General features: G+C 43.8%; 4 protein-coding genes and 1 long non-coding RNA gene across 10 annotated transcripts in view; 2 read left to right on the forward strand and 3 right to left on the reverse strand.

Moving 5' to 3' along the window:
- Positions 1–6,889: 6,889 nt before the first annotated feature.
- On the forward strand, positions 6,890–347,158 carry LOC146823099 (uncharacterized). 2 transcript variants are annotated; one of them, XR_014962139.1, is made up of 4 exons: positions 6,890–7,070; positions 291,626–291,718; positions 344,425–344,627; positions 344,928–347,158. It is a non-coding gene; the product is annotated as an uncharacterized LOC146823099 (long non-coding RNA). The 2 variants fall into 2 exon arrangements; XR_014962138.1 differs by lacking the exon at positions 291,626–291,718 and having other exon boundaries at positions 344,928–345,045.
- CCR9 (C-C motif chemokine receptor 9) lies at positions 78,367–163,442 on the reverse strand. 4 transcript variants are annotated; one of them, XM_085607349.1, is made up of 3 exons: positions 163,383–163,442; positions 113,583–113,644; positions 78,367–81,569 (listed from the first exon to the last, which is right to left on the reverse strand). In XM_085607349.1, exons 2-3 carry the CDS (start codon positions 113,601–113,603, stop codon positions 80,481–80,483), a joined length of 1,110 nt encoding a protein of 369 aa, XP_085463475.1. In that variant the 5' UTR covers positions 113,604–113,644; positions 163,383–163,442; the 3' UTR covers positions 78,367–80,480. The 4 variants fall into 4 exon arrangements, with proteins under 4 accessions (XP_085463475.1, XP_085463474.1, XP_085463477.1 ...); XM_085607348.1 differs by lacking the exon at positions 163,383–163,442 and adding an exon at positions 161,102–161,232; XM_085607351.1 differs by lacking the exon at positions 163,383–163,442 and adding an exon at positions 145,593–145,616.
- On the reverse strand, positions 210,964–287,038 carry LOC146823101 (thread biopolymer filament subunit gamma-like). 2 transcript variants are annotated; one of them, XM_085607352.1, is made up of 10 exons: positions 286,122–287,038; positions 280,928–280,988; positions 278,684–278,779; positions 274,836–275,012; positions 270,786–270,911; positions 256,181–256,401; positions 254,593–254,639; positions 248,507–248,539; positions 243,896–243,931; positions 210,964–211,199 (listed from the first exon to the last, which is right to left on the reverse strand). In XM_085607352.1, the coding sequence occupies exons 1-10, from the start codon at positions 286,940–286,942 to the stop codon at positions 211,180–211,182; spliced, it is 1,638 nt and encodes a 545-aa protein (XP_085463478.1). In that variant the 5' UTR covers positions 286,943–287,038; the 3' UTR covers positions 210,964–211,179. The 2 variants fall into 2 exon arrangements, with proteins under 2 accessions (XP_085463478.1, XP_085463479.1); XM_085607353.1 differs by lacking the exon at positions 243,896–243,931.
- A 12,241-nt stretch (positions 347,159–359,399) lies between the features above and the next one.
- Positions 359,400–375,743, reverse strand: LOC146823102 (thread biopolymer filament subunit gamma-like). Its single transcript, XM_085607355.1, has 9 exons — positions 374,918–375,743; positions 370,866–370,926; positions 370,465–370,560; positions 369,499–369,675; positions 366,609–366,734; positions 365,768–365,988; positions 364,418–364,464; positions 360,989–361,027; positions 359,400–359,613 (listed from the first exon to the last, which is right to left on the reverse strand). The coding sequence occupies exons 1-9, from the start codon at positions 375,640–375,642 to the stop codon at positions 359,594–359,596; spliced, it is 1,512 nt and encodes a 503-aa protein (XP_085463481.1). The 5' UTR covers positions 375,643–375,743; the 3' UTR covers positions 359,400–359,593.
- Positions 375,744–483,218: 107,475 nt separating this feature from the next.
- LZTFL1 (leucine zipper transcription factor like 1) overlaps positions 483,219–576,716 on the forward strand; it is a 446,657-nt gene continuing 353,159 nt past the window's right edge. Inside the window, exons 1-3 of the mRNA XM_085607356.1 lie at positions 483,219–483,356; positions 549,813–549,937; positions 571,288–571,482. Of these exons, the coding sequence (XP_085463482.1) occupies positions 483,354–483,356; positions 549,813–549,937; positions 571,288–571,482 (323 nt within the window). The 5' untranslated portion in view covers positions 483,219–483,353. The remainder of the gene's footprint in view (positions 483,357–549,812; positions 549,938–571,287; positions 571,483–576,716) is intronic.

Below are 576,716 nucleotides of genomic sequence, written 5' to 3' on the forward strand. Positions count from 1 at the left end.
AGCTCCGTTCATCCACAGCTGGTCTATTGGTAGTCCCGAGATTTAAACGCTCCAGGGTGGGCCGAAGGGCTTTCAGCATAGTGGTCTCTGGCATGTGGAATAAACTCCCTCAGAAACTGAGGCAATGCAATTCCCTGCTCGAATTTCGCAAGGGGCTTAAAACCTGGCTGTATCCCAAAGTCTAAACCTGCGCCCTTCCCCTTGATTCTCCCACTGTCCCCTGGTATGTTTCTCCAGTCTAAAGCGCCAGGATGCCCGTAGGGCGACAGTTGCGCTATATAAGTTTCACATCAATCAATCAATCAATCATGTGTGTCTGTGAATGGTACAATACATGGAACACTCTGGGTTCTATTTTGGGATATCCAGGGCTGACTGTAGGAGCTAGAGGAGGTAGAGGAATCCCCCAAGACAGAATTGTGGATTGCTGCTTTGCCGAGAGCTGAGTGGGACACACACTGGAGAAAGGAGAGCCATGCTCCTCAGTACACTTTAAAGGGTCCTCTTTGATTCATGGAAAGGTCACTGGAAAGGGACCTGGGCACATTTTTCAGGAAGGAGATGAGCTGATAAGAGAATCATAAAGAATAGGGCTGGGGCCCCGGGGTAATCTTTTGATTCGCATTTCACTGTGGCATGGCATCCAGGTGTGAGCCTCTCATCACTCCCATGGCCTGTTTTGTGGGGCCATCAGATTTGGAGTCGCTCCTTCTGTGACATACTGCTTCCTGGAGGAGGGGCAGGGCAGAGGATTGGGGCACTAAGACTCAGACCCTAAAAACATTTGGTGTCTGGAAATGGACTACAAAAAGGGGAGCTCAAGGCCACCAAAATTGTCAACTGTCAAGCAATCAGTAGGGCTCTATGTCGAGGAAGAAAAGCTCTCTAAAATTTCTACCTGTGACTACGACTGGGGGCTAAGGTCTGCCAGTCTCCCTGGTGTGTGAGGAGATATTACCCATGGAATTCCAAGACCACCTGCCCCTGGAGCACAAGTGCCTGCCTGCTTACTAAGACAAGTGTTCACTGTGAGGAAGAGAGAGCTTGAGGGGCGGCGAGGTCCAGTATGGGATCCTGGTGAGTGGATCTCCATAGTGAGGTGTGGGGAGATGGGCGTTGCACCGATTGGGTCATCACCCATGTGCAGATTCAAGTAGGCAATCTCGTACATCAGAGGAGGGCAGACATGAAGTTAGCCATGGTTGCACCGATTGGGTCACCATCCATGTGCAGAGTAAAGCTGGCCAACGTGCATGCCAGAGGGGGAAGTCATGAAGATTGCATCACTGCAGTTCCAATCGGGCTGTAGCCCATATGCAGAGTGAAGTTGGTGACCCTGTATGCCACAAGGGACCATAATGAAGATGACATCATTACCATGCCGATCAGGACGCAGTTTGTGTGTGGAGTGAAGTCGGCAACCCCACATGGCAGATGGGGCCACAGTGAAGATTACATTACTGCTGTGGCGATCGGGCCATAGCTTCTGTGTGGAGTGAAGTCGGCAACCCAGTATGCTAGAGGAGGCAGCCTTTAAGATTTCATGATTGCTTGGTTGATCAGGCCATAGCTGGTGTGAGGAGTGAAGTCAGCTACCCTGTATTCCAGAGGAGGCTGCCGTGATGACAAAGTTGCTTCCGTGCTGATTGGCCCATCACCCTTGTGCTAAGTAAGGTCAGTAACCCCATATGCCGGAGGGGACGCACCATGAAGAACGAGGAATGTTGCTTGGTCAACAAGAGGAGAGGATGCTGTGGTGACCTGTGTGTGCCTGAGCCTCAACTGAGGATCCAAACCTAAACAATTGCCCCCTCTCCTGTGAGAAGGATCAGAGGAACTCACTGTAAGAAGTGCCAGGGACACCCAGTCACTCCCCCTGCAGAACCGCAAGTGCTACTCATCATCAGCAGTGACTGCAGTCTTCTGCGAAGTCCAAAAGTTAAATGCTCCCGGGGACTCTGGTAGAACAAACCCTGCAAGAGCGGGAAAGACTGATTCACAGCAGGAAGGCCCAGTGGGAACTTGTTATGCCGCTTAGCGCTTTGGGCGCTGGAAAACATTTGACTTTGGAAAAGTCGGAGTGGGGCTTCTGAAACTCAGACTACTAGTGAGGCTTAACCTAAATGTCACTTATAGTAAATGCGGAATACATATTACCGTTAGTGAGAGGGAAGTGGGACTTAGGGACCTGCCTATCGAACACTAGAGCCCTAACCTCAGGGGACTGTATGTATTATTTGTGCATGCTGTATTTTACTCTGTGTTCGTATATAAATACTATTTTTTCATAAAAGCAAGTATTTGGCTGGATATGTATTTATTGTTGCTATTGAACATATTTTGAGTTGTGAGCCTGTGTTCTCCCCCCCCCCCCAACACCACACGATTATACCTCCCCCCTGAGAAGCCATGGACTGCTTGACCCATCCTACTACTGAGAGTCAAGTGCTGAAGGTGTATTTGGCCCAATTGCTCAGGACCCATAGTAAGTCAGGACCCAGGCAATCTGGAGTAAAAGGCGTCAACCCCCACAATTGGTTCATGTAGCTCCTGCTTGCCCTGTGACCCTCTGCAAAGGGTTCTCAGATACCTATAGTTACCTTTCCTGGTGAACAACATACACGGGATGGGTAAAATTCCCTTCCTAGAACTGCGCACAGTACTTTGATGAAAGTCCGGGTTCTCCGGAGAAGACTCAATGTATTGTGAATGAGGAACAACTATGATGTCACTGAGTTATTACTACTTACAAAGAATCCTGACACTCACTCCCCTAAACACCGTAGGACCCATGTATAGCAGGACTAGTGTGGACATGACACTTCCTAAAATCGGCTACATTTTTGCCAGGTCTTCTGCAATTCGAATGGGGAGAAGAAGGAATACAAAATGCATAATTAAATAAGGTCTAGGGGATAGTTCCTGGTTGGCTGGTTTTGATGGTAAAAGGGATAGGTTGCCAAGCAGGGGTAGACTGAGGTATGTCTGTTCTAAGAGAGAAGAAAGACTCTAAGCTGAAGCAATGCAAAATGGAAAGTGTGTTTAGGAATAGGGTAGTCTAGTTTACCTGGTAATTGAATAGAGTACATTAGAGGTAATAACCCTCAAGTATGATCTCCCTGAGCCCAATAACACTCCATAGTGAAAAGCAGCCTTTCTCCTATAAAAAGTTTGAGTGTATCAAATGGGAGATGTAGGGGCTATGCATATCACATCGATAGAAAATTCAGACTATTTGTGTTTTAAACCTCTTTTTATGAAGGTAGGCAGTACCTTCATAAATGAATGGTTGGAGAACATAAAATGTCACCACAATCCCAAAGTTTTGTATTAGTAGACTCAAAAAGAACAAGCATTAGCAAAGCAAATAGGTCTCGCTAATAAAGACCTATTGGCTTTGCCAATGGTTTTTGCCAATGTTGTTCAGCATCGGCAAAAATATTTTATTTACCCATGCTCTGCAACACTGACCAAAAAAGCAAAAGAAAAAAACGTAATGAAATGCCCAGCATGATGACGTAACATATGTGCATGCATCACCACACATGTCTATGTCTGTGTCATGGTGTGGCTGCCATTTCATTTTTTATTATTTGCCAAGATGGAAGACACCAATCTTGGAGCAGTAAGTTAAAAAAAAAATGTAACATGTGAAAGCGCATTTGGCAAAATGAGCAGCTCAGAAGCAGTCTTGCAGCGGCTGCTCCCTCCAAAAACGTAAAAGGTCTGCCTATTGAAAATTGGACGTAATTTACCATACCATGTGGATTTCAGTGCATTAAGCACCAAAATCCTCATGTTATTCCCCAAAATACTCAGACTAAGCGATGTTATCGCATCCGATAAATAACATACTATGGGGTATCATTATTTCTGAGGTGGATACATACGCCTTGATTCCGACATACTTGGAATCAGGGCCTTAGCTTCTTCCATTGTTTCAGCTTGGACAACAGAAGGATACAAATTTTGTAGCTCCAATTTTGTTCAATCTTCACTTACCACTTCTTTAACCTTCGAGGCCTGCAAATAGCAGCTTTTATACATGTCTCCACCAGTTAACTTTTATTCCGATCTCCTCTGCCTAGTCCCTCTCCGCTGTTCATTCTTCCCCCATTAACTCTGCTCTCACCTCTAGCAAGATGCATTTGATCCATAACAGTAGTAGCTAACAGGTGTAACTTCCTATTTTGGACAATTCCTAATTCAACCTCTCTGACTGTCTGCTAAATACTGCAGGCTATTTTTGCCATGGGAGAGGGGAGCCTTATTTTTCCAAGAACTATGGGCTTGCTTTCTGGAGGCATATTTTTAGGGTAATGACAAACTACACCTACTACTTTATTGCTGGTCGCCATGTCTTGAGCTAGCCTTCCTGATTACTGGGCACTCCTCTATCCTGCTGATTATTACCAATGTGAAAATTTGATAAGCCACCAGCCTTTATTAGTATTAGTAGGTGACGTATGCTGACATCTGCCAATCAAAAACAAAAAACTAACTCCTACTACTTTAAAGCTGGTTGCAATGTTTTAGGTTAGCCTCTTGGGTCGTGGGTACTTGGTCCCACCTTGCTGATCCTTAGCATTGCAAAGATATTACTGCCAACCTCCTTTTATTGGCTTATATTGTGCTAAGTGTGCGGTTTGCCATTTGTATTTATATTCAATTCATCCACGCATCCAAGTAAAAAGAGAAATTGAATTCTGCACAACTTCATGTATATTTAAACTTTATCTTCTTCTTACTCTGTTTGTTTAATGCTTTAATGCTATTCTGCTTTGCAGCAAACACGTCTTTCACCCCTCATGTAGCCTGTTAGGTGGGGGTTTTCTCAAGGCTGTAAGTTAATACAATCTTTATTTAGTTATTCACATATTTACAATGTGCTTCTCACCTGTGAGCTGTGTTATTATTTTAAAAATGCTCATAGACCTAATTCTTATGATCGTGTTTGTGCACCAAAAAGTAATGTGGCCATATAACCCTTTAAAGAAATAGTTGTTTAAAGTAAGTTTGTACTAAAGTTCTAGGTGAGTCTGCTTAAGACTAGGCAAAACTAAATTAGATTAAATAACATCCACTGGTGTTCAAGTAGCTCTTTATTACCTTCTTAGGAATATTCTAAAGCCATAGTCCTAGGTATGTTCTTGTTTTTTTCAGCCTGTAAAAATAAATAGGGAAAACTATTTGTAATGGAAAATGTCAAATATTCATGTTCATATTAGAACTTTATCTAATGTGACTTAAAGTCATTAGTCAAAATGTGTTGCATAGTGTAGTGACTAGACCCAGGGCCAGACTTGGGCCAGAAACCGGCCCTGGCAAACTGCTCAGCCGCCCCCCCCCCCCCCGGGGTTAGGGGGAGTGCAGCCGAGCAGGAGTTGCCGAGGGACGGTTTCGGACGATTTTGGTACAGGGGGCCGATATTGCCGACCCCCGGTAACAAAAACGGCCCCCCAGAGGCCCAAAAACCAGCCCCCACCCTAGCGGCCCACCGGGGAAACGCCCGGTGCCCACTATAGCCAGTCCAGCCCTGACTAGACCCCACTCTCATTTGCCCAGGTCAGCGCTATTAAAAACAAGGGGAAACGTGTTAATTTCTTTAAACAAGCATTTGCAATTAAATCGATCTCGCCCTTATATGTATTTGGCTATGCAGCACATTAGCCTGGGTGCTGAAACATCTACCGTTCTTTAACATGGAAGGAAAGTAAGCACAAAACTGTGGACACGCCAGATATGGGAACACATGGAGAGAAATATTGCCTCTCAGCGGGAAATGGTATAATCCAAAGCTCTGTTTTTAATATAAAATCAGGGTCTTCAGTTGTCATATCACTGAAAATACAAGATTTGAAAAAAATATTATTGTCTATGGGTCCACGTGGAAGACAGTTTCTATGGACTGGAATCTAGAGAATGCTAAAGTGATTCTGGTATTTTACTGACCTCTGCTGGTCGTTTTCTATCAAGACAGTTAAATAGAGGCAGTTGAACAAAAAAAAGCCCATAAGCGGAGGCAGACAAGTCCTAGGGCTGATATCCAGAGCCCACAAAGTACATACACATATAAGTATATAATAAGTATATACACGAGGTCTCGAATGCTCGACCGCATTATATACACGAGGTCTCGAATGCTCGACCGAATCCACTGCACGCATGTGGGTTAGAGCCGCGCCCAGCACACATGCAATGCATAGTGTTGTCTCCTTTATCTAGTGTCTCTCAGCGCCACGAATCTTCGGCGTAGGCGCTTTCTACAAATATCAAATACGATATATTAATTCTCAGCTCTGCACCGTGGTGGTGTGCGGTTTTGCGTTGCACACGGAAGCCTTGTTTACAGACAGTGCACGCGATGACACCAGCAGAAGTTCGGTCTTTGTAGTAACGGCTCTCTCTGGGCTCTGTTTTTCTCCAGTGCGCAGCGCGACTCTTTTGATGATGCGCTGCTTGAAAAATGAGTAAATCTGGCCTCAGTGGGTGAAAGTGGTTTACTTGAAGACAACCGTTAATCAAGCACTCGGGAAAAAACCGTCAGTTTTCTGCCCTTGGATATAACAGGGCTGAGCGCTCAAAAAGTACCAGTGAAAACCACATGACCTCGTGCCCTGCACCTAAGTTTGGAGGGTGAACAGTTCACTAAGTCACGACCTTTCGCAACTCCAAAGTTTGACCACAGCCGTTTCTATTTTCTGCGTCTGTGAACCGTTACCTTTCGCCTCAGTACCACCGACAGCCAACCAACCGCACGTCGATACTGGAAGTGGCGTACGTGACAAAAAGTGTGTCTGCGCTTCTTTCCCACGACAGTAAAAAAGAAATTCCCCACGGTGGTTAAAAAAACATGTCACTTACGTGTTACAGAATGGGATGAGGGAAATAGAAGTGTAGTGCCCAGGTCTGTAGGAAGACAGTCTTATCTGTACTTGGTTCATTTAAAATAATAATATATATGAAGCGAACGTGCAAGCAACGAATGCCGCGTTGTCGGTTTGCATTGAGGTCGATGGGGCCAGATACCACGAGGAACCCTCCAGAGGCACGGGCTGATCGTGAAGGAGGTAAGGCCGTCTTGAGCAAGACTGTGGCAGATCAATTAACGATATCATAATTCCACAACTTAATAATATGTGAGAGAATACGTGCTGTTAGAAGCCTGCAGCCGGCACTATATAAAGTGTCTGGGGTGCTGAATAGGAGGGCCGTGTAGTTTCTCTGTCACTATTTTCCACTCTTTCTCTTCCTCTTTCTTTTCCCCTTTTGTGTTTTTTTCTCTTTTACTCCTGGTCAAAGTCTGATGAGGAAAAATAGGTGCTGGTCCCCAACTGGAACCAGCTGCTCAAATTAAGCTCTGCGTAATTAATTGGAACTCTATACTGTATTGTGTTGCAACATTTATAGAGCGCTTACTACTCCTATGTGGGGCGCAGAAATGCTCGCCTACCTGGGTAGCATGTCAGCCCATGTAAGATCTGTGGTTGAAAGTGTGTTGTCTTTGTTTTGATTCTATGTGGGTAGATTTTATATGCCATGCATGATGACCACTGAGGTGTGATTGTCATGTTCCGGCATGCGGCGCTTAGTAGTGTGATGGAAGAAGTGTGAGAGAGAGGCGTGCAGTTTGTGGTTTTCTGGAAGTTAGCAGTTGTAAACAGATCTACTGGCCCCCTTGTTGTATTCCTTATTATCATAGCCCATTCAGCTGGTTACCGCACTGGGTTGTCAGCTCTGAGATATTTTGTATATGGTCCTGAGCAGGCATAGTTGGAGGGAGACATGGTGGAGAGATCTGCTGGGACGGACTTTTCTAATATCATTCCATATCTGACTTTCAGTGTCAGATGTCAAAAAGCGGTCATTGCATGTACCTTATTGGTACCTGCAGTAGTGGAGTAGATTAGGGACCTCTGATTGGCCAGCAGTATGTGGCAGATCTCTTCAGTTATTGCATGCCAGTTCAGCTTGTCATGGCTGGTTTATGGTCTGGTTAGTAATGGGTGATGGACACAACTCGTAGCAGATCTGTTTTATGTGACTGTGAGAGTGTTCGGCAGTATACATTAATTATTTGGTAGCTTGTATGAACTGTAACCAGCCACCCACCCACTGAGTGTTATGGTATTTGTGCAGTCCAGGTAGGTTATATATTGTATTGTACTGTACTTGCATTTATATAGTGCTTACAGCCACCACAACATGTTCAAACGCTTTACGCCCGGCAGCACGCTGCTCGGGAGCCTATAGTTAGTGCTTTTTTAGTGGTTAATGTTTGTTTTTGGGATTAGCATTGCGCTCTTAAGGAAACCATTCCTTGTATGTACCCCAGTTTCTATGTGGTAAATTAAATAAATAGGAGTTAATTCGATCTTTAGTGGGGGAGAGGATATATGAATTCATACAAATGGCTGGAGATATTAATAGTTGAGCTACAGGAGATTCATTATTGTTAGGTTGCAGGACCATGACTTTTAAAGGAGTGGTTGCGATCTTTGAAATGAGATGCAGGCAATTTGCAGAAATACCATAATAGTGATTGAGGTAAACACAAATGTGACTTAGAGTGGACTGTGCTCAGAGAGAGGAGACATGCAGAGGATGGAAAGGAAGGGGAGGTTAATTGGAACGTAAAAGGAAAGTCACCAATTAAAGACTTTAAGTCAAGGTTAATTTTCATTTGTGTCCAGTGGAGTATTTTTTTTAGAGATCATGAAATTTTAGGATGCAAAACTGTAGAAAGAAACTACATTACTTGCATGTGAGATTGTAGGAAATTGGGTTACTGGTTAAGGAGGATGAATCCCTACTCATGCGGGCAACTACAATTCCTGTCAGGGTGAAACACAAGCAAACCTCAAATTAACCTGTGCTTAACCCTCTGGTAGCATGGCACAAAAACAGTCAGGCTTAATTTAGAAACAAAGTTTAAAACATTTATGTTAGCTGTCTCCTGCCTTAAATTGCCTCCAATTCAATGCAAGTCAACAAAATTATCTCCAGTTTTTTTAAACCAAAATGTTCCTCTTTCTTGTTTGCAAATGTTGGCATATATGTCGTATGGTTTTATTATGTCCCAGTGCACATGGACAGAGCAGGTATGCTGGATAGTGTGTGTGTACCTGAAGGATTACCTTTGAGTGCCTTTAGTTCCAGAACACATGCCAATATTTGAAGACACCTGAGAGGGAGTTTCAGAGACAGGAAGACTTTGCTTTTCTGATAACGTGGATTGGTGCAAATTACATTCTAAGAAAAAACTCAACTATCAACGAATCCAGAAAAAAAATCAGGCATCTCCCCCTTACTTTAGGGGTGTTGGAACATGGGGCTCCATTGACATATGGAGAGATCACCTCCTTCGACATGCTATAAATGACACGTATGTTTCCAACTCTTGGCGTTTTGTTTGTTTCGCTTACAAATCATCAACATCAGGTGTGTCAGTGTAATGAGTTGAACTGCAACAAACTAAGGCTTCTACGCTAAATTCATTGTTGTCCAAAAAAATCCATGACTAGAAACAATTATCCCTGGTGACAGGAGAGGAGGTGGCCCCTTAAGGTATCAATGCAGCAAAACTCTAAGGCCCGACCCCCCTCACCAGTGCCGCAGATTCTGCTGCAGATCCCCAATCGGCTGGTAGAAGTCGCAGCTAACTGGGGCCTATGCTGCCCCCCCTCTCCCATGCCAAGAGCCTCCCCCATTACGGCTGCACTGCCATGTATACCCAGTTCCCAGGCCCTATGTACGTGGAGGGTAGAAATACAAGATGTCAGTTACTCAGCTGATGCTGCAGAGAAGGGCAGTGGCCAGAGGTTCAGCTCCCGCCTGCTCCCTTCTATTCCATGGGGGAAGCAATCATCTCTCATACATACAGTCCATAGCCCCTCCTCACCCCAGATGCCATCCATTCCCTGCAACCCCAAAACCACTGGCAATTACCACCTACTTAGAACTACTTCTATGAGCAATCTAGTACCTCCTGCTGCTGGCCCCACGACCAATGGCGACCAAGACTGGAGTTTTATTCTGTCAGCAGAACTGAAACAGAGCTCACTGGCATCCATAAAGAATTCCTGTCAAAAACCTATCTCTAGTGTGACTAGGAGTATTATCAGTAATTATCAAACAATGTTTCAAAAAGAAGACCCTGATTAGTTGAATATATGTTTCAAATGTTAGTGGTTTATTTTATCACATGCATACATATAACTGCTGAACGAGTATACGTATGCAAACATGCATATCCTTTTATTATTAATTCCCTGCGTCTTTTATGGCCTGTTTGGCCGAATAAAGAATTATTGGTTGATTGATTATTAATTCCCAAAAACTCATATATTACTAACAACAGTATCTTATTGAAAATAAAGCATAGTCCTTACGAACAATTCGGAATTCTATTTATTCTTTTTCATAGATACTCACACACTAACACTCTATCAAACGTGGTATTTGTTCTAGGACAGGTCCCCTATAGTAATCAGTCAGTCGGTCATTGTACTTTATTCGGCTCATTTGTGGCCATAAAAGGTACATAAATAAGACATACAAAAAATGTATAGCAATTTAATAAACAAATCATCTTTTTAAAAGAAACAACGTGCTAAAATACATTACAATTTCATACACAGCACAACAATAAAAGAAGTGGTTCAGTGGCCCACTTTCTAGACAGTAAAAATAGATCTCCAGCTAACCCTCCATTGAGATCCTGCATCTTACCGCCGCTTTCAGGAGAGCAAAAGCGCAACAAACGTCATAGTGGTTTAAACACTGAAGATGCATTAAACCATCCCCGCATTTCTCGAGCCTCAGGGATCTTAAAATAGGCTATATGAATAGTTGTGCATAACGTGTGTAAAATTTGCAAAAAAAAACCCATAAAATGGCTCGGAGTCTGGTGTGACTGATCGTCACCAGGACATGCTGAGGATGACCCTCCTCACCCTCCCCTCGACCATTAAAACCGGAAAAGCTCATCAACCACCACACAGTACCAGTCCTAAAACAAAATCGGAGGGAATCTCTTCCAGCGTGGAAGGGTAGTGTTTACATACATTATAGGCTCCATAGGTTCAAAAAACACAAGATAATATTTAACAGTGCTTTTACACATTTCAGGCTGCAGGCTCTGCGATTTGTACTACCCTAAACGACAAAGCTTCACTAATAATTTGTCTGATTTTTTTAAAGGGCCAGCTGCCTCAAAAAAGCCTGATAGGCTCAAACAAAAAGGCTCTTACTCAGGGGCGTTGATTGGCTAGTAAGTTAGGGGTGGGTGTGAGCTTTAGATTTTCCCAACAACTGCGCTGACAGATAATATAGAAATATATTAAAGGACAAGCAGGGTGCATGAGAGGGTCCTAAGGGGCAGTGGCAAGGCAGAGGAATGCAGATTGGTAGTAGTACTAAGTAAAAAAAAACACAATCTGGCACATGCATCAACAATGCCATTTGCCGAGGAGCCTAGCGCTTGACCAAGATGGCCGCGTGAGCTTTGAGCTCCCGAGACCCACGCGCCCTCCGTCGACTATCCTGTCTTCAATCCTGTTTTATATGCACGGCATCTTGCAGATGACTCGTTATGGAGGCGATTGATGCTGCCCGAGTTCGGATCGCCCACCGGGAACCGGAGTTGTGCACGGCGGAAGATTGAGGCCTATCTCCGAGGGATGCCAGGGGCTGGCGTTGGCAGGATGCCCGACCTCTAATTGAACAACAGCGGCCAGGCGAGGTGTGAACTGTCGGACGGAGGACCCCGTCCTTTCACTTTCACTTTCTCGCCCTTTGTCTGCCTTGGCCCGGGAGTGCTTTCGGCTGCTTTATTATCCTCTGGACGCTCTGCGCCCTACCCTGGCTGGCTATTGCAGATCTGACTTCTCCTGCTCCCTCTACCTGAGAGAGGGCCGTCTTTTTGCACCGGACTGCTTGGTGCCAGACATGTCGGGTAAAGCAGAGGTGGATCGGCTGAAACCCAAGGCTACCAGGCGGGGAGCCTATACTCAAGCCAATAATATGGATCGGTATGCCCAGCAGAAGGGGTCGCCTGGTGGATCGAGCCAGTCGCTGGATGGCCAGAAGACTGCCTCACCTCCGGCCTCGGAGCTCTCGTTGCAGGATGTCATGGGCGCGCTCGAAGGGATGCAGGCTTCGATTGGGAGACAGTTTGATGCCCTGGCGCACAAAGTGGATACCATCTTGGTGGATGTTAACCTGATCCGCGCGGATTTGGGCAAAACTAATGAACGGGTTAAAACCCTTGATCTCAAGACCACGGGCCTCGCTGATGATGTCTCGGAACTTCAGACTGAGGTTCGTAAGCTGCGGGCCGAGAGTGACCTCTCCGCCCGTAGGCTCGAGGACTTTGAGAGCCGGGCCAGGCGCAACAACGTGCGCATTATCGGGGTCCCGGAGTCCTCGTACGAGATTTCTGTAGACCTTCTCGTGGAGGACTTGGTGCTTAACCATCTGAAGCCTAAGGGCCTTGGGAAGTTTTTCGCAGTTGAGCGAGCTCACAGAGTGCCGGGTGGGAGGCCCAAGGTGGGAGCTCCACCGAGACCGATTGTCGCCAGGCTCTTTCACTTCCGAGATCGGGACGCTATCCTGCAAGCATCGCGGGTGACGGGCCCGGTCCCTTTTCAGAACGCGTCGGTGAGTTTCTATCCTGACTTCACCCAGCTGGTGCAAAAGCAAAGGCAGAGTTTCCTGGGGGTGAAGAGACGGCTTCGGGAGAGGGACCTGAAGTACGCCATGCTTTTCCCTGCCAGATTACGTGTGGTGTATGAAGACCGAACTTTCTTCTTTGAGTCGCCTGCTATGGCCGGTGAATGGCTGGACGCTTTGCCCCGACGACGGACTGGCGAGGATGCTGCCGCAGACGGGGACAGTGGCCGGGATGGGCAGGGTTGATGCCTTTGGAGCCGGACTGACTTGATTTGGTTCCGGATGATGACTTGAACTGATTGCAGTACAATACGGAGGGTTGCGGGAGGACGATGGGAGCTCTTTCCTCCCTCAGGGTACTTTTTGTAGATTTGGGTTTTGGTAGGGCGACAGGCACACTGCAAGTTGGGGGGGCTTTGTAAGCTGCAGCAGGGGTGCAGGGTGGGGGGGATAGTTGGGATTTTGGGTTTGTTGTTGGGGGGTTTGTTTTTGCAAGGCGCAGTAATCATTGTCAGGATTGTTCCATGGTGGCTCTTCGGGTGCGGGGTGGGCCTCTTGGTGTGTGGGGATGGGGGGTAGGGGTTTAAACGTTCTTAGCTGAAATGTTAATGGTTTGGGGGATCGCATTAAGCGGGGGATAGTCTTGCAGTTCTTGAAACGGTCTTTGCCGGATGTCGTCCTACTGCAGGAGACACACCTTATAGGTAATACTTGCCATGCTCTTAATAGGAAAGGTTACAAATTCATAGCTCACTCGGGATTCTCCTCCGGCTCCAGGGGTGTGGGCATCCTAGTTAGAGCTTCACTACCGTTCGAGGTGAACTCCACCATTGTTGATGATAGGGGGAGGTTTGTGGCGGTGGCGGGGAGGTGGGAAGGAAGAACTCTGGTTTTGGTTTCGGTCTATGTCCCTCCTGCCCTGCAGGCCTCCACGTTTACAGATCTGGGTAGGGCCTTGTTGGACCTCCCGGAGGGTATGCTAGTGGTGGGGGGTGATTTCAATGCTGTCGGCTCTGGGCTGCTGGATAGGTACCCGCCCAGGGACACCGGGGGGGCTCAGAAGTGGCTTCCAGACTTTCTAGACACACTCGGCCTGGTAGACTGCTGGAGGCTCCGGCACCCCACACAGAGCCAATACACCTTCCACTCCGGGGCGCATGGTAGCCTCTCTAGGATTGATTACCTGCTCACTCTGGCTGCGCACGCCTCATTGGTATCTGAGGCCAGGCATATGGCGCGGGGCATATCGGATCATTCGCCAGTGTGGGTCCGGCTGGATGTCGGGCGCGAGGGAGGGGGTAGGGTTGCTCCTATTAACCCCTGGTACTTTCGTGACCCCAAGATGCGCAGTGCGCTGTTGAAGACAGTTGATCACTTTTTTAAGGACAACCAGGGGTCCGTTGACTCGGCCGTGTCGTTGTGGGAAGCATTTAAGACCGTGCTGAGAGGAGAGGCCCTCTCCTTGGTAGTGGCAGCCAAGCGGCGGAGAGATGGCGAGGTTATGCAGGTTGAGGAGGAGATCGCGGCTTTAGAGGTGGCCCTGGAGGGGGAGGTTACAGAGGCCTCACTGCATGAGCTGAGCTTGAAGCAAGCCGAATATAAGGACCTGGTGACGAATGCTGCCAAGACCCTCAGTAGGGAACAGCAGGGCCGCCTGTATGATGTTGGTGATAAGGCCGGGAAGCTCCTAGCTTGGCTGGACAAAAAAGAACGGGTTAATAGAGTGGTGCCGGAGCTGACGAGAGAGGGGGGAGAGGTGGTTGTTGACCCTGAGGGGATAGTACAGTGTTTTTCGGATTATTTCCGTATGGTTTATGCCTCAGTTTCGGATAGGCCGACCGAGGACTCGCTTGACCTCCTGCGGGACATCGCTCTGCCCTGCCTTTCTGACGTAGATAGAGATGACCTCGATGGAGACATAACGGTCGATGAGGTGGCGGGTGCCATCCGTGCGCTGAACTCGGGTAAGGCCTCAGGCCCTAATGGTTTGCCGATTGACTTGTATAAGCTGTTCCCGGATAGGGTTGCCCCTCACCTGCGCGCCATGTTTGTGGAGGCGCGGGGGGGCGGGTCCCTTCCGTTGGATCAGAGACTGGCGACGATTGTTGTAATACACAAGGAGGGTAAACCCCGAGATAAGGGTGCCTCCTATCGGCCAATATCACTCCTTAATGCTGAGCCGAAAATTCTGGCTAAAATTCTGGCAGGCCGCTTGGTCAGGGTGCTCGGAGACTTGATCCATCCGGATCAATCCGGCTTTATCCCGCACCGTAACACTGCGTTGAACCTTCGGCGCCTCCATGGAGTGATTGCCAGGGCGGGCACGCTCCGAGAACCAGCTATTGTGGCATCTCTTGATGCCACGATGGCTTTTGATACGGTGGAATGGGCATATCTGTGGGCTGTGCTTGCCAAGTTCGGCTTTGGCCCTGGTTTTTTGAGCTGGGTGAGGTTGCTTTATGAGGGCCCCCTTGCGAGTGTTGTGGTAAACGGGCGGGCGTCGACTCCGTTCCAGCTTGGGAGGGGAACTCGGCAGGGGTGCCCCCTGTCGCCTTTGTTGTTCGCCCTTGCCCTCGAGCCGCTGGCGGCGTGGATACGCTGGCATCCGGATATACGTGGACTTTGGTGGTCGCCCGAGCACGAGGACCGTATATCGCTCTATGCCGATGACATCCTGTTATATCTCGCCTCGCCCAAGAACTCGCTGACGTCCTTTGGCAGGAACTCGGGTCTCGTCATCAATTGGAGTAAATCGTATTTGTATGTTTTGAGCGGCGAGGTTCCGCCTGTCCCGCGAACGTGTTCGATCCGGATCGCCCAGCAGGGCTTTGTGTACCTGGGGATTTTTATCTCCACTGACTCCACCCTGCGGTATGAGAGAAACCTGCTCCCCCCACTGGCGCGTTTGCGGCGGGATGTTGCGGGCTGGCGGAAACTGCCGCTCTCCCTCGTTGGGCGCGACGCCTTGTTTAAAATGATGTCTCTCCCCCGGTTCCTCTACGCCTTGCAAAATACCCTTGATTGGGTACCGGCCAGTTACTTCGGGAGGTTGAAAGCCTCCAACGATCGTTGTTGTGGGATGGACGGCCGCGCATAGCGATTGCTAAGTTGACGCTTCCGTGGTACGACGGGGGTATTGCGCTTCCGGACATTCGACGCTATTATTGGGCCACCCAGTTGAGCGCGATTAATCATGGTTTCTATGGTCCGGCTCTAAGCCCCCGCTATGCCATGGACCGATGGTTGCTGCGCGGCGGTAATTATCATAGAGCGTTGTACTCTCGGGCGCTGGATTCGTCCCTCACGGGGCCCACTGGGGTGGCGGTGCGCGTGTGGAGGTTGGCGACTGACTCGCTGGGCTGGAAGGATAGGCTCACCCTAGCTACCCCGTTGTTTGAATCTGAAAAATTGGGGAGGCTCTGGCATACGAAAGGTTTTGATAAATGGGACTTGATTGGAATCTCCAGGGTTGGAGATTTGCTGATTAAGGGGAGGGTGAAGTCCTTTGAAGAGCTGCAGCAGGAGTATGAGTTGGGGAAATCCGAGTTCTTCCGCTATGTTCAAGTGCGTCATGCCCTGCGGTCAGTCCTCGTAGACGGTGAGAAGGTGCCTGAGTCCTCTCCATTGGAGGATCGGATCCTCGACGGCCATATGCCAGAGAGTACGATTTCTCTCATATATAAGAAATTGATAAATGTTCGGGCGGACCTGCTATTGGGGCTGAGGGACCAGTGGACTAGGGACGGACTCGAACTGGATGACGAGGATTGGCAGTCTGCGGTCTCCTCTCCTAAGGAGGTCGCGATCCCATCACGTCTGAGGCTGGTGCAGCTCAAAATACTCCACAGAACCTATGTTACGGGGCCAAGGCTGGTTCATATGGGATTTTCTGAGGAGGGTTTATGTAGGAGGGGCTGCGGTATGGTGGGTACCTTTATGCATATCATTTGGGAATGTGGCGTTATCATGGAATTCTGGAGGAGAGTCCATACGGTGATGGGGGAGGTGACGGGCATTGTTATGCAGCCGGAGGCGCGGTGCTGTCTTCTGAATGTTTGGGGGCCTACCGATCACGATGAGGCACAGACCCTGTGGGTGACTCTGGGTAATATGGTGGCTAAGCGAGACATCGCGCGCCTGTGGGGCTCTGCGGGTCCCCCCACATTGACTGCGTGGAAAGAAAACATGGACTGGAGTATGCTAAGGGAAAAGACAGTATATTGTGCTAGAGGGCGCCCCCGGAAGTGGCACGCCATTTGGGGGCGGTGGAACCAGTATAGGGGGGGCATATGTCTTGCCCCTGATTTGGATCCCCCCGATGAACAGCTCTCTCCTTAACATTCTTTCCAGCTTTTGTATATGTATCTGATTGTTAGTTGACTTTTTGGGCCTCTGCTTTTCCCCCTTTTTCCTCTTAACACAGTATTGTGACTGTTAGACGAGGGGGGTCTGCTCTCCCCTGAGGGGCAATCACCAGTGGTATTCAGTGTCCTTCGCCTTGCTGGGGTTTTGTGTGAGTTTGTGTTTATTTAAAACAGAACCTTTTCTGCTTCTCCTTCTATGCACTGTGGACGTTTCTTTGTTCTGCTTTCTCAAAGCTGCCGAACCTCCGGGATGTCGGCTGAATAGCTGTGTCCATGTTTTTGAAGAATAAAGGTTTTCCAAAAAAAAAAAAAAAAAAACAATGCCATTTGCGGTTCCTTAATAGCGAAAAATAAGGATTCGCTAATAAGGAATAGTAAAAGGCTATGCATGTAGAAATCGCTTACAAAATAGCGATTTCTAAACATTCCTTAATTGCTACTCGCAAATTGCGAGTCGCAATTAAGGAATACCTCCCCATTGATTCCTATGAGCCTAGATGCCCATAGGAATGAATGGGAGGACTTTCTCAATTTGCTAATCTCAATTAGAGAATCGCAAATTGCTCATGCTATTTCAAGGGTGCCAGGGCGTCAAAAAGGACACCCTGTTGCACCCCTGAAATCTGCATATGAATACATCTTGCACACACACATGCCCCAAGGGCATGTGTCTAAAAAGGAACTTTGAAAAATGCACTTTAGTGCATTTTTCAAAGTTTTTGCAAATTACCATGAAGTTCAACTTCATGGTAATTTGCTCCCCCTATTAGCGAAATCGCTAATTTTTAAACTTTCATGCATTGCATTTAAGGAATCTCAATTTGGGATTCCTTAAATGCAATCGCAATTTAAGGAATCGCTATTTAGAGATTCCTTAAATAGCGATTTTTGCATTTGGGATGATGCATCCCAAATGCAAAAATACCGGTCGCAAAGGGGCAGATTCTGCTAATCTGCCCGTTTGCGAGCAGGTTTCTCGTTGAAGCATGTGGCCCAATATTTAGTAAAATAACCAATTTCGAGGACTTTCAAAACAGGGAGAGAGGGAGTGTATTGTGCGTTTTTGTCTGTGGAGTGAAAAATTCCTGCTGAAATCAGACAGACACCTCTTCATACCCGACTGAAAGCACTTATACCCAACTGTTTATCAGAACAGACTTTTATTGGGTGGGTTTAACACCCCAAACGCCCCCCTCCTGAAGCTACACCCCTGCTCTTACAGATGTTCACTAACCAGGGAATTGAAATGCCACAATCCAGTTTAATACAGTCTAAAATAATGTCCCTGTTTAGGGTCCTCTCAGTATTCACCCAGATACTGACTCGATGTAAGAGAGGGACCTGCTACATCTTGTCAGATATATGTTGCAGATTGAGCTCGGAGTGAATAGGAACCCGAGCAACCTTGGCCGATGCCCGGTGGAGCTGTCCTATGCAGCTATAGAGGAGTCTGGCCCCTTGGCTGTCACCTACCCAGCCGGTCATCTGACATTGTTTTCCTTGTCTCCCCGCTTGTGTCTCCTTCCCTCCCCCTCCTCCTCCCTCTGTGATTCTTTGATTCAAACTGATGCAACTATGTAACCTGTAACTCACTGATTTAACTGATGTAGATACCAAAACTCTCTGTACCGACCGCGGAGCCCGAGCAACCTTGGCCGATGCCCGGTGGAGCTGTACTATGCAGCTGTAGAGGAGTCTGGCCCCTTGGCTTCACCTACCCAGCCGGTCATCTGACATTGTTTTCCTCGTCTCCCTGTTCATGTCCCTTCCCTCCCCCTCCTCCTCCCTCTGTGATTTTTTGATTCAAACTGATGTAACTATGTAACCTGCAACTCGCTGATTCAACTGATATAACTGATATAACTATGTATCCTGTAACTCGCTGATCCTCATGTAAAGCGCTCTGATACCTCCGGGTCTAGCCAGCGCTATATAAAACTTTGCAAATAAATAAATAAATAAATAAAATGAGAGCTAGAGGGGGATAGGTGTAAGAGACGCCCACAAATGCGATTTTCTTCTATTTGGAGTGACTCCGCTTTGCAATGTCCCATACCCCGCACCATATAGGGCCACCAAGATGCACTGGGTATTGTAAATATTCCCATATGGTAGTTAATTCCTCTTACCTACATTTAAATGCACCATAGTCTCAAACAGTAAGACCCATATTAGAATACATTGGCACAAGTTTGGGTGGGACACAATGGACTCTTTCCACCATCCTCAGGACAAAACAAACTGTTAAGCAATGTGACAACAATAAACCATCATGCATCTGTGTTTATTAAAAAATGAATGGACCTGCTCATTATGCACACACAGCAGATCATAGTTAAACGAAAAGAGAGAATCCTAGAACAAACCAGCCACATTCACCAAAGGCTGCATGACGGACCTGACTCAGACTTGGAAATGAGCAAAGTGCCTTACTAATCAAAGTGCGGATGGAACTTGTGCTAGGGCAACAGGGCAGCAATGCAAATCACGTAGGAGTGCAGCCCTGATTTCCACATCCAGGGTAGATTTGTATTTTAAACCAGATTGGTCGCACACTGCTACACCTACCAGGCGTGTTCCCCCAATGAAAATGGTCCCTGAAGGTCAGCGTCGGCGGATACACCTATGCTCGAGTGTGAATGCAAGTATGCGTGGCGTGTGCCATCCCTGGACACGTGTTTCGAGGTAGTTGCCTCTCGTCAGCAGAGAGTAGGAAAATGTGTGGGGTTGCTGTGTAAGCTGCTAAAATCGTTATCAGGTCTAGTACCTCTCGTGTGGCGTGTGATTTGTATTTTGGTGACACAGAAGTGAGGTAGCAAGATGGGAAAAATGCTGTAATGATTGAACAAAATGTTACGAGAAGAATTTCTGTTTAATTGGTACACAGTTATTCAGGCATAGCTTTGTATCAGATGAGGCTCTACTGTCTTCATTAAGCAGGATTGTATATATAAAAAAAGTCTTTGGGTCAGTCATTACGGCCACACTGTAAATGATAGATCTCGTGTCTGAATATGCTCATTTATCCCTTTACTTATTTATGACTGTACAATATTATGACTATATTCTTTAATGACTACCTCATTTATGACTATGGCACTTTATCCGATAACCATCTGACTCATGAATTATAGGTAGTTTTACATAAGTATTCCTGTTATGCACTATGCACAACCTTGTTTCTGGCAAGGCCCTCATTCAGATATTATGCATATTTTAAATATGGCCTTATACATGCACTGTGCATAATTTATTCCATCGTTGCATCTGATACGCCCAACACGTATGTACAGTACAATTATATTTTGTACATTTTTAATCATATTTTACAAACAGCATTGTACCTGAAAACGCCTTAATTTAAGTACAATTTTGAGACAAAATTTGCCATGTTGTTTCTGTCCCTTGCGTAGCCAACATTTATTTATTTTCTTTGTTCAAAAATTATGCCTTTGATTTACTCCAGTCGAAGAATATCAAATGAATAAGGAATGTTAAAATGTCAACAGATACTTCAGACTGTAAGTGTGTAGCGTGTACTAACAATGTATTTAGTATGTTCACATGTCCATAATTACTAAACAAATAGAATCCACCCACAAGATTTTGAAGTGTAACAAGATATACGGTCTTGCGGGAGATGTGTTTCCTACAGTGGTAGGAAGCACATTGTGTCCTTTAAATACCCCTCACACACCAAAAGGGCCCTTGGAGTCATGCTTCATCATAGGGGTCTTCGCATCCCTCTACGGAGTGCGGCATGATACGAATCAGCGAATACGCGGGAGCACTTGATGTAATCACTATGTGTAGTGTGTGAGGTTGTGAGTGGTAGGGTCAGTAGTGATAAGTGAGTGAATGTTAAAAAATACCTGGCAAATACGGACTAGGAACATTTTAATAAACCCCTTTGCTGGTATTGTTAAAAACAGTGAGATGGAGGTCTAACGTATTAATGTACACCTCCTGTGTGTCTGTTTCAACATGTTTCGAAGCCAAATGCTTCTTCTTCAGGACGGGTACACAGATCCCTACCCTACTCACAAAAGACCGTAAAATACCATCCAGAACATAGGGAATACTATGTGTATATTATATGTATAGTGTGCCGATTAAGCTCAATTTGTTCGGCGACAGAGTAATATCTCTATCTCCACTTGCTATCTAGAAGTCCAAGGCCTCATGAGCCTACTGAGTAAAATGCAGGGGACTCTGTGCTAATGAGCACTATGTGAGAGGATACTACCTCACCTGACCGTCCCCTCCGTAGCTCCGTGGATAGTATCACGCCGTGGTTAGTAGCACGCCGCACTCCATTAGAGGGGTGTGAAGACCCTTATGATGAAGCATGACACCAAGGGCCCTTTTGGTGTGTGAGGGGTATTTAAAGAACACGATGTGCTTCCTACCACTGTAGGAAACACATCACCCACAAGACCGTATATCTTGTTACACTCCAAAATCTTGTGGGTGGATTCTATTTGTTTAGTAATCATAGTCAGGGGAGATTGAATCCACTTCCAGTGTCCCTCCGGACACCTCTTCTCTCCACTCCCTCCTTTGTAATTGACACATTTCCATAATACCACCACTTGTTATTTGAATGGCATTTCTCTGTGTGCTTAACCACAAGAGTGGCTTCTTTTGGTAATACCAGAAAGTTTACTAGATTTTTGCAACAGAATATCTGCCCATTAGGAAATGTCAATTAAAACAGAGAAATAAAAAAAAACATAAAGTGTATCTTGAAATTCCAGGCCCCTTCCTGTATAAAGGAGGCTTGTTTAAGTTCTGCATATTTTCAATAATGAGCCCATGGCAGGGTGTTATCATGGAACCCAGTTACAGTAGTTTCATACCTTCTTCCTACAGTGCGCTGCCTTTTCTCTGCTCTACTCTTAGATGGTTCTGAGGTACGGTTTTTCGTCAGCAAAGATTTTATATTTCAAAACAAATAAAGTCAAAACGGATGAATTGAACAAACTCAAGGATTTCCACACTCCGTTATCAGGAGTGCAACAAGACATTGCACTCGTGATTGGTTACAGTTTAGGAATGAGCCAGGAATACAATGATTAATAATTTTTGGTTTCTATAAACCATCGCAAAATCAGATGACTTCTCAGATGCAGGGGAAAAGGTCACGTGGCATATATTAGATTGCAGTGTTTATATAGCGCTTGCTACCCCTATGAGGCGTCTAAGCACATATGAGCAGAAAGATTGTGTACCTCTTGAATTGATCGACAACGTTTTTTTAAGTGTTTTTTAAACTGACGAAGATTCCATCAGTCGGTGCTTTTAACCCTCGTGCTTCAAATTCCCAAATATTTAACATGCAAAAGTTCACCAAGAAATTGGTAGATTTTATCCTCAAACCTTATCCCATAAATTCCTGACAGAAACGAACAAAATTTGAAAAGAAACAGTGATTGCAACTTGACGCACATAGTGTGTGTAGTGGTTGGAAATGGGTTTGGCGGTTGCAAGACGTTACACCGCAAGCAGGGCCGGCTTTAGTGCTGGTGGCGCCCTGTGCGACAATGTTTGTTGGCGCCCCCGCAATGACCACCTCCACCACCACGGGTATCTCTCACTAGCACCCTTTAACAGTGACCAAGTCTCCATCGCATACTCTCTCAGATGCATTGAATTAGTTACAGCGCCACTCATACCAGTGTAGGGTGTCCGAGAACTTTGCATCACACACACATTACACAGAGACAATCAATCATACGTGTGTAAATCAGTGTATAGGAAATGTTACATAAGCCAAAGGACTAAAAGTGTAGGAGTCACATGTCATCCATACTGGTGCTTGGTGTGGAGAAGCACAAACTCAGAGGCGAAAATAAAACAGCATAGTTGGGAGTTTTCTTTAATAATAAGAATCGATTTCTAGCCAAATTAACCCTTTTTTGCAACATTAATCAATGTTCTAATAATGTACACTTTGCAGTGTGTATGCAGTTCTAGGATGAAAGTTAATAACTCACTATTCTATATTAGGACTTCAAGTTATAAATTGCAAGTAACAAAGGGATGTCTCTTTTGAAAGCAGTAACCTGCTGATCTGTTTACATCATACGCACTCTGTAATCTACTTAGTACACGTTCTTTGCAGCAGGCATATTAACCCTCTGCACTAACTTCACATAAGTCAAAACCTCAACTATACAAAATGCTGATCTCTCCCCAGGAAGATAATTAATCACACGACTTATCTTAACATTTATGTGAGGCCTGGTAATTGCCGGTGGAAAGAAACGCTGCAGCAGCTGCTTCAAAAGCATAATAAACTTTCAAACACGGCGCCCCCAGGAAGCCAGCACCTGGTGCGGTGACACCGGTCGCACCGCCCTAAAGCCGGCCCTGACCGCAAGCATTTACCCCGCATTCTTTTACTCCGCAGAATCTTTTACAACTCAGGGCTTTACAACGCACTCTGTTACAACGCATTCCCCATTATAACGCAATTACTATTCTAACTCCAGGGGGCGTTACTTTGGGGCATGCATTGTAACAGTTTACGGTGTAAACCCCTGCGTTGTTAAAGTTTTTGCAGAGTACCAAATGTAGGGTAAAGGATGTTTTGCGGGTTTTGGCATGTGTGAGTGATGCTTGTGCTGGCAATAAACTACGCATCATGAACTAATGGTATATTTGTAAAGCTACCCAACAGGGCGCCATGACCATTGAGCACTGCTCCCACCAATGTCACTCAGGCTACGGATGCTATTTATTTGAAGCTGGGTTCCCCTATGGAAAGGTCAGGCCCGTATTTATTGTTCACTTTACATAATGGTCACAGTGCAGATCTACTTCAAGAAGCAGCAGAGCATTGCATAGGGAACATTCCTAGTGCAGTATGGGCATAGTGTACTGTTCAGTATACAGAGCAGGGCCTGAGGGCTGGGGTAGACTTGTGTACAGAAATCGGGATGTGGTAGGGAGTGTGAGGTGGTGATGTGAGTGGAACAGAACTGCAGAGCACCCTATACAGGTTAAGGTTTAGGCATTTCGCATCAAGAATTGTTCCATTTGTGCCAAAGAGAAATGTAACTAGAATCAGGACAAGTTCAAAAACATGGATTAGAACCCTGGTCTCCCGGTGCAAAGGTCAGAGCTAAATGTCATATGAGATGGAGTATGGGAACAGTCTGTAGTGACAAAGATCATGACTGCCTGCAAAAGCGGTCTCTTTACTGGGCCACAGCCAAGAAAGAAACTGTAATCAGCCAACTCATGCTTGATTGGGCAAAAAGCCTTATGATAATAGACACTTGAGGCAATTCTTTGGCCTCTAGAGTCCCTCACCCTGGGATGTCTTAAATCTCAGCTTGGGCCAAATCCTCTGCCATTGAAATAAATTCTGAAAAGTGAACTTTTCAGGATGGCCTCTTATTGAATGCATGTCTTTAAAAAGGCAAAAACAACAATTGATGGACAGAATGCAGAACAATGTCATACATTCACCCCAGTACAGAGATCTGGGCCTAAATCCATCGTTTTTTTGCTCACCATGCCGTTCCAGTTTGAACCAGGCCATATGCAAATCAGTCTTGACCCTGTGCCTCATGGGAACAGTCCAGCCCGAACTGTCAAGCCAGGTCCTCCCTGGACTGGAAACCAGCATCCTAAGACCGGTTTCGGGGTTTCACCCCTCTTCAGCCAGGATAGCTTGATTCCAGTGGCATGGAGAGCAAGGGACCCACGTCTGGGCATACCCTTCCCACTCGGGGTGACAACCGCAAAAACAACAATTGATGGACAGAATGCAGAACAATGTCATACATTCACCCCAGTACAGAGATCTGGGCCTAAATCCATCGTTTTTTTGCTCACCATGCCGTTCCAGTTTGAACCAGGCCATATGCAAATCAGTCTTGACTGGGGGTGAGTGCTTGCAATGTTCAACACTCCGTCCATCATTTTCTTTGGTTTTTGCTTTGTTCGCCATAGCTGGCAGGGTATGCTCAGACGTGAGTCCCTTGCTCACTTTGCCACTGGATTCAAGCAAGGCTGGCTGAAGACGGCTGAAATGCCAGAAACCGGTCCTAGGAAGCTTGTTTCCGGTCCAGGGAAGACATGGCTTGGCAGTTCGGGCTGGACTGTTCCCATGAGGCACAGGGTCAGACTGATTTGCATATGGCCATGTCTGAACTGGGGTGGCAGAGTGGGCTAAAGAACGGTGATGGATTAAACCCAGATCAGTTGACTGGGGGTGAGTGCTTGCAATATTCAACACTCCGTCCTTCATTTTCTTTGGTTTTTGCTTTGTCTTTAAAAAGGCAGCAAATGAGGAGTATCAGTGGTTAAACGTTTTAACAACGCATGCGTTTGCAACGCATGCCTTTACCATGCATCCATTTGCATTCAGTGCCTTTACCATGCATTGCCTTTACAGCGGAAGCCTTTACCACGCATATGCCTTTATCATGCATGCTTTTACAACGCAAAGTAAGTATACGTAAGGTAAGTTAAATCCCTATAGATTTATATTTACATAATACACACACACATACATACATACATATATACATATAACTTTTTTTAAATTGGGAAAACCCCCAAACATCCCAATTTTTTAATTACCTTTACTATCCCATACTCCTACCCACCCCTAAACCCTAAAATTACCCAAACCCTAAAAACTCTCTTATCACCCAATACGCCTACCCACCCCATGGCACTAAAAATAACCTTACCACGCTATACCCTTTCCCACCCCCAGGGGCATTGCGAACCCCCTGCTTTAGCAGCTACAGTGGGGGTAGAGTTCTTTATGGACCTCTTTTGTCTGGAACTTGGCAGACAAAAACTCTTTATTAACGCTGGAATATAGTGTGAATACAAATTCAAGCAGGAGCAAGGTAAAGCGACAGCTGGGCAAACAGAACAGGGAAAGAAAGAAGGACTATTGGAAGGGAGGGGGAAGAGAAGAAAGTATAGATGAGTGAGTGGGTGGATGAATGAGTATGTGGATGAACGAGTGGATGAAAGGATGAGTGAATGATGGATGAACATGTGAAAGAATGGCAAAGTAAACGGATGGGTGGATGGATGACTGAGTGGATGGATAGGTGGATGGACAGGTAGAACAATGGCAGGGTAAAGAGATGGATGGATAGTAGATGGGCAGGTGAAATGATGACTGGATGGATGGATGGAATGGATCGTTGGATGACCAGGCAAAAGGATGGCAGAGTAAAGGGATGGGTGGCTAGGTGGACAGACAGGTGAAAGGATGGCAAAGGAATGGATGATTGGGTAAAAGATGAGTGAAGGGATGGCAGAGTGGATTGATGGATGGTAAAGTGGATGGACGGATGATAGATGGCAGGATGGATGGATGGCAGACTGAATGAATGGATAGATGGATGGATGAGTGGATGGGTGGATTGATGGCAGAGTGGTTATGTGGATGGATGACCAATTGCATCAATTAATGTTGTGAATGCATGGATTGATGGACGGATGGATGGCTGGCAGGGTGGGTGGATTGATTGCAGAGTGGATGGATGAGTAGATGGCAGAGTGAAGGGCAGAGTGAATGGCTGGATGTCAGAGATGATTGCTAGATGGATGGATGAATGGATGGATGGTAGAGTGGATGGACAGATGGTAGAATAGATGGCAGAGTGGATGGGTGAATGGATTGCAGATTGGATGGATGAATAGATGGGTAGATGGCAGAGTGGATGAATGGATGGATTGCAGAGTGGGTGGATTGATGGATGAATTGCAGATTGGATAAATGGCAGAGAGAATGGATGGATAGATGGATGGATGGATGGATTGGGAAAGACTGAATGATGGATGAAATAAGGTGAACTTGAAATAGGGGATATCAGTGGGTAAAAGAATAAATGGATAGCTGTATAGATGGACGAGACAAAGAAGCTGTTCTTGGGTGGGTTCTGCTTCTGTTGCTTGGTGGCATCAGCGCTTTAGTTCAAAGTGGGGGCTAATTCAATTCCCTGACTACTCCCTTGTCTGTCCCCAAACCCTGAAAACACCCATAACAACCAATACCTCTAAACACCCCTAAACTTTAAAAATACCCTTACTACTCCATACCCCTACCCAAACCAAACCCAAAAAAACACATTTACCACCCTATACCCATACCCACCCCTACACCTTAAAAACACTGGTCGCCAGTCGGTAGTTATAGTTAGGACTATGTTACCATACAAAAAGTGTTTTTGAATTTGCCTATATATATTTGGCGCCGTTTGACAAACCTTCACAACATTTTCCAAAGGTAGCGCCCAGTTGTGCTTGGAAAGTTTTGGGATCGATCTGATTGGCTGCCAACACTTCAACCAGGTAGTGTTGGCAGCCATCTTGGGACAAATATACATGATAGCACCCCATTGAAATGCATTGTAATGAATGGCAGGTTTTGAGGGTCACAAAAATCAGAACGTATAAAGGGTGGTAACAGAATTTAGTTTCAATATAGCCACACACACCACACCAACTCGACTCGTTTTGGGACAACACGCGTGATCAAGGGAGTGTTGTCCCGAAACGCGTCAAGTTGGTCCACCTTTGCTAAATAAACAACTGTTTTGAGAGCATTTTCGTGTCCGCGGCATGCTGTCGGTACTACGAGGTAGAACGGCGTTTGCTGGTGTTTAGAGGCTCGCCTCCTCGCTACGGGCCGCCGTCGCAAGAGGAAGGGAAATGGTTATGGTGCGCAGCACTGTTTGGCAGTTTGGATATAAAGTAATATATTTAAAAAATACACACACTGGCTTTGCTTAGATATACTTACCTTGCGATGTAAAGGCTTGTGTTATAAAGGCCTATTCATCGTAAAGTAGTAAAGGCTTGTGTTGTAAAGGTATCACTTGGTAATGGATGCATTGTAAAGGCATTACCTGGACTCTACCTTGAAGACTGACTATTCCCAGAGTGTCTACAGTTTACATGTTACTGCCAGTAGTGGCAGCAGAGTGGTTTGGGGCACTCTACTGAACTACTAAATATATAAATGAAATATTCTTTTTAAGTTGGGTGGATTCAGAAATTGTCAATATTGGTGGAAATTCTGTGGAAAACTATTGTCCATTGTTCTAATGTCTGAGCTATGCCAGAGTGGTGCAAATATCTAGCTATTGCAATGTTTGCTCTGTTGGCTTAGTGCAAGTGCAATTAGCACTTACATTATTAATATATTTTGCTCCACTCCAAGTCTGAATTAGGTCCTTCTGGCATTCTTTGGGGAAGGTGGGTGGTTTTTGCTAGAATTTAATTTTTCTGTTTAACTACCATCTTTTTACGTATGCATAGATAGCACATTCATTCATCTTTAATGATAGTTTATTTTGTTAGACAGCTTACCCGTTATTTGTAAATAGTTTAACTAAAGGTCTGGTGATTTGTGTGAAATTATAGTTATTGAATGTAAGATTGCTCTGTTCAGCTTTTTTCAATATGGGTCCCAAAGCCATCTATAGGATTTAGTAGACTTCCTTCTCAAATATAGATATTCATGATGTGAACCATGTAAGGGGCAAGCAAAAAAAAAGTCAAATTAGTGGATCATTCAAGTAGCCTGACGTGACCAATGTCACAATGTGGTGTTCCCACCCTCCATTTCCTTAAATTGTCTCCAGAGGGAATGAATCACTTAATCAGTTGATATCTTGTTCATTAGTGCATGTTCAGCAGTTGAGGCTTTAGCTTTTTGTGACCAGTCAGCTGCTTTCTTCAAGTACTTGAAAAACTATTGTGGTCTTTGGGTAACCTCACTACTGCTCTATTAATGAGTTCTTCGTTTTCACTTCTACGTTTGGTTTAGATAAATCCCTATCCATTCAAAACAGGAGGAAACACTCTTCTGCTCTCTTCTCTACACAAGGAATTTTCAGATGGAAACTCCTCAGTGCAGTCTAAGCCAAAGGCTACTTTAGATAGTAAGTCCCTTCTTCATGTGAATTCCGTCTCTAGATCTTAACAACAGCTGATATTGTTTAAAAGGGGGCTATCATGCTATGGATGGAGTCTTTGGAGAGCTTCATTAAAAGCTAGGTCATTATTATCAGCCAGTTGTCGGTTTTTGTCACTAACAGTTGTATACAGGTCTCTTCCTTCAGGAATGCTTTTCTTTACAACTCCAAAGCAGAATCATAAAGCTCCCACCTCTCACTTATGCCTCTTTGTGAGAACTCAGCATCTTACTTGTACATTTCTGAGTATAAGCCTTCCATCATTTTGTACACAGTTGATAATCCGGTAGATTTGGTAGTGTTTTGACAAAAATTATGAATATTAAGCTGAAATGACAGTTCAGTGGGACCCTATTCACATTCACCTGATGGAAGTGGCTAAGGGGCATGCAAAGTTTGGGAACACTTTCACCCACCTTGCTCTGGGACATGTCTGTGTCTCCTTTGACTTCCCCTTACTATGCTGGGAGGAGCCTGACCACCCTTCTTGGGGTCACTCCCAGGTACCTTCCTGTAGACCATGGTGCTGATCCAGTCGTCCGCCTCCTTAGCAAGCAACTTGGGTCAGAGAGCTTACTAGCCACAAGGTGTTAGCACTTCTCTGTAAAACAAAGGCTGAACATGTGCACTCTAGCAATTAGATTGTACAGCTCCATTTTAATCACTCACTTCAATGCCCTTCCCCCAACCATCCAGTGCCTTGCAAAAATGATCCACACAATCCACCCAGGTCTGCTGGGGCTGCTTCTGGCAATCCCTGAACTTCCCTCTCTGTCTCTCTGGGGTGGGGCTATATTTCCTGGTCAGGACCTTCTTCATAAGTGGGTACGTCTTCCTGCCCCCTTTCCCTAAGGCTAACAGGGCATCCCTCCCTTCATTGGGAATGTGCCTCCAGAGGCTGCCCCCAATCTTCCTCAGGGACCCTGTGCATCTCTAAGACAACCTAATATGTCTCAAACCAGTTGTCTATGTCATCTCCTAAAACAAAGTTAGGATTGAGATCCTTTTTGATCTGGAATCTCTTCTCTCAAGTGGACACCGGGGTATGCTGCCACTATTGTTGCTGGACTCTGGGGTTTGCCTGGCTTCGAGCTCCAGCTCTTTCAGGCCCACCTCATGTGCCGGCAGATGTTTCTTCTCATCTAAGGCTCTCTCATACTCAGCCTATCTCTCCTCTGCTTCCAGCTTCATCTTGGCCAGCTGCCATCTGAGCTTCCTTTCCTTTCCTCCTTCCTGTCCTCCAGCTCCTCTGGGGACAGGCCCTGGGCAAACAGACTGCATCTTGGGAATCCTCTGGGGATGAGTTGGGCTCATCCTGCAGCTCAGGACTCAGAATTGGGTCATCTTCCATTTCATCAAGTTTTCTCCCTCCTTCTGAGGGTCATCTTCTGGGTTGGACTTCCAACTCTGTGCTTCCTCATAGGCTCTGAAAGCTACCTGGAGATCCAGCATTGTAGCTTTTTACTTGCTTTCAGGGCCCTTCATTTGCAGAGCCTCTGCAGGCCAGCCCCCCGAGGGAGATAAAGTTGATCAGATCCATCTCCATGGTACAAAGCAGGAGTATAGGACACTTACATTTAGAAAAAGGAGAAAACAGCCATTGGAAAACTAAGAAGAATTTAAAAGAGATCAAATCTGGTGTCAAATTAGTTATGTGGGATTTTTGTGTTACACAAATCACTGTATGGCAGTGCACTAACGCAAGTACTGGACTCCACCACTGAACACCAATGTGAGAAATTGGGATGTTGGTTGAATAGGGTTTTAACTCTGTTCAAGTAACAGCCACAATCCCTATCAGAGTGAACCCCAAAAGTCACTAAATTAACCTGTGCTTCACCCGCTAGTAGCTTGGCACAAGAGCAGTCAGGCTTAACTTAAAGGCAATGTTTAAAGAATTTATGTAAACAGTAATAAAGTGCAAACACAACACAAGAAAAAACCCTGCATCAATTTGGAAAAATTGAGTAAATGTTAATAAATTGTTTGCCACCAAAACAACAAAAATCCAATCAGTAGAAACAGAGTTAATAATTTTTAAAGTTTAAGGTAAAAACTAGCGCCTAACAGATCAAAACGCAAACCCTGAATATCTGGTGGCACGAGACCGGGTCAATTACAAAATACATGTCCGACTGCGATAGAGAGGGAGTCGGCTACACAAAGTGGATTGGGCCCGGTCAGCACTTGCCTTTGAATTTAGAAGAAAATTCAGGATAAAGTGTGTTGATAACGTAACGTTCAGTGGGGCAAGGCTGCAGGCATTTTCTGAGGAGAAGGCGTCCTCATTGGGGAGCCGCTGGACAAAGTTGCGGTGAAGATTTTTATGTGCGAACATAGGGGCATATTTACAAGCCCCTATCGCCACAGGAAAGTCACTTTTAGTGACGTTCCTGTGGTGATATGTGCTTTGCCTTATTTACAAAACAGCCTTAAGCCACTTAACGTTGTAAATAAGGCCCCTTTTCACACTACACTTTGCGTGAAAGGGGTGTGCAATGGGTGTTATGTGGGCGTTCCACCGCAACACCAATTGATTTTGGTTCTTCCCCATAATCACCAGAGCAGCGTAAATATGGTTCAGTGCCAAAATTAAGATCACGGAAAAGCTGGTATTTAACTGGTGCAAAAGGAGAAATGTTTAATTTCTCCTCATTTTTGCTGTTTCTATGTGTGCTGCATTGTGCAGCACACATAGAAACAGCAAAAGGCCATTGATTGTTTATGTGTAGGAAGGTGACCCTTCCTGCACATAAACAATCAATAAAAAAATGATGTTTTGCAACTTCTATGCGTGCTGCATTAAGCAGCATACATAGAAGTTACAAAACACCATTTAAAGATTGTTTATGTGCAGGAAGGGAGACCTTCCTGCACATAAACAATATTCCCCTCAATGCAGACAGCCTTGCACTATGGTGCAAGGGAGCATGCGTTGGCGCCAGCCTGCTAAATTTAACGCCAGTGCTGGGGGAAATGCAGGGCTGCACCATATTGTTGTAAATATGGTGCAGCCCTGCGTTTCAGAAGTGGCAGAGCGTTAAGCCAAGGAAGCTAATGCCACGCTCTGCCACTTCTCTAGTAAATATGCCCCTTAGTCCCTTTTTTAGAAGTCAAAAATCTCCAGCGGACCAGGCTGGAGGCTGTAGCCGGCGAGGTTTACATGAGGCTGGATACCCCTTGGGTGAACGACCGTTGATCAGGAATTGATAATGCAGAGAAGAACATAGCTATAGAGAAGTCAGGCAGACGAGTGATGTATTTTAGGCGATAGACGAGCAGGTTGGTCTCGGTCTTCCCTCTGTTCTCAGAACAGTTTTTAGCCAAATCCTTTTAAGACCAAAGTTTTGGATTTTTGCTTTGTTGACACCTTTAGAATCACCACCAAGAGTCCGGGGCTGGTGGGCACCACTTGTAGGGTTAGGACTGACACAGACTGGGTCAAAGTGCGGGTTCATGGTGGTTGGAGCCTTTTCTGACCCTGAGGCTCTGATCAGGAGGCCCGCCAACTAGACTTTGAAGTCAATCTGGTAGTCCTGGGTTCAAGCAGTGGCACAAGGCTCAAGCAGCAGGACAGGCCTCTGAAGGTTCAAGGCAGGCTCCAGGCAGCAAAGCAGTCCTTCCTGGTGCACCAATCAGTCTTGTGGTGTACACAGCAGGCCACCACATCAGGCATTCCTCTGAGAGAACTTCTGCAGGTCCAGAAAGTGAACTGAGGAGTGGGTGTGAGAGTCCTATTTTTATACCTGGTGCCTTCTTTATAGTAGGAGACGTTTCTTGTGAATTCCCTTTGCAATGTTTGAAGATTCTCGCTACCCCATCCTTGGCTCCTGGCTGTCTGCATGAATAATGCATGTGTGATAAGTCCTTTATGTAAAAGTAGAGCAAAGTCTGCTCAATTGCACATGGGACTGTGCCCATTCCCTCTTCGCCATCCTGCCAGTTGATAGACCACACAGACACACCTAATCCCTCTATTGTGTGGCTGTCTGGGAAGAATAAACAAAGTCCAACTGCCAACTACACCCAATCATGCAACCCAGTGACAGACCGCAGGTAACAAGGTGCTTATTTACAATCCCCTTGCGTCGCCGGTGCAGCACTTTTTATGATGCTCTGGCAGCACCAAGTGCAGATCCATATCTGTGAGGCCACACAAAGCCCCTTTGCATGACTTTTCATGGCCTTATAGATATGGGGTAAGTCACGGCATTGCCTTACACTGTGTCAGGAGGAAGTTCCATGGCCGTTGCAGTGGGGTTTCCCACGCAACAGCCATGAGTTTTAACGTATTCTCAGATTTACAAGGCTCTGTAAACCTGTGAATGTTTCAAAACGGTACGCCTCACAAGGAGAGGCGCAACGAGGAGAAATATATTTATTTCTCCTCATTTTTTCCTCTTTCTATGTGTGTTGCATTCTGCAGCACACATAGAAAGAGAAAACACCTCTATTGTATGTTTTTGTGCAGGAGGGTCTCCCTTCCTGCCCAAAACAATCCTGCCAACAACGCAGACACCCTTGCACCATGGTGCAAGGGGGCCTGCTTTGGTGATAGGCACCAAATTGTACATCAGCACAGGCAAAAAGGACAGGAATGCACCAAATTTTGTAAATATGATGCATTCCTGCTCTTTCAAATTGGCAAAGGGCAGCACAGCAAAAAGGTGGTGCCCTACGCCAATTCCTTATAAATGAGGTCCTTGGTATTTTCCTGCCCTAAATATGTGGGGCCTCATTTTCTAAATTGTAATTTAAAAACCAACTTTATCATTAACAAGGATTTTAAGTTACAATTTCTTAGACACCAGATATGAAATGTTTACCTGTTTCCAATCAAAGGTTAGCACTTATTAAATGTAATAATGCAATCCAATGTCATTCTATGGGAAAGGTAGGACTCAAATAAGGAGATTTTCCCTGTCAGGACATGTAAAACTTAAAAGTGCACATCACCCAGAGCTTAATTTGTGCCGGTGCTTTCCGGTGCTCAGCACCGGCACTTATTTCACCGGGCTAGGTCTATAGGATTTTTCTCCTCCCGCTCCGGCAGATGGTCCGGTAATTATTAAAAATCATGCTCTTCTGTTGCTTCCTAGTACGTAATCATAGGAAGGCCCACCCTGGTCCAGGCATATTGAAAGAGCGTGATCATCACGTCAGCAGATCGCGCCTGCCATTCACAAGGAACATGGTTTCATTTTCGCTGGAGAATGCCTGAGGGCGGGCTTTTCAGGAACTGGGGCAAGGCAGGCTGGAACCGGACATGCTAGGCTGAGCCGTGAGTGACACTGAGAGACTGATGGAGCAGGCGGTACCTCAAGGGACCTGGCACTATCTCGGTGCCGGAAGGATCACCACGTGAGGAGCAGTGACGTTTGTAGCAGGGTAAGGCTTTGCAGTTTTGTCATCAACAAAGTTTGGAAAAGTTCCCTATTGTCGCCCTTCGTGACATCTGATAAGGTTCCCGGTTTGCCTTCCTCAGATCCAAGAGTTTCCCACTTTACTGGATAGTTTTCAGTGCACATGAGGTGATGTTCACGTAATTCGAAACCTGGGAACTGTTGGCAGAATATTCTTTCTGCAAGTGTACTGTTTGTTTGCAAAGCTTTTCCGTGGACACCTTCAAAACGTTTACAGGTTTTGTCTCTGAATATTTCCCTTTTTGTAGAGTTTGTCTATGAGCGGTGGCGCGCGCCCTGTTCTTTGTGCAGCACGTTTTCCGCAGAACCATCTTGTTGTCAATGTTACATAAGGATATGTGTGACATAAATGGTGGTAAAATCCTCCCCGACGGCATTAATCGCTAAGGCCGATAGTTAATCCTCTGCTTTTGGGGATGGGCGGAAGGGGCAGAGAAGGAAAAGGACTGTGGGCCTCATTTATGAAGGCCTTGTGCCACGGGTGCGTCCAGTGGTCGAAGTGGGGAAGAAAAGTAGGGGAACTGTGGGCGGAGAATCAGAGGGCGGGATTAACCTGAGGATTGGATCAGTGGGCGGAGTTAGAGGTGTGGCCAGGATTGGCAAAACATCCCAATCTTTAGTATTTGTTTGGTATTTCACTGACCAGTTACAGCTTATTATGTTATGTAATTCAACCAATGGATACACATGATTATTTAACGATTAATATGAGTTTTTGACATTAAAATAAATTCACAAAGTGGGATATGTTTCTAATCACAGAATGTCCCAAATATGCCAAATACCATGTTTGGGGGTTCACTTTAATAATCATTATTGATTTCTATCCAAATGAACACTTTTTGCAACATTAGGATAATCAAAGGCATAGGGAAAAAAACCATAAAGCTCTAGTTTATACCTTGCAGTTTGTATGCAGCTCTAAGATGAAAGTTAATAGCTCACTGTTCTTTGTTAGGATTTTAACTTATAAACTGCAAGTAGCAAAAGGATCTCACTGACAAAAGCAATAACCCATTGGCCTATTTACAATATGTGCACTTTGTGATGGGCATCGTACATGTTCTTAGCAGCATCCATGAGTCAAACCTTCCACTAGACAAAACTCCGATCTCGCTCTAGGAAGACGTTTATTTACCGGAGTTATCATGACATTTTTATTATTGCCGAAAATTGCTGTAGGCCAGGAAGGAGGCCGCAAGTGCTTTTAAACCCATAATATACAACGCCACCACTCAAAGTGAGCACCCGTTGCGGTCACACCGGTCGCACTGCCCTAGAGCCAGCTCTTCTCAGGGGTCCTGTGATCTCAGTGACAGAGTCACTGTTGCGCTAGGGTCTGCTACTTCATAGGCCTGCCTGCAAGACTGGAGGTGAACTTCAGCATAGATTGTGGTGGGCAAGCATTCAAGGTGAACCCACACTTGCCACTGCTAGGGTCCACCTGCTGGTGTTAAGACGCCAGGGCTTTTCCGGATTTGCAGGGCCTTCTAAGGTCTAGCATGGGAATGTGCTCCCTCAGGAGAATGGTCTGGGGGACTGGTCATGAAGGCTGAACCTGGTTCCCCAGTTCTAAGTTCGGCAGCTCTGCCCCCAGTGCTACATCCGCTCCCTCACTGAACACTATACCGCCCCACTGAGAGAAATTCACACTGCCTTCAACTACAATCCAATTTGACCTGCTATAAACAACTGGATGCGACTCAATTCAAATTACGCACTAGGCAAGAGCAATATGCTGCCTAAAGGAAAAAGTAACAACATCCTGGAAAAAGCAAACACTCATAGGGAATGAAAGATTAAATAAAGCATGTAAAATGTAAGCAGAAACAACATGGTGAACGCTTTTACACTCACTATTCAGAAATCAGTGAGTGCTTCTGCCTGAAAACTACAGGGCCCAGAAAGGACCCATTTCAATGTCCACTGCTTATATGCTTACAAAACGTAAGCAATATGGTTTAAAAAGACCACATTTGTGAACACAAAGCCGCCCTACACATCCTGTTTTCCAATCCACCCATCAACCAGGTATTGCAGTACCTCCAGGTTTGGCGCACTTCCCCACCGGGGAAAAACAGCGCTTCACTGGCAAACTCAGTAAAGTGAAGCTAATGTTTTTGGGGTTTGAATAAAAACGATCTGGCCACTTTAAGAACACTCCATCTTTATTTAGTTATTGATTTTTCGTATTTTGAACCTTTTATTTCCGTGGCTGCACTTTGGAATAGAAAAATGGCAAAACGGCATTTCCAGCAAACGTGGTTTTCTTTCTTGCATCCATTTCACAGGGGAACAAATGAACGACTGGAAGAAAAAGAGGGTGAGAACCATTTCTTGAGTCACGGTTTTCGGTAAGTGAGGAGGAGCTAGACAGAGAGAGGGAATAAGAGTAAGAAAGAGTGGGGGGGGGGCAGCTGCCAGCGGAGAGCAGAAGCGGACACCTTCCTTGTTTTGTCTGGGCAGGAAGCAAGAGACGGAGACCTTTCCCTTCTCTGCTGCCCGCCCGTCCCCGAACAGCCACAAATGCCGAGCCTTCTCTGCAGGCCTTGGATGTTTTCTTATGTCCAGGGACGCATGTTCAAAATAAAAAACTAGGGGAACGGAATCTATAGAATTAAAGAAGTAGGGGCACGCCGTGCCCTGCCGTTCTTGCCCACTTCGACCACTGGGTGCGTCACTTTTTCCCATTTTAAAAGTGACGCACCGGTGGCGCAAGGCCTTCATAAATAAGGCCCTCTGTCTTTTCCTTCATGCCAACAGAAGACAAGGACAGTGTCCAGTTCTCCTGCCGCTGGTAGCTGCCCCCCCCCTTGTTCCCCCACTTTATGTCTCGCTCCTCCTCAGTTAATGAAAACCAAGACTTCAAAAAACGGTTATTACCCTCGCTTTCCTCCTTTGGTTTATTTGCCCCCCTGTGAAATGGATCCTAAAAAGATTATTTTTTTTGTTGCTGTATACATTGTCTTTTTCTGACATTTTTCAAATTCTAAGTGCAGCCTCAGGGTGTAGAGAAATAAAACATTCCCAATGTGAAAAATAACTAATTAACTAATTAAAGTAAGACAGAGTGGTTGCACGGTGGTCAGATTGATTTATTCACACCTAAACACATTAGCGCCACTTTACAGAGTTTGCTAGTGAAGCGCTACTTTTGTTTTCTCGTCTCTCTTTGAATAGCGTTGTTTTTCCTGGGTGGGAAAGTGCACCATTCCTGGTGGTGCAGCAATACCTAATTGATGGGTGGTTTGGAAAACAACATGGGTACAGCGGTTCTGTGTTCATGGATGTGGTCTTTTTAAATATAATGACTGGGCATTGAAGTGGGTCCCTTCCGGGCCCTGTAGTCATGGCCTTAACTTTTCATGCAAAAGCACTCACTAATTTCTGAATAATGAGTGTAAAAGGAAAGAGGTAACCATGTTTTTTCTGCTTACATTTCACATGCTTGACTTAATCTTGCATTCCCTATGAGTGTTTGCTTTTTCTAGGATGTTGTTATTTTTTTTTAGGCCGCATATTGCTCTTGTCTAATGTGTAATTTGAACTGAGTCACATCCAGCTGTTTACAGCGGATCAGTACAGTGCAGGTTTCTCTAAGTGGGGCAGTATGGTGTTCGGTGGGGGGGAGAGGATGTGGCGCTATGGTCAGAGCTGCTGAATTTGGAACTGGGGAACCAGGTTCAGCCTTAATGACCAGGCTCCAAGACCACTCTCTGACCTTAGAAGGCGCTGCAAGATCTTAAAAGCCCTGGTGTCTTAGCACCAGCAGGTGGACCCTAGCGGTGGCAAGTGTGGATTAACCTTGAAGGCCTGTCCACCACAATCCATGAAGTTCACCTCCAGTCTTGAGGACAGACCTATGAAACAGCACACCATAGAGTGACCATGACTCTTTCACTGAGGTCACAGGACCCTTGAGCAGGGTGGCTCTAGGGCAGTGCGACTGCACTGGTCGCTAACTTCGGGTGGGGGCGTTGTGTTTGTAAGTATAATATGGTTTTAAAAGCACTTGCTGCCTCCTTCCTGGCCTCCAACAATTTAAGGCAATAATAAAAATGTCATGATCACTCCATTGATTAATGTTCTTAGTAGAGAGAGATGGTGTTTTGTCTAGTGGAAGGTTTGACTCATGAAAAGGAATGGCAGAGGTTTAATGTGCCTGCTGCTAAGAACATGTGCCATGCAGATCACAAAGTGCACATAATGTGAATAGGTCAGTGGATTACTGCTTTTGTCAGAAATACTCTATTGTTACTTGCAGTTAATAAGTTAAAATCCTAACATAGAACAGTGAGCTATTAACTGTCATGTAAGAGCTGCATGCAAACTCCAAGGTATAAATTAGAGCGTTATGTTTTTTCCCCAGTTTTCAATTATCCTAATGTTGCAAAAAATGATTCATTTGGGTAGAAAATAATTCTGATTATTAAAGAGAACCCCCAACCATGGTATTACGTTTTAAATTTTGAGTTTGGGTTTCTCCAGACCAATCACTATTACAACTATATTGCCTACTAGTATGGTTGTCATGTGACTCCTACACGTTGTAGTCCTTTGTCTTATGTAACATTTCCTATACAGTGATTTACACACGTATGAATGATTGTCTCTGTGTAATATGTGTGAGGTAAAGTGCTCTGACCCCCTACACTGGTATTAGTGGTGCTGTAAATTTTCCGATACTTTATTATTTTGACATTTTTACACATGCTAACAGTCTCTGCAAAGATTTTTCCTTATTAGTACCAGTGGAACACACAACTGCAGCAGTGAGAAAGGTTACCAGTCAACTTTTGCAAAGGGCCCTCCACAGCAGCACGAGTCACATTTTTAGGGACTTTTGATCTGTTTGTGCTATAAACAATTTATTAGTTAAAATCATCAGATTGTGCAGCAGATGATGTATTATGTGGAAAATATGGCAAAGCCATAGTTATGTGGAAAACATTTGCAAGCTAGAATATTTTGCCATTCATGTTTGAACTGCTCTTGTGGAAAAAGGGAGAAGTGCTGATGCCCAAAATTCCATGGCTGGGAGACAAATAGCTTATGATTCCGCTTTTAAGGATATTTGAGACATTCTGTTATTGGAAACTTATCCCACTTTGTGAATGTATTTTAATGTCAATAACTCATATTAAACCTCAAATTAACATGTGTATCTATTGGTTAAATTAAATAACGTAACAAGCTATTACCGGTTAGTGAAATGGGAAACAAATACTGAAAATTGGGATATTTTGCTCTTTCTGCCACACCTCTGACTCTGCCCACTGACCCAATCCATTGGTTATTTCCGCCCTCAAATTCTCCGCCCACAGTTTCCCTACTTTTCCCCCCACTTTGACCACTGGGTAAAAGTCATGATTTTTATGCAAATGTGGCAAAGCAGAAAAAACTATACAACCTTTTTGAAGGTTACCAGATAAAAACTTTGCAGCCTTGCAAAGCCCTAGTGCGTACTGTGCACCCGATGAGAGCGTAAATGCCAATTACACTCTGTGATGACAAACGGGTCAGTCCCTGACACCACCCAGTGCTCTGTTCACAAAAAACAACATCAAGATTCGCCAATGCCCAAATCTACTTGGCAGAGTGTTCTGCTTCACACATACAACATAGTTTGGATTTACTTGCTTCTTAAAAGCAACAAGAGCTGCACAAAAAATTAATACATATCTGCATTAAGGCACATTACATTAAACTTCTGTCTTTCGTGCTGAGGGCCTGCGTGTCAATGGTTTGCCAGAGGCTGCGCTTGAATCACATAGTTTGGGTTTGATAGCAGGATGCTATGAAACCCTCCGTAGATTTGTTTTGCTGCCATGCCTTTCTGAAATTAAACAAAATAGTGAGTATCATCCATTTTTATCAGACTGACCAGGAGCTGTCTGTAATTCTGTCCCCCCCATGAAAGTGTTCCTTGTTGCACATCTCACAATGCTCCCCTTTTACTACCGATACCACCAGTACTTCAAATAGAAATGCAGAAGTGCAGGTACTCATTGTCTAAGAGTACATCTTTGCGAATAAGATTGGGTGGCACTCTCCCATTACAAGGATTGCTCCTGAGATGAGAAGTGTTGGTACTGAGTTTGCCTTGAAAATGAGGATTTTGTGCATTTTTGTAGTGTTTTCTTTTCTTTGCGACAAATAGTTCGCACTGGCTCAGTTGTAGGATACAAAAGTCCACATTTGTTAGAAGCAATAGATGAAAGAAATAGCAAATATCTGAAAAGAAGGCAATTTCTAATCTAGAAGTTGCTTTTGACTTTACCAAATTAATAAAACCATCTAACGAGAACCCTAACCAAAGAAAGCTATTACAAATTATACCCATCATCCAGAATCACAAGTGTATGTGATTCATGATTTAAAATGTAGTTGTCAGTGGGCTTAAACAGGTTAGTTAATAGCAGGAAAGTATTTGTGTGTTTGAATTTCACATACTAACTCATTGTCTCTGCAAGTGTCTCCCCACATTTCATTTCCACTAAATTCAATTACTAGATGGATGAACACAGCAGCTTAAACTGATTGATCCAAACATACATGCCGGTTGATTAAAATGTCCAAAAGTAAAATGAGCAATAGTATGCTGCGGAAACCATATTCGGTCACACAGCATAGTACAAGCACATTCTCTTTAGTTTGCCAAGCTGCCTCAAGTCCACTAATGACCTTTCCTAAAGCTGCACTTTAAGAATTACACACATTCTCTAATTTGAGTTCACTTTTAAGTTGTTGTCATAGGCCATATGGTACATTATGTTATGATATATTGATGTGTGTATCACACTATTCACCCGAGAGGGTATTCCGGCACTTGGGCAGCTGTGTAGGTGTGAGGTCCCGCAGGTGCTTATGTGAAGAGCCAGGTCTCCAGCTTCTTGCGCAACTCAAGATGTGAGGAGGTGGCTCTGATGTTTTGAGGCTTGTGGATGTGGGTGGAAGCAAGAAAGGAAGTGGGTGGAGCCTCTGGAGCAAGTGGGCAGAGCCGCCAAAGTGGGTTCAGCCTCCTAAACAAATTTGAGCACCTGCACTTAATATTTTACAAATTAAGCACTGACATCACCCCTTTTAATTAAAATGCACTCTGCCCTAAGGGTTACCTAGGGGCTACCTTAGGGGTAATTGTGTAAACAGACAGAATATTGAGTTTTTTATTTCGAAGTACAAGAATATCGAGTTTTAAATATCGAGGTACAAGAAAACCGACAGCAAGAATATTGTGGACCAGAATAGCGACAGTAAAGTAAGAAATATTGTTTTTTAATATCAAAGACAGTAATATCGTTTGTAAAAATATTGTGGTTAATAATATCGATATTAGTGTTATGTATTTTAGTATGTATTTTGAATGTATATGTTATATACTTTTGTTTAAGTATTGTATGTATTTTTAAATATATGTATTACATTTTTAGAAGTTGTTAATTTTAAAAAAGTATATTTTGCGTTTTAGTTCCGTAGCGGTTTGTGGGTTCATATGGGAATTGGGTGGGAAGTCATTTAATTATAATAAATGTAATAATGATTTTTAGAACTTATTAATTATTTTTAATTACATTTTGCGTTTTTATTCCGTAGCGGGTTGTGGGTTTATTGGGGAATAGGGTGGGAAGTAATGTATTTATAATTAATTAATTAATATTATTTATTAATTAATAGTTATATATTTATTATTTAATATTGTTAATTGTGCTAATTAATTTTTCTATCAATTAGTTATTAATTGGTTTTTAATTATTAATTATTTGTTAAATACATTAATTATGTTATTTTTTAGGAGCAGGTTGTGGGTTTATAGGGAAATAGGGTGGGAAGTAATTTAAATATAATTAATTAGTTAATCATTTTTTATTAATTAATAATTAAGTATTTATGTTTTTATATTACTAAATGTGTAAATAATGTATTATTAATTAGCTAATAATTGTTTGTGAAGTCATTAATAATTAATTTGTAAATGTGTAAATGTTGTTATTTTTTTATGAGTTGGCTGTGGGTTTATAGGGGAGTAGGGTGGGAAGTAATTTAATAATAATTAATCTATTTATGGTTTTAATTATTTAATATTTGTGTATTTTAAAATGTATATTGAAAATTGTGGTAAATAATATCTTGTTAATTATTTATTAATTTGTTGTTAATAATTATTAATTATTAACTAATTACGTTATTTGTGTCATTTGTTTAGAGTGTGTTGTGTGTTAATAAGGGGGTAGGCTGGGAAGTAAATTAATTTCAATATATTTAAAAAAAAAAATTATTATAACATTTATTTCACATTGTTTTATGTGTGATTTTTTAAAATTCCTTGTTAATTTTAAATAATTAATTATATCATTATTAATTAATTATGTTAATAGTGTTATGTTTTAGAACATTGGTGGTGTCATTTATAGGGGAATATGGTGGGAGGCAAAAAATGAATTTATTAACTGTTTGTTTATTAATATTAATTATTTTGCTTGAGTGGGAATAGAAAATTATTCCCCTCCGCTACCCAACACTTTCCCTACTGTTGCACTTGCTGGAGTGGAAATAGTAATTGTTACCCCTCCTCTACCCAACACTTTCTCTAGTGTTGCACATCCTTGGAGTGGGAATAATCAATTATTCCACTCCGCTATCCAAAACTTTCCCTACTGTTGCACTCACAGGAGTGAGAATAGTAAATTATTCCCCTACGCTATCCAACACATTCACTACTGTTGCACTCACTGGAGTGGGGATAATAAATTATTCCCTCCACTATCCAACACTTTCCCTACTGTTGTACTTTGTGGAGTGGGTATAGTAATTGTTACCCTTCCGCTATCCAACACTTTCCCTACTGTTGCACTCACAGGAGTGAGAATAGTAAATTATTCCCCTACGCTATCCAACACATTCACTACTGTTGCACTCACTGGAGTGGGGATAATACATTATTCCCTCCACTATCCAACACTTTCCCTACTGTTGTACTTTGTGGAGTGGGTATAGTAATTGTTACCCTTCCGCTATCCAACACTTTCCCTACTGTTCAAAGATGGCTGACACCTTTGCTGAAGCAAGTTTAGGTGTCCTCTGTCGATGTCAAATAACACTGTTGTATTTAAGTCTGTGACAAGACGACGCCGGCCTCTATTGACAAAGGCGGCAAGCCGAAACGCGTCTATTTGTGTAGATTCTTCCAAAATAAACTTGGAAATTGATACGTTCCTGTGAGTGCTGGTTAACTTTGGTTACCGTGAGCTGGGGATTGTAATCCGCACGGTGTCCGTCACCGTGCATGAAAGCACCCGACCGCGAGTGTAAGGGAAGCAAGACGGAGAGAGAGCGCAATATATATATATATATATATGTGATCAAGGCTGCTGTGTCAGTCGAAACGCGTAATGACATATTGAGTGAGCAATAAACATCCTGTCATTCCAACTAAGAGGAGTTCGTGCTGGTTCTTTTCATCGCCCGTGGGGAAGTTGGAAGGCAGCAATTCAGTCATATATATATATATATATATATATATATATATATATATATATATATATATATATATATATATATATATATATATATATATATCTTTATAATTTTTAATATGTTTCTAACATTTTATAATTTATTATAATAATGTGTTTATTAATATTATTAAGTACATATATATTCTGTTTTATATATATGTATGTTAATCTCTTGAACAATATATTAATTATTTCTCATTTTAAACATTTTAAAAAAATACCTATTTTCTTTTAAATTATATGTAAAATTTACTTTATTTTATATTATTTTTTGCACATTTAAAAAAACGATATTTTTAACAACGATATTTGTTACAACGATGTTTTTTTTCTTGATATTTTTGTACTTACCATGATGTAGATGGGATGTCAATATTCTTGACTTTGATATTTAGGTGTCCATATTCTGGGACCTCGATATTGTGGTTGTCAATATTCTGTTAGTGATACGGGTAATTGATTTGCAATAAAAGGGCAGTTTAAGGCTTGGCAAGGGTGTTATATTTCCAATTCTAATTGGCAGTCTACAATTGCATTCAGGCTGCATTGGCAGACCTGGGACATGTTTTAAAGGACTACTTAAGTGGGTGGCACCATAAGTGCTGCAGGCCCAGGGGGAGCTCACACATTTTAGCACTGGTTAGCAGTTGTAAACTGCACAGAGTGCTATAGCCATCAAAAATAAATTAAACAAAAATCAGAGGGAGGAAGACATACAGTTTGGGTGTGACACTGCAGATTCTGGCCACCGATTTCCCAATGGTCTGCAGCCTTCTGGTTACTTTTGTTGATCCCAGCATAGAGCATGTTCTCATATTTCAGCTTGCTGCTGACCAAGGCGCGCATGACAGTTTTCTGGGTGTTGAATTGGAGCCATTTGAAAGTCTTCCTCTGCATCTTCAGGGTATGGAAGCATGAGGCATTGACAGCATTGACTTGGGCAGACATGTCGAGTTTGCTATTGATGATGATTTAGAGATTCTTGGTGAAGGCGGCGGAATGGATGTCGGTCCTAGCTCTTTTGGCCACCAGGTGAATTCCCACATTGACGTGCTCTTCTCAAAGAACACAATTTTAGTCTTGTTAGTGTTCATCTAGTGGGCCGTTACAGTCATGCATGCATTACACATGATCAAGGTACTGGGAGTCTTGTCTGTGAGGGAGAGAATCAGTTGCTGAGGTAGAGTCTGATTTGGAAATGTGCACTTTTAGAAAGGCTATTGAGTGCAAATTGAGGTTGTTGTCAAGTGTGAAGCCTAGACATGTAGCCCTTTTGATGATCCATCCAGGCTCTTAGTGGGAGGAAGTACTTAGTAAGAGTGATTAGGATGATTAGGACGAACACGGTCTCCATCGTTGTAAGCTTAAGTCTTGGCGAGACATTTAGGATTGCACAATTTGTAGTGTGCTTGTAGGGCTGTGAAATCTTTGGGGGCGAACACTATGATTCATATCTGTGTTTTTTTAGCATTGAGGTGGAATGAGATGTAAGTTTGTCTTAAAAGTGTGCTAAGGGGCTCCAAGTACAGGTTATAGCATGGTGAGGGGAGTATAAGTCATTTTAGGACACCTTTATGTAAAACAGAGGGATCAGAGTGTGTTAGCCGCTTTTATTTGATGAGAGCATTTGGATAGATGAGTTTCAGGAGGGTGGTATAGGTGACCATGTTGAACACCACACTTAGGTTGAGGAGGATGAGGCAGCAGGAGTTTCCATGGTCAGGGATACAGAGAGTTTCATCAACAGGGTGCAGCATGGCCAATTCTGTGCTGAAACCTGATGTGAAGGTTTGACTGAATATCATCAAGGTGGATGTTATTTGGTGAGGAAATTGTTAAGTTTTTGTGCTATGTAGCTCTTCGTGATTTTTGGGATCAGTTGTAAGTTGTGATCCTGTAGGTCATGACCTTGCCTTATGGAGGCATAGACCATTGATATCATGAAATGGATAAAAAAGGTGCTGATACTTTTCATTACAGCCTCTGAAAAGTGGGTGGAATGTTTAAGAGGGTGATAAGAGATGATATTGGATAGCTCAGCTTGGGAGATCTCCTAGAAGGACAACCAGAATACTGACTGTTTTCCAGTTAAGGGTATCAAAGGGAGTGTTTGAAGAAATTGGGAGGGGGTGGCGGTGGTGAGAGGTAAATGTTCCTTGTTTTAGCAATAAAGAAGCTGAACATTTTTCAAAACTCTGCTTGAAGTCTCAAAGACCATTTGAGACTGGTAGGTAGTAATCTTTTTTATAAGCTTGACAAGTTTCTTGCTGTGATTTTTCACTGAGTTGATTTAGGATTTGACTAAGTCAATGTCAGCTTCTCCAATATTTAGGTTTTATGATTGGATTTCAGGTTAACAATGTTAAGAGTATATGGGTTGTGGCACCATTTCCTCTGAGTAGTTTTGAATACTTTTCTCTCACACAAGAAGTTCTAGAACCACTGGAACAAGGAGAGCTTCTTTTGCTTTTTTCACTTGAGTTCATCAGTCTAATCGGTAATGATTGAGGTATCATAGCTGGTCTTTTGAGTTGGGTCAGGTTAAGAGAAGGGGTTTGAAATGTTCAATGATATGTTGCAATCCTTGAAGTCTCTAGCCAAGATCTTAGGCATCTTCAATTTACCCATCACAAGGGTTTAGCACATTGGAGAGTGAAAGGAATAAGGAAGTGATTGGACAAGTCCAATGCAAGAGACAGTACACATTTAAGAGTCTGATTTGCTGATTAAGTATGGAAGCTTTCACATGAGTGGCTGAAATGAAAAAGTTGTAAAAGATTGTTGTCTTTAATAAAATGGGCTAGAAAAGAGGCCTTTGATTCATTCTGACATCAGCAGTGTAGACTTCAGTCACCCAGGAAGGTATTGGTTGATGGCAGCAGCTAAGAGTTGTAGCAGCTGCTTAGTAAATAGAGTGTTGTTTCTTGGTCGACGGTAGAAGAGGTAGACGATATTAGGATTCTTTTCTTAGCTTTTACTTCAATCAATAAGCTTAGAAAGTGGAGAAATGATCAGAGGTTAGAGCTGTATTAGATGGAAAACCTGTAGATCAGAGGGAACCCTGCACCATGTTTTCCTGTACAGTTCATAATAGAGTAGCCTGCTTGAAGGAGAATGTCTAAGACGGACTTTGAGGTGTCAGGAAGTTATATTTCTGTTAGGAAGAGTAGGTCAAGGTTGAACAAGGCAATTAGGAGGATCCTGATTCATAGAATATGTTTGCCAGCTGATAGATCATTGTGCAGGATGCATTTGAGAAATCAATAATCCATTTACATGATGGCAGCAGTGACAATCAGGATGTGCATAAAGGGGGGAGTTACTCTCTCTTGTGTTATGCTGAGGTTTGGGAGTGACATGGTGTAGTAGAGAAGCTGTTTTTTGACAGTTTTTTTAATGGTCTTTGAAAGGCATTGGGATGACATAAAGCAGGAGTTGTGGAGTGAAGCTGTCCATATTGTTCAAAAGGTAATAGATGTCAAGGGCCCAAAATGGCTGGGAAAAGTTGCAATGGATAGGAAAATTGACTAAGGTAGTAGAGTCAGCCCTTCCGGGTTTGGCCTTGTGACCTGCAGGTCAAGCATATATGTTACAAGCAGAGACTAAGCACACTGTGGCATCTTTTAGCATGGTGTGGCTCATCACCTATCTTGGTTGTTCATTAGAGGGATATATGCTTCTGCCTGTTCAATATGGGTCAAAAATGAAGCCCGCATAGTCCTTTCATCTTTGTTCCAAGGTTGAATATTCCAAACATGGTTTGTAACTCATACCACATACATGCCAAACACACTTCTATCATAAGAGTGTATCACAAAATTTCCAAAGCTAATATATAAATGATTTATTCAAATTAGTGCTAAGAAAAGATTATAAAAAATACAAAAAAACAAGTCAAATGTTGCACCATAAATTGACTGGAAATGTGAGAATTCACATACACAAATTAATACATATAGATTCAATACGGGAGAATATCATAGACATTATAAATTTGTCATTTAAGGCACTAATCCAATAAACATTCCATGATCAAACCATCATTATGTACAATTCTTTCTTTTGATCAAGACTGATCAGATTTAGTGCTTTTGTTGTAGCAGCGCGAAGCGTTTCGGTGGTTACTGTTGTTCTTACCACCTTCTTCAGGCAGAAATACTTGGTTTCTCTGATTTATTTTATCTGTTATGGAAACATTATAGAACCAAATTTGAGAATTCATAGTTCTAAAAACAACATATCATTTTCATCAAAACAGTACATCATACATATTGTTTTACAAATTGCTCGAAATTAAAAATATTAGTAAAAATTTTTTTTTTTTTAAATATTGCGCTTTGGAGAATATGCACAACTATAAATTGAAATCTAATCAATTTTGGACACTCTGGTAATTGCTAAGTAACATTCATAGCCATACACATATCAACATTAATCTCAAAACACCTGAGCTAAGGTCACTTCTAAAAAGTATTTTTTAATTATATCACTTCATGCTGTAAAAACAGCTATGAGGGTTACTCACCAAAGTTGGTAATGTGATTAAAATCAGTTCTTTAGGAATCTGGCTCCTCAAAGTAGACAGACCACAGGTAATATGTCCTTCAATTTTGATAAACAGAACTCTCACGGAGCCTAAAAGAAAGGGTATATATGGGCTCATCTCTAGTCTTGCTACCTCAATTAAAATACATCTGATAATGTTATCTTCAATTAATGGTTACCTGTAAAGTAGTAGTGCAGGAGAAAATATATATGATTCAATTGATCTGTACTTGTGGGACAGGCTAGTCTCCTGGATTTCAAATTTCCTTGCTGCACCCAATCTTCTTGCAATTAAAACCAGTTGCCTGATGTCTGTTTATATAAAAAGTGAAATACGCTAATATCATTATTTGCTATAACAACCCCCGACTGTCTTCTAACTAATTTTCTAGTTTTCATTTATTTGTTGTTGTATTAGAGGAGGAATCTTTTTGCTTTACACACATCTGAATATACTGATCTTGCCTCTAATCATATCTACCAATCTACAAACACTTGCAGAATGAACATAGCGAACTCCTCTTACTATTGCTCGGCCCATTATCAAGGTTGCTGTTATATTCGCCTCACCCGAATACCGGTTATAAAGGACTGCCCCCACCTAAATGTGTGAGACTCCCCGCCGGCTTGTGATAGATGCCTCACGGTCATTAAACCCATTTATGATTATAATGATTGCGACCGCAGTAAGCCGTCCAATTGAACGTCTTGTGCACAATCCCTCTTCAATACAATCGCCCGAAAACAACCTGCCCCAGATGGATTAGGGGCTTACCGGGACTGAACAGTCTCCAACGTGCACCGGTCCAAATTCCTTTAAGCCAAACAATTAATCTGGGCAGGTCAGGACTTCGCTCTACATAGAGCCCTCCCTGGATAGACATGGAACTTGAAATGGGGAACGGATGTTGTTACAACCGCCACCATCTTAAAACAGTTCCTTCGTTTGGCATGGAGCTAGAGATGGGGGATCGGATATTGTTCCAACCACCACCACCTTTCAGCAACTCACTTGTTTAGTACAGAACTATAGATGGGGAATCGGATGTTGAAGAAACCGCCACCATCTTAGAACAGATACTTTGTGTACTCAAACGGTACACGGAGAACTTCCTCCCTTATCGATTAAAATGTGGAGCAAAAACCAGAACTGACTTGCTCCTATATTTAGACCTTCATGCATTTAAACAACAAGAATCTGTTAATAAATTTTAAAATAAGGCATCTATTCCACTTTTTATACACATAAACCAGAATTTCAAATTAAAGGAGTCATAAATCTAATCTAAAGATGGTCATAGAGATACACTATTGTGGTAATAGGTGACAACTGCAATAAAAGGGAATTGTTTGTAACCTGTGTTGTCCACCCCAAGAATATCACCATAGGTGCTTCCATCCATTATACTAGACGTTCTTAGTTCACCAGTTTTTCCATTCTTCTCTTCAGTTTAATCCCTGTCTTATTGTATTTAAAATAGAGATATACCATTGTTCTCTGTCCTTTCTTTTTCCCTCCATATTTCCACCTCTCTTGTTTAGTACTACTTTTACTAGAATGAACCACTCAAATTGAATCTCTTTATGGCCACATTCTTGAAGTGAGACAATAAGGGGTCATTCAATTTATTTGTTTTGATGGCCGATTTGTGTTCTAGTAATTTGATCCTAAGTTCTCTGCCTGTTTAACCCACATAAGCAAGTTGGCAAGCACATATCAGCAAATAGATAACAATCTTACTGCCGCAGTTATTTAGAGTGTGTGCTATTATTTTCCTACCATTGTGCATTAAGTCTTTGGAAACTATACATTGCGAACACATAGAACAACAGCCACATCTCGTGTGGCCCTTGGCAATGGTGTTGTCAATTGCCCTTTGTCTTTTTCCAGGTTCATCTCTATAGGTGTGTACCAACTGATTGCGCAAATTCATATTCCTTTTATTGGCAAACAGTGGTCTTTCTAACCTGATTTCTTCCTCATCATTTAGGATATTCCAGTGTCTGTTAATGACATTTTTGATCCTATTGCTAATGCCGTGGTATCGGCTCACGAAAACTATTTTTGTCATCTCCTTTTAGCTTTTGGAACAGTTCAGCATAGCATCCCTATCATAAAACCTAGCACGGGGAAATTGGCTGAAAGGGATATTATCCTTTTGGGACTTAGGGTAAAAACTGGTACAGTGTATCAATGTGCTTTTATCTATTGGTTTTATATATACCTCCACTTCCAGTTTTCCCCTAGTCTCCTTGATTGTTATATCTAGGAAATCAAACTTCTCATTACTATAATGGGCAGTAAATCTTAAATTGCTGTCTCCGAGATTAAGCCAAATCAGAAATTCATTAAGCTGATCTTTAGGGCCATCCCATATAAAAAAGACATCATTACTAAGCGATGCCATTCTCACACATTCTCAAAAGAAGGGACCATCATATTGTAAACATGTCTTTTTTCGAATTCACCAACATATAAACATGCCAGACTGGGGGCACAGGTGGCCCCCATGCTGGTCCCCTTCTTCTAGCGAAAGAGTTGGTCCTTAAACAGAAAGATGTTGTTCTTGAGGACCATATTGGTGCAATCTATAATAAAATCTTTGTTGGCTCCATAAATCCCGGTGTTCTCTAAAATCTCCCTAATAACATCAACTGTGGATTGCTGTGGTATATTGGTATATATAAAGACTCAATGTCTAGTGTTACCAGACATTGAGTATCTCTGTTAAAGGAGTTATTTTCTAAAATAGTCATGATGTGCGTCAAATCCCTGACCTATGATTTTAACTTGCTAACTAGTGGTTTAAGAAAAAAGTCAACATACTTGCTCAAGGGCTCAAGTAATGACCCTAAGCAACTAACAATTGGTCGCAAAGGACGATCTACACTATCCTTATGGATTTTTGTTAATCCATATAAGGCCGGGGTTTTAGAATCTTTATTGTTGAGGAATTTAAGTTCTTCCTCACATAACCAATCTTGATCTCTAGCATTAGAAGGAAATTGACTGCATTTATTGGCCAAATCTACAAGTTCCTTCTCCTTGACCCTTTCATAATGTGCTGACACATCTAAAAGCTTATATACCAGATCTTCATAATCACAAGTATCAAAGACCACCCCCCGCCTTTGTCGACGGGTTTAATGATAATTGATAAATCCTCTTTTAGGGTACTGATTGCTATTCTTTCATTTCTATTTATGTTTTGGGTAAGTGGGTATTCCTCCTTTAGAATATCCTGAATACCCACTTCTACAGCTTTCTCAAAGACGTCTATATTCTTGCCCACCTGTGCTGTGGAGGGAGAAAATGTAGACTTTGGCTTCAGGCCAGATATATTATTCGAATCCCTCAATGGTCTATCTTCAAAAAGTCTTCTAAGCCTAATCTTTCTAAAAAATGATCTCAGATGTTTATGACTCCTTTAATTTGAAATTCTGGTTTATGTGTATAAAAAGTGGAATGGATGTCTTATTTTAAAATTTATTAACGGATTCTTGTTGTTTAAATGCATGAAGGTCCAAATATAGGAGCAAGGCGGTTCTGGTTTTTGCTCTGCGTTTTATTCGATAAGGGAGGAAGGTCTCCGAGTACGGTTTGAGTACACAAAGTATCCGTTCTAAGATGGTGGCGGTTTCTTCAACATCCTTTTCCCCATCTATAGTTCTGTGCTAAACGAGTGAGTTGCTTAAACATGGTGGTGGTTGGAACAACATCCGATCCTCTATCTCTAGCTCCATGCCAAACGAAGGAACTGTTTTAAGTATAGAAGCTTCTCTAATCGAGGCCAATATAAACAACAGATCATTTGAATATTCAGGTGTGTGTAAAGCAAAAAGATTCCTCCTCTAATACAACAACAAATAAATGAAAACTAGAAAATTAGTTAGACGACAGTCGGGGGTTTGTTATAGCAAATAATGATATTGGCCTATTTCGCTTTTTGTATAAACAGACATCAGGCAACTGGCTTTGATTGCAAGAAGATTGGGTGCAGCAAGGAAATTTGAAATCCTGGAGACTAGCCTGTCCCACAAGTACAGATCAATTGAATTGTATATATTTTTTCTCCTGCACTGCTAGTTTACAGGTAACCATTAACCCCTTCCCTGCTCATGACGGAACCACTCCGTCATGAGCCACGGGTGCCGTGTGCTCATGACGGAGTGGTTCCGTCATGCTGCGGCCGTTGGCGGCCGCTCCGCCCACGCGGCGCTAATTCCCCGCCTGTGCGGGCGATTAGCGCCGTGGGGGGAGTCATGACGGAACCACGCCGTCATGAGCACAGCTCACCCGTGACTCATGACGGCGTGGTTCCGTCATGAGCACGGCGCCACCGTAGTGCCCCCAAACCCCCCCCCCCCAGCGCTGCGGTGGAATTCCTGCCGCAGCCAAGGGGTTAATTGAAGATAACATTATCAGATGTATTTTAATTGATCTAGTAACAAGTTGGAAGACTACAGATAAGTCCATATTTACCCTCTCTTTTAGGCTTTGTGAGAGTTCTGTTTATCAAAACTGAGGAACATATTACCTGTGGTCTGTCTACTTTGAGTAGCCAGATTCCTAAAGAACTGATCACGTTACCAACTTTGGTGGGTACTCCTCATAGCTGTTTTTACAGCATGAAGTGATATGATTAAAACAATTTTTTATAAGTCACCTTAGCTCAGGTGTTTTGAGATTAATGCTGGTGTGTGTATGCCTGTGAGTGTTACTTAGCAATCACCAGAGTGTCCAAAATTTATTATATTTCCATTTACATGTTTGCATATTCTCCAAAGCGCAATATTTTAGAAAAATATTTGTGTTTTTAACTAATACTTTTAATTTTGAGCAATTTTAAAAACAATATGTATGATATACTGTTTTGATGAAAATTATATGTTGTTTTTAGAACTATGAATTCTCAAATTTGGTTCTATTATGTTTCCATAACAGATAAAATAATTGGGAGATACCAAGTATTTCTGCCTGAAGAAGATGGTAGGAACAACAGTAACCACCGAAACGCGTCGTGCTGCTACAACAAAAGCACTAAATCTAATCAGTCTTGGTCAAAAGAAAGAATTGTACATAATGATGTTTTGATCATGGAATGTTATTGTATGCCTTAAATGACAAATTTATAATGTCTATTATAATCTCCTGTATTGAATCTATATGTATTAATTTGTGTATGTGAATTCTCACATTTGCAGTCAATTTATGGTGCTACATTTGACTTGTTTTTTAATGTATTTTTTATAATCTTTTTAGTGGAACTAATTTGAATAAAACATTTATATATTAGCTTTGGAGATTTTGTGATACTGTCTGGTGATAGAAGTGTGTTTGGCATGTACATGGTATGAGTTACAAACAGTGTGCTTTCAAACAACCCAAAGGGAAACTATTGTTTGGCTTATTGTTGATGTGGTGTCCTGTCCCTTTGGTAAAGGAGAACCCCTCTCCTATCTTTTTGTGAATTTCCCAAACAGCCAACACCCCAGTTTGTTATTTTGGCCGATTAGAATTTTTCTAGACAGATTGTTTTTGCTAGACAATTAATTGTGAAGCCTCTGAGAGCTAGCCACATTTAATTAGGGAGTCCTTGATGGGTACCATCAGGGTCACTTGTAGAACATGGCTCTACATGAAGAACAGCACAATTGTTTCTTTAGGGAGTTCGGCCACTGAAATGTTTACCGACCCCACCTGTAAGAGAACTTAGCTTAAAACAGTATTTGAAATTCTTATTTCATGGAAAAACGTGTATGTGGATGCTGAAAATGAAGTTGCTATTTAAGATATATCAGAGTGGGCATATTTGCTTGGACTGATGAGAGTCAAGGGTGAAATATGTATCAGGGTGGCCTGTCTATATCTAGCTCATCAACTGGTAGAGTACAATTCTGTGCAGCTGTAAGTAAATTCTCTATCCTCACTATATTAGATTTAATAAAATGCTAGGGAAATATAAAAAACCTCAGAACTTGCTTACAGAGCTTGATATCCTAAATGGGTGTGGCTGTCAGATATAATTAAGTATCATCTTTATACCTGTAAATAGAGCCCCAAGTCCAAACTGAAAAAAATGTAAAAAATAGATCCATAGGACAAAGAATTGTTGTGGACTGTTTCAGCATAGCCAATAAGTGATGATTCACTGAAGAATTCAGCCAGGCCCCGTGTAAATCTATGTCCAGAGTACATGCTGTGCATCATCTCTACATTGAGCATAGGTGCTTTTTGCACCATTTTTTCTTACGGATATGCAAAACAATCACATTGTGGCATATGCATTGTAATTTGCGTGACAAATTGTGACTCTTGCTGAATAATATGCCTCAAAAAGAGAAGTTTGGAAAATGAATTTGGTGTGTTTGCCATGAAAATATCGAACTGTATGCTGAATAGCGACTGTCGTCAGGATTAAAATCTTAAACAAACATATTTCAGCACAAAAAGTAATTTTAAGGAATGTTTTATGGCCAAAATATGTTTTTTTTTACTTAGCACGGGAAAATTGTGTCTACCATGTAGTCCAGTTCATAGAAAGTTATCAAAAAGACAAGAATTAGCACAGCATAAATGTGTGAACAGCATGTAATCTAAATCACCTTTTTCGAGACAAAATGCCAGCGCATGAACTTTTTATCTAAAACGGGAGAAAGAAAGAGATACTCTTCTAGTGGTTTAATTACCGATCCAGGGACAATCCCAACTTGACTAAACTGAATGATCTGAAACATTTATCTTATTCCACTGCACTGGTTGTGCCTTTGTATCGTTTGAGAGCACTTTGAAATACATGTTCAGGATGGTGCTGTACCAAAACGTCCTTGGAATATTGTAGTAGACGTTAATTTTGCTCCATCTGTAATAATCTTTTTAAAATCTTTTTATTAGCTTTGTACAGCAAGCACCAAATGGTGCCCAACAGTGCACTCATAACAGTATCACTTTTGGGGTGAAAAGGCGTTTTCTCAATGTTACAGACACATAATAACAAGCACTGGTAAATGCAATATGTTTTGTCTATGTGATTATCAATAATTGTTTTTTGTTGTAAGTTTTAGCTTGGTGAGCATGTGAAAAACTGATTTGGTAAACTAATATTTGAACAGGGCTATCTGAAGGTATGGGTGTGACATGCAAAAGGTGTGCATGCTCACCGATAGATGTAATGTATGTGGGATACTGTAGGAGAATAAAGGACAACATTACAATGGGCTGAGCCAGGGAAAACAAAATGGTGCAAAAATAAAATGCATGGGCAAGAGACTTACTAAAAGTAAATTATGGATTACTGCCCCAAGTAGGTGGGTTCTGATGCTATCACAGACTCCTGGTGTCGGGATGAGAGGAGGAAAGGAGTAATATGTGGAGCTGTGATGAAGGCACGCTGGTGCAGCACTAATTGTGCTGAAATAGGGCCCCAGGTAAGTTTGCAGCTGCGGGCAGGGCATTATAGAATGGTGTGTTGGTCTGTGTCATTCCACTGACTATTTAAGCCGCCAGTGGACCATCCCTTGTCCTAATCAGGGATTGGTGCAGGGAAACTAGATGCAGGGTGCAGAACACACTGGAGGCCCACCAAAGTCTTATAAGTTGTAGGATAGCTAGCATTACGAAGGGCAATGACACAAACCAATGACAAATATGGGCGAAGAGTAGGTGGAGCTTCTATTTCATATTCCACTACAACATGTCTCGCAGAGCAGCTCAAGCGCGCTGACTCAGGCTCGACCTAAAAAACAATGGACTGGAATGCAGGCCAGAGTAAATACCAGTGAATTAAATTAATTTGGGCAAAAGAGGTGTCATTAATGCTCTGTTTTGGGAACCGATTAGCCATGGTTCTAAAGAGAGTTAAAATCTGCATACATTATCAATTTTTGACATTCAATAATCTTGTTCTGTACTGAGTTACGCTGGAGCCCGAATTGTCCTTAAACAACCATAAACGTTTTAAGCAGCTGTGTGGTGTGTAGGGAAATATTGTGAGCAGGGACAGAGGCCCAGATGTACGACAAATATGGCTGGTCATGTTGGTCGCCTGCCCACTTAACTGTAAACATGGAAATGCGTATACTTAATTAAATCTGCAACTGTTCGTGCACTGTTCTAAAAAGAAAACAACACTAGTCAACAACAGTTGGGAAACCGAGAAGGATTGGTGCTTCTCGGCACGTGGGGCTATACAGGTGACTGAGCATGTGCCAGAGGAGACACAGCTGGTACCTATTACCGAAATTACCATATGCAGCTGGCAAGTGGGTGGGGAAGGAAACCATGTAATTTAGAGTGCTTTTCTCAGAAGGCGCATATTCCGTAAATGCAAACGGGCCAGGTTTGTTTCAAAACTAAAAATGGCAATAAAATATTTTGAAGAAAAAACAGCAGAGGTGCGTGATCTGAAAAGAACAAGCGGGTGTTCAGAAACAGCACATGCGTGCTTATTCCAAAGAAACACAGGCGTGTTTTCGGAAAGATCACATGCGTCTCACCATAAGAGCGGAAATACACGTTTAGGCCCTGATTGCGGTTGTCAGAAAAAGGTTACAATATTTATCACACCCGATATATTCCTAACTGAGCATTGACTGGGTTTGATAAATATTACCCGTTTACGATTACTGCCTGAAAAATGGGACATACGCATAATTTATTAATGTTACTGCTTTGCCTAGTTATTTCCTGGGCATTTTCTCACCTGTGAACTGTTTTACCTACCGAAATCTACAGGAGGCACCCATGTGCTGGCTTCAGTAAGAGAAACGTATTAATGAAAGTAGTGCTCACAGTTTAATAATAATAATAATAACAATACGGAATTTTGTAAAGCGCGAACAGCTACCTCGCAAGGAGGTGTCCCGGCGCTGCAAGAACAAGATAATTTTTTTTGACCAAGTGGGCTAAAGGTGTTGGCGTCTAGCGTGGTTGAGCGAAGAGCCAGGTTTTCAGCATGCGCTTGAAACATGCCTCGGAGGGGGCCTGTTGAAGAGCAGGGGGCAGGGTGTTCCAAATTGTTGCCACATTGGCCGAGAAAGTCCGTCCTCCCAGCCGTGCTCTTTTTGCTCTAGGGACTGCAATCTGAACACGGTTGTTGGATCGGAGGGAGCGAGCTTGGGTGTATCTTGGCAATCGGGCTTTCAGATAGTTTGGGCAGGTGCCATACAGTGATCTGAAGGCCAATGTAAGTGCCTTAAATTTTATTCTGTTTGCTACTGGTAACCAATGAAGTGAGAGAAGATGCGGAGAGACCGAATGCTTAAAAGGGATCCGCATTAGTAGTCTTGCAGCTGCATTTTGGACCAGTTGTAGTCGCTGTATAAGGTATTTTGGTAAGCCCAGATACAGTCCGTTGGCGTAGTCCAGCCTCGATGTCGCTGTGGCATGGATTACTGTTTTTCGGCAGCTTACTGGTAGGAGTCGCAGAATCTTACGGAGATTTCTCAGCTTACACAGACAGCAACCAACTATTTGCTGGATGTGTGATGCAAAGGACAGACTGTCATCCCACCGCACTCCCAGATTTTTTGCCGAGTGGCTGGGCGAGGGGGCTTGTCCCATCTCTGCCGGCCACCAGAGATCAGATGGAGGAGGGGGGCCTTTGCCGAAAAAGATCACTTCCGTCTTGTTAGCGTTAAGTTTTAGTTTATTTGTGTTCATCCAACAAGCCACATCTTGGAGACAGCCCTTGAAACTTAAAAAGGACGCCTCCGACACTTCTGAATACGGAAACACCAATTGGGTGTCATCGGCATATGAAATTGCCTTGACCCCCCAGTTGGCAATCAGCGTGAAGAGTGGAGCCAGGTAAATATTGAATAAAAGTGGGCTAAGAGCCGAACCCTGGGGAACACCGCAGCTGAGAGCCTTAGGTGTTGAAGAGACAGTCCCTAGCGCCACCTTCTGTGTTCTCTGGGTCAGATACGACTGTATCCACCCCAGTGCCTGGTCCTGGATGCCTAACTCCGCTAGTCGTGACAGCAGTTTAGCGTGGTCGACCGTATCAAAAGCGGCCGACAGATCCAGGAGCACCAGCATCGCTGAGTCTCCTGAGTCCATCGACCACCTCACTGACTCTGCCACCTCAATTAGTGCTGTCTCAGTGCTGAAGCCGGGTCTAAAGCCTGATTGTGTCTCGTGTAGTATTTTATTATCTTCAATGAATTTATTCAGTTGGCGCTGGATTAGTTTCTCAAGCATTTTGCCTGGTGCTGGCAGCAAAGAGATCGGACGAAGATTGCTAAGGTCCTTGGGGTCCCCATTTGTTTTTTTCTTTAGCGGGAGGAGAGTGGCGTGCTTCCAGATGTTCGGGAACACCCCGGAGGAGATGGACCTATTCCATATTTGCTGAATGGTGGGAGCCACAAAATCAGCTATGGTGTTCCAGAGTTTAGGAGGGCAGGGGTCGTCAGGTGATCCTGACTTACATCGACTTAGTTCTTGCGTAACCGCGTTAAGAGGTATCGGCTCAAATTGTGTCAAGGTAGCGCATTCCGACATTTTACCAGCCAGGTCCATTTTTACCGTTTTCTTCTCTGGTCCAAAGGACTCGTAGACTTGTTTAATTTTTGAGTCAAAGAAGTCAGAGATGCTGTTGGACAGCGTGGTCGATGGGGGAACCTCCCTCTCAATACACCTAGGTTTAAAGAAAGACTGTGTGTTAAAAGGGAATGAATGGGCGCAAGCATGGTCTTGTAAAGATGATAGGATGATTTATTCTTCAGTCCAAATCATTAGTTACATGTACAGGAAGATGTTCTGTTCCTTCTTAATGCCCCACCAGGAGCAGCGTCCTCCCTGCTCAGCCCCTTCTCACCAACTGATCACACTAGAATCCCAACCACCCTCAACATTCTAACATACCTCATCAAAGGCTGAGCAGGCAGGCAGAGAGCCAGAGTAGGGAGAGTGTATAGATAATAAGCACATCACAACACAGTACTATTTTAAAGGTTTCTCTGCTCGAATGTTCAGCTTGTAGAATAGAATCAGCGTAGAACTGTTTTTTTGCCTTTCTAATGGCTTTATGCAATTTTTTGGATGCTTCCTTGTATCGGACTTTGTCTAGGGGCCGGTAATTTAGCCTCCAAAGCCGCTCCAGCCTTTTACAATCAGATTTTTGTATTCTGAGGTCCTGAGAGAACCAGGGAGCGGACGGGGAATCTCGTTTGGATATAGCGTGTGATGCTGGTGCAATGGATGACACCATATTTCCGACCCAGTCATTGACTAGCTGTGCGTCAATGTCGACATTTGAGGTGAAGTTAGGTGTGTTCGGGACAAGAACTGGTCCCATCGTAGCGGGGACTAACTTCTTCCATTGTCTCTTCATGAAAGAGCACTTGCTTGTCACAGGTTTGTCAGCCGCTAACTTTAGTTGAAATGGAATCAGAGAGTGGTCTGACCATACCAGCGGCAACGGTGTCTCTGCCGTCACGTTGAAAATATTAAGTCAAGCGTGTGGCCAGCTCTGTGCGTGGGGCCCTTGTTGATGAGTCTTAGATTGGCTGTATATAATGTGGACCTCAGAATTTCTGCAGGGACACATTCCTCCCTATCCATATGAATATTAAAGTCACCAACGACGAGAAATTGAGGGTGAAGGAGGGAGCTCTGGATGATAATATCCATCAAAGTGGTCAGGTGGGGCTCTTCTCCCCCAGAAGACGTACCGTGTAACAACCAAAGTAAAGGGGCCAGTCGCCGTGGGAGGTTACAAGTAAAGACAAGACGGTACTAAGGAGGGACTAACAAGCCTGCTAAGGAATCAGAAGCCAGCAATTACGAAGGAATGACACGAGCCAATGACAAATATGAACAGAGAGTGGGGCAGACTTCTATTTCAAACTCCACTACAACAAGTCTCGCAGCGCATGCGCACTGACTCAGGCTCAACCTAAAAACATTGTGGGGGTTGAGGGGTTTGAACCAAGATAAGGGAGGAGGTTGCACAAGACATGAGAGGGTGGGGGGGGGTTGGGTTAAACCACAGGCATAGGGAGGAGGAGGTGTGAAACCATGGGTAGGCTGGAAAGGATTTTAGTGTTGTGCTTGAGTGCACATAATGCAGCTGTTGTACTGTCTTGGTTCACAATGCTTAATAGCCTGAAAAAAGTGAGCGACTGAGTGTGCACACTTTACATTTAGTTGTTTTGAGTCACTTCTGAATTCCCTTTTAAAAATTCTCCTGTTTGTTGTTTCACTTGCGCCTGAAAAAGACTACAATTCCCAGAATGCAATGCTTCACTCAAAAAAATAAAATGAAGGTAAATTTCCCATGAAATCATCATAGTTCAGGAAAATAGTTTTTGAAACTAACGATAATTTTGATTAATTACTCTAGGTATTTGGAGGCTGTTTATGACTCTTGTCTTTCTATATGAGTTGTACAGTGAGCTGCTCAGGAAGTGGCACTTCTACATAATCTAGCTGGAACGCTTCACTAAAGCAACAGAAATATTCAATAGCCAACAGTGAAAGTTCTGTTTGTATTGTCGGGGAAGAGAGGCTATGAGTGTTGGTGAGGGGCCTCATTTAAGACACATCCATTCACACATACACACTCGGTTTATATTGGGATCTAGAGGCTCAAGCATAAAAAGGCACAACCATCACCACAGCACTTTTTATTCGGAGGCGGTGGGGGGCAGGGGGTGGGAAGAATAAAAGGATACAAAAAGGAGTGAGAGGGATGTGAACAATGAAGTGAAAGGGGATTGGAGGGACAGGGAAACAATAAGGATGTGAGTTGAAGGGAGCGATGGAGAGAGGTAGAGAGAGTATGCAAACATGTGCGCTCTTAAGGAGTCCCTGATACACAATAAAAAAAAATACCATAAAGCAATAGTTAAAAATATGCTGCCGTCACTCTGCACACTTAATGGAAGCTTTCTGGAGTGTTATAAAAGAATGGTGTTCAAAGCAAAATACCACTAAGCAATAGATAAGAATACCTTTGATATGACCATGAGTAGGGTCTCTGTAAGCACCGACCCCTGAATTGCTCAGTTTGTAAACAAAAGGGAGCACTTGTGTGGGTCCCTGCTTCGGTCCTGGGAGGACTGGTGAGTGCGCTGCTCGGTTTGCAAACAAAAGGAAGCACTAGAGTGGATCCCAGCTTCAGCCCCGCGGGGACTGATGAGTGTGCTTTGCGATCAGAGTGTTGGCTTCCCACAAAGCACGTAGGGGTGCTGACACACTTAAAAGAAGTTCCAGCAAACCATATGACAACAGTACACGTGCCACTGAAAAGAGAAACTCACGAGGAACAACAGGAAATAGTATCGAACAGCCAATAGAAATGGAGTAAAAGTAAGTGGCAAGCACACAAACCAATGAAAAGTAAGCACCATTTACAGGTCCATCCCTGTTTTCCAATCCCGTATGGTTGGTAACTCTGTACACCCCAGTGCTGGCCTGTGTTTCCTTTTGCCACAACTAGTCCCAGGTTGCTGAAGGGGAGCTTGGCTCGTGGAATGTCTACATCTGTGGGTATGCCCAGGAGGACATATCTCGAGTCAGCAAGAAAAGACTCCCTCAGGATCTTACCTAACTCCTCCAGTATGATTGTATGTTGGGACAATCCCAAAGTGTGTGTAGGAATGTACACCTCAGGCAGTTGGGGATTCTACTCTTTCAAATTTATGTAAGCGAACATGGTCATAGTAGACCCTATGCAGGATTTTAAATTGAATGAGCCTCGTTTTAATAGCCACCTCCCTCAGGTGCATCAGGGCCGCCTCCCAGTCAGTGTCATTAAGTTCACCCACCTCGCTTCCCCATCTTTCCCTCAGTTTCTTTAAGGAGTTGGGCATGTTATTATTAATTGTTTTATAGGTCCAGTAGATCACCTTTGCCTCCTGTTCCCCTTCTAGTAGTCTACCCTTTAGAGGTGCAAATATTCAGGGATGTTGGTCATGTCTAGCCCTTCTGCCATCCAGGCATGTTTGGGTTCCGCATATTTAAAGCAATGTGTGTCATTAAGCTGGTAGTCTCCTTGAAGGGAGCTAAAAGGAACCAGGTCCGTGTAATCCATGAGATTGGAGATCCCAATAAGGCTGCACTCTCTAAAACCACTTAATTTTCTGATTTCTGTCAGTCTCGACCCAAGCCATAAGGGGTTTCATGGGTTATCCTTGTTTCCCGAACCATGTATTTCCCTGACTTTGTCTATGCCTCTATCATCCTCTGAATTGCTGGTAGCAGTTTCCATTATTCCTGTACCTCCAGGCTCCCCATATAAGTAGTGCATGTAGGGCCTAGAGTGGAATTGACTTCTCTCCAGTAGGATATTTGGATGGTCTCTGGGTGTGCGTCCCCAGTCATTAGATTAAATGTGCCGCCCTGTAGTATGCCCTGATGTCCAGTAGAGCAATGCCACTGTCATACTGGTTGCATTGTTAACGGCTGCAATTACACTCTAAGGTGTCTCCCAATCTATAGTAGTTTCCAGACGTCACCCTCTATTGTGGTAAAAATGTAATCTGGGATCCTACGATATGTGTTCTAGAGGACATATAGTAGTTTTGGCAGGGTTATCATTCTAAACATAGCTGCTGTCCCCAGCAGCGTTAGAGGTAATGCCTTCCACCGCTCTACTTTCCCATGGAAGTCTGTCAGTATTCTCCAGAGATTCCGATCTAAGCTGCGCTTCCTATCTGACATCACACATATTCCTAGGTATTTGAACCCATCCCTATCTATGCGTAGCCTCCCTAGAATTTCTGACGAGTCGAGGTCTTACCCCACTGGGTATAAACTTGATTTGACCCAATTTATGGTATATCCTGAATTGGCGCCATATTGCTCGAAGACCTTGAATATCCCTAGCATTGCCTTTTGTGGTCGGGTGACATATAGGAGGATGTCATCTGCAGTAAGTGAGATTCTCTCATCCTCCCCTTCCCCCACCATGTGGAAACCAGCAATGCCAGGGAGGGCTCATGCTATGCAAGCTAGTGGTTCCAGTAAGAGGGCAAACAGGAGGGGAGGGGGTCAGAGGGCAGCCCTGCTTCATCCCACTCTCAATATGGAACTCATCTTGATCCCATTTGCTTTGACCGCAGCTCCTGGATTCCTATACAGCAATGCTATCCAGGCCTGAACCTTGGGCCCAAAATCAAATCTCTCCAGGATGTGCATCAAGAAGGGAGAGTTTACCTCATCAAAAGCCTTTTCGGAATCTAGGGAGAGGAATATATGTGGGTCTCCTCTCAGCTGGACTGTCTCCAGCCAATTATGGAGCCTTCGGAGACTGAATGTGATCAATCTCTTTGGCAAAAAATATTACTGCAATCAGCTGTGTGTCTAAGACCATTGCTGGTATCTTGGTCTCAATGTTAAGGAGCAACGAACTGCAATTCGTGGCTGGCTTTCCTGGCTTATGTATTGTCACTGTTGTGGCCCGGGGAAGGTCTGGTGGCAGAGTTCCCTCATTTCTCACCTCAATATACATTTTGAGTAGTTGGGATCCAAGGATCCCAGCATTTCTTACATAGAACTCTATTAGTATTTCATTGGGGCCGGGCTCTTTGCCCAGCTTAAGTTCACCAGTATCTCTAGAAGTGTGAGTTCCTCCTCTAACGTTGAGCGATCTTCCGTCGTAAGAGTCGGTACATTAACTGCAGCTAAATACACTTCTATCAAGGAGCCTTTGCAGGCAGTCGCAGCCTATAGAATTAATTGTAGTACCTTGCAAACTTGTCTGCTATCCCCTGGTCTGTGTCATATATGATGAGATTGTTACCCTGTATGCTGTGAATGCAGCGTGTTTCAACCTCTTTCCATCCTAACCAGGCCAGTAGCTTGACGGCCTTATCGCCCATGTCATAAATGCAGTGCGGTTTTGCTAAGATCTGATTTCGTGCTTCATTCTGTGCCAGCATTTGGTATTACGTTCAGAGAACATACCCCATACCGCATCATAAGTCCCATTGGGGTCTATCCAGGACTTATGGATCTGAAATGGGGGTGCTTCCTGACTAGTATTGCCACATCCAGGGAACTTGTCTAAATCCAGCATAGGCCTGAAGGTGGAACCAGCTTCCGAAAAAACACTTAAAAGGTGTTTTTTAGACAACATTAAATGCCATGTTTCAATGCAGAACCTGGTGATCTGTGGAGCCTAGCGCGGGTACACTCCAATTAGAGTAACCAAGCACTCTACAATACTCCTAATTAACTAATTAACTGTATGCCCCTTTCATTTAAGAATCTACACTGGGGTCCCAGTGAGTGGGTCTCCTGGTACAAGATCACATCTGGCTTAAGTCATCTAATGTAGGTGGCCACCAGCCCCCCCAACCTTGTTCCGAGACTGTTCTCATTCCAGATCATTATCGAGTACCCACGTCCTTCCGATGTCTCATCCACTCCCATTTGTATGGCATGACATATCTGACCGCACTCCCTTATGCGTTTCCTGTGTGTCTCCTTTTTTGCATATATTTCACCCCTTAAATTTAACCACTGTGCAGTGCCTGCCACGCAGTGCAGGGAGATGCAGGGCATACTCCTTTTAACATCGTGGCAGTGCTGCTGGCAGCAGCGACCGCCGCAATGTTAATCGCCAGAATCCGACCGCCATGTTCGGATTTCGACTGCAGAGCATCCTAATTGGACCGGCGGTAATGCCGCGGTCCTTGCGTGCAGCCTTTTCCATGACGGTCGGGGAGATTTTCCGACTACCATCCTAATAGACCCCTAAGTGTCCTTCAATTAAACCATTAACTGAATAATTCACTCCTCTCTTTCAAACATTCACTCTAGCTACACCACTTCAGTACCAAGGCAAAGAAAAATCCTCAATCACACTCACTCTCACTCAATTCAAACACCACAGCTATTTCCCACACACTCTCTTCACTCACTGCTCACACTCAAGTCTTTTAGTCCAGAGGGAATAGATGGAAGGCGAGTGAGTCTCTCTCTCACTGGACTCGTCTGTTCCATCTCTTTGCTTCTCCTTCCGAGTCACTCCTCAGATCCCCCTCTCATCCAGTCACTATTCGACGTGTTCTGAGTCTTCATGGTCAGTGTCTTTCTGGCCAGTCTTCAATGTTCCATTGTCGGACCCATGGCTTGACTAATCTTCCTTTGTCTCTCCACTGTGTTTTCTTTCCTCTCCATCAATTCAGGATTTCTGGCTTCCTTGCCATCATATGTCCTCATCCGAGGCCAAGGATCTACCACCGATTGTTCTGTTGCTATTTAACCGCCCCAGTGAGTCGTCCCTGCCTCTTGATGAGCGATTTTGTTTTGGCTTGTCAAAGACCAGAATTTGGGTCTGGCCCCCAGTCTATTCCCCTGTCAGGGGGGCTTGCCCATGTTTTGATATGTCTTAACCTGTGGCCTCTCTTCAAGCCAGCTCCAGGCCTCCTCAGGCGTGGCAAAGAAGTCTGACTTATAACTGTATATTTCTTTCAATGTGGCGGGGAAGAGCAGTATGTATTGCAGTTGGAGCCAGCGGAGCTTGGCTTTCACTGTGTCAAATGTCTGCTTCTGTTTCTGGACTTCACAAGAGTAATCCGGGAATATCATGATGGTGGATGATTAGAATTTGATTTCCCCTATTCCCCTCGCCTCTCTAAGGATAATGTGTCTAGCTTCAAAGTTCAATAGGTTGGCAATGATGACTCGTGGGGGGCATACTGGTGGAGATACTGCTGTCAGTGCCATACGTGCTCTCACAATCACAAAGCAGTTGGAGAGGTTCTCCTCTGTAGAGCTGGACCGAAGCCACTGTCCCAGAAAGGCCACCATGTTGGTTTTCTCTACTCCTTCGGAGAAGCTCACCAGTCTGATATTGTTTCATATTGCCCAGTTCTCTTCATCATCAACTCTCCAGAGTATGTCTTTGGTCACCTCCTGTAGTCCTGCCCCATGGCCTGAGTTGCATCTTTCTCCTCACACACTTGTCCCTCTGCTGCCATCAGTCACGTTGTGGAGATCTTGTCTTATCAGCGAAACATATGATCAAACCTCTCCGATCTTGGTCTCAAGTGCCAATCTAGACAGCTGGATTGCAGTGAGAAGAGCTGCGTTGTCAGGCATTGTAGGTGATATATCTGAATCTGGCATATTCTCCATCACCTTGGTGTATTTGTCTATGTATTTGCCTATCTTCCGTTGGAGAGGAGGTTTTGGGTCTTTGTCTTCACCAATGCAAAAGTGACTGTTGACTCCTAATCGCCTCTCTGTTTGGTTGAGTACGTTATCCTCTGGCGTAGTGTCTCACGTATTTTAAGATCCGTCTTCTTCTTTCAGGTCTGGTGCATAGCTTATGGAGACACTGCGAGGTTTATGATCTCGACCAGGCCTGCCTGTGGGTGCTTATCATTTCATCTCAGATTCATCAAGACTAGTGGTCCGGGTTTATAGCTGTCAGTCAATTTTATACCCCTTTTTGGTGGTATCTCTCAGTGCTGGCCAGCCAGTTTGCAATCCTTACTCTGCCTGCCACCTGGGTTCTGCAATCACATGTACAGTGGTAAGTCTCCCGAGGGGAGATTCGTTGCTCTGCCTCCCTTCTGCCTCTTCGTATCTCTTGCCGTAGGTCCAGATTTTACCTATGTGATCTACTGCACATCTGCGGTACTTCTGAGGGTTATTTCCCCATGGGGGTGTTAGACCTGGTATCCTTGGTGTGGTTTCCCCTGTCTTTTTGCCTTTACCTCCTGTATTTTCTGACTGTGTACTGGATTTTGTTTTTGCTGGTTTAGGTACTCAGGGCACTTGGCCACTGCTGATCAGTGCCAAAGTGCATGTGCCCCCTGTTTAAAATGTAATTCTGATTGGTTATCCATTATTGGCATATTTGATTTACTGGTAAGTCCCTAGTGAAGTGCTTTGTGTGTGCCCAGGGCTAACCCTGGGCGGGTAACTGTGCTCCGCCAGCAGAGTTTGCGGAGATCTGTCTACTCTGCGCTCTGTGGCGAACGCGGAGTAGGCAAAAACTCTGCCTCCGTGGTTGAGCGGAGTTAGCCGCTCCCTCCCCATCCCAAATGCTGTAAAAGGATCAAAAAAGTAACTTACCTGTGTTTCTGCTGCCTCCACTGCCTGGCCGCTCTCCTTCCTGCTCCTCCTCTTGCGTCCTCCATTGAAAAAACACTACGTTGGACATCTTGTGAGTGTGAGTCAGGAGGACGCGAAGCGGGGAGGAGCGGGAGGGAACGCAGCCAGGCAGGGGAGGTGGCAAAAACACAGGTAAGTGCCTTCTTTTTATAATTTTAAATCCTTTGGAAGGGAGGAGGGAGCGGGCAGGGAACGGAGCAGAGTGATGCGTAGCTCCACTGAGTTTTTTCCAAACTCCGTGGAGCTACGCGTGAGGCACTACACCAGCTCCGCCCACCCTTACCCGGGGCCTGTCAATCAAATGCTACTAGTGGGCCTGCAGCACTGATTGCGCCAACCACACCCGTAGTCTTCCAAATGTGTCTCAGACCTGCCACTGCAGTGTCTGCGTGCACAGTTATTAACTGCCATGTCGACCTGGCAGGTGTACTTGCCTACCAGGTCCTAACCTTTCCTTTTCTTACATGTATGTCATTTCTAAGGGAGGCCCAAGGTCCCCCCATAGGACAGGGTGCAGTGTATGTGAAAGGCAGGACATTTACTGGTTTGTTTTACCTGTCCCAATAGTGAGAGACTGCCCATTTTGTTTTTCACTATTGCAAGGGCTAGCTCTCCCATAGGCTATCATTGGAGCTGCCTTGTAACATTTTACAAGTGTAACTTTCAGTTGGGAACAGCTAGAGATTTGGAGTTTGGGCTCTCTGAGCTCAGGATTTAATATCACATCTTTTTGTAAAGGTGATTTTTAAATTGTGCGTTTGAAAATGCCACATTTAGAAAGTGGGCATTTTCTTGTTTAACCATCCTGTGCCTCTGCCCCCCTCTGGAATCAACATCTGGTTTTAGATTGACAGGGGCTTGTTTGTGCGTTTGTTCCAGACACTCACACAAAGGGAGCTGAGGTGTGTCCTGTATATGCTGATGAGCCATCCTGGGCTACAGTGGTGGGTGGAGCTGTCACTGGCACATGAATAGGCTGCTTCCACCCCCTGTACTATGGCTGGAGCAGAGAGGACAGAACTGCTTTTGCTGAGCAAGAGAGACTTTCTGAACAAAGACTTCAAAGGGGAAAAGGGGTATAAGTATTAGACCTAATACCCCAGAACTTTAGATTACTTCTGGATTAAAAGAACCCTGCCAAGAAGAAGAGCTGAAGAGCTGCTAGGAAGAGTAGTGCCCCACTGCTGTGTGTTGCTTTCTTGGGGTGGCCTGCAGTTGCTGCTTCTGTCTGTGGGCAGTGGAAAGTACTGTACCTTTGTCTTGCTGTGGTATCCTGTTCAAGAAGATTCTCCAAGGGCTTGGTGTAGAGCTTGCCTCCTTTAAAGAAGTCTCAGGAACACAAAGACTTCCCCTGCAGCTTCAGTAAACTCCACTGCTGGGAGTTCGGACCAGTCTTGAGGTGACAGATCTAGTTTGGGGGCCTTAGAGGTTGTTTTTTCTAAAATAACCTGAAGAAACTTGCAAAGTCGACACTTCACTCTCCTTGCAGCTGTATTTTCAGCTGCAGGGTCACCGTGTGGGAGAAAATCCCAATGCACAGTCCCATGAGGCCGAAGAAACCGACGATGTGCCTGTCTGAGGCACAATGATCCGCTGCATGGCACGTTAGATGCATCGGTTTCCGAAGTCTGAGAAACCTGCACCAACTCTGACGCAGACCCTGCCGTGTGACTAAAAGAAATGACACATCGTGTAACCACAGCTGAAGAGATCGACACAGCACCTTTTCCTGCATACAGCATAACTGTTGTGTCACCTCCCCAAGGAACTAGGGAACTGACGCATCACTGTGATTTTTGACACTTCCCTCAACTGCAGCTGTTTTGCCTTGTGGGTTTGAGGTACTTTGTGTACAAATCATGCATCCATAGATTTCTATAGACATAATTGCTTAAAACCTTTGAAAGTCATATTTTAAGTTGTGTATGTTGGATTTTTGTCGTTTTGGTCTTATTTGGTAGATAAAGATACCATATTTTTCTAAACTGGTATGATGTCCATTTGTAGTGTTTTCGCTGTGTTACTGTGCGTGTTATGTACAAATACTTTACACATTGCCTCTGAGATAAGTCTGTCTGCTCATGCCGAGCTACCAAAGGGGTTATCAGGAGTTATATAGGTGTGTAAATCCCTTATCCTGATTAGAAGGGAGGGTCCCTACTTGGACAGGGTGCATACCTCTGCCAACTAGAGCCCCCCATTTCCAACAGGGCCGCTTTTTAGCTGCTTCAGTCAATGTTCCAAACTCCTTTTGGGGCAGGGAGTGGTTTGTCTGCGTGTTTTCCCCTTCAGCCGACCTAGGTATTTAGGCCACAGGGTATATGCCTTAGTGTTCCCTTGACACAACCTCTGTGTAGTTCAGGGGGTCCCAGTATTAATAGCAAGGCTTGGTTGGCTTACCCCCCATTAGCTCTACGAGGCTGGTTCACACTACTTCTCTGTGTTAAGTTCTGCAGGATTAATTCTGAGGACGGCTTTTCAGCCATGTCCGGGTCTCCTCCCTCACTCTCGGCCACTCTCCCGGGCCCCGGCCATCTCTCTCTGAATCTCCACCTGTCTTCTCCTCCTTCACCACTGATGCCAATATGCACCTCTTCAAGCCCGGGCTAGGGGAGGGTTACACTCAGCCGCCTCCACCAGCTGGCTCAGGCGACCTACCCTGTTGCTACAGTACCTGGCCTGCAAGGTGATGGTGCCACATCTACCCTGAACCTGCCTCTGTCACACTGGGATGGGCCCACTCTTTATAGGCATCAACATGTGCCTCAATCTACTGGGCGCTTCCAAGGTGGACTTCTCCCTGTAGCAATTCGGGCGAAGCCACTGCTCTATTCCCTCAGGATTCAGGATTCACAGCCTGGCTGCTGCCATTTTGATGCAATTCCTCTCCTTACACCATTGTTGAGTCCTTTGTGGCTGGGATAGTCTCCTGGTCACACAAATTCTCTGAGGTAGGTAAGCACCTAAGATGAATGGGGGGGTGATTTGGGGGTACGATGTGGCTCTGTGATACGGGATTGTTACAGGATAAACTTGGGCCCCGGTGGAGCTTCGTGAACCCATGTCTACTCCACCATCTTGCTGGCCACCCATCTGTCATAATCTTGGTTATTTAGAAGATACCCGTGACAACTGAATTGCCTCTTGATTTATCAATTACATTGTTGTTAAAGTGCTGGAGGCATGAGGGCATGAAAGTTTCTAAGTTCATGTTATGAAGACAATCACTTCTAATAAATTCCTCTGGACGCTTTTAATGGTCTAAAGTAAAACGCTTCTGCATGTTAGAGAAATACACTTTTCAAAAAAATGTCGACATCTTTATCATACTTTAATTTTGATGTCTTATCATACTTTTTCCTTGTATTCAGGCACAATTATGCCTTTTTCTCAGCTCATGTTATGGCTCGTATAGCCAAGCCAGGGTCTTGGCTAGACTCGAGCTTGGTCCTCCTGTTAATTTGTTCACTCCCTAAACTTGTCCCAGAACTCACGGTGCTTAAAGTGCCAAGTATCTATGCGTGGTGGGAGAGTGTGGTACCAGACAGGACCCCAGAGGAATACATCAACTGGAGAATGATCCTATTTACCCTCGCTTTATATCGCAAAATTATCCCTTGTGTATGCACTGTGTGAAAATGTAATCCAGTCGAGACCCAGTGCTGTGCACTGCCGAGATATGTGTATACTGGCTAGCGGTCCGTTTATGTACCCTCCACAAATCTGTGAGCCCCGGCACCTCTGCAAACGCTTGCATCAGTTTCGGGGCAATGGCCCGAAGAGATGCCATAGCTCTATCTAGGTATGAGACATGGTAGCGTTCATATCCCCACCCAGTATTAGGATGGTTGGGGCTATATCAAGCAGCAGTCTGCTGAGCTCCAGAAGAGTTTCAGTATGTAGTTTGGGGGTATATAAGTGGAACATAAATTAAGAGCCCGGCCCTCCCATGTCCCAGCCAGCGCCACATATCTGCCCAAGGAGTCTTGCCAACTGCGATACCAGCAGGAAGTGTAACGTATTGTTTGCTAGAATCGCCACACCTTTAGAGGATGATGTAAATCCCGCATGAGCCAGGAGAGTGTACCCAAACTTATTGAGTGCAAGATAGTGATTGCCACACTGATGTGTCTTCTGCAAAAATAAAACAAGTCAGGGGACTGTCTATGTAAGTATTGTAGGACCATGGTACGCTTAATTTTGTCACCTAGGCCATTGACATTTCACATCAGGACCCTCAATACGGTTGTAGGCTGTGATGCCATATCTTAACCGGGGAAATACTGTGGCCCACCCTCACACCCCACTGCCCTCCTCTCCTCCCTTCCTCTCTGTGTCGGAATGTTATATAACCCATGTATTGGTGTACTTAAAGTGGAAACAACAAAAGCATAAAACATGCATAACATAGGAATGGATAAACAAATCCATCTCAAACTCCCCCCCTCCACCCTGTTACCCTGCGCCGTAGGTCTAAACCTACCCACATCCACAATTTGCAAAGCGCCTGTTGCCCAATTATAACCATCAAAATGCACTAGGGTCAGCTAGCCCCGCCACCTCCGAACAGATGTCAAACCTACCCCCAACCCCTACAACTCCAGCATTTAAAGTATGTCCATATGTATGTCGGTAAAAGGTCCCATCACTTATGTAACCTTCAAAGATTGAGAAGAACTGAGTTCAGTTCCTAGTTCAGTGTGCTTGAGGCACAGCCAAGGCCCAGTGTCCAACATATTCCCACTCTGTCGTCCATCATTCTAGAGCGGAGTTCAAAGCCCACCGCATCCAAACATGGTCACTTGATCCGGCTCAGAGGGCGAGCCTTCGGAGAATATCTCCCATCTGCAGCATCGTTGTGTGACTCGTGGGGAGAGCTTTGGTTCCTGTGTCGTCGCCAGTCGTGCTGCTGCCGTTGCTGTTGTTTGGCTGCTTGCCCACCTTCAAGCCAGTCCCACACCTCCTCTGGCGCTGTGAAATACCACCACTTGCCATTGTGTTGACCTGGAGTTTGGCCAGGAATAACATCATGTACTTGAGGTTTTCAGCCTGTAGCGCTCTCTTAACCGCATTAAAGGTAGGCTGTTGGTGCTGCACCAAGAGAGTGAAGTCGGGAAAGAAATGGAACATTCTGTTTTCATATGGCAGAGCTCCCCCGAGTGCAAGCAACCTACAAAATGGCATCGCGGTCACTATAGTTAAGGATTCTGGCAATAATTATTCTGGGGGGGTGGGTTCCTGGCTTGCGCAGTGTTATCGGTGCTCTGTATGCCCTTTCAACTGAGAAAAAGTTCGAGAGACATCTAGGCTTCAAGTGGTTGACGATGAGATCCTCTAAAAAGAGGTCCATATAGGGGCCCTCCATCCCCTCGGGGACCCCCACCATCCTCATGTTATTCCTGCAGGCCCTCCCTTTCTGGTCTTCCAGCTTTGCCGCCATTATCTTGTGTTGGTGGGACATACGCTGCACCCGATCTTCCAATTTTCATGTGGTGGACTGAAGTTCGCAGATGTTCGACTCTGCCACAGCGATCTTCTCCCAAGTTTTGTTTATGTCCTCCCTAAGAAGGTTCACCTCTATGGTAACTTTGTCCATTTTGGACTCAAGGGTCATTCTCAACTTGTGGGTGGCTATCATTATGGCCCCCAATGAAGGCTCTGCTGTTTCTTGACCCCCGGACGCCGCCGCACCTTCCATCATCACCTGCTTGGGCACTGCATATTTATCCAGCTTGTCGACCTGGGGTGTGGGCGCATCCTTAGGTTGCATTGTATCCTTCCTGGGGAAGCACTCACCGTCTCTCCTCCATTTGTATGTCGGGCTAAGGTTTTAAATCCCAAAATAGTGCCCAAGCAGGCTCGGCGACAGGATAAGGGTGGGGACCCAGTCCCGCAGGCGGTCCAGTCGCTGGTCCACAACCAACTGACTTCTCCTGTCCCCAAGACTGAGACCAAAAGCTCAGGATCTAGGCGACTGTCACTGACATGCACTTCCGCAGGCCCTCTCCCCGTTGGGCTCATTCATCTCACCGCGGGGCCGTACAGTGCTGCTGCTCCACACTTCACAAGACACACAATTGATAGACAGAATGCAGAACAAATCAAAACATTCACCCCCAGTCAAGAGATCTGGGTTAAATCCATCATTCTTTTGCTCACCATGCCACCCCAGTTTAGACCTGGCCATATGCAAATCAGTCTTGACCCTGTGCCTCATGGGAACAGACCAGCTCGAACTGCCAAGCCAGGTACTCCCTGGACCGGAAACAAGCATCCTAGGACCGGTTTCGGGGTTTCACCTCTCTTCAGCCAGGATAGCTTGATTCCAGTGGCACAGTGAGACCAGGACTCATGTCTGAGCATACCAAGCGCACTTAGGGCGAGAAAGCAAAAGACACACAATTGATGGACGGAATGCAGAACAAATCAAAACATTCACCCCCAGTCAAGAGATCTGGTTTAAATCCATCATTTATTTGCTCACCATGCCACCCCAGTTTAGACCTGGCCATATGCAAATCAGTCTTGACCCTGTGCCTCATGGGAACAGTCCAGCCCAAACTGCCAAGCCAGGTCCTCCCTGGACTGGAAACAAGCATCCTAGGACCGGTTTCGGGGTTTCATGGCATGGTGAGCAAACCAAAATGAATACGTCATTATGCTATATTTAATCATGGATACTTCGCAGAATTTTTGCTGTTTTGCTTACGTTTTTAGCTCTAATTGTTTTAATTAACTATACACTTTGATAATAAATAAATAAATACTTGCACATTTATGTACACAGGCATTATATACCACTATTTATCTTTGCACTGCTATTTTCTATTTGCCTCTTTGCTGTAGAAAATTATTCACCTCTTATTTTCTTTTAGTTACTTAGATGTTACCTTTGTATTCACTTATTTGCAAAAGACTAAGGGCCATCTGTACTAATAACTGGCCACAAAACACTGGTTTCAAATTGCGATCATTGTGGTCATTTGCGAACCGCCTATATCCTAATAGGTTTGTTTGCAAATTACCGATTCGTAGTGGGTTGCAATTCAACATACCTCATGAATATTGTTGACCCGGTATGAATCACAGCTATCACAGAGATGGTGGCATGCTGGGGTCAGCAAACCACTATGAGTGGGATTGTTTTTAAATAAAACAAACTTTTATTTTTTTAAATGCAGCCCTTTTCCCTCACAGGAAATGGTACTGTGTTTATAAAGAAAAGTTTCTTTTTTTGTTGTTTTTTAAAAAAAAGACACAGTAGTCCTATGGATCACTCCCTCTTCCTAAGCAATTTGTTTTACATTCACAAAGGGGAAGGGGTCCCAAGAGGGCTCCTTTCCATTTACAAATGGATTACCATTTCATGTTTGTAGTCAGTAAAGTATTAGTTTTTCAACTGGAATGTGGTTGGAAAATATTAATACATACCATTCCTATTTGGTATTTTGAAATAGTGCCTAAAATTGCGATTGGATAGCATGTTACTGAATCAAATTTTGTGTTTCATACAAACCAAAAAGTATTTTTTTAGCCAGGAGCTAAAGCTCAGTGGTGCGGGCGCTAGCCTTTGGTCTTGCAGACACCTTCAGGACAAGGGTTTCGAATGCTGCTCAGGGGACCAAGCGAAACTACATCTCACCTAGCAAAACCCGAACACAAAAAATCTTAGTACATCTGGCCCCAGGTTCAGTTGGTATAACTTATCACATGACTATGAAGATTCTATAAATACCAAATGATGTTACAAAGCAAAAACAACTAAATACATAAACAAGAATTTCTTTCGTTGAAATAGCATTTATATGCCATTTTAAATTGCATGGGTTGAAGCTTTTGTGTTCTGTTTTTTCCAGGGGAAGCAACAATAGTGCTTCCAATCATCCATTTGAGTTAACCACCGTTGTAGAGTAATGTTTTTCTTTTGGATATAAACATCAATTTACTGTATATTGACAGCTTTCGAAAGGATCTTCCAACGTGGGTGTAATATCTGTTTACTTATCACTGACTAGAGAATGAAGTTGCTAACCTTATCCCACTCATGGAGGAGTTTTGAGCAATAGGAGGCTGGCTGAGTTAACACTATCTTAAATGTTTCCTCAGACTTCAAGACTAAAGTATATTATCATTTCTGGGTAAAAAGTTAACAAAATCCATTATGGTGTATTTTGTGGTCCCTAGGGATTCCAATGTGTTCTGGAAAATGTCTGCCAGTGGATGGATGTAGAGAGAGGTGTGAGCTGCAAAGTGGGTATACTTAATCTTAGAGCATATAAAATATAAAAGCAGTATGTAGACCATTGATGCACACTGTAGATAAAAGTGGAAAGGAAGTGACCATTTTCCCGAAAAAATGACATATAGAGCAATTTTCATTCACAGTAGAAAGCACTCGCCTGAAATCTCCAATTTGGAGATTTTGTGATTTTAACCAAATTGAAAAACCTGGCATGTATTTTGGGATTAACTGTTTTATGAACCTGCCCTTTTCAGGTGAATGACAGAAATTGTTAACGACTGGATGCTGAAAAGTTATGTAGAGTCCCTTTCTTTTGCAACCCTGTACTGAACAGTGTTCGTGAAAGGTGTTAGGTGTCTCTTTGAAAGGGTCCCAGATAGAAGAAAATACGCACAAAGGGGAAAACGTCTGCTTGGCCATCCTGTAGCTCTTGATTTAGTATGAAATTAATACTGAAGTAATTAACAAGTCACCAAACTACTCCTGAAATTAAGAAGAAGAGCCAGACTAGAATTGCAGGTTTAAAATACAGAAAAACATCAAACTGCTTAAGGCAAAATCTTGGGACAAAAACAACAGCAAGAAGATCAAACATACAATGGCAAATAAGGCAACAGATGTATTGAAATTACATCGGGGGCTCCTTGAGTGACATTAACCACAATGACCAGGGATGAGCTTATGGTAATGTAAGTTCCTGGTTGGTCTGTAATTCCTCTAACTATTCTACTTTTTATAAACGCTCCCCTAAACCAGCCACTTGTCTTCTCATGTTCATTATGGCTTCCGTTAGGACAAAGTCTCTTCACAGGCAAAGACTTTACTATAGCCTTATAGCCCGCCGTAGCGGGCTATACCGGCTGTTAATGGCCCGCTGCAGCGTTAAAGGCCCGAGCCGAAGGCGAGGGACTTTAACAACAGCAGCGGGACATTAACAGCCGGTATAGCCCTGCTACGAAGGGCTATAAGGCTATTAGAACATTCTGCCACTAGAGGGCAGAATGTTCTAACAAAACGAAGCCCTTCAGGGAGCGCGAGGGGATTGAAATCCCCTCAGGCTCCCTGAAGTCTTTGTTCACAGCCAGAGCTGTGAACAAAGACACATTGGAATGTTGGTGCTCCGGGCTTATACCAGCCATTATAAGCCCGGAGCGCTCCATTGTCTTCAATGGAGCTGCCAACATTCCAATGTTCTAATTCATCTTATATAAGAACATTAGAATGATGGGAACTCCATTGAAAACAATGGAGTGCTCTGGCTTCTAATGGCCGGTAGAAGCCTGGAGTGCCAACATTCCAATGTTTGTTCACAGCTGTTGCTATGAACAAAGGTCTCATTGAGTCAGTGGGATTTCAATCCCCTTTGGCTGCAGGAGGCCTTTATTTTACAAATTAGAACATTCTGCCCTCTAGGGGCGGAATGCTCTAATAGCCTTAGAGTCCTCTGTATCAGGCTCTACTGGCCATTAAAGGCCTACTCCCTGGTTAAAGGCCTTCACCTTCGGTCTTTAACTCTGAAGCGGGCCTTTAATGGCCAGTAGAGCCCCTACTGCGGGTTCTAAGGCTATATTGGCAACCTTGAACAACATCCTATAGAAAGACCACCATCTTGGGGATGGCTGATTATAAGGCTAGTCAACAACCCTTTTCAGAAGGTTATGGCGTTTCTATGGTTATCAAAGTATAAGCCCAAGTTTGACATCCTTTATTCCACTCTGGATTCATTCCATCCCCATTTATGCCTCGCTTTCCAGGCAACTCACAGTCCTTCTCTTCAGGTGTTCCTTTCCGCCATGGCTAGGCGATGTAGTGTTTGCTGGTGACATATGTGCTTGATCTACGAGTCACAAGGCCAAATCCAGAGGGCTGACTGTGCCATTCACTATTTGAAGTCAGTTTTGTATAGTAATGCCTCAGTAATCTGGGCAGCCTGGACGCTCGCCAGTGCACTGAGTGGGATGTTCAGGAACATGCTGGGTGACAACACGAGAAGTGCTTCTTCCCTTCTTTGTTCACAGTCTTCCATAAGCTGTTGACACTGCTCTCAACACAGTAGTGCCTAAATGGCAATAACTACTTCTTAGGAGGATAATGAAGTGTTAATTTACATATTCCAAAACTTAATGAAATTAATTTAACTTAATTCTGCTTGTTATTTTGATCTTTCAATTGGAATTTGATTGCATTTAAATTTCTACTCTATTGTACAATATATTTTTAACTTACATATTCCAAAACTTAACGAAATTAATTTAACTTAATTCTGCTTGTTATTTTAAACTTTTAATTGGAACTTGATTGCATTTAAATTTCTACTCTATTGTATAATATATATTTAACTTACATATTCCAACATTTAATGACATTAATTTAACCTAATTTTGCTTATTATTTTAAACTTTCAATTGGAACTTGATTGGATTTAACATTCTTCTCTATGTATAATATATTTTTTAAAGACTGTTTATGTCTTCCTTGGCTGCATAGAAGCGGAAAGACAACACTGTATTCTTATTCAACTTTATTAGATGTTTTACATTTGTAATACAAATTGCATGATAATAAGAGATACACAAGGTTGAACCTTTGTTTTATTAACATAATACGGATGGCATTAAGGTTACACAAAATGCAAAAACACACTGAAGTAGTTCGTGAAAGTACTTGCTTCTGTATTGAGGTAAAGATCCGATATGTGACAGAGATTTATAGATGTTTGAAGCTCGATAGACATATACGTCTGGCATCGGATGTTGTACAGATTAACATAAAACTCCAATATGAATATGTAGCGTTATAACTTCATTATTCCCACTGCTGTCGCTGTTTGCATTTTGACTGTGAGCTCCCCTTTCATTTCCAAATTTTACTAAAATATGTTATTCATATTACTCTGAGTCAGGGGGTCTTCAAACTGGGGGGGGGGCGGCATCCCCTAGGGGGGCTTCAAGTGATCCCAGAGGGGGGCGCCAGACACTCTGGCCAAAATCAGCATAGTGTTGATAACAGTGCTTCGTTTTCAGTGGAAAGAAATGAAGGGTAGTGAGCTACTCTATAATGGGCCATCACTAACAACTTCTGTCTTTTATATCCTGGGTGGGAGAAGGTGTTAAAAGAGAATGGACTCCAAATATTCTTTAAAACCCCCACCCCTATTTTTAAGAATCACACTGTGGATACTTTTACAGGTTAATAAGGCTTGCCTGACCAGAATAGTATGTTTGGCAAACTTGTATTTTAAAATGGTAACAGAACTTAACAGCGATGTTTAACTAATTCTAGACATATTTAAACATTGCCAGTTTAATAGAATTGTATAAAAAATTTAAAGGGGGGCCCAATGATTTTTTTTTTCAGTGGGGGAAAGGGGCGGCATTAAAAAGCTTGACGGCCACTGCTGTGAGGTGTTACTTTTAAAGCAACAGTCTGCTTTTTTTGCGACCATTTCCCAACCACAAGCAAGGCTTACTTCACATGTAGCGTTACTTCTGGTGCACTAAAGGCTAAAGGTAAGTAAAATAGTAAAAGGAAATATGAAATTAAGTCATATATTCAAGCAGGTTATGTGTGATTTGGATGAAGAACAGATGTGATAAAAACAAATTCAAGTGTTTTTTTTTTCATTTCAGCCCATTTCTTATAATTTTTGGGTCATTAGGGCAAACACTTGATAGTCAAAAGCAACCCGGTGAGTGCTCCTCCGGTTGAAAAATCAACAAAGTCCTTTTTCAGTCTTGATCGCATAGCTCAGAGGTATCCAACATAGGTCCATGAGGGGTAGATCCCTGTCATTCTTTCAGGCTACCCACACACAATGACCGTGGATGGAGCATATTTACATAGTGCTTTGACTGAAAATCTAGATTGGAACTGGCCCTCTTGTACACCCCTGACATTGCTCCCTCCTTTCTGCTTACTCGTCTTTTTTTTTTCTTTCCAGAATGAATGTAATATACATAAATATTTTTTAAGACCAGCACCATGGCAAGCAACCTTTTGATCAAGTTTCTTGACAGACCTGAAGAATTAAGAATATTGGGTGCATTATGGGAGCAGTAGTTCATGAACATTAGGTGCTGATGCATCTCTATCTGACACCAAATGAGTTTATTTCGATACTAAGGCCATAAAAACTTAAAACATCACCACATCATCTTTCAAATGTGTACAGAATATATGCACGCTCAATATATACAAATATTCCAAAACCGCCAGTACACATATTTTTTATTGCGATCCCTCAAAAATAGAACAACTGAATTTACGAATAAAAACATAATCAAGGCAGAGACTTAGTATTTTGACCTAAACTACCTCTTACTTTAAGTGTTACTCTAATGATTCTTGTTTTTCCAAAGCTGATTAATTGGGAGCTCAAAATTAAAAGATTCGGAAAAGCTGGTCTACATTTGCGAAAGGCAATTGCTAGTAAACATTCTTTAATATATCCCTCCCTGAAAAGGATGTTCATAAAATGCACACAAAAAACTTACTGAATAGAAAAGCTATCATCAGGACATGGTTGACTTTTTGCATCTGGAGTCCATCCTCGGGGAATATTAATATGTAGGACAACATTCCACATCTAAATTGTAACATCTATATCATTGTTCACTCTGAGGTCATGCTCCAGACACCTCTGTCTCCGGGCCCTGCCATCCACCACTCCATGCATAGCGTGGTTCTATTACAGGGATAATGTTCCTATGGATTTGGTTTCCAATATTTCAGAGGTGCGCTTTGAGCTCCACGCAGATCCCACGTACCTCGCCCATTGGCTATGACGGATGCACCCAAACTCCTTCAGGATCTTGAGGAGGTCATGTCTAAATCGCACACCAATAAAGACATAGAGGAGTGGGTTTAGGCTGCTGTGCAGGAAGGCAAGACTTTGGGTGATCTGGGTGGCAATGTCAAGGTTGACAGCAGTTTCACAGTCCTGGAGCGTGACGTTGGCGGCAGCCAAGGTTCGCATCACTAGGATGCTATTATATGGGACCTGTGAAACCACAAAGACTGTTATGACGGTGAAGATGACCTTCAGGGCCTTGTGCTTCTGAAAATTTCTGGCTTGCAGTAGAGTTTTGATGATCAAAGTGTAGCAGAAGGCCATGACCAGGAAAGGGACACAGAAGCCTACAGTAAGCTTCAAACTAAGGACAATGATTTTGAGGTGCATGCTGAAGCTAGGGGGGTAAGCCATGGTGCACACCTGTGCTTCATCACCCTGTACCTCTTCACTGTATAATAACTCTGGAAGGCTCAATGCCATCGCCAGCAGCCAGACACTTATGCAAACAACTTTGCTGCAAAGGAGCTGTTTATGTTTATTTTTGTGGGCTCGCGTGGCTTGGACAATGGCCACGTACCTGTCCACACTAATGCAGGCTAGGAACAATATGCAGCTGTACACATTGACTGTGTATATGCTGTTCACAATTTTGCACATTGGAGTCTCAAAAATCCACTGATGTGAAGCAGAGATTGCCCAGAATGGAAGTGTAATGAGGAAAAGCAGGTCAGCAATGGCTAGGTTCAAAAGGTAGGCATCGGTCATGGTCTTAATCCTTCCATAGTGCACATATATAAAAATGACCAGGAGGTTCCCAGTGGTGCCCAGCACGAAGACACACCAGTATATTGGTGGAAGGAAATATTTTGCAAACTCCCTGACATGACTCTTCTCGCAGTATGAGCCGGTGTTATCCAGAATATATTCAGTCGATGTATATTCGTTGCTGTCATAATACTCCCACTCATTTCCAGCTCCATCTTCCTGTAATGAAACGTGTGTGGTTAGTTGCATGCTCGGATAAAGGCAAACTTGCAATTTCATTCTGCATGATGAAGGAGCAGTGCCCAAAGATCTTTTTCAAATGCCAATATCAAATTCCCAACACCGCCTGGTTAGGGTATCTCTTCAGCAGCAAATTAAATCATCCTTTGGCTAGATGAACACTTACTCTCAGGAAGAGTGGGGCGATGACGCAGAGACACAAGAATGCAGAAACTCAAACAGAAATATAGCTATGCAAATAAATATGCATGGGCCATATAAAGTACATCAAAAGAAAGCATATGTTAGTTACTAACCTGAATTTTTAGGAGAAAAATCAGTCTGAGTAGAGTTAATATTCCATCAATCCATTTCTTAACAAGTGGGCTAATTGTCAAACAAAATTGTCCAAAACAACTAAAGGTGTCTCCTTGATATAATAAAAGCCTTAACAATTTAACAATCACTTTTAAATGGAATGTATAGAAAATCTCAGCATCCAAAATTGAATGCTGGCCCCTTTATTATCTCAGTGCAGTCACTACCTCTTGTGGACACGTTTGATAAAATTCTACGTTTTTTTACAGAGACCTTTTGGTCTGGGGCCTAGTCAGCAATCTTGCTAGAAACAGATGTATTCTCTACTGTGATGTGGAAGGCTTCAAAATCTATGTTCTTGCCATTCAGTTTAGGGAGTGGATCCCTTTCCCCGGCTTTCTGTGCCCCAGTGAAGTTGGCCTTGTAAGTGAAGACTGGACAGCATCCAGGCTTTGATGTTTTTCAAGCTAGTTGTGAGATAACTCTGCTCTAGGCATAGCACATATTTAGGGCCTGATTACGAGTTTGGTGGTCTGGCGGCGAGTCCGCCCTGATGCCACACCACCAAACCCGGGTTCAGACCGCCTGCCAGATTACTAGTATTTCTCGTGTCTGGTGGGCTTTTTTTTAGCGTTCCCATGCCGGTGCCTCTAAAAATGGCCACTTCAATGAAACACCAAAAACAATTCCTGCACAGCATGGACTGTAAATTCCATGCCATGCAGAAACTGGTGTGCATGCACACAGGGGGCACATTGTGTGCCCTCCTGTGTGCATCCACAAGGGTTGAGGCACCAGGGGGCTCTGTGGGGGTTTGTTTCCACTCTGCCATGGTTTTCATGGCAGTGGAACTGTAATGAAAACCGTGGCAGAGAAGAAACTTGTAATATGCTTGGCGGGACCACTGCAGTCCTGCCAAGCATATTACTGCCTCTACACTGCCGTACCACCGCTGGGGAGCGGCGGTTCCCTGATGGGTGCCGTTGGGAAATGGCTGGTCTGACCGCCATAATTGTAATAGGGCAATCGAGAGGCCACCACCGACACGCCCCCATGAGTCTGATGGTCTGTGGACTGCCAGCCTTGTAATCAAGCCCTTAGTGAGTATCCCATAATTCACCTTTACTCCTCCTGTGGAAGTAACACTTGAATAATCTCTGACACTGGCTATTTCGTAGGCTGCTTTCCAGTCCATTGTTTCCGACTCACTATATTTCTTTTTCCTGAAGCCAAAACTATGCATCAGAGCAATTACTTTGGGGGAAAAAACACTAATGTCCCTCACTCACTGGCAGTTTCATCTCAGCACACAAGGAATAATTATAATTTATTCCTGCCCTAAATTGTAACAGTGGCCCCAGGCAGGAATAGAAACTGGCACAGGGGTGTAGCTTGGAGGGGGGGTGGTTGGGGTGTTACAAACCCCTTATAAATGTATTCTGTAGTAAATAGTTGGGTCCAGAAGCTTTCTGTTGGGTATGGTGAGATGTCTATCGGATTTCTCCTAGGATTTTTACATACACACACAGACTACAACACACACAGAGATCTCCTCTCTGTTTTGAATTTCTTTAAAAATTTGTCGTTATTTTACAAAATATTTTGTTTTAGATACTGCTAACAATACTCACTGCTCTCCCTTTCCACTGCCTCTTAAACCCCCTTCATGTCCTGCTTCTCAGATAATGTATTGTACCAATGATATGCCAGCTCACTTGTTGGGAAATCTGACTCGCACCCCACCCCCCCTCCGCTCCCAATCTTACTGACCAAGCTACACCCCTGAACTGTAATCCATGGCATGAGAGAGGTGATCCTAAATAGTACAGCTCCTCTGACTCAATATCCACTGGCGGCTGCAGCATAACAATTTTTACAAAGGGAGAGAGAAATGTTTTCAGCTGTCCCACAACCTCTAACTTCTAAATGAAGCCCAAAGTTTTTTTTTAATTTTTTTTTTACTTTATTTATCTTTTGTAATCAAATCAACAATAAGATCTCATCAGTTAATTACATTTGTCTTTGGTGTGTGAAACACATTTCAATGACAGCACATCTGTCTCCATTTACAGTATACACTCCTAACTCTGCGATGAAAGTACCCCTGCCCTTGCAGCATAACTCAGACTAGTCACAACTTTCCAACTCCATTAGTGTAGCCCTATCATCTAAAATGTTTTCCCCGGCAACAAAATGCTACTCAAAAACTAGTGCGGTTCAGACTCCGGCATTTTCCACAATCTGAGCCTGTCTGGGTGGAACGGGATGATACCTCCACAACCACAATGCCCCGCTCGACGTGACAGTGTTCCGACCACATGAGCTAACCAACCCCCGTGGGCCAGTGGCGGCTGGTGGAATTTTAAACTGGTGAGGCGTATGCAGAGTGGATGAGCGGATGCAAGTGAGCGGAAGCGAGCGAGCCCGATAGCAATAAGGGGGGCTCGGGGGGGTTCTCCCCCGTGAAGAATTTTTTTTAAATGGCCTTCTTTTTGGAGCTATTTTCAGCATTATTTCTGTGATAAATGGATTAAAAATTCAGTTCTTCTAGGCATTCATAAAAGAAAACTCATACATCATTTCAGAGAATTTCTGGGTTGCCAAGCAAGTCTGACTTCTGAAGAGGGCTAGGGTACTAAGCAAGACTGCTTTGGCTCCACCCTTTCCAATAGAAAACACTAGTTAGCGATGTGAACAAGTTCAATGGACAAACCTGGGGTCTAGGGAGAGTCCCTCTCCTAAGAAAGAAATGTAAAAAAGATTGGCAAATGGTGCATTTTAAAGCAAATGACTGCAGCGATAAAGGAAGGCTTATTAAGCAATGGGAACGTATAGCCTTGAAATATTAAACACATTAAAAACTGCCCTGTATCTTCTTGCATTAATTTTTTCAACAGTTACTGTAATATGTAAATTGTTCTGCATGACAACTTTAGCCGTTTAAAATGTATGCTTGCCCAGTGTCTTACACTGCATGCAGCATTAACTTTGGAAAAATATGCTCTCCTTCTTGTACTAATGGGGGAGACCAGCAGTTTGTATTAGGATTGTCATTTCTGCACCTAGAAATACGGGCAGGACAAAATTGCACCTCACTTGTACCAGTTTAACACCTGAACACTGCAATCGGCCACCAGCTGAAAGGACATCAGGTGTTGTTTGTGCTGGAAAGAAGAAAAAAGCGCCTGCGTCCTCTTTTAGGTGCATACATGCGTGGTGCACATGTCAGCAAAATGACCCAGACAGTTTTGAATCAAGATGAACATAAATCTGAACAATAGACAGGGGAACAGTCTGACAATGCACCGCTCTAAAAAGACCAATTTTAAACACACATATTTGAAGTGGCACCAACTTTATTCTACTAAAAACCTGCTGAGCACGTCTCCCTTTAGCCCTTTTAAAAAAAATGGGTTCCTGAAGGAAAATAAGGCACTGAGCAAAAAAGAGGTAAACAATGATAAGGAATATTCTGCGAGATGAGATGGGAGAGCACATTTAAGGGAAGAACTACGTGTACAGAAAACAGAAAATTATTCGATGCTACAGCACAAACTGTCGCAACAAAGATACCGAATAACAATGATGCCAGGGCAAAACTTATTCGCAAGTATAATGGGTTGGCGGGGAGATCGGTGCCATGATAGGAAAATGATTAGGGATGTCTGTATAGAGACGGAGAAAAGGTTTATATAAAAAAAAACATCAAACATATGCCATTATGTTATCCCTCTCTAGCTGACTACTGTAAGGCAGTCCTTGCAGAGCTGGGCCAACACACACTATCTCCAAAGTACCAAGTCTACTTTGTAATTCAGCAGTGTAACAGAATACAAAAGGACAAAAACAGTACGACCATGACATGATTTATAGTAGACAAGAGATCAGAAAATACCCCTTCGCACAAGATGAAATGGTTCAATAAAGAAGAGATGACCAATCACCAAATGAGAGACCGCCATTCCTAGGATTAAAAAACAAGGTACTACATCCAGGAATGATAAAGAATAAAGCTGCACATTCAGAAGAAGACAACCTTAATAGAACCAAATCCATTAACACAATCCAGGCCAAGATGTAATCCAGGTGTGTGGCTTTTAGTTGAACAAGAATAATCAAATCATGGTCAGGTCCAAGCTTACGAATCTAAAATACTTATCTGCCATGTATGGCTTCTGTATTATTTAAAAATAGCCATGTTGTCCTCTATATGTCCAACATAGGCACTATACTTAAGAACTGATGAGAGACAATAAACCGCGAGACAGACGTTTCAACTTTGTAACGACAACACTGTTCAACGAGTGTAAGGATACTCAGGGCCTCATGTAGGTAGCCAAATACCGGTCGGTAACGGCCGATTTTCGGTAAATATGCCGTTACCGACCGGTATTCAGACAAGTGAGATGTAGGAGTCCAAAAACGACTTTTCGGTAAATATGAGGCGGTAAATACCGAATCATATTTACCGAATTCTAAAATACCGAATCAGATTTACCGAATACATACTTAACGAATCGGTAAATATGAAGTGGTAAATATGAAGTGGTAAAAATTAAAATGACATGTAGGAGCACTCGGTAATTAAGAAATCCAAGAAAATCGGTAAATAAGAGTCGGTAATTAACACGGATTGAAAGCAGGTGGTAACCATCAACAGTGCATATAAGCAATCCCAAAATGCAACAGCGTGGACAACATGGCCGCTATGTATGTCATTGCAAGGCGCCTACGTCTACAGGCAGCAGGACTGAGGGTTTGGCGACGGGAGGAACGCATCTACAGACAGCGCATCACACTATTCCACCTGACTGATGCAGAGATACATGAGAGGTACAGGCTACACCCCGAAACCATCATGGACTTAATCAGGGACCTTCACCCACTCCTGGACCAGCCAATAAGAAGGGCGCACGCCATACCCCCACATGTGCAGGTGCTCTGCAGCCTACATCTGCTGGCATCCGGCAGTTATCAGGTGGTGATAGCTGCGGTGGGTGGTGTATCCCAGAGTTGCCTGTCACGTTTCTTCAGGAAGTTCCTGGATGCCATGATGCAGAGAATGCACCACTACATCAGCTTCCCCAACACACAGGCTGCACTGCAGAAAACAAAAACAGACTTTTATCACATGGCACAGTTCCCCCATGTCATCGGCTGTATTGATGGTACACACATCCCAATCTGTCCACCAGCTGACACAGAGCACATCTACAGGAACAGGAAGTCCACCCACTCCATCAATGTGCAGGTGATCTGTGATGCAGGGAACATCATCACAGATATTGTTGCAAAGTTTCCTGGGAGCACCCACGACTCGTACATCTTCCAGAATAGTGGGATCTACACACGACTGAGTGCCGGAGAATTTGGAGAGGGATACCTGCTAGGTGAGTAACAGTGACGCCCCTTGCAACCTGCAAATCATAGTGTAAAGAAGCATGTGACTGATGTTTCCCTTTAACTCATCTAGGCGACAGTGCATATGCATGCCGGTCATTCATCCTCACTCCCTACCTACACCCAGCAACCCAGAGTGAGAGACGATACAACGTGGCACACAAAACAACACGCAATGTGGTGGAGCGCACGTTTGGACTACTGAAGAGCAGGTTCCGCTGCCTCCACAAGAGCGGAGGCGCACGCCAGTACACACCCATCACCTGCTGCAAGATTATTGCCACTTGTGCAATGCTGCACAACCTTGCCACGAAAAAAGGTACAGATGTGGAACTAACATATTTTGAGGACAACGAGGATGAGTCAGGCCAGCCACAGGGCAACGCAGCTAGAGTGCCAACTGCAATCGATGGGAGAGAGAGACGGGCAGAGATCACATGCAACTATTTCTGAGTAAGTAAGGGGACACAGCCAGTTGTGATTAGTCATGACGTAGTTTTAATGTGGCACCACGCCATGAACACATGAACAAGCCAATCTGGCAATATACCATCTATACAAGGAGTATGTCCAGGGTTACGTCACCCATTGGGAAGTGGCTAAGCAGGGCCACATCAATGTTTGCGCATACGCGCTGCAGTGGTGGATGGCACGGCCTGTGCATCCTCACTAGAGCCAACCCCAAGCCGCCTGCTGCTCCTGCGTCCTTCTGGGACGGGGGGTGTGATGCTGCTCCTGCTGCTGGTGTCGATGCTCTCCGCAGCATCCCCTGCAGCAGTTGTCGACGCCTGACTAGTAAATAGCACCCCTAGTGCACTTGTCACCTGCACCATCCCCCGAGACAGGTCGCTGCAGCAGTGTGTTAGGCCCTCCTGCATCGTCACAGAGCGCCGGCACAGTAGAGAAGTCGCAGTTGCCAGACGGTTGAGTGCCCTGTTGGTAGTGTCCCTTCTCTGCCGTTCCCGGCGCCGTGCCTCGATGTCAGCATCTAATTTGCTGCACAACTGCTGGATTGACTGGGACATGTCCCGAATGCCCGCAGCCATGCCGCTGATGTTATTGTCCATGTTGACTAATGTAGTTTTCATCACCCGCATGTGCCTCTGGACTGTCATGACTGCCTTTGTTTGCAGGCGCTGTTGTTTCAACATTTGGCCCTCGAGACCCAAGAAGACACCATGGCCGTCAATGGGTGCTGGTGGACTCTGGACACGCGACCTGCGGCGCCCTCTTGCTCCCGTCTGTGCTGCCTGTGAGGTGTGGGGCACAGTGGCATGGCTCCCTTCCTGGGGCCTGGTGAGTTCTTCAGGGCCCATGCTGTCGTCTGACGAGGTGTCTAAGGCTCGTAGCCTGGCTGCTGGATGCCTCCTCATTCCCACACCTGCAAGCGGAGATGTGGCCGGTGATTCAAACATGAGTGGCGATGCTGGCTCTGGGCGAGGTGATGCTGGCTCTGGGTGAGGTGATGCTGGCTCTGGATGAGGTGATGCTGGCTCTGGCTGCGGCGAGGCTGCCTGTGTTGGTGGTGCGGCTGCCAGTGGGCCTGCTCCCTGGTCTGAACTTGTGCTGGCTGGAGGTGATATTTGTGGCCGGTGTGCCGTCTCTCCTGCAGCATGCCCTGTCCTGCATGATGTCACATCTGTGGACAGAAATACAACATTGGCTCAGTGTCCCCGAAGGGCTGCATTGAAAGCGTCACAATAAATAATTTCACATTCCAAAATGTCCTCTGTCTCCTTGTGCCTCGAGTGCGTGACATGCCTTGTTGCCCTGTAACATTTACGTCATGGTTGGTGTTTCCCTGACTACATCTCCCGGAATGCATTGCCTGTCTGCACTGACACGTGTGGACTGCAGTGTGATTCTCGTTTCACAATGGGGGATGTGGGATAGGGATAGGGGGTGCTACATTGCTGTGCTTTCGTCTTACCTTGTTGTGTGGCGGCTCTGGCAGAGCTGTCGGCGTCCCCAAGACCCACGACGCTCTCTTGCTCGATTGTGGCCCCCACCAGCTCCTCCAGTTCGGTGAGGGCAGGTGCCCTGTTGGTTCCACCTCCAGTCTGGCTGGCCTCCTTCTGGATGTCGCCCATCTTCCTCTTGGTTACAATCCTCAGGTCATACCAGCGCTTCTTTAGGACCTTTATGTCCCTGTGGGTCACTCCCACAGCATTCACATGGGCCTGGATGGCCAGCCATATGTTGCGCTTTTCAGCCTCAGGCACTTGCAGGGATTGCCTTCCAAACAGCTTCTGGTGCTGCTTCACCACCTCCTCCACCAGCACCTGGAGTTCCTTGGGGCTAAATTTCAGCTTCCTCCTCCTTTCCCCTCCGTCTCTCTGTGTTCTCTGGCTGGACATGATGTTCGTTTTCCCGCTCGCACAGGCACCGGCTCCCTGCCTCTCCTCTGCACTCCAAGCCTCTCCAGGGTCGGCTAATTATGTACACCTGCCTGGGTGTGGCCACTTCCTGGTTGGGTGGGCTGTGGTTGCACAGGATTAGCTGTTTCGTCAAGTCATGTGATTTTATTTACCGATTCCGTACATACCGATTCGGTATTTTCCGATTCGGTAAATACCACCTCGGTATTTACCGATTCGGTGAATTCCGATTCGTGATTACCGAATGTTACCGAATCGGTAACTGTTACCGAATTTTTACCTACATATAACTTACCGATTCTAATTTACCGATTCGGTACGGCTCGGTATTTAAGAAACGGTAAAATTTATTTACCTACATGAGGCCCATAGTCTTTAATGATGAACCACTAGGTTAGACCATTCACAACCAACATTCTGCCAGTGCTAGCCTTATTGATCTGTTGCAGCACTCCAATCACCTGTTATGATTATGATTTCTAGATGCCATCACTCTCCGCATTCGCACATAACGTGTGTGTTTGTAAGAAAGTGCTACGTACACTTTAAGGGAAAAAAACAGTTGACTAACACAGTTTTGACAACCTCCCATGATTAATCCAGCCCAATATCCAGAGAACTTCAGGAAATTACCAGGCCCATTTAAGATAACCCGCAAATTAGCAGCCACCACGTATAAAAGTTATAAAGAAATAAGGCGCATGGAACGGTTACAAAAAACTAAAGCACTAATCTGAAGTGAACCACCCAAACTCTGCAAACTGTGAATTAAGTGCAAAAGAACAGAGCACTTAAAGGGTCAAACATTAACAACACTGACAAAATGAATGATGCAAAGGTCCGGTTTCCAGCCTCAGAGGCATCCCAACCTGTGTGCCGAAGATTCTTCTTGGCAAATTGTGTGTATTTTTTTTTAATTTGGGAAACTTTATGAACGTCCAAAAAGGCCATTTATTAAAACAATTGCAAAGGAAAAATTATATGTTTAGCATTTGAAGGGGAATAACTTGTGCAAAAGTATACATGTTGTGTTTTTGTGGCAATAGTTTCTCTCATGAAAAAAGATTGCTAAATAACTCTTCTACAAAAACATTTGCAAGATTTTCTGCCTTTAACTAGTTTTATTAGGTGGAAAACCTTGTAACTGTGAAAAATTGCAAAGTTGTAGGACCTTCGTAAAACTATTCCAGCACAATGAATGTCCTCTCCCCTGCGCGTGAGCATCACATCTGTTACACATATTCACTGCTAATGCACATCTAAAGGGCAAGCTCAACTACAGCCCGTCTAAGAATGAATTTATTCAGGTCCACTGCACAGCGTGGACACTTCTACGGGGCCCCCGGGTGGGAGCTCTTTTCACTCACATGATCTATAAAGTTGGGGGAGGGGAGGGGCTTGAGTCCCCGTAGGTTAATCTTTGTAAACAATAACATCAGGAAAATGCCTGCAGCCTGGTGAACCCCAAAACACCCCACTGTTCCACATAGAGTTTGTAGGTTGCCCTGCGGTTTTTAGCAAACACTCCCCTCAGGTCGTGTCTCCATTCTACAAGTTCCAATCAGAAAAAAACCTGTGGCGATGGCGCTAGTTTATTGTGGCCCTCATTCATCTTGTATCCCTTTATTTAATTTCATTTTTAGAACCGGGCGTTATGTACGCTTCATTATTTCCAGATGCCTTGAGCTGCCATTGACGTTTTACATTAGTGGGGGTGCAGAAAGCACTTCTGCGGCTGGACAGGGTGACAGTTCAGTGGCAGCACAGGCCCGGCTCCCTCTGCTCTGGGTACTTAGGCACCGCTGCTGATGAATTTCTGGAGCTGAGCCTGGGAGCAGTAGAGGGGTGAGTGACTGGCTCTCATCGGGGGCCCTTGGCCTGCCCTCGCTGTCCCTGCTGGCTTAGAACCTGCGGGCCCCCCGTGCAGCCAGCCCTGCATCAGGCAGCGCCGGGGAAGCGCAGGGTAGTGGTTGGGGTCCATTAACAGCAGATGTGCACCTCCCTCGCTGTGAGCATGGCGCGGCTTCTCTTCTCTCAGGGTGGAGAACGGGCATTCAGTTCTCACTCAGGACTTCACAGCCGATGCACAAGACAGCCACTGCGTCCAGAACAAAACTAGCCACAGGCTAATCACCAAGACGCTTCAGGACCACAGCTGCTGGATACTCGGCTCTCTGCGCGGATGAATGTCCAAGTCATCACTTTAGGTGTTTGCACTGCAGGACATTGTCACAGTGTGCACTGGCCTGGCTACAGAATGGAGATGGCTCAGACTGCCTCACACCAGATTTAAAAGGCTAACAATCCGTGTAAAAATATGCATCCTGGTGCCTGGTCTTTACACCATATGTTTCCCTAATGCGTGTTTGCACGTAAAACAAAATCAATATTGCGTATGAAAAATATAGGACTGGACGTACCTCGTATCACAAATTAATGTGATCATCAATAAAGCCCCTCCACATTCAAACAATGCACATTTCCATCTTGCAATCGGTCACTTTATGAAATCACATAACGAACACTGTTAATAGCCTAAATAAAATCCACAACAAACTGGTTGATTAAACCAGCGGCACTGAACTGTATATCTGGTCCCAACCCCCTACCACGGAGTAACGTGCTACTCACCGAAAAAGCGCTTTGATGCCTCGTCAGAGGTAGTAAGCGCTATATAAATACAATTACAATGCAATACAATACCTAGTACTAAGATTATTACACAAGATGGCTCCGCAAATTAAACGCTCGCTGCTATTATCTGTGATTTGCTAGTCATGAGTTCCTATCCCGCCAAAGCCAATTTAGCCTTCCATCCTTCAGTGGCCGAAAAATCGAGTGCATTCACTAAAAGAAAGAAACTGTAGCCACTGCAGTGTTGTCCGTTGAATAAAATACAATTGATTATTAGGAGCATTCTCTTGACACGACACCCGTTCTAGGCTAGAGCTTTCCTGGTATTTATTCGACCCTAGCTCGCACCCGCCACTTTCCCTTCCTGACAAGATGGTGCTGTTAGCACTGAGACATGCTTCCACAGAATAGCCGCTGCTGACAGTGGATTGATAAACAATTTACCATCCAAAAATACGTGTCACTCAGAATGGCGGGCTCGGCTTAACCTTTTCCTGAGAGGTGATTGGTGAAAGCTTCACCGTCGTCACCGACATTCACGAAATACGTAGCAGCAAGCGGAAAATGTGATGTCACAACATTCCATTGATTGAAATATGATTTAGTACTTGACATTTTTATGTGAAGCCGCACTAGGGAAAAGAAAGGTGTTGGAGCTAAGGCACAGTAATACTTTAATGGCGTTGCATGTTTGCTGGACATAGCTCTTCGTGCACAACTTCTATATTTTGACCAAAGGGGTGGCATATTCTGTTTGTGAACAGAACTACGACATACCAAACAGTCGCGCCTCGCAATTCTCGGGGGGGGGGGGGGGGTAACTTAAAAAACGTACCTGATCCTGATACCGGTCCCGCGCCGCCTCTGCGTCCTGGGCCAGTCCCGACTCCGGAGCAGCAACAGGTCTGGGCGGGTCGGGAGCAGGAACAACTCTCACTCGCAGCCAATCCAGACGTTGCATTAGCAGCGCCAGGATTGGCTAGGGCACGGATACGGCCCGCCCACTAGGAGACCAGGGGCTGCAACGGCCTCTCGGGTTCTCCCCTCCCTCGCTCACCTATTGAAGCTATAAGTAGTGTCTGACAGTGCGCATGTACGGGCTGGTCATAAAAATGACCAGCCCAACCCCAAACATGCGCACAACAACTACAAGCTGCTGTCAGTGACAGTCTGACTGTCACTCAAACCACGTTGAGTGCTGCAGCAGCCCCGCCCCCACCCCCTTCAGCAGCCGATTGCCGCGCGGGCGTGTCCCAGCAGCGCGAGAGTGGAGAGGAGTTGAACTTGAGAATTGCTTCATTTCCTTGCACCAATGGCGATGTGGCTAGTGGGGCAACTCCCCAGCGCCCCCAATGGACGCACCGCCACTGCCGTGGGCACAATCCCTGAGCTAGAGTGGGAGGAAGAGGCAGTGGGCAGTGTCGCGATATATGCTATGTAGGGACCCCAAATATCTTTAGGGCGCGCTATGCTGGGAAGTAGACTAGAATAGATCTCGCTGTTTGTGCTGCAAAAGGCCAAACCAGTAAGCCAGTCCTGTCTCGTGGGAACCACCCTGCCCCCCCAGCACAGTGCAATCTCTCATTTTGCCAGCAGAAAACCCAGGGATGCCAACCTCCGAACTGTCTTGGGAAAATTAACCGTATACCCCAACAATGCCACCTCTGGGGTAGGAACCAAAGTAAGCCCAAGCATCTCCCCCAGTATTTTGTGTATCTGCACCCAATACGATTGTAGACGTGGACAGGTCCAAGTCATATGGGCGAAATCAGCGTCTGGGGTGCAGCATTTCCAGCATGTGTGGAGCCTCTCTGGGTCAATTTTATGTAGTTTTGCAGGTGTCATGTAGCTTCTACGAAGAAACTTATAATGTAAAAGCTTATGGCGACTATTTAATGTTACTCTTTTGGTGACCTTGCAGCAGGCGGACCATTGATCATCAAATGAAGCCCAAAGTTCACTAATTTGTGACCAGCCCTGTTCATGTCCTTCCCTTTTGCTTCTCAATTTTCGATGGGATTACAGCAACCCACCCACCAGGAGAGAGGGTATGTCCAAGGACTGTCCCAGATGCCTCCCTGGACTGCAGGAGTCCAGGGTGGACCAGGGTAGAATGGCTACCATGCCTCTTCTTGTGCCTCAAGCTGTCCTGTCTCCTACCCGAAAAACACTCCCCTATTCAACCACCACCACTGTCACCTGCAGACAGTGCCACTGGCACCCATGTCCAGGTGTAATTAAAAGGGCTTTTTCTCTCTTTACCTGATGCAGCTCCACTACCAATTCCTAATTTCGAATTGCACTGAGCCAGGGTAGAGGAGGGCGAGAGAGCTGGCCCAGAGCAGAGCCAATGGGCTGGCTCTGCTCTAAGAGCTCATGGACGAGCCGAACCTTGAAATTATTTGCCATATAAATTATGCAAAATCCATCATGTAAAACATGATAAAGTTTCTTCAAAATTCAAAGTGTATTTCTTTAACACACAGAAGCATTTCACCTTAGTACTTCAAATTATATCTCTGCTTTAAGAAGTATTTATTAAAAGTGAGAGTTTTTAAACATTCCTGCTCTTGCAATGTAGAGGTGGGAGAGCCAGTAAATGCTCGAACCAAGCTCGAGCCAGATGCATGGTTCTGACTCAGCCCGATTCCCTTCTGGAACCTTAAGCTCAAAATGAGCAGAGCTTTCATGTGGCTTCTGCCTTCCTCATTTGCTCTGCTGTCATGCTCAAAGACCTAAAAGCAAACCATTAGCATTTGAGAGAAGGGGGAGCTGTACGAAGTGAAACGAGAAAACATGGGATTCATCCCGGCTTCCCCACTTAACCAAATTGTGTGACTTTGGGCAAATATTTTATTTCCCCATCCTCCTTTTTCTGCTTTACCTTCAAATGTGTGAGTTCAGAATACCGGTACACTTGGCTGGTTGAAAGTGGGCCAATTGTGAGGTGGATTTATGTGCTGATTGGCGGCCGATTATTGTTCAGTTTTGAAGTTTGTGCTTTCACTAAAGGCCCATTGTAATACAGGGCTGGCTTAAGGAAAGGGAACGGGTAGGGGATCACAGGTCCTCCTCCAGGAAAAATGATCTGCTTGTGGTCTGTGTCCTTTCCCTTCTCTACCTTGGGGCACACTGAGCACAGGTAGAGTGGGGAAGGCTGAGCAATCTCGCCAGTGAACAAAAGCCGTGGGCAGGTGGGGTGTCTCCCCTTCCCCATTCTCGGATAGTCCATTACATGCCAATCCAGGTGCCTGGCCAGACTGTGCCCTGCTTTCTTGTTCTTCCTTGGTGGACTGGACTGATACTGGAGCGCAAGGAAGTGGGCTGGAACCACACCTTTCAGTGTTTTTCTTCCCTCCCTTTTGATGGGAGACTTAGGGCCAGATGTACAAAATCACATGTTTCCGATTTCCTAATAGCGAATTTTAGTGATTCGCTATTGGGAAATCACAAACTGCGATGCACAACAGTGTGTTTGACACTGTTAGCGATTTGTAATGTGTCACAAATGGACCCACCTCATCAATATATATGAGGCAGGTCGCAATTTGCAACCAATTGTGACTGGCTACAATCACAGGGATGGTGGCCTCCTGGGTTATGGTGAAGTAGGCAGTAAGTCTATTCAATAATACTTTGCTTTTGGATCCTCATTTCAATTCTTCCTTTATTTATTTTTTTAATGAATATTTCCTATTTAATAATGACGACACTATGCCCTTTCATATAATTTGGGACGCTTTCAAGGCTTCTGCTCGGGACTTTATTATTCGATACACTTCTAATAAACAGAAAACTGCCCAGGCTTTAAACAATGAACTCCTCTTGACGATAAAGAAATTGGAACATACTTATTATATTTCCAAATCGAAGCAGTGCTTAACAGACCTCATTAATGCCAAAATCCAGTATAATAAAGACACAACCGATGCTGCCTCTTTGTTTCTTTTAAAAACGAGTGCTAAATTCTATGGAAGACAAAATAAGTCTGGTAAACTATTAGATAATTATCTGAAGTCTAAGCAAAATAAATTACACATTGAATCCATAATATCGGACACAAACACTTCTAAGTACAAAAACGCTGCATTTTACAAGAATTTGTTCAATTCTATGAGCAACTGTATACCCATGAAATTTACCCCTCTGAGGATGATATCTCCCTATATCTCTCTTCAATCCACAAAAGTCTGAATCCTTTTCCACATCTTGACCTCCTAGAAACGGACTTGACTTCAACTGATCTACTTACTGCTCTCAAATCCCTTAAAAAAGAGAAGGCCCCTGGTCCAGACGGTTTCACTGTTGAATTCTTCTTACACTTTACCCAAATAATCATCCCTAAACTTCATTCTTTAATTTCCTCTTTTCTTTCTTCTGGTAATTCCTCTGGGACTTTTCTAGAAGCATTAATCTGTTTTATCCCCAAAGAGGGGCAGGACCTACATTATTGCAAAAATTATAAATCCATCTCCCTAGTTAACATAGATTACAAAATCTCTCAGATTGGAATATTTTTTGCCCCAACTCTTAGGTAAAGAACAATCGGGTTTTGTTAAAGGTCGATCTATTAATGATAATACACGTTTTTTTTTTATATCATCTCTAAGTCGCCAAATCTTACAGATCCTCTTGCTGCCATAGCCTTAGATGCCGAGAAGGCTTTTGATAGAGTTTACTGGCCTTTCATTTTTCAGACATTAAAATGGTTCGGTTTTAGCGCAAAAATCATCTCCTTGATGTCTTTAATGTATTCCAACCCTAAGGCCGCCATCTTTGCTAATGGTCTTACATCTTCTTATTTTACTCTACATAGAGGTGTGAGACAAGGCTGTCCTCTATCTCCTTTTCTTTTTAATTTAGCCCTTAAACCTTTCTTGTCTAAAATACGACTGACTCAATCTATCACGGGCTACTCATCTAAATCTTTACAGGTCAAATTAGCTGCTTATGCCGATGATGTTCTTTTATTTCTCTCCCAACCCCATACTTCCTTGCCGACCTTTTTGAATTAATTTAAATCATACTACTTAGTCTCAGGCTACAAAGTAAGTAATGACAAATGTGAAATTTTGCCCCTCTCCAAATGCACATTTAAAGAAGATTTTTCCTTGACTAATTTTACTTGGTTCCCCCTTCATATAAAATACCTCGGTATACGGTTTACATCTTCCCTTAAATCATCAATTCCGCTTAATTTTAATAAATCTATTGAGAAAATTACTTCCCTCACAACCAAATGGCACCCTTTATATCTCTCATGGTGGGGTCGTCGTGCTTCCATTAAAATGACGTTGACACCTTATATTCTTTATCTTCTTTCTAATATACCAATGACTATCCCCACAAAATGGTTTCATAAAATCAAGTCCATTCTTATTTCTTTGTTGTGGTTGAATAAAAAACCCAGAATGTCCTTATTAAAGTTGTTGCGTCCGAAATCTGAAGGGGGTGTCTGATTTTCCTAAGTACCACAAGGCACTCTTATTGAAACATTTATCCAAGTGGTTGTCGGTTCCATCGCCTGATCTCCCTCTTTGGGTAGATTTGGAGAGCTCCTTCTTTTCCCCATTTTCTTTTCAAGAATATCTATCTTTTACGAGGAAACCGCAAAACCTACATACACCTAATATTGAATATTCATGTAATAGTCTGAATAAACTTCTTCATGTTGAGCCACATGATTTACATACATTCCTCAACTCCTCCATATGGCATAATAAACTAATTTGCATCAAAGGAAAACCAGCTTATTGGAAAGCCTGGAGAGATAAAGACATCAGTTATTTGAGAACAATTATTTTCTTACTTTTTCAAAAGCACACTCCCTATATCGTTTATCATCATCATTTTTACACAAAGTTCTAGTCTTACGCTCTGCCATACTAGATTCTTATACACACTTTCACTCCTTGCCTCTTGCCCCTATACCATTAGACCACGCCTGGCTGAATATAATTTCCAGATCATCGAAGGCCTCCATCCTCTACTCCTGTTTATTGTCCCGCTCTTGCAGATATCCAAAACTAAGGTTGAACTTTCCTGGGAAATTGATTTAGGCATACAATGGCCCATACTTATTTGGAATAAGATTTGGACAAAAATTAGGAATTCTTCCAGGGCAGCCAGTACTACACAAACTCTTTTTTTTATTTACAATAGATTGCTACTAACACCTGTTTCCTTACACAAAGTGCATTCTGACAATCCTGACACCTGTTGGTCTTGTTCACTCCCACAAGCTGATCTTCCACATTTACTTTTTTCATTCCCACAAGTTTTGCAGTTTTGGAAAGCAGTCTGGTCCCAAATCAAGACCATCTTTAAAACTAACGCCTCCCTAACAATCGCTAATATCATTCTGGGTAGCCTTGCTAATTGCTGGAATAAACCAAAATCACAAACGCAAATCATTGATCTGCTAATTGCCACTGCTTTTCAACAGATAACAAAAAATTGGAAATATTCCTCCAAACTTTCGTACTTGGCTTGGTGGTACTCTATCTGCCATAATCATAGACTTGACACAACTTTTGTTTTTCCCATGTCCTTGAAGCAAAAAAGATTACTTTTGTGTTTCCCTGTTACATTGTTTTTAGATAACAGTGCTAAAAGCTCCTTTGCTCCAGTACCATCTATTCAGGAAGTTACTCAACCACCTTGATGTGTTCAAATGTAACCTTAATTTATTCAAATGTAATCTTGTTTTATTTTACATGCTTATTCATTTTCAATTATTACTCCCGTTGTCTTTATCATAGATCTTCTTATCTTATGTATTTATTAGCCTTGATTCCATTGTTAGTGTGTTAATTAATATTTCCTTTTGATGTTATATCACTTATTATCTGATGATACATTTTATTGTATTTCCCAAAAGTTTCCTTTGAAACGTAAGAAATGAAAAGCTACCTTTTCCTTTTGTAAGAGCAGACAGTTTTCTGTGGGACCACTGCCTGCTCGTAAAAAATGTTTGGCACCCACATTCACAAAGGGGAAGGGGCCAGCAAATGTTTTGCGAGAAAAAACATTCATACACACCAGTGCTATTCAGTATTAGGATGGACGCCTTAAACAAGTCCCTTCCTAATACGGAATCGCAAAAGCAAAATGCGATTTGTTACCAAGTCGCATTTTGCATCGGGCCGTTAACGACCGGTAAAATGTTTCGTACGGTTCAGTGACTAAATATCGAGGGACAAAATATCGACTATACAAAAAATCAACACTAAAATATCGAGGGACAGAATATCGACTCCCTATCTACAAACAGGTAAGTACTAAAATATTGATTCCAAAATATAGACTGTCAAAATATAGTTAGCCAAAATATCGAATTTTTTAAATATATTAAAAATAATATAACATTATTTAAATATTATAAACAATTAAATAAAACATACATAATATAATATAAAATAGCTTAAAATGTAAACATAATATAAGTAATTTAAAAAAGTCGAGATTTTGTTGATAACTGAGAGCATAAAAATTACTATTCCCACTCCAGTGAGTGCAACAGTAGAGAAAGCAATAGATAGCGTAGGGGTAAAAATTACTATTCCCACTCCAGTGAGTGCAACAGTAGGGAAAACGTTGGATAGCGTAGGGGTAAAAATTACTATTCCAACTCCAAACAGTGCAACAGTAGGGAAAGCGTTGGATAGCGGGAGGGTAACAATTACTATTCCCACTCCAGTGAGTGCAACAGTAGGGAAAGCGTTGGATACTGAGAGCGTAAAAATTACTATTCCCACTCCAGTGAGTGCAACAGTAGGGAAAGTGTTGGATAGCGTAGGGGTAAAAATTACTATTCCCACTCCAGTGAGTGCAACAGTAGGGAAAACGTTGGATAGCGTAGGGGTAAAAATTACTATTCCAACTCCAAACAGTACAACAGTAGGGAAAGCGTTGGATAGCGTAGAGGTAAAAACTTACTATTCCCACTCCAGAGAGTGCAACAGTAGGGAAAGCGTTGGATAGCGGGAGGGTAACAGTAGTCCCTACTGTTGCACTCACTGGAGTGGGAATAGTAATTTTTACCCCTGCGCTATCCAACGCTTTCCCTAGTGTTGCACTCTCTGGAGTGGGAATAGTAATTGTTACCCTCCCGCTATCCAACGCTTTCACTACTGTTGCACTCTCTAGAGTGGGAATAGTAATTTTTACCTCTACGCTATCCAACGCTTTCCCTACGGTTGCACTGTTTGGAGTTGGAATAGTAATTTTTACCCCTACGCTATACAACGTTTTCCCTACTGTTGCACTCACTGGAGTGGGAATACTAATTTCCCACTCCAGTGAGTGCAACAGTAGGGAAAGCGTTGGATAGTGGGAGGGTAACAATTACTATTCCCACTCCAGAGAGTGCAACAGTAGGGAAAGTGTTGGATAGCGGGAGGGTAACAATTACTATTCCCACTGCAGAGAGTGCAACAGCAGGGAAAGTGTTGGATAGCGTAGGGGTAAAAATTACTATTCCCACTCCAGAGACTGCAACAGTAGGGAAAGCGTTGGATAGCGTAGGGGTAAAAATTACTATTCCCACTCCAGTGAGTGCAACAGTAGGAAAAACGTTGGATAGCGTAGAGGTAAAAATTACTATTCCAACTCCAAACAGTGCAACAGTAGGGAAAGTAATGATTTAAATTAAATATAAGATGACATTAATTATCAATACTGATAAAAAGATAATTAAAAATAATTACCAATTAATAACAATTAATTACCATTTAAAAATATTAATTATCAATTGATAAAAATGTATTACCAATTAATAATAATTAATTACCAATTACAAATTAATTATCAGAAATAAATTAATTTACTTCCCACCCAATTCCCCTACAAACCCACAACCCACTCCCAATAATAAAAAATACAATTCACATTATTATCAATTAATCAATTAATAAAAAACATTTTGCAAATAATAAAAATTATTTAGCAATTCATACAAATTATTTACCCATTAATACAAATGTATTACCAATTATTAATTAATTATCAATTAATTATCAATACACATAAATAAAAAATTAATTATTTACTTTATTACAATTAATTTACTTCCCACCCAATTCCCCTACAAACCCACAACCCGCTCCTATTAATAACAAATACAATTAACATAATTATCAATTAATCAATTAATATAAATTAATTACCAATTAATAAAAATAAATTACCAATTAATAATTAATTATCAATTAATTAATTATCAAAACATATAAATATAATTAACATTTAATTAACCATAATTAAATTACTTCCCACCCTATTCTCCTATAAACCCACAACCCGCTACGGAATTAAATTACGCAATAATTAAATTACATAACATTCATTTGTTTAAATAAATTAAACATACATTACAACAATAATACATCATTTTAACACATATACTACCATACATAACACACAAAAAAAATCGATATTATGGTAATCTATATTTTAAAATTCGATATTATGGTATTCGATATTCTGTCCACTCTATATTTTAACTTCGATATTCTGGGCAGTCGATATTTTGGAATCGATATTTTGGGTGTTTACCGTTTCGTACATCCGGCCCTTGATTTTTCCCCTAGTTGAGCGTTATTTTACCTTTGTTTAATTCGTGCATTATTGCAGGTGTGTTTAAAGCACAGGAGCTCTGAATGGTCCTGGTAGTAAAAGCAGAAACGGGTCTCTACTGGGTGCTATTTATACATCCTTAACTTTATTTATACTTGGATTTGTAGAGCGTGGCCTATCACCTGTGAGGGTATCCAGGCACTGTTCATAGGCACGGGGATATTAAAAGTTTTGCCCAGAATCGCAGGATGTTTAGCCGAAGCCGAGACTCGAACCTGGACCCCTAGCTCTGAAGACAGCAGCTTTTAGCCACATCCTCTCACATCTTTACAACTTGGAAAAAAATGATCTCTTGTTCAAAAATGCAAGAACCCTAAGTAGTTGAGGTCAGGGATGCAGACCCTTTTACATTTAGAATGTTTTAGTTATACAATTCTCTATTGTTTTTTTTCATGTGTGCTTCTCTAGTTTCCTTTTTCAGGCAACCTATGCTATGACTCTTTATAGCGCAATCTGACAATTGAGTCATGTCTGAGTGAGTTCAAGTTGTCGGTGGGTGTTCAGAACAGGGCACGAAGCGCAGCTCCGAAGAGAGGCCTGAAGGCAGTGCATGTTTCTCACAGTACCTGTCAGTGGGTCATGTTACGCTCATCCAATTCTTGGCCTCTCTGCAAGCACACAGAGCGCTAGTAACTTATTTGTGAATCGTAATCGCCATATTAGGCGAAAGTGCATGAAGTTGGTACAAAAGTACTGCTCCAAAAATATTCATAGTACCAAAGGAAAAGCAAATGCAGTGTTTCTGTGTATGTGTGTGTAAGAGGTGATTGGGGCGTGGCGGTGAAAAAATAAAGTATAGGCAGAAGGAGTGGGTGAAAAGAAAGGGCTGGAGATGAAGTGCGTGACATACAGACGGAGACTTCAGCAGGAGATGTGAAGAGGAAAGGGAATAAGCAACTAACAGAGTGGGAGATTGTAGCAGAAAGTGATGTGAAGAGGAGAACACTCATTTATACGATGATGAATAAAAATCTAATAACAAGCATTGGCAAAGTCAAATGGTCTGACTTGTTTTATGTGTACGTGTTCTTTCTGTGATGTATTTGGAATCACTAAGAGAACTCATGCAGAGATATCAAAGTACTAGTCTGGTGGCACGCCTTGAAAACACAGGATTTGGGCTCATATTTTAGGCCGCACTCACAGTTACCTTGACGTATGTCCTATGAACAATTCCTAGCTAAACTTCTTTGGCCACACCTATTTTAGAGCCCGCCCCCACCTTTTTCTCCCACTTAAGCAGCAGCTCAAGTGCAATGGCCTATTAAAAATATCACTATTTGGAGCTCTATCCTGTTGCATTTATCAATTATGAAACTATGTCAGGAGGCTGAAGAGATAGCTCAGCGAGGTGAACAGTCATCACTTGATCAAACTGGTGATTGCCAGGTTCCTATGTTACCCCATAGATCTCCAAAACATAACTCTCTGACACTGACCAAAACGTTTTGCAAAAGGATTTGATACATGAATGCGGGCTACTTTTTTTTGGTGCCAGGGCCTACTTTTGACCTCAGCCCATCCCTGGCTCTACAAAAACATACTGAGTTTAATTAAATAGACTATAATGTTGCTCTATCTATAGGAATCTTGGCCACATACACGGTGCACTTGACAACTGACTTGCCTCTTATTTCACCAATGGCATTATTGTGAAGGCGTAAGCAGGAACGGTTCTAAGTTCATGTTTAAAAACGACCACTTTTTAAAGTATCTCTCAGGACAGAGAAATCATGTAACATGTTAATGTCAGAGCTTCCACATGTTAAAGTAATACACTTTTTTGAACTTTAAGAGACTTTATCATATTTTATGTGAGGTTTATTGCATGATTTACATGAAAACATTTTCAGGACTCAGCTCGTACACTGGCTCTGAGAACCAAGTCAGACCCTTGGCTCGGCTCTGGCTCGCCCTGTTAATTTGTTGCCTTGCCCGTCTCTACCCCAATGACAATGCCATTAGTGAGCTGAGAGGCACGTCAGGTGTCATGTGTACCCTATATGTAGTCTAGATTTTTTATTATAGATGGAGCAACATTATAGGCTATTAAATCAAACATGAGAGTTTTTTGTACAGCGCACATCTTGAACTCACGTACTTGAAGGTGCTCTCTAATGTGATAACGAACCAAAAAGAGACTCAGTAAAATATTGGCCTAGGATCACACAGTGTGGTCAAGCAGAGAAGTTGGCATTGATCTCATTAGTTCCCAGTTTTACACTGTGGAATTCAGCCTCTAGGCACTATTGGTTAATACTTTGCCCTTAATTCTTGAAGGATGAGATAGGAGCCATGGGAGACAATGTTTTTTTCTCGCTTTCCTGAAACCTCTTAATGTAGCAAGATTTCAGGATTCTGGGCACTCCAGTGCTTGCTATCCCAAAATACCTCCTCCCTACCTCAGATCAGGACATGCCCCCAGATATCAAAAGCGCATATTTACCTCAATGATTCCTTGCAAATGCACCCATTGCTTTCATTCGATCATTGAATGATCTTTCTCTTTGTAAAGTAGTCTTTCATGCTTTAACGAATGTTACTCAACTAATGTGTGTAGTAATGCAGAGCTTGCATACTAATTTCCTAAAACACCAGGATAGGCGAGCCAAAATCTTCTCTTGCAAAGTAGGCTTTAAACATCATAAGATTTTGACGAATGTATTTGGCCTAATGTACTGCTGACGGATTTCATGAAGTATGCTTAAGCTCCCCACACCCTCACACATACCATCTAAAAGCTAGTTTTTAAGAAATCCTAAACACTTTTGACCTCTATTCTTAGCATAATGGACTCAGGGCTCTGAAGCAGCCACCACACAGCATAAGTGTTTCACTGCTCATGTTAGGGGAATTCCCCTCCCCCTATCCTCACCCTGCCCCAAAGAGAACACGAATTTTTGTATAGTTTGTCTCCTTCGCATGTTAGTGGCAGGTGCCTAAACTAAACGGAAATAGTTTTTTGTCTTAGAGGCTTCACTGAAAACAAGGTGGCACTTGAAAGGCGCTTTGTGTGGATGCAGACATTTTTGCAACGAGAATGCTCGCTTACCCATCAGATGCATGTTCCAGCTGCTGGTTGAATTGTGACGTAGAACACGTAGGTGCAAGTTTTTGTTTACCTTTTCTTGCCTGCGTATTTAGTTGTCAGAGCACTTGAAGACAGGAAAACTAAACCACATCACAGCAACCGCAGTGCCAGCCATTGCCAGCTGACAGCTCACAGGGTTTTTTTTTAGGGCAAAGGGCCGTGGTAAGATAACAGAGGTGGTAGAAGGATGACTGACGCCTCACACATGCTGGCCCACATTTAGGGCTGTTAGATGCTAGCGAATGGGTACTCCTTCACAAACATGACATATATTCTGTTGGCCCAGTGACAAGTGCCATAGCTTATAACACACTTGAAATAAGGTGGATGGGATATCCATCTCGATTGTGACGGAGTAACCGACGCCAAACTCTAAATCAGGCCCTTAGTACATGCCACGGTCAAGAATCGAAGAATAATTTGTTTGGGTCTGAGATGTTCAAGTCTGAACTGGCATGGTTTTACTATAATAACAACATTTATGTGGCTCATTAAATGTTGAAAAGTCCTCCAATTGTGTTGAATATCTCTCAGCACTGACGTTTAAAATATGATCCATTAGTGGACAGTAAAAAGCTAATTATTCTTTGGTCAGAGGGAAAAGATGATACACAGTAAAGTAGGAAAAAGTGCTTTATTATCAAGGCAGGATACAGCTCGTGCATGTGCATCTTTGTGGTATTTGTGTAGCTCTAACCTAGCAAAAAAGCTGCAGTATAGGGTAAAAGACTGTGCTCCGTCCGTCATCTCCTTGTGTTTGCTTTGTGCGCCCTAAGTTGGCAGGGTATGCCCAGACGTAGGTCCCTTGCTCACGTTGCCACTGGATTCAAGCTAGAGTGGCTGATGAATAGTGTTACCCAGAAACCAGTACCAGGAAGCTTGTTTCCCGTTCAAGGAAGACCTGGCTTGGCAGTTCAGGCTGAACTGTTCCCATGAAGCACAGGGTCAAGACTGATTTGTATATAGCTTGGTCTGAACTGTGGTGGCAATGTGAGCTAAAGAATGATCATGGATTAAACCCGGATCTGTGAATGGGGGTGAGTGTCTGAAAAGTTTCAGTGCTCCGTCCGTCATCTCCTTGTGTTTGCTCAAAGGTAAGCATACCATTAATAAGGAATAGGACAGGCAGCTCAGCTGGTTTTAAAATTCTGATGTAGTGTTCTTTGATGAGGTGTTGTTAGACCTGACATCCTTGGTGTGGTATTCCCCCAAACGTTTTGCCTTCACCCCCCTTGATTTTAACTGAACTTTTTTAATTAGCATAGGGACTCTGTGCACTTTGCCCCTGCTAACATTGCTGAAGTACTTGTGCTCTCGCTTTAAAACAAGGTTAAATTGAAATACACTGTTGGATCTGACCCTCTCTGCAGGGTCACCCCCAAACCTTTAGCCTTTTACCCTCCACTTTTTGCAGATTTCGGTTTTAATGGACGTTGGACTCTGTGCACTTTAATACTGCTAACCAGTGCTAAAGTGCTTGTGCCCTCTTCCCTAAAACATAGATAAATTGGCTTACACCAATTGGCATTTTAAAGTCCTTTGTAGAGTGGTATACCATATATCCAGGGCCTGTAAATTAAATGCAACCAGTGTACCTGCAGCACTTATTGTGCCAGCCACTTAAGTAGCACCTTAGAACATGTCCCAGGCCTGCCTGTGCAGCCTGAATGCAGTTTTAAACTGCCATGTCGATTTGCCACTAAAACCCCTTTGACAAGCCTAAACTCTCCCATTTTATTACATACAAGTCACCCCTAAGGTAGGCCCTAGGTAGCCCGTAAGGGTAGGGTGCTGTGTAATTAAAAGGTTGTACATATACTTTTAAGTTAGGACAGAGTGCTGTGTAATTAAAAGGTGGCACATATACTTTTAAGTTTTACATGTCCTAGTAGTGAAAGGCCTACCTCTCCCATAGGATAATATTGGGGATTACCTAATACATTTAATAGGATGTAATTTCCAAGTGGGAGCAGGTGGCTATATAATGTTTGGTGTCTATGGAATTATAATGATAAACCCTCTTTCAGGGTAAGGTCAAATTTATCATTACAGTTTGGAAAATGCCACTTTTTTTTTAAAGTTGACATTTTCCTGCCCTTAGCCCTTTTATGTCTCTAGCCTGTCTTGGGTCACATGACTGGGTGTAACTGACAGTTAGACTTTGTGAATCACTCACAGACACTTACTTGCCTGAATGGACCATCTGCTGGCAGGATGGGGGCGGAGATGAGCACAGCCCCACTTGCAAGTAAATAGCATGTGCTCTGCCTTCACACAAAGTGTCTAACACCCCCACATTGTCACTGCGGCAAACCTGGAGCCATGGGAAGGGAGTCAGGAAATTCCATGCACTTCAAAGCCACTGTCTAGAAGCTTTTCCCACCTTCCAGAACCAGACCTCAGACACCAACTCTTCAGTACACTTCCGGACCTGTGGATTCTCTGCTAGGAAGAAGGACTGCCTTGCTGTTGAAGAACTGCCACTCTGCCTTGCTGGACTACTGCTTTGCTGTGCCACTGTCTTGCTGTACTGACCTGCTGTCTGCGGCCCTCTTGCCTGGGCGAGAAGGACAGGGTCTGCATCTCTTGCATCCAGAACCCCAGAGTGACTCCATGGACTAGTTGGCTGGCCTCCCGGCTTGAGCCTCAAGGACAGAAGGCTCCAACAACCTTGCTCCTGCACCTGGACCATCTGTGAGTCTACCCTGCCAAGTGGCACCACCCCAGTTCAGGACCCTTAGATCTGGGCCCAAGGTGCTCTGCCAGCCTCTGTGCATCCAGCCGATGCATCTCCTCTGCCTCGTGGCGCAACCCTAAGCAGAACCGATGCATTGCAACTGCTCTGTGGATCAGAACTGCTGCAAAGACCCACATGGCATCGCAACCCATTACCACACTGGGACCGCTACAGCTCAATGCATATTCAGCTCAGGCCCTCGTATCTTTCATCAACTGCAGCCTCGAACATGACAGCAGACTCCACATCGCAGCCTCACAGCTCCTCCGATCCGACACATCCCCTTGACTGCGCAACTCATCTCGTCTTCGTACTGCACATTGCAAGCCCTTGTTGATGGGATCTTTGATGACGAATCAGCAGGGCCTCGCACTGCAGCCTCTCCACATCTCGGAACCTATGCATTGCTTTGGCTGCGCGACACTTTTTCAACGCGGATTCTCGCAACGCTCCGCAAACCAGGGCCAAAGGTACTCAGTTCAGCGGGCCTAACTGGGTCTCTGTAGATGGCCTACACTCCATCATGGCTGGCCTGAACTTGTGACTTTGTCCCGGTCCGGCACGACAATATATCTTCATTGGGTGCTTTATGATTTTAGATGCTGTTTTTACTAAACTCTTTAAAATTTAATTTCTCTGGATCTACTGATTGGATTTTTGTCATTTTGGTCTTGTTTTGATTATTTTTAGAAATCCCTCTATTTTCCTAACTCTCTTGAGGGCTTTTTTTGTGGTGTTTTTCCATTGGGTTTTTAGATAAAATATTGGATTAAAAATATCAGGAGGCAGAAATATCAGAAAATAATTATTGTGATACACAAATATCAAGATGCACAAATATCGTTGACAAGAATATTATTTTTTTAGATAAGTAATATTGTTATTAATAATATCGATCTTTTTAATATCGTTTGCGAAAATACAGTGGTAAACATATTATTTTTTAAATTATTTGACTGTGTTTTAGTTGGTATATTAATTGCATGTGTTACTATTGTTTATAGAAAGAATATTTGTTATAAATATTGCATGTAATTTTAAGTGGTTTAGAAGTTACGATTTAATTTTTTATAGCAATTTATAGTGTTGTAGTGGATTGCTGGGTTTGGAGGGGGATACGGCGGGAAGTAAATTAAGTAATAATTAATTAACAATTAATATTTATTAATTATTTAACTGATTTCAATTTTGTTTTTATGGAATATTTATTTTTTTGCTTTTATTTTAATTGTGGTCTGCTAGGTTTTAGGGGTATAGGGTTGGAAGTTAATTAATAATTTATTAATAATAAATGGTAATTCTGTAAGATATGGAATACTGATTTATTGTACACATAATTTAGTTGTGGGATGCTAGGTTTGTAGGGGTCTAGGAAGGGAAGTTATTTAAGTAATACATAATTAGCAATTAATTATAAATTGTGAAGACATTTTAAAATTATTTTAATGTGTAATTCATGGAATACCTATTTTTGTTATATTTTAGGCATGCTGCTAGGTTTGTAGGGTATATAGGGTGAAAAGTTAATTAATAATTGAATACAAATTAATTATTAATTATTTTCATGAACACTAATTATGTAAATTGATTTTTTTATTACAAATATATGTTTTTATTAATTAATCATTTTTATATTAAGAGTTTAATATTTTTTCTACTTATATATGCAATGTGTTTGAAGTGAAGTACTTTCCCTACTCTTGTTTAGACTGCAATAGGAATAGTAAAATGAACCTCTTTGCAATTTGACAATTTCCTTACTGTTCCGCTCTTTGGAGTGGGAATAGTAAATTTTCCTTCTTCCAAATCCATCGTTTTCTCTACTGTTGCCCAAACTGGAGTGGGAATAGTACATTCTCCCATCCAAAATCCTATGCTTTCTCTACTGTTGCACAGACTAGAGAGGGAATAGTAAATTGTACCCCTCCAAAGTCCAACACTTTTCCTACTGTTGCACTGACTGGAGTGGGAATACTCACTTTGACCCATCTGAAATCCAATGCTTGACCTACTGTTGCACAGGTAGGAGTGGGAATAGTACATTTTACCCCTCCAAAGTCCATCTCTTTCTCTAATGTTGTGCTGTTTGGGGTGAGAATAGTACATTTCACCCCTCCATACTCAAACACTTTCCCTATCATTGCATAGATTAGAGTGCAAATAGTATATTTAGGGCCTCAGTAAGATGTTAGTCGGAGTTGCCTCAGACCGACATATCTGCGGTTGTGGAACCGACGATTCGCACACGCAATTATGATGCAACCGTACGTGGTGCAGTCGCAAACTCACTTTTCTCTATGGGAGCTCGTGCGGTGGTCGGAAACCAGCCGCAGCACAATCTCCCATTGAGAAATGGGAGTTTCTGTAAATTCCTGCACCGTGTGACAGGTACCTCATGGTGCCTGCAACACGGTGCAGGGATTAACAGGGGGGCACCGTAGGTGCCCCCAAGTCCCCCAACTGGAGGCCGCAGTGGGATGGAGGCCCTGCTAGGAGCCCCCAAAGTCGCTTTCCCACAGTCTTTCCATGTCGGAAAGGCTGGCATGGAAAGGCTGTCGAACCCCGACATTATAATCCCTACGGCTCAAACGCCCTCCTAAAGGGATTATGTGTGGTTTCCGGCTGACCGATGGGCTCCTCGAGCCCATCAAAAACCAGACAGATTAACCAGCCAGTTTGGACTCCGACCGCCATCATTGAAATACGAGGGTCGGAGTTCAAACGAAGGATGTTGGTCAGAAAGCCTCCGATGAGCAGTCAGAGGCTTACTGATCGACACCCAAATCAGGCCCTTAATATTCTTAGACTCCTTAGCTTAAATAAAGTTTATAGCATTGATAGTTTTTTATGTCTTGTTTTTAAAAGTATTTGTTTTTATGTTAAAATGTATTTTAATGTTTATAGTATTTTTTGTTGATGTGTTTTGGGGATTTTTAGAATTTTCATATTTTACTTATTGTGTACATTTATTAATATATTTTATCTTACTAAATATTTATATTTCCTAAGATTTTATTGTGTATGTTCTATCTATCTATCTATCTATCTATCTATCTATCTATCTATCTATCTATCTATCTATATGCATAGTCTAAAATAAAACATAATTAAGAAAAATATTTATTTTAGATTATATTACTTATAATAATATTTTAAAATTAGTAGTATGAATCTATAAAAGTTGATATTTTTGTGTGAATACATTTACATTTTTTTAATTACTAAAATTTAAAATACATACACTATCTGTATAGATAAATCGATAGATTTACATAAATATAAACACATGTATATGTGGGTTTATTTAAGTATATATGAAATAGTAATGGAATATATGTATTTACATATATATTTCATTTACATTCTATTAACATATATTCCAATATTTAACATTTACTTCTTTAAACTATATATATTAAACAAATCAATATTTTTGTCTATTGTTTGATGAGATTAGTGTCAGCAATTTTTTTTTCAACATTTTTGTACTTACCATTACAAGTATAGGATCACGCCTTTATGGTAAACACATTTTCCCCCCAATATTTTTTACAACAATATTCCTTATCACGATAAGTGTTGCACAAATACTTTACACATTGCCTTTAAGTTAAGCCTGACTACTCTGTGCCAAGCTACTCGAGGGTTGAGCACAGGTTAATTTAGGGTTTGCTTGTGACTTCAACCTGAGAAGAATTGTGGTTGCTGCTTGAAAAGGGTTTCACCCACCTCAACCAGTAACACAATTTCTTATATATAGCTAATTGGCACATATAATTTACTTGTAAGTCCCTGGTAAATGGTATCACATGTACCCAGGGGCTGTAAATTAAAACAAATGCTGCTAGTGGGCAATAATATTCTTTGTGTGACTAAAGTAGCTTTTTAAAATGTCTCAGGCCTGCCACTGCAGCCTATAGTGCATTTTTAAACTGCCATTTCAAACGTACAAAACCTTTTCCCAGGCCTAAACTTTCCTTTTTAGTGCTTATAAGTCACCACTAATGTAGATCTACACCGGCTCATAAGGCAGGGTGCATTGCATTTAAAAGTTATGAAATGTATACTTACGTTTTACATGCCCTAGCAGAGAAAAGCTTTTAAATTTGTTTTTCACTGATGTAAGGCCTATCTTACCTAGTGACTAACACTAGGTTGCCATATTTCATTTAATAAATTCTAACTTCAGATTGGTAGCAGATAGTGCTATGTTGTTTGCACTCAAATGATTTGTAATTTAAAATCCGCTTCAATGGTGAAGTTGGATTTTGAGTTACAATTCTGAAAATGCCACTTTTAGGAAGTTGGCATTTTTGTGTCCCAACCAACTTTGTCTTTCTGCCAGTGTCCCCGGGTCACTTGACTGTGAGTGGCTCTGCTGTTGGGGTTTGTCTATTGCTTACAGACAGTGAGGCAAAGGGGACTTAGGTGTGGACAGGGTAGGCCACCCTGAAAAGATGAGAGGGGAGGGGCTGTACCCAGCCTCACATATACTTCAAAGGCTTTGTGTACAGCACACACAAAGGAACCTGACACACTGTGTGCTGAATAATGCCAAAGCAGTCAGTATTGTTTTTGTGCAGGAAAGTATGCCTTCCTAAGGGGCAATTTTCTCTTTCTATGCATCACACATAGAAAGAAGTAACAAAGTGAAATAAAGATATTTCTCCTCGGTTCACCTCTGTGGGTATGCACATCATTCTGGCTCAAACCCAGGTTTACAATCTTTGAAAATCTTGGTTTGCCCTAGAATTCATAGGCAGATGCACAGGAATGCCCACGCACCACCAAGCAATGCCTCTTGATGCAAAATAACACAAGTCTGTGCTATGAGCAGCCTTGCGTTACTTTGAATTTATTAAACAATGCAAAGCCACGCAAATCAACTGTGCGTGAATTAGTAAATGCCAAAATTGATTTTGCTTTAGGGATGCACCACAAAAGTGACCCAAGCCTACACAAAATCATAGTAAATGTGGACCCTAGTGTTTCAGGTCTTAGAGTCACTTTTATGACACAATAAAGAGAGTGGTGTGATCCGTTGATGATGGTTGTATTATTAACACTAAAGAAATAGGACGTTTATTGTATCAGTGAGTCTGAATATCACGGAAGTATAGTGAATTATTGAAGTTATGTCTTATGAATGTTTGAATTCTTGTAAAATTCAAGTTAAAAGAAGTTCAGGAGGCTCCAGATACAGGAAAGTTGAGATAAGTTTAATCCAGTAAAAGTGATCCCATCCATCCAGGAGAGGAAGTCAGGTGCAACTGACAGATAGCATTAGAGGCATCACCACACCAGGTTCCATCTCCATGGTGCGCATTCAAACACAAGCAACATGTTAAGACATTGTACAGAAAGAAACCTATATACAATATGAACCTATAAATAAATCAAGTGACTCTAATTGGAAACTATATATAAGTACCAGATATTACAATTCTTTAACTGTTGAAATTAATGTTACTGCTCTTACTTTTTTGATTGCTGAAACTAGAGGCAGTCTCTTGAAAAAGTGATTATTTTCAACCCCAAAACGACCCTTGTTGTGTTATACAAAGTATGATGTTACCATACTGACAATGTAGGAAAAGATTTCCATATTCGTGTTGGCTGTCTGTACTTGGAATGTATAGTCCAAAAGGTTATAAATCATCTTCATATACTGCACTCTGTCACCTGGTCAAATTACCTCGCGTTGTATGCTACATGTAATTACTACTGAACCCCATAAATCCCCTAATAACATAAAGATACATGTGAAGCTACAAGGCGAGAGCAAATGTCTGTGTCACTTGGCTGGATTTCAAACTTACCATGGTATTAGCCTGGGTCATTTCTGTTCAGCAGTTGGTACAGTCTTTGTGACAGCCTGTGGCTTAAGATAATAGAAATGCAATTGATTAACCACAGACAATTGGACCAATATGCAAAATTAAATTGCTTAGAAGAAAAGCTCTAATTTATTTTTACATCAGGCATGTACACATGCAATAAGAATTTGCACAATGCTTTAAAGGTTTTTAACTAAGATAGTCATAAGTAGATATAGTTCCAATTATTTGTTCTTACTCAGCATACTGGGGAGCTCATTTATCAACCTCAAAATAATGAAATGAGTCAATCTTACTGTAATCAGAACCCTTTAGACGCAGGGCTCCACCAATACTTATCATTTTTATCTGAATTAGTCAGCATTTTTATCACCGATTTCTTGAAATGTATGGTATTTTATTGAAACATTTTTATATCACTTACTACCTCTATGTGGGGGCTCTAAAGCACTTGGCTAGATAGGTAGCATGCTACACCGTGTAGGTTGTATGGTTGACTGTGTTTTGATCCAATGTGGGAAGTGTTTCCATGTCATACGTGAGGACCACCAAGACGTGGTAGTGGTGTTATGGGACGCAGTGCTTAGCAATGTTTTGGGTGAGGAAGTGTGAGAGAAAGGTGAGCAATTTATCGTTTTCAGTGAGCTAGCAGCTTTGAACAGATCTGCAGGTCTCCTATTGTATTTCTTATTTTCAAAGTCCTCTGAGCTGGTCAACGTGCTTAATTGTCCATTCTGAGATTTTTTTTTTAAAGGTTATTATCATGAGCAGACCTAGGTTGGAGAAAGACTTGGATCAGAGGTCTGCTGGCATTGACTTTGTTGCTATCATCCCATATCTGATTGCTATTCTGAGATGTGAAAAGGCTGTTGTAGCATCTAACTAGTTGGGACCTGCAGTGGTGAACTAAATTAAAGTCCTCTGTTGGCCAGCGGCATATGACAAATCTCTTCAGTTTTTCCATGCCTGTTCAGTTTGCAATGGGTGTTTTATTGCTGTCAACTGGTACATTTATGGGTGATTAACATGTCCAGTAATACTTTTGTCTTATGTGAGTGTCAAGCAACATAAGGCAAGTATTATGCGGTTGGCATGAACTACAATCAACAGCCCAGCCACTGAGGGCTATAGTATTAGTGTGTTCTTTTGTATTATGTTGTATTGTATTGTATTGTAATTTTATTTATATTGCTCTTTCTACCCCAGAAGAGATATTGTAGTGCTTTACATCTAGCAGCATGCTGCCAGGAACCCAGGGTTAATAGTTTTTATTGGCTTATTGTTGATTAGTGGAGTTAGTCTTGCACTCTTAAGGAAACCATGTAATATATTTTCCCCAGTTTCTATTTCTATGCGGTAGATACAATTAATAGGATTTAGGTGTGATCTTTAGTGGGAAAGGGTACATGTGAATTCATGCATTGGTTTGCAGTATTAATATATGAGCTGCAGGAGATTAGATACTTTCAGGTTGCAGGGGTATGACCTGTAAAGGAGAGGCTGTGATCTTTGTAATGAGATGTGGGCACTTTATAGAGACACAATAACAAGAGTTAAGGCAAACATGCATATGACATTGAGCAGGCTGTGCTTGGAGAGAGGAGGCATGCAGAGGCTAGAAAGGCAGGAGAGTCATTTGAGAAAAAGGAGAGTTGACTATCGGAAGTTTTAAAATCAAAGTCAGTTTTCATGCAGGGTTTTTTGGAGTAATGCGGAGGCTTTTAAAAATTGTATGCAAAACTGTAGAGTGAAACATCATTATTTGCATGTGTTACAATATCATTGTAGGCCACGAGAACCCCAGTGTGCACTCATATCAGCATCACCTGTTGGTAAATAGATTTAAAGTCAATATGGTTCATTTTCCCCTTTCCCATAATGAGATGGAAGATAAATGCAAAACAGGAATGTTGTACTTAAAATGTTTGAGCATGAGACGCTCTTCCGCTTTCCTACTGGTAAACAGGGTAGCATGACGAAAAACATAGTCTGTTTTAGTGAATTTGTGTAAAGTAATGCTTCACTGGGCAGGTAGCACTGGGCTGGCTCCAGTCTGAAGGAACCAAAACATATGCACAATGAAATGTAAAATTTGCATCTGGCTATTATTCAGCCTTCCTGTAGCAGTAATCTGACATTAAAAAAGAAAGGCCCTGCCTAGAAACATCCCCACCAACACAAATGAAATGGTAGTTCCCACTACCCCCACACTTGCCATGTATCAAGCTGCAGGAAAAATAAATAATAGGCAGACCCTTCCTAACAAGGCCCTCAGTGAATTTCAAAAGTACAAGCCTATCCCCACTCTCGCACTTTACTCTCTGCTCTCCGCCATAGGAATGTGGGCAATACACTTCCCCTGTCAGAGGAGGTGATTGCATTTGTTTTTCTCCCCCACCTAGGACAGCTCTGTTTTCAGCCCCTTCCCCGAATAGAAACAGTTTACCTGTAGAACGAACTGTGCATTCGTTCGGGACTTGATCCCCATGCTGTACAAAAAATAGAGATTCGTGAAAAGCCCTCAAGTCACATACAGTTCGATCAAGAAACGACCTAATGTTTGAGCCCAAGAATTCTGCCTGCCGGGGGATCCTAACAGAACAGACAAGCATAGAAGTTACCTGGCATACTCTTGTCTTAACAGCTCTTTTCCTTGGCACTCCCCTTCTCACCAGTGCCTTGGGACACACTTGCCCATGTCCCGGCACCGCTTCCACCCCTCTCATGGACCAAACACATCCAAAATTGGCATCCAATCAGTAACACAGAACTTCATAGGATATAAAAGATCAGAATAAACAGGTCTTAAATAAAGAACAAAATGATATATGAATTAAGGATTGAAAACAATAAGTGCATGGATACTCAAAATAAGAAGAGTCAATGAAATCCAGAATTCAGCAAACTGAAACAAAAACAAACTGCCACTCTCTATGAACTTTTTTATTTTCACACGGTCAAGCAGGATCATAAGCGATTATGGACAATCGCTGGAGTTTTGAGATCAATTTGTCATTGTACTCCAGATGTGTGAGAGTCCTTCATTGATGTTGCTGAATCCTGGAAGTACAGAAACTTCATGATTCCCAGATCTTGGAAAACCAGCCCATTATGGTTTATGAGGAATGAATACCTCAGTCAGCAATGTACAACGTTTATGATAGCAGTAATGATAATATATGACGGCTCATTAGATGAAGCTTGACAGCACAGCCGTTACTGGACCTTATGTGATCAAGAGAAAAAAACCTTTATGAAGCACTACTGAGATAGGGACATTTGGTTGGCAGAATTAAAATTGCAAATTCTGTACTTTTGTTGAAAAACGGACCTCGACCTTATGCCTTTTGGAAAAACTTATGCAGGAGTGAGCTGACCGTGGTGACAAGCCACTGATCAAGGCTATAGACAGGATCTCTTTATTATAAAAAGTTATGACTAAAGGTATGAGGCCTGGACATATATTAAAGCCACCAGATATTAAAGAGTGAATTGATCATATATTCTATTCAAAGCTGTAGGCGGGGATTTTCAGGAGGTACTTCCCAATGAAGCTACAAATTATCCCAAAGTATATATAACATAACACTGAAACCTTTGCTTGCTATGGTAATCTGTGAGATTCTATGTATCAAAATATTGGTGTACAAGCTTTACCACACTGTGATACCAAGCCACCCTTAAAGGCTCATTGATTTTAACATATGCATTTTACAATAAATAAGTAAGGCCACTGCCTTTGTCCCAATTCTTCATTATAACAAATCAGATTTCTGGAATCTGACATACTTTTTCCCCATAAACCAATCTGACATATACCTTTTGTCATTGTCTTCTCACCATAACCAAGGGTGGATTGTCATCATACTGCTCTACAGCCTAGAGATATACATTTTCAAACATGAAATCTTATCGGCTACCTTAGTAGTTAAGGGTTTTGGTTTTGTTTTATCCTATCTGACAAACCTTGGGTGTAGACGGTTTGCACTATAATAATTATTGGAAGTCCCTTGTAAGAGAGATTTTGCCAAGTGTCATTTTTTACATATTTATAATTTACTGACTTTATGTGGAATGGTTGCCTTGTGGAAAAGCTTCTGCTCAATACAGCAAGTATGAGTTGGTTTTGGTGACACAATTTTAAAGCCTGAAGGCTTGATTGGTCCATTGGGAAAAGTTACGTCAGATGCTATAGATCTGATATGTTTATGAAAAGTGCAACATAGGCACAAGGGAGGACTTATGTATTATGAAAAGCATAAGTTAAATCCCACAGGTCTTTAAGGGTAGACTGTTATTAATCTGTGTTAAAGGCTTCTGTATTTGTTACCCCATTCTAACAAGCCTATGGGTAGAAGAATTTGAATTATGTTAATCCTTTAGACTTTTTAGGAGAACATGACAGGTTAGTTGACTGCCAGGTTATTGTAATAAAAACAGAAGTCAGCATAATATGTATAAACATATACATATATAGACATTTTTGTAGTAACTATACGATACTGGTGATGGCAACTCATCAGAAGCCTCATGCCATCCTAAGAGGAGGAAGCACAGCTTGCATTGCTAGGCGGCATGTTTCTTGATGCTGTGTCCAGCATGTTGCTGAATGCTTGTGCCACCTTAGTTGCACTGGTCTCTTTATGCTCACAGCTTCCTTGAGGGGTTTTTCAAAAGCTGGCAAGGAGGGCAGTGACAAAGTCACAGAACGTTCTGCTGGGCAAAAAGAACAAACTTGGACTTCCCCATCATCTACCTTGTGAAGGCCATGCAGTCCAAAAGGAGTCATGGACAAGATTTGCATACCAGCACAATCAACAAAGGTATTTCACCTATGGAACGTTAACAGAAGTTCTCAATCCAATATGATGTCATTCCAAGGCAAAATACAGGCATGGAAGAATTGGTCAGCCCACTTTAGCCATTGGCTCTATTACCCTGTGAGTGACGTCATGTTGTTCGATCATATGCACAACCATCAAAAAATAACTGTGCCTCAGTGCCATGACAGGTTGGCCAGTGCTTCAGGTTTTTCATTTTTCCCTTTTATAGATTTCTCTTTCTCTTTCTCTTTTTCTTTTTCTTTTTCCTTCTCCTTCTCCTTCTCCTTCTCCTTCTCCTTCTCCTTCTCCTTCTCCTTCTCCTTCTCCTTCTCCTTCTCCTTCTCCTTCTCCTTCTCCTTCTCCTTTTCCTTTTCCTTTTCCTTTTCCTTTTCCTTTTCCCTTCCCTTTCCTTCCTTTTCCCCTTTCCCCTTTCCCCTTTCCCCTTTCCCTTTCCCCTGTAGATCGCAGATAGTTTGATTGAGCTGCCTGATTGCCCTTCATTTATTCTCTAGTGTGTGACATACCACACAGCTTTGTCTTGTAAATTGGATGGCAGTTCTGAATTGGTCCTTTCAATAGCCTCTCATCATTTTACTGTTACAAGATGGATCCATCTTGGACCCGTACAATAAGGGCATACTATGCTCAATACCATTCAAAGATGATTCAATGGGTACAAGGCAGAGTGATACAACGGAACAACAGGCAATTCAGGACAGGCCCCCGTAATGGCCCAGCCCCCAATGTACTGGGGGAGGCTACCAGCAACTCTCTCCACTATGAACCTAGCTGATTGATACAGGGAGAGTGCAAGGGCACAATCTGAACTAGGGCGTGTGCTACAAATCTGTCCATGGAACCTAGGTGGCCTGGCTCAAAAGATCCACAAATATGATCTGATGTATTATCTGCAATCCTTTCAAATTATTATGTTGCAGGAGACATGGGCCTTGACCTCTGTCCCCCTAATCGGCCTTGTAGAATATGTGAGCCCGGCACTAAAGGCTAAAAAACAGGGCACCCAATAGGCGGTCTTGCTGCTTATATAAGTTGTGGGCTACATCTACATTCCCCCCTCCATAAATTGTAAAAATGGAGCCAGGAATTTTGTCAGTCAGCATCAAAGAATGGACAACAGATCCTGAGTCTCAATTGATACTTATCAACGTCTACATCAACCCTTAAAAAAGGAATACATCAATTGCATTAGAAAGGCTAAAGGAAGCAATATGGAGATTACATTGCAGCATACAAACTCAGAACTATTGATCGCATAAGATTTTAATGTTAATCTGTTTGAGAAACAAGACAATGAAGACTGTTAACACGATGCAGGCTGCTATGGGCAAGTAACTATACAGGTCCTATCGGATAAGCTCCACCTAGATAAGGTGGGAGAAGTTTTCTAGCTTTTGTACAATAGTGGGACTGAGAGTGTTAAATGGCAGGTTTGCAGATTGCATTCCTCCCTCTTGGACTCGGGCTTCTGAGAAGTGAGTTTCATACTTGGACTACACAATGGCTTCTATCTCCCTATTTATTCATATATTACAATATAGAATTGAGCATCAACTTGAAACTGATTACCTCCCACAGGTTGTAACCTTATTCCCCAAAATTTCCGAACCTCATATTCCCAAGTTCCTGCTGGCAGGAGCACATACAACAAAAATAAAAAGGCTTCAGTGGAATGAGGCGAGTATACCAGCCATTCACGAACAAATATAAAAGACAGGGATCAGATCGGCAACTGGGAAGAGTTTAATGATTATATAACTTCCAAATTCCCATGGAAGGGTAGAGCTGATGGCTTCTCCCTGGATAGCAAACATCAGAAGAGTCTCCTGCTAGGAACCTTGCTTCTTAATAGTCATATAAACAGGCTCCTTTGCACCCTGAGACTAGACCATTGTACCAGTGAGCTAATAGCTGCTGTGAAGTCAGGCAAGAAAAAGCTTAACAAGGAGCTTTGGCTACGCTTGAGGCCCTATGCCAAAGATTACTGTGCCAAGTTAGTGCATGCCAGCAAGTCAAAGAATTCTGCAAAGTTCTAGCAGATAGTAAACCAGAGGGAACGAGGACTGCATAGAGCAAATAATGCAAATTGGATAAGGTAGCCAAGGAGCACACCCTGCAATTATGCAGTGGCAAAAGGAGTTTGAGACAGAAGAGTTGAACTTGGCTGAGTCAGAAATTAATCCACTTACAACGCCTGAAGCAATTAACAGACAACTGCAGAAACTCATTGAGTGCTCACATGCTCCGGGACCAAACGGGATACCTCAAGCAGTTTTAAAAAAATCCCCCCAATACTGAGTAGAAAAACTAGTGCCCGTCTTCATCAAAATTCTTCAGAAAGAAGAAGTTCCTTATTCTTGGAGGGGTTAAATTATACACCCCATCTTAAAAGCAGGCAAGAGGGATTCTCCAACCAACTACCATCTTATCTCAATTTTAGATTTGGAAGCAAAGTACTCTGCGGGCCTGTTGTTGGAAGATATGAAATTCTGATTAAGCTGACCGCACTCAGACATTGCTTTGCATGGTTGGATGTCGGAACCAGGCAAGCTTTACAACGCATGGCTTTATAATGAGGTCTTTACAACGACCCGTTTTTACCACTGCATTCCTTTACCATGCAAGACTTTATAATGAGCAAGGACTTGCCTTAGGGGAAAGCGCTGGACTTTGGAGAGGTATCAATTACTAATCCAACTCCAGTCTGCGCAACAGTGGGGAAAGCATTGGACTTCGAAGTCCAACACCGCTTCCCAATGGCAAGTCATTGTAAAGACTCTCGAGGTAAATGGAGTGGAAAAGAAGCCTCGTTGTAAAGGCAGAACGTGGTTTAGACTTTATTGTAAATGCTATTTTCCCTCTTTACATCTACTTTGTTGACTATAAGGTAGCTTATTACTTGGTTCCTAGAGTGCAATTATGGAAAAAACTACAATCATGGTCTATTTCAGAGAAATTGTTAAGGGCAATAGAACTATTGTTCTCCAACTCCTGGATAAGGATAAAGTTAGGGGATGGTAATTATGTCTCTAGGAAGGTCCTTACAACAGCAGAGTTCAAACAAGGCTGCATCTTAGCCCCCCTGTTATTCAAACTTTACAAATCAGATCTCACACTGGCTTTAGATCTGGTCAATTCCTATCCACCAAAATTGGGAGAAAAGCCGCTATCCAACCTTTTGTACACAGATGACCTGGTTATAATACGAAAAACTAAAGTGGGCCTCTAGAGACTAATACGCAAAATAGAGGAATACACTAGGTCAAATTGTTTGGAAGTGACTTGACTAAAACTGAAGTAGTTATCTATGGCAAGATGAGAGCCTTGAAAATTTAAACGAGTGCAAGTCTGGATTAATGCAAGAGAAAACCTGATACTGCAAAGAGAGTCAATTAGAAACAAAGCCCAAGCCCTACAATGTGCTTTAATAATTGCTTCTAAACACCTATGGTGCTCCAGTCTAGATCCAATCCTTCAGGTTATAAAGGCAAAGTGATTGCCTACAATAACATACAGGAGCAAAATTAAGATGGGGATGGATGCTGGCCTCCTGAATGGTTTGCTGACTAAAATCTATAAATCTTTTTTCACCTTCTTATGACAGCTTCCCCAGCACAAATACGCCTGGAGTTTGGCCTACTAAACCAAGGAATAGCCAGACAGCAAGCATTTCTCAATTTGTGCCACAAGCTAAGGTCCTATAGATCAGGCTCCCTGGATAATCTCAACTGGCAAGAAATTGGAACCAGCCCGAGTAACTCACTGCACCGTCGGCCTTTGGAAATGTCCCTAGACACTCTACAGACAAGGGGTCTATGGAACCAGCAGGTGTCTCTGGCAGTGTTTTAAAAATTAGTTTCAATCACTTGCAGTAGGGTTAGCAATATAGAGGATGAGAGCATGTTACGCCAGCGAAGGCACACCTGGATGGTGTTAAACACATACGTCGCGGAAGGCCATCAGCATTTATGAGCAAAAATTACTCGCAGTACATTAAATGGAAGTTCATGCACTATAGATTTGGGGCATTCCTAACATTGGACCTTTTGTATAAGTGGCTTGCTCAGCCTATTGACTGCCGGCTCAACAAGGTTGGAAAAGAAACCCTTATGCATGTAGGTTGCTTGTGCCCAGCGCTTTACTGAGAGCGCAGAGATATCATGCATAGTGACTTTAATATTCTTAATGGGCGGAAATACAGACAGGCTATTATGGCGGTGCTAAATCCCATCAACATCCAATTGAACATCAAACTGGTAAAGTTCTTATCCAAGTTCAATGAAAAGCTCGCATATTGTGGACTTCTGTCTTAAATCACTTTTTTGGGCAAATGTTGTTACATTTATTGGTTCTTAGTTGATCACAGTGTATAACATGCGCTTAACAGTGAACTGTGATTTTATATTTGTAAAAGTTGCATATTACCCTCATGCGCTGTTTGTCAAACATGTTTTGCAAAGATTTTGCACTTCATGGAGAATTGAGATTTTAAGTTTGCAATAGTTATTGTGAATGTTTTATGTATTGTGTTTTTTGCAAAGATTTTGATTAATCATGCAAATAAATATTAATTTATGTATTCATTCAAGGATGATCCACTGCATGATTTTACTGAGTGGCCATCTTGGAATGGCGTTGTGCTTCATGTTGGATTGTTGTACACGCCAGGACACTATGCTTCTAAATGTCGCAAATATGTTTGAACATTAAACCAAAATTAACTTTACCATTGCAAGACAGCTGCTGCTATGTTTAATACATTTTTTTAGTACAAGCAAATGTGCTAAACATTTAGGTGGCTGCATAGTTTTTTTAAAACTTGTATTCTTTTAATTTATTTTGCATAAGCTTGTTGAGTTTGTGTGTGTGGTTTTATTGTGGACAGATAAGTAGGTGAATGCAAAAAAGAGTCAAAGCTGAATGAATGGATGCACAAGTGCAAGTAAGAGTGACAGAGTTCCTCTGTAATGAGTTATTGAGTGACTAAACTAACCAGTGACTTTGGAGACAATTTTTCATATTGCCTCTGATAAACCCTAACTTCTAAATGCTGTAATAATAGGTACTACAGTCAAAAGCCCCAGACTTCCTCTATATGGAGGACTTCTATGCACTACACTACCCTATAACAGACCTGCAAACTCACACAATGCCACTAGTGCGGATGCGGGCTTGGAAACCGCTATGTTCCGGAGATTGGCTCCCTGGGACATAGCTACTAAGTCGGCCTTGGCGTGGGCTCCCCAGGGCCTTTGGAGGCTTGGGGAGGGAGACCATGCAGGCCCACTCCCAATTTTAACAAATGTTGGCCCAGGGGTGGACTCTCTGGGGCCTTTAAAGGCTCAGGGAGGGGGGGGGGGGCCTTCCTCCCTATATAAACTAATTTTAGAACAAGATGTGCTCTCCAGGGCCTTTTGAGGGGAGGGGGCCATGCAATACCCCTCCCTTTTATGAATACAGCCAATGGGGCTATATAAATGCAGCCCAGTCACAATTTTGTGTTTTTTATTCCAATTCCGCTGGAGTCCCACCAAATGGCATATGTTTTCTTTTTGGCCTCTGTGTCTCCTTCATGGACCTTAGGGGGCAGGGTATCTCTACGCTGGCCTCATACATATATTTTTTAAGCTTGATCAGGACAGGGTCTAAGAGGTCCATTAGAATGTCGAGCGGATCGCCACCGCCCGCATGGCGGTGGCGATCCGCCCAACATTCTTTCCCGCCTGCATGCCATTCTCCCCCCGCCATATTACTATGGTGGGGGGGGACCCCGGCGGATGGTAAGACCGTCTGCCGGTTTTCCGCCGGTAGGCAATCCGCCCGATTGCCTACCGGGCAGAAAAGTAGTTAATATGGTTGCGGTGTCTGGTAGACACCGCCATCCATATTAGAATGAAGGCGGGGACATGCCTTTGTTGCTGCCACGGAAAGGCAGGCGGTTCTCGCCATTGGGGGCCCGTAGAGGGCCCCCAGGGATTCTGGCGGGTGGGGGTGCACATGTGGGGTACCACAGTTTCCATGCACAACATGGCAGGCACCGTGTGGTGCCTGCCACATTGTGCATTGAACAGCATGACATGCCTTCTTGGCATTGCGGCGGGCGGTGCTGAGAGCACCGCCCGCCGCAATATCAAGTATGCAGGATGCCAGGCGCATCCTAATGTCACCGACGGGACCCCCGCACCAATGGCGGGCGGTCCCATTCTACGTCCACCCGCCATCCTAATGGTGCCCTAAGTCTCCAAGTCCTGTAATGGGTGCCAGCAAAACTTTCTCATGATGCTGACAGCCAATCAGAGCACTTGCTTCCACAGGAGTGTGACTACCGTGGCAATGAGATTGCCCAAGGAAAATAAAGCTCCCTGGGCCAATCTGAATGCTCTTTTTTTAAATGATGCTCTTTACAGTGAACTATGATTGTATATTCGTAAACGTCATAGAGAACACTCATACACTGTGTGTTAAACATGTTTTGCAAAGATTTTGCGGAGACAACCGTCCAGTTATTTGGTGTAATTCCGTTCAGCAGTTTTTGCTGTAGTCAGTCTTAAGAAGTCTATGGAAAATGCACTGGGATTTTGCATTTTCGGAGCCCCTTTTTTTTGTCCCCTGCTTGATGGATCTACACCAAAATCTTCCTGGATTGAGCTAATGTGGATGAACTTTGTTTTTGGAAGTTTTTGTTGAGATTCCCCAAATGGGGCCAAAGTTATTAGCAAACAAAAACTGTCTTTCTATGGAAAAGCAGACCTAAATATAACTACCTATTTGTGACCGCCAGTAGGTAATAAATGTATTTAGCACGTTCCAGCGATTACAAACAAAGACCAATGCTATCCCGTAGCACGTCATTTTTAACAAGAACATAACAGCGCCACCTATGAGGTAATGGTGGAATTGAAAAGCATTACTTTTTTGATTTTCATGCATATTAATACTGAATGAATTAAGTTCCTTGTCATTTAAATACGAAATGGTGTCTGGATGCGCTGACATTGAGGAAGGCATCATGCTGAAACGCATCTGTCAGTGTGCGCTTCGTTGAGCAACAGAGAAACGGTTGCTGATAGCAATATATATATATATATATCAGTTGCCACTGGGTAGTTATAGTTAGGACTCGCATCATGCTTCCATAGGAAATATTTTTTCAGTTTGCTGATAACTTTGGTGCCATATGACGAATCTTGATCAAACTTACCAAAAAAGTTCATCCACCTCAGCTTTTTCATGAAATGTTTTGGAGTGATTCATCAAGTGGGGGGCGAGAAAAGGGGGGTTCCCATGCACTGCTAACCTCACAAGTTACTCATGACGGGGGCACGACTTATAGTAAACTTAGAACACAAGTTGTAGTTACTTCAACCAGTGAAGTTCAGTGGTTCTGGTGATTTTCAATGTTATGTTTTAACTGACATGTTCATTTAATTATAATGTCTCTTTAACCTTTGTTTTATTCAGTGAAAATGTGTATGCGTTTGTGAGGGTGTGTGTATATAGGCGTTTACATCACATGCATTTCCAATTCATGCAATCACAACGCGGTCGTTACAATGACTGCGTAGTTACATCGCAGTACCATTACAACGCAAGTCATTACAACGACTTCCTGTGGGGGCGCGCTGGACTTAGGAATAGTAAAATATACTATTCCAACTCCAGTGTGTGCAATAGTAGGGAAGGTGTTGGAATATTAAATTATTCTATTCCTTAGTTTAGAGCGCCCCCTACAGCAAGTCGTTGTAACAACTTGAATTGTAATGGTACTGCAAAGTAACAAAGTGGTTTTTGTAACGACTATGTTGTAATTGCATGCGATGTGATGACTGTTTACCGTGTGTGTGTACAAAAAGGGATGCTGAGTAGTTCCTAAGTTTTAGGTGATCATGTCCTTTACATAGGACACATGGGTGTCAATTCACCAAAATGACAGGGGTAGCTGAAATATCATGACATACTCTTTGACTTCAATGACAGGAAGTGACATCACATGATTCTTGCCCCTGAGTTTTACAGAAAGCCATGTCACATGACCCTAAGATCACAACAATTTACACTGCTGTAGTTCCATAATATCGGCATATTTAGTATAACAGCATAACAGAGACAAATGTCTAATTTAGATATGGTGCTGACTTGATCTATAAAAGTTAATACATGACCTGAACTGTAGTGAGTGAGCAAAGTGAGTAAGCCAAACCTCTTTTAGGGGTTTCTCCCCCTAAGAACAATGTGAAAAGAATGAGTTTGAATTGTGCATTTTAAAGCACAATGTAAAAATAAATTTGCTATAATGCCATAGGCACTGCGAGGGCACTCTTTAAATATTCAAATCTTTCATAGTGTGCCAGGCTCATGAAACCTGACGTTCCCCAGGAGTTCCCCCCATTTTTTTCAAATTGTGCTATTGGTGCCCCCATATGTCAAAAACTACCTCCATGGTGCCTGACCCAGCATTTTGTCTATGGCATCCCCATATTCATAGCTCCCTGCTTATATAAAAAATTATATAAAATATGCCTATGCCTGATTTACAGAATTTGTGCCTTCCATATACCATAGATAACCCTAATGTCGAAAATTACCTCAGTATGTCAGGGCAAGCATTTTTTCATGGTTGACACTCTCTGATATGGCTGGTTTTCCACGTTTATGCCAAACATGACCTTGAATGTTTAGCACTAGCATTCTACCACTGGTGTACACATGGCAAGAATTTCCTTATGTATTCTAGCATTTTTCCACGGGGGCCCTATTGTAGGAGAGTAGGATCTGCTTCACATGGGTACCCCCACTTTTTGCTGGTGTTTCACTGTTTTTCTACCTTAGTCTGGCTGTGGCCCTGCTAATCAGGACCCCAGCCTAGCTGCTTAATCTCTAAAATGGTTTACACGTACATTAGGTACATTTCTAATTGGATTCTGGAGTGTCTTATAAGCCCCTAGTATATGGTATACTATGTACCTAGGGCATAGGTACCTCAGAGGCCTACCAGAGGCTGAAGCATGTATTATGCCACCCCTGGGAAGCACTCCATAATGACACCACAGGTCTGCTACTGCAGCCTGGGTAAGGTGGTGCTGGCACCCCTTACAGTGGTAAGGGAGAGACATGTTCACACTGGTCTAACCCGGTAGGACTTTCTACAGCCCTGGCATCACAAAATTGATGCCTCTGCCACAGACACGGGTCTGGCCTCCTGCTGCTGACCGAATCTCCGGCAGGGGAGGCCTGGACAATAGGTTTCCTGTCCCAGGGAGGTATAACCACCTCCCCAGACAGGCAGATGTGTATTGGGGCTGGGCGGGAGCACTCTCTGGTGCTTTGAAGTCCTGCACTGGGGGCACACTTGGTGTCCCTGCGCATAGTCCAGTTCAAACCTGTTGCAGGGGCTACCTGCCCCTGCTCTGGCACAACACTGGACAAAGGAAATGGGTGTAACCACTCCTCTTTCCAAACCCTCCCATAGGTGGGTCCCTAGAGTATGTCCAACCCCCAAACTTAGTAGAAAGATGGGAACCCAGTCCTTGCGACTTTGGATTACCCTGGACGAAACTCTGCAATATATATCCTGGACCTTCGACGTTCTACTTTGCTTAGAAGACTGAAGAAATCTCCCTTGGGGTCAAGGAGTGACTCCCCTGCTTGGCAGGCACCAAAGAAGCAACTGACCGGTCTGCATCGCTGAAGCTCCTGCTGGATGCCGAAGTCTTTGCATCACCAGACGTGGATTTCCAGACTTCCCCGAGGCTACCCTGAGTCCACAGCAAAGCTGAGGCCCGTGGCTATCGTGGATGGCGTGGAACTGTGACCCCTGAACACTGTGAACTTTTGCTTCATCATCATATACCTGGTCTCCTTCGAAGTTGTGCTTTGGGCTCCGAGTAGCCCCAGCCTTGAGCATCTCCTGCACCGAAGATTTCTGGCCTCCACTCCACAAGTGACCCGTGGGCCAGTTTCCAGTGCGACCGCTTGAGGCTCCTTTGCAATAGCTAGCCCATTGGCTAGTGGGTCCCCACGAAGGCAACTCCTCTTCTGATTGGTCTTTCCTGGTTGCTCCAGATGTGCCCCAACTTACCTTTGCTGGGTGAGTCCCCCAGACCTTGCTGGTCTGCACCGCAGTCCTTTCGCTGATTTCCAGTGACTTGCTGTTGCCAAGGCTTGTTGGGTCCAATCTGGGCACCGACACTGCAGCACTCGACAGACTTTGTGCAGCAGCTCAAATCCAGCTCCTGGTTGTCATCGGCACCTCCTGGACCTCGTGGCTGAAGAGTCAAGACACCTGTCAACTCACCTGAAGCACCCAACATCTGTGGGCATTGGTCAATCGTGCCCTTGGTCACTGGTAAGTGACCCAGACTCTGTCCCCTCTGCTTTCAGGTTCCTTCCTTCCTAAATCCAGGCTTGGATCGCTTCGGACACTTCTCCTCTTCACGGCAGCAGCACTTCTTCGCCAGCTTCCATTGAAATCGACGACGCGTCCCCACACCAAAAGACACCTATGCACCCGTCTTCCCTGGGTGAGGTAACACGAGAACTCAGGGGCTTCCATGGGTGCTAGCCCTAGGACTTCCTTAGTCCAAAAGGGTTTGGTCCTGACTCATTTCTAAGTGTCCCTAATCTTTAAATTTCCAACCGCGACATTGCCCATAGAAGCTAACGGGAACCCGCCGTTGTGTTTACACACTGCACACGGCCCCGTGGGTCCCCTGCATCACTACCTTGAGTGGTTCCTTGGGGTCCCAGCGATTCTACAGGATCTAGGCCTTGTGTCTAGTTCAGTCGTGGTTCTTATACCACTTTATTGGTATATGGTTTGGTACGCCCATAGGGCCCAAACGTGTATTTGTGCTATTACTGTTGATTGCTATCTTGTAAATTAAGTACTTTGAACTCCAGCCTCATAAAGAGACTATAGGGGTGTGTTTTATCTTAAATACATATATTTTAAATATATACCTGGTGTGGTTATCCTTTCATTTGGTCATTCACGAGATTATACAGACCCTCCAGTTTTTCGCGATTCGATAAATAATCGCGAAATCAGCTGAAGGGCGCAATGACCGCGATATCGACCTTTTTGGCCGCGAAAAAGGTCTTCGGCAGGCAGCAAAAAAGATGGTGGCATCTTATTGGCTGTACGCGACCGCGTCACCACGTGGGCGCGTACAGCCGTAATAGCTGCCTGCTTACACCTTCTGCATTAAGGCATCTGCGTGCGTGCGCTTAAGATGAAAAGGCAAGTCTACGAGAAAGTCGGGCAATATATGCCTTTCCGCTTCACTGTCCAAATAGCTATTTCATCATTTGAATGTGCACACATCAAGATTCCCTCAAGAACCAAGAGGGTTATTTCGTCTTTGTGAAGCAAGACACCAACATTCTCTCCTAGCATCCCAGCATTCCCACAACATTCCATGTGTACCTAACACTCCGCCTTTCATTCCTCAAACATATCACCAAAAGCCACTGCGCATCTTCCTTTTTATGACATGCTGTCAAAACTGCATATTCATCGCCCTTTTACTCTTGAAAATGACTGCGACGTCATAAGGGAACCTTTGGATCAAAGTAATAATGTACATGAGACACCGAGTGGGTGCTGCCTCCTGCCACGCCCCCACCTTCACTGCACCCCAGCATTGCAAACATCCAGACATTCTGTCCCTGATTCGCTGCCTCTCCCTCAAAGATAGGAAAGTGACGGCCTCAAAAATTTAGCCTGGGTTGTGGTGCCGCCAATCTGTTTATTTTTTCCAAGGCGCTGCATGTCCTGGTTCAGTTTGAAGGAGCTGTGGCTGTTTCTTGCTCCAGAAGGCGCTACATGGTTCGTGCTGCAGTGAATAGAGGAACCACATGTCCAAGGGGACAGGAGAAAAGCGGGTTACATTGGGTGCAGGCGTTCTTGTGGTCCAACATTTTTCAACTGCCTCAAGAAGAGATTTTCAAAATGCCAAACGAGGCTGCCACAAATATGTTTATCTTGCCCCCGAGAGCTTTCGTGAAATACAACACAATAATAATGAAGATTTATTTACAGCTGGACCCCGCAGCCCCCGTGGTTCGGTGGGGCCACCGAGCTCCATGGGGCCCCCTCAGCACAATACTCTGGCTGGAGGGCTCCCCATTGAGGCCTCCACATACCTTGCAGGGGCCCCCCTCTGGTTTCATTACGCCAGTGCTGCGTAGAGCAATATTTAACATGCTTACATGCAATGCACTTCCACCCACTACGATCCTGTGCCCTAGGTCGCCTGAGGAATCGGTATCATGCCTCATGGGTCCAGAAGGCAGTGGTGCCTGGCAGGGGTGCGTACATGGGTGCTAGAACATCCCAGGGAGAAATAGGACCCCCTCTCATGAGGTTAGGATTGTAGCTGTGCTTCCAATGAGCTGTAGACACTTTAAACATGCCTATTTCAAAGTGGAGTACTCTGCTAAAACAGTTTCCATCGATTTAAGGCTGAAAATGAATGATTATGAGGAAAATAAAGTGCCGCAAAAATGACGCAAAATGTCCATATTTGTGCCGCTAAATTTCCATATTTGTGCCGCTAACTTTGCTAATCCATGCCGCAATATCCTGGGGGGTCTGATTATAGACTGGTAAAACAAGCTGCTTTACATTCCTTCAAGACTTAGCCTGAAGGCTGCTCTCCATAGCTACCACTAGGATAGCTTTCAATAAAGGTTGTCTTTAACCTATTCACCATAAGGGGTTGTTTGGACTGATACAGGGTGCCCACTATAACTAGTGGACAGCATATATCAGGCCAACTTCTCACACCTATAAGCCACAAATTCCCTTCAATTTGCCAGTACCATTATATTACCACTGATGCCCTTTATGACAAGAATTACCTCAGTGTCCCAGTGCCAGTATTTTGTCACAGGTGCCTGCCATGCTTAGAACTTCTGCAAGAATGACAAACTCAGTATTTTACCCTGGGTATTTCTGTAACAACAATTAGCCGCAGTGTGCCAAGGCAAATGACAAACTTGCAAGCATCACATCGCATTTTTTCTCATACTCACAGTCACATACTCACACTGATTTGTCACTCACACTCACTATCACTCATTCATTCTCACTCACACTTTCTTACACCTCCTAACATGCATTCCTACTTATTCTCACTCACTCACTTGCATTCACTTTTAATCTCACTCATTCTCACACGCTCATACTTACTGACACTCAGGTACAGATTTACTAACGCTGTGTTTGCATCGATTTTGTGATGCAAACCTGGTACAAAGTGCTAGGTTGAGCAATATTATTCAATGCAAATCAGGATTTGTGCTGGATAGTGTCCCAGAGTATACAAAGTTACCCTGTGCTCTGCTGTGTGTTATTTTGGTAAAGGAGGCATTCCATGTGTGGTGCATGAATGTTTCCATGCAACCAGCAGTGGGTTTTGATCCAAATCCCTATCTAGTAACATTGGTGGACAGGAGTTCGCACCAAATTTTTACACCTTCTCAAGACAGGGGTAACAAGACGAAGTGTTTTCATTTATCTTTTTTTTCCAACTTTGCATGTGTGCTGCATAGTACAGCACACATACAGCCCTTGAAAAGTCATACAAAAGTTAACAGACCTGCAGGTCTAGTGACTTGAATAATGTACTCGAAGTACAGTTCTCTTTATCCTACAACTTGTCTCAAATTGTGAAGTGATCCTTGGCAAATATTTTATTTCACACAGTCACCTTTTTCTTTATTATCACATATGAGAGCAACTTCTAATATGTGAGTTCAGCATTTCTGTACAAAAACTGATTTGTTTGCTTTAATAGACTCAACTTTTGCTCCATGTATAATGAAAATCTAGTCCAATGGTTCTTAACTTGTGGTCCGAGGATCCTTGGGGGTCCGCGAGGCTAAGTCAGGTAGTCCACGACTGTTTTACTAAATTTATTATTAAAACTAATAAATTATAGTTAATAAAGTATAGCAGCAGTCAAAAGGTTAAGAATCACTGAGCCCACATGCAAGCATTAGAGTCAAAACTATTTCATGAAAATTTACCTCGGCTAACGTTGGAGTAACTGTGCCTGACATTAGAAATGTGTTTAACATTGTCATAAACCGCCCGCAGCACAAGCTCCCATTGTAAAATGTATGTTTAGAGGGTGGCACCATAGGTGCCCCCAGGCCCAAATGTAGAAGGCCAGAAAGAAGGGGGCCCTGCTTTTCCCCAAAGTCAGTTTCTGACAGCTAATCCATGTCGGAAAGGCCGACATGGATTAACTGTCAGAAACCAACATCATAATCCAGACGGCGGAAACGCCATCCTTAAGGGATTATGAGTATATTACAACTGGCCAACGGGCTCCTTGAGGCTGTCAGAACTGCGTCGGATTCCTCCGCCGGTTTAAACTCTAACCGCTGTCATCATAATACGGCGGTCAGACTTTAAACCTACCATGTCGGTCGGAAAGCCTCCGATCGGCGGTCGGAGGCTTTCCGACTATCACCGTAATCAGGCTCTTGATGTTCTTCTCCGACTAGGCCTGAAAATATATTTCTTTCAACTTTTGCTTGACATTAATAAAATGCCTTTTAGAACTGTTGACCTAATCATCTGAATACAGAATCGTTCATCACTTTAAAATGTGCTGTACTAAGAGAAATGTATTTCTTTCCTTGCTCACACCATATGATTTCCCTATTTGACTAAACAATGTATTTCTCTATATTTTATAATGAATAGAGTATTAGTAATGTTAAGCATTCTGAAGATAGTGTTTGCATGGTCTCATAAAATCTTGCTGATAGAAATGTTTCATTGCTTTAGACTAGCCCTTTGTCCACACAATGGGATACTGACAACAGCTAAAATAATAGGCCAGCAAAGGTTCTTGTGAGAACCTTCCCTCATGTATCAAGTGCAAGACATATTAGAGACTTTTAGATAACTGCTCACCTGAGTGTATGTGTACCGTGGGAAATGGGAGTAGAGACGGCAGACCATCTGAAGATCAGTTTCCATTGGACAAGGATGCCTTAACCATGCTGAATGTTGTAATAACATTTTGTGTTTTCATATATATGTGTTCCTAGTTAGAGAGAATCAATCCCTAATGACCCTATACTTCAAATCCATTTCATGCCATTCTTCCTTGCCATGCCATTTTACCCAGATTATTGTGAGCTACTGCTAAAGGCGATTTTCCTTTTACTCTGACATTTTTCTAGGGATACTTTCTCCTCATGTGATCATAGCTACTGCTGTGATTAATTTCTTTTGATTTATGATCAGTAGCTATTGCAACTTGTTGGGGGACTCAGCTGAGTTTCCGGAACTGCTCTTTATTGGGCGTTTATTCTTTGACTAACAAGCAGCTTCAGAATCTTGCTCTTTTCCGAGAGAACTCTTTATGGGTCATTATTTAGGCTAGGACTCTTAGACTAAGATAGGGACTATTTCCTTTATGAAACACACTATTTTATTCTGACTCTAACAAAATCTTTCTTGATATTTCTGTTAATTTGACTTATCTGAATAAAAACAACAAAACCAATACTAATCTCATAAAGAGAAATAAAGCTTTGAAACAATTTCAACTTCTCATTATTGACTGACTTTTAAGATACTGAAAGTTGATGATTCTATTTGAACTGAAATTTATTACAGCTCATGTTGGCGAAAATCAATTTGCCTGAAGACAGAGGGACACCAAAAATAGGAGGCCGTTATAAGTGCTTTGGGTTTACATTGGTGATCAACTGGCCCCCCAATTTTTGGGAATTAACACAGGACACATGACTGCTCACTTGCCTCTTAGTTCACCAAGAACATTGTCATCAGGGCGGGGACAAGAATGTTTCTCAGTTCATGTTTAAAAACTTACCTTTAATAAATATATTAGTAAAGCATGATGTGGTAGCACACTGTTGTTTACAGACAGCACATTTTTCATTTAAGTGGCCACAAACTTTCCTACTAACATGCAGTTGTGCTGCAACTATATAGCGTATGAACAATCAAGTGTGGAAATTGGGTTTCAGCAAACATATTTATAATTTGCACCTCACTACGTAAAGTGTTCAGTTTATTTTCATCCTATTAAAATGTATTTTTCCATCAAATGGAAATACTAAATAAGTGCTATCCTAACAATTGAAATATCTTTTGAAGTATTTGTACAGTTCGTTTATGTGCTCTTTGAATACTGTGTGTTAGAAAACAAACTGACATCCTGTAGCCTTTCATTTCTCACTCGTTGTACAGCACCACTGTAACTTTGCAGTCAGGGAAAAAAAACTAACACCAACCTCCAGGATAAAAAAAGCAGCAAATTGCAAGAAAACATAATCAGACATTTGAGCTCTGTCTTTGAACACAGAGCAAATGTGACAAGGGGCCTGATTCACAAGGGTAAACTTACACTTTTGTGTAAGTTTATGATTGTTTGCTATTCACAAAGGTATTTCACCAGTAATATGTTTACAATTGCGGAGTCTGCGCACATAAAAAGATAGGTGTGGCATCTGCTTGCACCTTTGACATCTATACTGATGTCATGGTTACCAGAGAATGTATGTCATAATGCTATTGTTGCAGCTTGCTTAGTATTAGTTGGAATGTGACTTTTTGAAATGTAACTGCAGAGCTGATTGACCTGTTGCCCTGCCTGGATGGGATCTTCTTCCTTTACAATAAATCTACAACTTACTTCTTTAAACCTGCCTTGCGTGATCCTTCTGCCAGGATTTCAGGATCTTACACTGGCATAGTCGGCAGCTTCTAACTGGAAAGAAGATCTCAACAAGCTCATTCCTCTACAAGTGTAATTCGTTTTGAAGCTCTTTAGCTTCCAACTACAAGGTACTGTCCTTTTGAATTACTTTTAAGAAGGGTTTTCCAACCCCATCCTGTGTCTCGCAGCTTTTGAGGAAACTCTCACTCGACGTGATTTTCATCTGTCATCACGTCACTTACTTGTGAAAACTGTTCCTTCGCCTGAGATCTGCATTTGTGCCTGACACTGCGTGGCAGAGACATTACTCTTACCTCCACGTTAAAACCCTCAAGATTCACTCTATCGTTGTGGACACATTTGATTTGGGTGTTTGAAACTTTTGGCAGAGTTCTGTATCACGCTGTTGTTGTGTGAAGGGCAAGTGGCGTGTTAAACTCAAGGGTTTGACTGAGTTTGCAAGCTCCGTGTCTTATGTTGATAATTGTGGCAAGTCAAGTGCAACAGATTTGCTCGAGCTTACTGCTTTTACGTGACATTTTGACACATGCGCTTACTTCTCACGTGCGTTCACTTGCCTGCTCCAGTTCCTTTTCTTATGTCCTCGTGGGAGTCCTATTCGTTGTTTTCTTTCGTCTTTGGCCCCGCACTCCGTAAGATCTCGTGCCTTCCTCTTCCTGAAGTGAACTGTTGAGGACCAACATCACAACGCTTTGACCCGGTGTTGCTCCCAGCGGCCATCTTGTGTTTGGCCTTTGTGTTTCGCTTCAAGGTTGTTGCCTAGCAACACGGTCTGCAAACATTAGTTGCTGTGCGATGCCATCCACGTTTCTTGCGCTTTCTCTCTGTGATGCGCATGCATAACATTGATGGCCTTTATTCTTTTTAAAAAACTGGAGTACTTCTGTGTCATTCAGTCTTCTCGCTGATTGGCACAGCTCGTTATTAAGTGCTCGTTTTGCCTCATTGTCTTCTACGCTGATGAGCACAGCCTTTTGATTGGATGTGTCTTTCGTGTTTCATGCTGATTGGCAAAGCTTTTTATTAAATGCCAGTTTTGAAAGCTCATCATTTTCAAGTGTGGCACGCTGATGGGCACAGCTTGTCACTTTTATGCTCATCATTCACGCTGGTGAGCACAGATATTACTTCAAGCTGATGGGCACAGCTTGTTACTTTTAATGCTCATCATTCACGCTGATGAGCACAGCTAATGTGTTAAACCCATCATTTGTAGGTTTGGTCAATTTCTAGGTTTTATTTAATACGACTTTGTTTCTCAACATGTTTGCTCAATGCTAGTTTGATATCTTGCTCTCGTCCTTATTACTTCTGCCTCATTTGTTTTTTATTTAATTATATTTTCTTCTATTAAGTGTTGTTCCAATTTTCTTCCTCCACATTATGCAAAACGTCACAGCTCCTCCTTTCTTCTTAGTGTCACCCGGGGAGCCTTCCATAAAGTGGCAGAAATGGAAGAAGGTTTTTGAACATTATGCAAGGGTTTGTGGTACATCACTCGGTGCTGAACGAAAGTCTTCATTACTTTTACACTGTTTGGGATCTGAGGGCCAAGAAGTTAATGATCATCTCCCCGAGGTAAATGACAGGGAGTCTCAAGGTCTTAATGAGTTTGAAATTTGCATTAAAAAATTGGACAAACATTTTCTTCCCAAGGTCAGTACGATATTGGAAAGATATCATTTTGAAAAGAGACTACAAGCTGAAGGAGAGTCCGTTGAGACTTATGTAACTCACTTGAGAAAGCTGGCATCCTCTTGCAAATTTGCTAATCTGTGGGATGTAATATTGAGAGAGTCAGAGAAGAATTATGGATGCGTGATGAACCATCTCTTGATGAGGTGTTACAGGTGGAAAAGCGCGTTGAGCACTCTTTGAAGTGTGTTGAAATTATTAAGATTAATAAGCAACCTGTTATAGAAGCAATAAATGCTGATGTTATGAAACCTGTAGGGAAAGCAGAGGGAGGTGAGGTCAAAAGTAATTTTATCATCAGAAAGTGTTACAGGTACGATAAGCCTGGACATTTAGCCAATGATAAGAATTGTCCTGTGTTGAAAACTGTTTGTTCAAAGTGCAAAAGAAGGGGGCATTTTGCTAGCGTGTGTAAGTCAAGAGCAACATCCTGTGCTAAGGTGAAATGTGTTGATGCTGAAGATGTTTCAGAAGAAGATTTTGTTTGTGGGCAAATTGTTGTTCAAGTTGATGGGTTGGGGAATAAGACAAAAACATGTCCTGTTGATATTATTCTTGTGGAAGGAGAACCTACCAAAGTCCTTTTTGACTCTGGTGCCAAAATTACAATAATCTTCAAATCTTTCTTTCTCAACAAGCTTGCTAACAGAGTTACATTGTACAGACCTGACATTAAGCCGCTAGCATATGGTGGTCTGTGAGGGTATTTCACTGGGATCATTGAGTATGTGCAACGTTATGCATCTGGCAAAATATACATTTCTCAGAAGGGTGACAGCATAATTAGCTGGTTTCACCAAGGCGATTTAGGGGTAATGCTTGATCCCAGTAGTAGAAATCCCATCATTCCTAAAAAAAGAAGTAATATGGTTCAACACTCCTCTTCCCTCAGTACTGTCACTACTAATAACATAAAAGACAGGTTTCCTAATGTTTTCAGGGAAGGACTTGGGTGTCTGGAAAATTAAAAACTTGAAATACGCTTGCGAGCTGGTGCTCAACCTTCGTGTTCCAAAGTCAGAAATGTACCTTTAGCCATTAGGGAGGAAATGGAAAAGGAATTACAAACACTTAAGGATGGAGGTATAATCGAGGAAGTAGAGAGTACTGAGTGGCTCGCCTCAGTTGTTGCAGCTCGCAAAATCAATGGAAGTCTTCTCCTTTGTGTGGATTTGAGACAACTTAATAAAAGTGTCATAGTAGATCATTATCCACTACCCAATATTTCTGAGCTGTTGGTTTTGCTGGAAGGTGCTAAGGTGTTCAGCACCATTGATCTCAACTCGGCATACCATCAAATTCAACTGCACGAGGCCTCGAGAGATTTTACTGCTTTTGTAACGCCTTTTGGGACTTTCACGTTTGTGAGGATGCCGTTTGGCCTTGTGTCGGCGGCATCTGTTTTCCAATGTGTTATGGAAAAAGTCCTTAAGGGTTGCAGGGGATTATGTGTTTACAAGGATGACATTCTTGTTTTTGGTAAGGATGAGGAACAACACAGTCATCATCTTTTTGAGGTACTGGGAAAGCTGGATAAGGCAAATTTGACCATTAAGGCTGAGAAGTGTCAGTTTGGTGTCTCTACCACTAGTTATTTGGGTCACTCTAGCTCAGGTGATGGAGCCTTACCTAAATCTGACTTAGTAGACACCATCACTCGTATGTGTGCACCAAGTTCAAGTGAGGAGTTAATGAAATTCCTTGGCATGATAGAATATTATAACAAATTCATAGAGAATTTTGCGGTACAAAAAGTACCAACATGAGACTGCTACTCAAAAAAGGGGTTGAGTTTGTATGGAATGATGCTTGTGAACATGAATTCAAATTCAGCTCCATGCCTTTAGAGTTTTGATCCTCTTAAAGTATCTTTTATTACCACAGATGCTAGTCTTAAAGGTTTAGGAGCAGTACTTCAACAGCAGAGTGATGAAGGCTTGTTGACCATCATGTTTGCTGCGTGTGGATTGAAAGCTGCGGAGTCACGTTACTCGGTCATCAAGCGTGAGGCCTTCGCTGTTTTCTGGGCCATAAAGAAATTCAAAAAATTCTTATGGGGAACAAAATTCCTTGTTAGGACTGACCACAAGCCCCTGTGTGCGATATTTACGAAAAAGGGGATTGATTCTGTCTCCAGCAGGATTACTAAATGGGTAGTTGCCTTATAAGAATTTGATTTTGACATAAGGTACATACCCGGTGTCGAAAATGGTGTAGCTGACACACTATCCAGACTAGTGGATGCTGTGGATGCGACTGAAGAATCAGATGTTGATTGTGATGAAGATATTCATGTTTGTATTGTTGATGAAGACATTGTCGCTCAAGATGAGGGGTGTAGGGAACTGTCCTCTGATTCCACGCTTAATGAAATTGTATCTCTTATTCATAAAAGGTGGCATTCAAAGAGACAAGCCTCGGAGGATGGTCAAAAATGTTGGGGTGTGAAGGATGAATTAAGTGTATCCTGTGGGCTTCTGTATCGAGGCACAAGATTGGTTCTCCCTCTCAACCTCCGCTCCAAGCTTGTTGAGTTATCTCATTTGTCTCATTTTGGTATGTCTAAGACCAAGGAAAGGATGTTGTATTGGTGGCCTGGGATGGATCTGCTGGTGGAGAGACTTGTTAGAGATTGTGTGGAATATGCTGTGTGTGACAAGTCCAAGATGGTGAGAGTACAACCCATGGTAATAAGGGAATTACCAACTGGTCCATGGAAGGAAATAGCACTAGACATTTTGAGGCCCATCCATGGGAATGGACAACATGTTTTTGTCATTGTTGCCATTGATATGTATTTCAGATGGCCAGAAGTATGCTTCACGAGTGGCATAGAGACAAAGAAAGTAATTAAGTTCTTAGAAAGTCTCATATCTAGAGAAGGACTTTCAAAGAGCATTTTAACTGATAATTGGTCTCTAAAGAGATGGAAATATTCTTGAATAAACGGGGTATTATGCACAAGAAATGCTCCTTATACCACCCCGAGACTAATGGAACGATTGACCAGTTTAACCGTGTTTTAAAGGAGGTCATTATCTTAGCTAAGAGCTCCGGGTTGGATTGGAAAAAAGAAGTCCTTAGAAAGGCTCACATGTATAGGTTGACCCCACATAGTACCACGGGTAATTCTCCTTTTGTTTTGTTCAGAGGCAGAACTCTGTGTACTTTAGTTGAACCTGCTTGGGTGTGAGAATTGGAGAGAAAGCCTGATGTAAGTGGTGACAGAGACTCGTGGCGTGAGAGAGAGATTGAGAAAGCTGTGGTGAGGAATTCTCTGTTTGACTCTAGAAAAGCTGTTAAAAGTACGACAGTTAACATTGGTGATATGGTGGTAATCAAACAACCTGGTTTGAGTGGGAAGTTTTCAAAACCCATTAAAGTGATTAAGTTGTTTAACAATGCTGTTAAAACACAAGATTATCGAATTTGGAAATTTGGAACCTTGGAAGGGTTGTTCTGTACAAAGGTTCCTTAGATTCTAGTGGAACAGGTAATGGTGTTAGTCATCTCTGGAGCACTCATTCTCCAGTGGAAAACACGAAGTTACCAGAAAGAGCTCCCAGGTTCTCCACAAGGATGAAAGTCAAACCTTCATATTTGAAAGACTTTATACACTGAAGTGTCAGCTTTCTTTGCTTTCTTACGTTATTTTGTTGTTGTTTTTTTTGTTGTTGTTTATATTAAAGGAGAGAAGGTGTGTGGCATCTGCTTGCACCTGTGACATCTATACTGAAGTCTTGGTTACCAGAGAATGTATGTCATAATGCTATTGTTGCAGCTTGCTTAGTATTAGTTGGAATGTTACTTTTTGAAATGTAACTGCAGAGCTGATTGACCTGTTGTCCTTCCTGGATGAGATCTTCTTCCTTTACCATAAATATACAACTTACTTCTTTAAACCTGCCTTGCGTGATCCTTCTGCCAGGATTTCAGGTTCTTACAATAGGACTCCACAGTCATAAAGATTCTTCTCATAAAATACCTTGTGAATAGAAAACCAATTGTAAACGTACACAAACGTGTAAGTTGCCCTTAGTGAATCAGGCCCAAGATTTCAAGCCATCTTTATTGCTCATTCACTTTCCAAGTAAATAGAACACTTTTTCTTTGTCAAGTTGCCAGAATGGGCAGTAGGTTAAAAAAAAAGCCCGCCCTGACTCACCACAGCGAGTGGACAATGTAGATTTATGACACACAAAGTGGGAAGAGCCTTGGAGCATATATTTTGTACTGAAAGAAACTCCTTCTAGTTCAAAACCTATAATTTAGAGAATGCACACATCCTTGCACTTTGGCACAAGGGTGTGTGCAGTGATGCATGGCTGCCAAAAGTGCACCAGTGCACTGGGAGAGAAAATAATGAACCATATCTTAGTGGGTATGGTGCATTTTTTCTTCCTCCCTTTGACGCAAGGCAACACAACTTTGGTGCAGCGTTGTCTTCTATCAAAGAATAGAAAAACTGGGCCTCAATCCCACACTGTCTCGCTTACTACCTGTCACTGACTCCCATTGACACTTACTTGCATACACATGCAGAATGTTATTTTTATCATGCCCATGGTGAAGTCGTGATGTGAATCCATGTTTTAGTTTCTGTTCAGTGAATAGTTTGTTAGAACAGACTTACAATATAATAAAATATTAATAATATTTATTATTATTTCATGGCATTAGCCCTACATTATACCTACCATATATACCATACCTACCATATAAACCTATCATACCTAACATACTATACCTGCCATACTTAGCATACCTAGTCTACTAAATCTACCTGAACAGACCTATCATGCCTGCCATTCCTGGACTTAGCACGCCTACCATTCTTACCTACCATATTGAAGGCACTTACTTGGGAAATTATTTTTTATCTTCACCAAAGCTGTCTCTGGGGAAGCTCTCTTTTCTGTACTTATCACTGTCAATGCTTTCCTCACTCAAATCATCTTCCCAGAAGTTCTCAAGACAGGCTATATCCTCCGACTCCTAAAGAAACCTGATTACCTTGTCAACTAATGGCCCATACTTCACCTACCCTCCATCTGCAACATCATTGAAAAAAAGCAGTCTACGCTAAGATCACATCAATGGCAAACATCTCCTGCACAACTATCAATCTGACTTCAAATCACTCTGCAGCACATAGACTACTACCTTACACACCATTGACAAAGTGCTCCTGACTGAAAATTAAGACATCCTTTCATCCAGAAATTAAGGAGCTCTCTGCTCCCTTTGACACAGTCTGCCATTCCACCCTGATCCATACCTTGGAACCTTTCCAACTAACACCAGTTGATTCGCATGGGCACATCTGGCAGCCCAAAATCCCTACAGCGTGTGACGTTCCCTAGGATTCCTTACTGTCCTTGCCATCTTCATTCTTTAATGTAGACCACTGGGGCTTCACTCAGATGCAACAACATCAAAAGTCACCAAGTTGCCAATGATTCACAACTTTACTTGAAAGTTTCCTTCGCTCCAGAAAACCAATGCCACAAACACTGTCTGCCCCCAATCAAGACCTGGATGTTCAGTGCTTACCTGAAGGTCAACCCCACCAAGACATCATTTATGTAATTTAAAATAACCTGGATGACCAAATGCAGGAAGCTTGATAAATTTGAAACCCACATTTCATTGAATGCCAAAGGGCATGCTCAAATAACACATCAACAAAAAAAACAGAGACGGCCTTGTAAATGCTCTCTTGTTTCAAGAAAGTGAACCTGTTCTTCAAAAAGCAACTTCAGAACATCTGTTCAAGACCTCACATCTGGATGGTGGTAACAATCTGACCTGTGGCTTCCTAGACTCCACATTGACTTCCTCCTGAACTCTTTCTTTTGGGCATTTTACATGCGGCAGCACAACTCATCCAGGCCCTAAAGAATTATAATAACATCACCCCCATCCTGAAGGAACTCCACTGGCTCCCCTGCCGACCCTCATCATCTCCAAAACCAGCTGCAACATTTACAAAGCCATCTGTGCCAGCACCCCTGCCTATCTTGCAGATAAGCTCACCATCTCTGGTGGCTCTCTGCACAACTGAAGCCAGCGCACCATCATGCAAGAGATTAAGGGCCTGATTACGATGCCAGTCCGACGAGCTTCCGACCAACATCGTTGCGGTAAAGGAACTAGCTGATAGGTAGTCTGCAGTCCTGAATGCCAAATAAGGATCCGATTACCATGGAGGCGGTCGGAAACATGTCTATTTGCATTGAGGCTTGTACTGCGGCCCAGAAAAGGGCCACAACACAAGCCCCAATGCCTAAAAAAGCATGTTTATAAACATCTGTGCACCCTGTGGCAGGCACCACATGATGCAGGGATGTTTAGGGGGCCACAACCCATAGTGGAGGGCTACGGGGGACAAGGGCCCAGCTAGGGGCCCCCAAAAAGCCTTTCTGCCAGGCTTTTCACATCAGAAGAACTGACGTGAAATGGCTGGCGGAAAGGTGGATCGTAACCCCCATGCACCGCCTCCATTGTGAGGAATGCGATCCGAAAGACCGCCTGTTGGGCTTCTTGAGCTCATCGGCAGCTGTCGGTCAGTCCCTCAAGCAATGCAGTCTGATATGTTGCATCGTAATGTGGTGGTATGATGCAGGCATAGATATCGGTGGGACCCACCCACTGACATCATAATATTGCCCTAAGCAGTGAAAACATAAAAAAATAAGACAGCAGCCCTTTATCATTTATGCATCCAGGATGTAGGACAATATCACGCTTTCCAGCAGTGCAACCCCAACGTTACTCCAATTTAGAAAAGGGTTGGAAATGCCCCTTTTTAAAGAACACTACATCACAATGCAATAACAATATACTTCGGCTCCCAGAACCCAGCTATCGCTCCTATTGCTTTTTTACTGTATGCTTGCCTTTGACCCTATCCAGCACTCCACTTGCATTTAGTGAGGTTTGCACCATACACATACCACACACTTGCATACATAAAGAGCCTACCACACCAGACCTACCACATATAACCAACCATACATACCTATCATATCAAACTACCTGCCATATCTTTGCTATCTACCTACCAACCTTACTGAACTTCAACTACTATAACAAACTTACCATACCTGTCTACTACATATAACCTACCATGCCTCCCATAACTAACTACCAGAACTAACGCATGCACCATAACTACCTGGCAAAAATAGCCTAGCATAGCTACCATGTGTTCTGTGCTTACCATGCATATGCAACTTACATAACCTGCCGACTTAACTTACCATGACTACCATTTTGATCACATGTACCTGCAATATCTAACCTACCAAACCTAAACTTCCGTAACTACCAAAACTACAATACCTGCCACATCTTACCTCTCCAGCCTACCATATCTACCGCCCATAAATACCTACCACAACATCTGTACTTCCTATAACTATCATACTTTCATGCCTACTATAGCTGCCTATCATACTTACCCACAATAATTAACCTACCACACTCATCTACCATACTTAACCTATCTAATATACAAAATATGCTATACCTACCATACCCAGCCTACCATGTTTAAATTACCATAACTACTTACGCCACCTACCATACTTAACCAACCGTACTTACATTATCTACCAACCATAACAAATACACCTAACTACCTATCATATCTAACCTACAATACCTAACATTTCTTCCATGCTTACCATACCTAACCTACCTTCCATCCCAATATACCATACCTAAGCTACAATGCACACCATATCTACCATACCTGCCATACTTAATCTAACATTCATATTGTACCATATCTACCATACTGTACTATCCTATCTACCGCACCAAAATTATCAGACCTACTACATTTAATCTCACTTACCTAACCAACCATAGCTCCCTACCATGTGCACTTACTATGCATATGGTTTACTGACAAAATATCCCCTCTCAAAATATTGCCCTACCAAAATATCATTGTCAGAAATATCGTCATCCTATACCTATAATGGTAAGTACAAAAATGTCAGGAAAAAATATTGTTGTCATTAATATCGCTGTCATAAATATCGTTTTTTTTAAATATATATAAATTTAAATAATAAATATATTAAATAGTAACATTAATTTAATTTAATAAAAAATAAAATAGATTTAATGTATATTTAAACATAAATAGCAATTAGACTTATTTTAAAAGTAAAAAACACATATATAAATATATATATTTACATATATCTAGATTTTAAAAAACTATAATTAAACTAATAACTTTAATTTATATTCTAATTTCAGATTTATTTTAAATAATGTGCTTATGTATATATACTCATATACCAAAAACATAAAATATTTAAGGGACAAGCCATTTTGATTTAAATAGAAAGGTAGGCAACTTGAATATCTTACAATGTAAGATAAATATTTAAAAATTAATTATTACTTCATTTAAATTAATTTACTTTCCACCCAATACCCCTACAAAACTCTCGACCCACACCAAAAATGTGAGAAAAAAATGGAACTGCACAATTAACATAATAATCGATTACATAATTATTAATTAAAACAAAATATTAATTACTGCTAATTAATATACTTTCCACTCTGTCCCCCTATAAACTCCACAACCTGCACCTAAAATTAAAATTAAAACATTATTAATAATTACTCAATTAACATAATGAATTAACAATTTAATAATTAATATTAATTAACAACTAATCATTAATTATAATTAATTTACTTACCACCCTGTACCCCTATAGGCCCCACAACATGCACCTGAAATTAAAATTGAAAAAATAATAATTTCACAATTAGCATAATTAATTATCAATGAAATAAATACTATTCATCAACAAGTGATTATGAATTAATTATAATTAGTTTACTTCCCATGATGTGCCCCTATAAACCCCACACTCCGCACCTAAAATTTTAATTACAAAATAATAATTGCGCATTTAACACAATTAAATAATAGATGTTAATATAAAACAAATTATTAATTAATTATAATTAAATTACTTCCCACCCTATACCCCTATAAACCCACCACCCGCTACAGCACTAAAAGTCACACACAAAAAATAAAATAAATTGAATAACTACTTAAAATTTAACAACTACATAAAAAAGATAAACCATAATTATACAAAAAATGTTCATATATATTAAAAATATAGACTAAAATACATAACAATAAATAGAAAATTATATCATTACCAATTATGGGCCTGATTACAATGTCTGGCGGGCTGCAACCAACCAACATCTACCACTGCGGTCATCGGTCAGAGAAACACACTCCCATAATGAAAAATCGATGTTTGATGTTGCATCCAAATTCTGCAGTCGGAACCACCGGGGTGGTTCCAATCTGCAACGGTGTCTGCCTGACATCATAATGAGGCCCTATATTTTTTAAACAATATTAAAGACATCCATATATTCAAAATCAATATCAGTTACCTTAAAATTGATATTCTTGAGAACGATATTCTTGCAGACGATATTCCCGTATCGCAATATTTTGTACACAATATTTTGGTAGGAAGCTATTTTAGTTTCGATATTTTGTCTAAATACCCTATGCATACTATACCTATCTTATATACCTATCATAACTGATATATACCTACCTACCATATCTTACCTAATACCTAACATTCCTTCCATTTCTACCATATCTTACCTCCCTATGTACCAACCTTCCATGCCTATGTATGATCCCTAACCTACCTTGATCACTGTTAGTACCATAGCTGCCATACCTAACCTACCATTCCGATTGTACCATACCTAACATACTGAATCTATTGTACCTCTCATACTTACTTTACCTACCTATATTAGCTACCCTACATGCAATACCCAATCACACATACCAATATCACCATACCTTACTTATCTAATGTTCAAATTGGAAGCCAAAAGATTCCTAATGAACAAATTCTTACCCTAAGAGGAATAGGTTTCACTTGTTTGTTTTCATTGTTCGTACTACTAACTACCATTCTACCACCATGTGTTATGGCTCTTCTCTACTGCATACGTTTGACCCTTACCTGTCGACCGCCTACTCTTGCTGATTGAGCTACCCTCAGGGGTACATTTGTCCTGTAATCTGCAAAATGTTTTTTTTTCTCTTACTTGTTACATGTTGTGGATATTGCATTTATGTCATTCTTCCCATGCATATTGTAAAGCGCTTTGATATCCCTCAGGATCTTGTTTGCGCTACATAAAACTTTATAAATAAATCAATAAATCTACAATATTTACCTACCATAAATGTTATACTACAAACTATAAATACTTACCACACTTACACTTCCCTTAACTACCATACCTACTTGCCTATTTTAGCTACCTATTGTACATACCCACAATACCTAACCTACAGTGTCTACCTACTTACCATTCCTAACCTACCTTTCCTACCAAGATACCATACCTTCACAACCATACCAACTCTACCATATCTAACTTATCATACCACACTAATCCTAGCTACCACATCTACCTACTGACGTGTAAGAAATTGGGTTGTTGGTTGACTGGGGTTTGAACCCTGGTCAAGCAGCAACCACAATCCTTGTCAGGATGAGGCACAAGCCAACTCTAAATTAACCTGTTCTCAACCCCCTGGTAGCTTCGCACAGAGCAGTCATGCTTAACACACAAAGTTTGAAAATAGAACAAGATTTAATACACAAAACAAGATCAAAAAACCAAAAATCCAATCACTACAACGGAAGTTATGACTTTTTAAAGATTTTTGTGAAAATAGCATCGTAAATCACAAAGCGTCAAGTTGGGATACCTGGTCGTGCTGGACCGGGTCAAAGTCACACTTTTAGGCCAAACACGATGGACTACAGGTCGGTTACAGTCACCAGGTTAGGCCCGCTGAAGTTTACCTTCTCAAGTCCATGCCAAGAGTCCCATTCACATTGAAGAGAGCAGCAAGGAGCAAAAAGAACGTAACGAGAGACTATTGGCATCGCGAGAAGAGTCAGCAAGCTTCGCAGGTGGGCACTGCTGGACCTTCGCGTTGGCAGTCCCTGTGAACAGTCGTTGCTGGAGTATGAAGAGTTCGGCTGATGGAGTTTCATGCTGAATCGCCTTGCGAGCTGCAAGCTGCTGGTGTGAATGGGTTTGTTCGCAGTCTCAAAGAGCCCAAAGCTTGATTTCAGCTAACAGCCATACCAAATACTCAGGTGCTGAGGGGCACCACTTGGGGGATAGAAACTCACTGGAGCAGGGTCCAGCGGCTGGTGCAGGATGTGGGAATCCTTTTATGTCCCAGAGGCTCAGATCAGGAGGCCAGCAGATTAGCCCTTGGCATCACTCTGGGTTTAAGATGAAGTTGCAGGTCTAGTTCTTCCTAGCCAGTCAAGAAGGTAGCAGGTATGCACAGCAGGGCAGCAGTTCCTGAACAGCAGCAGTCCAGCAGGATGGCAGTCCTTTCAGCAGCACAGCAGTCCTTCCTCCCAGCAGAGTATCTGTTAGTTGTCAAACAAGGAATCGGGGGAGACTAGGAGCTATTAAAAGTCGAGTACCCGTGCTCCACACAATCATATCACTCCAAAAGTAGTGTCACTGTTCCTAATGAGACACAAGTACTGTCTGTCAAGTAAAAAAAGAAGAGTGGGTATCTAGGTACTATGTTTTGCAACAGGAGACAGTCAGAGGTTATGTTGCCCTCACACATCCCAAGGGATGTCATGCTTCATCATTGGGCAGTGCTTCATCATTGGACCAGCACTGCAATGCCCCTACGCGTTCCCCAAAGAGTCACTTTAGCGGGGATCTTTTTATTTTGCTATTTGATGAGTGAGGGTCTGAGTTCTTAGTGGGGTCATGAAAAGTGAGTGTGAGATTAAATATTAAAACTGACTAGGGGATATCCTGAACGTTTTCAATATGCTGGTTCCCCAGTCAGAGTAAAAAAAACATAGATTGTTACTAGTGGGGTAATAATGGCCCCTAGTAACTAAAAGGTCAACATGTTTTGCGCCTAAAAGAGTATCTGTTAGACCTGGCATCCTTGGTGTGGTTACCCCTGACTTTTTGCCTCTACCTCCTGTATTTTTTACTGCGAGCTAGACTTTGTTTTTGCTGGTATAGGTACTATGGGCACTTTGCCACTGCTGACAAGTGCCAAATTGCAAGTGCTTTCTGTGTACATTGTGATTATGATTGGTTATCCCTGATTGGCAGATTTGATTTACTGGTAAGTCCTTAGTAAAGTGCACTGATTGTGTCAGGTCCAGTAAATCAAATGCTATTAGTGGACTTGCAGCACTGGTTGTGCCTCCCACATGAATAGCCATGTAAATGTATCTCAGGCATGCCACTGTGGGCAGGGTGCAGTGTATGTCAATGGTAGGACATGAACTGGTGTGTGTTACATGTCCTGATAGTGAAAAATTGTGTATTTCGTTTTCACTATTGAAAGTCTGTCTGTCCCATAGGTTAACATGGGAGGTGCCTTGTAACATCTTACAAGTGTAACTTTCCATTAGGATAAGATGGAGAGATGGAGTTTAGGCTCTCTGCACTCCAGAGAGGTGGTTTTTATATTGTGTGTTTGAAAATGCCACTTTTAGAAAGTGGGCATTTTCTTGCTGTACCATTCAGTGTGCCTCTGCCTGTTTGTGTATTCACCGTCTGATTTTGGAGTGACAGGGGCTGAGGATGTGCATTCACTCTATACAGTCACAAGGGGGCTTGAGGTGTGTCCTGCCTTTCCTGGGTGAATCCTAGCCAGGCTGAGTAGACCTTTCTGCATTTAGAGTAGTGGGAGGAATTTTCACTACCAACTCAATAGGCTGTGTCTGCTCTGCACAATGCTGTCTCCACCACCTGTAGTGAACTTGGACCAGGGAGGACAGAACTAGTTTTACTGAGCTCAGAGACTCTTGGAACAAAGAGAAATAAAGAGGAACCTCTGCCAAGGAGAAGAGCTGAAGAACTGTAAAGAGGAGACTTGCCTTTGCTGTGTATTGCTTTGCTGGGTTGGCCTGCAGTTGCTGCTTCTGTCAAGGAGAGGACAAAGATTGGACTTTGCTGTGAACCTGCTTGAGAAGAATTTCCAAGAGCTTGTGTGTGCTGGTCTCCTGTTCTGTAGTCTCAGGGACACAAGGACTTCCACAGCTTCCTTGAACTCCACTGCTGGGAGTTCTGACCTGCCAGGAAATGCCTGTTCCAGTTCCAGATTTAATACACAAAACAAGATCAAAAAACCAAAAATCCAATCACTACAACGGAAGTTATGACTTTTTAAAGATTTTTGTGAAAATAGCATCGTACATCACAAAGCGTCAAGTTGGGATACCTGGTCGTGCTGGACCGGGTCAAAGTCACACTTTTAGGCCAAACACGATGGACTACAGGTCGGTTACAGTCACCAGGTTAGGCCCGCTGAAGTTTACCTTCTCAAGTCCATGCCAAGAGTCCCATTCACATTGAAGAGAGCAGCAAGGAGCAAAAAGAACGTAACGAGAGACTATTGGCATCGCGAGAAGAGTCAGCAAGCTTCGCAGGTGGGCACTGCTGGACCTTCGCGTTGGCAGTCCCTTTGAACAGTCGTTGCTGGAGTATGAAGAGTTCGGCTGATGGAGTTTCATGCTGAATCGCCTTGCGAGCTGCAAGCTGCTGGTGTGAATGGGTTTGTTCGCAGTCTCAAAGAGCCCAAAGCTTGATTTCAGCTAACAGCCATACCAAATACTCAGGTGCTGAGGGGCACCACTTGGGGGTTAGAAACTCACTGGAGCAGGGTCCAGCGGCTGGTGCAGGATGTGGGAATCCTTTTATGTCCCAGAGGCTCAGATCAGGAGGCCAGCAGATTAGCCCTTGGCATCACTCTGGGTTTAAGATGAAGTTGCAGGTCTAGTTCTTCCTACCCAGTCAAGAAGGTAGCAGGTATGCACAGCAGGGCAGCAGTTCCTGAACAGCAGCAGTCCAGCAGGATGGCAGTCCTTTCAGCAGCACAGCAGTCCTTCCTCCCAGCAGAGTATCTGTTAGTTGTCAAACAAGGAATCGGGGGAGACTAGGAGCTATTAAAAGTCGAGTACCCGTGCTCCACACAATCATATCACTCCAAAAGTAGTGTCACTGTTCCTAATGAGACACAAGTACTGTCTGTCAAGTAAAAAAAGAAGAGTGGGTATCTAGGTACTATGTTTTGCAACAGGAGACAGTCAGAGGTTATGTTGCCCTCACACATCCCAAGGGATGTCATGCTTCATCATTGGGCAGTGCTTCTCATTGGACCAGCACTGCAATGCCCCTACGCGTTCCCCAAAGAGTCACTTTAGCGGGGATCTTTTTATTTTGCTATTTGGTGAGTGAGGGTCTGAGTTCTTAGTGGGGTCATGAAAAGTGAGTGTGAGATTAAATATTAAAACTGACTAGGGGATATCCTGAACGTTTTCAATATGCTGGTTCCCCAGTCAGAGTAAAAAAAACATAGATTGTTACTAGTGGGGTAATAATGGCCCCTAGTAACTAAAAGGTCAACATGTTTTGCGCCTAAAAGAGTATCTGTTAGACCTGGCATCCTTGGTGTGGTTACCCCTGACTTTTTGCCTCTACCTCCTGTATTTGTTACTGCGAGCTAGACTTTGTTTTTGCTGGTATAGGTACTATGGGCACTTTGCCACTGCTGACAAGTGCCAAAGTGCAAGTGCTTCCTGTGTACATTGTGATTATGATTGGTTATCCCTGATTGGCAGATTTGATTTACTGGTAAGTCCTTAGTAAAGTGCACTCATTGTGTCAGGTCCAGTAAATCAAATGCTATTAGTGGACTTGCAGCACTGGTTGTGCCTCCCACATGAATAGCCATGTAAATGTATCTCAGGCATGCCACTGTGGGCAGGGTGCAGTGTATGTCAATGGTAGGACATGAACTGGTGTGTGTTACATGTCCTGATAGTGAAAAATTGTGTATTTCGTTTTCACTATTGAAAGTCTGTCTGTCCCATAGGTTAACATGGGAGGTGCCTTGTAACATCTTACAAGTGTAACTTTCCATTAGGATAAGATGGAGAGATGGAGTTTAGGCTCTCTGCACTCCAGAGAGGTGGTTTTTATATTGTGTGTTTGAAAATGCCACTTTTAGAAAGTGGGCATTTTCTTGCTGTACCATTCAGTGTGCCTCTGCCTGTTTGTGTATTCACCGTCTGATTTTGGAGTGACAGGGGCTGAGGATGTGCATTCACTCTATACAGTCACAAGGGGGCTTGAGGTGTGTCCTGCCTTTCCTGGGTGAATCCTAGCCAGGCTGAGTAGACCTTTCTGCATTTAGAGTAGTGGGAGGAATTTTCACTACCACCTCAATAGGCTGTGTCTGCTCTGCACAATGCTGTCTCCACCACCTGTAGTGAACTTGGACCAGGGAGGACAGAACTAGTTTTACTGAGCTCAGAGACTCTTGGAACAAAGAGAAATAAAGAGGAACCTCTGCCAAGGAGAAGAGCTGAAGAACTGTAAAGAGGAGACTTGCCTTTGCTGTGTATTGCTTTGCTGGGTTGGCCTGCAGTTGCTGCTTCTGTAAAGGAGAGGACAAAGATTGGACTTTGCTGTGAACCTGCTTGAGAAGAATTTCCAAGAGCTTGTGTGTGCTGGTCTCCTGTTCTGTAGTCTCAGGGACACAAAGACTTCCACAGCTTCCTTGAACTCCACTGCTGGGAGTTCTGACCTGCCAGGAAATGCCTGTTCCAGTTCTGGGCCTCTAGAGGTTGTTCCTGCTACAAGAAGCTACCAAGAACTGAAGATCTGAAGGAAATCGATGCTCCGCCCTCCTTGCGGCTGTATTTTCGGATGCTGCACCACCGTGCAGGAGACTTTCATGATGCACAGCCCCTTGCGGCTGTAAAATCGACGCAGTGCCCAAAAAAACACCCCACACCGAGTTCCGTGCACCGATCTCCGATGCTGAAAATCACAGCACCAACTCTGACAGAGGCCCTGTAGTGTGGCAAGAAGAATTGAAGCATCGCTGGCCGGGGCTGGAGAAATCGATGAAGCACCTGGTTCACCATCACCGCATCCCCTCCAGCGCGTTTGGAGTTTCCATGGATCACACCTGGGTGCCGAATCTACAACTCTGGGGCTGCAGTAAGAAACTGACGCATCACCTCCCTTCACAGTAAGAAGCCGACGCATCACCACCTCTCCAGTAAGGAACCGATGCATCACCACACCTGCGTGGCAGTTAGGAACCAACGCATCACCTCCCATAGAGCAAGGAATTGACGCATCACCTTCCCTGAGCGTAAGGAACTGACGTATCCCCTTCCCTGCAGCTGTTTTTGCTTGTGATTTGACGCATGTGCTAAAAGTGACGCGTCCATAGTTTCCTATGGAGAGAACAGTTTTTACCTTCTAAGGTGCCAATTCCGATCCGGGTCGGAAAGCACTCCGAGCGAGCCAGAGTCCTGCAGTCCGACCGAGCGAGTACGATGCGGCCGTATGCTGTCGGACTCGGTTCGGTCGGACTCCCATAGAAGTCAATGGGAGCCGGTCGTACGAGGCGTACATGGGCTCCCATTGACTGAATGGGTATGTCGCGGACAAGTGCACCCCCTTCAGTGAGTACGCGTTGGTGCCATCCGCACCGTACATGCCTGTGTTGGGGAGACCCATGGGTCTCCCCATGTGTCCGAGTCGTAGGGCTGCGGGTGACAGGGGGTCCAACCACCCGGATGATTTGCGAGCCGGACACTCCGGCTCGCACAGGCTGTCCGACGCGTGGATCATACTGGCTTGGTCTTGAATGGCATCCATTGCACGCCACGATTAGCTTACCACTGAGACGTACAGAGCGGTTCGAACCCGGAAACGAGTTGGTCGGTGAATTTCATGTAGCTCGCATCGTACTTGCTCGCTCGTACAGCTGTAACACGCGTACGGCGCGTACTTTTTCCGGCCGGATCGCGTTCGGTGCTCTTCCGACCTGGATCGGAATCGGCCCCTAAAAGTCATATATCTGTATATTTGATTTTGTCATTTTGGTCTCCTTTGGTTTAGATAAAGATACTTTCTTTTTTTAACTGGTGGTGTGCCTTTGTGGTGTTTTCATTGTGTTACTGTAGGCTATCCACAATTGCTTTACACATTGCCTCTGTAGTTTAGCCTTACTGCTCTGTGCCAGGCTACCAGAGGGTGAGCACAGGGATTCACATATCGAGGTCAAAAATATCGACCTACAAAATTATCGAGTCATAAATATCGACTACAAAAATATTGACAACCTATACTTAAAAAGGTAAGTACAAAAATATTGGGAAAATGTATTGTTTTTAATAATATCGTTGCATCATATATCGATTTGAAATATATATAAATAAAAATAAAAAAATAAAATATATTAAATACTAAAAATCATTATTAAAAATTATTGTAACAAATATAACAAATAAACTTACTTTAAAAAAGTTAAACACACATACACACACATATATATATATATATGTGTGTGTTACACATATATTTAGTTAAAAAAGTATTATGAAGCTAGTAATATTAAAATTAATACATATCAAATTCCCACTACAATTTATACAAAAATAGACAAAGTCTTATACTAATAATATATCAAATGTACTACTCTCACCTCACACAACACAACAGTAATAAAATTGTTACATCACATAAAGGAAAAATGTACTAATCTCATTATAATAAATGCAGAATTAGATACAATATTGTATTGTGGAGTACTAAAATGTACTTTTCCCACTACAATTAATCCAACACTAGGACATTTTTTAGATTACAGAGAGATACAATTTACTATTCCCACTCCAATAAGTGCAACAGTAGGCAAAGAGTTGGATTGTGGAGGGGTAAAATTTACTATTCCCACTCCAATAGGTGGAACAGTAGTGAAAGTGTTGAATTGCAAAAGGGTAGACTTTACTTTTCCCACTCCATTGAGTGTAACAGTAGGGAAAGTGTTGGATTGTGGAGGGATCAAATTTACTATTCCCTCTCCAATGAGTGCAAAAGTAGGGTAAGTGCTGAATTGTGGTGGGGTGAAATGTAATATTCCCACTCCCATCAGTGCAACTGTAGGGAAAGTGTTGGATTCTGGTGGGGTAAAATTTACTATTCTAAATCCAATGAGTGCAAAAGTGGGAAAGTGTTGGATTGCAGAGGAGTAACATTTATTACTCCCACTCGAGTCAGTGCAACAGTAGAGAACGTTTTTGATTGCAGAGGGGTAACATTTACCCTTACCACTCCAATAGGGTGCAACACTAGGGAAAGTGTTAGATTGCGAAGGGGTAGAATTTACTATTCCCACTCCACTGAGTGTAACAGTAGGTAAAAGTGTTTGATTGCGGAGGGATAAAATATACTATCCCCATTCCAATGAGTGCAAAAGTAGGAAAATGTTTAGATTGCGGAGGAGTAACATTTAATATTCCCACGCCAGTCAGAGCATCAGAAAGGAAAGTGTTGTATTGCAGAGGGGCAAAATGTACTATTCCCACTCCAGTCTGTGCAACAGTAAGGAACTTTTTGGATTGCAGGAGGAAAACAATTAATATTCCCACTGCAGTCTGCATTACATACGTATTACCCCAGGCGTACCCCAATCCTCGCGTATGTACATACGCGAGGATTGGGGTACGCCTGGGGTATGGTGCGTACATACACGGGTGGGGGGTACGCCTGGGGTACGGTGCGTACATACGTGGGTGGGGGGTACAGTCCGTACATACGGGGGTGGGGGGTACGGTCCATACATACGGGGGTGGGGGGTACTGTGCGGACGTATGTGGGAGGGGTGGGAGGCTGGAGGGGCCGTATGACTCGTACCCGGGGCACAAGTGTACTCGGGGTAGGGCTCGTACAAAGTTTGCTCCGTACGGAGCCTTTTCCATGCGCTTGTGTTTTCGGACGTGCGGTACGGATCATACTTGCGCGCTCGGACTTCAGTTTTACGAATTGTATGTAAAACTGTCTGGGGACGTCTCGTAGTCTTTTCCCGAGGCGATTTGTATGTATTTTTCACGTATGAATCGTACTTCGCCGTTTGTACGGGACTTGTACAATTCGTACGTAAAAAAATACGGATACGAGTCGTATGGGAAAAAAAAATCCAGGATCGGAATCGCCCCCTAAATGGCAAAGGCAAGAAAATGCCAACTTTCAAAAAGTGCCATTTTCAAAATTGCAATTAAAAATCTAACTTCTTCAAAAGTTAGGATTTTAAATTCCAATTCCAGAGACACCAAACAAGGACTGGTTACCTTTCCTCATTTGGAAATTACACTTATAAAGGGGCCGATTCCAATCCTGGAAAAAGGCTGTACAAATCTTTGTATGGAGCGTTTTTCCCATACAACTTGTACCCGGTAAACTTTTCTTACAACCTAGGAAGTACGATTCGTACAGAAAGCCTCCTTCCATACAAATCGTGCAAAAGACCATACAGCTAAAATAAACCAACGATTCTGATCCGGAACAGCTTGCACGCGACGTCTGTATGTATTCAAGCAGCGGTTTCCAGCCCAGCAAGTACGATTCGTCCCTACGGCCCTCCGTACGGCTCTTTTCTTACGGGAGCCAAAAACAGCTGTAAAAGCAGAGTCCCCAGGGGTGCGAGTCGTACAGGCATACACCCCCGTGCGTTGTGTATGTACGGTGCGTACCCCAACATCACATATGTACAGTGCGTACCCCAACATCGCGTATGTACTGTGCGTACCCCCAACATCACGTACCCCAACATCGCGTATGTACTGTGCATATCCCCAACATTGCGTACCCCAACATCGCGTACCCCAACATCGCATACCCCAACATCGCATACCCCGTACATACGCGATGTTGGGTTACGCGATGTTGGGGGTACGCACAGTACATACGTGATGTTGGGGGTACGCACAGTACATACGCGATGTTGGGGTACGCACCGTACATACACAACGCACGGGGGTGTATGCCTGTACGACTCGTACCCCTGTATGACTCGCACTCCGGGATAACTTTTCCCGGGATACGAGTCGTACAAAGTTCGCTTCGTAGCGGGTAATGGCATTCCCTGTGTACGGGACGTTTTCCATACAAATCGTAAATCGGAAAGCTGGTTCGGATCGTACTAGTACGGTTGGACTGCATTTTTACAATTTGTATGGAAAAGTGTCCGGGTCCGTCTGGTACAACTTTTCCCGATTCGATTTGTAAGGATCGGGCCGATCCGTACAAATTGGATCGGGAAAAGTTGTATTTTTCCCATACGAATCGTACTTCACTGGTCGGACGGGACTTGTACGATTTGTATGTAAAAATTTACCAATACGAGTCGGACGGGAAAAAAAAATGCAGGATCGGAATCGGCCCCAAAATGTAATAAGGTAACTCCAATGTTAGGCTTTGGGGGAAGTGAAAACGAATTCAAGAGTTTTTTTTACTACCAGGGCACGTAAAACTTAAATGTACATGTCCTACTTTTAAATGCATTACATCCTGCCCTATGGCCAGTCCAGGGCCTACCCAAGGAGAGACATATGTATTAAAAGGAAGGTTTGGGCCTGGGAAAAGGTTTATTTTGTCAGGTCAAAATGGCAGTTTAAAAACTGCATACACAGGCTGCCATGGCAGGCCTGAGACAAGTTTACAGAGGTACTTAGCTGTGTGGCACAATCAGTGCTGCGGGCCCACTAATAGCATTTAATTTACATATCCTGGGCACAGGTAGTGCCCCTTTACTAGGGACTTAAAAGTAAATTTAATATATCAATTGGGTATAAGGTAACATTACCATCTTTAGAGGAGAGAGCACAAGCACTTTAGCTCTGGTTAGCAGTGGTAAAGTGCAGAGTCATAAGGCCAACAAAAACGAATGCAGCAAAAAATAGGGGGAGGAATGCAAAATGTCCGGGGAGGCCCCTGAGGAAAGGGTCAAGTCCAGCACTATCTATCCTAGCTACCATATGTACCATAGCTAATTAAACTTGCTTACCATTCCTAACTTGAAATACCTTAACTACCTGCCCTACTGTCTACCATATCTACCTACCAACCCTGCTGTACTAACTTCTGTACATACCTACCACAGTTGTACCTCCCATAACTGTCAAGTCTACCTGCCTACTATACCTACCTAGTGTGCCATACCTAACTACCCTACCATTCTTAACCTTTCCATCCCTACCAACATAACATACCTAACCTACCATATCTAATTTATCATACCTAAACCCACCATGCCATCCACACCGACCTTGCATACCAAAACTACCATGCCTTCCTACCATCCTTCCATACATACAATAGACAAATTGCCATGCATAACCTACCTCTTCCTCTTCAATGTATACATTTTACCTATGTCCAGATGGGGAGGTTTTGTGAAAAAAATAGATAAAATATTTTGCAATAGTATATTCTGGAAATTATTCAAGTGTGGGATTAAACTAACACAACCTACACATACTGATCACAGTCTAATCTTTTGTACTATAACACAGATTAACATTTATACAACATTTTACAAACTAACAGGCACCAGTCATAATGCTTTACAAACATTTGTAATGTACTTTAAAACAATATAAAACGAACAACATAACACTTCCACAAACATTCTCTACTTCAAATCATTAATACTAAACAAATTAAAATGCACTTCTATCAATTTCATAATTACGTCACACCTCAAATCTAATTTAAAAATAAAGAATGTGAACATTTCTTCTAATCCTCTTCTTCTTTTCATTACTATCTTTGTACTACTGAATAATTAAAGATGTGTGCTATCAGACTAAGCAAATATAATGCTTCAGTTTAAAAAAATACAACTTAATCTGCTCTATGTTCCTTTCTGAAGTTGTAGTTTCATTGCATTCCCATTCGAATGTCATAAGTACATAGGAGTTTATATTACAATTCAGATACATTGTACAACTATATAAAAAGCAGCATAAGATCGGTCTCTTAAAAAAATGGTCTCAACAAAACTAACAGTTACTGCATGCTACATAAATAGCAAGCCAGAATTGTTGGCATTTCCATCATTTGTTTCTGATTTAGTGCTGCCATTTCTCCAGTGCAGGATTAAACTCATCATAGTACAATTCCACCCTATGTAAAGCCAGCGCCTCTTGAAATAGCACGCTTTCCTTTTCTTTTTTTCCACTGGGAAAACTTTTCCTTGTGTGGAACTCCCTTCACCTCTATACCAAACCAAGGTTTAAGGGTATTCCGTTCTCCTTTCCGCCCTGGGACTTGACTTATTACAGCCCTTAACTCCCATCATTTACAGAGTGGGAATGGGCTGGGGGCGTTTGTCACTGTCCACAAAATCACGATTTCGATGAAAGACCTGCCACAGTTTGAAATGCACATTCCTTTCCTCTTGCCTGCGACTCACTCCGATGGGCAGTATTACTGACTTTAAAATAATTTACAACTACGGGGTCACCTTTTGTGCATTCCTTCCAATCCTATATTTAAACATGTCCACACACTTGTGAAAGTACAGACACACACTGTAAACAAACATAGCAGATCGTTGAGTGTTATGAAGAGAATACATTTACCCAGGTACATTATGATCGAAATTGAAGGCCAATTGAACATTGTAGCGAAGGGTAAGGATTGCGCATAAGGAGGCGATAAAAATGTATATATATCTCAGACCCGAGCTCCTACACTTTCTGTCTCCGTGAAGCTTAATAAGCAACTTTTTAGCATCCCTTGAAGAAGCACCTTTCACCAAGCTTCGCGTTACTCTCTGATACTGCGTCATAATGTAATAGACACAAACCACCTCGGGAACAAAGAGTCGAATAAATGAAGTATCTACGCTGCGCATTCAGGTCAATTCCTACTGAACGGAGTGCGATTGTTGCTGGGGTCGCGAATATTTAACATTTTGGTTATTTCAACGTTCTCCATACCAGCTCATGCAGGATGAAGGCACATCACTTGAGGTGCGGGGGCAAATCACACAACATTTGCACCGCGCAATAAAAGAGATAGATTCAGCGGCACTGCAGCATGCTCACTGTTTGAACTGCCGAATGCAGCCAACTCTCAGTCAATAAAACAGAAAGATTGCTCTGCCAGGGCAAAAAGGGAAACAATTAATTATTTGCATGACAAGTATCATAAATCATTTTAAGAAAATCGCCAAAGATATTTTGGTCTGCTTTTAACTTCTTTGTTAAAAAAAAAAGAGAGATGTTTCTTTCTGGTAATTGTTTATAAAAATGAACATCTTGATTTTGCCAGAAACACAGACCTACATTTGAAACTTGGAGGAAATGTGATTTCTCGACTTCTTTTTTTTTTTTTTTTTATAATTGTGCAAATAAATGTGCCATTTTTACACCTCCACAAACTTTCTATGAAACGGTTCCTGCTCTCAAAAAAATAGCTGCCAATGGGGCTTGTTTTGTGTGATTTACAATGGCTGCCCATAAGCTCTTGACTTAACGATGATTGACAGCCTGCTTTAGCTTTGCGCCAAAATCCCATTGCCCATCCTGGTGGAATCTTCTACTGAAATGACTGATTGCTTTGAAGGTTCCTGCTGTTAAGACTATTACACTCGAACTATGGAACGCTTTGTCTATTAGATTTAGCACATCACACTCATAGTTGCGATTAGAAAATTCTTGAATAATCATCTGTTATACTGTGTTCTTGTTACCCCAGTTAGTCTTTGGCACACACACCTGGAGCATGGCTTCTGCAGGAGCACTTACATTCTACGAGTTAGTAATGTCTCGCCAAAGAGGCCTCATTACATAAATTACAAAACAAGCGTCTGAAGCAGAACCGCCATCTTGGGCTTTCATAATGTATTTAAATCTCGCCTTTCGTTAGAACGTGCTGCACTATCAGAAATCAGTGGCAGCAGGAACAGATGACGTCTTATCTTGCAGGGGCTCCCATGAGAACAAAAGGTCACCCCATTCTCGCCTATCTCTCTCACAATGCTGACTCAAACTAACTCTCACAGGCTTGAGCTCATTCGCTGTCGGTGCGTAAATGTTTGACCTTCTTGGCGCAGTTTCTGTTACTTTGTTGAAGAAAATGTTCACAAACTGTCCCGCTTGCACGTTAATATCCACGCAACATTTTAGCGCCAATTTGTTCTATCAAATCATAATTTCGAGGGCCTTCTAGATAAAATTTCGTATTACAAAATAGAGAAAATCCCTTGGTTTTCATTTCTTATTTAAAAAATACCCCATCAGGACACAGTTTTTACGAAACGTCTTACCTTTTGTGGTACTTCTGAGGTTTTGCTCAGGGTTGCTTCTGCCTTCTTGTGTTTACTAGCTGTCATTACACACGCACCGCTGAGGCGCGAGCTCCTGGGTACCGGTTGTGGTGGAGTTTTATCTCTAGTTTAATTTGCTTAAAGTCTGTGCTATATACACACTGCTCTGCTCTTCCTGTGAGGAGGGTGGGGGGCAGGGGGTATGTGCTTAAGCAAGCAATGAAAATGAGTGATCTCTCTTAGACTGCAGTAACATCACTTGTTTTCCTAGGCAAAATTTGATGTGGGGGTTCACCCCATACCACATCAAATGTCTATAATGATTTATGATTGAGACCAGTGCTTTAAATGGGCCGGTACTCACCGGTACTGAGTACCGGCACTTCCAAATTTTCTAGCCGTCAGTACCGACACTTTTCTTTTGTCAGGGAGAGTACCGGTACCCTGATTGATGGCACGGCAGGCTCGGGTTCGGTATGTCCTCCAACACAGGGAATCTCGGAATCGCACTGAGGTTCTGAAGTAGACTTTTGCAGGGACGCTGCTAAAGTCTAGAGGCGCCCCTTTGAATTTACCCACACTGCAGGGGGTTGAGAGGGCTTGCATCACGCTGTGATTAACAGTGCAGGGTCCACTCTAGGCAGACCCTGCACTGTTAATTAGGCGTGCAACGAGCATTCAGGTTAAAGTGCTTTAGCCACCCCCTCCCCGTCAGGTGCGTGGAATGGCCTAGGCTGGGGCTGCGGTCAGTAATCCAGTCCCATTAAGAGGTATTGAACTGACCTTACAAAAGCGAGTGGAAGTGCAGCACAATCCTACACCTTCCTCAAAGCCGGTTTTCTTTTCATGTTAGTGTTTTTTCCAGCCCAGGAGCTGCTTCCCTTTGTGTGCGCCTCCAACACTAATGGCTGCATTTACATAACAGAGAGAGATCCCTGGGTGTGAAGATAGCCATGCCCAAAGAGCAATGAATAGCAGGGAACACTGCATCTCCAGGAATAAGCTCACATTACTACTGACAATGGGTCTGGTTGGGGGGAAACCGAGATGAACATACAAGGAAGGGGGAGGGAGGAATGTAAAAAAATGATGTGACAGGTGAAGTTAGGATTGACACTTTTGCAGATTAAAAATACCAGATATGTGTTCAGTTCTGAAATTGGAGCTTAGAAATGGAATTTTAACGCAAATTTGTGTAAAGTTAAAAATCTGCTGTATTTCTTGTTAACTTTAATAAATATACATACATATATATATATCTGTAAATTTTCAAATATCATCCTGTTTGGCTTTCATTTTGTGTAATGATTAAGCCTGTTTTGTTTACATAAACACATTTCTCGTGTTTTAATATGTGCTGCAACTTGCATAGAAGTCATTATGTATAATCATGTCTTGCCCTTAGCCCCGCCCCTATCCCCGCCCACTTGCCACACCTCTAGCTCATTTTAATGAGTACCTGCACTTATTTTTTTATCATTTAAAGCACTGATTGAGACCATGCACCGGCAGGTGCGTTATCCATGTTTTGTGCTTGTGATTTGACAGTATTGTGAGCTGAATTAGTCGTGTTCTGTCTGGTGTTAAGGATAACCTTGGAAGGGGAAAATTAATCATTTTGCTGATTCCTTTTCCACACTACAGGAGCCATACCTGGACCAATTTAAATACTATAGTAACATACATAATAGAGTAAGTGCTTTGCAGATTTCAAATGGAGTAGAAAATTCAAGTGTCACAAACAGAGCAAAAATGGAGATCATAGTTTCAGGCTCATCTTCCACTTCTCAGATTCCCCAGTTGGTCATGGTAAATCACCTGGGCAATACCGCTATTCCTTCAAAGGAGGTTTTAAGCCTTGGCGTGATCTTCGACCATCAAATCTAATTTAAAAATGTACTCCTGCTCTTTGCAGGAGTAAATGTCAGGAATGAAAAAGGACCTGCAAAACGTTGTGAAAGCAAATATACAAGTTTGTGAGTTTGGTCGTAGACATACAGATGGGAACATGCCCAAGAGCATAGTTTTACTTCAAACAAAAGAGTAAACCATATCTGTCTGAAAATTACCACAGAACCCTATGCTGGAAATTCCAATTTCTGCCGACAGATTGCAGATGATAGCAACTTGTCAGCAGCAACTGAGAGAAGGAAACTTAGGTATCAGAGGATTTTGGTCCAGACCTTTCTCTTGCGAAGCAGGAATAAAGAGGGATTAAAATGTAATTTGGCAATTTGTAGCGCCTGGATACTCAAAGTACGGCCCGGGGGCCACTACTTACCCTCTTCTCACCTTCTCATAATGCCCCTGGTGACCAGCAGTACTGAGCTACTGTTCAATCATTGATGTTTTTGACTTGATTGAGCACTAACATTCAGAAAGATGTTAAACGACCAGCATTAATTTACATGTTAACTGAGGTGAAGGAAAAGAAAGAAAGAAGGTGTCCTGCACCACTTAACTTTAGGGACACCTTAATTTTAACGGACATGGTGCTACAAACGTAAACATATGACAAAGTCTCCCCAAAATTTAAGAAATTTGTGTTTCAAACATGCAAAACTGTTTCAACCTTATTATATGAAATCATATAACTGCATTGAGACACAAATTAAAAACAATAGCTTTCAAACACAAACTTAAAAACATTCAGGCCTCCTCCTACCCCAACAATAATGCTATTAGTGAACCAAGAGGCCAGTCATTTGTTATGTGCTCCTTCGGGGTGGTGTACATTGTTATTATATATAGAACAACATTATGGTTTATTAAATCAAACACAAGAGAAGGTTATGAACAATACAAACTGTGACCTCGTGTATTTCAAGATGCTTTCAATTGTAATAATTAAGAAAAAGGAGGCAAAGTGGAATAAAACAATTGACTAGGATCACCTAATTTGGTCAAGTGGAGAAGCCGGGACTGATCACAGGTTTTTTAGTTTAACACTGTGTAATTCAGCCACTATGTGGGTATCTCTTTACCTCTCCCATAGTACATCAAAAGGTAATGCTCTGTTTTTAATTCATTGCACGAGTGGTTACAGTGTAGGTATCAGACAGATGCCACATAGAGGATTGGCTCGTTTTGGGCTTGGGGATTCAAGAGAACCTCAAGTTGATCCAGAGCCAGGCTTCTGGCTCTAGCTTAGCTCCAGCTTTCCATGGCTTGCACACATATATCACATAATGGCAATTAAGGGGACAAAGGCATAGGAAGGATAAGATTTGACTATCATCAAACAATTAGGGGAACCAGGAGTACCAACACCACAGTGCAGGACTCCTTGTTTCACGATTCATAACTTTCTCACTACAGCATATTTTAGTGAGTGGACTATGAGACTGTGTTCTCTCCTCATGGATAAAAATAAGTGATTATTGGATTACAGTCCTGTTTTCTTATCGCATACTTACTACCAGTGTTTAGTTTGATTTATGTTTTTCCTATCTCTGTTAAGAAAAAGGAGCAGAGAAATATTTTCAGAAAGTGAATACCCAAGAGTGCACAATTTGTCACAAGGGGAGACCAGGATTAATATAACACATGCCTTCTGGTTCCATTGTTTCATCTTGCAAATTACTCAACCACGGGGCTGGGAGTGGTTCTGATGATGACACTTAGGGATTACACTCACCAAAGAAATGTCACTGTGCTCTGGAACCCAATTTTACTTTAAATATGGAGTTCGCAAATGTTAGCAAAGTGATTAAGCAAGGCCCTATTGCCACAGGAACGTCACTTTATCCGATGTCCCTGTGGCGATAGCGGCTTTGCCTTATTCACAAGGCCCACTTTCGCGCTACACTTAGCATTAAAGGGGTGGGCAATTGGCATCGCAGTGAGTGCTCCACCACAACCCCCATTGATTTTGACGCTGCCCATATTCACAAGGGTGGCGTTAATATGGGGCAGAGCCAAAATTAAGACCGGCCAAAACCTGGTCTTCATATGGTGAAAGGAGGGGAAATGCTTAATTTCTCCTTGTTTTGATGTTTCTATGTGTGCTGCAAAATGCCATGAATGATTGTTTATGTGCAGGAAGGTGTCCCTTCCTGCACATATACAATCATTAAAAAAATGACGCGTTGCAACTTCTATGTGTGCTGCATTTTTGCAGCACACATAGAAGTTATAAATCGTCATTACTAGTTGTTTATGTGCAGGAAGGGACACCTTCCTGCCAGGGTAGGCTTCTCTACTAAGGTGGAGGAGCACCGCCCTACTGCTCTGACAGCAGAAAAAAATAATTGGTTATTATCATTTTATTTTTCTTAGCTACGGGGCTGGGTTAGGGCAAGCGGGTAGCTGGGGTCGGAGCCTGGGAGGAGTGGTGAGTGCTCACTCTCAAAGTGCGCATTGCTGCTTGGCCAGCCGTTTTGGCCTGGCCAAAGCATCATATGTACTTTACATGTTTCCCACCAGGCTGCATTACACAGCCTAGTGAGGAACATACCCATGCCCCCAGTCCCCATCTAAGCGCTGAACCACGGCGCTCAGACCTATCACAAAGCTGCATTGCAGCGTTGTGATTGGCTTAGGGGAACCAATCACAATGCTGCATTGCAGCGTTGTGATTGGATTAGGAGAGCCCGTGTGCTTTCTGGTTCTGGACTTGCCAGGAAGAGAAGGAACGACAGAGAGACAGCGGCAGTGGAAAAAGGTAAGTGTTTTTTTAGTTGCTTTTGTTTTTTCAAAGCCCGCCCTGGCACCCCATTCCCTGCCAGTCTCCACTGCTTCCCACACATAAACAATCTTTCCCTGCAATGCAGGCACCCTTGCTCAATTGTGCGAGAGTGCCTGTGTTGGTGCTAGACAGCTACATTTATTGCCAGCAGTAAGGGAAAGGCAGGGGTGCACGATATTCTCGTTATACGGCGCATCTCTGCGCTTGGAAACTGTCAGAGCCTTCTTGGCTTAACGCCACAATCTGACAGTTTCCTAGTAAATATGCCCCAAAGTCTCATAGTACCATGGCTAAAACTTTCCTACTGCTCCATGTCTAGTGGTAGAGATTGGAGGTTTTTCTCCGCCCACCTCAATGAATTGTACACCTTGTTGGTGGGTCTTTGTCAATTTTTTTTTTTTACTAAACAGTTCTAATGTTTACAGATAAGAGACTAAAAGTTTAAGGCGATTATGAGGGCTAAAATTCTATTTCATTCCAATTCAACAATTATTACTTCCTTTGAACACTTGACTTGCCCAAGATAGCGATAGCAAGCAGAGAAGACTTACCCCAGGGTTTAGTCGAGGGATAGGGACTTGGATACAACATAACACAGTATTGTCAAATCAATGACTCTTCCATGGACTAGGGGCATAATGTAACCCTCAAAATAACACCTCAACTCACTGTTCAGACCATGAACATGTTTTGTTTCCCTTAGACCCACCTTACACCCCCACCCAACCTGCTGGCATCAATATGACTCTCAGTCACACCACAAACTATTATTTTTGGACACTGGGAAAATGTTTGTGACTACCCATGCTCTAGCACATTCTTGCAAGGTTTAATTTGGTGCAATGTAAAGGCTAAAATTGCAATGCCGCGTCGAGGTCATTGAAGAGTTTTCGGAGAACCTTCAGAAAGGAGACATGCAAAGACCAACGCTTCATTACTGAATCAATGTTTAAGGACTGTGTATATTTTTTATCAAACATGTTGATGTTTCTGGAAGGTGAATGAAACCACCCACGCCCATGACGCGTTGACGCGTTGTTACTGTTTCTTGACCGGGTGGAGCACATATTTTATGTAAATATCAAAGAGTATTTGGGGATGAAAAAAGATTGTTGTGTTAACTGCACATTTTGTAAATCTTTCATAATTCATGATAAAGTACTTAAAACAGCGCACTCTCTTCTTTAGTAAGTGATAACCTGTGCTAATGTTTCATTGTGATTACATATCTTGGAGGCAACTATATAGAGGTTTGCAGCAAAATTGGAAATCACAGGCCCGACAAAGTTATGATCCCAGCTGTACAATACAGTATGTATTTTTGAAATATCTCATTAACTTCGACTTTAGGGACAATGTTTTCGTTACGATATCAAGGATTTCAGAAATCTGAAATTACTGAGTATCAGTTTTATATGGTACGTACACTTCATTTAAGCCTCCCACAGCCAGGTGAATCCCAACCTTTTATATTTAGAGCAAGAAACATCAAATTTAGCATGGAGTTGCGTTCTGCAGCACACAGAGAACGAGGAAAATGCCTCAGGGGATTGTTTTTGTGCAGGAAGGTGTTTCTTTCTGCACAAAAACAATACTGCTTACAACTCATGCACCCTTGCACCCTGGTGCAAGGGTGCCTCCATTGGCGCTAGGCAGTACATTGTGCTCCACCGCAGAGAAAGACAAGAATGCGCTGTATAATTCATCGACTACTCAGAAATATTCTTTTGTAGGTGTAAGAATGCGCTGTATAATGTTAAATATGGCACATTCCTCCTGCCCTTTTCCTATCACGCAGTGCAGCGCAGCAAGGTGGCATGCTTCTCTGCGTGATTTTTTGATAAATATGCACCCAAGTGTTTAAACTATCATACATTACATAATTGTTTTATTCAACACGGGTTCAGTTTCGACTGGCAAAGAAGGTATTTTTTAAAGCAAGGATAAACTTGATGAGTATGTGTGAATAATCTCTCACATTCTAGTCTCTGCAAATTTCATTTACACTATTGAGGTACAGCTTACCTACGACAAGTGTTGAGATCTACATCAAGGGTTTGGGGGTAAGGTTTGATTCTCAGGAAAGGAGGCCTTTCGTTATCATCTCTGTAAGTTACTGAATCAGCTTGGGGGAATCCCCCTGCATTCTTTTACCTGAATGATGAGTTGGCACTAAATGCCACAGTACTTCTCTTTATATATTGTGCTGCCAAGGACCTTAGCAATACACAGAGAGTGGACTATGGGGCAGCCCCCCTCAACCATTCGACTTTTTGGGTCTGCCTTTTTTAGCTTTTCATCTGTTGTTTTTGAAGTGACTTTCACATTTCTGATGAGCCCTTCATTTCAGGTGGGTTGTGTGGAGCCCTATCGGAGGGAGACACACTGACACTCAGGAGCCATCCATTGTCCTCTGGTCCGTTTCTTTAATCCCTTGATTTTTCCAGCCCCACCCGAGAAGTTCAGTTACAGGTCAGCGAGACTGCTGACCTTCCCTGCTGTCTATCTCATCCTTGGTGACATTACAGATTACATTTTGGGTTACATTTTACAGTGGTTATTGGTAGACTGAGGTGAGACAGTTGGCGTGTTGGCACTGCACGGAGTACATCATAGGCAGCCATGCATAGTTTTCTCTGCCACCGAAAAACTGTTGTTTGCCTTTCCCTGCTGACAGGGAGGATGGAATATGTCTTTTTGCTTGCAGTCTTGCTTGTATTTTGCCAGCCACTTTCATCTTTCGTCTATGATGACTGTGTGTAAAATTGCTATCCTGTGCTTGTGATAATATGAAGTTCTCTCTCTCTCTACTGTGTTTGTCCCTCCCCAGGAGCATGCAATTTTACCATGTTTGTGATTGGTTGCTGTGTGGGGTAGACTACCTTGTGCAGTCAGCATTGTCTCCTGGGAGTGCACTTTTTTAGGTCTTGCTTGAGCCAGCACGTGCACTGTTTCTTGCGAGATATTTTTATAACTAAAAAAACTTAAAAAAGAGGGCTTAGAGCCCGCCCATTACTTGCCATTGGTTGGCTTCATCATCACTCTCATTTCCTTGCTTCTCATTTGTCAGCGTATGCCAGAGAGGCCTCAGTCTCCAGCCTGTGTGACAGTAACCTAATCATGTTAAAAACTTCCTGCTAGCCTCTGGTCCTCTGGATTCAAGATTTCAATGGAAAATATTAGGTAGCAGCAGCTCCTCTGCTTAGGCGGAGGAGCGGTGCAGAGGAGCGTCACCCCACTGCTGCGAGCAGTGTAAGAAGGACATCTAAAACAATAATAACTAATGTTATTATCGTTTTAGTTTTACTTCCTGGTCAGGTGTGGGGCGGGTGGATCGAGCTGGCCAGTGCAGGGGGCAGGGAGAGGAGTGTAAAGCACACTCCAAAGTGGGCATGACGGTTTGGCCGGCCCAAGAGGGCCGGTCAAAACGTCATACGCACTCTGAATCTTTACCACCAGGCTGCATTACACAGCCTGGTGAGAAAAAGGCAAAGCCTCCAAGCCGATCCATGGCACTCATGTGTCCATTCTTTCCCTGTAGCTCATAGTTTATCTATTAATATTTTTACATTTCCAGGAATTGGCAAGGCTAGGATTTGAACTCAGGTCTTCGCATGAAAGGCAGTGACCTACTCACAGAGACTTCTCAGACATTGGCTTATCGATGCACCGAAATGTGTGTCTTCTTTCTCGAGATCTCCAAGTCCCTCCTTCTCCCTTCACATCAAGCATCTGCTCCCTGCTCTTTCTTTGTATTTCTATTTTTCTGACCCCTGCCACTTTCCCCGCCCCTTTACTTTCACAATTTTGTCTAGCCCTTTCTGTTTTCTTCATATCTACTTTAGCTCAGATGCTTATAGGTTATGAAGTTCAGACCCTTTCACGGACTTGAGACTCTTATCCTGCATAATTTTCTCCTCAGCTATTGTGACAATAACTGTTTTACTTACCTGCAATGCAAACATTTAATTTTATTTTGACATTTGCTACCTGCAAAAGATTAACGTCCTAAATATTGCCATGGTCTGCAAAGGCCCCAGTGGTTTCTCATGGAGTCAAATGCTTTTTTCTGTTGTTTGTTTGTTGCCATGACAACGAGATTACTGCTGATGATGATCATGCTGAATGGTGTCTACATCTAAGCAGTCGCGGCCCATTGTTGAGGGTAGAAGGTTCCCTCTTCCCTCTTGCAAGCATTGTAAGTGTCTGTCAGGCTGACCTTTACTCAGCCTGACTGCCACTCAACATGTTCGGTTCAGGCAGCCAGGTGTTTTCAATGTGCTAATGCGCATGCTCCTGGTGGCCTGAGCTAAACTTTGCAGAGCTGAAGATTTCATATCCTACAGGATGTGACTGTGTCAGCCCAGCAAAACCCAGAAAAGCCATCTGAGGTCCTCCTCCTGATGAGAAGGGGGTGCGTTTTGATAATATCAGTGCTTTAGGGATAAGCCTGAAGTTCCCAGTGTTGACTGTCTATCAGTGACGCCTCGTCACACACTCGGATGGGGTCAGCCACTCTAACTGACCCCATCCTACTTTGATAAGTTAAAGAAGGTTCTCTTCATATTGTCTCACTGTGTGTGATGTACACAGCTATGAAAGAATTAAGTAAAACATAAATAAGCAAGTGCCTTTTAAATGGGTATTTGTGTAATTTTTCATTCACACAGATACATCTGACATTTACAGAGAGTTGTGTCCCTGAGGTCTATTGTGTATTTTCACTTCCTCAGACTGCCCTGTCTTTAATGGCAGTCTCATGTTGGGGAAACACGTGGCAGATTGGCTGCCACGTCAAGGATTTACACCAGAGTAGCCAGCTGAAGCTCTACCAATGTAAACACAGCACTTCCCATCGACTCTAAAGTGAGTGGTGGAACTGCAAGTTTGCAGGAAGGGAGCAGTGCGGAGCTATACCAATCATTCCTCTCTGACAAACTCTAGCAAAAGTTGTGTTTTTGTTGATATGTTTGCAAATTTAAAGTAGCAGTATTGATTTTTTAACAAAGCTCTGTACCTGTAGGGCAGACAAATGTGCCACAGCCTCACTCTGTGTTTTTAAGAAGGTAATATCCAGTGTCAAATTAGTGAGCGCTTACTTCATATGATAAATACCTAACCATGAATGATACAAAGATGCAGTATTCTGGACCATACCTGGGCCTTAGGGATGGCAAAAGCAAACAGCTTGTGTCATGAACATTTAGAAATAATATACAGAGAGAGAGTGAGCTCCTTGAAGCAGTAGCTACTTTAGGTGAGCCCTAATCAGCCCCCTTCAACCACTGGCTGAAGAAAGTGACATTCACATTTTGAACCATTCCAGATGAGTATTTTCTTCTCAGGCTACAGCTTTCTGATTGGGTACTGGGTCTATTATTCGATTCATTGCAAAGCATGCCCCAGACTCTTCCTCGTAGCATTGAGTATTAACAAGTGATGGTACACATGTGAGCATTCATTAAGGATCACTGATTGAATGGGCAAACCTTAAAATGCTTTGAGTTGGAATTTTTTTGACAAATGGTGAGCATCTTTAGCATTGTAGTACAATATTATGCATGTCTAGGAGCATGTCATGCACCGAGATACTGATTTTGAGGAGGGTGCAAACAGATATTGCTCTAGTTTAATTGTGTAATTTCCTTTTGTACCAGAAATGCAATGTCCACCTATACAGGCCTGATTCGCAAAGGTAAATATACATGCGTATATTTACTCAAGTGTATATTGAGTCATACACCTAGGTGTAACTCTCCACTTTCATCTATTCACCTTTTCTGAGTGGTAAGTTATACCTAGGTGTAAACTTACGTGTCCCCACTCTTAACTACAGGGTGGAGCCATCTACAACAGAAATTACATGAGTAAACTTACTTTTAGTAACATTTCAGATGTCGGAGAAGATCACTGCCACTCTAAGTGGAGATCTCTCTGTAGAAAAGTATCTGGAAATGTAACAAAGCTTAATATTTAAAAAATATAAATATATATCTTTTTATATGTATTCCATGAATATAAAATCATGTAAAATGTTTAACACAAACATGGAAATAATAAAATACAATTTTATACCATAGTAATTGTTAGACCTGGCATCCTTGGCATGGTTTTCCTAGACTTTTTTGTCTACTGACCTCCTGTTTTGATGACTTCTATAATCCTGGCTTTGGGATTCTAGGCACTTTACCACTGCTACCAAGTGCTAAAGTGCTCATGTTCTGTATACTCAAAACATGGTAACATTAGCTTATCTTCAATTGGCATATTTAATTTACTAATAAATCCCTAGAACAGTGCACTATATGTGCCCAGGGTCTGTAAATTAAATGCTACTGATTATGTCCCCCACTTCAGTAGCCCTTTAAACATGTCTCAGGCCTGCCACTGCAGGGCCAGTGTGTGCAGTTTTGAATTGATATTTCGAACTGGCAAGTTATCCTACTTGCCAGGCCCAATCTTTCCATTTTATTACATATATGTCACCCCTAAGGTAGGCCCTAGGCAGCCCTATGGGCAAGATGCAGTGCATTTGAAAGGTAGGACATGTAATTTTGACTTTTACATACAACTGCTAAATCCGTTTTTCACTATTGCTAGGCCTAACTCTCCCATAGGTTAACATTGGGATTGCCTTAAAACATCATTTAAGTGTAATTTCCAATTGGGAAAAGATAGAAAAGATAGAAATTTGGAGTTTGGTGTCTCTGGATTCACAATTTAAAATCACAACTTATGGTGAAGTCGGATTTAAAAAAAATAAGTCTGAAATGGGCAGTTTTAGAAAGTTCGCATTTTTTTACTTTAACCATTCTGTGCTTCTCCCTGTCTCTGAATACACGTCTGGGTTGGGTGACAGCTGGGCATTGTGCATTCCACCATTCCCTCTAGACAGTCACGCAAAGGGAGCTAGGGTGTGACATTTGCATCCTGATGGCCCATCACAAGGTAGATGGGCCTTCATGAGGTAGATTGGGAGGGAGGAGCTGACACTTACACCTAAATAGGATTCTGCCTGTTCCCACACAAAGAGCTGCATACCCTCCTGTTGAGAGACTGGAGCCAGGGCAGAAAAGGCAGGGACCTTGGGATCTTCAAAGCCCTCTTTGAAGTCTCCCCCAGTTCAAAGGCACAACTGGCTATAAATACTTTATCCTTGACATCACCAAATAAGAACTGTGCTGGAACCAAGGACATTCTGCTAGGAAGAAGAGCTGCTGTGCTGTAGGAGGGGCTGCTGCTCTGCTAGCTACTTTGCTGTGTTGGTCTACTGCATGCCGACTGCTGTGGTTTAAGAGGGGCTGCCACTTAGCTACCTGCATTGCTGTGCTGGCCTTTTGCCTCTGCCTCTTGCCTGGAAGTGGGAAGGACTGGACCTGCTCTCTACGTCATTGAACCCAAGTTTCTCCAAGGGCTTGCTGGCTTGCCGTCTGTTCTTGAAGTCTCAGGGCCATCAAAGACTTCCTTTAAGTCTGCTTCAGCTTTTGGGCTTTGCTAACTTTGAGTCCTGCCCTGACAAGAAGTGCCAATCCAATCGTGGGCCTCGAAAGTGGGTTCTGCAGCTGTTTTCCTGCAAAAAGCAACACAGTGACAACTTTGTGGCAATCGGAATGGACGCAATGTCCTTCAACACCGATGCAGCACTGATCCGAGGATATCCCTGTGCGACTCTAAAACACAGGTGCCAACTGCAAGATTTGAGGTCAACGCATTGATCACCAACAGTGAGACAGACAGAGCAGGAGCAGTCCGGAACCAAACCTATCTACTCCTTAACTCATGTCTCTCCTGGCACAGCAATGGCAGTGGACTTTTCCAGTCCCCGCATGTTGCAAGATTTAAAGAGAGTGCCTGGTGTTTATGTATGTGTGACGTTTTAGGTAGGGTGGGGTTCATAGTAGTTAGGTTTTAAAGCAGTCTTGAGGGCATAATATTTTTATTTTGGGTGTAAAGGTTTCTTTTTATTTTCTACCTTTCTTTTTAACTGTAGGAGTCTGGTGATACCTCAACTGACAATGTTCCTCTGAGAGGGAAAGACTAACTAGGACTGACACTGGTGACATACGTGTTATGCATAAATCATGTCAGTAGATTCTCAATCAACTGGTGTATGACACTATGGTTGGATCATGTGACCAATATGATATATCTTTTAATGCTGCTAATGTTTGTGCGACTTAAGAAGCAATAAGAGCCTGTTGTTTTGCTCTATAAACTGATGTATTCTTATCTAAGCTTACTAAATTCCAGCATCTAACAGATAATTTGATAAAAAAATATCGGGGCAAATTTGACGTCTTAGCTTGAGACGATTTTGGGCAACTTTATTCATGGTTTTATCTGGTTTGGTAATTTGCATCTTGTCTTATTAATTGTGATTGATTACTTTATACATAATAAAGTTTCAATCATTCATTATATCCACAACATATGCACAAACCTCTGTAGTAAGAGCAATTGACTTTTCTGGTTGGGTTTAAATTTAGAGGCCTGCAGGCGACACTTAGGTCTCTGTGGTAGGCAGCTTATCTCACAAGTACTGAAAACCAAGAACATGTACACTACACCCAGAAGTCTTCAATATGTACATTGATTCAGTGTGGGATTGCATTAATATTTTAAACTGTAGCATGTAGAGCTTGTTTAGTTTGGTGGTGTTGTGTTTCTATTTTTATATTTTTACGTTTTCTCTCCTTCTCTGCCCTCATTTCAAGCTCTGGTTTCTTTTTGTCTATTGTCTCCTTTTTTCTGGTCTCCATCTTTTCCTTTTTTAATCTATCCATGGTCCACTTGTCTTTCTCATGTTCTACATCGCTATTTCTTTTTTTCATTTCTAAACCTTTGTGCATTTGCTGCAGTTGTCTGCCTCACAGTGTTCAATACCCATTTCTGTCGTTTTCTGGCCTCCTTACTGATCAGAGTGTTTTTATTGCCTTTCTACTTTTCTTCTATTACTTCCCCATGTAATTTTTGCACCTTTATCTTTTTCTGTGCTATTCTCTCTCTACCCCTTTTCACTATCTGTATCGCTCCTCTTTTTCTTCATTTTTTTCTTTTGGCCTGGTCAGGTATGTATGTGGGTGCTGATGTTTCAAGTGTAGCCAGTCCTTAATATGTATAACAAATAAGCGCCAAGGTCCTCGTAAGGAGGCCACTGCAGCTTGCACCAACCATTTCCACTGCCAACGTTACCATTGTCAGTACCAACAAAACTAATGGCTGCTGACTAATTCTACACTGGAAAATACACGCAAACAGTGTCCATGTATGTGCAGTCGACCCTCTTTGAAAACTATATATGTTCTATGTTTATAGAGATTTGTTGGGACAGATGGTGAAAAACTGGAACGGATCTGGCAAATCTGGGAAGCCTAGTCACTCTATTAGGGTGGAGAGCTCTCATTCAATACTCACAGGACTTGGGGAGGTTTCACCAGGGAATCCCAAAGGTTTGATAGGATTTATACAAGTCATATTCCCAGCCTCTGGCTGCTGTTCTCCGAGGCTGTACAGTTACTGTCTTTTTTGTTTGTGTGTGGGGAGGAGGGCGCGTTCCTGAGATTTGAGCAGCAAGAGTGTTAGACTCACACTTTTAACAACCCGTTGGTTCTCTAGTGCACAGGGATTGAAATGCCATGTCTAGATTACCCACTTTAATTACTTTAATACCAGTGCTCCAAAGTGTCACAGGATGCCTCCCATTCATTAATTCACCTGCACAAAGAACCCTCCCAGCAAAAGGCATGCACCTTTTCCCACTAAGATTAGAGATTTCTTAGTTTCAAACAGATTCCCTACTGTCCAGTCAATCAGTTCTTTCCCTTAACGAAACAATGTATGAGGGATGCCTAAGGCTAAGGAGAGAGATACAATCTCTCGTACAATATGAAAAACACCACACTCAAACACAAATAGGTGATGTGCTCTCAGCAACCTTTATTTGTAGCAAAGACAGTGGCCAGTCCTGGTGCAATCTAGAACTAGCTTCCCACAGATCTGATCAGGAAGTCCCTCCGGTGGTGACCAGTCTTTCCTCTACTAATATAACTAGACTCATCTTCGTAGCAGAAAGACTAACTTTCAGAGAGCTTTGCATCAGGTGTGTCATGTAACAACACAACAATAATAATACAGCCATGACATTAAAAAAAAAAGGTTTCAGACCAGTTTGTAGTAAATTACACAAGAATAAAATCAGATAAATGACTTAAATATTATCACTGAAGTTCTCGTTTGAACCAGTGAAGAATGTTTACCCAGTGGCGTAATGAAGCGAAATGATGCCTCCCCACCTACCCGCAGAATGTACTGGGGGGCACCTGAGTCTCCCATATCATACAGATATTCATTTGTCTTGGGCCCCCTTAAAGCGTGTGCCCCCCTGAAGAGTTGTGTGCTCCTCCCCCCCCCGTGCCGCAGGCGCTGCAGTGGCCTGTGTTATGCTCCTAATTTTACCTTCAGTCTTGGAATATCATGTGATGGAAAAATTACAACAGGGAAAAGGAAGAGACTGTGGCTGAATGTAGCGGCGAGGTGTCTTTGAATTCAGGATGAAGGTGAGAGTAACCAAATATAATTGAATCAAAATGTTTTAGCCAATAAAGATGCTTATCCAGAACTGGGGTTTGATAAAAGATCATTGAATAGGAGTTGAGCCTTCCTTCAGCTACATTTGCAAAGTTCTTAGAGATTTTTCAGGACCAGTGGGTGCCACCCATGACATGTAGGGTGAGGTCTCAACATGGACAGCTAATGCTAAACTGTTTTTGTGGAGATCAATTTCCTCATAGATGATTTATCCTGTTTGAAGAGGTTGTGTCTTTCTCAGACAAGTACTGCAGAAACACTGTACGTCCTCTTACAGGATGCCACTTAAAGAATTCAACAAGGGGATTGGCATGGCAGAGAAAAGATGGAGTGGTGTGCAATCTTGTGGCTACATTTACTCTGGTATTTTCCTGCTGTCAACCTGCCTTATTTGTGTCATCTGCATTTTTCTTGACCTCGTATTCTAAGATGCATCTGGACACCATGTTGGCGACCCTCCAGTCCAAGATGAAAATGTCCAACCTTTGTAGTCACAGAGACATAAAATCCCTAGTGTGAAGTGCTCCATTGGGCTTGCAGCTTCCATTAGCTGATTCTACATAGGCAAAAGTGGAGGATGCCGAAGTCAGACAGAAATACCTGTCCACAAGGAGGAGAACATTTGTGCTTATGGCCTGCACTGGACACCTGCTCTGCACCACAAGTGAAGTGGTGGCTTATGTGCAGGATATTCCTGGATAACTGGAGGTACTCTAGGTCGGAAACTGGGGGCCCTCCTCTTGCAGGGCCTAGACAAGCCTGATCTCGAGCCAGGACCAGCTCTGTACGGCAGGTTGAGTATTGACTGACACGCGGCACTGGGGTAAGGAACCGCACTAACCGGCCTTCTTTGACGTGCTGCTAGGCAGCCCTTTGGAATGCATATGATAGATGAATGGGACTGCAAACGACATAGCTCTGTGAGGTATAGTCTGCTCTTGATTTCAGTTGTGTTACTGCTGTGTTGACTTTTGACCCTGTTCTTGGCCTCTACTACCAAGAGACGCAATTCTGGCTTTTTCATCAAGTAGCTCATGAGCAACTGGTAGCTCGCCAGCTACAAATAACAAAATTAGGGAGTGAAGAGGTAGTGTCTTACACGGATACTTGGGGTGGATACGTCCTCCTCTAAAACTCTGTAGTCAAATCAAAAAGATCCACCATGCAGCGGGGCTTAAATTAAAGTCTTATTGTGTTAGGGAAGTGTGTTTCTCATCCTGGAATGGATGCACACAGTGTTTGCTTAAATACCCCTCACACACCAAAAGGGCCCTTGGTGTCATGCTTCATCATAGGGATCTTCCTGTCCCGCTGCGGGATGGGGCATGCTACGAACTGCGACTACGCGGGAGCACTGTTCTTACAATACTATGTGTAGTATAGGGGTAGTGAGAGGAAGGGTCTGGAGTGAATAAAAAATGTGAATTTAATTAGGACCTGGCCTCAAGGACTTTAGAAATTGTAATAGGTCGCCGAGGCTGGACCTGTTAAAAGGGTGATTCGGAGATGTCCTGCGTATAATTTGCGTATACTCCTATAAAGTCAACATGTTTCGAAGCATCAAGGCTTCTTCATCAGGACTGAAAGATCCTCTCAGTACTCACTATGTTGATATTAAATTTGAAGGTGTGCTATATACAAAATTGAAAAAATGAAAGATGCAGGAATTTCATGCACTTTATACAATACCTAATAGTACCTCTAAAATGTTAATCTGAAAGAGAAGTACAATTAATGTGCTAATTGAGCTTTCCCATGTGCAAACAAACGAAACCTGGGAAAGAAAATAGAATCGCCACAAGGTGACTGTAGTGTATTTAGTGCTACTGATATCGTGATCTATCAGTGCAATGATCTGTGGGAAAAAAAGACAAATGAGTCACACACACAAGAAACAGAATTTACACACTCCATTTTTGTGACTAGAGTAATTTTCAAAGGTTTGTATGTAAATTATGTCCTCATACACTGGTCAATCTATACTATGTAATGTAGGAGATAATGCTCCATAAGCCTCTGTAACAGGTAGGGAAGGGTGTCGCCCACTGGATTCTGTTAAAAAGGTGGGAAAAAGAAGGTTTTGGTAATTGCTGGACGATTTCCGAAGTCTGCAACACAAGGATTTCTTAACGGCTATGCCGTACATACGTCTCGGTTAACACTGCCTCGCTCCAAATGACGCCCACCCGCGGCTCTGTGGTGTGAAAGGAGACAGCGGGGAGGCTCTATTTATGTTGCTACTGATTGGCATTAGGTGGCTGCACCTGCGAGGAGAAACGCCCTGATGCACCCAGAACTGAACCACTATTGGTTCCTGGTTGTTGTTCTGGGAGCGTGCACTGGAGCACTACGCCCTGTATCCATGGTGATTATTATACAAAGCGCAAGTGAGTCAAAGTCCGGTTGTGGGCCCGCAGCAAGAGTGCTGCATTGCGGAAGTAGGATTGTAAAAGGAAATTGAAGAATTGCAGAAAAAACTGTCCCGGAGCTGTCCATGAGAGTTAATAAAGGTTTAAGGCGTTTTATAAAAAACTTTTATAAAAAGACCGGAAGGAGGAAATGATAATTCAAAATTAATACATTTTTACATACAATGGTGTGAACGATAGGACCACAAGGGGGTTCCTTAATACTTGCCACAAGGGTTGTACAGGGAAGAAAACAGAACCCTCCTCAATGCACTGGAGAGGGGTATGAAGTAAAAAGTAAATAAATTCGAGGTAGTCAGGTGTCATACACTTAGGGCCTTATTTATGAGGCGTTGCAACAGTTTTGCACTTCCGTTGCGTCCCTTTTTGGGACGCATCGGCGGCGTAAAACATGCCTCCTGTTGCGCCCTATTTACAAAGTGATGCATCTAAGCAGATGCGTCACTTTGTAAACCCCTGCACTACATTATACCTACGTCAGGTATATTGTATGCAGGATGGGCGTTCCCACGTAAGTAAGCCTCGTAGAAGTGATGCAGTGAAATCTACGAGATTTGACTGCGCCACTTCTAGGGTGCAAATGCGTCAAAATCATACGCCTGCCTCACAGCAGGCGTAAGACTGACGCAGGCCCTTTCACATGGGGCTTGCCCCATGTGAAAGGACACATTTCTGGAGGTGCGTCACTTTTGTAACACACTCCAGCAATGCAGCATTTTTGTGCCTACAGATACGTCAGAAATACTGACGTATCTGTAACTCCTTGTGACATGATGTGTCATACATAAATATGACACAACCATCATGTGGAAAGGAGGGCGCACTGAGAAGTGACGCATCACTGCTTTCACGCGGCGATGCGTCACTTCTCATAAATGGGGCCCTTAGAATGCATAGTTGGTTGACAGCTGGATCTTTTGGCTACATAGTCATCTCGTATGTAGGGATATACACGTTCGTGACTGAAGGCTGTGGTGTCTTTTTTCAATTTCTGGAATTTACTTTGTTTCAAAGTTATTTCATATTCACTCATTTGTTGGTTGAGTTCGTCCAGCCTTTTCTTTAAGACTGTGTGAGATTGGTAGCTTTTAAGTTGGACTTCCAGTTTCTGTATATCAATTTTGAGTTCCTGTGCCAACCGGGTGGCCGTCTTGATGATAAGGACCAGCCAGCCCCTGGTACAGTGCCACAATATCAGGGACCAATGCTTTTTAAAGGACTTGTCGTGCTGAAATATAAAGGGTTCGTTCTGGACTATGAGGCCTTGAGGTGCTGCGTTGGCCCTAAGGTATTCTGTCATCAATAGACCATGTAATGTAGTCTTCATCTCGGTCCTTCTAAGGTTGGCCAACTCATCCCAGTCCGCATTGCTTGGACCCGGGTCAGTGCTGCTAAGACCCTCAAAAGGATTTAGGGCTGCCAGGATTCTGTCAATTTCCTCCTCATCGAACGTGAGGCCTGCTGCCTCGGCCATAATCTTAGAGTTTTAGTGAGTGTGTGTTGCCTGAAAAAAATTGTGTGTGTCCATGGAGACTGGAATATATCGGCATGACGTCCAGACCAGTGAACATAAGAGCAATGTACGCTGTAAAAAAAAGTACAAGTAAGATAGCGAGCCATTATCTGACCATCAAAACACACAAGATGATGGACGGAATGTTGCACATTGGCAAAACATTCACCCCCAGCCACAGATCTGGGTTTAATCCATCGTTATTTTGCTCACCACGCCACCCCAGTTCAGACATGGCCATATGCAAATCAGTCTTGACCCTGTGCCTCATGGGAACAGTCCAGCCCGAACTGCCAAGCCATGTCTTTCCTGGACCAGAATCAAACATCCTAGGACCGGCTTCGGGGTTTCACCCCTCTTCAGCCGGGATAGCTTGACTCCAGTTCGTTGTGAGCACGGGACCCACGTCTGGGCATACCCTTCCCACATAGGGCAAACAGCAAAACACAAAAGATGATGGACGGAATGTTGAAACCGGTCCTAGGATGCTTGTTTCCAGTCCAGGGAGGACCTGGCCTGGCAGTTCGGGCTGGACTGTTCCCATGGGGCACAGGGTCAAGACTGATTTGCATCTGGCTGGGTCCAAACTGGAATGGCATGGTGAGCAAAAAAACGATGGATTTAGGCCCAGATCTCTGTACAGGGGTGAATGTATGACATTGTTCTGCATTCTGTCCATCAACAGTTCTTTTTGCAATTATCTGACCATGGCCCACACCGTGGATGATTTAAAGTGGACCTTAATTGAACAAATCCACAACGAGAGAGACCTGCTAGAAAAAGAACAACAATGGGTTTTCCACTTGGGGACCAACGTAACTGGCCTCAACGGTGACATACCATGGGCCCAGCTGTCTTGATAACCTAGATTGATATCTCAGAGCTTTTTCCAGCTCCTAATGTATACAACCTTATTTAAGGGCGGTAGGGTGTTCTGGATCACTGAGTAACTGTTACTCGTGACATTTAGTAAACATCTCATTACGCATCAACGCTCTCTGAGTGGAAACACAGTGATCAACCTGTGACCACTGTACCTGCTCATGCCTCGAGGTTGACATACTTAACACACCATGTGGTGCGGTTTTAAGCAAGGATTCCCCTTAAAAGATGCACCAGACCACACTACGGCCTCTTTTTTGATGAATTAGGGCAACTGTCAACCAACTATGCACTCTAAGTGTATGACCCCTGACTCCCTCAAATGTATTTACTTTTTACTTCATACCCCACTCCAGCGCATTGAGGAGGGTTCTCTTTTCTTCCATGAACAACCTTTGTGGCTAGTATTAAGAAACCCCCTTGTGGGGCTATCGTTCACACCATTGTTAGTAAAAATGTATTAATTTTGAATGATCATTTCCTCCTTCCGGTCTTTTTATAAAAGTCTTTTATAAAACGTCTTAAACCTTTATTAACTCTCATGGACCGCACCGGGACAGTTTTTTTCCGCAATTCTTCAATTTCCTTTTACAAACTTACTTCCGCAATGCAGCGCTCTAGTTGCGGGCCCACAACCGGACTTTGACTCACTTGCGCTTTGTATCCTAATCACCATGGATACAGGGCGTATTGCTTCAGTGCACGCTCCCAGAACAACAACCAGGAACCAATAGTGGTTCAGTTCCGGGTGCATCGGGGCGTTTCTCCTCGCAGGTGCAGCGACCTAATGTCAATCAATAGCAACATAAATAGAGTCTCCCCGCGGTCTCCTTTCACACCACAGAGCCATGGGTGGGCGTCATTTGGAGCGAGGCAGTGTTGACCGAGACGTAAGTAAGGGCATAGCCATTAAGAAATCCTTATGTTGCAGACTTCGGAAATCGGGCAGCAATTACCAAAACCTTCTTTTTCCCACCTTTTTCACAGAATCCAGTGGGCGATGCCCTTCCCTACCCGTTACAGAGGCTTATGGAGCATTATCTCCTACATTACATAGTATGTATTGACCAGTGTATGAGGACATCATTTACAAAAATATAGTGTGTGATTTCTGTTTCTTTTGTGAGTGTCTCATTTGGTTTTTTCCCACAGGTCATTGCACTGATAGATCACGATATTAGTAGCACTAAATACACTACAGTCACCTTGTGGCGATTCTATTTTCTTTCACAGGTTTCGTTTGTTTGCGCATGGGAAAGCGCAATTAGCAAATTAATTGTACTTTCTCTTTCAGATTAACATTTTAGAGGTACTATTAGGTATCGTATAAAGTGCTTGAAATTCCTGTATCTTTCAATTTTTCAGTTTTGTATATAGCACACCTTCAAATTTGATATCAACATAGCGAGTACTGCGGGGATCTTTCAGTCCTGATGAAGAAGCCTTGATGCTTCAAAATATGTTGACTTTATAGGAGTATCCACACATTATACGCAGGACATCTCCGCATCACCCTTTTAACAGATCCAGCCACGACGACCTATTCAAATTTCTTAAGTCCATGAGGCCAGGTCCTTTTTAATTCACATGTTTTATTCACTCCAGACCCTTCCTCTCACTACCCTTATACTACACATAGTATTGTAAGAACAGTGCTCCCGCGTAGTCGCAGGTCGTAGCATGCCCCATCCCGCAGCGGGACAGGAAGACCCCTATGATAAAGCGTGCCACCATGGGCCCTTTTGGTGTGTGAGGTGCATTTAAGCAAACACTGTGTGCATCTATTCCAGGATGAGAAACACACTTCCCTAACACAAAAAGCTCTCCAGCTACACCTAAGTAGCTCTCCTGTATGCAGCCGGATGTATGATGATACATCGCAAAAATTTACAATGCATGCCTTTACAATGCAGTTTTTACATTGCAACATGTTTTTACATGACATGCTATCACAACGCATTTTTAGAAACTACATTTACAACGCATTCCATTACAACGCATACCATTACAACGCATGTTAATTTTAGGGCAACAGTAGGGTAAGTGTTGGATAGTGCAGGGGTAGAAATGACTATTCCTACTCCAGTGAGTGCAACAGTAGGGTAAGTGTTGAATAGTGTAGGGGTAAAAATTACTATTCCTACTCCAGTGAGTGCAACAGTAGGGTAATCGTTACATAGTGTAGGGGTAAAAATTACTATTCCCACTCCAGTGAGTGCAACAGTAGGGTAAGTGTTGGATAGGGGAGGGGTAAAAATTACCATTCCCCATTACTGACCTTATATTGCGTTGTAATGACATGCAATGTAGTGACATGCGTTGTAATGACATGCGTTGTAGTGACATGCGATGTAATGGCTGCGTTGTAATGGCATGTGATGTAAAGGATGTTGCATTGTAATGACTGCGTTGTAAAGGTAGTGCGATTTAATGACTGCCTTGTAAAGGTTGTTTGCCGTGCAGCCCAGCCTAATAAATTAGTAGCTTTAATTGTGTTGAGTGAATATATGTATACTAAAACTGAAAAGTGTATATCTGGTACTAAAATGTATGTATTTTCAGAACTCATAAGCCGATGGTTGGAGAAAAATCATTTAATTTCCAAAATATATTTAAAGCTGATATCTGAGTGATAAATCATGCAACACTGGGGAAAGATATTACTAATATTATCAACTTCGTTCCCAGAGATAGCCGCTCTCATCCTGAGCCACAAATCTGACATAGCAATCCTTACCGAATCATGGCTCAATGAATCATCGTCACCTCACCTAGATTTATTGGTCCCTTCAAATTATAGCATTGTAAGGCTTGACAGGCAATTAAAACAAGCATTTGCAATGCAATCAGTCTCGCCTTTGGGACCTTATATGTATTTAGCTATGAGGCACATTAGCCTGAGTGCTGAAACATCTACTGTTCTTTAACATGGTGGAAAGTAAGCATCAAACTGTGTGACACGCCAGGTAAGGGAACACATGGAGAGAAATATTGCCTTTCAGCGGGAAATGGTAAAGTCGAAAGCTCTGTTTTTAATATAAAATCAGGGCCTTCGGTGTCATATCACTGAAAATACAAGATTTGAAAAGCCAGAATCCAACTCAAACTGGCATGTATCACCCACAAAGCGCTACACACGAAATCCCCTGCAGATCTCGCCCAGAAAATCATGGTTTCTGGAGGAGCCAGAAACTCCTGGTCCGCTACAGACTTTGTGCTCCAGCCCCCTCCCCCACTTCCGACAGGAAAAAACATACAATTGTGCTTTCACTGGGGCCGCACCAAGAATCTGGAACTCGCTGCCGTCTTTCATCAGAAGAATTCCCTCTCTGTCAAAATTCAAAAAGGAAGCCAAAACCTTCCTAATGGGCAAGTTTCTCCCATAAATCATGCATTGCACACACCGCTCAGTGGCTTTGCTTATTTTAGTTGCTGCTAGAGTTTGGACTGATTGGCTGCTATCCATCTTGTACTGACGTTGTACTCCCACAAATGTAATTGCTGGATTTCTCTGAATTATGATCTGAACATTGTATTCACCCTGTTATTCCCCAAATGTTTCACTTCCTTCTACCCCTACTTATGTATTTTTTTCTTAGACTATTTCATACTTGTATACAACGTGTTATCCCTGTAAAGCACTCTGATACACGTTCACACTCTATAAAACACTAAATAAATAAATAAAAAGGTATGGCTGTAATGTATAACCCAGGTAGAGGTATTCCACGCTGACTGATCCTTTTTTATTTTACTGCTTGCAACCATGCCTGATGATCACGTCCCTTAATCTTGAATATGGTGGCAATTTAAGTAATCTTGTACAATCTGGTCACTATTATTACAAGTATATTGCCAGCTCAGGATAGTTTTCACTGAACATAAACTGTTTTTATTACAGAAAAGATTGTAAACCCTTGCACTAGATAGATTGTACAGAGGGTACAATTTGTAAGAAGCCTGAGATACCCTGAAAGACTGCAGTCTGCTAAGATTGAACTCAGCTTAAGGGGTGGACACTCTCTGTGGGAGTAATTACCAGAATGTTGTGCCTTCTGAATTGGATTTGTGTTGAGGCAATTGTACTGGAGCACCAGTAGAGAAGACTTTTATTTGAGGATTCCCCTGAGTTACAGATCGCTTAAGGACACAATGGCAGAAGAGCTCAAGCATGTAAAATTCCTCAGTTTAAAATGGCTCCTAAGAACAGAATGCTGGAGCCAGACCAAACTACATTGCACATAGCACTCATCTGAGCCAAGCCTTCTGCTGCTGTCAAGCTGAGCGCCAGTTCTGAATCCCAACCACTATTTGCACACAAAATAGATACTCTAGCGGTGTTGATTACCTTAATCAGTCTCTAGCTATGGAAAGTAGCCAAGAGAATGAAGGCAACTTATGATGTAGCTGGGGCCATTATGAAACATTGTGACTGAGATGTGCATTACTATAACTAAGGTACAGGAAGCGACAACCAGGTCTCAGAAGACAATGGTTGAAGATGCAGATGAGAGATCCTACTCTAATAAACTATGACTTCTATCATTTCCAGACTGAGCCAAGGGCCCACCAATTGATGTTTTTCTTGAAAAATGGATCCTTGTACATCTGCAACCTAAAAGCCGGCCCATACTGTTTTCAAGTAAACGGGTGCAAGGAGTACTGGTGACAACTCTGAAGCCAAGTGCTCACCAGTGCACCATTATTGCCCATCTTGTAAAGTTTCAGGATAGAGATGTTATACCATTGAGAGCTGGTCAAAGTTCTAGATCTTAGCATAAGGGCCTGGCTATCCAGCTATTCAGATTACTCTGAGGCGGTGAAGGGACATACAAATTCCTACAATGCAGTGACATGCATTCGTCAAGACGAAAAATGTATGTTTCCTGCAAAACAAAACTAATGAAGGATGATGAATTAACTTATTTGCCTCACCAGTGATGGCAGGCATGTGGCTGGACGGATGGGAGAAACTGTTACGAACCTCTGGGACTATGGGAGTGCAGAATGGGGGACTGCAGGTCGGGGGAAACTTCTTCAAGACTGGGTGTCTGACTGAGGTGGTGGATGACACTGGAGTGTCTGCAGAGAACTGGGTGGAAGTGGCAGAAGCTGAAGTCTTGGGTGGAGAAACCTGATCTTGGAGAGACTGATGCTTCCCCATTTCAGGGACATTTACAGAAAACTATTGTGACACAATAGCACATACAAAGAACTGCAACCTATCAAGGAGGGTCTTATAGGAGTGGTAAATCATCATAGCATAATAGTCATCCTCCACTGTGCTTGACATTGCACCAACAAGGCCTTCGATTCCACTTGAAAACAGGATACTTGATTACTGTGCCCAGCCATTATTTGTTGTTATGCAGTTGCTCTATTTTCATTTTTGATGGTGTTATGTGTTGGAAGTCTGGGACTGGATTCTGTTGGGAGTCCAGGTATAATTCTGGTTTTTGTGGATGCAGAGTCTTTCTCTGTACGCAAAACTGTCTCTTTTGTTCGGGCATTTATGTCTGGAGGGAAAAATCATTTTTCTATTCTATTCTTAGGTTTTTTGCTAATTGCAGGTGAAGTGGTGGTACTGGCTTGGCTATAGATCCTGAGTAAGCATGCTTACGCGGGAAAGAGTGTTGCTTAAACAGCGACCTCCAGTTGAAATTCCGAATCTGAAGCTTTAGCTATCACTGTTCTTTTGCACAGAGCTACATCAGATGACTCGATAATTGTATCAGTAGACACAGGGAATTATTGTTTCTTAAACACTAGACAGTGTAATGGCATTTTTGCAAGCCATGCAATAAAGCAGCAGAACAATAGTGGGGGTGCCTGTACTCATCATCTTACTCCTTCTATTCTTCATGGGTCTAGGTGAATGGTATTAATTGTGGTATCTGTTTAAAGTATTGGCGATGTCGCAGAATCTGTAGGGTATATAAGAGGTGGTGTAGGAGGCTTAGTGAATGTATATGCCACAAACATTATAGACATGTCTTTCTTCCTGGAGTCATTGAAGTTGGTGTCAGTATGGCTGGGCAAGGCAATGATTTTGGCATTAGACTTAACTGTGTAATGTCTTGTTTGAAAGACAGGTCAAGTCCATAGATGGCACAAATGGTACATAACTTGGCACAAATGGTACATATCTTGGACCTTGTACAGGAGCTCAGCATAGCTCATGCCTGGGGAGAACAGCACCCTGATGATATAAGCTTCTCTTTTTATTCTCCGCCTTATGGGTCTTGGAGCAAACTGGATTACTTATTTCTGAGCAGGGATATTTCTGACTTGTGCACTGATCTGAAATATTTGGGAAATAATACTATCTCCCGCTGTAGGAAAATACATATTTTGAGACACACCCACACACCTCTGCTTTTTGCCTTGTCTGCTTTGCTGGCTTTAGAACTCTGGAAACTTTGCCCCTTTTAAGCTGGAGTAACGTTCCCCTTTAACCATGGCTAAATTGACTTAACCCTGATTGCCATGTTTAACTTTCCTGTAATGCAATGGTATATGATACAGAAAAAAAGCCATGGTATGGAAAGTTAAATGCCAATTGTGGATTACAGCAACTATTCACTAGTGCAACAAGGAAAAAATGGCTTCTGGCCTACATTGTAGAGTGCTGCTGCAGTGTAAAAACTGCAGTGCAACCTTTCAAAACAACCATTTTTCACAAGTAAAAACATTCCTTTTGAATATTAGTAAGTCACCCATATGTATGTCTTGTTGCGCATCGAGTAGGGTGTAGGGTATTTAAAAATAGGACATCGAAAAAATTTATATTACTGTGTCCCTAAAGCGACAAGGCATAAAAAACAATTTTTACTGTGGCAGGTCTAGCGGTCTTTTCAGCAATACCAGAGAACAGATTAAAATATTAATACATCTTAATGGGGAAGAGACCAGTGAGGAAAATAATGAAACCACTATTTCTAATAGTTCTTAACAATTAAATTCAATGGTGAAGTCAGATTTTTAATGAATATCAAGAAAAAGTAACTTTTAGAAAGGTACCCTTTACCTGCCTGAACTGTAAGGGGGTGATTTACTATATGCATCTGCCAACTACCAGCCTGTGCTCAAGCTCAGGAATAGGTTTTAAAGGGGTGTGAAATGTCCCCCTCAGTAGCAAATAGGCTGACATGAATGGGCAAAAATGATTCCTCGGAGCTCAACAGAATATGAACGGTGGAGCTTTAGGCATCATTTGACACTACAGTATCAAGTCCTGCATGAGAGATCTGTTGAGCTACATGTCACTCTTTGTTGCAATTGAAAAGGGGAGAACAGGATGCAAAGACAAATCTTGTGTATCCCCTGTCTGGTTGCTGAAGGGCCCCGCTTTTTTCATACCAGTATTCTCTCTTTGGGTTTGCTGTGGGTACAGTGCCTGCTTCAAACCAAATTGTAGTGTTTGATGTGAGAGGACATTGGTAATTTCCCTATGACACCACACATACACTCCCAGCCCAAAGAACCCAAGTTTAATATGGATGAAGATTTTCGCCATCTTGAAAATACCATGGCATATGTCATTTTGGGCCTGCTTGCAGTAAGACAAACAGAAACTACTGAAGAAGTGGGTAGGGTTCCCCCGGTAAGTTTAACCCCATTGGTTAGTGAGTGCCCAGGAGTCACATCCACCCACTAACTGGCTCCCAGAATAAACGTGACAACCCAAGGTACCACCTTCAGAACACTTTCTGGACCCGTGAAAGATCAGAAGAGGACAAGACCTGCTGTATGGGACCTGAGAGTAGCCCTGAAAGACTGGTCCTGCTCCTTCTTGTACCCAGGACAAAGAAGTGGACTCCAAGATTCAACTGGCTGACTTCCTGTATGGCTACAGGGACATAACAAGCTATCAGAGGCCTTGACCCTGGAATTCCCAACTGACCAATAACAACTGGATCTGAACTGGACCTTGCTGGTGGTATCTACTGAAGTGAGACATGGCTCTTCAGTGCTGCCCCTGAAGTCATAAAAGCCTTATAAGTGACCCAAAGTAGCTGCCCCAAAAATCCTGAAAATGTGGGACTTATGGCCTGATTCAGATCTTGCCAGTATTACTGTCGTCCTGACGCAGTAGCTAATCCAAGAAGTCCTTCAAGCAGACAGAAGTCTGCCTGCCATTTTTAGATGTTGTGGCAATAGACTGTGTCCTGTGCCGGTCTTCTCTGCAGGCTAACAGTACTCTGTCGTCAGGTGACTTGCGGCGAGCCAATTTATTTTTTATATGTTTCTGTTGTGCTGGCGGTGTCCTGGCTGCAGAGTCCTAATGGGGTGAGACCATGGTGGTGTAGAGACAGATACGTACTACTTATTATCATCTCAATACACATATATGCTATGAATCTGTCAATATGTTTATGTAGGTAATGTTTACTGCCCATATTTTTACATATAGCATTGCGCACTAACAACATACACACACTATTGAATGTACACTGACACCCACCACAAAAGCCTACTTCAGATCTAGGCAATAACGGGGTGGCTGAGTGTCATGGTCAAGCAGCAGCAGCACAAGAAGGACCTGGATAATGGCGTCCAAGATGGAATCGGTGGTGGGACCCTGAAAAAAGGTGAGTTTTCATCTCTTTTTTCTTCCATTCCACCAACTCGAACTTGGAGGTTTCCCTGCCACAGTTGCCTTGATGTAAAAGCACATCATAATCTGGACAGGGGGAGTCTTGGCAGGACTCCTTCTGACAGCCACTTCTGCCTCTGATACCATTGACGCGGGAGAAAGATTCTGGCGGAGGTGGCGGGTAGGGGTGGTCTTCCCTCCAGTGACCAGTCAACATCGAAATCAAGCGGGCAGACTGCCAAAGCCGTGGGAGGGAAGACCCTGAAATGGTTGTCTGTGAATCTTATGTTTGTGGGTAGGGAATTCCATATCTTCACTGCCTGAACAGAGAAAGATGTTCCACCCATGGCTATTTTCTTGTGTGTAGGAATAATGAGGCAGGGAGCCATTCTTGTGCATAGGTTCTTTTCTTCTTTGTATTTGTTGATTTTCATCCTGATAGAGACATATCTGATGTAACCTATTGGTGAGGCAGGCACACACATATCAGGTGACTTGACAGTGTTTGATTGGCAAAGGATTCCCACACTCCCTTCTGCTCCTGCGCCGCTTCTTCCGGTGCCGGGCTAGTCAGGCTCACCCTGAGCACAACATTTCTGTGCCGAGAGAGCTTCTGCACATCTGCAGCCAGGAGTCCAGGTTCGGCAACTATTAAACCCTGCTGGACTCAGACGCACAGCGGGGGACTGAGCCCGAAGTGTTGCACAATATTGTGGTACTTTTGAATTGATCCGAGTTTAGTGGAAGACAGGTGCATTATGGAGTTCAGTGATTGAACTCGGCAGTATCCCAGTTTATACCCACGCCTTTTCTATTAACTGTTTCCACACTCGACTCACTTATAAGAGTGCTGGAAACCACCGACCGCCCAGCGCTGAGACGAGGCTGCTGTTGTTAAAGCCGTGTAGACTTCACCGCAGGGGTACAACCCCAGTCCCTGCGGCCGGGAACCACGGTGCACTGCTCCCGTTGGTGACAAAGCCACCCACCAGCCCCGGCGGCAGAGTGCTGAAGCGTCCAATGCTGGGTGCTGGATATCTGATGCTTGACGCCTGAGGCCGAAGCAGGCCGAGATGAGGTGGCTGCAGTTTTATGGTCTGCCGGTTTCTGCCAGTGCCTCCTGGGTTTGCCGCGATAGTGTCCCACAACTGTAGACAGGGTCAGAGACCGTCAAGGTGGCTTGTTTCCTTGCCCTGGGCCTTGAACTTTACTGTGATAGCCTTAGGAGCCGGTTTTCTTAACCCCCCAAGAAGGGGAACTGGACAAGTAGTCAGGCGGATTTCAATCGGATTTCAGTGCCTGGTAAGCTGCTTATAGTTTAATCAGGTGGACACCATCATTTATATTTACATTAGTGGCTGGTGAGTGAGTGAGTAAGCAATGTTAAGCAAGGGTGGGTGGAGAAATTGATGAAGGAAGCTGGTACCACAGGAGTATTAGTAAGTGGCTCCATCTCTTCATTGTGCGGAAGCGGCCAGCAATAGGTGGGTGCAGCTTGCACATTGAGAGGCGGTCAGGGGGTCAGTGATGCATTGTAATCCCCCCGACACTCAGCATCAAAACACGACCACTCCACTCAGCCACTCAGCATCAGACCACAACCTGGTCACTCAGCCAACCAGCATTAAACCACGAATAGGACCACGCCACAAGAGCAAAGTCAAGACCGTGAAAACCTAGGGGTGGCAGCGCTGGGCCGACTTGACTGGACTGGGTTAGGATTAACTGAATTTGACTGTAGCTCGGAGAGGTTAGTGGCCGGGGGCTTTTGTCTGACTAGGTGTATTATTGCTGAAAAAAAAACAAGAGAGGAAATCCTGCGACAAGCATGAAGAATTTGCCAGGCTACCTGAGAATGGTCGAAGGGTTAAATACATTTCAGTTACTACTTGACACTAACTCAACGAATTGGGATATGCGTTCAGGTGAAGAAAGACCCCTCTTCCCCCAGATAAAGAGGAAAAATAAACTTTAAATAATAACAACCTCAAAAAACATTAAAGTAAAAACAGCACGGGAGAATCAACTACTAATCTCGCCCATGGTACGAATGTTTGAGAAATCAATGAAAATGAAAATCCCACGCAAATTTGACTTCATTAAGGATCCAACAGGAGCTATGTTAACATTACAATCTGACACTGATAATCTCCAAACTCCAATTGAACCAGAGAGTGAGGCAAAAAAGATATATCGGGACCAAAATACTAGAACTCCGGACCATGGGGTAATAGAACAAACAGTGGAACTGGAGAAAAAAACGGGTACTCAGTGGGGGCACATAACAGACTTGGAGATGCTGGCATTAGTTTCACCATCACAAATGTCACAAATGGCCCAAGAGGCTCCAAACTCACTGGAAATACTTACAGAAAATGTACCAAAACTACTGTTATCAGGGGCACCGCTCCCTCTCGAAGTAACAATAAATATTAAAAATGGTAAGATCTTAATGGAGTTAAAACCTAGCTCGTCTCAAACAAATCAGACAGATAAAAATGTCTGTAAGGCAAGAGGGGAAACTGAATCACAGTACAAAATGGATGATGATACTATAAATTTTCCCCTACTGAACAAGAATGTCAAGCTAGTTGATATAAAAAATATACATATCAACGAGAATCCAACACAGGCAAAATGGAATTTAGTCCACATAAAAGATAGTGGAAAGGATCTAACCCAGGCAAAAGGGAATCAAGATCACACCTTCCTGAAAATTGACAGCTTGCAACTTTGGAGTATTTTAATAATAATTCTAGTACCAATCCTCAGTTTACTCAACCAAAAAGGAAAGAGGATGATCACCACAGCTCGTAATTCATTAATAAAAGGGCGATACATCACAACCCTGAGGTCGTACAAGAAGAACAAGGTGCACCGGTTACAGAAACATCAGACTCTTGGCCAATATAGGACTTAGTTTTTAGAACCGTTGAGTTAACAATAGAAGCTCTACTGTATCAATCAAATAAAATGGAAGTTCAAATTGACCTCCTTAATTCCATGGCAAACTCTCTGGCGGAGGTAGATCAGAAACTGGCCACCTTAAATAGTTTGATAATATGAGTACCTCTGGTTAACAAACTGGCTTTTAGCACTGTCCTGAAGGGTTTAAAAGCAAACATACAAATTCTACGGAAGAACAATAATTCCAGGAAGCTAGAATTAGAGGAAATAAGTATAAGCAAAAAGACAATGTCTCAAAAGAAGTAGGATATACCAGAAGATAAAATGGAAGATCAAATTGAAAAACAAACAACTAGACCGCCACCATTATTGAAAATAAAATGTAAAGCGAGAAATAAGATTAAAAAAGTATAATTCTGTTTTCACTGGAAAAAATAACAACAGCAACAACAGATAGTAGGATATGGTCCTAATCAAGACATAAGACCAGTGCAAACACAGTCTTACAAACCTACAGAAAAAAAAGAAAAAGTATTACCCTCTATTACAAAGAAAACCAAGAGATATCATACCCGCTAAGGATAGTGAAGAATTAACAGAGCAATCTGAACAACATGGTCGCGTTTCCCATGAAAACACAAAAAGTGACGCAAAAAAAAGAAGCTTGAACACGGAAATGGAAGGAACAAAAGGGAAAATTTGGCCTCATGAAGAAAGTAAGCTAACAAGAGATAGGAATACCCCTGTTGTGAATGATGATACTTCCATCCAACTAGATAAACAAGGAAGATTAAAGTACCCCCAGGAAACTGATGAGGTGCTGATTGAGGATGCAGAGGAATACAATATAGACGAGAAAATGCATAGGACAATTATGATTAAACAGTCACCCAAAAAACGAACCAGTAAATAATCATCTGATTCATACAAAGAACCACCCCAAAGATTGAAGTCATCAAAACAGAGATCAATTTTGTCCGAAAAAGAATGTGCAACTCCTATATTAGGTGACAATAAGAGTGCAACCTATGAGGGAAACAACCTTTACAACGCAGTCATTACAACACAACATCCTTTACATCGCATGCCATTACAACGCAGCCATTACATTGCATGTCACTACAATGCATTTCATTACAACGCATACCATTACAATGCATAGTTTTTACCCTTACACTATCCAACACTTACCTTACTGTTGCACTCACTGGAGTGGGAATAGTAGTTTTTACCCCTACACTAGCTAACACTTATCCTACTGTTGCCCTCACTGGAGTGGGAATAGTAATTTTTACCCCTACACTATCCAACACTTATCCTACTGTTGCACTCACTGGAGTGGGAATAGTAATTTTTACCCCTACACTATTCAACACTTACCTTAAATGCAATGGAATGGTATGAGTTGTAATAGTATGCGTTGCAATGGTATAATGCGATGACCTGCTTGACCCGTCCCAACATGGCTTTCGCCCAAAACTTTCCACTGAGTCTGCCCTTATTTCAGCAGCAGAGGGAATTTGGGCGGCAGTTTATGGGGGAGGGAGGGCAATCCTTGTCCTCCTTGATTTGTCGGCCGCCTTCGACACCGTTAACCATACGGTGTTGGTGCGGCGACTAAAGGAGGTAGGGATCATTGAGCGGGCTTTGGCCCTCCTCTCCTTATTCTTGGATGACAGAAAGCAGAGCCTGAACTGGGCGGGTTTACAATCGGGCAACTTCAACCTGCCCTGCGGTGTCCCACAAGGCTCAGCTCTGTCCCCTACCCTGTTTAATGTTTATGTGAGGCCGCTGGCCAGAGTAGTGAGGACACACGGCTTCACCTTTGTGTCCTATGCTGACGATTCACAATTGGTGATATCAGTATCTGATAGACCGGAGCTAACATCGGCAAGATTCCACACTTGTCTGAAGGACGTTATGGAGTGGATGAGTCTGAGCTTTCTAAAAATAAACACAGATAAAACAGAAGTCATTGAATTTGACAACGGTCCCCCATTATGGAGCGCTTTGTGGTGGCCACCAGAGGCTGGGGAGTGTCCTCTTCCTGTTAGAAAGGTGAGGAATCTTGGGGTGATTTTCGATGATAAACAGAACATGTCAGCCCAGGTGATCAGTTTAACTTCAGCATGTTTTCTCTTGCTTAAAACTCTGCGTAAAATCTTCCCCTTCATTCCCCAGGCACTGCAGAAGACGGTAATGGCCGCCCTCTTCATGTCCAGATTGGACTATTGTAATGCAATGTTCCTGGGCATTGATAAGCATCAGGTCAGTAAAATCCAGTCACTGCAGAACGCTGCCGCCCGTGTTATCTTAAATTTACCCAAGGGCCACCCTACCTCCAATGGAAGAAGGTCACTACATTGGCTTCCTGTTCAGCAGAGAATCGAGTTTAAGGCGCTCTGCTTGGTGCACAAGGCATGTTACGGCGGGGGTTCAGTGGATTGTCAGGACAGGTTCAGGCCTTACATGCCTTCCCGGGATCTACGTTCGGCCAATCTTGGCCTTATATATACTTCTAGACATAGACGGGCCCGATGGGGTGGTCGCTCATTTGCCAGGTGTGCAATCCAATTATGGAACAAACTACCAGTGGCCTTGCGACTTCAACAGAATCTTCCCTCTTTCAGGAAAGCCCTGAAGTTCCGCTTGTTCAATCTCCACTAGCTATCAGCCCTCCACTCCGTCAACGTTCACACACTCCAGCGCCAAGACGCCTATGGCATTCGAGCGCTTAATAAGCTTCTTTATACTTATACTTATACTTATTGGAATGCGTTGTAAATGTAGTTTCTAAAAATGTGTTGTGATGGCATGCGATGTGAAATCATGCGTTGTAATGGATGTTGCGATATAAAAACTGCATTTTAAAGGTATGCGTTGTAAATGTTTGCGTTGTAACGTCATACATTCACCCATGATCATAAAAGTGGTAAGAGCCAACTTATCTTTCAACCTGAATATAGGTGGAGGGGAAAACATGACATCTTGAATCGGGGAAATATTTTAAAACTGTCAAATGCAATCCCATTGCTTGATACAATTAAAAGTGAAAATCCGTTGAATTCTTATCAAATTATAAAGAAGACTTCCAAGAACGCAAACTGGTGACATGGAATTCTATCCATTTACCGGAAAAAAACCTTCAGGAATATCAAGCTTTCTGAAATTAAGGAATAAAAATAAGCAGGCTCCCTCAAATTGTTTGTCCAAACCCTTTTACTTTGCCAGAGAGACTTGTCTACCAACGGAATAAAAATAAAAACAGAAATAAACAAGTATTCTCAATCTTGAAAAACTCTATCGGCAAAACAGCTAATTCACTATCAGCAACCACAATTAAACCTCAAGAAGAGAAAGTTATGAATCTTAAATTTGGCTGGTTGACAGCAGCCCTACATGGGGCAAACCAGGAATGCAAGGATCAACATCAGTGCGCCTGGGGCCAACAATCTGAGCAAAGGGAAATGATAAAAATATTTTCTTGGAATATAAATTGTGCAGGCTCTATGCCACAAAGTAGGCACCTGACATCCATGGTCAAGAGTTTTCAGATTATATTCCTGCAAGAAACCTGGGCAATGCAGTCCTTTGTGCTAGAAGGGTACTTTGTCCTGGCTATTACATTGAAAAAATATGGGCACCCCAGAGGAGAGTGGCAGCTTTCAGAACAATAGACTTAAAATTAGAAAGTTAACAAGTAACGACAAGTGGTAACAACATTCTAGTTGTAAAACTGTGCTATAAAGAGGCAAACAACATAAAATCTCTATTCTTAATAAACGTGTATATGCATCCGGAGGCTAATCCCAGGAAATCAATCGCCAATGACCTAATAAATACACTATTACATCAAAATGTGGAGATGCACTCCGAAATTATCATATCAGGGGATTTTAACATGAACCTACTATGGTCCTATACAAGAGATGAAATTACACTGTAGCAGGACTACAAGTGGGCTATTGCTAATCAGTTTCCAATCCCAGAGTCAAAAGCGGCAGGAGGGACAGTTGGTAAAAACCTACTAAAAGACCTGGATTCCTTGGGTTTAAGGGTTTTCAACGGGAGGAGCCAACAAGATATCCCTCCAGCTTGGACTTACCAAGCACATGGTCAAAATCGCGATTCGATTATTCATTAGTATCCTTGATATTATTTCAGAGGATATCCTCTTATCAGATTACAAATACATATGGCAGAGACTACGACCAACAAATAATGGAAGTAAATCTCCAATGTGGAAGGCATCAGAAATTAAAGACCCTTCCCGGGGTGACTGGTACAGTGAACTACAGGAGACTGTATTGGTCGGAAGGTTTTCAAAAATTCAACCACGAAAACAGCATTGGTCGACCGATGTTTTACAGGTCATGCTCTTACTGTAATTGCAAAATGAGGGCTTTGTATCAAGGAAATAATGGTTACCTATACATCAAAAAATGATAATAAACAGCAATTAGGTAGCCAAGCAAAAGCAATATCTAGGGTTAAAGATAAAGAAATGGCCGGACAATCTAGACCTACGTTCCAAATTAATAAAAACAAATAAAGAATTGAGAAAGCTAAATTTGAAATGAAACATTTCAAGAGAAAAAAGCACTCTGGGCTAAAGCATTATACACAAGTAAAATGAAAAATTCAAGAGATTTCTGAAAAATCTTCTATAGTTTGAAAAGAACTAACAAGGCGATCACAACATCCACTATAACAGAAGCGAAATGGGTTGTGTTTTTAACACCTCACCTGAATAATAACAAAGATGTCAAACAAATAGATAGGCCCGATAATTGAAAAGGAAAAGACAAAAATATGAATCACGAAACGGAAATAAATATAACCAAAGATCAAGTATACAATCTTATTAAAAAAACAGAGGCAAGCTGGAGCACCAGGCCCAAACAGAATTCCTTCTGCACTATATAAAGATAATCCAACTGTTTGGGCAGAATACCTCACAAAAGTTTTTAATAAGCCATCCAATCATCAACCCTGCTGGAGTCATGGAAAGGCTCCATAATATCACCTATTTACAAAAGCGGTGATTGGGCTCGACCTGGCAACTATCGATTACTTTACAAGACACGGAGGCCAAACGTTTTGCTGGAATGCTCTTGACAGAGCTATCGAAATGGGCAACCGAGAAGCATAAAATCCCGCCAAATCAATCAGGCTTTATACAAGGCTGGGATCAGTTATTAATTTTAAGTACTTTCATTTTTAATTGACAAATATAAAATTAAGAACCAAACATTATATATATGCTTTGTGGATTTTAAATCTGCCATTGATTGTGTACATCAGCAAACCCTTTGGGGGAAGCTGGAGAAACAAGGAATATCAGCTAGCCTCCTAAAAGCAATTCAAAAACTGTATACTGACACTTGGATTAAAGTTCAAAAAGTTGATGGTGCATATCTTTCAAGGAAAATCCATAGTTCCCAGGGATTAAAACAAGGATGTGTCCTTGCGCCATATCTGTGCAATTCCCCCTCCCCCCCCCCAAATTAGCAGACTGAGATATATCAAATTTGCTATACGCCGATGACGTTATTTTATTAAGCCACACAAGGATAGGATTACGACGGCTCATAAATAACATTTCCGATTACTCTTTTGAAAATGGTATGGTAATAGACGAGGCCAAGCCTAAGGTAATGGAAGTTAATAATAGGAAACAGAAAATGTATAAATACAAATTAGAGCAAGTGAAGACCTTGGGTGTGCTTTACAACGAAAATAGCACTTTTCAACAGTACAAGAAGGACATGAAAAGGAGAAGTAACACCTTAATCATGGCATTTTGAACTCTACAGAAGTCCTTTGACGGACCCAGCTGCCTTCCACTACTAAAGGTAATAAATGCAAAACTATTACATATGGTAGTGAAGCACTATTTTGTAGGAACTCTATAGCTTTAAATAATGCCATTACAAAAACGTTTAAGCTTATTTTCTGCCTTCTATGTAAAGTGTCTCCAGCCCAAATCAGGTTAGAATTTGGGTTATCTAACCAGCTCATTGCAAGGAAGGGTAAGTATATAAAGGTATGGAAGGGAATAAAATATATCCAACCCAATGTGTCAATCGCTCTTGCAAGAAATACAAGCAAATCATAAACTACAGTATTGAAAGTATTTACAAACAGCTTTAGATGAGTACTCAGCACATGGAATTTGGAACATGACTATAAGGCCAGAGTCTCTTAAAAAAACTCATCAATAAAACAATGAAACAATTGTGAATGCTGAAGGACGAGAAAACCTTCTCAAAACGAAAGCACGCCTGAATGATCTCGAATGAATATAAAACTGCTAAGCCCCAAATCTACCTAGAAACACATTGGTCCTTAAAACTAAAAAAAAATTGATTAAAGCTCATTTGGGGCTTTTCCAGGATCCTCTCACGCGATGCCATGGCAATGTACAATAAAACCCATGCCTGTTAGATTATGCAAAAAAGGAGAAGAAAACATAATTCACTTAGTTTGCATAAACCCGGACTTGATGGAAGAAAGATGGAGGCTACTAAGGATTAACTTTAATATCCATGGAATTCGAACCTGTAGGCAAGCACTGATAACATGTTTTAATTCAAAAGACATAGCTTTAAATGCTGCTTTTGTTAAATGTATGCCATTGGCAAAAAATAAATTAGTCTCCAGTAAAAAGTCTGTTGTAAACTTGGAAGGCTGAACCTGCAGAATTACTCCCATAGAGGGCTTAAACAGGGGAGACACAATAGCAAACTTGCACAAAATGACTTTCATTTGGAAAGAAATATTCTTTTTTCAATGATAATAATAATAATAATACCGAAGCTTATAAAGCGTGACAGCTACCCCAAGCAGGGGTGGCCCGGCGCGATATTAACAGTAGTAATAAGAAATAAGTTACCTTCCAGCTGTTGTTATTAAAAATATATGTGGGGTACTACGGTATATTTTCTTCAAATAATTTTACCTTTACAAAATAAAAATTACGTTTAGTGGTCAAAATGTATACATTTTAAATTGTATGTTATGTGTGGTGATATTTTATAAGTGCATATTGTATGATTTTAAATAATCAAACAATAAATGTATTCATTCATTCATTCCTGACAAAGAGTGTCCCTTTGCCATATATTGCTTTGTGTTTGATACAAAGAAGCTTGAAGGAGAATATTCTGGCAACTGGTGACCAGTGTAGTTCCCTGAAGGCCGGAAAGATGTGTGCTTGTGGCTTTACATGTAGGAGAAGTCTGGCAGCAGCATTCTGAATTTGCAGTCTTCTCATAGTCGATCAAGTTGAGCCGTGATACAGACCGTTAGCATAGTCTAATTTGATAGGACAAGAGAGATTAGTGATTAGCAAGTGATAGACTTCTCCTTGGATTTGTCCACTCCTCTAGGTGTATGTTGCTGTGAATGGATGGTGTTGATCAGAGCAGGATCCATTTGAAGATGTAAACTAGATCAAACGTAATTACTGTATTTTTGCCTTGTACGGAGGTTTTTGCCCTCTGTGAAATGTATATTTTCTAAGTCTAATGTATAATGAATTCTCAGAGAATCTCCAATTCATATCACCACTAAACTCACAACGACATTTCACATCGGAAAACATGCCCCAAACAACTCATCTAGTCCACTGAACAAGATTAAACGATTCCTCTAGTTACTTCCTGCATTTTTGTGTTCTCCATTTGCAATGTTAATAAAAAGATTCGTTTAAAAAGGTTTGCAGGTGTGAGCGATTATAAACAAGTCTGTGTAAATAACAAACCTAAGAATACAAAGGTGAACAACAAAACAAGTACAAAAAAATCCTGTCTTCTAGAGCAGCAGGCTTAAGCGGACTGGAAGTAGAACGGAAATGAGTAAGATAATTACAACAACGAATAATTACAAAAAGGAAAATAACGCAGAAGAAAAGACAATTATCAGAATAATAAATCTGAGAGTTATGCAAAAAAAAAACTGAATAGATGCATCTGTTCTCGGTATTGTTGTGCATGGATAGGAAATCTCTGGTCATATTGATTTTTATTAAATGCGAAACTGCTAAATTTTAAATGGTTGGTGATGAGTGCGGTGCCTGCTTTGATTAACATCCTGTTTTGACTACAAAGTATTTATTGTTTGTATGTCGTGCACGCTTTCACACACGAACTGTAATTTTCTTGGTATTAAATTGGCTTGGCGGGTTCTTCAGCAAATCCTCACACTTAGGTGTTTATAGAAGATGTTTTTAACCCTCCTTTGAAGCTTGTTAATGTCTACTTCTTTTGGTTTCTGTGTATTTCAGGTTATTTACAGATTGTGTGCAACACCTCAGCGAAACTAAAAAAGTAGAAAAGTGTTCCATGAGTTCTCAAGAAGGAGCTTTTGCAGCTCAAATGAGAACTATGGTATGTACTTCCTTTTAGAGTGTACTGTAATTAGAGAGGCATTTTGAAAACTTTATATATTTACAATGGTCCACCACTCTGATAATTTGTATAAAAACACAAGCGCCAGTCCCGAAAGACTTTCTTAGAAGGTTACAGCTGGTGCTGAGCAAAAACCAAAGGAAATGATGGACAGAGTGTTGAACATTGCAAGCACTCACCCCCAGTCAACTGATCTGGGTTTAATCCATCACCGTTCTTTAGCCCACTCTGCCACCCCAGTTCAGACATAGCCATATGCAAATCAGTCTGACCCTGTGCCTCAAGGGAACAGTCCAGCCCGAACTGCCAAGCCATGTCTTCCCTGGACCGGAAACAAGCTTCCTAGGACTGGTTTCTGGCATTTCAGCCGTCTTCAGCCAGGCTTGCTTGAATCCAGTGGCAAAGTGAGCAAGGGACTCACGTCTGAGCATACCCTGCCAACTTATGGCGCACAAAGCAAAAACCAAAGGAAATGATGGACGGAGTGTTGAACAGCTGGTGCTGCTCACCTGTCACCTCCTGCACTAACTCGCCCAGTTCATCAAACAGTCATATTGCACTGCACAGCACTCTATTGCTCCCTAGATGGGTTTGTGTTTGGCTACCACCAAAGAAATACAAATACCATCACTGCTTCACTTCAAAGTAAGTACCATTTCACAGTTATGCAGAGATGGGATGATCCTTGATTGTTCCAAGTGCGCTGTGAGTAGTTAGTCTAGTGCAGTTTTTCTTTTGCATTAACCGAGCTACATGTACTGTAATTAATTGAATATACACGACTAGATAGGGTACTTGCGCTCCCATGTGAAGTGTGCCAGGGGCTGTAAATCAAATGCTACTAGTGGGTCTGCAGCACCAATGGTGCCAATCAAATGAGTAGCCTGAAAAGGTATCTCAGACTTGCCACTGCAGTGTCTGTGCGCAGTTTGTTAACTGCCATGTCAACTTGGCAAGTGCACCCACTTGCCAGGCCCTAACCTTCCCTTTTTACTTACATGTATGGCATCCCTAAGGTAGGCCCAAGGTACCCCCTGGGCAGGGTGCAGTGTATGTGAAAGGTAGTACATGTACTGTATGTGTGACCGATCCTGAAAGTGAAATACTGCCAATTTCGTTTTTCACTATTGATAGGCTAATTTGACCCATAGGATAGAATGGGTAATGCTTTGTAACGTCTTACAAGTATAACTTCCCACTGGTACAAGATGGAGAACTAAAGTTGAACCAATCTGAACTCAGAATTTAATAACAGATCTTTTTGTAAAAATGGTTTTTAAATTGTGCGTTTGAAAATTCCACTTTTACAAAATAGCCATTTTCTTGTTTAACTATTTTGTGTGCCTCTGCCTGTTTGTGTATTGGCTATCTGTTTTTTTGAGTGACAGGGGCTGGGGATGTGCATTCACTGTAAACAGCAACTGAGGGGTTGAGGTGTGCCTGGCCCTTCCTGGATGACTCAGAGCTGAGCTGAATGGGGCTTGGCTGCATATAGAGTAGTGGGAGGATATTTTCTTGCACCTGAATAGGGCCTGTCTCACTTGCACAATGCTGTCCGCACCCCCTGTGGTCATACTCAAATAGGGAGACAGAACTGGTTTGGACTGGGCTTAGAGACCCTTGCACAAAGAGAACAAAGACATTTTGGGGTATAAGAATTAGACCTAAAACCCCAGAACTTTAGACTATGTCTGGAATCAAGAGGAACCTTTGCCAAGGAGAAGAGCTGGAGAAACTGGAGGAGGAGTACTGCCCCTTTGCTGTTTGCTGCCTCGGCTTGGCCTGCAGTAGCTGTTTCTACCAAGGAAAGGACAAGGACTTTGCTGTGTGCTGTGTCCCCCTGCTTGAGAAGATCTCCAAGGGCTTGAGTAGAGCTTGCCTCCTGTTCTGAAGTCTCAGGGACACAAAGACTTCACCCCCAGTTCCCCTGAACTCCCTTGCTGGAAGTTCTGACCTGCGAGGAGGTGCCTGTGACTGTGTTGGGCCTCTGGAGGCTGTTATTGCTGTTGGGAGCTAGAAAAGCAACGCAACTGCAAGAAAATTGACGCATCGCTCTTCTTGCAGCTGTTTTTTTCTGAAGCAGCACTGCTGTGTGAGAAGAATCTCCACGCATCGCTGTGCCGCTGCCAAAACCAACGCAGCGCCTGTCACCACTGCAAAAACCAATGCATTGAAGGATCTCATCTGAAGAAACTGACGCTGCACTGCTCGTTGCCCCCGCATCGATCACCGATGCATTCCGTATTTCCACGCATTGTACCTGTACGGCAAGTTTTCCAGATGCACCACCCGTGGATCAGAACCGTCTCAGAATCGACACAACTCTTCACCCTACACACCGTATTTGAGCATCATTTCTCCTGCATGCAGCAGAACTGGTCTCAGGAACTGACGCATCTCTTTGTTTTTCAACGCTTCCCATCTCTGCGGCTGTTTGGCCTCATGAATTTTGTCGCAACTACAGATACTTTGAGAGAAATCCCCCATCCATAGTTTTCTATGGGCCAAGTTGTTTGAATCCTTTTTAAAGTCATATTCTTTTTACATGCATGTTGGATTTTTGTCGTTTTGGTCTTGTTAAGTTTAGATAAAGATACTCTATTTTTCTAAACTGGTGTGGTATCCATTTGTGGTGTTATCACTGTATTACTGTGTGTTTTGAGTACAAATACTTTACACATTGCCTTTGGGTTAGGCCTGTCTGCTCGTGCCACGCTACCCAGGGGGTGAGCAGGGGATATCTAAAGTGTGCATCCCCCTTAGCCTGACTAGAAGCAAGGGTCCCTATTTGTACAAAGGTACCTACCTCTGCCAACTAGAGACCCCCATTTCTAACAATAGCCATCTAAAAGCATGGCTGTATTAGTTCTTCATAAAATTATAAGTCACGTTATGATCTCCACATAGCTCATTATGCCATTAGGTCTTAAATTGAAAGAATGTATTTCAATATTCCCTGGAGGGGATACAGCATTTACAACATGACCGGAACCACAAAATACCATTGCCACTTATTCATTACAATGCATGCGTCTTTACCATGCATTTACTATGCACATTTTTATCACAAAAATGTCTTTACAACAAAAATGGAACTATTTTGCAGGTAAGTGCATGGACCTAGTTTCCATAGGCAAACCATTTTTTAACTTGTCTATATCTTTGCAGCCGTTAGACGAATCTTCATGAAGTTTTCTAAAAAAAAAGTGTTACGGTGGGTCTTGTTGTCCATGGAAAGTTTCGGGGTGATTCGTCAAGTGGGGGCTGAGAAATAAGGTAGGTCATAAAATGTGTGTTTCCCATGTAAATTCCATAGCCCACCTCCCTTTAATTACAGCCCGCGCGGACCTTGTGCCCAAGCCGAGGATCGAACTCTGCTCTCCAGCTCCAACGTCGGCAGCTTTATATGTTACGCCACCGCTCCTCGCTCCAAGACACGCCCGTAAAGGGAGTGATCTTTGTTTCCATTGCGTGCAATGTACAGTGCCCCTGGGGTACAAGCAGGGACCTACTGGAGTGCTTCTCTATCAGAATGCACTTTGCGGTCCCCCCCCCCGGGGCACAAGCAGGCATCTACTTCAGCATGCCTAAGCAAGCGTGTGATGAATGGATGCGTGCGCACGCAAGGCTGCAGGAGTGGACAGATGACGAATTGCTTTTGTTCGCCAGTGCACGCTTCCACCTCACAAAGCGCGCGCTGGCCTCTCCTCCGGACTGGTCAAGGCATTGCAGCCTGTTACAGCCTGAAACGTCGAGCGGTAATGCGCCGTTTCTTCTTTAATTAATGTGGTCGGGTGGGGCGTTGCCTACCACGGCGCCTGGTTTCATGTTTTTTTTGTTATGTTTCCGATGCGTTGTTTTTGTTTATAATAATGAATGTGCTCGGGCGCCGTGCTGCCTACCACGGCGCCCGGTTTTATTATTTTGATGTTAACGTAACCTCAATTTCTCCCCGCACCTTTACATCTCCATGGAAACCACATGACACACTCTGCTCTTTTGCAAGCCCCCTCTCCGGACGGCGATATAGCCCCCCCTCGCAGAACATAAATCTACAGAAGACATTTGAACTATGGAACACATTGCATTGTATGGAGTAGAAGCGTCATAAATCGCACGCGTGCTTTCCATTTTAGAGCGGGAATGCTACTCGTACAATAAAATGAGAGGAGCACAACCAGATGTAGACGTGGCGGACTCTCGGTTTTGTTTTCACTGCCCTTCTTTCTTACCCTTTTAATCTATATACCTAGGAACGCCCACCTGGTGACGTCATTCCTACTGGCTGTCATCTCGCCGTATTTACGTGCCGTGGCTGCTGAGAGTTCATCATGCACGTTCTTGTTTATCTCTTCCCCTAGCCACCTCCCCCGCCCCGCCACCCCACCCGGAATGTCGTAGGTACTCATTTTCAACAATACCCGGCAATGTGCACTACACCCAGCGAGAGATTTAAAAGGACCTGACAAACCTCGGCTGCAGGGGAATTCAACTTCTTTCGAGCAATGCTGTTTCTTTTTGTTCAATTTATGTGATTTAAAACAGCATCTCGTTAGAAATTCCAGTGCAATGGGCAGGTTTACTCTTGCATCTCTTCCAATTAAGCTCCACACGAGAACTGATTTAGAAAAACAATGGTGAAACTGCCAGCCCGGCCAGTGATCCTTTATTGATAAGGATATATGAGTGCAGGGTGCGGAAGAACATGTGAGTGCCTCTACTGTGTGCAGAGTATCTACAATTGCCTGCTGTGAGCACACAAAGGATCTGTGAGTGCCTGCGGTATACACAAAGACACATGTGAGTGTCCATGATATGCATATGATGTGTGAATGTCTGTGAATAATGCAGGAGTCTCTAAATGTATATGCAGTGTGCAAGAGGCTGTCTGCGTGCATGAGAATTGTAAATGATCCTCGTATTACCTGTGCTCTGCCGGAGTAAAATCGGGTCGGTGTGCATTAAAATCCTGTGGTATATCTATGTGACAGAGGACATTTTTGTTCCTTTGGCTTATACATGGCTATCTCTAATGCAGTGCTGTGTGCACTAACCAATACCTCTAACTCTCATAAATGCGAGACCAATTTGCATTGCAAATGCTTGTTTAATATTAATCTATAATATTTTAATTTATAAACTAGGGTACATATTTACTAATACTTTGTTGCAGAGTTTGCAACACAAAAGTGAAGCAAACCATCACAAAAAGTACTTGGTATTTACTCTCCAATCCAAAACTTGTTTGGCATTGGAAAGTAGCCCTAAAGTCGCGCAAAAAAGAGCTGTTTATTACACAGTGGAATAACTAAACTTGAAAGGGGGCTCCCAAGCAAGGTAAATGGAGGGGCCCTCCCCTCACAAGTCAATCAGGAGGTCTCAGGCCAGGGTACTGTGCTGAGGGCCCCCCCTGGACCTTGGCCCCCCCACACACCGCGGGGGATGCAGGGGCCTATGTTACACCAGTGGCATAACATTGCCTTGCTTTGTGTCAAGGGGGCATACCATGGATGGTACATGGGTGTTCCCATAGAACTATCCATGAACTTTGATGAAAAGCCCTATCTCCATAAAAAGAGGTAGACAGGGCTCTGAGCTCAAAATATATGCCTCCTGGAGGCAATCATAAGGTTGGAGAAAATTGTTCTTTAACTTTTTGGAACTTTACAAGTACGCTGTCCTGTACAATGCACATACAAATGAAGAAAAGTTTTAAAGTATGTCTAGATATAGTATTTTGTCCTGGAAGGATATACCTTCATGTACAAAATCCATGGTTGTGATCATGCACACACGCTTGCACAATTGTGCAAGGGTGTGTGCGTGGTGCACGGCAGCCTAGAATTCACACACGCAGTGCGAGAGAGAACCCACGCCAACAGCTATCGCGCTGTTCTGATCTCTCCTGTAGACACAACACAGCCAGAGTTGCTGCACTGCTTTGCATCAAATGTAAGTAATTCTAGCCCTAAGTCTTCCCTTTTGCAGGTTATAACAAAAATATTAATTTATTCTACCATATTATTTATAATATAGTTTTTTAAACAAATGTTTGTTTTAGGTTTAGCTACTTTTTCAGATTTAAAAGCAAAACCTCTATGAAGGACTCGTGTAAAATTTAAAAAAGAGGCTGCGTTTCCCTTTACAGCGTGTTTTATTAATGGCCACAATACTCTGAAACTCATAACTCATAATTAATGGCAAGTCCTGTGTCAGGTTTGTACATAGGGTTTCACCACACCTGGCCAGATGTGCTGCTCAGAAGATCTCAGTGTTGGCTTGTACACCTCCCTTCCTAAAGGATGTGGCCAGGGGGCTGGCGTTATTTTTAGAAGCTTGTTTTTGTAACTGAACAGATGTCTTCATTATTCAACCTAATGTCTTCAAGGTGGCTCTGCGCTCACTCTGAAATTCAATGTGCGAGTTTCCGAGATGAATTATTGTGACCACATTTTATATTGCGCGGGAATTCAAATTGTTTCAGTGCATTGGGCCTCTGTGCGGGGCAGGCGAAGGCCACACGTCATCGACAAATGTGCCCGTGCAGTCCCACCATTGATTTACCGCCAAAGCCCACCAGCCCCGCTTTGGGCCTTGGGTTTTTTGTTTTTGCAGATGGTGCAGCTATTTGTCTTTTCTTAGACAAGTGCAGTTTCAGGATAGCACAAGCTTTAAACTGTATTAATTAACCTATTACAACTGTACCCTCTGATGAACAACCTCTTGCCACGCCCAATCCAACGCTCTCGAATGGACAAAACTGTCTACATTCTGTTTTCTTATTCAATAAATGCACGATCACTAAAGAAAAAGATGCAAGTGATTATTACATCACTGATATATGAGGGACAGACCGCAATTCATTTCGGGCTTAATTTAAGGGGCTGAGTTTTTGGGGGTTTGGGAAATGGAATAACACTCCCAGTAAATACTGATCCCAGTATTACTTACCCAGTTCGCTTTCAACATTTCGGAATGGGGATCACGCAGACAGACGCATGTTTTCCCCATTCTGAAAAAGTCTGGGGCATATTTACAACAAAATGTCATAGCGTGGAGCTGCGCCAAATTTGGCAGGGCTGCACTGCGACATTTCCAAAATGCATGGATGCGCCGTATTTACGACAATACAGCACATCCCTGTGTTTTCCTAGCGCTGGTGCTAAAATCGCGAGCACCCTTGCATCATAGTGTTTATGTGCGGGAAGGTGTCCCTTTCTGCACATAAATAATCCAAAATGGCTATTTCTTACTTTTATGTGTGCTGCAGAATGCAGTACACATAGAAGTAGCAAATTGTCATCATTTAATGATTGTTTATGTGCATAAAGGGACACATTCCTGCACATAAAAAAATCCTTAATGTCATTTTGCTCTTTGTATGTGTGCTGCAGAATGCATCATACATAGAAAAAGCAAAAATGAGGAGAAATGAAAGCCTTTCTCCTTGTTTTGCTATTCTAATACCTGCTCTTGCATGGTGTTAGTTTTTTACGCTGCCTCGGATTTACAGATCCTTGTAAATCTGTGGCAGTGTCAAAAAGCAATGGGTGTTGCAATGGAATGTCCACAGCAACAGCCATTGCCCGCCACTTTGACGCAGATAACCGTGTGAAAGGGTACCATATTTACAAAGCGGCGATAAGCCACAAAACGTGGTTTAACGCTACTTTGTAAATATGGAGCCGGGCATTGGTCCACATGGATGTCGTTAAAAGTGACGTTCTTGTGGCGCAATGCCCTTGTAAATATGCCCCTGAGACAGCGCAGTATTTTTGCTGTGCAAATTCTGCCAGGCTTTACCTAATTAAATTTGTGTGGGGAAAATTGTGGTATTACTGCAACAGATGTAATCTCGATTTGTTATTATTTGTTTCTTTGTATTGAGGGCATTTGTTCCAAATAAATGTCTGCACCAGTAAGTGACATTTCTGATTTCAAGTTTGAATGAAAATTGCGAGTGTTTGTTGTTTATGTAGGCTTCCAACATTTCCATCAACCACTCATAAAGTGCACACTTGCTTTGAAACTTAAGCCTACATACACTGCAATCTAATTACCAGCATTTGCAATGGCGGCCTCTTACAGATAACTAAATCCATCCACATCGTGCAGTTCAAAAAAGGAAATTTAAGAATGTCCATTGACACCACCATAAACAGCTATTTTATCTACGGGGTTTGACTAGATACTAATAGAGACATACATATACATATATATATATATATATGCTTTGATATGAATGACATTCGTAGTGTATGTACTATTTAGGGATTGATTGTCATGGTCAGACTGAGACAGAAAATAGGCCCGGGCACCAAAATAAAAGTAGCTACCGCTAGCGAGTAAGATAGCTAAAAAAGTGTCCTACATTTTCAGATAGGGGCACTTTTGAACTTGTAACAACAAGTGGTATACATACTTTGCAAGGGGCGGGAAACTTCCATGGTCAGACTGGCCGTAGCAGGCATCAGGCGTTTCACCGGGAGGCTGGAAGGGTGGGGCTGGGTTTGGAAGAGTGGGTGCTGGTTTTGGAGCGGTGGGAACCGGTTTTATTACTAGGGGACAGTTTTACAGCAGTGCTGTGATATACGCCCCTGGTAACAAAAACAGCAGTGCTTCACACTTGCACCCCATCCACCACCACACCTCTGCCCCCCCACCTCCATGGGGCCGGTCCGCCAAAATTGCAAGGGCTGCTTTGGGTTCCCAGTCCGGCCCTGGAGATTTCATGCATCTGTGGTTGCTGCAGGGAATTTTTTTGGTAACAGCAGGAAACTCAAGAGTAAGAACCGGCCCAGCAGACCAAAAAACACATCCCAAACACTGTCCTATTAGACCAACCCTTCTGGCACTACCACACTGCCTTTATAGCCGAGTCCATGTGTACTCGCAAACATTTTATCAGGGGCCAGCACGTTTAGTCTGTGATATGACCGAGAGCTGCATTGATACCAGCAGGGTGGCGGTCGGGGTTGGTGGTCAGGTGGGTGGTGAGGCATATATATCCAATGTCTGAATTGCACAATGTGGAACCAAAAACTTGAGATTATACCCAGCTTCTCCACTTAGCCAAATTGTGTGATCCTAGTTTTATTTCACTTTCCCTTCTTTTCTTAATTATCACATATGAGGAGCTCGAAACACATGACGTCAGGATGGGTGCTGTACAAAACCTTTTGCTGTGTTTCATTTATTAAACTATAATGTTGTTCATGTATAATAGAATCCCATGCCAACCAAATAGTGCACATAACAACTGATTTACCTTGTACTACACTACTAGTATTGTCATCAGGGTAGGGGAAAGAATGAATGTTTCTCAATTCATGTTTGAAAACTATCCCCTTTAAAAAAAATACTTCTCAATGCACTTACATAATCTGATGTCCTTAGAAGAAATGTTTCTGCATGTTAATGAAACACACATTGTCTGAATTTTGAACAGACTTTATCATACTTTTAAACGTTTGCTGCAAAAGGTCTATAAAAATGAAGCTGTGTTTCAAGTTGAGCGATGCAGGATACCCCAAGTAACCTTTAAATAAATGCTTCCCTGTTTATTTAGCATCATTTAATGTTAGTGCTGAATTGAGTAAACAGCAGTCCAGTGCTGCTCTTGACCAGGGTGGGGCCATATGCTGAGGTCAGGGGGGCCGCATGTAAAGGTCAGGAGGGATGCATGTGGCCCACGGGCCATACTTTGAGTATCACTGGCCCAGACTGATCCTCTTGCATTTTCAGCTTATGAAAACCCCCCAGAGCTGCACTGGTCCATTCCTACAACAGTCCTGTGTGATTCAAGACCAGCATTGTGCTTTGAGAAGACCCAGACAGTTGACGCCAGTGATGAAAATCCACTGTTGTCTTTTATTAATGCATGAAGGGAAATAATCATTAATATGAGACAGAAAGCTGGAACACCATTACATTTTAAACCACAAAGCATATGTTGAAATAGAATTGATGATAAGATGGCAGGTAGTTTTCTTGGCAGATTGAGACCATCCACTCCTCCATTGGTCACTCAGAAATGTTAGCAAAGAAGGTTCATGATGACCAATGCTTACAATTCTTCTAAGGAGCCTAAAAAAGAAACACTTAATTTAACTTAAATGTAGCATGGAGCATGGTCTCAAAAGAATACATTTATTCTCTCTACCATTTTTTATGTATTTGTTCAATTTGTTCTTTTAAATAGAGCGAAACTGTCCCACGAGAGATTGCTTTGCAATGTAAAAATCAATCATACAGCATTCAGTTGGAAAAATGAAAAACCATAACAGAAAAAAATAAGACTCTAGATGACATTAGTAAATAAACGTTTTGGACTATAAATATGACACAGCAAAGGTAATACTATTTTGTAAATAACAATAAGGACTAGCATGCAAACTTAAATGAAAAATTCAAACTAACTCCCTAAATTAACAAAATCTAAATTATGTTGAAAGAGAACTTCTTCATATTGGATGAGTTTTATTTTCAAAAAAGCAGCTTTAACCCTGCTCAAATGTATCCAAAAACACTGGTTATGCCCTAATCACCCCAGCATATCTGGGCAAAAGCATGCAGCAGCAACAAGAGAGTGATGTATGGGGATTGATAAAAACAATTATTTCAAAAAGGGAAAAAAATATATATTAATCCCCTACGTGGAAGCATAGTCCCCAAGTGTTACTTGCGGACAATTTTACCACTCACGGAGCCTTCCTTCTCAAAGAAAATACCATATTGTTCTCATGCATGAGCCCATGCATGTCCTTTTTAAAATCGGTCCGATTTGGCGACACAGTGCAGGGGGCTAATAAAAGTATTTGGAGACCCCCCACATGAGAGATAAATTGCGATTAGATTTACGTGGCCTAAAACAGGAATCTGATTGGGGGTTTATTTTGACCCTTCCAGGTTCTGAAGAGTTGATACATTTGTTCCCACATGCCTGTGGCTGTTTCACTCACCTTCGTAAGTAGTTTATCTCAATATGAGGACTTTGTATCTCTACACGAGGGACCCACACTGCATGCTAAGAGCACTTGGGGGTTTGAGCACGGCTGATTCCAAGAAAGCTTTTTGATTGCACGAATAGTTTCACACAACAGAGGAGTGCACTTTTGTTTTTGTTGCAGAGTTTTATATAGCTCGAACTTGACCCGAATCCAATCAGGTATCAGAGCGCTTTACATAGCACCAGTTACGTTACATGAGGACACACATTCATTTTTTGTTAGGCACGGGGAGATTAAGTGATTTGCCCAGAATCACAGGGTGTTCAGCGTCATTACTGAGACTCGAACCTACTTCCCCAGGGCCGTAGTAGTGGCGAATAACTGAACTCAATACATGCAGTAGATTTGGTTTTTAGGGTAAGAAGAGTGAGACACGTGCTCTCACCTTTGCACCCCCATCAGGTACACAAATTGAGTGGCACATATCACATGAGTAGTCATTCACACAGAAACTGGATCAGTGCATGTATTGAGTTCAGTTATTCGCCACTACTACGGTCTGTTGTTATATATATTTTTATTCTCTCCCTACATTTTCTTTTACAGGCTTGAATCTAGGAGCCATCCAATTGTGGAGTGTGACACTCATCACGCCCACACAGTCGTACACTCTTGCCACTTTTGGTAAGAACGGAGCCCCCAATTACATATTTAGGTCCTGATGAATGCCCTGGACTCTCCTGGGCCAAGACGGCAGAAACATGTCGACCTCTAAGCACAACGGTTAGGGAACACTAATTCCCCCACATACCGTCACCTGCTTTTAAAACATCATATAGTTACCTCTTACATTAAAAAAACACAATGAGGATAACTATAATGATTTTTAATCTCACTCACTTATACACGGGCCCCCACGTAGTTTAGAAGTGCATCCCTGTCGTCAGGTGTATGCCCGCCCTCTATCAAACCAAGGTTTTAGAGGGCGAGGACTGGTCAATGATGAAGCATGACACCAGGTGGTGTGTGAGACCAGTCCGTTACTTTTTGTGAGATGCCTCACTCACACTATAACTCAAACACTATAGTGGTTATCACTTTAGGAGCAGCTCTTTTGTGGTTAAACCTGGAAAATCATTGCCAGTAGTACCCACTAAATTATCTCCCAAAACTGGGGGAACTTGGTCTAGAGATCCCCAACACTCGAAATCTAGGGTGGCTGACTCTTTGCTGGCAACCTTAACCATCCATTCCCTTGCAAATGGAGTCTCCGAAATCGAAGAGGTAACTCAACTAGTGCCAAAAGTGGGAGAAACCATAATGGAAGATTTTACGCTCCCTGACATTAATTTAAATCAGTCTCCTAAAATGTCTCAGGCACCTAATCTAGAGTTGTCCAGGATACATATTCCTGCTACTTCACTTTCCTCCAAGGATTGTCCTGTTAAAATGCAACTGTTCAGTAGTACACCTAGCGGAACAAGCATATTAGATTCACTGGGCTTATCTACTCCTGATCTATCCCCGAATTTTCTTCCCTTAATTAATAATCCAGAGTTAAAAATGCTGATGTCAGAATCATTGTCTTAGCCTTAATAGAGAAATCAGTAAGTAACTCCGATTTTATTTAGGATTCTCTTTTGGCCATGACAAAGTTCATAGCCTCTGAGCAAAGACAATCGCTGGTAAAGTCGGCCTACTTCCTTCCCGTAAGCCTAATCCAGGGAAGGGGTCCTCTCCGCCTCTGTTTTTGGACGATAACCCCAATCAGCTCTATCCTACTCAAACAGGCTATCTTCCCCACGCTAAAGGGCGGGACTTTGTCATTCAGGCTGGTAAGCCTTTTTCTAGTAGGAAAAACAAAATCAAATTGAAAAAAAATGAAGATATAGTTGACAAATTACACTCCTCCGCTCTACAGCAGCTCTTCGATCCAGAGACTTTAGCTACAGTGGCTGTATCTATGTCCCGCATGCAAGCCAAAAAGGAAACTTCAAGTAGAATTCAAAAGTTTTTCCCCATCTTCCTAAAAACAGGTGTAAAATCTCCTGAGCATCCTATAGAGGAGGCACTAAAAGTTGGTTGCTCACCTACTAAGGAAAAGGATACTAAGAATAAAAGTAACAGCGTTTGTAAGAAGAAGAAGGAAAAAAGTGAAAAACGTCGAAGGATAAATAAAAAAAGGATAAAACGGCTACGCTTCGACCCTAACCTAATCCACAATATACCATCAATACCTGAATCAAACGTTTTGAAGAAGGAAGATGGTCAAGCAGAATTCAACCTATCGGGACCTTGTTCTTCTTTTTTGAACCCAAGTGCCCCAATTCAATCCACCCAAGATGCATTTGTATTAGATATAAGTGTTCCCCCTACTGCTCAGAGTATCTTGAACCCTGATGGTTCTCTATTTGCTTCCTCCTTAGGCAATAATGTCATTTATAATCCTACTGAAAATATTACTGAGGTAACCCGTTTAGTCAATCACTCACCTTTTGACCCTTTCACCCTGGATTTTTCGTTTATTTATGACCAGGAACCATGTATGAATAGGACCTTTCTGTTGGGTTGCTTTGCTGAAATCCCAGGCCTTCAAATGATCGAAAGCAATGACATCGCTCTGGTTGAGGTTCAAAAATATAATAATCTTAGGGGAGCAAGAGTAACGTTTGCATCCAAAGCTATCTCCCATCTGATAATGTCACACAGTGATAAATGACGATTTTGTGGCATTGATGTTCTAATATCTGAAGAGGAGCTAGCCTTAAAAAAAGTGTTCCAAAATAAGCAGTCTAACACCGATCTAGATATCATCACAAGGGGCAAACCCTTCTCGGAGAGGGAGATTATACTGCAGGTCTTCCTTGGTAAAGAAGGCAGGAGGGTCTCGCTTCTCACAGACAAAAATACCCAGTATGTACTTTCTGCAGATGAGGAAGATAAGAAATGGAGTTCGGTAGCAGGCGCTCTTAATACAAATAGATCTTTAGGCTTAAAATTTGGGAAATCTTCCTAGCAAGGATATTAATGTGATATCTTGGAATGCAGCCGGCTTAAGCACTACCAAAAACAAACTCTTATTCTTGAAAGAGCAGAGGGCTGATATAATAAGTCTACAAGAGACTTGGATCATAAAGGACTGGTCCACTGAAGATTTTATAGTGCTGAGCCGGCCTGCGCTCCCTGTGAATAGAGGTCATGCTAAAGGAAGTATTGCTATAATGCTAAGTACAAGTCTTAGTTGGTCATTTAAAGAATTTTTTCATGCCTCTAACTTAATCCAGGCAATTAAGCTAGAGCTCAAGGATACCCAGGATCATTGGAATTCCCTGTTGATCGTAAATGCATATTTACCTCCCGATGCATCTTACTCTTACCTATTAAAAGACCTATTTGTTTTTATCTCCTCTACCTTGGAAAGTGAAGACTGCAGGTTCCTAATGTTAGCTGGAGATTTGAACTCTAAAGTCTCTTCTCTAAGGATAAGGGAATTCTCTAACACCGCAAAAAACGAAGCCCTAAACATCCCCAATGCCCAATTTACGAATAAAAGCAGGACAGACAAAAGAGGAGCCTCATTACTCGAAGGTCTGAGAAACTTAGACCTCATAATTAGGGAGGTTAGAAAAGGACATTCTAGCAAATTATACTCATAAGGCACCAGCTGGGAGATCTATTATAGATTATCTAATTGTTTCTGCAGATTTTTTTGTAAACTCATAAGCATGGAAGTTCTGTGAAATGTTTTTAGCGACCATATGTTGATCTGTTCCAAATTTGAATTCACTTGTGCTAAGGTAGGCCCCTGGAACTTTAAAGGCAGCATAGTAGGATTCAATGCAAAAAATGGTAGATTTCATTGGAATACTCAAGCGACCGCTAAATTAACGGCTCTGATGAAAGATCAGCAGCACTTAGTAATGGCCGAGTGTGATTCTGCTCAATCTGATTTACTCAAAGTCTTTTCCCATAATGCAGATTCTCTGGCTACATCATGTAAATCGTCGCATGCTCCAGCTAAACGGAGCTCACATTTTAATCCAATGCTTACCCTAAATAGGGAAATAAATAAATTAGTGAGGGCCCAGTTCCTGAATTTTTCATTCGAACGAAGTAATTTAATAAACCAATTAAAGAGGAAAAGAAAGAGGAATAAAAGCTCCCTAAAACAAATAAAGGAAGATGGCGTATGGGTGCAGTTAAAAGAGGCGGCCTCAAAAAATAATTCCAAAAGATATTGGGAAATATTCGCTGACTACTTGGCACAAGAGTGAAATCTCTCCCCATCCCTATTAAAGAAGAGGAATGGAAACTTCACCTGGTAGAACTCTACTCTGCGAATTTTAATTCCACCAGTTCTGTCACCGCTGCACCCGATCAGTTTAAAACCTCTGTATTCAACTATGTACACTCAATGAGTGACGTGGTTGGATCCATTAAAAAAAATGAGATCCTCAGGAGCAATGGGTCCTGATGAAATCCCCATGACGGTAATTAGAACACATCCGGGTAATTACCGGCAAATAGCCTTATTTGATGCGGCGGGGAAAATATTTGCCTGTAGTATTCTCGATCACCTCATGGATTGATGGGTGATGGAGAAGAAGGTCCTCCCTCAAAACAAGCAGGTTTTAGAAAAAATCATTCCTCCCTGGATAATATCTCCATGTTGAAACTAACTGATGAGAAAAACACGATTAGGTCAAACGTATACATGGCCTTCATAGATTTTTCAACGGCCTTCAATAAGGTAGATCGACCACTACTATGGAGAAAATTGTAAAATTGGGACTGCCTTCTCCCCTACTATCCTTAATTGTCGCATTACATTCTCAAACTTGGTGCCAGGTATTAATGGGAGGAAATCAAGGTTTATCAGCTGTAATTCCATCGAAAATGGCTTGAAACAAGGTTGCTTATTAGCACCGCTGCTATTCTCCTTATATATAGCAGATTTACCTGATTGCTTCTCTCAGTTAGAGGGAGATGCACCAAAGATAAGTAGCCGCCCTTTTGCACGTCTCCTATATGCAGACGATAGAAGTGATCGACCTAACCCCTATTGAGCTGAATAAAAAGCAGATATCATCACAGAATTACACGGTGGCTTATTTCTTGAAGATAAACGTATCAAAAAGTAAAATCTTAATCATGAAATGTAACAGAAGTAGAAAATCAAGTAATTTTAAGTGGCAAATTGGTCCTGAAAAGCTAGAGGTGGTAGATTCATACCCTTACTTAGGGAAACTAATAGCGGGCAGCACGAAGAACAAACTTCACATTAAACATAGTTCCTGTAAAGCTGCATCTCACGCTAATGGTTTGCATATTTTCTATAGTGCTATGGGCAGAAGGCATTTTTTACATCTGCTGATGGTTTTCGTTGAAATTCTGGTTATTAAAGTCAAGCACATCATACTTATACATCGCTGCAATGATTAACAAGAAAGGATCAATACAAAGTAGGGTGGAAAAGTTACCAGGGGAGCGAGGTTCTACCCAGCCAACAAAAGAAAAGGAAAGAGCAAACACCCCCCTCACAACAAACCTGGTGAGGCAACATAGGGTGCAGGACAGAATCCTACCGGGATACAAGCAACAAGGCCAAAGGGCCAGAGTCTGAGGAGGGCCCATGAAGAGGGTCGAAAGAAGGCTGCCTATATAAAGTCTGAACATCCAGTAAAAGGAAAGTCAACATCGCTATTTAACTGGGCATGCAATTGAAACCAAGCAGCTAAAACTTCGATGTCCCAAGCGTTATCCCCACCGAATGAGTAACTATATCACATTGCAGCAATAATAAACAAGCTATGGTTCACAGAAGAAAAAAAGAAACCCAAACTAAAACCATCCCCTAGGGAAAGACAGAGAATGTAGAGCAAGAAGAAGGAAGAACAGAGAGAGGAGAGAGGAAAGTCAACAGAAAGGAATGGCAATCCCCTAATCTGGGGGAGGGGGGCGAGAGAGAGTAAGGGGGGGTGTATTGAAGCCAGGTGCACCATGGGGGTCAGGGTAAGGGTCTGTGGGCACAGGTGTGGGGCAGGTCCCCCCATTGGGTGGAAGTAGGGCGGATTGGGGAATCCGGTGCCCGACCCCGAGAGAAAGGCACCAGGGAGTCCTCAAAGAGTTGCAAGGTGCATAACTTGGGGGGCATTAGGCGGGAGTGCTCAGTTTTAGTGAAATGTCGAATAAGTGGTTGCCAAACACGGTCAAATCGGGTGTCGGTGTGGTTAAGACACGCTGTGAGAAGTTCGAGGGCCAGGACATCCCACAGTCGCAGGAACCAGGTCGCTATGGAAGGAGGGCGGGGCTTCTTCCAGGTGGCTGCAATGGACTGCCTCGCTGCCCCTAATAAATGGAAAGATCAGGTGCCACTCCGCTACGGTCATAGCTTTAAGCGCTCCTGGTTTATTGCTCAGAAGAGTTAAAGACGGGTCAGAAGGGATTGGGAACCCCACCACGTCTTGATATGGCTGAGGACTTCCTTCTAAAACAGTGTGAGGCCCGAGAAAGACCACCAGATGTGCAGTAAGGATCCCTTCGGCATTCTGGCATCTCCAGCAAAGCGAAGGAGAGTTCAGGAACATCCGATGTCAGCGAGTAGGGGTATAGTACCATTGTGTCATCAACTTGTAGGCTTATTTGCGTTGGGGAGTACTACGATACACCTTGGTGATGTCCCTCCACAGGCGAGTCCATACCCCCGGAGCAACCTCGGTGACCAAGTCGGATGCCCATCGCCTCTTATAACCATGAGGAGGACGCTGCTGAGAGTGCTGCAAAACAGAATAAGTTCCAGAGATCAGCCCCTGTGAACCATCAAATCTGCGGACCAAAGACTCGAAGGGGGTAAGCTGGTGGGTTGCCTCCCAGACATAATACGGCGAGCTAAGCCAATGGCGCAGCTGATAATACTGCAAGCGCGCAGTGTCCAAAAGGCGAAAGGCCTGTTTACACTGCTCAAAGGTACGGAGGGCCATGCCCTAAAAGAAATCTTGGATGATGCGGCGCCCCTCCACCGTCCTAGCGGTGAAGGCATTAGGCGACAAGGCAGGAGGAAACAGAGGGTTAAGCGTTAGGGGCGTATTCAGAGAGGGGAACGTCGTCAGGCTCCGGGAGACTGCCACCCTATCCCAGATTTCCAACACCGTTCTCGTTGGAGTGGGTATGTAGGCGCTCCGGGGGTGGGCCTCAAGCGGAATCCAGACAAGGTCCCACAAGGGCCGGCAGGCCACAGCCCAATCCATATGGAACCAGTGTTTCTCACTCTTGGGGACAATTCATTCAGAAAGAAACCGAAGGTGGCAAGCCCAGTAGTATTCCAGCAGGTTAGGGCAAGCAAGACCCCTAAGATCTAGGAAGCATAAGAATTTTGTGAGCGAAGCGCGGCCGCGATTTCCCCCAGATGAATCTAGTAAAATCGCGTTGGAGAGCCAGAATGTCCATCTGCGGTATAGGAGTAGGAAGAGATTGAAAAAGATCAAGTATTTTGGGAAGAAGAGACATTTTAATGGTATTGAGTTGCCCCAACCATGCCAAGGGGAGACCCTCCCAGCGACGTATCTCATCCGGGATGGACTTTCTATACCTGCGCCAGTTAGCCAAGGTCCAAGACTCCAACTTAGGGGTGAGGTCCAGACCGAGATATCAAATCGAGTCATCAGACCACTGGACCGGGAGAAAGTCCCACAGTCCCTGAACCACCGGGACCGAGAGCGTAAGATTAAGGGCATGGGATTTGGCAAGGTTTATTTGGGATCCGGAGGCGGCCTCAAAGTTCCCCAAAAGAGTTGCCACTGCTGGAAGGGACAGCTTCGGAGAGGACAAGGACAGTAAAAGGTCATCAGCGAAGAGGGAGGCTTTATGCACAGTGCCCGCCATACGTCTGCCCCGGATGTCTTGGCTACAACGTATAGCAATGGCTAGGGGCTCAACCGCAAGGGCGAATAAGACAGGAGAGTGGGGACACCCCTGTCTGGTACCGCGGTGGATAAAGATAGGGTTCATTAAAGCACCATTGAAGCGAATGCGAGTGACAGGCTTTGCATAGGGAGCCATTAATTTTGAGATCATCCCCGGCCCCAGGCCAACTTTCTAAAGAACCGCCCGCAGGAAGCCACATTCAACTCGATCGAACGCCTTTTTGGGTGTCCAAGGACACCAGACAAGCAGGAATGTTTCTGATGCATATTTTCTCTACCAGGTGAGCTATCTGGTGGATGTTATCTGGTCCCTGGCAATGACGAATAAAACCGACCTGATCGAGGTCAATAAGACACGGTAAGAGGGGCTCTAGGTGATTCGCTAAAACCTTCGTGTATATTTTGGCGTCCGTGTTCAGTAATGCAATAGGACGGAAGGAAGCAGGCTGGGTCGGATCCTTGCCCAGCTTGGGACTAAGAACTATTTCCGCCTCATTCATCGTGGGAGAGAGGCCCGAGTGGTCGGTGAAGGTATTAAAAAGATTAAGCAAATGATCCTCGAGTTGCAGGTAAAAGACCCGATAAAAGGTGACTGGCAGACCATCAGGGCCCGGGGTTTTGCCCACCGGGAGCTGTTTCAGCACCTTAGCAATCTCGTCGTGGGAGATCGGGTTTTCCAGCAGCTTCGCGAAGTAGGGATCAATTGGGACCCAGGGGCATGAATCAAGAAAGGTCGGAACAAATTCCATAGAACAAGGAGCCGAAGTATATAGGTCCCTGTAGAATTCCTCGAGGGTATGGCCCTTGTCGGCGTCCGAGATGGCCCAGGAGCCGTCCGGTCTCTTAAGCTTGGTGATGTGGGATTGAGCAGTGTGGGCCCGAAGGCACCGGACAAGGCACGCCCCAACCTTATCGCCACCTGTATAAAATTTTTGTTTAAGAGTGAGTAGAAGGCGCTCCGCCTTGTTAGTGCGCTGAAGACGCAACTGGCCGCGGAGGTCTGCCAGACGTCTCGTGTTACTAACGGATGGGTGGGCATGATCACTACGCTCCAGGTCTTTAATGTCCCTGGAAAGGTTGGATTCGACCAAGTGGGCCTCCCCGGAATGGGCTATGGATATGGAGGTTATAACTCCTCGAACGGTGGCTTTGAAAGTGTCCCACCGAACATCAGCAGGGGTGTCAGAGAGCGAGTTGGTGAGGAAGAAGGCCTCAATTTCTTTGCAAACCTCTGCCACATTAACAGGGTCTCGGAGGACCTGGAGAAACAGCCGCCACCGAGGCAGAGGTGCACGCTGGGCATCCAGCATTTGAAGCGTAAGCGAGACATGAGCATGGTCTGAGATCAATATAGCGGAGATTTCAGCCCCGCGTAGCTGACGGATCAGGAAGAGCGATAAGAAAAATAATCAATACGGGAATAAGAGCGATGTACGTGAGAGAAAAAAGAGTAATCGCGGGAATCCAGGTGTAGGTGTCTCCAGGAGTCCACAAGGCCTGAATCAGTGAGGAGGTCTCGCAGCGAGGCCGACATCGCCCCATTCGCATGATGGGCCTGTGCAGTGCGATCCCTCTGAGGGTCGTAAACCAAGTTAAAGTCGCTGTCAAGGACAATGGGGATGGTAAGGGATCGGAGAAGTAGTCTCCCAAGTGCAAAAGAAGAAATGCGTCTTGATTTTGGTTTGGGGCACATACATTAATGAAAGCGTAAGAATCCCGCCTCCGATCCATATGGACCTGGAAAAACCTCCCCTCTGCATCAGCTGTACATTTGAGAGATGCCTCTCGCCAGCCTTCCTTAAACAAATGGCCACACAGCAAGGCTTGGAAGGAGAGCACGTCCAGTGTTGAATAGGGTATCTGCGATGGGACATGAGGTGGGTGTCGGAAGAGAGCAGGTGGGTTTCCTGAAGGAAGACTACATCAGGGTCATGGTGAAGCAAATAACGCTAAATCAGGTTCAGCCCCTTCACATTGAGGGAAAGGAATTTGACCAAGTCTGTCATATCACAGAGAAAAGAGAAACTCGTATCGCCGCCACTCCGCCAGTCGCCAAGCACGCCCCGATCACCCCTGGTAGTGTAGTCCCCAGAGCCGGGGAAGGACCAGTCCCCAATGGACACGCATGAGGGCAAGGGGAGCAGGGAGAGAAGCAGGAAAAGGACATATCCAGGCCCCCTAACAAGTGCATCAAACCATAAAGAATCCCACTGAGCACCCCCTGAGGGTTGCAGAGGTGCCGCCTTCAAACGAGGCACGGACATAGGCGAAGAAGAGAGAAAAAGAGGTGAAAAAAAGAGAAAAGAAGGAAATAGAAGAGAGAAACCATCAACTGGCCAACCGGGCCAAGAGAATACAGAGTCAATTGGAAATAGTTCAGGATCCCGAAGGTGGACCATTCCGAAGGTGTCACTCTCCTATGGGACTCCGATGTGGGGGGGCAGCAGGCACACAAGGGGGCGAGAGCCACTGCCGTCCGCATCCCGTATAGCAGTAGAGCAAGCAAGGGTCAACCGGACCACCGGTCCCGGGCTGCAGAGATCTCCAAGCAGGGGGCAGAGGTGAAGTCAGCAGGAGAGAAGAGGCATAAGTCCAAACAACTAGATCAGAAGTACCGGGGAGCTACTCAAGGAGCGTATGTGGCCGATGATATGCTGCTTGGCCTGCGAGCAGTCTAGTCCCACTGGTCGACGTCTGGACCTGGGGGAGGGACTGTAGACCATTCAGGACGAAGACCACTGGGCCCCAGCCCCTGTGGGGAGGGGGATCCTCATCCCCAGCCTCAGTAGGAAGATGAAGAAGCTGGTGGGCCACCCGCAAGGACCGAAGAACCCTCCGTCGACTCTCCCAGGTGAACATCAGAGCAAACAGATGGCCCCATTGGTATTTAATCCCAAGGTCCCTGAGCTTGTGCGTAACGGGCTTGAGCTCTTTCCTTCTACGGAGCATGGAGGGAGCCAGATCCTGAAAGATTTTTATGGACAAACCATTGTAGGAGACCGACTTGACCCCCAGTACCTTGCGAAGGATGGTCTCCTTGTCGGCGAAGAAGTGGATTCTGGTGATGATGTCCAGGATGAAGTTGGGACGATTGCGGGGGCCAGACACCTGATGCACTCTATCAAGCAGGCGCGTAGCTAGGGGGGGCGGTGGGGGCGGACCGCCCCAGGCGGCACTATATTTAGGGCGGCATCCGTTGCGGCTGCGGCGGCCTTTATCATTTGTTTAGGGACACAGTGTCACTAAATAAATCATGAAATCCGCCGCGGCCGCAACGGCGCGCGCGGCCGGGTGGCCCTGTTTAAAAACATGATCGAATGTGATTCCGTGCAACGAATGAGCCAAACCTTTAGAGCAGCCAATGTGGTGCAATGACTTATCTGCAAGACCCTGCTTTTGCCAATGGTACACTTGGTTAATTTTGAAGTGCATATTTCTAACTAAATGGGTAGAATGTAATTTATTGTGACATGGCAATTCATAGTGACTAAATTACAGACATGAGGTGCTGTATCATGAACACTTCAAAATAGCATTCTGTTTCGTATTTGTCAACTTCTTGACCCTTCTTGGTTCATTCGCTGATATAGGTTTTTTACTATAAGGTGGGATTGAATCATTTGTAGTTACACTCTGTAAGCCACTGCTCTAGACGCTGTTACAGACAGACAGACATTACTAGTCGATGACTCCTCCACAGATACCACACCAATGTCACCTTGAAGGAGGGAGAAGTTCCACCATCACGATTTTCAAGCGAGCACATCTGAGTCAGACATTCACAATTTAATATCAAACGCTTTATTACGGGACATTTGTATCATATTTTAAAAATATATTCTTGCCCCTCAACCACCAAGCAATGAATGCCTACTCACCCAGTGACCCTTGTCTGGGGAGTACACTTGTTTGCATTATTAAGAGCCACGTGTTGTAACTTGTTGGTCCCATCCCAGCCTGCTCCAGGGCCGTCAATCTTGGAGCGCGCACCAGCGCTACCAATGACGGCCCTGGGCTACATTTTTGCCCGGCCCTCGCGATGAGAACGTAGCGGTGACGCGTCACGCGCTTCACCACTACGCACGCACTCTCGTGAGGACCGATTGTGGCTTGGGGCAGTGAGTCAGTCTGCTGCGTGGATAATTCGTTTTATGCAGCGCAGGAGAAAAGAAGTTTGTTTATTCCTAACCACCTTTCCTGACCCCTGCAGCTGCTTATCACATCAGGCTGTGACACAAAGTTTAACTAATGGAGTAGTAGGTAAGAGAATGTGTGACTATTTATACTTCTTTCAAAAATATGCGCAGGCCCAGCAGGACACGTACTTCGTGTGCCCTTCATTTAAACAGTTTTTATCATTATCATGGCTGATGCAGAACAATCAGACAAACACAATAACAAATGTCCCAATAACGCTGGTGATTAATGATCCGCTGGAGAGAAATAATTTGTCTGTTAGTAGTTTTTAAATGCAGATGAACTGTATTTTGTTTGGAAACTCAGTGGGTTACTGCCTTTGTTACAGAGAACCTTGCGTTACTTGCAGTTCAGAGTTACAATCCTAACATAGGACAGTGACCAATGAACTGTCACCAAAGAGTGACATGAATGGTATAGTTTTTTTGTTTTGTGATATAGTTAGAACTTCCTCAGTCTTTCATCATTCTAATGTTGCTAAAATGAGTATGTTTGGGCAGAGATACATTTTTATCAGTAAAGCTGACCCCATGGAATACTCTTTTAAATCCTAAGGTTGTGTTTCCCCAGACCAAACCCTCTCAAAATATACTGCCCACCAGTATGGATGACGTGTGATTCCTACACCTTGTAATCCTCATTGGCTTATGTGACATTCTCTGTAGACTGATTTACATACTTGTATGATTCATTGTCTCTGTATAATGTGTTTGTGGTGTAAAGTGCTGACACACTACACTGATATGAGTAGCACTAAACAACAAATGCATATGAGAGAGGGGCTACGGAGCGATGAGGGGCACTGGCGGAGGGTTGCAGTGAGGGAATCTGAGGAGGAGGTAGTTGGAGGGGATGTGGAGCGATGAGGGGCACTGGTGGAGGGTGACTTCAGGGCTCGAGTCGGGGTACCAGGCGGGTGGATGGCGTCCCCTCACTTATTTTAATGAGAGCTCGATTACTGGAGCAAATGGAACCACACATTTACTCTTTGGCCTCTCTGGGGCGAGATCGGAGCTCATTCAGAACGCTGCTCACGCGCTGGCTTCTCTGATGCAATGGCATCTAAGGGGTGAGCGAGGGGAGGCAATGAGTCTGATGGTGCAAGCCACCTTTCGTGACATCACTTGCTGTTGTGACGTCAGCGTCCCCCCACTTCTTTTTTTAGGACTTGTGCCCTGGGTGACAGTGAGGGAATCCGAGGAAGAGGTCATGGTGTGGAGGGGGAGCTAGGGTGAGATGAGGAGCACTGGTGGAGGGTGGTAGTGAGGGAGTCTGAGGAGGAGGTCATGAGGGGGAGAAGCTACAGAGAGATAAGGGGCACTGGTGGATGGTGGCAGTGAGGGAGTCCAAGGAGGAGGTCATGAGAGGGGGAGGGGCTATGGGGAGATGAGGGGCACTTGTGGCGTGAGGCAATCTGAGGAGGAGGTCACTAGGGGGGCCATGGAGGGATGAGGGGCACTGTTGGAAGGTGGTAGTAAAGGTATTTACAGAGAAAGAGGTTATTAGTGTGGCGCCAAAAAATACTTTCGCATCAGCGCTAAAGCCGGCCCTGTCATGACCTTTCTGTTTTTGTTTATTTAATTAGCAGTCGGGTCATAAGGGCTACTGTGGAACATACTTTAAAGTGCATGCTAATTATATTTACTGCTATATTCAATGTTTTAAGTTTGAAGGTGATTTTACTAATGTTTTTACCGGGAAAAAGCAAAGTGGAGCCCGATGGTGCATGATATGGGGCTGGGGCCCAAGGTCAGCTGTGAGGTAAGGTGCACTGGAGAGAGGAGTAGTGGATAATCAAGCCTGTAAGGGAGAGCGTTGCCGAGTCCGGGGTCAGGTGGAGGTAGTAATGTAGAGGGATTCTCCCTGAAGGCTCGCACAGAGGGAGCCTGTAAGGGAGTGCGTTGCAGAGTCTGGGGTCAGGTGGATGTAGTAATGAAGAGGGATCCTCCATGAAGGCTCGAACAGATGGAGCCTGAGTAGTATCACTTGCCTGATACTCCCACCTCAGAAACCTCCTCTTCCCATCAAAGGAACATTACATGGAAAGTGATAATATTTAGAAAGAGATTTGGAAAAGAGTGAGTTTTACTGGTCCTATTTTTCTTGTTTCTTTTGAATATTCAAGGAGTGCAGCAGCGCCGGAACAGTTTGTCCCGGGTCTTGGATAGAGTTGAACAAGTTCCCATGGCCCCCACAACTGTGTTTAAGGATTGTGATCATAATGTGTCGCCCCTCCCTGTATTTTAGCTTTGGGCCCCCAGGCGGGCTGTGCACCATGTGTGTGCTGAGGAGATGCACTATTACAAGCTGGTTTTAGGTACCAAGAGCACATGTCTTTTCATTCCCAGGGAGTTGGTTGCTGCTGCTTGGAAGTAATGACAGGGAGCGACCCCTGGTTGTTGCCTTTGGGCCACCAGAGTGGGCTTTGTATCCGGTCTGTGTTAGCAAGGTGGAGCTGACTGACCTCTTTGTGCTGCGTTTAGTTTTAAGGACACACAGTGAGTCATTCCCTGTGAATAGTTAATTTGCTGTTTTTGAAAGATAAAGAATCACAGGCTTCGACACTGTTAAGTTGGTTTTGGGTCCACAGAGCACATCACGTTTGTGCAGGTCCCCACTGCTTTAATGGGGGGGACCATGATGTATGGTCATTTAATGTCAGCTGTAGATGGAGGTTACATGAACAGTGTAATGTATGTGCATGTTTGCATTGTGTTGAGGGGATTACCAGGTAATTGTTCACACAGCTCTCTGATGGATGTCACATGCGGTTTTTCTGAGTCCCCAGATAGATCATGCAGTCTGTGTGTTCTCTTTTGTACTGCCAGTCACCGGTGTATTCAACTGTGTAGCCTTGGACCGTGTCATGTATGTGCATGTAACTTGCATGATCAAGGTAACTATTAGCGGCGATACTACGTGTCTCTCGGACCTCTTTGAAGTGCATGCCCTCCCGGGGGGGGGGGGGGGGGGGCAGCAATCTGAGGGATAGCCCCGGGCGCCACAAGCTCTAGCTACGCCACTGCTATCAAGCATTGGCAGGGAGGATCCTTCACACTCTCGCACAGCATGGAGGAGGTCTGCTGTATATTTCAGGATGTCTTCCCCCTCTGTTCCCAAAGGAATGCTCCTGATGTGCAGGTAATTTCGCCAACTTCGGTTCTCCAAATCTTCATGCTTCAGCTGCAAGGAGATGTTTTGGTCTTCCAGCTCGGACACCTTACGCCAGAGGTGTTCAAGATCTTCTGTCCGGGTGTCCATTGTACGCTCCAGGCCATCCACCCTGTCACCTATTTCTGTAACCTCCTTACGGATGTCCTGAAGCCCAGATTTGAAGTCCTGACGGAGAGCGCCAATCTCATCCTTAATCTCCTGGAAGAAGGAGGTCATGAAAGCCTGGGTGACCAGGGCACCAGAGGCGGTCAGCCCAGAAGGCGCCGAAGAGGAAGAGGAGTCATCTTGCGAGTGTGGGGCCGCCTTGGACCACAAGGAGGTGACCGGATTTTCGCGGGAGTCAGCATCCTTGTTGTTTCTGTTCTTGGGAGGCATGTCCGCCATGGGCAAGGAGACCAAGTCTCCAACTGAGAGGAAGTGAGTATCAGGAGGGCCAGGAGACCAAGTTCAGAAGAGACGTTAAAAGGAGTCCCCGGGGAGGCAGATGACAATAGGCCAAGAGGAAAGAGGCCCCCAACAGGACGATGCAGACCAGATACGGCCCCCGAGAAGGAGAGAAGAGGTACCAGGCACAGCAGGGCAGGCAGGGCCGACTAGGTGAGAGAGGCAGGCAGGCCAGTCACCCACAGAGAGCACCGGGCAAGCTGACTTCGTGTGGGCCCACACACCAGGGTCTGCCCCTATGCGCCATCCAGTAGCGCAGACACCAATGCTGGAGGAGGGTCGAAGGTACTAGGGGCCGCAGGCCTAGGCGTGGTGGGTGGAGATAGAGGCAGAAGTCCAGTGGCCACAAAGCTCTTTTGGCCACCCGGCAGGAGTACCCAGCTCACCCCCTGCAACCGTCGATGAGGTGCTGCGGGCCGCTGGATTAGGGGCATCCATGTCGGCACAGGGGAAGCTCACCAGTGTCCACCCCTAGCAAGCAGAAGGGCAAGAGGGTGGCAGCTCCCCTCCAAGTCGTGTCCAGCGTCCCCCCGACCCACTCAGGCAACAATCCAGGCACTATGTGGTCAGGGGGGACAGGCAGGCAAAGACAAGCAGGAGAGGGCCCAACCACAGGGTCCAGTTCGGCGCGTTCTGGTGCCACCTCAGGAGCAGGGGAGGCACAGACAGCAGCCGCAGCCGAGACGAGAAAGTACTTGGGGCCCAAACTCGGCCAGGTAGAGACAGCAGGGGCCTGACCGGGCACTGGCAGACATAGCAGTCACTTACCCCGTACCTGAGTTGATGCGGCAGCGGGCCTCCAGGGGGAAAGTGCGCCAGGCGATCAGAAGGCCCCAAGTGGCATCCAGGCCAGGCAGCGCTGAGGGTGAAGGGGGTGCAAGTCACTCACAAGGGTTCAACCTGGCTTGTCGCCGCCAGGAGTCCCCAACACTACACTGATGAAGGCAGGGCTCCCCAGCGTCCAAGGACCAGGTCGCCGATCTCCCCAGGCAAACTCCGCCACCACCGTCGTCCAAGATGGCACCCGCAGTGAAGGGCGCCCTAAATCACCGGGAGATCTCCGCCTCATGGAGCAATCTGTCGGGTCCCCGTTGATCAAGGCAGCGCTGCCACACCACTACAGCGGGGCAACTCGTCCGTGTCAAAAAACAGGCCCAGCAGGCAGGATTACAGCCAATTACGGGATGCCCCGGAGCAGAGACTTAGCAAGGCACGTCCCGCTCCACAGGCGTCCTAGCCACGCCCCCCCTGCTGATGGTTTTTAAAGCAAAAATCCCTCCGACCCTGCTTTATGCTATTGAATCAATCCCTGTTAAGGACTGGAGTTTTTTAGATAGGACTGAAGGTCAGATTTTACGTAAACTATGCAATTTTAACGTGTTAGTTCCATCCGCTGCTATTAGATTGGAATTTGGCTTGATAAGCTCCTATATCCAAGGTTTATCCAGGGTTTTACGTTGGGGATATCAGTTAAACAATTGCGAGCCTGATTCATCAAGAGGTTTCATGTGTCAAGAAATCTTCGGCGGTATGGCAGAGAAATACTCCTTCTATCGTGATTTCTCTGTGGCACTAAAATTGTTTAGTGTACAAGAAGTATCAGTGATTACCCTCCTGCCATTAGAACTTAAATCTTTTTTAAAAACCTTAAGTGGTAAGATTAGCTACAATAGAGATATTCAATTTTGTAATTCTAAAGAGAGATTATAGATAATAGCCAGGACGAACTCACCGAGAATTTCTCAGAAATATCTATTCTGGAATTTAGAACATGGTACTCAACAATTGCTCACTCTATGTTGTATGAATCTTTTACCTTTAAATGACTTAACAGTAAACTGGTCCCAGAATATGAAAAACTGAAAAATTTGCAATTTCTGTGAGCTGAGCATTCAGACTCTGGATCATGTCTTGTTTGTCTATCCAGCATTGGTTTTTTAGTCGTCGTCGCTGGCTTCGGCCGATGTTTTTACAAAATTGTGTTAAAGATGTAGCTTCAGCCCGTGACTATCTCTTTTGCCCGAAGAACAAAGCAGTCTGTGTAAAACTATACAACTTTTTTAAGGAGTTTATGTATATATTTTAAATCTTTTATGTATTCTTTTAAATGTGCTGATAAGCCCCGTGCCTGTTATCCTTTTATGGAGTATTAATATTTTTCCCTTTTTCAGATTGTATTTTGCACATTGATTGGCTGCTATTTATTGTTCTTTACACAATTGGGATATGTTGTGCTCTTCTCCCACTTTAAAAAAAAAAAAAAACTTTTCATTGCTAAACAGACATCAGCATTTCAATCACATTTCAGAGGAAGTAGTACATCAGGCTTCATGGGAATGGTAGGAAATACACGTCATACAGAATATACTTTGGAAGGTCTAGGGTGAGGGGGGATCATCATTACTGAAAACAAGGGGAGGTTGACATATATCTCCTTGGTAGGAATTCCATAAGCCCCAAACACGGGTCCATTTCTTGGGACATCCACGGGCCACATATACCGTTTTTTCCCAAAACATTGCCCAATCCAAGTCTTTTTCCCAATCCCCCACCGTAGGAGGAAGCAGCGCTCCCCATCGCTGGGCAATGTTTCTCTTGGCGATCATTAGTCCCAAAGTGACCCACTTTATCAAGCAGACATTCAAATCTGTTGGCTCCCAGATATTTAATAAACACCTGCGGGCTTCCATACGGTGCTGTGCGCATAAAACAATATTGATAATATTGTGAATGTTACGCCAATAGGGTTCAATGAGTTCGCATTCCCAAACTATGTGGATAATAGTACCCAACTTGCCACATTCTCGTCTACAGTCCCCCCGTCAGCCCTCCCCATCCGCACCAATTGGGGCCCCGTCACATATACCCTGTGTAGGAATTTGAGTTGGACCAGTCGGAGACGAGCTGGTATTGCCACTACTTTGGGCGAGGAGATAGCCTCCTGCCACTCCTCATTGTCCATCTCAATGCCATCTCTGGACCACTTCTCTCGAAGGGCCCGGAGAGGATCCGACATGTTGTTAACCAGCTTTTTGTATATCAATGAAATGGTGCTGTCAGGGATATGGCCGTCCAATACTCTATCCTCTAGCGGGGAGGATTCGGGTGGTGTGGCCCCGGGTTGTAGATGAGTGCGCAGTGGGTGCCTGACCTGTGTATAGCGGAAGAGTTCCAAGTCGGCCAATTTGAATTGATGCTGCAATACGGCAAATGACTTAATGTCTGATTTAGCCCACAGATCACCTATGTGGGAAATGCCTATGAGATCCCATTTGTTGAACCCTTTACTCCTTCACAGATTACCCAACTGTTCAGAGTCCCATGGTGGTGTTGCAAGTGTAAGCCTCCGCCCCCAACCAAGGCATTTAGTGGCAGTGTGCCAGACAAGTACAGCATGTTTGGTGGGGCCCGTAAGTGTGTAGCGCCGGGGCTTAGAGTAGAAGGCTCTGTTGAAGTTCCCTCCAGGAAGGAGCCATCTATCCATACTGTAACCCGGGTTTCCTGGTTGGGCGTAAGTGCAATGGTTGATAGAGGATAAGTGAGCCGCCCAGTAGTACAGTTTGATACCTCCGTCATACCACTTCAAGGAAAGATTACCGAGAGCAATACGCAGCTTGCCATTCCATAGTAGATCTCACTGGAGGCCTTCTACTTCTCTAAAATAGGACGCCGGTACTGGGTCCTTAGAGTTCTGCAGGGCATACAAAAACTGGAGTAGAGACATCATTTTAAAAAGGGCCGCCTTCCCCAACAGGGAAAGGGGGAGCGATTTCCTGTGTCAATATCCTTACGCAGCCTGAGCAAGGGGGTGTGCAGGTTATGGGTATAGCAGAGGGAGGGGTCCAGGGAAAGAAAGATTCCCAGATATTTAAGGCCTTCTGTGCATATTTGTATAGGACACTCCCGAGGTGGGATCGGCGGCTCTCCTGCCACTATAAGCAATAGGGACTTGCTCCAGTTTATGGAGTAACCGGAGAATCTACCGAAGATCGGGAGGATATCTAAGACCACAATTAGGGATCGCCTCGGATGGGTGAAATAAAGGAGGATATCGTCAGCGTAAAGGGAGATACGGTCTTCCCATTCCGGAGACCAGCGCATGCCCCGAATCATCGGGTCTCTGCATACCCAAGCCGCCAAAGGTTCCAATGCCAAGGCAAATAAAAGAGGGGATAGGGGCACCCCTGCCGGGTCCCCCTATCCACCTCAAAGGTGGCCAATTTTTTATTGTTGACCACAACCTGGGCCAAAAGTTTAGAATATAATAGTTGCACCCATTGTATATACTTCATTCCAGATCCCATTTTCTCCAACACCGCCCACAAATATGGCCATTCAATGGTGTCAAACGCCATGGCGGCGTCTAAGGAGACTATGACTGCTGGCTCGAGGATAGAGGCTGCTCTGCCCAACACACCCTGCACCCTGCGCAGATTAAGTGCAGTATTGCGATGCAGGAGAAAACCAGACTGATCGGGATGAACTAGGGTCTCAACCACCGTTAAGAGCCGGTTGACCAAGAGAATCTTGGGTTCCGCGTTTAATAAGGAAATAGGCCTATACGATCTGCAATCAGTTTTAGGTTTCCCCTCCTTATGGATTGTCACAATAGTGGCCGTCCTTTGGTCTAGGGGCAGGAGCCCTGTGTCTCTGGAGTCCTCATACATAGCCTTTAGGTATGGGGCCAATCTGTCTGGCTTGAGTTTGTAAAGTTCGATCGGCAACCCATTAGCGCCAGAGGCCTTGCCAGATGTAAGGGACCTTATTGCTGCTGCTATTTCATCGTTGGGCATGTCACTCTCCATGAAATCATGGTCGTCCACCGACAGTCTGGGCAGTACTATGTCGGCAAGCATTTGGTGGGAATCTTCTGTAGAGTAAGGAGCAACCGAGGAATAGACTGTGTCAAAATGGGTCGCAAACGCGTCCACAATGTCTTGTGGGTCCGTAATGGACCTACCTCCTTGCCCTTGAAGCTCCGGCACTAGTCTGCTTGCCCAATCCTTTTTATCCAACCAGGCACGTAGTTTCCCAGCCTTGTCACCCACCTCATACAACCGTCCCTGCGCTGCTCTCCCCAGGGCCTTAGCCTGATCAGTCGCCAACGCCCTATAGTCCTGCTGCTTGAGTTTGAGAAGGTGGAGTTTATTGGGTGTGACATCTGATTCTAGGTCTAGTTCTAACTGGCTGACTTCCGCTTCCATGGCCTCCATCTTCCTCCGACGCTCTTTCTTCTTCCCTGAGATAAAAGAGAGGGCCTGGACCCGAATTACCGTCTTGAAGGCCTCCCATAGCGTCTGCGGGGATTCCACAGAGCTCTCATTCTCTATGAAGTAGTTGTCCATGGCTACAAGGAGTTCCCTACGGATGTGAGGATCCCGGAGATACCACGGGTTAATGGGGGCTACCCGTCCAACCTGTTTGTAATTAAAAGCCACGTGAAGCCAGACCGGCGAATGATCAGAAATGCCTCTAGCGAGATGTTTAAATTCCCGAAGAAGGGCAATTTGAGATGCGGGAATCAAAAAATAATCAATCTGGGATAGGCTCCCGTGTGCCCCGGAATGGAAGGTGTACTGCAGAGTGTCAGAGTGAAAGGCCTGCCAACCTTCCACCAGCTCCAAATTCTCGCGGAAGTCAGGTAACCGAAGTCAAGTAACCAGCCAGATGCAGGAATCAAAACATAATCAATCCGGGATAGGCTCCCGTGTGCCCCGGTATGGAAGGTGTACTGCAGAGTGTCAGAGTGAAAGGCCTGCCAACCATCCACCAGCCCCAAAGTCTCGAGGACATCAGGTAACCAGTCAGATGAGCGAGCAATCTCACGCGGAGGATGACGATCTAATGTGCCGGAGACCACTTAGTTTAAGTCTCCCCCCAACAGTAACAAACTGACAAAAATGTAATAGGATGCCCCTCCCAGGTGCCCGAGATCCCAACATATTGTCCCCTGTCGTCTGTCCAGGTCTCCTGCACTACAAGGGGGAAGGACTTCTTCATCAGTATGCCTACCCCTCGGGAGCCCGTGGTGAATTCTGCATGGGCCAACATCACATAACCCCCTCTGCGCAGTACCTTACATGCATTACCAATAAGATGAGTTTCCTGAAGTAGGGCAACGTCAGGGGCCTGGTGCTTTATATATTGTCTATTTATCTTGTCCCCCAATCCATTCACATTCCAACTTAACAGTTTAATCCCTCCGTCCCAACATGTTGCCATAGTAAGTTATAATATTCTCCATACCTTTTGCGGAGAATGCAGTACCTGTTTTTACTTCCATTTTAGTGGGTTGACGCTCCAGTGTTCCCTGAGCCCTGACTACTTAGGCTCCCAGCGCTGACACGCTCGAGTAAAACCTGAATTGATCACTCCTGCGCTAGCGCTCTAGGTGATAGCACCATTGCTGTTCTGTTGAATGTGTTTTTTTAAAAAGAGAAAATCGTTTTTACATGCAAACTTTTGTTGCTAATGTGATTCGAATTGTGCACTGACTCCCCGGTCCACCGCAGCTACTCGGGCTGATTGTTGTGGAGGGAGAACAGAGCGCTCCTACTTCCTGGTAGTGCCATTTCTTGGCGGCCATTTTAGTGGGTTGACGCTCCAGTGTTCCCTGAGCCCTGACTACTTAGGCTCCCAGCGCTGACACGCTCGAGTAAAACCTGAATTGATCACTCCCGCACTAGCGCTCTAGGTGATAGCACCATTGCTGTTCTGTTGAATGTGTTTTTTTAAAAAGAGAAAATCGTTTTTACATGCAAACTGTTGTTGCTAATGTGATTCGAATTGTGCACTGACTCCCCGGTCCACCGCAGCTACTCGGGCTGATTGTTGTGGAGGGAGAACAGAGCGCTCCTACTTCCTGGTAGTGCCATTTCTTGGCGGCCATTTTAGTGGGTTGACGCTCCAGTGTTCCCTGAGCCCTGACTACTTAGGCTCCCAGCGCTGACACGCTCGAGTAAAACCTGAATTGATCACTCCTGCGCTAGCGCTCTAGGTGATAGCACCATTGCTGTTCTGTTGAATGTGTTTTTTTAAAAAGAGAAAATCGTTTTTACATGCAAACTGTTGTTGCTAATGTGATTCGAATTGTGCATTGACTACCCGGTCCACCGCAGCTACTCGGGCTGATTGTTGTGGAGGGAGAACAGAGCGCTTCTACTTCCTGGTAGTGCCATTTCTTGGCGGCCATTTTAGTGGGTTGACGCTCCAGTGCTCCCTGAGCCCAATCTATATTAACTTCCTTTGCCCCGCGCAGCGGCACGCGCAGCGGTAGCGCCTTAGACGCGCCGAAGAGGCGCCAAAGAGAAGCCAGTCTGCGCCAGTCCGCGTCCAGACGCTTCCAGTTTCCGGAGCCAGCTGTCATCATGGTAGGAAATCTCCTCACATACAGCACTTCCTCACTATATGCATTGCGTCCTACTGTCAACCCACTATGTTTGCATTCAGTCCTTCCCTTACACCCGAAGGCCCACTGCAAAACTTGTGATTGGGGCATAACTACTCCAAATGCTGTGAAAAACTCCTCCAAGCAGAAATGGAGGATGTTCCTTCTTAACTGCCGTTCCCTGCCTAAACACCACACTGAACTGGCCATGCTGATAGAGGAGCTCAATCCGGACGCCCTCTTTCTAACAGAGACATGGCTTCAGCTAGAAACCGATCCTGCAATAGCATTGGCCACCCCCCAAGGCTATACTATTAAACATTTGGATCGCAAGACTGGCAGAGGCGGGGGGCTGGCTATTATCTATAGGGACAACTTTAGATGCCGCATCACTCCCTCCCCCATGCCAGCCTGTGAGAACCTACATTTCACTCTTGAGTTCTCCCCATCCACCACTTTCTCTGGTATCCTAGTCTATCGACCACCTGGCACCCTCAACAACTTTATCACTAACATGACGGATTTAGCTGCCAACCTAGTGCTCACCTCGGCAAATTTCACCTTGCTGGGCGATCTTAATTTACACCTAGATGATCCGCTTGATTCAATAGCCAACAGTCTTCGAACCAACCTTCAGTCCATTGACCTGTTCCAGAAAGGCTTTCAATCAACGCATGTCAAGGGACATCTCCTAGATCACATCTACAGCAATTTAGATAGCTTAACCGTCGAGGCTCCAGTACCACTACCCTGGACCGATCACTTTTTAGTACCCTTTACATGGTCCACATGCTCCCCCCCCATTTCACAAAATCAGAATAAGCAGCGGGGAAGAAAATGGGCCTCCCTCCCACTTTCTAAGTGGAAACTGGCTCTTACAGAACACCTACCCCCAAATGTGACCAACCCCAATACAGCCACTGTCAATTTTGATAACTGGATCTCCAGTTCCCTTGACCTAGTCCTACCAGAGGAATCTTTGCACTTAATAAACAGAGCCAAAGTTGCCCCCTGGTACTCCCCGGCTCTCAGGACTATGAAGCAATCTTGTCGCAAACTAGAGAGAGCCTGGAGACAAGATTACTCACAATCAAAGCAAGTTGAGTATAGAGCCGCAATAAGACTCTATAAAAACCAAATAAAATCTGCACAAGCCCATTTCTATGAAGCCAAAATCAACCTAGCTGCAAACTCCCCCAAAGAAATCTTTAAAATAGCCAAATCTTTAATTTCTCCCCCTCCCCCCCGAGCGTCTGTCACCTGACGGCGCGCAAACCCGTTGTAATAATTTAGCCACTTTCTTCTCCCAGAAGATCCAGGCCATTTACTCTTCATTTTCCACTGGCAGTGGTGACATGGACCACACCACCACCACAGATTCCGACTTCTTAGCCCCCAGCTCACTGGATAAATTCCCCCTCCTAGATTACGACACTCTAGACAGAATGCTTCTTAAAGTCACCTCGGGATCCCCCAATGACCCAGCACCCCCGCAAACTCTCAATAAGGTGATGGATATCATCCGCCCTGTCATCCTGGATGTCCTTAATGCTTCCATCTCCTCTAACTCCGTCCCAGTACCATGGAAATGTGCGATGGTTAGGGCTCTTTTGAAAAAGCCCACCTTGGACCAGAACAACTTGGCCAATTTCCGCCCCATTTCCCTACTTCCCTGGATGAGCAAACTGCTCGAAAGGCACATCAATAATATCTTAGTGGACTACTTAGAATCAAATAGTCTGCTATGTGCCTCTCAGACGGGTTTCCGCCCGCAGCATGGAACTGAAACTGCTCTCCTAGCAGTGACGGAAGAAACTAGATTGGTGCTGGACCGGGGAGGAAAAGCAGCCATCATATTACTCGACCTCAGTGCCGCGTTCGACACTGTCAACCATGCCACACTACTACATCGCCTGAAAGGCATGGGCGTGTCGGGCCCGGCCCTGGAATGGCTGACCTCCTTCCTGGACGAGCGCTTCTTCCAGGTGTTTGAGGGCAAAGCAGTCTCCACTAAGCAACCACTTAGATGTGGGGTTCCCCAGGGCTCCTCCCTGAGCCCCACACTTTTTAATGTCTATATGCGACCTCTAGCGGAGATAGTCCAGCCCTTTGGCGTGCGTATTGTCACCTACGCGGACGACACCCAGTTGGTGGTCTCTCTGGACCACACTGAGGAGTCGTCCAACACCCTGGGCCTCTGTCTAGAGGCCGTTGCTAAGTGGATGCAATCTTCCTGTCTCAAACTTAACGGGGAGAAGACAGAGATTATGCTATTGGGCAACCCTCCTCCGACCATTTTGACATCAATTTGGCCCACCTGCCTCGGTGCTCCTCCCCCTCCCAAACCGCAGATAAAGAGTATGGGAATCTGGCTCGATAAAGCGCTGGACTTCTCGGTCCAGGCTACCAAAACCGCCTCCACGTGTGTCGGGCTAATGAAAATGCTCCGCAAAGTCCTCCCTCTGCTTCCTTTCCAGGCGAGGAGAATCATGGTTCAGGCCCTGATACTCTCCCGCCTGGACTATGGAAACGCACTATACCTAGGTGCCCCGGCTTCAGTGACCAACAGGCTCCAAGTCACGCAAAACTGTGCCGCCCGATTATTATTCAACATCCCCCGCTGGCAGTCAGCCAAGAAAGCTCTAAAAGAATTGCACTGGCTCCCTATGGCTGCTAGAGCACAGTTTAAGGCTATGTGCATTGTTAGGTTAACGTCGATCACCACTGTGTCCAGGGAGGTCTTAACACTGGTGATAGATTCCATTACATCCTTTAGTGAGATTTCTTGTTCCTCTGCACCCTAGCCCCCTGAAATTGCGTCTCTGCACAACCGGGGATGTTGCATTTCTTTAGGGACAGTATATCGGTCCAGTTTATTGGATTGCGTAGCCTTCAACCCACGGGCCCCTGCGGCCTTGTTGAGCTCCATTGTGTCACTCACTGTCCACTATCAGCCTGTCCGAGGGCTCCCAGGCTGGGCGGCCACACTGTCACCGATAGCAGGCTGAGAACTGGCTGGATGGTGAGGGTGCCGATGCGCCCCTGTGGGTGTTCAGTAGGCCTACTCCAGGTCCACTTTCTGCTGGTGAGAGAGATCCATCCCCGCGCCAATTGCAAAGGTGATGACGGCGCCAGGGATTGCTCCGATAGTTCCAGGTCTCTATGCTGGCAATGTTTCCTGTGCCAGAGTGTGGGCCTCTTCCCCTCTGTTGCAGTGAGCCCTTCCACTCCTCCGATAGCAATATGGGGGTTCTACAGCCCCACCCCCGCACCTTCAGAAATATTGGGGCACCACAGGGCGCTATGCCAATGCAGCCGAGGGTCCCCGAGAGGCCGCGTTCAACTGGTGCGGCCGCTGATTACCGCCTGCAACGCGAGGGGGAGGGCAGGGCACAACAGAGCTGAGCGGCGTGATGGCGCCTTTTGATGTACCCCAGACGCAAATCGGGCGCTGGCCACAGGTCTCCTGGCACCGTCTGGGGCACTGTTGCACAGTCAATATCTGCAGATGGGCCGGGCGAGTCTCATTCCCCCGACGTAGAAGCGATCCTCCTCTCTCGGAGGTGGCGCTCTCCAGATGCGGCGCCACCGCGTGAACACAGCTGGATCTTCTGGATTTCGTCCCCGGCCCTACGCCGCACTGTGGGACCGGCATCAGCTCCGAGGGCAGGCTGCACCTTTGCGGCGGCTGTAGCATCGGTCTCCGATGTCGGAGACGGACCGGGGTTGGCGGGTTCGTGACCGCTGTTATTCCGACACGCAGGACTGCTGTTGGACGGGCTGGATCTGTTCCAAAATAGACGAGAGAACGGGGCCGGTCGTGGAGCTAGGCTTTACGCGGCCATCTTGCCTCGATGCCTGGCCATGCCCCTTCTCCAACTTTTTTGTTGCTAATTTCAAAACTCAATTGAAGCTGTATTTTGGATTGTATTTTGCACATGATCTGGCTGCTACTCAATTGCTTTCTGCACAGGTTAGGACATGCTCTGTTACTCCTCCTTCTCTTGCTGCTAATTTCAAACTGAACTTTCTGCCGAAGCTGGATTTTGGATTATTTTTTGCACATGAACTGGCTGCTACTTACTGCTCTTTGCACAATTTGGGATATACTTTGTTACCTCAATCCTCCTGTTGCTAATCCCAAATCCTATTTTCTGTCGATGAGGTCATGCGTTGCTGCCTAAATGTTTGACATTTTTTATCTAGCACTGATGTGATGCATATTATCCTATACTTATATGAACCTGCTAATGTTTAGTATGGTCCTCTATATGCGTCACTTGCTTTGATAGAGGTCTTTTGGGTCTCTGTTTTTGCCTATGAGCCAAATGGTATTATTGTGGGGAACCTTAGTTCCCTAATTTGGGTAATTGACAATATCCACTAATGTTATGTAGGTGAAAATCTAAGACCTGCTATGAAGGCTTTCGATAATTTATAATGGTCCGAGAAATGAGTTTTCCTTATGTTTTATTATATTTATGTAATAATTTGTATGTACCTTTTTATGTGGACCTCATTGGAGTTCCAAATCTTTAAAAATGATTGAATTGAATTACATAAACAACTAAAAAAATCACACAGACATTTTCAGATACAAAATAAATCTTGGAGCAAATCTATCTTAATTCATGTACCTAGATAACTGCCACCCATGAATATGCAATAACTATATTTAATATTTCCACAGCAATAGCTGGAAGTGCTAGTCAGCAGTGATAATTATTGTACATTCTAAGCTATTGATCCGTTCTTGTTAAAACAAACACCAACTGAAAAATTGGCATAACTTAAGATCAACATTATTTGGATAGGTTACTATGCTATAAATAACACTGTAGCCTAATTTTTCGTTTTTCATTTAGGGTCACTCACTTTTTTCTTGCACATAAATTATTCTTAAAAATCAATTGTTTATTAATGCATTTCATATTGAAAGGTAAATGATCTACATTCAATTGACAGTGGCTAGCGTAGACGCTAGCTTTTCAATAAACCAGCTCAAACTGTATCCTTGACTTATTTACAATGACGGATGGTGCCTGAAAAATTCCTTAAAAAAATATTCTTTCAATGCTGCTGGAACTTGAACCTTTATTTCAACTTCTCACCGGGTTTCTAATTAAGTCTCAGAACCATACATTTTTAAAGAAACTGCATTTTATGTTGATTTAGAACTTGTTTCATATTTGGAGGGGAATACAAAAAATTTAGAAAATCTCCAATGTGAATCATTAAGTTATATTACCATCTTCTGTGGAATGCTGAGATTAGGTCAATCACTAAAAGTATTTAGGGTATTATACACTCTAAATAGGCAATGGTGATATCTACCAATTTTTGGAGGATGTACCCTATCTGGCTAACTCTAAATAACCCTCTGAGCACTCTGACATTGACCACTATTGTTTACCTGCATTCTAATTTCAGTAAAAGTGTGGATAATAACCATCAATCGATAGAGAAAGTTGGCAAGTATGTTTCCCTGATGGGGTGAGACTGGGGAAACATATATCAATAGGCTTAGAACCTAAATGCTGCTAATGATTTACAGCTGTTAATTGTTATATTTCCTGAAATTAGGTCTGGGTGGAGTCTGTATAAACTGAATTCTGGCCTTTGTCATTTATGTAAGCTTAAACTTTACCACCCTTGCTTTTATTTTACCATTCTCTTTCCCCTTTTACGAAAGACGTTTCAAAAACCATTATTTAATGAGATTGGTTTTAGGACATGTAATTTAGCTACCTTATTTATACTCAGTGGCAGTAATTGCCTAATGACTGCATGCTTTGTCAGATTTATACATATGGATTGTACTATGAGAAATTTGCAAATAAGTGAAAACTGGTTTAATATGAATGTCCTCTTAGCAGTTGTCGAAAAATCCAAGAGATTACTCAACCAAGGAGGTTCGGTCTCCATCATCCTGCTCGATCTGAGCCCTGCGTTCGACACCGTAAACCACAACACCCTTGTGCATTGACTTATGAACCTGGGAATCTCAGGAACTGCCCTCTTATGGCTTAAAATGTTCCTTCAAGACAGCGCTTTTCAGGTCTTCGAAGATGGTGGTCTTTCCGACAGCCTCCCACTCAAGTGTGGAATGCCTCAGGGTTCTTCCCTGAGCCCCACGCAGTTTAATGTTTATATGAGCCCTTTGGCAGACATTGTGACCCCATTCGGAATTTCGCTAGTCACCAATGCTGATGACCCTCAAATGTTTTTTTCTCTCATTCAAGGACAAAATACCCATCCCCCCATGTTGGAGCTCTGCCTCAGGATGGTAGCCAAATGGATTGAATACTCCTGTCTAAAACTGAAAGGAGACAAAGCGAAGCTTATTATCCTGGGTAATAGCTCTAAGCTCAGTCGTGAGCTAAACTAGCCAAGCTGTTTAGGGCCCCATCACCCGCCCAAAAATTCCATCAAGAGCCTTGGTGTATGGATAGATAGCTCTAACATATTCAACCTTCAGGCAGGGAAGCTGGCCACCACATGCTATGGTCTCCTCAGGATGCTGAGGAAGATTCTCCCACTCCTCCCTTTCCCCACCGAGAGACCCTCATTTTATCCAGACTAGATTATGGTAACTCCCTTTACCTAGGTGCCCCAAAGGGAACGATCATTGCGGTGTCGGGCGTAAACTTTCAGATTCGAAAAGACTGTGCGGATTGCATTCCGACCGTGAACATCGTAATCGGTCGGTCAGAAGGGCTCCAACGCGGTCTAGAGCCTTTCCACCGAATATCGTAATGAGGCCCTATGTGCGGTACTATCAGCGCTAGGATACCTATGGGTAGCCATGCGCTTTATAAGTGCTTATCACATAACATTTGTTATTAAATGGGATGGTAATGTTAAATTAGTTTATTAGTCATTGTATTGCTGTTTATATAGTTACTTATTGTAGATTGCTGTTGATGTTAATAAGGGAAGTATATCTCTAATTTAAAGAAAAAAAATCTTTCTTTCTACCATATTTACCCAAATATTACTTCAATTGTGCTTGAAGACCATTAAGGTGGATATGTAATTACCAGCTGCAAAGCAGTAATTAGTGCTGCCTGAGGATTGGGCTCTAAGGTCAAATTATGGCCAATTAACTAATATCACATGTTCCCTTCTGGTAATATCTAGCATATCTTTCAACAGTAAAGTTCAAAAGAATAAAGTCTTCATCATCATGTATCGTTTTGGTCAGTTTGTGTAAACCAGGAAATATGATTTCCAGTCCCATTCGACCAGCTTTGATCATCTTGACAAATCTCACTAATTATCTGTGAGTGGGTTACCTTTTCTGCCACAACTAGCAGAAAATGTCACTGCCTTAGACCTTAGAAACTAGCAACTCCCCCAGTGTCAAGACATTTACAGAAAGAAGATATTAGGGTCCTTATTACAAGGGGGGGGGGGGTATTTCACCTGGTCTAATAACCTCAGGATAAGTTCCATAACTCAGGATTACAAGTCTTTCTGAGCTCAGAATGAATGTCACTGCAGACTTCAGGACTGCCTCATTTGTTGTAGGAGCAGGGGTGAAGGCTGTGAAAGAGCATCACAGCCCAGCCACTGCCTCCCCCCTGCAGCAGAACGTGGAAGCAGACAATGCTCTCCCCTGACACAAACAAGCCTACCCTGCACCCCTGCCCCCTCACCTCAAGCCCCACCACCCCTGCTATCACTTTCTGCATGATCAAAGCAGACAAATGTCAGCAGTTTTGTACTGACATGGGGACAATATGCACGAAAGAGGACCTGGTATCTCCATTCCAGGAGGGAAATTCAGAATTGCATTTTTTGAAGTGGGGAAGCCATCCGGAATCAGAGAGTCCAGCCCTCCGGGATCACTGCACCAAAAACCATCACAATTGTTAGCAGGCCCTAAGTGTGGGAGTTCTATGGTAATCAGCAGGCTCTGATGCTCTATCATAGCACAAACCATATAATTTTTGAGAAATTTGCCTAAAGCACATATACAAGTGATTTCAGAATAGAAGCTGTGAGCACAGGAAGTTGAACATTAGATTATTAGTACTATTTGTGGGTGTTATGTTCTTTGATTCTTTTAGTACTACACAAACAAATCCAGATATCGAGACAGAACATGTATTGATGTTTCTAACTGGCATATATGTGGGCCACCCAACAATTTTAGAGAGGGCTCATTGATACAGTTGAGAGATTGTACAGACTGTTCAGTAGTATCAGAGAGATTATTATAAACTTTGGGAGAAGGCAGGTGGGTTGTAAATGCTCCAAGGGTGTGTGGATGATGGTGAATGAGAAATCCTTGATAGATTATACAAGCAATTGGGTTGTAAAGACTCCAAGGATGTGCGAAAAAAGAGTGGAGGAATCCATGACAGGTTAACCATCTCTCTTTTACCAACTCTGCAGTTCTATCAACAAGCATCTGCCTTTACCAATCAAGATACGAATCTTTTGTTGGCCGATTTGGCTTTGGAGATCCGTGGAAATTAACATTCCACCAATTTCTAGAGGAAAAGCTAACTTTGATGGAAAATTCTCTAGCAGTATTTCCTCCACCATAGTCTTCAAGTATGGAGGAAAGTGAGCATGTGTATGCTCCTCCAGATTTATCATTGCCTCCAGTAGTTATAGGATCTTCCATATACCACTGAATTCGAAATCAGCCCCTATAGTTTTGTTTAGCAGGAATCATGCTGATACAGTCGGAAGTCTTACCTGAGAGGTCATGTTTCCTATAAAATCCACTTTCAGCTGAAAAACAAAGAAAACACTCAATCAGTGTCTTCTTCTGCTGCTCATTACAGATAATGTGTGTTGTCATATATGCACATGGCTACAGACATATGATATGCAAAATCTGCTCAGAAAAAGGTTCTACTCAAAGAGTGCTTACCCCCAAAAATAACTTTGGGGAGGTTTCTATATTAAGATCTGATCAGGTACACAATTCTCAAGTTCCATATCATCGTCTCTAGCCCAATGCAGCTTTTCCCTGTTGGGAGGCGCTACTGCTAAGCATGGAAGGAGTTAGACAGCAGTGGACACTTGTAGTATTCCATAAATACACAAAGCAGTTATGATAAACAAAGCGACAGTGCATACTTGCATACTTCTTTACACTGACCCGCCACTGTACCATGATTGTGCTCTGGAAGGATCACTTCTAGGAGCTATAGGAGGGATGTTTGTTCTCACACCCACTAAATGCCTTGCTACAAAATCCTAAATTACAAGAGGGGTCTCCCTTATGACGTCCCAATGGAAGGCTAAAGTAGCATTAGCCCTGCTCCAACACAAATGTACCAGCACCCTTCTGGTAACAGTACTGTGGACCCATCAGTCCCATTATGAATAGAAGGTGTTTCCCCATCCAAGGTAAGCCAAAGGTAGGTCTGGAACAACTTTCAGAGTAATGAAACTGAAGTCAGTATGTACAACACTCAAGTAATGAGACCCAGAGGTGCTGCAGCACTCGGGCATCTCTTTCTCCAGCCCCACTTCTCTGCATTCTGTCTGCAGTCAGGACATGGGTAAATAGATCTGTGTCTCTTCTGTGAGGATACTATGCTGAGTGAGACTCCAGTTGAAAACATTTTGGGTACCCATGAAACACACAGGAAGATTTTGGGAGACTTGTGCATAGCTGTGAGTAGATGCAAACACCAGAATCAGGGCCAGATGTACGATCGTGGAAATAGCGCATGGCAAATTGCGAGTTTTTTGTGACTCGCAATTAGTGAGGTGCTATTTCCAATCTACAACAGTGTTTTTCACACTGTTAGCGATTCCCAATGGGGTCGCAAATTGAGAGGCTCAAGAATATTAATGAGCCTCTCGCAATTTGCGACCCCATTGGGAAATGCAGGCCCTCCGAGGTATGGTGGCCTGCTGGGCTCAGCAGACCACCATGTCTGGGACTGCTTTTAAATAAAGCAGTTTTTTTTTAATGCAGCCCGTTTTCCTTAAAGGAAAACGGGATGCATAAAAAAAAATTGGAAACTTTTTCGTTTAATTTTTTAAGGGCAGGCAGTGGTCCCTGGGATCACTGCCTGCCCTTAAAAAATATTTTCTCCTGCATTTGCAAAGCGGAAGGGGTCCCTAGGGGACCCCTTCCCTTTTGCGAGTACATTACCACCCTCTTGAAGAGGGTGGTAATTTGCAAGTGTTTTGCGCCAGCAATTGTGGACGCAAAACATTCTTACATAGGGTTGCGCTCGCTATTAGGAAGGGAACGCCCCTTCCTAATAGCGTGTCACTAAACCCTATTTTGCCAGTCTCAAAAAATTGCTACTCGCAAAATAGGGTCTGTACATTCCGCATTCTGTTTTTGCATGTGCAAACGGGTTGGCAAACCCGTTTGCGCAATTCAAAAATGGTCATGCTTACTCTCTTACAGATTTAGGTGTGATTAAAAAACTTTGGGCCCGATTCACAGAACTAACATAAGACAAAATCCTAATCTTACTACCATTTTGGTATTCACAGGAGGCACTTACTCATTTTGGTATTCACAGAAGGCAATTACTCATTTCGGTATTCACAGAAGTTAGGAGTCCTAACTTTAGGACTACTAAATGCCTTCTGTGAATACTGAAAGTCTTAAAGTTAGGATTTTTCTCAGTTCAGGAGTAATACAGTTAGGACTCCTAACTTAGGACTTCTACACTGAGAAAAATCCTAACTTTAAGACTTTCGGTATTCACAGAAGGCATTTAGGAGTCCTAAAGTAAGGAGTCCTAACTTTACTACTCCTAAACTGAGAAGAATCCTAACTGTAAGACTTTCAGTATTCACAGAAGGCATTTAGGAGTCCTAAAGTTAGGAGTCCTAACTTTACTACTCCTAAACTGAGAAAAATCCTAACTTTAAGACTTGCTCAACCTTCTGAAGAGTTTGCAGAATACCACATGACACCGATGATAACTGGACAGTCGCCCTTTATGATGACCATGCTGCCTTTTTAGATAAACCCCCTATCTGCTGGGGGTCACATGCACAATAGGAATTATTGGAAATGTAAAACAGCAAACAATCAGGGGAGAAACTCAGAAGGTCCCAATTCAATTTTTGAAAGTTTATCACATGTGCAACCACTATGCTCCAATTTTGCTGCATGGAACCTGTGTCTGCCTGCCCAGTGATGTAAAAGTCTGAGGCCTGTTTAATGGAAACCTACCATACAGAAGACACTGCAAGGAAATCTCTGCATATGGTAACTTATATATGTGTACTACTGGGTATGCCTCAATGGCGCCCACAGAGCTCTGGTAAGCGATGAAACGGGTAGCATGGGGAGTTATTGCCTGAGCACCAGATTGATTGAGTCACTTTTGCCAATGGTTGTTCAAGTGTGTCATATCTATCCAGGCGAAGTAACTGAAACTTGTAATTTTGGTTCAGACAACCTGCTCCTAAAATCTTGCTTTTAGAGTTACTCCTCCGTTCTTACTCTGACATTTCTGATGTCTCTCCAAAGACTTGGCAAGACGAGCACGAACATTAGTCTGTGATGGATTTTCTGATAAATGTACACCTTGGATGGTGATAGAGCTAGCCACTAGCATCCATCATTCATTTATGGTCTTCAGCAAATTTAGAGGTGATTGTGTTGATGGAGACATCTTCTAGTTCTATGGTAGCTGTTTATACCAGACACACTCTTCATGCCTTTTGCAAACTCCTTCATTTGGTCCTTTCATAAAGCCACCAAAGAGTAGGTCGTCACACTAGCGCCATGCACTATATGTCACACAACTCAATCACACTCAATTTAGGTGCCAGCGAGCTTATGATGCGAATCCTCAACAATTATATTCTAAATACCACCTCTGCCTTTGGTACTTGTCTCTCGTATTATGTTTTTTGTCCAGGTGTTGAACGAGTGCACTTCCCTTGATCATGAGAGGCAGATTTCCTTAGCATGCATTGCACAGTTTGTGGTTGTTCCACAAGAGGTGCTGCCACAGGATACTATACTGCAAAAGCATTTCTGGTCACTAACCCCATATATGGAAGGTTGCTCTATGCCAGCAGTCCTGGAATCTCTTCTTGTGGATGGAGGTACATAGCCTCATCTTGGTTCTCCTCAGGCCCATGAAAATATATTTTCCTGATGCCAGATGACAAGAAAGGTGTAGCAGATGTGTGCTCGTTCACACCAATTGACAGCATCCTAGGCCAAATGTTCATGTATCTCCAACGACATCCGACTTACCACATATTGAGGGAACCCAACCCCGGCGCCACCACCAGAACTCCACACTTGCATACTTAAATCTGTAACTCCCCACACAGTCTAGTGCTGTAAAGTTGGACTTGTGAAATAATTAACTTACCTTCTGTCTGATGGTTTTCGGACTGAATAAAGTAAGGGGGCTAATTCAGCCCCTGGACCAATGGCATTCATTGTAGTAGTCACTGTTTATGTTTATGTGATTAATGTGCTATTGTAGAGACTTGTGGCTAACATGGCGCTATGGCGCTATGGCGGCTGATCACACAATACTGCACAACATTCAGCTAACTGCACACCATTAACTAGGAGCTATGTTCACAGTATGTCACTGGGCAGTTCTACGACTTCGCTGAAACTTCGGAACTTTGGCTGAGGGAGGCATGATTTGGTATCATGTAACTTATAGCCATGTGTTTCAGACACATCCTTGGTCTGTCTTGCTTATAAGGCGTATGTTTCTATGATCATTTAATTTTTTGTTGCTAATGTCTCCCTGCTTGTGCTGCGTTTGTTTCCACAACCATTCACAGTCCGCCTCACTGGTAATAGCTGGTAAATAGTCCTCCTTCCATGTTCACAAATTTAAATTCACTGCAGTGATTGTATTAAAGTAATATTTCTGTCCTTAACGTCGGCTGTTTCCTTGAAGGTTCAAACAGTAGAGAAGGTGTTGCATTTTCAACCTTTTAGACCTTAAGAAATATTTTCTCAAGCTTCCAAAAGTTTGAGAAGTTCAAAAAGTATTCAAAAAATGATATCCTCGATAGTTCAGAGTTTGTCCAAATCGATTTGCAGAGGAGAATTCAAAATATTTCCGAAACAAGGACATAGACAAAAAGTGATCACGAACACCGCATACCGTGACATACAGTGTTTGAGGGAAGGCCGACAATTTGCATTTTAGGAGGATGAAGCAGAAAGCATGAAAAGGGTTGTGGAGGTGACAAGGAGATGGGATCAAGGGGTGTGAATCCTGAACAAATTTGCCAAGTTCTAACTTCCACAAATATTTTACAGAAAGCATATATAAAATTCGAATTTCATGGACAGTGCATTGTAGAAGGAACATTTAGAGTAGCCAAGGTACTTACATGAGCTATCAAGTTTCTTAAATCCACCTTCAGCTGAAAATAAAGCAAAATAAAGGTTAGCTGATTTCTGAGGAGTGAGTACAGACATTCTTTAACTTCAGTCTGCTTTTAAAACACCAGACACAGACAATGTTCAATTGGCAAATATAATTACTAAACACCTCTGTGCAAACCTAACTGATCTTTCTCCTAGGCATCATTCTGAGTTACACATGGCCAGGGATGAGGAATCTGATTGTCTTTAGCAAGGGGTACCAATTATAGACCTCTCTGCAGGACGGTTTATTTACTGACAGTCCCCATAGCTTCTGAAATGTGACTGATTTAGTTACTTATTACAATTTTAGAGAGTGGGGCCTTTTCACAAGATGGCGGTCCATTGTGAACCACAACAAAACAATCATGTAGGAAAAACAATGACACAGCAATACAATGTTAAAGAAATGTAACAGAACTAGACTGAGAAACGTTCAAAAAAGTATTTAGGTCATTTTCAAAAATGAAAAAGTTAGGACCAAGTCAGAGCGTGGGGAGAGGGGATTGCCAGTGCTTAGGTGCTTATTGTAAATTTGTGATTTGCTAACAAGAGGAAGATTAAGGTGATCGAGAGAATTACTGTAAGAAGTGCAAGCTCCTTTCCCAGCTCATACTTCAGAAGTTTATCTGCCAGATCAGAGTTGTCAAGAAATAATGGCCATATAGGGGAGACAGGAAAGTGTGAATTCAAAGAGGGTGTCTAGCAACAACCAATGCAAAAATGTAAGGATAGGCATAATGCCTTTACTTTTCCATGCACACATTCACTCAACTACCCATGCTAATCAATGCTGACTAGCAACAGCCCCACAATTCCGGCACTGAAACCCACACATAGCTGTACTAATGCACGTGAAATTTGAATTGTGGAACTCCCTCCTCTTCTGGTGCTGAGAACCACACAGAACTAGTCCATATTACAATGTTATTGTAGCCTCTACCAACGTCCTTCAAACATCTGTAGCTCTTGTGATACTGCTTGGAGCTTTGCATCTGCTGTATCAAATCCTTATAAAGACTACCGCGTGTATATGAAATCACTTGAACATGTATGCACATTTTTCTTCTATGTTCTCCTCTACGTTAACACTTAGTAATTCCCAGGTAATTTACCAGTATAATTAGTAATCCCAAAATCCACTCTTTCCTGTCACAGCCTCACTCGGTGAGGTATATTCACGCCCAGGAGACAGACACGCAACTAGCCTCTGACCTTCCACTGTTGACTTCCAAAGTGATAGGCTGAACCACAGGCAATAATGGGGCGGAGCATGCGCACTGCGGTGATTCTTAGACAGAGCCAATATGAAAATACCCTTTCTGCAAGTAAATCTGTCCATAGGTTTCAAATGACCCAAGATGGAGGGGCCTGTCTCAAATACTGCGTTATCTGCTCTATGCACATAACCTTGCAACTCGTGATAACCCAAAGTGGGCCATTTGCAAACGCTACCCACGGCAACACAAAGGACATGGCCCGTTTGAAGAAAGAGGACATAAATGCCGCTAGCCTGGCAGGGCTTGTCTGTGCCAGTCAGCGGGAATCTACCAAATCATAGAAGGAAAAGCACGATGCACTCCAACCCAACGCCTATGAATATCTCTTGAATGCATTTCCTTCATCCTTCAGCTTGTTTGATCTTTAAAACAGAAAACATGCACAACAACACCAAGAATGATAAGGATCTGTTTTATCAAGGATAGCAGCATGTTCCCTCAATATGGTACAACACTGTGACCAGAGAATGAAATAAGAAACAAGCATTGGCATAGCCAATAGGTCTCACCTTTGGGACCTTATAAGTGTTTAGCCATGCAACAGTTGATGTTGTTGCACCAAGGATATTGTGCTGGATAACTAAACACTTATAAGGTCCCAAAGGCGAGACCTATTGGCTATGCCAATGCTTGTTAAATGATAGCCTGTAAGTAGCAATACAGTGTTCTCTGCAGACGATGTCCAGCCCTGGGCACTCTGGAATAATGATATATGGGTGGCATTTGAATGTAGCACCTTTATCTTTCTAGTAATAGCATACGACATACTTAGGTTTTCCACATCATTAAATTTATGTGGAACACCGTGCCTCAAGTAGAAACTGGTGCGAGAAGTAAAAAGGATGCAAATGAAATGTTCACACCTCTTAGCAATTGTACAGATTTAGAAATGAGAGAAAATAGCGTTCACTCATACTTTACACTCACTCTTACTGCCAACTACTTTGGCTGGTGAGCACAAAACAGCAAGCATTCAGTAATAACACGCTCATAATATCTGCAAAATGATTTGCCTACGATTTACCCCATTTTTAGCTACTGTGTAAATCAGATGAATTAATATCATGTCAACACAGCACAAATAACAACTGCACAGCTGAAATTTGGCATACGATTTTAGCAGCAGTGTGTAATAACCCCATACACAGCTATTCCTTTTCTTTCACTTCCCAAACCATTAGTGTCAGGATATTACAATTTCTAGAATGCATTGATGTAAAAAGTGAAAGTGTGGGGTCAAAAATATGATGCTAGCATACAGAGAGAAATCTAGCAAACCAACTACTATGAAGTATACCAAAATTACGTTTACCGGGTTTCCTTCACTACTAAACAATACAAGCACTTGGTGTTTCACTTAAGTTTTTTAATCTACCTCCAAAGCTATTAAACAGTTTCATAACCAAACAACTGTAGCAGATAAATTAAAAAACAAAAACTACCACATTCTTTGTAATTATGTTACTCTGCTGGTTTATCAAACCTTTTCATAAACAAATGTTTACATTTCTTTGCAGGCTTTGGGTCATAAGCAATACATCCTTCTAATGAGACAAGGAATGTAAAAAATAATCTTCTTGAAACTGATGGCTTGTTACCATCAATAAAAGTGCAGTGATATGCATATTTGCAAAAAGGCGTCTATCAAAGTAAATGCCCACTTTACAAGTAGTTGCGTAAAGACAGATCTCCATTTCTAACAGTGCAATTCACACCAACTAAACAGCATATGGCACATTCGCATAAAGATTAGCTTGTGAAAATAGTGAGTACAAAAACGGAAAATGTCTGTAGTAAAAGACGCATAACATCAATAAAAGACTAAGGGCCATATGTAGGAAGCCCAATACCGGTCGGTAACGGCCGATTTTCGGTAAATATCCCGTTACCGACCGGTATTCAGGCTTTTGGTATGTAGGGGGCACATTTCAGGATTCGGTAATTTACCGAATCGGTAAAATTACCGATTCGGTAATTTTACCGATTCGGTAAATACCGAATCCTGAAATGATTTGTAGGGGGAGTGTGTGGTTTTTGTGGGGATTCGTTATTTACCACCAACTAAAAGTTGGTGGTAAATGACGAAAAGCTGGAAAAAAGCATTTTTTTGCACTTTGAAGTGTGCAATGTGGCAGACATACATGTATGTGTGCCACATGTGCACACATGCAGGAATCAGGGGTGCAACAGGGTGTCACTGTGACACCCTGCCACCCTTGATTGTGCTCCCCCCATTACCGAATCGGTATTTACCGATTCGGTAATGGTAACTGGCTTCCCATTGATTCCTATGGGCCTCCTGGCCCATAGGAATCAATGGGAAGCCAGTTACCATTACCGAATCGGTAAATACCGATTCTAAATTACCCACCCATTCCGAATCGGTAAATATTACCGATGGATTACCTACATATCATTTACCACTTCATAAATACCGAATCGGTAAAATTCGGTATTTATGAAGTGGTAAATATTAGGCTACCTACATATGGCCCTAAGAGCTAAACTGGTTTCCTAAAGCTTGATTCTTGCACACCTTTTTCTAAATTAATGGAAAAATGGTAAATTCACTTGCCGCACCTCAACATCTATTATTGGAATCTCAGCAACTTTTGTCATGGATGAATGGCACACACAACACTCTTTAAGCCAAACCTAAAAATGTTCCAGTCTAATGTAGAAAACAAGCCTGTAGGAGTGTGCTATTTTAGTATCAAGTAATACAACGGCGCCACCTGCTGCACACAACTGATATGACAAATGAAGAGATTACCCAGCAAAAGCAACAACCGCGGCCACGCTAATTACTAACAGATGGCCCCTGCGCGCCGCTGCTCGCTCCCGCAAGGTGGATGCCGTGGCATGCACGAGTTTGTGAAAAGTGCAGAACCATTACAAAAGGTAATATCCTAGAGCAGCGCATACGTGCTGCCTAGGCGAGACCTAAAAAGAATAAAACACTACATCGTGTGCACAGAGTACTTCTCCCTGCGGTTTTTGTGCACGGTTTCACTAGGTTGTGTACAGGCCAGATGGCACTTGGTAATAAAAAATAATGGCACTTGATAATAAAAAATAATGGCACTTGGTAATAAAAAATAATGCCATCACTGCTGTTGTCCCTCTACATGTGCAGGGGCAGATTCTTAACTGGAGGGTTTGGCCTGAAGTTAATGGCAACTCAGGTGCAGCAAGGATGACCAGCAGCACCACTGCATGTATGGTGCAGCAAAGGGCATATCACCAAACGTGGCACTTATCTGCCTCTTACCTTTGACATCTGTACCAGTCATAAAACACATGAAGGTCTCAAGATGGCCGCCATCCTGGTATAAGGTACTTGACCACCGGAGATGTGGCTACAACTTGTAAGTCTGTCATTTGGAGGGACAAATTGTTGCTCAGCTAGAAGGTAGGTTGACGCAGTGCCAAAGTACACATGCAGCTGTTTCTACTTTCCCACTATCTCCAACATCCATTACGTCCAGGCAGCTAGAGGTGTGGCAATTGCATAGAGGTGCAAAAATAACTGAGCCCGGTGTTTCTTTACAATGAGTGCAGCAGTGTGCAGAACAACCGTGATCTCAAAGAGGAATTACTTTGTTGACTAATTACCAATCCATAAAGGAAAAACAAAGTATGTACACAGTCACTATATGCGTTGGCTGTCCTAAAATATGAAGGACACCTCAAAGAAGCAAAGAATGAAGTAGGCTTACACAAACAAACCAATTAATGAAGTGGTATGACCCAGAGCTCTTCTCTTAAAAATTGTTGTATTGATATGATCTCTGGCGGACTAGACATCTAATGTTGTTTGTAGCTAGAGTTAAAAAGGTGCCATATGAGACCTGTGCACAGCCATAAGCCTTGTAAGCCAGTGTCTATCCCAAGACTTAGAACTAGAGGGCATATTTAGAAGCCCTTCACGCCACCAGAGCTTCTCTTTTTATGATGCTCTGGTGTCATAGCAGCATTCCGCATATTTACAAGGTGGAAACTACTAAGAAGTATCTTGTGATCCATCAACATTAATTTACAATAGTGGTGCTAAGCCACTTAACGTGGCTTAGCTTCACCTTGTAAATATGCCCCTTTCCGCCGCAGTCCTCTATGGCAAGTGGGCATGCAATGGGTTTGGCAGTGGGCGTTCCACCTCAACCCCCATTGCTTTTTTGACGCTGCCCCAGATATACAAGTTTGGGGCAGTTCCATAAACTAAGGCCAGTGTATACATGGTCTTAGAATAGCGATGTGAGGAGAAATGATTAATTTCTTCTAATTCTTTGCTCTTTCTATGTGTGTTGAACAGCAAATTGCCATTATTGTTTGTGTGCAGGAAGGTGTCCCTTCCTGCACATAAACAATCGCCCCTGTGGCGCAGGTACCGTTGCAACATGGCGGCTGGATGGCTGTGCTGGTGATAGGCATCTTTTTTAGCGCAGGAATGCACCGAATTCTTGTGAATATGGCACATCCCTGTTGGAGTGCGTCATTACCAAATTTGGCATAACACCACGCGCCAACATTTTTTTGTAAATATGTCCCTAGGTCCTAGGAAATGGTTCTTAAGTTGTTTTTTTTCATACATATTTGTTGGCAGAGTAGTAGACCAAGTGAATCTAAAGAGACACATCACTTACTAAGACCTGTAATGTGGAAAGGGGAAACGGAAGACAATTCCTAAAATCCACTTTCCATGAAATTGTTGACATATTTTACATTTGATAATGTGCACTAAACACTTAGTAGACACTTTTCTATTAACTTACAGGTGAAGGAGTAGCGGGCTCCAGAGAGTGCCTCAACTTCAGGAAATCTGTAAAAGAGTTCATAAATTGAAGATATTGATTTTGTTTTCTGATAACATAGGTCAACAGCACCCTATGTGTCTGGCGATGGTTTTTTACGTGTGATACATTGCAAACATGCATGTTCATTTGCTAGTGTATGTGCTGGGGCTGTGCAGTTAATATTCGAACAGCAATCTCACGAGAATATCAGAAGGATCGATTACAAAAATATTATAACAAATTGTATTCATACGAGAAAGCACTCATCTGCAGTTAGTTATCTAAACAGAAGTTTATTGAATATGTCGATAGATAATTAAAGAGGTCAATGAAACTGCATCCAAGAGACGGAGATCCCAAAAAATGAACTGTGTCTCACCATCCCAATGCAAGTTGAATCGGGGAGGGTGAATAACGGGGAGAGGTTATCTCAGGGAAAGAGAGAAGAAATAATATGTAAAAGACCTAGCTATTTCAGACATAAGTGTATGGCAGGAGCTATGCACGTTCTGCCTTAGGGAAACAATGTGCACATAGTAATAATACCTGAAGGAATTTGCAGGCAAAGAATTGGGACAGGGGCGATATCATGTGTTAACCCCAGCCCTGAAGACCATTTCTGCCTATTACTCCCCACTACCAGCCCGGGATTTTCAGAATCAGATGCAAAATGTGTGGGGTAACAGTAGTTCCCTTTGGTGATTTGCGCTTTATTTTTTCACTCAAATGTCTACGAGTATTGAATTGTTTTAATATTTACAAATATTTTTGGGCCAGCTGAATACTATCTGCATATTTATTGATGAATTGTATAGTCAGATATAACCCCCAGCAGTCTCCCAGCCATAAAGATTTGCAAAACTATGACAAAGCCAAGCATTAACGAAGGCGGCAGTGGACACAATATCTTTAAGCGGAACAGTTTAATCACTGAGTTATACATAACAACAAATGTCCATCAACAAGTTCCAGACACTCCACTATGAGACCAGCCACTAGGTTATAACTCGCAGAAATTAAAGGGCAGTGCCTAACTTGTAAAACAAACAAAAAACGCAGGGCACAACGTTTATCAAGGGAAGCCTTCTACAGGTGCTGCCAATGGGCAAGGTGGCTAAATATGAAAGAAGCCTAAATTTGCTTCGACTTCATGCCTACACTTCCTATCTCTTCCCCTCTCTCTTGCAGGTTTTTAAAATCTCTTCTTTCTGTCTTTGTCAGTGTTTTCCTATTTTCTCTTACTTCTTTCTCCCTTTCTCTCTCATGCCGGTATGATGAAAAATAAGTCTTGGCACCAAAAATATGATATCCAATGCCCACCACCTGATGTCACCGGCACAAATTAAGCATTGATAAATGGCAAAGTAGGTGCGGGTTTGCAAGACAGATTTAAAGATCAATAGCCACTTGGGCGTCACTCATTCGAGGTGTAAACTGCATAGAACAAAGTGTAAGAGTCAGTCCCTGTGGGTCCTTCTCCCCAATTTCAGACTCAGGTATGGTCAGACTCGAGACAGCTGTACGAGTGCCTAATGAAAACACAAACAGGTTAGGCTGGCCCGCTTACTTCAGATCTCCTGCTTCCAAAAGTTTCCTGTAGTTAGAGATCTCCACGTCCAATGCTTGTTTGATGTCAAGCAGCTCCTGGTAGTTAATGATGACTTTGTGGAGCTCTACTTTGCCGGATTCGATGGCAGCTTCATAGCTGGAAATTTGGGCCTGGGCCTCTGCCACCCCCACTGTGACACTGGCTGACGCTTCTGCCAGCCTGCTCTCTAAGGCATAGTTCTGTGGGACAAAAAGTGAGAAAAACATAGAGGTAAAGAGGATTAAAAAGGTAATATTAAGAATGAGAGACTGAGGTGAAATGAAGACAAAGAAAATAAGACAGAAAAATTGAAACGAGAAAGGACAGGAGAATAAAGGGAGGAAAAAAAGAAGAAAGACAAAATATACCCACGAAAGAAAGAGGAAAATAATAAACAAAGAACAAAAGAAAGCAAGAAATAAACAATAAAGAAAAACAAGCAAACATGGGAAAGAAAGAAATCAGCAAAGAAAAAATAGAAAGAATGTCAGTGGCGGCTGGTGAACTTTGAAAGTGGTAAGGTACAAAACCAAACCATGAATTGCCTGGGCGAGTGAGCTTGGGGAGCTGGCATGCACATCTCACAAGGGATTTGAAAAGGTTGCCCCTTGTGTCGCACGCAAAAAATTTTAAAGCATTGGAATAAAATTGTGCATACTCCTGCGCAATTTCTTTTATAAACTTACCAAAAATCATTCACGATTCTAGTAATTTTTCAAAGTAAAACATTCTTGGTTTGTCAAGTAAGCCTGACCTCCCTGGGAGTGCAAGCACCAGACAAGAGGTCCAAGGGTAGGGCTATCTCCCACTTTTGTTCAAATGAGTTCTCCTACCCCTTTGTACATGCATATCACGATGACAGGCTGGCACACTGAAAATTATGGCAGCTGGTCATATAGGCCAGAGCTGCTCAAAGTGTTAGTGCTGTTGCACAAACGCGCCAGGGCAGATGACAGATTAAAATTAGCTTCAGGTTGGTCCCAAAGGGTTCAGGGCTTAATTGTTACACAGATTACAGATAGCGACATCACAAGTCCACTGATGTGCACATTACCTACAAAAATGCACTGATATGCCCCAGTACTCTTTTATTTTACAACAGTCACACAAATCAAAAAGGTCCTTAATGAGATTTTTCTAAATTATTCACTCAAACTAGGCAGCGACAGCAATACTGTCCAGAAAACAGAGAACATCCACAGATGCACACCGAAAAGTGAATTCCTTCAAGGAGGCCTGAGAGTTGATGCTCATTAAAACGTTTGAAGGCAGCATCGCACAAACCACTAGTTACCCTTCGGAAGTATATCTCCATTTTCTCTTCTCTAGTCCCTGGCCCTTCTTTGCTTTCGTTTATTTTCACCCTTTGGTTATTTTGTTAGTCTCAATCCAAATCTCATCTGTCTGCTCTTCAATATATGTTTTCGGTGATCTCACCCATTGTCAGTAGGTGGTATTCGTTTACTCCTCTGATGACTTCAATGTTATTCGTCTGCAAGTAATCCCTTCATCGCCTAGCCGCTCTTTGCATCCAGGGTTGGCCTATTGAAAATACCTTTTTGTAACCACTTTGAGCAGTGGCGGCTGCTTAGGAGGACCACTACTGCCCAGATCTTGAACTTATGTGTGGTAGCCTAATGTATTCAGTGGGCCTGGTTCACAAAGGTAAACTTACACATTTGTGTAAGTTTACTCTCTTTGGTATTCATGAACTACGAGTTATTAGTAAATGTATACTGTGGAGACTCCGCAGTTGTAAACTTACTATTAACTTGCAGTTTTTTAATACCAAAAAAAAGAGTAAATTTACACAAAGGTGTAAGTTTACCTTTGTGAATCTGGCCCTGATTGTTGCAGTCTTGCTTCAAGACTGGAGACGCTCTCCATAATGACCTGGGGGGAGGAGGTCACCCTACTGCTGCTCACTCTGTAATGCTCTACGTGGGCCTCACCTGGACATTTCATCTTGTGCTGACTCTTAGAAATCAACGCAATGCAAACCACAAAAGTACACAGTAAAATACAACACAGTTAATATATTAACAATAGATTTCAACAAAGTGCATAACTAAAACAGCACAATTGATACATTAACAATAAATTAAAAATAAGTAACAAAACTCAGTACCCACCCCCAATGGTTGCACCACTTTTGTGGCTTAGACATGAAGCAAAATGCGAGTACATACAAACAAAGCCACACAAGGGTCGATTTGCATCGCCTTGCGTGGCTTTATAAAGAAACGTAACGCCACACAGCTGCTAGTGCTGCACTGTGTTACATTTTATTCTGGGAGGGTCAAACATGGGAGTTCCCACTCATCCACCACCTATGAATTTCATGGAATCCCAAATTTACAAAAGTTTGCAAACCTAGGATTGCATGAAATCGCAGCGCCTTCCAGAGGATGGCGTTACAAGGAGCAACATCTTTTTTCTTCAGGTTATTTCCTCTCTCTTTGTGTGCTGCATTCTGCATCATCATGAATATGGCATTCCAGTGGACCAACTCTTCACGCTACAACATCGATTGCAGCGGTGACCATCAACATGAAGCACCAGCCACGACCGTCCGTGATGCAAACCGGATCTTCGCACTACAGCAACGACCATCCACAGTACCTAGCTGGCCCTTTGCGCTATATCGACGGCCATCTGCAATGCTCCTCCTGCTCCTCGCGGCACCTTCCTCTGCAAACGGAATTCTTGGTCCCGGACTGCGAAGGTAACTTTTTCAGCGGTTCCTATATCCGACCCATGCACCATCGCATTTGGCCTGAACTTCTGACTTTCTGCTGGTCTGACAGTACCGGGTGGCCACAAGTGGAGTTTTGTGCCTTTTGGCGCTATTTTCACTTAAATCTTTAAAATTGCATTTTTCCAGTTCTATTAATTGGATTTTTGTCATTTTGGTGTCAAATTATTTATTAGATTTTACTCTATTTTTTAAATTGATGTGAGCTTTTTCTTTTGTTGTGCTTTCACTTTATTACTGTATGAAGTTCTGCATAAATACTTTACACATTGCCTCAAAGTTAAGCCTGACTGCTTTATGCCAAGCTACAAGAGGGTTGAGACAGGTTATTTGGGGTTTGCTTATGACTTCAACATGACAAGGATTGTGTTTGCTACTTCAGTAGAGTTTCACCCCCCTCAACCAGTAACCCAATTTCTTACACTACCATGGATCCTCTTGCCCCACCCATCTAGTAAGGGTAGCAGCACAATCAGGGAAATACATGCAGAGCCGTTTGCAAACAGCAGACTTCCTCTCTAACCTCTACTAGGGCTCAGGCTGTTTGTGCACAAACAGGATGCAGTGCAAGCACTCCAGTAATGGCACACTATCTCAGCACAGTGTGGGAAGCGGAGAGCGAGTGTCTGCACAACAGGATATCACAACTCGTGCTGCTACATTTCGCAGACAGCAATGCTAACATTCCTGCCGGCAGCCTCTACTGCCTTTAAGACCATCATTACCCAACTTGTCACAGGGTGGGGGAGGGCAGCAGGGTTTGCTGACCGCAGCCTACCCTGTGACGAGTTGCAAAAGGATGGGATGTCATTAGGGCTCCAGAAAGTGAAACCTAGGGATTGAGATTTAGCTCCTCACACTTAGGCCTGACTCACTGAGGCTAACTTTACCTATGAGGGTGATCAATAGCTCTGGATTCTATGGTTTGCAAGGCTAAAGATGTCACGGTGCTCAGGGCTGTGAGATTGTAGGCTGACACTATCTCACAAACAGCTGGTTTGCTTGAGAAGAGACTATCTTCACAGTGCTGCCTTCTATCCCCAGTATGACAAAGCAGGTTGCAGCTAGGTGGTGTGCTGGCTTATATTAGCATATTATTTTACATTTTATTGTTAGTTTTTAAATAGAAATGTAAGCTGGGTGGAGCCGAGACACCCACATCGACCAGTCGCCACTGAGAAAATCTATACATTAGGATAAAAAAGAGAAATAGAAAATTTTAGTGCAATCCAACTCTCCAATTGATAGGACCCTGATTTACAGAGAAGAACATGAATCTGTTAAAGTGTATTTGGCTATGCCCTGATCATGATCTTAGATAATGAAGAAACAGTATAAAACATGTTTTGTAACCACTGAAAATGCCAACTGAGTAGGAAACCTTGATTTTGTATTAAAAAGATTTTGTCCAGCCTTGAATATTAAGCAGGTCTTTTTCAAAGATGATCTCTGCCCACTTTCGCGACATGTAAATAAGCACTGACCAATAATACAGGAGAGTGCCACTGGTTTTTATAAATAATTTATGTGTGTGTCTGTGATATGTAAAGATAAAAACATATATATGTGTACCGAAAGTGTCTATGATAAAGATCTACCCTTTGAGATTGCTGCAGGGGAAACCATGAAACACATTCCAAACACAAACAAGCATTGGCAAACCCAATAAGTCTTGCCAGTGATCGCTGCAACCAGATCTATTACCTTTTTATCCTAGGTAGCCATTGTGCCTGCTCATGGAATGTGATCATCTTAGAAAGCTTTTTTTCATAACCCGTATAAAAAGCATAACAAGATGGCCTCCACACATGTGACATGTGCACACATGCGCTCACACTGGTGACTTGTAATAGTTAAAAAGCCATGTGTAATTGACAGGCACCGATGTACTAGCAGTAGGGGCAAATGGACATTGGGAGGGAATTAATTCTAAATGAAAAGCACGGGGTGGGTGAGCAGGCAGAACAATGAGAAAAATATGGAGAGAATATAGTCCCTCAGCGTCAGTTATACAAGGTCCTAGTGAATGGATACAACTTATCCTGTCAAAACACGAGGAGTCCAAATGTCTTTTAGGTGGGAGAAAAACAAGAACAGTGAGGCAGATCACTGAATCAGAAGAAGGGACCTAAGATAGACATGAACACCATTGAATCAAAGAAATTGGCTGGCCCAAAAAACCACTATAAGTCTATATTTGCTACAATAGGACTGTTGCCAATAGACGGCTACAGCTGTCTTCTATCTACTATGCTTTAAAGAAGTCCCTAGTGTCAAGCTCCCCTAAAATAAAGGTTTGAAACATCTTCCTGTCCCTGATATCATAATGTCCTATTCTCCTCCTCCCACATCGTAGAGTCATACTATCACTGTAAAAGGCCTGTTGTAAGGCCAGCCTCCATAATCTCTGTTGTGATGTTCACTATACCTCTGTGGTTATGACTCAAGCCTCTGATGTCAGATGTCATCTGAAGGAAAACTCCACCCAAAACCCTAATATTATGAATCCTCCTTACCAAATTCCTTCGGCTTGTGTCATAACTCCAACCCAAATCTTAGGTGTCATTGTCCCCTCCCAAATTTCTGGAGATATGTCTCTTCCAAAGTCCTGGTGCCATGCATCTCAAAATGCCTGGTGGTATGCCCTAGCCCCATTAACTCTGTATGATATACAGCAAAATTGCAATTCTTGGTGTCAAGTCACTTCAGATCTTTGAAATGTAGTACCCCTCATTCATTAGCATGTTTGCAACTTCCAAAAGCATCCAGAATGATCTGCTAGCAGTCACTGCACCAGCATATGGACTCCACCAGGGGAGTAGCACCTCTAAAAAACGGTGGGGCATGCAGCACCGTAAAACTCACTGATATGTTGCCATTCTCCTCTACTGATGACGACGAGCTCGAAAGGAAGGTGGTTTACTTCCTGCATGCAAATCCAACTAATCCTGGAGCTACTCTCAAGCTGTTTCAGCATGAGATCAGCTCCAGGATTAGTTGGAGCAGGCTAACCTAGCACTCAGGCTAACCTAGCACTCAATTTGAGGCTGGAGGCCTGTGCCTGCAATCCCTCTGCTTTTTTTCAGCACTGGGATTGCAGGCTCTGAAGTGCGCATGACAGAGTGGCCTGCTAAAGACAGCCGGCCAATCTGTCATGTGCACTGAGCACTTGAAGCAGTCATCCTGGAATATGCAGGAATCTGACTGCCCAGCCCCCACCATAATACCTGTGCTAGGGCGATCAGTGGCATGCAGAATATAAAAATGGTAATGGTAATGACCATTTTATTATTCTGTGTGTACCTGCTGCACTCACAGCAGGTGGGGCAACTCTGCTCCGCCTTAACTGAGGAGGCGCAGCTGTACTCCACCCTTTCTCCTTCACTGACTGTACCTATGTGAAGGTGGCAGGAGGTCGACCCAAAACAGTGTCAATGTTATCTTCACTTCCTGCAGGACACTGGTGCAATGTTGCCCCCACACACTGTATATCTTTTCACATTTAGTCAGCAAGGTAAAGAGGGATGCTTGCTCATTGCTGACCCTGCAAATGTGTGCGGCTTGATCATATCAGATCCAGCCTGCAATTAGCTGTTATAGACCAGGTCAGTGCTCAATTTCCAACATAGCGATTACTGACATTCAGAAATTACACAAATAATGCTTGCAGAGATAAGATTATACTCAAACGTTTTAAAGAAGCTGATGGTGAAGCATTGCAGTAGATAGATAGGTTCTGCATCTATCTCTGCTTGTATCACAGATGGAAATGTTCATTTATAAATAGACAATTGATATAAACAGTGGTTGATGCTAATTTGGGTTGTGGGCCACATACACACTCTCTCACACCCATGCATTCACACATGCACACACTCACAAATGCACATACATACATTCATTCATACACGCATGTACACACACACGCACCAAACATCAAAAAACATAAAACTTACCTTCGCTGCTGCTCTCCGGGAGAGAAGCCTCGGAGGTCCCAGGAGGGTTGTGAGGGAAACAGCCTTTACTCCGAAGTTTTTACTTCAGAGTACATTTACCACACATTTTTTACTTAGGAAATACTGTTACCACGTAAGTCATTTGAGCACAAGCCGTGACATTTTATTTTTGCGGTGTTTGAAAGCATACCAGCAAAATGGGTGAATATTTAATAATGGCAGTGCTACCAAAACTGGTGAATATTTCTTGATGGCATTGAATATGTAAATGCTGTGTCATGAACCATCGCAGGAGTACATGCTTACACTGTAGCATATGTAATGCGTTTATATGGTAAAAAAAGACAGGACTTACAATGGCACCGGTAACTCATTAAAGCGCTGGAGATGCAAGCCGCCTAATGTTGAAATCAGCAGAGTCATTATTGATCCTGAACACTGGGAAGCCAGAGTGGCATATATTGTTTCATTGCTATAGTCCATTTTCTCTGCCTATAAAAAAATCCTTGACGTAGGGGCTTGAACGTCTATTTTTACAGAAAATAGAGTATATCGAAGCAGGGCGGACAATCTATACAGCACACAGAGAGAAATGGTATGTGTGGTTAAAGTGTGCGTGGTTGTTGTTTGCGAGGTAAGTGTACTTTTAATGTGAATGGATGTACATGCGCGGAAATGGTGAGCGTGGTTAAATATGCATGGAAACGACGTGCATGGTAAAACCACGCGTGGTAATGTCATACAAGCGGGTTGTGACTGCTGCCTTCCCCAGCCAATGAGGGTCAGTGAGACTGCTGACCCTACCCCACTGTGTGATGAGGTATCACTGAAGCACTTCAGGGCTTAACACGTAAGCGCCCAGGTCCGAGGCAATCAATGACGCTCCCCCTCTTCACCTTTGAGTGTGAGACGCTTCGTGGGGCTTGCTTGGTGCCTCTCTGCTGCTACCGGCCACAGTGAAGCAACTACACTTACCAGGGGCGAGCGGGGTGACCTTGTGACCAGCGGCCACTCCCCCCTGCACCGGGTGCCTCATTAACAACTCGCGCCTCCCGCTTCGTGGGAGACGCTTCGTGGGGCTTGCTTGGTGCCTCTCTGCTGCTACCGGCCACAGTGAAGGAACTACACTTACCAGGGGCGAGCGGGGTGACCTTGTGACCAGCCGCCACTCCCCCCCTGCACCGGGTGCTTCATTAACAACTCGCGCCTCCCGCTTCGCGGGAGACGCTTCGTGGGGCTTGCTTGGTGCCTCTCTGCTGCTACCGGCCACAGTGACGCAACTACACTTACCAGGGGCGAGCGGGGTGACCTTGTGACCAGCGGCCACTCCCCCTGATGGTGGGGCGTATTTACAGACTGCGGAGCCGCGTCACGCGGGACGCGCGCGGGCGGCGCCGGGCTAAGCCCGGGCAAAGGGCGGGCCGTCTGTGGCCGTCAGGGACCGAAGGAGGCCGGACCGGGCCCCCCCCCCCTCGTGGAAGTCATCTCAAGTAAGGGAAAAGTTTCGATTACTGTCTGTGGACATGGAGCTGTATATGTAACACTGTGCACTGTGAACTGGTACCTCAAACACTCACAAGACATTGACTGTTAGACTGGCTGTTGTACTACTTGCACTAATAACATGGCAAGCAAGGTTAAAACTCGCTCAGCTAGAGCAAAACGTAATTCACCACCTTTGCGTCAGTCTCAATCACCAGGAGCAGGCATAGATCTATCCCCTGTCTCAAAGCCAACGGCCATTGATCGTATGCTGCAGAAAGCAATCGGGGTAGTCTCATGCAAGATTGAGCGCACAGAGAGACGCCTGTCCTTAATCCCACCGCTGGAGTCCCCTGCCCTAATGTTAGGAGCAGAAAGTGAAGTTGTGACTATTTCCCCGTTTTGCTCACCAGAAACTTTGGATCAAGATCTTCCCTGTGCACAGCAGGATATAGGGCTTAATATGGGGGCATCGGTCCTCAATAACTCATCCTCGAGGAGCAGGAAACGGACTGTGTGCCCAAAGCCGAAAGTGAGGAAAAGCAGATTCAGTATCCCTCCAAGCCAAACAAGATGCATATCAAGGGAGGGGGGGGCAGAAAAGGTGGCCCAGGTATCAGTCCCTCCTTTATGGGCAAAACAAATAGTGCTAGACTTACAAAATTACCTCGAAACATTTATAGTAAGCCAAATTAAACCATTGGCTAGTAGGCTGGACAAAATCTTGAACGAGGTAAAAAAATAGAGGTAGGACCCTGGGAAATACAGTGGCGCCGCATAACATCATAGTCACTCCTGATATAATTACAGTACCACAGTTGGCTTCTCAATCGATGGGGCAGAATGTTGGCCAACCCCTAGGGAGGTTGACTCCCGAAGCACCGAACTCTTCGGTGCAACAGGATAGAGCCATCACTCCAAACACAAGGGCACTACATACTGGCCAGGGTTCATCTGAGCAAACATCATCTGCACCGCAACAAAGAAAACAGCCCAGAGTTGAAAAAGTGCAATTAACAAAGCAGCCCGATATTGACATCCCTATGATATCACCTAGTGTCCTGCCCACAATTAATCTACCACCGGAAGCATGCCCCTACGTAGTAGTTCTCACAGGTGTACCAGAACTAAAGGGCGACCAGAACGAGACACATTTAAATCTACACAATAAGGTCACACACTGGCTTCATAATAATAAACCCTTGATCAGTAATGAAAACGGAAATGGGGAAATTTTACATGTCAGAAGGGTAGACTGGGTAGGCACTAGATTCAAGGATATTGCTGGCAATTGCATTATAGTCAATTTTAGGGACAAGAGAGTAGTGGAATACATCTTGGCATGCGGAACAACTCATTATTCTAGCCGCATAAAATCACTACCATTGGTGACAAGTAGTATACTTTTTATGTTTTTCACATTCTTAGATACCCGCTTAACATAAGGACCAATAAAAGGTATTGGCAGGTATTGATCTGCTTTATGGTGAGAATTATTACTTTTTCATCATAGCTTGGTGTTTTGCGTCACTGGGGTGTTATTTGGCACTGATTCCACATACACTGGGTGATAGACACGTTAGGTATATGATACAATTTGAGATATTAAAGTGTGCTTTCTCTTGTGTTACAGTAAGAAGACCAAATTGATGTTGGTCTCTCAACACCTACGAATTATAAGTATGGTTTTTTATTATTATCATTTTTAAGCAGAGTGACAAGACAATGGTCCTGATGAATGCCATGAATTCACCTCAGTTTGGCAGAAACATGTTGACCTGACCTAGTCAGATAGGAAACATCTTATCCCTATCGTCACACTCCTTATTTTAAGATCCATCCCTAAGGGAGAGCCAATAAATAATTTATCTCCTTGGAGAGATGGTTTTAAATCACATTTGATATTATTTGCACTCTGCCCCCCATTCACATACTCACATTGGAGTGTTAAAACACCTCTGCTCCTCTCCTAAGGGAGAGTAGAAGCCCACACAGTGTACCTTGCGGACACTGTGTGCAAGAGGGGACCCAATGATGAAGCATGTCACCATCATGGTGAGTGAGGGTTCTCGTCTTTAAAAAACTAATATTTTTGAAGGTGTGTGTGCTGTGCACTTTTGTAATTAACCTTTTGATATCCTCTCCACTACGGTATATTTTTGTGAGTCTATATTTTTATCCCAGGCATGCAGCTCCCTACGAGGCCTTATCATCGGGAAGACTTATGGAGAGACCCAATTCCCTCAGGGCCCAAGGGTATGTTGGTGATGGCCCTAGATTGAGGCATCCTGAACCATCTAGTTGGAGAAATAGGTTTAGCCCCCTGACATTGCTAGAAGAGATCGATTGACTCAATAGCACCTTACCCGCAGCAGATTCCCGTCTTAGAAGAATAGGGAGGAACATGACCCGTGAGGAATCGCAAGAGACACCACAAAATTATGCCCCCTTAACCCCTTGGCTTTTGGAGGAGGATGTGACACCACGAATCTATAGGGGGGAGAGCACAGCTAACTCTCCAGTACATACAACTATATCAGGGGGGGGAGATACCCTAGCCCCGAGTGAGATAAGGGACAGGGGAAACGAGCAAACTGCATCGGGTTGTGGGTTAGTATCAGCAAATAAAGGAATAACGGAAGGATTGTCTAACACAACATCTAATCCTGCAGGTATAGCTGGTACATATAAAAACAAAGAAGGCTTACAACTTATCTCCTGGAATATAGCCGGACTGGCAAGCAAATTTAATAATTGTGACTGGCAGCGATATATAAATCACTTCCAGATAATTAGTTTACAGGAGACCTGGGTGGTTGATAATAGTCTTTTTCAATTGCCAGGGTATAAATGTTTCTTCGTCCCAGCCCAAAAATCAAGATCAGGTAGAGCGAGGGGAGGCTTGTCCATATATGTAGATCTAAATCTCCCAGGGTGTATGGACAAGCACGACCTGGTCCTCAGAGGCTTTTCAGGCAGTGTGGTACAGGGACAAAGGGCTAATGTTGATCGTGTTTAACATTTATAATAATGGGATCTCAGGAGAAGATAATACATTCCTCCAGGATTTGGGCCGCAGATTAAATCAAGAGATAGAAGCAAGCAAGGGGGTACCAGCTCCCACTATTCTAGTTATGGGCGACTTTAATTGTCATCTTTGCCCAGCTTTACTTCCTACTGATGCCGAATGGTCTCATTGCCCAGCTAAGAATGGACCCCACTTTGGTCATACACATGAAGGTATGGCGTTTACCAAATTCTTAGACACCTATGACCTGGTGCATACGATGAATATGATGGTTTTGGATGAAGACGGGATGCTCCCTCCCACTTTTAAGGGTCGAGGTTGCTCGTCATTTATTGATTACATTGTATCATCTAGTTTCCTAAAACATAGGATCATATCTGTAGCGATTGAATGGAGTCCCTTCAGTGACCATAATCCCGTGACAATGGAGCTTTCCTATCTGTTCCAGAATAGGAGGGAACAGCTGGGTAGTATCTCCCAGAGAGTAACAGATCAGGGGAGGCGGCTCAGGTGGTCGAAAATAGATGGGGAAAATTTGTATAAATCCCTTATGGATAAGGGCAAAATTCCCATTGATGAGTGCCTGGACCCTACAGTGGAGGGGCTCCCGTTACTGGAAGCATTTGGGCAAGTAACTAACCTGGTAGACGGGCTCCTAAAATCAAGTGCCCCAGTAAGGAAAATTGATTGCCCGAGATGGTTCGATAAGGATTGTTCACGTGCCCTAAGGGAACTCAAATGTAGTCTTAAGAAAAGGCCAAGGGACAAACAAGAAGTAGCCCAGTGCAGATTAACGTACAAGAAGGAGATTAAGAGAAGGAAACAAATTCTCCAGGGTGAAGCATGGTCTGATCTAAGGGAGGCTGCAGAAAGGAGAGACATCACCGAGTTCTGGAGAATAATTAACAAACCTTGTTTCCAGGACAGCAACGTCCCAGAGATCGGGACAAATATTCTCCCGGCTCAGTGGCTCGCACATTTAAAGGGTCTATATAACTACAGAACAGCACTTGCTCCAGAGGAGGGGGGGATAGCTAAGCAGGGGCCGGAAGTAGATTTCACTTTAAAAGAAATCACTGTGGGAATCGAGGGTCTGACAAAAAATAAGGCCCCCGGCCCGGATGGGACCCCACCGGACCTGTTTCTGAGTAATGTTGAGCTATGGGCCCCAATACTTACTAGAGTGATAAATACAGCCTGTAGGTTTGGCCTTCCTCGAACTTGGTCCACGGCCATAATTGTCCCGATTTTTAAAAAGGGGAACAGGGACAACCCACAATGTTACCGACCAATTTCACTGATCGATGTGTCAGCTAAGATTCTGGGCCAGGCAATTCTAAATCGCCTTACTGAGTGGACTGAGGAGAATAATATCATCTCGGACACCCAGTATGGGTTCAGAACAGGGAGATCTACAAGTGACCAATGCCTGAATCTGTACATGCTGGTAGCGAAATACACTAAAGCCAGCAATGAAGCTATTTACCTGGGGTTCATGGACTTGGCAGCCGCTTTTGATCACGTGAACAGGCACAAACTCTGGGCTATGATGACACAGTTGGGGATAGATTTGGGCTTGATTGACATCTTGAGGGAATTACATAGGGACACCTCTGCAATGGTACGCTATAATATGGAGGGGGGGCTGACTGAATCTTTCCCATGTACCAGCGGGGTGAGGCAAGGTTGTATTCTGGCCCCCTTTTTATTCTCACTCTATATTAATAATTTGGAGAAGTCCCTGATCAACCTAAAAACTGATTGCCCAAGCGTAGGATCGCGTCCTATCCCGGTACTTTTATACGCGGATGACGCGGTCCTACTTGCACGTACCCCTAAGAGTTTACAGCTCCTAATAGACGGATTTGTAAAGTTTATGGAAACTTTAGACCTGTCGGTTAATCTGGGCAAATCATACGTGATGCTAGCTGGTAATAGACCCCACACTAACTTTTCTTATAAAATAGGAAGCCACACACTAGAAAAGGTACAGTCTTTCTCGTATCTGGGCCTACTTTTTGATGGCTCTTTACAATTTAAGCCCCTGGTGGAGGAACGTTGTTGTAAATTGATATCCTCCAAGGGTGCTATTGCAGGCTATGGGTGGAGAGTGGGGCGATGGTCCCCTGAACAAATAATGAATCTCTATGGCTCTATTTGTTGCTCAAAGGCCACTTATGGTGCAGAAGTGTGGGGCTTTGCAAACATCCAGCAATTACAGCGGGAGGAAAACAAAATTTTACGCTCAATACTGAAGATACCGCAGAGTACCCCAGCTGTAATAGCCCATAGTGAACTAGGGAGGCCATATTTAGAAGATCTGGTTAAACTTAGACCCATGGCTGAAAATTTGGTTGAATCCTGAGGCGGCTTTAGGCAGACAAATTATAAGTGACTGTATGGGAAGTGACAAAAGTATGAGTATACCATGTCTGAAATATGTAATGATTAGCCTGGAAAACCTTGGTCGTAAGGATTTATTTTTAAAACCAGCGACGATTGTAGTACAAGATAAGTTGCTGATCAAGAGATTATTCCTGGCCCAGAGAACCACAAGTAGAGTAGAGGCTGAAGGGATTAAATGTACTGTGAGTGCCTATAGCCTGGTGAAACACTCCGAGGGAATGGAGCCGTATCTTTATCTCATGCATAACGCCCAGGATAGATTTTTAATGGCCCGTTTTAGGCTCAATCTTTTACCCTATTTACTGGCTCATCCACCAGGTTTTACATTGTCGATTGAGCAGAAGGGTGCCTGCGGCTGCGACAATAGGTCTCCGCAGGACACCCTTCATTTTGTACTTTTGTGTCCTTTTTATTCAATGCCCAGGCGCAGATTTCTGGTTGGAATTTTAAAGCAAGCCAAATTTGCACATGCTAAAGATGCACTAATCTTCTTGCAAAAAGCGGCCAATCCCTTGACACTATGTAGTATTATAAATTTTATCAGAGTTGCGGTACGACTAAGGGTAACTAGAGAAATGGTCTGATTGTCATTATCGCAAATGAAACGTCTCACCTAGTCTTTTTTTTTTTTTACCATATATGTAGTAACAGTCAGGACTCTGGAAGTGATTTAATTGTATTTTTAACTGTTTGTATATATGTGCTTTTATGATGTTTTTTAATCATCGAATAAAGAATGACTGACAATGCAATCACTCCAGGAGTATGTGCTTGACCTTATGGTTCCAAGTTCGAATTCTGACCTGTCCACACAACGCTTCATCCTTCCGCGATCAATAAAACGAGTACCACTGAGTTGGGTAACAAGCACCTAGTATTTAGCCCTAAGGGGTGTACAGGTGCAATACAAATATATGTGTTATGTATTTAATGAATAAGACACAAATGCCTTCTTACCACCGAGAGAAGTGATTGTAGCTCCATGTTCAATGACTGAATCTCTTTCGTTGAAGATGTTATTTCAGCTTTGACTGCTGTTATCGATTCTGTGTTCTTTGCTGACTCACTCTGAATTTCTGTCATCTAAAAAAAGGACACATATAAGAGTTATCTGATATTTTTTTTCACAAAAGATATTACAAGTTTGTCCTCTATATGACATACATTTTTCGATTATAACTTTATTTTTTACCTTGGTGGGCAGTCACTATCATATTTAAATAAGCTATACATTAAGTATTAGAAAAACAAATGATTCCTCGCCGCCTCCCAAATCTTTTCACATTTTCCCCTATCCTCCATCACACCACTTATACCCTCATTCTTTTTCATTATCTACTTTCAGATTGGTCAATAACAGGAACTACCGGACGAATTGGGATTACAACTTTTGCAGGAAACCACAACTCTCGTGTTTTTCACACTGATATTTCACATCTTCAATGTGAAATGCGCAGAGAAAAAAATGGCCTTAAAATGAGGAATAACATGTTGGAACAGGCTCAGAAACACCAATCCCCACAACTATTCCCATTTGCCAGTATAGAATACCATGGTATTCCTGCACCCCATAAGTAAAGAGATTTGCTATAGCCATAATTCCAAGTGCAGGAATACTGCAAGTCAGCTAGAATGAGGCAATCCATCCATTTATTTTTCATACAGTAAAGCAGTAAAGCAGTTCATAAGAGTTCAGTGGTAATCAAAATTCATTTAAGAAGAAAATGCTAAATCTGGAGGAGAATTCTCGAATTCCCGAATATCAGCGGCATTGCTATTTCCATGGTTGAGAAAATTCATCCAATCAGTTGTCCTCTGGATTTAAAATAAGGAACAATGGCCTGATTTATACGTTGGCGGGTGGGATACTCCGTCACTAAATGTATTACAATTAAATTATTTCCTATGGCATTTATAATACGGCGGACGGGATATTCGTCACGTTTCTGATGGAGTATCTCATACGTCAAAGCATAAATCAGGCCCTAAGAATCTATTGATCAGGAGTGGTTCTTCCATGTATTTGAAATGTGGTCTATCACAATCTGGAAGAAAGGAACTAGCATGCAAATGCATTTTCAATTGCATCTTAATCTATTATTGACAGAAAGGCAAATTTCAAAGCCAAATAAAATGTTTTCTCTCTGATAAAAGAAATAATCTTTCAGTCTCTGTACTGAACCATGAGGCTGCATTACAAAAATGGCGGTGATTGTCCCAACACTTCCTACATTTGAAATCAATTTGGCCTAAATGCTTGACCTGTTTATACTATGAGCTGCGCAATGTATACTTTTATATAATGTTATAGTATATGGTGCCTCAAGATTATTTTCGTCCCTGATGTGCACACTATGTGCACTCCCAAAATGTTTGCCATGTTTCCCAAAATACTTTATCCTCAGGATAGTTTAAAGGGCCTATCCAGTGAATGATTTCAGAAATGTACCCATGTAGAGGTCATCAAACAAAGGAACATTCTGAAATGCCTAATGTTGGTGATTGTTAGAGATGAAGGACTGGAAAAAAGATGATTGTATTTTTCTCTGTAATGGCTGGTCTCTTTAAGGCTTGAAGATGGGGCCGATTCCGATGCAGCCGAAAAAGGCTCCGACTCTCGGCCTGTACAACATGGAAACCATGACAGAAAGCATCTTTTGGGCGAACGGCCTCCGGTTGGAGGACGAGGGGGTACCTATGGTGCCCACCTGTTGATCCCTGCACCTTGCGGTGCCTGCCATAGGGTGCAGGGATGAACTACATCTCCCATTTTACTATGGGAGCAAGCATTACGGCCGGTTTACGCCAGAATGCATACTCCCATATTAAAATATAGGAACGCAATCCTAATGGGGCGGTCCGGGACCTCTGACTGGGTGTCGGTCGGTCCCATGACCCAGACGGTGTCGGGCGGAGTTATTCCGCCCAACATCGTAATGAGCCCCTATGTACTAAATTAGCGTTTGGCGATAATGAAAAATTATTTTTGGATGCTAAATCCTCAATTAACCCCTTTGAGGATTATTTACGGGAGCAAAGCACTATTACCATCTTTCCTTCCTAGCTTGTGCGGTGCTGCACGCCTCACTTTTATACTTTGACCCACCAACATTTAGCATTTTTTTACATTCAGTTGGCCTTGATAATATGGGTACTAACATTAATGGAGTGTGGAGAATAATAAGGTGGACAAACTAAGAGAATTAAATATATCTCTGAAAAAGGCTCCTTGTGTAATTCCAAAGACACAAAGGAGACGCACTCCATTCAGTGTCTAGGGAAAGTCTAATTGTTTGCACCCACACTGCGAAGGCCCCCAGTTATGCATGTATAGTACAAAATAGGTGTATGGTTACTTTATGTTTGGGGCAAATGTATGCTTTTTTGAAAATGTCAGAGAATTCCACAAGTAATCATTGTTTTACTTCTGAATTTAAATGCAAACAATATTTCCACATACAGAATTATGGCATGTACTTTTGCAAGTCTAACTTAAAAAAAAAAATAGCCATAGAGAAAATGTTTGCCCCTGTGAAGAAACCTCTTTTTCAACATCTACATTCTGATCACATTTCCACCCTGGAAACCTACCGATTCTTGACCTGTAAAGGAGTATAAATGCATCCGTGTCCAAGGTGGGTAGTTACCTCAGCATCATTGTTGAAAACCTAAAAACATAGGCATGTGGGGAAGGTTTTTAGTCTTTTCTCTGTGGCCCTCCCGCAAGAGCTGGCCTCTGACCAGGGCCTGCAGCTAACTCCCGACGGCGCTCTGTTGAAGGCTGTGTGCAGCGGGTGGTTGGCCACCTGTGGTGGGCTTGGCCAACTTCAGTGGGTTGCCTGCTGGGCCTGCTCTCTGCTGCACTTAGCCTTTGCCTGTCATCAGTGGGGGGGTTGGCTGTTGGTGGCAGGATGGGTACAGGGCCTAGATTAAAGGCTACTTCATGCTGCACTGGGCTAATGGCTGTGTGCAGCAGGTGAGTTTGCTGAAGAATATTAGTAATACACTAATTAAGCCAAATGTTAATGTGACCTCACGGATCGATGTAGAAAAAAATTATAAACTAATGTTTAAAAAACCAAACCAAATGCTGACATTCACAAGTTATAGTTTCCTGAGCTGCCTATACCTTGCATCCCCCATGCTCTGCTTATGACCTCATATAATACATCACTCATTGCATGTTAGGTTTAAATCTTTTTATCATGGAGCAACACAAAGAAAAAGAGCAAAATGAGTGGGCCACGCAGGGCTCGGCAGATCCAATTTTAAATGTGTTAAGGTACGAGAGCTCCATTGTAAAAATACGTTCACACCACCCGCCCAAATAGGAAAAAAGAGAGGAAATTAAAAGAAGAAAATACAGAAAAAGAAAAAGAAAACCACCCTTCACCCTCCCGGGGATCATTATCTCTGAATAGCACAGCATGGAACGGCGTACTCATTGCATGTTGCATCATTGATGACATCGCTGATAACATTTCAAATGATATCATTGATGGCATCACTGAGGACAGCATGCAATCATTGTGACACCATCATACAGGGTTTGTGGACTTGAAGTAATTCAACACACTACACCTGTGGACAATTTACTATTCACCTTAAACAGATTATGCTCCTAAAGACTTCGCATGACCCTCAATTTTAAGTCAAGAGTTTGACCAGTATACATTTGCCACCAAAATGACACCTTCTTTTAAACCCGATGGACAGTTCTGTGTAGTTTAAAAAAATACACTACACACATTCCTGAGAAGGGCACAAACCACTGAAATTCACCAGTTACAGTTTACTGAGCTAACTATAACTTGCAGCACCGCCATGCACTGCTTAAAACCTTACATATTACTTCACTCATCATATATTAAAGTACATCATTGATGACATCACTGATGACATTTCAAATGACATCATTAATTACTTACAGATGACAACTTCACACAAAGGAGTTCCTTTCAATGTCAGGGATAACTATGGTGGCTGCTAGAAATCCCAAACACTTACCTTGGATTCAAAGAACCTTTGTGCATCCTCTTTGTGCTGACGGACCGATTTTTCATATGTGGCCCTCATTTCGTTTAATGCTTTTGTGACATTGAATGATCTGACAGCATCAACTTCGATCAAAGAAACTGACTTATCGGATGTGGTACCCAGTTGCACCTGAAGAGCGCTGACCTCCTAGGAGAAGAAAATCAATTTGAGATGATTGCATTGGGAAGAACAAATAACCAAAAATAATACCAACACTTTTAAGGAATTAGTCACATCATTTTTTAAATTCTGGCATTTCTACCCTGGTTGAGGCTGCACACAATATATAAGGCATAGAAGCAAAAATCAAGATGAATATTATTCTATTTTGTTTAAGAAATTGACCTGCCTTGTGTCTCAATTAATTCTGTGCCTATTCTCAAATCCAACTCTAATAAATAATTGATGACCTTCCTGCTTGTATGTCCAATAGGAAGCACTACCAGTTAAAAGTGATGTCTCAATCAATAAGAAACCATTCAGCTATTTTTTATAATTTGTTACACTGGGTGAAATGTAAAATGTAAAATGTACAGATCCTTTTCTGACTATAAGTGTGTATCACTCCTGATACAAAACTGAGTTACCTATGTATTTCCAGGAGTATGACACACAGGTTTGAGAATCAGCCTCTAAATGTTTTCAAAGTCCCTCAAACTTGCATATGGATTCTGACCATAGCAGTGTTGGACTGGTCTGTCAGGCAGTCTGGCAATCTAGAGCAGCCAGTTGGGCCATGTAAGAAATTGGGTTACTGGTTGGGGCGGGGGGGTGAAACCCTACTCAAGCAGCAACACCAGCCCTTGTCAGGGTGAAGTTTCATACAAAAACGGATTAACCTGTGCTCAACCCTCTGGTAGCTTTCAGTGAAAATAGTTCCAAAAGGCACAAAATGCCAACTGTGAATATCTGGTTGCACCGGACTGGGACAAAGTCATAAGTTCAGGCCGACCACGATGGAGCGTGGGCCGGCTACATGGACCCTGTTAGGCCCACTGAACAAGAGTACTTTAAGTCCTGGTTGCAGAGCATTGCTAGGTCCTGCATCGAGGATGCATTGGGCAGCTGAGGCGATGCGTCGGTTCCAAGGAGCTGCAAAGCTGTTATGCGAGGTCCTGTATTGTCATTGAGGATTCCATTGATGAGAGCTTGCGATAGGAGGTCAGGTGTCGAGGATGCGTTGCTCAGCCGAGACGATACGTCGGTTCAGAGGATCTGTGAGGCTGCGATGCAAGAACCTGCAGGTTGAGGTCGATGAGAAATTTGCGATGTGAAGGCCTGCGTCGGCGATGCATCACGCAGTGCCTGTTCCAATGCGAACAGCAAGGTTGATGTGGAGTCCTCGCGCTGCAAGAATCCTCGTGCATCAATTCTGTCCGGGGTGCAGGAAATGCATTGGTTCTGCTGGATCCCCAGATCCCCTGGCAGAGCACCTTCAGGCCCAATTCCAAGGGTCCCCGACTGGGATGGCACCACTTGACAGGGTAGACCTCCCAATTGCAGAGTTCAGGTGCTGGAAACGAGGGATAGCCCATCAAGTCACTCTGCTGGTTCTGGGTACAAGTTGCAGGTCCAGTCTCTCTCACCCAGCCAAGAGGGCAGCAGGTCAGCACAGCTGACATCAGCTGTTCAGGGCAGCAATCGAGTAGAGTGGCATTCCTTTCTGTATCACAGCAGTCTTTCATCCTGGGAGAGTCTTCCACATGCCCAGAAGTGTACTGAAGAGTTGGTGTCTGAGGTTCAATATTTATACTGGGTGCCTCCTTTGAAATGGGAGAAGATTCTAGAGGTTCCCCTTTGAAGTGAACAGGTTTCTTGACTCCCCTGCCCTGGCTCCAGACTAAGTACAGAGGGTATGCAGCTCTTTTTGTGGTGGCAGGACACAGCCTGTTCAAGTGTACGTAGGGGTGTGCTCGGCTCTGCCCTCCCATCCTGCCAGTGATGGCCCAATTAGGCACAACTAAGCCTAATTGGGCCATCACTGCCAGGATACACCAGTCGGTTGTTTCAAGAACATTAAACATAAAGCAAACCCATTGTAAATAGTTCATAATGTCCTTAGATGGATGCTAGCTATTGGGAACAATCAAAAGAGAGATTGAGGTTGAGTCAATGCTAAAAAAATCCCTTAACGCTACTTGTATTCATAAGTTGACATTTCCTCAATGAAAGGAAAAGTGCTGACGCGTTTCAAGTCCCAGTGACACTCGTGGGACTCTCTTCAGGGCTTTGACTTGGTGTAATCTAGTTATTGTGGGCTCCTTTGCTACCGGACTGACAGATTCTTCATCTCTGTTATTATAAAAGCAAGTCCTTTGTCTGTTTGGTCGGAACGTTGAATCCACCTGTGTTAATCTTTGTATCTTTGTACACTGTCGACAGGCACGTGGAGCAACCCTTCTACTGCTGGTTGATTTCTTTCTATTGAAATGGATTACCTTGATTTTCACAGATCTTCTTTCATTTCAACAGGGAGTGAATCCTGGCTCATTCCAAACCACTACAGACGCGGTGACTTGACCTACCCCCTTTATACAACTTTCTAAAAGTGGCATTTTCATGATTATAATTTAAAATCTGACTTTCCCATGAGAGAGGATTCTTCATTACAATTCCAAACACACCAAACATGAACTGGTTACCTGTTCCCATTTGGAAGTTGCAGCTTATTAAATGTAAAAAGGTAACTCCAATGTTCTCCTATAGGAGAGGTAGGCCTTGAAGTAGTGAAAAATAAATTGATGATGCTTTCACTACCAGGACATGAAAAAGCTCAAAGTAAATGTCCAGCGTTTTTAATAATCTGCACCCTGACCTCTGGGGTGTCCAGGGTCTCCCTTAGGGGTGGCTTTTATGTATTAAAAAGGAAGGTTTGGGTCTAGAAAAAGGTTTATTTTGCCAGGTTGACATGGCAGTTTAAAAGCTGCACACACAGGCTGCAATGACAGACCTGAGATGTGTTTAAAGGGCTACTTCAGTAGGTGGCACAATAAGTGCTGCAGGCCCACTTGTGATTTACAGGCTCTGGGTACATGTAGTACCAATTTACTAGGGACTTATAAGTCAATTAAATATGCCATTTGGGGATAAGCCAATATTATTATGTTTAAAGTAGTGAGCACACACACTTTAGCACTGGTTAACAGTGGTAAAGAGCATAAAGTTCTAAGTCCAGCAACAACAAGATCAGCAAAAATGTTGGAGGAAGGCAAAACATTTAGGGGAAGACCACCCTAAGGCTGACTGGTATAACGGGCCAACTTGAGAGGACCTGTGTCTGCGTTGGTTTTGTTGGTCTCATCACGGCTCATGGGACCAAAAACAACCATGTCCCACACTGGTCTTTTCAAGTTGGCCCGTCTGGCACTGCCAGATTGCCCGACAGACCAGTCCAACACTACCATGCTACACTTCGTTTTTTCAAGCACTAGTTTTCAAGCAAATGTCATTACTTGTAAACATACTAGCACTGCTCAGCCTGACCAGTCAACTTTACAATATTAATGTTCTCACCTAACTTAGCTGCTTTATCAAAGGAAAGCATGCCTCTATACCTCTCCTGCTGAGCAATTGAGGAACTGAAACTCAGGTGTATTGAACGTTTCCAACATCATGTGGTGTGTCACTTAAGGAAGATAAGAAGTATTTTCAATTGACGAGGGCCCAGCAGCTACACAAACAATAAGGTTTTGCACAAAAGATGAAAATACAAAATAAGCCATGATAAAAACCCAAAAGCACGGTGCCCCACACCAGAACCATTGTCTTTGCCAATGCTTGTTTCATCCAGCACCACCTTGCTCAACAGTGTCACTTACCTCTGCCTGCGTCTTCTTCACATAGTCCCACTCATCAAGGGCAGTAGTGTATCTTTGCTCCAGATCAGTGCGAATTTCTGATGCAATGTCGATGTCCTGCAATACCGAACTAGATTTTAATATGTTGTGTTTCATAACGTTCATTTCATTGTACGTACAGTAATTCACCAGAAAATTCAGTTCCCTTACATCTAATTATTGGGGGTTCCTCTAGCAATGTTAGTGAAAATACATTTGCCGAATGTAACTTATACTACTAAGGTTACTACTTAAATCGTCCTTCAGGTCAGGGGTGATTTGGATTCGGCTGGTGACCAGCATCACCTGGATTACAATCCCGAGGTTTTTCTCCAGGCATTTCACCACCAAAAAGTTGCATAATATGTGGGCGGAACAGGTCCAAAAATTGGGAATTTCCAAGAAAATCGGGTGCCTGAATCCTGATTACATGATGGTTCTTCATTTCTCAGGGTACAAGCCAGAATATGTGGTATTCAAGCACCTCAGAATTACAGACTGCCAAGAAAAGGGCAATTCCAGGTGCAAGAATACCACATCAGCGTCCCCCCTCTCATTAGAAAGATAGCCCCAGAGAAAAGTGGCATTTAAGGTGTGAAACCGTGTTACCCAAGTGACAATCTGATATGCCCTCATCATTATACACAAAACACAAAACACAACACCCCTCCTCAGCCTGAACCTCCTCTCCATGTAGTGTGCTAAGTATTTTCATTAAGATATTCTAACTTCCAGATAAGAAAGAAGGGTATATAACACACCGGAAATCCCTGTCACTTAATGTTGCCCATCTTGTTTGCCAGTTTGTCACACTCAGGCTGGCGTACAGGGTAATCTGGCAGTGTCAGACGAACCTGTGTGGCAGGTCAGTGTGTGGGCCGGTTTTGTGGTGTGGTGGACCGGTTTTGTGGCTGTATGTGGGCTGGTGTTGTAAACATCTGTACATAAAGACCAGGTGGCAGTAGCAAGCATCACTGTGCAGGCTGTGGGTGCTGTTATTTCATTCCATGCAGTGTGGTTGGACCAATTACACTTTGTGGATAAAAGAGCCGGGATTTGAAAATGTTTTGATCTTTTTGATTGGGCATGAACGGAGTAAATTCCACTGCCTCATTTCTCAGATATTACCGCACACATTACCCACAACAAGATAAACACATATAGTTTCCCACCCCTCGGAGACCACCCAGACATCATGTCTTAAAAAGTCAAATTACTCGATTTACAAATGAGGGCCACTTTTTGCTACCCAGTTCATAAATGTGAGTCACTTTTATTTTGTTGCCTGGGCCTATTCTCTGCGCTAGGCAGACAATGCAGTTTAATTATACTTCACAGAACTGCTGAGCTGGTCATGTCTGAGCTGCTTCGGGAATCTAAAAATGCACACGAAACTAACCTTTTCAAAAGACATGGGGCAGTCCTACCGAGCACAGCGACCTGCCTAGAAATATGGTTTTCTTAATTCCTTAAGAAAAAAGGTCTGCTCTGTGCATTCCACAGTCAGTGTTGTGCATTCCAGAGCCACTTCCAAAAGCGTAGCTATAACTTGTGCAACAGGTATAGACACTGGGGCCCATGGATTTGAGGGAACCACTACACCCCAATTCAATTTGTTTTCTAATTTCCTACCCAGAGGATTGAAGCCAATCCATTTCATGGCTTGTATTACAGCCCATGGCACACTGCGAGCCTCCTGTTTAAACAACAAAATGAGTGTGAATACAAGGTAGGGTTTGTGGCTGTGTTTGCATACTTGTGTTTGTGTGTGCATGCCCGCGTGTGGGTAAATTTGTGTTGTGTGTGCCCCTACTATCTTGTTGGCAGGTGCCAAGTTCATCAGTCACTTAAGGTGTGCTCTGTAGGCCTCTTCTTTGACAAGCATCCGCCCACCAATGGGCACACCACCTCCATTCGTATCAGTACTGGATGAAGAGCACTACGGACTAGACTGCAAAGCACATAAAGAGAACCTACTCAGCAAATTCCAGCAACCAATTGCCAACCCAACAATCAATTGTGTCATAAAGAACATAAGTAATTGAGAGGTGGATTAGATCAACAACCCGGAGCATCTTTTGTGGTGGCCAGGGCACATTGACATGAAGCCATTGGGCACCCCAGGCACACATGAGAAATAAGTATTACAACAATAGAAGCAGAGGAGATCTGCGGCTAAAACAAGACTCTGATTTAAAGGGGGTGTAGTAAAAGAAAAAGACTTACCCTTTTCATTGTTGCAATGTCAGTCTCCAGTTGAAATTTCACACCCAACTCAAAGTCATACCTGGAGAAAAAACACACTTGAACATGTTTTGCATGGTAGAGGTTGAGAGAGAACCCAAGAAACAGCACTAGACTGAACGCTAGGCACTGACCGGATACTGACATTGGATCATAGTCACCGTAGACTGCACATTTAGATAAACTGGGGGAAACAGGGGTACGCAAACACAAAAGGTTTCATTCAAATCTTGAGAATCCTACATATTCCAAAATGTCACGGTGCTGAGAACGAATGTCTCAGCTGCAGAAACATGCCTGCATTTGTCCACGAAATTGACCTTGTGTGTGTGTGAAAAAATCCAAGTGTCATGTTGAGCAATCTCTCGAAGGAATGAGTGAATGAATGAATGAATTTCAGAACTTCGCAGCAGATAACAGGAGAGGCAAAATGGACAAAGGAGATTCATAATCCTCACAGGCCAGGGCTGAGGGCCTTCCTATGGTCGGAAATATCATAAAATGTATCTTCCAGATCTCAGCGAGGTTAAGACACTGAGGTATCACATGTAACCTACAGTGGTCCTCATCCTCGACTTTGGCCCCTCGGTTGGTATAAGGAGGTTTTCATGCTGGCATACCATCTAATCCAATGTGGAGGTGCGAATTTGTGGAACACCATATGTGTGGTTTTACCACAGTCGCCAGAAATAAATTCCAAAGTGACATACACAGTGGGTTTGTAGGGCTGTAGACCGCGGATCTGGAAACAAAAGGGGCAGGTTTTATGCTGCTTGCTAAACAGAATATTTCCCAGCTAGCTGAGGAATGAGATTCTTTGCCAAAAGAGGATGGATGCAAACACCTGCCTACGTCAGAGGCTCCAAAACCCCTAGAAAACTCTCGTCTTAGCAGAAAGACAACCAGAATTGTGAAATAGACATACAGAAGCAGAAATTGTTTCTCTGTACTCCAGAGATCCTAGGATGGGGAACTTGTTGTTAGACATGCCTGCAGTAATGTTACTGTTATGAGCTTTAATCTTGGTTCATGGCTTTAACCCCTAGTGCTCAGGATTAGCTAGACAATATCCATTCACCAGCACCAGAAGTGGTATCAAAAGGCAGTGAGTTTATTTTCGTAATTTAGACCCTGAGTACTAAAGTGTATCTCTTTGTATGCTTTGCAATATCTGAATAATAATAACAAAAAAACATACACCAACAGACTGACAAAATCTACCTCACTGTAAACTATCTGGCTCCATATTCGAACCCGTGTTTGAAGTAGGGTACTCAGTTGCAGGTAAGCAAGATATTACAAATCACTAAGGTTTTCTCTTCTTCATACAGCAGCACAATGGTAGCAGCCATGTTCTTTAGTATTTATTTTTTCATCTAATTAATTCTTTAGTACAGCATTTATGGAGTGTGAACCTGACCACATGGGTATTAATACCTCACACACTTGGGGGCATATTTACAAGCCCCTATCGCCACCAGAATGGCACTTTTAGTGACGTTCTGGTGGCGATACGGGCTACGCATTATTTCCAAGGCAGCGTTAAGCCACTTAACAAGGCTTAATTCTGTTTTCTAAATAAGGCACCCTTTCACTTAGCATGAAAGGGGAGGGCAATAGGTGTTGCAGTGGGCTTTCCACCACAACACCCATTGATTTTGATGCTGACCCATATTTACCATGGTGGCGTAAATATGGGGCAACACCAAAATTAAGATTTAAAAAACCCTGGTCTTACCCTGGTGAAACGAGGAGAAATGCTTTATTTCTCCTTGTTTTTGCTGTTTCTATGTGTGCTGCATTGTGCAGCACACATAGAACCTGCAAAACACCATTGATTGTTTATGTGCAGGATGGGACGCCTTTCCTGCACATAAACAATCTTTCCCTGCAACGCAGGCACCCTTGCACAATGGTGCAAGAGTGCCTGCGTTGGCGCAAGGCAGCTGCAATTAGCACCAGCACAGGGAGAAACACAGGGATGCACCGTATTCTTATAAATACGGTGCAGCCCTACGGTTCTTTAATGGCAGAGCGTGGTGTTAAGCCAATAAGGCTAACGCCGCGCTCCGTTACTCCATTGTGCGTATGCCCCTTGGAGTCATAAGGGAATAGCAGAGCTAGAGTTCTTTGTCTGAGAGCTGCATTTTATTTTTGACCTCTTCAATAGGCCGACAGGTTGGAATCAGACAGCTTTCCTCGGAAAAGCCATTCCAAAACCTTTTAGTTTAGTGACAGAGTTTATGTTCCCGATATCTGGGGATATGCATACATTAGGAGGTTGCAATCTTGATAATGTTCCCAATGCAAGATGTCACACTATTGACTCAAGTCACTGGTGCCATGGCTGTCCTTCCTGTTAAAAATATTGTGTCATGCTATCTACCTTCTCCCTTATCTTGCAACAAGGTGATATCCCTGCCTTCCATGCTCCCCCCCTATCCAAAGGGTGAATGTGGTGCGTGGGGGCGACTGAAGGCTCTAAAAGTGCTGTGCTGAGTTGGCAAGAGTTCATGCATACACCACTTGCTTGCTCTGCATGGGGGCATGTTCTACATTGCATCCACCATTTTCTTAATTTTAGGGACTTTGGGATAGATGTGCTAAGCTTTTATATGGTCACAAATGCTCTGATTCGGTGTTTGCGACCACTAAATTGCTTTTACAGCTATACTAATCCCATTATATGAGTCTGAAAAGGTTTTCTGAGTCAACAGCGAAGAACAGCAACACGGATCAGTGGTTCGCCTGCTGCTCATGCCTGCTCAAAGGAGCTCTCCTACCCCTTATATAGGGGGCTTGCAAGGCCATCAGGACAGATGCAGGTGTAAATTGCACTCACCCACCCAGCTGCTGTCCTGAGTAATCACTCGGGGACCAGAGTGCAGGCTGCCCCTGTGCAGATACTGAAAGCGTGGTCCCTGCTGCCTGTCAATGTCATCCCACCCTCTCAATGGACAGGGTCAGCGACTTCCCCTGTGGGTTTCTGCCATCGAATTCGCCTCGCCAGGGGTGCTGTGTCCCTAGATTTTTTCATTTGTTTACGAAGATTTATATAGCGCGAACTTGACCCGGTATCGGGTATCAGAGCGCTTTACATAGCACCAGTTGAGTTACATGAGGACAAATTCATTTTTTTGTTAGGCACGGTAAGATTAAGTGATTTGCCCAGAATCACAGGATGTTCAGCGTCGTTGCCGAGACTCGAACCCGGTTCCCCAGATTCCAGCTCGACCTCTCTAGCCGTTAGGCCAACTCCTCCCCCCAGATGGTCCCTATACCCTCTGAAGAAAAAACCCTCGGGTGCTTAACTGAGCTCCACCTCTCGGGAGGTCCACCCTTAGCTTGTGCCCGCTGGCCTTTTTCCCCGTGTTCCTGTACCATGGCACAGGCCTGTGGTAAACCTTATTCCCTCATTTGCATGGGGCCGTCCAGTGATTAATTTGAGCTAGAAGATGCAGGTGGGGCGCACCAACACTCATTTTTGGGGATTGACCAACACTTATTTTTAGTCATCAGACTTTGACCTCGAAAAAGAGAGAGAAATGCAGCAAAGGGGAAAGAAGGAGGAAGAGAAAGAGGAAAAACGTTGACAAATGGAGAAAGTGGTGTGAAAAAGGGTGAGAGAAAGGCAGCAAAGGGGGAAAGAAGGAGGAAGAGAGAACTCCCACAAAGGGAAAAAGTAGTGTGAGAAAGGCAGCAAAGGGGGAAAGAAGGAGGAAGAGGAAGAGGAAAAACGTTGACAAAGGGAGAAAGTAGTGTGAAAAAGGGTGAGAGAAAGGCAGCAAAGGGGAAAGAAGGAGGAAGAGAGAACTCTGACAAAGGGAAAAAGTAGTGTGAAAAAGGGTGAGAGAAAGGCAGCAAAGGGGAAAGAAGGAGGAAGAGAGAACTCTGACAAAGGGAAAAAGTAGTGTGAAAAAGGGTGAGAGAAAGGCAGCAAAGGGGAAAGAAGGAGGAAGAGAAAGAGGAAAAACGTTGACAAAGGGAGAAAGTGGTGTGAAAAAGGGTGAGATAAAGGCAGCAAAGGGGGAAAGAAGGAGGAAGAGAGAACTCTGATAAAGGGAAACAGTAGTGTGAAAAAGGGTGAGAGAAATGCAGCAAAGGGGAAAGAAGGAGGAAGAGAAAGAGGAAAAACGTTGACAAAGGGAGAAAGTAGTGTGGAAAAGGAGCTGGAAGAGTGAGAGAAAAGGACAAGGAGAGAATGTTGGTGGACTACACAGAGCTGGTGTATTTGGCAATCCTGACATTAGGCAGTGGCGCAGCTGGGCTCCTGAGAAAAATGTGGGCCCGGCACTCGTTCTTTTCCAGATTAAGCACTGGGGCCACCCCAAGCATTACATTCATATTTTAAGCTATTTATTACTTATTTTAATTATTTTAAAGTTATTTTTTTACTTAATAATTAGTTACATTTAACTTAAAACGTAACTAACATAACTTTAACTATACACACACTCTCTCTCTCCCCCCCCATCCCACATCTGTACATGGTTGTATGTTAATCAGACAGAACTCAAAGTTGAGTCTGACAAACGTAATTTGACTAAGGGACAGCTTGACTAATGGTCGGGTCAAATTAAGTAGAACTTTTAGCCAATTGAAAGCCGAAGCAGTACTAATAAAAGAAGTGAGAAAAAAGTAGGAGGATGGGGGGGGGGGGGGGGGTTTCTCCTCCTTAAAGAAAGTTTAGGGGAAAAGCATGACCAAAAAGGATCTTCCTGTGATATTGTTGTATGACTGTATCCTATTGCACTTAATTTTGTTTTGTTTGTATTTTAAAATGTGAATATTATTTTTTTATTAAAAGAGAAATGAAAAAGGGAAATAACGTTATGCAGTTGTCAGATTGAATTAGACGAATCCACTCCCACAACACACATCAACATTATTACAAGTTAGCATTCACCAGGCCAAGTTTAGGGAGGTACAAAATGTCAAGCTGATACTCAGGGTAATTAATGGTAACAATAATAAACCATTTGCCTTCTTTTTTGTGGTTCATGATGTCATCAAACACTTTGAAGACAATACAAGACGTAGTACATGGTAAACCATTGTATATGTGAATGCATCTTTGATACCTTTAAAGTGAGCAACAAGTAGAGGGACGACATTTTTTTTAATCGACAGGCAGGGTGAGATTATTCTTTAAAATTGAATATTTAAAGTTTCATACTTAGCCTTGAGTTCTTCCGCCGCTCCCCTGGTGTTATCCAGCTCAATTTCAAGCCTGATGTTCTCTAGGGTGATGTTCTCCACGTTGGTCCTCAGGTCGATGAGCTGGGCCTCGTAGTTGACCGGGGCGGAGGGGTCCCCTCCGCCAGAGACTGGGGCGCCTCCTGTCAAGCTGTCCAGCTGGGCCTGTAAGGTTATGTTCTCCATTTGCAGATGCTTGACCTTCTCCACATAGCTCTGGAAGCGGTCATTCAGCCCTGACAGGGTCTGCTTTAGAGCTGCACTTGATGGCAAACTGGGCCCACGCGGTGCAAAGCTCCCGCCAAAACCTAGAGCAGAGCCCTGGCTCAGGCCGGTGGACATCAGGGCACGACCCATTGCAAATGCAGGGCCCGGCCCAGCTCCAAATCCAGCCCCTCCACCAAACCCAGCCCCTCCACCGAACCCAGCCCCTCCACCAAATCCAGCCCCTCCACCAAACCCAGCCCCTCCACCAAACCCAGCACCTCCACCTAATCCAGCCCCTAGCCCAAGGGCATACCCGCCACCAAGACCAGCCCCTCCACCAAACCCATAACCACTTCCATACCCACTGCCAAAGCCACCACCACCACCAGATCCTCCAAGTCCGCCTGCAAGCCCCAGAGAATATGAGCCACCCCCTAAGGACAAGCTTGACATACCAGAGACCAGTCCACCGGCACCACCACCCCCACCGCCGCCCAGGGCACCTGCAGCCCACGATCCACCCCCACCAGAGCTGGACCTCACTGAGGAACTAAAGGAAACTCCTTGTCGGGAGACAGAGCTGGAGAGAGACATGGCAGCGGGCGCAATGGAAACCAGCAATCTATAGAATTATCTTTGCCAAGCAAGAGTGGGAGGGCTCTAGGCAGTCAGGACTGAGGGCACAATAACCTAGCTCCTCGGCAATTTATACTTTTCTCTTTTTTGTGTCACGCCTTCCCATCCCAGGGCAGCCATTCACTGGGGCGAACAAGCTTCCTTCTGTCAATCACTCCTCGCAAGCGTCTGCCCTCAAGCAAGCCACGCTTCACCAGAAATTAAATCATTCCTATATGATATCTGTCGAAAGTTTATTGCCGGTGGTGGGTGAAATGAAGTAATTTCTCCCAGGCCAGCGTTTTATGAAAACTGTGTTTGTTGTAACATGAAATCATCCCTGCCCTAGAGCTGAAAAGTTTGCTGATTCCGTGATAAGCAGCATTTTAGTGAAGCACAAAAACACGCGAATAACTTGACACCCTACGTTCTTTATTTTTGTGAAATTATTTCAACCCAAGGGTCCGTGGATATCAAAGGAATCCTCGTGCCCACAAAGTATGCGGTGTACCTGGAAGATTATATTGCTGTTTTCTAGGGGGATTCTGACCGAGGTTTGCGTCACTCTGTGCTTGCGGTGATAGCAAACGCCAGGCTCGACGACTGAAAGTCTATTTTGTGCTCCCCCCCTCCCAAATATCAGCCGTGTTGTCATGTCAGTCAGAGACTGATAAGAGGCCTCAGAAGAAAGTGTGGGGGCTTTTCTGTGAGTTTTTAACCAGGTCATGGTTTTTCCTCCCTGTTCTTTCTCCGTTTTCTCACTCAGACTGAGAGCTAACCTGCGGGGTCAGAGTTCACACAGAGGGGCAGATTTACAAGAAAGTGACGCATCTGTACAGATGTGTCACTTTCCCTGCGCCACCCTTAGAAACCCTTGTGCCACCATACATGCGCCGTATTTACAATGCGGCGCACTATGGCGCAAGGATTGACAGATGCGTCAGAATTCTGACGCATCTGTTGGTGGAAAAGTCGCGCATTGCTGGAGTCGTGTCGCAAGCACGACGCAACTCCAGCAATGCGTGTTGAGGCCTATTCCCACTACACTGCGTCACTACTTACGCCTGCTTGAAGCAGGCGTAAGGTTTTGACGCAGTGACGTCCTAAAAGTGGCGCAGTGAAATCTTGTAGATTTCACTGAGTCACTTTTACGAGGCCTTCCTGCGTGAGAACCCTGCATACATTGGGGCAGATTTATGAGCCCCTTGCGCCACTTTTGCGTCACTTTTCCCATGTTAAAAGTGACGCAAAAGTGGCGCAAGGGGCTCATAAATCTGCCCCATTATACCTGACACAGGTATAATGTGACGCAGAGCTTTACAAGGTGACGCATCTCCCTAGATGCGTCACTTTGTAAATAGGCCGCATTGTTTGCGCCGCTGTTGCGTCAAAAAATGGACTCAACTGCAGCGCAAAAGTCACAAAAGGGGCTTGTAAATCTGCCCCAGAGTTCTTGCCTCAGACTTTCCCGGTGTCGGATTAACCCTGTGGAGGACCCTAGACAGTCGAAATTTCGCCCCCAGCAAATTATCACCTAATACGTTTTTAATTTTAGCAACCAACAATTTGATTATAACACTGCATTACATTAATACAGCATTTCCTCTATATATTCTTTAATTTGAAAGTTTTCGTTTCTTTGAGTTGATTAATTCTTTTCTATCTTTTGTAAATCATTTAATAAAGCTTGATTGTAATTTTCTTTCAACGTCAAATCAATATTATTTTGATCCGTTGTCGCGTGGCCCCTAAAAGGAGTGGGGCCCATAGACCGGAGCCTACTTTGCCTATTTGGTGATCCGGAAGTGCATTTTCCCCTTCCCATTAGTCAGGCCTGGTGGAGGAATGCAGCTCAGTCCCAATGCGCCTCATTTTGGAAGTTGGGGTGTTCTCCTGCAGCGGATTGAACAGCAGGACTGGAGAGTGGCAAGGGGGCAGCAGAACAGTTCAGAGGTGGGCATGACGTGACGTTCAGCCATATCCACAGGCCCGGTTCTAGAGGGTGGGCCGGGTGGGCCAGGCCCACCCAAACTTGTGACTGGCCCACCCAAACATGAGCCTTGGCCCTCGCAGTGAATCTGCCACCGATGTACAACAATAAAAAAAAATCAGATATCTAGTGATTTATGATCCTGCTGCAGAGCAACCATTTGTCTGTTGGTAGTTTTTAAATGCTGATAAACTGAATTTTATGTGGAATAGCTCAGTGGGTTACTGCCTTTGTCACAGATATCCTTGTGTTACTTGCAGTTCAGAAGTTACTATCCTAACATAGGACAGTGACCTATGAACTGCCATCAAAGAGCTGCATACAAACTTTGCTTTTTTGTGCTGTGATATAGTTAGAACATCTCCAGTCTTTCATTATTCTAATGTTGCTAATAAGAGTTTGTTTGGCAGTTATACATTTTTATCAGTAAAGACAACTCCCAACCACCTGAGTACTCTTTAAATCCTGAGTTTGTGCTTCTCCAAACCAAACCCTCGTAAAATATATTGCCCACTAGTATGGATGACATTTGATTACTACACCTTGTAATCCTCATTGGATTTTGTGACATTCCCCGTAGACTGATTTATTGTCTCTGTATAACGTGTGCTGTTATGTAAAGTACTGTGACACCCTACACTGATATGAGTAGCGCTATACAACAAATGAAATGGATATGAGAGAGGGGCAACGGAGAGATGAGCACTGGTGGAGGGTGGCAGTGAGGAAATCCGAGGAGGCGGTCAAGGGGATGGCGGGAGCTACAGAGAGATGAGGAGTGCTGGTGGAGGGTGGCAGTGAGGGAATCCGAGGAGGAGGTCACGTGGTGGGGGTGGAGCTACGGAGAGATGAGGGGCACTAGTGGAGGGTGGCAGTGAGGGTCAGAGGAGGAGGTCATGGGGTGAGGGTAACTACAGAGAGATGAGGAGCCCTGGCGGAGGGTGGCAGTGAGTGAATCCGAGGAGGAGGTCATGGGGAGGGGGGGGAACTACAGAGAGATGAGGGGCACTAATGGAGGGTGGCAGTGAGGGAATCCAAGGAGGAGGTCATGGTGTGGGGGAACTACAGAGAGATTAGGGGCACTAATGGAGGGTTGCAGTGAGGGAATCCGAGAAGGAGGTCATGGGGTGGGGGTACTACAGAGGGATGAGGGGCACTGGTGGAGGGTGGCAGTGAGGGAATCTGAGGAGGAGGTCATGGGGGAGGCTATGGAGAGATGAGGGGCGCTGGTGGAGGGTGGCAGTGAGGTAATCTGAGGGGGAGGTCATGGGGTGGGGGGACTACAGAGAGATGAAGGGCACTGGTGGAGAATGGCAGTGAGGGAAGCCGAGGAGGTGGTCATGGCGTGGGGGGAACTACAGAGAGATGAGGGGCACTAGTGGAGGGTGGTAGTGAGGGAATCCGATGAGGGGGTCATGGGGTGGAGGGGAACTACAGAGAGATGAGGGGCACTGGTGGACGGTGGCAGTGAGGGAATCCAAGGAGGAGGTCATGGGGTGGGGGAACTACGGAGAGATGAGGGGCAATGGTGGAGGGTGGCAGTGAGGGAATCTGAGGAGGAGGTCATGGGGTGGGGGAACTACGGAGACATGAGGGGAGCTGGTGGAGGGTAGCAGTGAGGGAATCTGAGGAGGAGGCCATGAGGGGGAGGGGCTACGGAGAGATGAAGGGCAATGTTGAAGGGTGGTAGTTAAGTTATCTACAGAGAAAGAGGTAATTGGTGGGGCGCCAAAAAAGACTTCCACACCAGCACTAAAGCCGGCCCTGTCATGGCCTCTCTGTTTTCGTTTATTTAATTAATAGTCAGATGATTAGCACAACTGTGGAGCATACTTTACAGTGCATGCTAATTACATTTACTGCTATATTCAGTGTTATAAATTTGAAGGTGATTTTACTATTCTTTTCGACTGGGAATAATGAAAGTGGAGCTGAATGGTGGCTGATATTGGGCTGGGGCCCAAGGTCAGCTGTGAGATAAGGGGCAATGGAGAGGGATGGTAGAAAAGTGGATAATCAAGCCTGTAAGGGAGCGCGCTGCAGAATCGGGGGTTCAGGTGGAGGTAGTAATGAAGAGGGTTTCTGCCTGAAGGCCCACACAGAGGGAACCCGAGTAGTGTCACTTGCCTGATACTCCCACCTTAGAAACCTCCTCTTCCCATCAAAGGGACATTACATGGAAAAAAACACTTTTTGAGAGTGATAACATTTAGAAAGAGACTGGGAAAAGAGTGCATTTTACTGGGCCTTGTAAGACTAAGGAGAGATAAAACAGGGCCCAGAAGCAGACCTGGCTAGATATATAAGCGATAAATCTGGCCAGCAGTGACCCACCCGAATGCACCCTTGGCCCACCCAAATAAAAATTCCTGGACCGGGCCTGCATATCCAACATGGCGGCAGTCATAATTCTTCAATTCGTCTTCATGGAGCAGTTTCCACCGGCCCCCTAAAAGGGCCTGCTAGAGGGATTACTTCCAGGGGCAGGCAAGAAGGGCCAGTATATAGCATCCTGAAGAGCAGTTTACAGCCCCTGGCAGCACTGCGAGGTGAGAGAGACAGTTCATCAACCAGCCTTAAACTCCATCCTCCCCTTGCCCAGTCCCTATACTGCAATATTTAGCTTTGTGGCCTGGAACTGAATATGTTTCTTTCATTCTTCCTTATTACAGTTCTCTCCTCTGTTCAGATCTCAAGGGATCTGCTTGATACTTTATCCTGTTAACTCTGGGTCAGCTGCATCAGACCAAAAGTCCCAGAAGGCGGTAAGTTCAACTATACATAAATTGTGTTGTGTCTTTAGAAGAGGAAGTTGCACAATGTCCCCTCTCTCGTTTTTGGCACAAACTACCACAAAGTCCATAGCATAGGCATTGTGGGTTTCTCTGTCTCTGGCATAATTCTACACGTGTCTGAATGGCAGAGAAGTATCCCTTTATTGTGACAAATGACCCTGCATAGCTCCTGGTGTTACCTTCAAAAGGTATTTCCAAACATTGCCATTGCTGTGAATGTGCTATGAAGAGTAGTGAAGGTGGGCCTCTTCAGTGAAGAAAAAAACAACCAAGTAATTCACAACACTTTTTGCGCACTAACATAGGTGTGGGAAAGAAGTCTACTCTGCTCAGGTAAGTGACTTCTTCTTAAGATCTGCATTTGCAGGACGACCACGTAGAATGACTTCAGCAACCTGTAGGGCTGGCCCCAAAAGTAACCCCCCCCACCAAACATTTTTACTCAGATCACAAATCTTAAAAACAATCCAGCCCTCTCTTCACTACTACAAATAAAAAGCAACAATATTTAGGATGGCCCAACAGTGTGCAAAAATAGCATATTGGAAACAAAAGTAGTTATAATCAATGGAATTTTGCAATCACGTGAATGCAAAAATTCCGACAATCTCTTTTGCAGACTAAGGGAATTTTTAACTTCCTGTTATTTTGAAATGAGGTTTTCTTTCCAATGTCCTGTGTCTCCCTGGCCTTGGTGTTATCTTTTCCCACTACCCTTTGCTGATGCAGTAAAGGTCTGTTAGAGTGCCTTCTAGGGGAAAGGGCAACTCCTTGCCTTAGCCACAGTGCAACCCCGCACCTAACAACACACGCGGAAGGTGTCATATGCTTCCTTTAGATGGTCCCAAATAGGAGGAAGTACCACAAGGGCAAAAATGCGTCGCTGCCAATCTGGTAGTTCTTGATTGAAGATGGTGCAGCAGATAAGCCAGGCATTAAACACTTCATGTAGGCTTCACCTCTTTCTCAGTCTCCTTCCTACCGATCTTTCTCTGACATCCCTATTTCTGGCCTTAAGTCTTCCTTTAAAAGAAGATACAAGTAGGCTAGTCAAGTTATCCACAAGAAGATCTGAAAAGGATTCCAAATCCAAGGAGTAAAACAGGGACAAAAACAGAACACCATGGGTGGTGAACGAATAGTTGCTGTTCGTGTTTCCACTTGTGAGTGCCTCTTTTATTTACGATTCAAACAGGAAAAGTCAAACTTGATAATTGATCAAGAACTTCTGCTAAAGTTCTCTTGTCAAACCACCATCTTGGAAAGTGTTCTTCATAAGCTCGACCATGTCCCTTGTCTGAGTATGATAGCGTAGGCGTAAAAGTCCAAGAACTGGCCCAAATATGACATCCTTAGCCCTCTGCCAGTTTCAGTAGCATAGCCGCAGCCTTTACCAATCTTCCATCTGGTCACAAAACACCTTTCTTGGCGACCATGACCAAGGAACATTCACAGTGCCCCAGGTCACGCTGGCAACTAGGCAGATGTTGAGCACACTATCCAGCAACATGCTGCCTAAGTAAGTGATGCAGGCATAATTTTCATCTCCTCATGGACAGCCTCTAATAAGCTGTTGGTAAAGATGTGATTCCAGCTCACAAGGCAGGTCAAAGGGAGAATGAAAATACATTAAATCATAAACATCTGAGCAGAAGGGCTCATGAATGAAGACAGAATCATCATCCTTTCACCTGCGTGTGTAGTAGTCAGTCCCTCAATCAGCTTACCTGCATCTCTAAGGCAGGTTTCATGGGCTTACCAAATGCTTGTGAACATCTGAAGTCATTGAGATAGATTCCTTAGCAGCCTGTCTCTATCTCATGAGAATTAGAAAGGGGTCAAGCTCTTCTTCGTTGCAGCAGGACCTTTTGGACTGGCTGACAGCGTACAGACATGGCAAAAGCAACAGCAGGGGTGCCAAGCAAATCGTCAGCTGAGCCATGTGCTCAGTCCTAGAAGGATGTGGGCAGCATGCCAGATTCACAGTCTGGCATGCATCTTCAGCAACAGGGTCCACCTACATACTCAGTTCCCACAATATGCAGTGAGCTGCAAGGCAGAGCCAATTTACATTGCCAAACTGGAAATGTTGCGCAGATGGCTACTGCAAATCAGTGTCTGGTGCATCTATACAAATTCAAAGAATTAGCCAAAAAGACTGTGTCAGCCTCTCCCTCTTCAGAGAGGAGCTTGGGAAGGATTGAACATACCTAGAGGTGTAGGAGCTCATGTGAACACACTAGAAGCCCCTATGGTGGGAAACCATATTTATTCCCTCTGGACAGACGAATACTAAGAACAGGGGCAGAAACAAGAAACGGGGCTGGGGATGTCCTTTGCCAGTATTATACACTTTAAGTAACAACCTACTACACTTACTGGAACATAGGACGGGGCTATCAGGGTCTGTCCTAAATTGGTTCGCCATGTTTCTCCACAACAGAACTCAAAGATTCAGGGTTAATCAGTCCCTGTCTAGGTCCACTCCGATCACACTAAGGGTTTCACAGGGGTCCTTGCTCTCGCCCACTCTTTTTAATTTGTTCATGGAGCCTTTAAGTGAAATTCTTCTACCATACCCCATCCACTATCACATGTAAGCCGATGACACCCAATTGTACCTGAAAGTCTCCTCCCACGAAGACATCATGTCCCTCAACTTAACTCTACAAAAAATCCAAAACTGGCTGTCATGTAACCACCTTAAACAAAACACTCTCAAATCGGAATTCCTCTTAATCGCCCCACCCAAACAGTCATATGATATCGAGGAATGGATGAAGCAACTAACAGCTCTTAACTGCTTGCCACACGTTATAGATTCCGCAAGTTCACTGGAATTAATTCTAGACAAGATTCTGAACATGTAGAAGCACATCAGTGCTGCCACCAAAAGAGTGAACTTCCAAATGTACCTCTTAAGGAAAATAAAAACCTTCCTCCCCCTAAATGACTTTAAGTCTGCCAAAAGCCATAGTGATTCCAAAATTGGACATTGGAAGTGCGACTCTCTACGACCTACCCAAATCCAAGACGGCTCAGTTAAGGGCCTCTCTTAACTCTGCTACAAGGCTCTTAACACGATCTAAAAGAAACAACCACATCAACCCAATCTGAAATCTGTAAACTGGCTCCCCTATGAAGCAAGAATACAGTTAAAAATTGCCTGAATTACCCATAAATTCCTACACTTCAATACCCAGAGATACCTTGCAGATAAACTAGAGCTTTCAGGCTGATGCAGAAAAAGGAAGGAAAGAAATAGGACAGGTAGATTAAGGGGACGTTGGGCGAGAGAAGGTTAATATTGAGAGAGAAGAGATATTATATGGAAGAACTGAGGGAGAGGAAAGGAGAAGAAACAGGCGGTCTTAAGGGAAACAAGGTCAGAGAAATAAAGGATGGATAAGGATGACTGAGAGATAGGAAGGAAAAGGGGACCGAGTAAAGGATAGAGAGATGAGAGGATGAAAAGAGAGTAGAGATGCATGAGGGATGATTTTAAGGACCTCTCGGCCGCATTTGATACAGTATTCCATGCCATTTTTCTAATCAGGTTAGAGTCTATTGGAATGAGCGGAACTGCCTTGACATGAGTACGCTTGTATCTTTCAAATAGAAGTCAAGCTGTTGGTCTACCCCGCTATCGCTCGAAAGCCAGGGCCATCAATCAGGGAGTGCCACAGGGGTCAACTATCATCCCAATTTTGTTTAACATTTACCTGGCCCCATTGATTAGACTTATTAAGTCTCACAACATGACCTTAATTAATTATGCTGATGATACTCAGCTCATCCTGTCTCTGGGCAGTAATATGCAACTATATCCTTTCCTGACTGCCTGAATTAAATTATCTCATGGCTCATCATCAACTCTCTAAAGTTTAAATGGGGGCAAGACTGAGATACTTTCTTGTACAGCTCATTCTAAGCCGAAGACTTTAGCCCTTAATCTCTGGCCTGGATCGTTTAACGAACCGGTGGCCGTGGTTAATTTGGTCCAGAACTTAGGAGTCACCTTTGATGACAAACTTAGTATGGAAACTCATATAAATAAACTGGCAGGAACCTGTTTTGAGCTGCTGACCGCTATTCGGAAGATCCTGCCAGTACTCGCTCCTTCTTCCAGAGCAATGGTTGCCAGCAGCGTCATTCTTAGTGGCCTGGATTACTGCAATGCCCTTCTTCTGGATGCTCCAGAATATCTTTTACATCGTCTATCTAGGGTCCCGAATGCAGCCACTCAACTTGCTTTAAATCTAGTTTTTCGCAGGGGTATGAGAGGCAATATTCTAGGAAATTGTTAACAATGAATGCATCAATTCGGGAGAAACAAAGAAAAAGTTAACGTCGTTGTTAAGGTTCTTTTGATTTTTATTCACGATGTGCTCTTGATACAAAACAGCCAACGCGTTTCGCCCAAACAAGGGCTTCTTCAGGGCTGCAAGGATCATACAACAAATAACAGCTGTCAGTATTGGAATTCTGTAGTAAAGTCTTTTTTTAAGACTGGTGCAGCTAAAGGGTGACAGCCTAATGTGATAAAAAGTTAAAGACAGTGGGGTAAAGTATTGTCCAGGAAGGAAGGGGACCCATAAGGCGGTGAGGAGAATACTGATTTGCATTTATGGAACCAAAGAGTGAAACAAAGACCGTGTCCGAAACCGGTGAGTTGAAAGCTGGAAAAATCAAAGTGAAACAGGGCCTTTGAAAGAAGTCACACATAGGGAAAATGTAGTGAGAAAGTCTCAAAAGAGAGCAACAGAAGGGCTAATTAGGAAAAAAGGGCTAATTGAAAAAAGGGGCGCTTACTACGGTAAGTAGAGAGGCAGCGCCTCAAATGGGAGTAATCGTTAATGAAAAAGTCTGGTCCGGGTTGGTACTAGATAATAGAAAGTGTAGACGATACCTAATAAGGTAGAATAGAAAGAAAAAAAGAGGGCTATATATCAGAGAAAAGTTCCGATAAAATCCGCGGTAAGGATTCAGTGTTCTAAACAGGAGATGAGATCAGGCTAGTTAAATAGAAAATCCATAGACGAGAGGATAAAAGTACAGTCACATTAGACAAAGTATTAAAGGGTATGCCCTACTCATTAAAATTGGCTTTACTACAGAATTCCAATACTGACAGCTGTTATTTGTTGTATGATCCTTGCAGCCCTGAAGAAGCCCTTGTTTGGGCGAAACGCGTTGGCTGTTTTGTATCAGGAGCACATCGTGAATAAAAATTAAAAGAACCTTTACAACGACGTTAACTTTTTCTTTGTTTCTCCCGAATTGATGCATTCATTGTAAACAATTGCCTAGAATATTGCCTCTCATACCCCTGTGAAAAACAAGATTATTTATGGTCATATCGCAGCTGGCCATTTGAGGCGGGCAATATCTTATTACTTTCTTGTGACTTGTCTAGGCAGTGCAGTCATCTATAACCCTGCTGCATGTTCTCCTCTCTTAAGTATATTGCTTTAAATCTACCCCCATATCTTCTGCCACTTTGGAATTAAGGGAGCTGCAATGGCTGTCACTCAAGCAAAGAATCTGGTTTAAATCCCTCTGCATGACGTTTATAGACTGCCATGGGATGGGCCCCCTTCCCCTTCAAAAGCGACTGAGAAGATATATCCTCAACAGAGCCCTCCGGTCTGCATCAGCCAATTTGCTCTCTGTACCGAAGTTTAGGAAATCCAGGCAAGGAGGAAGGACCTTTATGGTTTGTGAATACAAACTCTGGAATGCTCTTGCCGCCTCCTTAAGATCCATGTCTGACCTACTGAAGTTTAGGAGGGCACTGAGAACTTGGCTGTTCCCCAAGTAATCAGAACTCAGTCGCCTATCCCTGAGGCTATGTCACTACAGGTATTTTCCAATGGATATTGTTCCATTTCGTTTCCTCTATCTTCCCCAGCTGCTATGACCAGTGCCATGATTCCATTTGGTTACAGTACGCTTTATAAACTCTAAACTAAATAAATAAAATAAATAGGGAGGAGAGAGGGAAAGACTCATGAGACTGTTGGAGATCTGTTGCAAGCAAACACAACAAGCTGAAGGACGGAGTGCTGAAAGTTTTCAACTACTCACTCCCAGTCACGGATCTGGGTTTAATCCATTATTCTTTTGCTCGCTATGCCACCCCAGTTTGGACCCAGCCATAGTGAGCAAAAGAACAATGGATTAAACCCAGATCTGTGACTGGGGATGAGTAGTTGAAAAGTTTTAGTGCTTCGTCCATCATCTTGTTGTGTTTGCTATGTTCACCCTAAGTGGCCAAGGGTATGATCAGACGTGGGTCCCTTGCTCGCTGTGCCACTGGATTCAAGCTAGCCTGGGTGATGAGGGGTGAAACCCTGAAACAGGTCCCAGGATGCTTGTTTCCAGTCCAGGGAGGACCTGCATGGTAGTTCGGGCTGGACTGTTCCCATGAGGAACAGGGTCAAGACTGATTTGTATACGGATGGGTCCAAACTGGAGTGGCACAGTGAGCAAAAGAATGATGGATTAAACCCAGATCTGTGACTGGGGGTGAGTGGTTAAAAAGTTTCAGTACTCCGTCCATCATCTTGTTGTGTTTGCCCCGGAGAACTGTAGCTACCATTAGCGCAGTTAAATTAAAGCTGTCTTTTATTTCCAACTTGGATTGCAGGGACCCCATTTTCCATTCTAGTGATGATGTTAATCTTGCAACTCTAGTGTACGCTTGCCGCATATTCATGCTGTACAATATAGGAGGACATTTCTGCTCCTTGGGAGAATGAGCAGTTCAGGTCTGCATGGTATCAGAAGCAGTGTTAACTATTACTTGAAAAGGCACAACAACACAGGCAAGAGCACATCACAGGCATGGGAGCAGAGCTCTTTTGCCATGGGTGGTAACAGCTCCATGGGCATGAGAAGTAACACTAAAAGGCGAAAGCTTAAAACTTAAGAGCAAATCACACCATATGCAACTTTGCAGGCACCGGACATGGTCCTCATGGCTTGGAGCTCCTGGAAAGTCGGGACAGAGCACTCAAGCACCCTTCCTTCTGTCCCCAAACATGCTCATTGAAGACCTCCTGTCACGAGTCCGATAACGGACTGCGGACTTTGTTGCCCTTCGATTCTGACCCAGTTGTTTCACCCTTTGTGCAGGAAGGACAAGAGCCCTTTAAGGGAATCTCTCAGGCAGAATCCCCGGGGGTGTGGCCCACGACGTCATACCCAAGCGGCTTATCGGAGGAGCAGCGGGCGCAAACAAGAGGGCCGTCCTTCTTTCAGGAGACGGAAGCGGGTTTCCCCGGAGCAGGAGAGGTCGTGGCATGGACAGAGAGGAACAACAGAGGCGGAATAGCAGCGAGAAGAAGCAGAGCCGAAGAAGAGACCGAAGCAAGTACTGCTGTGGCGTGCAGAGACGACAAGCCGGGAGGCCAACGGGACTACGTTTCGCCCAGCCACCCCCCTGGAGGAGGGTGGCTTACTAAGGTACGGGCGACGCTACAGGGGCTTACGGGACACGGGAGGGGGAAGGACGTTGTATAGAGGGAGGAGGGAAGTCACGTCGGGGCTCACTCGGTGCTAGTCGAAGGTGACTTCTCCCCTCACTCCCCTTCCCTGAGAGAGAAACGCCAGTTTTTCCCTACGACTCACTCCGATCTATTTCTTTTGTTGTTTTATCCCCATCCACCCACGCCATTTCCATCAACGTTGGGGAGGTGACGTACCGAATATCCAACCCCAAGTCCTGGGGAAGACCTGGTGAAGACGGAACCTTTTCCAACCAGGAGTTCGGACCCCTGAAAGACCACAGCCTTTGACTTAATTTTTGTGCTCTTGACAAATTGTAGTTTGGAATAAAACAAAAATTGCTGAACTTTATCCCTCTCTCTTACAAACTTTCATTGGTTTGGCCAGCCTCCCTCTGGAAAAGATTCCGGATTGCGACAAAGTGGTGGAGAATGCCGGCATAGCTCCGTCACTACAAGATGGAGAACCTCATCTACCAGTTGAAGGAGAGCCAAACCAAACTAGAATGGGCCATCGAGCAGAGTACCAGTCAAGCAGAAAGGGACCGGACAGAATTTACCACCGCCATACAGGCCCAAGCGGACAACCTGTTGAAGCTGGCCGAAGGACAAAACCAGCTCCTTCTGGGACTGGGACAAGGGAGAACTCCCGCACCACCTGGCACGGTTATCCCACTACAAAAGTACATACCTGGGGAGGATCCCATAGCCTTTTTTCTTAATTTTAAACGGGCCGCTAGGGCCAGCGACAGATGGACCTTTTACCTGGCTCCCTTACTCACAGCAGAAGCACAGCCAGCATATCAGACCAGGGCACCCCTTTTGTGTCCCGTCTCATGAGAGAGATCTGTAAACAGCTAGATATACGGCACATCAAAACGTCCGTATACCACCCCCAAACAGACGGCCTCGTAGAGCGTTATATGGGAACCTGAAGCTTACATTAAAGAAGCTCCTGTCAGGGGATGGAAGAAATTGGGATCGGCTTCTTCCGTTAGCGCTCTTTCTGATCCGGAGTACTGTGCAGTCAAGCCTGGGTGTGTCCCCCTTTGAACTCTTATTCGGGAGGCGCCCTCGTACCCTCCTTGAAATCACAAAAGAGATGTGGGAAGAACAAGTTGTTGCGGAAGCACACGCTCTATTGGACTATGCAAACCAAGTGAAGGTACGACTTCACAAGCCAAGAACCCTGGCTCACGAGCAGTTGGATAAAGCCCAAACGAGACATAAGACACAATACGACAAGGGGACAAAGTGGAGGGAGTTTAAAGCAGGTGATTGGGTTTTAATACTTCTCCCCTCCTCCTCTCACAAATTACGAAAAGAATGGAAGGGTCCCTATGAGGTCGTGAAGGTCGGGAGGACCACCTACGTGATCCGCCTCTCCACCAACAAAACCCAAATGTACCACGTGAACCTCCTTAAAAAGTGGTTGGGTCCGCCTCCACCGAAACCCTGTAGTGTCTCTTTCACCACACCTGCAGAAACCACAGTGGGGGTGTTAGACCTGTCAGCCCTTTGGGTGGTCCCTCCTCATCATTATTTATTTTGTCCCACTTTTGCCTCAAACCCTGTTTGAATTTTTCCTTTTTGGGAACCACCAGACTTTTTCGTGTTGCTGCAGATTCAGGGAGCCATTTTAGCTACCCCTGAAACTTCTGTCTGAGGGCCTGGAGCACAAAATGGTGGCCACCTGTGACATCACCAGCATCCACTGGAACCTACCAGCACCTTCCAGAACATTCCAGAACCCTGTGACAGTTGGAGGCGGTTTAGAATGTTGGGGAGTTAAGAGAGAGAGTTGGCAGTTGGAGCTGGCAGTTGGCACCTGACTGGTGAGGAGTGAGCAGCAAAAACGTGAAGGAGGAAGGAGTGAAGCAGCAGGGGTGGAAACTTGTGCCTGGAGTGGGGTCCATAAACCCACCCTTGATACTAGTCCCTACTGACGGAGCCCAGCCTAGAGCCCTGTGTGGGAAGAAGTCAGAAAAACCATCCTGAGGACCTGGACAGCAGGAACAGGCCTTAGAAACAAGAGAACAGCAAGATCCTGACCTGGAAGCTGGTTTCCCTGGAGTCCGACGTCGAGTAGCCTAAGACCTGGAGCCCGAGGTGGAGAAGCGGCGCCGACTGGAAAAGCAGACGTCGTACCCGGAGCCGCCAGAGGTCGAGAGAGGGCGCCGTCAGAGGTCGTGAGGAATACCAGAGGTCGAGGAGGAAGTCACCCGAGGTCGAGTGAGCGGCGTCATCGGAGGAGTGAAGTCCGCCCTCCGGAGTCGTCGGAGACCGAGGTGAAGGGTAACGGAGGTCGGGAGTGAGGATCGCACTCCGGAGTCGCCGGAACCTGTGAGAATCGTGCCGGAGGTCGGGAGTGGAGGTCGCACTCCGGAGTCGCCGGAAACCTGTGAGGAGCACCGGAGGTCGGGAGTGAGGATCGCACTCCGGAGCCGCCGGAAGTCAACATCGAGGCAAGGCCGGCCGACGTCATCGAAGCCGAGGTCGCCATCGGACCGGAGCCGCCCGAAGTCGACATCGAGTAAGACTGCCCGACGCCATCGAATCGGAGGTCGAGATCGAACCGAGGCCGCTGACATCGAGACCGGATCCGCCTGCCGGCGTCGTCAAAGAACTGACATTGTGCCGAGGCCGCCGACATCGAACCGGAACCGCCTCACGGCATCGATACGACTCCAGCGGCGTCGGAGCATCAGAAAAAGGGCAGTAAGTGGAGTAGAGGGCGCCTAAGGCCCTGTGGAGACCTGAGAGACTGCTCTAAGGGGCTAGGGAGGTGCTGGAACCAACCTGACTGTGCCAGGGGTGAACTGGGACTAATCTAGAGAAGTTGTGTGGAGAGAGAGAGCCAGGTCTCTGGTATTTTCCCCCTTTATCTACCTCAGTTTAGGCCTCAGCCTTGACCAAGCCAGGGAGTAGACACCCCCAAGCCTTCCACATCCCCACAAGCTGTGCCTGGGCCAAATCAGCCCTTAGGAATTCAAAAGTGATCTGAATCCATGAGTGTCACTGTCAGCTTTTAAGTATTTATTAGGGGCACTGTATTTATTGTATTTAACCTATTTATTGTTCCACTGTATTTATTGGTCCACAGTATTTATTGATGCACAATATTTATTGGTTACAGTATTTATTGCCTCAGAATATTTAATTGCCTGTCTGTATTGCACTTTTATTTATGCCTTCAGTATTTATGATCACCCCTATTTATTGAACCATTAAGCCAGTATTTATTTGACCTGCACTTTCTAAAAAGTTTGTATATTGTGATTGTTATTTATTTTCTCCAATCAGCAACTAAGAGAAAAAGCAGATAAAGAAAGTTATTTTCATAATTTTTACGGTGTAGAGTCGTTTTTGGAACGGATGCACGCATGGTTATTGTTTGGGTATGTTGTATGCTTAGCACGGAGCCTGATTCCTGACCACTCGAGCCAAGCTACCACAGTGTGTCCGGAAGACCACCACCACCCCTTCTAGTGTGGGAGTGGTTTTCCAACATAAATTGGTGTTCAGTGGTGGGATAGAGCTGTGCCTACGCATACTCAACAATAACTGTGGGTAGTCTATAGGCCTACACCGGGAGTTTTCTCAAAAGCGGCCTTCCTAATTGTGGGTTTTTGTTTTTTCCAAATTTACTCTGGTGGTGGGAGGAGGTATTATTAAAGGTACCCCCCTGCATAGTTACTGCACAAAAACCTGTCCTCTAACCTGAGTGGGCAAGATGGAGTTTGTACTAGAAAATCTAGAAACGTACACTGTGGCCCAACTCAGGGAGTTTTGCCAGCGGGAGGGGGTGTACTGTCCCCCAGGAGCAAAGAAGGGTGCACTCCAAACCAGCTTAAGGGCTTGGGGGGAGGCACGCCGAGAAAGCAAGGCTGAGGAGGAAGACAGGGATGGAGAGCCTGACCCCGAGGGGGCTGAGATGTACCAACCTGAGGTGGGGAACCTGTCAGCAGGGCCCAGAACCATTTCTAGGAAGGGCAGCAGTGCCTCTAGCGGTGGCTTGTCTGAAGTGGAGCTAACAGACCGGAGGGAGAAAAGACAGCTCACATGGGACCTAGCAAGGCTGGAAAAGGAGAAGGAGGAGCAGAGGATGGCCCATGAATTGCGACTGAAAGAAATAGATCTTCAGATCTTGAGAATCGGGGCACAACCTGTTCCTAATGGTGGCAGCCAAACCCAAGAGATCACCAGGGAACCTAAACCATACATGCCAAAGGACATAGTAGCTAGCTATGGAATGGGCGACGATATCGCCAAGTGGCTAGCGGCCTATGAGGTCTCGTTGAGGGCCCATGGGGTTCCAGAGAAGTACTGGGGAGGGGGATTGTACAAGTACATGCCTCCAGCTGGTAGGGATGCTTTATTGGCCCTCGAGGAGGATGAGCAGACCCACTACCCCACCATGAAACTGGCGCTCATCAGAAAGTTTGGACTAACACCTGAAAAGTACAGACAGAAGTTCAGGGGTAGTCACAAACTGGGCACGCAGAATTGGGTGGACTTCCTGGACTATGCAAAGAAGGCACTGGAAGGTTGGATTCAGGGCAGTGAAGTGAGGAACTACGAGGGGTTGTTTGACCTGGTACTGAAGGAACACCTGCTCGAGAAATGTTTCCCTGAACTGCGGCAACACCTGGTGGATAGCAAGCTGACCAGTCCCCGGAAGCTTGCTGAGGAGGCGGACATTTGGGCTAGTACCCGGGTGTCCACAAGGGGGACTGGAGGGGATACTCAAAAGGCCGGACAGGGTGCCCCCCAGAAGAAAGAGGGAGGGGAAAAGAAAAAGGAGTTCTCCAAAGGCCCCCAAAATAACTTCCAAGGGAAGGGAACAGGATTCACCCCTAAGGCTAACCCGCCCAGAAACCCTAATCCTGGCCAGAGTCAGCAGCCAAGGGTTGTCCATTGCTATGAGTGCGGTGGCGTTGGACACTATAAAGGAGATCCGAAGTGCTTGAAACGACCACCCCCTCCCATTGGAGGAAAGACCCCCGGAGTAGCTAGTGTAGTGCTCGGGGAGGAGATGCCCTTAACTAAGGGAAGGGAGTGGGCGGGTGTCACTTTAGTGTCCCTGGGAGAACGGGAGATGGTTCCTAAGATCCAGGTGCCCGCAAATACCGCAAAGTATGGGCAATGGGTCACCATCAACGGCCAAAGAGGGGAGGCTCTGAGAGACACAGGAGCCAGTATGACTATGGTGCGTAGCCAACTGGTGTCTCCAGAGCAGGTAATTCCCGATGTACTCCACCCAGCCGCGATGGCTGACGGCAGAACAGGCCACTATCCAGTGGCCGAGGTTCCCTTTGAATGGGGGGGGGTTGCAGGTTCACTTCGAGTTGCCGTAAGCCCTGCCATGCCAGTCGATTGTCTGCTGGGGAATGACATGGAGCAAAACGCTTGGAAGGAGGTGGAATACCGGACTCACACAGAGATGCTGGGTACACCTGACTGGGCCTGTGTTAGCACAAGGTCCACGACTACCCGAAGAGGGAGTTCATTCCGGCTGGAGCCTGGAACAAAGGCCCAGCCAGCTGCCAGTCAAGGGAAGAACCGAGGACAGGAGGAGCCTGCCTCGGCGTCCCCACCCCGTAGGACGGATAGGCCACCGGAGGTGGTGGACCAGGAGTCTGCGGTGGGGGACGTTACCAACCTGGAGGACCTACCCATCCCGGCCGAGTGGCACGTGGAGGGAGGCCCGTCCAGGGAGGAATTCTGCCAGGGCCAGAGGGAGTGCCCTACCCTTGAGGGGCTAAGGCGACAGGCCGAAGCCCAGGCAGCAGGGAACGTTGAAGGGAACTACAGTGTTTACTGGGAGGATGGCCTCCTCTACAGTGAACCCAAGGCACCCCTACATGGATCGTCACGAGCCTTGGTGGTTCCTCAACGTTATCGAGCCTTCCTTCTGGAGTTGGCTCACGAGATCCCCTTGGCAGGACACCTGGGGCAAGACAAGACCTTCGCCCGTCTTGTCCCACACTTTTATTGGCCTCAGATGAAAGTGTCGTCCGATACCTACTGCCGGACATGTGTGTCTTGCCAAGCCAGTGGGAAAACAGGGGTGAAGCTGAAAGCTCCCCTGGAACCACTTCCTGTCGTTAGCACCCCCTTTGAAAGGGTGGGCATCGACATTGTGGGTCCATTAGATCCGCCGACTACAGCTGGTCACAGGTTTATCCTGGTTCTGGTGGATCATGCCACACGGTACCCAGAGGCAATACCTCTGAGGACCATAACAGCACCTGTTGTGGCTAGGGCCCTGATGGGAATCTTTACCCGAGTGGGTTTTCCCAAGGAAGTTGTGTCCGACAGGGGGACCAACTTCATGTCAGCGTATATGCGGGCGATGTGGAAGGAGTGTGGAGTGACATACCGGTTCACCACTCCTTACCACCCCCAGACAAATGGTCTGGTGGAGAGGTTTAACAAAACCTTGAAGGGCATGATCAGAAGTCTGCCTGAAAGCCTGCGGAGGAAATGGGACGTCCTCCTACCCTGTTTACTTTTTTCCTACAGGGAAGTGCCACAGAAGGGAGTGGGCTTCAGCCCCTTCGAGCTTCTGTATGGGCACCCTGTACGTGGACCTCTCAACCTGGTGAGAGACGGATGGGAAAGAACTCCCAGAAAGCTTCCCCGGGATGTGGTGGGCTACATGCTGGCCTTCCGGAGCCAAATGGCTAAGTTGTGGAAGCAAGCTTCTGACAACTTGGAAGCCAGCCAAGCAGTGATGAAGGCGTGGTATGACCACAACGCTCACCCGGTGGAGTTGGAGCCTGGCCAGAAGGTGTGGGTGATCGAACCGGGAGAGCTTAGTGCCCTCCAGGATCGCTGGTCAGGACCCTTTGAGGTGTTGGAGAAGAAGGGTAAGGCTACCTACTTGGTGGACCTGAAGACCCCTCGTCAGCCCCTGCGGGTGCTGCATGCCAACCGCCTCAAACCCCACCACGAGAGGCCCGAAGTCATCTTGATGATGGTGACTGACGGAGGAGAGGACGTGGAAAGCGAGCCTCTCCCTGATCTGTTTGCGTCTCAAGAGAAGGATGGGTCGGTGGAGGGAGTGATTCTCTCCCCATCTCTAACTCCTGAACAGCAGGAGGACTGTCGCCAGGTCCTGGGGCAGTACTCCTCGTTGTTCTCCCTTGTCCCGGGTAGGACTCACCTGTGCGTCCATGACGTGGACACAGGAGACAGCCCACCTGTGAAGTCCAAGATCTACCGGATGTCAGACAAGGTGAAGGCCAGCATTCATAGCGAAGTCACTAAGATGCTGGAGCTAGGAGTGATCGAACCTTCTAGCAGCCCCTGGTCCAGTCCGGTGGTGTTAGTACCAAAAGCTGCACCACCGGGTGCCCAACCAGAACTGAGGTTCTGTGTGGACTATCGGGGACTGAATTCAGTGACCAAAACTGATGCTCATCCGATCCCTAGGGCGGATGAATTGATTGACCGGCTGGGAGCTGCCCAATATCTAAGTACCTTTGACCTTACTTCAGGGTACTGGCAGATCTCTTTGACTGATGGAGCAAGGGAAAGGTCAGCCTTCTCCACGCCCAATGGCCACTACCAGTTCTGTGTGATGCCCTTTGGGCTCAAGAACGCACCTGCCACGTTTCAGCGCCTGGTAAACCAGATCCTCACCGGAATGGAGAGTTTCTCTGCTGCTTATCTGGATGACATAGCCGTCTTCAGTAACAGCTGGGAGGATCACTTGCGTCACCTGCAAGCTGTTCTCCAGGCCCTGAGACAAGCTGGATTGACGATCAAGGCCAGCAAGTGCCAGATCGGGCAGGGGTCGGTAGTGTACCTTGGACACTTGGTGGGTAGGGGAGCGGTGCAACCCCTCCAGGCGAAGATCGAGGCCATCATGGCCTGGGAACCCCCCAAGACACAGACTGAGGTCCGAGCATTTTTGGGCCTCACGGGATACTACCGCCGCTTCGTGAAGGGGTACGGTACCATCGTAACCCCCCTCACGGAGCTCACGTCCAAGAAACAACCTCGACGGGTAGTCTGGACGGAGGCTTGTCAGCAAGCCTTTGAGAGATTGAAGAAAGCCATGTGCGAGGCCCCGGTCTTACGGGCCCCAGACTTTTCCAAGGAGTTCATTGTCCAGACAGATGCATCAGAACATGGCATTGGGGCAGTGTTATCGCAACTCAACGAAGAGGGTCTGGATCAACCCGTGGTCTTCCTATCCCGGAGACTACTTCCCAGGGAACAGAAGTGGAGTGCAATAGAGCGTGAAGCCTTTGCAGTGGTATGGGCTCTGAAGAAGTTGCGGCCATACCTGTTTGGCTCGCACTTCCTGGTTCAGACCGACCACAGACCCCTTCGTTGGCTGATGCAAATGAAGGGGGAGAATCCCAAGTTGTTGAGGTGGTCTATTTCCCTACAGGGGATGGACTTTCAGGTGGAACATCGGCCTGGAGTGGACCACGCCAATGCAGACGGTCTCTCAAGGTATTTCCGCCTTAGTGATGAGAACTCCCAAGGGGTTGGGTAGCTCTCCCCACTTTCAGCTGGGGGGGACGCGTGTTAGACCTGTCAGCCCTTTGGGTGGTCCCTCCTCATCATTATTTATTTTGTCCCACTTTTGCCTCAAACCCTGTTTGAATTTTTCCTTTTTGGGAACCACCAGACTTTTTCGTGTTGCTGCAGATTCAGGGAGCCATTTTAGCTACCCCTGAAACTTCTGTCTGAGGGCCTGGAGCACAAAATGGTGGCCACCTGTGACATCACCAGCATCCACTGGAACCTACCTGCACCTTCCAGAACATTCCAGAACCCTGTGACAGTTGGAGGCGGTTTAGAATGTTGGGGAGTTAAGAGAGAGAGTTGGCAGTTGGAGCTGGCAGTTGGCACCTGACTGGTGAGGAGTGAGCAGCAAAAACGTGAAGGAGGAAGGAGTGAAGCAGCAGGGGTGGAAACTTGTGCCTGGAGTGGGGTCCATAAACCCACCCTTGATACTAGTCCCTACTGACGGAGCCCAGCCTAGAGCCCTGTGTGGGAAGAAGTCAGAAAAACCATCCTGAGGACCTGGACAGCAGGAACAGGCCTTAGAAACAAGAGAACAGCAAGATCCTGACCTGGAAGCTGGTTTCCCTGGAGTCCGACGTCGAGTAGCCTAAGACCTGGAGCCCGAGGTGGAGAAGCGGCGCCGACTGGAAAAGCAGACGTCGTACCCGGAGCCGCCAGAGGTCGAGAGAGGGCGCCGTCAGAGGTCGTGAGGAATACCAGAGGTCGAGGAGGAAGTCACCCGAGGTCGAGTGAGCGGCGTCATCGGAGGAGTGAAGTCCGCCCTCCGGAGTCGTCGGAGACCGAGGTGAAGGGTAACGGAGGTCGGGAGTGAGGATCGCACTCCGGAGTCGCCGGAACCTGTGAGAATCGTGCCGGAGGTCGGGAGTGGAGGTCGCACTCCGGAGTCGCCGGAAACCTGTGAGGAGCACCGGAGGTCGGGAGTGAGGATCGCACTCCGGAGCCGCCGGAAGTCAACATCGAGGCAAGGCCGGCCGACGTCATCGAAGCCGAGGTCGCCATCGGACCGGAGCCGCCCGAAGTCGACATCGAGTAAGACTGCCCGACGCCATCGAATCGGAGGTCGAGATCGAACCGAGGCCGCTGACATCGAGACCGGATCCGCCTGCCGGCGTCGTCAAAGAACTGACATTGTGCCGAGGCCGCCGACATCGAACCGGAACCGCCTCACGGCATCGATACGACTCCAGCGGCGTCGGAGCATCAGAAAAAGGGCAGTAAGTGGAGTAGAGGGCGCCTAAGGCCCTGTGGAGACCTGAGAGACTGCTCTAAGGGGCTAGGGAGGTGCTGGAACCAACCTGACTGTGCCAGGGGTGAACTGGGACTAATCTAGAGAAGTTGTGTGGAGAGAGAGAGCCAGGTCTCTGGTATTTTCCCCCTTTATCTACCTCAGTTTAGGCCTCAGCCTTGACCAAGCCAGGGAGTAGACACCCCCAAGCCTTCCACATCCCCACAAGCTGTGCCTGGGCCAAATCAGCCCTTAGGAATTCAAAAGTGATCTGAATCCATGAGTGTCACTGTCAGCTTTTAAGTATTTATTAGGGGCACTGTATTTATTGTATTTAACCTATTTATTGTTCCACTGTATTTATTGGTCCACAGTATTTATTGATGCACAATATTTATTGGTTACAGTATTTATTGCCTCAGAATATTTAATTGCCTGTCTGTATTGCACTTTTATTTATGCCTTCAGTATTTATGATCACCCCTATTTATTGAACCATTAAGCCAGTATTTATTTGACCTGCACTTTCTAAAATGTTTGTATATTGTGATTGTTATTTATTTTCTCCAATCAGCAACTAAGAGAAAAAGCAGATAAAGAAAGTTATTTTCATAATTTTTACGGTGTAGAGTCGTTTTTGGAACGGATGCACGCATGGTTATTGTTTGGGTATGTTGTATGCTTAGCACGGAGCCTGATTCCTGACCACTCGAGCCAAGCTACCACAGTGTGTCCGGAAGACCACCACCACCCCTTCTAGTGTGGGAGTGGTTTTCCAACAGGGGGATACCATCCTTGGCCCAGAACTCAGTACAAAAGAGAAGGAAGAGTTACGAGCCCTTCTCCTCTCCTTCTCTGAGATCTTTTCCAACCGGCCAGAAAAAACATCTTTAGCAACCCATTCGATACCAACCCTTGAGGGAGTGGTGGTTAAACAGAAACCCTATTGGGTCCCCGAAGCACTTCGTGCTGCCCTAAAAAAAGAGGTGGCCGACATGTTGGCTCTGGGAGTAGTAGTACCCTCCCAGAGTAACTGGTGTTCGGCAATAGTCCTCGTCCCGAAGCCAGACGGAAGCACCCGCTTCTGCATTGACCTCAGAGCGGTAAACCGCATTTCAAAACAAGATGGGTATCCCCTTCCTTGGGTGGATGAGCTGATTGAACGCCTGGGTGAGGCTCGCTACATATCCACCATGGACCTCACCAAAGGCCACTGGCAGATACCTCTCCACCCGAAGGACCAAGAAAAGACGGCTTTCTCTACGCCGGACGGGTGCTTTCGCTTTACGGTGCAACCTTTCGGCCTTCATGGCGCCCCGGCTAGCTTTCAAAGACTCATGGACACCCTTCTGAAAAACCATCTAGGGTATTCATCAGCCTATTTAGACGACATTGTTGTATTCAGTAAAACGTGGGAAGAACACCAAACCCACCTTTTCGCCATCCTCACACAGCTAAAGAAAGCTAACCTTCACATAAACGCAAAAAAATCCAAATTTGCCTTTCAAAAAGTCAAATACCTAGGATTCCTATTAGGGGAGGGGATGATTGAACCCCAGGCGGAAAAAGTAAGAGCCATCCAAGACACTCCCTTTCCCAGTACCAGAAAAGAGATAAGGGCTTTTTTAGGTTTGGTCGGCCATTATAGATGGTTCATTCCTCATTTTTCGCAAACAGTAGCCCCCCTCACTGACTTGCTAAAAAAATCTTCCACAGCTGCTCGAATCAAAAACCACACAGAACAGGAACTCCAGACTTTCCGGCCCATAAAAACAGCACTGACCACCCCTCCTGTACTTCTCACTCCAAACTTCCATAAACAATTCATACTCCAAACAGATGATTCTGGGGTGGGGATAGGGGCTGTTCTTTCCCAGCTAGATAGCGAGGGCTTAGAACGTCCCCTTCTGTATATCAGCAGAAAACTTTTTCCCAGGGAAATGGCCTATCCCACAATAGAAAAGGAGTGTTTGGCACTGAAATGGAGTGTAGAGAAACTTCGTTACTATTTGGAGGGACACTCTTTTTTGCTTTATACCGACCATGCCCCTCTCACCTGCCTCCAAAGGAGCAAGGGGAATAACGACAGGGTCCTTTGGTGGTTTCTGGCCCGGCAACCTTTCCGCTTTGAAGTGTTTCATCGCAAGGGCAAGGACCAAGGCAATGTTGACTACCTGTCCCGGTTTCCTCTTTCCCCTGATCGGGGAATCCCAAGGGGGGGCATGTGTCACGAGTCCGATAACGGATTGCGGACTTTGTTGCCCTTTGATTCTGACCCAGTTGTTTCGCCCTTTGTGCAGGAAGGACAAGAGCCCTTTAAGGGAATCTCTCAGGCGGAATTCCCGGGGGTGTGGCCCACGACGTCATACCCAAGCGGGCTATCGGAGGAGCAGCGGGCGCAAACAAGAGGGCCGTCCTTCTTTCAGGAGACGTAAGCGGGTTTCCCCGGAGCAGGAGAGGTCGTGGCGTGGACAGAGATGAACAGCGAAGGCGGAATAGCAGCGAGAAGAAGCGGAGCCGAAGAAGAGACCGAAGCAAGTACTGCTGTGGCGTGCAGAGACGACAAGCCGGAAGGCCAACAGGACTACGTTTCGCCCAGCCACCCCCCTGGAGGAGGGTGGCTTACTAAGGTACGGGCGACGCTACAGGGGCTTACGGGACACGGGAGGGGGAAGGACGTTGTATAGAGGGAGGAGGGAGGTCCTGTCGGGGCTCACTCGGTGCCGGTCGAAGGTGACTTCTCCCCTCGCTCCCCTTCCCTGAGAGAGAAACGCCAGTTTTTCCCTGCTACTCACTCCGGTCTATTTCTTTTGTTGTGTTATCCCCATCCACCCACACCATTTCCATCAATGTTGGGGAGGTGACGTACCGAATATCCAATCCCAAGTCCAGGGGAAGAGCTGGTGAAGACGGAACCTTTTCCAACCAGGAGTTCGGACCCCTGAAAGACCACAGACTTTGACTTAATTTTTGTATTCTTGACAAATTGAATTTTGGAATAAAACAAAAATTGCTGAACTTTATCCCTCTCTCTTACAAACTTTCATTGGTTTGGCCAGCCTCCCTCTGGGAAAGATTCCGGATTGCGACACCTCCATACTATTCACATTACAAAACCTTAAGCGTCTTCCCGCCGCACATCTGCTTGGAGATGGTCCCCACAGCAGAGGGCAGGGAAAGACCAGGGATCAGCAAAGCAAATTCAGAGAAGAGTAGAAGCAACCAGTTCATCATAGGCAATGTAAAAATGGACCTATGTTGAGAGATATTGACTACAAGATTAATGGTGGCATCAGGGTATCCCAAGCAGAAGCTTGCGGCGGTCGAGCCAAGGCAAAGCAGTGACACAGGTCAAAGGCTGGAAAAGTCAAAATGCCACAGACATACTCTAAACTGCAGCCTACCAGGGCATGGCCTGCAGGCCAACCTCTGCTAGAGCAATTACCAAGTTCCCACTCTCTGTGTCCATTGTTGACTCCAAAACATTGGGAGCTCCAAACATAATTCCTAGCTAGAGCACATGAAAACCAAGCCAGAACACTCCATATGAGCAGGGCTTGATGTTAGTCCTCCATGTAAGACCCACCCATCCATGCTCCCTCAATCAGAAAATCCTCAGGTGACACCTCCAGCCCTCACCCTTTGATCCTACTACATGAACATATTCCCTCGCACATCTCTCCTTATTCTATTGCAACCCCTCTTCTGCACCGTAAATCATAATCTCTTATATTCTTTCTCTAACCTGCAGCAAGTTAAATCAAACCTCTACAAGGGGCTACCCATTTATAAGAAAGAGTTTATATGAGCTAGACATCTCATCTAAAACACTTTCCCAGAGTCACAGTGTACCGAGTTACAGTGTTGTTTGACTGGCCAAGCCATGTCACTACTCTGAACTCGTGCAAAAAGAAATCTCAAAGGGCATCTTCACAGAAAGAGCACATAGTAGCTGCCAAACTCTCAATGGGTTGTTTCAAGAGCCACCTGCACAGAAGGCACAATACACACTAGGAGACCAGAAGAGACTACTCTGGAGGCCACTGTGGCACCATATTAACCTCCATCGGATGTATGACAGACCGATGAGGACGTTTACCATGAATGCCTTTATAACAACGCTGGAAACATGACAGTGTCTTGACAACGTTAGTCTTAACAACTACTTTTTTTTACCACACGTATGTCGTTACCACGAATGCCTTTACAACGAAAATGTAAGTATGTTACAGGTAAGTATAAACCGTTTTTATATGTGTGTTGTGTGTGTGTGTGTGTGTGTGTGTAATGGGTTTCTACTGACTTAGGAAATAAAAGCATGCATGGTAAAGGCATATGTGTGGTAGGAAATTAACAGGTAAGTCTAACCCTATTTCTATGTTTTTATGAACACACAAAAATATATATCTACATATTTACTTCTGTGATATTTTAATTAACTATATATACATACATCCTATATATAGATAAAACTCTATTAACCCACAATGCTTTCCTTAAACCCTTAAATTACCCTTACCACCAAAAAACCTAAACCCACCCTGAACCTTAAAAAATACCCTTAGCACCCAAAAACCCATACCCACCCTAAAAAAAACCTTGCCACCCAAAAGCTCAAACCCACCTTAAACCCTAAAAATACCCTTGCCGCCCCAAAACCCATACTCACTCTAAACACTATAATTACCATTTCCACCCAAAATCCCATACCCACCCGTAAACCATTATATATGTACATCAACATATATCAAATATATATATATATAGCATGTATATATATATATATATATATATATATATATATATATATATATATATATATATATATATATATATATATATATATATATATATATATATACATATATATTACCTACTGGCAATTGCCAGTAGGTAGTTATAGTTAGAACCTATTTTCCATAGGAAATCCGCAACATTCTATTTGGAATAGCGTTGACGCCGATTCACGAATCTTCGCGAAATTTTCCAAACTTTTGGTCAACTCCGGTCCGCTCCTATCATGAAAATTTCAGGGTGATTCGTCAAGCGGGGGCCGTGAAAAAAGGGGGTCCCACAACGCATTTTCCCCATGCATTTTCCCATAGGACCTGTTGACGCAGCTACAGCCTGAACTGCTGAACGGAATTACACCAAATTTGGCAAAGATGTAGTCCTCAGTTCAGACTCGTGCCTTTTGCTTAAATGGTGTAAATCCGTTCAGTAGTTGCTGAGAAAATTAGAGTTAAAAAGATAGATATATCTGGGCGGAGCCTAACCACACATCTCAACATGAGATCTGATTGGCTGTCAGTACTTCATCCAAGAAGTGTTGGCAGCCATCTTGGGACCAATATACATGATAGCACCACATTAAAAAGCATTGCAGTTAATAGAAGATTTTAAGACTTTAGTTACATTATAAATCATTTGTTGATGGTACCATACTCATTTTAGGAATTGTGGTGTGTTCTAAGGTGATTTTACCATGTGAAAAAGCCTTCTGCTGTGATATCATGAATCATGTTTGAGAGAAAACTATTTTCTCATGCTTTTCTCACAGAGGTTTGGAAGGTGATCTATAAGCTAAACTGAGAGCATATTTTCTGTAAATTCACATTATCTTTCTCAGTCATGTGAGAATGAAGTCTGACATTCTCAGTAAAACATGTACATCCAACAAGGGCAGAGACTGTCAGTTGATTCCTTTGTGTTCTACTGCAGCTTCCCAGAGTGTTCTAAAGAACAACTTGAGCGCTAACAGTCCTACTTATGACAAACGTATTGCACACCTGAAGCCATCTTGATTGGAATAAAGTGGTAACTCTTAAAACATTTAATTTATAAAGGAACAAAATGAGGGGGTTCATTTTGCCATAGAAAGTATGATTAGTGCTGCAGAACGAAAAATTAGGGCACATTTTGAGTGACTTCTCAAATCCTCTTCTATTTCATTAAAAAATTCTGACATGCAGACTGAAACATACACTTTCAATACCAGCAGCAGATTTCCATGGTGAGCAGTAGCTTAACAACAGTGATCTAATAAGCAACTAGAGTGCTAGCATTCTGAATTTATGGCAAATGTGTGACACATCTGAATGCCTTCTTGATGGAATCAAAGTAAAAAACTGAAAGTATTTCCTACTGAGGAGACAGTAGTAAATGAGGAAATTAGGAAACTTCATAACAAATAAGTCTCCCAAAATGGCCACCATAGAAAAAAGAGCCCAAATGTAGCCCAAATATCACCCAGATGAAGCCCAAGTATAGACCAATGACAGAATGTCCCAGAGTGTTCTAACGAACAACTAGAGCGCTAACAGTCTTATTTATGACAAAAGTATGGCACACCTGAAGCCATCTTGATTGGAATAAAGTGGTAACACTTAAAACATTTAATTTACAAAGGAACAAAATGAGGGGGTTCATTTTGCCATAGGAATTATGATTAGTGCTGCAGAAAGAAAAATTAGGGCACATTTTGACTTCTCAAATCCTCTTCTATTGCATAAAAAAATTCTGACATGCAGTCTGAAACATGCACTTTGAATACCAGCAGCAGACTTCCCTGGTGAGCAGTAGCTTTGCTACAGTGATCTAATGAGCAACTAGAGTGCTAACATTCAGAATTTATGGCAAATGTGTGACACATCTGAATGCCTTCTTGATGGAACCAAAGTAAAAAACTGAAAGTATTTCCTACTGAGGAGACTGCAGTAAATGAGGAAATTAGGAAACTTCATAATAAATAAATCTCCCAAGATGGCCACCAGAGACAAAAGAGCCCAAATGTAGCCCAAATATCACCCAGATGTAGCCCAAGTACAGCACAATGACAGAATGTCCCAGAGTGTTCTAACGAACAACTAGAGCGCTAAAAGTATTACTTATGACAAAAGTATGGCACACCTGAAGCCATCTTGATTGGAATAAAGTGGTAACACTTAAAACATTTAATTTACAAAGGAACAAAATGAGGGGGTTCATTTTGCCATATAAATTATGATTAGTGCCGCAGAAAGAAAAATTAGGGCACATTTTGACTTCTCAAATCCTCTTCTATTGCATTAAAAAATTCTGACATGCAGACTGAAACATGCACTTTGAATACCAGCAGCAGACTTCCCTGGTGAGCAGTAGCTTTGCTACAGTGATCTAATGAGCAACTAGAGTGCTAACATTCAGAATTTATGGCAAATGTGTGACACATCTGAATGCCTTCTTGATGGAATCAAAGTAAAAAACTGAAACTATTTCCTACTGAGGAGACTGTAGTAAATGAGGAAATTAGGAAACGTCATAACAAATAAGTCTCCCATAATGGCCACCAGAGAAAAAAGAGCCCAAATGTAGCCCAAATATCACCCAGATGTAGCCCAAGTATAGCCCAATGACAGAATGTCCCAGAGTGTTCTAACGAACAACTAGAGCGCTAACAGTCTTACTTATGACAAAAGTATGGCACACCTGAAGCCATCTTGATTGGAATAATGTGGTAACACTTAAAACATTTAATTTACAAAGGAACAAAATGAGGGGGTTCATTTTGCCATAGAAATTATGATTAGTGCTGCAGAAAGAAAAATTAGGGCACATTTTGAGTGACTTCTCAAATCCTCTTCTATTTCATTAAAACATTCTGATATGCAGACTGAAACATGCACTTTTAATACCAGCAGCAGACTTCCGTGGTGACCAGTACCTTTACTACAGTGATCTAATGACCGAATAGAGTGCTAACATTCAGAATTTATGGCAAATGTGTGACATATCTGAATACCTTCTTGATGGAATCAAAGTAAAAAACTGAAAGCATTTCCTACTGAGGAGACTGCAGTAAATGAGGAAATTAGGAAACTTTATAACAAATAAATCTCCCAAGAAGGCCACCAGAGACAAAAGAGCCCAAATGCAGCACAAATATCACCCAGATGTAGCCCACATGTAGCCCAATGACAGAAGTGTGCAAAACCCTTATTTTTTGTGTATTTGCAGTTTTATACAGTGCAGACTTGTCAGGTATTGGAGTGCTTTACATGAGCATTGGTTACATCACACAAGATCAAATTCATTTTGGTTGTAGACATGGGGATATTAAGTGATTTGACCAGAATCACAGAATGTTGAGCTGAAGCAGAAACTCCAACCTGGTTCCCCAGTTGCAAAGTCTGCAGCTTTGGAAGTAACACCACATCCTCTCCCCTAGGTGCAACATTTAATCAAGTGGTCAACTGTATAAAAAACATAAAGATTACAAATAATTGAAAAGTTCTTTGTCGCTATTTGAAAACTCAGAAAATATGCCCACTTTTTAGTTTTTTAGAGCACTAACCATAATTTTGATGCAAATAACACCCTTTCATATATGTAATTTCTAAAGGAAATGCTCTAGGTATTACAGTTTTGATTTCATCAAGATGACGTCAGGCGTTCCACACTTTTGTAATAAATATAGAATGTTAGCAATCTAGTTGTTCATTGGGATACTGTTGAGAGGCAGAGGCCAGGGGCACGGACTCTGAAAATTGAAGGCAGGTAGGAGAGTGCAGAGGCAACAATTTGACCACACTGGGCAGGGAGGAAGGGCAGTGGCAGCACAACAGACTATGGAGGGCAGTGGAAAGGGGGGCAGAGGCAACAAACCAACAATACAGGACTGGCAAGAGAGGCTGTGGCAATATAATAGACCATTGTGGGCAGAAGAAAGAGGCAGTGGTAGTACAACCATACATGCTAACAGACCCGATTCAGCCAGGAAACGTCCAATGTTTTTAAGCTCAAATGGGATTTATTTGATCTGTCTCCTGTCTACAATCTCCTCTTTTTCAATGTAACTCAAAGGGGAAAATCAATACCCCAGTTTTTTTTCAAAATCTCTCTCTTACCAAGTTCAAAATGTTCGCAAGTATGGTACATTGGATCATGGTAGGCAGGAGGAATTGGGGTAGAGACATGGACTCGGATAACAGAGGACAGGAGGGACATGGAGAAGTGCACCAAACTGACCCTACAGGGCAGGCATCAGGGTTTGCAGCAGCACAATACACCACACAGGGCATGCGGGACGGGAGTGCAGCACAACAATCCATAGAAAGCAATAAGGAGGGGACAGGACCATGCACATGGACAACAGAGAACAGAGGGGAAAGAGGCAATGGTAGCTAGCTGACCATAATGGACAGACAGGAGAGAAAGCTGCAGCATAACAGCCATAAGGGGCAGGAGGGACAGATCAGGGGCATTACAATGGAACAGACAAGCCAGGAGGGGGGAAACAGAGGACAGGGGGCAAGCGGACAGGGCAGGAGCAGCTAGATGACCATGGAGGTCAGGCAGGATGGGCACTAGAAACAAGACACACCATGGAGAGCAACAATGAGACTATGATGGCATACACACAGACCATGGAGGGAAGGTGGGAGGGGGTCAGGGGCAGCTAGCTGACCACACAGGGAAGGTGGGAGGGGCCATGGCAGCACAGAAGACCATGCATGGCAAGCGGGAGGGTTAGTGGCAGCGCAATGGCTATGATGGGCAAGAAGGAGGGTGCAGGGGCATGCACAAAGGACCATAAAGGATAGAAGGGAGGGTCAGGACCTGAGCACAGACAAGAGAGTTCAGGGAAAGGGGCCTCACAACAGACCGCGCGGGGCAGGCAAGAGGAGCAGTTGCAGCACAACAGACAAGGGAGGGCAGAAGGGTGTGGCAGTAAAATAGACCATGGAAGACAGGAGGAAGGGGGTAGGGGCATGGCATGTGGACAGGCAGGGTGGAGGTGGCAGGGACAGGTTACAGTCATCTGACAATGCTAGGCAGGTGGGAGGGGAGTGGCAGCTCAACAGAACACTCAGAGTAGATAGGATTGGCAGGTCCATGGAACATGGTGGGCAAAAAGGATGGAGCAGGGGCATGCACAAAGACATCGGAGGGCAGGGGAAAGGAGAATAGGGGCAGCAAGCTAAGCACAGAGGCTAAGCAGGAGGTCAATGATGGGCCATAGAATTGGGCAATGGAGGGCAGGAGGAGTGGACTGGTACATCATGCTAAATGGAGGGCAGTGGCAGCACATCAGACCATGCATGGCAGGAGGGAGGAGGCTAGTCCATGGATTCAGACAACAGAGGATAGGGAGGAGGTGGGTGGGGCAGCAAGCTAACTGTTCAGAGAAGGTGGGTATTAGGAACTTTATTGTTTTTAAAATGTGTGTCTGTGCGAACTACTTAAAATATGAACAAGTATGCAGCATAATCTCATTTTTATTCAGGAAGAAGAGGACGTTTGTGACGGTGACTCCGGGCTCACTTGGCAGAAACGTCCCCTGACCCTTCACCCCCATCGCAAAATGTAATGCCCGTGAAAAGGGTAGGTGGATGCAGTGTTATATAGAACATAGTCCTGAGAGCACGATTGAAAATGAAAACTAGATATAGTATATGGTATAAACTATGCACCAAAAAGTGTAATATAAGATGAACCGGGCCGTGAAATATAATATGCAATACATTGTGCGCAATGACAGATTCATTGGAGAGCGCGAGATAGCACAGGCACTAGCGCGTGCTATGCGATATGCGCCTTAGAGTGTAATATGCACAGGGCAGTGTTGTGAACCTAACTAGTCTCTAAAGTTGTAATATAAAATATGTGCTGGGGAGTGTAACGTTGCATATACACTGTGACAAAGATATGGATCCCAGATTGCAATATGTATGGTATAGCGTTGTGCGTTATAACATAGGCATCGAGGAAGGCACGTTAGATGGGGCAATATAACCCGTGCGAAGGCAAGTGTGGCATGACATATACACGGGGTGGTGTTACAGTGCACCTGGGCTAGAGAGTGTCATAGCATACGCACTAGCTGGTGGAATACAACACAGAGGTGTGTGGCACTGGTGGGTGTAACACAGCATTGGGCTCAGCCAGGAGCACGCTGTGACTCTCAAGTGAGGTTCGTCTCCTTTCCAGAGAGTAAAATAAAAAGTATTACACATCCGGCGGTGGATGTGTGTTTTATTAACCGTGAGGGGGGTTTCTTGCATAGTGTGGTCGAATTTTTGTCGAATCCCCTTTGAATGGCTTGGTGTGCATGTGTATTAAATGTGCCCGTCAATAGCTACCCATGTTTGTATAAATAAACAACAAGGGTGTCTACTTAGAGAGTACCCACCGGCAGGGGCGCTGGGATTAGGCACGGTAGGGCGTCAGACACGTCAGAGCTTCACTAGCGGTGTAAATACATTCCACGTGGATTCATTGTATGCATAGTCGCCTTTTAATGAATATCACGCAAATCTTCATGGTGATAGGTACATACGGTTTGTCCAGCATGTCCTAGGTGTTTCTATAAATATCTATTTTTTTAAAATAATAAAAAACAAAGGCCGTCCCCAGGGGATGGGGTCCCCGGGGCCATAAGTGGCCTTAGGAGGGGGGCAACACAGCCCCCATCCTAAAGAATAAACAAACAAAAAAAAAAAAGGCCCTGACCCGGGGGTTGGAGTCCCCGGGGCCGATTAAGGCCTTGGGAGGGCCAAATTAATTTTTTTCAACAAAAAAAATTAGGGTGCAGGCCCTGGGGGACGGGGTCCCCAGGGCCAATAAATTAGAAAAAGAAGGGAGGCCACACAGCCCTCCTCCTTAAAAAAATAAAATAAATAAAAGACCGGCATCGCCCCCTCCTTGCAAACGCGCCCCCTGGCCAGTTGTAAGTTGGGGAATTTATTCTCCTTCAATACTGAGGGTCCCTGAGGGCCAACTAGCCCAACAGGTATCTCCAGTATGCGCCAGGGAGCTGCGTTGCAGACAGGTGTTCTGAGGCCACTCCCCTTTTTACACCTCTATGCAACGCAGCTCTGTGGCGCTTACTGGAGGTACCTAGGGGGCTAGTTTGACCCTAGGGACCCTTAGGATTCAAGGGGACTTAATCTCTCAACTCAGAACGACCACAGGGCGCGTTTACACAGTGGTGAAGGGAGTGGACGGGGTCTGAGGTGACGTGTGCAAACACGCCCTGTGGCACGTTTTAAGAGGTAGTTTTAATCCCCTGCTCTATTATATACTAGGGGCTTACAGAGGAGGTCATGCTAATCACAGGGGGACCCCAACGCATAGTGTTCCCTAGTGTATGTAGGTGTTTTCACTGTATTCTGAGTGTCTTTTAACATAGCACTGGCTCTAGGACTGGTTAGTCAGACTCAGTTACCACCAGTATCCGTCTGAAAAAGTTGAGGATACAGGATGATTTTGCAACAAGGCTTCTTTCTGCTCTTCTGTTTGTTCTTTCTGCACGTTATCCTTCTTCCTGCACTTTTCTTCATCTTTAAGGACTTCTGTTGCTTCTTTCTGCATTTCTTTTTTTTTCTTTCTGTGCGTTTTTTCTTCTTTCTTCATATGTCTATCTCTGTAGGCATAGTTAGAAATTAGCATTTAAAAAACCTTTGAAATGCACTCAAAAAACCATAGATTTCAGGAACGTTATAGTTAGGAATTAGCATTTAAAAAACCTTAGAAATTCACTGAAAAAACCACAGGTTTCAGGGGCGTTATAGTTAGCTGGACTTTTCACTCGTACAAAACCATTGAAATTCCCCCATTATAATTAGTTCAGCTAACTATAACTCGCGCACCCGCAATGCACTGCTGATGACGTCACATATTACATCACTCATGACATGGTCAGTGACATCATTCATGACATCACTGATGACATCTCAAATGACATCACTGATGACATCATCCTTGTGATAGAGTGGCAGACCTCCTCTCCCCCTAATATAACCTTTGATACACACATTTAAAAATAGAAACTAAAATTTTCAAAACAATGGACATACCAATACCAGTTACAACAACCTATTCAGTAATTCTAAAATCCACATACACATCCACTCATTCACCAACAGTCCTATACAGTCACTCATACATGTACTCACTCATCATATGTACTCATACACCTATACATCCTGTTAGACAACGCCACTCATCCATAGTTACTCACACACATAGTCACTCATGCTAATAAAGAATCAAACATCCGTTTACTTGCATTTACAGTTATACACACACCACCACACTTACTTCTACAGAAACTTACACATACTTAGTGTTTTAAACAATCACTTATAGAAACACATACTTATTCATACAGGAACTCTTTCAATCTCTCACTCTCATATATATTCACTTATATACACCAATAATCACATATACTAGTTTAAAACATATGTAGTTACTCATAAAGACACTATTGAGACAGTCATCCACTCACTAACATACCCATGCACACACTCATCCACCCATACAGTCCTGCACACATGCTCTTCAACACATACAAACAGTAAGTCACTCATTCATGCACCTATGCACTACGTAATATCCCCCACCGAACCATACAGACACTCAGACACTCATACTGATACTCAAAAAACCAACTAATAACCTATATAGACACTCATGTAGCTGCTCACCAACCCATGCAGCCACTTATACACAAAGTGAGAGACTGATAAAGATATTTACATATTTAAACATTACTCACTAAGCCATGTATTCACTAAGATACACTTAATCAGTCACTTATACAATCAATTTTTCAAAAACAAATCATCCATTTAGACACTTATATACCCATTTATTCTTCCATTGACCTTGTGATATACATATATAAAACGTATGTAATTTTCAGAAAAACACACATTCGCTGGATGATGTCATCAGTGATGTCATTTGAGATGTCATGAGTGATGTCATGAGTGATGTCACTGACCATGTCATAAGTGATGTAATATGTGACGTCATCAGCAGTGCATTGCGGGTGCGCGAGTTATAGTTAGCTGAACTAATTATAACGGGGGAATTTCAATGGTTTTGTACGAGTGAAAAGTCCAGCTAACTATAACGCCCCTGAAACCTATGGTTTTTTCAGTGAATTTCTAAGGTTTTTTAAATGCTAATTCCTAACTATAACGTGCCTGAAACCTATGGTTTTTTCAGTGAATATATATATATATGTGTAAAAAAACACTTACTAGCTGCAAAATCCTGTATGTAAATTTTGTACCACCATATGCCTTTACCATTCATGGTTTTACAACAAAAAACGTTGGCAACAGGATGTGGCCTTATGGGCAGAGCTGCCAACTTTGGAGCTCGGGAACCAGGTTCAAGCCTCGGTGTCGGCTCCGCATCCTGTGATTCTGGGCAAATCACTTTATCTCCCTGTGCCTACCGAAAATAATGACTGTCTCCTTGTGTAATGTAGCTAGTGCTCATGTGAAGCACTCCGAGTCGAGTTTGTGTTATATAAATTTGCACACAAATAATCCGTGGTAAAGGCATACTTGTGGTAAAAAAGTTTGTTGTAAAAAGTGTTGTGGTAAAGACTTTCTTTGTCAAGGCATTCGTGCTTTAATTGATAATGATGTTTCCCTCCTTCACCACATCCAACTCAACTAACAATAGTCATAGTCATAGGATTTTGATAAGCGCACTATCACCCGAGGGTCTCAAAGCGCTGGCGAAAACCAGAGAAGGGATGGAAAGACGTTGACAGGAGAAGAGGAGTGATCAGAAGAGCCAAGTTTTTAACCTTTTCCGAAACTGATTATGATCAATAACCGTAAGGAGCTGCCTAGGAAGCTCATTCCACAGAATAGGGGCCAGTTGTGAGAAGGATCTAACGCCATTCCTGTTGGTACGAATCCTGAGAGGAACTAGAAGATGTTTGGTTCCTGACCTGAGGATCCTGTTAGGTAAGTACCAGTTGAGTTTTTTGACAAGGTAACTTGGACTGTTCCCGTACATGGTCTTATGTACGAGACAGATGATCTTGAAACTGATTTATTTCCTGATGGGAAGCCATTGGAGAGCTTTCAAACTTGATGCCGACGTAGACTGTGAAGGACGATTTACTATCAGTCTGGCTGCAGTGTTCTGTAGCACTTGAAGTTTGGTGAGAAGCTCTTCATTGATGGAGGCCATCAAGGCGTTTCCGTAATCGAACCGACTTATTATTAAACCCTGGACAAGTAAGTGGTTTTCTTGATTCAACTGGGATCCATTGCAGGATCTTACGTAAATTTTGCATTAGTCCATAACAGGTATTTGTTACGTGGTGAACATGATCTTTTATGGACAATTTGTTATTGAGCTTCACTCTGAGGTTACGAACCATGGGTTTAGGCAAAGGGTAGGGGTCAAGATTCTGAGGCCACCAGTCACTGGACCAGAATTTGTGAGCCTTTACAAAAAGGATTATCTCTGTCTTACTGGCATTGAGTTTAAGGTGGTTGGTTTGCATCCAGATGTTACTGTGGGTCATGCAGTTTTTAAATCTAAGTCTAGTCTCTGTTGGATCGGGGCCAAGAGTGATTAGTAGTTGTCCATCGTCAGCATACGACTCAGTATCGAATCCATATAAGATCTGATCACCCTGGCCAGGGGTGCCACATAGAGGTTAAAAAGCGTGGGACTTAAAATGGATCCCTGGGGTACTGCCTTTTCAACCGCCCAACTACGAGAGACCAAAGTACCAAGTTGTACCATCGAGGTTCGGTCTGTTAGAGAGCCACTAAGCGAATTTAGGGCAGTTCTCCTGACTCCCATCTTCCACAGTCGATATACTAAAGTCCTGTGGGAGATGGTGCCAAAAGCAGCTGACAGATCTAGTAGGACAAGCATGGCTGATTGCCCGTTGTCCTGAGCAAGTCTTATATTGCCAACTACCTCAATCAACAATGTTTCGGTGCTGTGGGCTGCCCTAAACCCTGATTCAGAGGGGTCCAATAGATTGTGGCTTGCTATAAATGTTGTGAGTTGCTTGTTAACCAAGGACTCAAGTACTTTCCCAAAATAGGGGAGAAGAGAGATAGGGCGATAGTTGCTAGGTACTTTAGGGTCTGCAGAAGGCTTTTTCAAGACTATTGAGGAGTGTTGGGGCGATGTTGAATAGAATGTGAGGCGAAACTGGGTTGGCAGGAGAACATGATTTGACCTTAGAAAGGGCAATACTGACATCATTTTGAGTGAGTTTAGTAAACTCTTCAAGGGACTAAAAGTTAGGAGTCTGATTATTATTGGGTAAGTTGTGATGATATTCAGAAGTCTGATTAGGAAAAAAGCTGTGCATAGTATTGATCTTCTCCTCAAAGAAGGTGGATAGCGTGTCCACCCAATTTATTGAGGCGGGATTTTCAGATTGGCAGGAGGAAAGACTGGTGAATTCCTTTAGTATTTTATACAGTTCTTTACTTGAGATGGCAGCCTTGTTAATTCTGTTGCTTATGAATATTTTTTGGGCTGATTTGATGTTATCAAGATAGCGTCTGTAAATGAGTTTGTACGCCTGCCTGTCCTTGGTGCTTTTGGAGTTCCTCCATTTTCATTAAGCTTTTCTACTAGCCAGTTTATCTGACTTTAGAGCTTCAGTAAACCAAGGTGACACTTTGGGCTTGAGTTTGACCCTTGCCAGGGGTGCGGCGATGTTGAGTGATTACGTTCCTAAAGACGTCTACTACGTGGTTTATGTTAACGGTATTTGTAGGGGGCGGGGCTAAAGTGGCGTGAGAAAGTAGCTACAGGGAGTTTCTTCCAAGGTCTACTCCATATCTGTTCATTGGTGGGATTGCTGTAGGTAGAGACTAGTTGTAATGAAAATTTTCATACAAAATGGTCTGACCATAGCACTGGAATAGGGGTCTCCACATTAATATTAGATATATTTATGAGCAGAATGTCAAGAGTATGGCCTGTCGCATGGGTGGGCCCGGTTACTAATTGTTGTAGGCCCAGTGTATTTAAACTTGAGATCAATTGGAATGTGTCTAAGTTGGAAATAAGTTCTGCATGAAAATTAAAATTGCCAATGAGGAGAAAGTTTCCAGCTGCTAATACATGGGGGGCAAAAGTCCCAATCAGGTGCTTAATAAAATTAGTTTTAGTGCCAGGGGGTCTGTAAACTAGAGCACCTCTCCAAGTTCCCTTTTCAATTTTAAAGATGCAAAGTTCAACCTGCTGAGAGGAAAGATTTTCCTGTATGCTAATCTTTAAACCAACTTTAGCGGCAATTGCTAAACCACCTCCCCTCTTAATATTCCTATCGAGTCTGTTTAATTCATACTCAGAGGGGAAAGCAGTTGCTACATCAGGGAGAGCAGACTCATGAATCCAGGTTTCGGTGATAAAACATATATCTGGCTTTTCAGAGTCTAGCAAGCTCCATATTTCAAGAGTATGTTTTGGGACTGAATGTGTGTTACAATAGAGCCCTATTAGTTGTTTAGATTGTTCAACCATGTAGCCATCTAATGTGTTTGTGGATTGTGGTATGAGATGAGAGAGGGGTTCCGTTGGAACACTTTCTGAGTCAGCTATGAAAAGAGGTAATAATGAGAAGGTTGTCCCGAAACTCTCTGAGGGGTTGGCTAGGTGCTGTTTGTTTAAAGCCTTGAGCTCTTCGCTCGAGTAGCATTCGACTGCCATTAATGTGAATGTTACATGGGCAAAACAGGCTACCGGTTAGGCTGGGTATGGAGAGGGGGCAAAGGGGAAAACGGACAGGGGTCCCAGTGGCCAGAGGCAGCCAGGCGTGGACGGGAGCAGACGGGCTTGCCTTTGGCGCGCTCCTGTGCACTTCCTCTGTGCGGCTGCTCCCTTTCCCGGCTACTCCCATCAATATCATGGACACCAATCACCAGACCAAAGTTTCCATAACCTTAAGACCCTCACAGGTGAGTAGTCACTCTTTATAAGACTACTGATTGATTGACTGATTGATTGATAAAGAGGAGGCCTAAGAGGGAGATGCCAAATATCATAAAAGATTAAATGCTGATCTTAACGAATGAAGTGAATCTCTTTGTCTGATTCTTGAAGCATTCATGAACACAGAAACTGGTGAAGGAAACAATGCTTCTGCATATCTGCCATAGGTTTATCTCACAGGCACACCTCAGTGGAATAAAACACTATTATTTGCAGAGAAATGAGACTGCGACACGTCTACATGGGTATACCATTGAAGAGCATTACTGACCACCTTTTCTTCAGACGTAGGTAACAGTGTCTATGCCATCTGTACCTGGATCTTCACACTCTATCTGACCTCGCAGACAGCATGGGAACACCAGAATAATATCAAGCATCATAGAACTAGGATTTGGTGGCATATTGAAGTCAGGATTTAAAGGCCCACATAAAACAGCAGGGGTATTTCAGTATGAAGCCACTATGTGTTGTTGGATAATCCCAAACTGTACTGCGTTACACCAACACTGTAACCTATTAGTATTTTCTTGTTGAAGTTGAAGATGTTAACTCAGAAGATGAGTTCCCACCTCCACGCCAAAGAGTGCATGAGAGACCAAGAAGGAAGAGATTTCAGGGCACATCTCAGCAACTACATCGGAGCAGGGGCGTAGCTATAAGTGGAACAGCCAGTACAGTAGCACCAGGGTCCAGAGGTGGGTAGTGGCCAGGCTCAGGACTTTGTTAACACAGTGCCTGCTTGTGCCTAGCTCTGTGTTACAATTTTGGGATGGTGGGTGGTGTATAGTGGAAGTGCAGGAAAAGGGAGACATGTAGAAGAGGGAGGATTGAAATGAAATAAAAAGGGAAGGTGAAAGGAAGCTGAACTAAGGGAAAAGTGCAAAACCAAGAAAAGGGGATAGTGATGTGGGATAAAAGAGATAAAGATGAACATACCTGACAAGAGAAAAGGAAGAGCAAGATGTTAGAAATAAGGCTGCCTGATAGAGAAGGCAGAGAAACAGAAGAGGGGAGAAGAGTGATACAAAAAAAGAAAAGGGAGTAAAAAGTGAATTGAAGGAAGAAATGAGAGAAGAGAGGGATGGAGAAAGAGAGGAGACACAAAAAGGCAGGTAGAATGAGTAACTTGGAAACCCATGAGCAGGGTGCACCTATTTTTAATGCAGTAGTTATTGTTTTAACAATGAAAATCAAAGCCCTGTGTTAAGGATTTTTACCCTTCCCTCGAGACAATCCAATAATATTATTCTTAATTCTGTTCCCCTGCTTTGTCCTTCTTCTCCTTTTTCATTGTGTACAGGTTGGTGGCTGAAGAGTGATCTCCGACAGAACTGAGGGTCAGAGGTACGAAGCACCAAATTAGCAATTTCCTAATTGAGAGAATTTGTGAATTGCATTTGGAAATGGATAATTGGAATGTGCGACAGCAGTCGCGGGTAAAATAGTGATTTGTTACATAGTGTCGGTGTGCTATTTATGTAATTGCATATAGCGACTACCTACATTTCAAATCCAGTCACAATTAGCGACTGTCCCATATTGGCATTGCCTGATGACATCACAACCTAAAAGTGTTGTGCATTAGGAAAGAATAGAGTGCTAATGCTGGAGATTGTGGGCAGTATCTAGAGAAAATCTACTTATGTGTTTGCCATCCACCCATAAACACATAAAAAATGTTACGCAAGGACACAGAGAAGAAGGCTGGGGCCCGGGAGTGAAAAATCAAATTCTCTGAAAAAGAGCTGGACATACTAACAGAGTAGTGAGTGGCTCAACACTAGAAACTCTTTGGGAAATCGTCCCTCAGAGTTCCTTAGTCCCCCCCCAAAAAAGTAGGGAAAGTTATTCGAGAAAAATAAAATACTGTTGGAGTGAGGCAGAGATCCATCAAAGAAATCAGAAAAACATGGTATGATCTAAGATGAAGAACAAAAGAAAAGAAAAGGTTTCAGCCAGGCTAAGTGAGTGCAGAGCCACAGGAGGAGATCCCACCAGTGTCCCCCAACCAACAGCCATAGAAGAAATGGTGAAAATTACTCTGGAGCCAGAATCAGTGTTTGGTTTTAGTACAATTGATACATCCAACAATCCAGGAACCTCACAAGGTAAATGTAATATAGCATTGTTACTTAACCACATGTATATGGTTAAGCTTCCGCAAAGCACTTAAACTGTTTACAAACATTGACAATTCTTGCACATTTATAAATACAGTAAGAAATAAAAATATTTGTGCCACTTAAGAAAGCAGTGCATTTTCATAGTGCAAAAATATATTGTGCTTGAAGTTAAGGAAATAAAATTGTTGTCATACCAACTAAACAAAGCATAATACACACAATGCTAAAGCAGTTTAAACATTATTCTTTAGTACATTTTCTAACGGATAGTCATGCCCATGGAAGTGATGTGTCAGAAGGAGAGGCATTTGAGGATTCTCACAGGCACCATGATGAACAACATGCTCCTGACAGCCAGGACACAGCACCCCAAGCTGCATATATGAGCCCCACAGTCCCAGATCATTCACAGTCTGTAGACAAACTTAGTGAAAGAAGCACAGAGAGTGATGAACAAGAAGGTTTGGTGAAACGGTCAAGACAGATGCAGAGACGAAGTGGAGCTTGCAGTCGCCATGTTGCACACACCCAATCCAGACAAAATCTGGGAAATGCTGATCCTGAGGGAAATCTTGATTTATTTAGAGACCTGTGGGCATCAATGCTGATGGTTCGGGACCTGCAACAAAAAGGAATCAAGCTTGCCAACACACATGGAGAAAAACATGACAATTGGCTTTCAGAAAATAGCTAATATACTCGCAGAAAACCAGACTGCCATGAACGAAAAACTTGATAGTTTAACAATTGCAATGGAAAATCTATGTCTTGCATTACATCTGGACAACATGAGGCAATGGTGTAGGGAGCAGCAACACTTTGCACCTATTGATCCACCCATCGTATTGCACACGCCACCTCCACATTGTCTTGCTGTACTGTCAAAACATTGTGAAAACAATTATCATTTGTACCTTTGTGTGACAAATGTTATACCTTTTGTTTATATATGTGACATAAAGTAATGTTAAATTAGTTTGCATACATGCAGTCACATACCTGACAATAAAGGTGTATTATGGTTTAACAATTAAAGAGCGTATGAAAATGATTATGTACAATGTATACTTACCCTGAAAAATAATTATTTGTAACAGTAGCACGTTGTACTCGGCCTTCGGCTGCTCTCGAGTCATGTTCTATAGGTGTTAATTGATCTTCTTCCTCTTCATCGTCCTCATCAGACTCTGGCTCAGACATCCCTTCTTCCAATCCTTTCCTAGTAACCATGTTGTGAAGAGCAGCACATGTTGCTACAATTTTAGACTTGATATCTGGAGAATATTGTAGGGCACCCCAAATCTTATGCAGACATTGGAATCTACTTTTTAGAAGTCCAAATGTACGTTCTATGACACCTCCGACGTGCGGCATTGTAGCTACGCTCTCTCCATGTGGAATGGTTCAGATGAGGAGTCTATATCCATGGGGACAGAGACTAAGCACTATCACCTACAACAGAAAAAAACATATATACGCATCATACAAATTCTATATAATGTAAAACTATGAACAGGTGTTTAAACACAAATTGCCCAGTAAATATCCATCTTCATACTCTCCTTTTTATAGCCATCTGTAAATGCACTGCGTCGAAACATAAATGGGTGCTTCCTGGTATGCATGCTACAATACTCGTAAAGACATTTATAGCATCACACACCACTTGCATATTCAATGAATGGGTGTTTTTCCGGTTGCCGGACACTGAAGGTGGAAAGAGAGGTAGGCTAAAGAGTTTCAGACTAAGAGAGAGCTAGACAAGCAGAAATGGGGAACTAACAATAGAGAGATGCAAGGTAGAGAGGGGCAACATGAAAATGGTACAGAAGGACAGGTCAGGTAAAGAGAGCAGTGAGACAGAGAGAAAGCTACTGAGAGAGGGGTGAAGGGTAGAATGACAAATCAGGTATATAGACAAAAAAGGTAATTTAAATATACAGAGGTGAGGCAGAGAATATGAGGGTTATGTAGAACGAGAGCGTTGGGAGATAGCAAGAGGTAGGGTCCAATAGGTGAGTTGATAAAGAGGAGGAGAAAGGTGAGGGGAAAGGTGAGGTAGAGGTCTCTACCTTCCCTACAGAGATTCCGAAGTGCCCTTAAAACTCGCCTCTTCCTGCGAGCCTATGTGTAAGGCTGTACATGTACATTTCCATTTCTGTTTTTGTTAGGCGCCTTGATACCTGCGGGTTATTGTCTTGCGGTAGTGGTAGAGAGAGGAGGTGAGGTAAAGAACAAATGGTGAAGTAATTTGGAGGTTAGGTCATAAGACCGAGATGTGATGAGAGAAATAAAGCAGCAAGAGAGGTGTGAAGTAGAGAGACAACTGAAAGTGATGTAGAAGGAGGTGAGCAATAGAGAGTTAAAGAAGTGTGGTAAAGAGACAAATGAAGTTGAGAGTTAGTTGAAGTGGATTGATAGGCCATACTGGTTCTTCAGCCAATTGTATGCCCAGGAAGTTCTGAAGAGAAATCTGAAATATATTGTCATTTGGACAGTTAAGTGCACATAAAAACAATAAAAATTAATAAGAATAGTTAGAAAGTCCATTAAAAATGCTCCTTACTAAAACATCTGAAAAAATAGGTTTTTTTGGACTCGACTTTTCAGACTTTCGAACAAGAAGGTGGCAAAAGTAATATTGGAAATTATAGAGTTGAGAAATTAGTATGTCAAAACAGTGTCTATAAAAAAATCATTGTAACGCTTCTTTTTCTTTATAAAACCAAATGAATTGGGGTTTTCAATTATCCATTTCCCAAAAGGAAAAATATATAAAACCATCTTCTTTTGTTAAGACTGTTTGTAGACTGATAGCAAATGGTCTGGAAATGTAATGAAGAGTAAAATCCCAGCAAACTGAAGTTGTAGAGAATGATCCACTATACAGGAAGTAATTAAATAAGAATTGACTATTACCTTGGAAATATGATACTGTTAAGTGTCAATATTTTAATTTACTAATTTGAAGAATATATTCTTGTTAAAGAATATATTCTTCAAATTAGTAAATTAACATTTTCTGATATGTGAAAGGAAAATATGTTGCAAAAAGATAATTAAAAAGAGGGATTCTGTTGGAATACATTTTAATATGAAGATAGATGAATCACAACAAAGTTGAAATTATAAATAAAGTTACAAGAACACCTACATTGAAACGGTAATAGAATAAACGTCCACATTCACGAACAATGGATTATGTTTAGCATATATTTTATATTATTCTATTTATTTCAAATTAGAATGAAGATATAGGAATGATACTACAAATCACAGCTTTATCCATTTTGAAATAGTCAGCAAGATGAATAAATTGTGAACATAATGATAAAAGGCCAAAACTTGTATTTTAGAGTAGACATTGTGGGCTAAATGTATCCAACGTTCACGCAGTGAAGCAAGCCATCTCACGGCACTGAGTGAAAAAGAAAGGGAAAGGGTAGGAATGCACCTTCTTTAACATTATATGCAATATTCCTGTCCTTACCTTGCGCGGGCAAACTTCTGGCTGCCTAGCGCCAATGCAGGCACCCTTGTGTCATGGTACAAGGCTGCCTGCATTGCAGGCAGGAATTGTTTTTGAGCAGGAAGGGACACCTTCCTGCACAAAAACAATCCTCAGAGGCATATGCAGCACACATATAAAGAGGAAAAACAAGGAGAAATAAAGATATTTCTCCTAGTTACACCTCCACTGGTGAGGCGTAGCATTTTGAGGCATTCCCAGATCTACCACTAATGGTAAAACTGGGAATGCGCCAAAATCCATGGATGGATGCACGGAAACACCCACGCTCCACCCATTGAATGCATAGTTGACCAAAGCCATGCAGGGCCACGCAAGGTGGCCTTGCGTGGCTTGATAAATCTGACATTGGTGTTGCGTCGCCATTGCGCCATCTTGAATGGTGCAAAGGCAACGCATCACTATTATAAATCTGACCCTGTGTATATAACATTGTTGGTGTCAACTAGCAAAGATTAGCCACGAATTAGGTTCAATTCTAACCAATAAGCAATTACTGGGAATGTTTTGTGTAGCGAATTTTGGCTAACTTAGTGCAATATGAAGATAAAAAAGAGCATGAATGAAAATAAACTGTGAATGCATGTCAGATTAAGTCATGTTCAGCATGTGCAGCATTTAATAGTTGTCATTTTAAAGTACTAAATGATTAGGGGAATCAAGATGGTAAATCCTCCAATACTTATTTAATTAAAAATAGGTTTAGACAGATATATGAATCCAGTACCCTATGATTCACATCAGCTCATCAAAAATCCAAATTATACGATTAGAATTATTCACACTTTCTCAACAGGCGGGTACCGTGCTGGACTGGCCTTTTATGTAGTCTGGCCATACCGGACTTCCAGGCACTAGCTTGAAAAGGCCAGTGTGTGGCCTGTTTTTTTCTTCCTTTTGGTTCCATGGGTCGTGAATGCACCAAAAAACAACAGCACGGGTGGGTGGGTGAATCCTAAATGAAGATTAAGTCTACCATACCAAAACTGCAGGGAACTGACTGTCATAACTTATGACATTGCTTGTGACCTTGTTGGTCTGACAGTGATGCAATGCGTCAGTGGGCATAGAATCCAGTGCGCAAGGCGGGCGCATGCCCCTCTGATGGGATGCAGTGTGTTTGATTAGTGCCCTTAAAATGCAAGGCATTTTTGGTCAGTTAGTGTTCTTGGAAAGCCATGCACCAGGAGAGAGCCACTATGAGGCAATGCAAGGTGCTGGGTTGGTACCCCGTGATGCAGTGAGGGTCAGAGATCCTGGGATACAGTATACAGAGTTGGAAGCCATAGTTTACCTTCCAGAGCCATAAGTTAATGCCCTTAGAATGCAGTGCAGTGTGCTGGAATAGTGGCCTCAATTTGGAAAGACCCGAGCCTCATGAACTCCATATGAGAAATGTACACTCCAGCACCAATTAAATGCTTAGTCGAAGCGTACATGTTTCAAAACAACATCAATTGGCATAGTCATGTGCGCAGCAAACATTTTGAGGTACAAGAATTGTGTATGCTGCAAACGAGAGCCGAAATTCTATTTGCCAAACTTAAAACATTCACATCAGTTTAAAGGCACCAGGCAGAGTCAATTGCATCTCACCTGTCAATACATCCATTGTCTAAAATCTTTGCATTTTCAAAGTTTGCAGTGAGAATTCTATATATTATATAAACCCCAAATACATGTTCTTGAAATAAATAACAATTCAAGATATATTTTAGAAAAGAGAAAACTATTTTGAACTTTGCAGCTTTAAATTTCTTCTGTAATGGAATTAGGAAATTCTCCGAGGTTATTATGAAATGCTTCGTGGTTTTTTGACTTTAACTGAAAACAAAGTTTGGTAACCAAGCAATGGTGTTCGCTATTAATGCAGCTAATGTTCAGCTCGTTAATGCACATTATTGTTGTAGCCTGCATTACGAACGAACTGTGCAACCAGGAGACTCGTTGTGTGTTTGGGCACGTCTGGGTCTGCGAGCAGCGTGGAAATGTCAGCTGCCACATAAAATGTAAATATACATGTCCAAACAGTTCTCCAGCTACATTATTTCAGTTATGCGTTATTTCACACAAAGACTTTATAGATGAGATATTTACCTCAATATGTCAACTCGAAGGCAGCAATTTTGTCCACTGGAGTGCCCCGACTTGCCAGTGACTGTTGGTGTAAGGTTAGCCTCTATTAGTATAGCTGGGCGTGTAAGTGACTGTCCCATCTGCATGTTTGGACAGTGCTATATCTGTGCTTATGGTTTTGGCCAGGCTGGCCGGCCTGGAGTTCTGTCCTTCACAGCTTCATGTCTTCTTGGTTTCCCAGCTCCGATGGCTGAAAAAGAAGCTGAGGGTGTGCACATCGAGCTGGGGAGAGAGACGTGCACTCTGGGAACAGTCACAGTCCAGTCTGTGGACCCAGAGTCCGTCTATTTCACTGCTAACTGAGGTCCTGGCTTTGTTGAGACCCCATGGCAAGCTAAGCTCCCCCACCCAACCCTCCCGTCAACCCCCAAAAGACACCTAAGGCTCAGAGACTGTCATGGAAAGAAGCACAGGCTGTCTGTTCACACTCGCCTGTGGAGTCAGCTGGTCCTCGGACTTCATCAGGGACTTTCCAAGAAGATTCAGGGCCTAGGGAGTTTTTCCACACCCTGAGAGTGGTCTCAAGTATGGTGTTCACCCCCCTAGTGGATAACATAGTATGCATACCCCTGGAGGTTGGCTTGATGGGTGGCAATTACCCCTCAGACCAGAAACTAAACAATAACCCAGAGAGAGGGACACTGCTCTCTCTGTACCAGCAACTAGCCAGAGAGAAAAACACCTGGAGCCAGATTTATCATTGTATGGAGCTGCCCTTGCATCATGCATGGTGTCACAAGGGCAACGCAATACTTAAGTCAGATTTACCAAGCAACGCAAGGGCACCTTGCATGGCCCTGCGTTGCTTGGTGAATCTGGAGTATCACAAGGAAGCACAAGTTGCTGCCCTGGGAATGCGTTCCATGGGTGAAGCATGGGTGTTCACATGCATTCACTCATGGATTTTGGCACATTCCCAGATTTACCAAGACTTGTAAACTTGGAAATACATCAAAACGCTATGGCGTCCCTAGGGAGGCACAGTGGGGAAAGATATCCCTATTTGTCCTCGTTGTTTCCTCTTTCTAAGTGTGCTGCAATCTGCAGCACACTTAGAAAGAGGGAAAAGCCTCTAAGGATTATTTGTATGTAGAAAGGCATCCCTTCCTGCTCAAAACAATCCTGCCTGCACCATGGCGCAAGGGTGCCTGAGTAGGCACTAGGCAGCACATGAGCGCCAGCACAGGGAAAGAGCAAGAATGAGATAAAATATAGTAAATATGGTGCATTCCAGCCATTTCCGTTTGATGCACCACAGAAAGTTATCTTCCTGTGTTGTGCTGCATCAAAGTATGATAAATCTGACCCTGAGCTGCAGCTGCCATGACGGTGCAGCCGGGAGAGACACCCTGTGCACCTTAACTGACTATATTATGCAGGAACCCTGAGAGGAAAGGCCTCTCTCAACAGCAAATTACATGGGGCAACTTTCAGCCATTGAAGCCCACAGAATGCTGTTCTTGCAGGTTCTGCTGTACCCCTCACATTGTAGTCATGTAAATCCACACAGTGACCCACTGCCACTGAAGCAATGCACAAGTAAGATTGTTCGCTAACTTCTCTGCTACTAGGAGAGGCTCAGAGACAGCTCATAACGCTCAGTGATCTGTTTACTCAGAACCCACCCGCACAATGGTGTGGACCATTCCATTCATTCTTTATCTTTCCTCAGATCATCTGTCGAGTTCCTTCATCACTACAAACTTTACCGGTTCCCCTTCACCTCCAGTGCATTCACATCTGGCCTCCCTCCTTTGGCACCGTTGCTCCACCCACCAGAAGGCCACAGCCCATCTACCCTGAAGGAACTGTGGGGAAACAGGAGTGCACTCCTTAGGTGGAAAACTCAGGCTGCACCGTCAGCACGTGAAATCATTGTATCTAGTTGCCACCCATTCATTTATTCTTCCAGTCTAAAAATCCTGTTTAAGAGGTTCTGTATTGTGTTGGTTATTTAGCCCACAAAGAGTGACTCTGGTGACAAGTGTTGTTTCTCCAGAGATTTCTCCTGCCCTGGTTCACCCATAACTCTCTCCTCTACAAGTATTTCTCTTCATTACAGTAGCAAGGCGCACTCACTCAGTGTGTCGCCTAACACCTTGCTGAGCAGCACCAAAAGAGGCAGCAAGACAGTGTCTCTGAGCCTTCATTGCATATGTGTTGTACGGGGGTGGTAGTGTCCTAAAATAGTTGAAGTCCTCAAGTTACTTAAGATAATCATTGCTTTTTCACTTAATAGGGATCACAATAACCAACATATAAGTTATTCTGCCATACTCAATAGGTAACAACTAGAACTCTGTTTCTACCATCACTGCCAAAATGCATTACCCCCTCATCTAGGTGCTACTCATCCAAGTCATAGCATAATGAGGCAATCCGACTGGATGCTTTACCACGCTATAAGATCAAATGTCCTTAAAGTACAACTTTCTTCTATGTCTATTTTTTCAATAAATTCTCCCCTCCATCACTTTTGTACCGTTTGAGTACATTATTGGAGGTGTATGGGATGGAGGGAGGGTAGAGGACTGGGACCAGGAGGACTATGATTCAGGGTAATAGTGCAGTCTAGATAAATGGTTAAAGCCCTCTTTACATCTAGGGATGATGGAACTTCAGATTCTGAATGTTCAAACACAGGAAGGATAATTACTTGTGTTCAATGTCCTTTTAAAAAACAGGTACACTCACAATGTCTGTTCTTAGGTCTTGCCTAAATGCACCTTTAGCTGTCTTGCCAGACTTATTTTTTCCAGTGAAAAATACCATACAGAAAATACATACATCTATCGGGGTTTCCAATCAACATTCATTCACCATTGGTCTGTTGACATGTCACTCAAATTATACTCCATTCCACCCCTTGGATGCTTTTGCTTTGAGTGACTACATTTTCCCCTTGCACATGTACAAAAACGCATAAAAAAATTGTTTCCTAAAATAGTAATTGTTAGACATTTGCGCTTCCCAATGACTGATAGACTCTATATATAGTAGGGTTACATCAACTATTTTCATAACTCTCAAGACATTTATTGCACATTAACATGTTTATCCCTCACTATAAACCAGCTTTGGTATATTTATGTATCCTAAAGGAAATTAGCATAAGTCATTAAAGTAGCTAGAGAGTATATGAAGATGTTTAGGTTGAAGCCACCCCCCCCCACCCCCCACAGCATTGTGATTGACATTTCAACCACTTGTACCTGACTTGAGAGAGCCCTCTAGAAACTACTTGTGGAGTAACATCTCCCCTATTGGAGTGTTGTACAAGCACTGTCAGTCTGCAGAAAACACTCCTCTCAGATCAAAGAATTTTGCAGGTGATCGGCATCCTTCCTGAGCTCTGCCCCTAGAGGGATGTCAATAAGACAGCATTAACAACACTGTATGAGACCCTCCTGTCTCCAAAACATAAGCAATCAAGATAAACTATGTAATTGTGTATCACTTACCAGTAAATCAAAGTTCCTATAAACAATAGGATGTAATCACAAACGTTTTAAAAAAGTCAAGAAATGTATTGAAATCTGTAATTTGGACTCATTATTATTAGCCAGCTTTGGCAAATAATTGCTTCTATGGAAACAAGCACAACTAGTTAAAATAGAAAAAGTGTGTATGCAGATTTTTATACTAAAGCCACATTTTTCTATACTTTTGCATTTGACAAGGAGGGGACATCTAGTAACGACTGGGGGAACTGCAGCTTCATGAAAGGATTACAATGCATTTCCATTCTACTTTTGAGGGACACCTGGTGATGACTAGTGGAACTGTGGGTTGATGTAAGAATTTCAATGCGTTTGCAGTTGACTTGTGAGGGTAACCTAGTAAGGCATTGTGGAACTGCACCGTCATGAAAGAATATCAATGCATTTGCATTTGACTTGAGGGACACCTTGTAATGACTAGTGGAAATACAGCATCAAGTAAGAATTTCAAAGCTTTTGCATTTGACTTATAGAGGCACACTTAGTAAAGACTTGTGTAACTTTCGCCTAATTACAGAATTTCAATGCTTTTGCATTTGATTTGTGAGGGACACCTAGTAAGGGCTTGTACAACTGCAGCTTCATTTAAGAATTTCAATGCTCTTGCATCTGACTCGATAGGGACACCTAGTAATGACTAGTGGAACTGTAGCTTCATGGAAGAAGTTTAATACTTTTGCATTTGACTTGTGAGTGACACCCAGTGACAAATTGCGGAATTCTACTTTATCAATGCTTTTTTAGAATAGCAAAAGTTGATATGTACATTTTTATGTTGAAGCCTCACACCCTCAGCATTGTAAAGGACATTTTAAGCAGTCACAATAACTTGAGTAACAACATGTTATGACAGCATTGTGACAGACTAGTTAAGCAGCTGCTTATAACTTGAGAGGTACATCTAGTAAAGTTCTGAAGGGCTGCAGTCTTGTTAAAGACTTCAAACAGTTTATTTCTGACTTGGAAAGGACATCTAGTAATTACTTGAGGTAACTGTAGCCATGTGAAAGACCAGACCAATTGGCTTTGCCAAAGCTTATTTGTATTCAGTAGCTTTGTCCGTCAATGTAAAGATTAATCCTTTTTGAGTGTCTATTATGAATCAGTATTAATGCACATCAATGTTAGCATTGCCCATTTTTTAGTTATTAATAAATCATCTACCTCTACCCAGTGAAGCAACATTTAAGGTAATTTAGTATATCCTCAAATATGTTATACTGGAGGTCATAGAAAGTGCATGACAGGAGTGCGAGTTATAGTAGTTTATCTAACCACAAGTGGTGAATTTCAGTGTATTTTAGTCTTTGTTTTGGAAGTATAACTTCACTTCAACTATGAGGTTCACAATGAATTTCTCAGTTTTAAAAATAATTTATAATATTTTTTAGGTGTTTTCAACTATTACATCACTTTTATTTAAAGAAGTAATATACAGAGTAACAGAAATGCATAGCAATGTAGAATTAAGACGGTGTTATTAATCACATAATATTAATTAGGAAAAAAAGTTCATTAATCAATTATATTCATAGTACATCAATACATTCGGCATAAGGATATTCATCATTAAGATTTATTTTAAAAAGAAATCAGTGGTTCCCAGATGGTTTTTGGATGCTGTCAGGCCCGTCATTTTCTATTATCGTGAGTTCCATTTCACATGGGTCAATACATTGATTGCAACATTCTCTTTAAGTCAGCAGATTTTTTTGAAGTCAGAATTTTACAATTTGGAATCCGGCAAGAATTACAGCTACAAAACGATTCCAGCGAATCTGCGTGCAACTAGGTCAGAGATGTCAAATATTAGTTTAGGAGTGGGGAGAACTGTTTTGCCCAAAAGTCACTATCCTTCAATTAAATGACATTTAGCAGAGATGTGTAACGTGTCAGCTTCTTCAACCGAACAATGGAAACATTTAGAATAAGATCGGCAGTGACACAAGAACAACCTGTTTAGAGTATAATATATACCTTGTATAAATTTATGAAGATGGATTTTAAGTCGATAAATATTTAAGAATGGCTTTGAGTGATAGTCTGTTCTATAGCTACCCTATCAACTGAATCAGCAGTCTTAATGATGATCAGTTAGTCAATTGTATATCACATAGTTGTTTCTATTGGAGCAGGAAATAGTTAATTACAATAATTGCCTTATATTCAGTGGAGGCTCGGTTTTTTATTTGTGCTATCAGTTCTAGACTAATAGGGGATTTGCCCATAAAGTATTCTTGCATTTGTAGATACTTAAAAAAATCATTGTACTGAATAGAATATATTGTATGTAATGTGCCAAAAGAATGGAGCATTAGTCCTGCATATAATTGTCCTAAGGTTTGTAATTTCGAGTGAGCCTAGGCTTGAACAAGTGCATTGTGGGAAAAACTTGGGAAAATGCAGTATACTATAAAGATGTGTAAAGATTGCGTTTTGGGAGCTGTAACTTATTTGAAATAGTGGTCTGGAACTGATATTATACGGATGTTTTGTATCTTAATTTATTTAAATCCACAGGTTCAAAAAATTCTGGAGCTGGGGCTATATCACTATACAAATCAGTGAGTGACCATATGATAAATGGTAAGCCAGTAAATTGGGATAACCTTTTTGAATAAAATGCCCAATAGAAGATTGTTATATATGGGAGAGTCAAGTAACCTTTGCATAAAGGTTGTTGCATTTGAGTGATTCCTCACATTGGTTTCTTGAACTGACAAATAAATTGAGACCATATGCTTTCAATGTTTTTGAGAAAAACATTCAGGATTGCAAGAAGGAGAACACAAAGAAGACATAAAAATGTTAGGAGCATAAGCATTTTAATGACGTTGCATCGCTCTTGTGTCACTGCATCTAATAGAGTCTATAATTGTTTTGGAACAATTTTGTAATATTAGCAGATATTTGAATCCCCAAATACGTGGCTGTTGTTACATATATACTATGATCGATAGGTGATGAATAATTATATAAAATGTGGGTCTTGTTAGTGTTAAGTGAATACCCAGATCGGGAGATAAAGATTGCGACATCATTTGAATGCGCACTAATTTTGCATGTGGTATCACTAATGTTAAAGGAGATGTAGCTATTAACTGCTGAAGTCTTTTGATTGAAGGTTCTAAATAGAGAATAAACAATTGAGGGGAGAGTGGGTAAATCTGCAGGTGCCCTCTCACAATTGAGAGTTTTATCAGACAGGGAGACCATGCACACCACCATTGGATTTAGATGTTTATATAAAACTTGTATTCTTCTCATAAAACAGGACCAAACCCATGTAGCTCAGAAGGCACCATAGGAACTGCCAGGTGACCTTGTCAAGTGCCTTTTCTGCATCTAACGGGATCATCCTGGTAAATACTCCCTGATCGGATGCAATATCCAAACTTTTGACTGCCATATTTGTGTGTAGCGTGGTGTCTTGTGACACAAAGCCGCATTGCATGGGGTCAACTCACCTAGGTATCCATGGGTAGATTCGATTGGCTATGATGTAATATATATTTTTGAATCTATATTGATTACTGAGATTGGCTGGTATAATCCACAGCTCAGCAGTTCTTAATTCCTTTTTAGGAATACTGCTAAGTGTCTGCTAGAAATGTATTTGATGTTTACTATCTATTGAATTAACCAGCTGTAAAAAAAAAAAGGTAATAAAACTGATATGTATGTTTTCTGATTAATTAATCATTATAAGATAAGCCACTCCAATGCAATTGTTCCAGGAATTTCTCCACCTGCTCAGCTGACGTGCACATATATGTTTGAGATGTATATGTTATCTTAAGGCTTGCCAGCTCCTGAAGATGAGGCTGTGCTCCTAAATTGTGGAATTTAGGAATTATCTGCTTGAATTACCAGCGGCATTCCACAGTATGATGACAGAAGACAGATCTGATGAAAATGTATATTTGACATCTTCAACAGATTATTTTGGTTGTGCAGCCTAGTATACCAACTGCAGAAGAATAAAGTGCCTGATATAAACAATAAAGGCTCTGGAATGTAGAGTATTGCGCTCAACTTTAGGCCTATTAATTGGGAAAGCGATGTGCCCACTGGATTTGACAACCAATGTCCCATTCTTGAAGATCAGGAAAAGCTCTCTAGAAGAGTTGTATTATAAACCCCCTGGGATCATCCCCCTCTGCCCCTTCCGCGACCCCAAGGACATGCAAATTATTGTGCCTTTTCCAATTTTACATGTCTTCCATAGTATTGAACAGGACCTGTGGCTATTTCTGTTGATCATCCACTCACTCCTTTATGACAACGGAAGTCTCTTCAAGTTTGCCTTTTAATTCCTCCATTTTAGCTAATCGCCCACCAGTTGAAGCCATTTGTTTTGAGATTTTGCATATAGCTGCTTGAGATTTTAAGTTTGATGTTGGTAGACAAACTGCATCCTTTTTATTTTCCTCTCTGTGAGCACATATTAATTCATGAAATGCTATGAATGATGGTTCTTCTGATTGTTACTGCTATTATGATCTTGAGAATACAAAGCACCATGAGGACCTTTAGCCTTTGGAAGAGTTAATTACTGAATGCTGAGATTTAGATAGTTTGGGGGTGGGAGTAAGATGATGAGCCATAGGTCCCAAAGTGCAACTGTTTCAGGTATTTGATCTACAATCTTATTTTGCTTTTTTCCCCTGTTGATTATATTCCTCAGTCCCAGGCATTATGTTCTCCATCTCAGCACCCCATGACTTCATAGGATCTGTGAGGTTTGAAATAGCAGCTTTATGCAACGTTGACTCTAAATCTGTCTCAGAGTTGAGATCTGAGACTTTCGGGAAAGAGAAAACAGTCTCTTATCTTCCAGTAGCTTGGTTCTGCATGCTCAAGTGTTGCTAATGTAAAGATTGTGTCCGCCCTCAGTTGTGGTTGTGACTGAACTTCAGAGAGATTATGAAGCCCATGGCCAGTTACCGCCGCAGAGCAATAAGGAATAAGTGGGATTACCATTATCCTGCACAAGGAAATCAGGTCTGTTTGCAAATGAGCATGCGAAGTCTGCAGTGCTTCATCTAAAGGGAGCGATCATGTGTTGCCAATAGTTACCCCGCTTGTGCAGCCACCATTATAATCAATCATGCCAAAGGGCCTGATTCACAGAGGTAAACTAACACTTTTGTGTAAGTTTATGATTGTTTGCTATTCACAAAGGGATTTATGAATAGTATGTTTACGAGTGTGGAGTCTCCTCACATAAAAGGATCTGCCCGGCTAGAGCTTGCCTGCCATGACCAGCCATCTCCACAAATGAGGCAAGCAATAAAGCAACTAAGATGGAGGCAACAAGCACCTCAAACACCCCGACCTATGCAGGAGATCAGGTCGGAGAGCAGGGCCAACTCTAGGGCGGAGCGACCGGTGCCACTGCTCCAGCGGAAAAGGGCAAATTTACATAGCCTCCCTGCGTCACAGACCCGTCATCACACTTACTCATTCACGCACACATTCATTGGTGGGGCCCATTACACCAACACTCACACGTCTCACTCGTGTCTGCACACAGGAGGGAAAGCAGCGCAGGACATGTGGGGTACCTTGTTACCTATCGGGAGAAAAATTCTTTACATTATATACATTATACACATCAGTACCTATAGATTTCTAACTTTAACATCAAGGCACTCCACCACTTGGTCGATGGACCAAATAGTTGGACTGGTTGATGGTGATTTAGAACCAGCTAAAACACATTTAAAGTTTTGAAACCTTTCGGTTAACTTTCAATACCTTATTAAAGAATCACAGACTCATTTCTTATTAATCAATGTTTAGTTTATCTAATTAATTCACTTTGTTAGTGATAGAGCGCCATAAGATTCTGAAATTTGTAGGGGTGCATCATATTCACCGTTAGCCAGCACCCGCATATTAATCAATGTATGTTTAGAAGTGCCATAGAAATGTATTGCTGTAATCATTTAACATAGAGGTGATTAGAAATGTAATAATGCTTCGTGAAGATCAACGTTGTAAGTTATCGTGAATGTATTCAATAAAACGAATAATCATTAGTTTTCGTACAACTCAATGTATTAGGCTAAACGTGTGCCATGTTAAAGTTCTACGTGTAGGTTGCTTATTCACGCATATGAAAATAATGAACTAATGCTTAGAGTGTGGTTTAATAGAGTGTTTAATTTTTGTAAAGGCCTGATCGCATGTATGTTAAAGAGAAGGCCTGTTCATTTCTTATGTTAGCTAATGTTGTAGGCCGAAATTGATTCCCTTGGTAAAGGCTTGGGTTGCAGAGAAATTTAAAATCTTAAGACGTGAAATGTTTCTTCTCTCGTTCTCATGTTTCTGTTGCAGGTGCAAGGACATTTAGCTCGTTAGTGAGAATAGGTCTTTGTCTAGGAGTTGGATGCTGTGGGAAGCCAACAGGGGAGTGCATTGGAATGTGAAGAAGATACTTCTAGTGCGTAAGTTGACTGGGACCCAAGGTCAAGCTAACCGTCGTCGGATGCCAACCGTGGACTACAGGAAAAGTACTGGAGGAAGACCTGGCTGAAGAGGTGTGCCGAGGGGTGTGTTCTACGATTTTGGGGTTTTGTATTAGGGACAGTGCCCTGTGGGTGGAGCAGATGAGGTTTAGATGGGAAGCTAGAAGGAGCATCTTAGATCGAGCTCTGACTAAGTGAATGTACTTGTTAGGAGGTCTTCACTTCTGACACCTTTTTCTCGATTCTCTTGCCTGGGAGGGAATGCTAAGTAAGGATGTCACCTTAGAGTTAGTGTAGGGATAGAAATGTTTCCTTGACCAATAATTCCTAAAATTGACATCAGCCTAACAATTATCTTTTTAATGCTTTTAGAATCTGTAATTCTTTTTGAATATTGGCGACCATTTCCAGAAGAACCCGTCAACCCACACCATAAATCAAAAATTCCTTCGGATGGAACCGTCCTTATATATTCAAAGAGAGACCCAGGTAAGTCCAGGAAATCTCCCTCTGCACAATGCAGTCCCCACAATTTAGCCAAGGACCAGGCGATCGCACCAACGAACTAACAATCCAGCAAATCGACTCTTCACACCAACAGCCTAACAGCAATAAGGAAGGAAGATGGTACCCTGTTCTAACCCCCCGTCCTTTTATACTCTTTTCTCCTTAACGTTTAGGACAATGTGCAACAATTTAGGAGTAGAAGTGTTCTGATTGGCTAAATCCTCTGAATTTTGTAATACTTTTCATATTCCCAGGTTTGCCTGTCTCCCATGAGACCGGGCATGACATATCCCCAATTGTATTCTTTTCGTAGTTTCACAGGCGAAAGTTCAGAAGCAACAACATGTAAACCTTTGTGTACAGGTCGCTATTTTCATCTCAGTCATTCACACTAGTTGGGTCTTGGCAGTCCTCCACGTTCCTATCCTTGACAAGGAACATTATGTCTTTCTTCGGAGGTCGCCTGGAGATCTTCAGAGCCATTCAAGTCTGCGCAGTAGGCATCGCAATCACATGACGGTGGCCACTTCCGAACTCCATTTTAAGTACTGCGGCCTAGTAGGCCCGAATGCCAACTTAAGCAAAAACAAACATAAAGGTAATCAATATATGGAAATGAAGATTCTAATGTTTAAATCCACACTAATCCCAATATGTATTAGTATTTTCCTAGCTTGTAGCAACATTTAAAGCAATAATACTCACCATTCTGCAACACTGGAAGCACAAACCATCACAAAAGCAAAATAAATCATGCAATTCTCTATTTTAACACATCCTACAGTTAGTTTGCGTACCATAGCTAATCATTTAATTATTAGCCATGCATTTTAGCATTTTAGTCCCACGTGTATCTTGTGTTTATTGAGGTGCAGGAGTTGGCTAATTATAACACTCCAAAGCAAAACCAAAGGAAATGATGGACGGAGTGTTGAACATTGCAAGCACTCACCCCCAGTCAACTGATCTGGGTTTAATCCATCACCGTTCTTTAGCCCACTCTGCCACCCCAGTTCAGACATGGCCATATGCAAATCAGTCTGACCCTGTGCCTCATGGGAACAGTCCAGCCCGAACTGCCAAGCCATGTCTTCCCTGGACCGGAAACAAGCTTCCTAGGACCGGTTTCTGGCATTTCAGCCGTCTTCAGCCAGGCTTGCTTGAATCCAGTGGCAAAGTGAGCAAGGGACTCACGTCTGAGCATACCCTGCCAACTTATGGCAAACAAAGCAAAACCAAAGGAAATGATGGACGGAGTGTTGAACATTGCAAGCACTCACCCCCAGTCAACTGATCTGGGTTTAATCCATCACCGTTCTTTAGCCCACTCTGCCACCCCAGTTCAGACATGGCCATATGCAAATTAGTCTGACCCTGTGCCTCATGGGAACAGTCCAGCCCGAACTGCCAAGCCATGTCTTCCCTGGACCGGAAACAAGCTTCCTAGGACCGGTTTCTGGCATTTCAGCCGTCTTCAGCCAGGCTTGCTTGAATCCAGTGGCAAAGTGAGCAAGGGACTCACGTCTGAGCATACCCTGCCAACTTATGGCAAACAAAGCAAAACCACACAATTAGTACAAGTTAATATTTAGAATGTTTACGTAATTAATATTATCATGCAAAATAGAGAAGGTATACAAATTCTTTCTTTACCTGCTCCATCACTACCGCACCGGGTGCTGGCTTCCTGGGGGCGCAAGTTTATTATGTCTTTAAAGCATCTGTTGCAGCGTTCTTTTCCTCCGGCAAGTACTAGGCCTCACAAAAATGTCAACATAACTCCTGTGATTAATTATCTTCCTTGAGAGAGAACAGCATTTTTATAGTGGAGGTTTTGACTTGTGTGAAGTTAGTGCAGAGGGTTAATATGCCTGCTGCAAAGAATGTGTACCAAGTAGATTACAGAGTGGATATATTGTAAACAGATCAGCAGGTTACTGCTTTTAAAAGAGACATCCTTTTGTTACTTGCAATGTATAACTTAAAGTCCTAATATACAACAGTGAGCTAACAACTTTCATCATAGAACTGCATACACACTGCAAAATATAAATTTGGCTAGATATCAATTCTTATTATTAAAGTAAATTCCCAACTATGCTGTTTCTTTTTCTACTCTTAGTTTGTGCTTCTCCACACCAAGCACTCTTAAACTATACTGCCTACCAGTATGGATGATATGTGACTCCTACACTTTTAGTCCTTTGGCTTATGTAACATTTCCTATACACTGATTTACACTGGATGATTGATTGTCTATGTGTAATGTGTGTGTAATGCAAAGTGCTCTGACACCCTACATTGGTATGAGTGGCGCTATATAACTAATTCAATGCATCTGAGAGAGAGTGGTTATGGAGACTTGGTCACTGTTAAAGGGTGCTAGTAAGAGAATCCGTGATGGAGGTGGTCATTTGGGGGGGTGTCAAAAACATAGTCGCACAGGGCGCCACCAGCACTAAAGCCGGCCCTGTCGGAGAGCGGCACAAACAAAAGTAGGTTGTTTGTTCCAATCATAACTTCAATTTAACCGTTTTTTCCAGTGAATTTCAGAAGTTTTTTAAAATGTAACTTCAAAAGAATTATGTGATGTAATCATAACATTAATTTAACAGTGATGTTTGTCTAGTGAATTTATGTTTTTTTAAACATAAGTATAATATTTTATGTATGTTGTGAACAAACTGTACTTTAAAAGTGAACATTCATTTCAATGGTTTGTTTAATTATATATTACTTAAACATTTATTAAAATAATAACTATGGTTAGTAAATGGCATGCTGTATTGTCGTTTGCAGCAGAAAAGCTTCTGACGTGGCCAGCCAATCAGAGCTGAAGGCACACTCAACTTTGGAAGAGTGAACCCATAATGGCCAATGGGAGCGAAAAGCTCCTATCTTTAATGAGGTGCTTTTGTTTTTTAATTTATGCCCGTGGACAGTCTGCAGGTCCAGGTTTGAGCACCCTCTGCTGCCTGCGAGGCCCCTCACAACATTGTTGTGACACCAATGCCTTTGAAAGCTACTAAACAGAATTCAGTTCAGCAGTTTTCTTCTGTAGCAGAGAGCAAAGATTCCTATGAAAGTTAAAATGGGAAATGCTGCCTTTTTACCACTAGTCTTGTAGGAAACTCAAACTATCAAAAGTAAGATAAACATGGTAAATGTGTGCCAAGTTTTGTGCAGTCATAAAACTGCACTCGGGTTACTAGCAAAACAATGACGCTGCCTTCCCCTTTGAAGATATGTGCATGAAACCTGAGATGGCTAACAGGGCCTAACTTCCAAACAGTCTGAAACATTTCATGCAGATGTATTAAACAGCACCAATGTTATCAGGACATGAACATATTTTGCCCCTGTTAATGTTTCCTCTCTTGATGGATCAGCACACAACTTGCCATACCCACAGATGGCTAAACATGCCAAATATCTGCCAAATGTCATGTGTATTCTTTAAATTATTCCACAGTTATTGGAGAATGGACACTTTTTGACACTCCTTTTAACAGTGCCCCCTTGATGCATACGTACAAATGTAAAAGTACCAAAAGTAAGCTAGACTTGTTCGACATCTGCCAAATGTCGTGAAAATTCATCAGAGCATGCTTAAGTTATAGGCAAATAAAAAAACATTTTTCAATTTTTCAAACGTCAAGCTATCTCTAACTTCTGTAAAGAATTTTGTGCCCAGCATTTTCTAACAGTAGCTTCTTGAAAACTTGTGAACTGATTTATACAAGACCTAGCAAAGGTTCTTCCTTGAATGAAGTTCTACTTTTGTGTCAAGTTTGGTGTAGTTCCATGTTTCCATACATTTTATCCTGTCACAGTCCTTTTCCGATTTTCAGTGTTTTTCTTTACTGTTTCGCCTCTGTGTTTTGTGATTTAGTTCCATGTGGATCAATACATTTCTTGAGCATTGCTTGTTGTGTTGCTCATTTGGATACTGTGTTCTGTTGTTGCATTTGGTTTTGGGATCTATAAAGGTTGTCTTTGGCAGTTATCCCCCATTGTAACACTTATGGTCATATGCTTAGCGCTAGTTGTATGTATATATGTATGCAATATATATAATGAGTGAACCTGGCTAAAATGCTGTGAATGCTTTGGCTAGAGCCAGCGGTATAAAACCCGCGGTCTCAGTTGTTCTTGGAGGACAGAGGAGGTCAGGTCAGCAATAGAGCAATGGAGTGGAGAGTCATGGTGAGACGTGCAACTCACAATGGGGCATATTAACTACAAACGGCGATAAACATCGCAAAGCGCGCTTAGCGCTATTACATTTATCGCCATCTATCGCTGGAATTTATCACCGGATAGCGCGTTATTAACAACGCGTTTCTCTAAGGCGATAAATATTCCAGCAATAACGGCGAAATGCAGGAATATCGCTGAAAATCCAGCGATATTCCTGCAGCGATAGGGAAAACCTTGATGATTGGGAGATGTGGATTCAGCCATAGAATCCACCTCCCATCATATGTATGGCTAAGTCTGGATTTTTGCAGACGTTAGCTTACGGCGATACCCGCGGTTAGCGCAGATTTTCATGTCGGTATTGGTATCCTGGGCCAGCTTGATAATAGGGAGAAGTGCATTTGGCGATGATTCCCGTGTTGTTTTGGGAAGAAACACCTACTTTGCATCTCATTAGAGATGTGAAGCGAGGCGTCGGGAAAACGGCTAACATGCGCTAATGCATGTTAGCATCGCCTTGTAAATAGAGCAAAAATTTGATCTCTGCTTTTTTGGCTTTAAATTAAAAGCCAATAAAGCGGAGATAAGACCCTTGATAATATGCCCCAATGACTTTTTCGTTCTGTTCAAGTGCTACTTATGTTAAAATCACCACAAAGCGCCCTTCACCCTTGTTAGGTTCCTTTTGTGCTTGTAAATAATAAGTTAATAAGCTCAAAGTTTTTCTTAGGACTGCTGAAAGCCGAATTTGCCAAACACTAAGGCCACTTAGATTTGATTCCACCTCATGCCTCTTTCTTCCACCAACTTACACTTTCAAATTATTTTACGCTTGAAAGCTTTTCTATCCCTGCTTTCCCTCTTTATCACTCACTGTTTTTGTACCTTTTTCTTCCTCTTTATAACATGCAACCACCTGCCCTGGGTTGCTTCCTGGGAAGCAAGATAACTGTAGCACAGACTAGAACAAGCATTTGCAATGCAACAGGTCTCACATTTTGTTTTAGAGTTAGAGCTATTGGCCTTGTAATGGAAATGTTTTTTACTTATGTGTTCGCCAGTGCAGCTATCCGATGTTCAAAACTGAGACTGATAAATGAGTTATATAATTGGGTGGGAATAGTGCATAGTTAATCAGAAAGAGGCAAACAAACCCGGCAATGTTGAACGGAACTGTAATTTATACAAATGGAGCAAACTGTAGAAAACATGACCAGAAGAATGCAGTTTGAAAAGACCATAGGCTTTCAAGGGTCCCAGAAGAGGAGGAAGCAAATGGTAATGGATTAGAGGCAAGGGTAAACAGAAAAGGTGTTTAAGATGCTGCAATGACAGCATTAGAAAGAAGCTTGGTGTGATAGCTGAGAGCGCAAGGGGTTAATAACTGTCCGAAATGGGCGCAAATGAGATTCTGCTAATGAACAAAAACACAGAGGGAGGGATGGAATTGTTTTAATTGAAGAGGCAGTGGTGCAGCTAGTGGCAAACAGTGGTGCATCTAGGGGCAAAGGGAGGGGAGAATGCACGCAGAGAATTTGGAGGTACAGTATCAGAGTGGAAATGGCGAGGGAAAAATTAGGGCGGCATAGCAGGAGATCAGTGGAAGAGGGTCCGAGCGCAGCTTGTACAGAGGGAGTTACATGAAATATTACTGCAGCTAAGGTCCTAGTGTGTCTCATTGTATTTAAAACCATGCACAGATTCCTCAAGCAAATAGAAGGACGAGTCTTCGCAAAGAAATGCCGTTGGAATCGGAAATGGACATACCAGTAAAAACGCCTGACATTCCCAGTCCCACAGGGTGGAGGAAATAAATAATGTACTGATCCTGCAACAAACTTCCAGTCTTATGATTAGGGTTGCCAGCTCATTATTTTGTTGTCCCAGACGGTACAAAAATGAACAGTCACCGAAAGCCATATTTTCTACACTTATCTGTGCATACTTCGAACAGCAAATATAAATAAAAAGCACTTTTAATTGTGTTGTAGGGCTGCCTGAATGATCCATGACTGATAATTAAAGGGAACAAAGACAGAAAAATCACATTACAAATGAATACATCTTTTTTATTTATAACCGTTTTTAGTGTCAACACGAGGTCTTGGCAGGCTCTTTAAACAACACATGGATGGCATTTTTCTTTTGGCAACCCTTCTTTATATTTTCATCTAACGCATTCTCACACTGCGGCAGTAAATGTAAAATACAAATGTAAGGAATAGGCAGAGTGGGGGGCCGGGGGTACTGTAACAATAAAAAAAACTAAGCCTTGGTAACCAGTTTACAAAGTTATGTAAATATGCAAATGGTCTTTACACACCTGTGAAAAACTCAGGTGTGCTGGAGATAAGACTCCAGACACAGACACTACCTAGCCGAGCCGAGCCCACATCAACTTGAGGTGCAGCAGCCCAGGCTGAGACGCAAGACGGTGGGGTGGGGGGGGGGGGGGAATTACAGGGGGGAAGGGGCTGAAGTTCATGTAGCCCTATAGGAGTTGCGCGCCTGATCAGAATCCATTTGGTACAACTATGTGCTAAAATGTCAATTTAGCTGGATGGAGCTGCCACATAATATTCAACATAGGTTGCGTTTATTGCTTAATATGCTGCACAGTTTACCTTTGCTCGCTGCATTATTTGTACTTTTCTTTTCCCCCTAACTAAATCAATATTGTCAACTTAGTCCTCCTCTGCTGCATGCTTACGCCTGCCCTGCCCCGAGATGCTGTCCCGGACAGATGTGAAAAGGGGTGGGCGTGGTGCCTAATTTGAGTGCCGGTGCCCGAAAGCACTGCTCAGAAGCCCTCTGTCGGCACTATTTAATGTCCGTGCTCCAATAACCAAAGCTGTTGAATGCTGAGTCCACATCAGGCACTTCCTGCGCCTTTATCTCACTCTTGAAGGTAAGTGGATGGGTCAAGCTTATCTGGATGTGATAGTGGACAATGCATCTTTTTTTACGTCTGGAGTAAGAGATGCAAAATAGGTTAGCTCTTTACACTCATGCGATGACACTATCAAACCTCACCCTCGAGGCAAGCATTTTAGCTGAGGCCACAGACAGCGTGGCTCAGAAGCGGCAGGCAGGGAATTGTGTTTAATGTTGAATTTAAGGCGTTTGTCCTGAGGGACGTCGACTGTTGTGCAAGTGGCACTTTACGGTGTCTGGTCCATACATGCCAACATTTTAGGACAGGGACGTGGGAGATTTAAAATTAAAAAATCGGGAGAATGAAAATTCCACATTGTCTTCTATTGTAAAAAATGCAATTTCAGGCGGGATACAGCTACATTAAAGCAATTTTTGGCTTGAAAAATCGGTAGTCTCCCGCCTGAATCGGGTCTCTTGGCATGTATGCTGGCCTAATCTCGCCAGCTCATGTTTCCCCCCCCCCCCCCCCCCAAAAAAAAACAGCATGCTAAAACATGTCTCCCTGTAACTGTTAAACAAGCATTTACAATGCAATGGTCTCGGCATTGTTAAAGTTAGAGCTATTGGCATTGCTCATGACATTAATTTTGTTTATGTTTTTGTTTTTAAAACATTTAAAGAAACTGCCATAACAGAGGAGCCGCCACTGAACAGTAAGAACCTTAGAAGGGGAGTTGAGGGGCGCATTATTCCAGGGTGAGAGGATTTTTTATGTTTTCATTTAATGCATACACAGTTGACGACCATCGCAAAAAAGTAAGCATGCATCTTTGCATAAGCAAGTCCACTCAAAGGAATTATCAAAAACGCTCTCAGCTGATAACCTCGACTCAATACAACACATTTACAGAGGCTGGCCAGAAAAAGCGGAATAGAGGGTGTAGAAGAAAGGGGAATACATGGAGAGAGGAGCATGATAAACAAACCTGGAACATATTGTGCACTATACAATAGCTCTAGTCACAGAAACTAAGCCAGGGGGTGTCCAACGTAGGTCCCAGGAGGGCCAGATACAGGCAAGACTTTCAGGATATCCACCTACAATAAATGTACAAACAATCTAATGGAATGAGTTTTAGATGGTAGCAGGAAATCTTACGTGGAATGGATGTGACTCTCCTGAACCTATGCTGGACACCTCTGGTCTGAGGACTGCCGCTAGATTCTTCAGAAGACAGCCTCCTGGTCTCTTAGGCAGAAATTCCATCATGACCAAGTTTAACATTTCAGTCTATTAAGATCTGATTTTTAGACTTACACATGATTTCCAGTTTTTGAGAAAATGCTTTTTTGGCATAATTTTACGTTTTTTTTTTCAACATTGCTTTAGAGGTCTGGTGACATCCTTTAGTGAGAACATAACTTCAAATATAACCTTTTCATTTCAATTTAGATTGTGTGATGTCATCTCCCATGAGCCTCGATCCACACACCAAACAATGAAAGAATATTTGATAAAATGATAATCAGAGTTTTTTGGCACCTCCAACATTTCAGGCCTCATTCTGAGGTACTCCTTAATCCCCTGTGAATTCTGCATCCAGAGTTAGAGGTACCAGGGCCACTGATAACTCCACAATGTTGGTTTAAACATAGATTGGGAATGAGACCCAGAGTAATGAGGAATTACCGGGAAAAGCAGTAATTTCAGTCACGACCTCACACCCTCCCCGAGTAATATGGTATTTTGCCCCGTGTTTCAAACGAAAAGGCCACCTGTTTGAAGAAAGTGGAGGCTTCGGGTTAAACACCACAGGTCTGCAGAGCTGCCGCAGAGCTTTCAAGGCTGCTTGCCTGGTAACCCCCATTACCGAAAGCATCGGAGGTACCAGGGACCTGGGGGTCAGTCCATTGCATTTAAGTGAATGCTTATCCTTTCACAAGAGTCCCTTATGACTCGTTGTTGGGCAAACGCAGCTCCGTGTCTACACTGCAACTCATTAAAAGATTCCAACTAGTACATTTCTGTAAAAAACTAAACTATTTGTCCCAGCTAGATTTCTATGAACTTTTCAGGTTCTCACGCGTAGTGTGTCTGGAAGACCACCTCCGATTTCTCAAATGTCATTTAAATTGAAACTCTTTAAGATGGAAATACTACTTGAGTGAGGATGAAAGAAGACCTGGGCCTGGGAGGCAGTGCCACACTTTCATAGTGGAAAGAATACAGTCCTGGCCAAAAGATCGCATCGGCTGGCTGTGATGGGGAACATGGGTCTGCTCGAAGCTGTGTCCCTCCCCTATGCTCTGTCGACATGTAAAGAGGGGGTGAGGGAGGCCTCTCGGGCTCTGTCCCTCTTGCCCTGTCACTGTGTGAAGAGGCAGAGAAGGAGGATGCATGGGCTCCGCCCTGTGTGTTTGTTGGGTAGTGATAGCTGACTGTGTGTGTGCTGGAGCAGTGTCGTCATCGGCTTCTGCTGCCACTGCTCTGTAACTGCTGGGAAGGCCCACCCTGACCCGGCATCGCCTGCCGGTGCTGTCATTATGGTTGGTGAAGCTGGTACCCCAGGCTGCCCATGTCCTCCTGCTCTTTTAGTGTCTCCCCAGGAAAAGCATCTCCCGGGCCTGCGCTGTAAGTGTGGGATGAGGTGGATTCTATGGTCCACCCCAAGCTCGCCCCCCTCTGCTCTCTTCTGTCACTGTGGTGGTGGTGGTGTGTCCACCCTGAGCTCGCTCCCCCCCCTTGCTCTCTTCTGTCACTTTGGTGAGTCCACCCGAAGCTCGTCACCCTCCCTCCGGCTCCTCTCATTGTGTTGGGTCTCATCAGAGGCTTGGCACCACACCCTGCTCTCCTCGGTGGTGGCGGTGCGTTTACCAGTCTCGACATCCCCTGCCTGCCCCGGCTGTCCCTGCTACCCCCAGGCTCGGCCCTCTGTCACTGCGGTGGGGAGGGTCTACCCAGGCTCGCCATCCCTCCCACCTCTTCTCTGCCCCTGTGGTGGTGGCGGTGAGCCTCCCCGGGCGCGGCCCTCCCTGCCTGCTGGCTGTCACTGCACACCGGGGCCCTGCTGCAGGCAGCCGCGCGGCGGCTCTCTGATCTTCGTATTGGGCTGCCCCGCCCTCTCCCCACATTGCCGCCTGCCAATCAGAGCAGGGAGATGATGGCCATTAAGAGACAGGCAGCCTTTTAATTCCGACCTCGTTATTGGCCCTGGAGTATTCACAGATCAATCTTCCAGGCTGATGAGCCGGGGTGGGCGGGGTGTGCTGCTTACATTTTGTGGGTGAGGAAGGGAACAGGAGATAGCGCGGAAGTATCAAAGGGCGCGAGAGCAGCTATTATCCGCTGAGTGGCGAGAGGGAGCCGTGGGAAGGGGGAGCCTGGGAGAGGCGAGGGAGAGAGAGGCAGGGGAAAAGAGGAGAGCCCCAAAGAAGAGAACCAGGGACCCCATGCTGCCTGCACGTGCATCACAACAGCAGAAAGACGTGAGTGCGAGAAACGGCACTTGGGGATGAGAGACTGAAGGGTGATCAGGACCAGAGATAAGACACACAAAGCAGCTGAGAGCTAGGAGCGTAAAACAACTCTCACTCCTGTTCCACAGCAGTAGAGGAAACATCCGAACACCGCCGCCTTTCTCCGAGGCGAAGCAGAAATGCCTCGGAGAAACGCAGCGGCGGTTTCGGATTCGGGGCGTGTTTTTCTTTTCTCTCCTCTTGCCATTGGCTGGAGGAGATAATTAGAAAAGTAGCAAAAAACACGCCCCCGAATCCGAAAAGGACGGGGCCTGTTCGGAGAGACAAACCTCTTCTCCAATGGCTGGCCAGCATTCAAGAGGCCAGCCAATGGAGAAGAAGGGCGGGTTCAAGCCCCTCTTCTCCAAGTCATTAAATATCGCAAGCGAGACTGCGCAAGCGCAGCCTTCGCTAGCCGAGACCTAAAATGTCCTTGAGTAATGCAATGGTGCTTGTGTTACGTGCTACATAAAAGCTGCAAAATGGGGGGGGGGGGGGAAATCTGCCTAGGAAGTCGTACAATTCAGTGTCTGGGCAGGCAGTCCAATCTCTGCTCATATGTACCTTTGTGTTTATTTTTGTGAAGGGTGATTTGAAAATATACCCTCAGACAGTCTGTTTTACTGTTTAATACTGTTACACATCTATTCTGTTGAGGTTCTGGAAACCATTGTTATACCTGTTGGAATGCACTCTTGCAAGCCGCATGTCTTACTGTCAGTCGATTTCCAACACCGGATTACCTGCACGACTACAATTTTGCAAATCTACTTCGTTCATTTTTTAGGTCATTGGCTGAATACCTGAAACGCTTTGACGCGATTAATAGCACATTGGACCTTAGTATACAATGACCATCGATCGGGTCTGATGACAAAATATCTTTTAGCTCCAAAAAGAACAAGTTACACTCAAGCAGATGTGAAACCAACAAGCATTTGCAATGCAATAGGTCTCAAATTTACGTGAGACCTATTGCATTGCAAATGGTTGGAAGTTTGGCAATGGGAGGGCGGAGGGGGGAGAAGGCATGAACAACGGGATGGAGGGCGGGCGGCGGGGGAGAGGAGAAGGCACAGACAAAGCTGCGTGAATGGAGAAACTTGATAAAGGAAATAGTACACGCCTTGTGTAACAACTAAGGAGAGGGGCCAATAACCATGGGAGGATACAAATTACGACATGGCTGTAGTAAGGGGGGACTAACAAAGCCTCATAATGAATCAGAAGCCAGCATTTACAAAGGAAACACACAAGCCAATGGAAAATAAGGGGGGGGGGAGTGGACGAAGCTTCTCTCTATACTGAACTGCCACAGATCGTCGCAGAGCAGCGCTTGGGCGCTGGCTCACACTCGACCTTTAAAGATACTCCGTAGTCAGCACTCACTGGAACTGGTTTGCTTGCACCACACAGGGCACATGCACTAACAGTACAGGAAGCATCAGCTATTGTAACTAGGTGGTTCTGCGTAACTGAACAGATCCATGGTAATGGAATTGTTTTAGCTATGTGTGATCATGATGTCAAATTGTGGGGTTAATGTGGTTCTCATCCCTGGAAAAACTGCTCATGGGTTTATACATGTGTTAGGATAGCATATCTGAAGACAGGTGACAGCGTCAAATACAGGGGCGGCTCGCCGAGGGAGTGCTGCAGGGCTGTGGGGTGGGGGAGGGGCAGGGGGTAGTAAACTCCGACATACGGCGGAACGGAGTTAAGTAAATAAATAAATAATTAAAACAATTTACATTGTGTGCACTTAACTCCGTTCAACCTGCATGTTGAAGGTTACTACCCCTCCCCCCTGACCCTGCCCCACCCTGCCGCCCCACAGCACTCCCTCGGTGAGCCGCCACTGGTCAAATATATGACACTCTAAGGCTGTATGGGAAGAGTGCATTTTATACCTGTACTCTACTACAATCAAGAACCATCACTTTTTGGGCGATGTGGGGCTTCGTCTATGGTTGGCAGCAAAATGGCTCTGGCTCAGACTCATGGCCACAAGATGACAGCCCTATCCGACATTGGGGTTTGCCTGTGCTTAGCTGATAGGAAGGTATTCTCCTCAGACCATGTAGTTGTAAAGAATCCCAAGATCCAGTCCTCTGGGAAGAAATAGCCTGCAGCCTCAGGAAGGGCAGGATCTGTAGGAACCTATACGCCTCTGGTACAATGTGTAGACATGAAGCATAAGCATGCGTTGCCAACACTGTATAATAGAACTTGTATGTGGCTCAGATGCTCGCCCCACACCATTCATGCGTACCTGGCCTGCCATCCATCAGCCACTCATGAACGTCAATTAGGGGTCGCCAGGGGTCGCAGCTGAGACCCCTGGCTTACCCGTTGCCACCCCTGGCACTGCCTTTGCGACCCCTGGTCTCAGAGGTAGCGAGTTCAGTGCCAGGAACACAGGGGCAGCTGGATCTCCACTCCCTTTATTTTCGGTCAATTTATTATTACACTAATAGTGAATAAAATATATTATTCACTAATAGTGTAATAAAAATGCAGTACAATAAGCTGGAATATGCCCTTCCATGCCAGCTGAGGTAAGTAAAAAATGCTTTTAAATGTATGTTGTGTGTGTTCTTGCGGATGAGAGTGCTCATGTATGAGAGAGTGTATATGTGTGAATTTGTATGTGTAAGTGTGAGTGTGTGAGCGAAAGTGGAGGTCAATGGGCGTGTGGTGTCACTTCCACTACCCCTGGCATTTCGGTGAATTGACATCCATGCCGCCACTGCCCTCTTACTGCATGTCCCCTAAACAGCATTTGATGTGGTCCTGTGAAGCCATAGAACTTTTTAATTGGGAGGAGTTTCAACCTTTTCCAAACAAAGAAGCAGTCCTTCTAACTCACTTTCTTCATAATTCATGCTCGTCAGTGTATTCATAATCATCTCACTGATGCTTGTCTGTCAAAGATAAACTACATCTCGGTATCTGATGCATACCTGGCAGCTAACACAGAGTAAGAACTAATGCTAACGCTACGGCATCCACATGGACATCACTCCATTGTATGTTACTTCAGGGTCACTTTCAATGCACAACAATTACTTGCAAACATGGCACACCGTTTTAATAATGTTATCTTCTTAAGATTATTGAAAGGCAGAGATATCTGTTATATACATGTCACATATGTAATTTACAGCTTTTTGGGAGGGGTTGCACAAGTGCACACTAACAAAAATGTAATTTCTACTAAAGCCTGGAATGAGCACATTTGGAAAGCAGTGGTTTTATTTTCTGGAACGCATGACTATTTGATGTTCCAGGACTGATACTGACTTTCCTCTAAACCTCCTGAGCCGCGGAGTCTCCATTGAAATGTGTTGGGCTTGTTTAAACACTGCCTATAAAATCACTTTAGGAGACGGAGATCTGAGATTTGACTAGAAATGCCTTTGGTGTACAATTATGGGACACGGTTATGCCTCAATCTCAGATTTTGGTATAAATAAAGAGGATTATAATTTTAAATAGGAATTCCGGTGGTTTCTAGATTTCTTCCCCCGGGATTGAAAGCCCTTTCAGGACTTCTTGGAGGAGACCGAACTGACAGAGGGTTGGAGAAACTGGATCAGAGGAACTTGTCTGGGGATGAATCTGAGGAACTTGCTGTGCTGGTACTATAGGCAAGATGTGCAGAAGACTATATAATAAATATCTATTTTTCTGTGAAGATACAAGAGTGAACTTCAAAGAGACCAAAGCATGGAACGCCACTGCTACAAATGAATCGTAGTCTTTTATTAATGCAGGAAGAGAGGGTTCCTTCATAGGGCAGGCACCGATTTAGTAGAAGAAGTCATGTTGGAACAGAGAATAAAAAGGAACATAGGAAGGCAGGCAAACTCCAGACAGTCAGTCATCCATCGGCGTCACGTAGGCAAGCTCCAGCACAGGATGGTGGTGGTGCTCTCTTACTTGTCATCTATAGAAGCTAAGCAAAAAAAAATATGATGAGGAATTGTGTTATTTCACCAATATGATTTTATATAGGACTAAGATAGAGGTTTTGCATAATTATTAAGGAAATTGCAAAAAAAATCCCCTAGAGTGTGCATGATAAACTATGTTAGTTTAATAAAATTTCCATGTGTATGCATATTCACCATTTGTATGCCTGGAAAATGCTCACATGCAGGTAAATCTGCTTCAGAATGCCTCTTGCAAATGTGCATGTGCACGTGTATTTTTGTTTTACTATGTTAACCTCCGGGAAAATAATCTATTAACCTAATAACCCTATTTCAGCTCTTTTCAGTAATAGATGCATATGTGTTTTTATGGCGTGGAAATAATCTGCAAAATGTTTATGAATGCTGGAAAATAAACATATTTGAGGATGCTCAGTGCATTTTGAATAACCACTCCTTCGTAGGACCCACATTGGCAGCCCTACTAATAAACTTAGTAAAGCTAAAAGTCAACTGATTTTTAATGGTACTAAGGTGTGCATAAATGAGTGTTCTGATTCTATGAAAAGGGATCTGGGATTTACGCCCTCAGATCACTTTTTTCCTCCTCATGATAGAAATATCAAGGATACGGAGGCCATTATTACACCAAAGAATTTCTATCATACATCTTACTGATCCTTAGAAGTCCCTCCACATGACACTCCTTGCTACTTAGGCTCTAAAGTGGCAAAAATTACTCAACAAATCATCAACTACTATTGAATCCAATTAGTGCTGAAGTTTAAATGTGGCAATCAATTTGATAAGCACTTTCATTTGCTATATGACATATCCCTTAATCTGACTTCCTACCTTTGAATTTTCAAGAGCACATTATCAAGCAACATACAAAAACTGAATTAGAAATTCTGTAAAATGGACAGGGATGGACATACAGGTAGAATTAAGTAAATCTACGCTATCTGTGGATGTATATAATGCACTGCTCTGTCAATTGCTGCCTAGTTCTTAACAGACATGTTTTACTTGATTTTGAATATCATTGTTTGCCTGGTTGAGGACGTGCAGCATCTATTGCTTTTTTCGGTTGCATTCTATGGTGGGGTTTTTGCCCCATGACTTGAATTGTCTCCCACTATGCACCATGTGTTCCTTCAAGTGATTTTACTGTATGTTCTGTTACACATGTCCCGAAATAAAAACAAGGTAAAACAAAAAGACATTCTGTACATTTATAGGTACTCGAATGAATAGAAGATTAGATTTGAACATTTGTCAGATCACAATAGGATTTGAGATTATACAAATCAGTCTTTCTTACTATTTTAGCTGTCAACCCTTTTTTGGAGACTTACAGTTGGAACATTAAAAGAGACTGAAATATTCGGTCCTTACCTGAACTACTGTCACTTTTCTTCTCAAATCCTCGTTCAGCTGAAATGGAAACAGGATAAGATGTGAGTTGAGGTCTGAAACATTACTGTAGGTTACAGCCAAATGCCAAAGGGTGACATTTTTAAACATTGAAATTACATTGAAAAAGAACCAAAATTATAGCTGGCAGAGATCTGCCCTTCTGAACATTCTCAGGGAAATGTCTTCTCTAGTTTGATGATTCAGAAATCAAGGTCTTCCCTCCATGCAGAAATCAGGTCTCCTTCCCCTAGAAGGTTTGATCTACTATATGTTTGACAGATTTGTTTAGAACCCAATAACATAGCTGTCCTATAGGTAGATGTAATTTACTTCTCCAAAAAATATAATCTAATGAAGGTGTCTCCAACCAGTCAATCTCAAACAGTAGCTTGCAGTAACCTTCAGAGTAGCTCCCAGCTTTGAGTTCAATTTTAGAATGAACTGCAATAAATATCTGTTGTGTTTTCCTTTTAAAGTTAAGGAAAGTCTATGTTTAGTTTACATTATTATCAGGCTGCAGATAGCGGAGCCTGATAATGAGCTGTGGTCCACTCAGATTTATGACCCATGTGAGTCACAGAGGTTCAGAACTGAAGCACTGAGATGTCTAACTCTTAAAAATAGTGTCTCTTAACTCAACACTGGAGTATGAGAAAAAATGATATTCTGAATGCTTTTAAATGAGAGACAATTAAAATGAAGACTTAACTTAATGATTAAGTTAACTCTTCATTTTAATTTTCTCCCTTTTCAAAGTGTCACATTTACAAACAGTAGGCATCTTGCTCCGAGCGTCTGGTAACCACAGTGCAATAGTTATAACTGAAATATTCTGTAATTATCTTTTAAATGGGAGCAATGCAAAGTGAAGAAAAATAATTCTATGAAACATTGTCTTAATGTTATTCTCTACTTAAATGAAGCCTATTGATTCCTAATGTTTTGTGAAGCATGTTTCTTTACTTTAAATTCCTTACATTTAAACAAATGACTGTATTTTACTGTTATAAATATGGCACCATGTCTACAGGCCACAGGAAGTAATATGTCTGCTGTTTGTAAATACATTGTGAAATGGGAGAAAATTAAAATGGTGAGTTTTATGCAATGCATATAAACATAAAGTTAGCTCATTAGTTTAATTTTCTCCCATTTAAAAGTGCCTTATTTACACACTGCGGGCACCTTGCTCCCAGGCGCTGGTAGACATGCTGCCATATGTAAAACTGAAAAATACAACCATTTTTTGAATGGGAAATATTTTTAAAGTGTAGACAAAATGTTCCTTCAAGTGTAGGGAAATGTTTCTTATTATTAACAGTTTTGAAGAACATTTTTCTGCACTTGAAATTTCTCCCATTTAAAACAAAAATGGTTGGATGTTTGTGTTGCACATGTAACAGTGCTACATATGGAAAAAGGTATGTCCTGTGCCACAAGTACATACAACACAGGCTCTCAGTCACTAATATACATATATCCCATTCATTCACACACATGTTCATACATCCCCACAGACCATGAGCTCACTGATGCACATGGCAGCCCTATCATAGTACCCCCAATCACAGTATTTTGTTCAAACCTGGTATCGGGCTCCATAGACATTAGTTTAAAGTCGATGAAGCTGGGAGAGGAGGTTTCTGGTAACAATGCGCAAGTTACTTGGCCTTCAGTAGCTCATGACAATTTTCACTGATCAGAAGTAGCTCTCATTACAAAAAAGGTTGGAGACCCCTGATCTAAAGCATGCATAACTTACAGTTGGTTAGTAAAGCAGGAAACATCTACGTTACTCATGAATACAGTCAAAAACATCCAATTTACGGCTTGATTTAAAATTTGGTATACAGATATTTGTCACAAATGTGACAGACATCCTGTCCACATTATTACAAGTGCATTAGGGTATATTGCACTGGTAATAAGGAGGATGGGATATCGATCAAGTTTGTGATGGAGTGCCCATCAGCCAAATTCGAAATCATTGAAAACAACAGAGCATATCAATAAATGAACTGGGGCTAGAGTTATCTCACCAACAAAGCTGAAAAATCCACCATTTTAACACTGATACCTCTATTACCCTCACTCTTTGGAAGTGGAATGCTGAATTATATAACACATGATGTTTGATCTTCTTCGTAATCTAAATGTCTAATAATGGTCAAGCAAACATCTCTACATATATACTTGAAGGCTTTTGTTCAAGGCAACTGCACATGTACCAATGCACATCTATATGTCAACTAAAAATTGCTGTGTTGCCTGATTTATTTAAATATATTATCCTGTTAACTGAAGATTAAAGTACCGAAGGAGTTTTGTACATTTATACCCATGAAATTTGAATGATATATATGTACACATTGACTTCTTACATCAATTGTGGAAGTATCTAAGGAAAAATGTTATATATATGATTTAACTAAGCATGGCCCACATGTATAGCTATTTCTCTGCAATCGAAAGTTTGATGATTTAATCGGGAATCTAAATATTCCCATTGGTGTCCAACTGCAAACCTATATCCATATACTTGAAATATTGTTTGATTTGGGTAAATTTTCATCGTATATAATGACTGTCTGTTGTGTACTAACCAGTAGGCTTAAGGGGAGCACTTTAAATAATAAAACTGCTACCTTTTACTGATAATATTTTAACCTGTACTGGATTTCCCAATGTTGCGCATTTATCATATTTTTGACCCTTTATGCAAGAATGTGTTTTACTTAGTTTGTCTTCTATTTTGTAAACTGCCTTCAACCACTGAATCACAGAAGTAACTTTAGCGGAAGACGGGAAGTGCAGTCTGCAGACCTTTTACAGAAGGATTATTCTAGTTTCTTCCACTTTCCACCAACAAGGGTTTACATCTGTTAAACTTGGTCTCCTTAGCTCTTAATTAATTAGTTACCAGTGTGCTTAATTTGATCTGGTGGTTGCGGTTGGGTCCACCGGCATTTATTTTTTGGGACCAGATCTTATTTTTCCTCATCAGACATTTACCAAGACCAAGAGACGGAAAAACACACATAGGGGAAAGATGGAGCGAAAGTCGGAAAAACCTTCACAAAGGAAGAAAGCAAGAACCTGCAAGAGTGAGATAAACAGGCAGGAAGAATCTGGTAGTTTATTGGAGAGGAATGAGGTGGATTGAAGAATGCACAGCCTTGGTGTTCAGCTCGCCAACATTTAATAGCACCGGCCACAGGCTTCTAAGTGGAGCTTAGGGCACCGCCATTCATTCTTTTACAAATTAAGCACTGTCAATTGGTAACAACTTTCTTGCACTGGCAATTGGTAATAACTTTCTTGCCTCGAGCAGGCTGATTTATTCAACAATATATTAAGTGTTGCCATATTGTATATACAGACTTTTAAAAAACATTTTTCTTAACTTACAGGTGTATGTGTAACAGCCGCCTGAAAGTGCCTCTAGTTCAGGAAATCTGCAAAAGAGAATGCAAGACATACTTGCTGAGTTTCTTTGTCAAATCACAGTGACCATGCACACATGACATTTCAATATTTGCTTTGACACACGTGACCCAAATATGTATATGTTTTCTCCTGATGACTTTTGTGCATGGTGTGCAGTTAGTCTATGCAGAGCAGGCTTAAAATCGAAATTTACTAGCAAAATACTTTGAAACAGGTCTCAGTCATATAAGCAGAGCTGACTTTTTATAAGTAGAAATTTGGTGTCACAGGAGTATGAATGAACAGATCGTTTGAGACTTCATGCAAGACAGGGAGGCCAAGCGTATTAAAAAAATGAACGGTACCTCAACCACGACAGGTCAGGTTGAATCGGTACAGAGTAGGTTGTGCAATGGGGTGAGAGGGAGGGCAGGGGTGAACTCGTGCGTGGAGGGCTGAACAAAAAGAAAAGTTTAGGACTTATTTTCAGACAAGTGTGTCTGTCATAAAAAATTCTACATCTAAAGTCAAAAAGGTCTGTATTTTAGCCAAAATGCATCACTTTGATTTACCTACAAAATAATGTTATCCATACTTGTGATTGGATTTTATGTATCTACTTAATGGTCTCTTATCGGGAGGGTGGGGTAAAAAAACATTACAGACAAGGAACTGTTCTCAATAGTCCCCAGTTAAGAAAAGGAACACGCTTCCTTCCATTTCCCCTAGAAAAGAAGATGGAGGAAAGCATGCATCTTCAGAACCCAAAACCCACATGGTACGTGTTACGCACAGGCAGCTTGCCTCGCTTTTTGACCAAGGGTGACTTAGAAAAAGTTGAAGCCATTTAGTTGGACAGACCTCTTTATAATATGCTTGTCACTGTTAAAAATCGCAGTAGGGACAATCCACTCTCCTACCATACCAGGAGGATGAGTATGAGCGCCATTTAGTTGATAGATAGAGACACCTATTATTAATAGGCCAAGAGACAATTCAGGTGGCGGCTCTGTAGAAATGATCAATATCATCAAACGAGGACTGAATGGTCGAGGCCGGATACCAACCATCAGCATACATTTATTCTTCGCTGATGGACCATAAACTCCTTATAACCAAAGGTTTACCCTGTAGGTGGCTTCTAGACCTTCTGTGACCTTGTTGTTTCTAAAGGACAAAAGGATTATCTAGAGCCAATGGCCATAGAGACTACACAACATGGCAGTCACACACTTTACAGACAGACAGTAGGCTGGTGTTCACATTTTTAACATTTTGCACTTTGGGGACATAATTGTATGGTGGGTAGATGAGAAAAGACTGGGTACTTACTTCAAGTCTTCTCCTTCTAAAAGCTTCCTGTATGTGGCGATCTCCACGTCCAAGGCTTGTTTGATGTCCAGCAGCTCTTGGTAATTCATGATCACTTTGTGAAGTTCCATTTTGCCCGATTCGATGGCGGCTTCGTAGCTGGCTATCTGGGCCTGGGACTCTGCTGCCCCTACACTGACACTAGCTGACGCCTCTGCCAGTCTGTTTTCTAATGCGAAGTTCTGTGAAACAGAAAGTGGTGCGCACAAAGATCAGAAGAGATATCACAATAAGGAAACAAGTAGGGAACACAACAGTAGGAAAAAGGAAACATAGGAAGAATAGAAAACAATAGGAATGGGAATAAGGAGGAGAGAGATAAAAAGTGCACATCAAGATGTTGGAATAAAGAAACAAAATAATGGATTAAGAAATAGGACAGAGGGCAGACACTGGAAGCCGAATCAAACTTTAACAACGTAGGTGCTCAGAGCACAGATGATCAAATAACACAGTGTATAAATACGGTATCCACTATAGGTCCACTTGGCCCATATGGGTCAAACGCCATGCTTGACTTTCAAGATAGCAGCTTACAATGTAAATGACCCACATATACACAGTATGCAAATTTAGATGCTATGAAAATTTATCTTTTGTGGGTATCCTGAAATGCTATGAAAATGTATCTTTTGTGGGTATCCTGAAATTCTGGCTTTAGATGTTCATTCTAAATAATACAACCTCTCCATTTTTGCCATGGTCAGTGATTCATTTACCTTGTAGCCAGACACGGCTCCAATGCACAACACACACATGCAAGGCATTACAGATGGACTGAAGAGTCCGGCCTATTACTTACCACTGAAATGAGTGTCTGTAGCTCCATGTTTAGAGACTGGATCTCTTTCTTTCCTACTGATATTTCACCTTTGACCTCTGATATTACCTCTGTGTTCTTTGAAGACTCGCTTTGAATCTCTGACATCTAAAAAGAAGAGAATGGATAGTGGTGGTTTGATTTTCCCCTCACAAGACACTGGTAATATTTAAATGATATTAGGGTAGAATAATTCTCTGTTGGCCTGGTTAAAACAATGTCATAGGAGCAGCAAATCATAGGGCAGGATCCCACGTCTCCATGGACGCATTAACTGTGATTTAGCTTTCATTCATTTGGCCTGGGAGTGCCCTTGCAAATAACAAGGCAGCAGGATTTATTCTCGCAAGGTAACATTAGGGTGCTGTCTTGGGTGTCTCTGCAGGGGCTGCCACATTTCCCTGAACCAGAGGCATTTCACCTTGGCTGCAGGAACTTGCACCTGTGCTATCAGTCTCAGTAAGAAACATAAACCAGGATAATTGTACAGAGATACAAAAGACATTGAAAATAGTCACAAATTCACAGAATCTGAAAAAAAAGAAAACATTGCGGAGGTCTTTCTAAATATTTTACATGTGGGGTCTAGTCGCAAATGCATTTTGGAGTACTTAAAAACGTACTCCTGTGTTACTCTTTCATGTATTCCTATATGCGTTTGTGAATCGGAGTAATTACTACTCGCAAATTGCGCATGCAATTTCAAGGGTGCAAGGGTGCCAAAACGACACCCTGTTGCACCCCTGAAATTGCCATTGTACCACATGTTCCGCACATATATGCCCGAAGGGCATGTGTGTGTAACATGAAACTTCGAAAAATGCACTTTAGTGCATTTTTCTAAGTTTTTGCAAATTACCATCAAGTTCAAATTGATGGCAATTTGCGATCCCTGATTGCGAATTCGTAATTTGAAATTGGATCATGCATTGCATTTAGGGAATCGCAATTTGCGATTCCCTAAATGCATTCGCAATTTAATCGCAATACTACTTAAATTGTGATTTTGCATTTGCGTTGATGCATCCCAACTGCAAAAATACCAGTCGCAACGGGGCAGATTCGGCGCATCTGCCCGTTTGCAATCGGTATTTTCGTTGATGCATGTGCCCCATAGTTCTTTCTATTCGCACTAGTAGTCTGGAAATATTCCAATTATATTCACATTTTTAAACTACAGGGCCGAATTCATAAAGGCATTTAAGAGTACGTAAAAGAGCGCTGCGGAGGTAAGTTGTACATGATCCAAAACGTCGTTGTGAATAGGCACCAAAGTTATTTGATGCCTGGGAAAGTTTTCCCATATGATAAAAAGTTTCAATTGCTACACCCGTGAAGGTTGCATCAACAAAATGTTCCATGGCTCAGATGCTCAAATGCACACATGGTTTTTATACAATCATGAACGTGAATGCAATGCCTCTCTCACCACTACTACAGATGAGGTTCTGCCTTTTTTCAAGCATTTGTCCAAGAAAGTGGCAAGGAGTAGAGGTGGGTGGATATGTATTTCTTTTAGGGGGAATTAAGGCAGTGAAACGTGCACAGATCACAGCAGGTTTTTTCCAAAAAGAGGGGCATTTGAAAATGTTCTACCCATGGGGCACATTTCACTTGGATTCTACTTAGGATCAAGGATACTGAAATCATAGTGGTGTAAATCCAAATTATGTGGTATAGCTAGTGGGATTCTGAGGCATGGAAAAGCTGCTCTGTGTTGCGTAGTATGTGAAAGAGGTCAGTTGTGAAGTACCTTCATCGGTAACATTTCCTCATTATTAAAGCCTTTTACTATGCATGCCTAGCAATAAAAACATATCTCAATGCATTAAATATATAGAACTGTCATGTATTTAAAAAAACAATATACATTCTGTAGACACCATATAAACTCTTATTGACTAAAAATGATTTTGTCTTGCATATTTATCTTAATACTGTCAGAAGCAAATCCACCCTGCTTCTTGGAGTAGTGGCATGAATACAAGGGGGGCATCTTGGGTATTCCCTAGGTCCTCGGCGTCTCTGCCTGGTAACTGTTCTGCCAGGCAGGTCTGAAGGGTCACCAGGTAGAAGAAAGATGTCAACATGATGTGATGTCACTCTCCTACTACAGCCCTGCTGCATCTGTAATAAAGGGCCAGTAGACCTGCGGCCATAGTGAGAGCCTGATGGCGTTGTGGTGAAGATGAGGCCTGCCTGAGGCAGTGTTTACACCTCTGTGTGGTTAGGTCTACCTGCTTACTAACCTGATGCTCACACAGGTCACTATAGTGGTCCACCTCTCTGGATCTCGTGGGTAGACAGGGGTAATACTAAACAGCTGTACTCATGCTAACAGGTTATTTTATTTTAGATCACTTCTCCATTTCATTTTCTTATTATTCTTTTTGTATTATTATGTGTTTATGTTTGTTCTCTTGTGGTCCTTTGTTGATCTCTTCCTTAGTCTACCATTATAATTCTGATCCCTAGATATTTTGACTCTTTCTCCGCATATATTTTAGTCACACTCTTATGTATCTAGCTTACGCTTATGCAGCATCTCCCCGATTTACTTATGCTTATCAGCGTAACATAGGAATGCCTCTTCCCTTTCTAAGCCTGCTACCTGTACAAACTGTGCCCTTTATCAAAATCTGTCAGAACAATGTTCATCATCTGCAATATATTTGAAAAACTAGAATCAATTTGCACAAACTTATCTAGTGAAACATTTTGGAGAAATAGAGCGCCATCGCCAATGATCTCTTCACCTCCTGGATAGCCTTTTTATCTCCTCTTTAGTACTTCGTACGAATAGCTGCACTGCTACGCCTGACGCTTTATGGTGAAAGAGGGTGGACATTATGTAGATCTTCCACCAGCTTACCTTTGCTTCAAAGAATCTTTGTGCATCTTCTTTGTGTTGCTGGACAGACTTTTCATATGTGGCTCTCATCTCTTTCAAGGATTTCACGATGTCGAAGGACCTGACAGCATCGACTTCAATGAGCGAGACGGATTTACCAGCTGTGGTACCCAGTTGCGTCTGAAGAGTGCTGACCTCCTGAGAGAAGAAAACCAGTATGGAATGGTTACTTTGAGAATTTAAAAAAACAAAGGAATTCAGTCATGTCCAATATTTATCATGTGAAAAGATGGCATGATAGAGAACTTTCAAAGAAGACATCTTGCAGTAGTTTTTCAAACTGCAAAAAAAATATTTTCTCGGATCTTCAAAGGCACACTAGATTTCCAGTCAGACTTGTCACAATATTTTTTCATGGGAAACCCAATCCTTGTAGCCATCCTATTAGTGGAGAGCCTGATCTTCCCATCTATTCTGAGTAATGATTCCACCTAAAATGTCTGTGTCATAAAAAATTACCCGATAAATAAATGGCACACTGAGACCAAGGGGTGTTAAGTGCATTAAATTCAACATTTACACAAGTTAAGATTCAATCAATGCTGGTCTAGCAGCATCCATCCATCTGTGCATCCATTTATCCATCCATACCCTCATCAATCCATACATCCACCCGCCAACCCATCCATCCTCTTTTACACCCTCTGTCAGTCTGACAATTGTTCTATTTAGCAACAGCAAAAAAATATCTATCTATAAATCTACCTCTCTATCCAAATTGCTCTAGATATCATTGCATCGATTCCCTAATTGTCTGTCAACAAATTATTCAATGTCTATTAATTTGTAGCACTTTAAGTATGTTTGTCTGTTTTTGAAACCAGTCCCCACTCAGGCAAGTACATTAGAGAACTGTTTTACTAGACCCAAGTCTCATGTTAGTATTTCCTTATTTCACCAAGCACAATGTTTGGAGGTGTCAATTACCTCTTCCTGTGTCTTCTTCACATAGTCTAAGTCGTCAAGGGCCGCTGTGTATCTTTGCTCCAGGTCAGTGCGAATTTCAGATGCAATTTCGATGTCCTGCAACATGAACAGATGCGTTGATATTGACCATTTAAGAGAATGCAATAAAGTCTTCCCTATAATGGCTGGTTCCCACAGTGACCTCCGACCTCCAGTCACCTCGAAAAGCAAATTAAGTCAGAAATAGGTTTATCATTTGGTATTTCCTTAGCACCCTGACACATAGGGATGGATCATCGCATAACACAAAAGGAGGGGTACCCTCGCCTCTTCAGATAACAAGATATAAAGGAGGTAGAGGGTCCTTGCTGGTCCCTGCCCAGTGCTTTGAAGCATCTCAGTGGTAAATGAAACAGACTTACCCTTTTCATGGCTGAAATGTCAGTCTCCAGTTGAAACTTCACACCCAACTCAAAGTCATACCTGGAGAAAAAAAACACATCTGAGTACGTTTCAAAAAGAGAGAAATACAAGAGAAGCCTTCACTCCAGACCCTAGCAAGATTCCAACATTTAGGAAAATGTACATTATTTAGAGTAACTGAATGAGTGAGTGATAACCGAACGCAGTAGGTTTCATGGACACCCGAGTAGTCCTTCCCACCTCAAAATGTCACAGTGGTGAAAAGAAAAGTAGAGCATTAGGACAATTTTATGTAAATTCCTAGGCTTGTGGACTATGCCTATAACTGTGCTTTAGAAGTCTGAACTGTCTGGAAATCACCCAAAGAACTTGCTAAACATCCACCTGGGTGCACTGCAGAGGAGTGCCGCCAGTAATCTAAATATCAGGGCATGAGCAGAAGGGAACAGGGGACCTAGTAGAGAAAGGAGATGCATAATGTGGTGCCCTCAGGTTTGGGGAGAGTACCTTCCCACAGTAGAATTCATGACACAGAACGGTGTAAGACACTAGTGCGCCACATCCACATTAGAAAGGTGTGCACCTGAACACTGGAGTATGGGCCAATAAAAGATGGACGCAGTGTTGTCAAACTATCTAAACCTATGGAGACATGCTAAGAAACTGTGACCCTGTTGACGGTCGTATCCCAGAGGCCCGAAATAAATTAAGTCACAGCAACCAAGGAGGGTGCAGGCCTGGAAACTGTTTGAAGGGAGGTTAGAAAAAGCTCCTGCTCTGTTTCTTGTGGAACATAGTGACAGCCTAACGCGCTTCAACTCAAGAATGAGGTCTATGGCTTTCGGAACATGAATATAAAAGACAAACTCAAAAGCAATAACCCTGAAGAAGATCCCCTGTGAACATTTTCAATCTAGCAGTAGCATCAATAAATTGATTAAAAGCCCAGATTCACACCCGTATGTCTTGATTCAGTATTCAAGACCCCAGTAGGATGTGTTGCCATGTGTTTCTAAAGGTTTCTGCTCCATAGACTCATGTTTATTGTAGAAACAAGACAACACTTAATGCTCAGACCACTCAAGCTCTGACACTGGTGTCCAACTAATCACGCAGGCGCCATACATTACTAGCTGCTCTTGTAGATGCCAAGTCTCCCTAATTTTGCAGGAGTCTCCAACAATTTAGATTTCCCTTCCTCTCTCTAGCAAACTCAAGTGAGTCTCAGGCAAAATGGTAATTTTAGCTGGCACTTTGCACATGTGCTCGTGGACTTCTTATTAGTTGTCCATTTTTAAGTGCTCATTTCATTGGACGAGCCATGGAGGTAGGACCTGATCCTCTCTGCATTTGTGAATTGTTTCATTACTCTAAAAGTTGATGTCTACATTTTGAAAGATTGGAATTAAAACCTTCTGGCAAATTTATGACTCTGCCTTGCCATTTCAGGCAAACAATTTGAGGATGTTTTATGTCATATCATCGGTAAAGCAAAACATGTTTCAGAATATTTTCGTTTTGCCATTTTGTAATGTGGACCAGACCAGTAAGCTTGTCGCTGTGTTTGAACCCGGGCCGGGTAGGCGAAGCCAGACCCAATGGAGGCCCGGGTAAAACGCTGTCCGGGGGCAGGAAGCCCTACCTCGCCCCCTCCCCCCCCATTTGCAGACCGGCCAGGCTGGCGGGGGCCAGGATTGGCCTGCGGCAGGCTAGGCGAGCCCCTCCCCCCCCCCAGCAAGGGGCGAGCTAGAGAGGGCGAGGGGGAATAAAAGGGGGCCAGCGGCCCAAGTAAGGCACACTCATCCCCCCCTCGCAGTAGGAAGGAGAAGAATCCCACCCACCCACACCTAACATACAGGCGTTGCAGCCGCAAGGGTAGAGGGTTAGCGGAACAATCTCAACAAAAAATAGTAAAAAGAGAACTTACTAGAAGGTAGATGGAAGGCTCTCACAGTGTCCGGCAGGGGCACAGAGGGAGAAGATGGCAAGGACTCAGCCTCAAGAAAAGTACAGTAGATGCTCAAGTAAGGTCCTTGAGATGCCTTGGATGGCAGGGACCCCCGGGAGAAGGGAAGGCCCACAAAAGGGTTACAGGGAGAGCGGGACGGCACTTGCGGTCCGGGCAGGTCCAGATGGACACCCTCCAAATCGATAGCAAGCTGAAGCCTAGACCCGTGAAACGGAAGCCCAAAAAAGTGGCCCCTCCCAAGTTATTGAGGAGGCTGGGTCCAGAATGCAAGAAAAAAGTTGAAGGAGCAATATAAGTAAAGCAAAGAAATAACATGGACAATAAATGTGTATATGACCATGAACTATTCAAATGTACAAAGTTATGTTTGATGAATAAACTGCGACCTTTTCAGGCACCCAAGAAAGTTGTCAGTGGTGATCTAAGGTAAAAGCGTGCAGTTGGTGGAGAGGGACAGTGGGAGCGGGGCGACTCGCTGCCTGGAGGGGGTTTTGCAATAGCTGATTGATAGACTCATCGCTGTCTCTCTCTTTAGCTCTTTCTCTCTTGATCTCTCTTTCTCTCTTTCTTACTACCTCTCATCCGTTTCTCTCTTCTTTCTCTTTATTTCTCTACTAATGTCTCTCGATTAATCTTTTTCTCTCTCCTCCTTCATGTTATCTTCACTCTTTCTTTCTGCCTATTCATCTATCGATCTGTTTGTCTGTCAGTGATTCTCTCGCTCTCGGAAATCACAAGTACTTGCAGCAGTGTAGACGTACAGGTATGCAGTACCTTACAGTACCTGTCTGCTTAGAGCACTAGATGGAACTGAGTCCAAACGAATGAACACTCACTCCAATGAATTCAGACCAGTGAATGGGACCTTGTTGAAAGGTATGGCTACAACAAATGTACATTCACAGGAACACGCGCATATCCTACAAAGGACGTAGAAAAACAAACAAACTGAATGCACCACCAAGCAGCAGTGTCTGTTTAGGGAAAATGCAACATTACACATGAACACGTGCAGCAGTAAACGGAAGTGGAAAGAAAAGGCATCAGCCTGGACTACTCCGGACTTAGCACTACAAAACTCTGCCTAATGTCAATCGCTTAAAAAATGAAAGGAATTGAGTGGAAAATCCCGAACTTTTCAATAGGTTTCAAGGTTACAATGGGAGCAGACTACAACACATAAAAAGATATATCAGCGAAGGTATTTTGTCAAAACGATCAAACATTACTGTCCAAAACCTTAGCTCACCATGAACTATGCAGAAAAGAGAATCTCACAATTAAATACTCACTAGTCATTCTGCTGCCTGCATGAAGAGATCTATCCTTAAACACCGGCCCAAACCCAAACTCTGACAAAGCAAATGTTCAAAGTCTGTTTTTTTCACTTCAGTGTTTCTAAGCGAAATTTCAGAAGTCACAATCTGGAGGTTGTGTCACTTTAAATATGACTCGATCAATCAAATACAGACAACTCTCAAAAACGATCATCATCACAGACCAATTTTGCCGTGTGTTTTTCGCTAAACTGACTCTTTGGAAATGGCATATCTCAAGATGTGATTTATTTAAAAATGATGCGGCACAAAGTACTGAGAAGTAAAAAAAAAAAAAAAAGTGACATGGCGCATGATCAACTACACACCACACAACCCCTCTGCTTTTAGATTTAGATAATCATTTAGTGATTTTGTTCTTGAAGGCATTGATGCAAAAATGTGGGAGGCCCTCGGTGAGAACCCTCATAACCCCACCTTTTCCCAGTGCCTTGACTCTTTTATGAAACTTTCAACTGAGGGGGAGATGGCTTGTAGATCACCTTGAGGATATTGTCTGACTACTGCTCAGTCCAATGGATTTTATGCTTTTTGTTCGACACTGTCACGCTTGGAAGGCCACACATGCACGAAATTGTATATGTGCACTGCGCGCGTGTGCAAGTACATCTGCATGTTTGTGTACAAGAATAAATAAACTATAGCTTTAAATATACAAATATACATATAACAGGATTTCTAGTCACCTACAAATTGATCAATAAAGTATGAGATATTGTAGAAGGATTTATTTAAAGTTTCATACTTAGCCTTGAGTTCTTCCGCAGCTCCCCTGATGTTGTCCAGCTCAATTTCATGCCTGATGTTCTCTAAGGTGATGTTCTCCACGTTGGTCCTCAGGTCGTTGAGCTGGGCCTCGTAGTTGACCGGGGCGGAGGGGTCCCCTCCGGCAGAGACTGGGGCGCCTCCCGTCAAGCTGTCCAGCTGGGCCTGCAAGGTCTTGTTCTCCATTTGCAGTTGTTTGACCTTCTCCACATAGCTCTGGAAGCGGTCATTCAGCCCTGACAGGGTCTGCTTTAGAGATGCACTTGATGGCAAACTGGGCCCACGCGGTGCAAAGCTCCCGCCAAAACCCTGAGCAGAGCCCTGGCTCAGGCCGGTGGACATCAGGGCACGACCCATTGCAAATGCAGGACTCCCCCCAGCTCCAAATCCAGCCCCCCCACCAAACCCAGCCCCTCCACCAAATCCAGCACCTCCACCAAATCCAGCCCCTCCACCAAACCCAGCCCCTCCACCAAACCCACCTCCAAGGCCACCTCCAAACCCACCACCAAAGCCACCACCTCCAAACCCACCTGCAGACCCCAGAGAATACCCTGCACCCCCTCCACCTAAGGATAGGCCTGACATGCTAGAGGCAAGGCCCAGCCCAGCGCCGCCCCCATAACCACCAGCAGCTCCACCCCCAGCTCCAAAGGAGAAGGACTTCTGGGAGCTAGCCGCAAAGCTTTGACTGGAAACTGACATAGCAGCGGCTGAAGCTTAAACTTGCAAACGAAACGTTAAGCTTTGCGAGGCAAGAGTGGGGTGGCAGTTGGCAGTCGGGACTGAAAGCACCAACAGCCAAGCTCTCCAGCAATTTATACTTTTCTCCCGAGAGACACGCCTTCCTCTCCGAGGTCAAACCTTCACCCTGAAGAGCGAGAAGCGTTTTTTTTCTATCCATCATTCCTGACAAGCGTCTACCCTTAAGCCAGTCATTCTTCAAGAGATATTGAGCGGATCGAAAATGATGGCCTGTCAGGATCCCACTGTCAGTGAATCGCGAAGGACTAAAAATATGAATTTTTGAAGTTACATTTGCAACAAAAAAAGTACAGGTTTCAACATGAGCCTTCCCTCAAGCAGAAAAATGACCACAAAGCCATTGACTCAAAATGCATTCAGTAGTTCAGTAAATTATACACCACTTCGTAAAGTGTCGCTGCGTTATGGTCAAATACATATGAAATTATTTTTGTCAGGAAATGTTTCTGACTTTAGAAGAAGCCTGTTGAGTATGCATGTGTGAAAAGATTAGAATGACGACTCTTGTACAAACTACCATCAGTATGCGTTTAGAGTCCGGCAGATGGCATAGAAAATGATGAAAGGTTAGGAATGCATTTTGTGAACGTGTTTTGCTACAGTGCCGTTGTGTGTGCAACAGAGTTGAGCATGCGATTCTAATGTACCATAAAAGTAAACAACCTTTCAGTAGTTACTGAAGGCAATTCCTATTTGTGTTTTTTTTTTATGATTGTATATTCAGTTGCGGCTGGCATGTAAGGAGGGTGGTATGATTGTGTATTCAGTGGCGGCTGGCATGTACGGAGGGTGGTATGATTGTGTATTCAGTGGCAGCTGGCATGTACGGATGGTGGTGAGGCGGGAGGGAAAAAATTAAACGTATTAAATAAAGGCCAAAAAAAAGAATTACACTTACCTTCAATCCTGGCGCAACGTCCTCCTCGCTCTGGTCTTCTGTTCTCCAGGCAGGCAGGCTCCAACGCTGGACCAGGAAGCTGCAGTAACCAATCCTGGTGCTGCTTTCATGCAGCATGAAAGCAGCGCCAGGATTGGAGGGAGCGGACTCTCTTGCCACTCCTAAGGGCACTGGAGCCCTATGCTGTCTCTAACCCAGCTGTCCTAGACAGCTGGGTTAGCGAGGTTTAAACTGGGCATATCTGGTTGGCAGCCGTAAGACAGTCAGCCAAGAAGATATGCGCACTTTAAACCTAAGTGCCCAGCCTATCATTGCTTTTTGCTGCTGACTGAATGGCAGCAGCAGAGAGCCCTGCCCCCTGTCCTAGCGCGCGGCTCGGGACGAGGTTTTGAAAAATAAAATGGCAATTTATTACCATTTATTTTTCTATCCTTGGGGGCATTTTTCAGTGGGGTGATGCACCTCCGTCTTAATGGAGGAGTCGCCTCTGTGTATATTGGTCCTGGAGTTAACCACTGAACAAGGGATGTGGCCAAGATGGTAGCTAAGTAGGAGCTTGTCTGTACTGCTCTGCCACCTGACTTCAACAGCTACCAGCCTCGGACTCACCCGACTGAGCTCTCTCGCTGAAATGAGCTGAGGCATGTCCTTAGGAGTGTTAGAATGCTCACTCGCCAAACAAGGGCACCTGACACAACAGAAAGCAGCCCGAACTGCTGTGTGGATCGCGGGGACGTCTTCGAGATGGCGTCTAAAGCAGAGACCGTGTGGCAAGCAGCCCAGAGACAACTCATGAGCATTGTAAGGGAACCACACTGCCTCTGGAGTGTAAATTCAGCCCCCTCCCTCTTCTACACCATTGCTGCCCGAAATAGGATGCATCAGAGTGGCATGAAGAAACCATGGCCCACAATCAGGTAGACATCGGCGGCTGAGGACGCAGACAGTGACACTACTGGGAGCAAAGCTTGTTGCCTGGGACCGGAAGCCAAAGGAGGGGGCATTAACCCTCATCAGAGCCCTGCAGCAGACACCTCTCAGGCACGCCGGTGCGGCAATAAATCGTGCAGCGATAAGCACACTGCTGGGGAACAGGCAGTGATACAAGGGGACTCTGCCGCCCTGCTCGGATACCTGGAGCATCCCAGGCCCACACTCACCCAGAAGAGAGAACGCTGAGACTACAGGCTAGGTGGAGAACATTGGGGGTCACAACAACACCTTACCCCGCATAGAAAGTCGCATACGGAAAGCGGCACCCCACCAGGCAAACCCACCTCCAGGCACATGCTGCAGTTATTAGAAGGACGTCTCTAATCGGCCCAGCGAACATCCCACACAGGAGACACCGATCGGCCCGGAGTGCGGCACAAAGCCCTAACCAACATAGCAGCCTCCTGCTAAGCAAGCTACTGAATCCCAGCCGGGAAAAAGGAGCAATCCCTGCCCTCCACTGGCTGACACACAGCAACAGGCTCTGTGAAGGATAATCGCTGAGAGGTCCAGTGCATACAGGAAAGATGACGACACATAGATCTATGAAAGACCTCACACTTAAACAACTGTCAACTAAGGTAACTTCCCCAAAAAATGAACTTTTGTGGGACATGGCTCTCCTGGACCAGCCGACACAAGAGACTCAACACCAAGCATGGAACAGGTGGTGGCAGATCATCAAATTCTTTCTGCTCTGTTCAGTAAATTAAGGGAGGACTTAGCAGTGTTAAGAGACAATGTGGCCTCAATATCTAAGACATTAACAGAGACATGGCAGACATTGGTCAATGGGTAGCCGCACTGGAGAGTAGTAGAAACCCCAAAGAAGAAGAAGTCAACAACTACAGACGCAAACTCCTAGAGATACAAGAACAAAACATTGAACTTCTAACTCATCTTGAAGACCTAGAAAACAGATCACATCGCTCAAACATCAGAACAAAAGGGTCACATCATAATGCGGCGACAGGTGACATAGAGGGCTATGTCACTTGTTTCTTCAAGCAATTACTTCCAGACTTGGCCGGCCTTTCAACTCTCCAGGCACAGAGCAAGATATACTGACCCGTGTACACCACTGTTGACAGAAAGAGGCCATAATGACAGTGGCAAAGAACTAGGGTACAATCCTTTTTGAAGGCACAAAGGTGTGGTTATGCCAAGAGCTGTCACCCATCATGCTATAATGAAGTTGTTCCCTCAAGGCAGCCACCACCTTCCTACATGAGTAAGAAGAAAAATATAAATGGGGCACCCCTTCTGCCTGACCTTCGTGTGGGACAAAGAAATACCCACAATACGCTCTATGAAAGAGGCCTTGAGAAAAGTGTGCCTGGGAGACCCCCCCTCCGAGGACTCCAATTCAACTGCTCACACTCGCAAATGAGCTTCATTTAAGAAATATGGCACATGGACATGGAAACATGTTAATAAAAATGTCCACAAACCCTCAGCAGATGAAAGTTGCTCTGAGCATTCAGCACAGTTCCATTAACTTCAAAACCAGATATCACACAGAAAGAGGAACACAGCCTGATCTTACACACACTGGGTTCTGGGGGCCGCTGTGGAGTGAGTCTCTCCCACTGCCAGCACCCGCAGCTCCCTCCTTAGGGAAGTTACCCTCACTACATGCCGAGACTGATGATATGCTACTTTATGTCTTGGAGTCAGGCATTGCAGACAGCCCGTAACCTGCATGGAATACACACCACCATTATGTCCGTCTACATGACCTCCTTACATTTGGTATATATGACTCCCATGGAGGGAGTAGCTGGGTTAAATGTTCTGTCCCCGGTTTGTTATCTATCCCCACCCAAGGTTCCTCTTCCTTGCATGCAACTCACCACAAAGCATGCTGAGAGCTTATCCTGGCTGGGGTCAACTCACACTTTGAATTCAATGCACCCTCTAAGTCCCGTTCCTATAGTTAAAATACTGAGCTGGAATGTAAGAGCCAAAACGACCCCCCAAAATGATTAGCGACACTGTCTGTGCTGTGAGACTCTAACTACAATATCTGTCTCCTTCATGAGACACAGCGGGGCCAATTCACAAAGGTAATCTGAGCCAAAAGTCTAACTTCACGACTTTTGGTATTCACAGAAGTTACTTATGACTTTTGGTATTCACAAAAGTCATCTACGACTCGTATCTTTATGTCCACACTCAGGCCGGACTTTCCGCACTCGGGGCAGAATCTCCAGAATCGGGCCTGAGTCTTCTGAAATCGGACTGGAGTCTCCACAATCAGGCCGGAATCTCCGCACTCAGGCTGGATGATCATTGCCTTCAATGCTAAACAGATGTGTAATTGCTTACCATCACCCACCATGCTCCAGCTGAAACACCGCAGGCCAACAGCCAATCCCAGCCCTGCAGCAAATATAAAATCAGAGCTAACACATACAAATTTCCAACATGTTGCTGAATGCGTTTGTTGCTCGGCCCCTTGCCATGCGGCAAGAAGAGTTGAGAAGGAGGAGAAGGAGGAGGAGGAGAGTAGAGAGGATATTCAGACAAAGGATTAACCTATTTGGGATGTCCAGCCAAGATGTTAGTGCCAGATACCTTTTTCCCCCCAGATGTCATCTTGGAGATGGTTTGTGAGTGGGAGCAGGAACTTGACTGGGCGACCTGTCACTCCCATGCCATCCCAGCCTATCTCAAGATCCTTGCTGCTCTACATTGTTTTGCTACAGGGCCGTTCCATAGGGTCTCCAGTGACCTTGTGGGCATCTCTCTAGGAAGCCAGTCATTATGTTTGCATCAGGTACTGAGCTGCATCAATACGAGAGCCCACTTCGACATATGAATGCCCCATACACTGGACAGGAGACAAAGGGCAGCTAGGGATTTCTAGCTCATTTCCCGCTTCCCACTTGTGCAGGGTGCAATTGATTGTACCCATGTAGCTCTTCAGCCACCCCACCGCATTGCACACATCTTCTGCAACAGACACCGATGGCATTCTATCAATGTGCAGGGTGTCTGTGATGCCAGTAGTAGGCTCATTGATGTGCACGCAGTGTTTCCAGGAAGTACCCATGACAGCTTTTTCTTCCGCATGTCACCTCTTGCCCAGCGGATGGCTGCAGGAGAATTTGGCAACATGTGGCTACTGGATAAGTTCCATATACAAAAGAAACAATTGATGGACAGAATGCTGGACAATGCAAACATTCAGCCCCAGTCACAAGCATCTGGCTTTAATCCATCATTCTTTTGCTCACCACACCACTCCAATTTGGACCCAGCGATATGCAAATCAGTCTTGACCCTGTTCCCCATGGGAACAGTCCAGCCCGAACTGCCAAGCCAGGTCATCCCTGGACTGGAAACAAGCATCTTGGGACCAGTTTCAGGGCATCACCCTTCATCAGCCAGTCTAGCTTTAATCCAAAGGTGTAGTGAGCACGTCTGGGCATTCCCTTCCCACTTAGGGAGACATATGCAAAAGAAACAAATGATGGACGGAACGCTGGACAATGCATCCAGTGGTGAAGTGAGCATGGGACCCACGTCTGGGCATACCCTTCCCACTTAGGGCGACATATACAAAAAATAACAATTGAAGGACAGAATGCTGGACAATGCAAACACCAAGACGTGGGTTCCGTGCTCACTACACCACTAGATTCAAGCTAGCCTGGCTGATGAAGGGTGATGCCCTGAAACCAGTCCCAGGATGCTTGTTTCTGGTCCAGGGAGGACCTGGCTTGGCAGGTCGGGCTGGACTGTTCCCATGGGGAACAGGGTCAAGACTGATTTGCATATGACTGGGTCCAAACAGGGGTGGTGTGATGAGCAACAAAAGAATGATGGATTAAACCCAGATCCTTGTTACTGGGGTTGAAAGTTTGCATTGTTGAGCATTTCGTCCATCAATTGTTTCTTTTGCATATGTCGCCCTTAGTGGGAAGCGTATGCCCAGACGTGGGTCCCGTGCTCACTTCACCATTGGATTCAAGCTAGCCTGGCTGATGAAGGGTGAAGCCCTGAAACCGGTCCCAGGATACTTGTTTCCGGTCCAGGGAGGACCTGGATTGGCAGTTCGGGCTGGACTGTTCCCACAAGGAACAGGGTCAAGACTGATTTGCATATGGCTGGGTCCAAACTGGGGTGGTGTGGTGAGCAAAAGAATGATGGATTAAACCCAGATCCTCGTAACTGGGGGTGAATGTTTGCATTGTCGAACATTCTGTCCATCAATTTTTTCTTTTGCATATATCGCTTTAAGTGGGAAGGGTATGCCCAGACGTAGGTCCCGTGCTCACTACACCACTGGATTCAAGATAGCCTGGCTGATGAAGGGTGATGCCCTGAAACCGGTCTCAGGATGTTTGTTTCCGATCCAGAGAGGACTTGGCTTGGCAGTTCGGGCTGGAATGTTCCCACAATGAACAGGGTCAAGACTGATTTGCATTTGGCTGGGTCCAAACTGGGGTGGTGGGGTGAGCAAAAGAATGATGGATTAAACCTAGATCCTTGTGACTGGGGGTGAATGTCTGCATTGTCGAGCATTCCGTCCATCAATTGTTTCTTTTGCACTGGGTAAGTACCATGCACAAAACATGTGGGATATGTATAAATGTAATATATGAATGCCATCTCACATAAACAACCATTTTACAATAAGATTTGTCATGTCACATACGTTGCCTCAACAGACAACGCATGTACCAAAATAAAGATCATGTTCTAAACAATGTAAGAGGGAAATGTAATCAATTGCCCTATGTTCCCTCCTCAGGTGTTACTCGGTATGCACTCTCCCCTCAGTTCCTCACACCATACAGATGTGCAGCCACTGTATCTCAGCGTAGTTACAATAGGGCACACATACAAACTCGAGCCATCACAGGGAGCACTTTTGGTCTCTTGAATTTGCGATTCAGATGTCAGGACCGTGAAGGGAGGGGGGGGGGTGATGATGTACTCCCCTGAAGTTGTGTGCAAGATCATATTAGCCTGTTCTGTCTTGCACAATATAGCTTTAAATCATGGCTTACACATGCCTTTTGTACCTCAGCTAGGTCTGAATCCGGGCAACCGAGCTATTGCACAGAACAGAGGGTAGGGTAAGCAAGTGTGTGATCAGCTGGTTGGCACTTTTTACACCTGAGCAACCTGTTGTGTTACGGACAAAATGTGGTTTGCAGTCTGTTGTCAATGATGAAAGTTGGATATTTACGACTCATTCCAAAAATTGCACCCTGAGACTACTTTGCAAGCCACACTAAATCTATGTAAACCACAGCTGTTGACAGGAGTCAAAAGATGGCCATGCATTAGGTAATGTGCAGATGTCAGCAATCAGTGTTTTCAATGTCCCTAAGGAATCCATTGCCTCAGAGCATTAAATGTATCTGCATGTGTGAGACCTCCCAGGACCGATTGACAATGGGTACCTGACTCACAAAGGGGCCTACCTATTGCAATGTGGAGTATTTGCCTCCAACTGAATTGACTTCCACACAACTGAGAGGCCCCCCAACGTGAATGATGAGCTTGGTGAATCAGACCCTATGTGTCTGGGATACACAGCACTGCTTGCCCCAAATTTACCATAACACTACAGTCAACTCTTGAGTTAAGAGCAAAATATGGACTACATGTACCATAATGCAAAGGAGCAAACTCTTCTGGGATGTGATGTTGTGCCTAGCCACACCCTTTTCCCAGGCCAAACATAATGTAATGGTCTGTTCTACCTTTTATTTGACGTCGCTAATGTTCCTTTTATGTGTCATTTTTGGGATCTCCGCTACAGAGCAGCAGGATCACAGAGGATCTGATCTGTGACAGAGAATGAACAGAAAATGGTTGCCAGCAACTTCCTGTGATGTATTTTCTGCCTACCACTTCCTGCATGTCATTTCCTGTATGAAAGAATGGGTTCTGGTCCGTTTCTGGAAACTCTGGCCCGAATGTGTACTCTCAGTATAGGAAGTGTAGACGCCATGAGCAGCATCTCGGCTCTGCATACGGAAAGTATGAGCAGCAGAGAGCTGGTAAGCGCATTAACTGCAATATGTGTCTGAAAGTATGATGTGAAGAATGACAGAGCTGTACCATCATGTGTCCCATGCCTCCATTTACCTATTCGGTGTAAATGCAGCAGTCATTATAAGGCCAATGGCTCGCAATAGCATATAGAATACACTGAGCATAGTGCATTCTGGGAGTGGTAGTTTTTGTATGGCTCCGAGGGAATAGAGCCACACACGTGCATTTGTACATAAAATTGCACTGTCAGCACCATTACCAGTGAACCAAGGGCATTATAACTGATGTGTCCCTTGGGTGAGGAATGGTACAGACACTGTCCAGTGTGTGGATGAGAAGCCTATGGGTTTTGGATGCTGTGACTTGCATTGCCTTTGCTGAGATTGGCTTCTGATTAAGACAGATTATCATGTGCAATGGAGGTAAGACAGACTTTGAGATCCTTGCCTCACTTTTAAGTGATACCAACTTCTCTAAGTGGGTCCACATACACAAGTCTTCCCAACAGTGGCTTGTATGTCATTTGTCCAGTCAAGGTAGATGTAACAACTAGCCACAACTGTTCACCAGGGTACGGCACTACCTGAGCAGTCTTCGAAGGCAAAATGTGGGACTAGACTGTCTGCTGTTGTGAGGGAATATCAAAATGTTAGACTCCCCACTTAGGAAAGCGAATATCCCAGCCCCTATTTGGATATGTACACACACGTCTGCATTTGTGTTGTCTCATACAATGCTACACAGCATATGACATTTGTTAGAAAGTGTAAAAGTACAGTCCATATCATAAGACTATTCCAATACCATCCAGACTGTCTCAGATCTCCTTTTGTAGACTGGCATTGGAAGATGCCTACGTAGCAATGACAGGAAACACAGATTACAAGAATGCAGAAGGGGAGGGTTGGTCAGTATAGAAATGTAAGCCATCAAATTTCAAGTAAGATGTCTATGTGTGAGTCAAATCAGGAGATCACAGTGAACATACACGTACTTTAGGCTCAAAGTCACTTATATTTGTATAGTGTGACCAGAGGAGAACAAAGTCTGCCCTTGATTTACGTAGGTATGTGTGCCGTTCTGATGTGTACAACCACTACATTATGATTTGTCTTCCATTTCAGTGGACTCAGCTGCCAAGAGGACCAGGACCCAGTCGGGGGCAGGACATTGTTGGGGCACCTGCAGCCCAGACCTCTCTCCACAACTGAAGAGAAAGAGGAGGAGGGGCCTTCTACATCAAAAGGCAGGGCAATTGCACCCACCTGAATGAGCAAGAACACGCCTCAAGTGTTACGGACCGGGTGGAGGCTGAGGGGATCGACTCTCCCCCAGACTATTCACAACTTCATTTTGGTGAGTTGTCCCTGGAGCAGGCCACAGCACAACCTGGGCCTGTCATCAGCCCCACAATTGCTCTAGAGGCCCCATTCCATCATAGTCTCCAGCTGCATCCCCTGCCATGAGTCCCCCTCCAAGTGGCTGCCTGCCAGGAAGACCCCTACATGGGCTCTGACCCTCAGACACCACACCCCTCATGTTCAACCCAAACCCCTCCCTGTATTGTTAACTCCTGTGGCTGCACCCCAGGAAGTGATGGGGGCATGTGAGGGTCAGCCAGACTTGTCCTGTCGCATCATGCTACAGATCCCGAATGAGGTGTGTATGATGAGAGAGGAACTTGCAAGATCTCCACCCTCACTGCCAGTGTCACTTCCTTGGGTGCAGCCATGTTGTCTGTCCTCCCAAACCACCCTCAATGTTTTCCCCTGTACGATGCCCCACACTGTTTCCCCTGTACTCCTCATGTTTTCCAACCCCTGGTCCTGCACCGGCCAGCCAGGAGCCTGCTTCAGATTCAGAGGATCTGAACATTGTGGAGATTGAGGATGACTAGAAGGACAGTTGACTTGTTTGGACTTTGACTTTGTTTTGGACATTTATTTCCTTTGTCCCTTGTATATAGACTGGTTACCCTGACACTTCCTGACGTGTTTTGTTTATGTTGCCCCCCCCCTCCACGTCCCCTAGTCCTTTCTGTTTAAAGACCATTATCTACTTTCCTTTCTCCCTTCCAAACGGACAGAATTTTTTTTTTTCTCAAAACCATTTAATTTACATAAACTTATTTTTGGGATCAACCTTTCTCTATCTTGTTAACTTCATTCTAAATGTAATGTTCAAAGTATGGACATATCCCTTGGGAGTAGTTATTTGCTCTGCACATGATTGCTTGTTGCACTAATGGGGTTACACTTTTACATGTATCACTCACCTACCTTCATCCTCACATCTCTAGGCCACCACAAGAGAAAACATTAGGACATCAGTACTTCAAACAGCAAACCAGTTACTTACCTATAGAATCTACAATAGGCGATCGAGGGAGTCTCACATAAAGTCAGCCCCAGAACACGCAACAGCCCCACCTCTGGCTCTCGCAGAAGAGCAAGGTACAAAATGACATCAGCGAAGAGCAACTAAAGAAGATGGGTCAGGTTCTGAGGAGGCTTTTTTTGCATAACCAATCAATGAGGTGGCCACAATGAGCTTAAACCATGTTTTAAAGTCAACATGGGCATCCCTTTCTAAAGGCTCCATAAACAAGAGAGGTGATTCCCAACAGACCCATCGAAATTTGTCATCTAATGGACATGTCAAAGATGAAACAGTGGTAACAGTAGGTCATGGGGAAAGGGGCATGTGCTGCAACTTAACAAAGGAATCTTACAAAAGACTTGTGTGGCCAAGAAGTGCCAATCTTAACTTAATCTCGGAAGCCAGCCGGCACAACCACCAACCTGGGAATACATCTCCTATAATGCTTCAGGCTGGTACAAGCCTTGAGGTACGAACCATGAACATTTGTGAGGGGGCAAGTACACTCCTCTATACAGACTACATTTCCAAAGGAAACTTCGATAACTTAAACAGGGGCAACATTCTGAAGCTCATCCACTTGAGTCAAACATTGGGGGAAGTTTAATCTAAAGATATTGCATCAATCAAGTTTCCCAATTCTGGGCCAGGGATACACAGCCGATACATTAGAGTCTAAGAAGGTGTTAAAGGAGGCGGACACGTTCAATAGCTGGGGTACCTTGATGCTTGTGCCAAAGAGCACAGGGTACCAGTATCCACTCAAAGCACTCAAGAATGAGGGAGCACGGTCTGATCGGCCAAGAATATTTTAGTCAGTGCTGAAGAATGCCCTGAACAAATCCCCTGAGCATATTACGAGCCCGGCTAGAGATGCTACACCAATATCCACTCTGCTAGCTGCCGCTGAACCTGATTGGGGCTGGCTAGCCAGCAGCTTGAACACAACCAGAAAGTTACAATGACAAAGAGCAATTAAAAGCATCCAGGCAGCCAATACGTTGTCAGTAGGCCGCAGTAAATTATGGAAAATATTAGTAGCATGGATTATTCCAGATGGTCTTCAATGGCAATCCAAATGCTGCACATAAATACGTGGATCAGGGTCAAACTGGGGAATAGCTCCCACCAATCTAGGGCCATTCCAAGAACGGAGGGACTAAAACAGGGATGCGTGATGGCCCCGTCCCTCTTTAACTTGTTTCTTGCTGACCTTCCATCGCTCCTAAACAAAGTAAATAGCCATGCTCCAAAACTGGGATGAATTCAACTTTCTAATCTACTCTATGCATATGACCTAGGTCTAGTCAGTGGGACAAAGTGGGTCTGTAACTGCTCCTAGACACAACTTTGGAATACTCCAACAGTAATGGTCTGACTATAAACATGAAAAAGTCTAAAACGTTAATATTCCAAGGAAAAAGATTGAATAACCACACTTGGTTTCTGGTAAGAGACAAGGTTGAGTCTGCCAATGAGTACAGGTACCTTGAAGTGTAATTCAATTCCAACTACAGTTTTGCAGCACAATTGGAAGAAACCAAAAGGAAAGGTAAATCGCTGGCAGTTGGCCTAGGGTCACTGCACAGAAAGTTCAAGGGCTCATCGTTAACTCCAATATTACAAGTGGCTCAGGCCAAGATTTTGCCCACATTGGCATATGGGGGCAAGGCTCTGAGGGGCCAGGATAGCACTGTGTTGGACAACATAGTAACGAAAACCTACGGGCCCATTTTCGATCTGCCGGTGTGCTTGTCCCCTGCACAAATTCAGTTGGAGTTTGGCATAGTAAAGCAGCAAATTTTGGCTCGACAGGCGGCCTTTGTGAATTGCTGCCATGGCCTCAAACTTGCAAGGGAAGGTTTTCTAGGCCGCTATCTCTGGTTGGAAATTTCAAGGCAGGCACTATTCACCAATTAGAGCCTTTCTGCATTTGTCTCTAACCACGCTTGGCCTATCGTCTGCCTGGGTCCTACACTGAAGTGAGCTAAAAACTAAAACAAAGCTGAACTCCAAAGCCCTATCTCTTCTGGAGGATAAGCAATCCTTTGCATGGCAGAGTCATTGGTGGCTAACACACAGCAGCTATACGAAGGTGTCCCCTTAAGGCTATCTAGCTGTACCCCACAGCAACCATACAAAGGAAAAGTTCCTAAAATAGAGACTGGGGGTACTGCGTGTTCTAAAGCATTATCTTCCATGGAGAAGAATGGAAGGCCAGGGAGTTTGCATGCTATGTGGACAAGGCTCAGTGGACATCATTCATGTGCTGAGCTTTCGCATAGCTACCTTGGAAGATCGCGGGAAACTCCTACGTAAGAAATTCAATACAAGAGTGATAAGGACATGTAGAGAGGCAGTGGGTTAAACCCACCTATTTAAGACTGAATTGTGCGTTGGTAAAATTCCTTCAGATAGTGAAAACAATTGTGTTGGCCAAAGAATGGGTTGAAGCTGCCAAGGCCTCTTGAGCTTGGCGCGGCTCAGCGGGATGAAGCTGCTAACGCCTCTTGAGCTTGGCGTGGCCCAGCCATGGGGCCTCGTTGGAGCAATTGTAGGAGAGGCACACTCGTGTACTATACATAACATTACAGCTTTTTAGCGATAAGGCACTAATTCACTTTAAATTACTCCAATAGCATGACTCTGCCACCATCATTAGGTCTAACCTTAATGAAAACAGAACTGATGGGCACCTAGTCACAACAGCACTTTATTCGTGGGGGTCCCCTAATTTCTTGTTTTCTACTGCTTTTTTCGGCTATGTCATACATCCAGCGACATTGTACAGCCTTCTGTCATTTTCCCTAGGTTTAATTCTAATGGTAAACCAATAGGTGGGTGTGTAGGTTCAAGTGTACTTTATTCAAGGGATGCTTCTAATTGCATGATCTCAGAAGTTACCTGCCAGCTCTACCTTAATTTGTGCGGATTGAGAATATGGAGTGTGTTTAGGTATACTTTTTTTAAAAACTTTTTTTATTGTGATCTAGGCTCATTCGGATTTTATAGGTAAAATGTGGCCAAGTATTGTTTGAATCGTTTGCACCTGATGTGCTTGGTTTTTACCCTAGTATATAGATGCATTTTAGTGATTCACATTATTGAAAACGGTAGGGCACGTGAAGTTCTAACGTTTTGTATTTGACTTATTTTATTGCAATGGTTTTAATTAATCATGCAAATAAATTTGAAACTGAAATTTAAAACTCTGTTGGGCTCCAAGAATCTGCATCCTCCTCACTATAGCACAGAGTGAAGTCATTGTGAAAGATTGCAATGCTTTTTGGGTTTCCTTTTATACTTTGCATCTGGTTACCATCTAATTCCATTTGATGTTATTTTGTATGTACACATGTCCTGTTTCCAAATGCTTAGTACATGGAAATAGTGATTAGCTTTTGGCAATCACAATTAGCTGGTTCAGTATTTTGTATCGCAAAAATAAGAAATCACTATTTATTTAGTGCAGTGTGCAATTTTAGGAAATACACTATTAGCAATTGTTTGCAGATCAACACCACCTTATTTAGCCATCCCAAACCATTTGAGACTCACTATTTTTTCATACATCAGGCACTTGGTTCCTTGTTTAGAGTTGCAGATTCTACTGAAGCAAAATATTTTTCACTTTAAAATAATATATAGGAGAGTTGGATCTGCTATTCTCTGATACCCCCGGATCCCCCCCTTTGGGTCAGGAAATGGTCAAAGGTCCCCTGCTCCATTGAAGTCTGCAAATATTTTTCTTTGCGGCATGGGATTTAAGACCAACCAATCAGATCACTCGGGTCTGTGGATCCACTATAGATTCATGAATAGCTTAATGGCCAAAGGAGAAAATTACTCCCTTGTCCAATCAAATTTGAATATCTTTACACATTTTATCTTCATATCTCAATCTAGACATAGCTTGAGGATTAGCACTTCAGGTATACATAATAATGACCCTACACCTATCTGTAATCAAGTAACTCAAAAGCTACTTAACACATTAATTTAAAAATACAAAAAGGGGAAAGGGCTTATGGTGAGTAAAGTGCTACCTTCATGTCAAATTTGTTTAATTTTGTTCAGTTGTTGTTACTGTATTGTAGATCAAAATTCTTATGGGGCTTGAACCAGAAAGTTTTACTTTTAAATCATGCTGTTAGAACTGGGGCTCTCTAGTTGACAGAGGTAGGTACCTTTGACCAAATAGGGACCCTCGCTTCTAGTCAGGGTAAGGGGGATACACACTTTAGATAACCCCTGCTCACCACATTGGTAGCTTGGCACGAGTAGACAGGCTTATCCCAAAGGCAATGTATAAAGTATTTGTACCAAGAAGAGATAGGGCTTTGGTGTAACACAGTGAAAACACCACAAATGGACACCACACCAGTTTAGAAAAATAAAGTATCTTTATCTAAACTACACAAGACCAAAACGACAAAATTCCAACATACAAAGTTTAAAAATATGACTTTAAAAAGGTTTCAAGAACTTGTACCATAGAAATCTATGGATGCGTGACTTTGTACCAAAATACCTGTAGATTCGACAAAAGTTCCCAAGCCAAACAGCTGTAGCGTCGGAAACTAAAGAGATGCGACACTCCTGAAACCCTGAATAGGCGATGCGACAGCCCCACTGCACGCAGCGGACGGGTTGCGTCGATTTGGTCTGTAAGGGGAGCGATGTGTCGAGTCCTCAGTATTCAGCCTAGTGCTGACTCACCGAGACTCCTGGAGCCACCCCTGCCCCTGTCACTCTCAAGCCAGACAGTCAATCCACAACCAGGCAGAGGCACACAGAAAGGTTGAACAAGAAAATAGCCACTTTCTAAAAGTGCTATTTTCAAACACAGAATTTAAAAACCATCCTTCCTAAAAAATGTGTTATTAAATTCTGAGTTAAGGGATACCAGACTCCTATGGGAAGATATGCTTGTAAAACTGTAACACAGCATTCCCCTTTCTGTCGTATGGGCAAGATAACCTTTCAATAGTGAAAAACGAAATTGGCAGTATTTCACTATCAGGACATGTTACACACACCAGTACATGTCCTACCTTTCACATACGGTGCACCCTGCCCAGGGAGATACCTTGGGCCTACTATAGGGGTGTCCTGTATGTGAGAAAAGGGAAGGGTAAGGACTGGTAAGTGGGTACACTGGCCAGGCCAAAATGGCAGTTGACAAACTGCGCACAGGCACTGCGGTGGCAGGTCTGAGACCTCTTTTAGGGCTACTCATGTGGGTGGCACAATCAGTGCTGCAAGTCCACAAGTAGCATTTGAGTTACCAGCCCTGGCGTACTCAGTGCACTTTACTAGGGACCTTCTGGTAAGACAAATATGCAAATCATGGATAACCAATCACAATAACAATTTACCCAGGGAGCACTTGCACTTTGACACTGATCAGCAGTGGCAAAGTGCCCAAAGCATCTAAACCAGCAAAATCGAAATCCAGCATAGAATCAAAAACACAGGAGGTAGAGGCAAAAAGTCAGAGAAAACCAGGCCAAAGATGCCAGGCCTAACACATGGCAAACAACGTTGCTCCACTTGATTGATATGCACAAAATTGTAAATGAAGAAATTAAGCAGGACACGTCAAGAGGCTGCCAAATTTCATGCAGATTAGTCAAATGACACCAAAGTTATTAGCACATCAAAAAAATACTCCCTCTTCTTGAGCTGTCATTGCCAAACAAGACAGAGGGCAGCAGTTGCTTCCAGACAGTGAGTGCGTTTCTGCGCTGATCACTATTTTGCGAGAAACTAGTATTGGAAAAGGTGGCTGCATGTGACTCGGAGGGGATACACAGATTAGAGCTGCTGGCCACTGGTAAGATTAGTGCTTGTACTGGTGCTAATTAAATCAGATATTAACAGCACCAGTTAAGCAACTAAACCAAAGTTCCCATACTGAGTCAACTCAAAAGTTTTGAATGATGGCCTACTGCATCCTCTTTGTTTAGACTAGTATTTGCCATTTGCTGGTAAAGGAAGTGCTTCTATGCAATCCATCCGCTCCTGCTGGTGGGAGCCCAACAAAGTTTTTAAATACTCCTAGGCAATCACACATATATCCAAATTCACTTCTGAACTCACTCCATTGATGTGAGTCACGATGCGCCTGATATAACTGAGCTTGAACTGACAGAGGACTCCAATAACAGGCATCAGGATAATTCTTCACAACCAGTGACATCAGTAGTCTAAGCTCGGAGGACGTGGAAATTCCTTATTAGACGCTCTCCTTTTAGAGATTCGAGTTATTACACATACCAATGACCAGGTCCGAAATGGCAACCTTTCACAGGGAATATGTAGGAATTTGTGAATGTACAGTCTGAAGAGGAACTCAAGGGCGGGTCAATCAATTTGTAGAGTAATGCTTCCCACCCTGGATCATCTTCGCCATAGAATGCCATCGCCTCTGCCGTTGCCCAACGGGTGAACAGCATCCGCCATTGATCAGGGCTTGGAGGATGGGTGACTTCCAGCGCGTCTTGATGGTTTTCTTAGCCAATATAAAGTCCACGTCTAAGACGCAAGCCGCAATTTTACGTTTTCATGGCCTGGCATATACTCCCAGTACTCCTGCCTCCCAAGAACAGATATTGGGGATTCCATGATGTATTCCAGTTGAGACAGGATGATAGTCCAATATGGTCTCAGCTGAGGGCATTTCCATAGAATGTGCTTCAGGTTGGCCCCTGGGGTGTTGCATCTGGTACATATATCCAGTGCACCTGGAAAGATACTAGCTATTCGCCTTGGGGACAGGAAGGCCCTATGGAGAATATAAAATGTAATCAGCTTTAAGGAGTTGCGGGACAACCTTTGTGGGTAGGCTAGAGCCCACTCTCATTTCCTATCATGGAGTAGTCTGTCAAAGTCAGCCTCTTAGGCATCACTACACCATGAGCCTACACTAAATCAACAACCACCTAGTTCACGTTTTTCAAAGTGCTTCATTGTAACCATGCCCCTGCCATAAGGAAAGCAACAAAGACATCTCCCTTCCTCTCTGTCATTGTTGCAAAAAAGATCGCCTCAAGGTTTCTCAAAGGAAAGAGACAAAATATGGAAAGCTTTCCAAGACGTCAAGCCACACTTCAACCGACCAGGCAGCGAATATAAATGTGCTTCCAGCACCCTGACTGTGAATATGAAGGGGCAATTGAGCAAATATGCACATTACTTGTAATTGATATACCACCTTCTTTACAGATCTTAATGATCTCAATGCTTTTCTGGACAGGAACAGTTCTATCACTATGGATTTGCCAGGTTAAGTGACAGGGCAGATGTTCAATAATCTTCTTTCTTTGTCCTAGGATTAATATACTTACTGTTCAAAATGGACTAGTCACTGTGTTAGTGTTTTTTTTGTCAGGTGACAGGTGTGGGCCCATTGCTAATACTGGCTAGTGGTTTTCATGCCTCTGGTTTTGGTATTGGCAAATGTAGTGGTTATGTCCTTCCCGTGTTCCTTCTTCCCTCCCATTCCTTCGTCAACCCTATAGCATGGCTGTCAACCAGATTCTGGTTGTATCTATGATTTGTAATGGTTTCACCTGCTGCAAGACGCTCCAAAGGGGTTGTACTTCCATTATTGCGTTTATGTTATACATATTGAGAAAACAATTGTATTTTTATAATTTAAGTAAACTCTCCTTATTTAAATAGCAAGAATAATTTGCTCCAATTAATTTTTCTTATTCTCATTCTATTTGTTTTCTCATTAACAATGGCATGTGGGCCAAATGGAACATCATTTTATTTAAACACATGTTATGCAATAAGTAAGCTCACTCTGTCATTACAATAATTTACTGTGCCTAAAAACCAGTGTTCCTACATTTGTGAAAACCAATCGAAATCACAAATATCTCAAAGTTCAGGCTCACAACTTTCAAATTCAGTCATTCATTCAAACAAGCATGTACTAGTTTATTATTGTCACCAGGTACCCATTTACATCACTAATGATTTTTTAAAATATGCATCTGCACATTTTCTCTTAACTGATGCTAAAATTGGAGGACATGACATTATTTTTAAAATAAACCTATAACCAGCTGTGACGTTTCAATTACATCCACACATTAAATAGCAAAATACATGACAAACTGTGATTCTAATGATTGGATTTCTGTCATTCTGTTTCATTAGTACCAGGAGATCTATAAATTAATTTATGTTTTCATGTCTCAGTGTATCGTTTCAACATTATTTACCTTTCATTCATCCACATATACCCTATTTATCTCTTCTTTTTTAATTGCTCATGTTATGTTTTTCAACTTAACTTCCTCGTCATGAATTCTCTGGAGAGTTTCTATTTTTTAAAATTTCAAATCACACTATTGTTTTGAGTCATGTCATTTCAATGTCAATTCCATACATTTTGGAAGAAATCAAATTGATTCTGATATATTTAGCTAAGAGCGGATACATAGGGCTTCTTTTTACTTCTTTCCAAGAAATATTAGGACATTGGAATGTTGAGCACTCCGTTGAAGAAAATAAAGTGCTCCTGGCTTCTAATGCCTGGTAGAAGCCAAAAGCATCAACATTGCAATGTTTGTTAACAGCTGTTGCTGTGAACAAAGGTCTCACAAAGCCCAAGGGGATTTCAAAACCCTCGGGCTCCGTGATGCCTTTGATTTACAAATTAGAACATTCTGCACACTAGGGGCAGAATATTCTAATAGCCTTACGGCAGGCTCTAAGGCTATAATAGGCTACCTTTCTCATGGAGGCAAATTTCATGGTGAGCAACCTATTACGATGCAAAATGTAGTTTAAATTAACTTTAATGGCAAAAGCATAACGACCTCCTGCCACACGAGCTTACAATCTACAACTGTTCATCCAACTGCGAAAACTAGAATTTTGGCGAGAGGAACATTCCAAGGTTGATAGGAGAGGGGGTGGCAGGGGAAGTGGGAGAAGGAAAGGTAAAGGGGATAAAGGGGGCTGAATAGAAAAGAGCAAATTATAACACTTCTCCCTTCCACAACAATAGGGAAATGTCCAGTAAGGGAAAGGACGCTGTATAAGGGAAATGACGCTGTATAAAAAAAAGGAGGTGTAATAATGCAAAGGGAATCAACAATACACAGAGATTGCAAAATGGGGAAAATTAAATTTGTTCTGATGCTAGGTAGGAATGTCAACGAATGTCATAATCTTGGTGCCAAACAGGAGCTCTACGTGAACGAGAGTACAAACTTTCCCTATTAGCAATAAAGTTTTCATGAGAACCTTTAGAATTAGCACAATAGTTCCCCATGTGCGATGAGTCTAAAAGATGACTACTATTACTGTGGCCTACATTGTCATGTGAAATTCTATCCATGCTCCAGGTCCTACCATCTTCCAGTGTGACCACATTCTTTTTAACTTTAACTATTTTCATAGGTTTGGAGAACTTGCTGTCACTAGAGCGACGGGAAACAGGAAGTTTGACTACTACACTGTCCACAACCCTCCAATCAGAAACTTTAACTGCATGTTTTTAAATCATATCTTCTGGTGTACTCTTCTTGATGTTGTTTAACTTGTCCATCTCTTTCCTCTCTGCATACCTATCTTGGTTCTCCTCCTCCCAACCAGTTAGGGATCATTTTGGTTCCAGGTAACCAACCCCCGGGTGCCAGAAGAGGAGAAATATTCGTCACAGAGTTTGGTGTAGTGTGATAAGACCAAATCATATTTTTAAGTGCTTTTTCTACAGGTTTTCCAGAAATTTGGGCCAATTGAATACACTCCTTTATCATACGATTTACACGTTCTACAAGACCATTGGCCCATGGACAGTACAAAGCAGTCTTAAAATGGCAAATAGACAATTTCTTTAAAAAATCTTGCATTTCATCTGAAGTAAATGGAACACCATTGTCTGTTATAATGGTACTGGGAACTCCTTCAGTCATAAAGGCATCAGAAAGGAATTCAAAGATAATGTGTTGATTTTAGTACAGACGTTGGTCGTAATCCAATGAGAATGGTAATCCACCAATACTCACATGAATTTACCCTCCCACACAGAGTTTTTAAGAGGACCAATAATATCCAAACCAAGTTTGTCCCATGGTTTAAGAGGTACACCTACAAGAGACATAGGGACAGCTCTTGTGACCTTAGTTTTGTCACTCAAAGCGCAAATCATACACTCTTTGACCTTGTTCTCTACGATTCTATCCATACCTGGGAACTAGTAGGAAGCTCTGACCTTAGACTTAGTCAGGTTCCTGCCCAAGTGGCCTTCATGAGCAAGTTCTGCAATTCTATCCCAAAGATCCTTGGGCGGTACCAGCTTATCTTTTCTCATAACTCTCTCATCTACAATAATTCATGGCGAATTCCCCAGAAATCATTCAAATCGTCTTCTAAGCACCCTTGTTTCAAAGGCCAACCATGAACAATTTTTTCCTTAACTTTGTTGAGAGACACATTCTTGCTCATGCTAACTTTCCATTCTTCTTTGGAAATACCAGGAACCTCCACTAGCATAACTTGTTCTAACATGCTGTCCACATCCTCTCCTTCTCCACTACACGGTAATCTAGATAAGCAGTCAGCTACTACATTCCTAGTTCCAGGAACATAATCAACTTTGAAATTGTATCGATCTAAGCCAATGAGCCATCTGCTTATTCGAGGAGTGGTATTTCCGATGCCTTTTGTCGAAAAAATGTGTATAAGGGGTTTGTGGTCTGTGCGTTCAGTAAAAGGTAAACCCCACAGGTAGAATTTAAAATGAACAATAGCCCAGGCCACGGCTGGCGCTTCTCGCTCTACAGTGGAGTAATTGCACTCTGCATCTCTTAACGCTCTTGAGGCAAATGGCATGATTTTCTCTTTACCATCTGTTATTTGACTGAGGGTTGCACCAATGCCTTTGCTACTGGCATCAGTTGTTAATAAAGTTTTGCGTCTAGGGTCAAAGTTACCTAAAAATGGTGCATTCACAATGGCCTTCTTAGTGAATTCAAAAGACTCCTGGCAATCTGAACTCCAAATAAAGTTTTCCCCCTTTTTCAGTAACCCTCTCAAAGGAGCTGTGATGTCAGCAAAAGTTTTCACAAACTTCGTCATGTACTTGACCAACCCAAGGAAGGACTTAACTTTCTCTTTGTTAGTTGGCGCTGGCGCTTCCCTCACTGCCTTCACAAGATCTAATTTCGTGTTAACATCACTCTACGAACTGGTGTGTCCCAAATAATCAACATCAATTTTGCACTTTTCTCTCCTTATGGTTAAACCAGCATCACTGAGAGCCTGCAAAACTTGTCTTAACGTGTTATTGTGATATTCACTGGTTACTCCATAAATTAGAATGTCATCTTGGAAACAGAGTACATTCTTAATTGCTTTTAGAATCTGATGCATCACTCTTTGGAAAACTTCTGCCGCTGATGCAAGACCAAACGGCATCCTGTAGTACCTAAACGCTCCAAAGGGCGTAATAAATGAGGTTAGTGACTTTGAATCTTGATGGAGTTCTATCTGGTGGTACGCTTGGGAGAGATCCATTACACTAAAATGTTTAGCTTCCTCAATCATGCTAATCATCTCATTGATTCTAGGAAGCGGGAATCTGTCTACCCAGATATTTGCATTAGGGTCTCTTAGGTCAACACACACGTGCAAACCTCTTCCACCAGTTGTTTGAGTGACAACTATTGGAGCCAACCATAACGAGCTCTCTATTGGTTCAATTATTTTTTGGCTTACTAATTTATCGAGTTCTTTCTTAAGTGGTTCATGCATCAAAAGAGGTATTGGCCTGACTTTGTGTACTACAGGCACTGAGTTTTCTTTCACTTTAATTCTGTGTTGGAAATTCTTCAAATGGCCAATTTCCACACAAAAAACATTTGTAAATTCATCAAAAATGTTTGAACAACAATCACTTCTGTCAACTTTTAAGACTTGTTCCCGGCTGTTAGGATCAAGTTTTATTCCTAATTCTCTTTGGTGAGCCCAACCTAATAAACTAGATCCTTTTTTTGCTAAATACACTTTTCCCAATGTGCTCCGATCTTTAAAGGATATTTTCATGTTTAACATACCTACTAATGGAATTGGATCTTTATTATAACCACCTGGCTTAATATCAGCTTGTTGAATGACATAACCGTTTCCATTAAATTTCTCTTTAAACATATCATAGTCAATCAAGGTATATGGAGAACATGAGTCAGCAAATACACTCACATCCACTCCATATAAACCAGTGTTGCACATAGGATAGTTACTCTCTGCACCCTTATTCTCATTTACAACATGGAAAATAAACATGTTACTAGCTCCATTTTCATCCTCAATTGTATGTACATTCTTTTCAAATTTTACATAATCTTGCAAAATACCTCCTCTTGTTGCATTTCTTACAGAATACAGATCTGGCTGGGCAGTTTGGATTATTTGCAAGGTGATTAACATTTCCACAACGGTAGCACTTACATTTTTCTTTCCTTTCATCCACATCTCTCCTTTTGCTTGTGGACAAATTTAACTTTAGTACTCCTTCACTGGGATCAGCTAATTCGCATTTGTCAATTTGGTTCCTTAGTTCATGAACGTTGTCAGGAATGTTGCTCTGTTTAATTTCCTTTAGACACTCAGCCGAATGTTCTATGCTTTTAGCAGCATTGATGGACTCTTTAAGTTCTAAATTACTGGTCAAAAGCTTTTCCTGTATTTTGGGATTATTTGTACACCTTACAAGTTGATCTCTGATCAAAGAATCCCCTAACGCACCAAATTCATATTTATTAGCAAGACCACATAAAACAGTTGAAACTTTTTCACTTTTCTCTTGAACTCTCGAAAAAAATGTATGCCTTTCTAAAACTATATTCACTTTTGTGCCAAAATGCTTTCCCAACTTATTGATAGTTGTCTTGAAAACATTTTCTTGATAAAACTCATCTTCTTCCTCACTACCAGAGTCTGATACATTTCCATAAACTTTCCGACCTTGCACACCTAGATTATGTAATAATATGTGCTGTTTTCTTAACGCAGAAAATCTCTCTCCCCCTATAACAATAATGTAAAACATGAAAATGTTTTCCCATTCTTTCCATGGTATATTTGGTTCACCCATTTCGTCTAAAAATGGGGGTGGTTGTGTCATGTTTGCTATAGCCATGTTTAAAAATCCAAAAACAAAAACAATTAAATGTTAAAATACTATAATACTAAGTAACAACTCAGTATATTAAAATATAAGTACATGTAATTAAATATAAGACTCAGGGGGAAAATCGAGGTGAACTGTAAACCTGTGAGCAATTCTCACTAGAAATCATCAGCCATCTGACAACTACTCACATGGAGAAGGAAAAATAACATAAGTATACTTATATTCCCTTTGTATGAGAAAATTGTTTCAAAACAACAAGTATTACTAGAGTACTGGAAATTTTAAACCTGTATGTCAGCTCATATAATATTAATTATTTCATTAGTAATACTTTTATTTCCTTATAGACTTGAAAAATAAAATCTTGAAAGTAAGTAATTAACTGTGCCTATCAGTGAAATAGTAGGCAACTGTAGCACAATGCTGTGCGTATCAGGGGTAGAATCTTGAAAGAAGCTGACAAGATTGGTTGATACGCAGTAATAAAGATGTAATTTGCCAAAAACTCCTCACAGACACATGCGGGCGCCAGAGTCACAAAAAGAAGGCATCTTGAAGATAAAGTTAGCTCCAATATAACGCTCGAGCACACACTGCTTTATTTAACTTTTGTAAATGTTTACTGTGCTTCCTCAACCTTAAAAAATATAATCAACTGTGCCAAACATTGTAATATCGGCAACTGACACGCATGCTGTGCGAATCAGCGGTGTAAAGATGGAAGATGAGGAGCTACAAGAGGTCTTTGTTCACAGCAACAGCTGTGAACAAACACAACGTGGAATGTTGCTCAGTGGGCTTTTACCGGCCCATAGAAGCACAGAGCACTCCATTATATCCAATCAGTGCTCCACATTCCAATGTTCTAATAATGAAAATATTTATTTGGTTAATATCTATGGATAACCCTAAATAAATTCCAGGCTCCTAGGGACAGAGGCGGATTAAATGTTCTTACTTTTCGATCTTACCATGATGCGTTCATGCTCCTTATTTGACAAGGAGATAAATGGCTCCAAAAATCTTCCTTTGAGGGGGACTTGGTGGCACCATTTATTCTAGCTAGTTTAGTCGCAAGGGACTAATCGGCAGCGTTTACAGCATCCCCTGTTCAGATATCTGCCAGATAAGCCACATGCCAAACTGACTTACCCAAGGAGGTGGAATCTACGGACTCCAGCTTCGATCTGGTTCAGGGCCCAGGCCTAAAGGAAATTGACAAGCATGGTCTAAGAAATGTATTTACATGGTCACTGGCATGGGGAGATAAGGCCTTTTGCACCAAGCTACTTTACAGGATAGGCTCAGCATAGGAGGTTAGGGGTTCCGTTGACATCTCCCAAATGTCTGCCGCTTTAAACCTCAGCCCTCTGTTAGGCATCTTAGACCCTCTCTAACAGGTCTCTACTACAATGATTGTAAACTTTATTATAGGGGCCATGCATTCAAGTTGTACAAGAGCCTGCAAAAGTGCAGATTCAAAGATGTTGACGACCCCATCAGATAATTCGGATCTTGGCTCTGAAGAACCAGAACCTTATGGGCCTGGCGGCGCAGGGTACGCCTTAATCTCCGGGGTTCTCCTGCTCAGCTACACAGAGACACGGGACACTCTGTCAGGCGTTAAAAGATCGGATTTATTAGCTGCAGCTAGTACAGTTATCCCAGAAGTACACGAGGTAGGTTCTCTGGAGACTGCCACTTCACTCTGTGGCGCACAATCTTATATAGTACATATGTGAAATATACATTAACCAAAAACACACCCAAAACATATAAAAAAGAGCCAATAAGAAAGGTTGGAAAACAGAACAGAACCAATAGGAAAGGTTTGAAAATAAAGTATCAGGTAACTCGAAGAAGCCTCTCCTCCAACTGTGTTTGTCACCCCTCCCCACGAACTAATTCATTAACAGGTTTGTAACCGACTCGCAGGTGGCGAGATACGTTTGTGTGTTTTGGAGGACAGTTGTGAAACGAGAGAATGCTAGCAGAGGACAGTGAAGGCCAGACGATAAGATAAAGTCAGAAGAGAATAGTGTGAACCAACAGATAGTTGAGACGGGGATTAGGAAAACCAGATGGGGATTAGTGTACTCGGCCAGTCCTAACACCAGCTTTGTAAATAGAGGCAGAAGGCTTATTTCGACACGATGCTGCAGGAAAAGCAGAAAAGACTTTGTTCGCCGTGCTGCCTGAGTGAGGGCAACACAAAATGGCGGCGGAGCACAAAATGGCGGGTCGATTTGATCACGATCGAAAATCGAATTTTCTCAGACCCTCCTTTTGCCAGAACTCAGGCAAGATACATAGACTCACGTTAATCTGAGTCAATGTCGATGGCCATGAGGTCATCGAGCTGTTGCTGTAGCATCATTCTAATATTCTCTGTTCCTTGTGATTTGGGTTTAGGGATGCACATAGTAGCACAAAGGTCGCAGATGGCGGGACCACAGTGCATACAAAGGCAACAAGAGAAAATGATGGTCAAAACTAATCCAAGGAATGTCAATGCCTTCCAACCCCATTTGGACAGTAGTTCCCAAAACCACTCCAATAATGACCAATCTCCTTCGTCCTGATGAATCGACTCAGAGATTATATGTAACTTAGAGATAGCTTGGTATACTGTCGGAGCGTCATCAGGTATGAAAATACAGCAACTTGACTCGATCAATTTGCACACTCCACCACGATCCGCAAGAACAAAGTCTAAGGCAACTCGGTTTTGTAAGGTCATAAGACGATCCGCCTGTAGTTCTGCCGTGATATTACTTAAGGCTCCTACAGTGATGTCTATAGTGGTTTCTACGACACGAACCAGTTGCCTTATATTCCTGCTGTTGGCAATTGGACCCCAAAAAGGAAGAAATCCTTTGAGGAAATCTCCTCCCTCTTGTCCTGCTGTGTCTTTAGATTCAATAATCCCTCTGCCATATCTGTTTCGATGATGATTTGCAGAAGCGGTGTATGTAGGGGGAAGAAGGAAAGCTATATAACAAGTACCAGAAAAACCAGTTGGCAACCACGTGTAAGCCCTATCGTGGCAGATAAAATACGTGCCTTGAGATGGCACTAGAGGCGGCGAGTTCTGAGAGGAGTAGACGTATGTGTGGGAACAGTTGTCCTTTTGTCTGTTATCAGAAGACTGACCATTCATTTGCAGACAGAAATTTCCCTGATGAGGAATAGTCCAAAACGGTGGAGATTTTCCTTGTTTAACCTTATCACTAAGGCTAGTGACATAATGGGTGACGTTCCAGTTTGTGTACGCTTTCCTTTCGTCAACGGAAATCTTACTATTTTCCATGATTTTAGCCATAGCTACCATACCCTTTATCAATGAACTATGACTAAAATCCGGACCACCAATATATGAACTAACGGATCGTCTGAATTTGCTTTGATAGGCATTGGAGAAGATAACAAAATAAGCCCAAGCGGAACCCTCATAAGAGAACGGAAGAACTAAATACGGCATTCCTTTTTCTGTGGTATGTGGCATAAGTCCACACACCCAACAGTCAGTTGTATTGATCACTAATTGGTGTTGATGTAATAACTGGACAAAGGAATTGTTGTAATATTCGGTTCTTCTGATGAGTTCATGTTGAGGAAGGGTATGAAATTGATGTGGAGAGACAGTAGAAGAAGACGAAGAGGTAGAAGGAGAGACAACTTTTTGCTGCAGAGCATAAATAATCCAACTTATACACGCCAAAAGGATACACAATAATATAATAATACATAAGGCTATACTAAAACGACTGTACATTAATCTACAGGATTCTTTTTTCATTTTATCCTTTCTCTCTCTTTTGCCTGATGTAGTTTCCATCTTTCTAAATGGATGCTCACGGCAATCTTCCTCAATCACTTAATTATGATTATCTGCCGTCCTATGACACTGCAAGTCCTGCAGGCCTATTGCCACTACTCAGGTCACAACCAAGACTCCTACCATGACCCTGCAACCGGGATAGAATACTACATAGGAGAGAGAAAATCTTAAGTGTTCTTTAGTCTAGGTCTTAGGTTATAGTGTTCTTTATCAGGTGCAGTTTGGTCTCGGAACAATGTTCGCGGATTTGTCGTATTCAAGCGACGATGTGGTGTTATCGCTTCCTGAAGAATGTCGTCGTCCTCTTTCTCAGACAATGTTCCATTCAGGCGTGCATCGCTAAAAGGTACAAATCGTGGAACCTTCTCACTCTCAGAGTCACCAATGCCCATACGGACCCATTGATCAAAGGGTAGAGGCAAAGGCACTTTCTTACAATGCACGCCGTGAATCCAATTTTTCTTTCCTTCGACTTTTACTGCTGTTCTCGTGACCAGAAGAACCAACCGAGGCTCCTTCCACCGGGGCTCCAAATTTTTCGTCCTTTGGAAATTCTTTATGCAAACCCAGTCACCTGGTCGGATAGAATGACCTGGGTCTGTAGAAGCCTCCGGCAAAGCACTCTGAACCTGTTGATGGAGAACACGCAATTTAGTTGTAAGTTCATGCAAGTAATCAATCAACATTGGATATGGTAAGTCTGAGTATTTCTTAGGGCGAGGGACTCCCCATATATTAGCTGGGTGCCCAAAAACCACCTCGTAAGGGCTAAGTCCCAAACGAGAGTGTACAGCAGTTCTGGTGGATAGAAGAGCCAATGGTAAAGCATCGGGCCAATTAAGTCCTGTACTAGCCTGCACTTTCGCTAGTTTGAGTTTTAAAGTTCCGTTGTAGCATTCCACTAAACCCGCTGACTGTGGATGGTTTGCCGCATGGAACTTTTGCTTGATACCAAGACCCGAACAAACTTTTTGCATAACTTGGCCCACAAATTCGCTCCCATTGTCACTCCAGACAATGCGCGGCAAACCAAATCTGGGGAAAAATTATTTTAGTAGAACTTTGGCTGTGGATAAGGCTGTATTATCTTTTAGAGGGTATGCATCTATCCACCTAGAAAAGGCGCATACTACCACTAGAACATATTTGAGATTGTTGCATCGTTCCATGTGAATGTAATCGATCTGCAACACCTCAAATGGATATGTCGGAGGAGCAAAGTGACCCGCTGAAGTTGGGGTTCCCTTTCCCGGATTGTACATCAAACAAACAATACAATGTTTCACTACATTGTCTGCACACTTTGGGATTCCTTCATTTTGCCACACTGGAGCCAGAAGCTTGCATATACCTTTTGCACTTAAGTGGGCTGGACCATGCGCCATAGTAACTACTGGGAGTACATAGGCATCTGGTAACAGCCAACGTTGGTGTTCAGAGAATTCCACCCAACATCCCATCTCATTTAACATTCCCGTACTTTCTTTCCACTTGCTCAATTCTTTCTCTGTAGCCTCTTTCTGAATCGACCTTACACTTTCAACTGTATCCTCAAACATTCCTCTTTCTCTGACCCAATTTGCAGGGCCCGCAACATACATTCGACTTGTAGCATCTCTCGCTGTCTTTTTCGCTACTTCATCTGCAAATGCATTCCCTCGACCAACATCATCTGTAATCTTCTTGTGTGCACTACACTTCACAATTGCTATTTGGGTCGGCAAAGTAAGTGACTCAAGAAGATCAGTCACCAACTGACTATGTTGTATTTTAGTGCCATGTGAAGTAAGGAATCCCCTTTCTTTCCACAAACGTCCAAAATTGAACACCACACCAAAAGCGTATTGACTGTCGGTGTACACGTTCACTCTTTTTCCTTTTGACAACACACATGCTCTCGTTAAAGCTATCAGTCCTGCTGCTTGAGCTGAATTGTGTCTGATACGTGCTGTTTCCACAACTGTATGTAAGGTAGTAACAGCATAGGCTGAAACTGTATCTCCATTAGGGAGCTTAAAACAAGAACCATCCACCCATAGAATTCCATCCGGATTCTCTAGCGGCGTATCTTTCAAGTCAATTCTTCCTTTTGTCTCTTCCTCAGTACGGAGGAAACAATCATGTTGCTCCTGAACACCTTTCTCCTCTGGAAGGGGCAACAGAGTAGCTGGATTTAAGGTATTACATCGTTTGATATGTACGTGACTAGCCAAAAGCGTCAGCTCGTATCCAGTTAAACGAGCACTCGTAAGATGCTGCATTTTGGTTTTGTTTAGCAAAGTATCTACTGCATGTGGCACCATAACAATGAGAGTATTATCTAGCACCACTCCAGCAGACTGTTGAATAGAAATTGCTGCTGCTGCTGTCGCTTTGAGACAACTAGGCAATGCTTTAGCTACTGGAACTAACGTAGCCGAAAAATAGGCAAATGGCCGCTGTTTGTCTCCAAATTGCTGTGTTAAAACTGACAACGCGCAACCCTCTCTCTCATGGACATAGAGCGTAAAAGGCTTACTGTAATCAGGAGTACCTAGTACAGGAGCGGAACACAGAGCAGCACGTACATCAGTAAAACTCCTCTGACACTCGTCAGTCCAAGGAAGGGGCTGAGGTGTATCTTTCAAAGTGAGTGCCAACAGAGGTTTAGCTAACAAAGTAAAGTTCGGAATCCACTGCCTACAATAAGAAGTAATACCCAGAAAGGCACGTACCTCCCTTTGTGTGGATGGCACAGACATTTGCGCAATCGCCTGAATTCATTCTGGGGTTAATCATTGTCCCTCCTTTGATAGGAGATGACCCAAATAGGTAACCTCTTGACGAACATATTGTAGTTTGGAAGGTGAAACCTTATGATTCAGATTAAACAAATGGCGTAACAATGCAACAGTCACATTTTTGCAAATATCTTCTGAATCAGCAGCGATTAACAAGTCGTCCATGTACTGAATAAGAGCAGCACCAGACGGCAAATGAAAAGTATCAAGATGACATTTTAAAGCTTGGCTGTAAATAGAGGGACTTTCACAGTAGCCCTGAGGTGCGCGCTTGAACCGGAAGCTTTGGCCTCCAAGAGAGAAGCCAAAAATATCCCTACTCTCTTCTGCAATGGGAATACTAAAGAAGGCATTCTTTAGATCGATAACAGAAAACCAAGTCGCTGTGAAAGGTATCGTTGTCAACAGAGCAGTGATATCTGGGACAACAGGAAATTGTGGTACAACAATTTTGTTTACCTCCCGAACATCAATTACGAAACGATATACAGGTGGCTGATCAGTGCATTTAAGAACAGGAAGAATAGGACTATTGCATATGTTTCCTCTCGTTTCTTCAACCACACCCTTCTGAATCAAATCATGAATGATTTCCAAAAGCGCTTTTTCACCTTCAGTGGAAATTCTATACTGTAGAATACGTGGCAATTCAACATTAGGCTTGAGAGTGACAATATAAGGTGGAATCTCAAGACAGCCCACATCGTTCGGACCCGTGGCCCAAAGCGTTATCGGAAGAGAGAGCAATTCAGGTGGAAACTGATCTTTGGACAAATACATTGGAGAAGTAAGTTTCTGTCCTAAAGTAAGATGTACACCAGAAGGAGAACAATATATCGTAGCATGCATTCTTTTCAATAAGTCCAAACCCAACAGATTCTCACCGCAACCATTCGTCAAAAGAAGCGGAGCTTCCAAATCATAAGGGCCAATTGAAATAGGCAAAGGGCAAGAAACCGGATTACGAACAGGGGCACCAGAAAATCCTACAGATACATTTGTTAAGCCAGACAAAGGTGCCCCAGGGAGTTTAGAATGAATGATAGAACTTCTCATCGCCCCAGTTTCTAGAAGAAATGGCTCTGAAACACCCATTGTAGTGACATTAACATAAGGTCCATTCTGATCTACTGGAACCGACACAACTCCCTTACTTTGTCCAAGGCTGTCCTAGTTAGCATGAAGACTTTCATTCTCGCCTTCAATATTATGGTCTTCATTGTAGTACTGTGTAGACCTAACATTTTGCTGATCAAAGTAATTCATGGAATTAGGAAGAGGAAGGGCACGCTGTTCTTGAGTCAACACACCTCGACCTCTACCTCTATTTGCTGACTGGAGGCCACCACGACCTCGTGGAGCAGATAATGCTCCACTACGCTGCAATAAAACCGGACAACTATTCTTGAAATGACCTTCCTCTCTACAATAGGCACACTGATTAGGTCCTAACAAAGGTCGCGGAATATATAGCTCAGGTTTTTGATACAACCTCTGAAACTGCGGAGCCTGTTGAAACTGAGGCTGAACATAGCGAGGAGGATAAGCTTGTTGCAAGAGAACCTTCGTTTTTAATTCTTTCGTCTTTTTCTCTTGCTTTTCTTTTTCTTCTTTATCTCTGTTTTCATAATATTGTGCAGTAGCCAATATATGGGCAGAAGAAGAAACAGCCCATGAGCTTTCAGAATCTTTCAATTTGTGTGACAGCTCAGGAAGCAAATTAAATACAAATTTGTCCACAAATAATCGCTGTCCACCCTCTGTAGCCATATCTTGACCACTGTGATCAATAAATGTCTCCTCGAAACGAGTAAAGAAATCAGAGACACTTTCATCTTTCTTTTGTTTGCATGCCGCTAATTTATCCCAATTAACTCTCAAAGCAGGCATCATCGTTTTCATTAATGTAATAATCCTACCAGGGAGCTCTGAAATCAAAGCATCAGGCTTCGCACCACCCACTTGGTCTCTATCTGCGGCAATTATAGTATTCCAATCAGCACCTAATTCCTGTGCGTGATTCTCCTTACGAATCCTAGCCCATAATGTTTGTGGGACTACATTTCCCATCAACATATCGATATCAGCTAGGTTCAAGATGCAAGCATCAACCGCCTGTGTTAATTCTTTATAATAACCCGCAGGGTTTTTACGAGGATCCGGTAAAGTCTGTTTAAGGGCTAAAACTTCAGATCTCTTCCAGGGGACATGTATTCATATACGTTGAAAATGAGCAGGAATAACTGGATTATTACCTTGAGCTGCAACCTCTTCCTTCCATACTGGAGGAACCTCTCTCATGGGATAATTTCTCAGTGTCAGTCTAACCGACGAATCGGAATCAAGGAAAGTCTGAGAGGAGAATAAGTTTCTAAGGGAAATAAGTGTCCTTACAGCGTTTTCAACCTTGGAACCCACAATAAGTCCTTTACCAAAGTCAGCCTGAACATCTAACAGACCCTGTGGAACCGAATTCAAATTCACATCCTCCCATTCTTTAATGAGAGTATCACACATTACATTGAAAACATATCTTTGCGTAGGTGCATTCCATTGTGAGAAGGTAGGCATAATATCGAGCACACTGTACTGAGGACCTCTTTCGATCCATCTACGTGCGAGAGAGTTCAAATTTTCTCGTTCTTCGGCAGCTGGGAATTGACTACGAGATTGTCTTCCAGCAAAAGCCGGAGATACATTTAAAGCTTCAAAGAAAGGAGATAGAATACCAGAGACAGTGTCCGTGAGCCGCCTACGCACAGACGGAGAATTGGACATGAGGATAGGGGACAAGGTATTAGGCGAACTAACAGAAGGAGAACCGGTAATTGCAGGAGGAGCAGAAGGCAAAGGAGATCGAAGATCAGGAGTTGAGGGCAAAGAAGTCGAAGTTAAAGGCAAAACTGGTAGAGGCGGTAATACTGGAAGAGGCAAATGCGGAAGAGCCGGAACAGGCGGAGGTACTGCTGGCGGCTGAACAGGCTGTAACAACTGGGGTGCATTGGCACCTTGTGCATAGGGCGGAGGCAATCTCAATAAATGAGACATTAGAGGATCTTCTTCCAAATCTTTCTTGTTATCGGAAGGGGAAACAGACAACACCGGATAGCATTTATCTATCGCCATACGATGCTGTCTTTCTGAAATTTCCGTCGCATTATCAATTTCATTGTCTTTAAATTGTTGGGCAGCCTGTATAATTGTCATACCCTGTGCTTTCCTATCTCGTTTTGTTTGCTTAATTTCTCTCTGTTTGGCTTCCTTACGCCAAAGGCGGAAAGAGTCAAACATTGCCGGCCGTGCTTTTCTTTTGAATACAACTGCTTCTAAATTATCTAGCACATCAGACTCAAAACTACCATTTTCTGGCCATTTTAAAACACCATCTTTCTTCGTGTATCGGGTCCATGCCTCGTTAAAGGCAATGGGGCCAATACCATGTTTTGAATAGAGCTCATATGTGGGAGTTCCAACCGAAGGAATCGGACAAGAGTCCTCAAGCCGGGAATCCCTATTACAACCAAAGCAACAAAGTTTTCCAAACTTAGTCAGACCAGGCATCTCGTGATTTCACCGGACTGTTCACAAACTTCAAGGGGGTAAAACTCAGTTTACGCAGCACAAATGCACTTACCCCTCGGCTTCGGCTATTGCAATAGTCGAATCTAAGGACCAAAGAAACAAAGGAACAAAGAAACAAAGGACCAAAATTGTGGGAGCGACCCACCAAGTACTTAACTAAGGATGTCTTCTTACGCCAACAGAGGCCGTCTATTGTCTCGCCTTCCCATACATCACCAAAGGAAGGGCCAAGGCACGGCGGCAGTCAGGGCAGCAGTCGTCAGTAGCCGCAAGGAAGGAGTAACCACGCTGAAAAAGACCTTCGGACCACTTTCGACATACAGGGGTCGCTTGACGTGGCTCGCGAATTCTACAGAATTTTCTTGCGGGGTTCCTCACGACCTTCAGGCAGAACCACTACCACTGAAGCCGCCCAACGTTGGGCGCCAGTTGAAGAACCAGAACCTTATGGGCCTGGCGGCGCAGGGTACGCCTTAATCTCCGGGGTTCACCTGCTCAGCTACACAGAGACACGGGACACTCTGTCAGGCGTTAAAAGATCGGATTTATTAGCTGCAGCTAGTACAGTTATCCCAGAAGTACACAAGGTAGGTTCTCAGGAGACTGCCACTTCACTCCGTGGCGCACAATCTTATATAGTACATATGTGAAATATACATTAACCAAAAACACACCCAAAACATATAAAAAAGAGCCAATAAGAAAGGTTGGAAAACAGAACAGAACCAATAGGAAAGGTTTGAAAATAAAGTATCAGGTAACTCGAAGAAGCCTCTCCTCCAACTGTGTTTGTCACCCCTCCCCACAAACGAATTCATTAACAGGTTTGTAACCGACTCGCAGGTGGCGAGATACGTTTGTGTGTTTTGGAGGACAGTTGTGAAACGAGAGAATGCTAGCAGAGGACAGCGAAGGCCAGACGATAAGATAAAGTCAGAAGAGAATAGTGTGAACCAACAGGTAGTTGAGACGGGGATTAGGAAAACCAGACGGGGATTAGTGTACTCGGCCAGTCCTAACACCAGCTTTGTAAATAGAGGCAGAAGGCTTATTTCGACACGATGCTGCAGGAAAAGCAGAAAAGACTTTGTTCGCCGTGCTGCCTGAGTGAGGGCAACACAAAATGGCGGCGGAGCACAAAATGGCGGGTCGATTTGATCACGATCGAAAATCGAATTTTCTCAGCTCCTCTGGCCAAATGGTGATCCAAACGGGGGTACTCTTTGTACTGCAACCAGCATTGGTTTTTCTGCAGCTAGTGTTTTTGCAAACTATTGTGTTCCTTCTGCAGCAAGCACTTGAGTCTCATTAAAACCGGTATTGGGAAATTGCTGAGTTTTCAGTGTGCTGGCATCATGAATATGAGATGGTTACCCTAGTATATCTCATTGTTAACTCTTCAATGATTCCCTCTCTTGTGTGCCAGGTAAAATATACAAATTATTCAGATCTACTATCTTAACTGCTCAGTTTTTGTACAAGCTGTCCTTTATAAGTCACTGGCAACATATTACACTTCTTGCTGGTGACAGAAACTTACCTGATCGTTATGAACATCACTTCAGCTAGAATAAATTGTCTATAATCCTCAATGAGTGGTCACCTGTGCCAGATGAAAGAGAGACTATTTGGAAAAACATGGGGCTTATCATGGTGACCAGTCATGGGGATGGTGGCTCCTCCTGGATGAGTTTGTGGTGAGTTCAAAACCTTACATGGCATATGTAAGGGGCTGCAAACCCACCATGGACACATTTGGATGGTTTCTGCTGTTGCTTTCTCTCTCCACAGTTACTTTTTTCTGGACGCATTAGTTCAGCTCGAAACAGTCAGTATGTCATCATCAGATCTCAAATCTTTTATGTTTATCTCCCACTATGCTTGGCTCCTTGTATATCTGATGCGTATAGAGCACCTGTTGTTGAATGTAGTATTATATTAGATTCTCAGATTGATTTGGGTTTCTGCAAACCAAATTTGGGTGGGTGAGTGACCCAAATTTAGAACAAAGATATTGGTCTCCTCCTGAATATTATGTGCTGCCACAATATGGAATTTTCTTGGAACCCACAGATATTGCAATACCTTTTACTTTGCTGTTCTGCGTGCTGGGTCTTGTCTTTGATGATGTGCATAATGCTCTTTATTACCAATTTGCTCTTTTTCGGAAACAATATTTGAAAAAAATAACAGTTATATACAGTGCTATACACAATGGATATTTTCCTGTTTTTAAAAACAATGTAATATAAAAGCATAATAAGTCATATGTTGTGGGTTCTGGTGTCATTTACATATCACTGAGCCTTTTAACTTTATTGAATTCACCACATTTCCTCTAACAAAGTCGGACAGATTAAATGTAGATTCACCCTAACTAATATACATTTAGCTCAATGAAATACAACACGGATGTTAAATTTTACAAGAATCCGTTCGTTCATTCAGAACAAGAAAGTTGCATTTGTAGAGTATCTACATAACATCACATTGCTAATGTCAATTTTACATGTGCAATTTAATAGACTGTAAAATAAGTTATATTTGTTCAGGAAACATACATATGCTGCAGTCAAGTGATCTTCACTACACAAATTTGGTAAAAAAAACATATTCTGAGTGAACAACTGTTGTACACTGCAGGGATCAAAACACATATGCTTCGGCCTTTCAAACTTGTGAGGATTCAGTCACAAAACTCTTGGAGTGATATGAAGACATTAGGCTTAAGTCTGTTTACAGAGATTAATTAACTTTAGTGGAATTGTCACGGCGCACCGTAAGGGCACCCGTTGAACACTGCAGAGACGAGTAGAGATGGAGCGCGTACTCTGATACAACAAAGACTACATTACCCATGAGTCCACGGGTACCAGACGTCAGTGATGTCATCGCGTTCATGGAGGTGTGAGGAGAAAAGCGCTTCCAAGGCACCCGCTTGGTGCCGCTTACTTTTGCAGCTGAGCCTGTTCCCGCAACGAGAGGAGGTCCGGTAAGGGTGCTTCGTGCACCAACGATTCCTTGTCCTTTTGGTTGCCCGTTTGCTCTGGCTCAGCCTGCTGTGGCCTGTACTTTCTTGAGCGCTGTAATTACTTTTCTGATTGCTCCGTTGGGTGAACCATCCATTCCGGTTCTTTGCGGAGCAATCCTCGAACAGCAAAACCTCCTGAAACTGCGTAGGGCTGAACTATTGGGAGTATAATTGGTGGGAACTCCGTGAAGGGGTGTCAGCTGCCATCCTGTTTTCCCCTGCCTACGCCCTTGTGCAAATGCAGCCCGCTGTTGATAAGCGGTGGCTGTCTATTTGTCTAAAGGTACTTTTGAGGTGTTCTCTCGTTTTGGAGAGCTGAGACGCAGCTCATGCAGAGAACACACTGCTGGCTTTTTCTCTCGCTGACTTTGACTTTGACTTTTGTTTTCAATAGCAAGGAGCATTGCTATCCCCTTTCTTTCTGTGTTATATCGCAGTGTTTTGTTTATCACATTATAACATGAGCTTTAATACGCATGAGGATATTTGACCAAGGTTTCATGCTGCCCTCAGTGAGGGGGATACCTTGGTGGTAACGGAGTAGATACTCCGTGTTGATGTGAGACTTGTGTACCCAGCAACATTCCAAGATGCGCATGGATTCTTTGTGTGGCCCTTTTTCCTGTGGAAGGATCTAATCTCTATCCCTCATCTTTCATGAACTGTGGTCAATTATTTTGTTTCCTTGTGTTTTCACAACAGGGGTATTGAGAGCACCGGGGGACGGCTCTTCCCCCCCCTGTTTCCAGCCCTCACAGCAAAAATATTGGTAGGTCTTGTTTTCTAGAGAGATAGAGTCCTTGTTAGAAGAAGGTAGTTCATGAAAGGTTACTAATTATGTTGTCTACCCTTTAGATCACAGTGGAGCCATACAACACGCACAACTGTCTGTACGTCGAGAAGATGTATTTTCTGATTATAAGTGTTGTGAGTAGTGCTTGGGTAGATGAAAAGAGGGGATAGGTCACTCAACCCCTATTAGAATGTAGCCCTGATATTTGCAGAGTGCCCCGTAGAGCTATGTCCCTGTGCTGCCCCTTCTACTCTCCTCCCTGTAGAAATAATATAAGAGCAAGTGTATGTGTTTGACTGGGAATTTCATAAACGTGAATAGACAGGATCAAGCACATTCTAGCAAGTCAGTCTATGATCTGAGGGAAGCAACGCCTGCCCAAACTGATGTGGCCATTGGCATGGCCAAAACTGCACACTTACATAAAAGGTAAATGGCAGCCCTACCCCCACACCCTATGTTCTGCTCTGCAAAGACACCAGGAACATCTCTTGCATTGACAGACGTTGCTGGGCTCCAATGTACAAAATTATTCTGACAGTTCACTTGGTAGCTAGTTTTCAGTGGAGCAGCATACCTCTCTAGAAAAAAAATTAAAACAAATTGGCTCACTCCAGATGTATGGAGCCAACTGCGAACCTGCAAACCAGTTCAATTAAGCCCTACTGCCACTGTTACTCGCACAAGGTAGCCACTTTGGGTTAATCAGATTTCACCTTTTTACTGCATACTAGAATTGAGACAGAGTGAAGCAGGGCTGAGACAAGAAGCCAGAAACTGTGTCTGTCTTCCCTGAGGGAGTAGGAGCTACACTTGCTAGAGCGGGAATCATATTATATAAAAATGGTTTAACATCTCTATCTCACATCAAAAGGGTTGGTCCCGCTGTCCGTGAGTGGACCTCACTCCCCTGCGACAGACCTTTGACCTATATGAGGAGACCAGGAGCTATAAATCAGAAAAATAGTTTTTTTTCATCACAATCCTATTTCTAAGTTCAGTCAATAATGAAAGTTTTGATAAGTTTAAGGGTTTTATTATCATTAAGAAGCTTTAGTAAGTTATTTTTTTTTATTCGTTTAGTTCAAAATGCATCAATCAGAATATAGAATTGATAGTAAAAGTATGGTTAGAACAAGTCAGCTCAAATAATGCAATACATCACGTTCCATAAAGGAAAGGATCCCTATTATAAAGAATGGGTCAAAATGGGTGTTTAGCAGGAAACCCATAAAGAGTTCAAGAAGCAAGAGTGAGAAAGAGCATGAAGCTCAACATTTGATCAATCAATATCAGCTGAACTTTCATAAAGAAAGGTTCACAAAAAGCAAAATAATCATGCAGAAGCAGTAACAATTGCAATCAGTTATAAGGTTGGGAAGGATGGCAAATCAGCATCCAGCCTTCAGCATACTGCTGTTAGCATTCAGCTACAGTGAGGGCAAGTGATCTGGGCAACAGCATGTAGGGTAAAGCATCTCTGAAAAGGTGTCTCAGTATTGGGATCTGAAAAAAGTGTTATCATACTCTAGGAACACGCACTAATATAAAGAGTTGAAAGAAAATGTTGCAGTTCGTGTTGCTTCTTCTCCTCTTCTCGTCTAATGGGCTTTCAATTCTTCTTGAAAACAGGCATCGCACCATTCTTTCCCATGTCTGCACAATAGGTTTACTAAAACTTATCATGAAGTATGAAACATTTTACTAAACTAGGTCTACGTATGAGGTCTTTAATTTCTTCTACCTCCTTTCCCATGGATATGATCACATTCTAACCTCCTAATGAAATAAATTGTATTTTAGGTGAAACAATAGACTATATGAGATAAAATCAACTGCATCGAATATTATTCAGCACCTCATTGCTTTATTATAAATCGCAAAAGAAATAGGTCAAACTATTACATTTTCTAATCAAGCATTGCATTTAGTGTGTGAGTTAACATGAAGACATTTTATTCAATGATAAAGTGTTCAATTTCAAAACGTTATCAATTAAATACATTCTTTAATACAATATGAAGTCTTCACTAGAGGCATGTCAGGAAAAGATCAACTTTAAGCATTTTGAGCACATCTCAGCACATTTAACTTTGCTGCAGGTAAAATGAAGCATGTTTTAAACTTTGTGAGGCTTACTACTAATAAGTATGATTATGTACTACAATTTGCACATTTTAATATCGTGAACGTTTAGAATAAATTGCACATTTAACATTGCACATGTAGCTTTAACTGTATTATTTTGCACTTTAATAAAACTTATAATCAATCCCCATCTGATGGTTATCCTAACCATCACCTTTTGCAAGTAACCTATACTCAGAGGGCACTCTCATCATCAGTTGAGTCTTGTCTCTTTCTTTTCAAACTTTTCAATTTCAATGACTTTCTATATTTGTCATTAAGACGATCATTTAATGCTAATTCTTTTTCAATTCTCTTGCTCATTTTTCTGCTCTATCTTCGGGTAATGCAATATCTACAGCCTTTGAATAATACAAATAGGAAAAGTAAACAAAGCCCTACAATTAATATAGAATTAAAATAGCTTTCAGGATTTATCCTCCTGCAGTTGCAAACCAGTTTCCAATTGTGTGAATTCCTTTTCCGGTAAGCCTTAACACTATCTACAGGTGTAAACTGTCTAAAATAATACCAAGCTGTATCCATTTCTTTTTCTTGTGGGTCTAAGTTCATAAATTGTACCAGTGGTATTCTGGAAAGTATTAGATCATGGTTAGAATAAAAGTAATCAAAATGTTCTTGGGTTTATGCAAATTATGCAATATACTACATGAAGCTACATATGATAATGGAAATTGATGGTATGTGACTTCTTCTGCTGCTGATTAAAATAAGTGGGTGCAAATGTAGCAGTCGTTTGAATCCATACATTGTGTGTATTCCTGCACTAACCTAGAATAAACGTGTTGTGTAGTCAATTCAATTCAATTCCAAACTTTATTCGATATGTAAAAAACAATATCATAAAAGTACACACAAATGAATTTAAAATAGAATCAATAGAAATTCAGTAGTAAAATACCACAAAGGGTCATAAAAACATTAAAAAGAGTACACTGGGGGTAATCACAATTGTTTAGCAGCTATCACAGAGTCATTTAGAATAAAGGTACACAACAAACATTAAATCATATATCGTCTAAGGCTGCATTGATGCCCTCACCCTCACAATCACTTTTAAGTAAGAGGAGACAGCGGCCATAGTTAAAGGAGTGTCCAATGTTTTTAATTTATAAAAAGCCGCTCTACAGTATTGTAGTCCCCATGATTTGAGCAAAGGTTTCAAAAGGGTAGCCCTCGGCAGTTGATAGTACCTACAGAATAAAATACAGTGAATATTGGATTGTGTTGACAAACCATCACAAGGGCATTTCTCCAGGTCGCTGGACCAACAATTTTGATTGGGAAATGTTAATAGTCTGAAGAAGGTATCAGTGCGGAAACGAGTCACGAGCATACGGGTAAAAGGTGGTGGTTTTTAAGAATAGGTATTGCTGAATCCCTTCAGTTGTAGTGGAATGTTGGTAATCCACTACCGTGCTCTTATATTTTTCGGATGACCAACGACGGCTAGTCAGATGACTTAAGACTAGTCGTTTTAATGTAACTCTCGATATTTTGTTCAGAGTTGAGGGTTCAGAGAAAAATTTGGGATGCCCTAAGTCGTAAGACAAGTTTCTTACATAGTTCAGCCACTTGATGTTATTAACCTCATTCAGTCTAAGACAATCTGTGATAATTTCCCTATTAAAAAGTGTCTCTTGGTTGGTCCAGACTTTGTGCCATAAGATGATAGGGGAAGAGTTTATGATGTCCGCAATATGCGTAAGGCCAAGTTCATTGTGCACCACGTAGGTTGATGTACCACGTGGGACGGAAAGGAGGTAGCGCAAAAATAGGTTCCCGGAACGTTGAATTTGATCAGCGTGCTCGATTCCCCAGATCCCAGATCCATAAGTGCCAGTCGAAATACACTTGGCCCGATAGATCTCTAATAAGGGGTTAATCGGACGTCCCCCCAGCTTTTTGGAGAAGTTGGTCAGCGCACCTGTAGCTTTAGAAAACGCAATGCCCCTAGCTTGGGCAGCAGCCCGCCAGGTGCCCCTCTTATCGAAAATAATGCCCAGATATGGAAACCTGTCAATACTATCCAATTTCCTGCCTTTTAAAAAGATGGAACATTGTTTTTTTCCGATCCCTAGGCCGCAAGACATGGTAAAGGTTTTAGAGGCATTAATATTTAAACCTCTCCGTGACATAAAATCGGTAAATTCATCAACTGCCCTTTGTAGCCCTATGCGGGTCTGTGACATTATTGCTGCGTCATCCGCATAAAGAAGTATGGGTATAGATTTGCCATTAATGGTAGGGTAGTTGTGGTAAGTTCTGTTTAGATAGTGGCCGACAGAATTTATATAGAGGGTGAAAAGGAAGGGGGCTAATATACATCCCTGTCTTACACCTCTCCTAATATAAAATCTGTCAGAGCATTCTCCACTTCTACCGTATCTGACACGGGCTGATGCTCCCCTGTAAAGCTCTTTAATGAATGCAAGAATGAAAGGTTCTAATCCAATCTCTACAAGAGATTCCCAGAGCAGCTCGTGGTCAACGCAGTCAAATGCGGAACTGAGATCTACAAAGGTTACGAAAAGGTTTCCCTTTTTTGCCTTGGTGTATTTGGCAATTATAAGGGTCAAGTTCAGGCCTTGCTCGATGGTACCTTTGCCTTGTCTGAAATCATATTGTAGGTTGGAGATGATGTCTTGGTCGCTTATCCAATCATGGATTCTATTTAAAATAATTCTCCCTGCGACCTTCATTAGGGAATCGAGCAATGAGATTGGGCGGTAATTGGAGGGATTGTTCCTGTCGCCTTTTTTAAAAATAGGGACTACGGCCGCCTCAGGCCAGGTGGAAATGAAGCCTGTGGCATTCAGTGAATTCAAAACATTAGTAAGCAAAGGAGCCCACAAGTCCGGTTGTGATTTAAAAACATCTATTGGTACACAGTCCGGACCCGGGGCCTTCCCAGAAGGGCTTTCTTTTAGTGCCACGAGTACCTCTCCGCAGTCAAAAAAGATGTTCAGGGGAAAAAGGCTAGAAATGTGTGACTCAGTCTGGGGATTAGGGTGACTTTCTTGCGCGCTCATCTGTTCAATGGAATCTGATGGGTTATATAAAGTACTAAAATGTTTAACCCAGGTTTCAGCTGTTATGGCTAAGTCCATCTTTGGGAGCTGGGAGCATCGCAAGAAAGGTGCATTAACTGCCCTCCAAAAGGCGGTATTATCCCTTTTAGTAGAGGCATCCTGCAGGGCTTGCCAAGCCTCTGATTTCAGCTGGTTTTTCCTGGCCAGTCAGACTGCACGATAATTATGTCTGGCTTGCCGTAATTCTATCTGATTTCTCGGATTAGATTTTAGGGCAGTTTTTAAAGATTTCAGAGCTTTAGTGCAAGTCCTATCAAACCAGCCTTGACTGCACGATGGAGTTTTCCTAGGAGCTCGTGCAAGTAATCTTTTGATCTCCAACGAGATTATGGAGAACGAATGGCTGATTGCCTGGGGATTTTCTATTGTTGACAAGCATATCTGTATGTGCTCGTAGGTGTTCTTGACCAGTGAGTTAAGAAAGGCAGAGGGGACTACTTTGTCCCATTTTAAATAGAGCCCAGTGGTAGTTCCCAGCTTAAGTGGCGGGGTATAAGAGGGGTTCTTCCTTGCATTGGGATTAACGTGCAGGGTTAATTTTAAAGTCACCACAATAGGATAATGGTCGCTAATAGCAGTATCAAGGGTCTCCCAATCGAGTATAATCCGTGAATACCTTGAGGATATCAGGGTATAATCGATTGTGGTGTGACAGCCTCTCCCATTGTAAGTTGGCTTAAAGCACTTTGGTGGAAGACACAACTCATTTACATAAGATAAATTAAAATGAGATGTTAGACCGTTTAAAAGGTCTCCTAATTTAGTGTGCAAAAAATGGGTAGAGGAATCGTCGCTAGCAGTATCCATTCCACAGGTGCCTTTATTACTCAAAGGGCACAAGGGGCAGTTGAAGTCGCCCACCCAAATAATCAGCATATCAGTTTTAAGCTGGTTCTCTATTTTTATTAGGTCAACCTTTAACCCATTGAGAACCATATCATAACGGAGACTTGGAATGTTATTATAAAGATTAACCAAAATGATATTATTAGAGGGTCCACCTGTTAAAGTAATAATCTGATAGTTTTCGGTCCCTGTAAAATTTGCTGGTTTTAATCCGCATTCCACGGAAATGTAGGTCGAGAGCCCCCCCTTACTTCTGCCATGTGGACTAGGAGAAGCTGGGGTATGTAAGGTCCTGTACCCTAAAAGATGAAGTTCAGTGATAGTCCAGGTTTCCTGCAAGCAAATGATACTGTGTCGGGAAACAATTTGAACCCATAGGGGGTCAGTCAGTTTGTCAAGTAGACCTGCCACGTTCCAAGACAATAGATGTTACCGTTCACAGTGTCATTCAAGATCTCAGAGATTTCCTGAGATGGAGGGAGAATTAATGGAGGTGAAATATCCCTCGTTGGAAATTGGGTTGGAAAGGAGTTGGATGTTAAGCTACCAATTGGACTATCAGATTCAGGGGGTGAAGAGTGACAATCGGTGGCATGAGTTGACTTCGACTCGAGCTCACCGAGGCTCGTGGTGTTTTTCTTTGGGTTAAGATGATCAGTGTCCAAGATGATCTGCAAGGGACTCGTGTTAGAAGGATTACCGACCACAATCTCAAGATTTGAGAGTCAGTCTAAATCATCCAGACCAGAAAGAGTGGCAAACCGATTGAAGGTGGGAAAAGTGAAGTGGTGAGCCTCTGTTTGAGTCCTGGTTAATAAATGTGATTTTGAGGGGTTTAGCAAGAGGGAGCGGGGATAAAAGTAGCTTAAGTCGTGCGTCGAGATACCCACGCTGTCAGGCCACCAGAGGACGAAGAGGCGGTAATGGGGGCAACGTTGGGGTCTTTCTGCTGCCCAGAATTGAACAGAAGGGCAAAGAACCATTCATGGACTGAACTACAAAGAAAGAGGAATTCCAAGATGGCGGCCGCTCTGGAAGCAGAAGCGGCAGTCTAGTCTTTCTCCCCACAGGTGTTCCGAGGTTTTGAGAGGCGCGCGCTCCTAGAGGACGACGCACTTCACTGAGGAGATTCAGAGAGTAGCATCTTGACATTAGAGTTCCTGAGGAAAAAGTCAGAGAGAATAGAATTAGAGTTAGTTAGTTTGCGCCAGGTTTTACAGAATAGATTTCCAAGTCAGAAACCTTTTCACGCACCAAGAAACCCCCTGAAGAGAATTTTCAGGAAGATTTACAGAGACAGTTAAGACGACGAAATTCTCTTCAACCCTCGAGAAGACTTTCAATGCATCTTCGAGTATCCCGAGCAGATAGTCGGAGGTCTTTTGGCGCCATCCGGTGACAGAAAAAAGAAGACCGAAGCTAAGTACATTTGAGAGACATGAGAGATGAATGAGAAAAGTATTTGACAGGAAAGATTGCATAGAGAACGTATCTGATAACTCAAGTAATCAGAAATTCACCCCCTTTAGTAGAAAGATTTATGTGCAGTCAAATAGAGATGAAGAAAATAATACAAAATACACTCAACACCGTTCACTAGTACAAGATACCTAGAAATAAGGAAAAGTTAAGTAAAGACAAGTTTAGTACTAGAACCGAATAGAGAGAAAGCATAACTCTGCTTGACAAACACAGAAGAAGAGGACAAGCAAGAATATTCCCACTCCAGAAGTAAGCCTAAAAAATAATTATTTTTTAAGTTAAGAAAGAAACAAATAGAAAAGGCAAGGGGAAAGAGAAAGAATTAATAGAAAGATGTTTTGTAGGAAAGAGAGTCGGCAAGAAGTGACCAGACCCACAGAAAAGAATTGAAAAGAAAAGAAAACACCACACAACAAGACAGACATACAGAAGAGGGGCACAGTGCTTGAAACCCAGGGTAGGTGTTAAACACATAGAGAGTGTTAGAAGTCGAAGGGAGTAGAAAGTAATAGTGTCGTGTTTGTTTCAAGGTTCTCATTAACCAGAGCTGACAACAGAAATAAGAAGAAGCCGAGGAGAATAGTGAGGAACCGGAGTTTCAGGACCAGTCTCTTCTTTGTTTATTATTTTATCCACTTCCCCTTCCCCCCTGCGGGGTAGTTTCGGAGTCCAGGTGAACGTTTCTGGAACTCTGGCTGCCGTGTAGAGGGTGTTGGGAACTAGCATCTCTGTTCCTGTGCAAGCACTTCAGGATACGTCATCTTGACCCTGACAGAGTGAAGTGCCCAAGTGGTAAACTTGCACCCGGACAGAGATGGCAGAAGGAATAAACTTACAGACCTTGGGAGTAGTGCTAGAGACCATTCAAAAGGAGTTGGTGGCAGTGAGAGAAGACAACCAAAACCTGAGGCAGGAGGTGATTAACTCGAGAAAAGAGACAGCGGAGTTAGTTCAACGGGTTAAGCAGCCATTCGGCTCAGGGAGGAACGCCTTAGACTCATCCACTGAAGACCCAAATAGAATAACTACACAAGTGATCCATTCATTGTCCCCAGTTATTCCGTTGGCTCCTCCGGAGCGCTTTAGTGGGGACCCACAAAAGGCACAGCTATTCATCACACAGTGTTCCTTGCACTTTATGTGTCGCCCTTCCATTTTCCCAGATGCGCAGTCTAGGGTGGCCTTTGTTCTGTCGTACTTGAGCGGAGATGCAGCGTCCTGGTCAATGCCTCTGGTTTCCCGGGATGATCCACTGTTACAAAACTATGAAGACTTCAAACAAGAATTTCTTCGAATTTTCGACAGGCGGAGAATATCTCAAGCAGTAGACAATGAATTATTGGACCTGAGACAGGGAAACCGAGATCTAGTAGCATATTTGGCCCAATTCAATAAATTAGTCGTAGAAACGGACTGGCCAGAAAGCAAGAGAGCTGCAGTTTTTTATAGAGGTCTAAGAGATGAACTTAAAGATGTGTTGGCACAGATACCTAATAGACCCACAGAGATCTCGGAATTAGTGGACCTGGTCTTAGAAATAGACTTTCGTCAAGGAGAGAGGAGAGGAGAAAAAAGGAAAGAATTCAGGCCAGTAGCTCCGAGATTTGATCGGGTTCGGCCAGAAGGGAGTAAGGCTGTGGACGGACAACAAGGTTCGGAGCCCATGCAAATTGGAACGATAAGAGGTCCTCTAACCAAAGAAGAGAAAGAGAAAAGAAGGGCAGGAAATCTTTGTATGTATTGTGGCTCCAGTGGGCATTTTGTAAAGGGTTGTCCAAGAAAACCGAAGACCCCCTTTAAGCCGAAGGAAAACTCGCAGCACCACCAGTAGCGGGAGTTGGACCGGTGGATGCTAATCAGAAGTCAACTCCAACAGAACATCAAGTGGCTAACACTCTACAGTCGTCAGCTCCACATCTAATTCTATCCATGGTACTCAAGTTCCGGCAAGAAACGTTGACAGAAGTTTCAGTGATGATAGATTCCGGAGCCACCGGAAACTTCTGTGATATAAAATTTGCTGCCAAGGTGGGGTTACGAGCCATCTTGAAACCCAAGAGTGAACCGGTTCGGGCAGTAGATGGGACGAATCTCTCATCTGGACCAATAGTGAGTCATACAGAACAGGTACAATTGATTCACTGTGATGGACACGAAGAACGGATTCAATTCAATCTAATTGACGCACCACAGTTTCAACTTATTTTGGGCCTTCCATGGCTCACGGAGCATAACCCAACAATAAACTGGAGCACAAGAACCATAGTGATGGATTCAGAATATTGTCAAAAAAATTGTTTTGAAACAAAAGAAGGAACCAGAGAGTGTAATCCTGCTCAGGCCTTGTGCACAGCAGAGATGTCTGTCTGTGCGATAGACTCCCAGAAGATTCCGTCGGAATATGAAGATTTTGCCGATGTTTTTGACGAAACAGAAGCGGAACAATTGCCACCCCACCGGGTTTATGATTGTAAAATAGATCTAGAGCCAGGTTGCAATCTCCCCTGCAGTCGGGTATACGCGTTGACAGAAAAGGAACATCACCACTTGAAGGAATACTTGGATAAATATCTAGCGAATGGATTCATTCGTCCATCCCAGTCACCCGTATCTTCGCCGCTTTTCTTTGTGCCCAAAAAGCAGGAGGGAGATCTCAGAACTTGTATAGACTATCGCGCAATCAATAAGATCACCAAAAAGAACAGATACCCGCTTCCTCTGATTTCTGTTTTATTGGATCAGTTGAAGGGAGCGCAGATCTATACAAAACTAGATCTTAGAGGAGCCTACCATCTAGTGAGGATACGCGAGGGGGATGAATGGAAGACAGCCTTCAGGACTCGATTTGGGCTGTTCGAATATCAAGTTATGCCTTACGGTCTGTGCAACGCCCCGGCTGCCTTCCAGCATTTCATCAACGATGTTCTCAGTGAGTACATAGACCAATGCGCAATAGTGTACATCGACGACATCTTAATCTATTCGTCTGACTCAAGTCAACATCAGGAACACGTAAGGAAAGTGCTACAGAAGCTTAGAGAAAACAAATTGTTTGTAAAATTGGAGAAATGTGCATTCGGGGTCTCCCAAGTGGAATTTTTGGGGTTTGTTTTATCCCCGGCTGGAATGAAAATGGACGAGCAGAAGGTCAAGGCTGTGGTAGATTGGAAATCCCCAGAGTGTGTAAAGGAGGTTCAGAGTTTCATCGGGTTCGCGAACTTCTATCGAAGATTCATAAGCGAATTTTCACGGAAAATATTACCCTTGACGCGTCTGCTGAGAAAAGGAGTGCGTTTCGAATGGACGGAAGAAACAGAGAGAGCCTTTCAACTCCTAAAAAGAGACTTCACGACCGCACCGATACTCCTGCATGCTGACCCTACTGAACCTTTTTACGTGGAAACGGACGCCTCAGATCTGGCAGTGGGAGGGGTATTATCCCAACGGCATAAGGTAACCGGCCAACTACATCCAGTCGCCTATAGATCACGAAAACTAACACCTGCAGAGATAAATTACACCATAACAGAAAAAGAGTTACTGGCAATTAAGGACGCATTTAAAGAGTGGCGACACTATCTCATGGGGGCTCAGCATCAAGTGACAGTCTTCACCGACCACAGAAATTTGAAATTTTTGAAGTCTGCCCGGACGCTAACACCAAGACAACTCCGTTGGTCATTGTACTTCGCGGACTATGATTTTGTCATTACCTATAGACCAGGAGCCCAGAATGGCAAGGCGGACGCTCTATCCAGATTGGGAACAAATGACCAGAAGAATCAAATCAAAGATCAAACAATAATTCCGGAAGACAAAATAATTGGAGCTACAATATCTTCTGACTTAAAGGAGCAGATCCTCAAACGAATGAGCCCAGAGGAAATACAGGAATGGGTAGAGGAAGACAAGGAAAGAAACATTCAGCAACAGTTGCCTTACTTTAAGGAAGCTCTCTACTTGCCAACCCCGGAGTTACGGAATCAGGTGATGTCTGAATGTCACGACAATCTTTTGGCAGGGCACAAAGGAGAAACGAAAACAGAAGAGCTGATCAAGAGACATTATTGGTGGCCGCATATGACCAGAGACATTGAGGAGTACGTCAGAACTTGTGAGATCTGCGCACAGGGAAAATCGGAACGGCAGGCCCCCAAGGGGTTGTTGCAACCTCTACCCACTCCACCATACCCATGGCATACAGTTACACTAGATCTAATAGTGGATTTACCTTCAAGTTTAGGTTATAATACAATTCTAGTGTTCGTAGATGCATTTTCTAAGATGGCGCACTTTATGGCCCTAAAAGAAATTCCAACAGCCAAACAGTTAGCCCACCACTTCACTACACAAATTGTAAAGATACATGGGGTCCCCAAGGTCATTATTTCTGATAGGGGAACACAATTTGTATCTCATTTTTGGAAGGCCTTTGTGGGTGGATTGGGAATTGAAGCCAAGTATTCGACTAGCTATCATCCGGAGACAGACGGGCAAACTGAGAGAGCGAATCAGGAGTTAGAGCAGTATTTGAGGTTGTTCCTTCTGAAGCAAGAAGGAGAGTGGTCAGAGTTGTTATGGGCGGCAGAATTCGCACATAACAACGCCAAAAATGTCTCGACAGGTTATTCCCCATTTTATTTAAACTATGGGAGACACCCAAATGCAACTATTAGACAAACGGATATTTCCGTTCCAGCAGTGAAAGATCTGGTGACCCATCTGGGTAGAGTTCATCAAACTGCTAAACAAAATTTAGAACAGGCAAAACAGAAATACAAGCAATATGCAGATAAAAAGAGACGAGAGGGTCCTTCCCTAGAAAAAGGAGATAGAGTCTGGTTAAGCACAAAGAATCTCAGACTAAAAGGAAACAGGAAATTTCAGCCCAGATTCATAGGACCATATCTGATAGAAGAGAAAACCTCACCAGTTAACTACCAGTTAAAATTACCTCCTAAATTGAAAATTCATCCTGTTTTTCATGTTTCCCTGTTAAAAAAGGCATCAGCAGGCTTACGCAGGGAATTGACTCCAAAACCCATTCAGTTAGAATCAGGGGTAGAGTACGAAGTGAAAGAAGTTCTGGATTCCAAAGTAGTTAAAGGAAGGCTTTATTACTTGATAGATTGGAAAGGCTATGGGCCCGAGGAACGATCTTGGGAACTAGAGTCAGATGTTCATGCTCCTAGATTGGTGAAATCATTCCATCAAAGATTCCCTACCAAACCAGGAATGAGAGGACCTCCTTTGTTGGGGGGTACTGTCAGGCCACCAGAGGACGAAGAGGCGGTAATGGGGGCAACGTTGGGGTCTTTCTGCTGCCCAGAATTGAACAGAAGGGCAAAGAACCATTCATGGACTGAACTACAAAGAAAGAGGAATTCCAAGATGGCGGCCGCTCTGGAAGCAGAAGCGGCAGTCTAGTCTTTCTCCCCACAGGTGTTCCGAGGTTTTGAGAGGCGCGCGCTCCTAGAGGACGACGCACTTCACTGAGGAGATTCAGAGAGTAGCATCTTGACATTAGAGTTCCTGAGGAAAAAGTCAGAGAGAATAGAATTAGAGTTAGTTAGTTTGCGCCAGGTTTTACAGAATAGATTTCCAAGTCAGAAACCTTTTCACGCACCAAGAAACCCCCTGAAGAGAATTTTCAGGAAGATTTACAGAGACAGTTAAGACGACGAAATTCTCTTCAACCCTCGAGAAGACTTTCAATGCATCTTCGAGTATCCCGAGCAGATAGTCGGAGGTCTTTTGGCGCCATCCGGTGACAGAAAAAAGAAGACCGAAGCTAAGTACATTTGAGAGACATGAGAGATGAATGAGAAAAGTATTTGACAGGAAAGATTGCATAGAGAACGTATCTGATAACTCAAGTAATCAGAAATTCACCCCCTTTAGTAGAAAGATTTATGTGCAGTCAAATAGAGATGAAGAAAATAATACAAAATACACTCAACACCGTTCACTAGTACAAGATACCTAGAAATAAGGAAAAGTTAAGTAAAGACAAGTTTAGTACTAGAACCGAATAGAGAGAAAGCATAACTCTGCTTGACAAACACAGAAGAAGAGGACAAGCAAGAATATTCCCACTCCAGAAGTAAGCCTAAAAAATAATTATTTTTTAAGTTAAGAAAGAAACAAATAGAAAAGGCAAGGGGAAAGAGAAAGAATTAATAGAAAGATGTTTTGTAGGAAAGAGAGTCGGCAAGAAGTGACCAGACCCACAGAAAAGAATTGAAAAGAAAAGAAAACACCACACAACAAGACAGACATACAGAAGAGGGGCACAGTGCTTGAAACCCAGGGTAGGTGTTAAACACATAGAGAGTGTTAGAAGTCGAAGGGAGTAGAAAGTAATAGTGTCGTGTTTGTTTCAAGGTTCTCATTAACCAGAGCTGACAACAGAAATAAGAAGAAGCCGAGGAGAATAGTGAGGAACCGGAGTTTCAGGACCAGTCTCTTCTTTGTTTATTATTTTATCCACTTCCCCTTCCCCCCTGCGGGGTAGTTTCGGAGTCCAGGTGAACGTTTCTGGAACTCTGGCTGCCGTGTAGAGGGTGTTGGGAACTAGCATCTCTGTTCCTGTGCAAGCACTTCAGGATACGTCATCTTGACCCTGACACACGCCCCTTCTCGCGGTATACCAGTCCACTATATGAGGTAGTGCCCTACGGTCCCTGAAGTTAATAATGATGACGTCTCCCTGAATATCCTTAGGTCTAGATCCCAACCAACTCAATCTTCTCACATGGAGTATTTCGCCGTTAATATCGGCGGGAAGTGGCCTGTTTGACTCAACCAATGTACTACCTTATTTTTGAGTTCCTGATGTCTCTCTATTTTACCCGGGGCAAGCTCCGGGACACCAGTGAGTATTACTACATAGGGAGCTGCTTCTGGGGGCAGGTCGATGTGGTAAGTCGTTCCCGTCCTATTAATCGAGGGTGGCTGCGAATTGACATTGTTGCAAAGGAGCTCTACAGGGTTATAAGGTTGATCACCTCTGGCGTCCCTTTCACCTGTAATTCTTTTCTCTGCTATGGGCATAAGAGCATGTGTGTTCTCCGTACTAACCGATGGAATTGCCTGGTTGGCTTTTTGATTGGGTGAAGGAGGCCCAGCAACGGGGATGGGATTTTTTAACAGACGAGCGTTCAGTTCCCTATTTGATGCAATAATTAGGGCATTTGATGCTTCCAAAGATGTTAACTGTGCTGCGATGTTTTTGACCCTCTCCACCAGAGGTAAAAGTAAGGATTTTACGAGGTGCTCTATGTCGGCCAATGAGTTAGAAGAAAGCGATGTAAGTGGCTGTGTGCAGGCTTCTGCAGACTTTGCGGGTGTGAAGACCAACGGGGTTTGAGAAATAACTTTGAGAGACTCAGTATGGGCATCTTTCCTCCCTTTTTTCTGGCGCAAATATTTTTTTACTGGGGGCTTGGGAGCGATAGGTTTGTTTCTTACTGCCTTTCTCGTTTTATTTTTTACAGTATGAATTGGAATCAAATCCTCGGAGGAAGAGTCCGTTATTAATTGTGTATTTGGAGTGTGTGTGTTATTAACCTTTGAGGTAGCCGGTATGGCTATTAGATCATGTAACTGCGGGGAGGAGCCGACGTCCTGTACAAGGTCGTGGCCCGTACTAGGGATCGGGGGTGAAAGGACGTGCTGAATGCAGCCTAAGGACGAGCGCTTGTGATAAATAGGGTCCAAAGACAGACGGCGCTCTGTAATGGCTATTTCTTGCTCTAGCACAGTGGCAGCTCTGGTGATAAAATGGTCTAATGTCCCCCTGACAGAGCCCCCCACCAGGGATTGCCTGCGTTTACTTAGGCGAGTAGCCATAATATGGTGGGGGCAATTAATACTCAATCGGTATGGGCACAAAACAAAAATTGAACACGACTACTGATATATAACAAATAACGAAGAACAAACAAATTAGTAAAGATGTGTCCAGTCCCAAATACGCATAAGTGGATCAAATATAACCTTTCTCAGGAGAGTCTTGTAAGGCCTCAACAACCAGCAGCAAGGGGGGGTGGCCCAGCCCGGCCTCAGTCGGCCTTGGACGGCCGTAGACAGCCCGCCCTTTGCCCGGGCTTAGCTTGGCGCCGCCCGCGCGCGGTTCCGCGACGCGGGGGCTCTCCTCTGATTTGAAGCGCCTCCGGGCGCGGAAGAGGCGTGGGCGGCTTCCTGCCGCTATGAACTGTGGGTGATGTAGTGCACACTGCGGCCGCGCTGGTTTTCTTATGCGGCGGCAGTGGCAGAGAAGGTAGGCGCCGGGACAAACAGACCAGGAGCACGAAGCAAATGTGGCCCAGGCAGACGACAACAGCACACAGAGCCCCCGCTCCACCAGGGCTCTCCTCTGATTTGAAGCGCCTCCGGGCGTGGAAGAGGCGTGGGCGGCTTCCTGCCGCTATGAACTGTGGGTGATGTAGTGCACACTGCGGCCGCGCTGGTGTTCTTATGCGGCGGCAGTGGCAGAGAAGGTAGGCGCCGGGACAAACAGACCAGGCGCACGAAGCAAATGTGGCCCAGGCAGACGACAACAGCACACAGAGCCCCCGCTCCACCGGGGCTCTCCTCTGATTTGAAGCGCCTCCGGGCGCGGAAGAGTCGTGGGCGGCTTCCTGCCGCTATGAACTGTGGGTGATGTAGTTCACACTGCGGCCGCGCTGGTTTTCTTAAGCGGCGGCAGTGGCAGAGAAGGTAGGCGCCGGGACAAACAGACCAGGAGCACGAATCAAATGTGGCCCAGGCAGACGACAACAGCACACTCCTTTGTATCTAGCAAATTATGCTTTCAATTGTTATTCATCTGTGGTGTGCACAAAGGTGGTATTTACATAAGCAGACCTAATAATGTCTTTCTTGGGTGTTACTAGCACTGTTATTACGAAATTTGAGCACATAATCTTGCATATATTTCTAAGGCAACACCTGTTTGTCTATGATCAGATTTTTTCAAGTAAAGTATATAGCAACCGTTCAATTCAAAGATTTCTCCAAATATACTCTTTGCAAAGCTTTTCTTTCAAACAGTCTTTTTCACAGAGTCTATTTATTCTGAAAGGTTCGTATAGACAATCCTTAGCCCTACTCTGTATTCTTCTAAAATGTTATCCCTGCTCTTCTACTGCAAACTGGGGCCTAGGTAAATCTTAAAACAAAAAAAGGAACAAACGTTTTGTTTCAGTCTTTTTGAAATTTCAAACAGTTCTTTGTCTTTTAGTGTCTTTCCGTATCCTCTAGAAATCCAATAATCCACAGTCCAATAATGTCATCAGTGTGATGTCATGGAGGTTCAATCAGTTCAGTTTTCACATCACACAGCCCCTTGCTCACTTTGTCACTGGATTCAAGCTAACCTGGCTGGTGAGGGGTGTTACCCCGAAACCGGTCCCAGGATGCTTGTTGCCAGTTCTGGGAAGACTTGGCTTGGCAGTTCGGGCTGGACTGTTCCCATGAGGCACAGGGTCAAGACTGATTTGCATTTAGCTGGGTCTGAACTGAGGTGGCAAGGTGAGCTAAAGAACGATGATGGATTCAACCCAGATCTGTGACTGGGGGTAAGTGTCTGAAAAGTTTCAGCACTCTGTCCATCATCTCCTTGTGTTTGCTTTGTTTTCCCTAAGTTGGCAGGGTATGCCCAGACGTGGGTTCCTTGCTCACTTTGCCACTGGATTCAAGCTACCCTGGCTGATGAGGGATGTTACCCTGAAACCGGTCCTAGGATGCTTGTTTCCGGTTCAGGGAAGACCTGGCTTGGCAGTTCAGGCTGGACTGTTCCCATGAGGCACAGGGTCAAGACTGATTTGTATTTAGCTGGGTCTGAACTGAGGTGACGAAGTGAGCTAAAGAACGATGATGGATTCAACCCAGATCTGTGACTGGGGTGAGTGTCTGAAACGTTTCAGCGCTCCGTCCATCATCTCCTTGTGTTTGCTTTGCAGAAAAGTATGCCACAGGTTTTCAAGCATCTCCATTCATTTGAGTATGAACCAAGAGAGAACAACCCTCCCTCTCACTGCACTCTCACTTTACTGTAATCTGGCATTCCTAGTGCCAGGGCATGAAAGAGATTTTCTCTCACCTCTATGAAAGCTTTCAAACAATTGATGTCCCAAGGAAGAGGATCAGGCACTTTTTTCTGTGTCAGGCTCAGCAAAGGCTTTGACATGAGAAAAAAGTTTGGTATCCACTGTCTACAGTAGTCAGCCATTCCAAAAATCATCCTGACTTCTCTCTGTGTTTAAGATGGATTTATTTGCAGAATAAGTGATGTGGAATTCCTATAGCCTGACACCCATGACATATTGTTTGGGGTCAAGAGCAACAAGTTTTAATGTGCATTTTGTCCTTGGGACAAGCAGGCCCAACCCCTGCAGCATAAACCCTTTGGCTGCCAGTTTGCAGTGCCCCATTAAGGATCAGGGAAGGGCACTGCCTGCAGTTAAGTTAATATTTGTGTGCATATGTTAATGCTGTTCAAAGTTGTATTTATGGTTCATTAATTGAAAGCCTTTATTATTAGGGTGAGCGCTCTCAGTAAATGTAAGTTCTGACTGCACTACTAACAGTGGTTCCTGTATAAAAATGTGTACAAACGGTTTCAAAGTTTAGCAATATGAGGCTATGCATAGTGCTCCCAGAATGCTCTCTGATTAGATGCAAATATTTGCAGAAGCTTGAAAGCAAGATTAATGATTCTTTGCTTTCAAAATAAAATTTTACTAAAAAATGGAAGTAGGAAACATTTTTTTTGCTAAACTACTGTAAAATTTCAGGTACCAATTCTTTGCAGCATCATTTAGTAAAATGTCTTGATGCATGCTAGTATTTCCCCAAAATATTCATAACCAGTAGTTTCATGAAGATTTTGGGAAACATAAAAATAAACAAGCATTGGCAAAGCCAATAGGTCTGAAATGGTGGTCAGCTTTTTAGTTTTGGCAATGCGTGACTTGTTTTGGCATGGTTTTTGTAAAACCTTATTGATGTGAGAGCTGCCGGACCCTCACCATTATAACAAACATTGGTAAAAGCAAAAATAGTTTTTGGTCTCAAAAAAGCACACACTGCCACATTAGTTACTGGCACTGAACAAAACTAATTTGTGTGCCGATATCCTCCTTGTGAAAGAGCAGAATGCTGTCACTCACCGTGAAGCCAGCCGAGACAGAGAGAGAGAGAGAGAGAAAGAATTTTAATAAACACAAAAGGTCATGGTTAACGCCAGACCAAATTAGGGGCCCAATTATTAAAGAAAGTCTCAAAAGTGCACCCTTGGTATATGTCCTTGCATTAAGGGCAGCAATATGGCTTTCGTGAATTCACAAGAATTTACAGCAGTAGGGCAAGAGATAGTACTCCTTGAAAATATTTGTGAACTGCATTTTAGCATGAGCAAATATGCATGTGTAGATTTGCTCATGAGAAAACCTGAGTGCAAATTTATTTTCCCTCCAACCACTTTTTTCCCATTTCTGGAAGAAGGTTTACTTCTGCCATTGTCAGGAGTAAATTTCCAACATTTCTCAGTATTGGAAAAGATTAGAGAAGAGTTGTTGAAAACCCTTAAAACATGCAAGTTAGTAGGTTTGCACAGACTCAAAAGGACATTCCAACCCTGGAACTATTGTTTACCACTACCTTCAGTCCCAGTATGTAGATCTGCGGAAATGTAGCAACATAAAGGGATTGCTAGTATTCAAACACTACTATGGTATGAGCCCTGGCATAATCAGAGAGGCTATATAAGAGCTCTTATATAATGAGATTGCTGCCATAATTTGTCGCTGCACAACATGGCACCAAAGGGACAAGTGGATTTTGTTACAGGACAAGTAGATTTATGAAGCAACCTGCCCCATGGACAAGTAGATATTTTAATAAATTCCACACCCCTGCAGAATAGCTTCCACTCTCTCTGGTGACACCTTTCTTTATGTTGTGTCCCAGATACTGAACTTCTTTCTGACAGTATTGCAACTTTCCTGGAGACAACTTGTTACCGTTCTCAGCCAGGTGATTTAAAAGTGCAATTGGATCTTGTTTACAGGCTTCTCATGTCTCTGTTGCCACAAGTAAATCATGTATATATAGCACAAGTACTGATTTGTAGGGTATTTGAAATGACTCCAAATTATTTTTCAAGATCTGGTTAAAGATGGAAGGACTCTCTGTATACCCTTGTAGGACTCGGCAACATGCCACAACTCTCTGCTGAAACACCATAGAAAAAAGGTATTGACTATCTTCATGTAATGGCACTGAGAAAAAGGCCTGGTAGAGATCAATAACAGTAAACCATTCTGCAGTGCATGGGATCTGAAAACTTTTAGATGCTGGATTCTGTAGTACGGGAAAACATGGATTGACAATATTGTTAATTTTTCAAAGATCCTGCACAACCAGATATTTTCCATTTGGCTTCTGTAAACCCATAATTGGAGAGTTGCATGGACTTCCAACGAATTCCCTCAAAATTGGCTTGCCCAAAATATCTTCGACTCCAGGCGTTAATCCTACACTGCATTTGGCTTTAGTGTAAGTCAGACTGGTTTTACACCGTTGATTAGTGCAATATCTTTTCGTTTGAAGTCCAATACTTCTGAATTCACTATTTCACTCAAATCAGTAGGCAATTCTTCAATTGTTCTCAATGGGAACAACTCTACAGTCAAATTTTGTTGCGCCATTTTAAACTCGATTTTCTCATCATAGGTCAGAAACTCGACTCCATCTGGTGTACAGTAAATTGTGCGATTTGACTTGCACTACAAATCTTTCCCTAGATGATTGACGGGACTAGTGTCACAAAAAACAAATTGATCATTTTATTCCAATGAATATTTTTATAGGAACTTTCTCTGAAACTGAGTTGGTAATTTGTTTATTTGAAACTCCTACAACTTGGATCTTCTTTCCCAAGAGGGGTAGGCCTGGGACTTCCACTGTTCTAACAGTGAATCTTATTGCACCAGTGTCCATCAGAAATAACGCGGGTGGCCTTTCCCCTCACCTTCTACGAACAGACCACTCTGGTCTACCTCTAAGACTGCACCAAGCACGCAATCTTCCTCCCCCCTCAGGCACCGTCATTGGGACTTGTCAGAACCAAAACTGTCTTTATCAAATACAGGAAACTGCTGAAATGTGTTCTGATTTTGGTTCAAAAAGAGGTTTAAGGTTGCCTTGGGCAGCTGGTTCAAATTAAATCTAGGATTTCTCATATTTTGTGGGACCATCTTGGTTTGGACCGATTTCTGCATTGGCTGAACTGGCTCATTTAGCATTTTATTTCCTCTCTGCATTTGCACATTCTATTTTTTTTAAATGAATTAAGCTTACACTCGCTCTTCCAATGCTCGATCTTGTAATAATAGTGGGCAAGGAGTCATTTTCTTCAAAATCGCAACATCCATACCTGAATTTGAATCAACTGGAACACCTCTACCCCTAACAAAACCTTGTTGAGTACCTTGTACTCCGGCACCAAGACCTTGCATACCATATTGATTTTCTGCAAAAGACTTGTTCTGAAACTATTGCTGAGAAAACTTTGTCTAGACCAACATGATTTTCTCCTTCAGCTTTTTCTGCTTCATTTCTTGTTCATCACTACAATATTTCGCATACCCCCGAATCTCCTCATGCGATTTATTCTGCCAACAAATCACACTTTGTTGTATATAAGCACTGATTTCTGGTCTTAACCCAATAACAACCTGAGATACAAAAAATCCCATATCACTTGCATCAGGATATTCTGTCCCACTGTGTTGTTGAAACACCTGCAGCAACCGCTCATAGTAATCATGAACTGACTCTTTTGGCTCTTGTAAAGTTCTCTTGATATTCAACCAATCAAGATCTTTCAGTGGCACCTTCCTGTTTAGGAAAGTAATCACTGCTTCATACTTCTCCAGAACTGTAGAAGATGGTGCATTTGTGCGTACCTCTCTTGTTGGCTCCTCATGTGGCCATTGTACAACAACCTTACATTCAGCCCACAGATCATTCAGCACCACCATGTCAAAGAACGTATTCAAATCAATCCACAACACTTTTTTTTTTTTTAAAAGAATTTTATTGTTTTGTAAAACAGTGAAAACAGTAGGACATTGAAATGAACCTTGTATACATATCCCTAGATAAAGCACCACCCCATTGCGCAATCCCTCAACCAACCCAATTTCTATTGCAGTTCGGAAGACTCTGGCTCCCCACCTTCCCACCATTCCGCAGGTTCCCTTAACCATCTGAGTCTGAGGAGTCCTCATCTGAAAGAGGCGGCGGATCGCATATTCCTCCCCTGTACTTGTTCCATGCCCCCCAGACCTTGGCCCACTTGCGAGGGCATCCCCGTCTAATGAATACAGAACGCTCTGCAAACATGGCTGCGTCCATTTCCCTGCGCCACATGGATAGCAGTGGCACCTCCTCTGCACCCCATTTTTGGGCTATATTCCTTTTGGCCGTCATGATGCCCAGCGTCACCCAGCCCTGTGTCTGACGATTGAGGTCATTGGGCTCCCACACATTTATCAAGCAGCGTCTGGGTTCCGGCAACAGCGATACTCCACATGCCTGAGACATTGTACGCAGCACTCGTTTCCAGAAGTCTTGAATGATTGGACAGTCCCAGATAGTGTGGTAAAAGGTTCCCTCCTCCCCACAACCCCGCAAGCAGAAGGGATGTGACGCCCTGCCCAGCTTGTGTAGTAAGCATCTGGGGCCTCATGTAGGTAAATAAATTTTACCGGTTCTTAAATACCGAGCCGTACCGAATCGGTAAATTAGAATCGGTAAGTTATATGTAGGTAAAAATTCGGTAACAGTTACCGATTCGGTAACATTCGGTAAATACGAATCGGAATTCACCGAATCGGTAAATACCGAGGTGATAATTACCGAATCGGAAAATACCGAGGTGGTATCTACCGATTCGGAAAATACCGAGGTGGTATCCACCGAATCGGAAAATACCGAATCGGTATGTACGGATTCGGTAAATAACATCACATGACTTGACGAAACAGCTAATCCTGTGCAACGACAGCCCACCCAACCAGGAACTGCCCACACCCAGGCAGGTGTACACAATTAGCCGACGTGGCCACACCCAGGCAGGTGTACATAATTAGCCGACCCTGGAGAGGCTTGGAGTGCAGAGGAGAGCCAGGGAGCAGTTGCATGTGCGAGCGGGAAACGAACAGCATGTCCAGCCAGAGAACACAGAAAGACGGAGGGGAAAGGAGGAGGAAGCTCAAATTCAGCCCCAAGGAACTCCAGGTGCTGGTGGAGGAGGTGGTGAAGCAGCACCAGAAGCTGTTTGGGAGGCAATCCCTGCAAGTGCCTGAGGCCGAAAAGCGCAACATATGGCTGGCCATCCAGGCGCAGGTCAATGCTGTGGGTGTGACCCACAGGGACATTGAGGTCCTCAAAAAGCGCTGGTATGACCTGAGGATTGTGACCAAGAGGAAGATGGGCGACATCCAGAAGGAGGCCAGCCAGACCGGAGGTGGAACCAACAGGGCACCTGCCCTCACCGAACTGGAGGAGCTGGTGGCGGCCACAATCGAGCAAGAGAGCGTCGTGGGTCTTGGGGACGCCGACAGCTCTGCCAGAGCCGCAACACACCAAGGTAAGACGAAAGCACAGCAATGTAGCCCCCCCTACCCCTATCCCACATCCCCCATTGTGAAACGAGAATCACACTGCAGTCCACACGTGTCAGTGCAGACAGGCAATGCATTCCGGGAGATGTAGTCAGGGCAACACTAACCATGACGTAAATGTCACAGGGCAACAGGGCATGTCACGCACTCGAGGCACAAGGAGACAGAGGACAGATTGGAATGTGAAATGATTTATTGTGACGCTTGCAATGCAGCCCTTCGGGGACACTGAGCCAATGTTGTTTTTCTGTCCACAGATGTGACATCATGCAGTACAGGGCATGCTGCAGGGGAGACGGCACACCTGCCACAAAAATCACCTCTAGCCAGCACGAGTTCAGACCAGGGAGCAGGCCCACTGGCAGCCGCACCACCAACACAGCCAGCCTCGCCGCACACAGAGCCAGCATCACCTCACCGAGAGCCAGCATCACCACAACCACAGCCAGCATCGCCACTCATGTTCGAATCACCGGCCACATCTCCGCTTGCAGGTGTGAGAATGAGGAGGCGTCCAGCAGCCAGGCTACGAGCCTTCGACACCTCGTCAGACGACAGCATGGGCCCAGAAGACCGCACCGGGCACCAGGAAGGGAGCCATCCCACTGTGCCCCACACCTCACAGGCAGCACAGACGGGAGCAAGAGGGCGCCGCAGGTCGCGTGTCCAGAGTCCACCAGCACCCACTGACGGCCATGGTGTCTTCTTGGGGCTCGAGGGCCAAATGTTGAAGCAACAGCGCCTGCAATCAAAGGCAGTTATGTCAGTCCAGAGGCACATGCGGGTGATGAAGACAAGCTTAGTCAACATGGACACAAACATTGGCGGCATGGCTGCGGGCATTCGGGACATGTCCCAGTCAATCCAGCAGTTGTGCAGCAAATTAGATGCTGACATCGAAGCACGGCGCCGGGAACGCCAGAGAAGGGACACTACCATCAGGGCACTCAACCGTCTGGCAACTGCGACTTCCCTACTTTGCCGGCGCTCTGTGACGATGCAGGAGGGCCTAACACAGTGCTGCAGCGACCTGTCTCGGGGGATGGTGCAGGTGACAAGTGCACTAGGGGTGCTATTGACTAGTCAGGCGTCGACAACTGCTGCAGGGGATGCTGCGGAGCGCATCGACACCAGCAGCAGCATCACACCCCCCGTCCCAGAAGCACGCAGGAGCAGCAGGCGGCTTGGGGTTGGCTCTAGTGAGGATGCACAGGCCGTGCAATCCACCACTGCAGCGCGTATGCGCAAACATTGATGTGGCCCTGCTTAGCCACTTCCCATTGGGTGACGTAACCCTGGACATACTCCTTGTATAGATGGTATATTGCCAGATTGGCCTGTTCATGTGTTCATGGCGTGGTGCCACATTAAACTACGTCATGACTTCTCACAACTCGCTGTGTCCCCTCACTTACTCAGAAATAGTTGCATGTGATCTCTGCCCGTCTCTCTCTCCCATCGATTGCAGTTGGCACTCTAGCTGCGCTGCCCTCTGGCTGGCCTGACTCATCCTCGTTGTCCTCAACATATGTTAGTTCCACATCTGTACCTTTTTTCGTGGCAAGGTTGTGCAGCATTGCACAAGTGGCAATAATCTTGCAGCAGGTGATGGGTTTGTACTGGCGTGCGCCTCCGCTCTTGTGGAGGCAGCGGAACCTGCTCTTCAGTAGTCCAAACGTGCGCTCCACCACATTGCGTGTTGTTTTGTGGGCCACGTTGTATCGTCTCTCACTCTGGGTTGCTGGGTGTAGGTAGGGAGTGAGGATGAATGAACGGCATGCATATGCACTGTCGCCTGGATGAGTAAGAGGGAACCATCAGTTACATGCCTCTATACACTCTGATTTGCAGGTTTCAAGGGGCGTCACTGTTACTTACCCAGCAGGTATCCCTCTCCGAATTCGCCGGCACTCAGTCGTGTGTAGATCCCACTATTCTGGAAGATGTAAGAGTCGTGGGTGCTCCCAGGAAACTTTGCAACAATATCTGTGATGATGTTCCCTGCATCACAGATCACCTGCACATTGATGGAGTGGGTGGACTTCCTGTTCCTGTAGATGTGCTCTGTATCAGCTGGTGGACAGATTGGGATGTGTGTACCATCAATACAGCCGATGACATGGGGGAACTGTGCCATGTGATAAAAGTCTGTTTTTGTTTTCTGCAGTGCAGCCTGTGTGTTTGGGAAGCTTATGTAGTGGTGCATTCTCTGCATCATGGCATCCAGGAACTTCCTGAAGAAACGGGACAGGCAACTCTGGGATACACCACCCACCGCAGCTATCACCACCTGATAACTGCCGGATGCCAGTAGATGTAGGCTGCAGAGCACCTGCACATGTGGTGGTATGGCGTGCGCCCTTCTTGTTGGCTGGTCCAGGAGTGGGTGCAGGTCCCTTATCAGGTCCATGATGGTTTCGGGGTGTAGCCTGTACCTCTCATGTATCTCTGCATCAGTCAGCTGTAATAGTGTGATGCGCTGTCTGTAGATTTGTTCCTCCCGTCGCCACACCCTCAGTCCTGCTGCCTGTAGACGTAGGCGCCTTGCAATGACGTACATGGCGGCCATGTTGTCCACGCTGTTGCATTTTGGGATTGCTTATGTGCATTGTTGATGGTTACCACCTGCTTTCAATCCGTGTTAATTACCGACTCTTATTTACCGATTTTCCTGGATTTCTTAATTACCGCCTGCTCCTACATGTCATTTTAAATTTTTACCACTTCATATTTACCACTTCATATTTACCGATTCGTTAATTATGTATTCGGTAAACATGAATCGGTATTTTGGAATTCGGTAACTATGAATCGGTATTTACCGCCTCATATTTACCGAAAAGTGGTTTTTGGACTCCTACATCTCACTTGTCTGAATACCGGTCGGTAACGGCATATTTACCGAAAATCGGCCGTTACCGACCGGTATTTCGCTACCTACATGAGGCCCCTGGTGTAGTAGGAGCGATGCAAGATACGAAGCTGCACCAGTCGCAGCCTCGAGGGTATACCCGCCTCGCGCGGCGAGGCCAGTGCCTCACGCCACTCTGGGTCATCAAAATCGCCGAGCTTGTCAGCCCACCGCTCCCGCAGGACCCCCATAGGATCCGGTAGATTGTTGACCAGCTTGCGGTACGTGAAGAAAGTAGCCTTTTTTGGCATATATTCCGTTAGCAACCTGTCCTCCAGCGGGGACGTCTCCGGAACCTTCGCTCCAGGAGCCAACTGCGTCATTAAGGCATGCCTCATCTGGAGGTATCTGAACCATTCCGAGGGGGCCAGCTCGTATTGCTGCTGCAGGCGCGCGAACCGGACAACCTCTCCCTTTTGCCACACATCGCCTATCGTTGATATTCCAATGTTATCCCAAGCGTCGAAGCCCTTGCTGTCCCTCAGACGTCCCAGCTTCTTGGCATCCCACAGAGGTGTTAGCTGAGTCAAGACCCCTCGCCATCCCAACTTGGCCTGAGCAGCATGCCAGATGGACAGAGTCTGCCGCAAAGGGCCGATCATCCTCGAGGCCAGTCGGGTATCATACAGTGGGGACAGCATACCCCTCTCACCCAGCACGTCCCTATCCGCCTTGAATGCCGGGTCAGATTGAGGCGCGTGGAGCCACTGGTTAATCACCTTCATCTGCGCCGCCCAGTAATAAAGCTGAATATCCGGGAGTGCAATTCCCCCATCGTACCACCCGCAAACCAGCTTAGACTGCGCTATGCGCGCCGGCCTGTTGCCCCAGAGCAGGCTGGACACCTGTGCCGCTATCGCACGGAAGTAGGCCGGAGGCACCTGGTATGGGGTATTCTCTAGTACATATAGAAACCGCGGCAGCGCCATCATCTTGAAGAGCGCCGCTCTCCCAACCAGGGTCAGGGGCAGCGCTCCCCAATACTGCACGTCCCGCTTAAGGCGGTCTATCTGAGGGCTTAGATTGCGCTTGAAGAATTCCGTCTGGTCCAGCGCGATGTGTATCCCTAGGTATTTGAACGACCCCTCCGCCACCCGGAGCGGGCAACTCGGCGGTAGTCGCGGGAGTGGGCCCCTTAGGACCAGGAGGACCGACTTCGACCAGTTGATCGTGTAGCCAGATGCCCGGCCAAAAATCTCGCAGATGTTCAGTAGCGTCAAGATGGAACGCCTCGGGGAGGACAAATAGAGTAGTATGTCATCCGCGTAGAGTGAGACGCGGTCCTCCCAGTCGGGAGACCACCGGAGGCCCCGCATCATGGGCTCCCAGCGGATCCAAGCCGCCAGCGGCTCAAGCACTAGGGCGAAAAGCAGAGGCGACAGAGGGCAGCCCTGTCTCGTGCCACGTGTCAACGGGAAGTCCTCCGACATGTGTCCGTTGGCCGTGACATGGGCTAGAGGTTTAGTATAGAGGAGCTGGACCCAGGCACAGAATCTCGGTCCGAACCCCAGATGCTGGAGCACCGCGAAAAGAAAGGGCCACTCCACCATGTCGAACGCCATGCGTGCGTCAAGGGAGAGAATAACAGCCGGCTCCTGCAACCGCTCCACTCGGGCCAGCACACCATGCAGCCGCCTCAGATTGTGAGACGTGCTTCTGCCAGGCATGAAACCGGATTGATCCGGGTGTACAATGTCCGATAAGTGAGGCAAGAGCCGGGCGGCCAACACCTTCGCGAGGATCTTGGCCTCTGCGTTGATCAGCGAAATGGGACGGTATGAGGTACAGTGGTCCATCGGCTTACCCGGCTTCGGGATTACCACAATGGTGGCCGTTCGCTGGTCCGCCGGGAGTTCTCCCACCTCGAGGCTATGTGTGAACATATTCAGCAGGTGCGGCGTTAACGTCTCGGAGAGTCGCTGGTAAAGCTCGATTGGGATGCCGTTCGGTCCGAGCGCCTTACCAGGCTGCAGCGCGCCGATAGCCGCCTGGAGCTCCTCCACCGTGAGCTCAGCCTCGAGCGTCTCTCGAGCCTCAGGGGAGAGCTTAGGCATCTGCAGGTCTTTGACGTAAGTCAGTGCCATTTCCACCGTCATGGACAAGCTGGAAGAGTATACTTCGCGGAAGTGCTCCGCCAGAGTGCGCACTATTACTCGTGGGTCTGTTACTGCCAATCCCTCATCAGTGCTCAGCTGCGTAATCCCCCTGGCGCCGTTGTCGCGCCTGTCAAGCCACGCCAGCAACCTACCAGTTTTTCCCCCACATCATAAACTGTATGCCTCGATGCCTCAAGGCGCTGCCTGACTCGCTCTGCGAGGTGCTCTTTATATTTCGTCTGAGCCACATGCAGGTCATGCGAGGTTGCACGGGAGGGAGCCGCGGCTTGGCGGGCCTCCGCCGCCCGGAGCTCGAGCTCAAGCGACTGCAGTTCAGCTACCTGTTCGCGCTTGTGTTCTGCAACGGCGGCCATCGCCCGGCCCCGCACCACCGTTTTGTATGCCTCCCAGAGAACCGCAGGGGAGTCGACAGAAGTGACATTTTCCTGGAAGTAGAATTTCGTCGCGTGCACTATGGATTTACTAATCTTTGGAAGGCGAATGTAGCTAGGGCGTATCGGATAAACGCGACCGCATTTTAGGTGATAACTAGTGTAGTGCAAGAGGATCGGGGAGTGATCAGAGATGCCTCTGGGTTGAATGTCTATACTGTCCACATTCTGGAGACAACCGGGGGAACCTAGAAAGTAATCAATGCGGGTGAGACTGTCATGCACCCCGGAGTGATACGTGTAATGCTGTGCCGTCGGATGATGCAGCCGCCATATGTCCGTTAATCCGATCGCCGTCGCGAAGCCCGCGAGGCGGGACACTCCCCCTATCTTTCCCCTTGGTGGAGATCGGTCAGTGAGATCGTCCATTACCGCATTAAAGTCGCCACCCAATAATACCTCTCCCTCCGGTAGTGCGAGCAGGAACTCACTGAGTGCTGGGAGCGCCGAAGCGTGCAGTCCGGGTGGGATATAGACAGACACTAAGTTGAGGGGCCGGCCCTCCAATTGTGTGTGCGCTGCGGCGAAGCGCCCTGCCCCGTCCGTGTGTACACTAAGCACGATCAAGGGGGACCGACGCCGCAGCAGGATACCAACCCCCCGGGACCCAGAGGTGAATTCAGAGTGCGCCACCATCTTATACCCCCATCTGTCAAGCGCTTTAGTTGTGGAGCCAGTGAGGTGGGTCTCCTGGAGCAGGGCCACTGTCGGGGAGCATCTTTTGAGATTATGCAAGACCAGGCCTCGCTTAATTTTATCACCCAAGCCCCGTACATTCCATGTGAGTAAAGAGAGGGGTGGCGCCGGAGTCTGAGCGCTGGCAGGGGGTGGGTCACGCCGCACTTCGGGCATTACGGTGGGTGGGCAAAGTGACGGAGCATGGTGCGGATAGCGTGGCGTGATGCATGTGTCATGTAGTGAAAGCGCGGTGAGTTTAGGTCAAAGGCCCGTGTCCTACAGAACCTCAACATAACAACAAAACTGTAAAACATTCCCCACTCCCCCCCCCCTCCCTGCCTCCCTGCCACACGGACTCAGAACTGCCCGCCACCCCAACTCAGCAGAGTGCTCCATTCCCAAAACCCCAACCAGTACTTGCGCTGTAAGGAGCGTGGGGTCCGAGGAAGACCAAGACATCCCCTGTCCCCAGGTCCCATCGTTCACACCCTCTGGCAATAGGACGTAGGCCAGTCCAGCATCGGCAGGGAACCAGATATTAGTCTCCGGCTTCACGCCGCCGCCACAGCATCAGCCGGTGGGCTCCCCCTCAGTCTCCTTTGCGCGCCGGTCGCGGCCCTCAGAGTCCTCCTCACTCCCTATGCGCCTCGTCCTGCGGGCCGAGCGTCCACCACCCGCAGCCGGGCGCCATCCCTCAAGCCAGTCGTGAGCCTCCTCCGGCGTGTTGAAAAATACAGTTTTGCCATTCGCCACCACACGGAGTCGCGCCGGGAAGAGCATAGCGTAGGGAAGCTCTCGGGCCCTCAGCTTCTTTTTGACCTCCAGGAAGCTTCGGCGTTGCGCCGCCACCGCCGCCGTGTAGTCCGGGAAGAAGGACACCGTAGAGTTCTGGAGACGGATGGGCGGCGCCACCCGCGCCGCCTGAAGAATGGCATCCCTGTCGCGGAAATTGAACAGGCGGGCCAGGACAGGCCGCGGGGGCGCACCCACTCGCGGTCGGCCGCCGGGCACCCTGTGGGCGCGTTCCACCGAGAAGAAGGTCGACAGGCCCCTGGGCTGCAACTTGGACTTGATCAAGTCTTCAATGTAAAGGTCCATGGCTGGGTGCCCTTCGCTTTCGGGGATCCCTGTAATTCGTACGTTATTGCGGCGAGAGCGCCCCTCTTGATCGTCCAGCCTGGCCGCCATGCGCTTGTTGTCCATCTCCAGCTGGGACACCTTTTGTAGGAGATAACTCGAGTCTTTTGCCAGGTTCTCCGTCACCTGCTCAACATGCGCAACCCTGGCGGACATTTTCTGGAAGTCTGCTCGGAGAAGAGACACGTCCGCGGAGATTGACCCCACCGTCGTCTGTACTTGTGTCAGGGCAGCCATGATGTCTTCCAGCGTTACTTTAGGCGTCTCTTTGTCCGCCGCCATCTTCTCGGTGCGCCCGCCACGGTCAGGCGGCGTGGAGTCCTTGGTGTAGGCGAATTTGTCAAGTTTGCCCTGCGTATTCCCTTTGGGCCCCTTCCCGCTCATGGTCACTGCAGGGGGCACTCTCCCTACCGCTCGCCACTGGCGAGCCGGTGAAACGGGCCTCTCCGACCGGGTAACGTCCAATTCAGGTCGCACTGCGAAGCGCCCAGGTCTTGGCGAAATCCGGCACCAAGCGGGCGCACAGCCCTTAGTCCTCCCTTCCGGTCTCAGTAAGTAGTAGGCGTCCCGGGGTACCTCACAGGTGCCAGGCAGCAGTGCCAGGAGTCGCGCTGCAGGCAGCCAGGGCGAGCAACACCCCCTCTCCGCTATACTCGTCGGACCTCGCAGCCGGGGGCAGACCAGGATCTCCGGGCTCGAGTGTTACCTCTCCGCAGGGCCAGTCAGGGGCTGCAAACACCCTGCCTCCGCCGCAGAGACGGCCGCTCTTCGTCTGGGGCACTTCAGTCACTCAAGGCCCCGGCTTTCAGCGCCGAAGCAGGCCGCAGCTCACCGGACCTCGCTGTGCACGCTCTGGAGCAGCCGGCGTCGCGTCGTCTTCGCCTGTGGTAGCCGGGCAGCCCCAAGTCCTCCCCTCCGGGGGGGCCTCACCGGCGCCAGGCCGCGGCGCCCAGAGTTGTGCCGCAGGCAGCCAGGATGGGCAGCACCTCGGCTCCACTCCGCCGGCCCTTCCTCGTAGCAGGGGGCAATCAGGATCTCTGTGCTCGATTGTTCCGCCCCCGCAGGGCCACCCTCTGTGATATCGCTCAGGCCTCGCCCATCCGCACAGGCAACGGTCCGCCCGGGGCCGCAAACACGCCGCCTCCGCCCCAGAGACGGCCGCGCCCCGACCGGGGCACCTCCGTCACTCGAGGCCCCGGCTTCCAGCGCCGGTGTAGGCCGCGGATCTCCGGACCGCGCAGTTCGCGCCCTGGGTGCCCGAGAAACTTCGGGATCGGATCATTCGGCGTCGCTTCGGTTCCGCCGTTGGTACTGGGACCCTGGAGCCGGATCACTTCTCGGATGTTGCACGGATGTCAGGGGAGTCGATCTCACCCTCGGAGCCCAACTAGGCTGCGGCCATCTTGCTCGGCTGCAAGCCACGCCCCCAATCCACAACACTTTTGAAATGTTGACAAATCTGTCAACCTGTGTGTACCACTCCACGTTTGTTGCTCAATCTTGGGAAATTGTTCACAAGTGCTGCAAGATCACTTCTGCTCCATGGTACATGGACATATACTTCACCCGCTTTCTCTCTTAGCTGATAAGCCGAAGCCTCTTTCACAGCTCGTGAACTTGTCGAGGACTTTTTATTTTCCCTATCTAATTCTGGTTGTTTCTTTTTCTATTCATGTTTCTTTGACCATTTAATTTCTAACCTCTCAAAATCACTCAATTCTCAGAGGCATTTTACCAGTTCTAGTATGTGCAAACGCAATCCTGAAGTAGGCATTGTCTCAACTGCTCCATTATCTAATTGAACCCTGTAACTTCTCTGAAAAGGAAAACTTTTTTAAAGATCAAAATCATATTTCTGGGCCAAATCTGTCAATTTATCATGAGTGATTGCTGCACGTCTTGCAATTTCCTTACTTAGGTAATTATTTCTCCTGATACTGGTTCTGATATTCAGGATCTAAACACCCTCAAGTTCAATTTTTTGTTTTGAAACATTTAGTGGTCTATTTTTGTCGGGCTCTGGGGTAACTTGTCATTCTGCACTCTGTCTTTCTGAGTCCTGCTGCTTCCACAAACCTTGTTGGAAAAATCAAATCTTCAAATAAATGTGCTTCTCCCTGTATTATCGGTGTTGTGAACACAATCTTTCCCCCATCTCTCAATGACTGAAGCGTTTGAAGTGGCTTCTAAGCAACAATCTCTGAGTTTTGGGAAGTCGAGATAAATCCTGTTGCAGCTAATCTACTCACGGCTGTCTGGGCTTCTGGAGTCGGGACAATGTTTACTGGGGCAGTGACAAGTGGTCTAGGCGTTGTCTGTACAGTTGTAATTTGTTGTAACTGTACTGGAACAGTCACAATTAAAGCAGTAACACCAGGTGTCAGGAACCTGGTGAGAGCCCTTACCATAGGTCAGTGTTATCCCAAAAGACATAGAGTAGTAATTAAACCGGCTACTGTAAATTATTGGTTTAATGTTAACCCGGTGAAAAAGACCCTTTCAAGATGGCCGCCGCGTTGCCCGCGAAGCATCAGAGGCTCCGGAAGAGACGTTCTAGTCTTGAAGGCTCTTCGGAATGATGCAGCTCGCGAGCGCGCTCAACTGCGCACTTCAATTTGAACCTGAGGTAGAGAAGTTCGAATTCGAAGCGCGCTTCCTTTTAAGCAATTAGTGGAAGCGGCGCTTATTCAAAGACATAATTTCACAGAGGGAATTATTTCCCATTCAAGTGTTCAGTATTCGAGTGTCCAATTCATATTTGGGACATTACTAATTCGCATTGTGAGAGGCCAGTTGTTGAAGCCTTCCAGGAGTTTCGAGAGTACTAAGCTGGTGAGCCCGAGAACCTTCGCAGCCAAGTAAGCCAAGAATTTATACTGCTACAGCGTTAAGGAGACTGCAACTTTGGAGAAGCGCGTTAGCCACTGTACCCTTCCTTCCTAGCGTTCTTCCCTTTCCTTTCCTTCCACTCTATCCTTCCTAGATCCTTCTTGCGCGTACCTCCCTGAAGCCATTTACCTTCACTAATTCAACGAGAACTGTTCCAGACTTCAGGAAGAGAGACTTATGTGAGACTTCATTCAATTAGACAAATATCCCGAACCTTTTATGAGAAACCTAAGAGATAGGTCAATCTACCAGTTAGGTAGGAGACGTCCATTTCCCAGTTAATAGAAGAAAGGTAGAAAGTAGTGTTGTGATTCTAATGTAGTGTCTTCCATGTGTGCTAGGAAGCTACAGTTCCAGGCCAGTAGGAACTGAGAGACCTCATTACAGAAGAGGAGCCTATACTCCAGCCATACCTGGTAGGACAGATAAGAAGTGTTTAGATAAGTAATGAGCAGAACTGTTATGTGTATTTGAATGCTTCTTTCCCCTTATGTGCATTAGAATCCCAGAAGACAGGAAAACAGAAGACAAGGGAATTCAGGTCCAGCTCGAGTGTCTTTCTCTTCTCTGTCCAACTCCCCTTTCCCCCTGCTTAGAGCAGCTGCTTAACGCAGTGTGTTCTGAGAGGAAGGAATTGGGAATAAGCATCTTCTGCCTCTGTGGAGAATCGACGGCCTTGACAGATTGAAGTGCCCACGACTTCACTCCACCCAGGCAGAATGGCAGAGGGTTTTAGTTTGAAGGCTTTAGGGGACATGTTAGAGAGAATTCAGCGGGATGTGGGACATCTTAGCGCTGAGAATAAGAGTCTTAAACAAGAAATGGTAGCTTCACGACAGGAAACAATGATGCTATCCCAAAGAGTTAGTGAGATGATGTCCTCAGACTCTCCTCCTTCCGTAGCAGATTTAAAGGGTTCCTTGCCAGAAACTAACCCCCGAACAGTGGCCCAAGTTGTTCATTCGGTTTCCCCCCTTATTCCTTTAGCACCACCCGAAAGGTTTAGCGGGGATCCTCAAAAGGCCCAATTGTTCCTCACACAATGTTCCCTTCATTTCATGTGTCGCTCAACCCTATTTCCAGATGCTCAATCCCGGGTGGCTTTCATTTTGTCTTATCTTAGTGGGGATGCCGCCAATTGGGCTATGCCTCTGGTTTCCCGAGATGATCCTTTTTTATATGATTTTGAACGCTTCAAGACAGAGTTTCTTCGTATTTTTGACAGGAGAAGAATTTCCCAGGCCACTGACAATGAACTTTTGGAACTGCGTCAAGGATCCAAAGATCTCCTCACGTACTTAACGCAATTTAACAAACTGTTAATGGAAACTAATTGGCCACCAGAGAAGAGGGCTGCACTGTTTTATAGAGGCTTACGGGATGAGATAAACGACACGCTTGCACAGATTCCAAACCGACCTACTGATTTTACAGAATTAGTAGACTTAGTGTTAGAAATCGACTTTCGCTGTACGGAGAGAAAAGGAGAAAAGAAGTCTAGAGATTTTAAATGGAATTTTTCACGTTTTGACAGACCTAGAGTTGAAGGGAGTAAAACTAATGGATCTACATCAGAGAGTGAACCAATGCAGATAGGAACAGTGAGGGGTCCCTTAAGTAAAGAGGAAAAGGAGTCGAGGAGAGCAAAGAAGTTATGTATGTACTGTGGAGCAGCAGGACATTTTGTGAAAGAGTGCCCAAAGAGACCTAAACCTGTTGTGTCGGGAAACTCTCAAAACCATCTGTAGGACGAGCCGCTCAGATGGCGAAATGTGAAAAGAAGGTTCCAGAATCCCATTGCATAATGAACACCCTTCAAACTCAAGCACCACATTTGATCCTACAGATGACGTTGAAGTTCCGTGAACAAGAACTCACAGGAGTAGCCATCATGATTGACTCCGGAGCTACGGGGAACTTCTGTGACATCAAGTACGCGAAGAGGATGGGAATCCAAGCGAGGTTAAAGGAAAAGAAGGAGTTGGTTCGAGCCGTAGATGGGACCAATCTTTCATCGGGTCCCATCACCCATCACACTGAGTTGTTAGAATTGGTCCAATCAAATGGACATCGAGAATATCTTCAGTTTAACTTGATTGATGCCCCACAGTTTCAGATCATTCTGGGTATTCCGTGGCTCACCACACACAATCCGACTATTGACTGGGAGAATCGGACTGTTGAGATGACTTCTTTGTTTTGTTCTGAACATTGTTTCTCCTCAGACGAGAAGAATCTAGAACCTTCCACAGCCACCTTGTTGTCTTACGGGGGAGATTCCATTGGGGTTGTCGAGTCTATACTTGTTCCGGATGAATACAAGGAATTTGGAGATGTGTTCAGTGAATGTGAAGCGGAACGATTGCCCCCCCTTCGCTCTTACGATTGCGCCATTGACCTTGAACCAGGGGCCGTTTTGCCCTGCAGTCGGATTTATGCATTAACGGAGGCTGAGAACCAGTATTTGAAGGATTATTTGGATCGTTACTTAGCTAACGGGTTCATTAGACCATCCCAGTCTCCGGTCTCCTCACCATTGTTTTTCATTCCAAAGAAAGAAGGGTCTTTGAGGACTTGCATCGATTATCGAGCAATCAACAGAGCAACGATTAAAAACCGCTATCCGTTACCTTTGATTTCCGTCCTTTTGGATCAGATCAAAGAGGCTCAGATATTCACGAAATTAGATCTTCGGGGAGCTTACCATCTTATCCGAATGAAGGAGGGTCATGAGTGGAAGACGGCCTTCAGAACCAAGTACGGGCTCTTCGAATATCAGGCGATGCCCTTCGGGCTGTGCAATGCTCCCGCAGCCTTTCAACATTTTATTAATGATGTCATGGGAGATTTGTTGGATAAGGTAGCGGTGATCTATTTGGACGACATTTTGATTTTTTCTAAGAACCCACAAGAACATGTGAGGCATGTGAAGTTGGTCCTCGAAAGACTTCGACAACATCAGCTCTATGTGAAATTAGAGAAGTGTGCGTTCAGTGTTCGCACTGTTGAGTTTTTGGGGTTTGTACTGTCCCCAGACGGAATTACCATGGACACCAGGAAGGTGCAGGCTGTGGTCGAATGGCCATCTCCCACAGATGTCAAGGAGGTACAGCGATTTTTGGGGTTTGCCAATTTCTATCGTCGATTCATTCAAGGTTTTTCTCAAAAGATTCTCCCCATCACAAGATTGTTAAAAAAAGGGGAAAAATTTCAATGGACAGAAGAGGCTGAACAGGCCTTTGTCTATCTCAAGACCAGTTTTACATCGGCCCCAATTCTCCTTCATGCAGATCCTTCTGAACCTTTCTTTGTAGAAGCGGATGCCTCAGACCAAGCCATAGGTGGAATCCTGTCTCAGCGACACCGATCTACGGGACAACTACATCCAGTAGCTTTCAGGTCTAGAAAGTTGAATGCAGCAGAGCAGAATTACACTATTGCGGAGAAAGAGCTGCTGGCAGTAAAGGATGCTTTTGTGGAATGAAGGCATTATTTATTAGGAGCCCAGCATACGGTCACAGTTTTCACGGATCATAAAAACCTTCAGTTTTTGAAATCAGCCAGAACCTTGACTCCTCGTCAACTACGCTGGTCCCTTTATTTTGCCGACTTTGATTTCGTGATTACTTATCGCCCAGGCAGTAAGAATGGCAAAGCGGACGCTCTGTCCCGAATTCAAACAGAGGCCTCAGAACATCCAGTGGAATCACGCCCAATTATTCCTGAATCCAAGATTGTATGCACTCTTAGTTTCACGAACTATAAGGAAGAAATTGGAAGACAAATGACTATTGAGGAAATGTCAGAATGGGCAAATCAAGAAACAGACCGAGAGATTGTCAACTCCTTGCCTTATCATCGAGGTGCGTTATATTTGCCAACCAGAGCAATCCAAGAACAAGCTTTGAAAGACTGTCATGATCAACCATTAGCAGGGCATAAAGGCATGGCCAAGACTCTTGACTTAGTCCAGCGATACTTCTGGTGGCCGGATATGAAAGCTCACGTAAAACGTTATGTGGAATCTTGTCACATCTGTGCTCGAGGGAAAACCAGTAGGCAAGCGCCCCAAGGATTTTTACAACCCCTACCTACTCCCACAGAACCCTGGCACACAGTCACATTAGATTTAATCGTAGACCTTCCAGTAAGCAGGGGGTATGATACCGTTTTAGTTGTAGTGGACACCTTTACTAAAATGAGTCACTTCATTCCTATAAAAGGGGTTCCCACAGCTAGAGAAATAGCCAAACTTTTCAGTGAACACATAGTTAAGATTCATGGGGTGCCTAAGATCTTGATTTCTGACAGGGGTCCTCAGTTTGTCTCTCGATTCTGGAAGGCCTTCATGCTGGGATTAGGGGTAGAAGTTAGGCATTCTACCAGTTATCATCCCGAGACAGATGGTCAAACGGAACGAGTAAATCAAGAGTTGGAACAATACCTTCGCCTGTTCCTTTTGGCTCGGGATGGTGAGTGGTCAGACCTGCTGTGGATGGCAGAATTCGCTCACAACAATGCGAAGAATGTCTCCACTGGGTTCACTCCATTTTACCTCAATTTTGGAAGACATCCGAATCCCTTCAGTTGTGGAGAAGAGTTTGGGGTTCCGGCAGCTGATCAGTATTTGAAAGAACTATCCCGAGCTCACAAATCTGCAGAGTCCAATATTCTAAAGGCTAAGGAGAGTTATAAGCGACAAGCAGATAAACACAGAAAGAAGGCCCCTCAGTATCAGGTGGGAGATTCAGTGTGGTTATCCTCTCGTCACCTGCGATTGAAGGGGAATAGAAAATTTCAACCACGGTATATTGGTCCCTTCCCAATTGAACAGGTGTTAGGGCCAGTGACAGTTAAGCTAAAATTGCCTTCACAATTAAAGATTCACCGTGTATTCCATGTATCCCTCCTTAAGCCAGCAGTCTCCCATCTTCGCAAGGGTACCCCTCCCCCTCCAGTGAGAATCAAAGGACAAACTGAATATGAAGTCAAAGAAATCTTAGATTCAAGAAGGATTCGAGGGAAACTATATTATTTGGTGGACTGGAAGGGGTATGGACCTGAAGAGAGATCTTGGGAACCGGCCTTAAACGTGCATGCTTCCCAATTAATTAAACGCTTTCATTTGCAAAATCCTCTCAAACCTAGACCGATAAATCGGTCATTGAGAGGGGGTACTGTCAGGAACCTGGTGAGTGCCCTTACCATAGGTCAGTGTTATCCCAAAAGACATAGAGTAGTAATTAAACCGGCTACTGTAAATTATTGGTTTAATGTTAACCCGGTGAAAAAGACCCTTTCAAGATGGCCGCCGCGTTGCCCGCGAAGCATCAGAGGCTCCGGAAGAGACGTTCTAGTCTTGAAGGCTCTTCGGAATGATGCAGCTCGCGAGCGCGCTCAACTGCGCACTTCAATTTGAACCTGAGGTAGAGAAGTTCGAATTCGAAGCGCGCTTCCTTTTAAGCAATTAGTGGAAGCGGAGCTTATTCAAAGACATAATTTCACAGAGGGAATTATTTCCCATTCAAGTGTTCAGTATTCGAGTGTCCAATTCATATTTGGGACATTACTAATTCGCATTGTGAGAGGCCAGTTGTTGAAGCCTTCCAGGAGTTTCGAGAGTACTAAGCTGGTGAGCCCGAGAACCTTCGCAGCCAAGTAAGCCAAGAATTTATCCTGCTACAGCGTTAAGGAGACTGCAACTTTGGAGAAGCGCGTTAGCCACTGTACCCTTCCTTCCTAGCGTTCTTCCCTTTCCTTTCCTTCCACTCTATCCTTCCTAGATCCTTCTTGCGCGTACCTCCCTGAAGCCATTTACCTTCACTAATTCAACGAGAACTGTTCCAGACTTCAGGAAGAGAGACTTATGTGAGACTTCATTCAATTAGACAAATATCCCGAACCTTTTATGAGAAACCTAAGAGATAGGTCAAGCTACCAGTTAGGTAGGAGACGTCCATTTCCCAGTTAATAGAAGAAAGGTAGAAAGTAGTGTTGTGATTCTAATGTAGTGTCTTCCATGTGTGCTAGGAAGCTACAGTTCCAGGCCAGTAGGAACTGAGAGACCTCATTACAGAAGAGGAGCCTATACTCCAGCCATACCTGGTAGGACAGATAAGAAGTGTTTAGATAAGTAATGAGCAGAACTGTTATGTGTATTTGAATGCTTCTTTCCCCTTATGTGCATTAGAATCCCAGAAGACAGGAAAACAGAAGACAAGGGAATTCAGGTCCAGCTCGAGTGTCTTTCTCTTCTCTGTCCAACTCCCCTTTCCCCCTGCTTAGAGCAGCTGCTTAACGCAGTGTGTTCTGAGAGGAAGGAATTGGGAATAAGCATCTTCTGCCTCTGTGGAGAATCGACGGCCTTGACACCAGGTGTGATAACTGTTGGTGTCTGGACAACAGGTGGTGGAGCAATCTAGAATGTCTACAATGGGCTCTGAATTATACTCGGTTCAACAGGGTCAGCAGCCACTAAAGTGCGTGCAAATACATTATCAGAACTTGTGGCGGAGCTTAGATAACGTAGGGGCACACGGCTAACATTTCTTTTGAAAATTCATCCTTTGCATCACTATCTGTCTCATCTTCCGTTTCTTTTTTCCCCCTTAACTTTTTCTTGTGTCTTCGTCTTTTTCGATTTCTCATATGTCACAGTGGTAATAGCGGGGTACAGTCAAGCACCCTCGACTATAGCTTTACTCCATCTCTGTTGTGCTTCATCCCATTGAGCATCTGCATAATTACGCATTGCTCTTTAGTCTTACTCAGGAATTTCTCCCTTTCTCTGTCTCGTGCTACCTTCTCCCAAGTATTCAGGGCTTCATATTGGGTGGGTCTAGGTGGTGGCTTTATTTTGTAAAGCTTTTGCTTTAATTTTTCAACAGTTCTAATCTTAAAATTACCATATATAGTAAATCTAAAGGAAACCCTCATTTTCAGTAATCTTGCACCAGTGGCAAAGCCATAAACATTTATGTAATCCCAATTTAGTTAGCATATAATGTGCCGGGGTGTACCCTCGGAAGGCACCTTTTCACCTTCCCATATCGGAATTGTAACATCACCTCTCACAAAATTCTTACATGCCTTAAAGGCATTTCATAATTTCGCAAAGTTGAACAATAATCAGTTCAATAAATGCAATTCAAATTCAATGTTTTGATTCTGTTCCGTAAACGTCAAATCTCTTTCTCCAATCCTGTCACAGTTTGTATTCTTGAAGACTTCTTAACCAATCTGAATCCAATATCACACAACCAACTGACCAATCACAGAGCGGCACTCTGTGTCGCCGTCAACCAATCACAGTGCAACAGTACACTCCCCAACCTATCCCAGTGTAGCACATTATGACATATGATCTCACTCCTTGTTGCAGTTCGCCCTCCTACAATTTTCTCTTGTACACACAATTCGACAACTTTAAAAAACGAAAATAAACAATCTTTGTTGGCTACATACACTAAAGAAAATCAAACCAATTCATCAATCAGAATATTAAGGTTTCTACACCTTCTGACTTTTTTCACAAAAAGAGTTTTCTTTTTTTTAAACATTTTTTATTGTAGAGGAAAAAATTTGCAAATATACACAGCCTTACGCCTACAACCCTGGGGCCAGCGGCTCAAATGTAAAACATATTGTACACAGCCTTGAGGCCAACAACCCACGAGGGGCAGGCAGCGACTTATGTTCTATACTGTCCATAAGACACATATGATTCATGTTGTTGCTACACCGCATACCAATTAATAATAAAAACGACACATTGCGCTGCGTCCAGGAGTGACTCCACAATTGTTAAAGTTTGACGGGTATGTAAGGAGAGTATGGTCCTCTTACGTATCCTGTAATCTATTTATCCCTCGCCTCTTCAGCACTCCTGCCCCAACCGGTAGCACTGTTCATAGGAATAAGCGGTACTCTATTTGTGCTGCAGTGAGGACCACGCCCTCAGTTTACTACTAACTACGCCCTAGGATGCTGGAGAGTAAAACAAGTACCCCTGGATCTGCTGTTGCCTCAGTTTCGGGTTCCGTAGCCTTATTTAGTTTATATGCCATGTACAGTCCCCAGACGTTCTTAGGTCTGCTACGGGGCGGGAGCAGTTCACTGAAGGTCTCCGATTGTGTACAGCAATAAAGCATATCATGTGCCCATTGATCTATTGTTGGAAGGGGGCCTCTCATCCAGCACATGGCTACTCTGCGCTTTGCCATGAGTAAACCCATATCTACTAGCCTCCGTACTGTTTTAGGTAGTTTCTTAGAATAACCCAAAAGGGCGACCACAGGGTCAGGGGCAAGTTCTGTATCTACGATTTGCCCCAATTCACGGAAGATGGCCTCCCAATAAGTAAACACTCCCGGACACTGCCATGCTAAGTGCATAAAATCCGCCGAGGCAGCATGGCACCTGTCGCAGCCCGCATCTTCCCTCAATCCATACCTACGCAGCCGCCCTGGAGTGTAGTATGTCCTATTGATGTACTTGAAGTGTATGAGTCTATGTCTGCCATGTAGTGAAATTCGACTAGTGTTAATGCAACAGTAGCTCCACATAGAGTCATCTATCTCCAGTTGTAGGTCCCTTTGCCACGCCAGCCGAGCCGCAGTGTATTGGTTCGCTCTGTGAGATATAGCGACTTTATATATGTTAGCTACCAACTTACGTGGAGACTTCGTTTTAATAATATAGGCTAGCTCTGGTACCTCCGGAGGCTCAGCCATGTCCTCCTCCAACAGGTCTTGTAGCGCCCTGCCGACTCTGTAAAACTGAAAGCGCTGTAACATTGTGCCCGCCTCTTCCGCACTCGTTATCTGCTCCCATGTCTTAACTACTCCATCTTGAAATAGGGCTCCTGTAGTGGGTATGTTCAGTGCGTGTAGCGCATGTGTGACCCCGGCATCCCTGCGTGGGGCCAGCCAACGTGTCCATTCTATCGGCATTGCCGGGGCATACAGCAGAGCCCCCGCCTGTAAATGCAATAGGCTATGCCATGCGTGCCTTGTTGTGGTAATGGAGTCTAGTATCCCTGCAAAAAGAGTTTTCACATTCGCAAATGAAGTCTCAACCAGCTGGAAATCACCCTAATCAATGTAGATTTCCTATTTGCGCAATCAGGTTCTGCCTACAGCAATCAATATTAGTACAATCACAACAGTTTATTATTATCCCTCTCTCAATTTGTGTAATTGACGGTAACTGATGATCAACACCATAAATCTTTAGCACACAAGAAAACCATAAAGTGTATTCTACACTTTTAAATCTCAATTAAGTGTCTTCAACACTTATCTTAACATCTGCCTATCTTAGGCTACGCTGAGCCTGATAACCCCTCAACTTCTTAACAAAAACATATAAATTAATCAAATCATTCAACTTTCGTACTCCAAATTACTTTTCAATAAACACAACAATAATCATAAATTGTGACGCATCACCCTATTAATACTCACACCTCCAAAACAGCAACTGCCTTCGAAAATTGCACTTTGTCAGTCTTCAAGTTCTGGGCATTGGGACTAGGGTATTATTCTAACTCTGGCAGTTATTTAACAGCTCCTCTCCTCAAGGCGTTAAACCATCCCCTCTGCTACTAGCTTCGGCTAGAGTGGAATCAATTAAAATAAAACTGGTTTAACCTCTCTATCTACAGGGTTGATCTCCGCTCTCTGTGAGTGGACCTGACCTTTGCATCCATATTCAAGGAGACCAGGAGCTATAAATCAGAACAATTTTTTTTAACCACAATACTATTTCTAAGTTCTGGTAATAATGAGAGTTTTGATAATTTAAGGGTTTTATTATCATTAAAAAGGTTTAGTACGTTATTTTTCTTTTATTCAAATAATTCAAAATGCATCAATCAGAATACAGAATTGATAGTAAAAACATGGTTAGAATAAGTTATCTCAAATAATGCAATGCAGCACGTCCCATTAACAAAAGAATCCCTATGTTAAAGAATGGGGTGAAATGGGTGTTTAGGAGGAACCCATGAAGAGTTCAGGATCGAAATGCAAGAGTGAGAGAGAGAGCATGAAGCTCAAATTCAATCAATCAGTATCAGCTGAACTTCCCATAAAGAGAGGTTCACAAAAAGCTAAATAATCATACAGTAGCACTAACTGCAATCAGGTTGGATAGGATGGCTAATCTGCATTTAGCCTTCAGTATAAAGCTGTTAGCAGGCGCGCAACACCCATTGGGCTCACTGGGCTTCAGCCCCCCCCCCCATCGTGTGTGACCGCACGGCTGAGAGAGCCTCGCGGGCTGGCGTCCGTCTATTTGCAGCCGCACCAGAGTACTTCACGAGTCTTTAAAGACCATTTACTCGTTAATGAGGAGAAGAGGTGTGGTGCCGCGGCCAGGGCGACTGACTCCGGAATCTGGGGATCACGGTTCGATCCCCAGCGCCGGCGGCAGATTAGCCCAGCACCATGTGACTCTGGGCAATAGCTTGCTTAATCTTCCCGACGGCCCCCAGCGCCTAGAGACCCTTACGGGTGATTGTTCGCGCTTTACAAATGTGGATTATTCTTATTATTCTTATTAGTTGTTGTGTTTTCACCCCTTCTTACAGGCACTCTGCCTATGGCTGGAAGACTTGGTCCCCCCCCGAAATCTTTTTCAGCCCCCCCCCCCCCCCCCCGAAATTTGGCTCTAGTTGCCCGCTTGGCTGTTAGCATTCAGCTTCAGTGCGGGCAAGTGATATGGACAGGAGCATCGAGGAAAAAGCATTTCTGGAAAAGGGTCTCGAAAGTGGGGTCTGGAAAAAAGTTAACGCACTCTAGGAACACGCACTAGTATAAACAATCGAAAGAAAACGTTGCAGTTCGTGTTGCTTCTTCTCCCCTTCTCGTCCAATGGGCTTTCGATTCCTCTTTGCAACAGTCTTGTGCCATTCTTTCCTACATCTGTACAATATGTTTACTAAGACTTATCATGAAGTATGAAACATTTTATTAAACTATGCCTACGTATGAGGCCTTTCGATTCTTCGACCTCCTTTCCCATGGATATAATCACATTCTAACCTTCTAATGAAATAAATTGTATGTTAGGCTAAACAATAGGCCATGTGAGATAAAAACACCAACTGCATCGAATATTATTCAGCACCAGGTTCCTTTATTATAAACTGGAAAAGAAATAAGTCAAACAATCACATTTTCCATTCATGCATTGTATTTAATGTGTGAAATAATATTAAGTCATTCTATTCAATGATAAAGTGTTTCTAACAAAAACATTTCAATACGTTATTATCAATCAAATATATTCTTTAATACAATATGAAGTCGTCACTAAAGGCATGTCAGGGTAAGGGCAACGTGTAAGCATTTTGTGCACATCTCAGCACATTTAACTTTGCTGCTTGTAAAATGACGCTTTCTTTAAACATTGTGAGGCCTAGTACTAATAAGTATGGTAATGTACTACAATTTGCACATTTTAATATTGTGTCAGTTCAAAATAAATTCCACATTAAACATTGCACATGTATCTTTAACTGTACTACTTTAACTATATTACTTTGCCCTGTAATAAAACTTGTTATCACACACATTAAAGAAAACATGTTTTTGCAATCTGAAGCAAAGAAGAATATAAGCTGCCAGGCCTGAGTACAGCTGTCCGATGTTTTTCTCTGAGAAGCTTTTTATTAGCAAAACTATCATGACCGAAGACCTACCTTCGCTTACCAGCCTGACTAAGTTTGTGACACCAAGTGAGCTGTGTGGTGTGCAGTGAATATCCCTCCAGGTTGCATAACTAATGCACCCAGTTTCTCTCCTTTACCCCTTTCAGCGTCCCCGACATCTGCGTCACATGTCTTAGGGTATCACTCCCTGTTGTCCCCTATGCTTTACTGGCAAAACAAGCATGAGGGGGCTGCCATGATGTGGTGATAGCTTATGAATGAGGGGCTCTGAGCTTCAGCAGTAGAGCTGCAAATTACAGAGTCCCCTGTTGTGGTGCTGAGTGGGATGTTGGGACACATTGAGACCTCATCCTGGAATTGACAACAGCACCAACCAAATGAGAATATGAGTCCTGCAAGCTGTCAACTCTGCACTCAGCACCACTGAGCCCATGAGCAGATGCACCAACAAGAGCCTGTGACTCTCCAGACTGACCACTACAATTGCAACTACCTCACCAGTGGCTGTAGTGAAAAAGAAGGAACAATCCCCTGGTCTAATCAGTGCTGAAACTGTTCAGTGTGTATGTGGCAGGCTAAGAAAACTAAGCAACCCCCCCCCCCCCTCTGTTTGTGTTCAGAAAGCCTGAATGGCGATCAATATGGTTATTCAGAAAGCAGACACTGCAGTTGGCTAGATATTCCCTTGTAAGACAATATAACTGCAACCAGTTCCCACTGTATACCCATATCATACATCTAGCAATGTGTGTTCAATCCCTTATCAGCGTAATGATTAATGCAACTTAACTTTCATAAGTTAGTACACATCTTTCATAGCATAAACAGCTATCTTTTTTTAGAAAACAAATAACACTGCCTGGAAATTGTATTTATATAAAGTAATGGGTTTGCTAACTGGAACTTGGCATTCTATCCTTCAAGATTAAACATGGTTGTCTAATGTTGCTACCACCTGTAAGTCAAACCTTAAAAAGAATAGTCTTGGTAATTCAGTTAGCTCATAGTAGTATCTTCTGTGGTTCACAGGACAAAAGCAATAGTCCCCTCTCATATCTAATTGAACTTCAGTATCACAACTCCAAAGAACTAGTATTATAATTTTTATTTATTACAACACACCCTCCCACCCCATAGGCTGACTATCATGAGCTTGGTAAAAACAGTAAGTACTATGGGTAGGCTTGTTTCTATAGTGCTCATAGGATGGGCAGAGTTTTGCTTGTTACTGTCTGTTCTTTCTCCTATCTGAAGTAGAAATCACTTCAAAAGTAATGACTGTGAAAAGGACAAGTACGATTAAGGCTGGAAGTTTACCAGTGATTAGCCACAGCAATATCTGACCTGCAGTACTCTGAGCTACCACTAATGCAGTGTTTCCAAAACTGTGGGTCACGAAAGTTCTGGTATATAAAAGTAATCCGATTTTAATAGCACCAGGGACTTCCTTCGGCTTGTGTTACAAATAATAACATACAGGCATAGTTTGCTTCTAACCCGTTTGCAAAGAAGCTAAATTCATATTGTGGGAATGTTCTCATCCAAGATGGGGAGATGTGAAGACTTGGAAATATGTCAGTGGTTAATCTAAATTAAATAGGACAATACTTTCAATACACACCACTGGAAATCCTCAAACTAAAGCTATTGAGCAGCAAAAACAACGGAAAAGAAGATGCTGCAAATTGCTCAAGGTCAGGAATATCAGTTTTTCATATCTCGAAGGAGTTCGAGTTCAGCTTCTGCACAAACAAGAGTCAGAAGCAAACTATACCAATTAAGCTAAGTGGGTCACTAAGGTTTGTCATTCTATATACTGGGTTGTGGTTCTAAAAAATTTGAGAAGCACCTCACTAATGGTTTGTAGCTCTATATATATATATATAAAAAATATTTAAATTAAAATTCATATTCCTTTTCAATATACACAAGCCACAACGATGCATGTGATGGTTTTGAAACTTCTACGGAGCCGTCCTGCACTATATCACAGCTTTGACCAACGGTTGAGGAGTAGAGACGGGAGATGAGATACAAGGAGGTAGAGCAAGCAAATACAAACTAGAAGGAAGAAGAGCGACTGGGCGCCGAGAGACCAGTGGAGAAAAGAGAAAAGGGAAACACGAGGAACAAAGAAACTCCGCTGGGTTGTGTTATGATGGAACTTTACCTGTTTGTATTCTTATGTAGAATGTAAGGCTGACGACACATGATTTGAGTCAGTTGCCGCTGGCTCCTCTAAGTGGTCTGACGCCAGGTTGTGTTTCGCCAGTAAATCTTTTTTTCTTTCAGATTTGCTGTCCTGTAGTTATTGGACAATTCAACATAAATTTTAGGCTACGATCTTCTATCAAAGCGAATATAGGGAAACACAACCTGGCAATTCTTGGCACGTCTCAGATATTTTTCCTGAAAGAGACATAATTATTCAACGAAGTATCCTGAACCCAGATGTTTGCCTCGTCTGGAAGTGGGATGGACTAATATTCGGCGTAAGGTACTGGTCATTTTTGTCATTTTGTGTTTGACCTGGATGTACCGTTGGAGTCTTGTACCTCAGCTTGCGACAGGAGAATCTTTCTGAGTTCCCGACATCTGTTTGCGGACATAGCACCATTATCCACATTACTGAAACGCAGGGTGGAGCCTTCAGTTCACATCGCATAGTTGGGATTCCAAGCCACTGTAACGCTGCCACGTTACATCACCTATGTGCCATCTTACATTTGAGCAACTCGCTCTCTCATACACCACCAGATCTGCCTTTTCTCCACATTCACACACAGCGGTGTTCTTGTTTCTGTCGGTTTCAAGCAAGCTGGTATCTTACACGGTGATCGGCATGCCTCTCAAGGATTACCTCCTGTTGGCCACGTATTGTGCAGGTATATCTACGGTGATCTGCACACCTTAAGGTAACACAGGTATTGGGTAACTCCTATTTTCAATATTTGTCTGCCCAACTATTCTACTCCCGACAATTTTCTGAAGATTTTACTGGTGAGTTAAGTACTTTACACAACTTGGGGGTATCATTTCGATGCAATTCAATATTATGATGCCACCTATGTTTTGAGCTCATCCTGGCAAACCGACAATAGCGTGAGAGGATTGGATGGAAATATTGGAAAACTATATTACTGCTTTGGATGACCATAACTTTTCACAGGCAAGGAAAAAGTAATCGTCGCTTAGTGCTTTAGGAAGCGAAGGCAAACACAATTTTCAATATTTACCTACAGCTCTTGGTCCTAATGGTCCACCAATGGATGATGTCTATAAAGAAGCTATAAAAAGATTGGAAACTAGGTTTGCTAAAGTGGTTAATCTAGTAATGGGAAGATAAACATTGTATACTCAACCTCAGGCGGAAAATGAATCAATGGATGAGTTTGTCGCCAGGTTGTGTGAACTATCTGTGAAATGTCGTTTCGAAGTAATGACTGAGGAACTAATTCGGGACCATTTAATTGTGAAATGTCGAGAGAGGAAAATTCAGGAGAGAATTTGGGCTGCCAAGGATCCTTCGTTAAATGACGCTGTGGACATGGCTAGAGTCATCGAGGAATCCCAAAAGTGTTTCAAAGAGTTGGGGAGGAGATAGAAAAATAACGTGGAAGTTGCCAATTTAGAATGTTCTTCCAAGGAAGAAGATGGGGAAGTCAGCACAGTGTAAAAGAAAACCACAAAGGGAGTGTTTGGTACAGTTACTAGGGGCAAAAGGAGAGAATGTATTCGGTGTGGGAGTCAGTATCATGCAGCTGACTCGAAGCGAGACTTTGCCTTGGATCAGGTTTGCAGTAAGTGTGGCCGTAAGGGTCACTATGCACGCATGTGTACGCAAGGATATATAGTGGACAAAAATAAACCTAGTTAATGCGGTGCAACAGTGTGTTGATGATAAAATGAGCAGAGATAGAATATTAGTGGTAGATTAGTCTGAGAATAGAATAACTTCAGAGGTTATCGAAGATGCAAAAAGATTAATGATGAGGCCAACAGCTTGTATTTAATGTGTGTGGGCAGGAGGCAGAACTCATGGTCGATTTAGGGTCCATGTTCACCATAATTCCTGAATCATTGCTCAAGAAATTGTGGGAAAATGTCTCTTTCGAAGCCAAAGACATAATCCTGTTGGGTACCAAGATCAATCCATAGACATAGTGGGATACATGGCCGGTTCGATATGTTTTGGGACAAGGAGTACCGAGAGTAAAGTCTATATTGCTAAAGAGGGTCCAGCCATACTTGGTTGGATACACCAGCATGACCTTAATATTGTAATAAATCCGAGGTCAACTTGTCAGGTCATGGTGATGGGTGATGTTCAGATGAAGGACATCTTACGGAAAGTGCACACTGTTTTCGAAGACAGACTGGGGTGTGTGAAGGCATATACCCATAAAATTGTCCTTAAGCGTGATGCTATCCTAGTGCAACATAAACTCAGAAGAGTGCCGTTATCGGTGAGAGATGGTCTAAAAGATTTGTTGCGAGACATATTGAAGAAGAGAGTCATAGAACCAGTGTAAGCCTCGTCATGGATTTCACTGGTGGTCATAACACAAAAGTCTGATGGCCGCCTGAGATTTTGCATTGACTTGAGATCACTTAATCGAGACATAGTGACAGACACATTTCCTCTCACAAAAATCAATAAGCTTTTGCAATCGGTGGGTGGTGGGAAGTACTTCTCTAAGATAGATCTGAGGAGTGCTTATCATCAGATCAAATTGCACCATGATTCTAAAGCACTGACGGCTTTCATCACCTCTGAGGGTATGTACCAACTTACTTGCATGCCGTTCGGTTTAGCGTCGGCATGGAGTGAGTTTCAGAGGATGGCAAGCATTTTTGAAGGTCTAGGAGGTGTTGTCTATTTTCAAGATTACATTTTAGTCTCAGGAAATAATAATAATAATAATACAGATGCTTGTAGAGCGCGAACAGCTACCTCAGGTGAGGTGTCCCGGCGCTAGCGAGTCCTACAGCCAAGAGCGAGTAGTCAGAGGGAAGATCAAGATTATTGCATAAAGAGCAAAGTTTTTAGGAGCTTCCTAAAACTAGCTTCTGTAGTGGCAGATTGGATGGCAGGGGGCAAGGTATTCCATAGTTTAGCCGTGCCGGCAGAGAAGGACCTGCCTCCAAGTCTAGCTTTCCTCACACGCGGAGTAGTTAGCTTGAGCAAGGAGTTTGAGCGCAGCTCTCGTTTTTGGTGGTAACGGGGAAGTCGAAGTTTTAGATAGTTGGGACACGTGCCTTTTAGTGCTCTGAAAGCCAAGGTAAGCACCTTGAACTTAATTCTGCTTGCCACTGGCAACCAGTGCAGCTCGTGCAGATGCGGAGAGATATGCTGCCTGAAAGGGACACGTTTTATCAATCTCGCAGCCGCATTCTGCACGATCTGTAAGCGTTGCACCGCATATTTGGGCAGACCAAGAAAGAGGCCATTAGAATAGTCAAGTCGAGATGTGATTGTTGCGTGAACAACCGTTTTTCGACACTCGACTGGTTGCAGGGGCAGAAATTTTCGCAAATTTCTGAGTTTGTGCAGGCAGCCAGCGGTAAGCTGTTGTATATGCGGCAAGAAGGACAAATTCTCATCCCATCTTACTCCTAGATTTTTTGCATGGGTTCCGGGAGATGGGGCAGGGCCCATTTCCGTTGGCCACCACAGGTCCAGAGGGGGGTGTTTGAGATTTGCAAAGAATAACACCTCTGTTTTGCTCGCATTCATTTTGAGTTTATTAGTGTTCATCCATTTGGCAACGTCTCGAAGACAGCCCCTGATTTTACTAAAAGCTGCCTCTGACGTGTCTGTATAGGGGAAGACCAATTGAGTGTCATCCGCGTATGATATTGCCTTGACCCCCCATTTAGCAATCAAGGTGAAAAGCGGGGCCAGATAGACATTGAACAGCAGAGGGCTGAGTGCCGACCCCTGTGGGACACCACACCAGAGGCCTTTAGGTTCAGAAGAGAAGGGGCCCAGAGCCACTTTCTGGGACCGATCTGTGAGGTAGGAGTGTAGCCAGTTAAGTGCTTTGTCTCCAAGGCCGATGTCCTTAAGTCGAATCAGCAGTCTGCTATGATCTACCGTATCAAAAGCAGCGGATAGATCCAGGAGCACCAGCATAGCTGATGCCCCTGAATCTAAGGACCACCTGATTGACTCGGCAACCTCAATGAGGGCCGTCTCGGTGCTAAAGCCGGCCCTAAAGCCAGACTGAGTTTCATGTAGGGCACCGCTTTCTTCAATAAGGCTGTTAAGCTGCCGTTGGATCAGATTTTCGAGCATTTTGCCAGGGGCTGCTAAAAGGGAGATGGGTCGGAGATTGCTCAGATCATCCGGCGCGCCTTGGGGGTTTTTTTTCAGCGGGAGAAGAGTGGCCTGTTTCCAGCAATCCGGGAACATGCCAGTTGTAATGGACGCGTTCCATATGTGTAAGAGGGGAACTGCGATTGCGTCAGACATTAATTTCCACAGTTTAGGTGGGCATGGATCATCAGGTGCCCCAGATTTGCATTTTTTTATTTCTTTCAATGCCTCAGAGAGGGTGATGGGCTGAAATTGATTTAAGGAGGAAGCGGGTGGCTCAGAAACTCCCAGCTCATCCATAGATGTCGGCTCGGGGTTCGTAAAAGTATCATACACTTTTAATATTTTGGTGTCAAAGGAAATACAGTGAAACAGAATAAAGCTATTTTAAGACAATTGTTGTGGAAGCTTGAGTAGGTGGGTTTGACAGTAAACAGAGATAAATGTGAATTTTTCACTGAACGTGTGAAATATTTGGGTTACTCTATTTCTAGTGAAGGAATAGCGCCCAAACGCTTATTGGAGGCGATAAAATCTGCACCTTGCCCCAAAGATAAAGACCAGTTAAGATCTTTTTAGGTCTCGTAGAATATTATTCTAAATTTGTAAAGGGTTTTGCGGATAAAACGGAAAATTTAAGGAAACTTTTACACAAGGGCAACAAGTATACATGGGAGAAGGAACAACAAGTTTCTTTTGAAAATTTCAAAGATGAAATATGTAATGCAGGTATACTAGCATCATTTAATACCAAATGTAAGTCGTTCTAAACTGTTGATGCTAGTGCCACAGGGATTGGAGTAATTCTGTCGCAAAATCAAAATGGAGTTGCAAAGACTGTGGTTTTTGCTTCGCGTACGCTCACGCAATTCACGGATGATAGCCTCCCAATAAGTAAACACTCCCGGACACTGCCATGCTAAGTGCATAAAATCCGCCGAGGCAGCATGGCACCTGTCGCAGCCCACATCTTCCCTCAATCCATACCTACGCAGCCGCGCTGGAGTGTAGTATGTCCTATTGATGTACTTGAAGTGTATGAGTCTGTCTGCCATGTAGTGAAATTCACCTAGTGTTAGTGCAACAGTAGCTCCACATAGAGTCATCTATTTCCAGTTGTAGGTCCCTTTGCCACGCCAGCCGAGCCGCAGTGTATTGGTTCGCTCTGTGAGATATAGCGACTTTATATATGTTAGCTACCAACTTACGTGGAGACTTCGTTTTAATAATATAGGCTAGCTCTGGTACCTCCGGAGGCTCAGCCATGTCCTCCTGCAACAGGTCTTGTAGCGCCCTGCGGACTCTGTTAAACTGAACGCGCTGTAACATTGTGCCCGCCTCTTCCGCACTCGTTATCTGCTCCCATGTCTTAACTACTCCATCTCGAAATAGGTCTCCTGTAGTGGGTATGTTCAGTGCGTGTAGCGCATGTGTGACCCCGGCATCCCTGCGTGGGGCCAGCCAACGTGTCCATTCTATCGGCATTGCCGGGGCATACAGCAGAGCCCCCGCCTGTAAATGCAATAGGCTATGCCATGCGTGCCTTGTTGTGGTAATGGAGTCTAGTATCCCTACAAAAAGAGTTTTCACATTCGCAAATGAAGTCTCAACCAGAGGGAAATCACCCTAATCAATGTAGATTTCCTATTTGCGCAATCAGGTCCTGCCTACAGCAATCAATATTAGTACAATCACAACAGTTTATTATTATCCCTCTCTCAATTTGTGTAGTTGACGGTAACTGATAATCAACACCACAAATCTTTAGCACACAAGAAAACCATAAAGTGTATTCTACACTTTTAAATCTCTATTAAGTGTCTTCAACATTTATCTTAACATCTGCCTATCTTAGGCTACGCTGAGCCTGATAACCCCTCAACTTCTTCACAAAAACATATAAATTAATCAAATCATTCAACTTTCGTACTCCAAATTACTTTTCAATAAACACAACAATAATCATAAATTGTGACGCAACACCCTATTAATACTCACACCTCCAAAACAGCAACTGCCTTCGAAAATTGCACTTTGTCAGTCTTCAAGTTCTGGGCATTGGGACTAGGGTATTATTCTAACTCTGGCAGTTATTTAACAGCTCCTCTCCTCAAGGCGTTAAACCATCCCCTCTGTTACTAGCTTCGGCTAGAGTGGAATCAATTAAAATAAAACTGGTTTAACCTCTCAATCTACAGGGATCTCCGCTCTCTGTGAGTGGACCTCAGAGCCCTGTGTCAGACCTTTGCAGCCATATTCAAGGAGACCAGGAGCTATAAATCAGAACAATTTTTTTTAACCACAATACTATTTCTAAGTTCTGGTAATAATGAGAGTTTTGATAATTTATGGGTTTTATTATCATTAAAAAGGTTTAGTACGTTATTTTTCTTTTATTCAAATAATTCAAAATGCATCAATCAGAATACAGAATTCATAGTAAAAATATGGTTAAAACAAGTTATCTCAAATAATGCAATGCAGCACGTCCCATTAACAAAAGAATCCCTATGTTAAAGAATGGGGTGAAATGGGTGTTTAGGAGGAACCCATGAAGAGTTCAGGATCGAAAGGCAAGAGTGAGAGAGAGAGCATGAAGCTCAAATTCAATCAATCAGTATCAGCTGAACTTCCCATAAAGAGAGGTTCACAAAAAGCTAAATAATCATACAGTAGCACTAACAACTGCAATCAGGTTGGATAGGATGGCAAATCTGCATTTAGCCTTCAGTATAAAGCTGTTAGCAGGCGCGCAACACCCATTGGGCTCACCGGGCTTCAGCCCCCCCCCGGTCGTGTGGGACAGCCCGGCTGAGACAGCCGATTTGCAGCCGCACCAGAGTACTTCACGGGTCTTTAAAAGACCATTGACTTGTTAATGAGGGGAAGAGGTGTGGTGCCGCGGCCAGGGCGACTGACTCCGGAATCTGGGGATCACGGCTCGATCCCCAGCGCCGGCGGCAGATTAGCCCAGCACCATGTGACTCTGGGCAATAGCTTGCTTAATCTTCCCGACGGCCCCCAGCGCCTAGAGACCCTTACGGGTGATTGTTCAAGCCAAGAGAAAACTACGTCCATAGCACGTTATATCTCTCTCTCTCTATCGGGGCCAAGTGGGTACGATACCCTGTTGTTTGTATATAGCAGTAGCACGCTGCTGCCGGGAGCTGTGGCCTCCCCCCCTCTCTTTCCCCTCCCCTTTTTTTATGTCCACTCATGCGCAGAGGTAGATACACTGTCCTCTGCCTGGCGCATGCGCTATTGAATGGTGGCTCTGCCTCAGGCATGCGCATAAAGTTCTCCGGTCTTCAACTCGATACACCGGCTTTCAATTAACGAATCTTCTTTGACTATATATGCTGGGATTCTGGAGGGTTACTCACCTCCGGTCACAGGCTCAATTCGGGCCCGGAGTACCGACGGAGAGGTGAGTGCCCCCAGAGTAAATATCGGCAATTTTGTCTGCTTAACGCGTAACTTGTTTTTAGAACACAAGTGCTATGGACGTAGTTTTCTCTTGGCTCCTTCATTATCTTGAACGAAGCGTGCTGATCAATTGTTTAGATAAGACCTTTTTGTGATCGTGCTTTGCACATAGAAGCGCAGAGGTAGATATTTTGTGCAAGCGGTTGTTGGGACAGAGTTTTTTGTTCCTCCAAGTGATATAGGTGGTCACTATACACCATTATTTCTTGGTTTTTCTTGTTTTCCTTTACTTCTCATTTATACAGAGTTCTGATTAGACATGGAGGCACTTTGCAAAACTTGTGCTTCTACTCTTGTAGTTACAGTTGTCTCCCCGTTTTTAACACTACTAAACACATAAGGTCTGCCACATGAAAAATGTCTTCTCAAGGCCTTTGTGATTTTGGATCTAATGTTGGTATTTGCGTCATCTTTTCAGAGCGGTGCCCCATCCTGAGCTGTTGCCAGGTTGAGGTGAATTGGTCACCCAGCAGACTGCGGGTAAGCCATTTTTTTCATTTCTGGGTGGTACCTGTAGTATCTGGACCCTTGACATTTGAATGATAAGAATCAAATATAGTGTTGTGTGTTTTCCTTTATAGGTAATGGTTTTTAGAAGAACTGAGGACTGATTTAAGATCCTGTTCAAGTATCCTTTTTTGTTAATATCACACCCACACTTTTATGCAGCAGCATCACCAATGGCCCTGATGAAAGCTTTGCCCACGACGGGGCTGTAGGCTGAAACATGTCGACCACTATTTTCCACCTCACCAAAGTGGTTTAAATCTATACTGCTGGTGCACTGTTATTTTTAATCCTAGTAGGGCGTGTACTGGAATAAAGTTTGCGTTTCACACACTCTAACTAGTTTTAATTACACTTCCAGCACATTTAGCTAACTTTTTGTTGCGCTGCGTCCCTCCTCACATTTATCATTTACTCATCATCTGTGGATTTAGTAAATTCCATTTAGGCGTATAAATAAAAACATCCCTGAGCTCCTTCCTCGTAGAGAGGAGGTTGTAGCCCCCTGAGGAACTAGGTTTTCCTCAGGGAGGAGATTCCCATATGATGAAGCATGTCACCTATGGTGAGTGAGGGAATTCGTCCTGTAAAGGGATATGCCCACAGCTTTATACTGTGAGGTTTAGTCATTTGGTTCAGATCTAAGAGGTTGATACCCACTTTTATATTTAAGTTCCGTTAAAGCTTGTTCATTGACCCCAAGATTTCATACTGTTTTGTGATTACTGTTATGGGGAATAAATCTTATTGTGGTCATTAAAAATTCCCTTAGACCCCCTATTTCGAACTGTATTGTAGATTAGATCAATATGGTTATTCAGAAAGCAGACACTGTAGTTGGCTAGATATTCCCTTGTAAGACTATATAACTGCAACCAGTTCCCACTGTATACCCATATCATACATCTAGCAATGTGTGTTCAATCCCTTATTAGCGTAATTATTAATGCAACTTAACTTTCATAAGTTAGTACACATCTTTCATAGCATTACAGTTATCTTTTTTTTAGAAAGCAAATAACACTGCCTGGAAATTGTATTTATATAAAGTAATGGGTTTGCTAACTGGAACTTGGCATTCTATCCTTCAAGATTAAACATGGTTGTCTGATGTTGCTACCACCTGTAAGTCAAACCTTAAAAAGTATATTCTTGGTAATTCAGTTAGCTCATAGTAGTATCTTCTGTGGTTCACAGGACAAAAGTAATAGTCCCCTCTCATATCTAATTGAACTTCAGTATCACAACTCCAAAGAACTAGTATTATAATTTTTATTTATTACAACACACCCTCCCACCCCATAGGCTGACTATCATGAGCTTGGTAAAAACAGTAAGTACTATGGGTAGGCTTGTTTCTATAGTGCTCATAGGATGGGCAGAGTTTTGCTTGTTACTGTCTGTTCTTTCTCCTATCTGAAGCAGAAATCACTTCAAAAGTAATGACTGTGAAAAGGACGAGTAGGATTAAGGCTGGAAGTTTACCAGTGATTAACCACAGCAATATCTGACCTGCAGTACTCTGAGCTGCCACTAATGCAGTGTTTCCAAAACTGTGGGTCACGAAAGTTCTGGTATATAAAAGTAATCCGATTTTAAGAGCACCAGTGACTTCCTTCGGCTTGTGTTACAAATAATAACATACAGGCATAGTTTGCTTCTGACCCGTTTGCAAAGAAGCTAAATTCATATTGTGGGAATGTTCTCATCCAAGATGGGGAGATGTGAAGACTTGGAAATATGTCAGTGGTTAATCTAAATTAAATAGGACAATACTTTCAATACACACCACTGGAAATCCTCAAACTAAAGCTATTGAGCAGCAAAAACAACGGAAAAGCAGATGCTGCAAATTGCTCAAGGTCAGGAATATCAGTTTTTCATATCTCGAAGGAGTTCGAGTTCAGCTTGTGCACAAACAAGAGTCAGAAGCAAACTATACCAATTAAGCTAAGTGGGTCACTAAGGTTTGTCATTCTATATACTGGGTTGTGGTTCTAAAAAATTTGAGGAGCACATCACTAATGGTTTGTAGCTCTAAATATATATATATATATAAAAAATATTTAAATTAAAATTCATATTCCTTTTCAATATACACAAGCCACAACGATGCCAGTGATGGTTTTGAAACTTCTCCGGAGCCGTCCTGCACTATATCACAGCTTTGACCAACGGTTGAGGAGTAGAGACAGGAGATGAAATACAAGGAGGTAGAGAAAGCAAATACAAACTAGAAGGAAGAAGAGCGACTGGGCGCCGAGAGACCAGTGGAGAAAACAGAAAAGGGAAACAAGAGGAACAAAGAAACTCCGCTGGGTTGTGTTATGATGAAACTTTACCTGTTTGTATTCTTATGTAGAGTATAAGGCTGACGACACTTGATTTGAGTCAGTTGCCGCTGGCTCCTCTAAGTGGTCTGACTCCAGGTTGTGTTTCACCAGTAAATCTTTTTTTCTTTCAGATTTGCTGTCCTGTAGTTATTGGACAATTCAACATAAATTTTAGGCTACGATTCTCTATCAAAGCGAATATAGGGAAACACAACCTGGCAATTCTTGGCACGTCTCACATATTTTTCCTGAAAGAGACATAATTATTCAACGAAGTATCCTTAACCCAGATGTTTGCCTCGTCTGGAAGTGTGATGGACTAATTTTCGGCGTAAGGTACTGGTCATTTTTGTCATTTTGTGTTTGACCTGGATGTACCGTTGGAGTCTTGTACCTCAGCTTGCGACAGCAGAATCTTTCTGAGTTCACGACATCTGTTTGCGGACATAGCACCATTATCCACATTACTGAAACGCAGAGTGGGAAGTACTTCTCTAAGATAGATCTGAGGAGTGCTTATCATCAGATCAAATTGCACCATGATTCTAAAGCACTGACGGCTTTCATCACCTCTGAGGGTATGTACCAATTTACTTGCATGCCGTTCGGTTTAGCGTCGGCATGGAGTGAGTTTCAGAGGATGGCAAGCATTTTTGAAGGTCTAGGAGGTGTTGTCTATTTTCAAGATTACATTTTAGTCTCACGAAAGACAGTGAAACAGAATAAAGCTATTTTAAGACAATTGTTGTGGAAGCTTGAGTAGGTGGGTTTGACAGTAAACAGAGATAAATGTGAATTTTTCACTGAACGTGTGAAATATTTGGGTTACTCTATTTCTAGTGAAGGAATAGCGCCCAAACGCAACTTATTGGAGCCGATAAAATCTGCACCTTGCCCCAAAGATAAAGACCAGTTAAGATCTTTTTAGGTCTCGTAGAATATTATTCTAAATTTGTAAAGGGTTTTGCGGATAAAACGGAAAATTTAAGGAAACTTTTACACAAGGGCAACAAGTATACATGGGAGAAGGAACAACAAGTTTCTTTTGAAAATATCAAAGATGAAATATGTAATGCAGGTATACTAGCATCATTTAATACCAAATGTAAGTCGTTCTAAACTGCTGATGCTAGTGCCACAGGGATTGGAGTAATTCTGTCGCAAAATCAAAATGGAGTTGCAAAGACTGTGGTTTTTGCTTCGCGTACGCTCACGCAATTCACGGATGATAGCCTCCCAATAAGTAAACACTCCCGGACACTGCCATGCTAAGTGCATAAAATCCGCCGAGGCAGCATGGCACCTGTCGCAGCCCACATCTTCCCTCAATCCATACCTACGCAGCCGCGCTGGAGTGTAGTATGTCCTATTGATGTACTTGAAGTGTATGAGTCTATGTCTGCCATGTAGTGAAATTCACCTAGTGTTAGTGCAACAGTAGCTCCACATAGAGTCATCTATTTCCAGTTGTAGGTCCCTTTGCCACGCCAGCCGAGCCGCAGTGTATTGGTTCGCTCTGTGAGATATAGCGACTTTATATATGTTAGCTACCAACTTACGTGGAGACTTCGTTTTAATAATATAGGCTAGCTCTGGTACCTCCGGAGGCTCAGCCATGTCCTCCTGCAACAGGTCTTGTAGCGCCCTGCGGACTCTGTAAAACTGAACGCGCTGTAACATTGTGCCCGCCTCTTCCGCACTCGTTATCTGCTCCCATGTCTTAACTACTCCATCTTGAAATAGGTCTCCTGTAGTGGGTATGTTCAGTGCGTGTAGCGCATGTGTGACCCCGGCATCCCTGCGTGGGGCCAGCCAACGTGTCCATTCTATCGGCATTGCCGGGGCATACAGCAGAGCACCCGCCTGTAAATGCAATAGGCTATGCCATGCGTGCCTTGTTGTGGTAATGGAGTCTAGTATCTCTACAAAAAGAGTTTTCACATTCGCAAATGAAGTCTCAACCAGAGGGAAATCACCCTAATCAATGTAGATTTCCTATTTGCGCAATCAGGTTCTGCCTACAGCAATCAATATTAGTACAATCACAACAGTTTATTATTATCCCTCTCTCAATTTGTGTAGTTGACGGTAACTGATAATCAACACCACAAATCTTTAGCACACAAGAAAACCATAAAGTGTATTCTACACTTTTAAATCTCTATTAAGTGTCTTCAACATTTATCTTAATATCTGCCTATCTTAGGCTACGCTGAGCCTGATAACCCCTCAACTTCTTCACAAAAACATATAAATTAATCAAATCATTCAACTTTCGTACTCCAAATTACTTTTCAATAAACACAACAATAATCATAAATTGTGACGCATCACCCTATTAATACTCACACCTCCAAAACAGCAACTGCCTTCGAAAATTGCACTTTGTCAGTCTTCAAGTTCTGGGCATTGGGACTAGGGTATTATTCTAACTCTGGCAGTTATTTAACAGCTCCTCTCCTCAAGGCGTTAAACCATCCTCTCTGCTACTAGCTTCGGCTAGAGTAGAATCAATTAAAATAAAACTGGTTTAACCTCTCAATCTACAGGGATCTCCGCTCTCTGTGAGTGGACCTCAGAGCCCTGTGTCAAACCTTTGCAGCCATATTCAAGGAGACCAGGAGCTATAAATCAGAAAAAAAAATGTTAAACACAATACTATTTCTAAGTTCTGGTAATAATGAGAGTTTTGATAATTTTGGGGTTTTATTATCATTAAAAAGGTTTAGTACGTTATTTTTCTTTTATTCAATAATTCAAAATGCATCAATCAGAATACAGAATTCATAGTAAAAATATGGTTAAAACAAGTTATCTCAAATAATGCAATGCAGCACGTCACATTAACAAAAGAATCCCTATGTTAAAAAATGGGGTGAAATGGGTGTTTAGGAGGAACCCATGAAGAGTTCAGGATCGAAAGGCAAGAGTAAGAGAGAGAGCATGAAGCTCAAATTCAATCAATCAGTATCAGCTGAACTTCCCATAAAGAGAGGTTCACAAAAAGCTAAATAATCATACAGTAGCACTAACAACTGCAATCAGGTTGGATAGGATGGCAAATCTGCATTTAGCCTTCAGTATAAAGCTGTTAGCAGGCGCGCAACACCCATTGGGCTCACCGGGCTTCAGAACCCCCCCCCCCACACCCCCGGTCGTGTGGGACAGCCCGGCTGAGACAGCCGATTTGCAGCCGCACCAGAGTACTTCACGGGTCTTTAAAAGACCATTGACTCGTTAATGAGGGGAAGAGGTGTGGTGCCGCGGCCAGGGCGACTGACACCGGAATCTGGGGATCACGGTTCGATCCCCAGCGCCGGCGGCAGATTAGCCCAGCACCATGTGACTCTGGGCAATAGCTTGCTTAATCTTCCCGACGGCCGCCAGCGCCTAGAGACCCTTACGGGTGATTGTTCAAGCCAAGAGAAAACTACGTCCATAGCACGTTATATCTCTCTCTCTCTATCGGGGCTAAGTGGGTACGATACCCTGTTGTTTGTATATAGCAGTAGCACGCTGCTGCCGGGAGCTGTGGCCTCCCCCCCTCTCTTTCCCCTCCCCTTTTTTTATGTCCAATCATGCGCAGAGGTAGATACACTGTCCTCTGCCTGGCGCATGCGCTATTGAATGGTGGCTCTGCCTCAGGCATGCGCATAAAGTTCTCCTGTCTTCAACTCGATACACCGGCTTTCAATTAACGAATCTTCTTTGACTATATATGCTGGGATTCTGGAGGGTTACTCACCTCCGGTCACAGGCTCAATTCGGGCCCGGAGTACCGACGGAGAGGTGAGTGCCCCCAGAGTAAATATCGGCAATTTTGTCTGCTTAACGCGTAACTTGTTTTTAGAACACAAGTGCTATGGACGTAGTTTTCTCTTGGCTCCTCCATTATCTTGAACGAAGCGTGCTGATCAATTGTTTAGATAAGACCTTTTTGTGATCGCGCTTTGCACATAGAAGCGCAGAGGTAGATATTTTGTGCAAGCGGTTGTTGGGACAGAGTTTTTTGTTCCTCCAAGTGATATAGGTGGTCACTATACACCATTATTTCTTGGTTTTTCTTGTTTTCCTTTACTTCTCATTTATACAGAGTTCTGATTAGACATGGAGGCACTTTGCAAAACTTGTGCTTCTACTCTTGTAGTTACAGTTGTCTCCCCGTTTTTAACACTACTAAACACATAAGGTCTGCCACATGAAAAATGTCTTCTCAAGGCCTTTGTGATTTTGGATCTAATGTTGGTATTTGCGTCATCTTTTCAGAGCGGTGCCCCATCCTGAGCTGTTGCCAGGTTGAGGTGAATTGGTTACCCAGCAGACTGCGGGTAAGCCATTTTTTTCATTTCTGGGTGGTACCTGTAGTATCTGGACCCTTGACATTTGAATGATAAGAATCAAATATAGTGTTGTGTGTTTTCCTTTATAGGTAATGGTTTTTAGAAGAACAGAGGACTGATTTAAGATCCTGTTCAAGTATCCTTTTTTGTTAATATCACACCCACACTTTTATGCAGCAGCATCACCAATGGCCCTGATGAAAGCTTTGCCCACGATGGGGCTGTAGACTGAAACATGTCGACCACTATTTTCCACCTCACCAAAGTGGTTTAAATCTATACTGCTGGTGCACTGTTATTTTTAATCCTAGTAGGGCGTGTACTGGAATAAAGTTTGCGTTTCACACACTCTAACTAGTTTTAATTACACTTCCAGCACATTTAGCTAACTTTTTGTTGCGCTGCGTCCCTCCTCACATTTATCATTTACTCATCATCTGTGGATTTAGTAAATTCCATTTAGGCGTATAAATAAAAACATCCCTGAGCTCCTTCCTCGTAGAGAGGAGGTTGTAGCCCCCTGAGGAACTAGGTTTTCCTCAGGGAGGAGATTCCCATATGATGAAGCATGTCACCTATGGTGAGTGAGGGAATTCGTCCTGTAAAGGGATATGCCCACAGCTTTATACTGTGAGGTTTAGTCATTTGGTTCAGATCTAAGAGGTTGATACCCACTTTTATATTTAAGTTCCGTTAAAGCTTGTTCATTGACCCCAAGATTTCATACTGTTTTGTGATTACTGTTATGGGGAATAAATCTTATTGTGGTCATTAAAAATTCCCTTAGACCCCCTATTTCGAACTGTATTGTAGATTAGATCAATATGGTTATTCAGAAAGCAGACACTGTAGTTGGCTAGATATTCCCTTGTAAGACAATATAACTGCAACCAGTTCCCACTGTATACCCATATCATACATCTAGCAATGTGTGTTCAATCCCTTATCAGCGTAATGATTAATGCAACTTAACTTTCATAAGTTAGTACACATCTTTCATAGCATAACAGTTATCTTTTTTTAGAAGCAAATAACACTGCCTGGAAATTGTATTTATATAAAGTAATGGGTTTGCTAACTGGAACTTGGCATTCCATCCTTCAAGATTAAACATGGCTGTCTGATGTTGCTACCACCTGTAAGTCAAACCTTAAAAAGTATATTCTTGGTAATTCAGTTAGCTCATAGTAGTATCTTCTGTGGTTCACAGGACAAAAGTAATAGTCCCCTCTCATATCTAATTGAACTTCAGTATCACAACTCCAAAGAACTAGTATTATAATTTGTATTTATTACAACACACCCTCCCACCCCATAGGCTGACTATCATGAGCTTGGTAAAAACAGTAAGTACTATGGGTAGGCTTGTTTCTATAGTGCTCATAGGATGGGCAGAGTTTTGCTTGTTACTGTCTGTTCTTTCTCCTATCTGAAGCAGAAATCACTTCAAAAGTAATGACTGTGAAAAGGACGAGTAGGATTAAGGCTGGAAGTTTACCAGTGATTATCCACAGCAATATCTGACCTGCAGTACTCTGAGCTGCCACTAATGCAGTGTTTCCAAAACTGTGGGTCACGAAAGTTCTGGTATATAAAAGTAATCCGATTTTAAGAGCACCAGTGACTTCCTTCGGCTTGTGTTACAAATAATAACATACAGGCATAGTTTGCTTCTGACCCGTTTGCAAAGAAGCTAAATTCATATTGTGGGAATGTTCTCATCCAAGATGGGGAGATGTGAAGACTTGGAAATATGTCAGTGGTTAATCTAAATTAAATAGGACAATACTTTCAATACACACCACTGGAAATCCTCAAACTAAAGCTATTGAGCAGCAAAAACAACGGAAAAGCAGATGCTGCAAATTGCTCAAGGTCAGGAATATCAGTTTTTCATATCTCGAAGGAGTTCGAGTTCAGCTTGTGCACAAACAAGAGTCAGAAGCAAACTATACCAATTAAGCTAAGTGGGTCACTAAGGTTTGTCATTCTATATACTGGGTTGTGGTTCTAAAAAATTTGAGGAGCACATCACTAATGGTTTGTAGCTCTATATATATATATATATATATATATATATAAAAAATATTTAAATTAAAATTCATATTCCTTTTCAATATACACAAGCCACAACGATGCCAGTGATGGTTTTGAAACTTCTCCGGAGTCGTCCTGCACTATATCACAGCTTTGATCAACGGTTGAGGAGTAGAGACGGCAGATGAAATACAAGGAGGTAGAGAAAGCAAATACAAACTAGAAGGAAGAAGAGCGACTGGGCGCCGAGAGACCAGTGGAGAAAACAGAAAAGGGAAACAAGAGGAACAAAGAAACTCCGCTGGGTTGTGTTATGATGAAACTTTACCTGTTTGTATTCTTATGTAGAGTATAAGGCTGACGACACTTGATTTGAGTCAGTTGCCGCTGGCTCCTCTAAGTGGTCTGACTCCAGGTTGTGTTTCACCAGTAAATCTTTTTTTCTTTCAGATTTGCTGTCCTGTAGTTATTGGACAATTCAACATAAATTTTAGGCTACGATCTTCTATCAAAGCGAATATAGGGAAACACAACCTGGCAATTCTTGGCACGTCTCACATATTTTTCCTGAAAGAGACATAATTATTCAACGAAGTATCCTGAACCCAGATGTTTGCCTCGTCTGGAAGTGTGATGGACTAATTTTCAGCGTAAGGTACTGGTCATTTTTGTCATTTTGTGTTTGACCTGGATGTACCGTTGGAGTATTGTACCTCAGCTTGCGACAGCAGAATCTTTCTGAGTTCACGACATCTGTTTGCGGACATAGCACCATTATCCACATTACTGAAACGCAGGGTGGAGCCTTCAGTTCACATCGCATAGTTGGGATTCCAAGCCACTGTAACGCTGCCACGTTACATCACCTATGTGCCATCTTACGTTTGAGCAACTCGCTCTCTCATACACCACCAGATCTGCCTTTTCTCCACATTCACACACAGCGGTGTTCTTGTTTCTGTCGGTTTCAAGCAAGCTGGTATCTTACACGGTGATCGGCATGCCTCTCAAGGATTACCTCCTGTTGGCCACGTATTGTGCAGGTATATCTACGGTGATCTGCACACCTTAAGGGAACACCAGGTATTGGGTAACTCCTATTTTCAATGTTTGTCTGCCCAACTATTCTACTCCCGACAATTTTCTGAGGATTTTACTGGTGAGTTAAGTACTTTTACACAACTTGGGGGTATAATTTCGATGCAATTCAATATTATGATGCTGCCTATGTTTTGAGCTCATCCTGGCAAACCGACAATAGCGTGAGAGGATTGGATGGAAATATTGGAAATCTATATTACTGCTTTGGATGACCATAACTTTTCACAGGCAAGGAAAAAGTAATTGTCGCTTAGTTCTTTAGGAAGCGAAGGCAAACACAATTTTCAATATTTACCTACAGCTCTTGGTCCTAATGGTCCACCAATGGATGATGTCTATAAAGCAATAAAAAGATTGGAAACTAGGTTCGCTAAAGTGGTTAATCTAGTAATGGTAAGATAAAAATTGTATACTCAACCTCAGGCGGAAAATGAATCAATAGATGAGTTTGTCGCCAGGTTGTGTGGACTATCTGTGAAATGTCGTTTCGAAGTAATGACTGAGGAACTAATTCGGGACCATTTAATTGTGAAATGTCGAGAGAGGAAAATTCAGGAGAGAATTTGGGCTGCCAAGGATCCTTCGTTAAACGACGCTGTGGACATGGCTAGAGTCATCGAGGAATCCCAAAAGTGTTTCAAAGAGTTGGGGAGGAGATAGAAAAATAACGTGGAAGTTGCCAATTTAGAATGTTCTTCCAAGGAAGAAGATGGGGAAGTCAGCACAGTGTAAAAGAAAACCACAAAGGGAGTGTTTGGTACAGTTACTAGGGGCAAAAGGAGAGAATGTATTCGGTGTGGGAGTCAGTATCATGCAGCTGACTCGAAGCAAGACTTTGCCTTGGATCAGGTTTGCAGTAAGTGTGGCCGTAAGGGTCACTATGCACGCATGTGTACGCAAGGATATATAGTGGACAAAAATTAACCTAGTTAATGCGGTGCAACAGTGTGTTGATGAACAAATGAGCAGAGATAGAATATTAGTGGTGGATTAGTCTGAGAATAGAATAACTTCAGAGGTTATCGAAGATGCAAAAAGATTAATGATGAGGCCAACAGCTTGTATTTAATGTGTGTGGGCAGGAGGCAGAACTCATGGTCGATTTAGGGTCCATGTTCACCATAATTCCTGAATCATTGCTCAAGAAATTGTGGGAAAATGTCTCTTTCGAAGCCAAAGACGTAATCCTGTTGAGTACCAAGATCAATCCATAGACATAGTGGGATACATGGCCGGTTCCATATGTTTTGGGACAAGGAGTACCAAGAGTAATTTTTTATTGCTAAAGAGGGTCCACCCATACTTGGTTGGATACACCAGCATGACCTTAATATTGTAATAAATCCGAGGTCAACTTGTCAGGTCATGGTGGTGGATGATGTTCAGATGAAGGACATCTTACGGAAAGTGCACACTGTTTTCGAAGACAGACTGGGGTGTGTGAAGGCATATACCCATAAAATTGTTCTTAAGCGTGATGCTATCCTAGTGCAACATAAACTCAGAAGAGTGCAGTTTTCGGTGAGAGATGGTCTAAAAGATTTGTTGCGAGACATATTGAAGAAGGGAGTCATAGAACCAGTGTAAGCCTCGTCATGGATTTCACTGGTGGTCATAACACAAAAGTCTGATGGCCGCCTGAGATTTTGCATTGACTTGAGATCACTTAATCGAGACATAGTGACAGACACATTTCCTCTGCCAAAAATCAATAAGCTTTTGCAATCGGTGGGTGGTGGGAAGTACTTCTCTAAGATAGATCTGAGTAGTGCTTATCATCATATCAAATTGCACCATGATTCTAAAGCACTGACGGCTTTCATCACCTCTGAGGGTATGTACCAATTTACTTGCATGCCGTTCGGTTTAGCGTCGGCATGGAGTGAGTTTCAGAGGATGGCAAGCATTTTTGAAGGTCTAGGAATTGTTGTCTATTTTCAAGATTACATTTTAGTCTCAGGAAAGACAGTGGAACAGCATAAAGCTATTTTAAGACAATGGTTGTGGAAGCTTGAGTAGGTGGGTTTGACAGTAAACAGAGATAAATATGAATTTTTCACTGAACGTGTGAAATATTTGGGTTACTCTATTTCTAGCGAAGGAATAGCGCCCAAACGCAACTTATTGGAGGCGATAAAATCTGCATCTTGCCCCAAAGATAACGACCAGTTAAGATCTTTTTAGGTATCGTAGAATATTATTCTAAATTTGTAAAGGGTTTTGCAGATTAAAACGGAAAATTTAAGGAAACTTTTACACAAGGGCAACAAGTATACATGGGAGAAGGAACAACAAATATCAAAGACGAAATATGTAATGCAGGTATACTAGCATCATTTAATACCAAATGTAAGTCGTTTTAAACTGTTGATGCTAGTGCCACAGGGATTGGAGTAATTCTGTCGCAAAATCAAAATGGAGTTGCAAAGACTGTGGTTTTTGCTTCGCGTACGCTCACGCATTGTGCTATTGAACGGGACGCTCTAGCAATAGCGTGGGGTGCAGAATATTTTTGTGTGTATTTGTGGGACATGAGATTTGTTTTGAGGACAGATCATAAACCTTTGATCAAGATCTTATCTGCGGGGAGGTGCTGGCAAAGGGTCTGCATGTTTGGCCAGATTTGCAGCAAGATTAGAGGAATACCCTTAGGATGTGGAATTTATGAATGGGTGGAAGAATTCACAAGCGGACTGTCTGTCGTGCATGTCTTTGAGCTGGGAAACCATGGACAAGAATGCTGTGAAGAGTCTGGAGTTAGAAGAGGTTGTTGTGTTGTTTCAAGATGTGTTAGATTGCGATCTTCATGTGTTTACTAGGTAGCAATGGGAGGATGAAAGGAGTTTGGACACTGTGTTAAAAGAAGTAACTGTAATGATCAAGAAGGGAGCTCTTAGGGAAAGTACTGTGTCTGTTACAGCTAGGCTTTTTGGAAAGTGTTGGATAAATTGTCTGTGAGTGAACTGGATGTGATCATGCGAGGCGATCGTTTGGTGCCTCCTGTTGTTTTAAGGTTTCACATTTTTGGAATAGCTCATGAGGGGCATTTAGGGCAGGGGAGGACCAGCAGGGGAAATCGTTGATCCTGGGAAGGCTTGGAGCACTATTTGGATAGAATGTATAGGTCCTTTGTCTGAACTGTCAGGTGAAATGAGGTTGCTGCTGTTATAGTGGATGTTCATTCTAGGCGGTTGATAGTTAAATACATGAAAGACGTAACAACCTAGACTATTATTGCCTTCTTGGAGAGAATCTTTGATGAGGAAGGAGTCCCCCCACACTTTGCTAACTGATAATGGGATGTAGTTGACTTCCATTGAAATGCGTCTTTTTCTCGAGAAGTGTGGGATTAAACATTTTTGCATCTCTCTGTACAATCCCATGGAGAATGGAATTGTGAAGAGGGTTAACAGATTAGTAAAATGCACAATTAAACTCGTGGTGTTGAATGGCCAATCTACCAAAAGACTTGTGGATGACATGATATGGGCACATCGTACCACCATACATAGTATCACTCGCAAATGTCCTTTTGAACTCATGAGGGGACGCCTGCTGTGTACTAGGCTGGTCTCTGTCTGGTTAAAGGATTGGATACTATTGGTGGTGAGCATGTTTGTGAAAATGGTTTTACCAAATTCAAGATAGGTGATTGGGTCAAGATATGATCAGGTAGAGTGAAGGGTGGATTGAACAAATTTAGAAGACCTCTTGAATAGAGAGGTTAGGGCAGTATTTTGAAGGGCTTGAAGGTGGTGAGGTGTGAAAGTTGCGTAGAGTAGCTTTTTATGTGGGAGGAGGGGAGTGTGCTAAGAGTGAAAATGAGGAAGGAGGTTCTGGAGCCATGTTCATGCTGGATGATGAAGTTGCGTGCGATCGCAGCTCTGGGTATCAAGATTTAGTGCTGGACCAACTGTCTTGAGAGACGGTGGCGTTACCGGTAAATTAGTGTAGAACCAGAGTAAAAGGTGATGTTAGAATCCGAAAGCCACCCTCTTATTTGCGGGATTATGCGAGGATGTGAAAGGTATCCAGCCTGTGGAGCGTTACTCTATTATTTAATTCGTTTTTTAAAATATTTTTTTCTATTTTAGCTTGTCTTTCTTGTTTTTAGTCTGGGTTTATCTTTCCTTGTGCAAAGGAAGGTGGTGTGTTATGATGGAACTTTACCTGTTTGTATTCTTATTTACAGTGTAACGCTGAGGACACTCGATTTGAGTCGGTTACTGCTGGCTCCTCGCAGTGGTCTGACTCCAGGCTGTGTTTCGCCGGTAAAACGTATTTTCTTCCAATTTGCTGTCCTGTGGCTATTGGACAATTTAACATAACATGCGTCTCTAGTGAAAAGCAGAAAACTATATTTGGGAAAGAAAGTGGCATTACGGCAACAGTTAGCGAGTTTGGAACTGGGGCTCCCGGTTCGAGCCTTGGGGTCGACTTAAAAACCTGTCAATCTGGGCAAATCACTTATCTCCCCGTGCCTAAACAAAGTGACCTTGTGTAATGTGCTCCTGTAAAGCGCTTCAAAATCTTAGGGGAGAGTTCGCGCTTTACGAAGTTGTAAATTTAAATCAATAAATCTTTGTGCCACTGTCCCCGTACAGTCGCCTTCATCCCTCCAGCTGCTGCCCCTGCGCGCTCTCTACTAATCAGCAAAACCTGTTGTGTTTTCAGTGTAATACTATTCGCCTGCCACCCTTGTCTATGCTGACATGCCAGAAGAAGCCAAATAACAGCGAGAAACGATGGAGAAAGCTCGCGTATTCCCGTGGAAACTCGACGCACCTCATACGTCATTTGAAAGCGGCTGTAACCCAGTTTCGTCACTTCCGCCTACAGGTTAGCTATGCACCAATGGAAACTCCGGTGTAGCTCGTGAGTCTTATTCACCATGGCAACCGCATATCTGTAATCAACCGTCTCCGCTGAGAGCCCGTGGTCTTGCTTATCTTCGACCATGGTAAGTCTCAGGGTTTCCCGACGCAGGGGGCGCAATCCCATGTACCCCTACTTGTAAATCGGGGCTGTGTTTATGTGCTGGAACATAACTGACGTAACCAGGTAGTCTCTGCCGGGCGCCCTTCATGCTGCTTATGTTTAGAGCAGTCGGACGCAGATTCCAGTTACTGCACAGTGGTCTATGGCGTCAGCCGTCGCTCCTGTCGCCTATAACGACAGACATGTCCTGTTATTCTACCACATATATTGCGCCACACGCCTCTGAAACGTGTATTTTAAACTCCAAGCCAATGAACCGTGTGTCAAAATTACAGAGACTTAGCTCCTTCGAGAGCAGTGATTTGTGCTGTTGGTTTCATAGTGAAATCTCGCGATGAGGAACATCACATTAATCACTTAAGAGTCAATTGTGCACTGCGTGGTTGCATGCAAGATCCTAGTCTGTGCCGTGCTCCTGGGTATCACTCCCTGCTTAGGAGTGTTGAAGTAGCAAAATATGTAGCAACCCCACCCACGTGGGGTGTCTCCCTGGGCACTGGTCTGTGGCTGAATTAGCTTTTCACTTGGTTGTAAGTAAATGTGTTACTCAATCGTTTGCTGAATGTTCAAGATTGTTTTTATTTTCACAATCATATCTTAGTTATTCAGAAAAGAACTTCATTTCCCAAAATGCAATATTGATGTTTGCTTCAAAGCATCGTCTTATTCAGCGTTCCAATGCATTTTGGCGTATCGCCTTCATCAGGGAACATCTAAAATAAAGATTTATCTGTGTATAATACAAGAACGTTTTTCATGACTCACTCTTCTAATCGCATTCTGTTGTGATTTAAAAGAAACATTGTGGTGTTTTATCGTGGTACTGTTGTCAATTAGTTAGTGAATATAACTGGACTGTGAAGAAATGTGCCATTACTCGAAGTGCGTTAATTTTTCTCTACGCGATGTGACTCAAATGTGATAGATGTGGACGGCGTGCTGGTGATCATTAATAAAGGTATTAAATTCTAGTAGATGTTAACGTTCCCGTCGTGCTCAGATTTTTAATAAGAGTCTATGGTGCCCGATTGTACGGTTGCTAGCATTATCGGGATCTTACCGGTGCTGTGAGCTGGCGTGCTTGTTCGCCCGGAAATCTGTCGTCTGTGAGGTGATGATTCTGAGCTCCCCATTGTGTGGACTTTAACGTGAATAGTGTGCTTGCGTGTGTTGACTAAACATAGAAAGAGGACTAAGTTTGTCAAAACCCGTTGTGTGAATGAATAAAGCGAATCGAAGGAATTCAACAGAAAAAATTAAACGAAAAATATCACTATTAAAGGGAAAGGAAAACTTTGGTGTGTGTGATGTCAGCCTTGGCGTGTGATTGTCACGTCTGTGTTATGGTGCGGTTATGCATTAATGATGCGATTATACATTGTAAATTTACAACATGCATTGTGATCAAGATAATTCAACGGCATTACGCTGGCAGTCCGATATGGTACCCAAAAAGAGTCTAATGGATAGATATACAAAGTTGTAGTCAATTACTACGATTTGATTCAAATGTCCATATACTGTGCGTGGTTTAGAGATAACATGAAAATTCCACCCTGTCATTCATCCCATGAGGTTGTAGTGTACTCAAATGGTATATCCAAAAGTTTTCTCTTTGCAGCAATGAAATGTGGTTGTCTTTCCCTTCTTGTTTTTCCACTACCTCTAAGACACAGGCTTTTAGTTGACTGTTGTGATGCTGAGCCTCTATAAAATGGTGGGCTACCATTGATTTCGTTTGTTTGGTCCTGATGTTGCTTTTGTGTTCATTCATCCGAACTTTTAGTTTTCGCTCTGTTTGACCAACATAGGCTTTCCCGCACGGGCATTTCAGTAAATATATTATGTTGGATGTGTCGCATGTGGCCGTTACTTGGAGTTTGATTTTATGGCCTTTCATGGGATGCGTGATGTAGGTGCCCTTGATAATGTTGTGACAATTGCTGCAGTTCAAACACGGGATAGTGCCTTTATGAGTAGCCTGAAATTTCTTCGTTGTAGGGTGTTTAATTAGTTCACCTATGTTCTTGCCACAGGTGTAGGCAAACATTGGTTCCTGGATGAAAATGTTTTTGAAATCCTGTTCCAATTGTAATAGCGTCCAATGTTTCCTGATGGATCTCTTGAGGTGTTGACTCATGGTAGAGTATTTACTTACGCATGTTAATCTTTCTGTCTTGGTTTTGGATTGCGACGAAAGTAGTTGTTGTCTGGTTATGTTTTTGGCTCGGTCTTTGGCTTGTGTCAGTATATGTTCTGGGTATCCTCTCGTTCTGAATCTTTGTAACATTTCTTCTTGTTGTTCTGTGTGTTTTGTGGAGTCTGAGACAATCCTTTTGACCCTCAATAATTGAGAATATGGTAGATGTTGTTTGAGCGGTTGAGGATGGAAGCTATCATATGTCAAGGTGTTGTTTCTATCCGTAGTTTTTCTATAGAGGTTTGTTTCAAAGCTTCTCGAGGTTTTAGTGACTTTTACGTCCAGGAAATTGATGGTGTGTTCATTTATCTCATACGTGAATTGTATTCTATCTTCTATGAGGTTAAGTGAGATGATTTGATCCTCTAGTTCTTTTTGTGTTCCTTTCCATATCAAGAAAATGTCATCAATGAATCTCAAGTATAACAATGTTTGATCCTTCCAAGGTTGAATGTTTAAGATATGTTCTTCCTCAAAGGTGTTCATAAAAATATTGGCATATGTGGGCGCGGCACAGTTGCCCATCGAAGTGCCAGTCTTCTGTAAATACCATGTGTATTGCCACTTGAAATAAGAGTGTAAAAGGGTGAACTGCAGGAGTTCCATCAAAAACACCTTCATGCCTTCTTCGTATTCGGTGTTCAGTAGAGCCTTTTCAACGGACTCTATTCCTGCTTGATGTGGAATCGATGTGTATATAGAGATTTTACATCTATGGTGCAGAATAATGTGGATTCCTCTTCTGTGATGTTTATTTGGTTGAGTTTGTTGAGAAAATCGGTGGTATCCTTGAGGAATGATTTCATTTTTAGGACACAAGGTTGTAGGTAGCTGTCCAAAAATTTACCCACTGGTTCGTGTATGCTTCCTCGTGTCGAGACTATAGGACGACAGGGTGGTTGAATGGGATCTTTGTGAATTTTTGGTACCATATAAAACTTAGGACTCCTGGGATGATTTTGGGTTAAGTATTTCTTCACTTTTTCATTGATGATGCCTCCATCTGTTGCTCTTTGTATTATGTGTGCTAAAATCGCTTTGAATTCCTCTGTAGGATTTGTTGTCAACTCTATGTAGGTGTTCTCATCCTTTAAATGTGATTCTACTTGTTCCAGGTAGTAGGTAGTGTTAAGGATCACAAGGGCTCCCCCTTTGTCCGCCTTTTGACATGTAATCATGGTGTTGTTGGATATTGATTTTAAAATCGCAAATTCTTTAGTGCTAAGATTTCGATGTTGCGCTTTTTTCTGGAAGTTGATTTTAGCTAAATCCTGCTTGACCAGTTGTTCAAATAGATCAATGGTTTTGTGGCTCATGGGGGCTACATATGTGCTGGTTGGTCTCAATCCTCTCAATGGGTCTTCTGTTTCTATGACCTGTTCCGTGATGATGTTCTCAAAAAAATGTCGTAGGCGTATTTTCCTCATGAATTTGTAGAAGCTAATGTGAAATTCCAAAAGATTTGACTGTGTTGTGGGTACAAAAGATGTACCCTTTTGTAATGTTTTGAGTTCAAAATCGTTGAAGTGATAATCAGATATATTTATCACCAGGTTCTCTATTGAGTCCCCTTCATGTTCTTGTCCCTTTTGGCTGCTGTGACATTCCTTGTTTGGGGTATATCTTTCCCTTTTGTTTTGTCTTTTTCTTTTTCCCCGCCTGGGTCGTCCTGTTCTTCGCGGCCTGGTTCTAAAAAAGGCGTTTCGCGGGAGGTTGAGGCTGGCGTTTCTGGTATAATTGGAGGTGTCTTTTAAATCACAACAGAATGCGATTAGAAGAGTGAGTCATGAAAAACGTTCTTGTATTATACACAGATAAATCTTTATTTTAGATGTTCCCTGATGAAGGCGATACGCCGAAATGCATTGGAACGCTGAATAAGACGATGCTTTGAAGCAAACATCAATATTGCATTTTGGGAAATGAAGTTCTTTTCTGAATAGCTAAGATATGATTGTGAAAATAAAAACAATCTTGAACATTCAGCAAACGATTGAGTAACACATTTACATACAACCAAGTGAAAAGCTAATCCAGCCACAGACCAGTGCCCAGGGAGACACCCCACGTGGGTGGGGTTGCTACATATTTTGAACATCACATTAAAACAAACTACGGCAAAGGGTGGTGCGGAAGACCCCTCTGGTACTGCTGAACGTTCATGGGTCCCTCGGCACATTTTGTAAGAGGTGCAGTATAGTTTGCAGCCCTCGCGTGAGTCATTGCATGTGTTGTCGCGTGCGAGCAATTTTGTTAAATTAAAGAGACTTAATGCCCGCATGTTGCTTACAGTTGGTTGGCTTCATATCGTTGCTCTTATTTTCGTACTTTTGCTGGGTTAACACATGCTGGTTTTATTTCCTCTTTGTGTGTTCGTACGGGTGCATGGCCAAAGTACTGGTTTCTTTCCCACTGGGTTTACTTCCTCTGCTTGTACTTGACTGCTGCTCTATCTTTTTTTCTTTTGGAGGAGTCACTCTATAATACCGCATCTGTTTGCAGGTCATCAGTTTCCATCCCTCTCCTGCTTCAAACAACCTTCACCGTAGCAGAGAAACTCAATTTTCAAACTGCATGTTTTCATTATATTTTTAGGAATTGTGTTGGGTGACAGACGTATTTTTCCATGTTGCCTTTGAACCCTTCCTTCCACCTTCCTTTCATCTGCCCGTGTTGCCTTTGTCCCACTCACCTTTTGTCCCTGTGGCTTTTGACCCCTCTTCCTATCTTTGGTATTACTTCCAACACGCTTCACCATAGTTGAGAAAGTTTATATTAATTGCAGACATGATCTCACTTTCGGTTGCTCTCACTCCATCCATCCATGTTGCCTTTAATAGCTACCTTCCTTTCACCCCCCATACGTGTGCCTTCGGCACATAATACAGTAGATCTTTTATGATATTGATTTTTCATTTATATATATCTCAAGGAAAACGTTATTGTCAAAGAATGCCCGGATTACTTAGTAGTCACTAGTCATTCAGTAATCATTACTCTTATTCCTACCTGTTGTCCTCTTAGTCATCACTAATTAGGATTGCTACCAATCCCAAAGGCAGGAAACAAAACAAGAATGCTTTAATTTATCCCACCCACCTGCAGCAGGGTGCTATACTATTATGTATTTCCTCAGCACTTCCTGTAATCCACTTCCTGTGGTCCTGTCAAAGGCTGGGCCTAAGGAGGGTTGGAGGTTCGTGATGACTGGGACAAGGTGAGTTAGACTAAGAGTAATGAAGATTACTGGTAAGTCAGCATGGCATTAGCTCTACATCCCTTGGCCTCATCCCAGTCATTACTAGTGAGGTATACCAAAGCCAGCTAGGCCTTTTACAGAATAAATATATGGTAACCAAATAATGCAAAAGCCAGTGCTTTGATTGCAGATAAGTGGTTTAAAACAAAAGCTTAACACTCATAATCTCCCAGATTGTAACTCTCCTAGACCAAAATTCTTCTGTATACTTTTAACATTTTAAAATATGTAATGTTTAATGAAAATATGCTCAGAGGCCCAAGTGCCATCTCAGCAAATCTCTTCCAAAGAGACACCTTGAAATTCGGTCCAAGAAGCAGCCACACTACTAGTACAACAGCCCTGGTCCTTGCCTGGAGCAGAATCATCCAACTGAGAATAGGCAAACAAAATGGTCTACTTAATCCAATGATTCAGTCATTTCAGAAGCTGTCTTATCCTTCTCGGGAAGGTCAAAGGTAACAAATCTTTTTAGCTGAATTCTTGGGATCGGTCAAGATAAACATATAGAGTTTAACAACCATCACATTTAGCAACTTTCTTCATCAGAAGAGGGGTAAGGAAAGAAGACAGAATAAGAGATGGTATGAAACTTTGTATGCACTTTAGGTAAAAAAGAAGGGTTAGACTTCAATATTACACCATGATCCAAATTTCCTTTTAAAAAGGCAGAGCAGAACCATGAGCTCACCCAACCTTTGAGCAGAAGTGATGGCCACAAAAAAACATAATTGGAAAGAAAGAAATATTAAATCCGCAGAGTCCAGAGGTTCAAAAGGAAACAGGTGCAAACATCTCAAAAGCAATGAAGGATCCTAAGGAGGAAGCAAAGAATGACACAACGAGAAATGGAAAAACTTTAAAACATTCTGGAAATCAAATCTTCGTCCCCTTTCATAGTATCATCACAATCACGAAAGCCCTTGATCACAAACCATTGCAACTTAAGAGTAGAGATGGATACTTTCTTATTAAACCCATCTAATAAAAATGTAGACTAGCAGAAATATTCTAGGACACAGAGAAAACTATGACTCAAACTCAGGCCAGTTCCTAGAGTAATATTTAAGATTAAAATGTCTTCTGGAATCCTGAGCCACTTCAGTCAAGAGATTTAATATTCCAACCGCCAGACCCACAGGGTGAGGCAAATAGGCAGAACAGGGTTGTTGGTCTTTAGAGGAGGAGGAAAGTGGGAAAGAACCAAATGAGGCTAAAGTGCTATCTGTTCGAGAAGAGGAAACCAAGTTCTTCTGGGACAATAAGGAAGAAGTACAATTATGTGAGTCATTTCTTGTCATCTCTTTAACAATAATCTCTGAATCAGCAGAAACAGAGGAAAAACAAATAACTTCTTTGACAACCCCAGAACCAGAGCATCCACTCCAAGCTCCCCGCTCCAGGAAACTGGGACAGACCCTCAGAAGGAGGCATACATTTTTTCAGGATTCATTTTGAAATGGGTCCCGAACCTCTTTAGATCTTAAAGAAGTTTGCTTGGGTCAATGTCAAATTCCGGAACGAGCAAAACACTCTACTCAAGTAGTCTGCTTCCACATTGTCCAGAACTTTGACTGCAGACATTGAGAGAACATGTCTTTTTCCCAAAGGTACAGGAAGCATTTTTTTTTTTTTTTTTAAATTTTACGGAGTTTTATATAGCGCAAACTTGACCAGAAGGTATCGGGTATCAGAGCGCTTTACATAGCACCAGTTGCGTTACATGAGGACACATTCATTTTTGTTTTGTTGATTAAGTGATTTGCCCAGAATCACAGGATGTTCAGCGTCATTGCCGAGACTCTAACCCAGTTCCCCAGATTCGAGGTCGACTGCTGTAGCCGTTAGGCCAACTCCTCTCCCCAAGCATGCTTCTTGTTTATGGATAGAAAGTGCATACTGCCCTGATGATTGATACAAGCCACTGCGACAATATTGTCAGACCTTACCAACAGATTGGAGGGAGGAAGTTGTGATTCAAGATGGAGGATGGCTCTGAACACTGCTGTTAACTCTCTCCCGCTCGAAGACCTGAGTGCTTCTGTTGGCGTTCCCCCCCTTACCTGAACTAAAAGAGATCCCAGCGTTGCACCCAACCAATAGTGTTGTGATTTGAAATTATCACTGAGGCGACTCTGGATGGATCAGAACTCCCTTGATTACATAGCCAGAATCCGACCATCATTGAAAAGTCAATCTGATTTCTGGTGTCACCAAAATCATCAGCTTCAGATCCTGGGTTGCTGGTGACCAATACTTGTGAAGATGCCACAGAAGTGGCCGCTAGCAAAGTCTTACCCATTGCACTGTGAAAACACATGCCGTGCCTATGAACCTCTATCCACTTGTAAGATAATGTTTCTTTCAGAGAAAGCAGAGATTCCAACAGGTTCTGCAAATGGACAGCCCTTCCCAGAAGAAAGAAGAGTGTTGACAAAGATCTGTTGATGGAACCAAGTTGATATTTGGGTACATTCTGGAGAAAACTATGCTGATTTTGAGTAATTATGGTCTTTTCCAAATGTCGACTCGGGAGCAACCAGTCATCCAGGTATGAAAAGATTGATATCCTGTGGTAAATAATTTAATTACCGGGACTTAATTTGATGCGGAAAATCTATAATAATAGCTCAGTAAAATAAGAGGCAGAATCCGTGGTATTAGAGGTTCGGAACGGGCTTTATTCCAAAATCAATTCGAATTGAGGACTCCATATTCCATCACCACGAAGGTTCAGGAAGTGAAGGACCCCACTTTATTGACAAGTAATCATTTATATACAATAGGCATTACAGTGAAACAGATGCCGGAGGCGTAACAGTTGATAACAAAGATAAGAACATACATGCGTAACTAAAGTGGGTGTAACTAAAGAACGTCATCAGGTATGATGTCATAAATGGGTGGTTCCATGAAAGAATTTCGCAATGTCAGCAGAAATACTTGGCAGAGATGCGCGCGCAGCAGCATGACGTGTGATTGACGTGCAACTAGGGGGTGAAGGGGACTTGACATTTAGCTCTACATGTGGAGACAGAAGTCTGGGGTTATGTCAACCTAATCCCAAATCATATCTAACATCCTATGTTTAAAGAACTGTGTTATCCAAAAAGAAAGGTCTCTTAGGATAGAATCTTATTCTATACTGACTATACTGACTGTTAGTGCGTGTACAAGCGTCTAAGTGTCTACACTAGATGCGAGGGCAGAAATCTTCCATAGTAACAGGGCTATGAATTACTTGCATAAAGACAGAGAAGCCGGGCCTTTTGCTCGGTAGCTGAAAGAATGTTTACTTAAACTACTAGACAGGAATGCATTGGATGAGGAGCGGAGCAGAGCAGATAATCTTGAAGGTGAAATACAGTTTTTGGCAGGCAGTCAGACAGGCCGAGTCAGGCACCGTTAGCCGCACAGGGAGTAGGACAAAGTTCATGGATACAGATGCGAGTTCAGACTGGAGCTTTCAGAGGCAGAAGGCAGAAAAGGCTTAATGGCAGAATCAGGGCCTACTCGCCTGGACTGTAAAATAGGATAAATGAACCATATAAAGCCGGTGGCCTTTCATACTTAGGAATAGAATATCCGGCCCATTCATGGCGGATCTGAAAGAGGACATGTTGACGGTGGACGCACATGTGTTTGCGTCTTCATAACTGGAACTGGAGGAAACATACATGTACTTATGATTTATACATGAAACCGTTGGGGTCCAAGATAGGGGACATAACTGATCATAAGAATCCATATTTCCACATTCCCTCCTTGTCCCCTACTTGCCCTTAAGAGATATCAATCTTCATCAATCCGTTGATTTGTTCATATAACATCATTTGTTCTTCTTTCTTCTTCCGGAATCTTGAATGAAAACTTGGATGTGGGATACACGAGGTGGCACATAGACCACAAATCGCTGGCCCACATTGTAGGCATAAGCAGCAACTGAATAATATGAGAAAGCCAATACCTAGGAAGGATAGGACCCTCCATCCAAAGGTAGATAATACACTCCAGAACCAACCGGACCAAGTCCAGGTGCCTGGATTCTGGTGTATCTGGCTTACAATCTTATGAAGGCGGGTTATGGCTTTATATACTGACGGCGAATTTTCTGGTATGAAAATGCAACAGCTTGATCCGATGACCCTACAAGCTCCGCCCCTATCAGCCAGGATGACGTCAAGGACAAGACGATTTTGAAGCACAACAATCCGCATAGCAGACTGCTCTTCTGTTAAATTGCCTAAGGCGGAAATAGTTTCGTTTACTACTGCTTCAAGGGTTCTGGTTAATCTACGTATCAGCTTACTATTAGTGACTGTACCTATATAAGGAAAGAAACCTTTATTGAAATCTGTGTATTTCTCCCATGCTGTTTCAGTGTAATCGACTATTGGGAGATCTCTCTGCTGTCTATTGTGTACTAAATGAGTATTTCTATGATAATCAGGAGGAGCTAGGAAAACAGGTGGTAGAAGGAATGCTATGTAACAGGTACCATCCCAATCTAAAGGTAGGTGTATATATGCGGTCTGTCCACATATAAAATAGGAATGACGAGAAGCTCTAAATGTAGACTTGCCTTGATCACTGAATTTTATCACAGTGGTGCATTTACTATGGCCCATGTGTATGGAGCCATTCTTTCTTATGCATAGTTCCCCTTTAACTGGGAATACGGACATGGCAGGCAAAATTGGTGTAGCTTCAGATTCAACGTTCAGGATCATGAGGTTAAGTGTAAAATTACCTAATCCATATACTTCATTTTCTAGATCAGTTCCTGTTCTTTTGGGAAGTCCCTCCTTGTTAGGGTAGCAGACTTTAATCAAAGCTAAGTTCAGGTTTCCCCAAACCCAGTTGTCTTGATAAACTGCGGAATTCGAATCTTGGGAATTAATTAGACTAAACCATGCTCCACAGGAGCCATTGTGTGTGAACGGGTATGGGAAGAGAGGCAGAATTCCTTTATAGTTCTGATAGGGAGGGAGTCGGCCACATATCCAACAATTTGTAGCATTGCTAGTCTGATGGGAATGATGTAACATACTAATAAAAGTGTTATTGCGCAGCGCAAATCTATATGACAACTCATGCGGGGGAAATTCACTAAAAGAATGTTCAGCAGTAACATTATGAACATGTTTAGAAATAGGATAATATATGTGCAACAATATACTTGCAGCCATTATTAAAAGACATAAGAAAAATAAAATTAATAACGTCACTGTGCAATGACTACGCAGTGATTTACAGTACGCATGTTTCTTCAACTGGATTTGATTACTTCTTTCTCTATTCCGGTCCAGAGGATACATGTCAGAGACAAATTCAACCGATTCACCTTGGAGAGGACTTAAACAATCAAATTGTCTGACTTATTGGACCGTAGTTTTAGTCTATACAGTTCTGAGTTCGTTTTTTCAACCAAAGGAAGCTTTGAGTCTGTCTTTGAGGAAATACAGGGTTTAGTCTCTATATCGGATGGTAGTCCATGAAATTTCTTGATATGACTTGAATGTATCCAGCCTTTTCGACCTTCGATCTTCACGGCTGTCCTCGTGGTTAACAGTACGAGTTGAGGCGATTTCCACCTAGGATCCAGCTGAGACTTCCGGTCAAAGTTCCGTACTAACACCAAATCCCCCGGAACTACGTCGTGGGGTTTCACCTCGGTGTTGTCGGGAAAGGCTGCAGCTACCTGTGAACGACCAGATTGTAGTGCAGACATCAAGGAAGCCAGGTAATCTGTCAGCATATTACAGTCAATGTCAGTTATTTTACGAGGTATAGGCGTCCCCCACATATTTGGTGGTCTACCGAAGATCACCTCATACGGGGATAGCCCTGTTCGAGAGTGTGCTACCATTCTCATGTAAAAGAGTGCAACTGGTAAGGCTACTACCCAGTCGACACCTTTTTCTCTACATATTTTGGACAATCTTATTTTCAGAGTTTGATTATGTCGTTCCACGAGACCTGCTGCCTCGGGGTGTCGGACACAGTGAAATCTCCATTGATAACCTAACAAAAGTGAAACGTGTTTCATTAGTTCGGATGAGAACGGCTGGCCGTTATCTGAGTAGACAGCACGTGGTAAACCGTACCGTGGGAAGAATTCTCGAACCAACTGTTTGGCAGTAGTCGGGGCAGTGTAATCTGAAACCGGGTATGCCTCTGTCCAACGGGAAAGAGCACAAACAACTACAAGAACATATTTGAATCCTCGACATCGTTCCATCTGGATATAATCCATCTGGAGGACTTCAAAAGGGTGATCAGGAGGCTGAAATCCACCTTGTTCTACGGGAATGCTTTTACCTGGGTTAAACTGACAACAGATCATACAGGTACGAACTTTTTGTTTAGCTGCTGCTCGTAAATGTTTGTTGAACCAAATGTGTTGAATGCTGTCTAGCATAGCTTTTTCTCCTAGGTGCGCTGGACTATGTATTGTATTAATGATAACTTGGACCATTGAGTCGGGAAGAAACCATATAGATTTTTCTTTCGTCATCCATCCCTGATCGGTTTGGATCCCTCCTAATTCAGTCCATTTCTTTATTTCTTCTGGTGTAGCATGTGTCTGTATGTCAATTACGTCAAGAGCGGGATCCTTAACCGTCATGCAATGTGTTGGTGTCGGAACTATTGTCTTTGTCATGTCAGATTTGTGAGTTTGAGCAGTCTGTTTAGCTGTTCTGTCAGCTAGATCATTGCCTTGGGAAATGATATCAGTAACTTTCGTATGAGCTTTACATTTCATAATTGATATTGCAGTGGGTAGATGTATTGCATCTAATAAGGCATGGATGAGGGGTCCGTGCTGAATGTGGGCACCGTGAGAAGTTAAATAACCTCTCTCTCGCCACAGCACGCCGAAGTCATGGACGACTCCGAATGCATAACGTGAATCTGTGTATATGTTGACTTTCTTATTTGTGGCTTGAATACAGGCTTGTGTCAGAGCGATGAGCTCTGCTGCTTGAGCTGACAAGGTATTAATACGATTTGTTTCAATGACTTCAGTGTCTGTTGTGACTGCATACGCGGCCACTAGCTCTCCTGTACTTGTTCTCATACATGAACCATCTACATACAACGTCAGGTCTGGATCTGACAATGGGACGTCTGTCAAGTCTTGTCTGGGTTTCGTCGTGATAGTAATAACTTCAATACAATCATGTGCTAGTGGGTCTGTTCCGTTTACTGGCAAAAGTGTGGCAGGATTCAATGTACTACAACGTCTGATTTCTATATGTGGCTGAAACAATGTTAGTTCGTAACCGGTGAGTCTTGCTATAGTCAAGTGTTGTGTCTGTGTGCGGTTCAAGAGAACCTCTACTGCGTGTGGTACTTGTACTGTCAATTGATGTCCTAACACTATGGCATCGCTTTGTCTGATTGCTAAAGCTGTCGCTGCCACTGATTTCAGGCACGCAGGCAGAGCCTGAGCTACGGGATCTAATGTACTAGAAAAATAAGCACATGGTTTGTGTGATCCTGCTTGTTCCTGTGTGAGTACTGACAAGGCAGTACCTTCGCGTTCTGTAACAAAGAGTGTAAACTGTTTACTGTAACATGGTGTTGCTAGAACAGGTGCTTGGCATAAAGCTTTCTTTAAACTTTCAAAGGCGTGTGTATGTTCTTGAGTCCAAGGGAGGACAGTCGATGTGGCCGCCTCCTGTGTTGTCAACTGAATAAGTGGTTTTGCTAGAAATGCATACTGAGGGATCCACTGCCTACAATATGAAGTGAGGCCTATAAAAGCCCGCACCTCCTTTTGTGTCTTGGGTACTGACATGTTATCAATTAACTGTATGCGGTCGGGTGTAAGCTGCCTTCCCTCCTTGGACAGCGAGTGACCAAGGTAAACAACTCGCTGGACACAGAATTGCAGCTTAGAAGGGGACACCTTGTGCCCTTTTTCGGCCAAAAATTGTAAAACCGTCAGTGAAGCTTTTTCACATTCAGGTTCGCTTCTAGCGGTGATCAGCAGATCATCGACATATTGAAGCAGGGCAGTGTTGACTGGCATGTGGATACTGTCAAGTTCTCGTTTCAGTGCTTGGCTATAGATGCTGGGGCTTTCTGTGAATCCTTGAGGTGCGCGTGTGAATTTAAAGCTTCGTCCATTTAAACTAAATCCGAACAAGTATTGGCTTTCCGGATCTATTGGGACGCTGAAAAAGGCATTCTTGACATCAATTACAGTAAAGAATGTTGCTTCGGAATCAATGGTTGTCAGTAATGAAGAAATGTCTGGAACTACGGGGTATTGTGGTACAATACATTTATTTAATTCGCGCAGATCAATAACCAATCGATATACTGGCGAGGCTTTTGGATCAGTTCGTTTAAGGATCGGAATTATCGGGGAATTACATACATTGGAGTCGGTTTCCACAACCACTCCTTGGGTAATAAGCTCGTCAATGATTTGCAGTAAAGCCACTACAGCATCTGGGGGTAACTTGTATTGTCGCATTCGTGGTAGTACCACTCCTGTCTTTAGTGTGACTCGATATGGTGTAATGTTCATGCAACCAACATCTGTAGGGCCTTGTGCCCATAAATGTGTGGGTAAAGTCTGCAGTCGGTGATCCATATCTCGGGACACATAGTGCCCCTTGAAATCACGTAAAAACAATCTTACTCCTTCCGGAGAACAACATATTATAGCTCCTAGAGCTTTCAATGTTTTTATACCTAACAGGTTTTCTGGACATGATTTAGTAAGCAATAAATCTGTAGTTCGTGTCAAAGGACCAATCGTAAGTGGAAGAGGCTGTGATACTTCGTTAACGATAGGTTTTCCTGAAAAGCCAAGGGAAATATTCTGTGAGCCTGAGAGGGGTGCCCCTGGAACTTCACTACGTTTTATTGTTGTTCGGCTTGCCCCTGTATCAAGTAAAAATTTTCTATCTTGGCCTAATAGTTCACTGTGTACATAAGGTCCTTCTTGATCTACAGGGACCTCAATAAGGGGTAAGCCAACTTCCCTCTCTAGGCTGTTTCATGAGTATCGTTGATAATCAGGATAGTCATACTGTGCGGTCTGGTACATCTGTCGTGTCGTTGTTTGTGTGGCAGCAATAGGCTGCGATGGTGGAGCCGGCAGAGACTGTTGCGGAGCTGGCATGGACTGTGCATGCTGCGGGGCTCCTTGTTGGTTCTGATCCTGTCTAGGTGGCCGTGGTCTTTCTTTTGTATTACCTATGGCGATATTATGTTTTAAAACTGGACAATCGTGTACATAATGACCTGGCTGTTTACAATAGTTGCATGTCCCTTTTACAGGACCTGTTGAAACACTGGACTGTGTCATACCCTTTTTATGACCGTCAGCTGGAACTGTCTGGGAAACTAGCATTTTCATTTTCGTGTCTGTCATGCGTCTTTGTTCATGTTCTTGTTCCTCTCTAATTCTATTGTGATGGTACTGTAGCATTTGTAACATTTGTGACGGAGTGTTACCTTGCCAGGTACTCTCGAATTTCAATACTCTATTCTTAACTTGGGGCAAAGAATTTTCAACTAACTTTGTCACAAACAGATGTGGATACGACTCGCTACTTGCTTTTATTCCACTATTTATACCAAAACATTTTTCGAATCGGGCGTAGAAATCACTAGTGTCCTCGTCTGGTTTTTGTTTACAGGCTGAGATTGCACCCCAGTCTTCCTTTTTCGTAGTTAATAAACGTGGCAGTACCTGTACTAGTAAACCTGGTAGTGTTTTGGTCTTTTCCCCAAGCCCTGAACCTGGACCTCGAGCTTTTTCTTCGTTTTCTAATGCTGTCCAATCTATCTTCTGGTCTCCCACCTCCCAGTCCTTTTCCTTGAGTTTTTCGTAAATGCCCGCAGGCATTAATACCTTCAATATTGTCATAATGTCGGGGTAGGTATACTCTCCCATGAGCAACATGTCTTTAATTTCACGGTGGAAACCCGCTGGGTCTTTGTCATGACTGGGTACCACTTTCTTCATTTCTAATAGTTCTATTTTAGATATGGGTGTGTATACAAACACACGTTTAAACTGATTGTCATCACCTTTTATCGGGTGCACTTCGCGTAAGGGATTCTGTCTATCCATATAATACGTCGTTCTTTCCTTGATGGGCAGTGAGACATGTTCGGGGCATACAAAAAGAATATACTGCTTTCTGGATTCCAGTATTTCTCTAATTAACTCAGTACCTGAACCTCTCCATTTATTCGTGAGTAATTCAGTTAACATATCAGGTAAGGGACCAGGATCGGAGTGTTGGCTTTTATATAATACGAGGAGTTGTTGAATCATGTAGATACCAGCTAAACGCTGTTCATCGGGGTTGAGGTTCAAAAACGTGTGTGCTAGTGTATCATCACTATATTTTCCGGGACTGTCAACCCAGTGAACGGCTGACCTGGCTAATTCTTGTTCGTCCATAGAATCGAGTATGTGATAACCCCTTCGTGCTCGGAGCAATTTGTCAGCGGCTTGGAACGAATGTTCGGGGGACCTTATATTTATTATTGGGTTTTGGAAATTTCTGTTATTATCTGAACGTATCGGACGTATCGGATCAGTAAAGCATCTAGTATTATTGCAAGATCTTCCTCTACCTACATAGGCCATAGTTTCTAACTGTCCTGTGGGCAGTTCTATTTCTTCCCCCTCTTCGGTTTGTTCAGGCTCGTCTACTGCTAATCTTTCTTCGTGTATTCGTTCTATTTCTTTGCGGATCTTTCGGCACATAGCTACTATACATGATCGTTTATCATGTCTCCCTTCTGATATATTCCGACTCCAGGTGGTAAGAATTTGCATTTCTTCCGGATTTACTCCTGGTCGGTCTTGATTTCTGACCACACAATTTATGAGGAAACGTAACAGTTCCCCCTGTATCTCCACTTTCTGGTACTCCAAGGCTCTATTAATACTTTCGGAATCTCGTCCTGACTGGACAAAATGATATATATTTTCTAAATGTGCAGTCATTCCTGGTAGCCTCCCTAAATATATTGCAGCTCGTCGGATACGTAATGATGCCAGCAGCATTTCATCCTTTTTGCCGGGCACAGGATCATATCTACAATCTATTAGAAGTTCTTTAAGCGTGTTGGGAGTTACTAGTTTGGGCGTACGTTGGTGGGTTGATTCTTGAAAGGAAAGTTTATTTACTCTGGGTGGCGTGGAAAAAATGTTTGTTGTACCTCCCGTAGCACCACCTGGGGTGCTGGATGTGAAAGGATTCGTTGAACGTGATATGGCAACCATAGTGGTGGGTGCAGCTGTAGAAACAGATGTGCTTGCCGGGACTTGTGTCGGAATTTGTTGTTGCGGAGGTACAGACGGAGGAGGGTCTTGGCGTTGAACCCCCTCGGCAGGCGGTCTATGTGGCGCAGCATTAGCATACTCGGGAGCTGCGTCGTCTAAATAAGAAGAAAGAAAAACATCTTCTGCGGTTCTGGGATGCCCTTTGGGATGTACCTTTATCGGAAACAATGGGGGTGGCAAGTCTTTTGGTATCTCCGGAGTAGCCTTAGGTAATCCTTCGGCCAGGAGAGGATACATACCATTCATAAGGGCATTTCGTTGTCTGTCTACTTGTTCTGATTTTACTCGAGTACCTTCTTCAATTAATAAATTTTCTCGAACTTTATCTGAATTCTCCTTACTCTTCTCTTCCTGTCTACGTGCTTTTTCTGTACGTCTATACGATTCTTTACGCCATAATTCAATGGCATCTTTCTGTGATTGTCTAGCTTTCTTTTTCCATAATTCTTCCTCTACTTTCACGATACAATCTGCATCCCAGGTCCCAGCTGCGGGCCACCTCTGACTTTCTGGTAATTCCTTGGTGTAGTCTACCCATAAATCAAGAAATAATATGGCGTCTAGGCCATGTTTATGATACATGAAGTACCCTGGAGTGTCCCTAGGAGGAATGGGAACAGCTTCTTCGAGTACTCCTTTTCTAGTTTTGATCTGTCTTAATTTCGAAAAGAGCGGCATTTTGAGAACTGATCTGATCTGATACCTAATTTTGAACACGTTTAATACAACAAAACACAATAATGAACAGTCATTCACACCACAATATGCAGAACATATTTAAAACATTTAACATTTAATATTTAATGAACAACAATGATGGCCGTTCACTAAGCATAATACTCGATACTAACTAGATAATTCTGACTTCATATACTAGACATACTTGATATACTGCTAAACAGTACAGATACACTGCTGAAACAGTGCAGACCGGATTTGTGTACCCAAACCCGTCTTGACCGGCACAACCTATGTGCACGTCAGAACGCCTCCCCGACAATGGTACTCACCGGGTAGCTCGGAACGGAAGGCCTCGGAACTGAACTGAACTGGACTCGGACTCGGACCGGTCTGGACTCGAAACTTCGGAACTTCGGAACCTGGTGGGCCTCTGTATACCTCGGATCTTGCTCTCTCAGCTAGGCTCTGGTCGGGATACTTCGCACTTCTCACCGCCTCGTCTGGGTGTTGATCGCAGCCTCAGTTACCCCCGCTCGGCAGGAGGGAGATACAGGAAATCCTGTGGGTACGCGTTGTTGTCCGTCCAGCTGTGACAGGAGACCAGGCCTGCAACGCACCTCCGGCGCGTGAGATGAGAAAGTGTCCCTGTTCGGGCGCCATATATGTGGTAAATAATTTAATTACCGGGACTTAATTTGATGCGGAAAATCTATAATAATAGCTCAGTAAAATAAGAGGCAGAATCCGTGGTATTAGAGGTTCGGAACGGGCTTTATTCCAAAATCAATTCGAATTGAGGACTCCATATTCCATCACCACGAAGGTTCAGGAAGTGAAGGACCCCACTTTATTGACAAGTAATCATTTATATACAATAGGCATTACAGTGAAACAGATGCCGGAGGCGTAACAGTTGATAACAAAGATAAGAACATACATGCGTAACTAAAGTGGGTGTAACTAAAGAACGTCATCAGGTATGATGTCATAAATGGGTGGTTCCATGAAAGAATTTCGCAATGTCAGCAGAAATACTTGGCAGAGATGCGCGCGCAGCAGCATGACGTGTGATTGACGTGCAACTAGGGGGTGAAGGGGACTTGACATTTAGCTCTACATGTGGAGACAGAAGTCTGGGGTTATGTCAACCTAATCCCAAATCATATCTAACATCCTATGTTTAAAGAACTGTGTTATCCAAAAAGAAAGGTCTCTTAGGATAGAATCTTATTCTATACTGACTATACTGACTGTTAGTGCGTGTACAAGCGTCTAAGTGTCTACACTAGATGCGAGGGCAGAAATCTTCCATAGTAACAGGGCTATGAATTACTTGCATAAAGACAGAGAAGCCGGGCCTTTTGCTCGGTAGCTGAAAGAATGTTTACTTAAACTACTAGACAGGAATGCATTGGATGAGGAGCGGAGCAGAGCAGATAATCTTGAAGGTGAAATACAGTTTTTGGCAGGCAGTCAGACAGGCCGAGTCAGGCACCGTTAGCCGCACAGGGAGTAGGACAAAGTTCATGGATACAGATGCGAGTTCAGACTGGAGCTTTCAGAGGCAGAAGGCAGAAAAGGCTTAATGGCAGAATCAGGGCCTACTCGCCTGGACTGTAAAATAGGATAAATGAACCATATAAAGCCGGTGGCCTTTCATACTTAGGAATAGAATATCCGGCCCATTCATGGCGGATCTGAAAGAGGACATGTTGACGGTGGACGCACATGTGTTTGCGTCTTCATAACTGGAACTGGAGGAAACATACATGTACTTATGATTTATACATGAAACCGTTGGGGTCCAAGATAGGGGACATAACTGATCATAAGAATCCATATTTCCACAATCCCTTGAAGATGAGCAACAAGGGAGTTACCGCATTTATGAAGACCCTTGGGGCTGAATGAAGACCAAAAGAGAGAACTTGGATTGCCAGTGCTCAATCAATCGACATGTATAGGTCAGCAACTTGAACATGCATCTCTTCTGTATCTGGAGCCAGGGTAGTTTCCTGAGGTGGGGTGTGATGTAGGTCCTTCTGTGCAGGTCGAGGATGAGTATTGCTGCCACGGTCTGTATCGTCTGAAGTCTCTTCACGAGGCATGCCGGGATTCCTTCATAAAATGCATTTCTGTAGTCCAGCCTGCTGGTGACTAGAGCCTGTGTGACGGCTTTTCTGGACTGGGAGCCACCAGAAGGGCTTGCAAAGCATGCAGAGGTTGTGAAAATAAGCCAATGAGACTGCGTTGAATTGTTTTTCCATCAAGAGCTTGCTGTACAGGATGATGCCGAGATTGCAGGCATGGTCTGCTGGGGCCGGTGGTTGGGTGAGACTTGCTGGCCACCATGCGTCATTCCAGATGTCCGTGCTGAGTTTCAGATATTGTGTCTCATCCATTCGGTCACTTACGTGTTTTGTATTTTATCCAGATTTCCTTATTGTGGAAGGTTGTGGGGTGACTGTGTGCTTTGACTCACTTCAGGTTTAGGGTGGCAATTGAGGGTTGGACTATAATTGGGGAGGCACAAATTGTACTTACTGTGTTTACCCAGTGGGTGGGGACGTTCACGGCAGCATTTTCGTGGTGCATATGGTGGAACTCTTCAAGAACTTGGATAATCAATGGGTCATTTAAATTTTGTGACCTGGAATGTACATTGGCTCAATTCTTCTGTGAAGAGGTACAGGGTGCAAACCTATCTTCGTAGGCATGGGATTCATGTAGCAATGCTGTAGGAAACACACTTGTCCGTCTCGGAGACTTTAAAACTTTATAGAAAGTGGAGAGGTCAAATGTTCTCGGCCACATACTCTACTTATTCCCGAGGGTTGATGATTTGGGTTGCCCCGCAGATCCCTTTTCGGGTCACTTGTTGTGTAGCGGACATAGTTGGGAGATATGTCTTGTTGCATGGAGTGTTGGACGGCACAGAGATATGCCTACTGAACGTCTACGCCCCAAATGCGGATGACAGTGATTTTGATATAGATCTGGAAAAGCAGTTATTGCCATATGTTGGGATTCCTATTCTGTGGGCTGGTGATTTTACCTGCGTGTTAAATGGTGCTCTAGATGGGTACCCCCCGAAAGCATACACAAAACCTATTTTGTCAGCTGCTCTTCAGGGGGTCATGGACTGCCTGGGTTGTGTGGATATGTGGCGCACAACGCATCCATATGAACGTGGCTAAATGTGCTATACTCCGGCATGCTCAGTCTTTAGCCGTTTGGATCGCTTCCTGCTCTCCGATGGGGCTGCTTCAGCGGCCTTGCAGATATCAGTTTCGGCGAGATTTCTGTCAGATCACTCCCCTGTTGTGTTGGAGTGGAGGACAAGGAGCGGTCGGCTGAGAGTCCCCCTTTGGCGCCTATAGCCAGAGACCCTGAAAGACAGCATATTTCTAGAGGAACTTAGGGAGGTGACTTGCGGCTATTTTCGTACCAACTGGCTGTCCACTTCTGCCAGGGGGACTGAGTGGAACGCGCTGAAGTTCCAGACATGTGGGGGAAGTCTGTCTTAAAGTGGGTGGTATGAGGAAATGAGTAGAGAGGGACCTTTCAATGGCAGATGACACACTGGCCACCCTACAGGGTGGGAGCTCCGGCGTGGAGGCGCGAAATGAGGCCTTACTGCATGATCAGTATAGGGTGGGGGATATATGCGACAGGCTAGACTGCCTGGTCTGCTGCGAGTACCGTCCGCTGCTGCCTTGGAAAGGAGTTAAATCATGGAGACTATCGCCTGGCTTCTCAGACGAGAAAGCCCCTATCATATTGACAGGCAGGCAGATGGTTGCCTCGTCTCCACACAGACAAGTATAAATTCCTTATTGCACACTCACCTGGAAACACTGTAAGGGTAGGACATGGCGGCTAATAGGACTGATATAGGAAGGTTCATTTCCGTGCCTCGTGGATGGCCAAGGTGACGAACTGGAGGGTAAGATTTGGCGTGAGGACATACAAGAGGCAGTGCGGTATATGGCGCGCTGAAAATTCCCGGGCCTGGAAGGTCTCCCGGTGGAGTATTTTTCAGACATTTGCAAACTTATTGTTCACTCAGTTGCTGAAGACCTTACTGTAGGCCAAACAAAGGGGGGTCTTCCCTTCCTCTAAGTGGGAGGCCTAGGTAGTTATGCTCCCTAAACCGGGCAAGGACCCGCATATGCCCGGCTCCTATCGGCCCCTATCCATATTAGAGGTTGACACCAAATTACTGGCTAAGGTACTGGCTATGCGTCTGGGTAGGGTGGTAACGCAATTGGACCATGAGGATGAATGTGGGTTTTTGCCGGGTAGAGGAACCCATATCGACTTGCTCAGATTCTCTCATATACTACATTCCACAGCAGTCATGGATGTACGGGCAGCTGCGGTTGCTTTGGACATCGAAAAAGCCTTTGACACCCTGCGCTGGGACTACCTATGGGATGTTTTGGTGAGAATGGGCCTGGGTGAGGACTTCATCTCTTTGGTTCACTTACTGTATTGTCAACTAACAACACAAATCCGTAGTGGTGGTGTAGTTTCTGCACCCATTTCTATAAAGTGGGGCACAAGACAGGGACTCCCGTTGTCTGTACTCCTTTTCGCGCTGGCAATGGAACCATTCACGATCCGGCTGCAACGTGACATGGCCCACTGGGGCATAACTGTGGACGGTCGTACCCATGTTGTATCTTTGTGTGCGGTTGACGCACTGCTTTATATCCGTCATCGAGAGGAAGCGGTGCCCGCCCTTCTGGACATATTGTCGGCATTTGGGGCTGTGTCAGGGTTGGTTGTTAATAGACAGAAATCGGTTATATTCCCACTGGGGACTCTGGTTGGGAAGGAGCTCATAGATCTCCCCGTCTCAGCGTTTACATGGGAACGCAATCATTTCCGTTACTTGGGTATACAGATCGCCCATACGGCTGAGGCCAGTACACTTTTAACACAGGAGCGGTCCTTTCGGGGTTGGCATCCTCTATTAGTTTCTGGAACAGCCTTCCCCGGTTTGGTATGGGATGAGTAGCTCTGGCTAAAATGGTCCTGCTGCCTGTATGTGCTCCAGAACTCCTGCCGTATCCCTAGCACCACCTTTGCCACCCTAAACAGACTCCATGGCTCCTTAGTGTGGGCCAGGAAATGCAGCAGGGTGAAGCTGTAGATATTAAAGCTGGATATGGACCATGGGGGCCTAGGCCTTCTGGACCTTCACCTTTATTATTTTGCTGGGCTCCTTCAGTATGCGTCACAGTGGTGTGCTGAGGGACTAAATACAGAGAAGAAACTACTGGCCAACTAGGCAGACCTTCCAAGGTCTCTTATGATGGGCTCATGGATCCCCCCACCCAGATTCCCCATTTGTGGTCTACCAGTTTGAAAGGACCTGGGAACATGCGGTCACCCTTGTGCTGTGAAGGGACCCATATGCCAGATTACTCTCCCTAAAATGGCTCCACAGCTTCTGTCACATACAAACGGTGATGGACCTGACTGGATGGTTCGAGGGTGTGTGTGTGTGGCAGCAGGCAACCTATATCTCAACGGGATCTTCCTCTCCCTTGCTGACGTGAGAGAATGTTATCAAATCCCATAGGGTCTTTTTCTACAATACGCAAAAATATCACACACGGCACACACGCTGTGGATCACCTTCCCTGAGGAGCTAGAGGAATCGCACACCTTGATAAGGATCATGGATCCAGCCTCCTTCAGGGGATTAATTTCCTGTTTGTATAAAGCCTTGAAGGCAGATCGCAGGGTTGATTTCGTGAGGTTCCAGAGTAGACGGTTGGAGGACCTGTCACCGCCCCTTATGGAGGGGAAGGGGTGGAAAACGGCATTCAAGCAGGTTTGGGAGAAGGCTAGTAATGCTCGTTTTAAACTGATGCAACCTCTCTCCACACTGATTATCGCGATATGATCCAGCTCATGCATCGGCATGCCCTCTTGCGATGCTGAACCCATGCAATTTACACACATGACCTGGGCTTGTACTCCCCTCCAGATCTACTGGGCAGGGATCCTGGAATTATTGAGGGATGGTACGTGAGTCCTAGGTGAGGCATCGATCAAACATTGTCTTTTAGGAGTTTTACCGTCTCCCAAACCGAGGACCCGTTTGCAATATAAATTTGCCCTCTTAGGGTTAGCATTAGCCAAGCGACGTATTGCTTTACACTGGACACATTCTATTGCCCCTCGCCTGGCTAAATGGTAGACTGGCGTGTGAATAGGGGGTAGCTGAGGAGCGCTGTCTGCGCTCACTTCGTAAAGATGAAAATGCTGACCGAGAATTGGAGACATGGGGTGACATGCTGAAGAGGTTGCAGTCTGCTGACCAGCCGGGTGGGGACATGGTGGACCCGACCTAGACAAAAACACCCTCTTTACCGGTGCAGACACGGGAGGCAGATCCACTGTTTGAATAATGGCCGCTGACAGGGTTCTAATGGATTGAATGACAGTGCAAAGAGCAGTGACCCCGCTGCTGGGAGTCATGCCAAGAAGGCCTACCTCCCTGGGGATTCACTGGGAAAAAGAATTGGAGTTTCCTCAGATATTACTTCCAGATGTTTGAGATGTTTCAGATCTATGTAAACCTTTAGCTGCTGCCTACTTAAAGTCCCAATATCATTGCCCCAAAGTTTATTAATTCCCGGAGTCATAGCTCCAACTGTGAAGATGGGGAGGTGGATTCTGAAATGTACACAGCTCTGTCTATATGCCTAGAGAGAGAGAGAGAGATTGGGTTGCATCATCACCGCCAATCGCTGCTGGAGTTTCCTTTGGTTCTGTATTTTGATTTTCTCTTTTTTGCTATTGTTGAACTTGTTTGATACATGGGATCGTGCAGTATGGTCGGCACGGGGCAGTATGTAGTAGAATGGTGATCATGGGCTTAGTTCCAAATTGTTTTTGGGTTGTTGCAGGCATTGAGAGAATAGGCGCTTATATGTTATGTAATTCTTGTCTCCACCCTCTATTTTGTCCTTGCACATTATACCCACACGCGCTGTAATGTCACCCATGCAGAATGTGTTAATGCCTTCAAACAGGTTAGTACCAAACAAATGGACTTCGCTTACAGATCCATTCCACACTCCCCATAGCTTGGTGCTTCCACGGTGGCACTAAAATTCGCCGCAAGTCCAGCAAAGAGCAAAAATCAAGACTGCAGCAAACCTACTGCCTCAACACTCTTGCTCCATGTCTCACAAGACAGGAAACAAAACAAGAAGTGCTGAGGCAATGCAATTCTTTTATAGCACCCAGTTGAGGATGAGCGAGCTCAGTTATAGCATTTCTGTGAGAGTGGTAGCAATCCTCACTAGTAATGACTGGGATGAGGCCAAGGGACGTAGAGGTAATGAATAGTTGTTTCTGACTTGTAAATGTGGAATGTTTTTGTTTATTGCTAATATTTTTCTCCTCAAGCCACAGAACAAAAACCCCCTCATTAATTCCTCATGAATATAAACTGGTAAATTCGTAAAGAAGTATTTCATCTTAAAGATACTGGGATTTTACATACAAAAGATATGTATATCTTTCACAAACCTGACCCGGGCTTGTTTCCTCAATCCCAGGACTGGTAGATGCTGTGCAAAGCTGGCCTCGCCTTCAGCACTTTGCTATCTCTGTAGCCTCATGTTATGTGCAGAATATGATTATGTTGTTGTGTTCTATGTGGTTGAAATGTTGCAAGTGTGACAGTTGAATCAGGTGGACAGTCTAAACATGGTTCCCTGCAAAATAGTCACTGTAATTAAGGGAATGGCTTGTTTGCCATTAGTAAAAAAGATTGTTTTTACTTGCCATGCATTCAAATTGATTTTAAAAGAAAACTTTCTTAGATTTCCAAAAACTGATCTCAAAAGACTTGAGATAAAAATACATTTTTAGCAATTGTTGTAACACAATTATGAGCAGTCTTATCAAAATAATTTACTTTACAAATGATTTAAATTAAGCTATGTCTGTTAATAACTGAACATCTCACCTTCAGGCAATTGATTTCACAATACAATGGAAAAAGCAAACCTGCTTGTAAAAGACATACACCTTACAGATGAATTCTTCATTCAGTCACAGTTTTATACATTAAAAGTCCAGTTTAGAAATAAAAACCTTTAATAGTAATGTACAAACACTGTAATTCCAGCTTGGCTGCTTGGCTGAGGTAGCCTTCTTTAGTGGGAAGGAAAAGGAAGGAAAACCTCCCTATTTCTTAGATAAAAAAAAGAATCCGGAAAAATGGTTATATCAGCCGAGTACAAATTCCTATGCATTAAAACCCTAACTAAATATCACTCAAAATCAAATTCTTCTTAAAACGCATGAAGTCCTGGTTCCATTTTACATTTTTAGATAAGTGATTTACTTGTGTCCTTATAGCTTTTTGGACTTTTCCATTGTCTTCTTTTTTCTGTAACTCCTATTTAAGATATTGTTTTACATTTTATAAGGCAGATAACATTTGCTCCTAGTGAAGTATCTGTATCATCTTTGCTCATATTTGTAAATAGGATCTAATGTCCTACATATAGACATGGATAGAGCTTTACTTTTACAGATGGTAATCGGTAAAAAAAAGGCTGTTATGTACCCCCAGTGTAAAAAAGACCACACAGCCACTGGAAGGCAACAGATTTATTAGATGACAGAGGAGAAGGGTTGTTATTCCTTTACGAAAAATGAAAGAAACTATTTACAGTTTCAACCTGAGATTACGGACACTGTGCAAACCTTCAGTTGTGTCACTAGACAATAGCGTTTGACTGCTGAATGAGCCTCCTGTGAGCACGGCTGGGTAACGATGTTGACAAGTGACCATCCTGACAATGTAAGGCAGAAGAGGCGAAAGGCTAAGGTGGCAGTGGGCAATGTGAGGCAAGCTTGATTCATTTAGCTTGATTGGGGCTGAAAGCTAGATGACCCCTGTGGATCCCTTGAAATTTGCCAGCTTTTAATGCCAGCGGACATTTGTGCCAATTGACTTATCTGTGGTCTCTGTCTTTGGCAAATATGTTTTCACTATTGCAGTGGGGGAATCCTGCCTTGGAGATGGTCAGTTTGATGATTTATTGAAGAAATATGGCACCTTTTTATCGGTAGCTATTGGGTTACATGACTTTTTTCGCGTGTCTTGATTTCATGCTTGCATTTTAAGGGTTGGATGCCCTAGGGTTTCTTAATTTAAGAGAGCACTATTGTTGAATTTAATTCTCCATGTTATTGCACTGTTATTGGGTGCAAATTCCCATTTTGCATTTTTCTATACCAGTACCATGGTTCTCAAGAACGCAGTAGAAGAAAATTTGTTGAATGCTCACTGTTCGCTTGATCCCCCTCTATCTGAATGTTTCTCAGGTCTCACTTTGGATCTAATATTTAGAATGTATAATGTCTAATGTTTAGTAAAAAAATATAGAACATATATAGCATTCAAGAAGTTGTATTATCTTTTTTTTTTTTTAATGTTTTTTTTAATAAGTTATCATGTAACCACAGCCCAGTAGAGTCTCCTTGGCCTTCAGGCAAGCACAGATATGTAGTACCTTAATAGCTTGAGTAGAAGAAACCGGCAAGCGTGACTCATGCATCTCCCACAATTTAGCTCGATGTAACGCATACTGAGCAGCTATCAGATCCAGTCAGAGACTGTCCCGAATGCATTTATATTTTAGTGTGTTACTGGAATGCTTGTACCCAATATAAAAAAAACACGTAGTCCCTGCAATGTCTAGAGCTCATCTCCCCTCGAGAAACATTTTAACTTGCTTTATGAAATATTTTTCAACCTAGCATTTGAAAAAATTAACATAGAGATCTGGAATGAAAGGTGAGAATAGAATCGTCTGAATTTCTTTGCACATTGGTTCACCATCACCACTTTTTAAAAATGTCACACTTAGGACCCTATTATGATGTCAGTTGGAAAGCCTCCGACCGACATAATAGATTAAACTTTGACCTCCGTATTACAATGACGGCTGTTGAAAGTGAAACCGGCCTGTCATTCCGGCTGGCTTCTGACGGGCTGAAGGAGCCCGTTGGCCAGTCGAAAACCGGCACGTTATCCCTTAATGACTGCGTTTCCGCCATCGGGATTAGGATGTCGGTTTCCCACAGGCTTTCCATGTCCGGCTTGCCCCTAGCAAGACCCCCTTCTCCCTGTGGCCTCCGGTTGGGGGCCGAGGGGGCACCCATGGTGCCCCCCTGTTAATCCCTGCACTGTGTGACTGGCTTGGTGAGTTGCCTGCCACATGGTGCAGGGATTAACAGAAACTCCCATTTCTCTATGGAAGCTTGTGCTGTGGCCTGTTTATGGGCGCAGCACAAGCTCCCATAGAGAAATGCGACTATGCGACCGCACCTTGTGCAGTCACATTGTAATAGTGATGTTGGGGCTGCCGACCGGAGGTTGGTCGGTCCCCAGACCACAACGGCGTCCCACCCTACACCGTAGTCAGGCCCTTAATATATACGTAACATCTGAACTAGAAGTGTACTAAAATATGAATGAATATTAGATTTCTAGAGTGCAAGAAATGCCCACTAAAGTTGTCCTGGAACTGGTTGAAAGGAGACTATCAGCAGATTAATTTTAAGTTTTGATTTGATAGAGTTGTTAAGTTTGTTGTTTTACAGTTTTTGATGTAGATTGTTAATGTAGTTGTTGTTTGTAATGTTGTTAAATAGTTTTTTGTAATAAAAAGTTTAAAGTTACTGCTGATTTCTTTCCTTCTTTTAAATATTTTAATATTATTGCAATCGTGCAGTGTTGATTTAAAGTGACAATTCCATTTTCAAGAACTGTAGCTGTGGTGCCTGAATTATATTTGTGTAAGGTACAGTAGAGAGATTACCCAGTGCTGAAGTGTTTATGCTCACTCCCCTAAACATGGTTTGATTGGCATATACCTAATTGGCATATTTAATTTATTTTTCACTCCCTTGTAGAGTGGTATACTGTTAGAAATGGGGTCTTTTGTTGGCAGTGGTTTGTGCCGTGACAAAGTAGGGACTCTCTCTATAGTCAGCGTAAGGGAGTCACACAGCCGAGATTACTCCTGTTCACCCCCTTGGTAGATTGACACAAGCAGTCAGGCTTATCTCACAGGCAATGAGTAAAATAAATAAATAAATATATATCCAAACGAAGGTTGCTCATCATTGAGACGCCACACCCAGCATGTACTTCTCTTATTTATTGGCAGGTTACAGAGTTTGCTGCATCATTGTTCCAGCATGTACGAGTTCGCCAAACGTGTTTCGGGCTCTCCTCAGCCCTTGTTCACTGGCATAGTAACGGGAAACAGTAGCAAATTCATCATCACACTTGCAATCATTATATATCCCGCCTCTGTGGGCGTGTGCTTTAGTGGCATTCTGGTCTTTGAAGTTCATATTAAATCCAAGTGGGTGTTACTGTTCTCCAAATGTCTTCACTTTCCACAGTTGGTCGCTAAAATCAAATAATGCTTTAAACCCTGTTTCTTTCAAGTCCTCACCAAAAAGCCATGCCGTTCCTCATGCGCTATTTATAGTAATCAGCGCCGGACCCGCACTTCAGCAGCGGGGTATCCCGCGACCTGAGCGGGCCGCTTAAACATCCAAACGAAGGTTGCTCACCATTGAGACGCCACACCCAGCATGTACTTCTCTTATTTATTGGCAGGTTACAGAGTTTGCTGCATCATTGTTCCAGCATGTACAAGTTCGCCAAACGCGTTTCGGGCTCTCGTTCACTGGCATAGTAACGGGAAACAGTAGCAAATTCATCATCACACTTGCAATCATTATATATCCCGCCTCTGTGGGCGTGTGCTTTAGTGGCAGTCTGGTCTTTGAAGTTCATATTAAATCCAAGTGGGTGTTACTGTTCTCCAAATGTCTTCACTTTCCACATTGGTCGCTAAAATCAAATAAGGCTTTAAACCCAGTTTCTTTCAAGTCCTCACCAAAAAGCCAGACCACAACGGCGTCCCACCCTACACCGTAGTCAGGCCCTTAATATATACGTAACATCTGAACTAGAAGTGTACTAAAATATGAATGAATATTATATTTCTAGAGTGCAAGAAATGCCCACTAAAGTTGTCCTGGAACTGGTTGAAAGGAGACTATCAGCAGATTAATTTTAAGTTTTGATTTGATAGAGTTTTTAAGTTTGTTGTTTTACAGTTTTTGCTATAGATTGTTAATGTAGTTGTTGTTTGTAATGTTGTTAAATAGTTTTTTGTAATAAAAAGTTTAAAGTTACTGCTGATTTCTTTCCTTCTTTTAAATATTTTAATATTATTGCAATCGTGTAGTGTTGATTTAAAGTGACAATTCCATTTTCAAGAACTGTAGCTGTGGTGCCTGAATTATATTTGTGTAAGGTACTATAGAGAGATTACCCAGTGCTGAAGTGTTTATGCTCACTCCCCTAAACATGGTTTGATTGGCATATACCTAATTGGCATATTTAATTTATTTTTCACTGCCTTGTAGAGTGTTATACTGTTAGAAATGGGGTCTTTTGTTGGCAGTGGTTTGTGCCGTGACAAAGTAGGGACTCTCTCTATAGTCAGCGTAAGGGAGTCACACAGCCGAGATTACTCCTGTTCACCCCCTTGGTAGATTGACACAAGCAGTCAGGCTTATCTCATAGGCAATGAGTAAAATAAATAAATATATATGTGTCTGTATATATATATATATATATATTCCGGGATTGAGCCCGAAGTCAGGTGGTGCGTTTGCCGGTATGCCCTCGCCGGTAAATAATCTTTTATCCTTTTTCAAAGTAACACGCACTCTCGAAGTAAATGCTTAGCAGGAAGCCAATTTATTGTTTGCTACGCGTTTCGACAAATGAATGTCTTGTTCACACAAAGTATAAACCAATAAAGACGTGTTTAAATACAAATGTAAAATCGATGAAGGACTTCAATGTTCGTGCTATGTCTTATCATTGACTTGTATCGGCCATCTTGTAATGGTAAACCCAGGCATATATAACATTTATATATCGATCAGTATCATAATAAATGAAATTCATACAAGGCAGCAAATTTAGTTTGTTCATTTGTAGCTCGCTCTAGTGGCGCTACACTAAGTAATGTTAAAAAACGAAAAAGGTTTCTCAATATTTACATGTCATTTGTAAATTCATTACAGATTCTCCAAATTGTATCCAGTCGCACTAGTGGCATTTTCTACCCTAGCTAAATTTCTAGATGGAATCATTTCCAAAGATACTTTTGATGACATCATATTGCCTCGTACTGCAATTCTTTAAGAGCAACTTGTAATGGTAAACTCCAATTAATATAACATTTATAAATCGATAGATACAAGGCAATAACTTTGATTAGTAAATTTATGTCTCGCTCTAGTGGCACTAAACAAAGTGATGTTAAAAAAAAGAAGAAAAGAAAACGGTTTTTATATTTACATGTCTATAATATATATCATTTGTAACTACATTTCATAAAAGTTACATCTGCTCGCACTAGTGGCTTTTTTTTACTTCAGCTGAGTTTTTTAACTGAAAACACTTCACAACATGTTTTTGATAACAATATATTGCCTTGTCACTGACCATGTCATGAATGATGCAATATGTGACCTCATCAGCAGTGCATTGCGGGCGCGCAAGTTATAGTTAGCAGAACTAACTATAACGGAGGAATTTCTATGGTTTTGTACGAGTGAAATGGCCAGCTAACTATAACACCCCTGAAACCTATGGTTTTTTCTGTGAATTTCTAAGGTTTTTTAAATTCTAATTTCTAACTATAACGTCTCTGAAACCTATGGTTTTTTCAGTGAATTTCAAAGCTTTTTTAAATGCTAATTTCTATCTATAACGTCTCTGAAACCTATGGTTTTTTTCAGTGAATTTCAAAGGTTTTTTAAATGCTAATTTTTAGGTGTGATAGTAGTTAAACCTATTTTTTTGTACTGATTTTCTACAGTATTTTTAACTGTTCATTTATAAATATTTTATTCATTAAATAACCATTATATATTTTTCAGAAAATTGCAAAAAAACATTAAATTATTTTAAAATATTTATATTTTCTTTAAAAAAATGTTTTTTCCTTATTTTTTTCGGAGTCGCGCACTCAAAGCGTACACATCACGGTGGGTGCGCGGATTCTAGCCGCTATTTTAGAAAAGTCGTGAAGGATCCACGTAACGGTGTGCGACGGCTGCGTGTTTTTCAGTTACATCACATACATTTAATATTACGTGATGTGTGCGATTGGTATGCGACCAGTCCGCGACTCCTGCTCCCGCGCATTCGCGACACATGCGCATTACGGTACGAGATGCTTGCGCGTTGGCGGGTCCCGCGTGATATCATATACGTGCTGGGGCGCGCTGCGTGCGCAACTCCCGCAAAAAAAGTTAGGTTCCAAAATGATATGTATGTGTCTTTAATATACATATTGGGGCAAGAGATTATCTAAGATAGTCCTAAAAATAACATATTTGTACTTATAATAAACTTATATTATTTTTAAATATATTTTCGCGAAGTCGGGTGCGTGCATCGTGAGTGCAGAGAACCAGGTCAGCAGAGGTGCTGTAGAGCCAGAGAAACCAGGTCAGCAGAGCCGTTGTATAGCCAGAGAACCAGGTCAGCAGAGCTGCTCTAGAACCTAAGAAGCAGGTCAGCAGAGCTGCTCTAGAACCTAAGAAGCAGGTCAGCAGAGCTGCTCTAGAACCAGAGACCCAGGTCAGCAGAGCTGCTCTAGAGGCCGAGAACCAGGTCAGCAGAGCTGCTGTAGAGCCAGAGAAACCAGGTCAGCAGAGCTGCTCTAGAGCCAGAGAACCAGGTCAGCAGAGCTGCTTTAGAGCCATAGAACCAGGCCAGCAGAGCTGCTCTAGAGGCAGAGAACCAGGTTAGCAGAACTGCTTTAGAGCCAGAGAACCATGTCAGCAGAGCTACTCTCGAGCCAAAGACCCAGGTCAGCAGAGCTGCTCTAGAGGCCGAGACCCAGGTCAGCAGAGCTGCTCTAGAGGCCGAGACCCAGGTCAGCAGAGCTGCTCTAGAGGCCGAGACCCAGGTCAGCAGAGCTGCTCTAGAGGCCGAGACCCAGGTCAGCAGAGCTGCTCTAGAGGCCGAGACCCAGGTCAGCAGAGCTGCTCTAGAGGCCGAGACCCAGGTCAGCAGAGCTGCTCTAGTGGCCGAGACACAGGTCAGCAGAGCTGCTGTAGAGCCAGAGAAACCAGGTCCGTAGAGCTGCTTTAGAGCGAGAGAACCAGGTCAGCAGGTCTGCTTTAGAGCCAAGGGACCAGTTTAGCAGAGCTGCTCTAGAGCCAGAGAACCAGGTCAGCAGAACTGCTTTACAGCCATAGAACCGGGTCAACAGAGCTGCTTTAGAGCCAAAGAACCAGGTCAGCAGAGCTGTTGTAGAGCCAGAGAACCAGGTCAGCAGAGCTGCTGTAGAGCCAGAGAACCAGGTCAGCAGAGCTGCTGTAGAGCCAGAGAACCAGGTCAGCAGAGCTGCTGTAGAGCCAGAGAAACCAGGTCAGCAGAGCTGCTTTAGAGGGAGAGAACCAGGTCAGCAGAGCTGCTTTAGAGCCAGAGAACCAGGTCAGCAGAGCTGCTCTAGAGCCAGAGAACCAAGTCAGCAGACCTGCTTTAGAGCCATAGAACCAGGTCAGCAGAGCTGCTTTAGACCCAGAGAACCAGGTCAGCAGAGCTGCTCTAGAACCTAAGAACCAGGTCAGCAGAGCTGCTCTAGAGCCAGAGAACCAGGTCAGCAGAGCCGCTGTAGAGCCAGAGAATCAGATCAGCAGAGCTGCTCTGTAGCCCAAGAACTAGGTCAGCAGAGCTGCTCTAGAGCCAGAGAACCAGGTCAGCAGACCTGCTCTAGAGCCCAAGAACTAGGTCAGCAGAGCTGCTCTAGAGCTAGAGAACCAGATCAGCAGACCTGCTGTAGAACCAGAGAAATCAGGTCAGCAGACCTGCTGTAGAGCCAGAGAAACCAGGTCAGCAGAGCTGCTTTAGAGGGAGAGAACAAGGTCAGCAGAGCTGCTTTAGAGCCAGAGAACAAGGTCAGCAGAGCTGCTCTAGCTGAGACTGACTGACTGACACTGACTGACTGACTGACTGACACTGACTGACTGACTGACTGACACTGACTGACTGACTGACTGACTGACTGACTGACACTGATTGACTGACACTGATTGACTGACACTGACTGACTGACACTGACTGACTGACACTCCATTGACTGACTGACTGACACTGATTGACTGACACTGATTGACTGACACTGATTGACTGACTGACACTGATTGACACTGATTGACTGACTGACTGACACTGATTGACTGACACTGACTGACACTGATTGACTGACACTGATTGACTGAGACTGACTGACACTGACTGACTTCTCTCTACTACTCTATTACTCACTCTCTACTACTCTCTCTACCACTCACTCTACTACTCTCTACTACTTACTCTACTACTCTCTACTACTTACTCTCTATCACTCTACTACTCTCTCTCTACTACTCACTCGCTACTACTCTCTACTACTCCCTCTCTCCTATCACTCTCTCCTATTACTCTCTCCTATTACTCTCTCCTATTACTCTCTCCTATTACTCTCTACTATTACTCTCTACTATTACTCTCTACTATTACTCTCTACTACTCACTCTTTACTACTCACTCTCTACTACTCTCTATTAGTCGCTCTACTGCTCTCTACCACTCACTCTCTACTACTCTTACTACTCTCTCTACTACTCTCTCTACTACTCTCTCTACTACTCTCTCTACTACTCTACTACTCTACTACTCACCTTCTACTACTCACTCTACTACTCTCTACTACTCACTCTCTGCTACACTCTACTACTCACTCTCTACTACTCGCTCTTTACTACTCTCTACTACTCACTTACTCGCTCTCTACTACTCACTCTCTACTACTCTACTACTCACTCTACTACTCTATATTACTTTTTACCACTCACTCTCTACTACTCTACTACTTTCTCGCTCTTCTACTCTCTCTCTACTACTCTCGCTCTACTACTCTCTACTACTCACTCTCTACTACTCATTCTCTACTACTCATTCTCTACTACTCACTACTACTCACTCTCTACTACTCACTCTACTACTACTCTCTGCTAATCACTACTACTCCCTGCTAATCACTACTACTCCCTCTCTACTACTCACTCTACTACTCACTTGCTACTACTCTCTACTACTCACTCTCTACTACTCCCTCTCTACTACTCCCTCCTACTCACTCTCTACTGCTCACTACTACTCTCGCTCTACTACTCTCTCTACTACTCTCTCTCTACTACTCTCTCTCTACTACTCTCCCTCTACTACTCTCCCTCTACTACTCTCTCTACTACTCTCTCTACTACTCTCTCTACTACTCTCTCTCTACTACACTCTCTCTACTACTCTCTCTACTGCTCCCTCTCTACTACTCCCTCTACTACTCACTCTCTACTATTGACTCTCTACTATTGACTCTACTTCTCCCTCTCTACTACTCACTCTCTACTACTCACTCTCTACTCTCTACTGCTCTACTACTCTCTACTGCTCTAGAGCCAGAGAACCAGGTCAGCAGAATTGCTTTAGAGCCATAGAACCGGGTCAGCAGAGCTGCTTTAGAGCCAGAGAACCAGGTCAGCAGAGCTGTTGTAGAGCCAGAGAACCAGGCCAGCAGAGCTGCTGTAGAGCCAGAGAACCAGGTCAGCAGAGCTGCTGTAGAGCCAGAGAAACCAGGTCAGCAGAGCTGCTTTAGAGGGAGAGAACCAGGCCAGCAGAGCTGCTTTAGAGCCAGAGAACTAGGCCAGCAGAACTGCTTTAGAGCCAGAGAACTAGGCCAGCAGAGCAGCTTTAGAGCCAGATAACTCTCTCTACTACTCACTCTCTACTACTCTCTGCTACCCCTATCTACTACACACTCTCTACTAGCTCTCTACTACTCTCTACTAACTCTACTACTCGCTATTACTCTTTACCACTCCCTCTCTACTACTCACTCTCTACTACTCTCTACTACCCCTATCTACTACACACTCTCTACTAGCTCTCTACTACTCTCTACTACTCACTCTACTACTCACTCTACTACTCACTCTACTACTCACTCTCTACTACTCACTCTCTACTACTCACTCTCTACTACTCTACTACTCACTCTTTACTACTCACTCTCTACTACTCACTCTCTACTACGCACTCTACTACTACTCTCTGCTAATCTCTACTACTCCCTCTCTACTACTCACTCTACTACTCGCTCTACTACTCACTCTCCTCACTCTCTACTACTCCCTCTCTACTACTCTCTGCTACTCTCTCTCTGCTACTCTCTCTCTGCTACTCTCTCTGCTACTATCTCTCCTACTCACCCTCTACTACGCACTCTACTACTACTCTCTGCTAATCTCTACTACTCCCTCTCTACTACTCACTCTACTACTCTCTATTACTCGCTCTCTACTACTCGCTCGCTATTACTCTCTACTACTCACTCGCTAGTACTCACTCACTAGTACTCGCTCGCTACTACTCGCTCGCTACTACTCGCTCTCTACTACTCTCTCTACGCCTCTCTGCTACTCTCTACTACACTCTCTACTCCTCACTCTCTACTACTCACTCTCTACTACTCACTCTCCGACCTTTTGTTCGTTGAATTTTTACCAAATTACAACTCAACAAACTCGGAAGCCTCCAAAACAACTTGGAAAACATCGGAGATAGCATCTAGAATCAGCAACGAAATTACAATATTTCAAAACTGGGGGGTAGCATTAACAACAGTCCCCAAACCACAATACCCAACTCCATTTTTAACTTCAGACAGCCCACGCCATACAACGACATCAATCCTAAGGGGCGCAAGAAGCAGTACTCCAACAGTCAACCAGTTCGCCTCAAAGGATTCCTCGACCATGAATGGAAGGCAAGGCTTACAACGGACCATTCTGCTAACAAATTCAAACTGACAAAAGACATTGCCTACATTGACCCCTTATAAGGGCTCTAATGAAATTAAAATAACTATCTGGAACATTAACGGTCTAAATTCCAAGCAAAGTGACCCGGAATTTCTGAACTACCTCAAAATGTTTGACATTATCTTACTTCAGGAGACATGGGAGGATACATCCTTTGACCTCCCGGGATACATTTCATGTTTCAAACCTGCAATAAAAAACACCAGATTTGGACGCCGTTCGGGTGGTCTGCTCCTTCTTTCTTCTATACTGAAATTCGGTGAGATGCATGCGTTAACAATTCAAATCACTTCCCCAAGTTGTATACAAGCCTCAGTAATCAAAATGTCTCTTGACCAGAAAACTCAAAAGGTAATATTGATAAATGTTTACCTCTACCCGAAAAATAAAGTACAATCATCAAAGGAAGTGGTTAAAGAAATATCAAGAATAATGGAAGAGGAAAACACCGATAAAATCATTCTGGCAGGAGACTTTAACATGCACCTCCTAGGGACAACACAGGAAGACGACCTCTGCCTTGACCTGACTGGCATTTGGGGAGTCCCAAACCAAGGCCTCCCATTGGTAAATAAATCTACTAAGAGCTCAATACTCTTTCTGTCAGAACTTGAACACCTAAACCAGAGGGCAACTAATGGCCGCTTCAAAGAAGATCACCCTCCAGCACCAACGTACCATTCGCTCAAAGCATCGACGACGATTAACTTCACCTTCACAACATTAATTATGTTCAACAAAATTGTATCATTTCGAATAGGCAACAGTACCCTTAGTGACCATATGCCGCAAGAGATGGTACTTCACTCTACAGCTATATTACACCAGGAGGCAGAAACATCTATTGTCCCAGTGGGAACAATAAACCTCCACCGCATTAGGTGCAACTCAACAAACATAGAAAACGTAACAGTACAGGCTAAAGATGCGCTGAAGGAAGCACAAGACAATCTCGTTTACCCACTGGAAATATGGGAGACTTTCATCGTCAATCTTGGAAAAAGACTTCCTGTAAATAAAAGTTCCAAAAAGCACATAAATGTTCCTCCAAATTTGAAAATCACTAGCCCCGACTCGAAGAAATTGAAAACAACAATAAACCACACACTAAGACCGCTACGGAGACAACCTGGTAACCAAAACCTCCGACAGTAGTTACGTGAAACTAAAGCCCTCCTAAAAAAGAGAAGTTGGCTAAGAAATACAATAAAGAACAACGATTTCTGGGCCAAATTGATTTACGACGCCAAACAAGAAAAAAACGTTAAATTTTGGCAATCAATAAATAAATTGCAGCAACCGGAGCATTGCGGAATGAATTCCAACATTTCCGAAGAGGTTTGGGCAAATTTTCTTTTCAACCATTTCAATAATAACGAAGAATCAACAAGTCATCCCAAACATCAAATTCCTGGGATTAGCATCAAGGCTAAAAATCAATCAGTACTCCTCAGCCAGTACTCACCTGATAACCATACAAGATTTGCTCCAAATCAAAACATAGAGCATTCTACAGAACACATAGCAGAACCGCCCACAAACGGAGAGAACACGGCCCAAACTACCAACTTGATTATGAACCAAATAGCAAAGGGCCGACCATCAGGTGCTCCGGGCCCCAATGGGATACCACCCATACTGTTTAAAAACGACCCGGACTTCTGGAGCAAGGCACTGGAGCCCATCTTTCAATACGCAATTATAAATTGCACAATTCCAGACTCTTGGAGAGGCTCAATTATAAGCCCAATTTACAAACAAGGGGCTAGGGCCGAACCAAAAAATTATCGTCTAATAACCCTGATTGATACAGAGGCTAAATACTTTGCAGGGCTCCTCTTAAAAGAAATATCTACCTGGACTGAAGAAAACAAGATAATACCCTTAACCCAAACTGGCTTCCGGAAAAGGCAAGGAACCATAACCAACATAATGGCACTGACCCTACTCATGGACGCTGCTAAACAGGGAAAATACCCACTTTTTCTATGCTTTATAGATTTTACAGCAGCTTTCGACCACGTCGATCGCACCAAGCTTTGGCAAAAGCTCGACAGTTGGGGTATTCCTTCCAATCTTCTTTCCCAACTAAGGAATCTGCATACTAATACATGGGTTAGGATAAAACTTGCAAACGGTGGTAAAATATCAAGAAAAATTCCCACCTCAAAAGGACTCAAACAAGGATGCGTTTTAGCCCCCATGATATTTAACTTATTTCTTGCAGACTTACCAGAGACACTGAGCAGCAGTATAGGCCACGCACCTAAACTAGGAAATGTTCCCCTACCTTGCCTGTTATACGCAGGCGACTTGGTTTTGATAAGCAGGACCCCCGTTGGTCTACAACACCTACTGAATGCCACTTTACAGTTCTCGCAAGAAAACGCTCTAAAAATAAATTACAACAAAACAAAAGCCATGGCGGTTAATTACCACAAGAGAAAACATCTTAGTTGGTTTCTAGAAGGCCATCGCCTGGATCAAGGTGCTAGTTATAAATACTTAGGGGTCATACTGGATCAAAATAACTCAGCAAAACCACAACTAGAAGCCGTGCGGAGAAAGGGGGTAACAACATATCTAACAATCAAACCCCTAAAGAAGCTTCTACCGGATCTGTCATTCGATCCCTTGCTTAGGATCATGCACGCAAAATTTCAGCCAGCCATATACTATGGGAGTGAAGCGCTGAAGGGAAAAGATGCCGTAACTCTTGATAATATAATATCTAAGGCATACCGCGCAATTTTCCATCTCCCCAGAACGGCCTCCCCCGCTCAAATTCGATTAGAATTTGGACTTCAAAAACAATCCTTAGATCGCATGGGAGCCCATGTAAAATGCTTGCACAAAATTAAACACGATGACAAGGGAACCCTGAACGAGCTACTCTCGACAGAACTCTCTCTCCCAAGAAATACACCAGCAAACGCATACCTCCAGGAAGCGATCAAACAGCTGGGGTTATCAGAACTGTGGGAAGTCCAGTGTAACCATCAAATTTTCAAAAAAATAGTTACAAAGGTAACTCGTACCCTATCCGTATTAGAGGATAAAAAAACCCTAGCTAAAAGATCACATGGCTGGATGGTCTTTCACACTTACAACAAACTAACACCTCAACCCTACCTGAAAGTGGGCTTACAAATTATTATAAAGGAAAAATTCCTCAGACTAAGACTGGGGGCAGGCCCCTTCAATCAATTCTTGCCTCCCTGGGAGAGAAAGGATGAAAACGCCCAATGCCGGCTATGTAGTAGTGGTACAGAAGATGCAATCCATATCATATGCATTTGCAATAAGTTAAAAGACATCAGGAGCACCCTATTAAAACCTGTCTTCAAACAATATGGTGACAGATCATGCAGACAAGCATTAATGTTGTGCTTTAACCCAGACCGGGTACAGTTAAACTGTAGGTTGATTAAATTCCTTGACATTACCGCAAAGAGACTAAAAAACCTGGCCTGAGTCGCTTAAAAATTATGTTCAATACGAAACCCAGATTCAAACACCTTCAGCCACAGCTACAATAACAACAACAGCTATCCTTTGCAAACTGTGTTAATAACTTTATTGTCTGCGACAAATAAGCTACTGTATATAGTGATTTTATCATGGAATGAACGGAATTTTATTTTTGTACATGCAAAGGTTTTAATTAATCATGCATAATAAATAAATACAAATAAATACTACTCACTCTCTGCTACTCACTCTGCTACTCTATTTCTCTCTACTACTCTCTACACTACTCACTCTACTACTCACTCTATTACTCTCTACTACTCACTCTACTACTCACTCTCTACTGCTCTCTCTCTACTGCTCTCTCTCTACTGCTCTCTACTGCTCTCTCTACTGCTCTCTCTACTGCTCTCTCTACTGCTCTCTCTACTGCTCTCTCTACTGCTCACTCTCTACTGCTCACTCTCTACTACTCTCTCTACTACTCTCTCTACTACTCTCTCTACTACTCTCTCTACTACTCTCTCTACTACTCTCTCTACTACTCACTCTCTACTGCTCTCTCTCTACTGCTCACTCTCTACTGCTCACTCTCTACTGCTCACTCTCTACTGCTCACTCTACTACTCTCTCTACTACTCTCTCTACTACTCTCTCTACTACTCACTCTCTACTACTCTCTACTACTCTCTCTACTACTCTCTGCTACTCACTCTCTACTGCTCACTCTACTGCTCACTCTCTACTACTCACTCTCTACTACTCACTCTCTACTACTCACTATACTGCTCTCTACTACTCACTCTCTACTACTCACTCTACTACTCACTCTCTACTACTCTCTACTCCTCTCTACTCCTCACTCTCTACTACTCACTCTCTACTACTCACTCTCTACTACTCACTCTACTACTCTCTGCTACTCTCTCTCTGCTACTCTCTACTACTCACTCTCCACTCTCATTACTCATCCTCTACTCACTACCTCGCTCTACCTCTCTCTCTACTACTCTCTACCTCTACACCTCTTTCTCTACACGCACACATATGCACATATATATATGCATTTATATCCGCATATGCATTTATATATATGCATGTGTGTATATATATACATGCATATATCTAATCTGCATATCTATATAAATACAAATATAAAGGTATGCATACATATACATATATATGCATACATATGCATGTTATGTACATAAGAGTTTGAAAACCACTAATAAAAGCAAAGCTAAAAAGCCACCTATTTACAAACAGAATTGCTTTAACTTAAACGAGGGCGAGACCTATTGCATTTTCAATGCTTGTTTACTTTGGTTCCCTCAAGAAGGCATTCAGATGTGTAACACATTTGCCATAAATTCAGAATGTTAGCACTCTAGTTGCTCATTAGATCACTGTAGTAAAGCTACTGCTCACCAGGGAAGTTTGCTGCTGGTATTCAAAGTGCATGTTTCAATCGGCAAGTCAGAATTTTTTAATGAAATAGAAGAGGATTTGAGAAGTCACTCAAAATGTGCTCTAATTTTTCTTTCTGCAGCACTAATCATACTATCTATGCAAAATGAACCCCCTCAATTTGTTCCTTTTTAAATTAAATGTTTTAAGAGTTACCACTTTATTCCAATCAAGATGGCTTCTGGTGTGCCATACGTTTGTCATAAGTAGGATTGTTAGCGCTCTAGTTGTTCTTTAGAACACTCTGGGAAGCTGCAGTCGAACACAAAGGAATCAACTGACAGTCTCTGCCTTTGTTGGATGTACATGTTTTACTGAGAATGTCAGACTTCATTCTCACATGACTGAGAAAGATAATGTGAATTTACAGAAAATATGCTCTCAGGTTAACTTATAGATCACCTTCCAAATCTCTGTGAAAAGCATGAGAAAATAGTTTTCTCTCAAACATGATTCATGATATCCCAGAAGAAGGCTTTTTCACATGGTAAAATCACCTTAGAACACACCAGAATTCCTAAAATGAGTATGGTACCATCAACAAATGATTTATAATGTAACTAAAGTCTTAAAACCTTCTATTAACTGCAATGCTTTTTAATGAGGTGCTATCATGTATATTGGTCCCAAGATGGCTGCCAACACTTCTTGGATGAAGTGCTGACAGCCAATCAGATCTCACGATGAGATGTGTGGTTAGGCTCCGCCCAGATATGTATGTGATTTTGATTTTTCTCAGGAACCACTTAACAGATTGACACCATTTAAGCAAAAGGCATGAGTCTGAACTGAGGACTACCTCTTTGCCAAATTTGGTGTAATTCAGTTCAGCAGTTCGGGCTGTAGCTGCGGCTAAAGGTCCTATGGGAAATTGCATGGGGAAAACACGATTTGGGACCCCCCTTTTTTCTCGGCCCCTGCTACACGAATCATCCCTAGACTTTCAGTATAGGAGCGGACCGGAGCTGGCCAAAAGTTTTGAAAATTTCGCGAAGATTCGTCAATCGGCGCCAAAGTTATTGGATATAGAATGTTGCGGATTTCCTATGGAAAATAGGTCCTAACTATAACTACCTACTGGCGACCACCAATAGGTAATATATTTATCTCCTACTGGTGGTCGCCAGTGGGTACTAGTTAGGACCTTGTTTTTATTCAAAGAGCATTTTTTCTTTTGCCAATATCTTTGGCACCATTTGACAAATCTTCGTGAAAGTTTCGAAACTAATGACCAACTCGGGTCAGCTCCTGTCTTAAAAGTTTGGGGGTGATTCGTCAAGCCGGGGCCGAGAAAAAAGTGGAGTGCCAAAACATGTTTTCTCCATGTTAATTTACATAGGAAACTTTAGACAAAGCTACAGCCCTAACTGCTGAACTGAATTACACCAAATGTGGCAAAAAGGTAGGCCTTGGTCTAGAAAGCGTGCTTTTTTAAAAAAAATGGTGTGAATCCGTTCAGTAGTTGCTGAGAAATTCAAAAAAGAAAAATATAGATATCTGAGCACCGAGGATGATTCGCGACTCCTTCAGAGCACGAGCTTCGTTCTGATTGGCTGCCAACACTTCAAACCGGGAAGTGTTGGCAGCCATCTTGTGACTCCGTAACCGAGTCACAAGAAAACAGTAAAAAAAAAAAATGATAAAAAACAAGAAAGGGGGGCAGGGTAGAAACACCCTGACCCTCTAGGCCTGCTCAGGGAATCCCACAAGGACCCCCAGGCCCCAAAAAAACATTTAAAAAAAAAAGAAAAATCGGCAGAATTCGCGCTGAGTGCGCGAATCCTGCCGGAAAGAAACCCAAAGCCTGCACTTCGTTTGTGTTAAGCCCCCTGGTGGGCCAGGTCCTGGGGCAATTTATAATTATGGTGTGGGGGCCCGTGCGGGCCCCCACAGCCCTCGGGAACACCACCTACCCGGGGCTTTGCTCATAATTTGCAGGGGGCACGCGGCCTTCCCGCAGCCCCAGGGACCATCATCTCCCCGGGGCTTTTTAATGAAATATGTGGTGTGGTCTCCTGCCCCCCCCCCCCCACGCTGCCCATGGGACCACCACCACCCCGGGGCACTAATTATTTAAATACAGGGGTCCGCATTCCAGGGGTCCATGTGGACCCCGGGAACCACCACCTCCCCTTGGCTTTAAACTGTTGGGAGGGTGGCAGCGCGGCCCTCTTCCTGGAGCCCTCGATGGCCCTGGGGACCTCCACCCCCCAGGGCCGGCTCTGCAATATCCCGGGGTGCCCACCCCGGGGCATTGCAGTTTGCTATGGCAGGGTGGGAGCACGACTCCCGCTCTGTAATAGCAAACACTGCTTTGCTTAGTTAAAGCGAGTGCAGGAAACCTGCTCTCACTTCAACAAAGCAAAGCAGAATTGCTTTTGGGCAAGGGGAGCTTCATGTTAGCAGCTCCCCTTGCCCAAAAGCAATGCCGGCTCCCAAAGGAGTCGGGGATCCAGCTGGGACCGTGGGGGCATTGGGGCTCCCTCCATGGTCCCCAACTTAAGGGCCGGCCCTGGGGGATGGGGTCCCCGGGGCCAAAAGTGGCTCAGGGATTGGGGGCCATGCAGCCCCCCCATAGAAATATAAAAATATTTTTTTTTTTTAAATACGAAAAGAGGCAAAGCCTCGGGGGATGGGGTACTTGGGGCTGATAAAGGGCTCAGGAGGGGGCCGCGCGCCCCACCATTAAAAATATTTAAAAAATAAATAAAAATATGTGGCCATGCCCTGGGGGATGTGGTCCCTGGGGACGAAATCGGCACCTCTCTTGCCTCTTTCTGCACCTCACTCGCCTCTTTTTGTACTTCTATTGCTTCTTTGTACACCTCTGTTGCTTCTTTCAACAATTCTCTTGCCTTTTTCTGCCTTTTTCTTCCTTCTTTCTACACAACTCCTGCCTCTTTCTGTACCTCTCTTGCCTCTTTGTGCACCTCTCCTACCACATTTTGCACCCCTCTTGCATTTTTTTGCACCCCTCTTGCGTTTTTTTGCACCTCACTCGCTTCTTTCTGCACCTCACTTGCTTCTTTCTGCACCCCTTCTGCCTCTTTCTGCACTTCTCTTGTTTCTTTCTACACCTGTCTTGCCTCTTTCTGCTCCTCTCTTGCCTCTCTGTACATTTCTGTTGCCTGTTTCTGTACCCCTCTTGCCTCTTTCTGTACCCCTCTTGCCTCTTTCTGTACCCCTCTTGCCTCTTTCTGTACCTCTTTTGCCTCTTTCTGCACCTCTGTTCCCTCTTTCTGCACCTTTCCTGCCTGTTTCTGCACCTCTTGCCTCTTTCTTCACTTCTGTTGCTTCTTTCTGCACTTCTCTTACCTCGTGCTGCACCTCACTTGCTTCTTGCTGCACCTCACTTTCTGTACTTCTATTGCTTCTTTGTACACCTCTGTTGCTTCTTTTAGCAATTCACTTGCCTCTTTCTGCACTTCTCTTCCTTCTTTCTGCAACCCTCCTGCCTCTTTCTGTACCTCTCTTGCCTCTTTGTGCACCTCTCCTACCTCTTTATGTACCCCTCTTGCCTCTTGTTGCACCTCTGTTGGTTTTTCTGCATTGCTTTTGCTTCTTTCTGCACTGCACTTCCCTCTTTCTGCACTGCTCTTGCTTCTTTCTACACCTCTATTGCTTCTTTCAGCAATTCTTTTGCCTGTTTCTGCACTTCACTAGCTTCTTTCTGCATCCCTCTTGCCTGTTTCGGCACCTCTGTTTCTTCTTTCTGCACTTCTCTTGCCTCACCTCTGACTTGGAGGTAGTTTTAATCCCCCTGCCCTATTATGTACTAGGGCCTTACAGGGAGGACATGCCAATCACAGGGGTACCTCACTTGCTTCTTTCTGCACCCCTCCTGCATCTCTTTCTGCACTTCTCTTGCTTTTTTCTACACCTCTCTTGTCTCTTTCTGCTCCTCTCTTGCCTCTTTGTGCATTTCCCTTACCTGTTTCTGCATTTCCCTTGCCTCTTTCTGTACCTCTCTTGCCTCTTTCAGTACCTCTCCTGCCTCTTTCTGCACTTCTCTTGCCTCTTTCTGCTCTTTTCCTGCCTGTTTCTGCACCTCTTGCCTCTTTCTGTACCTCTGTTGCCTCTTTCTGTACTTCACTTGCTTCTTTCTGCACTTCTCTTGCTTCTTTCTGCACCTCTGACTTAGAGGTAGTTTTAACCCCTCCCCTATTATGTACTAGAGCCTTACAGGGAGGTCATGCCACTCACAGGGGTACCAAAACCCATAGTGTACCCTAGTGTATGTAGGTGTTTTCACTGTATTCTAAGTGTCTTTAAGCATAGCACTGCCTCCGGGCCTGGTTAGTCAGTCAGATGCCACCAGTACCAGTCAGCAAAAAGTTGGGGGCACCGGATGACTTTGCAACAAGGGCTCTTTCTGCACCTCTGTTGGTTCTTTCTGCATATCTCTTGCTTCTTTCTGCACCTTTCTTCGTCTAACTGCCTCTTTCTGCATGTCCTACCTCTGTAGGCATCGTTAGAAATTAGCATTTAAAAAACATTTGAAATTCACTGAAAAAAACCACCGGTTTCAGGGACGTTATAGTTAGGAATTAGCATTTTAAAAACCTTAGAAATTCACTGAAAAAACCATAGGTTTGAGGGATGTTATAGTTAGAAATTAGCATTTAAAAAACCTTTTGAAATTCACTGAAAAAACCATAGGTGTCAAGTACGTTATAGTTGGAAATTAGCATTTAAAAAACCTTTAAAATTCACTGAAAAAACCATAGGTGTCAGGGACGTTATAGGTAGAAATTAGCAATTAAAAAACCTTTGAAATTCACTGAAAAAAACATAGGTTTCAGGGACGTTATAGTTAGAAATTAGCATTTTTAAAAAAACCTTAGAAATTCCTTGACAAAACCACAGGTTTCAGGGACGTTATAATTAGTTGGACAATTCACTCGTACAAAACCAGAGAAATTCGGCTGTTATAGTTAGTTGTGCTAACTATAACTCGCGCCCCCGCATTGCACTGCTGATGAAGTCGCATATTACATAATTCATGATATGGTCAGTGACATCACTGATGACTTCTCTGATGACATATCAAATGACATCACTGATGACATCATCCACATCAAAATCTGATGCACCTCCTCACACCACAATATAACCTTTGATACATCCACGCTAAAATACAGACTACCATTTTCAAAACCATAGAGACACCAATACTAGTTACTACATACCCACGCACTGATTCCTAGGTCTACACACACATACACTCATTCACCCATACAGTCACTCATACATGCAGTTACTTATCAATACAGCAATATCATTTGTACTGCTACACCTATACAGACACTCACAAACCGCCACTCATCCATAGACTTACTCACACATCTAGTCAGTCATGCAAAGTATCAGTCACTCTCCCATTTACTCACCTATACAGTTATACGCACACCACCTCACTTATTCTTACAGATACTGACACATACTTACTCTCCTATACAATCACTGATGCAAGCACACACTCATCCATACAGCCACTCACACAATCACTCACTCTGCCATATAATCATTTATATACTCCAACACTCACATATACTGCCTTTCACATATAACTACATATGTAACACTGAGTCATCCATTCACTCACCAACACACTCATAGACACAATCACCCTTCCATACAGCCCTGCACAGATGCGCTCTTGAACCCATACACCCAGTGAATCACCCACTCACTCATCTATGCACAGTCACACACACCCCCACCCACCCACACAGACACTCAGGCACCCATACATATACTCAGACAACCAATAAATTTCCCATATAGACACTCATGTAGCTACTCACCAACCCAGGCAGCCGCTTACACACCAACTGACAGACTGATACAGACCTTTACACAGATTAGTCATTAACGCATGCATTCAGTAAGACATGTTTAATCATTCACTTATACAGTCAGTCACACACCTACTAAATCATCCAATCAGACACTTATACACCCACTCATTCCTCAATACACCTTGGCGCATATATAATATTTAAACTTTATAGAAACACACAGTCACTGGATGATGTCATCAGTGATGTCATCAGCGATGTCACTGACCATGTCATGAATGATGTAATATGTGACGTCATCAGCAATGCATTGCGGGGGTGCGAGTTATAGTTCGCTCAACTAACTATAACAGCCGAATTTCTCTGGTTTTGTATGAGTGAAATGTCCAACTAACTATAACTTCCCTAAAACCTATGGTATTTTCAGTGAATTGCTAAGGTTTTTTCAGTGTGTATGTATGTGTGTGTATATTATCTACTGGCGGTCGCCAGTAGATAGTTATAGTTAGGACCGTGTTTCCATAGGAAATCTCAAAATTCTATTTTGAATAACTTTGGCGCCAGTTGACGAATCTTCGCGAAATTTTCAAAACTAATGGGGCGCTCTGCTCAGCTCCTACCCTGAAAGTCTCGGGGTGATTCGTCAAGCAGGGGACGAGAAAAAAGGGGGGTCCCAAAATGCGTTTTCCCCATGCATTTTTCCATAGGACCTTTAGTCGAAGGTACAGCCCGAACGGCTGAACAGAATTACTTGAAATTTGGCAGAGAGGTAGTCCTCCGGTCAGGGAAGTGCCTTTTGCATATATGGAGTCAATCTGTTCAGTATTTCCTGAGAAAATTGCATTTAAAAGCACATACATATCTATAGACGCGCACTGTGCGCGCACGGTGCGCGCACCCTTACGTGCGCGAGCGTAATTCTGATTGGTTGTTACATGTCAGTCAACGTTCGAATCGGTCGAAATCAGGAAGTGTCGGCCGCCATTTTGTTTGTTTTCAGTGCGAGAGTGGAAAAGGAAGGTGGCGAACGTGAAAAGGGGGCAGGGTAGAGAGTTCCTGACCCCCTAGCCTTGGTCAGGCGGTCCTTGAAGGACCCCGAAGGCAGAAAAAACCATTTACATTTTTTTTTTAAAATAGATAACTATAACTCGCGCGACCGCCACTCTAACACAAGGATGATGTCATGAGTGATGCCACTGAGCATGTCATGAGTGATGTAATATGTGACGTCATGAACAGAGGATTGCGGGCGCGCGAGTTATAGTTATCTCAGCTAACTATAACGGGGGAATTTCATTGTTTTTTTACGAGTGAAATATCCACCTAACTATAACATGTGTGAAACCTATGGTTTTTTAAGTGAATTTGCAAGATTTTTTAAATGCTAATTCCTAACTATAACGTGTGTGAAACCTATGGTTTTTTCAGTGAAAATATATATATATATATATATATATATATATATAAAATATTCTCTCGCTTTTTTTTAAAGAAACATAGCTAACATTTATCTGAATCAATCAAGACCAAAACGACAAATGTCACAAGTCAAAATATCACTTTTAGAAGCTTAAGCAAGTTTAGTCTATAGAAATCAGTAGATGCGCTTGTTTAGGTCAAAGTACCTGAGATGCATCGAAAATCAAAGGCAAGGCGCTGGGGAGGCGAAGTTTCGAAAACCCAGGAGATTCATTGGTTATATACTGCTGCAGGGGAGGTGAGGCGTTGGATCCTTACTGCTAGAAGGGGAGGTGATGCGTGGTTTGAGGGCACAATGCGTTGGTTCCTTACTGCAGTGCAGTGTCGATGAAGAAATCAGCGCACAGGAACGATGCTTCGAAAATCCAGTTGCGATTAAGCAGGCGCTTCGTTGGAGTCAGAGCGATGTGTCACGGACTTCGGTGATGCGGTGCTCGTAACTCACGCAGCGGCAGTTCTTTTGAAACTTGGCAACGGAAATTCAGATGTCGGTGTCAACTCCTCCCACCACTCTAGCTCAGGGTGACCCATCAGCCTGGTGATGGGCTATTGGGATATGTAGGGCACACCTCAGCTCCCTTTGAGAGACTGTCAAAAGTGAATGCACAAACAGCTAAACTGTCATCCTAACCCAACAATATATTCACGCAGACATGCAGAGGCACAGAATGGTTAGAGTAAGAAAATGCCAACTTTGTAAAAGTTCCATCCAAAGGTGCATCCATCGCGCACCCAACTGTCGCACTGTTGAATAAAAGTAATCTGGTACATTCACGCTGTCTCCGGAGTGAATAAATAAGCTTGAAGATGGATGAAATAAGGATTGGCAGAATTATCGGTGTACATGAAGAATTGATAACTTGGGAAGAAGTGGTTCACTTTTCAGAAATGTTTCTCTACATAAATGCAGTGCGACAGTTGGGTGCGCGATGGATGCACCTTTGGAGGGATCTTTTGATATGAGCTGTGACTCGGGACGGGCACGGCGTTGTTCGCACGCACAATAGAATATAGATGTTCACGTAAAATGTTTGAAAAAGGTTAAGGGAAGGAGTGCACTCGCAAATCCAAACTCTTCTAACTTTGTAAAAGTGGCATTTTAAGATCTGCAATTTAAAAACCAACTTTACTAAAATATGTTTTAAATTTTGAGTCCAGAGACCCCAAACTCCCATTTTCTATCCACTCCCACTTGGAAGATAATCAAGGCAGCTCCAATGCTAACCTATGGGATAGATAGGCCTTGTTGTAGTGAAAAACTAGATTAGCAGTATTTCACTACCAGGAAATGTAATAACCAGCAGTACATGTCTTACCTTTTTGATGCACTGCACCCTGCCCACTGCTACCTTAGAGGTGCCGCGCATGTAATAAATGCGAAGGTTTGGGTCTGGCAAGTGGGATCGCTTGCCAGGTCGAAATGGCAATTTAAAACTGCACATACAAACACTGCAGTGGCAGGCCCGAGACATGTTTGTGGGGCTACCTGGGTGACACAATCAGTGCTGCAGGTCCACTAGTAGCATTTGATTTACAGGCCCTGGGCACACGCGGTGCACTTTACTAGGGACTTACTAGTAAATCAAATATGCCAATCATGTAGAAGCAAATTGCCATTACCTTTTAGGGAGAGAGCATATGCACTTTACCAAGGGTTAGCAGTGGTAAGATGCCGAGAGTGATAAAGCCAACAAAAAGTAAGTTCGGAAAATAGGAGAAAGAAGGCAAAGGTTGGGAAATAACCCTACAAAAAGGGCTAGGTCCAACGTATACCATCTACCCAGGCCTGAAAATTAAATGCTACCAGTGGGCCAGCAGCACCTATTGTGCCACCCACTTAAACAGCACCTTAAACATGTCCCAGGCCTGCCATTACAGTCGGAATGCAGTCCTTAATTGCCATGTCGACTTGGCATTTAAAGCCATTTTCCAAGGCTTAAAATCCCCTATCATTACCTATGTCACCCCTAAAGTAGGCCCTAGGTAACCCTCAGGGCAGGCTGCTGTGGGACCTATGCCTTTAAGTTTTACATGTCCTGGTAGTGAAAAACTCCTAAGTTCGTCTTTTACTACTGTGATGCCAACACTTCCATTAGGATCAAATTGTGGATTCCTTATTGCATTTATAAGCTGTAATTCCTAATTGGGAGCAGAAAGATATGTCATGTCGGATTTTTCATTATAATTTTGAAAATGCCACTTTTAGAAAGTTGACATTTGCCTGCCCTTTGTGCATGCAGCCTGTCTAGGGTCACATGACTCGGTATAGCTGACAGTAAAACTTTGTGAATTCCTCCCAGAGAGATTAGGTGTGCCTCAGTGGGCCATCTGCTGGTAGGATGGGGGCAGAGCTGAGCATGCCCCACTTACACCTGACTAGCCTGTGCTCTGCCTTCACAAAAGGGCCTAACAACCCTGTATTGACACTGCAGCCAACTTGGAGCCAGGGCAGGGAAGTCAGGAATTTCCATGCACTTCAAAGAACCTTTCCAGAAGCTTCTCCCACCTTCCAGAAGAAGCCCACCAGGGTATATAAAAAAAAAGGACGATCAGACCTACTTTTCAGTTTACTATTGGACCTGCAAAGGATTCTCAGAGGGCTGCCTGCTGTGCAGTCTGCAAGACTACTGCTGTACCCAGAAGGACTGCTTTGCTGCCTGGAGTCTGTCTTGAACCCTCAGGCCAGCTCTGCCGTTGAACTCTGAATACCTGTACCCAGAAGTGACTTAAAGGGTTAGTTTCCTATCCTCCTGTTCAAAGCCATAGGGACATAAAAGGTTCCCACCATCTTGAACCCACACCTAGACCGAGCCATAGTCAGTCCTGACCCACAAAAAGGTGTCCCTCCAGTCCTGTACCCTAGGCTGTGGTGCTAAAGGTACCCAGATTTCCAAAAACGTAAACTGAGGACTTGGAAAAAGTTTGGCCTAAAAGTGCTCTAAGAACCAGAAGGCAACTGGGTCCAACCTGCTCGCCTTTGCTTCCCAGGTGCGTCACCAGACGGATTGACCTTTGTGGCTTCTCCTGCTATGTTCTTCTCTGCAGCAGCAAATCTGTTTCAGCGGTCCATCACCAAAGTGGTATCCAACCTCCTGGATCTGTCTTGGGCTACAGCCCTCTGCCTTGTCCCGCTGGTGGTTTTCGACTTTCATTTCTACGACTAACGCCATCTCGCAACGAATCTCCCTCCTCTGACTTTTTCTGCAGCCTTGCTCTGCTGAACTTTAGCTTCTCAGAATATTTTCTGCAATCATTTTTCTAAATCCAAATGTAAGCGCTGACCAGGCCCTATCCGCTTCTTGTGTCCGAACCATGCTCCATCTTGGTTGGCCTTAAATTTTGACTTTGATCTGGCCTCCCACTCCAGGAATGTGAACAAATGGTATGTTTTGTGCATCTAACCTATTGGAGTACTTGAGTGGAAAGCCTTTGGGCAAATGGGTATCGTTGCGTGTAACATTGTTAGCCGTCATGATGTTATTGTCTGTGTTCGTGCTGGAACGAGTTATTGCATCCACTGCAGCAGTTTGCACTTTTGCTTTTGCAACTTCATCAGCCAGTGAATTCCCTGCAACGTGTACGCCAACACGATGATGACTGAATGTATGGATAACATGAGTCCGAGGCAAGCAGTCTTTCAGCTTTGTCACCTGTTCCCAAAGCATGTTGTGCCTTATTGTGCACCCTTTCAAATCCCTGTATGCATTCTGTCTTCAGTAGTGTAGATATTCATTATAAGAGTGGACACAGTAGTATGAATTACACACTGAGTGTGTGGAATCCATGATCCGTATTTTTCACTGCCAGTATCCGAGCCCTATGTTCAGCCAATTGGGCAGTGCAGTCACCAGGTGACTGGGTGTAGGGTTTCTCAGGATGGAATTCTCCATCCTGCATGCGCCCCTTTAGGATAACGCATGCTGTTGAATATTGAAGCTTTGTCCGTAGTTGGTGCTTTAAACTATAAGGCACTAGTTTTTACATTTAAAAAATCATAACTCCATTTATACTGATTGGATTTTTGGCCTTTTATTGTCAAATGATTTATTAAAGTGTACTCCATTTTATTTAAATTGGTTTGGGATTTTTCTTTGTTTGTGTTTCACTTTATTACTGTTTGTGTGCTGCATAAATACTCTACACGTTGCCTCTAAGTTAAGCATGACTGCTTTTTGTGCCAAGCTACCCAGGGTTAAGCACAGGTTAATTTAGGGACTTTTTGTGGTTCACCCGGCAAAGGATTGTGGGTGTTGCTTGACTAGGTCTCACACCTCAGTCAACCAATAACTCAATTTCTCACATATGACTATAAATTAAACCTTCACAGTCAATCCGATCTTTCAGTGGTTAAAATGTATGTACAATTTAAGCTGACCGTAGGTTAAACATAAATCTCTTCTTCTTGGTATCTTTGACTGCTTTAGGCATATGATCTTCTTTCTAAATATCAATACCAATCAGTGATCAGGATTCTTGGTGCTAACTATAATTGTCTCCCTAACTTAGTGGTAAATACATAATCGAGCAACTTGAAGAGTATTGTTCTAGGTAAAGATGAACTAATGTGAAGTTGCAAAGTATAGTCTAAAACATGTGGAGCATTCCAGGGATCAGATTTCATCTAAAGTCAAGTGTGTATTGTGAACCAAAACGCATAGGCATGAAATTAAAAATAACTAGTCGGAGAGGGAAAGTCGATCATTTTTTTTGCTTCAGTCTGTTCAAGAAGAAACATTGTTTAAAGTCTTTTGGGAGGCTTATTCTGGAACTGCTCAAGATGTAACTGTGATCCAATTAGAAAGCTGTTCCCATACTATTTTCTCTGGCGGTGTACATACTACCTAGTAATACATCAAGAAAAGCCCCTTTTGAGGAATATAAGAACAAGAAAAAGCACTTCTATCACCCATCACAGCTATCTGTGTTTTAGACCTGGCACCATTAGACCATTGGTGTGGGTCTCCCCTGCATTTTTGCCTTTGCCGCCTGTGTTTTTGCTGTGTGTTGGACTCCATTTTTCTGGTCTAGATGCTTTGGGCACTTTGCCACTGCTATTCAGTGCCAAAGTGCAAGTGCTCCCTTTGTAAATTGTTGTTATGGATTGGTGTTTCTATGATCGGCTGATTTGATTTACTAGTCCGTTCCTAGTCCAGTGCACTGTGTGTGTCCAGGGCCTGTAAATCAAATGCTGTTCGTGGGCTGCAGCACTGATTGTCCCACCCACATAAGCAGCCTGTAAATGTAACTCTGGCCTGCCATTGCAGAGCTTGTGTGCAGTCTCGTACTGTCATGTTGACTTGGCATGTGTACCCACTTGCCTGGCCCTAACCATCCCTTTTTATACATGTTAGTCAACCCTAAGGTAGGCCCAAAGTACCCCTGTGGGCAGGGTGCAGTGTATGTGAAAGCTAGGACATGCCATGGTGTGTGTGGCATGTCCTGATAGTGAAATACTGCCAATTTCGTTTTCCGTTTTCACTATTGCAAGGCTACCTGCTCCCATAGGATAGAATGGGGAGTTTGTTTATAACCTCTTATAAACATAACTAACCCTGGGAACAAGGAAGGAAAATAACGTTTGATATGCCTGAACTCAGAATGTTAAAATGCATCATTTAGTGAGGGTGATTTTTACATTCTGTGTTTGAAAATACCACTTTTTGAAAGTAGGTTGCTCAATCATCCAGTGTGCCTCTGCTACGTTTGTGTATTGCATGTCTGGCTTTGGATGACAGGGGCTGGGGAGGAGGAGTCGCTCCAGAAAGCCTGATGAGTCAGGGCTGGGCTGAATAAACCTGGGCTACATTTAGAGTAGGGGAGGAGATTTCCTTTCACCTGAATGGGCCTGGTCTTCCAAGGACAATGCTGTCTCCACCTCCTGCCAGGAAGCTGCACCAGAGAGGACAACCGGTTTTGAACAAGCACAGGGCTTCTTTGCCACCAGAGAACAAAGGATTTTGTAGTATAAATATTGGGGCACAGACCTCAGAACTTCAGATCACTTCTGGGAACCAAAAAGAACCATTGCCAAGGAGAAGAGCCAGATAAGCTGAGGAGGAATACTGCCCCTTTGCTGTCTGGGGTTGGCATGCAGTGGCTTACTTGCTGCAAAAAAAAGGAGAAAGGACTTTGATGATTGCTGTGTCCCCTGCTTGAGGAACATCTCCAAGGGCTTGAGTTGAGCTTGCCCCTGTTCACAAGGTCTCAGGAACATCAAAGGCCTCACCAAACTCTGGGCACCATCTCTGGAACCTCTGGTTTCAGTTGCAGAGGAAGAAAAGGGTTACCAACTCTGTCACCGAGTCCGTCCCAGGATTCCGTGTCCTAAAGGCACCGTAGCGGACGCCACCTCATTTCGCAACCCTGGTCTGGTCGACTCCGTTAACGAGCCGCTGCTTGCACCGCATCCTGTGGACATCGCACTCTGCAACGCTTTGCTACATCCAGCACTAACGTCATCAACTCCGTCGCTGCCCGACTCGAACATCGACTGGCTGTGTGGATGCATCGTGACCTGCCTTTACCGCATCGAGCACCGCCTCACCCTGCAACGCAAGCCTTGGACTCACCGACTCCGTCAACGAGCCGCTGCTTGCACCTCGTTCTGTGGGCATCTCACTGCGCAATGCTTCGCTACACTGACGTCATCGACTCCGTCGCTGTCCGATTCGAACATCGAGTGGCTCTGTCGCAGCATCATGACCTTTCAGTACCTCCTCACACTACAACGCAAGCCTTGGTCTCATCGACTCTTTCAATGAGCCGCTGCCTGCACCAAGCCGTGAGGACACCACACGCTGCAACACTTCCATCTCCCATCGTAACCGCGACGGTTGCCCCGGACCGTCTTGTAACAAAAGGTACTGTGTTTGAGTCTATTGACGCTTTTGCTAACCTGTATCGATGTGGTTGGCTCGAATTGTTAGACTGTCGTATTCAGTATTGCGGTAGCCCCAGACGGAGCTACTGAGTCGGAGGAACTGTATTTTCACGTTTTTCCTGCATTTTAAAGGTTATTTTGCACAGTAACTATTTTTAGGAGTATTGTATGTTGGATTTTGTCATCCTTGGTCTTGTTGGTTTGGATAAAGCTTACTTATTTTTAGGTCTCGCCTACGCAGCATGCATGCGGTGCATAGGAGACCTTTAGCCGCCGTGCAGCTCTTTTTTAAAGCACATAATCGTACTTGTGGCGGCATACGCCTTGCGGGAGTGCGCAGCGGCTCACCACAAGCACGAGTATGTGCTTTGAAAAAGAGCAGACTGCTCTCCCCAGCACGTGTGCACCACTCGCGGGTGCACCCCTCCGCCTCTCTCTCCCGCTGCACGCCTTTTTTTAAAACTTTCAGCGTGAAGCGCGCGCTTGTTTTACTTCTAATCCTTTATTTGATCCTTTTTTTTCAACAAAGTCACTCTTTGTGCTGTCTGTTCTTAATCTAAGATATTGATCTACATATGAGCATTGTTTCACTTTTAACTCAAAGTATCTAATTTGCAACTCTTGTTTAAATGTGTTATTGCTTGTCTATTTTTGCGACTCTTGTTTTTTTTGGGTCACGTTTTGACCTTTCACCCCTCACAACTGGAGGACAACTGGTGTATTATTTACACTTCCTGCTACCAATTGTCGTTTGTTAGCTGAAATTGTTTATTCTTGACCCACTTGCTGACATGAGAGTAACTTGAAATCGTACTATGCTGTTATTGGATGATTTCCACTCACTTTTATTTGCATCTAGAACCTGGTAAATTAGTGTCTAATAGTTATAGATATTTGTATTTAACCATCACACCGATAGTTATTTTTTTCACGTAAATATGTATTTAGGTGTCCACATATGCAGTAAAAACATCCAGTATTAGAGGCCAGTTTTAACTGGTAGACGCATTTTTATCTGGCCTGCAAAACTTAGTTTAAACAAGCATTTGCAATGCAATAGGTCTCGCAGTTGTGAGAGTCTGAGCTATTGGAATTGTAAATGGCAATGCCTTTTATTTACGTGTTGGTTTTCAAAACATAAATAAAATGCATTGTCATTTACAATGCCAATAGCTTAAACTCTCGCAAATGCTCGACCTATTGCATTGCAAATGCTTGTTCTAAACTGTTGTTGTGTCCATTTGTAGTGTTTTCACTGTATTACTGTATGTGGTCACAAATGCTTTACACACTGCCTCTGAGATAACCCTGTCTGCTCATGCCAAGCTACCAAGAGGGTGAGCAGGGGTTATTTTAGAAGTGTATCCCCCTTACCCTGACTAGAAGCAAGGATCCCTATTGACAAAGGTACCTACTTCTGCCAACTAAAACCCCCCATTTCTAACATTGGTGGTCAGCTGTAAGGATCTGGACTTACATTTGTGTCTTACATACAGTGATTGGTGTACACCACTAGCATAGTGCAGACCATTACACAACCACATACTCCTACTGAACTCTTCTTTTTTGATTTTCAGCAACTTGAGAACTGCCAATTTTTTTATCATGACTAAGCCAGCATCCATTGCATCTATTAATATTGATATTGAATTTGAAAAAGATAGGGTGGAAACCTACACTGTGTCTCAACTTAAAGCCATCTGCAAGAAATGTAAAATCTCTGTGAAAGTCCTCAACAGAAAGGATGAATACTAAAAGGCGCTCAGGGCCTGGCTGGAACACAGAATTGCCAGTGGGCGGGAGGAGGAACTTCCATTGGAGGCAGAGAATTTGGATGAGCAGCAGGAGGGGCTGTTGAATCTGCCAGGGGGAGGGTACCTTCTAGAGATAGCAGCAGTGTTTCTTCAAAAAGGCTGTCTCTAGAGGAGTTGGAGGACAGAAAAAGAAGTAGGGTGAATGAGAGGGAGCTTGCTAAACTCAGGCTGGGGAAGGACAGTGACATTGAGAATAAGACGTTGGAGTTAGAGATGCAGAAATTGGCCATGGAAGAAAAAAAGATGCTTTTAGAGCATGAGAGAGGTTTGAGGGAGCTGGATTTGAAAGCAAAAAGTATAGAATCCAGTGTCCACGGTGGCAGTGCACCATCAGTGCCTGGAGAAGGGAAGATTACATCCCCAAGGAGGTTAGTAAGGATTTCACAAAGCATGACGACATTGGTCAGTGGTTCAAGGCCAATGAAGTAGCAATGAGGTCCCACAGAGTTCCTTCGAGAGATTGAGGAGCGGGGTTGTGTGGCCTCTTTCTTAGTGAAGGAAGGGAGACATTGCTAGCATTGCCCACTGAGGATCAGATGTCCTATTCCCCCATGAAGGAAGCTTTTGTAGCAAGGTATGGGTTGACCCAGAGCTGTACCGGCAGAAAGTTAGAAACTGCAAGAAGCTGGAGTCAAGTACTTGGGTGGAGTATGTGTTCTATTTTTGCAGAGCACTGGATGGTTTGGTGAAGGGTAGCAAGGTGAATGATTTGCAGAGACTCTATGATGTGGTTGCATGGGAGCACTTGTCAGATAATTGTTATCTAGAGCTACACCAGCACTTGATTGACAGTAAGCTGCCTGACCCCAGGAAGCTAGCTGTGGAGGTGGACCCCTGGGTCAGTACCGGGGTCCAAAAAGGTTGTGTGGGAGACTCTGCCAAAGGTGGGCAGGGTCCCCAGCAGAAGAGTGGGGGGGGCAAGTGCAAACAGAAGGAGTTCTAAAAAGGTCCCCAAAGTAATCCTCAAGGGAACCACGGTAAGGGTTCCCAACCTCCCGCTGAAAAGAAGCCATGGGTCCCGACAAGTAATCCTATTCCAAGGGGTTCCAAGGCATGTTTTGGTTGTGGTCAGATGGGCCACTTCCTAGGTGTCCCCAGAAGGTTACCACAGCACCCACTGGTGCACCGCCCCGGCAAAAGGCTAGTGTAGCCTTGGGGGAGGAGTCGAGTGCCCAAGAGGGGTGGGGTCTCGCAGAAAATCCTTACCACCCTCAAGGTAATGGGCTGGTTGAGAGATTCAACTTGACCCTGAAGGGCATGATTATGGGTCTTGGTGAACCCATGAGGCGTAAGTGGGATGTCCTCTTACCATGCCTTTTTGTTTGCTTACAGAGGGGTAGCACAGAAGTCCTTGGGGTTCAGTCCCTTTGAGCTCCTGTATGGGCATCCTGTAAGAGGACCTCTAAGTCTTGTCAACGAAGGCTGGGAGAAAGCTCCCAGTAAACCTCCACAGGATGTATATAGCTACATGCTAGCCTCCAGGTACCAGACTAAACGCTTCAGACAACTCGCTCAGGCGAATCTGGAAGCCAGCCAGGAGGAGATGAAATGTTGGTATGATCAGAATGCCACTCTGATAGAGTTTCAGCTTGGACAGAAAGTATGGGTCATGGCCCCAGTGAGCCTTGCGCGCTCCAGGATAAGTTGACCGGACCATTTGAGGTGGTGGAGCGCAAGAGTAAAGTCACCTACTTGGTGGACTTGCAGTCTCCTAGGAACCCGTTGCAGGTCCTGCATGTCAACCGCCTTAAGCCCCACTTGGAGAGGTCCAAAGTGGGCATGCTCCTAGCGACAGATGCTGGAATGGAGGAGGAGACTGAGCGTCTTCCTTACCTCCTGTCTGCAAAGAAACACATTGGGTCAGTGGACGGTGTAACACACTCTCGCGCCCTGACTCCTGAAGAGTAGAGTGACTGCCGCCAGCTGTTGGGACAGTTTGCTGCTGTGTTCTCCCTGGCCCCTGGTGTCACTCAGCGGTGTGTTCATGATGTTGACACCGGGGACAGTCCTCCTGTGAAGCACAACATTTAGAGAGTGACTGACAGGGTCAAGGCTTGCATCAAGAAGGTCTCCAAGATGTTAGCGCTAGGGGTGATTGAGCCCCCAAACAGCCCTTGGGCCAGCCCAGTGGTCTTGGTCCCAAAGGCAGCAGCACCCGGTGCCACGCCAGAACTCCTGTTCTGTGTGGACTACTGATAGCTCAATTCAGTCACCAAGACTGATGCGCACCCCATCTCCAGGGCTGATGAGCTCATAGATCGGTTGGGAGCTGCCCGGTACCTCAGTACGTTTGACTTAACGTCTGGTTACAGGAAGATTGCCTTAACTGATGGGGCAAAGGAGAGAGAGGTCCGCATTCTCAACACCAGAGGGGCACTACCAATTCCGGGTGATGCCCTTCTGGAATGCCCCTGCCACCTTTCAGGGGTTGGTCAACCAGGTGGTGGCTGGACTGGTGGATTTCAGTGCCACCTACCTGGATGACATAGCAGTGTTCAGTGCCACTTGGGAGGAACACTTGCACCACCTCTGGGAAGTGTTGAAGGCTCAACAGAGGACAGGCCTCACGATCAAGGCAAGTAAGTGCCAGAATGGGCAGGGTTCTGTGGTGTACTTGGGACACCAGGTAGGAAGCGGCCAGGTGGTGCCCCTACAGCCCAAGTTTGATGCCATTCTGGCTTGGGAACCCCCTAAGAACCAAACAGAGGTGAGAGCCTTCTTAGGACTCATCGGATATTACAGGAGATTTGTCAAGGGGTATGGCACCATTGTTGCCCCCTCGACAGAACTGACTTCCAGGAAGCAGCCCAGGAAGGTGAACTGGACTGATGCCTGCTTAAAAGCTTTTGATGCCCTGAAATCCCGTGCTTCAGGCACCCAACATCTCAAGGGAATTCATTGTGCAGACAGATGCTTCAGAGCATGGTGTGGGGGCTGTGCTCTCACAGCTGAATGAGAGGGCCTAGACCAACCCGTAGCCTTCATTAGTAGGAGGTTACTTCCACAGGAACAGAGGTGAAGTGTGATTAAGCATGAGGCATTTGTTATGGTCTGGGTGCTAAAGAAGCTGAGGCCCTACTTGTTTGGGACTCCCTTCCGGGTTCAGATCGACCACTGGCCTCTCAGATGGTTGATGTAAATGAGGGGTGAGAATCCAAAGCTGTTGAGGTGGTCCAGTTCCCTACAGGGGATGGACTTCACGGTGGAACACCACCCTGGTACAGAACACGCCCATGCTGAAGGTCTGTCCACATTTTTTCGCCTTAGTGAAGAGAACTCCCAAGAGGGTGGGTAATTCTCCCCACATTTTAGCTGGAGGGGACTCTTGTTAGACCTGGCACCATTGGCGTGGGTCTCCCCTGCATTGTTTGCCTTTTCCTCTTGTATTTTTGCTGTGTGTTGGACTCCATTTTGCTGGTCTAGATGCTTTGGGCACTTTGCCACTGCTGTTTAGTGCCAAAGTGCAAGTGCTCCCTTGGTAAATTGTTGTTATGGATTAGTGTTTCCATGATTGGCTGATTTAATTTACTAGTCCATCCCTAGTCCAGTGCACTGTGTGTGCCCGGGGCCTGTAAATCAAATGCTGTTAGTGGGCTGCAGTACTGATTGTGCCACGCACATAAGCAGCCTGTAAATGTAAGACTGGCCTGCCACTGCAGAGCCTGTGTGCAGTCTAGTACTGCCATGTCGACTTGGCAAGTGTACCCACTTGCCAGGCCCTAACCTTCCTTTTTCTTACATGTTAGTCACCCTTAAAGTCGGCCCAAGGTACCCCTGTGAGCAGGGTGCAATGTATGTGAAAGGTAGAACATGCCCTGGTGTGTGTGGCATGTCCAGATAGTGAAATACTGCCAATTTATTTTTCATTATTGCAAGGCTACCTGCCCCCATTGGATATAATGGGGAGTTTGTTTATAACATCTTATAAACATAACTACCCCTAGGAACAAGGTAGGAAAATAGAGTTTGATATGCCTGAACTTTAGTGAGGGAGATTTTTACATTCTGTGTTTGAAAATACCACTTTCAGATTGAAGGTATTTTCTTGCTTAGCCATTCAATGTAACTAGGTTTGTGTATTACATGTCTGGCTTTGGATGACAGGGGCTGGAGAGGAGCAGTGGCTCCAGAGAGCCTGATGAGTCAGGGCTGGGCTGAATAGACCAGGGCTGCATTTAGAGTAGAGGAAGAGATTTCCTTTCACCTGAATGGGCCTGGTCTTCAAAGGACAATGCTGTCTCCACCTTCTGCCAGGAAGCTGCACCAGAGAGGACAGAACCAGGTTTGACCAAGCACAGGTCTTCTCTGCCAACAGAGAAAAAATTATTTTGTAGTATAAATATTGGGGCCCAGCCCCCAGAACTTCAGATCACTTCTGGGAATCTAGAGTAACCTTTGCCAAGGAGAAGAGCCTGAGAAGCTGAGGAGAAATACTGCCTCTGTGCTGTTTGCTGTCTGGGGTGGCCTGCAGTGGCTATTTGCTGCTAAGGAAATGAGAAAGAACTTTGCTATTTGCTGTATCCCCTGCTTGAGGAAGATCTTCAAGGGCTTGAGTTGAACTTGCCCCCTGTTCACAAGGTCTCAGGAACATCAAAGACCTCACAAAACTCTGGGCACCGTACCTGGAACCACTGGTTTCAGTTGCCGGGAGAAGAAAAGTGTAAACGAGTCTGTCACCTAGTCTGTCACAGGATTCCGTGTCCTGAAGGCAACGTAGAGGGTACCGCCTCGTTTCGCAACGCAACCCTGTTCTCACTGACTCCGTCAACGAGCTGCTGCTTGCACCGCATCCTGTGGGCAACACACTGCGTAACGCTTCGCTACACTGATATCATCGACTCCGTCGCTGCTCAACTCGATCATCGATCTGCTCCATTGGCGCATCGTGACCTGCCAGCACCGCCTCGCCCTGCAACGCAAGCCTTGGTCTCACCGACTCTGTCAACGAGCGGCTGCCTGCACTGAGCCGTGAGGACACTGCACACTGTAACGCTTCCATCTCACATCGCAACCGCGACGGTTGCCCCGTACCAGCTCGTGACCATTTGTAGTGTTTTCACTGTATTACTGTATGTGGTCACAAATGCTTTGCACACTGCTCATGCCACATTACCAAGGCGGTGAGCAAGGGTTATTTTAGAAGTGTATCCCCCTTACCCTGACTAGAAGCAAGGGTCCCTATTTGGACAGAGCTACCTACCTCTGCCAACTAGAGACCTCATTTCTAAAACTGTGTAACACTGTATTGTTAACATTACTTTTCTATAAACGTATGCACTCTTAGAAAATGAGCTGATTTGTAATGGAAAGGGTAAATGTGCAAAAAGCAATGCAGCTTTACGAAAAACTAGAAGTATATAGGTGAAAATTCAAATAAAATCTTTAGCAAAACATCATGTGCTGTGGAGCTGTAATTTTATCAGTCATACGTTACAAACATGGAAAACCAAGCACATTTTGTAACCAAAAATTTTAATTGCCTAGAGTAATGTTCATTCACTAAGGGTAGTAGAAAGTCTGCATTAACTGGTTGTTAAATTAGCAGTCTGAAAGAGGGCAAACACGTCCTCTATTATAGATATAGATGGTAGTAAAAAATAATAATTTGAAAATCGAAACCATGATTTGTCATAAATGATGTAAAGACGTCATGCTGGCGTATGACTAGTTTCTATAGCACCTGCTAACCGGTTCCTGACTGACAGTTATCTAGTCATTGTGCTGTCCTCTTTTTCATGGAGCCAAGTACAAGGCATGTTATTGTAAAGGAAGGTTCAGTGTTGGAATATGTCACTTCCCATTGAGGTGTACTAGTCTGCTCTAGTATTCTGTTAGAATGTGTCTCTGGATGGGCACCCTGTTAGGGAATTATGTCTCTATTGCTATGATAAACCGCATGACATCCCTGAATGAAATTGAAATAAATACTCCCAGAAGGAAAGAGTTGACAAAGCAACAACAAAGTGCATGCAAGTATATGGAATTTTGAAATTTCATTACTTCTGCTCATGCCAAGTTTACTCACCGAGCTTTGATGGTGTAAGTGTGGAAGCCTTTTGATTTCTCAATGTAAAAAATGCCTCTTTGGTTTGGGTCCGTTGTTTATACTCTGAGGGATTAACAACTTATTTTATTTTTTATGTAAGGCTGTCTCTTGAAAGCCAGTACTGTTGTTCTGATATGTATTTGTATGAAGTGGTGTTGCAGCATAGATTGTAATTTCTTCTGTAGTGTTTGTCTTTTATAGTAATACACCTAAGAAAAAGTAGTGATCAACCTCCTTTGTTCATTGTGTTAGTTTTCTGATTGGTTGTAGGTTTGGTAGTCCCTCCTTATGATGGACATGTCTTCATTTGTGTCCTTCCACGGCTACTGGCCCCTTTACTGCACAGACTACTTTCTACCCCCTCCCCCCCCCCATTGCATTGCCAATGCTTGTTTTATTTGTATCTGCCCACCGCCATCTGAGATCTCCGTTTATTTATGATTAATACAGCCCATGCGGAGGCTTGAACCCTGTTCTCCAGCTCCAAAGTTCGCAGCGTTATACGTTGAGCCTCCCTTAGATTCTCTGCACCATTTGTTTCAGATGCTACAGTTGATCATGTTTTTTTAATTTTATCCTTCTGGCGCCTCCAAGTGTGGGGTGTCTCTCCCAACCGCCCTCCGAGATCGCTGTTTATTTATTTATAATTAGGTGATAGAGCCCACGCTGAGGCTTGAACCCTGCTCTCCAGCACCAAAGTTGGCACCTTTATATGTTAAGCCACCTCCTCGCTTCATACTACATTCCCCCGAAAAAATTATATTACCTTAGCAATGTTTGGAATGGGGAATTAAAGGGATGACATTGTATCTGTAAAAACTATCTTATAAGAAAAAAGACAAATAACCTGCACTATACACAAAATCTATAACTACATTCATTACATGCGTTGTAGTAGATTACCGGTAGTGTCATCTCTAGGCTTTAGTGACCTAATCATCAGCCAACCTTCACTCTTGTGCGTCATCGTGTCAGCAGGTATCCTCGGTGGGTTAAAAGTGCATTCCATCGTAGGCATACTGCAAGTACCGAGGGGTTGAGTTATAAGGCCACAGAACTCATGAGATATGGTAGCGGGTATGTATTTCTCTGTTTTACGTCGAGAGTAATCATCCCCCAAATCTATGTCCTTTGAACCCTCGAACTCTTCCTCCTCATGAAAGAGATCATCTGTAGTTATGTGGAATAAACGTGAAATGTATATACTGTTCTGTGATATGAAACACATGCTTATAAACCATTTTCTATCTGTTGAAAACAACCAGTTGAAAAAGCTGGAGCGACCGTTTTTTAGAGCCTGCTGTCACTGGCAGAGGCATTCCTTCTTCCTAGAAATACTGTAACTCCAGCAGTGCAAGAGCTAAAGATGCTGCGTACATTTCTACGTTTCCCTTTATTTGCAGCAGCTGCGCTGTGATCAATCTTTCAGGTTCCGCTTGTACACTCAATGGTGTCACAACTCACTGCAATGAATTCTTGCAACAAATGAATGAAGCCCGGGGCGTAATGAAGGCACCTGCTGCCCCCGTGGTGCAGGGGAAGAAGGCGACCTTTCAGGGCCCCGTTCTGCCCAAGGCCAATAAATATCTATGAGCTATGGGAGAATCAAGGGCCCCTGTTCCAGTGCTTAGTTTGTAAATTAATAACTGCAGATATCACCACCCATTGCTCCTGGCAGTGCTGCCAATAACAGTACTAACACACCTACTAACCACCTCACACCAAGCAATGTGACAATTCAGACTATTCTAGGCCCCAAAAGCAATAAGAATGGCTTGTGCCACTGGTATTAGGCATGTTTAATGTATATTGAATGAATAAACACATGTTGTTGTGCTGATCTCTAAAGAAGGGCAGTCTGCCACATGGTGGTGCTGTTTGTATAAGTACCGGTGTTGACCATTAAGTGCCGGTGCTCAGCACCAGAAAACCACAGGCTCAAATTAAGCACTCTTCGCATTCTGCAGGGGGACCCACAATTTTTGGTTACGCCGCTGAATTAAGCCCGTTTCTCATTACCGGTGATAAATTAAACGCTTTTCATTTCTCACATGAGAATGAGGCGAGACGTTTGATTTCACCGGCATTTTCTTAAACATAAAGTCGAGAGATTACTCCGCCTTAGGTTTGCTTTTGATATCTGCTGTGACATGAGACGCAAGGATACGATATCCGACAGGGCACCTCCGGCCAAGAGCGTGTCGTTACATTGGATAATAATAATATGTTATTTACAATGATTCGAAAAAGGAAAAGTCTGTGTTAAGCGCTATATAAACTCATTATTTGACTACACTATGCTCATGTTGGTGTCTGTATTCCCCTACATTTGCCAAATCACAGGCATACACAATACATGTAACTGCTTTTCAATAGTTTGCATTAGGATGTGTCAATAATACGTTCATGTTTGTTTAGGAGAACATCTTTCCCAACAATTTCAACTTTGTCTCCTTCTTATCGATTGCTTAGTTAAAATTGAAGCATGTTATTTTACCCATAGGGTTTCACTACTTTCTCATGCCTGCTGATAAGAGATGTTATTTCCTAAAGTGATATCACTGGATTGTAGTACAGAATGGCCTTTTGAAGAGATAGTGCCATTAACAATCAGTAAGTTGAAAAAAGAGGCTGAGTGGAAGTTCAGCATTCGATTTATTAAAAAACATCATGCGCCAGAAGGAAATTATTTCAATGCAAAGCAAGTATTGACAAAGACAATAGGTCTTGGCTCTAAAAAGCCAACCAATTGGTTTTTCCAATGCTTGTTTGAGCTATTGGCATTGTAAATGACAATGCCTTTTATTTATGTGTTAATTATCAAAACATATAAATAAAATGCATTATAATCTACAATGCCAATAGCTTAAACTCTCGCAAATGTGAGATCGATTCCATTGCAAATGCTTGTTTCCCCTTATAAATCATTTATTTTGCCTTTTTTAACCATTTTCCTTTCTTCTGCTCCATGTAGGCGGAATTTGGTCTGAATGAGCACCACCAGAATGAGGTTATCAACTACATGCGCTTTGCACGCTCAAAAAGAACTTTGCGGCTAAAAACCGTGAACTCCTGCTTCCAGGACTTGAAGGATAGCAGGTAGAGTGCTCACTTTCTCTCCTAGCAACTAGATAGAGCTGATGACGTTCACACCCCACCCCTATTTTGTGGATAAGTGTTAATTATGCCTCCTGTTTAATGTTTCAGTGATTGTTGTTTACGTCCTTAATTTTTAACCTGGCTAGCGTATTCTCTAGATCTGTGCATTATGGATCCGATAAAAATAACTTTGTTATAAAAAAGGAAGTACGAACTCCATTGAAAGGAAATAGGTTTATTGACAAATCTCAAAATGCCTAGCCTGGCGCTCCTCAGTTCAACCCATCTCAACATTCTAAGGTGCACTCCTAATCCCTTGCCCAGACTGTACCATAAGGACCAGTAGGAGGGGGGGAGTTAGGAAGGTACCAACATGGGAGGACTAAAGAGGTGAAGTAAGATTATAACACACCTCCTTTCCTAAAGGAAGAAAAACAAGGGAGGGGGGAAAAAGAAAAGGAAGAGAAAGCAAGAGAAAGAAGATATATAATTAACTCAGAAAAGTAATTTGTAGGCAAAGCGCCAAAGAACATCACAATTCATACCGACCAAATATGTAGTAACAATATATAAAAACAGAAACTCCCTTGAAAGTTATTTCATGACGTAGTCTCCATGCCATCTGGGTGGTCTCACATTCCTGTCACTGTGCTTGACTACAGGATTTCTGTCATGTATTCTGTTCTTCACATCAGACTTGTTGTCATTACTCTGCTCTGAATATGGAACTAATCTATCCTTACTCCACATTTTCTCATCAGACATAGTAACTATATTTTTCTTGACAACCTTTATTCTGGCCGGACCATAATATGTATTGTACCTGTTGGCACCATCAGGAGGTCTTTTAACAAAAACTAATTGACCTGCTTTCCATTCACGTGACTTGGCTCCCCATCTACGATCATAAGCACGTTTATACTTATCCTGATTGCACTCAATTCTTTCCTTGGTTGAAATGTCATCTCTTACAAAAGGGCTGTCTTCAAATAACCAGTTGGGAGTAAGTTTTGATCTCGGTTTGCGTCCCCTTAGAAGACAAAAAGGAGAGTGCCCTGTAACACTGTTGGGAGTGATGTGGTATGACCAGATATTAATCTTTGATGGACTGAACAATGGGTTTACTTGCAGCCATGGCCAATGGTATAGACTCTTTGATCATTCTGTGGCACCGTTCCACCAACCCATTTGCACGAGGGCAGTATAATGGAGTGCGAATGTGTCTTATTGCCAGACTGGTAAGAAATTGTTTCATTTCTTCAGAAACCAACTGTACCCCATTATACGTGATGAGGGTTTGGGGAATACCTTCATTAGCAAAGACATCCGACATAAAAAGTATGATAGATTTTGTGTCTATCTTGTTGACAAATTTAAGACTGATCCATTTTGAAAAATAGTCTACTAACAGAATAATGAATCTCTCCTGCAAACTTTGAATTGAAGAGGGCCAATAATGTCCATACCTACTTTCTCCCATGCTTTTATGGGCACATGAACCGGTTCCATGGGTGTTTTCCGTGTGCTCTTGGTTTTATCACTGAGACCACAAGCATGGCACCCTTTGACCAAATCCTCAATGCAAAACGAAGTTTGCTTTTGGTAAGGCTTCTACCCAGGTGGCCCTCATGAGCTATTTCACTGATGCGCTCTCTGAGTTCTCCCGGGGGAACTACCTTGTCTACTTTGAACACATTGATGCCTGTCATTGATAGTTCATCCCTTACGTTCCAGAATGGTTGTAGCTCCTTGGGAAGGTCACTACATTTCTTGGGCCAACCATTAATGATCTTTTTTTTTCTTAACCATTTTTAGGGTGACATCCTTAGACATGAGCGTGTTCCAATCTTCTTCTAAAATGGCAGGAATATTTACTTGCAAGATTTCTAAATCCCCTGTACTGTCTCCAAAATATTTATCTGCAGGTAACCGTGAAAGACAGTCAGCTACTTGATTTCTGTTGCCTGGAACGTATTCAATTTTAAAATTGAAATTTTGTAAGGACACTAACCATTAACCAATGCGAGGTGTGGTTTTTTCTATGTCTTTAGAAGATAATATTGACACAAGAGGTTTGTGATCCGTCCTGAGCACAAACGGTATACCCCAAAGAAAGTGTTTGAAGTGATTAGTGGCCCAAAAACGTGATAATGCCTCTTTCTCTATTGTAGAGTAGTTAACTTCTGCATCTTTGGTGCATACTTTCCTTAGATTGTGGTTATGTTCCTCTTCATCTGCTCCATACACTAAGATGTCATCTTGGAAACAGATGGATTTCTCTAAATCCTTAAGGACATGCTGCATTATTCTCTGAAAAGTGGCTGAGGCTAACCCAAACGGCATTCTTAAAAATGTGTAGGTGCCAAAAAGTGTGGTGAATTCTGTGAGGATTTGGGATCCTGGATGTAACGCTACCTGATGGTATGCCGATGTAAGGTCTAGTACCGAAAAAAACTTGGCATTGTTTATTACTGACATTTCATTTATTTTGGGAAGTGGGTACCTGTCTACCCAAATATTAGCATTGAGACTCCTGAGGTCCATACACATGCAAATCTCATTACTCTCTTTTTTTGAAGTAATAACAATGGGGGCCAACCATTCTGAACTTTCTACTGCCTGAATAATGTCCAAACCCTCTAGTTTCTCCAACTCTTTTTTTAGTGGTTCCCGCATTACCAATGGAATAGACCTGGTTTTATGGGTAACTGGGACAGCATCTTTTTTTTGCTTGATTTTATGCATATAGTTATTTAACATACCTACTCTTTCAGTAAACACTTCTGGAAATTGTTTACATACCTCCTTTCCTGTTAGCGACCTATCAACCAACATTACTTGTTCTGTATTATTGGGATCAAGCCTGATTCCCAACTCTTTCTGGTGTTTCCACCCCAATAAATTACTGCCTTTTTTAGTAATGTAAATTTTGCCACAAGTATGTCTATCTTTAAAAGAGATACGCATTTTCACCATTCCTACCAGGGGAATGGGATCTTTGTTGTTCCCTCCTGGATGTACATCAGGATCTTCTAACATATATTCACTTTCCTTAAACATACTTTGAAACGTTTTTTCCTCTATGAGGGTGTACGGGGAACAGGAATCAGCAAAGGCCTTGACCACTTTTCCATCCAGTTGTATCTCACATATGGGATAACTAATTGTCTCATCATCACTGTGCACCTGAAATATAAACTTGTTGTCTCCAACTTCTGGGGCCTGATCGTGAACAACATGTACACTTTTTCCTACATCTTTGGAGTTACAAACTTTAGAAAAATGTCCCACTCTGTTACATTTCCTGCACTGAACTCCTCTAGCAGGACACTTTGGAAAGTTGGCAAGATGATTAGTATTACCACATCTGTAACATTTGAAATTTTCTTTCTTAAGTTTAGTTTTAGCAATGTTACCTTTTATACTCAACTTTTAAAATCTCATCCTCCTCTTTAACCTCATTAATTTGTTTCTCTCCTGATGCTAACTGTTTACTACTCTTCATTTCTTTGACACAATAAGCCGTGTGCTCTATACTTTTCGCTATAGCCACAGCTTCATCTAACTCTGGACTAAGGGTTAACAGCCTCTCTTGCACCTTGTGATCATTGGTGCAACGAACCAATTGATCTCTGATGAGCGAATCGGTAAGTGCGCCAAATTCAAAAGTGGCAGAGTGTCCCCTCAAAGTGGCTATGTATGATATTACTTTTTAATTTTTTCCTTGTGCCCTCTGAAAAAACGTATGGCGTTCCAAAACAACATTTACCTTGTCTTTGAAATGAGCACCTCATTTCCTTAGGGTGGTTGTGAAAACATCCACATCACCATCACCATCCTCATCCCAAGTATCAGCCAGGTCTTCATAAATTTTTCTCCCTTGTGTGCCCAAATTATGCAGTAATGTGTTGTTTCCTGACTGGGGAAAACTATTCACCTCCTATCGCAATTAAATATGAATGAAGCATTTTAACCCACCTATCCCATGGGATTTCTGGCTCCCCTTCATCATTTAGAAATTGAGGCGTTTGATTCATATTTGTAATAGACATTTGAGAAATAAGATTGACTGTAGGAAACTAAGGACAATACCAAGGACCAACCAAAAAAAACAGTATATACCAGCAATTATACACCAAATTTAAGAAACAACATGAGGAGCTATATCAAACAGTGAGACTAGAGTACTTAAAGTTCAGTACAATCAAGACAAAACAGCAGAACAATAGCTGCACCAGGAAAACTGAGTCTGTATTTGAAGTTTTAATTTAGGAGAAGAAAAAGAAAAAAAAAGTACTGCAGGCAAGCTGTGCCTATCAGCGTGAGGAAGCACTATCTTGTAGAAAAAGAAAGGTTCTTCCAATTGCTGTGCTTATTAAAAGATGAAACAACCATATGCAAGTTCCACCAGATCCAGCTGTGAAAGAGATGCACACCAGGAAACAGTGCGCTGAACACGTGAGCGCAAACAGATGTCAGTACTGAAACCACAGCTCTGGAAAAAACGCTGAAAATAAAGTACTTCAAAGCAAGATGTGAAGACGAAGAAAAGACACTTTCTCCGATGAAGTGCCAGGTCCGGCGCTACTCACACAGATGATTATTTCAGCGCGAAACCCACATGCGCTAAGTGGAATCACTACCTTCTTTGTGACGAGATGCGTGAGGAAACGCGCTCCCAACGATGACTGAAACAGAAACTCCTCCCAACGCTCACAGATTGCTTCCTCCTCTTCGAAGAACCGCGAAGACAGGGGAGACGCTGCACCACAGATACGACGCTGCTGACAAGAGTTGAGGAAATCACGCGATGGCCAGGAACACTACCTTCTTTGAGACGAGATGCATGGGGAAACGCGCTCCCAGACAATGACTGACAAGAGCTCCTCCCCACGCTACAAAACACTTCCTCCTCTTCGAAGAACCGCAATGACAGGCGAGACGCTGCACCACAGATCCGACGCTGCTCACAAGAATTGAGGAATACACGCGATGGCCAATGCTCCGATGCGAGACACTACCTCAAGGAAGCGGACGGCAAATCTTGAGGGAGGCAGAATGCGAGAGCTTCTCCGAACATTTCCTGAGAGAAACTCAATCTCAAAAAGGACACAGCAACATCGGGGTACACAAAAGAAACTCCTTTGCTGAAGAGTGATGAGGAGTGCTGCCCACGGAGAAGACTCATAAAAAAAAAAGGTAGGAGATATCGAAAAACAGGACGGCAAACAGAACTGGCTGGCAAGGTAAACGGGGGTGAGATTTGTTGCTGGCCCCTGCTTAGCTCCCTTCCAATCGTCGCCAAAATGTTATAAAAAAGGAAGTACGAACTCCATTGAAAGGAAATAGGTTTATTGACAAATCTCAAAATGCCTAGCCTGGCGCTCCTCAGTTCCACCCGTCTCAACATTCTAAGGTGCACTCCCAATCCCTTGCCCAGACTGTACCATAAGGACCAGTAGGAGGGGGGGAGTTAGGAAGGTACCAACATGGGATGACTAAAGAGGTGAAGTAAGATTATAACAAACTTTATTGACAATATCTTCAAAGTTGTCATTAATCAAAACGAATGTTAAGTTGCTGTGTGCTAAATTGAATGATGCAGTTTTTTTTATATGGAACAAGACACTAAACTTTGTTTTAAATCTATTTTTCAAACTTTTCTAACTGCAGTTTTTCACCCCTTTGCAGTGTCGTGCACCTTTATGTATGCTTGGTGCTGTAAAGGCTAGTGAATTACTGTTTATTTATAACATTGCTTTCATGGGTATAACCATTTTCTTTCTTGATAGTTAATTTTAAAGAACGCCCGAAACTTGTAAACACTCTAGTGATATCCTGATGTGAGTTGCAGCTCGATAGATGGCCTTGTACAGCTACTTTCGTATGAAAGCCCCAGCCTTGGAAGAAGATGCTAATGTATCACTAGTGGGTTCAAATAATGAAGGAAGTTAAACGATTGCAGAGATTGTTGTTTCAAAAAAATTGAGCTAAAAATAATAATGTATTCAAAACATTGTAAAGCAGAAACAATTTTGTAAAACATAATAAAAAGTATTCATATATTTTTTTAAGCACCTCAAAGAAGAAAACAAATGTTTTTCGTTTTGGGGTGGGCGTAGGGACTGAGAAATGACAGTGCAGCAGGGAATGCTAATTTAGGTAAGTACTGGCATGGTTGTGATGGTAGTTTGGGGCAGTAGAAAGGGCAAAACAGGTGAGCTGGTAGGAAAGGAGTGCGGTGATCAGCTTATTTTTGGGCACGAGAAAAGAGGGTGGGTTCTGTAAGCTGGTGAATTGAGAAGGAACCTGGAATGTGGAGCCTATTTGAGATTAGGAAAGGGCATTGTGACTAGGACATGGTGGGCATGCATGAAGGTTACAGTAAGCAAGCAGATTTATAAAGATACATGGTGATGACCACTGAGTGGGAAGGAAGGAGTGGGTGAGCAGGGTCGTAAGTTAGTAAGAGTGAAGGAATTAAATCTTATGAACAGAACAACATAGGATTTCAGAATTGTAAAATAAAGTTTGCACTGTGAAGTCTCTTACCTCTTGTGGGTCATCATATGGAGGCAAAGTAAAGATCATTAATGCTGGAGTGAGAATGGACAGTCATTGTTAATGTTCAAAGCTGTGAATGGGTGGGTGTATCAGGACCAACGAGTAAGGAGGAATGTACACCACGTCTTGTGAGTTTAGGTTTTATTAGTTGTCCAACAGTCTTTTTGCGAGTCGCCAGGCTATAGCCAATGAACAGCCAAAACAAAAATGTGGCAAAGTAAATGAAAGGGAAGAGAGAGCGGATAATGTCTCTTATCCTGGTCTTCCTGCGAGCTACCGGTACGGCTCCCCGTCTACTTCTTCTGTGCGCCTGATCTGGCCCCATCGGGATGATGTCCACGTGCTCCGTAGAAGAAATGAAGCAAAAAAAAGAAAGAGAAACAAAGAGACAACTCGTGAGCACAATTTGCCCTTTTTTTACTTATTCAGGGAGGGAGTGAAGGATCACCAGTGCAGTGGCAGTATTACTATAGGTCAGTGCACGTGAGGCTGGTTTAACCGGGAGGGGGCGAAGGGTGTACGAAATACTACGACTCCTCGTTCGATGTCCTCCCGACGCACCCCGAGACTCTGCTCCGTACCTGGCTTAGCCACGCTCCTCCTGAAGCGTGGCTGGGTGGAGAATATGTCCGTCGGCCTCCAGGCGTTCCTCGGTCTCTGGTTTCTGGCAGAAGGCATCTCTGCTCCTCGTCTCCTGTAGTCTCCGTCTCTTCTCCGGTCTCCCTGCTGCACACCCAGATCTCGCGTCTTCCGGGTTTATCTTCTATCGTCATCCAGCTTTGGTCCCATGCAATAGGTTCGGGGCTGATGACGTCCTCTTCAGAGGCGGGGTCTTCGGGTCTGGCCAGCTCCTTAAAGAGATAGGCTTCCGAAACGGGAGAGCAAGTTTCCCATGAAGTCGCGGGTTCAAGGCTCCAGTCCGGTGGCTGAAAGGGAAGGAGACTGGACTTGTCAGTTGGGGCGGCCCACCATTCTGTAATATGTATCGTACCCTTTTTATACTTTTCCACAGAGTGGGGAGCACCTACATCGTGACACACCCTCCCCCTAGGATTCTCCTAATCGGGGAGAGGGACCACTCGTGACAGGAAGTCGGCATTCCCATTCTCGGAACCCTTTCTATGCCGGACCTCAAAAGAGAAGGGCTGAAGACAGGAACCAGCGGAGGACACAGGTGTTATGGCCCATGTTCCTGCTCATCCACTGGAGAGGGGCGTGATCAGTGTAAAGGACAAAGGGGGCCCCCTCCAGGTAGTACCTCAACTTATCAACCGCCCACTTCACTGCCAGACATTCCTTCTCAATGGTCGGATACTTTGTCTCTCGGGGAAATGGTTTCCTGCTTATAAAGAGGACTGGGTGTTCCATGCCGTCTGGGGTTAGCTGTGACAACACCGCTCCCAACCCGCAATCAGACGCAGTGGTGTGGAGTAAAAAGGGTCTGGTGAAGTCAGGAGAAGCGAGAACGGGACTAGTGGTGAGAGCTTCTTTTAGTCGGTGAAAGGCAGTAAACATAGATTGGGTGGGATTCAGCAGGAGCTTAGTGGGTACACTTTTACACAGAACATCCGTAAGGGGAGTGGCTATCTTGGCGTACATGGGAATGAAGCGACGGTAGTACCCAAGTAACCCCAAAAAGGCCCTCACATCCCGTTTAGTGGTAGGAAAAGGGGTCTCTCTGATGGCCCTGATCTTTTCCTCCTGAGGGGCTATCACCCCATGCCCCAGCACATACCCAAGGTACCTAACCTTTTGATAACCCACCCGGGATGTCTTGGAATTGATATGGAGTCCTTCCGGTTCGCAGTGCCTCCAGTATTTGTTTCAAGTGTCTGAGGGGGTCCTCCCATGTGGTACTGTACACCACAATGTCATCCAGGTAGGCTGATGAGTATGTTTGGTGGTCACGTAGCACAGTTTTCATAAGACGCTGAAAAGTGTTGGGTGCACCGTGAAGACCAAACGGGAGGACTGTGAACGCATATAACCCATCCGGGGTCACAAAGGCCGTTTTTTCCCTGTCAGTCTCCTTAAGGGGGACTTGCCAGTAGCTTTTCGTGAGGTCTAGAGTGGTTATATATCTGGCCTCACCCAGTTTCTCTATAAGCTCGTCTACCCTCTGGATGGGATATGAATCAAATTTGGAAACAGCGTTGAGGGCCCTGAAGTCCATACAGAACCTGGTTGATCCATCAGGTTTGGGAACCATCACGATGGGTGAGGACCATTCACTTTGGGATGGTCGAATAACCCCCATCTCTAACATGCTCTGTACTTCTTTTCTCACTGTCTCTCTACGGGCCGCTGGGATGCGATACGGTCGCTGTTTTACCACGCGGCCGGGGAGGGTCTTGATGGCATGTTCTATAAGGGAGGTCTTCCCTGGTTTGTCTGAAAACAGGTGGGAAAAGGGTTGGAGTACGGCATCTAAGGATTGTTTTTCTGGTTCTCCGAGGGAATCGTTCACTCCCAAATGTTCGAGGGTACATGGCTGACTTGTACATGAGGGTATCGTCAGTCTAGCTGGTTTGGGTACCGGGCCCAGACATTTTTTTAGGAGATCTATGTGGTACGTTTGGACCCGTGATGGCCTCACCTGAATCTTATAGCTGGTTTGGCCGACCGTACCCACTACCTGGTAGGGTCCCAGCCATTCTGATCTGAGTTTGCTGGTGGAAGAGGGCATCAATACTAGAACCCAATCATGTATGTTTAATTTCCGCATCCTCTTTCCTTTGTCGTATATGTGCTTTTGTTTTTTTTGTTTTTTCTCAAGATGGAAGTAGGCCAGGCCTCTCCGCTTTCCCAATCTAGCCCTGAGATTTTGTGTGTCCTCCAGAAAACCGCGGGCCTCGTCTCCCTCCTCTTGTACCCACACTTCTTTAGTCATGTCCAAGAGGGACCGGGGCTGTCTCCCATATAACATCTCAAATGATGAACAGCCCAGGCTACTCTGGACTAGGCCTGGGCGGTAAATTCCGTTCCGCTTGCGGAATTTGGGTAATTTCGCATTCTGCGGAGAACGCGGAATTACCCAAAATTCTGCAGTCCGCTGCTTTGCGGAACTTTTTGCTTGTTCGCGTTCTCAAAATGTGTGTTCGTGATATTTCCCCCTCCAAGCCTCCCCCCCTCCCCCCGCCCGAGCACACAAACAGCGATCGCGAACAGGAAAAAAGCATTGCGAACAAGCAATTCCACGTGTTCGCGGAATTTCTGCATGTTAGCGGAGATGTTTTAGTTTCACGGAGCTTTGCGTAGCACCACTACGCAAATTCCGCCCACCCCTACTCTGGACCTGACTCCTGATCACGTACAGGGCTAGAGGGAGGAGCTGGTCCCACTCTTTTCAATCCACACTTAACATTTTCTTTAGGATTAGTTTGATTGTCCCATTGTATCTCTCCACCGAACCATCGGTTTGGGGATGGTATACTGATGTTTTTATATGGTGGAGGTGGAGGGTGTTACAGATTTCTTTCATCATCCGGGAGACGAATGGTGTTCCCTGGTCCGTCAGGATTTCCTGTGGGAAACTGACCCTTGAAAACAATTCTATGAGCCGGTCTGCAATATTCTGGGACGTGGGAGCTTCTAGGGGAAACGCCTCCGGATATCTGGTTGCGTAGTCTACTACTACTAGGGCGTATTGATGACCTCTCCGTGTTCTCGACAAGGGCCCTATGAGATCCATTCCTATCCTACGAAAAGGGGTACCTATCACTGGCAACGGCTGTAGGAGTATGGGCGTAGGGCGGTAGGTTTTTTTCCACTGACATGTTTCACTTTCCTGGCAGTATTTCTTTATATCGGTATACACCCCTGGCCAGTAAAAATGTCTTAAAATATTCTGTGTGGTCTTTTCCGCACTCATGTGACCCGCCGTGAGATGTGAATGTGAGAAGAATAGGATCTGATCTCGGAAACTTGACGGGACCAGTAACTGAGGGGGATCTTGGTGTGCGCCCACCCTATACAGTAGTCCGTCTTTAATCAGAAAGTGTGGATATCCCACCCTGGGTCCTTGGCCTTGTCCCTTGACGCTTTGCCAAGTGTTTTGTAGAGTGGGGTCGTTTAGTTGGGCGAACCGGAAACTCCTATCAAGGAGCCACGGTTCTGATGTAAGCATAGCCGGTAAGGTTTTGGGTCTGGGAGCCTTCTCTTCCAGTCCCTGTCCCTCCTGCACCGTGGACAAGAACATCCCTAGGAAGCCGGGGTTGTCAGTGCCTATGATTAGTTCCTCGGGCAATTCGGGCATTACTCCTACCCTCCACTTATACTGGACACCCCCTCCATATGTGATGTCTATGTCTGCCACTGGGTAGGGTTTCACGTCTCCATGACCACATCTAATGTGCACCAGGGTATTGGGTATAAGCTGGTTGGGATGCACCAGATTCCCCTGTATCACCGACTGCCTACACCCTGAGTCGAGCAAAGCCCTAACTGCCTCCCCATCCACTCACCCACTCACATAGAAGGTGCTCCCCATCTCTGCAGAAAATATAGGACGGACCGCGGGATATAGCCAATCTCCATCGGTTCTTCGCTAGGTTTTTTTCTGGGGCATGATCGGGCTATATGTCCCCAGTCCCCGTACTCGAAGCATTGGGGGCCTTTTAGAGGAGGGAGTTCTGTTCTTCTTCCCCTGTTTCTAGGGTTCTCTGGTAGGGGTTTGGTGACTGGTCTTACAAACTTCCCGGGTAGAGGTCTATACATACGGTCTGCTTCACCTGTTGTACCCCTAGGTTAGGCCCGGGAGAAGGTGGTGGCCATTTCAATTGCTTCCTCAGGGGTTAAATTAGAGTGTTGGCGGAAACACCTCTGTGTATTGTAAGGGTGGGCTTCAAAGTACTGTTCCAAATAGATTTTGTTCATAATGTCCACTTTTGTGCTGTCCCGTGGTTGTAGCCATTTACTGGCAGATGCCTTTAAACGGAAATACAATGTTTTGGGGTTGTCCCCAGGCGACCCTTTCTCCCTTCGGAACTGTACGCGGTATGCCTCCGCGTCCAGTCCCAGGTGATCGAGGATGATCTTGATTTCCTGGTACGGGGTATTTCCTGTGGGGTTTGCTACCCGATAGGCAGCCTGGGCCTCCCCGGACTGCAAAGGCGCTAAGAAGAAAGGCCATTTCTCTATTGGCCAACCACAGGCCCTGGCCACTCTCTCGAAATATAGGAGGTACGCGTCCGGGTCTTCTTCCGGAATGTATTTCTGTAAAGAGACCCCCGAAGGACCTGTTGGCTGGGGCTGTAATCTCACGACCTCCTGCTGCTGTCCTGTGACCATCTTTTGTAGGCCTTCCAGCTGAGTGGCCATCGCATCCTTAAATACATCTCTATCAGCTTGGGCTGATGACATTTGGTGCCCTACTGCCCACTTGAGTTCCTCCTGCCCCTTCACAAGATGCTGAATTAAGGCGTCCATTATGCTGATACTAATGGGCGAAATGCCCTCATTCTCCACCAACTGTGAAGGGGTGGGTGTATCGGGACCGACGAGTAATGAGGAATGTACACCACGTCTTATGAATTTAGGTTTTATTAGTTGTCCAACAGTCTTTTTGCGAGTCACCAGGCTTTATCCAATGAATAGCCAAAACAAAAAATGTGGTAAAGTAAATGAAAGGGAAGAGAGAGCGGATAATGTCTCTTATCCTGGTCTTCCTGTGAGCTACCGGTACGGCTCCCCGTCTACTTCTTCTGTGCGCCTGATCTGGCCCCCTCAGGATGATGTCCGCGCGCTCCGTAGAAGAAATGAAACAGAAAAAAGAAAAATAAACGGACAACTCGTGAGGACAATTTGCCCTTTTTTTACTTATTCAGGGAGGGAGTGAAGGATCACCAGTGCAGAGGCGGTATTACTATAGGTCGGTGCTATATAAGCTCAACTACATTCACATTCACATTCACGTGAGGCTGGTTTAACCGAGAGGGGACGAAGGGTATACGAAATACTACGACTCCTCTTTTGATCTCCTCCCGACCCACTCCGAGACTCGGCACTGTACCTGGCTTAGCCATGCTCCTCCTGAAGCGTGGCTGGGCAGAGAGTATGTCCGTTGGCCTCCAGGCGTTCCTCGGTCTCCGGTTTCTGGCAGGAGGCGTCTCTGCTCCTCGTCTCCTGTAGTCTCCGTCTCTTCTCCGGTCTCCCTGCTGCACACACAGATCTCGCGTCTTCCGGGTTTATCTTCTCTCGTCATCCAGCTTTGGTCCCATGCGATAGGTTCGGGCTGATGATGTCCTCTCCAGGAGCAGGGTCTTCGCGTCTGGCCGGCTCCTTAAAGAGAGAGGCTTTCGAAACGGGAGAGCAAGTTTCCCATGAAGTTGCGGGTTCGTGGCTCCAGTCCGCTGGCTGAAAGGGAAGACGACCGGACTTGTCAGTTGGGGCGGCCCACCACTCCGTAATAGGTATGTACCCTTTTTATTCTTTTCCACAGAGTGGGGAGCACCTACATCGTGACAGAAGCATTACGTGTTTTAAACTTTGCACTGCACCGTTCCAGGCAGCATCGAAGAATTTAGCATTAAATTTGTTCCACTGAATAGAGTTATTCGTGAATGCTATTTTCAGCCATAGTTTAATTCAAAGCTATGATCAACCTGTGAATGTTGAGTGTTGTAGACCTTAACATTTCTCTGTACTAATCCCCTTTCACCAGAGCTAGTATGTTGGTGAATTTTGCTTTAGTTCCAAAAACAAAATGTATAAAAGTGTAGACGCTAAAAAGTGTCCATAATACATTGTTTACCATGACAAGTCAAAAATATTTGAGTGTGCCAACGTAAGTAAATATTGGTGCAAATTGCACAAAAGCTGAATTAATTACAAATACTTGTGGAAGTTCACTGATGATGTACTCTCACAGCTGCTCAAAGTTCCTTTCTTGTACCCTAGGGTAAAGAGGGCACTGTTGTGGGGTTCTGTGCCTTATTCGCAGCACATCACTGCTTCACAGAGGCTCGTGCTGCCATCAGAGATGGCTCGCAGCAGCTTTAGAGTGATAAAACTTAAGGCTAGAACAAGTGAATGCACACACCGAAAAGGGACCTGCCATTTTCTCTGGTTTTAGTACTGCATGGTAGCAATTCAATTTATTTTATTATGTTTTGGCACTCCAAAGAGGTCCACATAAAACAAGATACACAAATACAAATACACATTCTCAAAGTAAAATTGACAGCTACAGCATTTTCCACTGAACAAGATAATCAGCGACACATACCTCCATATTTCATCAATAAATATCTAAAAAACCTTTATAAAAGTTAAAAATATTGAAGCAAAACATTTCATTTGGAGGAATATATAAGGCCTGCAAAAAAGAATTCACATTGAGGATCCCCAATTGCAAGCATATTGGTCTTAACCACTTCAAGCGAAGTGGCGCAATGCAGGACATATAAACAGTACATGAGAACGATCCTGAGCAGACATATTACAAAAGTTACATGTGGGAGAAGACCCATGCCACTTTGCCAAAAGAGTATTTAGGGGCAGCAAGTCCTGCCTTAGAAGGAACCAAAATCTCCGAACACCATGTGGTAGGTTCCAGGTGACATAGGGTTGAGCAAGCTTCATTGAGAATGTGTTAGCAAGCAGATCACCTCCCCTCTTTAGTAGCATGGGCTTCTTGTCCAACGAGAAGCAAAGAGCCCAAGAAGCCTGTTTCAAAAGTGATTTTAGCTGGGAAGGAGAAATAGTAAAAAGGGTACTCTCTTCCAATTCAAGAAGTGCCACAGCCTTTCTAAAATTCTTAACAATTTGGGAGTACTCTCTTAAACTACCCAGCAATTCCCCCTTGAGAAGGGATCTCAAAGTCCCCGTTTCTCCTCTAGCCAGGCTGGCAACCCATCGTACTAGAGCGGACAGGCCCTGCGCCCAACTGCTACGGAGACCGAATTCAAGTCTACAGGCAGCCACAGAACAGGCGGGGTTGAGAGAAGTTATAGACCTTAATAATTTTCCTTCTACCGTCTGTAGAAAACCCCAGTGCTTTAAGTCAACCAGTTCCATTCCATACAGGAGGGTTGATGGAATTTTTGCCCTAAAGACCTCCAGCAAACAAGCAAAATGTCTTCTCCCTGTGGCGGAATAAAGGGCGCTCAGACTTTTGCCTTGGGACAGGGCTTTACGGGAATTATTATCAATATGAGGCTTCTCACTCAGGTTGGCCAAAATTATTTTTCCTAAGAAGGTATATGTCTTAACCACCTCCAATTTCTGACCACCAACTGACCAACCAAAATTCTCTGATTTAGATTTTTTCTTCCCTGTAATGCACATAATTTTGCTTTTTGTGGCATTTATCCTCATGTAGTGGGTCTCTGCAAAAAGTTGTAAAGCCTGCAGACGATTAGCTAATCCCTTAGGTGTTAAATCTAGGATAAGGATATCGTCTGCATATAGAAGGCAGGAAATAGAAGATCCCCCCACTACCGGGGCTATGCCAACACAAGATGAAAGCGAAGCAGGAAGGTCAGCAATGTACAGGGAGAACAGTAATGGGGCCAGTAGACAACCCTGCTTTAATCCATTAATGGAGGGAATAACCCGCGATAAACCCCTTTCTCCACCTTGTAACACTCTGCACCAAGTGTCCGTGTGTAAAGACCGCACCAGATCTAATAGAAGAGGGGGCATGCCCAAGTCAGATAGCTTTCTCCACAGCAAGGCACGATCAACTTTGTCGAATGCTGTGGAGAAATCAATGAAAGCCGCATACATTCCTCCTCCCCGAACTCTTATATATTTGTCCGAAATAACCTGAAGGGCTGTAAGGTTATCCAATGTACCATGCCCCTTACGGAAGCCGGTTTGTTCAAGGGGTAATATCTGATTCGCATCAACCCAATCAGTAATCAGCGATAGGAGACATTTGGAAAAAACTTTTCCAATGGCATCAAGAAGGGCTATCTGGCGATAATTCATTGGCTTATCCCTATCGCCCTTCTTGAATAATGGAACCAATATGCTCCCTTTCCAAGAAGAGGGCACGGTTTTACTAATGAAGCAAGATCTAAATAAAGGAAAAAGAATCTTGCTCCATAAGACAGGATCCTGCTTCAATACCGATATGGGAAGTTCATCAGGCCCCATTGCTCCAGAGGAACGCATATCCTTAATGGCCATTTCAATGGTTTTCTCCGAAGGGGCGTCGATAGAAAACTCATCTTCTTTAGTAGTCCCCTTACATTCCACTTTTGCGCCGTTCCCAGCATACAGGTTGGAGATGAAAGTGACCCATGACAATTCAGCAATGGGAATAGGGAGGGGGGTAACTCTTGCTCCACAACCCTCCCCAATGAGTGACCAGAATTGTCTAACTTTGCCATGAACTGCGGCCTCCCGTAGACTTATCCAGAGTGAATCTTCTTTTTCTTTAAGTTTCTTCCTAATTCTGCTTCTCCTTCTTTTTAACAAGTATATTTTATTATTTATTTCAATGGATCTACGCAAAAATTGCTCCCGCACTAATTTATTTATTTCCTTATTTAGGAGGGTAATCGGTCTAGAAACATAAATCTTTTTTACAGAAGGGCTAGACCTTTTGGCAACACGGATAACCTCCTTCATAAAATTCTCAAAGTGAATTATTTCAGAACCCTGCCAATCCTTCAATTCTAGAATTGTTTTACCTAAAATACACTCCAAGCCCTTCTTGGCTTTAAAATTCCAAAAACATCTTCCAGAGTCCTTATGAAAGTTAACTACATCACTGTTAAGGGACCATGAATCGGAATTAGGAGGTTGTAATAAGAGGCTTATAGTAATCACATTGTGGTCACTAAATGATGTCGGAGAGACCACCAAATCCTTCACTAAGGAAAAAGTACAATAGTCGGTGATTACATAGTCCAGAATTGACTCACTTTGGAAGGATCTATGAGTATATTTTGCAGGGACATCAGAGGGAAGCCTACCGTTCACTATTAACCCCTCCGCCGCTGAAAGTTCTTCTAGCAACAGCTTCCCTCTCTTATTTGTTTTAATTTTATTAGGGAGGAGAGATTGAGGAATAAGATAGGCTTCTTCTTTAAATTTGTTTCTAAATAACTCTATGCTAGAGTTAGAAACTTTACAATTAAAATCACCTACTAACAACACATAGGGGGGAGGTTCTAACTCTTTAATCTGTTTAATGTACGAAAAGACTTGCTTCAATAGAATATTAAAACATTAATCCGGGGGGATGTATACATTTATTATTACCAGAGGATTATTATTTCCCCTACTGGTTAGACTACAAAGTGTCACCGCCTGAAAGAGGTTGCTTGGGTCAGCATAATGAGTGAAGTTCCACTTTAATCTGTTGGACAGAAGGCACGCAATTCCCCCTTTTGCATGCCCTTTCTTCGAAGGAGAGGCCATTGCCTCAAGGACAAAATAATCTCTCCCTACACACAATCTACTAGCACACCAGGTCTCTTGGATGCAAATCACACTAGCGTTCAGAGAGAACAAGTACTGTAATTTCTCGGGACTATTATTTATCCCGGCAGCATTCCAAGAGAGAACTTTTAAATCACTGCTAAAGATGTCGAAAAAGTTTGGGGTTGTCTATGGATTTACTAGACAGAGCACCGGGCAGCCAATTCCACAACTGGATATCTTCTATTGGGAGGGAATTCTGAATTAACGGGGCAGGCATTACATGCGTCACCAAACCTGTGCTTTTCGAAACCCAAGTCTTTAAATCATCAAATGAGGGAGGGGGACCATCTTGGCCAGTGCCCTGCTGAGAGAGTCTATTATGAGGGTAACTATCTCTTCCAGAAGACAAAACAGGTAATACATCAATTCCCCTACACTGGAAGTTCTCAGCCTGTTGCAATATAAGATTTACTATAAGTTTGGAATAGAACTTTACCCTGACATAGGGCGCGGCAACTGTTCCTGATATGGAGACTAAATCAATATCGTTAGATTGGATTAACCTTAGACTCTCTATGTCTTTGAAATACTTAAGTAACCATGCTCTATTTAAGGGCAGATCAGAGTCAAATAACAATAGAAAGTCCACAGTCAATGTATCTACAAAAACTTCTGGTACTCTTATAGGTAGATGATGAGGCCATACAACTCCATCACCTGCGGCATGAAAAATAGGAGCAGAAGGTTTAAGAGCCACAGATACAATAGGGACTGACCTGGACATCTCTGCTACGGGGAGAGGAATCGTCAATCCTCCTACATCTAATAGGGGGCCTCCCACGGGAGAGATTGAACAATTGGAAGAAATTTTAATGCCTAATGCAGAGGGATTCAAATTATCGGAAGTATGAGTGGCCGCTTCCTGACTCAAGGACCCATTTACAGATTCTCCAGTGTTAGGATCATTGATATCAGGGACTTGGGAATCCTCAAAAATTATTTGTCTCTGCCTTTTCTTCCTGTATCTGCGGATTGGTTTCCCCTTTTTTCCTTTGTTCTTTCTTTGTTTTCCAGTTTTTTCTTTTTCTTCCCCCCCATCCCCTTCATTTCAGGCACAAAAATTGGGAATAGCTCTTTTTCAGATTTTGGAGCAGTAACATCAACACTTTCTTCATCAATTTCGAGGTCAGAATTCCTTACACAGTTAGATACGGGAAGTGTGGGTACTAAAGATGGCTCATTTTTAAGGATAGCCGCAGGTTTATTTTGAACTGAATTAACATTTCCAGCTAAATGGTCACTACCCGACTCAGGCCCCTGCAATCCTACCTTAGGAACTAAGTCAGGAACCTTTTCCGGGATCTTTAACAGTAAGACATTTAGTATCTGAGTGACTGATTCCAAAATACAATCAGAGCTTCCCACAAATTTACCCAGTAACTGTAAAATAGATGCCAGCAAATGTTCCAATGCAATCAGGGATTCAGAAATCGGTTTTTCCGATTTATCAAAACCTAGGGGACCCATGGGACCAATGCCAGATATATTAAGCAGTGGACTCTTTGAGATGTTCTACTGTGAGGAGATATCTAGCGATTTTAAGGAGGGGGTACTGCTATAAAGCAGAAGACCAGATGGAGTAGCGCCGATCGGGGACTTAAAAGCTTCAGATGATTTCAGAGTACCGTCAGTTAGGTATCGACCACAAAGCTCCAGGTCAATACTCGACAACTGAGAGTCCCCCTTACCGTCCCCCTTTGGCTGTAAACCTCCCATGGGATCATTGGATAAAAACACTTTATGGCTTGCAGACACATTATTTTGTTGCCCACCCTCAGAATTAGGAGCAGAACACTTAATGTCACCAGTCATTTCAGGGGGCGCTGGGCAAGATTCCTCAGTAATCAGAGAGCCCGAATATTCTTAATTCACCAAAGGAGGGACCTTCTTGAGCACCATAAGAGCTGTGCCAGATGGAGAAGCTATGTCAAAGGCTTTATTTGCAACATTTAACAATTCCTTATCCTTGTGTTTTTCCCAAAATTGCAGCAGCTGGCATTGACCCTTTAATAACAAATTACTAACAGCCTTGTTTCTAAGGGGGTTGGATCTTGTCTTCGTACAAGACCTTCCCCCCAATAGTCTCCCCGAACGTAACTTTTTAGCCGTCATCCTTATACGTGGAGAGCAGGGGAGACCGTAACCCCGATGAATACAATTAATAACAGTTAAAAAGATAAAATATTTGGAGGTAAGTTACGATGAGTTCCTGGCCAGAGAGACAATGTTTATACCGTCAGAATACGACGCGAAATATGAAACACTAATCAAATGAAGAAATTCAAATACAAATAAAATAAAAATATAAATAAGTAGGCCCAGCCCAGCCTACTTCAACCTCTGAGGGTCACAGAGGGCCCGCCCTTTGCCCGGGCTTAGCCCCCGCGCGCGATCCCGCGTCGCGGGAGAAGTGCCGCTCCTTTTCTGCGCCTCCGGGCGCGGGCGCTGATGTCAGGGTGGGCGGAGCCACAAAGGATTGTGGGGCCTGTAGTCCCCCCGCTCTGCGGTCGCGGTATGGAGTGCGACAGCGGGGGGGACCAGGCAGCAGGAACACACAGGTAATATCCCCCAAGTGCTCCGCAAGTCCAAAATGCGACAAATTGGCTCCAAAAACCGCGTTTAGGCAATGTAATTACCCCCCAATGCTCCGCAAGAGAAAGCACGACAAACGGGAGGGAGGCACACCTCTCCCACTGTGAAACCAGCAACAGCAGCAATGGCAAAGTCAATGGCCAAAGTCCGAGAAGTCAGGAGACAGAACCGCAGGAGATTGCGTCTTAACAAGTCCCACCAAGTCCAATAATTAGCGCCACCGCCACCGCTACACTCACGGGACTCTTTGGGACTGATGCACTTCCGGCGACTGGTCCAATTCGGCAGGGGACCAATTCACAGCCGATCGGCAGGGCCGCAGCTTAGACAGCAGCGACAGGTCCCCCCGGCTTCAATCCCCCGCTAGGCCCACGGCTCACCACGCCCAGGAGTGCACAGCTCACCCTCCGATCCGCGGAATCAAGGATCGTGGCCACAGCACACCACGGAGCCGCAACTCCTCCTCCTTGTGCTGATTGATTTCACCAAATATCAAATGTCAGACAAAAGTCTTAACATCACACATCTGCCACAGCACAATATTTATATTTGTATTTGGGTTTCTAAAATATTTCAATTCTATTTGTGACCTTTAATGAGCAAGAGAAGAGGATTATTTGCACGGAGCAGTGTTAAATTTCATCCAATATGCTGCTGCCTGCTGTTATAGACGCTTCGGCGCTAACACCTCAGATCCGCTCTTACCGGTGCAAGAGATGTAATGTTACGGCCGGTTAGCTCCTGGTATTAAGGCAGTGATTCCCATCAATCCGCGGCACTCGATTTAACTTCGTTGTTAGCCTGGACGCCTCGACGCTGACTTGGGCGGCCGCTGAACGCCGAGCACTTTCGCGTCCCGTATTTCAAACTTTCAGGAGAGTTTCAGCTCGCGTTCTCCGCGGTCGCCTTTGCCCTCTTTCCTCCACACGATCCACTGCAGTCTTCCCTCCGGGGGGCGGAGTCTCCCCTCCAGCATTGTAGCAGAACCTGCCACTGTAAGCATAAGACATCTTATAATGGCAAATTTCAACTGGCCATAAATGCCCTTTATTTTTGTCATTTGTTATCTAAATCATTGTAAGCTTGTCTCGGACATGATACATTTGCCCTGACTGCTGGTTAAGGTGGGAGTTCCATATAAGGTTCTTATTCTGACTACCAACAGTATTTGGGCCACTGTATCCTAGACTTCAGCTCTGTCAGCTCCCGCCCTACTTTAGGTCTTTGTAGTCAGGGATCCTATGTCCTCCAAGAGACACAAAGATGCGAGCCTTTAATCGGTTCCTAGATGTCTACGGCTGGCCTCCAGAATGCACTCTCAGCAGAGCTATTGATGATGGATGAGGGTAAGGGATTTCATAAAGACTCACCTTTTTAGGGAGTAGTTCCTTTAGTGCTGGCCGTCCAAGTCTTTCTCCCCTCCACTGAAGACAGGTGTGGGACTAATACTACATTACGAGGCTTCCCCTCGCCAGCCACAAGCTGCTTTAGGATGCAAGCGTCCGGATGTCCAAAAAGGCTTAACATTGGCAAAATGTAAATCCTCACTGCCACTTTGTTTATGAATACCATTTAATCTGTAATGCTGAATAGTTCTAGTGCATCTCAGTGAACATAAGTGACATTTTGGATAAAATGTTAATCCTAAACTCAATGATGTTTGCTAATTCAAGTTCGAGTGTACTGTTCCGCAATCCCATTTCCTTTATGCGAAGGTGTTCTAAAGTACTATTTCATTGCGCCCTGTCTCTTCTCCTCAGGCTTGTGGACGAGACTTTCACTGTTGACGAAGTTACTGAGATGTTGAATGGTTTACAAGTTGTGGTTCATGGTGAAGTGGAAACAGAACTCATTAATACCACACATACCAACGTTCTTCTGCTACGTCAGCTCTTTTTCCAGGCTGAGAAATGGCACCTGAAGTTACAGACCGATATCTCTGAGCTGGAAAACCGGTAACAACAACCTTGGTGTTTTCTAAGAAAATGTGATGTTATCGTATGTAATTACACTTATAAAACTGTGTTCATGCTATTGAATTCAGGAAGGCTTGAGTGGCATCTGTCCTAACACCCTGACTTTGAATGCATGTCCTCATTCACAAACGTTTCAAGTAGGTGCAAATATTGTTGGATTTGCTATTGTAAATTTAAAGTCATAATCACCGCATTACTCGTCCAACTTTCCTTTCATAATTCACATTCCCCTATCAAATGTTCCATCATGTTACCAGATTGTCAGAAAGCCTTTACCTGGGGTACTGCTCTTGCTATTTTCTGGATTGAGGATTGTCCCCATAGGCAATGTTTGTTGAGCCTCCATTTAGAGGTCAATCGATGACTTGGTAAAGCACAACTGTCCGAACTCTTACTTGATTGTTTATGAATGCCTTTCAACTGCCACTGAGCTATATTCTAGTTTCAGCCTGACTGCCTTCAAATGAGACACCAGTTTTAGTTTTGTGTGAGATTGTGCTGGCTGCCAACCTGCCCATTTCCTTTCAATTTTCCTTTTTAGGGATTTTAAAAAAAGATGTTCACAAATGTAACTGGATCAGGCACCTGGGTGAAAACAATCGGTGTTTAGAATTTCCATGACAATAAACATGAGGGAGAACCAAGATTACAAGACAGTAACTTGTTGTCTCCTCCTTTTTCTGTTAAACAATAAAGCCTTCAGTTATTTTTTTTTACACTTTTCTTTTATGCATCGTTTCTCTTCATGTGCAGCTCTGTCTTGGCCACAATGACTTCTTTCCTCCAGTTGTCATTTCATTAAAGTAAAATAGTTATTTATGTGTCTGGTCCTTTCTATTAATTGTATCACTGTTATTGTCTCCTATCCTAATATTTCGAGAACTAATCTTATGGCGTGTTTCATCTCACAAATCTCACTCCAGAGGTAGAGAAATTACACAACTGTGACAAGAACACAGATATTCATAAACTCTTTCGGGGAGGCATTCAATGATACGATTAAGGTTTCTTGATTAACTAAGGCCCACATAACCATTGGCCACAACTAACACCACAGGAACATTATTTTATAAAGTCTATGTTAGTGACAAAAGTGAGTAAGTAAGCAAACAATAACTTCGTTTTAGGTTACCGAATAACAAACTACAAATAAAATGAAATCATTTCTCAGTTATGCATATCCCTATTTGTTGTTTGTTATTTCTTAAGTCTTGGCTCTGCATTTGGCCTGTAATACTAGCAAATATTTTAAAGATATTTGAGCCTCTCTCAGAAAGAAAATTGGGTACATTGTTGGTGCATTCCCATGTACATTGAGCCAAAACGTTGGTAAATCATGAAAGATTTTAACTTTCAGTTAATCAACGTGATCAGTTAAGGGTTCTCCCCGTGAGTAAAGTGTAGGGCAAACTGGGCCAGTGGTGCATTTTAAGCTCGATATGTACATAACATTGGAGAAAAAAAAACTTCCAAGACTAATTAAGAACGCTGTTCACCTCCCTCAAGCAATCTTTTTGGCAAAACTGTGCCAGAAGAAGATTTGTGACACACATTATGTTAGTCTCATTGACTAAATATGAGGATACAAATAGCGCTGAATAGGGTAGTTTGTTCCTTAATGATTTTTTCGGAAAATAGTACCAAATAGTGTGTTTTAAATATCTTTCATATATTAACATGTAAGAAAAGAGGACAGAAGTTTAAAAAAAACACAATGTACACAAGGCTTGGAGTTCATCAGCAAAGGCATTTTTAGAAAGCAATTGTAAAACTTTGTTTACTAAGCGTTTTAAGTCAGTACGTTGGTCTAGAGTGATAATAATGAAATTAGTTTACAAGGATGCGCCCCCTAACCCCCATTTTAATGATAAGGTCTATGCTGACAATGTCCCAATTTCCAGTAAGGAGTAATACCAAACTCCTGATGGCTTTGCTTGCTTTCCAATTCAGAGGGAAAATGGCCTAGGATTTTGAAACTGGACAGTTCTTCTTTGGGCAGACCAAAGCTGATAGCCATATTATTCATCCTTGACTGTAGTGGCAAAGCCATGAAAGAAAATTGGAATGTAAATTTGCCCAAAGTAATTATCGGTGGCAGAGATTCATTTAGGCATTTCTACATTGTGTTTGTTTTTGTTTTTATTTCAGTGAGACTCTACAAGTCCAGCAACAGGCAGTCACTCTCCGCATGCTTAGTGTCTGTTCTAATTAGTTCTCATTGCTATATATCAACAGTGTCCTCATCAAATAATTCTCCCTACAACCCACTCCTCTCTCTAACGTTTCCATGACTCTCAGTGGGCCCTGCAGCTAGTACCTGGATTAGGAAACATTGGGTGATGGCTGTGTGGTTCTGTTCTCATTAGGACAGTTTTGTGGGCCTCGTGGGCTGGGCAGACATTTCCAACTGGCCTGAAACCCCCTGATGTGAAAAGGTTCTCCAGTATTGGGGTGTCTTTCATAGATTCACATGCTTGAATATTCCCCGTCGTCGGAGTGGGAGTCCCACGGTAAATAATATAGCAATATATACAGTGATAATATATATATATATATATACCTATACATACGTAATCATATAAAAACAGAGATATAAGCATATACTAACCTCAAGAATGTCCCTATATGAAATTTCCATAGAGATACATGGAAAGAGAAAAAAGACATTCGCAGTCTATCTCTGTCATTATGTTAGTCCGAACTCCGGCCAATCAGGCGCCAGCTCCTCTCTAGAACCTTCTCCTCAGAGCTCCTCACCTCAGATTTTCTACCGCACGTCGTGTGAAAGGGAGTCTCCCTGAGCTCTGCTCAGTTTTTTCTCTTCAGGATGACTTCAAGTAAGAAGTCTTTGTTTAGACCTTTTTCTTTTGTGGAAAGCTACGTTATTCTCAGAAGATCCACACAGTAAGTGTATTTACTGTCTTTACCCTAACCATGAAGTGGGTGAATGTAATTCTGTAGAATTTTTCTACAAAAACTCTGAAAGACAGGGAAGGCCGTCTCTTGTTGTGGCTCCAGAGACTTAAGGATAAAGATGAAGTAATTTTCTGAGGTAGAAAACTTTACTTCTGGCCATTCCCACACAGCCTCAAAACGCAGTAGTGTACAGGAGTTACCTACTCCTTTCCTTAAAAAGAAGAAAATGTCTCTGACTATGACATCTGCCACTTCTTCTTCTTTGAATATTGCTGTGTCGCCCACGAGACATAGTTCTCAGGCTAGTGAGGTTTTCAACTTTCCAGTTTAAAAAAAAAAAAAAAAAATGGCTTCATCGTCTACGATGGCTCCGTCTACGATGGCTCCGTCTACGATGGCTCCGTCGACGATGGCTCCGTCGACGATGGCTCCGTCGACGATGGCTCCGTCGACGGTGGTTCCGTCGACGGTGGTTCCGTCGACGGTGGTTCCGTCTACGGTGGTTCCGTCTACGGTGGTTCCGTCTACGATGATTCCATCTACGGTGATTCCGTCGACGATGATTCCGTCGACGATGATTCCGTCGACGATGATTCCGTCGACGATGATTCCGTCGACGATGGTTCCGTCGACGATGGTTCCGTCGACGATGGTTCCGTCGACGATGGTTCCGTCGACGCTGGTTCCGTCGACGATGGTTCTGTCGACAATTAATCTTTCGATGGTGGTTCCGTCGACGATGGTTACGTCGACGATTCCGTCTACGAAGATCTCTTCAATAGCCTTCTATGCCTCAGAGCCCGTCGACTGCAGTCTCATCGGTGAAAATAAGGGTTTAAAAAAGATGACTTCTGCACAGAGGTCATTAAAAATCCAAATCTCTTCCACATATACAGCGACTACTTCCTCCTTTGCTGCTGTTCCTTTATTACTATTACCACCGAGTACTTGACAAGATATGTCGGGTGAGGTTATATCGGTGGAGGATTCCCGCCTTCCTTCACCATTGTTTTACCACTGACTCAGATCAAGATTCAGAAGAAAGTTTAGCTGAATCGGTTGTGACGGCACACAGTCCCTTAGATTTAGTAATAAGATGCCAGGAAGATAATAGTGATGAACAATTTTATCAGGAAGAAATTCCTACGGAAGACAAACTGCGACGCTACCATTGTCACTGATAACTATTCTGCAACTCATGTTGGACGACTATAATCGGCGGTTTTTCCTTTATCACCACAAGTGTCTGAGGTTCCGCTTACTCCAGTGGTGCCAACAACTATATCGGAACCGGTACCGGCTCCAATACTTTCTGTGGTAATACCTACAGTACCGCTGAGACATTCTTCAACTCGGACAGTACCTCCTCATGATACTGAAGAAGAAGAAATTCCTCAGGACAGGGAGGATCGTGAGATTCTCGATGATGGTGGCGATGCTGATGATGATGATGATGGTATGGCGGAGTGGGATAACTATCATGCCCAAACACCATCTCCCTCTCCGGTGCTACCTGGTGACTCACCACCTGTTGATATGCAAGTTCCACCAGTTAAGGGATAGGACAGCACTAACGTTCAAATTAACTAAGGATTATTTCCTGTACGATTTCAAAAATCAGCCTGTTAAACAAACACATACAATCCCTATAATCGAGTTTATTGAGGAGGAAGGCAAAAAGGATTATGAAGGCCTCATAGTCTTCCGGCACGGGTGCCTAGACTGGAGAAAAAGTACAAATCACCATTAGGAGCACCAGCGTGCCTCACTGGTCAAGCGAAGCCAGATTCTGTAGTCACACAGGCAGCGCAACGCCGGGCTAGAAACCCTGCATCTACGATCACTGCACCACCTGATCGTGGTGGATGTCGTTTGGATGCCATAGGGTGAAAATTCTCTTCGATGGCTTCCACCATGGTGAGAGCGGCTAATGCTTTAGCCATCCTGGGTCGTTAGGACCGTCAAGTATGGGCGGATATGTCAACACTAGTTGAGCAACTGCCGGTACAGTCAAAGACCATGGCATATGACGAAGAAGTTTTATTCGGAGATCAGGTGGATGAAGCTCTCCAATCGATAAAGAAAGATACAGATACTGCTCGCTCTCTGGGCACATTGCAATTTTGAAAACAGCCCTTTCGGGGTGCACGCGGACGCGGCACCTCCTCTAATTTTCGAAGAGGAATCAATCAATATCGACCTTATAACCAGGGTTCAAACCGATATTCCTCTAACCAACAGCAAACTTCTCGACAGCAGTCTTCCAAGACTTACAGAGGAAAATCCTCTTACAAGGG

This window comes from Triturus cristatus, chromosome 5_2, assembly GCF_964204655.1.
Source record: "Triturus cristatus chromosome 5_2, aTriCri1.1, whole genome shotgun sequence".
Taxonomy (NCBI): Eukaryota; Metazoa; Chordata; class Amphibia; order Caudata; family Salamandridae; genus Triturus; species Triturus cristatus.

Bases quoted from the DNA above. Each gene is read 5' to 3' on its own strand.
- LOC146823101 (XM_085607352.1), bottom strand. From the start codon at position 286,942: ATGTCTCTCTCCAGCTCTGTCTCCCGACAAGGAGTTTCCTTTAGTTCC. The intron at 256,402-270,785 runs GTAAGAAGGCAT...TTTGTCCCACAG, and splicing joins TACAATCACTTCTCTCGGTG to AACTATGCCTTAGAGAGCAG. The intron at 254,640-256,180 runs GTAAGCGGGCCA...ACTCTTTTACAG, and splicing joins TTGGAAGCAGGAGATCTGAA to ATTTCCTGAAGTTGAGGCAC.
- LOC146823102 (XM_085607355.1), bottom strand. From the start codon at position 375,642: ATGTCAGTTTCCAGTCAAAGCTTTGCGGCTAGCTCCCAGAAGTCCTTC. The intron at 370,927-374,917 runs GTATGAAACTTT...TTTTTTCTCCAG, and splicing joins GCGGAAGAACTCAAGGCTAA to GTATGACTTTGAGTTGGGTG. The intron at 369,676-370,464 runs GTAATTGACACC...TTCTTCTCTCAG, and splicing joins TGAAGAAGACACAGGAAGAG to GAGGTCAGCACTCTTCAGAC.
- CCR9 (XM_085607349.1), bottom strand. From the start codon at position 113,603: ATGACCCAGGCTAATACCATG. The intron at 81,570-113,582 runs GTAAGTTTGAAA...GTTTCATTACAG, and splicing joins TGACCCAGGCTAATACCATG to GAAGATGGAGCTGGAAATGA.